The sequence below is a fragment of the Rattus norvegicus genome, chromosome 11 (genome assembly GCF_036323735.1).
Source record: "Rattus norvegicus strain BN/NHsdMcwi chromosome 11, GRCr8, whole genome shotgun sequence".
NCBI lineage: Eukaryota > Metazoa > Chordata > Mammalia > Rodentia > Muridae > Rattus > Rattus norvegicus.
In genome coordinates, this window is record NC_086029.1 from 43,866,812 (window position 1) to 44,327,947 (window position 461,136).

The 461,136-nt window shown below is 47.1% G+C and overlaps 7 protein-coding genes, 9 long non-coding RNA genes and 1 pseudogene across 47 annotated transcripts; 10 read left to right on the top strand and 7 right to left on the bottom strand.

The window, feature by feature from the left end:
* Nucleotides 1-58,797: 58,797 nt before the first annotated feature.
* On the bottom strand, nucleotides 58,798-71,674 carry LOC120095612 (uncharacterized). The gene is made up of 3 exons (XR_005491205.2): nucleotides 66,545-71,674; nucleotides 64,131-64,199; nucleotides 58,798-61,885 (listed from the first exon to the last, which is right to left on the bottom strand). It is a non-coding gene; the product is annotated as an uncharacterized LOC120095612 (long non-coding RNA).
* A 2,181-nt stretch (nucleotides 71,675-73,855) lies between these two features.
* LOC134481054 (uncharacterized) lies at nucleotides 73,856-78,824 on the top strand. The gene is made up of 2 exons (XR_010056258.1): nucleotides 73,856-73,989; nucleotides 78,541-78,824. It is a non-coding gene; the product is annotated as an uncharacterized LOC134481054 (long non-coding RNA).
* A 15,949-nt stretch (nucleotides 78,825-94,773) lies between these two features.
* Nucleotides 94,774-98,150, top strand: Olig2 (oligodendrocyte transcription factor 2). Its single transcript, NM_001100557.1, has 2 exons — nucleotides 94,774-95,020; nucleotides 95,748-98,150. Exon 2 carries the CDS (start codon nucleotides 95,803-95,805, stop codon nucleotides 96,772-96,774), a length of 972 nt encoding a protein of 323 aa, NP_001094027.1. The 5' UTR covers nucleotides 94,774-95,020; nucleotides 95,748-95,802; the 3' UTR covers nucleotides 96,775-98,150.
* A 35,488-nt stretch (nucleotides 98,151-133,638) lies between these two features.
* On the top strand, nucleotides 133,639-135,781 carry Olig1 (oligodendrocyte transcription factor 1). The gene has a single exon (NM_021770.4). The coding sequence runs from the start codon at nucleotides 133,732-133,734 to the stop codon at nucleotides 134,515-134,517; it is 786 nt and encodes a 261-aa protein (NP_068538.2). The 5' UTR covers nucleotides 133,639-133,731; the 3' UTR covers nucleotides 134,518-135,781.
* A 46,828-nt stretch (nucleotides 135,782-182,609) lies between these two features.
* LOC120095614 (uncharacterized) lies at nucleotides 182,610-187,374 on the bottom strand. The gene is made up of 3 exons (XR_005491214.2): nucleotides 187,263-187,374; nucleotides 183,854-184,094; nucleotides 182,610-183,566 (listed from the first exon to the last, which is right to left on the bottom strand). It is a non-coding gene; the product is annotated as an uncharacterized LOC120095614 (long non-coding RNA).
* Nucleotides 187,375-201,184: 13,810 nt separating this feature from the next.
* On the bottom strand, nucleotides 201,185-205,590 carry LOC134481055 (uncharacterized). The gene is made up of 2 exons (XR_010056259.1): nucleotides 202,542-205,590; nucleotides 201,185-202,229 (listed from the first exon to the last, which is right to left on the bottom strand). It is a non-coding gene; the product is annotated as an uncharacterized LOC134481055 (long non-coding RNA).
* A 23,738-nt stretch (nucleotides 205,591-229,328) lies between these two features.
* On the bottom strand, nucleotides 229,329-233,692 carry LOC120095615 (uncharacterized). Its single transcript, XR_005491217.2, has 2 exons — nucleotides 233,130-233,692; nucleotides 229,329-232,430 (listed from the first exon to the last, which is right to left on the bottom strand). It is a non-coding gene; the product is annotated as an uncharacterized LOC120095615 (long non-coding RNA).
* On the top strand, nucleotides 232,763-265,130 carry Ifnar2 (interferon alpha and beta receptor subunit 2). Of its 5 annotated transcripts, XR_005491215.2 has the most exons (10): nucleotides 232,764-233,220; nucleotides 244,639-244,729; nucleotides 245,820-245,861; nucleotides 246,772-246,895; nucleotides 249,020-249,189; nucleotides 252,225-252,391; nucleotides 253,969-254,125; nucleotides 254,993-255,266; nucleotides 259,251-259,378; nucleotides 263,241-263,323. XR_005491215.2 is itself a non-coding variant. In NM_001426990.1 (9 exon segments), coding segments are annotated over 8 exon segments (1,551 nt in total). In that variant the 5' UTR covers nucleotides 232,959-233,220; nucleotides 244,639-244,674; the 3' UTR covers nucleotides 263,949-265,130.
* Nucleotides 265,131-265,659: 529 nt separating this feature from the next.
* On the top strand, nucleotides 265,660-287,251 carry Il10rb (interleukin 10 receptor subunit beta). Of its 8 annotated transcripts, none has more exons than XM_006248062.5 (7): nucleotides 265,671-265,917; nucleotides 266,922-267,045; nucleotides 271,517-271,674; nucleotides 274,189-274,355; nucleotides 277,761-277,908; nucleotides 282,001-282,161; nucleotides 286,295-287,248. In XM_006248062.5, the coding sequence occupies exons 1-7, from the start codon at nucleotides 265,863-265,865 to the stop codon at nucleotides 286,538-286,540; spliced, it is 1,059 nt and encodes a 352-aa protein (XP_006248124.1). In that variant the 5' UTR covers nucleotides 265,671-265,862; the 3' UTR covers nucleotides 286,541-287,248. The 8 variants fall into 8 exon arrangements, with proteins under 8 accessions (XP_063126664.1, XP_006248124.1, NP_001100581.1 ...); NM_001107111.1 differs by having other exon boundaries at nucleotides 265,825-265,917; nucleotides 282,004-282,161; nucleotides 286,295-287,251; XM_063270590.1 differs by lacking the exon at nucleotides 265,671-265,917 and adding an exon at nucleotides 265,947-266,150.
* Nucleotides 287,252-290,949: 3,698 nt separating this feature from the next.
* On the top strand, nucleotides 290,950-297,004 carry LOC120095617 (uncharacterized). 2 transcript variants are annotated; one of them, XR_005491223.2, is made up of 3 exons: nucleotides 290,969-295,390; nucleotides 296,160-296,338; nucleotides 296,573-297,004. It is a non-coding gene; the product is annotated as an uncharacterized LOC120095617 (long non-coding RNA). The 2 variants fall into 2 exon arrangements; XR_010056261.1 differs by having other exon boundaries at nucleotides 290,950-296,338.
* Nucleotides 297,005-301,441: 4,437 nt separating this feature from the next.
* LOC120095616 (uncharacterized) lies at nucleotides 301,442-342,058 on the bottom strand. Of its 4 annotated transcripts, none has more exons than XR_010056260.1 (4): nucleotides 341,966-342,058; nucleotides 303,608-303,766; nucleotides 303,432-303,533; nucleotides 301,442-301,606 (listed from the first exon to the last, which is right to left on the bottom strand). It is a non-coding gene; the product is annotated as an uncharacterized LOC120095616 (long non-coding RNA). The 4 variants fall into 4 exon arrangements; XR_005491222.2 differs by lacking the exon at nucleotides 341,966-342,058 and adding an exon at nucleotides 322,260-323,597 and having other exon boundaries at nucleotides 303,683-303,766; XR_005491219.2 differs by lacking the exon at nucleotides 341,966-342,058 and adding an exon at nucleotides 322,260-323,412 and having other exon boundaries at nucleotides 303,665-303,766.
* LOC102554317 (uncharacterized) lies at nucleotides 302,801-314,128 on the top strand. Its single transcript, NR_133666.1, has 4 exons — nucleotides 302,801-302,968; nucleotides 306,608-306,817; nucleotides 311,891-312,102; nucleotides 312,185-314,128. It is a non-coding gene; the product is annotated as an uncharacterized LOC102554317 (long non-coding RNA).
* A 2,899-nt stretch (nucleotides 342,059-344,957) lies between the features above and the next one.
* Ifnar1 (interferon alpha and beta receptor subunit 1) lies at nucleotides 344,958-371,395 on the top strand. Of its 7 annotated transcripts, NM_001271316.1 has the most exons (12): nucleotides 344,958-345,305; nucleotides 350,968-351,091; nucleotides 353,293-353,482; nucleotides 354,749-354,927; nucleotides 357,656-357,810; nucleotides 357,898-358,036; nucleotides 358,622-358,736; nucleotides 361,389-361,588; nucleotides 361,838-361,971; nucleotides 363,837-363,999; nucleotides 364,592-364,734; nucleotides 366,416-368,618. In NM_001271316.1, the coding sequence occupies exons 5-12, from the start codon at nucleotides 357,742-357,744 to the stop codon at nucleotides 366,770-366,772; spliced, it is 1,320 nt and encodes a 439-aa protein (NP_001258245.1). In that variant the 5' UTR covers nucleotides 344,958-345,305; nucleotides 350,968-351,091; nucleotides 353,293-353,482; nucleotides 354,749-354,927; nucleotides 357,656-357,741; the 3' UTR covers nucleotides 366,773-368,618. The 7 variants fall into 7 exon arrangements, with proteins under 7 accessions (NP_001258245.1, NP_001099363.2, XP_063126497.1 ...); NM_001105893.1 differs by lacking the exon at nucleotides 353,293-353,482; XM_063270427.1 differs by lacking the exon at nucleotides 353,293-353,482 and having other exon boundaries at nucleotides 345,233-345,455; nucleotides 366,416-371,395.
* Nucleotides 371,396-372,013: 618 nt separating this feature from the next.
* Nucleotides 372,014-378,224, top strand: LOC134481056 (small ribosomal subunit protein eS7-like; annotated as a pseudogene).
* A 19,863-nt stretch (nucleotides 378,225-398,087) lies between these two features.
* LOC134481058 (uncharacterized) lies at nucleotides 398,088-414,077 on the bottom strand. Its single transcript, XR_010056263.1, has 2 exons — nucleotides 413,947-414,077; nucleotides 398,088-411,789 (listed from the first exon to the last, which is right to left on the bottom strand). It is a non-coding gene; the product is annotated as an uncharacterized LOC134481058 (long non-coding RNA).
* Nucleotides 398,892-417,164, top strand: Ifngr2 (interferon gamma receptor 2). Its single transcript, NM_001108313.1, has 7 exons — nucleotides 398,892-399,072; nucleotides 406,358-406,490; nucleotides 409,424-409,617; nucleotides 411,404-411,546; nucleotides 412,981-413,140; nucleotides 413,967-414,124; nucleotides 415,524-417,164. Exons 1-7 carry the CDS (start codon nucleotides 399,003-399,005, stop codon nucleotides 415,656-415,658), a joined length of 993 nt encoding a protein of 330 aa, NP_001101783.1. The 5' UTR covers nucleotides 398,892-399,002; the 3' UTR covers nucleotides 415,659-417,164.
* A 6,829-nt stretch (nucleotides 417,165-423,993) lies between these two features.
* Nucleotides 423,994-456,839, bottom strand: Tmem50b (transmembrane protein 50B). 11 transcript variants are annotated; one of them, XM_063270610.1, is made up of 9 exons: nucleotides 456,680-456,839; nucleotides 451,622-451,755; nucleotides 448,515-448,612; nucleotides 437,659-437,798; nucleotides 434,668-434,780; nucleotides 431,931-431,998; nucleotides 430,185-430,277; nucleotides 428,117-428,174; nucleotides 423,994-425,670 (listed from the first exon to the last, which is right to left on the bottom strand). In XM_063270610.1, the coding sequence occupies exons 4-9, from the start codon at nucleotides 437,755-437,757 to the stop codon at nucleotides 425,625-425,627; spliced, it is 477 nt and encodes a 158-aa protein (XP_063126680.1). In that variant the 5' UTR covers nucleotides 437,758-437,798; nucleotides 448,515-448,612; nucleotides 451,622-451,755; nucleotides 456,680-456,839; the 3' UTR covers nucleotides 423,994-425,624.
* Nucleotides 456,840-461,136: the final 4,297 nt, after the last annotated feature.

Sequence of the window (461,136 nt, forward strand, 5' to 3'; positions counted from 1 at the left end):
GACTATTGTGACTATGTTTTCTAAGAATTTAGATGATTAAAAATAACAATTACAATAGCTGTTTCTCTCATATACAGAATCTAAATTTAACTGTGTGTATGTGTGGTGTGGTGTGGTATTATCTTCCCATGATATGATATGTGATATGTGATATATGATTGATATATGATTGATATATGATTGATATATGATTGATATATGATTGATATATGATTGATATATGATATGTGATATGTGATATGTGATATGTGATATACGATATACGATATACGATATACGATATACGATATACGATATATGATATATGATATATGATATATGATATATGATATATGATATATGATATATGATATATGATATATGATATATATGATATGGTATGATATGGTATGATATGGTATGATATAGAATGTTGATGGTCAGCCAGAGGGAAAGCAAGGGAGGGGGCAAGGCTGTTCAGAGGCGAAAAGAAGAATGAAGTGCTGGGGGCTGGAGAGGTGGCTCCACAGTTAAGAACACTTGCTGCCCTTCCAGAGGACCTGGGTTAAGTTCCCAGCACCCCATACAGTGGCTTTCCACCAGTTCCATGGGATCAGATGTTCTATTCTGGCCTCCCCATGCACCAAACACACATGTGTTGTACATGCCTACATGTAGCCAAACACCCAAACCCACAAAATCTTTTAAAATGATGTTTTTAAAGAACAAAGTACAGTGATGCATATCATAACCAGTGTGAAATATTATAACAGAACCCATTCTTTTATATGCTAGTTAAAAATGTTAATTGAAAAAAGAAAAGAAACAGTCCTACTAATGCCAGCATGTGACTTCAGACATCACTGTATTATTTTGTGTGTGTGTGTGTGTGTGTGTGTGTGTGTGAGAGAGAGAGAGAGAGAGAGAGAGAGAGAGAGAGAGAGAGTATGAATGTGTATACGTGTGTGCTGGGCTCTCATGTGTGCAATTGCCTGCATGTGGAGACTCAAGGTTGACTTCAGGCATCTTTTAAAATTGCTTTCCACCTCATTATATTCTTTTGATTGCAGGCAAAAAATACCATAACTTGATTAGAAAGGATTTCAAATAGGGGTGTGTGTGTGTGTGTGTGTGGTGTGTATGTGGTGTGTGTGTGTGTATGTGTATGTGTGTAGCTGAGTGGTAGAATGCTTGCCTACTTGCCAGAGGCCCAGTGTTGCATAAATAGATTAAAATATCTACTAAAAAGGACATCAAATTGTAATTTTTAAAAAACAATCCACATTGAGCGTAGCAGAGGGGGAACCTGAAAGCTCACGCAGCGGTTAAAGCCCAGTTCCAGGGAGACTCAGTAAGTCCTTATTTTTTATTTATTTATTTTTTAATGGAAACAATAATGAAGTTTTATTTTATTTGGAAATTGGGGTATAGAGAGGGAGGAGGTTATAACTTTTCAATGGAAAGAACATTTTTAAAACGTGGAATGGCCAGGCTCTCCCATGTCTTTTGCCACAGCAGTTGCTATGTGTGTGTAGTTCCACAGTCCAGAGCTTCCACAGTCCAGAGTTCCGTGGTCAGAGCTCAGGTAACAGCGGAACACATTTGCCATATCTGAGGTGTGTTCTGGACATCTTCCTACCCAGGAGCTGAGCTGCCTGCTCTTCCACGAAGCTCCTGTGCTCAGTGGAATCTTGCCTGAGTCAGGAACTTGGTTCCGGGTGTCTTCCTGAGACAACCCAGAGAAAGATGAGGACGGTCCGAATCTCTGACGTCAGAGTAATATGCGTCAAGTTTTCCGGGTAAAGCCGGTGGATTGCTGTCATCGTAGAAGATAAGTTCTTTTCTGTGTTTGGCTAATCTTCTGCCATATTCAAAGTTGTATATGGAGAAGCCCCGTCGTGCAGCTCCATAGGCTAAGGTCCACACTGCGCATGCTCACGCATGCTATTTAACCACTTTCACCAGGAGCGACATGGGCTTCCTGTCTACCCAGACTGGCTCAGCTACCAATATGTCAGTGTTATGTTTAACATCCCCACTGGGTTGGCCGATTACTTCTGGCTGGCACAAACTCCATGGGGAGTTACTATGGCACAGGAAGTAGCCTAGGTATACACATCCGTCCACAACCACTGACTGGTGCTCAGCAGAGTAAGTTAACTACTTCTGAGTCAATCAAAAATCGTGTCTATTGAGGACCCTTTAGTCAAAAATGGCAGTTTCTGCACCTTAGCCACACTACCTTCAGTCTTTTAGTTGGCCTGTAGACTAAACAGTATTACATTTCCCAGTTCAGAGCTTACAGCTAAAGGTCTTATAGGTGAACAAGAGGGGACCATTTTGTTAAAAGATGTGCATTGTGGTTTCTCATATAGCAGAACTGGTTTTCTTATCTCATAGCCAACAATCACACTTAAAAATTACCTTTCATTCATTCTTTCTTTCTTTCTTTCTTTCTTTCTTTCTTCCTTCCTTCCTTCCTTCCTTCCTTCCTTCCTTTCTTCGTGTGTGTGTGTGTGTGTGTGTGTGTGTGTGTGTGTGTGCAGAAGCCTGTTGGGGCAAGAAGAAGATGGGGTGTCAGATACCCTGGAACTGTAACAGAGCTTGCAGCTGCCATGTGGGTGCTGGGAACTGAACCAGGGTCCTCTGCAGAGCAATAAGCACTCCTAACCAGTGTCATCTCTCCAAACCCAACTGTGCTTTCTCACAGTGCCCAAATAAAAAAAAATGTAAAAGCACGGCGTTCTACTGCTTTCTTCCTAACTATGGATATGTAAAGATTTAATTACCGATGCTTTTGGCTTTTCATAATATTGCCATTGATCATTTAAGAATCTCACATCATGAACCCCAAGCATATTCACTTCCCAAATCTCCCCTCCTCACCCTTGTGACCTTCCCCTGCAAAATAAAAAAGAAGAAGGAGGAGGAGGAGGAGGAGGAGGAGGAGGAGGAGGAGGAGGAGGAGGAGGAGAAAAGGAAGAGGAGGAGAAGAGGAGGAGGAGAAGGAAGAGGATGAAGAAGAAGAGGAGGAGGAGGAGGAAGAGAAGGAGGAGGAGGAGGAGGAGGAGGAGGAGGAAGAAGAAGAAGAAGAAGAAGAAGAAGAAGAAGAAGAAGAAGAAGAAGAAGAAGAAGAAGAAGAAGAAGAAGAAGAAGAAGAAACCAAGACTCATTTAAGTCCCTGGGGCATGGTCAAACTCTTGGTGTCCATCTGCTTAAAAAAAACTGAGACCTTCCCCACCTGCACCCCGCCCCGAACCCATCAACTGTAGAGAGCTACATGTCAGCATCCTTAACACAATTTTAAAGAGTTCTCTTCAGTGGCTTTCTGTCTAGGCTGTTACTTTTGGGAGAGTGGGGTGGAGGTAGGGGTTGTCACAGAAGACTTCTACATCCCTCTTTCTCAACTGCAAGTCTGCAGGCATCGATAACACTGCAAAGAAGCTTCCTTGCCCTTTACAGTCTGTGAGAGCATGCATCATAGACTTCCACATGGTCTTCAATATCAGCACACGCCAAAGACTTCTGCATGGTCTCTGGTGGCAGTACTAATCAGAGACATCAACATGGCCCACTGTCACTGCATGGAGGGGGACACCATCATAGCCCTCAGTGACAGCACTGGCCCAGACCTCAACATGGCCTCAGGTAGGGCAGGCTGCTCATATCAAGACCCCAGGCTGCAGCAGGGATCACTGGCATCCACATGGGCTTTCATTGTAACATGTGCCACAGACATCAACATAGACCCCAGCTCCAATAGGACCAGGAACCCAGAAATGGCTCTCGGTGTGGCAACACTGGCCCAGACATCACCATGACCTCAGACAGCAGCCCAGACCAAGGACATCTGTCTGGCCTTTGGTGGTAACTTGGGCCAGGGGCATCAACAGGGTTCCAAGCTATTGTAGGAGCATGGCTACCAAAGTGGCCTCCAGGGGCAGTATGGACCATGGAGGTTTTTTGATCCAGGAAATGAACTGTTCTTCATCTTGGACAGGCTGTCATCGGCCAGAGCTGCTGTGATCATGTGACTGGGTACTGTGTTTGGTGCTGAGTTGAAGCTCAAGTTCCAGGCCGCTGCACACCTCCCTGTTGGTGCCACCCAGCAACCATGTGTTTCCCCATCTGCCTCTCTTTCCCGTCTCTCACGGTGGCACTGGAAACTGTAAAGCCAACCCGCTTGCTTCTTCTATGGTCACCTGGCATTGGGTTCCCAGAAAGTGCCTTTCTCCAGAGTCTGCTCTGGAAGCTTCAGTTTCATCTACAAATCCTACCTTCTTCAAAAAGGCTTCAACTTCATTCTTGATTCCTTCAGAACTAAGACACTGGAACCATCTCTCTCTGATTTGCTCCCTCAGCAAACAGAGTCACTGCAAACAGTCATTGTTCCGGTTCAAAGTCTCTGGTTTCTGACAGAACGTCAACACTGGACCATTGCCGAGACTCAGATATCCGACTGTTGGCTGAGTTGTGGTGATCCTGTAGCTCTGGTTCTGCAGGACCAGCTCCTTCACATGTCCCTGCAGCTAGCAGATAGGACAGATGGTGAGGCAGACCAACCCCAAGCCTGGATCTGGGCCTGGAGAGTAGCTGAGTTGATCAGGTGAGCTTGGTCCAGCTTCTGCTGCTCCCCAAATCTTACTGGTTTCTAGGAAAAGTTTCATGAAATTGCACAAAACATAAACCCGAAGTTGGTAAATTTCTTGTCCAAACAGACAAAAAAACTTTACTAATTTATTTCGCATTTGGCAGACAGTAAAAGTATACATTTTGGCAAATTCCTTTTAGTCTGCAAACTTGTTACAAAGAAAACGATTAGCTATTTTTTATTTCTGTGATCAGACACCATGACCAAGGCAACTTCTAAGGAAGAGTTTATTTTGAGCTTACAATTTCAGAGCATTAGAGTCTGGGGTGGCAGAGTGGAGGCAGCAGGTGGCTGAAGCAGTAGTTGAGAAGTCACATCTTAAACCACAGATCGGTAACAGAGAGCATGTTGAGGGTAGCCGGAGGCTTTTAAAACCTCAAAGCCCACCCCTAGCAATACACTTCTTCCAAGGCCACCCTCCTTAAGCTCCCCAAACAGTGAGCAACTAGGAACCAAGTATTAAAACACCAGTACTACAGGGGACATCTCACGCAAACACCACAGTCTACAAACCTGTTACCAAAGAAAATGAAGACATCTCTACTTGTCCCGCCCTTCAAGGACTGTGATTGGCTTTGACCTCATGCTGACATCAAGGTATACCCCTGCAGCTGTTCTGTTTTATGCGCTCAGTACAGACGTTAATACATCAGGTGTGCTATTCTGCCCTTCATTGCTGTGTTAGTCAGGGTTCTCTGGAGTCACAGAATTTCTGCAATGTCTCTATATAATAAGGGAATGTACTGTAATGGCTTACAGTCTGAAGTCCAACTAACCCAACAAAGGTCAATGTGAATGGGAAGTCCAAGAATCCAGTAGTTGCTCAGTCCCACGAGGCTGGGTGTTTCAGCTGGACTTCTGAAGAAGTAGGTTCAACAGATGTGCTGGCCAGTTAGTGCAAGCAGCAAAGAAGAGTGAGTCTTCTTTCTTTCAATGTCCTTACGTAGGCCTCCAGCAGCAGGGGTGGCCCAGATTAAAGGTGTGTACCCACACTTGATCTGGAACTTGTGTTGTCCCAGGCTGACCTTGAACTCAGAGATCGGCTTGCCTCAGTCGCCTAGGATTAAAGGTGTGTACCACCTTGCCTGGGCCTAAGCTTTTCATGGCCACTATACCTCAAGATCTTCTTGTCAAGATCAGGGTTAGAAGCCTGTGTCTTGCAGCTTCAAGATCTGGATCACAGATGTGCCCTCTATTTCTGGATTGTAGTTCATTCCAGGTGCAGTCAAGTTGACAACCAGGAACAGCCGTCCCAATCGCTTGTAGACTTACACTAGATGGTCTGCCTAACTGTGGGTTCCCATGGGTGTTCTGAGTAGGTGTACGGCAGGCCGGGCTAAGCTGGAAGACTGTTAGGTGCGTTCTGCATATTTTGACTTAGGATTTTTTCTTCTTTTGTTTTGTGTGCACATGAGCAAGTATGTGCAGGTACGCGTGCTTGTATGCATATGTGTATTTTACTATATTGCTCTCCACCTTGTGTTTTGAGGTGGAGCTCACCAATTAGCTATACTGGGTGGTTGGAAAGCCCCTAGTGTCCTCCTTCCCTGGGCCAGAATTATGTGCTAGGGATCTGAACTCAGATCTTCATGCTTGTACAGTGCGAAGTCATCTCAACCTGACTTAGTATATCCTCACAGTGTAATGGGTTGTAGAGATGTCACCCCACTGTCCACTGAGGAGCACCTATAATACCATCTAATGTGCTCAGAGTGTAAAGTCATGACTAATGCCAGACATGGTGGCTCCACCCTGTAATCCCAGTACTCGGTATCCAGGCAGGATTGTTTTGAGTTTAAGGGTAGCCTTGCTTCGTGGTGAGTACCAGGCTATACCCAGAGCTATCTAGAAAAGCCCTGTCTCAAAATGCCAAAATAATGACCATTTTGGGCCAATATGGCTGCTGCTTTGACAGTTCCACAGGCTCTGGAAAATAGTACTCTGACTTCCATAGAGGAACCAGAATTGTCTTGGGGCTGTTTCGTATACTGTGTTCAAAAAAGCAGTTTCATTTTTAGTGTCTGTCCCAGAGAACACTGCCTGCATTTGACTGTTCATGTACCCGTGGCAGAAAGTGTGCAACAACCCTGGACTCTGCCTTCTCACCATCTATATATATACAACAAAACCACGGCTCAGATTCTTACGGGACCAGCCGCCATGGTCTACAAGTGCCTGGAGAATCCTGTGATGAAGTAATTTCTTGGCATTTCTCTCCTCCGATGCTTAGACTGCTGGAGCCTTTCAACAAAATACTACTTCTCTGAGGTTGGGCGTCTGATTCTAATCCAGCAGCAGCAACTACTGTAATCATGGCGGGCACTTACTGAGGGCTGACTGTGTGCCAGCAACTGTGGGGAGAGCATTTTACGTGGATTATTTCATTTAATCTTTTGGATAGTCTTAGGAGGTTCACACAATTGGTATGTGTCTCAGATGGGGCTATTAGGACTTAAGGCATTAAATAGCTTTGGCCCAAAATTTATGTGACCAAGCAGTAGATGTGAGGTTTGAACTCTGGAAGTCCAGCTCAGCCCTTGCCTTTAATTGCTAAGCATTCTGATTTCCTCAATCACAGCACTTTGTAAAGCCAAGATAACTGGGCAACTCTTCCCTGAAAGGAGATGGGGGTGGGGTACTGCCAAACAGTGATAAAAGGGAGACAGTAGGGAATGCTGAACTCCATCAAGAATCATGCCTTGAGTTTCTCTCCTGTATCAGTGCAGACAAATGATAGAGAGTGTTTTAATCATGTACTTAAAACATAAAAGCAAAGGGAAAACTACAACATATTCATGATCAGAACAGAACTGAAGGGTGGTCCGACAGTCCCAGCATGCTGGGCTTGGAGACAGGGGAGCTGGGAAGCTTGTCTTATAGTACGAGGATGCTCTGAGCAGGCCTGGAAACCATTTGGGGCTCTTTACAGATAGGGTAGAAGATGCTTCTGTCCACCCCTGGCTAGGCTTAAGATTCGATACCTAGTCAGGACGATTAGAACCCGGCATCCTCAGTAATCCTGTGAGGACAAAAGCTCTGGAACGACTCTCTTTGGCGCTGAACTAGACATCTTCAGAAAGAAGGCAGGGGTAAGAAACCCTGCAAAGAAAAAAAAAAAAGAAAGAAAGAAAGAAACCCTGCAAAGGGAGTAACCAGAAGAGCCAAGCAACGAGGCAAAAACAAACCAACGAATTCTCGCCAAGCTCCAGTGTAATTTAAAAAGTAAACAATCGGGAGACCATGGACATAATGGTGCACTGTGAAAAGAGTTTTTAAAATTCTTGTGCAGGCCTGGTGTGGTGGCTCAAAGGGTGAGGCACCTGCACCCAGGCCTGAAGACCTGAGTTCGATGCCCAGAACTCACATGATTGAAGGAAGGAACCAACTCTTGAAAGTTATCCTTTGAACTCCCCTCCCCCAGAACACACACACCATGGCACTTATATGTGCACACATGCACACAATAATAATAAATGGAGAGAGAGAGAGAGAGAGAGAGAGAGAGAGAGAGAGAGGAGGGAGAAGAGGAAGAGGAGGGAGAGGAGGAGGAGGGGGAGGGGGAGGAGGAGAGACAGGGAAGATGGAAGATCTGGGAGGTGTTGGCCAGGAGGAAAGCCTGACCAGAATATATTGTATGAAAAAAGTTCCAATAAAAAAATCAAAAATTAAGCATAACACTGGGGGGGGGAGTTGTGCTAAATAAATATGTTTTGATTAAAGGAAGAACATTATGGATTGTTTAAAAAGACTCATCAAGAAGTTACGGGCATGACACATATAGAAATAAGAAAGAGCAGGTGGGTGTTACAAAGATGAGGCCTTGGCCTACAAGGACACAGGAGCCAGTGCCTGGAATTTACAAAGCCCAGTGGATGCAACGGCTGAAGAGTGAATCGGGGAACTGGAGGATCACCTCCGAGGAAATCATCCAGAAGTGTTCAAATGGCTGATGGCACAGGAAGGTGTTAGCAGCGTTAGCCCAAGCTCTTACTCGTAAATGATCCTGGAGGTAGGTTGGTCTGAACACAAGTGAAACAGCACTGTTGAACATGCTAGGGTACAGCAGGTCACCCTGTGTAGAAGCTGCCTCAGTCGAGGGGCGCCAGATATACAGGATTATGCCCTGGAGAGATTTATGGAGAAAGATACTTTTATTACAAGGAAGTGGTTTTTTGGATGCTGTTGAGTCCCAGGGACCAAGGGTGAGCCTGCAAGCTGGGTTTCCAGGCCCTGCAGGAGACCCAGGAGGCAGACTGTGCAGATCTAGTCTGGCAGGCAGTTGATGAGATGCCCAAAGGGCCAATGTTTAGTTCACATCCCACATTTGAATAGAAAAAAAAAATCCAGTGTTGGGAGAGGGAGAATTTTCTCTTGCTTCTGGGAAGGTTAGCATTTTTGCCATGCCCAGCCCTTCAGTGGGGTGGACAAGTCCCACTTCCAATTCAGAGGGCAATCTGCCTTATTTGCTTCACCAATTAAAACACTGATCTAGCCCTCAGGGCACTAATTATGGAAGTATTCAGAAGGATGTTGGACTGAATCTCTGGTCACCCTGTGGTCTTTTCCAACAGATGCATAGAATCAACCATCACCTCTGGCCTTGGTAGTGTAACCAGCGTGTGGCGTCTTGGCCGAGTTCTGGACAGCGTTGTAAGGCTCGTGCATCGAAGCTACAGAGACCCAGATGATGTCCTGATGGGGGTGTGATCTTAGACGCATTACTCAATTCCTCCACCTTAAGAGGGAATAATATGGCTCCTATCTCAGGGGGTCCTGGGTATGGAAGGGGCATTTTCAAAGATAATACATACAACCTACTCTGGGACAGCCCTCTGATGGCTACTGCATTGTGGACAGGTGACCCACACAGTCCTACGTGGTGTCTTTGACTGTCTTAGCTGTGTTGGAGCAGCAGGTGTTCTCCGTGTCTGTGGGTAGAGGCCAAAGTCACCGATAAACATCCCACACTGCTTGAGGACTTCCTGATTCCGTCTCCAAACAAAGATTTAAACGGCTCAAGAGCTTATCTATGCTGAGGAACTATGAGAAGAAACACCTGCAGGAGAGCATGCTTATAGACTATTAGAGGAATGCTGTCATTGCCATCATTATCGTCTTCCTCCTCATCCCTCCTCACCATCTTCACCACCATCACCACCATCATCGCCATCACCACCATCATTACCATCACCACCACCACCATCATCATCATCATCACTACCACCACCACCATCATCATCATCATCATCGATGTGATCAGTTGGATAGGTTTCTGCTCATCTTCTCCCCAATTCTCTGCTGTAGAGAAGAAGTGGGACTGTCCTGGCCTGGAGGGAGGCATCCCATGTGACCTCACATGAAGATTCTGCCAGCTGCAGCTTGGACATGCCAAGTTCTGGAATGCAGTTTCTGGGCACAGCATTTACAGCGCTCTGGCTGTGTGCACACCCAGCCTCCTGTCTGTCCTGGCTGTTCTGGTAAAAACTGCAAGCCCAGGGCAGCACACTCCCTGTCAAGGGGGGTGAGGGGGAGCTCTCTCCAGCCTGGCTTGTCCTGGCTCCCTCTACATTGCTGCTCAGCGTTAGGGATGACCATTCTGCAGACATTAATCCATTCAGAATCCCAGAGCCATTGCTTTTGAAGACTGGTGTCTATGCTGGGTCTGTAGTCAGGCGAAGAGGAGGAAGAGACAGGAAGAGAAATGGGACCGCTGCCTTTCCCCTCTCTCTGTGGTCTCTCCCTGGACCGAAGCCTATACCTCTGCCTCTTCGAGGGACTAGAGAAAGGCTCGCTTTACACTCCCAAAGAAGCACAAAGAAAACCAATGTGTCTCCCCGACGTACACACGAGAGCTCCGCCAATTTCTTCAAGCCCCTGGTGTTCAGCGGGTCAGCCCAGTTCCCAACATAGTCCTCAACTGGATTTAGAAGGCGGGGACCCAGACAGCACTCAAAACCCTCACGCAGAGCCTTGCTGCTTCTCATTTGTTTAGCTACAGCCGAGGAAAGTCTCAGAACTTTCCCGGACGACAGGGCTCCGCTTTGAAGCAGTTCCCAACAATAATTCTGTAATGGACACAAAGCTTGCTTACGCAGAGTATTTCCCCCTGCAGAACCGCAGCCTGGTTTGCAAGGATGGCGCGGGACTCCCTCTGGGGAATGAGCTTCCCTGGCCAGAGATCGGCTGATTTTTTTTCCCCCTTTCCTGACGCAGACCCATAAACACATAGATACCGAAGAGTTAATTTGCGTTTTTTAAACCCCCTTTCCAATGCCCGCTCTCATTCCTATAAAATCTCCATGCCCAGACATCAAATCAGTAAGCCCTGTTGCCTGTCAGTGAATACAATGTCAGGCCATTAGTATGTTAATAAGTCCGGAGGGCGACAGGTGGCCTACTAGACAGCTCAATTAAGCTGCTCATTAAACACACGCTAACGAACAGCCAAGGCAGGGCCTGAACAGCACCATTCTGTAATGACATGATGTCAGAGAGAACAAATGAGAAAAAATAACAAAAACATTACAGCCGGGACAGACGCCACTAACAAGGACCCCTCGCACTACATCAGCCCCCAAATTAATGAGTCACAGGGATCAAAAAACTCGACCCAACATTCTCAGGAGGCTGAATGAAGCAAGATTTTTTTTTTTTTTTTTTTGGTCACTATTAAAAAAAAAAAAATCTCCAAACCTAAAATGATTGCAAAAATATCCCAATTTAACTGCTGTCAGTTATTAAAGCAAAGTTTATCTGACACGACTAATAGTAAGGTCTGATAAATTCCTATTATGAATTTGAATGGAAATCATTATTTAATGAGATCATCATTGACATTTGATTGGCTTTTTCCCCCCTTGCACAGGTTTGAGCCTTTGGCTTCTGGGAGTGGAGTGAGCAGGATGTGAACGAGCCTGGGGCCAGCTTCTCAGGTGAGGGTCCTACTTGTTATGGATGCAAACCAAAGGACTTCCAGCGGCTGGTAGAAGTTTCTCTCATTTTCTAGTAAGTAGCTTCCTGAACCAAACCTCTGCGGGACCACTGCTTTGACCTTGGAGAAACACATTGCTAAACTAACAGGTTGGCTGGCTGTCAGGAGGCCCCGACCACAGCTCTGCTCTTGTGTTAAGCCTGAATCTGACTCCACTGGGAGGCGAGGACTTCCTTCCAGGTTCAAGGGCTGTGTGGGAAGGAAGCTAGGAGAAGGCAGGGGACCACCCACTCCGGGTTTGTGTCTGGGGAATCTTACAGAGTCGCTTGGACGCATGGCTCTGCCCGTGTACTGCTTCTCTTTTGAAGATGTAGGATCTAAAACTCTAAATGGAGCCGAAGGGCTGCTGCTCTGTGGCTCGAAGTGCATTGATTTACTTCCTTGCTGTTTATTGCACAGACATGATGGATCTGTCTTATCTACTTAAGAAAACAAAAACATAAGGAAAAAAACCTTTTGGGGGCCTTAGCAATTGAACTCAGGGTCTTGTGCACTCTTAGACAAATGCCCGTGTGCTCCATTCTCAGCCTAAGTTTTATCTAGATTTTTTAGACAAGGTCTTACTGAGTTCCCCAGACTGGCCTTGAACTCACCCTGTGCCCAGAATTGAGCTTGGAACACTCTTTTCTCACCTTCCCGTGAGGCTGGGATACGGCCCCAGCTTGGTCTAGCCTTTCCATCAAAAGCATTTTGTTCAAAAGAAGTGTAAGATACTCCTGAAAGTTCTCATCCGCTTGGAAAGCTGAAACTGGTAGCAAAAAAAAAAAAAAAACACTGTGAAGAACCAAGGATAAAAAAGTTCAGAGTATTGTTTAGAAATACAGTAAGAATTTAAAATAGAGGTTAGGAGTGTAGGTCATGATCGAGAGCTTGCCTTATATGTGCAAGGCCATGGGTCTGAGGTCCAGCACCACGAATGAATGAATGAATGAATGAATGAATGAATGATAAAAATATGCCTGTAGTACCAACACTGCTGAGGTAAAAGCAGGAGGCTCAGGATTGGGATGACAATCTTTGGCTAAATAGAGCTCAGGCCTAGCGTGGGCTACACGAGACCCTGTTTGAAACAACAAAGTCAATTTCTTGAACATCAGCTGACTGGAGTAGATGAAGAGGTGACAGGGCGGGGCACCTGCTGGACAAGGCACCTGCTGGGAGGGGCACCCACTGGGCGGGGCATCTGCTGACCCTGGGAATATGAGTAGGATGCGTGGGTGGGAGGAGTCCCAGGGATACCTATTTCTATCATGTACCCCAACAAACAAAAATAAGTTAGGGTACACCCTAAGGGTGTGTCTAAGTTACAAAGAAGCAAATCCTACTAGATCAATATATTCTCAACATTTTAAAATACGGAGAAGACTGAGACAACTGTAAACAGCGAGGTTAGAAAATTAAAGTTCCAACATCGTCTTCTGCTTCCCAAATGACCATATTGGGTAGCCTTGGCCCTGGTTGGGAGTGAGAAGGAAAAGGGTGTCCAAGAACACATATAGGTAGTCAAGGAACACATACGTGCAGGGATGGGTGTGGAAGGGGTGAGGTGTCAGTGGTCACCCTCCTGATGGAGGCAAGACAGGGTGCTAAAGCTGAAGGAAGTTGGGAGGGGTGTGGCAAAGCTGGAGGAGACACCACCCATAAGGGCAGAGGTGGCAGGGGGTTGTGTGGGCTTGCACAGCAGACTGGCCCTGGCCCATCACCCTGGTCAGGTTTTCGGATAGTACACCACGACCAAAGCAACCTGGGGAAGAATGGGTTTATTTGACTCACACTTCCACTTCAAAGAAAGTCAGGACAAGAATTCAAGTAGGGTAGGATCCTGGAGGCAGGAGCTGATGCAGAGGCCATAGGAAGGTGCTGCTTACTGGCCTGCTCAGACTGATTTCTTACAGTACCCAGAACCACCAGCCCAGGGATGACCCCATTCACCATTGAAGGGCCTTCCCATGTCAATTACTAATTAAAAAGTCCAGTCGGATCTTAAAGGAGTCATTTTCTCCATCGAGGGTCCCTCCTTTCAGACAACTCCAGCTTGTGTTGAGTTGACGTAAGGGCAGCCAGAGCAGCAGTCTGATGGCTCAAGGCCATTTGGTCCCTCTTCAGCAACTGTGGGGACACAAAACGAAAGCGAAAGCGTTTTACCACAGTCTTCAGGGAGCATTCAGTGGAGTCACCTCTTCACACTTATTCAGGGACTTCCCTAGTCTAAATTTTAGTCATGACAGGGGGAATGAGCTTGGTCCCAGCCCTCGTGGTCATAAAAGGGTCCCCACGTTGAGTGTTGAGGTGGCTCTGTTATTTGCTAATCTTTCCAGAATGATCCTGAGGGCTGGAGCTTTTACCCAGGAGTCTTGGCTGTAAGAGACTCATAGACACTGACCACTCAAGGTCCCCCCCCCCCCAGGGACACGTGCAGGCCACTGCACCTAAAATCCAGAGTCACAGAGCCACGTGCGTGTGCATGGAGCTTGCCACCAACCTTTGACCTCCTATTATTCAATAGGAGGGGACAGTTACAGGTCATTTGATGTTTGAGAATACTCTAACAGAAAAGACAGAAACGACAGAACCAGAGAAAGAGAAGGGGTAACTTGGAGGCCACAGAAACTATGATATTGTAAAGGGAGAATAAAATGTTTTTCTATCCGTTCAGACCCTTAATAATTTATTTAGTGATCACGCTACTTAAAAATCACCTTGTTGCTATTTTCAATTTTGCAGTGTGTTGTTATTTGAAATGGAAACTTCTAGTTTCTTTAGAAAGTCAGTTATGTCAAACGATGTTTTGCTGGGGCAAACACAGGGAAGAATGTTCTCCTGAAGCAGACACAGGTGAAAGGACGTTTGGATTCAGCAAGCACATGGAAGGGCATTCGATGAAGGAGTGTGACTACGACCCCACAGACAGCGGGAGGCGAGCACTGAGCATTGGTTGGTTTGCTCTGCCTCACTATTCTTTGCTAACAACACACATGTCTTGGTTTGCCTTACATAGCGTTGTTGAGCTCAACCTGTGATAACTCCAACATTGAGAGGAACTCGCCCAAGAGCTGCACTTGAGGTTTGCCACTTCTGAGGTCTCACCTTAGGCCAGTTGGTGAGCCCGGCAGTTTCCTCAGAATGGAACGACAGCTGCCTGGTGTCTGCTTGCTGAAAGGACTGGACTGTAGCTGCTGGTTCGTGCCCGGTGTCTGCCTGCCTAGAGGGCTGGTCTGCAGCTGCTGCATCATATTTCGTGTTTGCTATGGGACCGAACTGCTACCCAAGAAGTTCAATCTCACCCTCAAAGGACGGTTGCTGAACAGGTCCATATGCCCCACATCCTAATAACTTTTCTCTTCCACTACCTTTGCTGGGTGGTGGGCTAGAAGAGAGGTTGACCCCTTATTAAAAGTAGGTTGCAAAAATCCTTATGCCTACAGTTGTTAACTACACTCACCATGCTGTGCCGCAGATAACTGGGACCCATGCCTCTTGTCTGGGGGAGCTTGAGCCCTTTGACCACCATCTTCCTGTCCTTCATGCTCCCTGAGCCTTCCACCCACTGAGCCTCTGACGACTATGACTACTCTCTGCTCCTACATACTCACTCTACATCCCGGGTATAAGCATGGTTATGGCGCTTCTGTGTCTGGCTTGCTTTACTCAGTCTAATGTCGTCTGTGCTCATCTACACTGTTAGAAATGATAGAAGTTCCTGTTTGGTAAATAGCATGTCACTGCGTCCTGTGTACACACACACACACACACACACACACACACACACACACACACACACGTTCATTATACACATATATTCTTCCACATCTTAGCTATTATATGATGGTACAGTAGACAGATGAGTATGTCTCTTTGACGAACTAACTTCAACCCCTTTGGATAAATACTCAGAAAGGGGATTGCTGTATCGTATGATAATTCTATATGTAGGCTTTGAAGGAATCTCCAAACGCTTTTTTCAAAAGTGGATACCTTCCCACAAACATCATACAATTGTTTCTTTTCTGTGCACTGTCACTGACACATTAGCTTTTGTATTAAAAAAAAGTAACATTTATTTATGTATGTGTTTGTGTGTGTGTGTGTGTGTGTGTGTGTGTGTGTGTGTGAGTCTTATGTGCACCTGTGTTACAGATGAGTCCAGAAGAGGGTGACAGATGCCTTGGAGATGGGCTTACGGGAAGCTGTGAGCTGCCTGGTGTGGGCGCTAGCATCCAAACTGGGATCCCATGACTGAGCAGCAGGTGCTGTGACTGAGTAGCAGGTGCTGTGACTGAGCAGCAGGTGCTGTGACTGAGTAGCAGGTGCTGTGACTGAGTAGCAGGTGCTGTGACTAAGTAGCAGGTGCTATGACTGAGTAGCAGGTTCGCTTGACTGCTGGGTCCTCTCTCTGACCCCCTTTTATATGTCTTGATAACAGCCAGTCTAGTACTTATGAACTAATAAATCATTGAGATTTTAATTAATTTCTCTGATGATTTGAGAGTCAGATATTTTTCACATATCCTCTGGCCACTGGTTTTCCACTCCTTGGAGAAATGTCTTTTTGAGTATCTGGCCATTCTAATAAGATTATTTGTTTTCTTGATATTGAATAGTTTGCATTCTTTAATTTTCTACACTTGTTTACTTATTTTGTGTGTATGAAGTCTTGTACTTGTCTGGTGTACATGTGGAGATCAAAATAGAACGTGCAAGTCAGTTTTGTGTGTGTGTGTGTGTGTGTGTGTGTGTGCGTGCGCGCGCACGTGTGTTTTCCTTCCACCATCTAGGCCTTAGGTGTTGGAAACTCAGACAAATACCCTTACCCATTAATCCACACAGCTATTTTACCAATTTTCCTTAGGTTTTGCTAACATTTTCTCCCAAGTCCATGGGCTAAGTTTTAGCTACAGTGCTTCTTTTGCTGTTCTTTTAAATTTTTTTTTGTAAACCCATTTGTTTATTTTTGCTTTCCTTGATTAGATAAGGTAAATCTGAAAAAACAAATTTCAAAGGGCTGCTAGTCATGGTGGTGCACACTTTTAATCCCAGTACGTGGGTGGCAGAGGCAGAGAAATCTCTGTGGGTGCAAGGTCAGCCTGGTCTACAGAACGAGTTCCAAGCTAGCTAGGACCTGTTTCAAAAATAAATAATAAATCAATTTAGAGAATAAGCAAAAGTGACTCAGAACAAGAGAAATAAAAACATCAGGTAAAATGTTTAGACTGTGGAGGAAAACACTGAAAGGGTAAACTCATGAACTATGAGGGTCACACCACACCGCAGTGTCTAACATCTGGATTTGGAGGGTCTCACACCACATTGAAATGCCCAACATCTAGATTTGGAAGGTCTACAGACAATGAAAGACAGGGTCCCAAAGCAGTACTCTGGGAACTTTTTCAGGCATCAAATCCATGACTTTCCCAGTTGTACCCACTATCATGGGTTCAAATTGATTTTCCAAGGTAAGTCACTGTACAAACAGAACCTTAAATACTCCCAGAGAGGACAAAGAAAATACACCATCTATAAAGAATCAACTGTGGAATGACAGGGCCAGGAGCTGCTCTAGAAACTGTGGTTTGTAACTTTGATATTTCAAGTAAAGGGGGTAAATGTTACAATGTGACCCTGGAAGAGTGAGAATTGATCTGAAATTCCCCCCAGGGATCAGCCAGCCACTGCTTAATGAAAGCCTGTTCCTAAGGTCGATCACCAGAGCACTAAGATCTGCCTTGTTTCTTGGCCTCCCCTCAACATGGGTCAACATGATTCATAAGTGGGTATATAAAAATTATTCAGATTTATCAAACAAGGTTAGCTTCAGGCCAACACTTCCTGCTGGAATTTATTAAATGAAACTCAAAGTGTTTATGCCCCAACTTTGCATCTCTATCTCATGGACGATCGACCATCACAGTGATGCACACCAAGTCTAAGTCAGAGCATCCTGTAGGTTTGGGAAGTGGGTGAAGGGATTAGCAGAGTCTCACTGGGGTCCAGTCTCCTCCAGTCCCCACACAAATTACCTTGGAAGTCAGTGACTGTCATTGTCACATCATTCTTTTGTCCTTGCTTCCCCTAAATTGGAACCCCGGGTTATGCTTGACCTCCGCCTGTGGGACAGAGACCAGATTCTGAGAGATAAGTCTTCATTGTTCTCTCTGTAGGGCACCCTGGGACTTCCCTAAGGATGCATTGAGCACCTCTTCCTGGGGGTTGGGTCTTCAATAAAATATTCAATTCTATATTGTGTGGGCCAAGATTCCAAAATCTTTGGGTTACAGTATCGGCCCCTGGGAACATAGGGAAACCTCACTTGGAACCGTGGAGGCTCAGCTTCTGTCACAGCAACAACTTGAACATGCCTATCAAGAGTGGTTCTCAATCTGTGGGTCAAGACCTTCTGGGGTCAAATGACCCGTTTCACATGGGTCACATACCAGATATCCTGCTCATCAGATATTTACATTATGATTCATAACAGGAGCAAAGTTACAGTGATGAAGTAGCAATAAAAAAATAATGTTATGGTTGGGGGTCACCACAATATGAGGAACTGTATTAAGGGGTCTCAGTATTAGGAAAGTCGGGGAGCACTGCTACAGAGAAACAAACATTTGGTTCCTATTTTACTTGATAAAATAGGAATTACTTTCCATCTTTTTTAAAGCATGACAATCATTTTGTTTAAAAAGAAACCTTGGGCTGGAGAGATGGCTCAGAGGTTAAGAGCACTGACTGTTCCTCCAAAAGTCCTGAGTTCAATTCCCAGCAACCACATGGTGGCTCACAACCATCTGTAATGGGATCCTGTGCCCTCCTCTGGTGTGTCTGAAGACAGCTACAGTGTACTCACAGACATAAAATAAATAAATAAATCTTTAAAAAGAGACCTTATCTCTTAGGGTTATATCCCACATAGTCACAACATGACACTGTATAATATTTGGGATTTGCTTCAAAACAGCATGTTACTTGGAGAGAAGGACATGACAGGAACCAGATGATGACAGGAACCAGGTGACAGGAACCAGAGGGCAAGGAATGAGGATTTTGTGACCCAGAGTGGAAATAATTTCTTCTATTTTTAGTTTAATTTTTATAATAAAATTTCCCAACAATATGTGTATGTCTTCATGAATTTGGTTAGAAGAGGGTGTTTGGTGTGAGTGACTTACTGTTTTCTCTCTCAACCTCCTTTAAAGAGAATTAGAGAAATGAAATGACCCGTCCCATGAGAATGGCTCATTAAGGGGCAATGCTGGGCTTAGACATCAGGTATAAAGCCTCTAAGTGTAACAGTCTCTGAGACTCTTGCTGGAGACAGAAGCAGCTTTGGTAGAAAGCATCATTTACCAGACACAGCACTATGTCTGGCTCTTGTCATTCCATCTCACTTCATTGGGAACAAGTGTATGATACCCACTTCAGGGACAGAACCCATTGCAAACTCCAGAGCTGGGAGGTGTCAGGGCAGAGGTATAGTGCAAGACTTGAAAAGCCAGGGCTCTGACCATACATTTTATCCACTCAAAACATCTGAGGTGTTAGGATAAAGAGTGTGGGAGTTGTTAATACTTTCCCCACCATGTTTTCCAAGTCTTCTTGGAACACAGACCACAAGACCACATACTGTGTGTATTAGTTATTTTTATGCTGCTGTGATAAAGGAAACTTACAAGAGAAAGAGCAAGATAGAAGGCAGAAGGCATAGAGGCAAAAGAAGGAAGCTGAGAAAGCAAACTGCAAGTAGGGTGGGGCCTTAAAACCCTCAAAGCTCACCTCCAAACAGAATACTTTTCCCAGCAAAGCTGTACCTTCCAAACCTCCCTAAAGAGCACCACCCATTGGGGACTGTGTTAGTTAGGGTTTTACTGCTGTGAACAGACACCATGACCAAGACAACTCTTATAAAGGACAACATTTAATTAGGGCTGGCTTACAGGTTCAGAGGTTCAGTCCATTATCATCAAGGTAGGATCATGACAGCATCCAGGCAGACATGGTGCAAGAGGAGCTGAGAGTTCTACATCTTGTTCCGAAGGCTAACAGGAGAAGACTGTCTTCCAGGCAGCTAGGAAGAGGGTCTCAAAGCCCACACCCAAAGAGGCACACTTCCTCCAACAAGGCCACATCTCCTAATAATGCCATTCCCTGGGTCAAGCATATTCAAACCACCACAGGGACCAAGTGTCCAAATGCCCAAGACTCAGGGAGACATTTCTCATCAAACCACCACACTGTTTCATCCCTTCAGTTATTAAATACATGGTTACCAGGTGCCCTCTCTGAGCCAGACTCCACCTGGGAGCTGGAATACAATGAACTAACACAAGGGCAATTCACCTTTTCCAACAGTCAGAGGCAGAAGTGGCCTGGGGAACACAGATCCAAGCACCTGGATCAGCAGGTTGGTTGCTGGGTTGGGGATGGTGCCACCTCGTTGTCTCAGAGGTTGCTGATGAACTGAACAAAGAAGCAACTCTGGTGTTAAGATGCCCAGCTTTAACTCCCAACTCTGCCACTCCTCAGATGTATGACCTTGCATGACCTACCTTCTCCAGGCCTTCCTTTTCCAGTTCAGAAAAAAGGAATCATGGCAGTAGATCCTCAACCTTGGAGCAATGTCTAGGGTCAAATTATTTTTAAAATAATTTATTATCTAAAACTTCAATTGAACTGGGCTTCTGGTATTGATTTTGGACTCCTAATTTCTAATGCTTCCACAATGAAGCCAAACTCTGAGGAGGACTTGAGTCAGGAGTGTGCCTAGATTGGTGTGGTAGTTCGAATGCGGTTGGTCCAGGGAGTGGCACTATTAAGGAGGTATGGCAGATGTTGGAGGAAGTGTGTCTTGGGGGTAGGATTTGAGAGACTTCCTCCTAGCTGTCTGGAAGCCAGTCTTCTGTTAGCTTTTGGAACAAGATGTAGAACTCTCAGCTTGTCCAGCATCATGCCTGCCTGGACACTGCCATGCTGTGTCCATGATGATAATGGGCTGAACTTCTGAAAGTGTAAGCCAGCCCCAATTAAATGTTGTCCTTTATAAGAGTGGCCTTGGTCATGGTGACTCTTTACAGCAGCAGAAACCCTAGCTAAGACAGAAGTTGGTACCAGGAGTGGGGTATTCCTATGATAGTCCTGATCATGCTTTGGAAGAATGTAGATTTGGGGACTTAGGATTTGGAAGCAGTAGAATGCTTTAAGTGAGACTTAATGGGCCATCCTAGTAGCAAGATGAAAGACTTTATTGCTAAGGGTGATTTGAACTATGAAGTCTGGCACTAGAGGTTTCAGAGGAGAAGAATTTTAGTATGTGGCTGAAAGACTGTTCTTGTTATATTTTGGTCAAGAATGTTGCTGCTTTTTGCCATTGTCCAAAGAATCTACATGAGCCTAAGGAGAAGAGATTTAGAGTAATTGCTTTGACAAAGGAAGTCAAAGCAACCTGGTATAAATTCTGTTGTATGGTTACTAAATTTACTCTTGTGAAGAGCCTTTAAATGAAAAGGAACAAACTTTGAAAGGAAACGTACAAAGGAAAAGTAGAATGGACCTGAATTCTGTATTAAAGGACATAACAGATTCACAGAGTAGTGACATTAGGGCAAGATTCCACCCAGCTAAGCTTAGTTTATGAATTTGCCATTGAATGAGGAATAGTCATATCTAGCATTGTTACTTATCTGATTATTGCTTTCATTTAGACTTACAATCTAGAATGAGCTGCAATCTAGAAATGGAGGACATAGGCTTTTGATCTGGAACTTGAGATATAGTGGTCATGAAAAGCTTAGGCCCAGGCATGGTAGTACAAGACTTTACTTCCAGGATATAGAAATAATCAGATCTCTGAGTTCAAGGTCAGCCTGGTACAAAGCAAGTTCCAGGACAACCAAGCTTAGGCAGTGAAGGAGTTGGAAAACAGAAAGCAGGTGATAATGTAATAGAACAAGGGAACCATGTTCCAGCTCCAGAAAGCAGCAGAACTTGGTGGCTTCGGCTATGTGACTCTGTATTTAGAGTCAAGAATAGAAGAGACGGGCTGGAGAGATGGCTCAATAGTTAAGAGCACTAACTGCTTTTCCAGAGATCTTGAGTTCAAATCCAGCAACCACATGGTGGTTCACAACCATCTGTAATGAGATCAGATGCTCTCTTCTAGTGTGTCTGAAGACAGCTACAGTGTACTTATATGTAATAAATAAATTTAAAAAAAAAAAGAATAGAAGAGACTACTGGGGCAATTGGTCAGCTGGAGCTAAGAAATTAGCAGTGATTAGAAGAGACCAACATCACTGAGGTGAAATCTAGGAAGTATTTTCTGAGAACACAAAGAAGCCATATTCCAGCGATAGCCAAGGTTGTATGTTGTGCTGTAGCTGAACTTGGCAATGTGTTCAAGAGTCACACAGGTAGTACTGGTTTTGTAGACATAAAAGAGTCATGAAGAGCAACTGAGGCCCAGCACTGTAAGAGGCCATGGAAGGCCACTGGTGAAGGTGCAGCCTCAGTTGCAGTAGATGGCCCAGGACTGAAGAGGTCATGCAAATATGTTGAGGCTTGGCATCATGAAGAGAGTCTACGAGAGGCTATTTGTGAAGCCTAATTGCAGTGAAAGACTCCCGTGTATTTGAGATGCCAGTACCATGGGATGATCACCATGAACAGCAGCAGCAAAGTAGTGGAGTCAACCAGAGTCTAGAGTGCTACAGAGGGCAGAACTGGTGAAGAGACTCAAGCCCTTTGAGGAACCCAGAGGGTCATGTATGGATCTCAGATATTGGAACAAGAAGCTGTAAAGTTGAAGTTGCCATGAATACCCCAAGATGTTAGAGATGTCACAGCTGTGGGATATATGCTGAGGAAAGCTGCTAACAGGGAGTTGAACAAGCCAAAGAGAAAGAATTTTGTTGTAGTCATCAAAGCAGAAAGGATTTGGAGACGTTAAGAGGGCTTTGACCTCAGACATGGAGATGCAAAGTTTGGAATTTGCCCAACTGGTTTTCTGTCTTGCTTTGGTCCAGTATTTCCTCACCATGACGTTTTTGGAATGGTAGTGTATATCCTTTATGATGTTGGAGGTATGTGATCTGCTTTTTGATTTCTTAGAGATTACAGTTAAGAGATTGCATGAATCTCAGAAGAGACTTTAAACTTTGGACTTTTAACAATGTTGAGATTGGTAAAGGCTATGGGACTTTTGAAGTTGGACTAAATGTATTTTGCTTTATGCTATGTTTGGGTGTGGTCTCCATAGTCTCATTTGTTTAAACAAGCCTATGGGGGACAGGGAGTGGAATGTGGTGGCTTGAATATGCCAGGGAGTAGCATTATTAGAAGGTGTGGCCTTGTTGGAGAAGATGTGACCTTGTTGGAGGAAGTGTGTCACTGTGGGGGTGGGCTTCCTCCTAACTGCCTGGAAGCCAGTTTTCTCCTGTTTGCCTTGGAACAAGATAAAGAACTCTCAGCTCCTCCAGTGCCATGCTTCCTGCCATGATGATAATGGACTGAACTTCTGAAAGTGTAAGCCAGTCCCAAAAAAGTTATCCTTTATAAGAGTGGACTTGGTTATGATGTCTCTTCATAGCAATGAAGAGACAAACCCTAAGACAGTTGCTCTCTCACATTGCTCTAAATTTCTGAGGTGTATTTGTGGGATTCACCAGCCTGCAGGTCCAGATGGACATGACTGTGTTGGCATGATTTCCACCCCACTCTCGCTCTAGGTATAAAGTAGCCACAACCATGGTGCTCCATGGGGAGCTCCTGGCTGGATACATTATGAGTGAATCTCTCAAGAATTTACAGAAATAAAACATGAAGAGACATACAAATATTTACCAGGCCTAGCCCTTCCTTTTAGGGTATTAATCTTTAAAACTGTCATGGGAGACCATTTCCTTTCAGAAAGGTTTACAAATGGCTCAGTGTGTTCTGGGTATAGTAGCTGGTATCTGTGATCCCAGCAGTTGGGAGGATGGAGAAAGAAGGCAAACTCAGAGATCAAGAACAGGTTAGCCTACATCATAGAGTGTTCCAGAATAACCAGGGCCACCTGTCGGGGTGGGTTTTGAAAGACCTTGTCTCTGAATGAATGAATGAACAAAATTTCAGTATGTCTGGAATTTAATTGCAAAAGAAAACCTGGAAGGGACCCTGTTTAATCAAATAAAATATGGCATCAGGAAGTTAGTGCATGCACTCTAAGACAGAGGGGGCCTGGGGCAAGGTGTATATTCTGTTTCTGGATCACAACTTGTCACTGGGTTGAAGACCAATGTTTGCATCTATCTGCCTGAGTTTGCCCCTGAGGATCTGTCATAGCTTGAAAGGAAGGGAGAAAGTCTGTGGAACTGGAGGCCCTGAAACCCCCCAGTAAGAAGCTTGCTGAGAATAAAAATTCAGGGGCTGCCTGGACCACTTAATCTCTATACTTAATCTTAGTGAAGTTCCCATAGATGAAGACTCCAGCTGAAGGGTAGTGCCAATGTGGCAACAGTGTCATGCAGATTGCTATTCTGAAAATGAGGTAGAAGACAAGACCAGGGTTAGGCAAGAGGCAACTGTGAGTTAGAAACCTCCAGATCTCAGCAAGCTTTAAAATCACATGGGGTATGCAAAATACAGACTCCTGGATCTTTTCTAAGACCAATCAAGTCCAAACTAGCAGGCTGTGGGTCCTAACTGTCCAGGACTATTCATTATAACAAACTGGAAATGTTCTGAGTAATGGTTCACTGTGCTAGTTTTCTGGGGTAACATGTTGGGTGTTGCTTTTGCTCTTCCTCAATCTCTTGCCTCTAAAACTCTCCTTTCAAAGCAAATGTCAACTCTCTGAGCCGATACTGAATGGCTAGAGGGGCTGAACCAGAGAGCTAATTCCCATCAGTCCAGGTGTTGATGGAGTTACTCAACCATTAAATATGAGATGTGGGAGGAAGAGCAGAGAGACCCGGACAGAAAGAGTTCCTCGGCCAGATCTTTGTACACATAACCCAGTTCTGCGTTACCTGCCTTCATCTCTTGGAAGCTACCACCCTATTGAAAGGGACTATGGTCTCTGGAGCCTAGTCAGCAACAGGGAGTTAGTCATCCTTAGCCTTAGTCATCCTAAGATCATGGAGCCATCTCAGAGTTCACCAGTATGATGGTTTGAATGCATATGGTCAGGGCTGGAGAGATAGCTCAGTGGTTCAGAGCACTGGCTGCCCTTCTAGAGGACCTAGGTTCAATTCCAAGCACCCACATGGCAGCTCACAACTGACTGTAACTCCTGCTCCAGAGGACCCAAGACCCTCACACAGGCCCCCATGCTCACAGGGAGTGGCATTATTAAGAGGTATGGCCTTTTGGGGTAGGTGTGGCATTGTGGGAGAACATGTCATTCAGGGTGGGCTTTGAGACCTCAGATGTTCAAGTCAGATTCAGTGTCCCACTCTCTCTTTGTGCTGTCTGCCCATCTGAATATAGAAGTCTCAGCTCCTCTCCTGCACCATGTCTGTCGGCTGGCATGCCACCATGCTTCCTGCCATGATGACAATGGACTAAACCTCTGAACTGTCAGCCAGCTCCAATGAAATGCTGTCCTTTATTAAAGTTACTGTGGTCATGGTGTCTCTTCACAGCAACAAAAACCCTGACACAGTCAATGTTTGCGGTTGTAATATTTCCTAGCTGTCATCTTTAGGGACTCCAAAAACCCCAACTTCCTTCAGATTTCCTAATGAGTGACAGGAATATTCAGACAGATTCACCTCTGCTCCAATTGTTGAGCCCTGCACATCCAGGATGTGAGGAGTGTGAGGCTCCCTTATGGCATTGTCCGCTCGCAGCAGGCTTCACCTGAGGAGTCTAAGCCCACACAGGGCACTCTTGCAAGCTGGAAAGAGCCTCAGGTTCCCTCAGTCCTTGTGTGGATTTGCTGGCCCCATTTCTGGTACCCTGGCCTTCTCAGGAGTGTGAAAATCCACCAAGGTCCTTTGTAAACCCAAGTGAGGATTTTGAGGCTGCATTAAAATGCCTCCTTCTTCTCTGAAAAAGGATTAGGTGCAACCAAGTGCTTGAGCCTTCAGCGCCTTTGAAAAGAAACCCGGTCTTAAGTGCTAAAGCTCAGATTCCGCGAGGTCGGGCAAAGGCCTCCTCAGGAAAGCGGCCTGGCTGACGCAGCTGCTAAGACCCAGCGCCACCTTTTCATGGCAACTCCATTCGTGCCGGCTGGGGGTGGGGGCAGACCAGATGTTTTAAGGGGATTATCGCTGAAACAAAAGCCACTTTTCCTGTGTGCCACCCACTTCTTAAAGGCAATTTTTCCACACAATGCCACCAGAATCGGTGGGAATGGAAATCCGAATTTCCATCTTCTGATGGCCTGCAGAACCCTAACCTCTGGGAGCCTTATCTCCGTGTCCTCACTGAAAAGTATGACCTTCATCAAGGCTGCAGTGTCCCCTTCTCTTCAGAATGCAACCATATTTAGAAATAGGATCTTTAAAGAAGCCATTAAGATAAAATGGGCACACACAGGAAGGCCCAAAGCAGTCCCATCTTTGTAAGTTGGGGAGGGGAGATCAAGTTGCAGTCATGTTTGGGAGGCCCAGGGATAAGATGACATCTACAGGCCAAGGACAGAGGCCTCCGGAGATATCAACCACCCAAATGGGAAGGTCAATCTCAGCCTATCTGCTCTGGAATTATGAGAGAAATAAATTCTGTTGCTTAAGCCCTAGTTTACTAATACAGCCTGTATATTAACAATGTGCAAAGCAAGGCGTAGCCAGATTAGGTAACTGACCCTGGCACACAGGTTGGGAGTTGCTCATCTTGGACTAGAGTCTGATTTTCTCTGTTGCCAAAGTCCTGTGTTTAATCCTTTTGTTAACTCCCGAACCTGGAGCCAGGAGGGGCTCCCAACGGTCTGGATTCCTCACTTTTCTGTTGATTCATTCGAACAGATGCCGAACAAGAAGCAGCTTCAGGAGAGGAAGACTTATCTGGATACAGTGAGGGAGCTGTCCATCACGGGCGGGTGACAGAGAGAGGCACAGCTAGCTCACTGCATCCAGTCAGGATGCAGAGAGGTGAATGCCAGGGCGCAACTTGCTTTCTCCTTTTTATTGAGTCTGTGGCCTTGGCTCGTGCCACTCACATTCAGGTTGGCTCTTCCCTCCCTCACTTAAACCTGGAAATACCTTGTAGACACACACAGAGGTGTATTTCCATTGATAATTAAGGTTAATCACCACATGCTCTCCTGACAAGAGTTTCTGCCTAAGCTTCACAATGTCTTCAGAGATGGAGCAGGAGTTAGACCAGTGCTAGTCTTCAGGGCCCAACCAGACCACTTCAATGACTAGCCACCAAGGATGGGGACTTCCATAGCATGAGGCTTGACTAGGGACTTACTCTAGTTTTATTCTGATACTGTGATAAAACACTCTGATCAGAGCAACTTAGGGAAGGAAATGGATAGCTGGCTTATGATGATGCCACGGTCCATCATTGAGGGAAAGTTAAGGCAGAAATTTGAAGAAACCATGGAGGAATGTTATGAATGTTGTTTGTTGGCTTCTTCTCTCCCTCACTCAGACTCATGTTAAGTAGCTTCCTCTTACAGCCTAGGACCACCTTCCCAGGGAATGATACTGCCCACTGTGGGCTGAGCCCTCCAACATGAATTACCAATCAAGACAATCCCTTACAAACATGCCCACAGGCCAAGCCAAGAAAGACAATTTCTCAACTGAGGCGCGCCTCTCCGTTTATTCTGTACTGATACTTAATGCTAACTAGGGCAGTGGTCAACCCAGGCTTTCAAGCAAACTGACAAAGAAATACTTGCAAATTTAAGCACCCTTCTAGACTAGCTAAGAGCTCCATAGGGGTGGACTTTTGAAATCTTCAGTTTTCTGTAGATTCTCAAGGTGACAACAATGCAAAATCAAATTATTTCTTCTGAATTCAAATATTCCCCCCTGGAAAGAGGAGGGACACTCATGAGACTCAAGAAGTATAGGAAAGTTGCAAGGCTAAGAAAGTTCCTGAAACTTACAAGATTCACAAAAATTCCTGCCCAGAGTTATCCCTGGCAGGTACCTACAGCTTGTGCAGGGAACTTGAGGGATCTATTTCTGTGAATTGTCATCCACATTGTGCAGGCTTTTTAGTGATGGAGTTACCTTTAAATCAACCATTCTCCTTTAAGTAACACCTCATCCATGCTCCCATGAGTAGCTCCAATAAACCCACTGACTCATCAAGATAGACTTGGGTGAAACAGTTTCTTTGGTCTGTTACTGGTATCCTATCTAGGCTGAGTAGGTGTTTATCTCCATCATCCCAGGAAGAGTTACTCAGTAGGTACATTTGTTACAATCTTTACAATTGTCCTTCAAGTTTAGAAATAACCTTGTAGGCCACAGCTCTTAGTAAGCAACATTCCTCCATGGCCTCTGCAACAGCTCCTGCCTCCAGGTTCCTGCCCTGTTTGGGTTCCTGTCCTGAGTTCCTTCAGTGATGTGGAAGTGTAAGCCAAATAAGGTCTTTCCTCTGTAACTTGCTTTGGTCATGGTGTTCCTTCACAGTAATAGAAACCATCATGAGACAGGGCTCCTCATGACAGCCGATTCTTCTATAGCGTTCTTGTGTCACCACAAAGAAGAATGTAATGGTCACACCCCGGGTGAAGCAAACAAACAAGGAGAAATTTATGCATGACGGATTGTAATTTGAATGGAAAGTGCAAACTCTGAACTCTCAATAGTTTTGGAACATCAACAGAATGGGTTAGTAATGTTACAACTTTGAACAGACGGTGGGGTTCAGGATGCAAAATTTGAAGGGGGTATCAATGTGTGTTAGAGTTCTGAGCTCTCTGGATGGTGGTGGTGGTATGCTAACTGAGAGAAGGCCTCTAAAGAATGAGTCTGTAGAGAACAGGACATGGACAAAGAGCAGGTCACCCTCCTCCACTTTGAATCTCCATTCTTGACAGAGTCCTGTGAGTGGTTCTTCAGGAGCTTTAGAATCTAGGAGGAGAGTTGTCCCTTTGGCAGACTTGCCAAGTGCTGCAAAAAAGACACAGCATAGTTCACTTGGATCTTGTATATCTTGGTATCTTGGTATAAAGGGAGCTGGGTTCCAGAAGAAAAGATCCTTTAAAATGTGCCCTTCCTTGAGTGGGCCAAGGAAACATCTGGGCACACCACCTACTATGCATATTCTAGTAACTTTGATGTCAAATTTCCCATCAGCCAACCTTGTACCATCCCCAATAAAGCAAGGGGGCATTTTGTTCATTTCTCCCTGTCCTTTTCTTGAATGTTTATGAGACCAGGTCAATGTCTCATAGGCATCCCTGTTCAAAGCAGCAATCTTGAAATACCACCAAGTGCTGTTGCCTCAGTCAAAATCTATTAGCTTTAAGAGTGAAGCCAAATGTTACCTGCTATGGGCTGAATTGTGTCTCTTTTAAAAAGAGATAGTATATTAAATCACAATCCCCACTACTTTAGAAAATGGGATCTTCCTTGTAAATAGGATCATTTCAGATATAATTAGTTCAAATGAGGTCATTCTAGTAGAGGCAAGCCCATGTGACCAGTGCCCATGTGACTAGCTCCTGTGTGCATGATGGCCATGTGAAGAAACACAAGGAGGAAGCCATGTGAGATGGAGATGAAGGTTAGAGTGATGCAGCCACAAGCCAACAAGCTATAGGACTTGGAAAAGTCAAGAAGGCTCCTCTCATAGGAGCATCTGGAAGAACCTGGCCGTGCCAATGCCTTCACTTCAGACCGTGAACGTTCGAACTTTAAAGTAATTCAGTTTTGTTGTGTTGAGTGACCTGCAGTTGCTCTCAGGCATCTCCAGTGCCAACTCATTATCTATGGCCCGAAATGACTTCTATCCAGCCAAGCGTGTTTACGGACATGGAGAAGAATTCCCGGGTTGTAATTACCTTTTCGTTCTGCTGTTACTTCCGAACTCTACCATATGTGACGCAGCCCTTATCATTCAGGAAAATTACACTAATTGTGAATTTGAAACTCAGCAGGTAGAGGAACCTTCCATCAAATCTGGCAACCGGAGCTGGTAACGGTGAGTCAGTCAGGAGGTCAGAGGAGAGAACTAACTCCTGCAAGGTGTTCATGGACCTCTCTACACACATGCATGGCACAGATGCCTGCAAGATACATACATACACACACACACACACACACACACACACACACACACACACACACACTTACATGTAACATCCGAGAATCCTGACAACCTTCATGAATATTTACTTTCTATCATTGAGCTAGACGGGCCTTATATGCTGCTATCAGTGTTAGCATCATCAATACAGGAAGCACTGCAGCAGTGGATGGCGAGATCTTACCCTCATGGCACCTCAAGGCACACTTGCCAGTGACTAGAAACATCTTCTGTTTTCACAGGATGTGCTCTCAGCATCCAGGAGGCCAGGAACCTTATGAACACCCCACGGTGCCAGGCCGCTGCCCACGGGAAAGAACGATCAACTGCACATGCCGTGTCACTAAGGTCCTGAAGGTACCCAGGGAAGTTGGATCTCATCCTCTTCCTTTTTCTCAGAACTGCCTCCATGAGAGCCAGCGGTAGAACATTTTCTCAAGTCAGGATTGATGGGGGAGGGCCCAGCCCATAGTAGGCAGTGCCATCGCTGGGCTGGTGGTCCCAGGTCATATGAGCAAGCAAGGAGTAGCAAGCCAGTAAGCAGCACCCCACCATGGCCTCTGCATCATCTCCTGCCTCCAGGATCCTGCCTCATTTGAGTTCCTGTCTTGACTTCCCTCAGTGATGAACAGCAATGTGGAAGTGTAAGTCAAATAAAGCCTTTTGTCACCAACTTGCTTTTTGGCCATGGTGTTTTGTCAATGAACTAGAAACCCTGACTAAGACAGGATGATATTAACACGAACAGAAAGCCTGGGGATCTGTGCCTACACTGCTGTGAAATCTGAGGTTAGAAAGAGCACTGGGCCTGGGCAGTGGTGACTCATGCCCCAAATCCCACACTCCTTGGGTTAAAGGCATGCAGGAAGCAGGTGGATCTCTTTGAGTTTGAGGCCAGTCTGGTCGACAAAGTAAGTTCCACGCCAGCCAGGACTACATAAAGAAACACTGATTTGAAAAACCATAAGGAGGGCGAGCGGGGAGTGTGAGCGAGTCGGAAGCAGGGAAGAAGCTAAACTAGGTCGGGCTCAGAATTGCTACCTCTGCTGTTAGAGCCGCCCCAAAACCTGCAAGTTTCTAGATTAAGAAACTGTCAATTCCCTTGAGCACTTCTTCCAATCCTGGGCATTAGCTGTCATGACTAGAGGACACCAGAGGGCGCTCAAGAAAGGAAGAAGTGGCCCTTTGACCACCAAAGTGTTCTTTTCTGTCTTTATATAGTCTCAGGGGTCAGGGGGACAGATAGCTCAGCCATCACAAGCCAACACTGATTCCTCCTAATTCCCTGCTTAGAGAGGTTCAGTAGAACTTCCTGACACAGGTTAAAGAAGTCTTTTCTGGCTGGCTGAAGGGGACCTATAGCTGTGCACCTTCACATCGTGAGCCCTTCCTCATTGAGAGGGAGATTTTGATCTGAAAGCAAGTCTTGTAGATTAATGTTGAGATGGTCTCTAAAGACAAGGTTCGTGTTAGGTCCTTTTGTAGCATGGTTAAAATTACAGGGCTTAGAAGCTGGCCCCAAAGGTAGAGCCTATGGTGGTAATTGCCAGCGGGTAACAATCCAGTTAGATGGAACTGCGTTCACCTGTAGATTTAGGTGGACCAGACAGGCAGTGAGTTAATTTCCTTAGGCGTGTGCCAGCATGTCAACAAAGCACTGAAAACCAGCTGGGCTAAACAAGTCCACTGTCTATTAGCTCTGGGAGCTGGAAATCCAGGACCAAGGTACGCTGCATGAAAGTCTCCTTTCATTGAAATATTCTCTCCAGTGCGGAGAAAGAGGATCTTGAGATTCAGGGATCCCTGAGGTGGAGGTGGGTAAACATGCCCTCTGCCTGAGGGGGTTGAAGCTTGCAAGATTTTGGAAAGTGCCTCCCAGCTTTGCAGACACAGTGAACAACTGCTGGTGAGAAAGGGGTGGGATGAGGGTGGGGGCAGACCAGCCAGTCAGGAGACTCTCCAACTGTTAGGCTGCCACCAAGACACACAGAGCGAGTCAGGACTGCAGCTTTCCTGGGTCATCTCCTGGGCTGTCTTGAGCTTTTCTGTGATGGGGCTGCTTTTCTGAGTCAAGCTTGCTCGTTTCAATAACCATGTTCCTGTGGGCGACCCAATGAAAGCTCACTGGTTGACCACACTGGACTGCGCTACAAGCACTTCTGTGATCTATCACGGGTTCCTTTTCTGGGGTGAGTGGGAGTGTATCCCATCTCCACACGAAAAGTTTCTAATGCAATACATCAGCTCCAGAGCTTCAGGGGACAGTCAACCCCAGTTTCTGGTGTCGCTGGTAGTCCTTAGCATGTCTTGTCTTGTAGGCCCATTATCCAAGCCTCTGTTTGTATCTTCAGGTAGTGCTCTCCTTGTGTATACGTCCATCTCTCTCTGTCTATCTCCCTGCCTTTGTCTCTCTCCCTCTTCCTGTCTCCTTTTCTTTCAGAAGGGATTAAACCCATGGGCTCACCCATCTTTGAGCATCTTAGTTAGTGCTCTAACGTGGGTCTACATCCCCAGCATCTCAAGTTCCCCTCTTGGGAACAGAGGCACAGGGCCTTCAGCAGCAGAGAACACCTTCTAGGAGGTAGGGGTAGTCGTTTCAGTCAGGGAAAATGGGATTTGTCTTGGGGAGTGGGAGATTAACATTGATTATTGATTATTCTTTTCCAGGAACCGTTAGCACTGCTTCTCGGCGCTTTGGATGCACTCTGGTGCCAGTTACAATAAATGGAAACCACATTTGACTTAAAAAGTGAAGCTCACAACGATATCATATTGCACAACGAAACTGCGGCAGGGCAGGGGGCGGCTACTGTTTCAAGATGACTTGAGAATTCAATACAACGTGGGGTTGCATGATTACATGCTTTGAAAGGCACCTCACAGATGGGTTTCATAATTGAGAAATGTATTTGTTCTTTGTTGCTGTGTAAAAATAACATGACTCAAATTTTGGAGTTGGATGCCTTCCTGGAATGATGTCCCTCCACCTTACAACACTTGGGAGCACACACAGCAACAGCGAGGGGTGGAGGGCGGGGTTATAAGTGCAAGCCTTTGGAAAGAGCACACACTGCAGGGAAACGCCAAAGGAGTTTGCAAACAGATGCTGAAGAAGACAAGCCATACCTCAAGCCAGCACCCTGAGGCTTGTGTGGTGTCTAGAAAAGTAACAAGGAGAAGAAAGAGTGGAAATATTCTTGGAACCAAGCACCTCACGAAGCAGGGAAGTCGCAGCGATTATAGCGTAAGGTAGTTCCCTGCTCTGAGAAGGGCACTGGGGAGTAGGCTCCCAGGAACTTCCCTGCTTTGAATTTCTAGAACATTCTAAGATCTAGCTCCAAGTAAAAACAAAGAAGGTACTCTTTAAAAGAAAGAAGAGACTTCGCCCAAGTATCAAAGACTAGGACTTTCTGCTGTTCCCAGAGCAGGATCTCCTCACAGCCCTTGCTCTGAATCTGCCCCTTCAGGGTCACTTTCAACACAGAACATTGTTCAGCTTTCCCAAGTTCCTAGGATTCTGGAACTAATGGAATCTTTCGGGTGCCTTCCTCTTCCAAAGATATTCGAGGCTCTGAGGTTCAATTCTGGGATGGGAAAGACATCCGTTCTGGTTTTCCTGCACCTCGAGTAAAAACATGCAAACAACCATATTCCCAATAGACAGTAAGGCATGGGGCTTGGTTACCCCTTGACCAATGACTTGTGGTGTCTTAGAGAGAGCTCCTCCCACTCCCCAGACACTGAGGCAGGGGGCGGAGCTGTGTGTCTAGCGAGCTGCAGCCAGGTGCAGACTCAGACTGTAGCACCTCCTGCAGAGTTCCTGATTCCCCAGCGCCTGAAGGAGACAGAGAAGATGCTTTCTCACAAACTCTGCCTGCAGCAACTGCTGCTGGGAACTCAGAAGCAGAAGCAGGGCTTCTGGGCTCCAGGGATAAGGAGCAAGAAGATGGGGAGCTGTGGTTTAACGGTGCCCAAATACTTCCCACCGAAGGTCTCACAAGTATTAAGCCAACTTGAAGACTAACTGCTTCAGGTTTAACTATCCCAAGATCAAGGCTAGTGTCCGGGGAAGGCTAGTGTCCTGTGGAAGAGTACTATGCCTGAATGGCCTATAAGTAGATACCTGTGTCCCCGGAGACTGGGAAGATGGCTCAGCTTCCAGATAGTTTAGCTGAGAGATCTCCAGGAGGTGCCCGACGTTGAGACAGACATATCGGGTGAACGGGAGCTGGTGGATCTCTGGGGTCAGGATCTCATGGGTGGTGGGAGGTGAGACTGGCACCAGCCATGTTGGCACACGCGCCCCCTACAGGCTGAGCCGTGAGAACATGGGATCTGCCCTTCTCTCTCCCAGAAGCATAATTCTGAATAATTTTTGAGTGACAAATGCATTTAGAGACACAAAACCACACAGGCGGAGCTCTCGGCTAAAGTGGAGAGAGTTATGGGAGGAGGGTGAAGGCAAGGGATGATGGAGAGATTGGTGTCTTGGCCCTCTCCTAGAAGCGTTCAACAGAGTGACCCTTTCCTTCATTTCTGAATCTATAAACACATTCTGGAATGCTCTAAGGGGGGGGGCTCTCAAACTCACAGAGGCCCATGGTATAATGACTGCCTACTAAACAGCAGAAACTGTCTAGGAAAAGCTAGGTCATTGTTTTGTTGGAAAGTTTGCTGATGCAGTAAAATGAGTGCATCTGGAGCTTCTGACAGCACTCAGGGTATTGGTATGCAGTCCTAACTGAGTCCTAGAAGCTTGCCCAGGTGGTGCTGTGGGTCTCCAAAGAAATTCAATGTGTGTGTGTGTGCATGTGTGTGCACACACACTCACAAATGTACACATACACACACTGTATGTACATGTTCAGAAAGGATGACAATGGCTCCTTTGGGTAACTGAGGCATCACATGCTTAGCAACATGCTTACGAGAATGATTTCAAGAGCTTTGCTGCTCAAGTTCAAGTCCCAGCCCCGTCGCGTACTACTAGGCTGCACGTGGGCAGGGGACTTAACCTATACCTGTTTCTTCGCATGTGAAAATGGTCGTGACAGTGACCGTACTTGCGGTTATTAAAAACTAGGTTTATCTATACACCTGAAGCACCTAGAGGAGACTTTGCCATTCGACAAGGACCACAGAATCACTTGACATGGCCTGGGGGGACTCAGTAGTTAAGAACATATACTGCCCTTGCAGAAGACCCAAATTTAATTCCCAGCACATATGTTTGTAACTCCAGCTCCAGGGGATCTGACACCTTCTTCTGGCCTCAGGGGCCTCCTGTATACACACACATGTGTGCACACACACACTCACATGCCTGTGCACACACAGGCATCCACATGCACACACATACACACAGGCTCACATGCACATACACTCACACACATTCTTAAAATTCAAACAAATAAGTCTGGTGTACTGTCACAAGAGGTCTTTCTATCTGTATATTGAAACTTGGACGCTATTTTATGTTGATTTTCAGAGGATTGGTGTGAGGGGTAACTTTAGTTGCCAACCTGACATACTCAGGAAAGGAAACTGCATTTGAGGAACGGCCTCCACCGGATTAGCCTACAGCCATGTCTGTGGTGCGTTTTCTTACCTTCTAACTGATGTGGGACGGCCCAGTTCACTGTGGGTCGTACCATCCCTACCCAGGTGAGCCTGGAGTGTGTGAGGAAAATAGCTAACCATGAGGCTGGGTGCAGATATCATGGGGAAAGATACCATGGGTATCCTTCCATGGTCTCCACTTGAGTTCCCGCCTTGGGTTCCCTCGGTCATATAAACTAACTAAATGTTTCCTTCCTGGATTGCTTTCCATGGCGGTGCCTATCATATCAACAGGAAGCAAACCAGCATCAATGGACTGAACAAGCATAAAAGCTAGATGCTTCAAGGCCTGGACCCTTTAACTTCTGGTCTCAAGACTTAAAGAAGTAGGTGTTAAGTGGTTCCTTCAAGGTTAGATGTGAAGCTCTTGAGTAATGGGAGCCCAGGTTGTCTGGAAAGAGGGCTGCATGGCTCTTGAAGTAGCAGATACCTGGTCCCTGATCTCCGTCTTTCCTCACCACCAGTGCCTTTCCCGCAGCTCTGACATCGTTGTCTGCCATTTGCTGTCTGTGAACAACGCTGCTGTAAACATTTATACGGCAGTCTGGTTTAGACATATGTTTTCGTTCCTCTTGGATATAAACCAAGGGGTGGAATCACTGGGGCATATGGCTTCTCTATTTTTAAGCTTTTTGGGGATGTGCCAACTTGTTTTCCTAATCAGCTGCATCATTAAGCACTGCCACCAGCAGGGCAGGAGGGTTCCGATGTCTCCAAACCCTCCCCGGCACTGTAATGACCAGCTCTACTCTCACCCACCCTGGTCGGTGTGAGCTGCTACCTCACTACCTCAACTAGCTTTAAGTTGCCTTTCCCAGGTGGCTAACAACAGGCTAACTTGTCATGTACCTACTAGAGAGGACCTTAGAACATGTCTTTTGTACGTAGAGACACAGTATGGTAAAGTCCTTCATCCGTTTTTAATTGGGTGGCCATTTTGCTATCGAGTTGTAAGACTTCTTCATATATAGGCCAGACAGTCGTTGTCCTTTCCAGACGTAGGACTTTTTCCATTCCTGGGGGCTGCATTTTCAGTTTCTTCTGGCCATTATTCACAACACGAAGACATCCCCTTCTGCTGACACACAGTTGCCTTCCTGTCGTTGGTTTTACTTCTATAGTTCTGGCTAAGAGACCATTGCCCAAGCCAAGGCCACAAAGAGCGCTGTATCTTAAAGTTTCAGTGTAGCCCTGCTCTTCAGATTTCTGGAACATTCTGAATTGATTTTGTTCGAGTGAGCCTGTGTGCATGTTCACGAGTGTGTATGCGTGTAGCGTTGTGTCCGTTCATATTCTTTTGATGTGGGTTTCCACTGTTGGGACTGGGTTCCTACTCCCTGCTATCAGGAGACCTCACAAGGTGATGCTGATGTGCTCTCTGCTGCCTCTACTGGATGCTGACAACCACGTCCTTACAAAGACTCGAGGCCATGAGGACGCTTGCCAGGTGTACTGCCTTCCATTCAACAGGGAGCAAGGAGGGCAGAGAAAGCAACCTCCTCTCATTTAAGGACACTTGCTCCCCTCCTATGTGCTCCTGCCAAGAGCTCAGTCTCTAGGGCATGCTTAGTCTGAGGACACGAGAGCATTATTCCGAGTGGATATGTGGGTGCCTGAAAGTTGGGGTCTCTACAGAAGACAAAGCAAAACAGAACTGGATTTGGGGGTACCTGATTTCTGGGCTCAAGGGCAGTCCCAGGATTCAATATGCTTCCAAGTTATTTTTCTCTCATATCATATTTTTATTTACTCATTGACAGAAGGCTTGGCACGTACAAGATGATTCTGAAGCAAATATTTAGGGTGGGCTGGGTAAGCAAATATATAAGGTGAGCCATTTTACAAATGCACTGTGGCTCTTCGGTTCTCATTCTTGTGAAGACTTTTAATACCCACCGTGGGTTTTCTGAGACTGTGGTACCACTCACCACCCTAGACCCTTAAGCCAGCCTAACTGGGGTTCTAGATCCATTAGTCCAACTCTTCCCATACCCTCGGTTATCCAGCCGGCTTCTTACTTCAGTGCGTCACCTCTGGAGCTGTACGCGTATCACAGCATTCTTCCTCACTTTCGATTCTGGGAACGGTTTGTCAGCCCATGGAGAGCTGGCTGGGATGTCGTTACCATCCCCATGTTTTCCAGCAAAACATTTGGATTCAGTTCAGAGAAGGAGCTGGAACTCCAGACACCGAAGCAAAGGAAACCCTCAAAGGGCTTCCTCCACATTCAGGAACAGATTTGCTGCTTGAAATATGTTGTTCTCTTACCCCACTCTTTTTTTTTCTTTTTCTCTTTCCACTTTTAAACAAAGATGTGAGCATTGTTTCCCAGGACAATTGCACTGTCCGGACTCAGGGACTCACAAAAGTGTCAATGCAACCCATGTTGGCTTTTTTCTCTCTCTCTTTAAACTAATTGTAATAAGTGGTTGCTGTGAAAACGCAGGCTTCCTCAGGCCGCCCTTCCACTGACCCATACCCTGACCTGCCCAGACCACCTTCTGTCCAAGAGGGGGAAAGTTTTGTTCATAGATCAGATAAAACCCGGGTTTACCCCTAGCGACCAGCAGGATTAATCAGGCGCCAGTAAAACAGCAGACAGCAACACTAAAACCCACTCATAGTAAGACGGACTCACACCAGGCTGCACTCGACCCTGGTGCTCACCTCCTCTGTCTTTTGCCCTGAGATGCTGAACCTGCTTCCCCAGTACTGCGTCACTTCTTAAAGAGAACTACTTGCTTGCAAGCTAAGAAGCAAGCTACCTCAATAGGCTACTCAGCCAAGCTGGCTAGAGAGCACAAGGCTAGAGAGAGAATTTGCTGTGGGGGGCCCTTGGAGGATTAGACCACGGTCCCATCTAAGACTTCCTGGCTAACATGTAACCCAGAGCAAAAACTATGTAGCACCGTGTGGTTTAGAGTGAGCCCAAAGGCACTGACTTCCGTGTGGGGCCTTTTAAACATAAATCTTTCCAAAGTGCAAAAAGTAACATTAAACATGGCCCACGTGTAGATACAAAGGCAGAGAACGGCAGGGAACTTTCCGAACTCTGGAAAGTTTTTGCTCAAGAAAAGAGCCCTTTGGGGAGGAAGCTTTGTCAGGGAAGGAGATGTCAAATTTAACTTTGAGGCAAGCTTTTTATTTCTACTACTGACAGAGAATCATTTCCTTAGCAATCAATGTCAGCTTCCGCTGTTTGTTTGTTTTTATGATAGTCTGGTCCCAGGGCAAAGCAGAAGGTAAACAGAATCATGGTTTAGACTGAGATAATTTTTGTATCAAATCTACTATCATCAAAGTGTCTTCTTTCCGATTTGATTTGAAAACGTGTTTTCAGAATAAGCTTAGATCACTTCTGGTCATTAAATACAGCGATTGCTGGTATTGTAGGAAAACCATGGAGAGGTGACAAAGATAACAGTGACCCTTACGACAGGGTGACAGAAGGGGGAAAATGAAGGATGCCACCCATCAGCAGTCCAGTCCGGAGTATTTGACTCAGCAATATTTGAGATGGAAGAGACCTGGCAAAATGTGTCTATACGGGAAGGGGGAAAGAACACATGAATTTAAATCAGATGACAAAGGAATTCTTATTAGGCAGTAAAATAAAATCCATTTTTCCCCTGACCTGCGCTTTATAGTAAGTATTTCAAAGCCAGACCGGCTTTATTTCCCCGTGCCTTCTGGAAGCCTCCCCCAGGACAGAGGGCCCATGCTATTAATCTTGACTCAGTGAATGAATGTATTAGACGGATTTCAGTCAGGACCTTCCAGCCTTAAAGAGCTCCGAAGAGCCCAGATAAAGCGACCGTGTTTGCTCTGGCGATACCACAGGGGTGATACCATTTAATTCCCCTTTCATCTCTACGGGAGGCTTCAAAAGCCAACAGGTTTCCTTTCTGCCTCCCAGAGAGAGAGCTTCTGCTGCTTAGGACCGCTGAGAGACTGGAGGTGGGTGACCCTCTCCATTTGTTACCGTGGAAGCCGTGGAGAGGCGGAAGTAAGCGCGAGAGAACAGGCTTAGGGCACATTCCTCCCCGCTACCCGAAACTCACCGCCCTCCCAAATGGCCAGTTTGTTTTTTGATTTTCCACGGTCCGGCCCTGTGTTTAGCACAGAAAGACACTTTGGAAGCCACAACACTTGTCGTCCTCTCCAATACACACAAGGACAATGCAGGGGGCATGTCTGCTTTGTCCTGTCAGGCAAATTATGATCTAAGTTTTCTGTCAGTACCACTCTGTGTATTTCTGTGTATTATTTAATGCAATAGTGACCTGTTTGTGGAGATTGTAAAATACAATTAAATTTCTAGCTTAAGAGGGGGAGAGAGGAGGGGAGGGAAGGGGAGGAGAGAGAGAGAGAGAGAGAGAGAGAGAGAGAGAGAGAGAGAGAGAGAGAGGAGAGACTTTCTAAAATAAATACAACCGCCACTGTGGATTAAAGGGGTAAAGTAAGGATGGAGAGATGGTTCAGGGGTTAGAGCACGTGTGGATCTTGTATGGGACCCAGCACCTACAGGGGGTGTCCATAGTTCCAGGGGACCGAATGCCCTCTTTTGATCTCTGTAGATACTAGGCACTCACATGGTACAAACATATACATACATGCAGGCAAAAGAAAACCCCTCATAACACAATAAAATATCTTTTAAAGTGAAATGCTAAAGAAAATTAGAACAGGTTTTAGGCTAGAGGAGAGATTTTTATGACTCCACGTGTCACTTACAGGGGATCCCAGAAGGAAAAAAAGACGCCAGGGACTTGTGTAGCGAATGGACAAGCCAGGGTGGGTTAGACCAACTCATAAGGGAATTAACAACCAGGCAGTGGCTGGCCATCACAAAACAGCCAAGGAGACCACCTAGTTCGTTACATTTTTATAGTACGTAAGAGGACAGGGCACCCATTAGCCTCTTTATCTGAAGATATTAATGTGGACAGAAAGGGCATGCAAATCAGGAAACATTTGATTCAGTCGATTTGTGTTCCCAAGACCCGGTCTTGGGATAGGCTGAGGGAAACAGAACTTGGAACCTAAGGGGGGAAAAGTCATAAGGACTTACAAGTTCTTACAAGTCAGAGACTGGAGTGAGTTTTCACAGCTTTAACCTGGTTAGTAGAATCATTAGCACGTGTGGAAGAAAAGTTAGTGGGGAGTGGGTGGGGTTAGAATGATCTTACCTCTTCAGTCACAGAGAGAAACTTCAGGAGGCTGAAGGCAGAACCCCTGTGTGGCAAGAAGACACCCACCAGGGTCGATCTTCAGTGTCAAAAAGTAAAACAAACAAGAAAGGCAAGGTTTCCAAAAAAAAGTTTTAAAATCAGAAAAACGGCTGGCAGGATTGCACTTTTTAATCAGTTAAACATGAGTTTGATCCCCAGAACCCATGGTGGAGGGAAGAACTGGCTTCTGAAAGTTGCCCTCTTACACACACACACACACACACACACACACACACACACACACACTAAACACACCACACACACATATACACACACCACACACACACACTACACACACCACACACATATATACACACAACACACACATACACACAACACACACACATACACAACACACACACTCATACACACCACACACACATACACAACACACACACAACACACACACAACACACACACATACACAACACACACACAACACACACATACACACAACACACAATACACACAATACACACACATACACAACACACACACAACACACACATACACACAACACACAATACACACAATACACACACATACACAACACACACACAACACACATCACACACACATACACACAACACACACACAACACACATCACACAAACACACCCCACACACACAAACACACCCACACACACACACCACACACACACACACACAAATAAACGAGACTAAGCTTTAGAATGCGATAAAACAACTAAATCTTTCAAGTAGTCTTCATATTATGGGTTAAAAATGAAAACCAAGTCATTTCAACCAAGATGGGAGAAATCAACCCTACTGATCACTGACAGGATGTGGCATCTTCAAATACTTTTTCCTCCAATGAAGAAAACTGTCCAACTTTTAGACCTCACATACGCCGGGGGACTCCAAAATACACCGAATATGCAACAATACGAGGATTTAGCTTTTGTCTGACTCTGTTAATCTCTGAAAGGCTTGTTTTTGATGTGAATTAATTGGATAGTCTAACATGTGCCTGTCTGCCCATCAAAGTATCTGTGAATTAAATGACAACTGGTGTAGGCACTTGGCTGTGCAGCCGCAGTGTGGCCCGGCCCCCTCCCCGTGTTACATAGTCACAGAGGAGCTGCCAGAAGGGCTCTGCCTTGTGAATTCCCACAATGAGCAAGGGACAGAGCCTCTCTGGCCAGAAGCAGAAAAGATCCTCCCAAGCCTTAAGATGCACTGGAAAGCTAGTATCTGACCAAGAGGTCTCTGAGGCAGCAGCCTTTTGTGTTTATACATTGGGAATATCTCCATCGTGGTGCAAGTCTTAAATTTCAATCAAAATGGTCTGGGAAAAAAGGTTTCTCTGGAAAGCGATGGAGAAAGTAAGCCTAAATCTGATATCTTCCTGTGCGGACTTCCCATTCATCCCTCAAATAAACGCTATTAAACAGTTAAACACATGATATCTTTCTTCAGCGGATGACTGAAGACTGTTCTGTCCGTTAGCAATGTCAATTAACCAGTGCGAGTCTCAAGTGGCGCTGGGTGTACAAGGGATAAAGGATCGTGGCTCTTGAGGAGTCCCAGTTTGGGTGCCAATGTAACAAGAAGCTCAGAGCATTGTGGCCTTGCCCGCTGTCCAGTGATGGAGCCCTAGTCGAGACCTTTCTCAGTCTGGATCCTATACCAAAGCCCAGATGAATGAACTACAATGGAACAGGAAGGGGAGACACCACAGACGCTTCCCTGGTTTTATTTTATTTTAAAAACTGGACATAAAATATGGGGTTAAAAAAAACTCTACAGATAGTTCAAGGACCTTTAGACTTGGATACCTTGAAGGAAGCCTTTGGCCTGCCTGTTTAGAGGACATTTCTATTGAGTGTGTGTACGTAGACATGAGTGTGCGCAAATGCTAGTGCAAGTGCATGCAAGCCTGTGTCTCTGACTATACCCTTAGAGACAGAGTGTTTCTCCTGCCAAAATACACACACAGCCTGGGATTAAAGGGGCTGAAACCTACCAGCAAGTTCTTAGCGCCCTCCCACAATCATTAGACCAAATCCACATCATTCTAGATTCATTTTCTCCTTTATTCATCCGTCCAACTAATTCCTCCCGCATTCACCGGGCTTATATCTTAATCTTTTCTGTTACATAGAGAATACGTAATGAAAAGCTGCATTTTCTGGGTACATGCACACATTTGGAACGGATGAACCATATGTGAAGCGACATACAATGCCGAATGCCGGCTGAATGGTGTCCAGCACTAAAAACACTGCGAACCCAGGAACAAAAAGCAGACGAACAAGAGCTAGCGCCGGCCTGGCCTCTGCGAGGACACCGGGGGATTCGCCGGGGGAAAACATGGGTATAATTTCACTGTTTTCACTCACGCAAGCTGTGGGAAAGGAGTCACCATCTGATGTTTGATTGTGTGGGGTATGTTTTCGGCAGTGGCCTTGTATTCTGCATCGACAAAAAAAAAAGTAAAAGAAAAAAAAGAAAGAAAGCGAAAAAGAGGGGAGAGGGGGAGGTGGGGTGAGGAAATAAAAAGGAATCCAGCTACATTTGCTGTTTTCAATTTGCTGCTTTGGGGACAGACACAGCTGACAGTTCTGACCAGTGGCCACCTGAAAATTAGGGCCAGGACCTGGCTACTGTCCCCTCTGTGGTGTCCCCCACCCCCCAGCTGCCTGGGCCTCCTTTTATGTCGATGGTACTACAGAGAACTTTTATCCACTCTCCCCTGTCGCCTGGTTAACTTACAGCTGAGCTGTGGGGCTGATGTTTGCCTGATTTAATAAAGCCTTTTATCTGAGGTAGTGGCTGAGGAAGGAAGGTGGGGGACCTGGCAGCGCAGAGGGGAAGGGGCCCAGCTCTCACCAGCAGGCATTTCCTGGCACAGATGAGGACAATAGGAGAGGGTGGCCAGAGGACTCCCAGGCAACACGTGTGGGACTGGCACTCAGCTGCCAGGTGGCTCCAGAGGGCAAGTCCCCAGATATAGGGGTTGGCCATGTGGTTTGTGGATGGGGACAGGTCAGTAGTGGATAGCAGCCAAAGATTCCAGAAAGAGCTAGGTTTGCCCTCCCCCAGGGAGTGCTAGAGTTAACAAATATGGAGGCTACCGGGCTAAATCTGTTTCATAAGAGCAACAAGCATTAAAACGATGCACTTGGACTCCAAATTTGCCTGTATTTTATCAACTACGTTTCCAGGGTGGGAAAGCCCCCTCCTCGCCAACTGGGGAGGGATAGACAGCCTCCCCAGTCTTGTCTCAGGCCATTCAGAAGATGGTAGGGAATGGAAGGAAGACACTTTCCAGAAAGGGACTGCTGGGCCTTGCCAGTAAATGCACGCTGCTTCCCACACCCGGCTATGCTACAGTAGAGAGCCTTCTGGTTTTCAATCCATGCAAGGAGACGTTGCTGGTGAGCCCAGACAGAATCCAGGGCTATCCTTACCAATGGGCTGTGCATGATTTTATTTAGATCGTGCTTTAAAACCAGACTGAACTCCCTGGACAGCAACATAGCTTTTTCTAGCAGTAAATATGAATAATGGGAGGTTAGAGTGCCAAGATTGTCCTATCTGTGAATACTGGGACCTCTCCGCTGCTGTATTCCAGCTCTATCAAGTCCCTTACCAGCCTTGGCTACTATGGCTTTGGGTTTGAATGGCGTGTGTGTGTGTGTGTGTGTGTGTGTGTGTGTGTGTGTGTGTATGTGTGTGTGTGTGTGTGTGTGTGTACAGTCAGCTTAACTTTATTTTTTTTAGATAGAGTCTCAGAGAACCTGGAGCTCACCAATTCAGCCTCCCCACGCTAAGATGACCGTCTCATACTACCATGCCCAGCTTTAGACTCTCAGGACCTTGACTTGGGCTTTTATGCTCACACAGCAAATGTTTTACTGACTGAGCCATCTCCCCAGTCTTCTAAGGGCTACTTTGATCACCTGTGTTTGCTTTCACATTGCAGAAGTCCTACTGGCTACAGGGATCTATCCATAGACAGGCATTTGTGTATATGGCCAGGAGTTCCCCAGGTGTGGGCCTCCACAAGGTGTCTCCTTTAGAGCAATGGGAGATGGAAAGTGTCTCTGCAAAGAGCAGGCATTCAGGGAGCTCAGATCTCATGATCAGATAGTTCAGAAAGCCACTGCCTTCTCCCCTTCTTGGTGTGGTCACTCGAGCTTAAGATCAGTGGTTTCTGCAGCAAACTGGCCCAGGAGATTAGGGGAAGGTTTAAAAGAATTCTTTTCCTATACTGTGCCCTTTCCTGGAAGGCTCATGTAGCTGCTTATGCCGGCCAGGAAGAGGAGTGTGGGTTCCCCCACGAGGGGAAATTGCTCTGTTTTCAAGCACAGTGCAGGGCCGTAATGACCATTTATAATGGCCACATTAGCATGGTGCAGCAATAGACCTACAATAAATTAAGGCTGCATTGCAATTAGCACCAATGATCACAGCTGCCCCACAAATGGCATATGCACTAATTAAATAATTTGTCACTTGACTGTTAAACAAACAACTCAGCCTCTTTACGTTATACTCTGCCATTTCCAGCACTGCCATGGGCCATTAACCCAGAGGAGGGAACAGCTCACAGTGCCCACCATCCTGGATCCTAGAGCCACACCTACACAGCAGGATGAGGGGTGACGGGGAAGATTCAACAGGACCACAACTGTCTTCAGACTGTGAGCATCCTCTCGGAATGTGAGTTCCAGCAGAATGAAGCAAATTCTGCCTCTCAGGCTTTTGGAAAACAGCCGGTCCCAGGTTACCCTCACCACACACCATTAGATAGGGCCCTGCCTGTCCCAGGTTACCCTCTCCACCAACCACTAGATAGGTCCCTGACATAGAGAGTCTTATCTATCTTCAGCCACAAGTTCCTCTCCATTTACAATATTATATATTTAATATACAAATTATATTTACAATCTAATAGACAATATATAGTGACATATAATATATATTTTATTTTTGAAAAATACTGTCAATAAAAAATAAGCTTCAAGGGTTGGGGATTTGGCTCAGTGGTAGAGCGCTTGCCTAGCAAGTGCAAGGCCCTGGGTTCGGTCCCCAGCTCTGAAAAAAAGAAAAAAAAAAGTTTCAAAGCCCCTCCCCTGAAACCCACAGGGCTGAGCCTCCATCAATGGACTGGTCCACTCAAGGGGCCCAAACACATTTGCTCTCGCCACCCCTAAAGACGATCCTCTGAACACTGTTGCGCTTGGACCAAGCCTTGAACAGAGGGGACACTTAAAGTCCACATGGTAAGAGCTAGGGACTGGCTTCATTGTTAGGGTAATCAGGTAAGGGGACCTAAGAACTCTGTCCTTTAAGGAATTTGGGTACAGGTGAGTGCAGGCCTTGGTGGAATTAAAAAGCCTCCTGGCAGCCTGTCCACTACTGTGGGGCAGACCACCTCCCACAGACAGAAGAACCAGCAAGTTCAGAACCCCGATAAATGTCCTAATTGAGAAGGCGGGAGTTCAAACTAGCTTGCAACCAGGTCCCTATCCTGGAGCATGTGACCCCGACACCCCACTAAGAGAACCAGGAAAACAGGTTACAGACCATGGAATCCCGAGTTCTCCGTGCTAATGAGGTATGCAGATAGGCCCCGAGTGTTCGGCCAATGAGCTTCCCTTCACGGAAAGGGTGTTTAATCTCTGGGTCACCCTGAGTAGTCATAAGCATTCTCATCCACCAAGAAGAAAGCAGTTTGGACAAGCAAGGACCTTCTCCTTCACCAAGGAAGCACGGGCTAAGATAGCCGGCCCCCATCTGAGACTGCTTTCTGCCTTCCCTGAGCATCGAAGGCCCAGCACCTCATTGTCGAGGAAGAAATGCAGAAGGGCACCTTGGATTGATGTCTATATGCAGGTGAGGGCGGGCACAAGATAAGGCAAGGCCTGTGATTGGGTGGTGAAAAAGTTAGGCGGGCACAGAGTTTTGGAGAGAGGAGAGAGGGAGGAGAGAGGAGAAGAACCAGGATGGAGGCAGAGAAGGACCGCCCAGATCTGTGTGGCCTTAAAGGGCCACAGATAGTTATGAATATTTCATAAGGGATGGATTTTTATAGGACAATTAGTCTTATCTAGGTGGGCAGTTTATATCAATATTAACTGGTTCAGAGTTTACTGTGTGGATATTTTTTTGTGTGGTGAGACTTGACTGAGATAAATCTGGTTGATAAATTACAAGCTACTAGAGTTTTGATTTTACCAGGATACTGGGAGTTGTGACTACAACCACAGGGGGTGGACAGAGTTCACAGCAGAGAGTCACAAGAGCTGCTGCTGGGGTAAGAAGCTGGGGGCAATGGGGGGTTGGCCGTGGAGGTGAGATGGCCACAGGGCCCAGAGAGTACCGGGCAACGGTGTGGGACGGAAATTGGAAACTCAGTGAGTCGGGTTGAAACGCTTGATGAAACTACCCCGCAGATGCCATGTGGCCCGCCGGGTGCCGGCAATAGTGTGGGTTGGTGCTTTAATTTATCTTTAATATTTACCACAACAGGACACACTACTGTTTGTCTCCACCTGCTCCGGTCTTGTATAAGGCCAATACATTAGGGGTTTGCCTGTTCATTCTTGGCTGTATTTGCAGTGCCCCGGGCAGGGTACGGCACATAACGTTTATTTGTTTAAGCCTTAGATAAACGAAGAAAAAGAGGTTCTATAGAGCATAGAGTGCCTGGGAGCCTAGCGTTATCTACCAAGGAAGACTCTAGACATGGACTTAAAAAAGTCAAAGTCTTTATTAGCAGGCTGGTGACTACATTAGGTGTTCATGAACCCAGTGTAGCCCTGAGTCTTTCTCAGCATGAGTTTTTAAGCACAAAAAAGTCCATATCCTGGGTTGACATACATCAGTTAACAACAACAGCTGGCCAGAAAGTGAAATCACCAAAGTCAAAAGGCAAGGTTAGTACATTGAGAGATTTTCCCAGAACTATGGACTTCAAGGGATCAGGCCTTTGTTTTAGTTTGGAGGGTGGTGCTGTCTACGTGCTGAGTTTACACCTGGAATGACATGTCCATCGTGGAGTTAGTTGTGCTAAGGTCTGGGGGCCTACTAAGGTCTGGACCCTGTTACCCCTTGGAGCAATGGGGAAGCTTTGGGGAGATCAGAGCTGTACCATCATAATCTAGGCAGCTGCCTCTTGATCCTTCTCTTTTTTAAAAAAAGGGGGAGGGGATATGAGGGTACGTGTGTGTGTGTGTGTGTGTGTGTGTGTGTGTGTGTGTGTTCTCACACGTGTATGTATACTTTGTGCACACACATTCCCATGTATGCATGGGGATCCAAGGCTAACATGGGATCAATCACTTTCCACCTTATTAAAAGTTATGAACGCTGAGCCTGGGGCTTGACATTTCTTTTTTTTTCTTTTTCTTTTTTTTTTTTTTTTTTTTTTGGTTCTTTTTTTTTCCGGAGCTGGGGACCAAACCCAGGGCCTTGCACTTCCTAGGTAAGCGCTCTACCACTGAGCTAAATCCCCAGCCCCAGGGGCTTGACATTTCAATCTGAACCTTGGTCCTCACTTCTGGGGCAAGCACTTTACCCACTGAGCTCTCTCCTGTCTGCCCTCTCTGCTTTCTTCCCAGCTCCTGAAAGTTTTAGCTCCTGAAATCTATCAGCCCCATGGGCCAACAAAAGAGATATCTGAACCTAGGGATGGAGGGAGTGGGTCATGGCCTCATGGCAATCAACACAGAACAGCTACGGACAGCAGAGTCGGAGGAAACAGAACGGCCTCTGGAAGGCTTTGGAAGGAAGACTGTCCACAGTGAAGGCGGCCTTTCTGTCAGGTCTAGAAGTTGTAATTTTCCTAGGTCGGACCATGTGGCTGTCGATAAGTGCAGGGACAGGACAGAACAGACACACTGTTCTCCCATGTTTGATCAGAACACTGGCAGTATGGGCAGAATCTGCATATGCTCTAAATTCCTACATTATCTATATCTGTATCTTTTTATGTTTGTGTTTTTAAAAGCAGTGTCTCATGTAGCTCAGGCTGGCCCAAACTCTCTAGGTAGAGGCTGGACTCAAACTTGTGATCTTTCTGCCTCCATCTCTCAAGGGCTGGGTTTCCTGGAGTCAACTGCCACACCCAGGCGTGTACTATTTCTGCTGTTCTGCTTTTAAGATTATTTTCAAAGGTAAAATTACAATGTGTCTGAAACAAAAATTATAGTTCTTTGGGTTGACTATATGATTTTTCACCTATTATGTATTATATATATATATATATTATATGTATGTATGTGTGCACATATACACATATACATAATATGTACTTCAAATCTCTGGCATACACACTCGTGAGAGAAGGCAGGAGAGCAGCCAGCAGGCAGGAAAGGTGGTAGAACAAGGGTTATAATTAATAACTCTGCAGATAAAATGTGTAATATTGTCTCTTATTTACAGGGCTTTGTGTTTAATTTTACTTCTTTAAGTAACTCACTGGTGTAAATTGACCAGTATCAGAATCTGCCTGTCCTAAAGTCTGTGTGAATTCAATCGTCCCAAATATAGTCAGTGTGGCACTACCAGATAGCTGGTCTGACACTGGCTGCATTGAAGTCATGGAGGACAGACCCCTACACACACACACACACACACACACACACACACACACACACACACACACACACACCATCATGATCAGCACCTTGGAAAACCAGAATCAGAAGAAACAGAAACAGTAGGGCTGAATCAAATGAATGAGATCTGAATCAGATCTTGAGACCTGAAAAGAGATGACATTCTCAACTCCCTGGAAGGTCATGTATCTTCTGTCACTAGGGTTTCAGCATGGGATCGTGGTTATGACAAACTTTCCCCCTAAATGTTTCTGTATCTACAAGTTTACACCACAGTGTGTGAGAGGCTTGACTGAGCAAATGGATCACCGATTAGTGAGTTCCCTCCTTACCGGTGGTCATGGGATTCCCTCTCCTTTTTTCCTATGAGAAGGGAGAATCTCAAAGATCACACACACACACACACACACACACACACACACCCCACTCAGGGGGATGGGATGGGGAAATGCTTTGTGCATGTGTTTACAGATTCTACACCTGAGGATTTAACAAACTGCAGGCCAAAAACATTAAGAAAAGAAATTGTGTCCCCACTGAACAGGGATGTCTTTCTCCCTTGTCAATAATTCCCCAACAACACAAAGTGACATCTATGTCGTATTGTTAACTGGAGTTGAAGGAGACACACCTGCCTTAGACATCTAGAACCGATAAAGTAACTGTAGAGCTAGAATGTAACTGTTGCGGCCCAAGCTTACCTTGGGCGAGCTTAGCCCCTAAATGGATACTTAGTGCCCACCTCATGGCACACCTGAACATCCTTGTGAATGTTAGATAAATCCCTGTCAGCAGAGCCCTGGCTTCTGTTGATGCAAAGGCTAAGACAGATGTTATTGTGCTGTCGCCCCAGGCTGTAGCCGAGCTTCCCTGCTTTGCTAGGACACCCTACCTGCTGTTTCCTCCAATGCGTTTGAAATGAATTTTATGAAACTGTCACCCCACTGGGACATGGTGTTTAGGGAAACCAAAACCTGTCTCCTGGGGCCACCACATACTTCACATCTGGCTTCAGAATAAACTATCTCTTATTCCCTGTGAGGTAAAAGCTTTCTTTTATTTATTTCTTATTGCCCTTGGGTTTTTTTTTTTTTTTTTGAAGGATGTGGTGAAGGGGAAGGTATTTCTGCAGTCATGTGTGTGACTCATGCATGTCACATGATGTCTATGGAGTCAGAGGACAACTTCCGGTGTTAGTCCTCATCTTCCACCTCATTTGAGAGAGGTCTTCCTTGCTCACTGCCATGTGTGCTGGCCTGAGAGCCTCCAATAATTCTTTCCCAATGCCGTGTCTCCCCAGTTGGCATCCAGCCCTAACTTGGGCTCTGGAGATCTAAACTCAAGTCATCAGGCTTGAGGGAGTCATGGAGCCCTAGCTGAGAGCTACGTTCTTTGAGGGTCGACAGCATCTACACTGTGTTAGATAGTATATTAACCAGAGGCTATTTGACAGAGAAGTTTTCAAGTTCTATGCAGACACTGGAGCATTTTATAAGAGATAAAACTGGTAGACTGTTGTGCTGGGTGTTCTACCAACGCACAACAGACACCAAGGCCTGGCTCTATGGATCTCTTAGGAAAATTCCTAATTTCTCATAGTTACCGTCTCATGAGTCAGCTCTTCCATGAACCGGCTGTTCACTGCATCCTGAGGAAGGCTCTGGAAGGCTCTCTGTTAAGACAAAGTATGTTGAGGAAGAGGCTCACAGTGGTAGGACCTTCCGCTACCTCCAGGGCTGTCTCCTCATCAGAGGCTCTGAGCTGCCTTCCACACAGCTGCTACACTGGATTTTGGTTTGTTTTTTTTTTTTTTTTTTTTGGTTCTTTTTTTCGGAGCTGGGAACCGAACCCAGGGCCTTGCGCTTCCTAGGCAAGCGCTCTACCACTGAGCTAAATCCCCAACCCCGGATTTTGTTAAATGAACCAAACAGCAGAGTCACAACACACACACACACACTCACACACACGTACATACACACATGTGAGCACACATACACACTTTTGTACACATGTACACAGTCACAGACACATTCACACGTATATGTGCGCACCAACATACACACACACTTAAAATCACACACATACATATAAACACACACTTAAAAGTCACACAATACATACACAGTCACGCACGTCCACACACTGTACACATTTACACAGTTGCACGCACACACCGACACACACACAACTTTCCCCTTATGACACAATGAGAGGAAGGATACTAGGGTTGTATTTTTCACTTGGGTTCCCTGTGAATAAGCAGTCTCTCTTTTCTCATCCTGGTCACGGAGCAATCCTGAATTGCTCCTGGGCAGAAGGGAGAGATTTACGGGCTGAATCCTGGTCCAAGTCAGAGAGAAAAGTATTTCTTTAGAAAGACATCTTCAGATGATTATTTTGAGAGACTTTCTGGTAATCCCCAGTAAATCTACATGTTAATAGGAGTCATTTACTCAAAGCAGGGGTCCGGAAAAATAGCTTTACATAATAACGGGGGCTTGATTTGATTACTCCAATTTGGTCCTTGCTATTGAATTCATGGCCAAGCCAAGCTTTTAGAAGTTTTACAGAATGATAAACAAAACAGGAATAGCAGAAGACTAATAGTGTTCAACCTGTCTGTCTTTATTTCTTCTCATGCACAGGGAAACAGGACAGACACGGGAAAGCCAGTGATAAACTACTTAGCAATTAGGGATAACGGATTGGTTTCTTCCCACACCAGAGCTCTAAGCCTGCGTAATATTTGCTAAGACTTGTGGACAGCTCATTCCTTTGCAAGGCAAGCCACTTCCTTATGGTGTGTTTGCTTTTGTTCCCCTAGACCCCAAAATGCTGGTTGACATCTTCAGTTGCTCTTGGTCATTTAAAATCAAAGAAATCCTTTAAAATTTCTATTAGCACATGTTAATTATACATAAGGAGCTTCATTAGGCATTGTCTTGTATGTGTAATGTATATAATGTAACTTGATCATAGCCACCACACATCCTGGTCCTGTCCAACCCCCCTCCCCGCCCCCATGGCCCCTCTTCTTCCCAACTATGGAAGGACTTTTTAAACTCTAGTCAATTTTTCTGGACAAGATGGTTCAGATCTCTAATCCCATCACTCAGGAGTCTGAGGCAGGAGGATCATCAGGAGTTAGAGGTCAACTTAGAGAGCAAACGAATTAACAAACTGACCAAAATATAAATGGAGTCAGTTGGTGCTGGTTATTTTAAACTTACAAAAACCATACAGAGTTTCTTAGCCTATTCTCTGTTACACACACACACACACACACACACACACACACACACACCAGCACACACCAGCCCACAGCTATGGACTAGGGATGACTCAGCCGCTAAGAACATTTGCTGCTCTTTAAAAAGACGCAGGATCAGTCTCCAGCACCCACAGAGCTGCTCACAATGAACTCCCTGTAATTCTAGTCTCAACGCATCTGATACACTTTTCCTCAGACACTGCATGTTCTTGGCCCATGTACATACATTCAGACAAAATGCTCCTTCACATAAACTAAACTAAATAAATCTTACATAAAATATATACTATTTTAAATGCATTTTTAAATAAGCAAAGCTTTCACCACAAAGGGAATGATATTGTTTTTCCTGGAGCCATATGATGTTCATGTTCCAACGTGGTAACAGTCTTACAAATTTTTTATGGTAACAAAACAAGATAGAGCCAGCTTTGGATACACTGTGTTGGCAGGTTATGGCAAAGCATGAAGGGCCTACTACAGTCTTGTTTGGTAACATTTGGGGTTGGTGGAAGCTTGAGGATTGCTTGTACATTCTGAAAGATTTACCCAGTAGTCCCAGGGATGTTCACACACAGAGGTGACCAATAGCCATTTAGATTCTGGGCCTGAAACATTCTAACTCTCTGTAATCATTAAGTTCTCTTCAGTCAGCCTGTAAAGTTTAAGGCTGGCACCACTTTTATTTATTTATTTTTCTGAAAACGTCCTTTAACAACATCTTATATGCTATTATAGTTTGAATAAGAGATGTCCCCTCACAGGCTTCCATATTTTGGGAAGTTGTGAAACCTTTAGGAGGTAGGACTTACATGGAGGAGGAAATGAATCACTAGGGGGCGGGTCTTCAGGGCCGTAGTCCTAACACACTTCCTGCCTCGCCTCTAGCTTCCAGGTTGGCAGTGGGTAACAAGCTGCTACCACATGTTCCTACCACTACAGGCAAGTCCTCTGCCATGTTTTCTCTCCCTCGAAGGACTCTTCACCCCTTCAACCATGAGGCAAAAGAAGTTTTCTCCACTAAGCTGTTTCTTCCAGGTACTTGGTAACAAACTCAAGAAAACAAAGACACACACAGTGAAGCACTTATCGAAATTAAGAAATTCCCTTTGCACATTGCACAGGACTAGTCACTAAATTTCAGAGCTTGTGTTTCTCTGGTTTCTCTGCTGATGCCCATTGTCTGTTCAAGAACCACACGCAGGATTCCACAGTACATCTAGAGGTCTTGTCTAGGACCACAGTAAGATCCTAAGGTACATCCGGTTGTTTCGTCTCTCCTCCCCGCTACACCCAGTGACTGGACCTGTGACTCACAGCCTCACTGCCAAGTCTGGCTAGTTCCTCTACAGAATACCCTTGCTTGGGTTTGAGCATGTGCTCTTATGACTAGATTAGGTCATGTATCCTTGGGAAGGATGCCACACAATGACAGATGTGTCCTTCTGAAGGCCTCTCACGTCATCCGGACCCTTGTCTATGGTAACCTCTGCCACTGTAAACCTGCTATTTTTCCCATTGCTAGGACCTAGGGCTTGCTGATTAGGTCCTGGCCAGCAAGGACCAGGGATCCTGTCTCTGCATCCCCAGGGCTGGGATTATATATGAGGACACATGGCTTTCTATGTGGGTACTGCGAGCAGAACCTGGGTTTGCATGGCAGGCAGTTTTACTGCCTATCCGTGTCGCTGGCTCCTAGCTTGTTTTTTCGGTTGGAAATAAATATCGTCAGCAGAAGGTAGGCCTGCAAGGTGGTGCTGAGTCAGCTTGTTGGTTGACCACTTCTAACCTCTAACTCGCCTTCCTGGCCCTCATGGATCTGTGCTCTGTGGTACAGTCAGGGCCTCCCAACCGACCCTTCCAGGAAGTTTAAGGCAAATACATTTATCTGTCAATAAAGACATTCAAAAGCATCCCACAAGTTTCCACACTGTAGAATCAAGAAGCTGATGATCAAAAGTATTTGGGGAAAAAAATTACACTTACAGATAAATATGTTTAAGATCTAGCGAAAAGGGGGCCAGGAAAAGTTGAATCTGTGACTATAAAACTGAAGAAGTTATAGGACTTGTACAAACTTTAAAAAAGTAATTTCCCTTAAAAATATTAGTCTTAAGACAACTTTGGTGTAATTGTGAGCAATTCAGAAATACATGGCGAGATGTTATTTAAAGCCTGTGCCACGAACGTCTGTGCCTGCTGACTGAAGCCAATGCTGTCAGGTCCCCTCTGCAGATGGTGCTGCTGGAAGCACACTGTCAAAAGCTTCTAGAAGCTTCCCCATGGCACACATGTCTGTGCCCCCACTTTGAGGGCACAGATAAATATCTCCCCAGCAGCTGGTGGGCTGGCCCTAAACAGCTAGTGTGGGACAAACAGAATATGTGATTGATGGAGAGCCTGGGAGAACAGGCCCTGAGTCTGGGAGCCAAATGGTTCCTTGCACAGAGCCAAAAGGATAAGGGTGCACCATCCATTTGGGGACAAGAAATGCATCCCATTAACACACGATGCTTTCTGTTTCTCTGCACAACTCTGGTATTGTCTGTGGCATAATGCTGCCCAGTGTCCCCCGCTGCTAGGTACAAGGCCCACCCCTATCTTCTGTGAACAGTTCAATATTAATATTGATGGTAGTAACTGTCACATAGACTGAACAGATGCCTCATCTGTCTTCCAGAGGGCTACTACTGCTGTGATGAAGCACTGTGGCCAATAGCAACGTGGGGAGGGAAGGGTTTATTTCACACACCGTTCCATGCAACAGTTCAGCATCAACAGCAGGAGGCCAGGAACTCAGCCTGCGCTGGGATCTGCAGGCAGGAGCTGATGCAGAGGCAGTGGACTAGTGCTCCTCATGGCTTGCTCGGCCTGTTTTCTTATAGACCCCAGGACCACGAGACCAGGGATGGCACTCACAGTGGGCCAGACTCTCCCGCATCGATCGCTACTTGAGGGCTTGCCTAGAGCCCGATCTTACGGAGGTGCTGTCTTGTTTGTTTGCTTTTTATTTATCAAATGAATACTTTACTAGAATTATAACACATTGAATTTCTCATCACCATGATGCTATCAGATCTCCAGACCACTCAACACCTTCCCATTTTTACAGCTGAAGCGATCCTTGGACTCCATCATGCTTGCTCTCAAGCCCCATCACTCAGGTCACATCCAGATCTATGTTGTCACAGTTAATGAGCTTTGGATTTGGTACTTAATAATCTAGAAGCAGTCCGTTCACGTAGGTACCTCTGAAAGAAGTCCTTTAGGTAAGTACCATGCCAAACATGGCCTGCTACACCTTGGGAAAAGGAAAGGAAACCCTCAACCAAACTCTAGCCTACTGCATTTTAGTGAGTTCAAGTAGAATACACGATGTATCTTTATGGCACATTTGTGACTTCATAATGTATGATTCAAAATACAGGTTTTAGGCGTGTGGTCTGGAGTTGGGAAAATGAAGCTGGGTATCACAGAAACAGGCAGAAATGAGGACACAGTCTTAGTGCTTATTTCTTCCGACTACAAACTGAACTATGCGTCTTTGTTAGCTGTACTATAAATTGAGACCCCAGAAGGTTCTTCTCTTGGGGGCTTGTTAGATAAACACCCCTCAACCATGAAGCACTGGTTATGCTATTCATTTACCCATCTTTGTTTTTGTTCCATAAAATCCAATACCCCAACTATGCATGGCACCCTTAGGTGAGGGGCCGTTTTTTTTTGTTTGTTTGTTTGTTTTTTGGTTTTTGGTTTTTTTTCGGAGCTGGGGACCGAACCCAGAGGGGCCGTTTTCTTAATTGAGGCTCCCTTCTCTCAGATGAGTTGAGCTTGTATCAACTTGACAGGAAACTATCCAGGGCACCATCCTATGTAACAGAAAGAGTGGACAGTGTTTGACTATAAAAGAAATACTGTTGACTAGGGGACCTAGGGAGATGGCTCAGTGGTCACCATCCAAACATGAAGGCCTGCATTTGATCTTTAGAATCCACGAAAACAAGCAAGGTAAGGCAACACACACTTGCCATCCCAGCACTGGGGGAGGGAGAAGCAGACTCAGACAGATCCCTGGAACTCCTTAGCCAAGCCCAGTCTAGCTGGCAAGCTCCAGGGTGAGAGAGAAAGAGAGAGAGAGAGAGAGAGAGAGAGAGAGAGAGAGAGAGAGAGAGAGAGACACCCCGAGACCTTGTCTCAAAAGTGGATTGTGACTTAAGGAATGGGGAGTGACTGACGAAGTTGACCTCTGACCTACAAATGAGCACACACCTGTGTACACACACACATGCATGTACACGCAAATGTGCCGGGTAGCCTCTAAGAAATGTGTCTTGTAGAAAGCGCCTATCCTGGATGAAGCAAAATCCACAGAACGATGTAACTCCACCTCCGTGTTCAGTGCCAAAAGGAGGTTGGGGATCCAGTTTCATCTGCTTCCCCATTTAGGGCCCTTTCACGTCAAGGCTTATAGGTGTGGGCTTCTCCTTTACATTCTAATAGGAATCTCTCTACTATAATTCTGATTTGGTCAAAAGGAAGCAATCCAAGTGGCTTGACAAAGTACACAGACTAAGAAAACATAAACAGGGAGTGGAATGCACGAGGCGACCCTGGCGTGGCATCTTAGAACCCTGGACTGAACAAGTTGTGCTATTATACAAAAGCCACAGCCTGACATAGACTGTTTTAAATGGAAACAAAATTTGCTTGCATTTCTGCTGCTGTTATGCCAGCTACTGTTGTCTCTTCACGTAGACTTCATGTAGAAGTCACCTTGCTACACTGTTATTGACAGCACACTGTTGTCATTTAAGGTGGATGGTTCTGTGGACATGCTGTTGTATCCCTTCCCAGGAATCTAATTGCTCACAATGTTTAGCATTTACTGCTAACTTATATCACTATTTCCCAGTTTGTTTATCCATTTCCCACTAAGCCAGTAAGTCATCTTTGACTTCCCACTCTATCATAAATAACCCCACTATAAATACATCAACACATACACCATTTCTTCTTTTAAATTACTTCCTTGAAATAAATTCCGAGGAATGAGATTGTGGGGGTCAAAGAGTACGAACATTTAAATGACCTCTGACCTGCATTGACTGCCAAATGCCCTCAAAAGGCATTGTGCCAGGTTTCAGAGAATGATATATCTACTTGCCCTGTAGCCTCGTCAGGACCGTGGATTTCAGTAGAGACCCACTAACATGCGGGATTATTTTAACACTACATAATACGTTGATTTCTTAATAATGCCTACATAGAGGGTGGAAAACAGAAGAGGAAGCAGGCTGAATTAAATATGTGAGCAGGCAAGGCCTCACTCCTGAAGACAATGGGATTGGTGTTGAGACATCTAGGAGACGTCGGCATGCCAGAAGCTGACGACTCGTTTTAGGGACATTCACACACTTGTGGAGCTATAGACTTTGTGGAAAGACAAAGACCAAGGGAGGCAAATTCGTACTTACAAAAGCAGTGCTTAAATTATCAGTGCTGACCCACGGAGATTTTACATCTGCGACCTCTTAGAGAAACATCCAATTATTTCAGTCGTTTTTCCTCTGTGCCTCAAACTCTCAAGAACAGCGAGAGAAAAGAGGAGAGAGTAAAAGTAACACCAAAGGGGGGCACGACCTGGCATGGCTGCTTCCTGGAGACACTGCACAGGCAGATGGGTGCTGTGCCTGCCAATGGACTTTGTAGATGGCGTGATAAAGTGAGAACAATTCTATCTATGACTCGTTACAACCAGACCAGCTGCGGTATCATTTTTACTCAACACCATGCCTTGGATTTCCGTCATCTAATCTGTAAAGTCAGTAAGGTGGATGACCATGGAGTCATGTACAGCAATTTGGTTGGGTGCAGTGGTGCTGGTGTGCACTTGTGTGTGTGTGCAGGCGCTTGCCCAAATGCATGTGCATGGAGAACAGAGGTTAAGGTTGGCTCCCTTCTTCCAGTACTCTCTCTCTTATTTTAGTCAGGGTCTCTCACTGAATCAGGAGCTGATGCTTTGGTTGTACTGCCTGGCAACTGTCTCCTATCACCCCTCATACCCTCTGGGGTTGGAGATGTACACTACCATGCTGGGATTTCCATGGTTGTTGGGGATGAGCTAAGGTTCTCATGCCTTCATGGCAAACATTTTGTTGAAGGTCATCCTCTCAGCCCTGTTTGTGGCACGTAGATAAAGCATGCAGTTCATGCTGCAGAAGGTCTAAGGGAAATGCACTGGTGCCGCACAAGCACCACACCATCCTGAATCCATGCCTTTTTGGTTACTTTATTAGGTTCTTTTCCTTCTCCATCCTTATCCCTTCCAAATCCCCAACACTGGGTAGAGAGGAAACCATAAGACTGCTTCCTGCTGATCAGAGGTATCGAGTTCCTTGGGGCAAGTCCAATCTTCACTGTCAGGGTGTCTCCAACCAGTAAGCAGCAGCAACAACAAAAGCAGCAGCAGCAGGGGAGCAGCCACTGCAACCTCTCAGGTCTCTGGCATTTTTATACACTCTCAAGAATCTCTGGAATTCATTAACTATTTTCATCGGGCTGAATCGCGCCCCGGCCAGAGCACGGGACAAATCATAGTCAGCTGCTATGGGCAATCTGAAGTAGCCCCATATCCCACACCTGGGAACCTTAACACAAAAACATACTCACATAACTTGGTTTTAAACAAACCAAAACTCTCTCTACACTATATAGGAGGAAATCCACTCTGTTAGGATGGGTGCCCACTCTGTCCTCAGTCCCCCACCTCAGGAGGGCTTATCCTTGGTATTGTAGCTCTCATATGAAAATTACCAGTTGATGGTGGAAAGGTATAACCAGAAAGTGCAAACGTTAGCTCCCTACCTCCTATCAATGCTCATTAGAGAATTCGTGGGACAGAGGAAGAAGTCTGAAGCTTGGGCTCATCAGACAAGTAAAGGAGTGGATTTACCATCAGATCTGAGAGACTATGGCCAACAGTCACCCTAACAGGACTCAATGCCACTCACTGCACACACTTACTGAACAACACTCTGCATGCCTATTTGGCTTGCTATCAGATTCTGCTTCTTCTCTCACAGGCCTGTGGCCTGCCATCACAGCAGGTAGATCCTGACAGGAAGAGGGGGACTGGCTCGAGCTAAGAAACCTCGGGTGGTGGTGGTAAGATGCTCAGGAGGCAGCTTCAGTGAGACAGCTCAATTTAATGGGGGAACAAAGGCTATTTAACCCTTTGGGGCATAAATAGGGGCTTTTGGAGTGAGTGTACATCATTGGCTGGGACCAGGGTGCTAGGGATGCCTCATTCGCATAAGGAGGAATTCCAGGTGCTGCTAGACATGACCTTATAAGGAGACAGGCAGCTTAAACAGGCTACCAGGCTATGTGACTGCCTCTGGTGGCAGTACAGGGCTATGTGTGCCTGACATACCTCGACCCCACTCTTGCCTTGGGACTGCTTCCCCATCTCACGGCTCCCTGGCCCCACAGGGGATTGTGGGTAAGGGTGTTAAGGGTGGATAGTTGCAAGGCACTATGGGAAAGGCCTTTGTAGGCATGACCAAAAAAACCCATTTCAGTGGAACAGGCTCTGTGACTGACCCAAAGGACAGTTGTGGGGGAGGGTACCTTTCTCTCTCCCTCCCCCTGCCTCTCTCTCTTCCCCTCCTTTTGTCTGTCTCTCTCTCTCTCTAATAAGCTGGTTAATTTTGGTGTCAGGCCTGGTGTCCCATTCTTGGGCTCATGTGGTGTGGGGGAGGGGCATATTTAGAGAACAGTGGGGAGCTAGTGACCGACTGATGCTATCACATTGACGTGGACATCCTGAAGGCATCCTGAATAGTGAGTGCAGAGTAAGGTTAAAGATGTCCTACTGTGGGCTGGCCATGGTGTCACATGCTTTGAATCTCAAACCTCAGGAGGCAGAAACAGGCAGATCTCTCAGAGTTCAAGGCTAGCCTGATCTACACAATGAGTTCCAAACCAGCTAGAGTTACATGATGAGATCCTATCTCAAACAACGAGGAAGTGTCCCAGTGAGGCCTAGGGGATTGCTCCCCGAAGACAGTTGGGAGGCTATTAGACGGATTCTATTAGAGCTAGATCTGCAGGTACTGATGGGGACAAGTGAACCACATGGCTAATTGATATCAATCTTAAAATTCTACGTATAAAGGACTTGTTTGTACTCCCCTTCCCGAGGCTGGGAAAGGCCCTGCATGCTTGTTCACACGCTCAGATGGTTCTGAGAAAATTGTCTTGTTAAACGTTCTAACGGTAGTCCAGATGACCAGCTGGTGGCTCGGACTTCAACTTCTTCTCTTTCCCACATCTGGCGCCTGTGAGTGAAGACTGACAAAGTGCATTTGGCCCAAAGACAGCTGAACACGGCGGTTAGTACCCTGGGACTTCCAGTGTGCGGGAAGCAATGTCTTTATATCACAGTTTCTGCTAGTCACTGAGGCACAGAGACTGCTCGCAGAGCTTCTGTTCAGAGTCTCCGGCAAGGGACGAACTGCAGGGCTGGAGGGCTTCTCAGGTGGGAAGCACACACAGGTAAGGCAAAGAAAATAACACCGTGGTACAGCTAGTTAGAACACGCACACTTGTTCACTCATTGTAGGTGTTTGTGCTGAGCATGTACCTGTGCACATGCATGTGGAGGCCAGAGGCTGGCCAGGTGTCTTCCTCAACTTTTTGTCCCCAATCCCACCCCCAGAAAACATCTCTCATGGAACTTGGAACTTGCCACTCACCTCGGCTGGCAGGACAGTAAGTGCCAGGGACTGCCTGTCTGCCTGCTCAGGGCTGACATTACACACTCGCTGGTATTCAGACTTTTGGTTCTGGGGTTTTGTTTTTGTTTTTAAATAAGGGCTGGGGACTTGGACTCAGGTTTTCATGCATATGCGGCAAGCACTTTACCAGTGCAGCAATCATACACAGCCCCACACACGGTATTTCTGAATTACACTGAACACGTGCATTTGTCATAATCCCTTTCCTTCCTTCAAATAAGCATTTAATTCACATCTGTTCTTCCATTCATACTTCCAGTCTTCTGACCTGCAGACATTAGACTTGCTCCGCTTATGGCTAGCGTTTACTCATCCCCAAATGCTCACCGTGAGAACATGTCACTGGCTTTGGGGGAGCCTGGCTCTGACCTCCTGGCAAGAGAAGTGGCAGCAGCTGCCTCATCCTGGGAGGTGCAGGGAGCCAAGATACCAGGGGGTACCTGGAGACCGGGGCTTGCCCAGTGGCCTTCCTTCCTGGCCAGACGGCAGCCTTTGGCCACCAGCTGCCAGCGCGCAGACCCTCTCTGTGGAATCTGTGCGGCCATTCATCTCCGGCCTCCTGGAAAGGCAAAGACGGTTGTGTTATACTAGGTGAAGCTAAAGCTTATCTCTCGCATCTGCCAAGATCCACGGGTTTCTCTACCCCCCGCCCCCGCCTCATCAGCCCTCCCCAGCTTCCCTCCCTTTCTTCTACCCCATCTTGTGGGTTTTCAATAGCTGTGCTTTTTTTTTTCCTTTGCTCCCTTCTTTCTGGTCAAGACAAGGTTGTCTCTCTGGGTGGAAAAAGGCCGCGTGTTCATGGTCTGCAGCTGCATCTCAATCTCAAAGGCACTTTGTGGGCTGCTTATGAACTTGTCTTTGCTCATGTGGGGAAACAGGGAGATTCTTTGGCTCCCCCAGCCGAGCTGAAATCGATGTTATTTCTCTGCCAGTGGTACCCAAGGAAAGGTTTTGTTCCAGTTCCTCCCTTTTCAGGCTGAGTCCTATTTATGTTGGGAGCTGGGGCACTGCCACGAAGGACCATTGTCGTTCCCACCAACATCCGAGGCTGGCCAAATCCAGCAGCTGTGGGTTCATGCCTGCCCTCCCCAAGGCTTATTTCCTTGACAACATGTTCTTGTTTGGGGCGACTTGTCTTGGTCTTTCTCTTGTGAGCTCCCTCCTTTACTCTCCCCTCTTCCCAAAGTCACCCTTATAGTCTGTGGAGCTTAAACGTAGGTAAGTATAAACTAACTCTGTCTCTCTGCGTGTCTCTGTCTCTGTCTGTGTGTGTGTGTAGGCCACAAACAGGAGACTGGATCTGGGAAGGGGATAAAGACTGGGAGGTAGAGAGAGGGCGGGAAATTTCACCATAAATAATAGGATCAGATTCGTTATTATTTAGATGATTGCCAATTGCCTCCGACCCAACTTTGTGAGCCTCACCCCCATCCCTACCCTCCCCCTGTGTCAGATGGGACACCTAGGTGGCCCACAGGGACCTCTGACCTCTATATCCTCTTCCTTTCTCCCTCCTTTGCTACTTTTCTACTCGATAAAAGGAGAGAGTGAGAGATAATTAACAAAAAACATGGCCCCGGGACAATGAAGCAACTGGCCTTGGCCGGCAAGCAACGGATCCCAGTTTTCTAGGTAGAGTTTCTCCCATCAATCTTTCCTTTAACCTCCCTGTTCGTGGAAGCAATAGAAACACCGCCCCCTCCCCTGAGCAAATGCTTTCTTTTGACTAGAAACAAAAAGGGGGCCCGGCAAAGACGGAGGTGAAATCTGGGTGGTATGGGCGCCACACAATGGGGCCGCTGTTCCTGGCCTGCTTGTGGTTTACAACAGGGGAGGGGCAAGCGCGAATGGTCCGATGGTGGAGACAATCCCCCTGATTCAGGCTACAAATGCATCTTCTATTCCACACAGGAGCTGAGCAGAAAGGACGGGAGTGACAAAGAGCATGGGCGGGGAGAAGGAAAACAAAATGTTTTCAGTTAAAAAAAAAATCTCTCATATCCTACACATCCTCAGAAGAGCTTCTATGGAGAAGGCCTTCGGAGAGTCCCAGCCCACAACTCAAGGGCTTTGTCTAGACCCTGATTTATCGATGAAGCTTAAGCGGCTCGCTAAGAAAGGCCCGGGGGCGTCTTTGTCTTGAAGATAAAGTACAATAGGCCACAAGGGCCAAGATCTCTTGGGATGCTCTCAGGTCCTGCCTCTCTCTTGCCCTCTCCTCCCTGCAAATGCCAGCAGACGCTGAATAAAACGTCAGTGGTGTGGCTGGGAGTGCTGGGGACAAGCTGGGCCACTTGAGGTCTCCTTAAGAGGGTATTATGGTCAGGGAAAATATTTGCGCTCTGAGGATGGTACACTCCATTTGATAATGGCTCTCATCTGCCGCGGATAATCACCTCCCTCCCGGCTGTCAGGGGTGCAGCCATTGCCAATTCACAGCGCCCTCGGAGAAAGTACCCTTGTCTGTGGTGACCAAGATGGGGACATTGTGTTTACCTACTTGAGCAGAGGAGAAGGTGACCGTGAGGGCAGCCTGCATTGTAGATTACAATTAAAACAGAAACAGACGGTTCCTGCTCTGCCCTGGGACCCCCACCAATAAGACTGGGTCCCGCGGAGAATTCGCCCATCCTATAGCCTACCAAGAGGTCTTGGGGTCTAGGATAGGGCCACTTGGGAGTCAAGAAGGACTGGCTGGTTGGCCACACACACTGGGGTCCTCGGGAGGTTCCCCACTTGTCTGTGGAGAGAGGCAAGGGAGCGGTCCGGATGTCTCCTCGCCGAGTTGTTTAGAGATGGCTTACCCAGAGTTCTTTGCAGCTGGCCCCACCTCTCTCTGAGGTTCCTTGCCAATCACCAGCGTGAAAGTCTACCTGAAACAGAGAGAAAGGAAGTGAAGAATTAAGGACGGGAGAGGAGAAAGAAGAAGGGATGGAGAAGAAGACAGGATAAGAAGAAGGACGCCTGTTCACAGAGAAGAATGAGGAAGAAAATGCTGATTTTAAAAAGCCCAGTCTCTCCTCTCCTGTTTACTTAAAGGCTGCAGTAATGAGCTACTCAGGAGGCTGAGACAGGAGGATTGAGTTGGAGGCCAATCAGGGCGATAGAGCAAGATCCTGTCTCAAAGAAACAAGAAAAAAAAAAAAGGATGAGAGGAAAAAACAGGAGAGAAGGAGGGGGGAGGGGGAGGGGGGGAGGGGGAGGGGGAGGGGGAGGGGGGAGAACACAAGCATGAGTGCACAGAGGTGAGCCTTACAGACTGGATGCTGAACACTGGCAGTAACCTGGAGGTGACATTAACCATTACTTTATGTTGCTATAACTGGGCACACTCAATTATCTACCTAAGTTAGTTTCCCAGTAATAGATTTTTGTTTGATTTTTAGGTTTTGTTCTATCATTATCTTTTTTTTTTTTTTTTTTTGAGCCGAGGACCGAACCCAGGGCCTTGAGCTTGCTAGACAAGCGCTCTACCACTGAGCTAAATCCCCAACTCCCTATCATTATATTTTTAAAGACATCCTCTGAAAGCAACAGGCATTCTAACACGTCTATCAGGCATGTACTGTGTCACACACATCCTCAGTGGTCCATCCAGGCTCCCACATGGAGCTGAGCACTTTTGACCGTGTCAGGGCCAAGTGCACTTGAATGTGTGTGAAGGTGCTCGGTAAACCCCACCTAGCAAGGCAGCAAGCCAGCTGCCCTCCCCTAGCCCCTGTGGGAGGCAGCTTAGTGAGCCAGCCATGATGGTATGCAGGGAGGCTTGATGCCTGCTTTGGAGCTCCGCTGCACTCTTTAGCTATTGTCCTTTCTTGACTCTACCCAGACTGTGAAAGCCAAGCCTATCAAGGTAAAAGGCAGAGACTCGTACACACAAACACACCCCGCTTGGTGATCCTGGGCCAGTTAACTTAACTCATTAGTTTCATCATCAAGAAGATTAAATGGACTAATTTACACCAGATGCTCAGGGCAGGCCACAGTGTGGGAATACAGTTAAATAACCATTGTTATTGAAGGATAAGTCATCAGGCTGGAGAGACAACCCAGCATGGAGAGCCCTTGTCATTCTTGAAGAGGACCCAGGTTCAGTTCTCAGCACCCAAATGACAGCTCACAACCATCTGCAAGTTTTAAGGATCAGCACCCTCTTCTGCCCTCCCTAGGCACCAGACATGTATGGGGTACACACATATATGTGCAGGTAAAATGCCTACACAAGTAACATAAAATAAAGCCATTATCAGGATTAGAAGAGGCTCCCTGGGTTTGATAGGCATGAACACTAGCTTGCATTTTTCACACAAGGAAGAAGAATCATTATTTTCTGTGGCTTCTGCTCATTCCTTGCCTTGATTCTGTATCACAGGTGGTTCTGTGGTGAGCTGCACAGAGCTGAGCGGTTCCCTCTGTCATGGAGCCAGTTAAGGGGGATTTGAGATTAGACCCAAAATAAATAACCCCCGTCCTGAGTGTCAACCTCTGGAGGCTTTGCTAACCTGGGCAGCTAAGTGTGTGCATGTGGCTAGGGGGTTGGTGGAAGAGCGTGTGTGTGTGTGTGTGTGTGTGTGTGTGTGTGTGTGTGTGATTGTGCGTGTGTGCGTGTGTGCGTGTGTATGTGCAGAGGCTGGAGGTTGACGTGAGGCACCTCCTCTGTGAATCTCTGCTCTTTTTTAAGGCAGAGTCTCTCATGGAACCCAGAATTTACTTACTGGTTAGACTGTCTGATGAGCTTGCAGGCTCCTCCCACCTCCTCCCGGCAACAGGACAGCAAGTACACACCACCACAGGAAGCTTTTTGTGTGAGCGTTGGGGTTCTGAACTCTAGTTCTCATGGCAGCACAGCAAGCGTCTCCATGGCAGCACCATCTGCCCAGCACAAGGCTGGGAGTGCGCAAGGTCCACATCGGCACCACCCTCCCACAGTAGACCCTCTCGCCAAGAAGATCTACCCTGCCTCAGACACATCTCTCCATGCTTCCTGTATGCACTGCTGCCCACTGAGGGGCCCCTGCTGCCACATGTCCACTCACCCTTCAGTCAAGCTGACTTCTGGAGAAGTAGAGGCTGTGCCTAAAGTCACCAACCTGGTAAAGTGCCCTGTTCCTGACTTCAATCTCAACTGAGACACACACAGGGAGAACACAGGGTAAAGAAAGGGTGGTGGGAAACGGGCAGGTGCTTTGGCCCAGGAAGTCATTAGCAGGCCTGTTACCACTGAGCACGAAAAGGACAGTCTTCAGATGAGGGGTGAGCAGAGCTGATCATCTCTTGCCAGGATTACATTTTTTTTATTGGCTGAGACTGTCCCATTCCCTTGCTGGACTTTGCTCAAGGTGAAATGAGTCTGTCTTTTCTTTGATAGTTCTGAAAGAGAACAGAAGGCCTTCTTTTCAAATATGGAAACAGGATGGAGCCAAGAGACCATACAGAAGCAACTACAGGTCATAGAACAAGGGACTCAAAGACATGGACTTGAATCCCAGATCCTCCACTTTGGGACAATTGATCTAAGCCTCAGTTTCTTCATTTGTAGCTTCCCAGAGAGACTGGGTACCACACAGACCTGCCATGCGCTGTAGCATGCTGGGCATTTGCTGATCTCAGCTAATGACGGACAAGCGGCGGGGCTTATCGTCAGCCTTCCTTCCACAGTCGTCCCTCCCACTCCTGTGCTTCTAAAGGAGACAGAAATCATAAATGAGTGTGCCATTGGAAGGTGACTCCTCTAGAAAGTTCGGTCCCATTCCTTCCATGTGGCAAAACAACTTCTCTGACTGCCCATAATTACAATCAGAATTTTCTTGATTAGGAAGAGCGCAGGGAATAGTTTAACCTGCATAGAATGGGTTAAAATGACAGGATCAGATAAAGTATTGTTCAAAGGAAAGAAAAACACAGACTCCTGGTCAGTGAGAGACACTGTCTCATATAAGGAAGGAATTGATGAAGACATGTGAAGTTGACCCCTGATCTCAGCATGCACACGCTCTCACACACCCCATACACAAATGAACATATATATATGTCCACACACACACACACACACACACACACACACACACACACACACATATACAAGCCCAAACAAAATACCAAGTAACTAATTTTAGCATTTATGAAGAATGAGACATAAAAACGTACACAAAGACCAGTATGGTCAGACAGGTCAACTCCATGGCTCTCCTAATCCTCTTAACTATAAAATTTCAAAAAGGAAACAAATTTATGCAATCTTAAAAGTACTAGTTAAATGCTAAGGGATAGAAACTTTAAATGTCATGCTAGTTGGCCCGAAACCAACCAAACTGGCAATTTTAAAAGTGATTGAAGCACAGTACCTGAGTAGAGAAGACTCTTCAGAACAAAAAAGAGAATAAAAATTTCGAGTCGAGAAAGAATAGATGGAACCCATTCTCAAATGGCCTAGAACACACGAGCACATGACGCGAATGATCACCTTTCAAACGCCTGAGTGCAAGGCGTGCTTGAGAGTTCACCCTATTCCTCTGGCAAACTTTCTGAAAGCCTAAGGGTTTCGTTTTATATAAAGTTCAAAGTAGAAAACAGATAACTGGAAGTAATAAAACTCAGGGAACCAGTAAAGGAAATCAAACCATTTAAAACAAAATGGATGGCTTAAGGAGGATTAGTTACTGACAGGCACTTAAATTGGGTTAGCCAATGATTTAGTCAACAAGAAGAAGCTGATAAAAGAGCACAGGCTTTGCAGGTGAGGGAGCCCTGTATGCAGGCTGCCTGGCTTCACCACTCCCTCCAGTCCTTTTCATGCCCCAAACACCACTGGAGATAGGGTATCTTCACCATAGGCTGAGGCAGGGGGATTGTAGTTCAAAGCCCATCTTCACCTGGGAACGGCTCAAGAAGTAGTAACATTAAAAAATAGAGCTGCGTATTTTAGTGAAAATCAGGAGGACATGTTTGTACCTCTGTGTCTGAGAGGCCATGTTAAAATTGCTCTCAGATTTTATATATGCATGCAGGTATGAGATCTAGTCTAAAATAAAAAAAAAAATATTAACTTAAAATGTTGTCATAAATTTGATACAAAAATTATACACACCATAAAGGCTTTGCCCTAAGTGTGTCAGGCCTCAGAACACATTACCCCAAAATATGATCTCTTGGAAACTAAGAAAACAGTCGAAACAAAGGCCACTCTCTCCTCTTCTTCTCTTGCTTCTTCTTTTTTTCTTTCTCTATTTTCTCTTTCCCTTCCTTCTTTTCTGTACCCTGGGGCTTTTTCACCCACACCCGAGTTCACGAATAACAACTCGGGGCCTTTTTTATTTATGAATAGATGCCTAGGCCATAAGCTTTAGCTTATTTCCCAATAGCTTGTAGCTTACAAAACCCATTTAAAATACTCCGTGCTTTCCACAAGGATACTTACCTCTCCTCAACTTGACACGTCTAACTTCCTCAGAGTCCAGGGTGAATGTCCCACCTCTATCTCCCAGAGTTCCAGTCCCTCTATTGGAACTCCCACCTTCTACTTCCTGCCTGTTGCTAATAGGCCGTCAGTTTTTGATTGACAGGTGATGCTACCACACAGTGTATAGGAGATTATCCCTACCCCTTTCCTTTTTTTTCCTTTAATGAGATATGGCCTCTAAGGCTTACACAGACCTTTCTATGGAACCCAGGCTTTGAACTACAATCCTCCTGCCTCTGCCTCTGCCTCATGAGTACAGGGATCACAGGCATATATCACCACACTTAATGCCTCCCAGCTTTTCTGCCTGAGAATTGACTATAAACGGGCAGCCTGGCCTACCCCCTCCCTGGAAATAGATCATGACGCCCTCACATGGCAGTGTCCCATCCTGTACCTTGAACAAAGCAACACTACACTGAGAGGGAGGAAGTTACTGGGCAGACCTTCAACATCAGTTCATCCCAGTAGGTCCTACCCCATTTATCCAATCACACGTCTATCAGACTCATGCACATGCATCACTGAACCTAAGCATAAAAATGTAAGAATTCTCTTGTGTCTTTGGATCTGAAGTCTCCCATGTCTTAAAATTTAGTTAATTAAAAAAAAAAAAGATTTATTTATTTAACTTATTTGTGTGAGTATACTGTGGCTGTCCTCAGACACACCAGAAGAGGGCATTGGATCCTATAACAGATGTTTGTGAGCCACCATGTGGTGGCTGAGAATTGAACTCAAGAACTCTGGAAGAGCAATCCATTTCTCCAGCCCCCAGTTATGTAAAATTATTACACTTTTTTCTTACAAATTTACCTTTTGTCATGGAGTTCAGTCAAGGCTCTTACCATAGGAGATGAAGTGTCCCCTACTCAAGGACAGCAATGACTCCCTTCAACGTCCACTATTCCATTATCCACCCAATAACTAATGTAACCGTTTTATGTGACATTAATTAAATGCTTTCATTCCCTACTTGAAACTCTTTTATTGTGCCTCATTGTCTTTAAAATAAAGCAAATTCCTAACCTTGCTGTCACACAATGCAGTACTGTACAATTGGTGACTTTAAAATACCTACATTTATTTTCTGATGACCCTGGACACAAGTTCAAAATCAAGGTGACATTGTGTAGTCAACCAGGGACCACCAGTCAACGTAGGTACCTCGAATGGGAGTTTGGAAATTAAAAGACAGGGACAAGAGGAGAATGGAGCCAAGGCAAAGTTCTGACCCAGGCTCAACTTTATGGCAAAACAGCAGGCTTATAAAGGCAAAAAACACAGACCCAACCCCTAGACGTGACTGATGATGTAAATCAACTCATGCCGTCAGCCAGTGACATAGTTTTTCATTTCTCAGCACAGGTCTCTCTTAAAGGTGCTGTGATAGCAAAAATTGCCCCTGCTATGCAGGTCAGAGTGATCTCCACAACATTGGACTCCATTCTTTCTGGGAGAGATGGACCTTTTCCAAGTGTCTGTCCTTGATTTGTCAATGGGCATTACCTCATGAGACATTCTCTCTATGCCCAGCTCTCTGCCCCAAATCCCCATTTTCTATAGGAACTGAAGCAATACTGAATTAGATCCCACTCTAAGGACCACGTGGTAACTTCGCTACCTATATGAAGAGCCTTCCTACAAATGAGGCCACATTTTACGGTATTGGGGTTTGGATTTTAGCATCTCTTCTTAAGGGACACAATTCAGGCTGTAACAATGACCCACAGTTCCAGCACCATGACCCCTCCTCGAGGACATAGGTCCTCGTCAATCACCAGGCTCCCCTGGGCTCCATTCTTGCCATCCCCCTTTTTTTTTCATGTTTCCAATGTGTCTCCCATGTGACTAATATCAGCTGACCCTTAAGGGCTGCATGGTTGATCTTTCTAGGATGGCTTCCTTGACCATCAGTCAGTCTTGGCTTACCTCACCCTACAGCATCAGTCTACCTAGGAATAGTCTACTGTTTGTTTGGTTTTTTTTTTTTTAAAGATTTATTTATTTATTATATTCACTGTAGCTGTCTTCAGATACACCAGAAGAGGGCATCAGATCTCATTACAAATGGTTGTGAGCCACCATGTGGTTGCTGGGATTTGAACTCAGGACCTCTGGAAGAGCAGTCACTGCTCTTAACCACTGAGCCATCTCTCCAGTCCTACTGTTTTCTTTTGTAGCCATATGCATGATTGATGCTTTCTTCTTCACTCAAATGCTGTTTTGTTGACCATAATGATCTAAATACTTAGCACATAGGTCAACAAGTTTATTGGAATGAATGACGTGGATGAATGAATACATGAGCTTCATTCACCTAAATAGTATTATTTCTCTCCTCTGTCCATAATTTCCCATTTTTGTATCCAACTTTCATATCCTTGCTATGTATGTATTTTGATTATAAACCTCTTTAGTTCCTTGATGTTGGGAGCAGGCATAAAACAGATACAAATTATTAAGCTAATAAAATATTTCCTTCTTCGGTACTAGAACTTGAATGCAGGGCCTTGCATGTACTATGAAAGCCATCTACCATGCTACAGCTACAACCCAAAAAGGACAATTGCTTTAATCAAATGTTATAAAGAGTTTCTTAGGAGTTTAGAAAGCTGGATGAGGTGCAGAGGCCTTTAATCCCAGCACTTGAGGGGCAGAGGTAGGTGGATCTCTAAGTTGAGGCTAGCCTGGTCTACAGAGTGAGTTCCAGGACAGTCAGGGCAGAGAAATCCTATCTCAAAAACCATAATAATAATAATAATAATAATAATGACGATAATAATAATTTAATGAACAGTCTAGGAATTCACACTATACACACATATACATATACATATATATATATAAGTATACGTATACATATATACATAGTGTGTGTGAAGATGTGTGGTACCTGAGTACTGAACCAGGATCATTGAGCTACATCTTGAACCACCCCCAAGATGCCCCGTCTGGGCTTGAACTTGTGATCCTCCTTCCTCAACTTCAAAGTCAGTGGACCTGAAAAGAATAGGGAAATGATTGACAGCTACAAGATACATGTTAACTGATAAGGAGAGTTAGGAATTCTCAATGGCATTGTTCAATATGAAGTCCACTTAGTCTTTCTATAGAATTTTATAGAATTCATTAAAAACAAAGGATCTGTTTATTTGAAGCCCAGAGAGACTATACATTGCTATAATTCGGATATGTGTCCCCCAAAGGCCTGTGTATTTAAGGTCTTGTCCCTAGCTGGATGCTTTAAGAAGGCAGTGTCTAAGAGTGTCACAGTACCCAGTGGGCACTCAGTCCTTCTTTCTTTCCTTCCGTTTTCTCATCCTGACTCATGACCAAGTGAGTAGTTTGAGCTCACCATATACTTCTGTCAAGATATTCTTCCTATGTGTGGAGGTTTGAATAAGAATGGCCACCATTTGTGTAAAGAAGAGATGGCCTCCTCCCTCCTCACTTCCTGCTACCTACAGCACTTGAGAGAGCAGGTCCTGCACCTCCCCTGGGTAGAACAATGGAGCTGACCCTGCTGACATGGGTGTGGGTGGCTCTTTCCTCTGCCAGCTTCGGCACTGGTGAGCTAGGGAAGCCAGTGCTGCAGAGCTCGCCCTGTGGTGGGTGTGGGAGAGCAGGCAGCCTGACTAGCTCAGGCCCAGGTCCGGAGCTTTGAGTTGGCCGACCCCAACATCTACCCCATCACTGAACTGCTGGAGTCCATGAAGGGGCCAGTTGTACAGATCCAAAGCTGCAGGATCTCCATGATACAGGCCAACAGCAGGATATCCAAAGAAGTCCTGGTGAGGATCCAGTATTGTAGCAGAAGCCAGAGGCCTTGTACCAGACCAATGAGTCACACTGCATTGAAAATTTGCAAGCAAAGATGTGTGGACTGGGGAATGCACCGTGACTCACTACAGCTTCCACAATGAGATTTCTTCACTTTTGAGGGGGAGACGGCAAGAGCAACAGCAATTAGGACGGGTAGAGGGAGATGAGCAGGATTCAGGTGCTCGTAAAATTCACAAAGAATCAATGAAAAGTTAAACAATAATAATTATTATTACTGTTATATTTGAATGCTCTTATCTTTGAAAGCTTAGTCACCTGGGAATGGCACTATTTGAAAGGATCAGGAGGTGTGGCCTTAATTGGAGGAATAGTCCACTGGGGGTGGACTTTGAGGTTTCAAAAGCTCAAGCCAGGCCCAGTGGCGCTCTCTTCCTGCTGCTTTCGGATCTGGATGCAGAAGTCTAGCTCCTCCATTATCATGCCCTCCACTAGCATGCCTGCCTGCCTTCTGCCATGCTCCTTTCCATGGCTTTGGCCTGACTCTGAAACTGCAGGCAAGCCCCAATTAGATGCTTCCCTTTATATGAGTTGCCATGGTGACAGCATCTCTTCACAGCAATAGAACACTGACTTAGATACTAGGACAGACTCAAGAGCAGTGAGCTGACTGGTCACAGCTGACACCCCCAAACTGTGAGCCTGAGCTACTGATGGAGGTTGCTTATCTTTGGTGTTTGTTGAAGTCATACTGATCTAAGACAGCCATCAACCTTACACTGTTCTCCCCACCCCCACCCCCACCCCCACCGCCTTTTCCTCTCCACTCTTCCTTTTTGCCTTTCAACAAATATCAGTTAGACACATTCTAAGACTTGGTTATCACATTAGACACCAAAGATTAAAAAGTGAAAAGGCCTGCGTCTTACCCTCAGAGTGTTCAGGCTTCATTTTTCTGATTTCTCACATCCATCCATAGTCCCTGTTTTATGCATGTATCTTACTTCCAAGTTCAGCATTATTTCCTCTCAGGAAATGACTCCACTGTGCAGATGAGTTGCCCCTGGGGATGAATCCATACTTCTGTGCTTCCCTGTGCCCTTTATAAAGTTGAATGTTTCATGTTGTTGTATGACAGCCATTCTATTCCCTATAATAAGAAGGGAAGGAGAAGAGGGAGGGAGGGAGGGAGGGAGGGAGGGAGGGAGGGAGGGAGGGAGGGAGGGAGGGAGGGAGGGGGAATTCCAAGTAGAAGCAGAGATAAAGTCTCCTGTTCTCTTCAGGCTTGCTCTGAAGCAATGAGACTTGACGGAATTGCAAGAACCCTTCCCCATCAAAACCAACAAGTGATACTCTGTAACCTTCAGGAGGATTGGTTAACCATCTGTGCTTCTCAACAGAGGAAATAGCACTCCCCAGAGGTATGTATGACCTTTCCAGGGTGCAAGAGGTACCATCTTGACCAAACAACAAACAGACACTGTAGCATGTCTTAGTTACTTCATGCTACTTTGTGGGTTCTTCCTTTTCCCACACTTTTTCACTCCCCCCCCCCCAGTTTCACTCCCGGAAGGATGGAGGGGAGAGAGAAAGAGATCCCTGAATCTAATTTCTTTTGTTTCTTCTTTGAGCACACTACTAACAAACCATGCCCAACCCCTGTGAATGACCAACACCCATAGGAGACCTAGCATTTACATACCCTCAGAAAAGTCCCCAGAATTTCAAATGTCACACAATCACAAGAAATTATTTGCAGTCATTCACTCACTCACTCTCTGGAGCAATTCGATCTTTGTAGGGAAAGAGGAAGAGACACAGAGAGAACGAAGGTTCAACATCCAAATGAACTTTGCAGACCACGAGTATCCATTGATCCATTCGGTTTCTCTAATCAGCTTGAAAGGACACACATAGCTCCCACTACCACCACGCAGCCGGTCATTCTGTCACAACAAACTACCTCAGAATAGCCACCATGAACACGCGGCCTCCAGTTTCATGGCAGACTGTATTCTCCCAAGCATTCGGATCTCCTCTGCCCGGGAAGGGTGGTGATGACAAGGGAACTGGGCAGTTCTTTCTACCTATTGTAGCTCACCAGCTCCATCTCCAGCTAAGGTGGCTATCCCCTCCCCCTAGGGCAGGGATTATTTGTCATTAAAATGCTGGGGCTGGCTCTGCCCTCTTTTTGCAGCCTGGATGCTGCCTACAGTGGGAGAAAGTTTTTTGAAGAAAGATTAGCAGGATTAAGAAAGGTTCACATATGTTCAGCCTCCAACCACCCAGGAAGCATGAGAATATGGAAACCAGGAGGGCTGGGGTGAGAGAAAAGCTGTGTGGTTCTCCCTGGTCAGTACAGAGCTTAAAACAGACACCAATCTAGGCCTGTTTTAAACTGGGGAATTCCTGGGCAGCTTGCTAGAATATTTACTTCGAGCTGTATTTTCTTCTTCACTCCTTGTATTAGTTATGACAAGGGAACATCTCAGGCAGCTGATTTAGAAGGAGAAGCAATTTTACCCTCACACTTGTGTAGGTTCAAAGTTCAAATGGTGTAGCAGTTTTGGCAAGAACTGGGCCTTGACGGCAACACCTCACAGTAGAGATGATGAAGGGTGGGAAAAAGAGATTATGAGCTGGAGTCAGAGCAAGAGAGGAAGGGGAGTCCTGGAGTCCATGGGGCCTCCAGCAAGACACTCTACTGCCCAATACTCCCGGTTCACTCTGTAGACCAAGCCTTCCATTTTAAAGCACCTTTGGGATGACACACAAACTGATCAATGGAACGACTCCCAATCCAGAGCATTGCTCACGTGATGGTGTCTTCTCTTGCTGAGGACCTTGCCAGCATATGGGAGGGGAAGTGTGGAAGACTGGACTCAGCAGTCTATCCTGGAGGCAGGTTCTAAGAATGACCTCCCTATCCAGCTGCTGACCCATGGCTTCCCACAGTTGCTTTCCCTGATGGCTTTCTCAAAATCACAAAACAGACCTAGGGTTGTGACTCCAAGGATGAGTGGGAAAATCTCTCCCCAAGTTGGAATATTCCATTGACTTAAGCATCTAACCGACCCGAACAGATGTGTCAGCTGTTTCCTTGGTCTGCCAAGCAACACTGCCAGGTGACAACCGTAGTCATCCATGAGTGGAGGGGACACACCTAGAAACTCAAGCAATTCTTAACCCTCTAGAGGAAGAGCTTGGTTTTCTTGTTTTACAGTTACAAGTGGTAAAATGAGCCACAGCCAGGAGAAGTCATAGCCCAGGTCAGCACCGATGGCTGTGCTTAGCAGAGCTATTTATCTCCTGAGCCCCCCAGTTAAATGCCAGGCCCTGACACCATGGTTTGGAGTTTGGGAGTATGGGATAGCCCCTTGTGGTGCCAGCTGTCCCCTGGAGAACAGCCTCTACTCAACATAGATACCCTGGAACTTGGGCCTCCGCCTGACACAGACGCACCAGAACTTATAAAGGTAGGAACAAGAAGGGAGGAAGCGGTTCTCCACTCACGTTTCTGTGCACAGTCCTCTACAGTTGGGGCACCACAGTAAGGGAATGTAAAGGACCCATTAGTACGTACATTCTCTGGATCGCAATCCTGGTCTATTGGTACAGCCGTGATCCAGCACAAGACCATGCTGAGCCTCAGCTTGTGAGTCCCTGAACAAAGATTCAGCTGATTCCCAGAGGTTCCCTCCATGGGGAAAACAGTAATTAGTACCCAGCATCCTCTTGTCTTACCTTGGCACCAGCTCCTCACAGAGGCTGGAGGTGAGCATCCCTCCCCTAACCTCAGTTCACTCCAGTGTAGTGGGTACAACTGACCCCATTGCAGCTGTTACTTTTCTGTCAACTTGACACAAGCTAGGATCCTCTGGAAAGAGGGAGCATCAACTAAACAAGTGTCCGTGGGCAAGTCTGTGGGAGAATTAAATTGATGTAGGAGGGACCAGCCAACTATGGGTGGTGAACGTTCCTGGAGAGGTGGCCCTGAATTGTATAAAAAAGCAGGCTGGGCAAACCATGTGGAGCAAACCAACACCCCTTCATGCCTCTGCTTCAGTTCCTGCCTCCAGGTTCCTGTCCTGCTTGAGTTCATGATTTCCCTCAGTGATGACCTGTGATGTAGAAGCTAAATAAACCCTCTCCTTCCCAAGTTGGTCATTGTGTTTGTCAGAGCAACAGAAAGCTACCTATGACACCTCCCCAGGGTGGATGTACAGTCTGGGGCTGGCTGCAGGTGTCTGACCAGTCTGAGCCAGTATATATTCTGAGGAGTCAGTTGTTTGGAGGTAAAACTCTCTAGTTTTAATGGTCAGGTGAGTGGGGCAGAAGCCTGGGGCAGAAACCTTGCAAAACACCACCAAGAAATCAGAGGGAGAAGCTCAGGGAGACACTCCAGCAAACAGACAGTGTGCACTAGAGTCTAGCCATACAGGAGAGAAAGCCCAGTTACCATCGCTTCTGCTGCCAAACTGCTCTTGCTTGAGCGGTTTCCAGAGGGCCAAGCATTACAGAAAGGATTAATCCAGGGTTTCTGCATGACAAGGTTGAGCTCTATCACATTATCTTTTATATTCTTTAAAATCTTTGGGCTCCCTGTTGATAGGGACCAGGATGCCTCCTTCACCTGCAGGGTGGTCCGTCAACTCCATCAGTCCAGACACTGGACTTTATGCACCACATGGTATTTCTCCTTTGCACGAGGACACCAGGTACAATTGAGTGCCAAGGTCTTACTCCAAAAGACACAGTGTGAGCCCCCACCCTGAGCCCAGGAAATGTAGGTTGATGTCATTATGCAGGTGAAGGCAGGTACAGGATAGAACGAGGCCTGTCATTGGACGAGAAGGAAGGATGGGCGGGAGAAAAGTTTGAGAGAGGCTGAGGAGGAGGCAACTGAGAGAACATGGTGGTGGGTGTTAAGATTCCTCTCTGCACATATTACAGGTTGTTATGACTATTCTTAAGGGATAGATGTGTACAGGATTTTGTGTTGTCTAGATGGGCAGATTATATCGTATCTAGGTGGGCAGTCTATATCCTTATCAATTGGTTGTAAGTTTATTGTGTGGATGTTGTTCAAAAGAACATAAATAAATTTTTACAGGTTTTTTTTTTTACCAGAAATTTACCAAATAATCTTGTAAAACATAACACCGAGAAGTGTGGCTCTATGACTATATTCAAATATCCCCTCGCTTTCCGGGAGCATGAAATAAAGGAAATGCTATAATAAACTTCCCAGTTGAGCTTCCATCACTTCCCATCAAAATTGGAATGCAACAGTGATAAGGTCATGGTCCACTCCCTCTCCCCAAATCTGGTATAACCACACTAGGAGCCAACCCTGCTGGGCCCGAGCCACGGCTGTCCGTGGGACCATCCCGGTCCTTCGGAGGAACTGCCCGGTATGTATGGAAGGCATATGCTTGCGGCGCTCCGTAGAAAGGCATCATTACCATGCTCAGGTTGCCCGCGTCCCTCTCTGGATAATGAGTAAGCTATTTAGAATCTCGAACTGTTTATGTGACATTTCAATAAGTAATGCAGAGATTCAACAACATTTCCATATTCCTCTTTTAAAGCCCGATAGGCCCCTGCCTTAATCCCAGCTCTTTGGCATTTATTACTGTTTGTCACACTAACAAGTAAGATTACGGGAATCCTAATGAAGGCTTCCAGCGGAAAAAGTCCGTGATTAAAATGCCATAATAACAGTTGTGTGCATTTACGTGCCTGATTACCATAATCTATTTAGCACAAGTAAACACACAAACAGAAGGAGAAAGCCCACTGACACTTCGGCTGGGGGGGTGGGGGATGCGAGGGAGACAATGTAAATATGTAAATGTCTTTGTGCATTCTTTTCATCTCTCTCCTTCCTCATCCCCGCTTTCTATTTCCCCCCTTCTTTTCTGTTTGCTAATGAGGAAACATGCCATCCCATGTGGTCCCTGCTCTATCAGGCTGAGGTACATTTTGGGGCCATCTGCTGGGGCCAGCATCCTACACAATGCCACCAAGAAAGTGCTCGATATATCTGCAGCCGCCTTTGACATCGTGGAATAGAAGAAATGAGATCTCAGATGACGGTCTTTGATGCGTTAGCTCTGAACACGGAATTCAGCTGCTACTCCATTAATACAAGACCCAGACAAGCACGGCCATCCTGTGCCCTGTTCCCCCCATCCCTCCCCCTGCAAACACCACATTGTCAACAAATTAAAAGCAATCCGTCCAGGTTTCCAAATTAGCCTCCCTCCATATCTCTGCCGGCTCCGTTATTTTTAATTCTTCATAAAATGCCAGGCTGGAGGCAGAATGCCTTCCCTCCCGGGTGGGGGATTGCAGAAAACTTTCCTGAAAAATTGAAATGGAATGTTTCGGTATAAAACCAGGGGTGGGTGGGGGACAGCCCTGCTTGGGCAATAACTCCAAGAAATTTGCTAGAATCCCCAAGTGCATTTCAGTAAGGAAATGACTGAGGCACATTGATGCTTTTTTTCGAAACACGAACAGGCAGGTAGCTGGCTTCACCTGAATAAAGACAAAAGAAGACCTGAGAAAATGCACTCTGGAGGAGAAAAACAAAATTAGTTGGATTAATAGAGAAACACCAAACTTTTGGGGCCAATACAGCTGAGGTCTGAGGCTAATCATATTAACAATTGCTTATAAATATATCTTTGCTTTTATTGTCCAATAACCATTTTAATTAGATTTTGTTTTGTGTGTGCCTGCACAAGTTTACCTGTCTTTACAGATGGGCAGACATGTGCACTACACTCACGTGGGGCCAGAGGTCAGCCTGGGGTGCCACTCAATTGCCATCACCTGCTTTCTGTGACAGGGTCTCTTAGTGGGACCCGGGACTCACAAATCAGTCTGGGCTGTCTAGCTGTCGAACACACTGCCTCCTCCTCTCTGAACTGGGATTAGAAGTGCGTGTGGCCCCTTCTAGATCTTTTACAAGGATTCTGGGGACCAAACCCAGGCCTGTACTTACTCAATAGGTGCTCTACCGACTGCGCTCTCCCTCCCGCCTGCCCAACAACTTTGAGGCACATAAATACTAGTTCATGAGCAACGTGAACAAGCTACCTTATTTGTTTTCTTTTAAGCTTTTGCTATTTTGCCAAAGCTTTCTATCCATGACTGTATTTGATCCTCTCAGTAAATCTATGAGGAAGATGCTGTGACCAACAAGGAAACCGTGACAGAGGCCAAGTGACATGCACAATGACTAAAGTTTAAAAAGAGGAGAAGTCAGAGTTCTAATCCAGACAAACTGCAGAGTTTAAGGATCATGAGTCTGTTCTATGTTACAGTTGTGTAGCTTGGTCTTCTGGTGGGACTCCTAACCAGGGGCTATACGTCTCTGTTTTCTGCCTCTGGGGCCCTCTTCTCTTCCTGGGTTGCCTCCTCCAGCCTTAATACGAAAGGAGGTGCCTAGTCTTACTGTAACTTGATAACCAGGGCTCCTTGATATCCATGGGAGACTTTCCCTTCTCTGAAGAGATTGGGAAGAGGAGTAGATGGGAAGACTGGGGAGAGGTAGGAGGGAGGGACAAGGCCTGGAGGAGAGGAGGAAGGGAAAACTGGGTTGGAATAAGTAAGCCAATCAATCAATCAACTAATCAATCAATCAATATTTTTAAAAACGAATCATATGTCTTGGTGGGAAACTACTTCCGATGAGAAAGAACACAGCCTGGTGTCTGACTTAAAGCACTCTCGGCAGTGTGAGCTAATGCTCACTGTAACACAGGACAATAACAATTGTATCCTTGTTCTTAGAAAAGGTCACTGTTTCCATTCCTGCACATGCTAGCATAGGTTACCAGGCATTTCTAAATAAAAACAAAAGTTAAAAATAAAAATAGGCTGCAGGGTGCAAACGATGATAACCATTCGTGTATCCACCCTGCGCCACACTTTACCTGCACGTATGATGGGGGCTGCCAGCCAGCATTGCCAACTGCCATCTGCACCAAATCACCACAGGGGTGGGTTAAAGAGATAGCCATGCCCCTAATTCGACCAATTTGGCATTTGGGGAGCTGTCTGTTGGCTCCTGTCTTGGGAATTTTTTAAACAATGGGTTGAGAGTGAGCTGAAGGGAGGCAGACAGCATTTCAGAACCAAGCTAATAAATGCGAACAGCTGTGGAGCAGACCATCCGCACAGTAGCGATGGACCCTTCTCACTGATGAGCATAAACGTCCACCCCAGCGGGGCTCTGTCCTCAGCCAGCAGCTCCGTGGTGACTCCTTCTGCTCACACAGTGATTTCCACTCACACTAGTGTGCGGTTGTAGTGCATAGTGCGCAATTAAGCACTCTGGCTGGAGGCTCTGGACAGCACCAATGGACACAGGACCATCCTCCTCATGCACCTCTAACTCAACTTACCCAGCGCCCTGCACCCTGTTTTCCTTCTCAGATGGAAATGCAGGTGGCTCCTTGTCCATGAAGCCCCTCAAGCTCAAACAACCAACAGAGCACTAAGCTACTCTATACCTGCCCTTGACCATGCAGAGCCACCAAGCCTTGTTGACTGGATCTCCCCACAATGGCTTCTCCCTAAACCCTCATCTCTCCATGCCCGCCACTGCCCAAAGGCTCTGTCAGCCTGTGAGGGGTTGGTAAGCAAGTACCACAGGCTGAGTGGTTTAAATGACAGATGCTTGTTTCCTCATAATACATACAGTCAAGGTGTCAGGGGCAGGGGCCATCTTCCCCTGGCACGTTCTCCTTGGTTTGTAGATGTAGCTGGTTTGTAGGTTCACCTCCTTCACGTATCAGCCACCCTTACATGCATATGTCCGGATATCCAAACTGTTCTTAACATTTATTCCTTGATAATTTAATACATGAGTACTGTATTTACTACATTTTTACCCCATATTCTTCCCTCCAGCTCACCTCATGCCCCCCAACTCCCTCTCAGCTTCATGACCTCTTGTTATTTTAGTTGTTATTATTACCCATGTTTGTGAATGTGAGTGCACGAGTGTGTGTGCGGGTGTGGACATGTGTGTGTACATGAGTGTGTATGTGAGGGTGTATATATTTGTTTGCACACGAGTGTATATGTGAGTGTATGTACATGTGTGTGCATGAGTGTGTATGCATGTGTGCTCATGACTGTGTATGTGAGGGTGTGTGTGTGTGTGTATGTGTGTGTGTATGAGTGTGTAAACTGCTGAGCCCCTTCAGTGCTGTTTATTGTACATGCATTAAGGCTGACCTCAGCTGCCTTTTGTGAAAGTGAGATTCTATTGCTAAGCATAGGACAGCATATCCTTAAGTATTAGATAACCTAACTCGGGGCTTATCCTTGGAAGGGATTCTCTGATCAGGGATCCACTGATTCTCTCTCTCTAAGTAGCCACTAATTGCCTATAGATCTTCATCTAGGGATGAAGCCTTGGGAGGTTTCTCCATCCACTGGAATGTCAACCCATGTGGTTGTTATGCAGGTCTTGCTCTGGGTAGCCATATTAAGATTTGATAGGGGCAGCTTTCCCTGTCATAGCTAGAAGACATTCTTGTCCCAGATGCCCTAGTCCTCAGGTCTCCCAATCTTTCTGCTCCCACTTCCGCAAGACTCTCTGAGCTTGAGGTTGTATAATAGATGCGCCAGCTGGGAACAGGCACCCCACAATAAATTGTTCTCTGCCCTTCAAATGGTTGTGGCATTTTGTAATGGCCTCTGCGGCAAAGAGAAGCTTCTTTGATGAGGGGGAAGAGCCACGCTGAGCTGTGATAGAAGCACAGGTGGATGCAGCTGAGAATTAGCCGGGTGTGGAAAAGCAGCAGTGGTAATGTATCCTCTAGGGTTTGTGATCTCTCCACCGTGCATAGTCCAGCTAGATGGCCGTTGGTTGTCCCCAAATACAAGAGCCTTTATTGCCACCTTGGTACAATGCCAAGCTGGTCACTGCTGTGGTCTGCAGACCTGACAGAGGGGTGGGACTACTGACTGCTCTTCTCCCTGGCACCTTTAGAAACTCTAGAAGTTTTAGTCCCCGGGGACGAGGTGTCCAGCTCAGTTCCCACGCAGTCCTCCAACACTGTGTCCAGAGGGTGTGGTGCCCTCAGCAGGAGAGTGTCACCTTCAAGTGCCCATCATCCTTGGTGCTCTTCACAGCCCCCCCCCATCTCCCTTGGTATTGGCCTCTTCCTCCACCCTCAGCTAAAGCTCCTTCCCCCATCCCCCGCAATGCGCCCTCATAGTGCCCGTGTCCTCTCTCTCCCTCTCTAGAGAAGCCTGTGGAAATCAGTGTGGGGGATTCTCAGAAATCTAAAAGTAGGTCTACCATAGGTCCCAGCCACTCCACGACTCGGGAGGTGCCCAAAGATGGTGACCCCTGCTCCACAGGTACATCTCTGTCACAGCCCTTGCTGCTCTGTTCACAATAGATAGGAAATGGGGAAACGTAAGTGTCCCTCGGATGCTGGGCAGGTGGGTAATGAAAACCTTCTGCACACATGAAGGAGTTTTATTAGGGCTGGAAACAAAATCGGAACCGTGAAATTTGCAGGTAAATAGAGGGAAGTAGGGAATATAACACTCAGTGAGGTAACCCACACCCCAAAAGACAAAATCCTACATGTTCTCTCTTACGTGAGGTTGGAGATATGTGTACATTATCTGAAGTAGTTGCAGATGCCAAGAAAGTAAAGGGACTGTGGCGGTGGGAAAGGACACCAACTTCCTCATAGAAAAGCAACGGTCAGGTTAGAGGAGGAGTTTTAACCTAAGGAAACATCGCGTCCACCCGTAATCATAAAGCTGATGTCGCTTCGGCGTACAAATGGTAGGGAGCTCAGTTGAGCCCTGCTCATCTCCCATATCAACAACAGCCAAGCCCTGAATGTTGCACAACTTCTGTACAGTCCTGTGTTTTCCAAGCTACATAGCACCCATGCGTTACTCCTGATTGAAAAAACCTAATGCATGAATTCCTTAAAAAAAAAAAATGACCATGACCTTCTTTCAGCTCAACGCAGTCCCCTTGGGCGCCGTTCCGCAGCCAGCCTCTCTTCTGCTGCCTGTGTTACTGCATGGAACACTTGAGGTAGCCGACTTTAAAAAGATCTAAGCTCATAGCTCGGGGGGCTCAAGTCTAAAACCAGGCAGCCTCTCCACTTCGGCTTCTAGAAAGGATAGCAAGGATGGGAACACACGCCAGAGAAAAGGGACACCTCGGTGCCCTCCCCCAGAGGGTTTGGGCTCAGCTCCCACCCGTGTGCCCTGATCCTATGTTGGAAATAAAGAGGACCACCAGAATCTTTTCCAGAAATTTCTTCTTCGAGTTTCATCTGTCCTAATGCACAGACTATCTTGTAGATGGCCACAGCAACTGAGAGACACCATTGCTTAAAGTGACTCGAGCATCGGTGGCAACTGAAAGACTCTAATTCTTATTAGTGAAGTCTTAGTACGGCAGACACGGCTGTTCTTCCCATCCCCCTTCAGCATAACCCTAGGATGGTGATAACTCGGCCTCGGTAGTAGGGAGGACTCGGGTTCAGTTGATGTAACGGTGACACTTGCTGCAGAGCTGTCACCCTTCAGGCATTCCAAAGAGCTCTACTCAGCTCGCAGAACCCCTGCCTTGGGTTTCCATCAGGTTTAACTGCGTCAGAAGACTCACAAAACTGGTTTACATGAAGTACAAGATACCCACTCTACCATCCAGACCCCTATGCTAAATAACCAGAGGATCTTGCATCTCACTCAGAAGGGAAATAATAGAGTCTTCAGAGGTGGAGGGAGGGAGGGCGCTGGGCAGGAGAAGGGATGTGGAGGGAAACAAGGAACAGGGCTTTTGGGGGATCAGGTGTAGGGAGAGGGCCAGGAGAATGAACGGAGATCAGTGATGGGGGAAGGGGGCATCTCTAGAATGTACCAGAAACGTGGGATGGGGGAGGCTCCAGGGAGTCTCTGAGGGTGACTCTAGCTGAGACTCCTAGCAGGGGGGGGGGGGACATGGAACTTGAATTGGCTACCTCCTATTGCCAGACAGAACCCCCAGTGCAAGGATAAGGACACCAACCCACCCACAAAACCCTAGACCCAAAATTGGTCCTGCCTACGAGAAGTGCGGGGACAAAGATGGAGCCGAGATTGACGGAATAGACAACCAATGACTGCCCCGACCCATCTCATGGGCAAGAATCCATCCCTGACACGATCAGTGATGCTCTGTTATGCTTGCAGACAGGAGCCTTGCATAACTGTCCTGAGAGGCTCTACCCAGCAGCTGATGGAAACAGATGAAGAAACCCACAGACAAACATTAGATGGTGCCCAGGAGTCTGGTAGAAGAGTTGGGGGAAGGATTGAGGAACCAGAAGGGGACAGGTTCCCATCTGCAGAAAGACCAACAGAGTCAACTAACCTGGACCCCTTGGGGAAGTACCAGAGACTGAACCACCATCCAAAGAGCAGACATGGGCTGGACCTAGGCTTCCCACACATATGTAGCAGATGTGCAGCTTGGTCTTGGTGCAAGCCCTGCAATAACTGGGGCAGGGGCTTAGCCTGAGAACAGAGGACTCCTGAGTGACATTGTTGGGATCCTGTTCCCTTTCCTTCTCTTGCTCTTTTATATGTGGTTCCTAGCCTTATAACCCATGATGTTCTTCCGGCCCTGACTATCATGTCAGTATTTCAGCCAGCAGGTGAGAATGGAATGAAGGCTTGCTCCCTCTGCTGTCTGCCGGCCCTACTTCCATACATACCCTACTGTTCAGATGGCAGGTGGTTGGGAGACACGGTCCCTAAGCTGTTCATGTAATTAAGAGTCCTGTCCCATGCAGAAAGCACTACAGCTGTAGTACTATTGACAGGAATTCCCCACTGCATTTGGCTTGGGGGCCAGGGACTTGCCCAGATTCCCTATTGGCTCTACTATATTGGCCTCCTTCACACAGATTACTCTATTATCCTTAAACTCAAATTCGCTTACATTCTCAGGACACTGGAATAATGGAGCCAGATTCTTAGCCAAAATACACAGGGATGACTCCTAGCCCAGTTCCCAAGAGTCCTCATTGCCTCTGAAACTTTATCTATCCAGGCCTTCATAGTCCTCATTTCTCTCTGCATTCTGGTCTTCCAAGCTCCCACTAGAATACTTCACCAATCTCTCCTTACAGCATTCTAGGGCTTTGCTAGTCCAAAGTCAGAATTCTTCCACGCCCCTCCCACAAACGAGTTCCAAAGTTCTAAATACCACATAGTCAAGTTTATTCAGCAACAACCCTACTCCTGGTACCAACTTTTCTAAGTTTCTTTTCCTGTTGCTGTGATTAAAATATTCTAACAAAAGTAACTTAAGAAGAAAGGCCTTGGAGCTGGAGCAATGGCTCAGTGATTAAGAACAAACACTGCCAGAGGTCCCAAGTTCAATTCCCAGCAACCACATGGTGGCTAACAACCATCTGTAATGGGATCTGATGCCCTCTTCTGGTGTGTCTCAAGACAGCTACAGTGTGCTCACATACCTAAAATAAGTAAATCTTTTCTAAGAGAAGAAAGCCCTTGTTTTGGCTACAGTTCTAGGGTCATGGTGGGGAAACCAAGGTGGTGGAGTATGAAGCAGATGAACGTCTCTCAGGAAGCAAAGAAGAATGCACAAATCCTTATGCTCTGCTCCCTTTCTCCATCCAGGGAATGGCACTACCCTGGGTGCCAGGCTCCCACCTCCGTCAAGATAATCCCCCACACACACCCCAGACCTTCCAGAGGCCCATGTCCCATGAGATTCTAGATCTTGTCAAGCTGTTAGTTGTAACACTAACCATTACAATACCTTAATTATCTTAAATGGATATCGAGGAGCAAAAATCATGGTAATTTTAAGGTTTTTATTTGTTCATTTGTTTTGTTTCGTGGGGAGGGCACAGGCACATGCCTACAGAACTTACATGTGGGTCAGAGGACGACTCCAGGGAGCTGGTTCTCTCCTGCCACCTTGTGGCATCGAGGATGGGACTCAGGACATCAGACATGCACTTGAGTGTCTACCCAGGGAGCTACCTCCCTGGCCTTATACTGGGAGTCTTGATAGCAGCATCTTTAATACAGTATTTGCAAGTAAAGATGTGTGTCTTTTTTTTCCTGTAGGAGTTATGGGGTGGTGTGTAACACAAAAGTTTAAATATCTGCTGGATTGTTTGCCTAAGACAAATACTCCTCGGCTAATAAAATGCCGCAACACACTTGTGTTACCCTGTCCAGCTACTTGGGAGAGCTATTAGTAAATCTTCGAAGGGATTGGAAATTGTACCAGCTGTTGGATTCCGTTGTGCCAGGTGTGGAGGCCTATTATGATTCATAGCTCAGCGCTCTGAAGAAGTAAATTAACATTTTGTTCTTCTACTCTGTGAACTCACCGAAATCACCATTCGAATGGGAGATCACACTTTTTCTTGGAGTCAAAAAATAAAAATTGGGCATTGAAATTAGCCATCAGCCAGGCAACCTGCTTCGTACACTAGGACATAAGCTGGGTCTGTACCAGTTAAGCGACAGTTTGTCAACAGCTATCAAAGTTACAAACACACAGACTGGGGTACATTAGTTACAAATGCATAGACTGGGTTACAATCGTTACAAATGCATAGACTGGGTTACAATTGTTACAAACCCACAGACTGGGGTACAATAATTACAAACACACAGACTGGAGTACAGTAGTTACAAACACACACACTGGGGTACAATAGTTACAAATGCACAGACTGAGGTACAATAGTTACAAACACACAGACTGGGGTACAATAGTTACAAACACACAGACTGTGGTACAATAGTTACAAACGCACAGACTGGGGTACAATGATAACTAGTTTATGAGGTAATGTGTTACTGCACTGTTTGTAATAGTAAAAAGTTGAAAGCCATCTAAATATGTATATCTTTTGACATACAGATAAAATAAATGATGGTATAGACACATGACATAAAGGATTTTCTTTTTAAGAAGGAGGCATTAAACATACTGCTGAGAAGAAATAACTATTAACGGGTGGCGGACTGGGCGAGGGTGGGGAGGGGTTGGGGATTTGTACCACATACATGCAGTGCCCATGAAATCCAGAAGAGGACGCCAGATCTCCTGGACTGGACCCTTGTTCGTTTTGTGGCTGCTGGGAATCAAACCCAGGTCCTCTGGAAAGGCAGCCAGTTCTCTTAATCACTGAGCATCTCTCCAGCTCCAAGAAGCAAATTTTTCATTGTTTTATGTTTTATGTTTTACGTTTTATGTTTTATGTTGCTGTTGTTGAGACAAGGTCTTTATTATGTGGCACTGGTTCTATTTTAAATGTCAATAAATTTGGGGGGGGGTGGAGAGTCAGAGCGCTGGCTACTTTTCTAGAAGCCTAGATTTGGTTCCTAGCACCCACATTTAAGGTCACAACCATCTAAGTACAGTCCCAGGAGATCTGAAGCCCTCTTCTACTCTCTGTAGGCACATGTGCATGTGACCTGGGACATCAGGCAAAATACCTATACAAATAAAACATTTTAATTAAAAACATGTATGTGGTATACACATGCGTGTACGTGTGTACTGTGTATGTGTGTGTGCATTTGCATGTGCGTGTGTTTGTGTGTTTGTGTGTGTGTGTTCGTGTGTGTATATATGTGTTTGAATGTGTGTGTGCACATGTGTGTGTGTGTGCGTGCATGCATGCATGTGTGTGTGTGTGCTGAAGTTCCAGGTATGCACTGCTACATCTGGGTTTATCTTTCATCTCAATGCTGGGGATCTGAAGTCTTCATGCTGTGCGGCAAGCATTTTACTGAATGAACCTCCTCCCCTGAGCAAAATTTGAATTTTGAATTATGAATAGTCACCTCTTCGAAAGCAAGCAAATCTAAAAGAACAATAACTAATTAACTTTATCTGGGTACACACACACACACACACACACACACACACACACACACACACCCCACAGAAGAGAAGTGAAAGGCTTGGGTTCTTTTATTACAGTAGGAAAGATGGACACAGCTGAACTTCGGACAACATCTTGGAAAAGTGTAGCTGTGCCTCTGTCATCTGGGGCTCAAGTGGTCTGGATTCTCGGGGACACAGAAACAGAAGAAATATGGTCATAGTTTTGGGGGAAGAAGCTGTCCTCGTTTTCCCTGAGTGGATTTCCCAATTCCTTGCTCACCCTGATGAGGACATTTGAAGAACATATATAATATTTCCCAATGTGCTGGGGTTGGGGATTGAGTGTGGGGGTGCTGTGTCACCGGGTCTTTCTGTGTGCTCATGGGCACATACAGAACTGGGTAAGATCAAAAGATCAGCCTGTTTACATACAGGACAGAGCAGAGACGGTGCCACTCCAAAGCTGAGAAACAAGAAAGATTTGAAAAATGCTACAAATGCAGAAAAAGCATTTCTGGAATCTTCAGGACACTAATTTAGGTGTCTATGCTGGCAGGGGGAGAGGTCCATTGTCTTTACACAATTTCTTCCTTCCCAAACCTGCTAACAGTGCAACCTGCAGGTGCTGCCTACAAACAAAGCCTCTGCCTAAGGGCGTGGTTGTTCTTGTTGGAAATGGAAGAAGGAAGGGGATAAAACAGAATGTTTAAAATTCCCAATCTTCCAACAATCAAGGCGTCAACACAAGTTGTGCCTTGGTCATTGACCCTGGGAAACATCTCCTGTTCTTAGGCAGGTACTCACTCCTCCCATTAACCAACCCAGGTCATTTAAACCTCATGGGATCAGCTTTCCAATCCCACTGAACATCACTTTAACAGATCTTCATGTGGTGGGTTCTAGAACTCTTCGGATGATTGGCTAGGGGTGAGAATCTTGACAGCCCCAGAATAGCCTGTGCCTAGATCTGGAAGACTGAAGGACCTGAGGAAAAAGTATGAAAAATCAGAATAGGGTTCTTCAAACTCCACTGTACTGAAGGGTCACCTGGGGTCCCCCTTAATGTAGAGCGTTTCTTTGGTCCTGAGTGGGGCTGTGACAGCAAACACTCTTGTCCAAGGATCTCACACACCCTGAGAGGTGTGGGCTGCCTCAGAAGGCTCTCCTAAAACTCTCAGCTATCCCAAAGGGGCACGTTGCTAAAGTGAGGTAAAGTCAAATTCAAACTCAGGTACATGTGTTGGAGAGCAATGACCAACAGTGGAGAGGGGATGTTAGTAGGAAAAATAACGACAAAGCCCAGCTTCGGTTCTCCCTGTTCCCTTCTGTGTAATTCTGGACTTCTGAGTACTGCTCAGTGACTCATGGTTACTGCCAGCCCTCAGAAGTGAAGCTGCTGCTGACAGAGTACCTGGAGCAGCAACGTTTGTTTGTGGCCAGAATTCCACATGGCTCTAGGTTTGCACCATGGATTCCCATCCAGCCCAGTGTTCAGAACTTTACCTCAGTCATTCACTGGTCCTGTCCTGTACCACCACAGCTGCATCTTAGTCCTGTCCATTGTCATTGCCTCTACCCCCCACCCTAAAGTCCCCCCCCCCATGGTTCAGCATGGCCTGAAGCCCAGGGGCAGCAGCCTGAGCCTGTCTCTGCTTTCAAAGGAGACAGCAGGCTGTTCACTTCACCTTGGGAGAGCCTGGTAGCTGCGCTCAGGGGTCTGTCCTGGGGTAATGGGGTGACAAGGCCTATTTGACTTATGTTAAGGGAAGCTGCTCTAACTCCCCGCTTCAGTCCCCCAAGACCTGGGGGGCAACCTTAAACCCCATTAAATCTCTTGGGAACCAGGTTAATGAGATGGGGAAACCTAGTTAACGCTATTGTCTTTGTGGCATGTGCATAAAACTCAGTGTGGCAGTCACTCCACTAGCCCTCATTTGGAGTTACCGATTTGCCTCTCTCCCAGGAATTCGGGATTCAGTGTGCTCCAGCCCGAAGAAGGAGCACAGAGAGGGAAGAAGGGGCAAGAGTGAGTGAGTGAGTGCTGGGTGACAGGAAGCTCAGGGAAAACCAGGATGGGAGAGGGCTGGGCCCTGGAGGAAGGTGATGAGGGCACAAAGGGATAGGAGAAGACTTTGTACAAAGATGAGACTAGAGCCTTGAACATTCTACTCTTGAGAATAGGTTTGTAGGAAAGGCAAGAAGCAAGGAAGATCAAGACCCCCTTGGGCTGAAGTGCTCAAAGATGTGTTGCAGCCAGCAGCTGGGTACAACAGTTGCCATGGTTAGTCGGGGTGGGTTTCTTCCCCACTCAGAAACCAGTTGCTTCTTATCCAGTCTGTTCTGGCTAAATCCACTATACAGCTAAAAGGGTGCAAGGGATTGTCGGGGCGGCGGGAGTTGGGGGATGCTTCCCTGTAGGCGCTTGGAGACCTGTATTCTCCCACCTAAACCTCCACACCCGCCCTGGAATGATTCTGATGCGGCAGGAGATTTGCTCTGGCACAGTGGACTAGTCCAGACTCTGGTCAAGGAAGCAGAGGCCAAGTGACTCCTGGACACCCAGCTGAGGCAGGAAAGAGAATGAAAATTCAGAGCAAAGCTGTGGAAGACTTGGAGCCCAGCCCCCGCCTTGACCTCTACTCACTGGAATCTGTAAAATGGGAACAATGACCCTTCCATCCCATCATCAACACCAGAGAGGCCGTTGGGGAAACTGGGCAACCAGTTTGCGCGCTGAGCCCAACAGACGTTCATTTCCGTCCTTGCCCAGTCCCATCCAGATGTCATCTCACCAAGAACTTGGATCAGTACCGGGACGCATTTCACTGACCAGGATCGTTAAGGACAGGTGGCTGGGACCTGGGAAAATAGCTCACATTTCTCCAAGACTCGGTTTTCTCTTTTGTAAAATGGGAACGATGCTCCACTATAGGGCCAGCTAGAGAGTAACTTGAGGGGAGAGCCAATCAAAACCCGCTAAGCGCGGGGCGCAGCTCAGAAAACCTTGAGGCACTCACCGGCTCTGCCAGTCTAAAGGCTCTCACAAACCCCACAATCCGGAGTCCAGAAATTACCGTTCACTGAACACATCAGTTAAATATACAACATATCTTTGCCTATAGATGCAGTTTTGCTGTTGCTAGTCCTTGCACAATTGCGTGAGTGAGCCTTTGGAAACATTCACCACGCGCACGCATGCCACCTGCCAGGCAGGCAGGCAGACTGTACAAAACCCTGGCGAGGCCGGGCTGGGGCCCCACGCTGAGTTTTGCCAAGCTCTGCCGAGTTTTGACTCCTGGAGTGTCTTACCGCACACGTTTGAGCCCCAAAGCTGCCATTCTACAGTCCTTCTGGCTTCCGGACCTCCAGCCCTCACCCTCACTCTCCAGTGCCAGGAGCCTTGCCTGCCACCGCCACCCCGGGAGGATTCTGCGCAAGGACACTGCTCTCCTTGGCAGCCGGGCAGAATCGCAGCCTGAATGCTAGTAGGAAGGAAGGAAGGGAAGGGGGAGAGCCAGAACCAAATAGGGAACCCGGGAATCGGTGGGAGGTCTGCGCCCTGGAGCCCCGCGAGAGTCCGCCCCAGCCGGTTTGGCACTGGCTCCTCCTGGGCCGCCAGGCTGCGGAGCAAAGGCCGGCCCTTACACGCACCCGGCCTTTTGTGCGAAGGCAACACAAAGGAGAGGGAAAAACACGTCTTCCGTTTTGAAGGAGGACGCCAGGCAAGCCAGGAACTCCCGGAGCCCGGCTGGCTGATTAGCCTAGGCAAGTGAACTCTTGATTCCCAGGGAAGGCACATTGGTTCAGCTGTGTGTGCTGGTGGGAAACGCAGCTCTAGGGCCCACCCAGAACACACAGGCAGGAGCCAGATCCTGACAAGGATCTCTCGGACCAAAAAGGACAAGCGGGGGCTAACCCCGTCTAGTTTCCGATTGAGGAGAGTGAGCAAAGGAGACACACAGAAAAGTGTCCAGCCTCGACTTGCCTCAGAGCCGGAGGAGACCGAGGGACACAGATGGCCCTCAGGCGGCAAGCAGCCTTGCGAAAGGAAGGCAGCTGAGGGGAGAAGGAGACAGTTGGGAACTGCGGGTCAAAGCTTCTGACTTAGGGAGTGAGTACCACCAGATGCCCAGAACTGCCAGGACAACCTAGTTAGCTAGCTAGGCTGCGACACTGGTCACAGGGCTAGGGGAAGTGAAGAGGCTAGGGGGTACACGCAGAGCCAGCAAGCGCTGCGCTCTTGTCTTCGGGCTCTTTTTCAGGATCGCCTGGAGAAAGGGTCCCCCAACTTTCGTCCCCGACTCAAACCGCAGCTACTGGACCAAATGTAGAGAAGGTCAGGCAGTTCTCCCACAGGCTTGTGGACACAGGACAGACAAACCAGTAAAACACAACAAAAGAAGGAACCTGGGCTCTTGGATGCTCACGGCAGTCACACTAGCCTGGGCGGCTGCCACCTAATCTCCTGCACATTGTACCGCCGGAGGTTTGGAGGTTTGTCGTAGGCAGGAGCAGAGCTCCACACCCCAGCTGGTGGCCCCACAGAGCTCACCCCCACGCACGCCCTCACCGCGGTTCGCCGCTGAAGGCCCAAGAGCGGTTCTCACATGCCCAAGCTCCTAATCCCCACCACAACCCCCGTGTGACAGATTCTGCTAATTGAACGGTTATGGGTCATCCTCGTAACCGTTGGGCGACATTATCACCACGCTTCAATTCTTCATGTTTTAAATACATATTTAACGGATGGCTGCAGAGCCAGCTGGGAAACACGCGGATTGGAAAACAATGCCCCAGAAGGCACGAGACTGGGGCAAACGCGCCGGCCCACTGGACTCTCTAGGGTGGACCCCAGAGGGAGACTTAGCACAAAATGAAGGGCAATCACGTGAGTTTTCATGCCTCTTCTGACTTTGCTACAACAAGACCAATTATTATTTGTCTGCTTGCTTGTTAAAACTACATATGCAGATTCAAATACCAAGCGTTAGGAAGTAACCCGAGAAAAGACCGTTAAAACTCCGTGAGAAAGAATTGGCTCCTATGTTTGTGGACGGGGGAGAGGTAGCATTCGAAATCTGTAAAAAAAATAAATTCCCAAACAAACCAACCAACCACATTTGAGCTGGAAATGTCTGGATGTGAGAAACAGTGGGGTTTGGGGAAGACGACCTGCTGCCCCTATGCTTAGGGACAGCCAGCTCCTTGCACCTATGGTAGGCAAGGGCCACCTGTACAGGCCTTGCGGTATTTTCTCTTGGAGGCTTGCCGAAATCGGTTTCTAGGTTTTCACTTCCATAAAACGGGTGAGGGTGTAGTTATCTCTAGACTACCCCAGGCAATTCTCCCGATCAGTCTTTCGGCTTTTTGTTTTGTGAGATACAGGCTGTTTTGTGAGATAAAAGGCGTCCCAAGGCAGCTAGGAGTGTGGTTCAAGTATCAACTCCCGCACACAGTCTAGGGCCTCGGATAATTCTTTGCGAGCAATGTCGCCTCTACTCCAATAAGTGAACGCCAAGATGCTGTTGGAAGTTCTGTGGCTGGGTTTTCCTGAAAATAAATGGGGTAGGGGTCTTTAACCATCTACGCGTTGGCGCTTTGACTGTAATGAAAATAGCTTCCCTGAGCTTCTACACAACCCTCAACTTTATAATGAGTTCAGATTTCTTCCCAATGTGATAAGAACCTTTCTTTGGCTTCCTTGGCCTCCCGGTGCACTCCAAGGCCATGCCCCCACCTGGGGGCGCTACCGCCTGTCCTCGGAGCTGCAGCAACTGCCACTAAGTAGAAAGGAGCTAAGGGAGTGGGGGGTTGGAGGGTGGTTCCAGGAGGCTAGTCTTTTCTAATGCAAACCCAAATGGCCACAGATTGCTGAGAATCACTCGAGAGAGACGGGTGGCGGGAAAACAGGCGGGGGCGGGAGGGCTAGCAAAGACTCCAGGTGTGGCAGGCAGCCTCCGTGCTCACCCTAAGACTTCGAACTGGTTGGCCGTCGGTCGAGTTTGCGGAGTCCCCATTCCGCTCCTGGCCCTGGCATGACGCTACAGTGACAATATTTTTATAGAAAGTGCAGGCGTCCCCTCTCCCCCAGGGTCCCCAGCCTTCTCTACCAGCCCCGCTAGCCCACCCGCTTCTTCCAGTTTGCCCTTTCCTTCCCCCCCCCCCCAGCCCAGGTCCCTCCTCCCATCCCTCCTAGCGAATCTCTCTACAGCGGGCGCCCATTGGCTGTGCGCTGAGAGGAGGCGTGTGCCAGGCCGGGCGGGTTTCATTGAGCGGAATTAGCCGGGTGACATCAGCTTCGCAGCCCCTCGGGCCGGCCCAGCTCATTGGCGCCGCTGCCCCTCCAGGAAAAGCACATTGTTCCCGCCCCCGCCCGGACCACCGCCACCGCCGTCGCCGCTGCCTCCACCCAGCTATAAAAACCAGCGGAACCCCGAAAGGTGTGGATGCTTAACAGAGACCCGAGCCAACACCAGCGCCCAGAGCCAGGTTCTCTTTCGCAGCGAGCACCTCAAATCGAATTCACAGTAAGTGTCCCCGCCCCTTAACTGCCCAAGCCTAGACCCCGAAGACTGACTTTTCCAACTCGGCTAGGACTTAGGATGCACCCTTGGGTGCTGGCCTGTTGGCCCGGATCCCGCTCCTGCGGCCTGGAAGCGGACACTCACCGCAGCACCCCGGGATCCAATAACTTGTCTTGCGGGTCCGCGGGCTAGCCGCGTGGGCGTAGAAGTAGCGTTTGGAATGTGAACTCAGTGCGGGCTCTAGGTGCGTGTGTGAGCGCGTGCCCATGTTTGCTGTGCAGCGTCGGTGGAGATAAGGCGGATGCGTTTGAGCACGAGATCCTTCTCTATTTAGATCTCTGGTCCAAAGAAAAATCCTCATTTATTCCAGGCCGGACTGAAGAGATAAAACCTCTATAATGTTTCACATTGAGGGCCACCCCGGAGTCCCTGAAATGAAGTAACCCGTGGGTGAGCACGGGGAGGAGAGATTTATTAGGATCACTTGCAAGTCCCAGGCTGCTAGAAGGCCAGAATGCCGCGAGGTATACGCCAACCACCTTTGCGGTATCCTGAGCTGCTGTGCACGCAGGCGGGGGCAACAACAATTGTCTCACTTTCTCTCTCTCTCTCTCTCTCTCTCTCTCTCTCTCTCTGTGTGTGTGTGTGTGTGTGTGTGTGTGTGTGTGTGTGTGTGTGTGTGTGTGTGTGTGTGTGTGTGTGTGTATCTGTCTGGTTCTCTCCTCTCAAGTTCGGAAGGTTGAAAAAGGAAAGATCCTTCGAAAGCCTAGATCGTCTCCGGGGCCATGGACTCGGACGCCAGCCTGGTGTCTAGTCGCCCGTCGTCGCCAGAACCCGATGATCTTTTTCTGCCGGCCCGGAGCAAGGGGGGAAGCAGCAGCGGCTTCACAGGAGGAACCGTGTCCTCATCCACGCCGAGCGACTGCCCGCCAGAGCTGAGCTCCGAGCTGCGAGGAGCCATGGGCACGGCGGGCGCGCATCCCGGGGACAAACTGGGCGGCGGTGGCTTCAAGTCATCTTCCTCCAGCACCTCCTCGTCCACGTCGTCGGCGGCCACGTCTTCCACCAAGAAAGATAAGAAGCAGATGACTGAGCCCGAGCTGCAGCAGCTGCGCCTGAAGATCAACAGCCGCGAGCGCAAGCGCATGCACGACCTCAACATCGCCATGGACGGCCTGAGGGAGGTCATGCCGTACGCGCACGGCCCGTCGGTGCGCAAGCTCTCCAAGATCGCCACGCTGCTGCTGGCGCGAAACTACATCCTGATGCTCACCAACTCGCTGGAGGAGATGAAGAGACTGGTGAGCGAGATTTACGGGGGTCACCACGCCGGCTTCCACCCGTCGGCCTGTGGCGGGCTGGCACACTCGACGCCTCTACCCACCGCCACGGCGCACCCTGCAGCCGCCGCGCACGCCGCGCACCACCCGGCGGTGCATCACCCCATCCTCCCTCCAGCAGCCGCGGCCGCAGCCGCCGCAGCCGCTGCCGCAGCGGTGTCCAGCGCTTCTCTGCCGGGCTCCGGGCTGTCCTCGGTCGGATCCATCCGGCCTCCTCACGGCCTGCTCAAGTCTCCATCGGCAGCCGCGGCCGCCCCTCTCGGAGGCGGGGGTGGAGGCAGCGGTGGCAGCGGTGGCTTCCAGCACTGGGGTGGCATGCCGTGCCCCTGCAGCATGTGCCAGGTGCCGCCGCCACACCACCACGTGTCGGCTATGGGCGCCGGCACCTTGCCGCGCCTCACCTCCGACGCCAAGTGAGCGGGCCAGCAGGGGTGCGTTCTGGAGAGCCGAGGGCTGCAGAGCAACGCGGACAGGCCAGCGCTGGGCTCCGGGACTCTGTTGCCAGAAGGGGAGCTGAACCACTGGCTGAGCCTAGGGGGATTACAGGGAGTCGCGTATTATTTGGGAACCGAAGTAGTGAGAGCACTTGGAGCGAGGGAGAGGGGCGCATTCGCTCCAGAACCTGGTTAACTCTTTGGCTGAACGAACACTCCGTGGGTCCGGGAGGCGCCATTGTACAAAATGGCCACAACACGCGGGTACATCCATCCCTGGAACTTCCTGCCTGCTACCCCAGGAAGTCTAAAAACTGACTTTCCGGTGTACAAAGATCGACTCCCCGTCTGGGCTTAGAAGAGACGCAGAGCACTGGGGGACTTGATTCTTTTTCCCCATTTTGGGCGGGGTAGGAGACTCCCAGGGACCGCACTGCAGAGACCGCTGGGCCTTACCCTGCAGGTACATCCCTGGCCCAGGGCCAGGCCCTAAGTTAATTGTTGCTGGCGTGGGTGTCAGAAACACTTAGGGTCCTGTGGTCTCAGAAGTGTGGCCTTCCCTCCTGTCTCTCCTGTCGATTTGTGGTTTCCTAACGAGTCTGTGAATGTTCCTTTTCAGACCACATGAGCAAGCTTTACAGACGCTTAAAATAGCAGCATTTGTGAAATGGAATAATCCCGAACTACTGATACGGGACTGGATGCTTTTTAGATCATATTTTTTAAATAGAACCCTCCCACACACGCACAAGCGCACGCACACGCATACACGCACATTCTAGGCACACGTAATTTGCTTTTTTACCCGACTGGGGACGCTGTTTTTAGCACCTGAGGGCTTGACAGAAGAACATCAAAAAGTTGCTGTGAATATAGTTTGAGTTATTTGGGAGGGGGTGTTCTGTTGGGTTTTAAATAATTTCTTGTGTGTGTAAATATAATATTAATGAAGTGCGCGATGCTAAGCTCTTTGTTCATGTGACACCCCCCCCCCCCGCGCCTCTGTCGTCTAAGCCCGCTGTTTTCTTTCTGTGTCGTGGCCCATACATACATACATACATACATACATACATACATACATACATACATACTCACACACACACACACCCCTTTTACCACCGTTAACACGAGGGGCAAACCCCTTCATGGGCGCTCCCCGGCGCGACCTGCATCAGCGTGGGCTGTACTGCGCCGCTTCCTAACTTTCCACCTCTCCCGCGCTGCCCCGCAGAGTGTATCTATCACTTGTTTTATTTTTGTAAAGAAAAAAGAAGTGCTAAATAATATTTATTACTTGTTTGGTTGCATAAAACGAAACAAACGATGGAGTGTTGAGATTTTAAATAAAATTTAAAGTAAGTCAGGTGTTTTCAGTCTGTGTGAGGGAGTTGGGGGAGGGACAAGGAGGCGCTAGGGACAGTGATTCCTCTGGGGAGGGATTTGTAGCTGGTTTCGCTGGCTTAGCGGTGGAGAAAGATGAGGGATTTTTACTATTCCCTCCTCCCCCAACACATGTTTTCTTTAAAAGGGCACGCTCTCCGGGTGTGTATCACAGCTTTCTTGTGCTTTTGACTTTTTCCTACCTAATCAGAAACTCCTTTTCCCTTCTACTGAAAATTGAGCTAGTTCAAAAATGAATTTTCCTTCCAGGAGTGAGGAACTTTGGACCTTCAGGGCCAGGGACCGAGCTGATATTCTGGGAAGTCTAAGGATGCCCTCTTCAGCCAAGGCTTTCTTTTCTCTATGCTCAGGAGCGTTCGTTGGGCCCCCACAGTGCCCTTGGATTCAGTTGAGAGCAGGATTCTTGGGTCCCGGTGTCCCGCGAAGCCTGGGCATTTTGTACAAAGCTCTGCTGGGGCATTTGATGAGGACTCACCAACCTCTTCCATCCCTTCTCCATGCTTGCCCGCCTGCTGAGAACGCTGGGAACCTTACTAGCCTTAGGGGCGGCTCTGGCTCTCCGTGCAGTCCCGCAACCCTGTGGATTTTTTCACAGCCACCGAATGTCTTAGAATCCCAAAGTGCAGTGCAAATGTAGGGTTTTACTCTCAAGAGAGATTCTAAGAAGAAAAATTTAAAGCTTCAGTTTCCCGGATAAAACTTGAGGCAGATCCGGTTCCAGCCGCCACTCGGTAACACTGGTGGGGGTGAGGGGGGAGCATAATCTCTGAAATGTCAGCCTGATCCTTTAACAGATGATATCTTTGGTGACTAATGGCAGGCAGGCAGTATCTAGACTTGAAGATGGAGAGTTCCTTTTGTTGTTTTTGTTTTTGTTTTGCTTCTTCCCTGGAGCCCGGCTCGTTCAGGAGTCCATCACTAGGGTCTGAGTGAAGGTGGACCTTCTGTGGACCCATCAGCTGGCTCTGGGACAGGCACTTCTCCCAGAGAATGGGTAATGTCTGTCTGCTGGCCAGAACTTCAGGCTCCGATGCCCCAGAGATGGAGTGCCATAGGCACTAGCTTATCACAAAGGCCTTTTTTTTTCTTTTTCCCTGAGACTAGGAGGCATATGTAATTCCCCAGGGAATGGAGAAAGGAAAGAGAGGCACCCAAGAAAAGGCAGGACTCACAGGGTCTAATCCTGTTTATTCCAAAATCCCAGTGAAAACAGAAGTTGTCTGGTGTTTGAAACTGAGTCCAATTCCAGATTCGGACACAAAATTAGGAACGCTAGGAGATAGGAAATCCCCAGCTAAGAGCCCAGAGGGATGGCACCATTTCTGAAGCTTGTTTACCCAGCGATGCTCTGCAAGCCTCTGCCCAGGCCTTATGCATAGATGGCAGTCATGGCAAGGAAAGAAATCAGGTCTGCATTGCCATCTCAGTCCCAAAGTATCTTGGAGCGGCCATGCTCAGAACCTCTTCACCCCACAAACAAGGGGGTTAAGTCCAGCCAGGCTCTGTACCCTCCCCTGAGACTTGCAAAGCCCAGGGTTCCCAGCTTTCCTGGTCTTGGGGGAAAATGCTCACCACGAGGCAAAACAGACCTCCAAGCACAGCTGGTAGCGCTTCCCCCAGTGGGGCTGTAGGCTGAGGGTCAGGTAGATGTCTCAGGTCAGTGGCTGGTCTACCCTGAGAGGACAGATCACATTGACTTTTGTGGGCCCTTAACTGCTGTTGGGAACTCTTCAAGGTCTTGTCAATGAGAGAATTTGCCACGCAGTTTGTCACAAGATTTTATTTTTTTCCCTCCAGTTCTGAGGTGCTCCTTAGCCTCTACTCAGCCATGCCCCTCTTCATGGCCTTAGTGACTCTTCAGTTCTCAGACAAGCACCTCCTCCTCCCCAGGACTCATCAGACACAAGACCTGAGAGACACTGGCTAAGGCTTAAGCCCAGAGCTCCAGTGGAGATGGAGTGGAGCACCCAGTAGAGGAGCAGAACTGCCTCCCCTACAGCTGTCCCCAGGTTCTCCACTCTCTCCATGGAAAGTCATAGAAAAGGGTCCGATTCCCTGGGCTCAGTGATGAAGGGTTTGCCTGAGCCACCTCTGATGGCACAGTTTCATATCTAAGTGACAGTGAACAGAGGGTAAAGCAAACTGGCAGACCATGTGAGTTTGCCGGTGGAGGAGCACACTTAGGGTGCCCGGAGGAGTCACTCCCCGTGAGGACTTTAGTATACCAGGAACACCGTGATATCTGGTGCTCCTTCAGGCACGACCCTCCCCCATTCCCTTCATGGGGTAAGCGGTCCTTGTAGTTTGGTTTGGGTACCTGGGGTTGAAGGTCCTTGTAGTTTGGTTTGGGTACCTGGGGTTGAAGGTCCTTGTAGTTTGGTTTGGGTACCTGGGGTTGAATCGAGTGAATGATAGGCACTTGGCTCTGTCCTATTCTGCTGTCCTATCCATTTACTTACTTATCAACTTATTTTGAGACAGGCTCATATTAAGTTGCCCAAACTAGCCTTGAAGTCATCTGTAACCCAGGCGGGCAGGCCTTGGACATTCAATCTGTTTGAGCACCTTCCGTCCCCAGATGATAATCTCATGTACTCCATGGTAGAGAAATATCTGTTTCTTCTTAGGGCAGAATCAGTTTAGAATTCTGTCTGAATGCCATTAAATAAGCACTCAGTGCTGGCCTCAAACTCATCTTAGGCCCCAGCGCCCTCCTTTTACCCCTGCAGACTTTTGCCTTGGTGGTCGCCCCTCCTCCCATTCAGTACCAGAAGGGACCAGAGGAGGTATTTACCAAGAGTCCTCCATCAAGGGTCACAAGACGTCTCGTGGGTAAGCAATGGTCTCTCAGTATCTCTGTAGACCTCTGATGGGAACCAGAATCAGGCCTGGCTGTTCACAGAATAAACAGTTCTCCCTACTAAATCCACCCACACGGCTCGGGAGGCTCAATAACTTCAGGGTGAGCATGACCAGGGGTTAGAAGCCCAGACTCCCAAACCAGGTAACTACTTCATTCTCTGTCAGAGTGTAGAGGCATGTGGAACAGAAGTAAGGGAGAAAGCATGGTTCTGGAGATACTCACTAGATAGAGATCATGACCCCAGCACCACACACACACACACACACACACACACACACACACACACACACTCACTCACTTCAGCTCTCCCAGGATCTGAGCTATTCACATTGTTGCATTGTCTGGCTGTAGGTTAATGAAAGCATATGGGTGCAGTTAGGACCCTGAGCCAAGCTGGCAGTTCAGGCTATGGATAAAGACTGGGCTTCAAGCTCTGGATAAAGACTGGGCGAGGAGGTAGGCACATGTCTTGAAGGCTACTGAGCATAGCACCTTGTGTGTCCACTCATGGGTTGTTTTTTTTTTTTTTGTTGTTGTTGTTGTTGTCCCCCCCCCCCCCCCGGGCTGGGGACCGAACCCAGGACCTTGTGCTTCCTAGGTAAGCGCTCTACCACTGAGCCAAATCCCCAACCCCTCATGGGTTTTTTCATGGTAACTCTGAGGAGGTGCTGTTGTCCCATGTCCAGGCCAAGGATCTATGTGAAGGCAACTGACTGACACAGGAAAACTGACCAGAAACCCGGGCAGCAGGCTTGTCCTATGAGCCTGTCTGACCGAACCGTACCAGCCCTCGCCCCCACCAACCCCAGACTGGCTTAGCTTCAACAGGGAAACTCTCGAATCTGATGCCCCCCCCCCCACATACACACCCTTAACCAGCCTTAGGGAAGCTCCTGGGTGCTCCCCTTAGGTGCTTGGACCCATCTGTCCCTGACGCCTCCATCTGGGTAGCAGGCTGTGCCGACAGACTTTAGCAATTAGCGGGCTCCGATGGGCGCGCTGCAAGGGTGGAGGAAGGGCCGGAGCAGGTGAGCCACGGAGACCGGCTCATTAGGGACTGTCGTTACTGCCAGGACAGCTGCGGGTCGGTATCAGCCGGAATCCCAAGCCTCAACCCCTATAGGGTTGCGCTTTCCGCGCCTGGGGAACAATTCAGAAAGGGAAATTCACATTTGCGGGAGAGAGATCAGATAGACCCCAACCCGGTGCCTGTGCAGTGGGAACCTTTTGCTAGCAGTGTGCATTCACCTCTGCGGGGCTTCAGACCTGGTGTTACCACACCCTGAGCCGCCAGCTCAGATGCGCCAGGGGGTCAAACTGGCCCTTGAAATTCCAGTCTGTGAGTTCTGAAGGTGGATAGCCTAGCAGAACACTTCACTACCTTGGAAGCCACATTCTGATCTGGCTTCTCCAGCCACTGCTGTGTACCGTACCGGTAGGCTCACAGAGCGATTGCTTAGAAAAATCTCTGGAAGGTGCTCAAGGGTCCGCTCCTCCCCTCCGCCTCCCAGATCTCACAGGTGGGTGCAGAGGGCTGCTCTTTCTTGCAGGATCAGCCCAGGCTGCTGGACGCTCTGCACAGGTTTTTGAATCCAGCAGTTGGCTTGTGCGGTGCAAAACCATCCATTAATGAGGCTGGTAACTGACAGTGCCTGGGTCCATTGGTTGAAGGAAGGGTTGAAGGTCCCCTTCCGAGAAGCAGGACCACAGAACCAATCAAAAGCGCCTACTTTTGTGTGGGACCAAATAGGCTGCAGAAGGGTACATAGGCATCGGAGTCCTTGGACCCGAGTGGGAATGGCTTGTGAGCACAGAGAGAGGCTTATACACCTAAGCTCCCATCATAGGTCCTCCCACACCAGCGCTTGCACTGGCACTAGCTAAAGGCACTGACTACGAGCTGTTAGCTGGATGTTCTCCGGCTGAACGGCGACATTTGTAACCTTCTCCCAGACTGATTTTCGTGCTAGAGATCTCTACCGGCTCTGTGAGAGGGGCTTTCTTCTCTGTGTTCCTCCACTCTTTACTTGGTAGCCTGGACCGCACAGAAATTCCACCCTCAGACCGAAATTAGGCCACAAGTTATTTCTCCCTCTTTCATCTGGGAGCAAAAGCCTGCCTTGGAGATTTTAGGGGCTTCCAGGAAGCTGTGTGATGCCAGACCAGAATCTGTCCCAGCCGCTGTCGAATGGGGACAAGATGGGTATTCTCTAACATGCCCTGGGCAGAACGGGCTCTGCCCAGGCTATCAGAAGCCCCTGTGTCCCCTAGTGCAGAAGCCTTGGGAACTCTCAGCTGGCAGGAAGACAGTTAGGCCCTCTGTCTTTGCCCCTCGGATGACCAGTGCAGCATCGTTCTGAAGTACAGCCAGAGGAGCCTCAGAGAGAGGAGACACCTGGGAACTGGGCTGGGGGCTCCCATCACCCCCAGCTCTCGCCTGTGCAAACTATTCAGGCCAAGTCAATGCTAAGGAAGACACTGGGGTCCAGTATGGCTTAGCCAACACAGGAAGGAAATTACTTCAGCCAGCCCAGAGGGGCACTGGCAGGCAGCGTTCGCGCAGGGACAGGGAACCCAGGGCATCCAGAAGGCTGTCCATCTTCTCCAGCCCAACTCCAGCATCTGTGGATCAGCCGCCCCCCCCGCCCCCCCCGCCCCCCCCCGCCCCCCCCGCCCCCCACCCCGGTCTTTCTCTCCTGACAGCTCTACTGGCTGGATCAGGGCTCCATCCATATTCACCCACCCAGAAACCCATTCCTTGCAGCCACCCACTCCTTTGCCTGTTTTAATTAAATAAAAATAGCACCATCAGCTCCTTCTATCTTACCCCTTTCCTACTTGGATTAGGATAAAAGTGTCTTGGAGGTGAGTCTTACACTGGTCCTGATGCAAGTAAGAGATAGTCTGAAAGGATCAGTTAGGACCAAATCATTCCCCATGGTGAACAAAGGCCACTTTAAGCACAAGAAGACTTCAGACCTTGAGATGTAAGACCAGTCTTCATGTGGGATGGGTGTATGGGTGGACAGTTTGTCCTAATTCTTTGGAAGGCAAATCTTTGAACTAAAGAAAAAACTGTTCAGTTGGATGAGTCTAAATGTTAAAAGATTTCTTTATTTTATGTGTGAATGTTTTGTCTGCCTGCGTGTATGAGTACCACGTGCTTACCCGGTGTCTGTAGAGGTCAAAAGAGCGTGTTGGGTGCCTTGGAACAGGACTTACAGATGGCTGTGAACCACCATTTGAGGTTTGCTTAGGACTGAACACTGAATCTGGGTCCTCTGTAAGACCTACAAATAAACAAATACTCTTAACCACTGATCCACCTCTACAGCTTCCGAGTGTGTGTGTGTGTGTGTGTGTGTGTGTGTGTGTGTGTGTGTGTAACGAAGCCTGGAAGATGTGTCGGTGTAGGGGGGTACTAACTGTGCAAATCCAGTGATCCTGGAGAACCTAGTAAAAAGCCTGATACAGTGGCAGCCATGTAGAATCCCAGCACTCTCCCTCGGGGTGGGAGGTGGAGAGAGGAGACTCTGGACCCAGCTAGCCTGGAAAAGCTTACAGAGCAGCAGAAACAAGAGAGACTCTGGCTCAGTCAGGTGAGAGACCTGACTGCTGAAAGCTGCCCGAGACCCATGTGCCCTGTGTGCCCTATGTGCCCTGTGTGCCCTGTGTGCCCTCACTTGCTCAGTCCGTCCTCTCTGTCTCTCTCTCACACTCAAGCAATCATATTTTAAAAGATCTTATGGTAAATTAGAGTCTCCTACCAACTATCTATGCCAATCTCACAAATAGCAATATTGGCAATTTTGACAATTCAATTCAGACAGCCAGAGTTTTCATTATGTATTCTTAAAAGACACACACACACACACACACACACACAGAGAGAGAGAGAGAGAGAGAGAGAGAGAGAGAGAGAGAGAGAGGCTCAGTGGCTATATTATTCCAAATGCAAAACGTTTTTTGTTGAGTCTGCTGGGCTGCCAAATACAGAATACACAGCTAGGAGAACAATGTTGAGTGTTCTGGTGTGTGTGTGTGTGTGTGTGTGTGTGTGTGTGTGTGTGTGTGTGTAGCTATGCATGTGTCCTGTGCTGATGTGCTCATGCATTACAGGCCCCAGCAGTGGCTATGACAACCAGGTCTGCCCTGCCTAGGTCAGAAGCCAGAGCTCAAAGTCTGTTTCCAACTCTGACCTATTCAAAAACAAAAACAAAAACAAACAAACAAACAAACAAACAAACAAAAAAAGCCCTGCTTGTCTTTGGAGAGGTGATGGCTGTCCTTGGAGGAAGGGCATGCCCACCCTATCCAATCCAAAGGCAAATGTGGCAGGAACTAAAGACCAGAGGTTTTTTCTGTTAGACTGAAAGAAACATTTACATACAGTAGAGAGAGAGTTGGGAGGAAGGAAACTGGGATGGCCCAGTGTGCTGATGTGTGAGGGTTACTCATTTATTTAAGTCTCATGACTTAGACGTAGTGTGGTGAATGTTGCCCTGCTCTCTCTCCCTTTCACTCTGAAGAGTCTCCTTTATTCTTCTGCCCACTGAAGTAAACTGGGAAATTGACCCAAGTCGATACCAAAACAACATATGAGAGCACCAGGCTGTGAGGCTGAGTGGGGTGGGGTAAGGATAGAACACCCCGGGCATGGGGCTCTTGGGGTAGAACCTGAGGCCATGGGTCTAGGAGAGATGAACACCAGGCCATGGGGCTGGGGGATAAATATCTCAATCAATAAAGTGATTGCCTTGTGGAAGTTCAGTCCCCAGAACTTTCATGAAAAAAGGTAAGTGTGGTCCTTGGGGGAAAAGTCCAGATGTGGCAGCATTCACTTGAATCTCAGCACTGGGAAACAGATGCAGATGGATCCCTGTGGCTCTGTGGCCAACCTGTTTATCCCTATTTGGTGAGTTCAGGCCGGTGAGAGACCTGGTCTCAACACAAAGCAAAAGGCACCTGCTGTAGTCTGGTCTCCATATTCACGTGCACATACACGCAAAACCACACACCTATGTGCATACACATATGCACATACACATACCTGGGCACACACATAGCTACACACACACACACACACACACACACACACACACACACACACACCAGGACTTCTGGCAGCTACAAAAGGCAGCTACAAAGACATGTTTCCAAGGAAATGTTCATCCTGCTTCCCTGCATCTGAAAAGCAGCAGCAAACACAGTAGTTCAGCCCCAGCTCATCCATCTGGAGGCAAAGGCTGCAGCAGATACAATTGAGCTAATAGCCCAAGGCACCCTTGTCCTAAGATGAATCTGGGCTCTGATGTCATCTTTAGTAATGAGTCACCCAGAGCCATGCCAAGCTGCCCACGAAGCCATGATCTCTGCCCCAGTTCACATCCCCAGGGCTGGGCAGTGCGGAGAAGAGCAGGACACAGAATGTCAGTTTCCATCAATGCCAAGGCAGAGGCACACAGACACCAGAAAGGACCATCAACTCCTCTACTCCAGAGGAGACACTCAGGTCTGTTACTGACCAGTGGCCTTCCAGACTGGTTAAGTCTCTCTGTATTCATGGGACCCTTGGGAGTTCACATGAACCCCAACATCCCTACCTACCTGGGATGCGGTGTGTCCAAGTATCTCCAGAGAGAGCTCAAAATATCTTTTACTGGGGAGAGGGTTTAAGCCATTATCACAGTGCAATCAATAGATCGTGGTTGATAAAAGGAAGATTGATAAAGAACCTCAAACCAGTGAATTTTACTTGAAAGGGAAACGAAGCAAAAAGAGAGCTTAAGACCAGCAAGGGGCTGGAGAGATGGCTCAGTGGTTAAGAGAACTAACTGCTCTTCCAGAGGTCCTGAGTTCAAATCCCAGCAACCACATGGTGGCTCACAACCATCTGTAATGGAATCTGATGCCCTCTTCTGGTGTGTCTGAAGATAGCTACAGTGTACTCATAAAATAAACAAAAGAAAATAAACAAATCTTAAAAAAAAAAAAAGCGCAAGGCTGGTACTATATACGACCAAAGTAGACATGGGGAAGGAAGGTCGTTTGAATTGTGTATTAGGCAGGACACAGGGAGACAGCCAGCTGCAAACCGGCAGCTTATATGGAAGCAGGAATACCTTCTCTCTGCCACCCTCAATGCATGGTCCCCATTCTGTGGTTGGGGTGGCTACTCCAAACCTTCCAGCATGCCCAGATTCTAGGAAGCAAGAGCAAGGAAGGCTGGGCTCCCTCCCCCTTAGGAGTTCAGAAGCAATGTCAGTCCATCCGGATTCCAGAACAACACTGAGTCAAGTGGTCCCCTCGAACTGCAAAGGTGTTTGGAAACTAGAGGTGTGACTTCATGTTAATCAGGCTTGACTCTGTAAGGGCACATGTGGCTTGTGGTTACTGACTGAATGGTATATCTCTGTGCTGTGAGACAACAGGCCACTTGGTGGCCAGACCACAGTAAGTACACCCTCAGTCTTTCAGTCAGGGTGTTGGGTAGGCTGGGCTATGATGCTAGCCTATTGTCTTAGATGTCCACGCTGAGTTGGCCAAGAATTCTACTCTTTGATTATCCTGAAGTCCGATGAACTGGACGGCCACTCAGGATCGTTCTTGTCAACAGAATCAGTGTCCATGAGGCTTTATGGCACAGGACAGATTTTGAGGATCTCTGGGTCTGGCCTAGTAGTGTCAGATGCAGCAGAGGATACGGAATGACTGGTGACTGTTTCAGCTCTTTCCATATAGTACCCACTCTGTGAAGGGACAGTCAGTGATGGCAAGGACAAAAAAAATGCATGTATTTGCTATGAATCCTGTCAGACATTCTATTCTTATTTAAAGTTACCGTTAGTAACAGTCTTTTGTCCCCAGACTCCAAGATATGAGACTTGAGGAAGACATAGAATGTGTCAGACTTTTGTGGCTGTGAAAAAAATATCTACCACCAACGACTTAAAAGGAGAAATTCATTATCTTGTCTCAGGAATCCAGGGATCTCAATCCATTGTCCTGGGCCCCTCTGTTTCTGGATCTATGTCGGGTCAGAACACAGGGACAGGAGGATCATGTAACAGAAGCCCAGTGAATAGATCATTGTGGAGAGGGAGCAGAGGGAGGGATACTAAGTGTGGAAGGCAGGGTAATGCCCCAAGGAGCTGCTTCTCCAGATAAGTCCCATAGCCCAAGGTTTCCAGCACCTCCCACAACAGCACCTCCAGCTGAACACCTAGACTTCCACACATGGGCCTGGGGGACATTTCAAATGTAAGCCATAACTTGGTGATTTTGCTCAGACAGCTCTGGGACAGGTCGTATTGCTTTTGTTGTTGTTTCTTTACCTTTATATGAAAGAGACAGAGTCAGAGAGACACAGAGACAAGGACTTAGAGACACAGACAGGGAGACAAAGAGACAGAGACTCAGACAGGGAGACAAGAGAGAGGGCACAACTGTGGCTGATGGGTAGAGGTCAGAGGACACCTTACAGCTGAGTCTCTACTCTCTCATGTGGGTCCTGGAATCAAACTCAGGTCCTCAGGCTTGGAACAGATGTCTTTACCCCATTGATCTATTTTGATCAGGGTTATTTTGAAATAAAGAAAGGCCTGAAAATGCAAGGAACTTAATTCATTTGATTTCCTACATGGGATGTATTTACAGTAAAGAGATAGTCAATGTTTATCTACTGAACTCAGTGAAACCTTAGTGAGAAAACTTCACACTGCCACTAGGATTCTTCCAGTTGTACTGACGCAAGGTCTGTCTTTATTTCTAGTCACCGAGGAGAGAGTAAAATCACAGTGACCGCAAGGCAGCAAGTGGCAGCTTATAAAACGACACCGTGTTAACATGTCTGAGCACACGTGCTCTCTTCAATTTTCTCTTATTTAAAAATATTGCCAAGTGGGGTGGAACATATTTCGAAATCCCAGCAATTGGGCAGAGGTGGAGTTCGAGGTCAACCTGGTCTACTTCATGAGTTCAAGGTCATTAATTTATTTTTTTTTCACTTAGGAACATGTTTAGATTCACAGAAACGTCGCAATGAAAGTCAGACAAATGTGTAGATGCTTAAGACATTAACATAGTTATTGTGGGTTTTTTTTTTCTTTTTCTGGAGACAGTATCTCAGGTATCCTGGACTGACCTTAAACTTCTTGTGAAGCCAAGGATACCCCTGAACCCCAGATCCACCTGCCTCTACCTGCCAAGTGTTGGGACAAGTACAAGTACAAGCCAGCAATTGTCATTTATGTGGGACAGGAGATCAAATCCAGGGCTTCTGCATCCTAGGTGAGCGCTCTAACAAATAAGCTACATTCTCAACCCAGGTTATTATGGTTTAACTAAACCACAGGGGCTCATTACCTGGCTGGTGTCCTTTCTGTGCCGGAGAAGAGTGGCGTATTTAATTCAGGATGTCACATCGTGTTTAGCTTATGTCTCTCATTAATGGTCTCCACCAAAGATTTGCTCCCCTCACAAGCTCACAGCAGTTTGTAAGCCGCCGCTGTAGAAGGTGCCACACACAGGCTGGCACTGGGAGAAGGAGAAGCAGAGAGAGCTAATCACCTGAGCATTAAGGTCAGGTAGAGGGATTTCAGCGGATTAGAGAGAAGTCAGGTGAGCACCATACACTGGGAGGAAAGGTGCTGTCGTCCCCTAAGGGACACTAATCACAGGGCAACTGATGACGATTCCTCTGGAAAAGGATAGAGCAAGGAAAAAGAAGCCACACAAAGAGGTGGGAAGGGTCTACCGTACAAAGTAGCCAGAGAAAAGGGACTCCCCTTCCCTTGAAAGCTTCTGAGCAGGAGTCTGGCCATGGAGGGCTCATGATGCTGGAAGATTAAGGTCTTAGAAGGGAAGGAGCGAGGAGAAAAAAGATAGAGTCTTGGCAGGGTTGCCTCTGCGTGTAAGGGAGAGACAGTCCATCAGACCTGCCAATGAACCTGGTTGCTGCTAACCAAGCAATGTGCATATCTAGCTTCTGCCTGACTGGCTGGGGGGTGGGGAGGGACAAGGAATCTTCATCCACTGACCAGCTGATTTGCCTCAAAACCCAAATTCTTTTGGAAATCAATGGTCAGGTGCCACATTCGAACACTCAGCTTGCCTCTCTCTCCAGAATTGTGAGCACTGGCATTCTCTCTTAACACCATAAGCAGCATTTACTATGTGAGGTGTGGTGTGTGTGTGTGTGTGTGTGTGTGTGTGTGTGTGAGTGCATGCACGTGCGCATGTGTGCTATTTTTACACCACGGGGATGAAGTCAGGAGTGTAATAAACAAGGAAATCCGATACAGAGGAATCAGGCTTTCTCCATCTGACATATGGCACTGGTCCCCCACTCTGGTCCCCAACATCCCAAACTCTACCTCTGCCTTTCCCCATTGTACTAATGTAACCTTTGTCATTTTGTTTTCTGGCACAAGATTGCTTAATAAATAGTGGGGGTGGGGGAGAAACATGACTGACCAGGACAGTGGCTGTTACGCAGTCTTCCCCAATCAAAACAGAAAGCTACGGAAAACCTTTGTGATTTGAGGCACTTAGCATCATGTCGTGAAACAAATATAACCTTAACCTCCAGGCTAATAAAATCACAAGAAATACATGCCCAGGAGATTTGCATGAAGGTGACCGTGATGAATAAACTATGTCCTGCCCCACTGGAAAGAGAGCATGATGCTCACTGGGCTGAGGTGACAGTGAGCAGGGGGCATCGATTATCATGCTGAGATGACTCGGTGACCTGGTGGGACACCGGCTCAGAGAAGTCCAACCAGAGTCAGTACCCACAGCGTCCGGGCAGGAGCATACAAGGCTCTCCCAATGAGGTTCATGCCCTTCTCTCTAGGAGGACCAGCTAAAGAGATGGCAGGGCTGATGAGGACACTGAATAATGGCTGTCGTACACGGGGGAGGTCCCAGGTCCTGGGTGATTCCAGAGATGATAAGAGACTAGGCAGATACAGTGCTCAAAAGTAGGCGCAGGCTAGAGGAAGGCTGAGAATTTAAATGGGTCCTAGAAGATGGATCAGGTGGGAACAAAGATTTGAGGAAAGCTAAATATCAGACTGCCCTTGGGTTCACTCTGCTTAGAGAGCCTTCTGACTAACGTAAGAGCAGAGTCTCAGCTCCTGGCTCACAAACCTGACTGTGCATCAAGACAGCTAGGAGGACACTGATAAGTAGCAGGGGAAGAAAGATGACTGACCAGGACAGCGGCCATTACAGTCTTCCCCAGATCAAAACAGAAAGCCACCAAAACCATTGTGATTTGAGCCATTTAGCATCGTGTCGTAGAACAAATATCACCTCAACCTCCAGGTTAATAAAATCACAGTACATGCCCAGGAGATTTGCACAAAGGTGACCGCAAGGAATAAACTCTGTCCTGGCCCACTAGAAAGGAGTATGTCAGTCTGAACGCCTGTCTCTGACTCCATGACGGAGGATCAATGAGCTAATCTGATGTTATCGCCTCAGAGATAAAGAGAAAAAGGTTCAGAGGAAGGTCACGGTAGTTACTTGTCTCACTGTTATAGCAGAACACCTGACAGAGCAGTTGGGTTGCTCATAACGGAGGGTGCACTCCATCATGGCGGGAAGTCACGGTGCGGGGACCCTCACTGCTCGCTCACGGCTCGCTCATGGCTTGGCACAGTGCACCTGTGGTCAGGAAGCAGCCAGAGAAGAAGAATGCTGGTGCTCACCTTGTCCCTTTATCGAGTCCGTGCTCCACCCCACTTCCCCCCACTGAATGGTGCGACTCTCACTGAGGGTGAGCCTTTCCACCTCAACCTAATCTAGAAGCTCCTCAGGCTTGGCCAGAGGTTTGTCCGTAAGGCCACTGTAATCCCTTCAAGTTGATGTTTAAGATGAATTGTGAAATAATTGACTCACCAGGTGGATTTCCAACCTTTCTCCAGTCTGTCACCAACCCTATGCTCCAAAACACAGGTGTTTCTCCAGGGTTGGCCATAGTCACTCAACCAAAAGATAAGGAAGTCACTGCTCCTTTTGCCCCCGAAGAAACCATTCATTCTTAGCGAGCGAGGGTAGTAATAAGCGAATTGCTGGCTTATAGTCTCACCGTTTCTTACATTGCCTTTGGCCTCAGGCCCAGTGTTAGCATTCCTTCTAGACTGTCCCACAGTTACCTGGCAACAGGTAACAGGCCACAGGTGTGCTTGACTCACTATAAACGAGGCTGTTTGCCCTACTCACTCTCTTACATCTACCCTCTTACTTTCTGACCCTCTCTGACTCTTCTCTTCCCATTCCCTTCCTCCCTCTCTCTCCACACGTTCCTGCCTCCCCCCTCCCCTCTGCCTTTCTTTCTCTATCTCTGCTCCATCCTCAACTCCCCTCCCCATGCCCTAAATAAACTCTATTCTATACCATTGTGTGGCTGGTCCCTCATGGGGAAGGGGTGCCTCAGCGTGGGTGCACAGAGGTACCCCCTCCAGCTCACCATATCGCGCCTCTACCAGACATATCCTGACTCTTTTCTATAAAACACAACACTCAGGGCCTGCCCAGTGCCAGTCACCCTATCCCTGGGTAGATGTTTTCTCCCCCCTAACTTGAGGTTGTCTCTCAAGTCTAATTTTGCTTTCTCTTTCTTTAAAGTTTACTTTTCCTCCGTTTAATAACCAACCCATAAACATGCGTTATATACTTATGGATACCATGTAGTGCTTTGAGTCATATATGCATTGCATAATGTCGAACCTGACTTTAACACTTTCTGTTTAAACCTTTCTCACTCCTGTTTATTGTAGCTTGAGTCCACCTTTCGACCTTTCTCCGTCTCTCCCTCCACCCCGCTATCTCCAGCCTTTGGCAGCTGCTGTTCTACTCTTAACTTGTATGGAACTAACTTCTTAGTATCCCACACATGGATGAGCTCGTGTGTCCCACACATGGATGAGCTCGTGTGGCTTTCGTTCTTCCGTGCCTGGCTTATCTCATGCACCACAGTGATCTCTAGCTCCATCCATGTTGTCACAACTGACAGAGTATCTGTTTTTTTTCCTTTTATTTCTTCCTTCCTTCCTTTCTCTCTCTCTCTTTCTTTCTTTCTTTCTTTCTCTCTTTCAAGTCAGTTGATGGACACTTAGGTTTTCCTTTTTCTTAGCTATTGTGAATGGTGCTGCAGATACAGGAGGCTGTGCGTGTCTTCTCTATCTGTGAAAGAATATTGTATGAGTCGGGGTTTACTGCTGTGAACAGACACCATGACCAAGGCAAGTCTTAGAAGGACAACATTTAATTGGGGCTGGTTTACAGGTTAGAGGTTCAATTCATAATCACCAAGGTGGGAGCAGGACAGGCAGACATGGTGCAGGAGGAGCTGAGAGTTCTACATCTTCATCTGAAGGCCGCTAGGAAAGGACTGGCTTCTAGGCAGCTAGCTCGAAGGTCTTAAAGGCCACACCCACAGTGATACACCTATTCCAATAAGGCCACACCTACTCCAACAAGGCCACGCCTCCTAATAGTGCCCCTCCCTTGGCCAAACATGTACAAACCACCACAAATAAGTATGAAGATTCATGAAACGATGGACATAATCAATCAAAATAGACAAACAGAATCATATTCTCAAACTCTCTGGTGCCTCTCCCTGCCGCTTTCACAATTTATTAATAGTTTTCTGTCTCCTTAACTTCAGCATTCAAAGATTTCATTAACTTCTGATTAAAAAAAAAAACACATGTGAGGGAGAGCCTGGAGTTGGAGAGACTGGTGTTGTAGCTCTTCAATCGAATACTTGCCTGCGGTGCAGGAAACCCCGCGTTCCATCCCCAGTGCCCATCAACCAAGCATGGCTGTAATTCCAGGCTGATAATTCCAACACTCAAGATGTAGAGCCTGTCTCCATGAGGCTCTGCTCCACGAGAGAAAGAAGAAAGGAAGAGAGAAGGAAGGAAAGATACTTTGGGGAAAATTTACACAGATTATTTTTATACTTTTTTTCTTTAAATAGCACAACGTGACCATTGCTCACACTGCATCAGCACGGTATTAGATGTTGTCAGTATCTAGAGGTGATTAAAGGGTATGAGATCATGTGCACAGATTATATACACTGCTTGCGATATTTGATACAAGGGAATTGAACACCTTGATCTCTTACTCAAGGGAGTCCTTGATTCAGTCACCCACAGTCAACAACCCTGTTCTACTACAGGTTTGTTTCTAGATGCCTTGGGATGACTAAGCAGGCCACTGTCCATTTCTGTCCTTTCTGTAATGTTCCTCCCATGAGTCTTTGCAGTTCTTACCAGTCCAGTATTCTGGTATGCCTTCCCTACTTATCACTCAGGCAGGCATTGACCTCTAACCTATATTCATTCTCTCTCTCTCTCTCTCTCTCTCTCTCTCTCTCTCTCTCTCTCTGAAACACACACGTACACATGCACATTCACCTCACTCACACACAAATATCTGGTGCGAATGAACAAGTTAAATCTGGAATCCCCATTTTTAACTCATTTCAGCTCACATAAGCTCCATTCGTGCCCTGGTCCTCTGTCTCCTCTTCCTTTGTGTCCTGGTTGAGAATAAAATGACTCCTGACAGGTTGGCCACCTGCTCTGTCAGCAGCTATGCATCTCCTTGATGGATCAGCCACAAGCTTGGGCCAGTGTTCTGCTGTTAGGATCTTGAAATTCTTGTTTTCCAACAAGGGATCCCTGATGTGTCTCAGCAGCATGGCTAGTGTCATGTCTTTTGTCCTGATCATAAGAGTATAAGGTAGAGGAAAGAAAATCACTTCATATTTTTTGTTCTGAGAGGAATCCCAGCGTATCATACAGCTCTGCAATCACACCTCTCTTAGGGAGAATTAAGGCTACTAATATGACTTATTACTGATACAGTAGTAACCACTGAAACCAGCCTTCTCAGAGCTCTCTTCTGTGGTGGCTTGTTCCCACCAGGGTGCCATTGGTACTCTCCCCCAGGACAACTGGGAAAGGTGGGGACTCTTAGGAAACCCTAAGCTGCCGGTATGTAGTGGGTGCCAGGCTGAGAGCTGGTAGTTGGGGTGCTGGAATCCACATTAAGATTTGCCTGAACTCAATGTACTAAAATGCTTTCACAATTTAATTTTTTAGTTAAAAATTTTTTTGTGAGTCCCACTGACATTAAAGGAGGGATGCCAAGATTTAGCACAAGAAAAGCATCCCCTGCTTAAAGCGTTTTGCCTCCAGAAAATGCTGGAAACCACCACCATGGCTGGAGTATGCCTTTTTTATGCAAATACTGCATAAAATACAGCTCCCACCCCAAAGTATATAATCTACTCATTAAAAGTATAAGAAAGTTATAACAACACCGTCTAATGTGTTTACTGAGAGCGGACTCTCACTCCTAGCTCACCACCATTCAAATGGACAAAATCCTTTTCTGGAGACAGCATTCTTTATTTTTGTTTTTTCTTTTTAAAGTTGAATGCACAAGCTAAATCAATTCTAATATATTTCAAATATATTCATTATTGTCTATTAAAAACACACTAGCATTTCGTGGTTCTGTGAGAGCGTGACAGAGCCTGGTTTGTCACAGCCCAGGGCACAAGCAATCATTGTGTTGCTTCATTAGCTATTCCCTGAGCTAGTGTGAGGGACATATGTCTATTCTCTGTAACAAATGCAAGAGCGGCAGGCGCCTCCGCTCTATGCAGATAACACAGCACAAGTGTGAACGCTCCCAAGGACCTGCGTCCCCAGCCACAGGCACAATCAGCCCACGGTCACCAATTGGTTCCAGTTTATTAACAGCCTATAAACTTCTCATCTGATCCAGGACTGGTTAGGACTGTCACCTGCAACTGTCAGCCCCCATTAGGCTCCTCCAGTCCTTAGAATTAGGATGGATCTGGCTTTGCTGGCTTGGGCATACTGTATTCTCCAACACAAGAATCATATATTCCGACCGCTGTAAGTGTCAAGAATAGCAAAACAGAAATGTGTGCTTAGTTCTAAACCAGTAACTACACTACACAGTCAGGGATACAACAGTGAGTAGATCCAGACCTGGATAATTTTATTTATTCAATACACACACACACACACAGAAAGAGAGAGAGAGAGAGAGAGAGAGAGAGAGAGAGAGACAGAGACAGAGAGAGACAGAGAGAGACAGAGAGAGACAGAGAGAGACAGAGAGAGACAGAGAGAGACAGAGACACAGAAACTGAGACAGAGAGAGACAGAGACAGAGACAGAATGGAACTTAGCCCCTCACATATTCTAAGCATAAGATTTATTCCTGAACTATACACTAGTCCCCAGTGGGAGAGCGGCCCGTATATTTAAGGCTTTTGTTTTGTTTTCTGGGAACAGAACCAGAGCATATGCACATCAAGCAACAGGATGTACCTCTGAGTTGTACCCTCAACTCCATGACTTGGACGATTTTAAGAGCTACTCAAATCCACATACTTTTGAATTTTAGATATATTCCAATTAATGGCAATGGGTGGGCATTGAGGACTGGGGACAAATCTTGGCCTACACATCACCTTCTCTTTGGAAAATTCAAAATATGTAAGTGGGGAGGAATACTAGATGTCTTGCTTTCTGAGTCTTCCAGAACCAACGTCAGCGTGGGGCCCCCACTCTCCTCCCAGGGTCACACAGAACTCCTTTCAGCTGTAAAGCACATTGACCAGGAGCTCTTCCCAGGTTCCTCTAGAAGCAAGTGCATACTCTGTGGACTATGGCTGCCATCGGCCGAGTGCCCTGACAGCAGGTGGGGATTGTCTCAGTTTGGAGGCCAGAAGTAAACCTGAGGTTGAGGCAGTCTGCTCCTTCTGAGGATAGAGAGGCGGAGTCCTCTTCCTTGGTGTGCACAGTCTACCCTCTCTCTCCACATGTTCTGTGTCGGGATATCTCAGGTCAGGTTAGACCAACCATAATGACCTCACTGTAGCTTGATTGCCACCATGAAGACCCTATCCCCACAAAAGGTTTCACCTGAGGCACTGGGACTGGGACCCTAACAAATCTTTTGGAGGTGACATAATTCAAGCCTAGCACTACTTAAGAGACCTGATAGGAAAGCATGACTACTCTCGGTCCCCCTGCAGGCTGGTGCACTGTTAGAGTGCAGGGACACTGCGCTCACACTGTAAAGAAAGACTCTGCAGAGAACTGGTTTTGTAGGGGCCTTGGCCAAACGCAAAATCTGCTCTTTAAAGTGATTTGGAATTAACCAGTTTCAAGCTGGAGGGCTTTCTTTTCCTGCTGTGACTTACAGGCTACTCTGGTGGAATAGGAAAACCTAAGAATACCTAAACTCTGTTCCATCAAAAAGAACCACAATTTAAAAGACCCCAAGAAGAAAAGTTGAGGCCATTTGTACACAGGACCTGGGGGCAAACTAGGTCCTGTGGTCATCCAGCCAGCTAGGATCCATGCAGCATGCAGCCCCTCCTATGGTTGCAAAAAAGCAGCTAGAAGTGGTACCATTAAGAGAAAAACCCTCAGCCTAATGACACAGACACTAGGGCACTTTACGCTGTCCCAATCTCTAGAGGATCTCCACCAGACCTCTAGAGGATAGCTTTGATTGTCAGTCCACATAAGCACAGCACACCAAGAGGGACAGCTCTGGGCTAGAGCTCAATCTGAGGTCTGGTGTTGTAGCTCTAAGTTCAAGGTTCAGAGAAACAGCTCAGACCTTCTTGGACTTAGGCAGAGCTGAATTTGAATGCCAACACTCCCACCTGCCAACTTCCAACCTGGCACCCACTGCACACTTCTGGGACCTGTCTTAGTGGTCATGTGCATGAGCACCAACCATGCATTGCTTGGGAACGAGCCAGTGCAGAGACCTTTGAGAATGTCCTGTTTAGTGGGTCTTACTTTGCTAGCTAGCTTTATTATCGAGTACTTGCTGTTCTTGGGTAGAAATGCATTGGTTTTCTGATAGGCCCAGGACGGATTCTTGCTTTTATACACATAAAATGAAAAGAAGCCGAGCCCAGCATGGCGGCAATCAGCTATAAGCCTAGCCCTTGGGACTTCAAAGACAATTTTGGCAACATAGTAAGAGTCTGTTGCAAGAAAGTAAGAGGCGAAGGAAACAAACTTTTCCACCTGCTTCCTCTCTGCCAGGGTCTGCTGTCTCCCAGCTGGCCTCAAATCTCCACCCCAGGAGCTGCACCCTTAGCCTACTGCTGTAATTTCCTCTTATCCAAAATTATTCCAGACACTAAATAGGAACTGGGAAGCATCTAAGAGTGTTTCTGTTCTCTGGAAAACCAATGCTGGTCAATGTAAACATCTTTCTCCAAATAGAAAGATAAATTAAATGATTAGCCTAGCTGGTGACACACACCTGTTATCTCAGCACTTGAGAGGCTGAGGTAGACCAGCCTGGGCTACATAGTGAGGACCAGGCTAGAACACTACTGAAACACTACCTTTAAAAAGTCTTATGACATCTGTGAGGCAAGGATGCAGGTTTCCTATTTGTCTGTTGCTATGATGTCAGGGTGGCGTGACAGGTGGCTCTCTCCGGAGTGAGGAAATGACAAACTACAAGACCTATGGCATCAAAGATTCCCAAACAGCAGAGCACAGTCAAACCCCTTTCCAGGTGTTCCCACCTGCATGATCTGTGTCCTGAAGCCTAAGCTGACTGCTGTTTTCAGGCTTGCAAAAATGTCTGAAACAGTGGTTCAGAGCCTAAGACCACCACCAGGAAACACAGATATTTACATTGTGATTTATCACAGTAGTGAAATTACAATTTTGAAGTAGCCATGAAGTAATTTTATGGTTCAGATCACCATAACATGAGGAGCTGGATTAAAGGGTCACAGCACTAGGAAGGTTGAGAACCGCTGATCTAAAAGATCTAAGAAGTCTTTTCCCCTGACTGTTAAGGGAGGTCTCTTGATGCCCGCTTTCAACCTCATCAATATAAAAGCAAAACGACTCTTTAAGTCTCTAAGATGTAAGAAAGGAAAGGGCCCCAGATGAGGTGAGGTGGGGCTAACCTGGACCCCTGCCTTCTCCTGCTTCCCAGATAGCTTTTCAAACACTATTTTCTTGGATGTCTCAAATAGTCACAGAGTTTAAATGCAAGCATTGGCAGAATAAAAAAGTCAAGAACTCTTCTTAGCCACTTAGCACCATATGAAGGAGCAACTGCAGAATTTATAAGTCAGAAATGGCAGAAAGAGACCCAGGCAAACCCCATCTATACCTGGAGAAGTGGGAGCCTATGGAAGTTACAGAAAAACAAAACAAAACAGCAAAACAAAACAAAAAACCAGAGACCAACCATATCTTTACTTTTGGTTTGGTTCAGTTTTTAGAAAACAAATCTATTCTCTGGTTCTTTCTCTAGAAACAGGTGCGGACCCTGGGCTACCATGCCATCAGAGTTCAGGAGTTTTACCTTGTGTCCTCAAGGTTGATTTGTGGGTGAGACTGGTTAGAGACAAATCACTTCTCCAAGCCTCAACTCTCTCGTCAGAGAAGGGAAGTCTCAGAACAGCAGCGACACCAGCCTCACACAGCTGTGAACAAAGTGGGATGGGACACTCCCTAGTTAGGCCAGGACATCATGGCTTCTATCTCCTGTGTTCTCCTGATTAAAGAGTGCCCCCCAGGTTCCACACTGGAATGCTCTGAACATGGAGGCAGAAGGCACGGGTGCAGTCTTTGGAGACTAGCTACTCAGCAGCTCACTCCTCCTTCTTGCCCCTTTTAAATAGACCTCCACCTCAGAGATGCACTGCCTCAGAGTAACATGGGAAAGACTGGATCTTCTGTGCCCTGGGACATTTCTTCTCGGCCAATGGGAGCATGGCCAATGAGCTGGTGTCCTCCAATCAGAGAGGAAAAGGTGTCCCCAATGCAAAAGTACAGGAAAGCCGTGGTATGCAAGGCCAAGAGCAGCCTTCGGAGGAGGTATGAGAGGAGAAACAGGACACTGTCTGGCCTCAAGGGACTCGAAGAGGGGACTTGGATTTGTCCAGTGGAATAGAATGGAGGTTCTGACCATCTGTGTGTAGCAGTCTAGAGCCTCCCCTGAGCTTGCCAGCCAGTGATAAAGATGGCTGAACATAAGCACAGTTGACCTCTGGCTCTGCAATGTCCCGGTAGAAGAAGGCAGCCATCAACAGGAGCTGCCCTCACATGAGAGCCCAGGCAGGGAAAGTGGGTCAGTTCCTGCAGGTGCTGGGGACATCTCATTCCCCAATAGCCACAGGTACAGCTATGAAAGGATAGATGGCAAAGAACCCTCCTCGTGGTAGAACGGATGCAATTAAGGTTCACTGAACAACAGGACTTTATGGAGTCCCAGAAAGGGTTCTCGGCCCTAGGGACAGACACACTTATAATGACAGGCAGGGAGGGAAACTTGTGAGGAAAGAACGGAAGAGAGTGACTGTGGATCTGAGTCAGGGTAGGCACCAGGGTGAGATGACTGCAAAAGAAAGCTACAGCATTGGGACTGTGTGACCAGCAGGTGTTGAATGGTGACAAGAGCAACTGTATGAGTCAGGGATGAGGCTGCCTGCTGCAGAAAGACCCATGCAGGCTTGAGCTGATGACCTTGGGGCTAGGGCTGGAGCTGGGCTCTGGTGGTAGGATGAGAGGTCGAAGATAAGTAGTTACCATCATATTGTTCTCAAGACATCTCTCTGTCTCTCTGCCTCTGTCTCTGCCTCTGTCTCTGTCTCTGTCTCTCTGTCTCTGTCGATCTCTGTCTCTTTGTCTCTCTGTCTCTTTGTCTCTCTGTCTCTTTGTCTCTCTGTCTCTTTGTCTCTCTGTCTCTGTCTGTCTCTGTCTGTCTCTGTCTCTGTCTCTCTGTCTCTCTGTCTCTGTCTGTCTCTGTCTGTCTCTCTGTCTCTCTGTCTCTTTGTCTCTCTGTCTCTGTCTCTCTGTCTCTCTGTCTCTCTCTGTCTCTTTGTCTCTCTCCCTGTCTCCCCCCCACCTCTCTCTCTCTTTGTGGTCCCTTGAATGGTGTCCCCAAACTTCTAAAAGCCCTAAAGCTTTAGAGTCCATTGTGCAGAGTCTTCTGGGCCTTTGAATTGAGTTATAAACGCATTGGGGAGCTGCCAAAGCTTTTGGGTATAAAGGACCCCGTGTTTGAATTAAGAATTGTGGCTGGGGTTGTCTGCTGGAGGAAGCTGGCATGTTGGTCATCTGTCCAGGAGAAAGTAAAACCTAAGAAGCTCAGCTATACCTCATCATCATGGAACTTAAAGCGAAGAGTTGAAACACGGGCTGTGTCTATCCCATGGCCTTCCCCTCTCTGGCACCTCTGTCTTTCGTGGCACACACATAAGAAAAAAGATGAGATCTTGATGGACACACTCCTTGCTCCTGAAGGTAGAGACAAGATGGTCAACACTCAAGTGGAGTCTCTACAGAGTCAGCTCAGGGCATGGGCCAGAGAAGCTGGAACCATCAAATTTTGACTCGGGCCACCATGAGGATAATCACTTCCTAGCACACAGCCTCCCCTATTTAACACAGAGTATCTCATAGATGGGCAGCCATCAGCGGTGGCCTGAACCTGGGATAATTGTAACATCTACAGCATCCTGATACAGGGACGGAAAGAGCAGGACAGAGAGCAAGGAGAGAGACCACCCAAGGGCAGCTCACTCATCCTGTTCACACAGCAACCCTCACTCTTCTTACAGTGAGTTAGGAGAGCCTCCAGCCTGAGATCGCTGGAGACACACATGGCTGCATCTCCAAGATCACGCTGCCTACCAACAGGTGAGAGACAACAGAGAAGAGCGTGTTGCCTAACAACGGGTAAATGAAAGGCCAAGGAAGAATGAACACTCAGGGACACTGGCACAGGCATGAGAAGAGCACTGCGTGCAGTGGGCATATCTAGGGTGTTATCTAGCCCAGGCTACCTCATTTTCTCTATTATTAGCATGATAATATAAAGACTGGTCCATTCACCTAAAAGACTCTTACAGGGAAAGCTCTGAATTCAACTAGAAGGTAGATCACAATTCTCCTGGGTATGCTCAACAGACAGTTAAGTTTTCTGTGGTGGGTGAGTTCTGTTAAGTAGAGGATATCATTCATATTCTGTCTGTGTCAGTATACTAGCTGGTTTTGTGTGTCAACTTGACACAAGCTTGAGTTATCACAGATAAAGGAGCCTCCCTTGAGGAAATACCTCCATGAGATCCAGCTGTAAGGCATTTTCTCAATTAGTGATCATGGGTGGGAGGCCAGCCCATTGTGGGTGGTGCCATCCCTAGGCTGGTAGTCCTGGGTTCTATAAGAAAGCAAGCTGAGCAATCCAATAAGTAGCACCCTCCATGGCCTCTGCATCAGCTCCTGCCTCCAGGTTCCTGCCCGGTGGTGTAAGTTCCTGTCCTGACTTCCTTTGGTGATGAACAGCAATGTGGAAGTGTAAGCTGAATAAACCCTTTCCTCCCCAACTTGCTTCTTGGTCATGATGTTTTGTGCAGGAATACAAACCCTGACTAAGACAATCAGAATACCCAAGACCAGGACTATTAGAAAGCATAGAAGTTTGGGGGTTCATGGAGACTGAGAAGGCCAGGTGCACACAATGTTAACATCTGGCAGGAGCCTTCTTGCTGCATCGAACAAGGAAGAGGACCATCACCACCACCACCAAGAGCAGGCAGAGTAGCTCAGGTCTTTGTTCCTGAGTCATGAATCCCAACATGGGAAATAGCCCCAGGACCCCATTCAATCCCAGTTGCTTTCCAAAAGGTCTCTTCTCCAAATATCCTAAGCAGAGGCTCTTGGGGGAGCGTTCCAATGCATGAGCTTTGGGGGACAAGGTCAGGTGGACCAGTTTTGGAGCAGCCTGGGTTATGCTGAGTGACTATGTGACACTGGAGATTGGAGATCGCTAACAGTGCTTGTGAGGCACAGTGCAGACCTTTCGCAGTCCAGGAAGACACCCTGAGACCACATGACTACAGGAGGCTCTGAGCAACAGGAAGAAGAGTGGATATGATAAACTACACCCTGGAGGGCCTCCCAGGGCCTCTCCCTGCCCTACTGGGTAACCTCAGCTCAAAGCTATCAGGGCCTGGAGCAGAGGAGTCCACAGAGATTTCAGCAATAATGTCCCAGCTTGCTAGGACCAGCCCAGGACCAAAGTAGGGGAGGGTAGGAGCATGGATGGGCGTGTCCTATCTTCCCCAGAGGTGACGTTTCCATCCAGGCTAACCCAAATGTCCAATACTCTCAGTGCGCCAGTGCTCTGCAGAATGACAGGCACTGCAGCCCTTCCATTTGGCTGAGGGACACAAGCACCGCTTTCTTGGCAAGGATCTCATCCTACAAGCAAGTGTCGATAGAAACAATTGTTTTTTAAAATGTGTCCTGAGCACTCAGTATAATTTTAATGGATCCACCGTTAAAATTGAGAAGAATAGACTGAGTTCATCACAGCGTTATTCCCATCTTAAGTGTTACTAACAACAATATAATACTTCCTGTCTCCCGCTCTGGAGTCAAGCAGCTGCCATGCGCCTGGAGGTCATAATAGGGATGAAGGAGCGTGAAATTGTCCCGACCTCAGACTCTGAGCAGTGTGGGAAGCAGTAGCAGTTGTCACAGCTGCCCTCTGCCCCCAACCCCCACAGCCAGGGGGACTAACAGAAAGCTATGCCCACTCTTGAGAAAGTCTAGAATATTCTGGCATAACAGTGTCATCAGGCTAGCCCAGTTTCCAACTGATCAGGGAAGCTCTGTCAATGGAACTCATGATTCTACAAACACAGAAGGAGGGAGTGGGTTTTGTTTTTCAGATACGAGAATTGCAAGCTTCCAGTCCTGACCACATATGCACACATGCGGGCATCAAGAAAGGCAGAGTGTTAGCAGCATCAAGAATGATTCCTGTCTTACCCCAAGCTCTGCACCAGGGCAGTACTGGGCTGGGCCTCTAAGGCTCTCTGGGTCTTAGCTTCCATAGAGGTTGTGGAAGGTTCTAGTGAGATAAGAGATGAGAAAATAGTTTGTAAAACAATAAATGGGCCATTCATCTGCAGGAACAGCCCAGCCCCATCACAGCTGGTGAGATGTGAGCACAGCCCAGGCAGAGCATGCACTGCCCACTGCAAACCCCGGGCCTTAAAGCCACATCTTACAAGGAGCTTGACTTGTGCAAGGCACTGTTAGGTGACTTAGGCTTACCATATTTCTGAAGCATGCTTTGCCTGATTGGCAGTCCAGAGGAAGACTATGTCCCTATGTGTCAATCTTTCTATGAACTGCCGTTGAGAACAAAAGATGGCAGTAATCTAGGTCCTTCAGGCTGGGGTCATGGAGTTATTCCTTCTGGCAACCTCCTTGTCTTCCTTCCATCCTGTTTCCTACTATAATGGCCTGATCTCTCTACTCCTGACTTCTGACCTGATCACAGACCTAGAGACCCCAGCTACTTTAACTGGTATGCTGAAACCTCAGTGTCCTCAAAACTGGTCCCCAGATCATCATCATCATCATCATCATCATCATCATCATCATCATCACCACCACCACCACCACCACCACCACCATCATCACCATTAGCAGCAGCAGCATCCCTGCACGGATGTTGGCCTCTACCCAGCCAACCCTTTCAAAGGTACTTAAGTATATTCAAGGTAATTATGAACTTTGCTGTATACAGCGATCAACTTGGGCACCGAGAGGCTAAGTAGCCCATCCATATTCACACACCTTTAAATGGCCAAGCTGCACACGCTAAGCAGAGATGAGTTTGAGCATAGAAACTCTGACCACAGAGTCTGCCCAGCCAGTTGCTGCCCAGTGTAGGAGCCAGCTCAGAGTTTGAATGAGTCAGCTCTGGCTACTAAATCAAAGTGCCACTGGGTGTCTTCCAGAAGGGTCCAACCTTTGGACAGTGGGTTATGGCTCCACGTACCAAGTTCACACGCAAGAACCGTGCAAAAAAAAACAGATAGCATCTCGGCATCTGAGTAAGCTTACAGTTTTATGCTGTACAATTTTCCTACCCATTCTAGAGGCAGCAGGCTAGGCATTCCTGGTAGAACTCCACCATCTCACTGTTTGGGGAGGGAATCAAAGTCTAAGATCAAGCTGGTGGCAGGATTGGCTTCTTCCCCTCTAAGGCAGGGGAATCAGTTCCCTGCCTCTACCCTAACTTCTGATGGTTTGATGGCGATCTTCTCTGTCTCTTAGCTTTTTGTCTGAGTCTTTGCTTTTGACTTCATCTCTAAGGGTGTGTGTGTGTGTGTGTGTGTGTGTGTGTGTGAGAGAGAGAGAGAGAGAGAAAGAGTCTATGTGTGTGAGTGTGTGTGAGAGTATGTAAGTATGTGTGTGAGTGCGAATGTGTGTAAGAGTATGTGAGTGTGCATGTGTGTGTGAGAGTGTGCCTGTGTGAGTGTGTAAGAGTGTGTGAATGTGTGAGAGTGTGCATGTGTTGATGTATATGAGAGAGTGTGCCTGTGTGTGAAAATGTGTGTGTGAGAGTGTGAATGTGTATGTGAGTGTCTGAGTGTGTGTGTGTAAGAGTGAGAGTGTGTGAGTGTGCATGTGTGAAAGTGTGAGTGTGAAGGGCTGGAGAGATGGCTCAGTGGTTAAGAGCAATGACTGCTCTTCCAGAGGTCCTGAGTTCAATTCCTAGCGCTCACATGGTGGCTCACAACCATCTGTAATGCAATCTGGCGCCCTCTTCTGGTGTGTCTGAAGACAGTGACAGTGTACTCATATATAATAAATAAATCTTAAAAAAACTAAAACAAATAAACAAAGATTTATTTTTAAAAGGGCTGGAGAGATGGCTCAGCAGTTAAGACACTGACTGCTCTTCCAGAGGTCCTGAGTTCAAATCCCAGCAACCACATGGTGGCTCACAACCATCTGTAATGAGATCTGATGCCCTCTTCTGGTGTGTCTGAAGACAACTACAATATGTTAATATGTAATAAATAAATCTCTAAAAAAAGAGTGAAAGTGTGTGTGTATGTGAGTGTGAGGGTGTGAGTGTGAGAGTGTGTGAATGTGTGTGTGTGTTTTCCCCTTTTCATAAGCATACCAGTCACATAGATTATACCTACTCTAGTGACCTCATCCCAGCTAATCCCATTTGCAGTGAGCCTGTGGGGGCCACTAATGACACATTCTGAGGTTCTGGGGGTAGGATTTCAACACACATTTCAAGGGCACAGTGAAGCCATCACAATTGTTCACAGAATGATAGCAACAGGAAGTGCTACCATGCTTTTTCTCTGTGCCTGGACATCAATCCACTCCATTTTCACCAAGATCCTATAGACACGTTCAAGTCAATCATCCCTAGTGCAGGAACATGCTAAGTCTCTTATTCCTAACTGCACAGCTAGTAAGCTAGGGGCCCAGCGTCAAAGCCAGGTGTCCATCTCAGAGTCCTCATAGCAGCCCTCTGCCCGTGTTTGGGCCCACATCGAGCTGATAGCCACACACCCTTCTTTGCACACTGTTGCCAGTTTGGTTTAGTGAGACCAGAACAGTGTTCCAAAAACACTCAAGGGTGGGACATCTGGGGTGTGAGGCATGTATGCTAGGGGACAGAGCACCCCAAATGCTTGCCACTGAGCAAATTCGTTCTTAAAGCAAGTTAACCTGGGATACTGCAGTTGTCGGAAGTAAAGTAATAACTGAAAAGTCTTAAGGACTGAACAGTTTCTGCATGCCAGGCTTTAGACAGGACATGCTATTTACATTTTTCCCAGTCCTTACCATACCTCGGAGACATAAATACTATTAGCCCTATTTTCAAGGAGAAAGATTTCCGTATAGCCAGCTTTTATCTCCTGATCAGGGCTGAGGGCGCCACTCTGTAAGACACAAATGGGCTGAGCCTTTGAGCAGAAACTTCTCAGGATATCTGCAAATTTATCCAACGTCTCCAGCTTCTGGGTTAATATTTCCAGGTCAGAGCGCCATGTGGCGAGGCAGGCAGAGGCTTTGGTCACCTCAACTGCACTCTGGGAAGCCTTTCACAGTCCTGCTCCTCCCGTTGGTGGTCTAATCTGGAGCCAGGTTCAGGCTCTGGCTCTGACTGGCATGTGGTGGCGGGGAAAGAACCAGGAGCCAACAGCAAACAACAGGTGAGCATGTGAACAGTCCCCTTCTGTACCCCAGGCAGGGTGTCTTGCCCAAGCAACTATGGGGGCCCACACTGACTTCCAGAGCCCTCTGCCTCTGCAGGTGTCTTAGCAACTTGGTCTCAGCGCTTCAGTGACCCATATTTGATTACCTTTCGGGTTTCTATAATTCTTCATTCAGTCCGGTCTGAAAACCTAGAATGAAGGTTTGGCAGCCCGAAGCCCCGCCCCTCTCCATTCTCTCCCCGAACACATCAGCCCGTTTGTTCCCTTGATCCCCCCTCTTCCTGTCGCATTCTGCCTGTTCAATGGGGGAAAGAGTGGAACCGGATGGCTGGACCCAGTGCAGGGAAGTGACTTCACACCACCTTTGTTTCTCCTCATTCCTTTGAGCACACTTGGCCCCGCGTCTCTATGAAAGGGCTTGTTTGAACCATTTGGAACATCCAGCGAGTGAGAGATGCTGCAGCCAGAACCGGCTCACATCTTTTCAGGCTGCCTGAGCCTCTGAGTGAGGCTGCCAAATTTTTGCAACAAAACTAACCATGACATTGGACATTGTGTTATAAATTAGCCGCAGCCTTCCAAGCAAATTGTATCTTTTCGTTGTCTCGCTGGAAGCCTTGGGAACATTTGGCTTCAGTTACTAATTTTTCAGAGAAGCTCAGAAAATATTTTTGCTCTGCCCTAAACCAGATTAGATGTGTGTGTGTGTGTGTATGTGTGTGTGTGTGTGTGTGTATGTGTGTGTGTGTGTGCGCACGCGCGCGCTAACATATAAAGAGTTCACACGCCATGATTCCTACCTCATCTACCAAATGTACCTGATGCCCTGCATTCCACTGACCTGCTTTTGAAGTGGCAGAAAATATCTCCCACCGTCATTAAGAGAAAAACACTGTTTCACCTTTCACGAATCATTCCGAATAGTTCTTGGCTGTAGAGTGAGATGAACAGTGGTGTTTTTATACAGCCTACACGAACAAGGGCACTTTCACTGTTTTCACAGGAGCAAAGAACATCTACTTCTGCTAGGTCACTCTGAATTTCAAAAAAAAAAAAAATGGGGGAGGGCATGGGCCCATCTGCTTGAATTATGTCACCAATAGCTGAACCAAGCTTTTGTTAGTCTAGGGAACGCCCCCAAACACACAGATGCCCCTTAATTTATTTTTCTAGTTTCCCAAAATATGTCATATGATTATTTTTGGATTCAGAAATCATTTGAAGTAGTAAAATTTATTAAAATCAAGTGCCAATGGCTTTATGCAAAATAAAGTAATGGCTGGGGAGCCGCCTCTGAGGACACCATGTGCTGTGCAGCAGGAGGGCCTGCATGTGACATCTCCAGCACCCAGGTAAGCCCAGGTGTAGCAGCACACATCTGTAACCCCAGTTCTGTGGCAAGGAAGACAAGCAGGTGGGGAGACAGGTGGATCCCCAGAGCTCACTAGCCAACCAATGAGAACCAGGTTCAGTGAGAGACAATCTCAAAACCAAGGTAGAGAAAGACAGAGGAATGGCATTAACCTTTGGTTTCTATATGTGGCACATGCATGTACACATGCCCACCCTCGAAATAAGATAAACTCTTTAGTCTTCATAAAATATACCTATCTCTGGTAACCTCCAGTGTTATCACCACCAAAGAGATAGCGTGTTCCTGCCTGTGCCCTGCACAGTGGAGGTAGCTATATAGATTTTTAAAACATTATGGTCAGGCACCAGACATTACATTTGATTAACTGCACTGACTTTTGAAAATGGACTCCACACATGGTCTTCAACATTGTTTCAGATGGAACCTTTATTTAAATAGTTATTTCTAAGAGGGATTTAAACTCTGGTGAGGTGGTTCAGAGTGTTTTTCTCCAGCCAGGAAGACACAGCAAAGAATATCTTTTTTTCTTTAATATTACTCTCCTCTCCCTCAAAAGAGAAATCCAGCATGAAGCTGTTCTCCCTGGCACTTTCCTGCCTCTTCTATTCCAGGAAAGTTAAATCTGGGGGCAACAGGGGACCAGGCATCGGATGTGGCTGCCACTTTTCATACTGATGGTGTAAACTGCAACACTTGTAGAATAATTTAAACATTTCAAAGGTTTCCTTCTTCATGCTCTGGAATACAAGTTCCATCATCTGCCAGTCTTAACTCCAGCCAGTTTATGTATCACATTTTAGCACAAACCTCTGAACGCTTAGCTGGCTGCTTGTGAGAGGAACGTGTCTTAAGAGAAGCTATATTAGGCTTCAGTGTCACAGCCTGTTCTCGTGCTTAGAAATCTGCACATCACCCAGCACCTGCCATTTCAGAGGCTCCACCCTTTCAGCCCAACACCAAGGTAGGCAGAGTAGCCTACGTTTCTATGTGAGGAAAAGGGAGCCTGAGATTCACATTCCATGGCTGGAATCCATCATGAATGTGAGCACATGTACACACACACACACACACACACACACACACACACACACACAGACAGAGACAGAGAGAGACAGAGACAGAGACAGATACACACAGACACACAGATATATAGATATATATATATATATATATATATATATATACACACACACACAGAGAGAGAGACAGAGAGACAGAAAGGGACAGAGATAACACACACACACACACACACACACAGAGAGAGAGAGAGAGAGAGAGAGAGAGAGAGAGAGAGAGAGAGAGAACGAGAACCCATTTGGGTGAAGACAAGAGCGTTGTTAAGGCTGGTGCAACTTGTTCCCCAAGCATGTCCTGAATGTGGGAGGCCACAGCAGCTGCCTCCCCTTGAGACAGACTGCATGGGTCCCTGCCAGTGGCCACAATGCCTCACTGGCCTTTGCCAGCTGTCACGCTTTGCATGCTGTTGGAGCTCTGGGCCCGGCACAAGGGGCCATCCAAGTCACCAGCTCCAAAGAATGCCAAATCCTGTGCCCATGTTGGGACCGTACGGCCACCCGGAACTCTCTTCTGGGGCCCTCCACTGGGATACCTAAATGCAGGCTGACTACCGTTATTCTTCATGGTGGTGGTGGTGGGGACTTGTTTCTTCTCCAAGAAGGGGACGATGAAGTAAAGCCAAGGGTAAAAACTCCCTTTGGGAATACCCACAGCAAAAGTGTCTCCTGGAGGCAAGATTCTTGGTGCCCCTGCCTGTGGTTGGGAAACTTAGAGAGGACACTCTGAACCATTATGACTCAGTTCTGGGTTCTGTCTCCCTATTTCACTGCCTCAGACCCTGCCTAGGGACTGGGCAGAGAAGAAAGCCAGAGGGAGGGGTCACCAAAGCTTGCTTGATCTGGTACTTTGGACTAAGGGGTCCAGAGGAAACATGCTGGACAGGGGCTGCCAAGGTGGTGCGGGCTTTCTGGAGATAGCGTCCCTATTCTTCCTGAGCATAGCTTGAACACATAACCTTGTCAGTGCTGGGTAGACTTTAGCTGGGCATTTGGTCCTTTTACCCACCCAATGTGAAACCCTTTCCCTTACCACTCTCTCCTGGGCCTCTGAGAAGGGTTTCTGAGAAGCCATTTACTGATAGAAAAGTTTTGTCTTTCCTGTCTGAAGGCATTCAGTAGTCTAGCACTTCCTGAAAATCTCAGTTTTGACATGTTTAATGGGGATCAAAAATGCTCAGCTACTCAAACGCAGGTATCTGTGAAAACATTTCAAACAGACAGCTCTGCCTAAGGGTGACATGATTCGTGAAGTGTTGAAATCTCTGTTTCTTCATTGTCACTTTGCTTCCTGTCTGGTATGATTTTGCTTTTTGGTTTTTTTTTAAACTCAGCTTCTTCCAGCCACCTCCTGTCCCCAAGTGGGGTCCCAGTGAGAGCGTCCTCCTCTCTGTAAACCTGCCCACACTCTTGAATGAGCACTTCCGGGCATTTGCACATTTCCAATGTATTATTGTGAACTAGCGGTGACCTCAAACCCCCTTCACATCTCTTGGACACACAGGAGATGCAAAAGCACAGTACTGAGCTTCAGACAAATGTAGACGAGTGGGTGACTCCCTGCTCTGGAAACCATCCTGCCTGGACAAGAGAATATCCACACCTAAAACAATCAGGGCCGCAGCAATGGAGCCAGTGGTTGGTCAAAAATACTGAAAGAGGGCAGCTGGGACGTATCCCAGGCAGAGGAAAGCTCTGTTGAACCTGCACCAACACAGGATGTTACAAGTTCACTTGGAGCTTGGAAGCAGAGCCTCAAGTGGGCCCATGGGATGAATGTTGGCGAAAGAACATGGCTGTCTTGAAGTCAGCAAGCACACCAAGTGTGCTCACAGCAAACATCAGTTCTTATGGTGGACACTCCTGTCTTGCCCAAGGTATCAAGGGAGAAGAGGTGCGTCTTCTGTTTCATGATAGATCTGAACTTCCAGCCATGGGAGGAGTGTGCATACATCTGCTGTTCTGCAGGTAACAACTATCCCTTTGTGCACCTGAGGCAACGAGTGTGCAACTGCAGACACAGTTCTGAGCTTCGTTTATTAATGAATGTCCGCTGACATGACCACCTGCTGCTACCCTATCGGACAGTCCAAGTTTAGATACCAAACTGGTCTCCAGAGGTCTGGAGACATTTTGTGACTCTAACTAGCTGCAGGTGCGCGTACCGCTTATGTGCAGGGACGCTAGCTTTCACTAGGAATCCTGTTGTACTTGAAGAGAAATATTTGGTGCCGCCCTCGATGGCTAGGAATGTAGGGTGTTATTTTCTTTCTGATCAGAGTGGGGTTTGCTTAAGGAGGAGTCAAGTCACTGATAAAAAGAGCTCGAATCCCTTTGGGGAAGGAAGAGACAACTGTAACCCCAAAGACTCCTTCATCCCTGTAGACCTTTGGATCAGAGAGCTGAGGTGAGAGTAATAGAGAGTAGCCACCCTACTGCCCCTGTCAGGCAACCACACATTTTGTTCTCCGAGACTGCTGGGAAGTTTTGTACTTAAATGTAAAACCAGAGTAGACCATATTCTTAGGAACATTGTCCTGATAGCTGTGAGGGTGAAGCTTCCCTCTGTGAGCTCGGGAAACATAAGACATCACTGGGAAGTACAATGTGCTATTTGGCTTTATCAGCAGGAAGAACTGAGGCTAGAACTGAGTGGTTCTGTTGGTAGAGTGCTTGCCTGGTGTGCACAAAACTCTGGCTTCGGATCCACACCAGTGCGTAAACTGGGCACGGTCAATGCTTGTATTCCCAGCATCTGGGAGGTGGAGACAGGGGGATCTTAAGTTTAAAGATCTTTCAATAAATATGGAGTGGGGCCCAACCTTGGGCACAGGAGGAAAAGAATTGAGATGCATGCTATGTCTGACAGGGCTGAAGCCTGAAATCATGCTAAGTCGCCAAAATGAGCCAGCCACTAAAAGACAAACACTGTGTGCTGCTGCTTATATGAGATTCCCTGAGAAAACAAAGGCATGCAGACACCCCAGGATGAAGGTTACCAAGGCAGAGAAGTGGCGTCTTGGTTGTCAAACGGACATATCTGGGAAGAGGGAACCTCAAACGAGAAATTGACTTCACCAGATCAGCCCAGTGGGTACCTCTTTGATGCGTTTTTTTTATTAATAATTGATGTGGGAGGTCCCGGCCCACTGTGAGTTGGCACCATTCCAGACAGGTGGGCCTGTGATGTCTAAGGTAACCATCACAGATTCTGGGAAGGAAGTCAGTAAGAGCTCCCCTTGGTGGGTGGGCTCGCTCTCAATTCTTGCCTCTGTGCCTGCTTAAGTTCCTGAGCTGACTTCCCTCAGTGAGGAGCTGTGATTGGCAACTGTCAGACAAGAGGACCGAACCCTTCCTCCCCTAGTTACTAAGACAGGCAGAGAGGTTTTTCTTTTTTAATGGTTATCAAGAGATAGGGTTGTTTTGTTGTTTTAATGATTTAAGTTTTGCAAAAGCTAACAAGTCCCGATCATCCGTTGCAAAATTCTGTGAACAGTCAGGTGTTTTAACGACTGAACTGCGCACTCAGGAATGCTACTTTTCATGTTAGACATATTTGACTTTTTTTTTTTTTTTGTAACAATCAGCCTCTCACTCTGTAACCCAGATTGCCCTGCTCTCCTTCCAGCTACAGCAGTTCCCAGTGGTAGTTACTGGCTGGATCACATTTTACATGGACAAATGTAAATATTAAAAGGGATGGGAATAGAGCTTGAGAGATAAAGAGAGGCAAAAGCCATTTTAGCATGACCCGCTGAACTAGAACTCGAAGGAACCGTGTTGCGCCCTATAAAGCTCCCTCCCTTCCTCTCCCGGGGCGGGTACTGCGGCACCCGCGCAGGCGCCCCGCGATAACCATCTCTGGCAACTCTGGCTGTACCTCTGCACAGGCGGCCAATGAACACTCGCCTGTGACCAAGCTCGCACCTCTATTGGCTGCACCCCACCAACCGTGGTCCTCGCAGGTTCCCAAGCCGGGTTTAAAGGTGTCAGGCGCGCACTGCCCGTCTCTGTCGTTCGCCCGCGCGCAGGTCCGCGGGGAGGGCGATCTGCCGACCGGCCCACCCTCGGGCGTCAGTGAAGGGCGCCCTCGGTCGCCCCCACAGCCCCCGCCCCAGATGTACTATGCGGTTTCCCAGGCGCGTGTGAACGCGGCTCCCGCGACCATGTTGCGGCCACAGCGGCCCGGAGATGTGCAGCTCGGGGCTTCGTTGTACGAGCTGGTGGGTTACAGGCAGCCACCCATCTCGTCATCCTCCTCCACCTCCTCCTCCTCTACCGCGTCCCTTCTCCCTAAACCTGCGCGTGAGAAGCCTGAAGCTCCGCTCGCTGAGCCTCGGGGACCAGCGCCGGAGTCCGGGGGCGCCCGGGCCGACGCCAAAGAGGAGCAGCAGCAGCAGCAGCTGAGGCGCAAGATCAACAGCCGCGAGCGGAAGCGCATGCAGGACCTGAACTTGGCCATGGACGCGCTGCGCGAAGTTATCCTACCCTACTCCGCGGCGCACTGCCAGGGCGCGCCGGGCCGTAAGCTCTCCAAGATCGCTACGCTGCTGCTCGCCCGCAACTACATCCTGCTGCTGGGCAGCTCTCTGCAGGAGCTGCGCCGCGCGCTCGGCGACGGTGCGGGACCCGCCGCCCCGCGCCTGCTCCTTGCGGGCCTGCCCCTGCTGGCCGCCGCGCCGGGCTCTGTGCTGCTGGCACCGGGCGCCGTGGGACCCCCCGAAACGCTGCGCCCCACCAAGTACCTGTCTCTAGCGCTCGACGAGCCACCGTGCGGCCAGTTCGCTCTCCCCGCTGGTGGCGCGGGTAGCCCCGGCCTCTGCTCCTGTGCGGTGTGCAAGTTCCCGCATCTGGTCCCCGCCGGCCTGGGCTTGGCAGCGGTGCAGGCTCAGTTCTCCAAGTGAGGGCTGGCTGGTCCCGGGGCGGGGCGCGACCTCAGCCAATCTTCCCGCGCCCTCGCGTCCTGGATCTAGGGAGAGCTGGCCCCAGAAAGGAGGACATTTCCAGACTTCTCACCCAGACGACAGACTGTAGGGCGCCTTCTTCCCCGCCCCCACTCCCTGGCAATTAAAGTGACCCAAGCGGGTGTTCCAAGGAGCGACGCAGTTGCCTGGGATTCTAGATGAATCCCACCAGTTTAGAGCCAGAAGTCATTGCCTCCCCACCATAAGCTCACCCAGTAGCGGAGGTGACACCTCCACCCGGTGGTCTGGTTTTGTACCCGCGAGCATCGCGGAGACCGGGAGGATGGTAGCCGGCGATGCGGTACAATGGGGTTGGGGTTGCCCTGGGTGCAGCGAAAGGCTGTCCCCGAGCTTGGTGCCCTGGCATCCGCCAGTTCCCTGGCCTAAGAGCTGCTCCCCAACAGTGTCCACTCAGAGGGGCCTCTTTCCTTGTCTGGGGCCTGAGCGCATAGGCTCCCTTGCTCTCACCAGCCAAGCCCATGCGGATCTAGGAGGTCTAGAAAGCCCAGGCCACGAGTACAAACATCAAGGGTGTTGCCGATGGGCCGCTCCGAAAAGCCCAGAGTCCGGTGTCCCGCGAGTGCGCGTGGTGACAGCGCCTCGGTCGTTGGGTTTCGGAGTGGAGAAGTTCCTCTGGCTGGCCTCACAGTTCTGTCTTTCAGGCTCGCACACCCAGGTGTTTTGTTGCAATTTACACTCCTTAGTCTCTGCTTCCCCTAATGGTAGCTTAACCAACATTTGAGCTTGCTTGAAAACAAAATTCCAACCACGTTCCACGCCATCGGTGTTCTGGACTTACTAAAATAGATAGCAAGGCATGTCGTAGCGTAGGCTTGTGAAGCTCGGTAATTAACGTTCTCACTAAAGTAAGCGGGCGAGGATCCCAAACCGCCGGTGGGTGGACAAACCCAGCTCCCCTGGCTGCAGGCAGGAAGACGCTGGTTGTTAACCACAGCAAGGCAGCTGAAGAACTCCTTGGACCAGTGCATGCGTCGATGCCGCGTCTGCGTCTTGGCTTGTGATTAGCGTTAGCAAATTACCCAAGATTATTGCATAATCTCCACCAGCTTGCTTTGATTTTTTTTTTTATGTTGGAAGTTTTGGGTTGTTGACAGTAGCCGAATTTAACTGGCGTTTTATTTGACCTCTAACTCTGTCCCCCTGAACTGTACAGAAACCACAAAATAAAACGTCAACAGTCGAAGTTTTACGTTTTTCGTCTGTTTGTTAAAAAAGAATGCTCTTGTACTCTGTTAGAGTCACGAGGCAAGGGCGAAGTCACAATGACTGGGCTTCCACATTTTAAAACTTGAATTCCTGAACTGAAAGATAATCCAGTGGAGAGGCGACTGTGATTCAAATTCAGGCATCAGCTGCACGTGGAGGGGCAGGGGCAGGGGGTGAGCTAGTTAGAGGGGCGAGGAAAAATTCAAAAGTCCAGGGTTTGGCCAAACTCAGGAGATAGACGCTCCTTCCCAGGGACATTCCCAGGTGAATTAAGCCATGCACTTTACACTTTGGTTCGACATTTTCCTTTGAAATACATTTTTCCGTCTTGTAGTAAACAGACTCATAAACATGTGTGCGGCCCCTCCCATTTGCAGGAGGCTGGTTGTTTTTTTAAGTAGAGTTGGTCGCCAGTAAAACACTCAACAGAGGAAAGCACTGGGGTCCCCCGAATTAATTTTAGGAATTAGGAGATTGGGGTGCCCAATTGGAGTACTGACTTATTCACAGGCAAGCTCTGTTTAAATGCCCCTCCCCTGCCCCTCTGCCTCTTCCCGGCTTCTTTCCCTTCCCCTGCCTCCCCTCCCTTAGCTGAGGGAAGTTCAAGAAGACTGAGATGAAATGTTATGTGCATGGCCATGCCTGGATCAGAGCAGAGGAACCTTCGCTTTGAGTTCACAAAGAGAAGGGCTGGAGCAATGGAATTGCTGTCCTCCTGCGCTGGAAATTCTTGTTCTGAGGGAACCCAGACCCACAAAAGAGAGTAGCTCTGAATGCCAGCCAGGCAAGGAGTCCAAGGGCTCATTCTCTAGACTCTGCCACTGGGGATTGATTTATTTAAATTTTAGGGGTTTTGTTGTTGTTGCTGCTGCTGCTGCTGCTGCTTTTGTTTTGATGTTGATTTTTTTTTCTTACCTCACAACCTGATGAGGGGCCGGAAGAGAAAACAATCAGATGTTAAACCTGAAGAAAAGCTCAGGACCACGATGCTAGATTAGGAACTTCTTTTCCAGTTCTACTTCTGGCACTGAGGAGCCACTGTTATCCCAGAGTCACCTGTAAGAGCCAACTTCCAGAGTAGAAACAGTCTATGACTACAAGTACCTGCCTTATCTCCTTTCTCCTGTTGTAACTAGGACAAGCCCCCCCCACCCCATGCCTTATTGGAAAACTCAGTGCTGTGTGATTTCAAACAGAAAATTATACCCTTGAACTGCCAAAGACCATGAGTGAATTCAACCAGGGTGCAGTGTTGGTTTGGGGTGACACCTTTGTGGTTTCTATTTGTGTGGCAAAACACCGTGACCTAAAGCAACTTGGGGAGGAAAGGGTGTTCATCTTACAACTGTCAGGTCACTGCAGAAAGTCAGAGCAAGAACCCCAGGTAGGACCTGAAGCAGAGGCCACAGAGGAAGGCTGCTTACTAACTTGCTCCCTAGGACTTTCTTGGCCTCATTCCTTATACTATTCAGGACTACCTGCCCAAGGTGGCCCCACCCACAATGCACCGAGATTGCCCCCCCCCCCAGCAATCTTTAATCAAGAAAATGTGTATGGTCTTGCTCACAGGACAGTCTTGTGGGAGCATTTCTCAATTGGGATTTGTTCCCCTTTCTCAAATGATGCTAACTTCTATCAAATTGGCAAGATAATAATAATAACAACAACAACAATAGCAATGAACAACACCAACCATCGAGGGATCCTATCAAAGTCTTTACATTATCTACTTGCGCAGAACATCTCATCAACCATGTGATGATAGAGGTTACTAGGGCAACACCTTGTTAGTTCACGTTCTAAGCTGGCTCAGCAGGCATTCAGGACCCCACTGGATATATCAGAGGTCGTCGTATACAGAAGAGTATATACAGAATACATATATAAACGAGTTGTATACACACAAGTGCAAAGGTGGATCTCCTGGCAGCCCTGTGGCAGTACACCCTTTACACTTACATGGACACTTTATAGAGCAGAGTCACCTTTGAACTCTCCATCGCTCCATCTTGTTAGCAAGAGAATGTGTTGAATTCTCACCTCCTTTGATGTCAGATGGAGTGGTCTCAGGCAACAGTTTAAGCTAAGCTTTGAAGGGGCAAGAAAGCGGGGAGGTCTTTGACAGGGTCTTTGAGACAGAAAAACAACATGAGGCTTGGTGCTTAGAGAAAGGCCTCTGTACCCAGTCACGCCTTCAGTGTGCAATCCCAGCAGCCCTAGAGAACAGAATTGGAGCGGGGAAAGCACACAGGCCGAGAAAAGTTGGCTTATCTGTCGAAGGTCAGTGGGCAGTCAGAAACAGAGCAGGTGAAAAGCAGAAAAGCATCATGGGATTCCGCTGGCGCAACAATGTCTACTGACCCGCCATCTCCCCTAAGGAAAAGCAATTGCGCCCGGTATGGTCGTGCTTCTTTATGAAATATTTAATTTAATAGGTCCACCAATAAGGAGGCTTCACCTTGAACATGCACAAGGCTGTGCTTCCCTCCAGTTTAGAATCTCAGCCACAGGTCTTGCGTGTTGCCCATGGATGTACAATTTAATTTGCCTGTGCTTCGGGTGGGGCTACATATTCAGAGCAAAGGTTGATACCAGCGTCTTCCTCAGCCGCTCTCCATCTTGCATGTTGATGTGGAGTCTCTCGGTTGAACTCAGGGCGCACAAGTCCAGCTAGGCGAGCCAGCTTTCCCAGGGGATCCCCTCTTCTTGCCTCCCGAGTGCTGGAGTCACAGGTAGGTCTTCATGCCCTACTACCTGACTTTTATGGGGTGCTTGATCTACAGACCAGGGTTCTCACAGCAAGTACTTCCTCTCCTCTGTTGTTTTCCCAGCCCCAAGTTTAACCAGGTATTTTGTTATTGTTGTTGTTTTAGAATTATTTATTTTTAAAGTTTGTTTAATCTTTATTTTTTTATTTATGTGTATGAGTGTTTGCCTGTATACATGCCTGTAGGGCACATGTACACAGTGCCCTGAAGAACAAGAAAAGGGCATCAGATCCCCTGGGACTGGAGTTACACCCAGTTATGAGCCACCCTGTGGTTGCTGGGAATTGAATCTGGTTCTTTGAAGCTGGAGTGACAAGTGATTACCAATCACCCAAGGTGGGTGCTAGGAATTGAACTTGGGTACTCTGTGAGTGACACACACATTCTTAACCTCTGAGTTGTCTCTCTGGCCTCTTGTGGGTTGGCTTTTTTTCCCCTTTCAATCTTTACTAGTTGCCCACATGCACAGCTGAGGCTGGAAACCACTACTTAGAACTTCCGTTTTCTCCTCAAGAGCCTAGAACATTCTGTGGTTGGTTATGGAAGCCATTTGGAAGAAGGGCTTTCCGTCAGCCACACTAGGTTATTTTATGGACAGAACAGGTAATAGTTGGAAAGAGTTATGAAGTGGAAGCTCTGACCCTCCATGGCAGACAGGAATAGTATACACCCTTCAACAAGCACGTTCTTGCTTGTTCGTTGACTTTGTCTCCTCCTCAATCAGAAGTCACTAAAGTTACCCGCATTCATCAAAGACACTCATAAAGCTTCAGCTTGGAAAAAATGTAGCTTTCCTTCGACAGGAATTGATTTTCAATAAGCAGAATTTAGTAGTAGGAAGACCATGTGATATTATTTTCTTCAAAAGGATTCCAGGGATGGGAGTGTAGCTCAGTGGTAGAGTTCTGGCCTAGCACGGGTAAGACCCTGAGTTCAATCCCCAGCACAGACAGAAGGGAGAAAGGCAGTGTTTGTTTTTACAAGATACAAGGTTTGAAAATAGAAGACCAAAGCATGGCTTAAGGTACAGACATTCGTATCATTGCACAGATGGAGATGCTGGTGACTTTTTGTCAGGCTGACATACACCCAAAGGCTTCTGGGAAGAGGGAATCCCACATGAGGGACTGTCACTGTGTCTTCCATTGTCTTCATCAGTTGGCTTGTGGGTGTTCTGATTGTTTATTGACACAGGAGGGCCCATCCCACTGGTGGGCAGGGGAGCCTATGATGTGTAAGAAAGGGAGCCGATCCAGCCAGGGCAGCAAGAGAGTCAGCACTGTTTCTCCGTGGTTCCTGCCTCACTTAAGGCCTCCAGGTTCCTGCCTTGAGCTCCTGCCCTGGTTTTCTCTAGGAACTAAATGGACCGTTTCCCTCCTCTTTGCTTTTGGTCAGTGTTTTAGTGTAGCCACAGAGATGCCGACTAGGACAGACATGTGGAAGATTAGTTTTTAAAGCAGGTCCATCTGTCCACCATCTTTAAGCTAACCCAAGGAGAAAATTGAAATGCGGGACTGAAAACCAAGGTATTCTTTCTGTTCCCATGCAATTAGCCCTTTCCGTCTGGAAACTTCTTCGCTTTCCACTGCTGTGTCACGACAGCTCAGGATAACCGGCTCAAGGATTTCAAGGCCAAAGACATTGGAAATGTTTGGGGTTGGTGCTTGGGTTAAATAGAAGTGGGGTGCCCTTCTCCTTTACGGTTAGTGTTCCCCACTGACTCAGAAGATGAAGTGGGAATACGAGCCCCAGTCCAGGTCAAAGGATACAAAGGCCAATCCACTCCCTGAACCCTATAGACCTGGGTTCCCCAAACCTCCTGTTCTCCTCTCTCCTACTGACTAAAGTCACAGGTGATCAAGAGATGCTAACTAGGACAGACATGTTTCTGGCAAGGCAAAATTTTCTTCCTTGGTTTTTCCCGGTGGGTGAAGGGAAAAGGGACCCAGGTTATCGGCTCCCACCCCAGGATAAACATATTGTTCTTGATTCTCTGGAAACAATCTGCTCAAGACCCTAAGAACAACTTCTCAGCACAAACGATTGATTTGCCCCAGAGGGACAAAGGGCAGGGAATAAGAGACAAAAACAGGAGACAGAGGATGAGGGAGAAGGGGAAGGGAACAGGGGAGAGGGTTAGGGGTATTTGTCCCAGAGGGATAAAGGACTGCCTCTGGACAGAGAAGAAACAGATGGCCATTTTGGGGGTAGGGGGAGAAACCCAATGTTTGGATAAGGTGTTTAATGTTTAATTTTAATTGTTAGGTGAGAAAAGGGAGCTTTTGATTGCTTCACTCCAATATTTTGATAGCTGGGCCTTGGTGGTCAGCCTCAGGAGGAGGGAGTGGGCAAATAAAGGAACCAACCTTAGAGGCTAGCTTCAGGAGTATAACCTAACTGGTTTTAGCAAGATAGATACCTGGGGAGAAGGGCAAGGCCTGTCAGAGATATGTTTGCCAGGTCCTGGCTGGTTAGAGTCCCTTCATCTCTGACCTCTGACCTTTTCCAGCCTCTCCATGCAGCCATTGGTCTGGCCTCCGGAGTGGTATCCATGACCCCGCCTCAGGGCCAATCCCTTGCCAGCCAACCTGGCTGCAGTTGAATCACCTGGACTTTCTGTGACAGCCTTGTTCCCGGTCCCCAGGGAGACCCAGATTAGTGACAGGGAGTGGCAAGCCCTAGGAGAGGCTCTGATGGTACATGTTTGTCATCGAGGTTTCAGAAAGCAACTTTAGAAAGCAAAGCAGCAGTCAGCTGGCAGCCAGGACAGCAGGGAAGGAAGGGAGCGGCCATTGGGCTCAGCCCAAGGACTCTTCTTTAATGGCTCCCTTTCTGGGTTTTCATTGTGCTAACCCAGATAGGGACCATCTTCTCAGCACAGTGGGCTTCTCTTGCCACGTGTTTCTCTCAGACAAGAGGAATTCTCCAAGAGGCTCCTCCATAGCGGGAAGCCCTGGCTGCAGCCAGCCTTCCAGGAACAGAGGCCAGATATGCCTGAGCTACACCCGGATCTGGACCTGGCACACAAGTCACAGGTGAGCAGGGGCCCAGGGAAAAGTTGAGCCCTAGGGCCCAAGAAAGACTACTGGGTCCCCAAAGCTGCTAGGCAATGTGGATAACTTTAAATTCTATAATACAGAGATTTCGAAGTGGCAAAATTGAAAAGACTCATCTTTGAGTTCAGGAAGAGAGAGAGAGAGAGAGAGAGAGAGAGAGAGAGAGAGAGAGAGAGAGAGAGGAAAACAGGAAGAGGGAAGGAGAAGGGAGAGGGGGGAAGGAGGGAGGGAGGGAGAAGAAGCAAGGAAGAAACCAGCTCACCTGGAGACGAGCAGACAAGGAGGAAGAGGATGGTGAATGGCTGATTGGCACCTGCTGCTAACAAAAGCAGCAGCACCCATGAGCCAACTGAGTTTACTGAGCACCAAGCATCTTCTCAGGGTTTACATGCTTCCCCTCAATTGGTGTTTGTGCTATCCTCACTGCAAGGTAAACAGAGAGAGAAAGGGAGCTGAGGCTCATCAAGGGGTTTCTAGAAGCCTGGTCAGGGAGCCCCCAAGGGTTGTTGTCTCTGCTCTCACAGTAGTGTGGAGAGATGTCATTTTACTTCCTTTTTCTCAGGTCTTAGGACAAGGTGGTGGCAATCCCCCATATTACCCCAGCCTGGCTGTGATGACTCCCACTGCTCAAAGTTCTGATCAGTGTAACCACTGAGGTTCCCATGTGGCCCAGCAGGCCACCTGAGGTCTGTGCTCACTCCTCTCTCCAGAGGTCGCATGGTGTCATTTCACTTTTTAGCATTTATGAGGGGTAGAAAGCCGCTCTGCTTCGTAAGTTTCACTTTCCACTGGTCCCAGCCCGAGCAGGGCTGGGGGAGAGAATGGTTGACTTCTGAGATACTAGGAATGAAATGGATAGAAGGGGAACATGCATCCTCTGCTCCTTGGAAAGCGTACACATTCCTGACCCTACAAAGACCTGAGGCAGTGGTTCTCAACCTGTGGGACACTACCCCTCTTGGGGGGGTTGAACGACCCTTTCACGGGGATCACCTAAGATCATGGAAAAACACAAATATTTACACTACCATTCATAACAGTAGCAAACTTACAGTTATGAAGTAGCAACGAAATCATTTTATGGTTGGGGGGTGACCACTATGGTAGTACCATGGTGGTGTTGCAGCTTTAGGATGGTTCAGAGTCACTGCTCTAAGTAAAGAGCCAAACACGAAATTGAACTCTCAGGAGGGGATCATTAGATGCGTCCAACCCAAGTTCTTAAAAATCACATCAAGCAGATGAAGACCGGTGAAGGCTGTTTGGTTGGGTGATATTTTTCTCTACCCTGATTAACAATCAAAAGGACCTTGCACTGTCTTGTCTGCTGGCTCCTGGTGGAGTTAGTTGTGGCACCCCTCTGCAGTCCCGGGAGCTCCCTATTAGGCAGAGGGAACAGTGAGCAACCCTCTGTCTGCACCGGAGGGAGAAACATACATCAGGCGTTTCAGCACCGTATTCATAGACCAGGGATTTCCCAGTGTTGGCGACGGTTTGTGTGAGGGACTGTGACGGCCCGGAGAGGTGCCTTTTGAATTTTGTCTTCATGATAACTATATTGTCAACCAGATACACGTCGGTGGTTGATCATGAACTATTCCCCTGGATGGTTTGAGGGAAGTTGTGCCCAGTGTGAGGACCCGATGGTACTCAAGAAAGAGAGGTGGGGGAGCTTCATGGGTTCCCACATGCCTTCACATTCTCTGCCCCATGAACCTGTGATTGTTTCTGAGCTCCACTAGAGACCACGTCCATCTCCCACGCTCCTTCTTGCTGTCTCCCTCTGCCACCTTGCTGTGCCGAGCTTGCCTTGATAACTGAGCATTGGCTGTCTTACTCCCTCTGCTCAGGAGGAATGAGCTCAGACAGGCTACTGAACTCTGGAGACTTAGCTGCTGTCCCAGGTAGGAATCCTGACAGGACCCAGCTCAGCCCTTGTTGGGGCAGCTTGTCACGACACACAGATTTTTTTTTTCCCATTAGACAGAACGGAATCAACTGCATGGCTCTGTGTGCTGTGATGATCAGTCGCTAAGGGACAGCGTTGTACTCTGCGTTTGCATCTGTTCTTGCCCATGAGTAGGCCCACGTCAGCACTCAAGGGTGCCGAGCAAAGATCCGTTCGTACCAATTAAGTGTATAAAGTCCAGTTGGGTTGCTTGAGGTTCTCTTTAAAAACTCCATGTGAGGCTCTGCCCTGTTCTCCTGGATTCCTGCTGACTGTATCTGAAGCCAAGCGCTTCTCTGAGGTAGCTGGAGACAGACTGTAGAAACCCCTCCTCCCCACGGTGACAGCCCCTTCTCCTCCTCTACCCCTCCTCCTCCTCTGGGTGGGCCCACAAAACAATAGGTTCTTCAGAAGCCATCTGTTTGGCTACAAGCTGATCCTATGTCATTCTCTACCAGCAGAGCTCAGGACAGCACCAAACAGTCTCTACCGGTTTGTGGCAAGTGACACAAACACCAGGCGGGTGGCTGAAATCATTGCCTGAGTCATCTGCACATGGAGGATGAATGGGAGTCAGTCAGCTCAGGAGATTTCGGGCTCAGGGAGCTGGGGCTCGTCCCTGCCAGTGAGTCCAGGCAACCCCACTCAAGAGCCATGCCTTTGGCCAGCTCTCAGTGAGGGTCCCACACTTGGTGCCAGCACATGAAATCTCCAAGCAGGGATATATGTGGTCATAGAAGTCCATGAGTGGAACTCTACATGGTTTCCTCCACAGAACAAAGGAGGGAAGGAAAATGAGGTGGAGAGAGGAATGTGTTAAGCTTCAGACTTGGGAGTAGACCTGGCCTCCACATTCTCCCAGCATTCCTGCCCCCAACCCTGAACTTTCCAACCCAGGGGCTGGGCTGCCCTTTCTCCAGAGGCTCTTCTGTATATAATCCAGACATTTTGGAAGTATCATTAAACTCCTCTCCTCTCCTTCCTTTCCCTTTCTCTTCCTCTCTCTGTGCATGCTTTCTCTCTCTTTCTCTTTCCATCCCCTCTGTCTCCCTCCCTCCTAGATAGATAGGTAGGTAGATAGACAGACAGACAGACAGATAGATAGATCTGTCTTAGGTTGGATCATCTCACAGACAGAGAAATAACTTATCAGGATGGAAGGGTGAAGGAAGCAAGAAGGAGGAAGAACTTCAACGTGGAAATATTAAGTTACTGGGGGTTGGGAGATGGCTCAGTGGGTAAGAATGCTTGCTATTCGCGCACAAGGATCTGAATTTGGATCCCCAGCATCCTCCAAAAACAAGGCCTGGCCATGTGTTGTAACTGGTGGGTGGGGACAGGCAGACACCGAGAGTTCACCACCTACCAAGCCTAGCCAACTGTAAGGCTCAGGCTAAGTGACACCTTATCTCAAGGAAATACAGTGAGCAATGATGGAGGAAGACGCCCGGTCCTCTGGCTTTTAGATATGTGCCCACATATCACACACACACACACACACACACACACACACACACACACACCACAATACACACACCACACCACACGCACACATACACCACACAACACACAATACACACACCTCACCACACACATACACACACACAACACACACAATACACACAACACACAATATACACAACACAACACACACATACACTACATGCAGACCACAGATTTTATTTTGACTTTATTATACTATTATGATTTTATTACATGTTTTATATGTGTGAGTACACTGTCGCTGTCTTCAGACACACCAGAAGAAGGCATCAGATCTCATTACAGATGGTTGTGAGCCACCATGTGGTTGCTGGGATTTGAACTCAGGACCTCTGGGAGAGCAGTCAGTGCTCTTAACCACTGAGCCATCTCTCCAGCCCTTTATTACACATTTTATAATTTATTTAAAACAGCCAACCCCAGTAGAGGAGGAAGAAAAGGTAGGAATACGGGAAGCAAAGAAATATGTCACAAAACTTTTAATAGAAAAATTACCAGAAGGAGAAAGGTAGCCAGTCTCTGTTTTGCTCAGCACCCTCCCCTGCAGGGAGAGTTCAGTGGCTGGAACTCAAGATGAGTTTCAGCTGAAGTTGCCTCCACAGATCCAACCCAAGCCTTGTGCTCGCTAGAAGTGTTCTCCCTCCTACTTGCTAAATCCCCGATGCCTCTTTTGCTTGGGTTTGCATTGTTGTTTTGTTTTGGTTCAGACTCATGAATTAAGTGAGCATTTCACCCTGACAAACAGAATGGAGCCAGAAAAGCATTGTGCTAAGTTAAATGTCCCCAGAGTCACACAGTTGGATGAGACCTGCTTGTGTTCTTTGGGTCTTAGCCAGAAACCAGGGCATGGGTTAGGGCGTGTAGCATTTCTTTGGATACAAAACTGAAGAGATCTCCCCCAAAGCCATTAGTCATAATAAATATTTTTTGGTGTTTAAGATAAAAATGGACACAAAAATATGTATGGGAAAAATATCAGAACTTTTCATATAGACAGTTGCTGATTTTTTCCAAGACTCCTACGTGGACTTAACTGAAGGCAAGCCCCCCAAGTCTGCCTTCCCAATTTACCAAGGCCATTGCCAAGTCACCCATGAGGCCACTTCTTTCCCACTGGCCCTCTCCAACATTAGCCATGTAGAGCTGGATTTCTGAAGGCTAAAAGTAGCTCAGAAATAAAAATTAGCCCCTGGTCAAGTTCAGATACCAGCAGATATTGTCCTTTCAGTCTGATGGCCAGTGTGGCGACCCCACCCTTGCCAACAAGTATAGCTTCGTGCATAGCAGTTTCCTTTGTAAGGAGGCCCAGGAAGGGCATTTAGCCAGCAGATTAGAGCTTCCAGAACACTGTTACTGTGGATGTGCTGGGAGCAAGCCCTTTGGCTGATCAGCGTAGTACATAGTGCAGGCTACATTGTAGCAATCCTCTGTAAGGGAGCTGGTCCCCTCACGTTCAGCTCTTTCTTTTAGAGATCGACCTGGAGGGCCTTCTTGAGGAATGTGGAGCCCAGTTATTTTCTGTGCATACTCCTCTTTAATCTAGAGGCAACAGAGGCTCCCATTGCCATCAAACATCTCCATGAACTGCTGTTTAGCCCCAGGTATCTGTTATTTATTGTAGGGTGTTAAGCTCTTCCCTCTTTCTTCCATTCCTAGACAGTGTGGGTTCACCTGGGTCTGACTGCCTGTGATGGGAGGCAATGTGAGTCTGGGAGGTTTTACATTTGAAATTTAGATGCAGTGAGCCCTGAAAGCCGGCCCTGCCTCACCTACTTTGGGTGAAATAAGAGTTTTGTTTTCTTCCAGCAGCGCCCCTACTACCATTTACTCTGCCCCAATCCTTGATCTCAGGGAGATGTGTCAACCAGATGGGGAGCAAAGGGTGCGTATTTAGTGGGGCTGTCTTCCGAAAGTTTCTGGGATGTGCTAATTGCTCTGCTCGGATTTTTAAACTACTCTGTGAACATAGCTTTTGATGGGCGTTTAAAAAGGCATGCCTGGGCTGGAGAGGTGGCTCCATATTCAACAGTGGGTAATGTCCTTCTGGAGGACCTGAGTTCAAATCTCAGCACCTTCTTCAGGAGTTCAGGCTCACAACCACCCACATTCCCAGCTCCAGGGGATCTAACACCTCTGCTCTCTGATGGCGCCTGCCCGAATGTGCACACGCCCACACAGAGATACAAACTCCTAAAAGTAATAAAAACAAATAAATAACAAAAGACATGCTTGGTGTGAGAATCTACCAATTCAGAAGCTGAGATGCCTCCTCCTGGGAATGTTTTGTGTCCTTTCCAAGGAAAGATATTTATTAAGCTTGGTTTTAAAAGTTTCATTCTTTTGTTTCATTGTGATTTTTACATTCACTCAATGTGTATGTGCGTGAATGTGAGTGTGAATGTGTGTGTGTGTGTGTGTGTGTGTGTGTCTTTAGGGTATTTAGAGTATGCATGTGGAGGTGAAAGCACAGCTTGCTGAAGTGGGTTCTCTCCTGCCACTGTGGGGGTCCCTGTGGAACCCACTCAGTTGTCCTGCTTTGCAGCACGCACCTCGACCCACTAAGCCCTTCTGCTGGTTCATCCCAGGTCCACATTTAAATGCATATAATCTTCAGAGAACTGATAAGGATATATAAATTGTACCCAGACATTGTAGGTCAAGTACCCTGTAGGACTCTCAGTGATTGGGAAATGTCACTCAGTCATAAACTGGGACCTGGCCCCATTCTCCTCAGCCTCCCAGATAGGCAGCCTGAGACAGCTGCCCTGGGAGGGCTGGCTGTTGGGTTTTGGATCTGTTGCTGAAGGAAACAGGGAGGTTCCAAAGACGCTTTTTAATTTATTTTTATCTTTTGAGATGGGGGTCTCATGTACTGCAGGGATTGTGAACTGGTCCTCCAGTCTCTACTCCCAGCATGCACTACCAGGCTGTGTTGACACAGAGTTGCAGGTTGAATGCATGTTAAAAAGCGCTATACAAACTAAGTTACAGCCCTGGCCGCTGATAGTAGTTTTTTGTTTTGTTTTAAAGACATGCCTTCATTATTGTTTGAACATTTAAAATGATTAATTTTATTCATTGTAAAATAAATTAGACCATTTCAAAACAAATATGAGAAAGGAAAAATTACAGAAATGGTGTATAATTTTGGTGTTGTGAAAGGCCCTTGCTAACATGTATCATTTCCAGCCTCTTCCTTGTCTTTATATAGATATAGTTAAGTACGATCAGCCCTCCGTATTCAGAGGTCCTCTACTCATAGACTCAAACAAACCCAGATACAGGATGCCTCGGATTGCGTCTGTGTTAAATCCACACACCTTTTCTAGCCATTCACAAACAACACAGCACACAACTTGGCCAGTGCTCCAATTGGTAACAAACATTTCAGCATTTTGGAAGCCAGTGTGGTGTACACAAAGTTGTCGTACCAGCCAGCCCAGGAGTGATTTAAGGATACTTTTCCTCTTTGTGCTAACTCCTGGCCACGTGAAAATCAACTGTCACCCCGACAACTAAAGTCCAAGCTTCTGTCAGGGACTCTGACTGGTAGGGGTGGTCATCAGCTGTGGCCACAGCAGACTCAGGTGGTCACGTGTGGAGGGGAATACTTGCCATGGGTGGTGGCAATTTTCCAAGCCACCGTCCAGGTGGGGCGGCAGCTGGTATCCAGTGGTGATGGCAGACTTTCGGCGGTGTCCAAAGTAGACTTTTCCAGAGCAGGATTTGAGACCAGTTCTTCCGTCTCCTTGTTGATTTGATGAGCTAATCAATCCCCCTCCATTAACTTCCTTTCTGCCAGCTGTACTACAGCGAAGGACCACACCAAACGTTCACCTCTGACAATCAGGTTGGTTGCTGAGTTACATCCAAGGATGGGACCATCCCCCTGCAGTCCCTGCAGGTGAAAGAGTAGGTCACTTTACTAACAGGGACTGTCAAAATTGAAAGCCTGGACTTGCTTATGTGTGGCTCCAAGTCCGTGGTAGCTCTGTTCCCGGAGGTCAGAGTTAGGACAACCCGCTGTCCGCGATTTTAATGGAGTGCTGATCAGCCTTAAAACTGAGAGAATGTTGTTATGTGTTCTAATAGAGAAGAGTCTTAAGGACCTCCACTGAGACAAGAAAAGATACTAACTGACAAACACTAAGGGTTTCTATTTGTTTGAGAGAGCTAGAGTAGACAGATCGAGAGACAGCCAGCAGAACAGTGCCTGCTGGGAGCAGGGGGAGAGGAAACGAGCTGTTCCTGACCACAGCCCTGTGAGCTGAGAATACTGAGGTGGATGGTGGTGTCCGGGATTCTTCCATCTGCATCTCCTCCATGCCACCGAGCTGTCCATTCAGACAACGGTGACAATGGTTCTGCGAAGTTTATAACAAACCAATCTGAGGAAGAATTGAAGCAGCAAGAGTCAGGTCTGCCTTCCAAATGAACCTGCAGTGCTATTCCTTTGAGGGGGTGATTGTGAAAGTTGGGACTTATTTTTCAGTCCATTGGCCGTTAGTGCCCTGACCAGAGACAGCCCTGACCAGAGGCAGCCCTGACCAGTCACTGAACACATTTGTAACATGACCCATTTTAAAAGGGAATTTAACTTTTTTTTTTATTCTGGGAGGGGTTTTGTAGTATTAAAAAACTTCCCCTTTTTACTCTCTTTAAAACTACACCAAAGCCATTGACTACAGTATTATTTCATATGTAAACTGTACACTCACAAAGTATGGTTTTTTAAAAATAAAAAGATCTACATAATTCAAATTTAAGAGTAATCACCACACAGGGGTTACTAAAACATCTTTTAGCATGTAGGAAAAAGGCACACCAAGAAATTTCTTCCCTTTTGACATCTATATCTATATATTGTCTTTACTAATAGGTTGGCAGCTGAATTTCTCTAAATTGACAATAATATTAATCAACCGTGTTAAAGAGTTTTAAAGAAAAACAAGATTGTATTTTGCAAACTCCTCGCTGCCTTACATCTAATAATAGCACCTGAAAAACCTCAGCAACAGATGGAATTAGCAAAGCAAAGAAAAAAATTAAAAGATGCTAAGTTTCACGTTATGGATATTTTGTCAAAATAATAATAATTTAAACAAATCAGACACATCTAGTTCCTACTCCCAAAGAAGTTCTCTTTGGGGTGGAATCCAGGCTTAAATATAGTTTTTAAAACAACAGAGGCTCTATCCTGAGAGTGACTGTGAAAGTGTGGATCGACGAATTCATGAAGGTTTAATTTCAAAGACATACGTCTAAGGCACTCACTCTACCACAGTGGTTCTCAACCTTCTTCCAACTGCTTCGACCCTTTAATACAGTTTCTCCTGTTCTGGTAACCCCCACCCCTCACCCCACAACCACAAAATGAGTTTTGTTGCTACTTTGTAACTGTAATTTTGCTAGTGTTATGAATTGTAATGTAAAAATCTGTGTTTTCAGAGGATCTTCAACAACCCCTATGGAGGGGTTTGCAACTCACAGGTTGAGAAACACTGCTCTGTTCCCCCTGCCTCTAGGACAGGGGTAGCCTGCAAGGTGTAGGCAGCTTGCCCGGGAGTGCTGTTGGTTTTAAATAAATTCACTGGCTACATATGGTCATATGATCGTTGGGAAACTACCTGAAAATTCAGATATGGAGGTTCTCTGGCAAAACGAGAAGATAAGCCGCAGAAGCTAGGTTCTGCACGGCAGGGGCAATTTCTGCTGCTCCGAAAAATCCCCTGAGGGCACAGTCTGCACTTCTCCACTCTCTTTTCTCCCTACCCCTTACCCATGTCAATAGCATTCGAGATCACTGGGCTCCTCATTCATACAACATGTGAACAAGCAGGCCTGGGCGGGAACACCCGCTCTTCAGCCATATTTGTCTTATGTATAGAGAGACGTACTGATGACCAATTAGAAAGACAGGAACTGCTCAGTGGTAGAGCGCTTGCCTAGGAAGCGCAAGGCCCTGGGTTCGGTCCCCAGCTCCAAAAAAAAGAACCAAAAAAAAAAAAAAAAAAAAAAAAAAGAAAGACAGGAACAGATATGTGAGCAGAGGTAATAAAAACAATCAATAATAAAAAAGCATTCTGCTGTTCTCCTTCGACTTCCGGTCGCAGAACGACTTCAACTCCATCCAATGGGTGAAAGTCAAAACTCCTTTCTAGTTTTGGAGCATAGCGGGGATTTGTCCTGGAGTACCCTGGCGGGGCCGGGAGCATCTGAGCCCCAGCACGGGTGATATTTGATGGTACCTTTCCCTTTCACATTAAAGCATTTCTGATTATTTTAGCTGTTTAGGTAAAAAGAGGAGAAAATGAGGCAGGGCGGGGCAACAAGGACATGAGTCCTGATTTTCTACTTTCTCAGTTGCTTCTCTCATAGCTTGGGTCCGGTTGCCTTCCTGGTTCACCCAGAGACAAAGTCTGAAAGCCCCAACCTGTGTCTGTGGATTTTAAACCAACATGGCCCCCAATCTTCTCTCTGGGCTTCCAAAGATCAGCACCACTCACAGCTAACCTGTGGAATATTCAGGAAACACTCATTACCTCTCTCTGATCCAATCTCCTATCACTTAGGCTGCCAGATGGGGAAGTCCCACGAGCCCACCCCAGGCTCCCAGTGGGTCCGACAGCAACAGCTTCTTTAGACAAAGCATGCGTATTTATATCACAAAAGCAGACTGGATTGTGCAATGTCATTTCAACAACATAAACAGGCTCAGGATAGCACAACGTTGTCTTTTCAAAATAAGCCTGTGGCCCAGGAGTCTCATCCCCACGAGGAATTCTTTCTTTTTTTTAATTCCCAGATGTGCAGGACAAGGACACTAAGGCTTCGAGAGTGCAAGCTGGTCTATTCCCCCATCTTTCTCTGACAGTTTGAGTCTCCTCAAATGTAAGCATACTACCCAGCGTGAGGGCTGCTCTCTGGTGAACTGAAAAGCACTTATCAGTTTGATAAGCCAAACCTCTGAGAACAGAGTGCCCCAAATAGCCCCACCCACTCCCTTGGCCTGTCACTCGAGGCTCCCTGTTCTGCTGTTCTTCAGGTGTCTGCCAGCCGGAAGTTCCACCTTCTTGGCCACTAGTGTTTCTCTTCCTCCCACCAGCCAGTCTGCCTAACCCACCGCTTACCTCATGCGTCCACTGTCATAAACACGCCCTTCAAGATTTCACTCAACTGCCAATTCCTGCCTCAGGCCTCACTGGGCATTGGGGGCAGAAGGACCTTTCTCTCCTTTTTACGGAGAAGAGCCCACAGATAGCAAAACGGTTGACTAGACAGGAACTACTAGTCAATTCTTCAAGGCCATGGTGAGCATTTGGTAACTTCTGAGAATCAAGTTTTTACCACTGTCCTGCCATAAGTGCAGTGACCTTTGGGTTGACTGGTGGCTTTTTTCTTTAAATAATTTTGGAAAACAATTTTCAGGCATGGCACAAACAGGGTGACCTCAGTCAGAGCCATATCTGTCCCTGAAGATATTATCCCTGAGACAATAATAAAACATATTACTTAATTATCTCTTTATAACAGGAAAAATGAATACACACTAGAAAAAGAACTTATATCAGTAATAAAAAGGCTTGAAACATTTGATACATATTAGTTTGTTTATGCCTGTGCATTTGAGTGTGGACGTGTGCAGCAACTGCACCGTAGAATTAGCATAAAGGTCAGAGGACAAGTTTCAGGAACTGAATTTTGACTCCCCCCTTTACAGTCAGGGTTCCTCTTGCTCCGGCCTCTCTTGAAATATCACAGATACTCTAAACACAAGATAAGGTTACTTAGTTGGGATCATGTCATAGACCAGAATATGTGTAATTCTTGGGGAAATTTGTAAGAACATTAAATGTTTTGGAAAAATGAATAAGGTGTAGATGAAGTAGCCATGACCCCGTAGTGGGGTTCCCGCCATGCCTGCAACTCGCTAATGGTCACATCTGTGTGACTTTGCGACGGTTCTACTCACTGATTTCTTCCAGTGCATAGCTTCCAAATTTTCTGCAGTGAGAATGTATTCATATACATTTAAAAAGACAGCTAGAAACCCTAATGCTGGGAATCAATTTGCCCTTCAAACCTCCCTTGTAAAGACCCAGCCTGGGCTGAAGCTCCCAGAATGTTAGCAGTGAGCCCCACCAGTAGGCACTGCCACAGATTGGAGTGGTGCAAGCCTGGGTACAGCCCCTTCCTGTCATGTGACTTCTAGGACGATGACCTGTCTGGCAACAGCTTTCCAATTAGACACTATCAGCGCTTTGTAAGAATCTAACATGTTCGGGTTGGGGATTTAGCTCAGTGGTAGAGCGCTTGCCTAGGAAGCACAAGGCCCTGGGTTCACTCCCCAGCTCTGAAAAAAAGAACCAAAAAAAAAAAAAAAAAGAATCTAACATGTTCTGCGGTCCCACTCATTCCCCTTTGAAAAGGTATAAATATTTAATGACATAGAAAAATATGTATTTCTGTGACAAAAGAACCTAATTGAGTGACTGCATCTACCTACATGTATTTTTTAATGCTGTATTTCTTAGTTGTGACAAATATCTTGTAATTACATAAGATGTTTTAAAAAAAAAGCCAACAATATTCATGCTGGCAAGATGGCTCAGTAGGGAAAGTGCTTGCCACCAAGCCTGGTCATCTGTGCTTCATCCTTGGGATCCACATAATGGGAGGAGGACTCTCCCACATGCACACATAGAACACACACACACACAAATACCTGCACATACACAGGTGTACACACCCGCACATGCACACATACCACACGTACATGCACTGGCACACACATATACACCACACATATACACCACACATGCACACATGCATACACATGTGCACATACACATACATAGGTATGCAACACGCACATGCACACATGCACACACACTGTGGCAAACTGCAGCCCCTGCCAAAACAAGTGACTGAATGGACGCAAGCAAATGTTTTAAACGTAAAGAAAAAAGGCAACATTGAGTGACAGGCACATGCAAGCTCTCCATACCGTCTGCATAGCTTTTTTATAAATCTGAAATTATTCCAAATAGGATAAAATTACATCCTTTAAATATTGCTTTAAAGTAGAACAAATACTAATCTTTAAAGTCATGTTTCTCAGTACCACTTATACCTGAGACTAATATAATAAATATTTTATAATATGTATATAATAAAATTCTTTGTACATTATGTTTTTATATTAATTTTCTATTAATGTGACTTGGCGTGTTCCTGTTGGTTAAACAGGGAAAGTGCATCTAGAAAATACATCGAAAGGGTTGGAGCTTTGTTAGAAATTCATGATGTTTTGGGTTTCATTTTTTTTCTATAGTTTTTCCGGGCTCTTAAGATTTTTCTATGGTATTGTAAGTCGGTGTTTACCTTAGCACATCCTGTATAAAGATAAGGTTAAATAAGATTGTTTCTAAAATCCTATAAGGAAGTTTAAACAGGCCACACAGATTTTCCGGGAGCCCCAATAACAGGCAGGAGGCTGTGACTGCACAAAGCCTGGCTGAGCTCGAGAGGCAGCTATGACTGCGTTCAGCTACTGTAGAAATTCTAGGTTCTATATGTGGTTAATGTGAATTAGATAGAAACAACTAATTATGCTCCAGGAGCCGAGAGTCAAATTGATAATGATAGCAGTCCTAATTTACCGTGATGGAAAGCTCAGTAAGCAAGGACCATCTAATGAGAGGGTAACAGAAAGGGAAGCCCGTGTCTTTGTGAAGCTAAACATTAAAATTAGCCGTATCTATTACCGTAGGTGCAGAGTGTGGAGCTGGGAGGCGTTCGCTCAGCTGCTGCTCTCCTTGGAGAGCTCTTGCTAGGCCTGGGCAGCACTTACTGCAGAGAACCGGTGGAGGAGCCACCGTCGGAAACATTTTTTGAGACAGAAATCAAAAAGGAAAGAGTAATTTCATATCTTAAAGCAACCAAAAAAAAAAAAAAGTAGCTCTCAGAGTTAAATCCCCCAGAGAAATAACAGTACAGACCAGCACAGACGAGGGCATCGTCATGGCAAGAGCAGTTGGCCCAGCTTCCACAGCGATTGTGGAACAAACAAGACAGACTCCCTGAGTCCTCAGACTTTGCCTAGAAACAAAATATTTAGTGCGTCGTTGTTTCTGTGGAAGGGTTTTCAGTGGAAAAGTAGTCCTGCTTGTCAATCAGCTAAGTTCCAGGGGCTAATAGATTCCGGTGTTTGGGGTTGGGGAGGGGGTGTCAACACAGAATTTAATTTAACATCTCACAATACATCCACATGCCCAGAAAATGTGGACAGCTTCATAGGGCGCAGTGAGGCAAAGAAGCAAGGCCCAAACGGGGCAGTAATGTATAGGAGAGAATAGTTGTAATCAGCCCTTGTGAATTGGACAGAGGGCTTGGAGATGAAGCAATTACCAGCCATCGGGGATTAATAGTGAAGTGTGAATGCCAAGCTGTATATGTTAGGGGCAGAATATGTTGCCTATAGAAAACAACAAAGGACGTTTCTTACTATTAAGTGAGATTAAACGTAATGGCCTGATTTAATCACAAAGACAGAATTAAATTCAGATGGCGACTTCAAAGTGGACACATGAGCACAGGCCACAGCTTGCATTTACATATAGCTGGTATGGCTTGGCCTGCCACACAATAGGGTAAAGTTTCTTTGGCCACTTAAACAATTTTCTATTCTTCACTTTTCTTTCTCCTCCTTGAACACTCACTGTATTTATTCCCCGGTTGCGTTTAGCTGGTGAGAAGGAGCTGGGAGTTATTTTTATTCACGGATGCTATAATTTTTAATTCTTTCCAAGTATGAAAAAAGTCTGAAGAGGTCAATGAGATCAGAGTAGTTTATAATCAGATTGGTACCCAAAGAATCAAAGAGTGAAGTGTGAGGGGAGAGACAGAGACAGGGAGAGAGACAGAGAGAGAAAGAGAGAGAGGCAGAGGAAGAAGGGAGGAGGGAGAATAAAGAGGGGAAGGCGGAGGGAGGGAGGGAAGGGAGGGGGAAGGGCAGTGAGAGAGCACAGTAGTCAAATTGTATCCCACACAAGCATGAGAACCTGAGTTCGGATCCCAGCACTCGTGGAAAAGCCAACTGTGCACACAGCTATAACCCCAACACCGGGTGGGCGATGGTGGTGATGGGGACAGTGGGGTAAGTTTGCTGACCAGCCAGGAATCTGAAATCATTTGAAGCAATGGCAAATAATGTTCTAGAGCTTCAGGTTAGTCAGAGAAAGACACTGTGGCAGATTCAGAGATCACATGGGAAACATCCTCTCAAGTAGAGAATTGGATCTAAGTCTAGGTGTATGTGGAGTCTGGGACGGAGGGAGGGAGGGAGGGTGTTTTAGAAACCACTGGCTGCTTATCTCTGGATAGCAGTGGGCAGTGGGGATTTATCGAGGTGTGTGTGTGTGTGTGTGTGTGTGTGTGTGTGTGTGTGTGTGTGTGTGCATATAAGCTTTGATTTTTCAAAACCTACTTTAATAAGAATTCTTACACACTTCAACCTCCCTTCTAGCCCGCTGACCACAGGTAGGGGAGAGTAAAGGTTAATAGGAAACAGAGGATATAGGCCTGTTTAGAAATAGTTCTTTGGGGGGCTGGGGATTTAGCTCAGTGGTAGAGCGCTTACCTAGGAAGCGCAAGGCCCTGGGTTCGGTCCCCAGCTCCGAAAAGAAAAAAAAAAAAGAAAAAAAAAAAGAAGCAAAAAGAAAAAAAAAAAAAGAAATAGTTCTTTGGGGGTGATGCCAAACAGGAATCAGTAGCAGCAGTTCAGTCCTATCAGCAAACACCTCACCTCGAGGCTCCATAGAACCAGCCGGAGTCCACGGAAGCATTGAGGAGCAGCTGGAATACCACCGGAAGTTCTTCAGCACTTTTCTCTCTATGAAGTCACCACAAGCGAAGACCAGTGAAGACCAGCAAGGTGTTGCAAGTCGAACTAATGCAAAAGCACCATACACTGTCTGCTGGGTTATACTTGTACTCTTTCCATACACCATGTGCCCTGTCACACGTCTACCTCAGCAAAACATCCTCTCATAAGGCAGCTTCCAGGAAAACATCACACAACACAACTGGGCCTCCAAAGAAACCAGAAATTTCCACTCCATGTATGTGTGTGTATATGTGTATATACACATGTGTATACATGCATGTACATGTGTGTATATATATGTGTGTGTGCATACATGGGTGTGCACATGGGTCTATGTGCATGTGTAAATGTGTATGTGTGTGTTCCTGTGTACCAGTGTGTGTGCATGGGTGCATATATGCAAGGCAGGTCAACCTCAGACAACATTCCATAAGAATCCTCCACTTCAGTCTTTTGAGACAAGGTCTCTCATAGAGACCTTGCCAATTGGATTCTTGCCAATTAGGCCTGGTTGCCTGGACAACAAGCCTCAGGGATACTCCTGCCTCCTCTTTCAGGGCTGGGACACAAACACACATCACCACACCCAGCTCTGTATATGGATGGATGCTGAAGACTCTACTCTGGCCCTCAACGCTGTATGCCAAGCACATTACTGAGAGAACATCTCCCAAGCCCTGTGTTCACTCCCCTCCAAGATACCTAACTGATTTCTTATAACTAAGAAGAATCTATTTTCTAATCAGAAAAGAAAATTAGTTTTTTGTTTTTTGTTTTTTGTTTTTTAGCAATAGAAGATGAGTTCTTCTGAGGTCAGGATAAGACCCACCACCACCCTCAATCCTTCTATTTGTGGGCACTATAATGTGTAATTACTTCAACCCTCAATCCTTTTATTTTATAATGTATAATTACTTCAATTGTGAAGGGAGGGGAAGCCTCAAAAAGTCAGCACTTACAGGACATAATCAGAATGATACCAAAAGAATGAAGAGAGGAGATGGGATTGGGGAGGGGACAGAGAGAAGGAACGGAGAAGAAAAGAGAGGGAAGACACAGGGCAGGGGGAGAAGATGACCTCAGAGAGAAAGAAGCAAAGAAAAAGATAGATGAGTAGAGGGGAGTAAAGAAAAAGAACAAACTTTGTATGGAAATGTTGCACCAGAGAAAAGGGAAAATAAAAGATCACAGAGCTGGAAAATGACTCAGTGGGCAGTGTTCGTCTTGCGAACGTGACGATTCGAGTGTACTCTCCAGAATCCACAGAGACATTCCAAGTTTGGGAAGGCCAGATTGGTAAGCCCTGCCCTGAGAAGGCAGAGGTGAGTGGGTCCCTGGAACTCATTGGCTGCCCAACCTGGGGAAGGGGAAGGAGGAGAAAGGGGGGGGGGAGAGACAGAGAGAGACAGTTTGGATTTCCAGATAAAAAACCAACATAGAAGTTAATCATGCCAAGATTTCTTTCTAAAGCAGGGGCCATGGAGAAACCCTGCTCATTGGCTTGTTCTTCGTCATGACGATAGGGTAAGCTGATATCTCATTTGAGCTTCCTTTTTTCTATTATGACTCAAGTTGGTTAAAAAAACTAACATTCCAGCCCCTAAGACGGGGCCAGCCAAGTTAAAGTTAGGCAAAGCTAGATCCCGAAGATGGAGTTGTGAGCGATGGAAATGGTCCACCATCATCGCGCCCGAGTCACCGAGGGCCTGCTGTGAATGTCGAGCTGCAGTAACGAATTCAAGGGACGCGCTTCTGTCCTCATGGGCTCATATCTTACCAATATCTGAGGGCTGCGGGCGGGACAGATAGTAAGCAAAAAACCAATGAGGAGCATGAAAATCAGGAAGTGTTGGCATGGTCTGGGGTGCTGCTGTGGGGAGACTGTGTCACACAGAAGGTGAAGAACAGTCAGTAGGTGTCAACCAAAAGAAGTGCAGGCGCATGCCCTGTGGTGTGGGGAAGCCCCGCCTGGTCTAAGACGATGCCAGTGAGGGAGCTGGCACCGTGCACTGCAGGATCAGCTAAGGACGCGCCTCTCTGATCCATGAACTGTGGGACCACAGTGGCGAAGCCAGACTCCAGCTGGTGCCTCTGAAGACTCTGGTCTTGGGAACTGTGACACAAAGAGTGTGTTATTTAGCTCAATGTCATTTTAGTATGGATTGCACAACCTGGGGAGCCACTCCAACATTGTCTCAGCGATCTGTAGGTTTGAGGCAGAGGTTGGAGCTCACCTTGCAGATGCCCAGTGCTGAGGAAAGCGGTACGCAAGGCTCCCCAGCTGTGGTTCACAGGAGGTCTGAAATCTTTGCACCTTGGACTCACTCCAGACCAACCAATCACCCTTTGGGACATTGTGAGAGGAGAACCAGGAATGGGGAAGGGGAGGCAGCAATCAGGTAGTGAATTAAAATCAAAATCTCTGCTAAAGTGCAGCCAAGTTTGCGGAGGGCGCAGGGCGGGCCCAAAGCCCCCTGGGAGTTCTCTGCTCCTCCAAGCCAGAAAGGCAGCAATGACCACCCCACCAAGGGCTTTCCCTTAGCCAGAGAAGGGAGAAGCAGGCAGAGAGGATGATATCCAAATACCATGTGCAAAAAAAAGGGGGGGGGGCTACAAAATGCAGACGGGACCTGAAAATTCCTAAGCCCACCAATGTTTCAGGTTTAGCGATTTTCCCCAAAAAAAGTTATTTGAAACAAACCCAGCCCCAAGGCAGACAGACCCCTCTCCCATCCCCCACTTCATCTATGTTCCGGGTGAATACCCATGGTCACTCAGGATGGGTGAGGGGAGAGATTTCTCTCCTCCTCCTCCTCCCCCTCCTCCTCCTCCTCCTCCTCCTCCCCCTCCTCCTCCTCCTCCTTTCTCTCTCTCTCTCTCTCTCTCTCTCTCTCTCTCCCTCTCCTCTCTCCCCCCCTCTCCTCCCCTCCCCTGGTCCTCAATCTTTCCACCAGCAGGTAGTTTTTGGTGTATCTGTAGATCCCACTTCCTGACATCTGGTCAAGCAGTGCCCCCTCTGCCTGACTCCTCTGCCCTCTGTCCCTCCCTTCCCCACCCCTCTCTTGTTCTGGGCGGTAGGGTCAGAAGTGCTCCACAATTCAACGTGGGAAGTCTCCCCAGGAAGTGCAGGCTCATAAATCTCACCCAACAAGAGGCGCCCTTCAACCTCTGGCTTGTTAGGAAAACTCCTCACTGCTAATTGCTGGTGGGCAGTGCTGGGGAGGCCAGGGTGCAGGTGGGCAAAAGCTGGGGTGGGAGCAGAGCATTTGGAGCCCCTCTTGTGCGGTGTCTCAACTGCATGCTTGGGTGGCTCGGTCTTTCTTAATTGCTCAGCTACATGACAGCCCTTGGATGCTCACCCTGTCCTTGTGAGCAAAATCCACACCCAAGGACACATTTGGGAGGGGATGGTAGTGATTCTCATTGCTTTGGTAGCATGTGTCAAGCCCCATCTGGATGGTCTAACCCTGGAGTTCAGGCCATATGTTCATGAGAGGCAATGTTTGGGTAAATACCAGAATGTAAACAGTACTGTGTTAAGTATCTTGCCATTTGAGTGTGACTTTGCTATCTAGCAAAATCAGACAGCTAAAAGCTACGGACCAGGGTTCTTAGCCTGGATCTTACTGTGTGACCCTGAACCAGTCACTTGGCATCTCTGACCTTCACTGCCCACCATGGAGTAGGGTTTTTAGACAGACAGGGTAGGTGTGGCTCTAAGTCTTTACATGTTCATAGCATGCTCTGCTCGTAGCCGTCAAGCCCCACCCTGTGCAGCAGCAAAGCAGATGTCAGAAGAAGGGCCTCGCTGGTCTTTGTCCTGCCAGATTTGCCCAAGGAACCAATTGATAGTAAGGCTTGGCTGGAAAACCTAAGGAATTCAGCCCAGATCTAGAAAAAGAACCTGTCCAGTTCTACCATGCCTGCCTGCTGAAGTTGCTCTACACCCAGGGGTTTGAAGACTGATGAGGACAGTTGTAACCATGTATCTGCCACACAGGTTCCTTTAGTGGCTTCTGGCTGGGTAACAATGTATCCACACAGGTTCCTATACATCATTAACTTGATCTCACGGCCTTATGCTCCAGCCTCCGAGGTGGGTCCTCTCTTACAGATGGGTGAACTGAATGGCCGGAAGGTTTAGTCTTTTGCCTATGATCACATGACTGTCAAAAAGCAGAGAAGCTGGGTGAGAGGTGTCCCACACTGGTAAATTGCTAGCCTAGCATGTGTCCCCCCAACACTGCTAAAAATACAGGGAGCCATCCCCATCAATAAAGTGTCCCCCTTGTAAACAAGAGGACCAGAGTTCAAATCCCAGAACCCAGGTGGGAAGGGAGAACTGAGTCTCCAGAGCTATACTCTGGCCTCTGTGCATGCCGGACACACACACACACACATGCGCGCGCGCGCGCACACACACACACACACACACCTGCACAATATGCACACACAGCAAATAAATAGTTTTGTTTGTCTTTAAAGCTGAACATGGTAGTAAGAACTTGCAGTTCCAGGGTCACGGAGGTAGAGACAGGCAGATCTCTGGGGTTCACTGGGCAGCCTGACCTTATCTGTGAGTCTCCAATGAAACACTGTCTCAAAAGACAACAGGAGTGACACCTGAAGAATGACAAGTGGAACTCTCCCTGTACACATCCAGCACATACACATTCATACACACAGATGCAAACACACTACACATTCTCACACACACTCCAAAATCAATCACAAGAGACTTGAACCCCCTCGTGTGTGCTCCAAGCAGTGCTCAGAAAGGCAGAGTGTGGGCTTCCACATGTAGGGGAGACTGGGGACGGTTGAGACATCAGGGGGAGCAGCAAGCCCAGAGCAAAGGGCAGGAAGGGACAACAGGCAGGACAAGGGGCCCAGGCAGCTGGCATTGTGGCCCTAGAAGAGCTGATGTGCCTCTCTGGGGCGTTCTGTCTCCCTTGAGCTTGACTCAGATTTTCCACCATGTACCAGACGAACCCTCGTTGGACAGCTTTGGAACCTCTCAGGGGCTGCGCTTCACCTAGTGACTCTAGGTTGTATAGGGTGTCAACCTGACAAAGTTCACCCCTCAGAACACAAGGAAAATCTACCTAATAGGCCTGAATCATTTGCAACAACGGAGACCCGGGTCTCACTGTCCCCACCCAATCCCTGCCAAGGTGCACAGATGGTTTTCTGTCAACAACAAAGAGCTCTTGAAAGAGATGTGATATTCAGATGGCACATTGATGGGGTTTTGATGGATGCCCTTTGCCTGAAATGCTTGCACACTGGGGGCACGCAGAGGAGGAAATGATTCTTTGAGATGACTGTGGGGAGAATTGTTCCAGAGGCTCCAGGGCATGTCACCTCAGCCATGGTTTCTGCTTTGAGCGTATTTTGTGTTTGTCTCAATCACTTTGAGGAAAAAAGGCTTTCTGTGGGCTCATGTGCTTAAAAAGGTTCTTGGCCAAGTATGACTGCACAGGTCATCACTATGTTTGGGTGAGCCTCTAGCTCTGTCTTCCACACCACACTCTGCTTTCCCCGCCCCCATTTGTCTGTCTGTCTATCTGACCTCTGGATAGATTATACCCCTTGTCTCGTCAAGGTTAGCTGCTATTCCCACGCCTGAAGCACATGAGCACATGCACTCAAGAGGGGGCAACAAAATCTGCCTGCATGGCTGGGCAATTGAGGTGGGTTGATTGGAGCCCATTGCTCCTGATGGGTAACTTAAGACTCCTCCAATCCATGAACACTTAGACACCCCCTTGCCTGCATAATGAGTCAGGGGAGGGCTGGCTTGAGTCCTTGTCTCCCGGCTGGAGTGTGGGTCCATGTAGTTACAATATTTTTCTGAGGATATTTTTCTCATAGGATAACGCACGCGCAGACACACACACACACACACACACACACACACACACACACACACACACACACAGTGTATAAGGGCTGCTCTCTGGGAAGAAAGACATCAAGATTGCATGGCCTCAATACCAAACTGGTGCAGATCCAAATTTTCCCCAATGAACAGGCAGTTTTGAATTCCCTTTGGCTACTGCTGAAAACCTCCTCTCTTCCTGGGGACTGCAGGAGGCTCAGATGGGGTGGCTGGGGCAGAGACTGGGCACTAAACTTCATCCTGGCTTCATATAAAGGAAGAAACCCCAAAATGCAGGGGGGGCGACTAAATTTAATTGGCTAGCAAGCAGGATTCCTGGGGCCTCCTTTCCCAGCTTCCAGAGAAGGATTTAAGAAGGGACTCTTCCCCGCCCCCAGCACCAAAAAGAAAGGGTGTGGGGGGTGGTAATCCAGGTTTGGTCTGGCCCAGACAAATGACATGCAGAACATACAGTCGCTTTGCACACGGCTTCCATGTGCTCCCATGGAAGTGGAAGGGGAGAGAAGGAGGCGGGTAAGGGGGTGTAGAAAGGGGGCACCAAAAACAACTTGCTGTTTGCATATGGTCGGACGAAGTCTGTTTTGTCCCTGTCACTGTGCAGAATGTCAGTAGTGGGCACCGTGTCGTGACAAGTTTCTTTCTTTCCTTCTTTCTTTCTTTCTTTCTTTCTTTTTTTTTTTAAGTTAAGCTAAGCTCACCCCGAGCCTCGGCCCCCCGAGGTCCTGCAGCTTTAATTGTGTTCAGTATGATCTGACGAACAATATGTCTTGATAAATGTGAATGGAGATCCAGCGCGCGGCTCCCCTTGGCACTGCCGCAAAGCCAGGCCTCGCTTTAGTGAACCCGTTCAGGAATGTGGGTTAATTCGGCCGACCCTTTTTACCCCCACAGCTCTGTTTTTGTGAGGTTGGCAGAAACTGACACGTTTTCTTTTGCTTAATTAAGTTGTTCAGTAGAAGGCTGGTCAAACAGTTGCATCTACGTGGGGAGTCTGGGGATGCGCAGAAAGCCGTGGGCGTTTCCAACATAAAAAGGGGGATTCTGTTATTGTTTGGGTGTAGACGGTCATTTTTTCAAAGTTACTGCTGCCTGAGTGACCACAACCTTGTGCAGAGCCCTGAAAGGACGTTAAAGCTGCTTAAACACAACCACCTTGGGTTCCAAAGTGTATTTCTAAAGAGAGAGAGAGAGAGAGAGAGAGAGAGAGAGAGAGAGAGAGAGAGAGAGGTGTGCAGGGCACTAGAGAAAGAACCAGGGCGAAAGGAAGCAGTGGCGTTTGTGTGAAACTTTATTCCATTCCAGACTTTTATTTTATTTTATTTGCAGCAAAACACGGGCTCATCTAAATAAAGATCCTAGGAGCTGGGGCTGGGTAAGGCACAAACTCTCCCCTTTTAGTCAAACAAGCCTGGTAGCCAAGGGGCTTGCCTTGGCACTGAGCAGAAAAGTGGCTCTAGCCACCTTGTACCAGGCACCAGGGCTAGTGAAATCCATCCCCGAGCTCAGCCAGTGACATTCCTGTCTTCGTTCCTTGTTGATGTTATGACAACCACAGACAATATGGGTCATGGGTATTCAGGGTTACTGGGGATCCAATTCCAGGCAGGCTCCCACCTACTCCTCTTGCCGTTTGGAAGCCTCTAATGCATCTAATTCAAATTAACTTTATCATCCGCATGCAGCAGGTCTCAAACCCATGTTCTGCAGGTATTAGCTGGTGGCTAGAGTTTTCCTTATAGCACATGCTATGTGATGTCATTAAGAAAAGGCATGTGCCTAAGAAATGGGTTCTATTGCAAAGTGACCGAGATCTACTGTATGACCTTGGGTGAGTTCTTTTCAATGCCTTTGTGCCTCAGTTTACCCATAGCAGCAGCTGTCTGATGGTGTTTATAGAGCTTATTCCCTGCCTCCCTCGGTGCGTCTAAAAGTCCCACAGATTTCACAAGCATTGATCACAAGCATTATATTGATCAGCAATGCAATTTTCAAGTTATGAGCCCCTTGTTCTCACCAAGAACTGCACATCTGAGTTGGGGCTCTCAGCTGAGGCCATTCTGCCTGCTATGGAGCAGTATGCACTGACTTTTCCTCCTGGAGCCAGAGAAGACCACATAATAAGATGTTTTCTGATAGTTTCCCTATGATACATCACTTCTTTTTAACATACACAGAGGAGTGAGCTGATCATTTGATGGATTTAAACTGTACAGATGGTAAAAGGGTCTTTACACCAAAAATCATTTATTTTGAGCTGTAGCCCAGCCCCTAGAGTGTTGACTATAAGTAATACCAGACATTTACCAGATACTGCCAGACATTGCCAGAGCTCTTCCTATGCCCAGAATGTTTAGGTTGTACATGTTCAGGTTCCCACCCTCCAAAGCATTCACACACACATGCATGCACATACATTCACACACATACATATATGCACACACATATACACACACATTCATACAATACGTGTATGCACACACATACACACATTCACACATTTTCACACACATGCATGTACACACATATACACATTCACATACATGCACACACACACATGCACACACATGCACACACATATACATTCACACATATTCATACACATGCATGCACACACATGTACACACATACACATTCACACATTTTCACACACACATGCACACACATATACACATTCACACATGCACACACATATACACATTCACATGCATGCACACACATACACATTCACACATTTTCACACATGCACACACATATACACATTCACACATGCACACACACATGCATACACATACATGCAGACACATATACACGGTCACATATATTCACACACATGTGTGCACACACATGCACACACATATACACATTCACACATACTCACACATGCACACATGCACGCATGCACACATAATGCTAACACATGCATGCAAACGCACATTCATACGCAGGTGCATGTGCACACTCATGTTCCAAGGTCCTCCCAGTCTGTCTTGGAAGGCTGGATTTAGAAATTCTGGTGTTGTGTGTATGAGCTCTAGACAAGCTCGGGTGCCAGTCCTTACCATTCACTTTGACACTGCGCCCCTCTTTTGCTATCTGCCCTTGCATGACCCAGGCTAGCTGGCCCACAGGCTATTCTGTCTACAGTTCACAATAGGATCTAGCCTGAGGCTATGGACAAGCTACTGTGTAGTGCTTATTTGGTCTGCAGGGATTCGAATCCTGGCCCCAATGCTTGTGTGGCAGCACTTTCTCCACTGAGCCATCTCCCGGGATTCCAGAAATTCTGTTCTGCATAACCATTCCCAAAATGACTTGCTCTAGAGAACCAAATCTAATTTCTACCACCAACACTTTAGCCGCGCAAAAAGTTACAAGTGCTCTCTCCAGATCTGGTGGCTAACATTAAGGGTCTGTAGGATGCTGATCTCTGATACTCTCCCCTCAGCAAGGACCAAAGGAAGAAGGCACTGGAATCCAGGTTTGTTCCAGTCTATGGCTGTAGGACCGTGATGATGATGTTGCCTGACTTATCTTCAAAAAGGCAACACTGAACCTACACACCCTCACATAGAACTCAGAAGGAACAGCTGTCTGACCAGTGCCAGTGTCTCTTAGAGGACCGTGAGAGGCCAGTGAAGGCCTGAGCAGATGGGAGTCGAGATGGCCGACCGGCAAGTGTCTGCTAGAGTCCTGCCACCTGGCACTCTTCCCACAGTCTGGAGGTGGTGTGTGCGGCTGGTGATCTGATTCCCACTCGAGGCAGCAGGCCTTCTCCTCATCTCTGATTCTCTGACAGCCCAGGCAGATCTCTTGCTTTGGCTTTTTAAAATCCAGGACACATTTTCCCTCAAAGTCACCAACTTCCAGCTGCCAGGGAGCTGGCCGTTCCCTCTGCTGCCCCACCGCTACCATTATGTCTCCACATCCAGAGAAACAGAAGGCCTTCCTTCGTGTGGGCAAGCCCACAAGAGTTCAGAGTCTGCATTTGGGTCTTGGGACAGAGGGAAGGATTCACAAGAGCTGGCCAGGAGCCATGCCACTATCCCGGCACTTGGGGCACCACACGGAGCTGTGCGGCTCCTAGGGACAAAGAGGGGTGTTTTCACCAGTCCAACGTTCTGCTGACAAATGCATAATAAACTGACAGAAAGCAGCATTTCAAACCCCCCAGTTACAGGGGAGGCCAAGACTGAGTGGGGATGGTCACTTTCTGCAGGTGTCAGGCCAGTGTCCCCACATTTGCATGCATTTGCATAGACTGTCAAGCAGTTGGCTGCCGGAGAGTCTGAGGAGGTCTGGACACAGCCCAAACCTGTCAGTGGCTTTCTCCTTGCCAGTCAAGGTTGGCTTTAGCTGCAATTAAAACAGGAAATGAATACTTCTGACATTGCAATAGACCCAGCCACAGCTGGGCCGAGTTAAATGGAAAAGTGTGCTCTGTTTAGAAAGAGAAGGTGTGCGCTCAAACAAAAGAAGAAGAAAAAAGAAGTGACTGGTAGTGGTAAATGCTGAGAACGACACCAAACACAGTTTTTCCAAGAAAAACCAACATGTCGAAATTCCCCCAAGTTTCTCTGTTACAGTCAGGGGTGTGTGGGCTGCTCACCGCCTGATGGATACTGAGTCGCCAAGCAAGAAAACCGTTCTAGACACTGCACCTCCTTTATACCAAGCACTGGGAAGAAGCCACTCCTGCAAGTGAATTTCCACACCACGCACACTGCGCTGCTTGGAGTTGAGGGGGTGAGAAAATTGAGGAGACTGTTGTTCCCCCACTGCACGGGCACAAGGATTACAGATCATATTAGCATATGGATTGTGGTGGGAAAGAAACAAAAAAAAAAAATCAGGGCTTCCACTACTGTAAGTGTGAATGGCCTCTCAGGATGGAGGGCGGAGAGGAAAGAAAGCCGGTTGAGAGGCAGCAGTTCCTTTTAAGAATATGTGGGATTTCTAGTTTCTGAGGTGCTGTGTTATAGCAGCTTTAAGCAAGACCTAACAATTTGTTAAATACTTCATCTCCAAACAGCGGTGGGCACTACAGTTTCATGGGCAGCAGATAATAGATTCTGTTTATTTGCCAACAATACCAACACTGTTCAGTCCCGGACTGCAAGTGGCTGAGCCATCTGGCTCACATCTCCACAGTAAAACATTGTCCGTGACACAAAAAATGACTACATCCCCAGGACAAACTAGTGTGACCTCTAAATAAAGCCTTCCTCTGAAGCTATGATATCACACTGCACAGGGGACACCGGCACAATTGAATCTGGTCACCAAAAGCCCAAGCGAAATAGGACTATGTAAATGGGATTTCATAGGAGACGTTTTGTCCTCCGTGGCGAACCATCGAGATCCGTCCACAGCACTGAAACATCTTTTTCATTCACCCTGAGGACAACAGTGCGGTTCTTTCTGGGGGGTTGGCAGTCCTCTTTCTCCGGCCCCAGGCCGAGGAAGCACACATCCGTGTCCCAGAGGCGGCACCTGCAGTCAGTCTCTGCTTCCAACAACATGTCACTGAAGGCCCCACCTGCACCAGCCTTTTAGCCGATATTTCCCGAACAAACAAGCCTTTCTCTAGCCTGCCAGGGAGAGAGCCCAAGTTTGCCAGATTCTTCACAGATAGCTGAACAAGTCACCAGCAGCCTTGAGCCACCTGAATGCCCACACTTCATGAGGCAAACAAGTGTGTGTGTGTGTGTGCGCGCGCACACACACACACACACACACACACACACACACTAGCAAGAAGGGCTGTCTCAATGGAAGAAGTGTCATTCTCCAGAAAAATCTAATTTCTACCACCAACACTTTTGTGTTGATGTGATGGGGAGTTTTCATTATAGAAATGGGAAATGTGGAACAGACCCAAAAGCTGGCTCCGCTTATACACCTAGCTCTGACTCCTGTTTGCACTGTTTTGAGTTTTAGGGGCAAATACATGCAGACTTAAAACAACTTATACAAGGGCTGTCTCATCAAAGAGCATCTCTAAATACTTTCTCTGTGCAAAACGGGCCATTTTACAGCCAGAGCCATCTAAGGTGACAACAGGAACAAAAGCATCATGTTTGGGCTGGACAGAGGAGGGTTGAATTCTCCTCCTCTTCCTCCTCCTCCTCCTCTTCCTCCTCTTCTTCCTTCCTCTTCCTCCTCCTCTTCCTCCTCCTTCTCCTTCCTCCTCTTCCTTCTCCTTCCTCCTCCTCTTCCTCCTCCTCTTCCTCCTCTTCCTCTTCCTCCTCCTCCTCTTCCTCCTCTTCTTCCTTCCTCTTCCTCCTCCTCTTCTTCCTCCTCCTCTTCTTCCTCCTCCTCCTTCTCCTTCTTCCTCCTCCTTCCTCCTCCTCCTTCCTCCTCCTCGTCCTTGTCCTCTTCTTTTTATTTACTTATTCATTCCATGTGTGCATATGCAAGCACACATGTACACGTGCACGAGCTCCATACATGAGACCATGTTGAGGTCAGAAGTCAACTTGCAGGACGTGATTGGTTCTTTTCTCCCACCACATGTAACTCAGGCTGTCAGTCTTGGTAGCCAAGGCTTTTCCCAATGCGCTGTCCAAGGTGTCCACTGTGCTGGTCCGAGGGTTGAATGATTATGTGAGATTTTGCCACCTGCATCGTCTTGGGAGAATCATGTCGTAACTATTAGCATTAAAAAGGGATAACACTTATTTATTTCACACATCTAGAAAATGGGTCTCAACAAATGCCTGACCAAATAGTAAGAGTTTAAGAAATGGTCACTAACAAGAATTATGATTTTCAACGTTTTAGTAAAAAAAAAAAAAAAAAAAAAAAAAACCTAACGGGAACTCGTCATGCATTTAAACGCACATTGACCTTTCAGAATATTAGATGCGTTCACGCTGTTAAAACTTAGTATAAAGCCAAATTGTTTGGCATTAGATCAGAAATTTGACTTGTGTCCAGCTTTATTTCTGTTGGAGGAATTTATATTAGCATGAAGCAGAGGCTGGCTACATTTTCTACCAAGTTGTTCTTACGACTGCTGGGTTGGTTTTTCTTTTATTAATGAGATGTTGTACACACTGTTGCTACCTTAGGTATACATCCATCTGTACAGTTTGAACTCTTAAAAGGGGGCATTGGCTTGAGTGCCAACAGGCCTCAGGGTCCTGACTAGTAAGCATTTCTGTTCTGTACCCGTGACAGGCTGTTCTCTAGAAATACTGCTTTGGGTTTTAGGATTTTGTTATTTCTAGGGGCCAAAATAGTAGATAAACTCAATCAAACAAAACAAAACCTTTGACCAATGCAAAAACGAAATGTCATAAAGACAGGAAAAAGTTGAGGACTTGTATATGACCTGCCAAAGAAGCAATGTCTCACAGGATGACCTGGCAAGGAGCAAAATGTGAAGAGTCCCTGTGGAGTCTCCTCGCCAATCACCATGGCAGCAAGGACACAGACCATGCATGCTTCCTTGGTAACAGTCCCAAATAGAAAAGCACGTGGTACCCACTCTCCCAGCATCCACGTCTTCCAGTCCTCTCCGGTTGTGGTTGGGTCCCTTGGAGGACAGCAAAACATCTTTTCTTCAAGTATCCCCTATGTACACACCCCAGTCCATGAGGGCGTCCTCGAAGACTCCCACATTTACCACAAGTCCTTCTGGTCATCGCTTCTGATTCTCAAAGACAAGATGCCATTTTTAAAAAGGAGACAAATAGAAATCACTACCTCCTTGGGCTGTTCCACAAAACCTCTGTGACAGCCATTTCCAGTGCCCTCCCCACAATCAACTTAAGCTAACTAACACCTCACTGAGTTCTGGGGATATCCATTTAATATGGCCGGACAAGCAGCCAACTGCTGTTTTCAAAAGACAATCTGACAGATTCTATTCCCTTTCAAAGTAGCTCTCCCTGGCTGGAATAATTCTCTTTCATTTCTCTCGCTCTGACCTCTTTCAATGATTTGTTGACATCTGGAGAGTTATGGGTGAGCTCAGAAGGGCCAGCTGGACTTTCTATCCCTGGAGATACACAGGAGAGATTCCCTTGCAGCATCAGAAATAACTCTAATTTTTGCAAAAGGGGGCAGCCTGATCTACATAGTAATAAGTCACTCCCATCTTAACTAAAAGTTCAAAGAAAGGAGACCGCAGCCTTGCAACTCATTTACTGGCAGCTCTGGAAAGTTCCCTTCTCCCTCCAAACCAGAGTTCCCTCACTGGACTCACTACACAGAGAGAGAGAGAGAGAGAGAGAGAGAGAGAGAGAGAGAGAGAGAGCGCAAAAACCCCTCATTTTCAAACATGTTTGATTCAGTCCTCCACTGAGGGAGAGAGAGAAACCCAAGCAAACAGCAGGAGGCCCCACCGTTTCATCTGCCACCAGAGGAGGAGTTTGGGGTAAACGTTGCTACTACGAGGCCATCTATTAATAATTCGCATACGTGCTCTAAGGATGTACCTTGGTGGCTGAGTGCTTTCCTAGAATGCAGTGTTCAAGCCCAAGTACTGCATACATAGGGTGGGATCCTGGACTCCTGCGATCCTAACACAATCGAAGCAGAGGCAGGAGGCTCAGAGGAGTCAAGATCATCCTTAGCTACAGAGTGAAGCAAGCCTGGCCGCGTGAGATCTCGCCTCGATAATAATAAGTATTATTATTATTATTATTATTATTATTTAATAAATTATTACTTGTGTTTATACAGCCGGCTCTTCGCTGCAGGAACCTCTAAGGGCCTTTCTTTTATGAGCACAGGCCCTGGGTGCAGCACCATTTACATGTTTTCTAAAACCCAGGCTAAATGGACGCCATGTTCTTAAGGGGCTGCATGTGAGCGATAATATTCAATTACAACTAGAGAGTCCATCACAAGTTACATTCAGTTCAGCATCTCAAAATTCTGTTTTCTTTTTCCTTTCTCAAGGACAACCCACCAACACACACACACACACACACACACACACACACACACACACACACACACACACACTTAGGAACTTTAGCGAACAATTTAGTAATCTGTCAACCAAAGCACTTGGTCGATTTAGTATAGGTCCCTGCCCAGGAGCATTAGACATCGAGGGTATTTACATAGACTTTTTGCTTCATTTTGCTTTCTTTGGTTTTTGTGGGTTGTGTGTTTCCTTTGGCTTTAGTTTTGTTTTGAGGAGAGTGAAAAGGAACATAAAGTTGGAAGGGTAGAGGGATTCAGGATCTGGGAGGGGTTGAGGGGGAGGAAAAAAACATAATCAAAATATATTTGTCATTTTTTTAAAAGAGGAAAAGGAAAGAAACAAAATCAACAAAACAAAAACGAAGACCCAAGATATACCACAGGGGAGGTGAACGGCCCTCAGGCGGCAGGAGGGACCCCTTAGACGGGAAACCTGCCCCAGGGATGGGCTTCCTTTCAGAGACTGCACAGGTGGAGTGAGGCTCTGCTCTGAGGCCTCCAGCGCCCCCCAGCAAAAAGCCGCTGTGTGCGGGCAACAACCACTGGTTCTTTCGATCAACAGCGCCCCTTACTGGCTAGTGCATTACAAACTCACAGAGTTCTTGGACTCCCATCACAGCTAACAGAGGAGTTCCTGTCTTCACTGAACTTCAAACATGCAGATCTTAGGATCCCAGCTCGAGGGTCCTAGCCACACCTCTGCCTTATCGATCTCAGCTGAGCCAGGTTTCCCTTTGGGAGACTTGTCCTCAAAGGAGGAGCCGTGTCTCCTGGGAGACCAACAAACCACAGATAACACTGTGATCATAGCAGATCCAGAGTCAGGGAGATCCAGTATCCCAGAAGGAAAATCCGCTCCTCTGTGAGCCAGAGGGACTTGAATTCTAAGTATTGCACGGGGCAGTAACTAAAAAACAGACGCATTAGCCTTTTCCAAGTCCTTTTCTGGAGTTTCCCATGAAACCCCTTTATTCGTGTGCACAGGAGCGCAGTCCTGGCTGGCTACAGGTCGAGTTTGAGTTATTTTAGGTGAGGGGGTGTCGCAGAGGGAGACAGACTTGGAGGTAGAGGGAGTTTATTTCGGTAGAGGCACTTTATTTTGCTTTCTTGCCTGGGAGGATGTGTCTCCCTTGGGTAATTTAAAGTTTGTTAAGAACCTTGGAATTCCTTGGAGGGAGGAACACCATTGCAAATAAAATAAAAAGGTCACGGCAGAGAGATGGAGACAAAGGTGACCCCACGCAGTGCCTCTAGGCTCTGGGCATTTGACAATAGGCTAAGGTCTTTAGGCTAAGGAAGCTGCCTCTCTTAACCTAGTTCTTGTTCCAACTTTTGTTCTGTGCCTGGGTGTCTGATATTTCTTGTCCCCAGCACTGTGCTAGAATTTTTCCATGTGTTGGTTGATACATTTTATCTTTACACAACCACCAGAAGACTAATTTTGAATCCAAACCACATGTGTCTAATTAAAAGAATCGTATCACGCTCACCCCAGCCTTCCCCTCCCCGTTGGAAAATGAGTTAGACAAATTGACTGAGCCAAGCTTCCTAGACTTGGTGCTGTGGTCAATATATTGACTGCTAGTCTCAAGTCAGTGCTGCCTGTTCCATCAGGGTGGTTTCCTTTGCCTTGCTCAGAAAGTCTCTGTGACGCTCTACCCCTCTTCTTCCTGACACTGTCTTTCCTCTCAAACACACGGACAGCCTGGACTGTCATCTTGGTGTCCTTGGCAGGAAGGAACCCTCACTCTATATTTAAAGGCTCCTGATATAGTCTAGGTAAACACCCAGAACAGTGTAGGCTGTGCACACCATATCTTTGGTCTATGACATCACCGGCATGTTCAGAGCCTGCAGGCGGGAGAAGGCCAGCTTCTCCAGGCCCACACTCTTAGATCATAATGTCTAGATTTTTAGCGAGCCCTTTCTGTTCAAATACATTCAAGACAGAAGAGAACTGATGTCTGTTATTACAAGTCCCTCTAACCCTTGGCACTAGGGCAAAGCACACCTTCTTTTTAATGCCACTGTGAGTACCCTGGATCCTCCTATGCTCTGGGGGATACAGTTTCATATGATCCATTCTCTTACTATGAGTTTGGGACACCGATTCTGAAGTGGCACATCAATGCATATGTTTTTAGAAGATGTTAATCTGTCAGTCATTTCAAGAACAAGAAAGTTGCAAGGCTAACACAATGAACTTTAAAAAAGAGAAAGGTAAGTGGCCCACATGTTATTCCACCCATGCTGGAGCTTTCTGTCAAGGCCATATGAGTTAAGGCCATCAGGGAAGAGGGAACCTTAACTGAGAAAATGTCTCCATCAGATCGGCCCATGGGCAAGCCTGTGCACCATTTTCTTGATTAATGATTGACGTAAGAGGGTCCAGACCACTTTGGGCATTGCCACCTCTGGGCAGGTGGTTCTGAGCTATAGAGAAAAGCAAGCTGGGCAAGCCATAGGTGCAAGCCAGTAAGCAGCACCCCCCCCATAGTCTCTGCCTCGATCCCTTCTCAATGGACTGTAAGCCACAAGAAGAAATAAATCCTTTCTTCTTCAAGATACTTTTGGTCATGGTTTTTGTAACAGCAGTAGAATGCAAATTAAAACACTATCACTTTCAAATACTGGAGTATGTAGCTTCTAAGGAACCCTCTGTCACAACCAAGACACATCTGTCAAAAAATGAAGAAATTAGCATTGGTGCCCATGACCATTTAACCTCCAAATGCCACCCAGCTGCTTAGGTGAAGCCTTTAACAGCAGATGTGCCAATCCAGGGTGGCTCCTTCCCTCTTGTCATCTCATACCTTCAGACTCTTCTGGTTGGTCCATAACGGTTTTAATTTCCATGACCTAGACACTTGGTAATCAGGAGGCAATTATCCCGTAGGCCTCCCACAGGCTGGGCTTTCCACACAATTCTTCATCACCGGATCTAAGTGTGCATCTGTGGCAGAGGTAAAGTCACAGACATGATGCTTCTTTGGGAGTCAAGGGAGCATGACTTTAATATTCCCCAGTGGTGACTACATAACCAAGACGAAGAAGGTGATGTTTTCATGTTTCCACTTGATTTGCATGTATCAGGGGTTCAGATCCCAGATAGTCATGCAAATGCCAACCTGGTGTGGTGACCACCTGTAGTCCCAGCATGCAGGAGGCAGAGACAAAGAGGCAAGCGTTTTACAGTCATGTTTACAGGAGGCAAACTGGCTCACTAGGCCATCCAGAATTGGCAAGCCCATGTTCAGCAAGAGGCATTGCCTCAATATATAAAGTACAGAGTAATTGAAGAAGACACACGACATCCATGTCAGACCTTTATATTCAAGTGCACACACATGCACATGTGTACACACACGATCACATACATGCAAACACATTTGTACATACACTTGCAGAAAAAAGAAAAGGACAAGGGGCGAAAAAGCAAGATGGACAGTGCCTAAGTAATGAATCACCTCTGGCTTCCACATACACACATATGCACAAACACACGTACACATGTATCTATATACACAAAACAAGCACATGCACGTACATACACATAAATACACAAATACAAAAGTGTAGCTACCATCTGACCTAACAAATTTACTTCTGAGTATATGTCCCCAGGGAATTAAAAGCAGAAATTTAGGGCTGAGGAGCTCATTCAATGGTTAAAGTGAAAGAGTGAGAACCAGAGTTCGTATCCCCAGAACCCATGGAAATGTCTGCTGGCTGTGGTAATTGACCTGCTGTTTCATCCCTGGGAGGCAAGGACAGAGGCCCAGAGCAAGCTGACCAGAAGACTAATTTCTAATTTCATCAGTGAGCCTTGGGTTTGACTGACAAACCTGCCTCAATGAATGAAGTGTCCTTGACAACAGCTTCTACATGCACTAGGTACATATCCCATAACCACCCAGATACACGAATGTAGAAACACATGTATACATATACACATGCACACATGCACACATACACACATGCACACATACACGCATGCATAAATGCACACATGCACACATGCACACATGCATAAATGCACACATGCACACATACACACATGTACACATGCACACATAAAAGTGGAAAAGAGAGCCATCAAAGAGGCTTTTGTGTTTATAGCAGTATCCTCCGTAAAGAACAGATGCTTAGGACAACCTAAGTGTCCACCAACAGAGGAATTCATCCACACAATAGGGTGCGTGCAGGAACGGGGCATTATCTAGCCTGGGGGAAGGAAGCCTGATGTGGGGAGGGCTTGGAGACACTGTGCTAAGTGGATGAAGTCAGGCACAAAGAGGCAAGCGTTTTACAGTCATGTTTACAGGAGTGTCAAAGGTAGTCACCAAGATAGAGATTAAGGTACAGTGACAGCTGTCAGAATCTTTGGGCATTGGGAGGGGGCAGGGCTACTGTTCTGTGGGTACTGAGTTTCAACTTCCCCAAAGGACAAGCATTCTGCAGATGAAGGAGGTGGCAGTCACATGACAATACGCTTGCTCTTAATACCACCAAAGTATGCACTTAGACGTGACTAATACGGGAAGGTTCATATTGTGAGTTTTTTTTTTTTTTGTCATAATTTGAAAACTACCAAGATTAGCTCTTCTATGAAAGGCAAGTGAATGAGGATGTACGCAGCCTCTGTGCTTGCTAAATGCTTCACAAATACCAATATTACGGCTTTACAGAGCTATGCCTTGCACCCCCTCCAAGGAAAGCCTCTGGATATTCTGTGATGAGGGACGGAGGGCAATAGCTCACAAGAGTGTTTGTGTGGCAGTGACCAAAGGACAAACAGAGCTCACGGCTGACGCATTGCAAAGGGACATTCCCACACCTTAAATTCAGTCCATTTGAATCATACCTCTGACAAGGGCCCTGGGTCCAGAAAGCCTGCTGTAGAAGACTCATGCCAACCTATGAGAAGAGTCCATTGGCTTCCTCATCCAACTCGGCAAGGGGTGTGGCTGCATTGTCTTGATGTCATTCGGCAGGAAGCAAGAATGCTGTCACGGAAAATGGACTGTGGGGTAGGGATTAGCCTGGGCTTAGGAGCTATGCTCAGGGGACCTCTCCCACGGCACCCACTCTGAGGACATCCACAAAACATGCCTCTACCGAGACACACATGTCTGGTTGATTCTTACCACAGCTTTACAAGGTGGTGGACATCAGCACGGCTTTTTGCAGACAGAAGGAAACCTGAGGCAGGCAAGCGGCCTTCACCGAGTGTGAAACAGTGGCTGACCAGGAGTCAACTCTAGAGTGGAGTTCCCAGAGGCCGTTGTTTGCACAGCCTGTCTCTGCCTGAGTCTCACTGAAAGCTGTAAGAGTTTGTCTGGGGCCAGCAAGATGGTTCAGCATGTAAAAGTGCCCAGCGCACAAGCCCAGTGATGTGAGTATGACCCCGGGAACCCATGTTAAGAGCCAGGTGGGGTAGTAGGCATCCGAAAACTTTAGCACTCCTACAGTGAGGTGGGAACTGGAGATGGGGAAATCACTGTGAAGCTATTTAACCAGCCAGCCTGGAGTACATAGCATGGCGCCTGGGTGATGATGATGATGATGATGATGATGATGATGATGATGATGATGATGATATAATAAAAATTAAAATAAAGAACCAATTCCTAAAAGTTGTTCTCTCACCTCCATACTTTTGCCATGGAACACAAGTGCCCTCCCACAGTGATGATGGTGGTGGTGGTGGTGGTGGTGAGAATTCTCATTCCTATTATCATAACAGCTACTACCATGGCAAGCTAGACACTGTTTTTGTTCTCTGCATTTCCGCTTAATGCTGGCTTTTTGTCTGTTTGTTTTTACATAGGGTCTTCTATAGCCCAGGCTAGACTCAAACTTACTATAAATCAAAGAATGACCTTGAACTTTTAACATCAAAAATGTGATTCCGTGGAAAATTCATGAAATACCCCTGACCTACTAACGACTGTAGTGTACCCTCAGCACGCTATGGCCTCGGCTGTCCCTGTCATGATCACGTGGCTAACAGTGAGCTTCAGATCCTGCCACCACCCACCATGGAGAAAGAGTTGTTCATGTTTGGTTGGCTAAGGAAAGGATCAAAGCTAAAAACTTGCGGTTTGCTTTCTATGAAGTGGGAATTGCTTCACACATGGGGAAAGTGCACGATATCATGAAGGGTCTGGTCTGCTGCATCTTGGTCTGGAGCTCTAGATAACCGGAAGACGCCTTTATTGGTAGCCTTAGCTCGTTGTATTGCTCTGGAATTACTGAGCAGGACATTCTACACCACTCGTGACCCTAGAGGAGGTCTTGGGGTTCATCAGCTTCCTGTTTGTGCACATGGGTATGCACATAAACAACCTTCTCCTTTTCCACTGGGGGACACAAACTAGAAATTTCTTTTGAGTTTGGATAACAGACTCCCAGAAAGGAGACAGAAGCAAAAATATTAAGAACTGTCTGTGCAGCAGTGGGTGCTGGGTCAGATGGGTGGAGGCAGGCTGCTCTCTGCTTCTCTGAGTGAGACTGAGGCACAGGGGGTGCCCACGCCTGCCTCTCCTCAGCTGACCTCAGACAGGCCTGCCATAGCTGAGTATACATGGGGAGCCATCAACACTGAACACATTTCACCGGCGTACAGAATGCTCCTAGCAGCGGTATTTATACAATTCCGAAGTGAAGAATTATGCCTGTTAGACCTTTAGGTGTGTCTTACGTGGTTGACACCAAAGAAAGAAGCCGTTTCTAACTATAGGCCGTGAAGTCTGTGTCTGCGGTACATCATTGATTCACGACGTGATTCTGTAGCCCTACATGCAACTCCGGAGTTCCCACTCAGAGTCACCGACTGCAGAACACAAAAGACTCCACCAAATGTCATTTCACCTCTGGCTGCACCTCATTACCGTGTGGTAGCTCCTTTTGTGCAAACAGCCGCTGGTTTCTAGCATAACAAGGAGACCCGTGGTGTCTGTATCGAACATATTCCTCGGAGAATGAGAAATCTCCGACCAGGGAAGGGGAGAGCCTTGTTAGGCGCTGGAAAGAGGCTGGAATGCGCATGCGCGTCGCCTTCCAGTACTGCCTAATTGCCCATAAATGTCATTAAGTTGAGAAATGTTTTCCACCAAATTAGCTTCAACTCATGATGTCTAATTATCTGGGGAAGCTGGAAGATAACGTATCAGCCTGCGTTTGAGAAAACATGTTTAACGGGTGCAGCCACGATGGGGAGGCAGGTCTGTTATCTGTGGAAGCCAAGCCTGAGCCCAGCATGTAAGCAGTGTCTCCTTTTCCGGTGCCAAGAATCTTACAACTCCCTCCCAGACTTTTTTTTTTAAGCCAGAAAGCGTGAGGGCCTCCCTGGAATTCATTGTAAGCCTACAGCATAAGGGTAGCGTGTTGGGGTGGGGCGTCAGTAATTAACGGGGTCATTTTGGTAGAAAGTTAACAGGCAACTCAGTTGAAAGGGTGATTCAACTTTTAGTCTTTCTCAACACTCATCAAGTAAGCTCTCCCCTGTAATGAAGAGTAAAGAATGCTCACACACAGCCGGGATTCCCAGCAACCCCTTACCTAAGTAGCTGCCGCGCCCAGATTCTTTGACTAAAAGGTGAGGAGACCCAGAGGGCCAGACATTCCCATAGATGCATAGCCAGCCTGTGCTGAGGGGAAATCTGGACCCAGCTCGGAACCCTGGAACCCTGGGTCTGCGACTTGTTCATAGTGAGCACCCAGGCCCCTCAGACTAAGAAATCTCATCTTGGTCTTCATCTCTAACTGAAAACTTGAATTCTGAGCAAGAGCCTGACTCGATGTTCAGAACTGCTGGCGTTTTCACACCAAGACCCACCATGAATACTGTCCACAGCCACCATTGTTACTGAGAAGCAGTCAAGCTTGCTGGCAGAACTAGCTTGCTACTCAATGTGTCTTCAAAGAGCTACTATGACTGTTATCATATACGTTTTTAACATAGTTGTGTTTGACCATACTTGGTTTCTTTAGACTTTTTGTATTTAAAAGTATAATTCCATGGATAAAGAAAAAGTGCATATTCGTAGTGGAACTGTGTTCAGTCACGAGGAGTAAAATTATGGTATTTATAGGAAAATGGATGAACCTGGAAGTCGTTGTGCTAAGCAAAGTAAATTGGGCTCAGGAAGGTACAGAGCACACCTTCTCTCCTATGCTGGGGTTGGGGGGGATGAAATATGAGAGGAAAGAGAATTAAGTGGGGAAGTGATAGAGGCATAAAAGCAGGGAGATCGCATTTGGGAGGAGAAAAAGATCAGCGAGGGAAAGAACAGGGAGATGGGGGAGCTGTGGGAAAAGAAAGGAATGAAAATTAAGATTAATGGCATATTTGTACAAAAACATCCTAACAGAGCCCATTGCTAACTTTACATTTTAATTTAAGGACTAGAAAGATAGCTCAGCGGGTAAAGGTGTTCATGCGCATGCACACGCGCGCGCGCGCACACACACACACACACACACACTCACACACACATACATGTGTGCACACATGCACACATATACACACACATGCATACATATATACACATGCACACACATACACATATATACAAGTACACACACATGCGTACACATACACAGAAATTTATTTTGAAAATTTACTTTTAAAATATGATTCTGAAGGATGCTCTAAAGCCTTGGCCAGACGACACCGGCCCCTAAGACTGGGAATCCACCTTAGCAATTGTGTTCTTGGGAACCACAGTCACCTAAGCACTTTTTAGCTCTGAGCTAGGTTGGACCTCTGCTCTGAGACCTGAGCATGTGCCCCAACTTCCTATTATAAGGGGACAGCTGGGCATCTTCTCTATGCTCAGGTAGTCCCCAGACACCCAGCACAGCTGTCCTCCACCAATGCACTGTCCCCCAGGTCAGTCTAACTGTGAGCTATGTGGAAGCATTCAGCAGTAGAGGTACAGCTCTGCTCCCCAGAGTTAGCAGTGTGTGTACCCACGAAAGAAAGCAACACTAGAGAGGGTGCTTGGTGACACCCAACATGCACCCACAAAGCCCTGGCTGCTTGGCACCTCTCACTCACAGTGTGATGGCAAAGGTGACTAGTATTTGGATTCGATATGAGAAACCTTCCTATCATCCTCCAGACAGGCTTGGGAGGCACTTAAGGATCCATGGCCCAAGAGGGTTTGGAGAGCACAGGATGAGCAGTCAGAGCCATTCTGTTGCCCTTCGAAGGATGCTGTAAGCCAGGGAGCCTGGCCAGCCCTGAGGTGGACTGGCAGCTTATCCCAGAGGTAGGAGCAGACATTGCTGGATCCATCTAATTTAATGGCCTCAAGACAGGAAGGGCCTTCCATAGTAAGTGTTGGCCACTGTCACTGAGAGGACCTGGGGGACCACTAAAATGTGAGGTGTGTGAAAGCCACAGAACATGGGTTCTTTTACTGTATCAGGCATGTGCAGAGAAAATGTCCCTCTATCTGGCTTCCCCTGCAGCTTCCCCAAGCTGCATGGTGACCAACAGACAGCTACATTTTCCACCAGGGCCAGACCAATTACATGGACACCCCTGCCCAACCTACAAGAGAACGTGTTCCCGGGCTGGGGATTTAGCTCAGTGGTAGAGCGCTTACCTAGGAAGCGCAAGACCCTGGGTTCGGTCCCCAGCTCTGGAAAAAAAAAGAACCAAAAAAAAAAAAAAAAAAAGAGAGAGAGAGAGAACATGTTCCAAAGACCAAGACGTAAGATTGAGTCTTCAAAGCCAGGAAGACATTTGAGGTCCCACTCAAATCCATCCCCAAGGCCATGTGCTTTACGTACAGAATGTCTTCTTTGGTGACAAAGGCAGGGGAGGCTGTGGGGGCAGTGGGTCCCTGAAGCTGTGAGCTCTGAGAAGAGGAGAGACCACCTCATGCTCAGGGCACCAGGACACAAAGCCCACCCTTCTCTGGGCCGGAAGCTGAAGTTACACACTTAGGAGCATGTGCGTTCAATCTCCAACCAGACCGGGGGAATGCCGTCCCACAGCCTGGGCTTGCAGTGGAGGAGAGGGAACTCTGTCCATCAGAGTGGGAAAGAACACAAATGTCTGTGTGACTCTGATTCACGGTTTTGTTCTATTCCTTTTTGGGGACAAGGAATTGTCACTATTCCCTGACGTAAGGCAGTGAAGATTTGGGCACTAATTTTGATTGATGCTTTCCAGATAAGAGGATGCTGACAGGTGGATCAGCCCACAGATGCTGGTGCTGTCTAATTTAGGAATAAAGCAAATATAATACATGAGTGGGTATTAACACAAAGAATGAGGTCCTTGTCTATCAGGCTAAACTAGTGATACTATAAAGCCATCATGTAAAACGACTCGTTGGGTACAAGTGACAGTCCCAGGGCATCCCATTTTGCTAGGGCCCCATCACTCTCCACCCTGTGACTTCCCCTGGAGGAAACTGGCCATTGGAGCTTACAGAGTATACATACATTCAAGGATAGATGAGTGGGAATCCCATCTACTTACAATCTTTCCTCCCCTGGAGAAACAGTGAAGAGAAACCATCATGAAATCTCTATGACGATGACCTGGCCATCTGATTGGTTAGGGTAGAGAGGACAGAGATAGGTGTGTCAGCCTGCCATGTTTGAGTGATGAACCAAAACTTCACGGTCTTAACACAACTACTGAACTCACACACTTGTCTACATGCCTTGGGTTGGCTGGGGCTGCCTGACATGCCTCGTCCTCATAGACCTCCAGCATGCTTGTCAGACACACCCTTCACTCTGCATTGACAGAGACACAAGAGGGCAAGCCCAGCCTGGCAAGTCCTACTAAGATCTTGGATCACTTCCAGTCTACTCATGTCCCACTGCCTCAAATCGCAGGGCTACCCAAGGCTCCATATCTACTCCTAAAGTCACGTGGGGGGAGGGACTATAGGGCGGAAGCATAAGAGGTTTTCATGAGGCCTTTGGGAGCAGGGCCCCTAGGAAGTGCAGTAGCTACTTTTCTCCTTGTAGTGACAAAATACTCAACAAGGGACTGCTTAAGGAACGAAGGGTTTGTTTTGGTTCACCATGTGAGAGTGTATCCCTTCATGGTGAGAAGCCATGGCAACAGGAGTGGAAGCAACTGGTCCCATTGCATCCATAGTCAGGAAGCAAAGAGGGATGAAGCCACCACAATTTCTCTACTTTAATCAGTCCAGGATCACAGCTCATGGAAGGGTGCCACCCACGCCTTGGGGGGAATCTCTCCACCTTAATTAACCTCAATTAATACCATCTAGAAAGTCCCTCTCAGACATGCCCAGAAATATGCATCTAAGATGATGCTAGATTCAAGTTGACAGTCACATAAAATACCACTGGAGACAGAGTCAGGCATCGTGGGCATGGAATCTTCATCAGAAGATGGGCTGTCCAAGAGGACAAGCTTGCTTTTTCTCACCATGTGGTGCTCTATCCTACCTTAGGACTCTGTAGAGAGTTCAGCAAAAAGATTCTTCAGATGAGCCAGGCACTGTGCTCGGTCACGATTCCACATGGCTCTGTCCTCTCACAGAGCCTGGTTAAACCCACAAGCTGAATGTCTCAGCAGTCCAATTTGTCATTTGAAGGCCCAGAAGATTCCTGGAGAGCTGCTGACTTCTATGTTGAAAGCCCAAAGAAATTGGTTCTAATATTGGTGAAGGAATGCTGAAGCAACAGAGCAGATGAACTTGCCAGCAAGAGTGAAGGCGAGCAGGCAAAAGGCAGAGTTCCTTCCACCTTCTTTCCTCTGAAAGCAGAAGGCACCACCCAGATTTAGTGTGGGGTGAGACAAACTAACTTTTTAGAGAAAGTATGTAGAAAAGGGCTTTAGTTAGCACAAAGATCTGGAGGGCCAAGGGCTTGGTGCCAGCATTAGATCTGCTCTAACAGGAGTCTCAGTCAAGATTGTTTTCGAGAGAAGTGAGATTGCAGTATTGCACAGCTCCCTGTCTTAGTTAGGATTTTACTACTGTGAACAGACACCATGACCAAGGCAACTCTTATAAAGACAACATTTTATCGGGGCTGGCTTACAGGTTCAGAGGTTCGGACCATTGTCATCAAGGCAGGAACATGGCAGCATCCAGACAGGCATGGTGCAGGAGAAGCTGAGTACTACATTTTCATCTGAAGGCTTCTAAGCAGAATACTGGCCACCAGGCAGCTAAGATGTCTCATTAGACTTATCTGGGTCCTGCTCTTCTGTTCCATAAGATGCGTTCTTACAAGGCCATCTTTTCCTCTTGCGAAGGGGAGATATTAGATGCCACCAGCCCTGGGATAAAGACATTCAGCTCTCAGTTGGCTTGGGACATATCAGCTGCCTTTGTGAAAGATGAGATAGATTTCCACAGAGCTTCCAAAAGGACATAGAGCCATTGTGGAATGGAGTCTTGCCCAAAATCAGAATAGGAGAAAAGAATAGACAGTTGAGAAGGAAAGAGAGAAGGGGAGGAAGAAGGCAATAAAATCTGTGCCCCTGTAATGTCACAGATCAACAGTAATAGACACTGCTGGACTGCCCTTAAAGGACAAGGATACAAGGAGGTCTGAGGATACAGTGTTCAAGAAAGAACATGGACAGCTTCTGTATGGGATTTAAAGAACCTTCCCTTTCCCAGGCCACAGAGCTACAATGTAACATAAAGCTAATGGGCTAACTAGAGCTGATGTGGAAAGTTAGCAAACTTCTCCCTCTACAAGGGAGATCCCTTTACACAACAAAGTTAGGAAAAGGACAAAGCATTCAATTCAATATTCCTCGGGTGACGGAGAGACGGGGGAAGCTGTGTGGTGCTCCCTGGTGGCTTCCTGATTTTCCCCATTATTTCTGGGCTCTTTCGCCTGCCACATACCGTGTGTAATATTATCCAAACACCATCACACATGGACAAAGGGAGAGCCACATCCTAGTCTTGGTTCCACGCCTCATTTTAGAGCATTGGACCATATATTTTTGTGCCTCAAGAGAAGGCTGAGCGGTGCAGGGGGCAGGAAAAGATCGCAAAGAACCAGCCTCAATCGCACCTCTAACTCACATATTCATCATAATCAGGGGCTGTGCACAGCACAAACCATCACCCCGAAAGGGCATATGTTGCCTGTATTGTTCTCACATCAATAAGACGAGGAGTGTACAGCCAGCTCAATTCCTAGGAAAAACCTATGTGGTACAGCTTGCTCCGTTGCATGTCAAACTCATCCAGTGAGCTATTTAGAACCAAGGAATCAAAACCGTTAGGTTCTTATCTCTGCTTCCCACTGTGCCAACACTTCACTTTTTAAGCCTCTTTCTCCCCCTCCTCTCTCTTTCTCCCCCTCCTCCCCCTCTCTTCTCTTCTCTCTCTCTCTCTCTCTCTCTCTCTCTCTCTCTCTCTCTCTCTCAAAAGCACACATAAAGCTAAACAAGTTTCCATTCCACATAAATTCAGATGATGAATTTACACAAAGCCCCCCAGGAGATTTGCAATGGAAATGTCCCCTGGCTCTTAGCTCAGGAGCCCAAGGCGCAGCATTATTACAGTATCTGATTTGGAATTCAAATTCTCCCCCAAGACAGCAGACCTTTTTTACATTTCTGACACTCATCGCCTTCTGGCTGGACACATCCCACAGACCACATATCCTTGGAGCTATTCTAACTCCTCACTGAAAGACATCGAGGTGACTGGTCAAAGGGAACCACCCAAAGACACAGAACCGACACTCACACAGCTCCCACCCCAGGCTCCCACTCCCACATCCGCTAACCTCTGTGGCTACTATACCAGTCTTCTTCCAAACCGGAAGGGCCATCTCTGTGGCTGCACCAAGTACCTGTTGGCCAGCCTCTCTTCCCCACCCCCTCCAGCACAAACCCTCACTGCTGGCCGTGACACATGCTTCCTGGCTCATCTGGGTGGCCCAGGCTCATTAGGAAGGGATTTGGTGCCTGTTAGTTAATTGAGGCCCATTCCTGCCACCTGCCACTCTCTGGCCTCATCTGCACACTAACTGTTCCTAATTGTCATCATACGGTAGATCCCCGCAACAACTTGAGAACAGGTCCTCAGAAGTCCGCTCAGGCCCCATGACATTGTGGGAATCAGGGTTGTGAGAGCGTGGGGTGTAGTGACAGTTTATCAGAGGCCAGAGGTTTGGAGAAGAAAAGCACCTAGGGCTAACCTCAGTCATGCTTTATGAATCAGGGACACAAAGCCTTCCTCAGATCCAGACAAACTCTGAGCCCAGACTACACAGCCTGTGGATGTGGTTTGCTATCTGTGTAAGATTTGCAGCCCCTGAGTGTGTTTAACCATAAAAGGCTGGGACATCAATGCAGTATCCTTGTTGTTAGGCTAGAGAAGGAAGGAAGCAGAGGGGGAAACTTCTGGGAAGTCAAACACACAGTAAATAAAAAGACTGGGGGAGGGGGCGTGAGAAGGACCATTGGACTGAAGAGTTAGGAAGAATTTTGATGTTAATACACAATGCCTATCTGGTAAGAAACAGATGTCAGCTCTGAGTTACAGAGTGTCAGGACCTACAGAAAGGGAGAGAGTGGGCTCTGGGGGGAAGAAGAAAGACTGTGGTAGAAGAAACTGAGGGATTTAGAGGCTCAGGAACCATGTCTGGACGAACCCCAAAAAACCGGGTTGTAGCAAGTGGAGTGAGGGTAAGTGGTCTGGCTTTGGGTGCCAGCTGACTGTATTTTTTGACTATAAACACACTTCCCTGGGACTCTGAGAACAACACTTTGGGAACACTCCACAACCAGGGAACTGTGTGGTCTCTCCACCCAGAACTGGAAAGTGGGGTTTCTGATACACCACTCCCTCCACACCGAATGAGGAAAAAAACACTAAACAGGAAAAGCCCAAGTGATTCGGGAAGAGGGACGATAAGTAAGAAAAGAAAGGAGGAAGAAAGAAAGCCAAAGAGAAGGAGGGAGGAACGAAGGAACGAAGAAATGAAGAAGAAAGGGGAGGAGGTATGGAAGGGGGACAAGGACAATTGTGGAAACCCCAACATGGGACAAATCAGAAGTTTCTGCTGTTATTGACCAGACCCATATCACCAGCTCTAAAAAGCTCCTGTCCCACCAGCTCCCCACAAACAGATCTGAGGGGAGGGCGATTGTACACAGGAGAACAAAGGACCCTTCTGCCCTGACACACACACACACACACACACACACACACACACACACACACACACACACAGTCTTAGGCTTTGTTGCACAGTATAACACATGACATCACCAGTTTTCTTTGAGGTTTCTTTAAGGAAGTCTTCCTGTCTTCAGGGAGCTCCTGTGCACACTCCCTGGCCAAGCGTTAGCATGTCCTGTGTGTCTCGGAGCCCAGTTCTGCCCGAAAACAAACACCAAAGCCTCTCTTCTCACACCTTGCCCAAAGGCTCCTGACTATCTGAATCCCCCTCCTCCCTGGAAGTCACTCACTACCTTTCCTGCTCTCTCCCTCCAGCCTGGGAACCCAAGGGGCCTGGTCTAGGCTGATTCCAAGAGCTGGCAGATTTCAAAGCAAAAAAAAAAAGGAGAGAGTGGCAGTTTGACACCGCACTGTCACAGTTAAAATGGGCCCGGCGCATGACCCGGGCTCGGACACTGATGCCTCGTGCCCAATCACAGCTGAGCTTGCATCTGCCACGGTTCACGGCCGCTGCTGCATGCTGGGGGGACCAGATGCCTCTGTTGAAGCTGCTCTCTTCCAGGTCTGCCGGACACGCGGCCACAAGACACAGCCCGGCCACCCGTCACTGGGCATCATCTGCCTCTGCAGCCTGTCCTTTCTACACAATCCTCCCTCCATCCCTCTGCGTCCCCACACCTCCCCACACACAGAGGAGATAGTTCTCGTCTTAAAGTTTGACCTGAAGGAGCCAAGTAGAATAAAAGGCTAACAAGTGGGACTTTGATTCCTGCCACCCGGAAAACAACACAGAGTGCTCAAAGACGGGGCCAGGAGGCCAGCAGAACCCTGCTCTGTGTCCCCACAAGACTCCTGTTCAAATGTCACTGTGGCTGTTAAGAATATTGACATTAGAGAACAAGTTTAAACACCACGCACTTAACCTCCTTAGAGGAGTTGACCTGTTTTGTTGGAAGTTTGGAGGCAGGGGGAAGGTGGAGTGGCACAGACAGCAGCTCAGTGTCATCAGCGTGGCCTCAAAATGGACTTGGGTTTTGTATTTTAAGTAAATCTTCCTGGAAACAGCATCTTTTCTCACTCTAGCCCCTAGACAGCTGCCTTGTCAGGAGACCTCACAGAGAACTGGTTCTGCCCATCATTTTAAACCCCTCCCACTGCTCTTTGGCTCCGCCCACCACTCTGCCTGCCATTCTGTGACTTCCAAGTAGCACACATTTGACCAGAAAATGGGATGAGGTGAAATGTTCTCTGGGTGTCCAGGTGACAGTTATCCTTCACATGCCACTGGCTGTTCTTGCTGGTGACTCCTGTGACACCACAACTCCTTGTCACTGTCTCGATCCTGATTCATAAAGCATGACTTCTCATTTCCCCAATCCCTCCCTTCACATGGACAGTTACTGAACAAATCTCTGTCCAAACTGGAGCCTCAGAATGAGGCTCTGCCTAGATCCTTATTTCAGCCCCATTCCTGTTCAAGCAGAACAGGATCCACCAGCTGAGCCTGAAGCTGCAGATAGACCTATAGACGATATGTTCCCTAAGCATGAGATATGAAATAAGGTTCAGCTGGTGAATTAGATACCATGAAAAGGCAATGATAACTCACAGCGAACTATAGCGGTTATAATGATAAGAGTTATTTCAAACTTAGGAATTGCTGATTAATGGAATTTCCCATCTATGTTCTTTGACCATAGTTGGAATGCGGCTGCTGAGGAGGGAGCAAGAGGAACTCAGAGAAGCACCGGAGGTGAAAGGGGGGAGAGGGACCTGTAAAGAGGGACGTTCATTCTCTTCACCACTGAGCACACACCACAAGCCACACATGGCACTAGGTAACAGAGACACAAAAATGAAGATGACTCCCCCTGTGTCCCTGGGTGTGATGACATTTTTATTGAGAAATTTGCAGTAGAAGCCTCATGGTGATTTAACAAATGAGGTTTCAAAGTGGAACGCATTTATAATCTGGCAGTTCCCTAAATATAAATATCAAATATACTTGGTTATAGTTAGTCCTTCACGGTTCCCTGGGGCCAGAGTGTTTGCCACAAGATTCAAGGGGAGTTCTACTAACAACGCTCTAAATCTAGAAGTAATATTCATCACTCCTCGGTACATAAAAAGCACCCACTAAGTGCTCTGGGTGACTTAATATAAAGCATTGAGTTAGTAGATTTGAGTCTATACAAACCTATATAATATGAAATGGTATATGTGATGGTTCAATGCAGTATGGCAGATGATACATTGCTCTCCATGCTTATGGAATGTTTCCTGAGGAAGACCATGTTAATAGTAATAACCTTTATCACCCAGAAGGCCTATCCAGTGCTTTCCCTTTTGGATATGACTTAAAATCTGAGCCAAAGCTCCGTGTACATGCTGACATAAGGTGACTCCAAAACGGGACATGCATAGACTGGTTAACCCCACATCAACACCAGAAGCCTTGGGATTTTTCTGACACTGCCTGTCCCCGGGCTGCACGGTAACATTGCTGTGTTTGTTTTTAATAATTCTTGTTCTTTCTGGGCTGCCTCTGCTCAGACATCCCCCATGTGTGTCTCCAAACACAGGACAATCAACAACACAAGAATTCAATCAGTCTGGGTGTCCCTCTCCAAAGCAGGGAAGTTTAGAATACCCTGCCCGTGGTTCAGCACCAAGGACACCTCCTAAGCTATAGGTCGATCAGCGTGAGGCTCAACCTGGTGAGGTTGACTCAGCATGTAAAGGTGCTTGCTACCAAGCCTGATAGGCTGAGTTCAAATCCCAGGCACCCACATAGCAGAAGAAGAGAACTGACTCCTGCAAGTTGTCCTCTGACCTCCCATACATTTGCACAAATAGATAGGTAATAAAATATGAAGCAGACCACCAAGAAACATAATTTCAGTAACTTTTAATGTTTAATAGTTTTAAGTTCTATAATCTCAAAGATAAGCCAACAAAAGACTGTCCAGAATGTTTTCAGTTATAATACAAATGAAAGGCACTGATGACCCGATTGTGGGACCTCTAGGGAGAGCTAACTACGGACACTCATTTGACAGATGATCAAGCCAAGCATGGAGACCTGCCTGCAGCTCATGGGGCAGGCACTCTGTGCTAGTGACCACGCTCTTCCAAGTTGTCCTCACACTAAGAAGCCAGATTTATACCTAGACCCACTCCACTGCTAAGACATTTTCCCCAGTTGATAAATGTCTTATTCAGGTGGCTTTTGAAAGAGCATCTCTTTGGAGGATTTAGTATAAATTAACAGCTTTCAGGACATTCTCCCGTTCTTCTTCACAAGATCCATATCTTCTATTCTTGTCAAGTTCCTACCCAAAGATACACAGCGATCAGAAGCAGAGAGACTCCCATTTGTTCTGGTTCCTGAACCCTTGGTACTTGTCCATCACCTGCTACGAACCTTTGGCTCTGCAGAGCTCAGCCCCGAAAGGGCAAGCTATGTACAGAAAAGTGGGATGTTCATTTTCTAGATCTGTTGTTTATTCATGTTACAACTTGAGTACAAAATGTTCCCCACCTGGCTCCTTGCTGGTGGTACTGTTTTGGAAGATTCTAGAGTTTTTAGAAAGTGACATGTATCTATGGAGAAAGGGCTAATAGACGGTAGCCTGGTTCCAGTCCTGGCTCCGCTCTCTGCTTCCTGGATTTCCAGTGTAATGTAATCAGCTGCCCTCTGCCATGGCTGCTGCAGCTAGACTCTCTCACCAGTTCTTCCTCACCGTGGTAGATTGCATCCCCTCAGAGCACGAGTATAACGCCCACCTTACGGTGTTTCTGTAATAGATCTCGTGATGGCAAGGAGAGAAATAACCGTATAAAATGTGGCTAGAGGGGGTTGGGGATTTGGCTCAGTGGTAGAGCGCTTGCCTAGCAAGCGGAAGGCCCTGGGTTCGGTCCCCAGCTCCGAAAAAAAAAAATGTGGCTAGAGAGGCAAATCCGCAGTTAAAAGCACATACTGCTCTTACGGAGGACCTGGGGACCAGAGGAGGGCTCCCGGAACCCATGTCAGATCACAGCTCCAGGGAATCCAGCACCTTCTTCTGGCTTCTGTGGGCAACTGCATCATGTGCACATTCCCCACACATGGACACACATGCATACATATAATTAAAAATAAAGCAAATCTTGAAAAAATGATCAGTGAGTCTATTCATTGTTATAAGTTACCAGAGTCATGTGTGTCTTCAGGTTTCCTCTGAGTTGACACAAAAGCTGAGAGTGTCATTGGGAGAAATAACCAAAGGCTGGCAGAGATGGATGGGACCCCTACCAGAAGAAAGCACCAGGAAGCAGGAGCCAAGCTACAAGGGGCAGAAGATGTCCAGCATGAATTTTCCCAAAATGGACATGAACACTTCCAGAATATTGTCACCCTCTATCAAGAGGCATGAAGTAGAAACAGACAGTCTGAATTTGGGCAGGACTCTGAATGCCTCTCTGAGCAAAACACAGATGTGTGGTAGAAGTCAGGCCCAAATGCCCTGAAGTCAGGTAGTAAGATGTTAGTAACACAGCCTTTGCCTGACTCAGTGTCAGAGCCCAGGCCACATGGAGTCGTCCAGCCAGCTGACAGCCCAGCTACAACTGCAAACCTGTGAGGGGGCGGGCACTCTGGAAACTAGATTGTTTTTGCCCTGCACATGCCCTTCTAGAGCCTGGAATGTTGGGGCTGCTGTGGCTTGGACAAGGCTGATCCCCTTCTAAGCCTATTCTGAGCTTTAATTTCTTGGTACATCATGCTGGGAGGTGAGGTCTGGTGGGAGATGGAGTATACATTACGTAGTCATGAACCGGACCCCTCAGAGCTCTCAGGGACTAAACCACCAACCAAGAGTCTACATGGTGGATCCATGGCTCCCGTTGTATATGTAGCAGAGGATGGCCTTATCTGGCATCAATGGGAGGGAGGCCCTTGGTCCTATGGAGGCTTGATACCCCATAGTAGGGGGATGCTAGAGGGGTAAGGAGGGAGTGGGTACATGGGTGGGAGAGCATCCTCTTAGAGACCAAGGGGAGGGGGAGGAGAGGGGGGTTGCAGAGGGGAGACTAGGAATGGGGACAACATAAAATAACCAGTACATTTAAAAAGAAGAAGAGGAGGGGGGAAGAGGAGGGGGGAGGAAGAAGAGGAGGAGGAGGGAAGAGGAGGAGGGGGGAAGAGGAGGAGGGGGAGAGAGGAAGAGGAGGAGGGGGGAAGAGGAGGAGGGGGGAAGAGGAGGAGGAGGGGGGAAGAGGAGGAGGGGGAAAGAGGAAGAGGAGGAGGGGGGAAGAGGAGGAGGGGGGAAGAGGAGGAGGGGGGAAGAGGAGGAGGGGGAAAGAGGAAGAGGAGGAGGAGGGGGAAGAGGAGGAGGGGGGAAGAGGAGGAGGGGGGAAAAGGAGGAGGGGGGAAGAGGAGGAGGGGGGAAGAGGAGGAGGGGGGAAGAGGAGGAGGGGGGAAGAGGAGGAGGGGGGACGAGGAGGAGGGGGGAAGAGGAGGAGGGGGGAAGAGGAAAAGGAGGAGGGGGAAGAGGAAGAGGAGGAGGGGGGAGAGGAAGAGGAGGAGGAGGGGGGAAGAGGAAGAGGAGGAGGGGGGAAGAGGAAGAGGAAGGGGAGGAGGAGGAGGAACCAGAATAAGAGTCAGCTCCTCTCCTTTGTTTTGCATGAAGCTATTTTTGCCTTTCCACCCCACACCATGTATAGAGCACATCACTCCTCAGGTACATAAAAAGCACCCACTAAGTGCTCTGGGTGACTTAATAAAAAGCATTTGAGTTAGTAGATTTGAGTCTATACATGAGCTCTGGCCGACTGATCCAGAACTTCTCAGCCAAAAGCAACACCTCTTCTGGATCAGTTATCCAATTTCAGGTTCTCTGCTATAGCAACAAAAACAAAGAAAGTATCTTTTCCATTTATTTCCATTTGAATAAAATATACTCAAAACGACTGCAGCAATCCATGGTCTAACCCACGAAAACTTCCCTGTCTGAGTTCAAGACTAAGATAAGACACTATTCCCATCATTCTTTGCGGCTCACCAGACACTTGTAGTCCTCACTGCTTGTCCAGAAAGAGTTGGAAGGAACTGCTGTGAATTTTACAGAAGTCACTGTGTTGTGACAAAGTTCACGGCTCCCTGCACCACCTGCCTCGGATTCCCACCAGAAGCCATCATTCCTGATTAAAGCAAACACTGTCAATTCGGCCATGGCCCTGGGCCATTCTGGTCCCCTCTGAAAACGTTGCCAAACAGCTCCCTGATTGGGTCACGTTAGGTCACAGTATCCACGGGTGGACAAAATGTAGTAAAAATTTTATGGGCCACTTGAGACCTATTGGATAGGCAAGGAACAAGCTAGGTCCAAAAGAGCGCAGTTGGATCTAAGTCTTTTCAGAAAGTACTCACATATGGACACTTCCCTAAGACTTCTTTGGCCCCTCAGCAGCCTGTGTCTCCACCCCCATCACTCTTCCTGTCAGCCCGGCCAGTGTGCTATTCTCTTTCAGCTCCTGTGAACAAAGAAAATTTCAGAGCCCAGTCTCTCTCTTTTGTTGCAATTCTAGAGAGCTCTTCAGGGAACAGGGTGGAATTGGGGGTGGGGAGCCTATAGCCTGTCCAGAGGGCATTATCTTTACCAAATGCCTATAGGCCTCCAGCAGAGCTGGCTTAACTTTGAGGAGTGGTATGTACATTTGTGTGTGTGTGTGTGTGTGTGTGTGTGTGTGTGTGTGTGTGTGTGTGCACACTCACAGGCACACACACAGATCCCACCAGGGAGGGCCCCAAGCATCCTGCACATTTAGATCTGTTCTTGCTGGTGCTGGGGAGTCCCCTAAGGTCTCCAGGAAGAAAGTAAATGGTCCTCAGCTCTGAAGAGCTTCAGGATCAACGCCAACATCCAAGACTCACAAGAGTCCCAAGGACCCATTGCAATCCTTGAGGGTTCCACTCCCACATTTCAGTTGAGAAACCACAAATGTAGGCTCCTGATTAGTCTTGTTATATGCTAGACTCTGAAGGTCTTTCCATAGCCTCAGTTTCTACATCTACAAAATGGGAAGAAAAGTTTGTTATGTCTGCATCTATTCACCAGGCAATGTTGTCAAGCAATAGCAAAAGGAGCAGGACTTTATGGCTTATCCCTCAAAATCGCTTGACGGGTTTATGAAGAGAGAACCCTGAGCTTCAAGGTCATGAAGGAAAGCATTCAATTCCTCAAGACTGGTCAAAAGAAAGGCAGTTCCTCTCAACACTGACAGACCGACCAGCTGAATAACTTCCTTTCCTTTTCTTTTAGCCATGGAGGTTCTCATTTAGCCCAGGCTGGACCAAGCCCACTATGTAGCTAAGAATGACTTGGAATTTCTGATCCTCCTGCCTCAATTTGCTAAGTGCTGTGGATTATAAGCATGGACAGCCAGAAACCTTCTGTTTCTAAAGTAACGTTCTGATTTTGGATGTGGAATATATGGTATCCATAGTCACATATAATTATACATAACACATAACTATTCACATATATAATTATTTACATGTGTACATATAGTATGCTATTATAGAGCTATGTGTAATTGTCAAAGATAGCCATGGGGATGTCTTCCCCCACACCTAATCTTCTATAATGGGACTCATTCTTCTTCAATTGAGAGTCTACCTTGAATCTACCTTGAGTTTAGGCAGATGTTGAATTCACCTGCAACCAACAGTCTAAGATGGGAGTGAGTTGCAGGACTGTAAAATTCTGGGACCATTTGTACAGTCCCAGAAATTCCATACCCTGAAAGGTCTGGGAGGCAGCTGTGCTGTAAGGAAGCTGTCATGACTAGTCTTACGTCAACTTGACACACACTACAGTCAGCTTGGAAGAGGGAGCCTCAGTGGAGAAAATGTCCCACCAGAATGGCCTGTGGCCATTTTTGGTTGATGGTTGAGGTGGGAGATGAAGCTCACTGCGGGCAGTGCTTTTCTCAGGGCAGGACAGTACTCAGGTAGTCCTGAGTGTTATCGGAAAGCAGGCTGAGCAAGCCATGGGAAACAGGGCAGTAACTGATGCCCTCCATGTCTCTGCTTCAGTTCCTGCCTCCCTGTCCCTGCCCTGAGTTCCAGTCCTAGCTTCCCCCGGGGGACAGACCTACCCGCTGTAATCGGAAATAAATCATTTCCTCCCCAAGTTGCTTATGATCATTGTGTCTTACCACAGCAGTAGAAACCCTAACTAAGGCAGATGCCCAAACAATCCCACGTAAAAAGATCTGGAAAGACACAGGGACACACACAAAGCTGGCAGCGACCAGCTTCTGTAGACCCGGGTCTCCAGTTTCCGGTTCTGAACACCATCTGACTGCAGTTATGTGAGAGACCCCTAAGACTTAACCCTCAGCTCAGAGTTTCCTGAATCAAAGTTTCACAGAGGAGATAAAGCAGCGGTTGCTTAGGCCCACCATCTCACTCTGGTGTGTAGTGGGTAGATAAGAAAGCAGTCGAGCAGCGGGAACCAGAGCTGCTCAATAAGGTTCCGGGCATGGTGCTGAGCTGGCTTGCTCTTCTCAAAACAGCCATTAGCAGTTTGGTGGGTGACATGTGCACCCACAAAGGTTTTACACGCCGGAACCCTAAGAACAGCCTGGCCTGTCAGTCCCCTGGCTTCTCTAACAGCAGTCTCAGTGGTGACTTTGACCTCTTTCTTTGCCTCTGTTTCCCCCCACCCCCATCTCCTGCCTCTAGGAGTCCCCTCGACAAACCACTGACACCCAAGCCCTTGTCTCAGGCTCTGCAGACAAGAGGACCCAACTGAGACTCTAGGATGAGCTAGATCAAGGAGCTGTGTTTGCCCTGCACAAAAGAGGAAAGACTCTCCCAGCTCTGGGGCCAATGAAGGGAGAGCCACCGGAAGCCGGAAACCGGAAACCGGCAGAACCAACCCCGACCCCTCTCTCCTCTGCCCTCTGCCCCTACCTACCTGTCAGCAGGGTTAAAGAGCAGGATTTACCTAGGCCTGTGACAACTGGCTTGGGGCTCCGTGGTAAGGGCAGGATCATCTCGAGGGAGGGCAGGGAGGTGGGGAGGCTTGGCTGGTCTGGGGGCAGGGAGGTGGGAAAGCTGGAGCAGCACAAGTATGGGAACAGATGGGGCTTCTTGTGCACCAGGGCTAATTAAGACAGCAGCTCAGGGCCTGGGCCCCAGATACTGTCCACAGCCTCCAGGGGCTGAGCACACAGAGCTGCACACTGGCTCCCCAGGCCGGCAATCTAAGCTAAAGGTCTCAGTCCTGAGAGAAGGCTGGAGGGAGAGATGTCATCCCAGGACCACCATCTCTCCATCCTAGGCCCAGAAACCACCATCAAATAGCAGCAGTTTCTAATCCTCTCTGAGTGGTCATACTGCAAGGTCCAAGGCCCTAAGGGGGAGCCAAGGGAAAGGGGGCAGGGAATGAAGGAAAGGCTCCGTATAAGCAGAAGGCTGCCACCACCAACTGAGGTAATGGGGCTGATCCTAGATGATATGTGTGAAACTCTCAGACTGACCATGTGTGTGTGTGTGTGTGTGTGTGTGTGTGTGTGTGTGTGTGTGTGTGTGTGTGCGCGTGCGCGCACATGTATATGTATGTGTGAAAGAGAGTGTATTTGAGAGCATTGTGAGAGTGTGTGTGAGTATATATACTTGATCTGTGCACATGTGTGTGTATGAGAAAGTATGTGTGTGAGTATGCTTGCATGTAAGTGTTCAGGTGTGTGCGAGTGTGTATGGATTATGTGGGCATATGAGTGTGAGAGTATGCATGTGTGAGTGTATGTGTGTGTGAGTATAACTATGTGTATTTGTGTGTGCAAATATATGTGTCTTTAAAGCACAATGTGTATGGGTGTCTGTATATGTTTGTGTTGTGTGTGTGTCTGTCTTTAAGAACAATGATGATTTGGTAATGGTATTTTTTTTAATTTTTTTTTATTTTTTTAATGTGTCAGTGTGTTTGCCTATGTGCGTTTAGGTGCAGATGTCCTTGGGGGCTGGGTGTCCTGTAACTGGAGTTACAGGCAAGTATAAGCATCTGATATGAGTCCTGGAAAGAGACCCTCTACAGGGCAGTCCCCACTCTCACCCTCTACAAGGCAGTCCTCACTCTCACCCTCTACAAGGGCAGTGCACACTCTCACCCTCTACAAGGGCAGTCCCCACTCTCACCCTCTACAAGAGCAGTCCCCACTCTTACCCGCACACACATCTTTTCTAGCCCCTATTGCTGCTATATTTTATGCACCTTTCTCTCATTTTCTAAGTTGTATGGTTGAAAAAATATAAACCATTTGCTTCAAAATACTCCTCAGGCCTGCCCATACAAACACATCATGGCACTTGCCCACACACATGCAAACACATGTGCATACATGCATGCCATGTGCACATCCAATGCACGGAGAGAAAGAACATCTCTGATGTTTGCATTTGTAGAATCCTGAACTTTGACCGATTCTAAAGCTCCCTGTTCTGTGTCATCCACATACAGGTTGGAAATCCAGATGTAAAAATGATTTAGAGCCCTTGGGTTTTAACTCGTGTTTCCACATTCAAAGACATCCAAGTTCCTAAGTATTTACTATCTAAATGATATTCCAGGAAGCTATATTCTTCTGAACGTAACTTGAGTCAGAGTATTTGGACATTTTACTGGGTTCCCTACTGCCAATCAGAGAGCAGATTGTCCCATCAAAGAGATCATCGGTAGGTGACCAGAGGGAGCACATCGCATTGTAACCATTGTCCCCAACCTGGGATTTGAGCAAGCAAAACCATAAATGCTGAGGCTGTATTTCCAGGTGACCTTGTAAACTCAGTGCGATGAACTGAGAGCAATTTTGAAGGGGATCAGCTGGACTCAGGAGAAAACAGCCCTTGCATGTGTTTTATCACTGAGACAGATGTGTAAGGGAAGAGAGGGCTCAACTCCAGCAATGGACCTAAGACCTAAACCTCTCCATTACTCCCTTCTATTAATTGTCAGATATAGATAGATAGATAGATAGATAGATAGATAGATAGATAGATAGATATAGATAGATAGATATAGAAACAGATACAGATAGATATAGATATATATAGATAAAGATATATACGCATATATCTATAGATGATAGATAGATAGATAGATAGATAGATAGATAGATAGATAGATAGATGGGTAGATAGATGGGTAGATAGATAGATAGATCTCACCATCATTCCACCTTTTAAAAAGGACATTGACTGGGCAGGGTGACAAAAGCCTTTAATGCCAGCCCTCGGGAGGCAGAAGCAGGCAGTACCTATGAATTAAAAAACTCCTTGGTCTACCTAGCAAGGTCTAGGCAAGCCAGGGCCATATAGTACAACCCATGTGTTAAAAATGTGTAATATACAGCTGCCTGCAAAAATGTGGCTATTTGAGATACCTGGAACAATTCAGACATTCCTAGAAAAATAAACCACATGATGCCACAAAGCAGAGAACAGTACAGTGGTCTTGTGGGGCCAGAGGTTCACAGAGCAAGAACTTGTAGTTCCAAGATGAACCCATCCCAGAGCCCTCATCACAACACTGTGATGTCAAGAATAACAAAATAAATACCCACAATTGCTGAGGACACATCTTTACTGTCCTCATCCTCACACACACAAAGTAACTATGTATCCTGAGTTAACTCCGAAAATCACTTCCTACAACCCGTGCGTGCAATGCTGCTGCTCCACCCTGAGTTTGCATCAGCTGCTGTTGCCCATGGGACGGGTCTCAGGGCTCTCCACAGATGCAGCTTGGCCACCTGGAAGATTAAAGCCAAGGGGAGTTAGAGAGATGCCTCCGAGGTTAAGGGTATTGGCTGCTCTTCCAGACGACATGGTTTGATTCCCAGCCCCTGCATGGTCGGTCACGAACACCCACAACTCCAGTTCCAAGGAATCTAACACCTTCTGGACTCTGTGGACACTGCACACCCTTAGTACAGACACACGTGCAGGCAAAACCCCATATATGCAAAATAAAAATGTTTAGGAAATTAAAGCCAGGACTCACAGTGGGAGGTTCTGACGGGCTGCTTTCGAATAAAGGAAAAGCAACCAGCTCACTTGTAAATGCGCAGACAGGTTCTGACATTGTAACCAGGTTCTGACATTGTAACCATAGCTGAAATCTTGCCCAGGTCAGCCAGGGTCAGCCAGCACTGTGGAGGCATCACTGGCTCCACCCTCTCTCAACCGGAACTGCTCTCTGAGATGATCCTACATTTTTTTTCTTTTTTTCGGAGCTGGCCTACATTTTAAATAGACAGAAATATGACTACTTCTCATGTTCCACTGACCCCTCCATTGGGGCCACTGCTGTGTCCTCACAGTGGCCTTGCTAGGTCTCAAGCCTCCCCATGAAGTTCTTTTAAGCCAGCAGCAAACCAGTCCTCTCAAAGCCTAAGTCAGACCATGCCTGCTGCCCTCTGTCCCCAGCTGTCCAGAAGCTCTTCCCCCTGCGCTCACCAGGAAAGGCCAAGTTTTAACTGTGCTCCATGGCCCTGTAGGATTGGCCCTCACCATACCCTACATCCTACACCCTCTAGTGGACTGCCTCGGACCTAGTGTTTCCTCTTTAGCTGCTTCTACTCCAGGTACTTCCTCATGCCCTTCAAATAGGCATGAACTTTACATTAACACCCTCCACACACACACACCCCACTCCCTGCCATCCTCTTCTTGTGATACAGGACTTGTATACTAGGCAAGTGCACTAAACTAAGCTATATTCTCTCTCTCTCTCTCTCTCTCTCTCTCTCTCTCTCTCTCTCACACACACACACACACACACACACACACACACACACACCCATTTTGAGAAAGGGTCTCACAAAGTTGCACAGACTGGCCTTAAATTCACACCATAGCATATGGCCTCTTGAGTAACTGGATGGCTGGGCTTCTAGACCTGGTTATACACTCAGGTTCTCAGGTTCTCACTACTCCCCTCACCACCCAAACCTCCTCATCCCCGTCTATGAACTTCAGATGTTACCTTCTCAACGAGCTCAGCTCGAGCTCGGCTTAAAACTAACCTCCTCCACCAGCGCTCCCTTAACCCTGTACCGTTCTACCCTGTGATATTTCCCAGCTTGCTACCTATAAATATCAGTAACCTATTTTGTTTTGTTTCAATATAGGATCGTTCATGCGTATTGCATTCAGACATGCCTCTCTCACCTCCAATCCATGGTGGGTAACAAACAGTGAGGCAGAAATGTTTCTATCCCCCAGAGGGTTGGCACCAGACTGTGGCAGCCACGGTGTGAATAAATTAATAAGTAGGTGCATGAATGAAAGGTTGGAAAATGCACAAGCTAAATTTCAGCCTTTCAAGAATCTCTCCCGTCCCACATCTTTATGAGAAAGAAGTTGATGTGAGCTCTGACACAGTGCATGGAAGTCATAAGTCAACAATGAAAGTAGACTTTAGTCAAGGATGTTCCCTGTCGTTAGCACAGAGAGAAAGACTTTTTTCCTGCCTCAGTTTCCCGAAGATCTGAGTTCTTAGGAATTTAGAGGCATGTGACTTGGATGGGGTTGTTGGGGTTTGGGGGGATGTTTTTTGTTTTGTGTGTGTTTGTGTGTGCTTGTATGTGTGTGTGTGTGTGCTTGTATGTGTGTGTGTGTGAGAGAGAGAGAGAGAGAGAGAGAGAGAGAACGAGAGAGAGCTTCTTGATACCAACTGGTGTCCTGCAACACTTGCCACCAAACTGAGCCCAGACCACGTGAAAGGCTCGGTCTCCCACCAGACAGTTCTCACTGCAGATACCAAACGCCTGCCCCTCTTACTGGCTGACTGTATATTCAAGGTTCCCATGAGCAATAGCAAGTGTCAAACATCATGATGTCACATGTGCAAAAGGCAGAACTTTGGTGCCCTTTTACCACAAACTCCAGGTATGTCACCTTCAGGCACATCAATATGACCACAGACCAGAAACTCCCTAAGTCCTGGGGCCCACAGTTTCCTTCCAGTGATGTGATGAATTGAATCATTGGCCATGTGACTGAGCTCTCAAGCATCCTCAGGACTTCATAGGGCAAGCTGCCACAAAACCCTGATCCTTTGATCCCAGAGCTGGTCTATTGGGTGAGCAACTCCTATCCTAGGTCATTTCATCCTTAAAATAAAATGTGGGCCATCTAAGCAGTTCAAGAATAACAAAGATCGGATTGTTGGGGAGCCCCAAGGTTTTATTATCCAAAGAACCAGCAATAAAGCTCACTAAATTCTTTCCTATGCCATGGTAACCTCACCCAAACACCTTCAAGGCCCAACCTAGCTGCCAGGGAGACTCCTCAGTTCATCTGAGGTCTTGTGAGGCCTTCCCTAACCCATGTTGGCGTTGTTGACTGGCATGGTTTTATTCAGGTCTTGTGCAGATAACCACAGCTGTTGGGAGAGCATGGAGAGCATGATTGCCGTGCCCCCGTCATTGCCAGAAATGTATAGCAGCACTCCTCCTGAGTCTCTGGCTCCTGTAATCTTTCCAGTGTGGTCCTGAGCCTCAGGTATAGAGGTTGTGTTCTAGATGTCCCCTTTGGGGATAGACACTTGACAGTCAGGTAGTCTGTGGGTTTGAACAGTCGTGGCCCTCTACATTAGTCTGTTTAATTCATGGATACAGGATAAGAGCTAGGCTTATCTATGTGTAAGGAAAAGGGTAAAGGAGGCAGTTGGGTGTTGTATCAATTTAGTAAAATGATAATTGTGCGTTCTCCTTCAGGATATGTGATCTCTCCAGCCATGGGTCTTGAGGTAGTACCAGAAATTGCAATACCAGTAATGAGTTACCTCATATTGGCAGGTCTCACACTGTTACACACTGACATTCTGTTGGTTACATAGAAGATACTGGTGCCACTATTGTAGCATTTGCTCCCTGGCATTGTTGTAATCAGCAGGATTTACAGCTGGGCAGGACCGTTGGTAACCTTCCTTCCCCAGAAGTTTTCAGAACACCTTATAACACTATGAAAGCCAGTCATCAGAGAGGAGACACCCAAGTCAGTACAGCTTGATCTGAGTCCTGTGACCGAGGTGCGTGGTGACTTTAGCAGTAGAGTCTTACCTGCAAGTTCAACCAAGAGCAGCAGCGATAGCCTACAGTGCTTTCAGAATCTCTGAGGTGACTTCTGGTCTAATACCCGGAAAGGAGGCTCCTGGGCTTTGTGTGTGGTCTTCTGTGGCTTCTGGGTAGGGAAGGAACATTATCCCCTTGTGTGAGGTAAGATAAAAATATTAAAGAGGTCCCTATAAAACAAACACACTGGCATCAGCCACCTACATCTTTTGTTTACAATGTACAGACTGTGCATTTACATTAATATATACAGTTATTTTTGGCATTGCCAAGGAAACAGTCTGGAGTCACCACTATCGTCCTCCCCCCAACCCCTGTAGCCTCCCCTTCCAGTGTAGAATGTGGGGAATCTGTAAATCGGATGTTGTCAGGGAAAGAAACACTGTGGAGGATATTGTTCTGCTATAGCAAATGGCCTGAGGCTCAACAGAGTATAAACAACATACGTTTATTCTCCATAGTTGTGGAGGCTGAGCAGTCTGTGATCAAGGCGTCCACCCACTAGGGCTTGGTCTCTCTGCTTCCAAGATCAACATACCAATGCTGTTTCCTAAGGAGGAAGGAATAACATGTCCTCAAATGACAAAAGGCAGAGGTTGAAGGGGACAAAGTCCCTGCTTCAAGTGTTCAGCTTGGGTGCCCAACCCTCTCCAAGAAGCTCTCCACTTGTGTTATTTATGTAGCCAGAGTTTCCAGTACTGTTACACTGAGATGACATTTCAATGAAAACCTCAGAAGGGACACAAAAACTCAAGTTAGAGCAGGATAGAAACATGGTTTCTCTTTGACAAAATGGCTGTAATTGAGTAGCTCAGTGGTGTTGATGAAGAATGGGCATCTTGGCAGGTGTACTGGCTTCCACTTTACCCTCTACCCCAGGGCAGAGAGGCAGGCAGATCTCCATGTTTGAGACCCTCAAGTTCCAAGCCAGTCAAGGCTACATAACAAGACCTTGTCTCAAACACTATATATGTTATATATTATTTTATTATATATGTGTGTGTCGTGTTCAGGTTCAAAGCTAAGTGTTGCTAAAATATATTGTTCAACTTAGGATAATTTGTTGAGCCATATCTGTCTGAGAGATCCATTTCAGAGCTTCACCAAATGTCCTAAGGTCTGTTTCCCATTGACTGACCCACGTCTACATCCCTGAAGAACCCTGAACTGAATCCAAAGCAGGGCACCACCACTCCCAACACTGAGCTGTCTCCAGTCAGCTTTGTGTCCCTCCTTTGACCACATGCTTGGGTGTTACTCATGTGTTCTCCATGTGTGCTGGGCCCTCAGATCTAGACTTCTATGTCAACCATGCTAGCCTTCCTGTGCCTCTGGTATTTGTCTGTCTCAAAGTCACTGTGATAACCATAAAGAGAAGGAATACAACAGGTTTACGGGCCACATGGGAGATTAAGAATGGCCCAGCTGTTGACCAGTCTGAGCTTCAACTTCTCTCTACAGTGGGTACCACTCACTGGGGATGCTGTGTTTGTGACCGGGGCTCTCTTTCACAGCTGGTATCACTCCATGGCTTCTGCACACATATGTATGGTTCCTGACAGGCTGTCCTCCCTTCTTCTAGCTGAGCTGAAGCTAGGTAGAAGGGCATTTGCTCATTGTCAGTATTTGACACCAGATGAAGAGTTTTGTCATAGTCTCAGAGCTGAGGGAGTACGGTGGGCAGTGAGGCTCTCGAAGGCTCACTATGGAGTCACAGGGCTTCCCTTCATTTTAGTGATGGGGCTGAGGGGGACAGGCCTCTTAAGGGAAGAAGATGGAGATACAGTGGAGGATGCAGTTGAAGGAAGAGTATGAGCCAAGGCTGTTATATGCTTAGAAGTGGCCAGGAAGCCTCTGGGTTAGTCTTCAGAGACCAGATGAGGCTGAGATGACCCCGACTGACTGCAACGTGCTTTGTTCCTGATCCCCTGGCAGATTCTAAGCCATCTCAGGCAGCTTATGGGTTACCAGCAATGGCTATCTTGTGCTTTCCCTATGGCTGTGCTGATCCATGGTATCACTCAGGTGTCTAAAGGAACCCCAATGACTATGATCATTTTCCTTTCCTTTCAAAGAATATAAAGTATAGGGATCGGGTTTGCAATTCTGAGTTGTAGAGAAGAGAGGCCCTCAGAGCCTTGAGGTTTCCCCACCCCACCTCCAGTGTTACTGGGAAGCAGGACGAATAGCAGGCCTTCAAGAATGCTCCAGAACATCGTCCATCCAGAAAGCACTGAGTTCTACTGGCCTCTGGGAGGAGCTTTGGAAGGCAGAGCAGGGCCAAATGGCCTGTATGTTTTCTCTTCTCTCCAGAGGAGAGAAAAGACAGTCATTACCTTCTGCACACATTAACATATGGAAAGGGCTGGGCCCCAGATAGAAGGCTGGCATCAGCTTCCTCACCCAGGAGCTAGAACCACTAAGGCAGAAACTCTACAATTTCCTCTCGAGCTTTGCCAGAGGCAAGGCGCACAAGTTAAAATAATTACCTGTGGATGACTGTGTATGTTTCTCTCATCTAATTAGGTAATCTGCCCAGGTGTTTAGCACCAAGCACTTGGTGCTTTAATTGGAAAAAAGTTAAGGACAGAAACTAATTAGCAGCCATAATCCAAACCAGAAGCGTAATGATATTAACCACAAGTCACCATGGCTATCAGGAGCCTACCTGTCTTCACTCACCTTTAAGGCAGAGGAAAGTGTTTGTAAGCTGGTAAATGCTGACTGACACTCAACCACCAATACCAGGCAACTTCAATTCACAGTGTCAAAGAAGTGTAAAATATTGTGAGTGCAAGGCAGTGCAGAACCATAACTGAACAACCCAACATGCAGGCCTCCTTCTCCCTTGTGGGTGTGCATGCGTGCTTGTGTGTGCACACTTGTGCTTGGGTGTGTCTTGTGGGCATGTGTGGTTGGTTGTTCATGCACATATGCATGAATGTGGAGGTTAGAGGATGACCCTGATTGTCCCCAGGAGCCTGCCTCCTTGCTTTGTAAAGTAAGGTCTCTCCCTGGCTTGGACATTAGCAAGTAAGCCAGCCCAGGTGGGCACAGATCCCCAAGGCCCCTCCCGCCTCTGCCTCCGCAGCTTCTGCTTCTTAGAGTGTGTTCCTGTTCCGGGGACTGAGCTCCAGTTCCCTGAGTTTGCAAAGCAAATACTTTACCAACTAAGCCACTCCCTGTTTCAACTTATTTATTTATTTACTTATTTACTTATTCATTTATCCGTTTATTGTGAGTGCGTGTTTGTGGACACCTGCATGCCACAGCTCCAATGTAGAGGTCAGAAAACAACTGCGGGAGTCCATGTCTCCTTTTTAAAGGCAGCGTCTCCCTTGCTCTGGGCTTCAGACCCCAGGCTAGCTGGCCTTCAAGCCCAGTTCTCTTTCTGCCTCATCCCTCGGGGTCAGACAGCTGGGGTTACAGGTGTGCTTCTGGGTTTTTATTTCAGATCCAGGGATTGAACTCAGAGTGAGAGGTTTACACAGCTGCCACAGTTATCTGAAGAGCCCCCTCCCCCTATCCATCCCCCATCCCCCATTCTGAAGAGAGGATGTTGCTTTGTAGCTCAGGCAGTCTGGTCTTGGACTCATTGTGTATCTCAGACTGACTTCAAACTCTTGATTCCCCCTGCCTCAGCCTCCTGGAGAGCTGAGGCTAGGGATGTGTGCCCCAACACTGGCTCCAAGCTAGGTGGAAATCAAGACACAGTTAAATACCATATACCATCTCAAGTCGGTTCTGTTCACTGTTCTTGGGCAGGATCCACGGGAACCTGAAACTTGCAAAGAAGTAAACTGGTTTTTATAACCTGAAAAATCTTCTACTGTTTTCCCTCAGGACAGTCTAGCTTTCCTATCAAAGTAGACTCTCCCGCACCTCTCTCTCTCTCTCTCTCTCTCTCTCTCTCTCTCTCTCTCTCTCTCACACACACACACACACACACACACACACACACACACACACACAAATCCTAATTCCAAGATGGCTGCTGAATGGTTGGCTAACAAATCCAAGGGCCTAGTGTTTTTATCGGAGACTTTCTAGAACCTTCCCTTTCTGTGGCATTTGTTTCAGAAAACTGGCAGCGTGAAAACACAGACAAAAACAGAGCACACAGTACAGAAACCGAGCACGCAGTACTGACCGGGTCCGTTTTGTTATTCAATGCTGTAAAACAGCACTAGATGACTTTGGCTCTCTGGCAATCCGATATTTTAAACAACTAATTAGCGGGATGTGAAAGTAGATTCTGGGAAGCCAGAATTAGGTTCCAGAGAAAGACAAAAAGACACTCTCCATTGAGGTCCAGGAAGTGCAAACTGACATCTTCCCAGGGCTAGCTCCAGCTTGTCGGTGTGGCCTCAAAGTTAGGGCCAACTCACTTAAACCTGAGCTCCACAAGTAAACGATCTTGACCTGTTGTTTTGAGCTCCAATTCACCTCTGATTTTCTATTCCTTATCCCCTGTCAACTCCCTCAAAAATAAACAAATGTTTAAGCAAAACTTTTCAAAGGGGAAAAAATGGAACCGTTTGCATAAACCAAAAGAAGAAAATAAATAACTGGAGAAAAATATTTATGTTCCCTCCCCTAGAATGTAGAGGGACTCTGCCTCGTGAGGACATACCTGTGTCCCCAGGACTGGGCCCTGAGAGGCTGTGACTTGGAAACCAGAGCGAGTAAATAAACCCTGTGTATATGCAATGCCTCGAGATGGTCTGGTCTGGCTTGTTTACGTATTTTCCCCATGCTCTCTTTGTTTGACACTAGGCTTTTTCTAGCTAGCTATCAAACATTGCTCGTGTTTAAGGGTTAAAATAATGGGGTCATTATGGGCCTATTCTGGAGAAACAGGCCAAAGAGACCCACAGCGGACTCACGGCAGCTGTCGGGAGCCACCGCCAGCCCCTGGGGAATTCGCTTATTTCTCTATCACACAATCCCACCTTGATACCAGGGACGAAAACACACCCACTGCATTTGGGCCCTGTGCTAAGAATAATTGTCACCAATATTGATTGGCCCTTGGGGACTCGGCTGAATTTAAAAACTGCAGACTGTGAAATCCCAGCTGGGGTAGCCTCCCTGAGATTGGGGCTTATTTGTGACATGTTCCTATGTTTAAACTTATCTGTGAAAACTGCGAAATTAATAACCTCCCGTTGAGTACAATATGGTTACCCGCCCTGCCGCAGTACACAGCTATTTTTGTTCTTATTGTTTTTCAGGCTGGGCTCGAGTCTCCACCCTGGAAACTCTGAAAATGAAGCCCGAACGTATTCGTATTCGTTACCTGGCGTCTTGGGTTCCCATGGTTTTCAGAGATGGCGCTAAAGCGATGGGGGGGAGGGGGTGTTGGTTTCTCGCCTCCTTTTGTGGACATTGGTTTTTCAAGCTGGTCTGGGACCTCAGCGGTCTCATGGGCAGCCTCAGCCTTGGATGTGGACCGATTTCAGCTGTCAGCTCCGTTCTGCCTTCTGAGGTTTCAAGCTTAACAGCTTTCATTCGGACACAAATCAGCGAGGGAAGTGTGCTGACTTGGGCTGCAAAGTCCACGCATCTCAGAGATAAAAATTCCGAACGTGCGTGAGATCAGTCACAGCTGAAAGAGAGATGCTGATCCCCACTCGGACTCAAGTCTCTAGGAAGGGCGTTTTTAAGTCACACACACACACAAATGTGCATTTCTGCTGATGAAGCTTCCTGGGAGTCCCGGGTTGATTCCCTGGCATGATTAAAAACTGCTTAAGACAATTTCAATTCTGTCTCTCTGGCGCCCCGAAATTCTTTGTGAGGGGCATTGGTGTCGCGGTCAGGTCCTTTCGAAAGCTGTTCCCTTCCTCTCCGCTCTGGTTCCTCCTCCTTCGTGATAATTTTAAAAACTAAGCCATCCCCCCCCCCAAAAAAAGTAGTATGTTTTTAAAGATGTATAAGGAGAAAAAAAGCAGTAAGATAGTGCCAGCTACGTGGGGGTTTTTTTGTTTTGTTTTGTTTGGTTTTGTTTGGTTTGGTTTTTTTCTTTTTTTTCCGGAGCTGGGGACCTAACCCAGGGCCTTGCGCTTGCTAGGCAAGTGCTCTACCACTGAGCTAAATCCCCAACCCCCCCCCCCCAGCTATGTGTATTACTGCCTCTCACTTTTATATGCTCTGGCTAATCTCCGTGCCAAAAATCTGCAAGCGGAGTACACAGCTAGGTTTGCTAACAAGAATTAAAATCAGGATTGTTGGGTTTTTTTTTGTTTTTTGTTTTTTTTTCTTTTTAATTCAGCTGCTAAAAAATAAACGGCAGGCTTCTCTCCCTCTCCTGTAAATTATACACACAATTCCCCTTGTATCTTAAAGTGGAAACTCAATAAACAAACAAAACATAATGTCCCCACTAACATTCACCTACGTATTTAATGCTTCAAGAATTCACTTTCCGGCCCAGTTCTTTCAAGTTCTTTTTAACGCCTCCTGGGGGCAGAGGGGAATTCAAATACAGCTGCTTTGGTTTCTTGCTAGCCTGTACTTCGAAAGGAGGAATTACTAATATGATTTGTCAACAGTATCATTGTTGAGAATTTACTTTATTGTTGTCTGAGGTTTCTAAGGCAGCCCATCTGTAATAGAAATATAAATCATAACTAGCGAACGAGTTTATATGTAGGGTTAAGGAATGCAAGCAAATTACACTGTAATTTGCTTCATTACCTGAAATTTCAAAATAGTCCCTAAAGTTTTGACCCCACTAATTGAGTAAATATTGGAGCAGAACAGAGCAGAAAAGCAGCCCAAAGACTCTGAGCCACCATTTAATTGACAGAGCAACTTACCGTGTCTTCGGAAGGCTGCCTTGCGTTTTACAGAAGGCAAGTCCTAAGAAACAAAGATAAAGTGTGTGGCTGATTGCCTGGGAATAAAGTTGTCTGTGGCTGGGATGTGTTAGGATTGATGTATTTGGGAATGTTTGGTCTTCAGACGTGAGAACAGCGCAGTGACTCTGGTTAACAGCAGTGTGTCCTACCCTGAGGTTTGCTGAGAAGTGTGTCTTAGGAACACCACGCCCCTGCCAAATAAAGGTTCACATAGAAGAAAAACTGGTGGCTGGTGAGATGATATGTTTGTTTATTGGGTAGATTCACAGTGTGCATGTGAACCAGAATATTTCCACATTTCATAACCTGAAGTGTATGGCATTTTTGCCAATTGTTCTTCAATAAAGAGAGTTTTTTTTAAAAAAAATTAATGAAAAATAAACAGTTTCAAAACTTAAATTGGTGTGTGTGTGTGTGTGCGTGTGTGTGTGTGCGTGTGTGTGTGTGTGTGCGCGTGTGTGTGTGCGTGTGTGTGCGTGCGTGTGTGTGTGTGTGTGCATGTGTGTGTGTGTGCGTGTGTGTGTGTGTGATTGTTTGTTTAGGGGTATGGTAGGGTTTTTGTTGTTGTTGTTGTTGTTGACTTGTTGTTTGTTTAGTTTTATGTTTTCGGCAAGATCTCACTCAGTAGCTCGGGCTACCCTGGGGCTCTCTGCATAGCCTAGGTTAGCATGGAAGTCAGGTGACCCTCCTACATGGCCTCTCCAGGGTTGGGATTACAGGAGTGAGCCACACCCCAGGCCTGAGAAGAACTGGCTCAAGCTGTGAACACAGTGCTGACTTGTAATTTTTTTTTTCTGCAGAAGTTATTTTCTTACCCTAAAACATGGGCCATCCTTTTGCTGCAAGAACTACAGCTGTGACAGCAGGCTGGGCGTCTCTGCTGCCACCAGAGCCACACAGGGAGGTCCCCAGACATCAAAGAGGACACTGGATCCCTTAAAGCCAACTGCGACAACCTCCCATTGGGGTATCTTGTTTGTGGTCACCTCTTGCTTAGGGTATCACTGGTGATTGTAATACGTCATTGCAGGCGTTTGAGAGCAGAAGGGAAGATGGCGGACTTACCTACACGATGACTTTAGCGGACATCCTGTACGTTAAAGCCATCATTTCTCCAGTCAGAAAACACAAAGACTTTGTGTTCTAGAACATTCTGCTAAGCCTGGGAGCTACAACTAGAAAAGACACACTAGGCACACCGTTTCCCAGGGTGCGACACATGGGATCCTCACAGCACTTTGCACACCTGGAGGTCTTCTCAGCTGTGTTTGTAAACTATAAAGGGCTTTCTAGGGTTATTTAGGAGATGGTTGTCAAGTATAGAAGGTGGGCGCACAGGAGCAGAATGTAGACATCTCCCGTGGAGAAAGGTACGGAGGTCACAGGCAGCCACTGGCTCTGAGTACTACCTCCCGCAGCCACCAAGAAGGGGAAGAAATAGTTTCTCCCTCTGAAATTATTCAGAGTGGCCTAGTGCAGGAGTCCTGGTCACATAGGAGTTCACTAGATAAAACACAGCACACTTCTCTAAGTTTAATTCCAGAGAAACAGTGACTCTCTTAGTATAAATACATGCTGCATTGGGCATACTCACACAACGTATTTCAGAAAGCGTCAATTCTGACAAATCTCCCTTAGCGCTGAAGGAAAACAATATGAGACCAACAGCAAACCACCTCTGTGGGATAAACACGGGGCTGAGAGACTGTGGTGCTGCCAGCATCTTCAGAAAGGCTCTCAGGACAGCACAGGTGCAAGGCTCATCCTTTGGTGACCTGGGCTTCTCCAAGACAGCCTCCACACCCCACTCACTGCATTCTGACCCCCTCCACCGAGAGAGAGTCGTTCCTAATCCGGTGCACACCACCTCCTGAAATGAATAAAATCCACTTACTCTGGAAACTCCAGTTTGCTTTCTGCAGATGTGAGAAAACACCATGACCAAAAGCAGCTCGGAGAGAAGAGAATATAATTTAGCTTACACACCACCACCACAGCCTATCACTGAGGGAAGCTAGGGCCAGAACTCCAGGCAGGAACCTGGAGCAGGAGCTGATGCAGAGGCCGTGAAGGGTGCTGCTTACTGGTTTGCTTCCCCTGGCTTTCTTAGCCTGCTTTCCTATCGAATCCAAGACTGCCAGCCATGGCCACAGCACCCACAGTGAGCTGGGCCCTCCCACATCAGTCACTAATTAAGAAAAACACCCGACCGACATGTCCACAGGGCATGTGTGGAGGCATCGTCTCTTCCCAGACGACTCTAACTTGTGTCAGGTTGACCAAACCTAACAAGTACATGAGAGTAAAATCCCCATAAACGATGAGGAGTCCAGATTCTGCTCGTGTCCATGCAGTCCTACAGTGGGCTTCACTACGTGAAGAGCAGAGGTCCAAGATGGCTGTCTTCGGGCCGTAGGGCCATTTCTGTCACCAGGCCTGATACCCGTGGGCTCCTTCTAAAGCCCATATGCTACCTTATGTGTGAGTATCTACACAGAATTTTTAACTCTCTTGACTTTACCTACATTTTAAGGACAACAGCACAATGTTCCATGCCATCTGTAGTGATTATTTTTCTTCATTTAAATGTGCAGAGATATGAGGGTTATCCATTAAATCACACATATATTAAAATTCTACTTCTAGCACATTGTGGCTTGAATGTGACTTGTAATTGAGACTAATAGGCTTCGAATACAGGCGGGGAGTTCAACAACTTAATCATTTTGAAATATCACCAGTGTATCACATGATCCACTCTGTTTCCAAGTTGTTTGGTTGGTATATGGTGTGTGTGCGTGTGCGTGTGCGTGTGTGTGTGTGTGTGTGTGTGTGTGTGACAGAGAGAGAGAGAGAGAGAGAGAGAGAGAGAGAGAGAGAGAGAAAACGAGCACATTTAGGAACAGAATAAACGGGTTGGGGATTTAGCTCAGTGGTAGAGCGCTTGCCAAGCAAACGCAAGGCCCTGGGTTCGGTCCCCAGCTCCGAAAAAAAGAAAAAGGAAAAAAAAAAAAAGGAACAGAATAAACCCTCGTTGCAGGGAGAATTTATGTGTGCAGAAAACTTATGCCTCTTTGTTGAGAACCTGTCGTGTGACTTTGTGCAGCCGTGTTTTGTTTTGTGCTTTGCTTTTTAACCTCTGGGTCTCTCGGTCTCACCCTGACAGCCCCAGCACCTGTTGCAGACACTAACACTGCCCACATCCTCACAGCAGATTTTTCTGGCTTCCGCCTTTTCCCTTGAGAAACAGCGCCACCTTCTGGCTATGGTGGTCATAGCATCTGCCTGTGGAGAACCCGACTAATACACTAGTAGCTTCTGTCTACACAAGATAAGGTTTGGGAAGAGGGAACCTCAACTGAGGAATTGTTTACATCATATAGGCCCATAGGCAAGTCTATGGGGACATTTTAAAAATCTTAATCGATAATTGATCTGGGAATGTCAAGTGAGTGATAACTAACCAGCCCTGGGTAGGTGGTCCTGGGTTGTATGAGAAAGACAACTGAACAAGTCATGGGGAACAAACTGCCATGGCTTACGCTTCAGTTCATGACTCCAGCTTCATCCTTACTTTGAACTCCTGCCTTTGGAACCCCCTTATTATGGGGTGTATCTTATAAGCCAAGTAAACATTTCCTCACCAAGATACTTGTGGTAGTGTTGTTAATATTATGGCAACAGGACCAGTCCAAAATTGTTTTATTGAAATATTACAACGTTCCTTGGGAATGAATTTCCACACTTTTCAGTAATAGGGACCTGGCACACTGGCCCAGACTCAGCAGAGCTCAGCCAAGCTTGTGCAGGCCACCCATGGATGCTTCCCTCCGCAGACAGACGGTAGCATCGGGAAAAGGTGAGGGCTGCTCTCAGCACAGTGTTGCCATCAGCATTTGGGAGGCAGCGCTGGGTGGAGTGCTCCGGGGACCATCTGAAGTAAGAGCCACACATGGAAAGCAGCCTTTTCTTTGCCAGCCCCATGAGTCACTGGCCAATGCTGTGTGGTGCTAGGTGGCACTGAGTCTGAGGAATGACTCCTCCTGCTCAGAGAACATGTATAACTCCTCCTTTTATTTTTTTTCTTTTTTTCGGAGCTGAGGACCGAACCCAGGGCCTTGCGCTTGCTAGGCAAGCACTCTACCACTGAGCTAAATCACCAACCCCATAACTCCCCCTTCTATGTTGCTCCAAACTCAGGCTTGCTTGGTAGGAAAGGGAGCTCACAAAATCCATGGAGGAATGCCCAATATAAAAATGGCATCGTTTCCTGCCCACCAGTGAGGAAAGAAGGTGGCATCTCTTGTCCATGCTGGAGGGCTTAGGAAGTCTGTTTCACATTTATGATCACACATACTTGGGTAATCTGGGAAAGAAATGGGGGCTTCTGTTCTTTGTTTCCTCTATTCCATTCTACATAATTCTGGCACATAAATGTGAAATAACACGTGTGCACACACACGCACACACACATGCATGCACACACTTATAAAGAGAACGTGGTGCTGGGCCCGGCATAACAACCTGCCAAGCATTAAGTGCTCACCGGTGCGCTAACCACATGCCTGTAATGAGGAGACCAACTACTCTCTGAGTACTGTTTCACAGAATAAAATTCCACATCTAGAACTGTAACCCTGGCCAGAAGGTCCATGGCTAGAGAGGCCACAGGGAGGAACCCATTCATTGATATTTTACTAAATGTTCATATTGTCAAGTTGCCTTCTGAGTATCTGTGATTGCATCCACACACACTAATGCTCTCAACCTTGGTCAGGGAAGCTTGTTTTTGCAGCAGTCAATGGAGAGATGCATAACTGGTCAAATGCTGAGAATGATAAACTGGGTATTTAGCCTTAAATGAGATACTTAGATCCACCACCCCCTCACACACCAAGGTTCAGGAAACATCTCAAAAGAGAAGATAGAAAGACTGCAAGAGTTTGAGGTTGGGGAGAACTGTAAAATGCTGTCATCTAGACATAACTGCAGTGTGTAGTTTAAAAAAAACAATAAAAAAAACATACTAAATCTGGCTATTCACTGGAACAGTGGTCTCGCCCACCCCCCACGGCTGTCTTGCTCTAGTCCCCAGGCTAGCTTGCTAAGCTAGCCAAACCAGTTTAGCCTGAAATACCTGGAGCAGGCAGGCCATCCTCTGTGGCTGGGCTGCAGAAGCCTGCTACCTCACTCAGCTCCTCTCAGCCCCCAAACCACTAGAGACTTTTATACCAGCCAGATTTATAATGGTAAATCTCCAACCACAGAATGCCCGTGCAAGAAACATGCAACTCAATAATATAATTACAAGCTGCACACTCAGATTGGACAAACACCACGTCTCCACTCTACTGTCCATTCATGAAATCCATGGCTATTTGCAGCTCCGCCAGGCCAATGGTTCCACTCCGTCTTCTCCCTCGGTTGTCTGTCTTCTCTTCTCTTCTTCCTCTCTCCCCTCTTAAGCTTTTGGCTCTGCCTTTTCCTTCCACTGCCCAATCACAGGCTCTAGCCTTATCTGACCAATAAAGATTTCACCTGTCCTCACCTGAGTATGTGACCTACTCCTCGTTGGGACACCCCTCTTGAGGGAGCAGAAAATACAAACAGCAATGCACAACGCATGACATTGCTGTCAAACTCATGGACGTGTACAGCTACAGTTGTCTGAAAGATCAAGCCAGCCAAACTTCCAGCACAGAGGGAGTCATGGATACAGTTTCTGTCGCATCGATGAAACACTGTGACCGACCCAGGGCACTTGAAGAGGAAAGGTTTACACTGTGACCTTTTATCTGGCTGAACCATCCTGAACCACAGTCTACTGAGAGAAGCCAAGGTAGAGACTCACACAGGGCAGGCAGGAAACTGGAGGCAGGAGCTGATGCAGAACCCATGGAGGGGTGCTGCTTACTGGCTTGCTCCTCGTAGCTTGCTCAGCCTGCCTTCTTATATGTCCTAAGACGACCAGTCTGAGTGGCACTGCCCCCCAGATCTCTCACATCTATCACCAACCAAGAGGAAGCACCACAGGTTTGCCTCCAGGTCACTCTGGTGGGGACATTGAGGTCTCTTCCTATAAAATTATTCTCAAGTTGATATAAAATTAGCCAGCATACACACGCACACACACATACACACACCGTATGTTTACATAAAGCCTATGTTTAATATAATACATATATATACATACACTTTATGTAAACAAATATTTATATACAGATATGTAATGTAATATGGTCTCCACTCCCATTTCTTCTGTTTCCCCCAACTATTCCCACTTCTGATTTTAGTTTGTTTGTTTTTTAACCCGCCAGGTCCGGTTATCTCTGTACGAATGTGCATGGGTGTAGGGCATGGAGAGCTACCGATGTCCACCCACCATGGTCTCTGCATCAGCTCCTGCCTTGTTTGAGATCCTGTCCTGATTTTCCTTAGGGATGGGCTGTAATGTAGAACTGAAAGCTAAAATAAACCCTCCCTCCCCAGGTTACTGTTCTTCATGGTTTTATTACAGCAATAGAAGCAATAGAAGAATTCATTCTTCACACATAACACAGGGACTTCATAAGTTTGGAGTATAGACACATCAGAGACGATAGCTAGGTTACTCTGGGACAAACCCCTCTCAAAGAGACTGCTCACAATGAGGAAGCACTGGAGAGCTTTGTAGAGACAGGAAAAGACCAGATTGAACAAGATACCAGGATGACTTGACTCTTTGGGGAAGGAGAAGTTAAGATATTACATGTGAACCACAAGGCAGATGGCAAAGGACAAAAATAATAACACATTGCATAAGGCTGGGAACATAGCTCAGTGGGTTAAGTGTTTGCCTGGCAAGTGTGAAGCCTTGCAACTAATCCCCAGCTCCTCATAAACCAGGAGTGGCGGCAATCCCAGCACTCAGTAGGCAGAGGCAGGAGGATCAAAAGTTCAAGGCCATTTTGGCTACACAGAAACCTGCAGGCCATCCCAGGCTACATGGGACCCTGACTTGAAATGACGAAGCTGGTGTCAATTACAACAAATACGGTGACGGTATATCACATGAAGTGATAAGTGTCTCGATTGCAAGCATTTTTATACTCAGAGGAAAACGTTGTTTGCTCAAGGCTGGACAATGGCTGAACGGCAACTAACCCAGATCTCAGGGAGAAACTCTCGGCCGTTGCTAGCCAGTTCTGTACGTCAGAACTGGTGTGTCAGCTCTGTGGTATCGCAGAGACAGAGACGGAATGAGAAGAGGGAAGAAAGGAGAGACACCCTGGCCACCCCACAGCAACCATCACAGGTGCAGAGCAGAAAGCAGAACCATCTACAGGAGCACACGTCCTTTCTCAAGCCCAGTAATGATGGTGTTCAGTTCACAGGACCTGTGGTGAAGCCACCGTGTGTCTCTACATCACTGGCTGTTTCTCTTCCTCTTTCCTCTCTTCCTCTCTTCCTTCCCTACCTTCAACTAGCCGTGCCTCCCTCTTGCAGTATCTAACCTGTAGGAGGCTAGGACAGCACAACAACAAATGTCGTCATTGTTGTGCATGAAGTAAGAGTCAGGAAGTTGCGACTGCACACTGAGTGATTCTGGTGTCAAGAGCAAAGCCTGCCACGCACTGCTCTCTGAAACTGTCTGCTCCCATTCTTGGTGGGGTGTTCTCAGAAGCGGCTCCCGCAGTTGAGACCATAGACTCACTCAACTACACATTTCCTTGAAAGCAGATGAGGTGTTTAACTGGATCCAAAGGATTTAAAAGCTCCTGCATCCTTTAAGACCTGTTAAGACCTTGCACAGCCAGGGTCATCACTCTCTTCAGATGTAGCACATAGTAGGTGTGCAAGGAAAAGTGTAGTTGAGAAGGGACTGTGAACTCCAGTCCACTGTCATGTCCCTGCATGTAGCATGATGGCCTTTTCAAATTCATGTGTTAATGAGACGTTCAGATCAACAGCCTAGACAGAGTCCTGGAGGCTGATGATGGACAGACTGACTCCTGTACAGACAGCCCCGGAGGCGGAGGTTAGACAGACTCATTGCTTCAGTCAGATTCCTCTTGTGCGACCAGGAAAGGGGTATTCTTTGCTTTCTCTACAAAATTGTGCCACATCTAACGCAGACCGAGAGACAGAAGCAGGCCTTCTGTGAAGGTCGTTGGGGACAGTTGAATGACTTGCACATCTAGAATCCATCTGTGAAAGGTTCCCTTTCATCACTATTTACTAAAAAAAGAAGGGCTGGAGGGGCTCGTCAACCCAAGAGGCTACGTTTTCAGTTTTCGCCAGAAGGCTTTGGAAAATAAATGGCTTGGTTGCACGAGGTTGAAGTTGGGGGGAGGTTTAGCCTTCCGAGTGGAGCACGCTAGAGTTCGGCTCCTAGTTTTGTCTGTGGCCTTGATGGGCCCTGACCTTCAGGGGCCCAGGGAAGGATACGTGTTGGTGATGATAAGACACAGTCAGACAGCGTTTTCTGTTTGGAAAACCCAGCACTTACAGACTATCCCTTGGAGCAGCAGACAAGGTTAAAGTCTGTAGTTTTACAAGAAGGTATTCGGAGAGCGTTTTGTTTGCAGGAGGCTGTGGGTACGCTCTCGTGGAGGTCAGGGGTCAATGTCAGGTGACTTCCCTCAATGTCAGGTGACTTCCCCCCATCCACTCCTCTTCATACCTGGACACAGGGCCTCTTGGTGGATCTAGAACTCAGTCCTTTGTTTAGACTGCCCAGTCAGTGAGCTCCAGGGACCTGCCTGTCCTGCCTCCCAGCTCTGGGGTCACAGATGTGTGCTGCCAGCCAAGTTTTCCCAGGGTACTGGGGCTCTGAACTCAGATCCTCACACTCCCATGGCAAGCGCTCCACACTGCCCGTCTCCCCAGCCCAGATGTATTTCTTTTCAAGTAGGTTCTGTCTGTGATTTGTTCAATGGGTCAATGCAGAACCCAGAGGAAGAGGAGCAATCGTACTTTAATACCTGACTGAAGGTGAGTGGCCCAAGGATTTGAAGTTGAGGCCAACTTGGACTACGTAGAAGCTCCAGGCTACAAAGACTCAAAAAAAAGATAAGGAAACATAAAAATAATTCCATGAAAATTTATATAGTTTATGCATGTCTCATAAATAATTCTGTGACGTACATCTATGCCCCATTCCCCACAGTTCTTGGATGAATTTCATTAGTTTTGAGTCAGTACCATAAATGACCAGCAGAGAGCACTGTTCTCTAATAGAAAAGGTGCTACGCCCCCCCCCCCCCCCCCCAGATGACCACCACCGGACGATTTTCCTAGGGCTGCCTTACTTTAGCAAAGAGCCCCAGGCTGGATGGCTCGCACAACAAAAACACTTTTGTTCACAATCCGGGACTGAAACTAGAACTAATGAATGTGCAGGTTCATTTCATTGGCTAGTGGCTGGAGTCTTCCTATGACTTCACATGGTCCTTCTTCTGTGTCCCTACCTGGCTTCATGGTTACAAGTCTTGGACCAATTCCCAGCACCTACAGAGGGGCTAAATATTCTGTAGCTCTGGTTCTAGGGGACCCAACGCCCTCTTTCAGCCTCAGGGGACACCACGCACGGTCATGGTACACATATACAGGCGAAACATACATGCATGTACCATCAAAATAAGCAGTTTTATTTAAAAGTCATATTAGAGCAAATATGACTCATTTAACCCCTTCAAAGATTATACATCCAGATAAGTCGTATTCTGAGAACACAGCAGGTGGTGATATCACAGATGAATGGGGTTCAGGGCATGGCTCAATGCATAGAAGCTCTTCTGTTCTGTGCTGCTAACCTTTTAAAAGGCATGGACAGACAGCCCCTGTGTCACAGTGGTTTGATTGGAGGCAGTCTGGCACTGCAAGAAAACAACCCTGAGAGACTGTACCGCAGATCTTGTTTTTGACTCTTCCTAAGCTATCGGTGTGTTGTCTAATTCTCTGTCCATGCTCCTGGATGGTGTCAGCAACCACAGCTCCCAGCGAGCCTGGTGGTCAAGAGGTGAGCCACTGACTGCAAGGTTAGGGTGTTCAATGGGTCGATAGGTTAGTCACGGTCAACACGTTTCCTTCCTGCTTCCTGTATTTACAACATACGATGAACTTCGAAAAAAAACATCTGCGTGACAAAGCATTTTTACAGACTGGTTCTTTTTTGTATGATGTGTATGGTGTGTGTGTGTGTGTGTGTGTGTGTGTGTGTGTGTGTGTGTATGTGTGTGTGTGTGGTGTGTCTATGTGTGTGGTATGTCTCTGTGTCTGTGTGTGTGTGGTGTGTCTGTGTCTCTGTGTATATATGTGTGTGTGTGTGTGTGGTGTGTGTGTCTGTGTGGTATGTCTGTGTGTCTGTGTGTGTGTGGTGTGTCTGTGTCTGTGTGTGGTGTATCTGTGTATGTGGTGTGTCTCTGTGTGTGTGTGGTGTGTGTGGTGTGTGTGTGTGTGGTGTGTGTGGTATGTGTGTGTGTGTGTGGTGTGTCTGTGTGTGTGGTGTGTCTGTGTGTGTGTCTGGTGTGTCTATGTGTGTGGTGTGTCTGTGTGTGTGTGTGTGTGTGTGTGTCTGTGTGGTGTGTGTGTGTCTGGTGTGTCTGTGTGTATATGTGTGTATGTGGTGTGTATGTGTGTGTGTGTGGTGTGTCTGTGTGTCTATGTGTCTGTGTGTCTATGAGTGTGTGGGGTGTGTGTGTGTCTATGTGTGTCTGGTGTGTCTGTGTGTCTATGTGTGTGTGTGTGTGTGGTGTGTGTTTGTGTGTGCTTCTGGTGTGTCTGTGTGTCTATGTGTGTGTGGTGTGTGTGTGTGTCTATGTGGTGTTTGTGTGGTGTGTCTGTGTGTGTGCTGTGTCTGTGTGTGTGTGTGTGTGTGGTGTGTGGTATGTCTGTGTATCTATGTGTGTGTGTGTCTATGTGTGTCTTGTGTGTCTGTGTATCTATGTGTGTGTGGTATGTGTGTGTCTATATGTGTGTCTGTGTGTGTGTGTGTCTGTGTGTGTGTGTCTGGTGTGTGTGTGTGTCTGGTGTGTGTGTGTGTCTGGTGTGTCTGTGTGTCTCTGTGTGTGGTGTGTGTGTGTGTCTGGTGTGTCTGTGTGTCTGTGTGTGTGTGTCTGGTGTGTCTGTGTGTCTATGTGTGTATGATGTGTGTGTGTCTGATGTGTCTGTGTGTCTGTGTGTGTGGTGTGTCTGTGTGTCTATGCCTGTGTGTGTGGTGTGTGTGTCTGTGTGGTGTGTGTGGGTGTGGGGGGGTGTGGTGTGTGTGTCTGTGTGGGGTGTGTGTGGGGTGTGTGTGTGTGTGTGTGGTGTGTGTGTGTGGTGTGTGTGTGTTGTGTCTGTGTCTATGTGTGTATGTGGTATGTCTGTATATGTGTGTGGTGTGCTCTGTGTGTGTTTGATGTGTGTGTATGTGTGTGGTGTGTCTCTGTGTGTGTGGTGTGTGTGTATGTGTGTGTGTTTGTCTCTGTGTGTGTGTGTGTGTGTGTGTGTGTGTGTGTGTGTGTGTGTGTGTACTGGTATGTGTAGCAGCCAGAAGTCAACCTTGCCTATCGGCTTTTTGGGTTTTCTGGCAGTTGATTTCTTGGTTTGTTGATAGAACCTCTCCCTGGCCTGAGGTTCTCTAGTTAACAACAAGCCCAGGAGGACTGCTCATCTGTACCCTCACAGCTTCAGGGTGACGCCTTCATGGTCAGCACTTTGTAGGCTAAGGCTCACCCAGACACATTTTATTGCCTACATGGTTTTGCATCTTGCAATGATTCAATGGTGTACCGGCTTTTCCCCACCAGTATACTGACTTCCATCCCCTGTATTCAGATGGATAGGAAGTGAGACTTGGGGTCCCTTTGTGAGACCTTGTGAGATGACCTACCTAAAGCTACAGGAGGAAGTCTGTAAGGCAGGACAGAAACAGGTAGCTGTAACCCTCTGCAGAGGCCCAGAGGCTATTGAGACACCAAATGGAGGCGTTGAAAGTGTTAAGACAAAAATAGTAAGAGTTAAAACAGGCTTCACGAACCTTACAGAATATCTTCCCGGTATCCTCTCTCCTCTCTTTTTCTCTCTCTCTCCCCCCTCTCCTTCCTTCCCTCTCTCCCTCCCTCCTTCCCTCCCTCCCTTTCTCCCACCCCCCCCCCCACACACACACAAATTAGGGCAATCCTTGAAGGTGGCTGGCCTGCGTCTGCACAAGAGATAACTGCTGGGGGACAGTGAAGCTGATTCCAGGAGGGGGAGGAGGAGCCAGGAAAGAGATGGGAAGCACGGAATTTGTTCCCAGAGACTAAAGGCAGGGATGTTGTGGCATGACTGTCATAAAGAATGCAAAGCAGGAAGCTTGTGCAAGAGCAGCAGCCCTGAGGGTCTTGGTGGGAATCTGTGTTGTTCTGAGTTCCGTGGGAGCCTGGGGAAGTTTGAGCACGTGCACTAGGAAGCCGCTCTGCTTGGCATGTGGAAAGTGGGTAAAAACAGGGTTTTAAAGCCTCTGCAGGCTTGGCATGGCCCGTAGGAAGCCAAGCACATAACAGCACAAACAAACACAGGCCCACAGTCCACTTGGAATGAAGCCTTCCCATTACTGTGGCTAATATGAAGGTTGGCTAGTTGCCATGGTAAGAGCTTGGTCCTCAGGATGGAGCTGTTACAGATGGTAGGAAGGTGTGCCCTCTGACAAGTCCTAAGGTCACTGAGGCCCTGGAAGGAGATGGTGGGATCCCAGTCTCCTCTCCCTCTTGCTCTGGACTGGCCTTTGCTCCACCACATTCATTTGCCATGACGTGCTAGCCAGAGCTCCAAGGCCATGGAGGCTCCAGAGCCCTGAGTCTAAATAAACCTGTTCTCATCAAGACTGCTGCCTGTTGGGGTTGGGGATTTGGCTCAGTGGTAGAGCGCTTGCCTAGCAAGTGCAAGGCCCTGGGTTCGATCCCCAGCTCCGAAAAAAAGAATAGGAAAAAAAAAAAAAAAAGACTGCTGCCTGTCACCGGCATTTCACCATAGTGATGGAACACGAATACCTCATGCCTTCTCTAAAGAAAAGGACACAATGGCGCAGTGATAAAATAAATTAAAAAAATAAATTAGGAGGCTGAATAAATTAGAGGTCTCCACAGTTAGGGGCACTGGCTGCTCTTGAGGGGACCTAGGTCCAGTTCCCAGCACCAACGCGCTAGCTCACAACTACCTACAGCTGTAGTTCCAGGAAACCCAACACTGTCCTGGCCTCTGAGAGTACCTATGTGTATGTGCACATACACACAGACACTCAGTAATAAAGTAAAATCTTTAAGAAATAAGCCAAACTAGGTACAGAGTTTTGCAAAGAGCTAGGGGTCCTGGAGATGATGCTCCGCTAGCCTCAGAGTGAGCTGCACAGCATTGGTGATAGAAATTACCTATCTATCTACACACACACACACACACACACACACACACACACACATACACTCATACACACACTCATACACACACTCATACACACTCATACACACTCATACACACACTCATACACACTCATACACACTCACACACGCGCACACACACTAATACACACACTTATACACACATGCACACACACACTCATACACACACACTATCCACACTCATTCACACATACTAATACATCACACACACATACACACATATTAACATACACCACACACACTCACACACATACACACACACACTCACACACACACACACACACACACACATCACCACCACCACCACCACAAACCAAGACACACACAGCTGTCAGGAGCCCCAGGAGACAGAGCTGTTGACTAAAGTCTAAGGCGTATCCCTCTTAGAGAATGGAGCCATGGCTGATATTTTATGCCACACAAAAATGATGATGATGATGATAATAATAATAACAATAACAATAATAATAATAATAATTCGAGCATGTATCAGTTGAAACAAAGTCAGGCTATGAAGTAAAGAAGGCGAAACAGAATATATGTTTTAGATTTAAGCATAGAGGGGTTGTCTCAGCGTCTTAACGATGTTTTGTGGCTTTTGAAACTACACTGCCCCAACATGTACAACCAAAAAGTTCAAAAGCTAAGCAAAACTTAAAAACTTTAAAATTAAGTAATATGTACGATAATGAATATAGCTGCCTTACTAAATTTCCTTTTTTTTTTCTTTTTTTCTTTTTTTCTTTTTTTCGGAGCTGGGAACCGAACCCAGGGCCTTGCGCTTGCTAGGCAAGTGCTCTACCACTGAGCAAAATCCCCAACCCCAAATTTCCTTTTGTAAATGAAATTGCCAGGTCGGTTACAAAGCCATTGCTCAGGTACAAGGCTGAGGCGGGAAGGCCAGCAAGGTCAAAGGTCACAGACCCACAGCCCCTCAGCTTCAGGCCGGCTTGTTTCTCTGCCTTTGCACTTTCCCCATTAAAGCCTGGAAAGGTTGTGCTGCTGTTTTGTTGCAGGCAATAGTCACACTTTCCTGGCTGTTGGCTGCATTGATGCTCTCCAGACTCAGGCAGCAAAGAAATTCAAACCAGAAGGGAGGGGCTTCTTTTCCTTCCAGGGCCCCTCAATTTTCCCTTTCTATTCTGTCTTACACACCACACACACACATACACACACATACACACACACACACATACACACACACACACCACGCATACATGCACGCACACTACACAAATACCCCATAGACACATTCTCCCTATGACAAACATGCATACTACATAGCACAAAACAGACACACACACACTCAGCTCTTACCTACCACATACACAGCGCACAGACTCAAAGCAAGCCCTCAAGGGTCTCACATGATTTCATTCCCCCTGCCCCCTACATCTGAGGCTCACTAAATTGGTTTCATGGTCTGGAGCAGAGGTTTGGAAAACACAGACTTCGAGGGAGACAGAGGAAACCCACACACAGGCCTCTGTGAAGGGGATCTTCGGTCTGTGCTCTGTCCTTGGCTGATAAGCAGAGAGAATGCTCCTGGGTGGAGCCCTGGCTATGGCAGAAGGCTTCCTCACACTGCCAGCTGCCAAGAGTTGAGTCGGGCAACCTGCCAGTGAGCCTGCAGGAGGGGCCCTCGAAAGTATGCACTTTCTTTCCGGGAAGGCCCCTCACAATTTCTGTCACCGCTTCATTTCACAATACATTGTGTTTCCAGATCATTCTCCAAACTTCAGCTGAGTCATGAACCCTATTTAGTCAGCTCTCTGCATCTACTGACTTCAAATCCCTCGAGTTAACCAATCCTAGACAGGAGATAGTCGAGAAAAATATGGGGCGTGTTCTAAACGTGAACGGATGCTCCTTGCCGTGGCTCCCTGCAGAGCACAGTAGAGCAAGGACTGACGTAGCTTCTACATGGTATTGGGCACTGGAAGTGATCTAGAGGCGGCTTAAATATGAGAAGAGGGGCGTGCATTCTGCAGGAGTAATCTGTCACTTTGTATCAAGAGCTTAGACATCGGTGGGTCAGTTCGCCACAGATCCTGGGAGATGATTGTAGTGAATTTCAGACAGCTTTAGGAGGAGGAAGGAAATGAGGCGGGATCTAGAGGAGAGGGGCAGAGCTGAGTATAACAGAGCTCTCACAGGAAGGCTACGTGCCGATATGGCAGAGGTAGGGATGGATCGGATTGTAACTTTTCTTCAGCCGGGAAGCCAGCAACTAAAAGGATGACGCTGGAAACACAGGGCAGAGAATAGGTCACGTTCATGGCTCGGGCACTGAATGGAGCAATCCCAGAAATCACCGAGTGAGAGAGAGAAAGGAAAGTAAACAGCCCAAGGTCAACAGCAGACCCTACTGGGCCAAGGAATTTATTAGCATTGCTTTTCTGGGCTCACATCCAGCCAGGCAACCCTTCCGTACTATGGCAAGCAGCTCCATTCTTTTTCATAGAGCTGAGGCCTCGGTCATGGCTAATTTTCTCTGAGAGATTTAGTTCATGCCCCGGTGAGGATAGGAAGTCAGGAGTTTACAGGCTGGAGAGCCAGGGAAGACGCTGGCTGCAGCTGGAGTCTGAAGGTGACTGGGGGCAGAATTCCCACACCTGTAACAGAACACAACCTGTCTTCCTCAAGGAGTGCTGTCCTACATGTCAATCAGCTAAACATGACCGTCACAGCAACACATAGATTGGTGTTTGTCCGAGTATGTCCTAGCCAAGCAGACAGGCGAGGTTAGCCATCACACATTCTACCTATCTTGTTCTGTTCCTACAGCTGTGAGAAAATTCACAGAAAAGGCAACTTGGGGAGGAGAGGGTTTATTTGACTCACAAATCCAAGCTCAGTCCATCACTTTAGTCAAGGTAGGTAAACGTCACATCTGAAGACAAGAGCAGAGAGAAGAGAGGCTCTACCTATCTATCATCTATCTACCTATCTATCTATCTATCTATCTATCTATCTATCTATCTACCTATCTACCTACCTACCTATTTCTCTATCTATGTATTATGTATCTATGTGTCTATGTATCGATGTATCATCTATCTATTTACCTACCTACTTATCTATGTATCTATGTATCTATCTACCTATCTATTATCTATCTATCTATCTATCTATCTATCTATCTATGTATCTGTGTATTTATCTATGTATCTAACTATGTATCTATTATCTATGTATTATGTCTCTATGTGTCTATGTATCTATGTATGTATATATTATGCATCTCTCTAATCTATCTGTCCATCCATCCATCCATCCATCCATCCATCCATTCATCCATCCATCTATCTATCTTGCCTGCTAGCTTTCTTCACTGTTACAGAGTTCTGGGCCCAGACTAGGGAATGGTGCTACCCACAGTGGGCTGGATCCTCCTACATCAATTAACAAGCTAGGCAATGCCCCCATGCTCCCAAGACATGCCTAAGACCAACCTGAACTAGAAAATCCCTCATTGGGGTTGGGGATTTAGCTCAGTGGTAGAGCACTTGCCTAGCAAGCGCAAGGCCCTGGGTTCAGTCCCCAGTTCAAAAAAAAGAAAAAAAGAAAAAAAAAAAGAAAAAAGAAAATCCCTCATTAACATTCTCTTCCCAGGTGATTCAACTAGCCGTTCACCATCTTAGGGAACAGTACCAATTAAACCTTAAGTCTAACTTAAATTTTATCTGCTATTAACAGATACCTAACCCAGGATGCTGAGGATTAAGTTTGTTTCCTTACATAGCCTTTGCTGAATGGCCAACCTAGCACTAAGTTCTGATCATTAACATCCTACCCATTTCTAGCCCATCTGCACTGCTCTGGCTCTGGTTCAGAGATGGTCAGAGGTTCTGACTGGGAACAGTCACTCCCAGGGGACATTATAGAAAGGGGGGGTACTGGTCACATGAAGATGGTTTGAGTGCCACCAGCATTTGATGAGCAGAGGCCAAGGATGCTGGACCACTCCATCATCTAACTACTGTTGTCCATGATGTATCTTTGAAGATGAAACCCATGTTTGTACTTAAGCTTAGACCCTATTTCTATCTGACACTTATGTAATTTTTGGTACTCCACTACACTGTCATAGTCCAATGTATATAATGTATACATGTATCCAGATTCTTAAGTCTCTTTCTCAATCCTGAATGTAATTCTCCCTAAGGAGACCTCTGTTCTGAAGTTTACATCCCACCACTGGGCCTCCTTCCACCCCTAACTCCAACTGATAGCAGACCCCCCTCTAATCACCTATCTCGTTGCTTTGGTCGTGACGTCCCACCCACTCCATCCCACCCCTGTGTTGTTGCCACAGCCGATCCACCCCAACCATTCATCTCAAACCCCTTTCCACAAAGCCAGCCTTCTTATTGACTCCCATCCCCAGTGGGAATATTTCTAACCCCAGGGGTGTTTCTCCCTTCCATATCCCCAATGAGCGGTCCTTCTTACTCTCTGATCAATCAATTAATCAAGATTCTGAGCTCAAAACTATCGTTTGCAGACAAAAACGCAGTCCTCACTTTTCCTGACTATGCTGCTCAAGAGATAAAAAGGATCTATGTGAACAGCGACAAAACTGTCCTGGAGATTGTCCGACATGCTGCCCGCCCAGAGAAAGCACTGGGACACCAATTCTAGGTTCTTTCCTTGCTAGCACTACAACTCCCATGAGTCCCCAGAGCTAGTGCTGTACAGCCGTGCAGTTCTGTAGGGTGTCTTAGTTAGGGTTTTACTGCTGTGAACAGACACCATGACCAAGGCAAGTCTTACAAAGGACAACATTTAATTGGGGCTGGCTTACAGGTTCAGAGGTTCAGTCCATTATCAAGGTGGGAGCATGGCAGCGTCCAGGCAGAGGTGGGGCTGGAGGAGCTGAATGTCTACCTCTTGTTCTGAAGGCAAACAGAAGACTGGCTTCCATGTGGTTAGGAGAAGGATCTTACTGCCCACCCCACTCCACATAGTGGTACACCTATCCCAACAAGGCCACACCTACTCCAAAAAGGCCAGACCTACTCCATAAAGGCCATACCTACAAATAGTGCCCCACTCGCTGGGCCAAGTATGTTCAAACCACCACATAGGGATTCCCCAAAGCCTGCTTCTACAGGTTCTGCAACCACAAACCCAACCAAGCTTCTATTTAAATATTCAGCGAGGAGACTGGGGAGAGGATACAACGGATAAAGCATTCGCCATACAAGTGCAGAGACCAGAATTCACCCTCCCAGGCCCTGAGGGATGGGCCTTGATGGTCAGAGTTCAGCCCTACTTCCAGTCAAGCTCTCTGCTTCTTGGCCCCCCGCAGGCTGCCACCAACACGGCCGGGTCATCCTGGGTGTGAGGAACTGGAATCTCCCTGAGCATCATAACATCTCTCTTTAGAATTTAGAATACTCTTCTAAGGCCCTGTCAGTCCAGTAGCCTTCTCTGGGGCTCTGTGACACATACTTCAATCCCAGCACGAGGGAGGCAGAGACAGGAGGGTTCCTGCAGCTGGCTGCCCAGCCCTTCATGCCTAGTTGGTGACTTCTAGGCCAATAAGAGAGACCCTGTCACAAAGTCTGTATCCAAAGGATGGCAGAAGGTGATGCCCAGGGTTGTCCTCTGACCTCTATTCACACATTCACATACATGTATACATGTGTGCACTCATATGCACACGAACAGACACAGATAAGTAGGTAATTATAAAAGAATTTGGAGTAGTATGTAGAACGGTGGGGGTATAGCAGAATAGAGGAAAAGAGGAGAGAGCACCTCCTAGGGGAAACTGAGCCACAGCTCTCCTGCAGAAGACACTGTTTAGATAAAACCTCTAATCATGAGGGCAACACCATAGGCTCATAGATTGACCTGCTCTGCTACAAGAGTCCTGGTCCCATGAAAATATGGCTGGCAGGTGAGGGCACAGAGCCCCAGAGAGTGGTACTGACTGAAAAAAGGAAATGAGTCATTTGAAGACTCTGAGGTAGTGAAAGGTCATGTGCACGGTAGCAGAGATCTTAGGTTGAGGTTGGGACGCTGGTGGCAGTTTCCTCTTGCTCAGTCAGGCAAGGCAGAGAGCTTTGCTCACCACAACCTCAACACCCTGTGAGCAGAAGATCTCCCATAACGTCTGCTCCACTTCTTGCATCTGCCAGGTTGAGGCTGCAGGTGGTCAAGTGGGGCTTGGGATTCTAAGTCTAGAGACTGAGGAACTGGCCGTCACCCACCTCACACGTGCAGGTTTGAGGGAAGTTCACAGCCCACCAGGGTCTCAAGCATCTGGAATGCCGGCCAGGACCTGCCAAGAGAATGCTACGGTCCCGAAATATAACTTTGACTCAGGTGTGTTCACAGCTAGCCTCAGGACTAGACCCAGTTCTCCAGACAAGTTGTTTGTGTCTCTCTCCACTTCCCTGGATGAATAGGAAGTGCTGTGAATGAGGTTTTATGGACAGGAAGCCCAGACCCACACTGCTGCAGTTCAGAGAATTTTACTGACTTCCCTTCCGTGAAACCTCTGTCACACACATGCATCCCATATCTAGAATGTTCTTTCTCCATAAATCTCTTTCATGGCTCTTATTACAGGCCTCCTTCTCTGCAAGAGACCACCGCCACACACTTCCTGAGAAAAGCAGAAGCTGTCACTAGGGACTCTCTGGCCTTCTTCCTCCAAATATACATACCGTCCACCTTCATTTCCTCTATTGCAAACCCTGCTTCTCCAGAGAGACAACCCTTCTCTGTGTTCCTGGACTCTACTTTGCCTGCCCCAGTCACTTCAGTCTTGCCTGTCTCTCTAGGATCATTCTTGATAGACTATGATCATTCCCAACAACATGTCATCTTCAAAACACATCTTCTAGAGTTGTTGTGGTGTGATAGAGTTTTCCTTGGGAGATGCAACACATATACTACCCACCCCAGATAGAGAGCCCATGGCAGATATAAGGATATAAATACCACCAAAGTCCACTTTGGTAAGCCAATAAGTTTTATTGAGATTATTTACAGGAACATGGGCAAGGGGTTACTTATAGGAGCAGAAGTGACTCAAACACAACACCAAAGCCCACCTCAGTATGAATGAAGAGAACTCACAAACGCTGGGAACCTGGAGCACACCGCACAGCCTATAGGCACGTTGGAGGGTATCCTTCCTAGGTGGTTCAGCTGAGCCTCTTTCAAGCAGCTTGACTGGTTACTGCTATTTCCAAGCTGCCACACTGGACTTGGAGTTTCTTTGCAGTTTGGCTTTCCTGAGAGCAATTCTCAACAGTCTCAACAGTTTACTGTAGAGGAGCCTAGTGAATCTTGTCAGTTTCAGGGACTTCCTGAAACTGTGTTGAATTATTTGCTTTCTGTCTTAAGGGACTTCCTGAAGGATACAAAGTTTCATTCTAGGAGAAAACTGTCACATAACAGTGGCTAAAAGCTAACACAGATAACAAGTGCTGGCAAGGATGGAGGACAGCAGGAACTTTCATTCTTTGCTGGTGGGAATACAAAATAACACAGCCACTTTAGGAAATAACTTGGTAGTTTCCTTTACAACTGACTATATCATACCATGTGATCTTTCAAATATGCTCCCAAGTATTCACCCAAGTGTGTTAAAGAAAGCAAGCACTTGGATAAGAGCACGCATTGCTCTTGCAGAGGACCTGGATTAAGTTCCTAGAACCCACATGGTGGCTCATAACCCTGCCTAACTGCAGTTCTATGGGATCTGATGCTCTCTTCTGATTTCTGTTGTTATTCCACACAGGTGGTGCACGTACATGCATGCAGGCAGGCAAAAATACTCACACTTATAAAATAAAGCAAATAAATCTTAAAACATTTTAAGCAGATGTTTTAAACCTTAAAGTCCATTTTTTTTCTTACAAAGATCATAGTTTTTGGTGCATCTAACAAGACTTCACCCAACCCAAAGTCATTGGGATTTTCAATGATGTTACCTAGTACAACTCCTCAAGGTTTGTGTTTTATGTTGAGTGCTAGGGTCTACTTTTGAGTTAGTTTTTGAGAAAAGTGTAAAACTCTGTATCTAGCTTCACCCTTTTGCATATTGAGTTTGTATCAAACAGCTTTCTGCTACTGTAACAAATACCCAAGGTAATCAGTATAACAAGAGAAAAGGTTTATTTAGGCTTACACGGCTTTTAAAGTTTGGACCCATGATTAACTATCTCCATTGTCTTGAGTGTCCATATTAAAACAATGAATCAAAGCAGGGAGCACAAGGAAGTGAGAGAGGAAAAAGGAAGAGGTCAGACTCCCACAATCCCCTTCAAGAGCACACTAATGGCCAGGGTCTCTCAGCAGGCTCTGCTTCTTAAAGGCCCCATGGCTTTCCAAGAGAACCACCATGAGAGCCAAATCTTTAACCCATGCACCCTGGGATACATCATTCAAACTGTAGTAGTGCCGTTGGTTGTAAAGACTGTCTTCCTTCTAGAGAGCTGTCACTGTGTCAAAGACCTCGTGACTGCACTTGTGTGGTGCGTTTACTAGGCTTCCGGATGTAATTGATCTGTTTGACTTAAAAGTGAGACTGAATGCTCAAATGCAATTAATCATATTAACATTTTGAGTTTTGAGGGGTTTTGCTTTTAATGATCAGGACAATAATTCTTCCACAAGGGCATAAATGGAAATTTCAACAATTGTGTGTGTGTGTGTGTGTGCATGTGTGTGTGTGTTGTGTGTGTGTATATGTTGTGTGTGTGTTGTATGTGTGTTGTGTTTGTATGTATGTTGTGTGTGTGCATGTGTTGTGGTGTGTGTGTGCGTGTGTTGTGATGTGTGTGTGTGTGTGTGTGTGTGTGTGTGTGTGCGTGTGCCCCATTATACTTATTTCTGTGCTCTCATTCCTCCCTGGTCACCCCTCCCCTCTTGCTGTTCCCTTCTTCCTCCCAAGTACTGCGCCCCTGGATTCTGCTCTCATGACTTGAATGGCTGATTCGCTCTCTGGTTCTACCTCCCCTCTTGGACCTCGTCCTGTACTTTCAGGTTTTCTGTCTACTTTCATTGCCTATATGTACATTTGCATGTATATTTAAGTCTACATTCCACATATGTTTGGTTTATGTTGCTGAGCATAAGAATCTCCTGTCCTGGGGCTAGAGAGATGGCTCAGCGTTTAAGAGCACTGACTGCTCTTCCAGAGGTCCTGAGTTCAAATCCCAGCAACCACATGGTGGCTCACAACCATCTGTAATGGGATCCGATGCCCTCTTCTGGTGTGTCTGAAGACAGCTACAGTGTACTCATATATAAGAATCTCCTGTCCCCCACACGTTCTTCAGTATGTCTATTTTTAATGTGCATGTTTATATAGAAGGGGGCACACAGGACACAGTTCTGTATCATCGTTACCCCACTTGCCCGAGCTATTTCTACAACTTCTTTGAAACTGTGGCTGCAAAGATTTCAATACAGAACGTCTTCTATAGAGAACCAGTATCCCAGGTAAGAGCCTTTCAAATCTATGGGACTGGTAGGAATTCTGCCAGGGTGACCTAAGAGGCGGAGGCCTCTTCACCATCATCAGCCCAGGAAGAGGGGCTCAGCAACTGTGAGTCCTGGTGGATGTCGATGCTCTCTTAAACTGAGCAGGGTGGCTCTGAATCACCATTCCAGCATTTGGTGGGTGTGATAGGAGATCGCAAGTTCCAGGCCAGATGGATACACAAAGAGATCTCTTGCCTTTGTGGGGGACGCGTTTTTATGGGGAAAAAAAATCCCTTCACAAAAACTGTGAACTACCCTCCCCTTCTCTTCCGTCAGAGATCTGAAAGTGGGATTCCAGGCTCACAATAGACTTTGCCGCACCTCCTCTTACAGACTTCCGTTAGCGTTTCCACCTTGGCAAGGCTCATATTCAGACCATGCATACGCTGCTGAAAGCTCCCTCGCATTCCATTTTGGAAGACAAAGGATGTCAGTACGGAAGTAGGTAGGGAAGGATTGTTTCTCTTCACTCTAAAATAGTTTGGTCTGGAGGTAGGGTGCTGAAGATTAAGCCAAGAAGAAGCAGGCAGTGAGTTGTGGCGCTCATAGTTTTGCTTGTGTCCTGAGTAGAAAGTTATAATCAGAGAAGCTTAAAAAACAAGTACATACTGGACCAGAGAGGGGGAGTGGAGGGGGAAGACCCGGGCGGGGTGGCGGGGAGAACGCAATTGACTGGACCAAGGGTCTAGCCCATGATTGGCAAGTGTTCTGACACTCAGTTACATCCAGCTCCCTCCTCCTTTGTATTTTGAGTCAGGGTGCCCCTATATTGCTCAGGCTGGCCTTGATTTTGCTCTGTATCCCAGATAGGCATTGAATTCGAGATCATCCTGCCTTGGCCTTCCTGGAAGACGGGAGTACACACCGGCATCACCATGCTTGGCATCCAACCCATTCGTATCCAGTTATTTCTAGGGCTCAGGCACTACCTAGTCCCCCGAAGAGGTCGCGATAAACTAAAGGGCTCCCCAATCTCTGGCTCCCTGAACTGTACTTGAAGTGGGTGGGGAGGTAATGGGCGTGAAAATGTCCTTTTGTCGCCTGCTCCCGGGCTCGCTCCGCCCCTGGTCCCGCCTCCAGCCTCCTTCTCAGTCCGCGGCGGGCCGCGGGGCTGGGAACCCTTGGCCTCCTGGCGCCTGCGTGGTCAAGCCCAGAACAGGGGAAACCTAGTGGCGAGTGGAGACCCCTCGGGTAGGGGAGCGCTGGCCACCACCCCGCCGTCTCTCCCGCCTTCGGCCTGGGGCGGCTCCCGCTTACTCACCAGCCGTGCACAGCTGCGCCTGGTGCCCAGAGCAGCTCGGCGGTCGCCCCAGGACATCCCAGAGGGGGATCCTAGAGGCCCGGCCGTTCAGGTACTGTACTACGGGGACCACAGGAACGTGAGTGGGTGTCGTGGACAGTAGGGCAGAACCGCCACCCCGCTGCCAGTTCCCAGAATCCCCTTTTCATTTCTCCTCTTCGGGACTCCGCCTCTTCCTGCCTTTCTTCCCTGGAGGTTCTGGGGACTCTGGCTAATGTGACCCCGCGCCCCACGGGCTGCGTCTGTGGCCCCTGCATGGGCTGCTTCTTTTCATCGCTCCCTGCGGTGAACTTTGTGTTTATGTGGGCTCCTCCTCTGCCTTCACCCCACCGTCGCGGTACCAAGGGTACATGGAACATCTCAGCACTAGCCACCACCAGATCCTAGAGGGTCCACGTTCCTTAAGATAGCCTTGCCAAGTTGGTTATCATCTCCAGTTTCTGGGTCCTGTTCTGCATCCCGACACCTCTCTCTCTCTCTCTCTCTCTCTCTCTCTCTCTCTCTCTCTCCCTCTTCTCTCTCTCTCTCCCTCTCTCTCTCTCTCTCCCCCTACCCGCCCCCCCCACCCCCGCGCCCTGAAACATCCCAGGATCATTTGTTCACGCCCCTACGAGGTCACTGAAGGGTAGCAGGCGCTGGAGTGTCCTACATCTCGATTGATGCACCCCTGAGAGAGTGGGAAGTCAGTCACTAGGAGTCGTGACCCACAGAAGGTGGGCAGGGATGGGACACTGGAAAGGCACTGGGTTTATTGGTAACTTGCATTTCTATTCCAAGCAAGTCAATAGTTGCATGAGATGAACTGTTGGCCTCATCGACCCATGTATTTAGTTAGCATGGCTTTATTGGAAAACTTTGACAACCTATGGACTTTTGTGTTTTAATGTTTGTTTGATGTCCCTGTTTTGTTAGACAAGAGAGCTTAGAAAATAGCTAAGTGTCGTCTAAGAAAAGTGCTGAGGTTGGGACCAGAGACCGAGTCTGCCCCACTGTCCCCTGTCCCTCGCCTGTCAGTCCTTCTGTGCAGCCTTAGGACAGTAATGAGGTAACAGAGCTCACACCACATATGGCTTCACTGAAATAATTGAATTCATCAACACACTAACGAGTTGGGCATCTCTAACGAGGTTCATCAGTTTGGCTCAGGAAGTGGCTGCTGTTCAAAGGTGGTTTTTTTCAAATTTAAGTCATTAAAAGAAAAACCCGGACGTGACTCTTCATTCTAAAGTCCCCCCCACACCCCATATTTATTTAAACATTAAAAGGGAGCTGAAGATGTAAGTTAGCAATAGAGCTCTTTCCTCGTATTCTTGAAAGTCCTGACTTGGATTTCCTGGGGGATTCTCGGGGCCGAACGTTTTAATTAATTAGTTAATGTCAAAAGATCTCTCTGAGGTTTGGTTTGAGTTAATCAACAACGTGGCCAAAATAAATCTAGGAAGACCATAGCCTAAGAGGTATTGTTTTAGAAGTGAAACTATTTTTTGTTGTTGTTGGTGGTGGTGGTGGTGGAACCATACTAGATTGCACTCAGCTGCCGTAGCTGCCAAGGTACGTCCCCAGACCAGACTTAAAATGTACAGACCTATATCTACAGCGTGACCAGGAATCTCACTTAAAACTCAAGAGACTAAGGCAAAAGGATTGTGTGTTAGAGGCAGGTGTGTGCTGCTTGGTGAGATCTTATCTCAAACAAAGAAAAGAAAAAAAAAAAACAAAACAAGACCACTCTCAAATTCCTGAGTGAATATTCTATTACTCCTGCCTGTCCGCACAAAGCCTCCATGGACTCATTTTCCTGTTACATCTCTAGACATTCACACTGTTGAAGAAGTCAGCGACACAAATACAGCCTCTGATTACTGGTCCTCATATTTTATCTAACCTATCACCCGTATCAAAATGCATTGACTTTAAGAAGTCCTTTAAAATGTGTCACCAAGTGAGACGAGCCATTCCTGCTGCCATGCCTGGTTCCAGAAATGTCAAAAGTGTGTTGGGACAGAGCCTGTGTGTGTGTGTGTGTGTGTGTGTGTGTGTGTGTGTGTGTGTGTGTGTGTTCATGACTGCAGCCTGAGGCACTGATCGTGTATGGCCTGTTTTTATGCCCTTATCCCCCACACAGAAGAATGTGAACGAGATAGACCACCATTGGCTTACTCGCCAGTTGATGAGCTGTCAGAGAAGTTAGGAGGACTTGGTCACTGGGGTTGGACTTTGAGGTTTCAAAAGCCCACTTAGGTCCAGAGTCTCTATTCTCTTGCCTGTGGATCAGGATGTAGTTCTCAGATTCTGCCCCAGACCACGCATGTCCACCATGCTTCCCGCCACGATGGTAATGGACTAAACCTCTGAAAGTGTAATCAAGACCCCAATTAAATGTTTCCTTTGACATAAGACTTGTCTTGGACAGGGTGTCTCTGCACAACAATAGTGACTGAGACACGGTGTTAACAGCTGGGTATTCTGAGTAATATGGAGATGAATTACTTTATGTGAGAGGATGTATGCTCTGTGCAAATACCCTGCGACTTCTATAAAGGACTTGAGGACCCTTGATTCTGAGGGTAAGGCTCCTGGCACCAACTCTCGAGGGCTATTCAAAGACCACTGTCCTGTTCCTTGAGATATCTTTAAATATAGTTGGGGCTGGAGAGATGGCTCCATGAGTAGGAGCCTTGGTTCTGAAAACGAGAGGACCTGAGTTCAAATCCCCAGCTCCTGGAACAGCCAGGAAGTTATAGAGGAAAGACTGATGAGTCTATGTCTGGCCTTAGCTTACTTGTGCATTAGGACACACACCCAAACATACACCCAACCCACACATGTGCACACAAAGAATGAAACTAGAATTTCATTCTTTGGGGATTCTCAAAGAATTAAGCCTCTAATCTCTGGACTGAGGTACCCAAGAAAAAGGGATTTATGTGAGTTCAAGGCCAGTCTGGTTATCTCTGGATAACCCCAGGTTATCCCATGCCATCTGGGGCTACATAGTAAGAGTCTATCTCCAAAGAAACAAACTACCAAAAAAGAATTAAGCTAGTTTGCAATTTCTAATTCCAAATGGCAAGCATCTCCTGCTGAGGGGAGGTCGGCTGACATAGGACCAGTGGGAGGTAGAGAACGCGGGGTGCATAGACCAAGACATAAGGACTTGCGGTGGGGATGGGGTGCAGGAAGGGGTAGAAATCATTGGAAAGTTTTTTGTTTTTGTTTTTCTGGAGCCAATAGGAAGATGCACACACTAGTTAGCCTAGAAGCCTGTCTACAGACTGGATAGCTTTAAACCTTGCCTTCGTTCGTTCATTTTTAATTCTAAGATTCTTAAAAGGCACCTTTTAAAATTTAACTGTGCTCCGAGCATTAGAAACTGTTCTACAGGTCCACAGAAGCCTTGAACATTTTTTTAAAAAATAGTCATCGGGAAAGAAGCAAATGGCCAAGTGTACCCTTTTCTTTTTCTCAGAGGAGCAGTGTGCCTTTGTGTGAACAGAGGCCCTTGAGAGGGGACAGTGCTCCAAGTATCTGCCACCGCCGCTGAGGAGCAATCCAAGACAAAGGGTTGACTCCACTTGCGTCTCCCCCATGGGCAGCGAGCAGCATGCCAGATACCAAAGTCTCTGTGGAGAAAGCAAGCCCAGGGGTTGGCACAAGCTGTGCTCATGTTCTTGTGTGTCACATCCCCAGACTGTAGAATGAGCTCCTCCTCACTCTCCTCACAAAGCAGCAGCCATGGAAACTGTCCAAATACAGCTTTGTGGAGTGGGAGGCAGGGAAGTACACTAGGAGTCTTTAAAATAAGAAAGTCAGGCTGTCCCTCTCTTGGTAGAGTGCTTGACTAGCGTGTGAGAGGCCTCCTAGGTTTGGTCCTGTATACATACAGGAGAGAAGATGACAGGATAAATAAATATATTTAATTTTTAAAATTTTAGATATATTTTATTTATGTGCGAGTGTTTTGCCTGTGTGTGTGTGTTGCGCTGTGTGCATGGTTAGTGTTCAGTAATGGCCACAGGAGACCATCAGAGCCCCTAGAACTGGAGCTACAGATGGTTGTGAGCCACCATGTGGGTGCTGGGAATAGAACCTGGGTCCTCTAGCAAGAGCAGTAAGGCCTCTCCACCGCTGAGCCATCTCTCCATCCCCAAATGAAAATATTCTAACGGCAGAAAGCCTTGTTTTTAAGCCCAAAGCAGTGGAAAGACACAGATTAAATTAGTTAGAAGGGTCCCCCGGGGAAGGCAGACAAACTATAACCAAGTGTTTAGTATCATCGGACTCTGTTGTGCAGCAAAAGCCCCAGGTACAACAGAAAATGCACAAATGCACACCAAAACATGACGAAAGAAACATCCCTGAGATGAAAACGGTGGGTGGGTGGGGACAGGCTGGGTGGCCTAAAAAATTAATTATAATTAATAATATTAATAATAATGATATTAAGTCATTAATGATGGCATGAATGCTCAGCCCCGAGAGATTGTAAATGATTTCAGTTCATGGAAAAGAATGAGTAGAAGAAAAAGATTCTGGGGAGAAGAAAAGGTTAAGGAGGAAAAACAAATCAACAAATCCAAAAACAACAACAAAAATCCGAGCCGACCCCAGACTTGGCCAGAGTCAGTGATTCTGAGCTTTGTCTGCCCAGCATGCCATTCAAGTTGGAAGTCGTTGGTCAGATTTCTCATCTATGACAGGCCAGGGGTGAGGGCTGTGGCCGAGGGGATGACTAGAAAATAAGATCCCAGAGGCAGCTAATTATCCTGAACAAGTTGAGAGGACAAGGTTGGGCAGCTTTATCTTGGTGCAGAATAGATTCCGGCTCGGGAACTTAGGGGCTTAGAAGCCAGATGAGGACTTTATGGGGCCCAGGGTCAGGGCCCTGTAACCAAGCACAGGGGAAGGAGGGTGCAGGATCACGTCTGTGGCTGGAAACTGACACAAACCAAGGTGGTCCTCAGTCAAAACGTTCAGGGCAGAAAGCAAAAACTCACGCTGGGGAGATGGCTCAGTGGGTAAACAGCTCACTATACAAGCAGGAGGTCATGTGTTCGATCCCTTAGAACCCCATAAAAGAGGCTGGGCAGGGGTAACACACGCCTGCAATCCCAGCTCTGGAATGGAAGATATTCCCGGTGCATCCAATCTGTGGGTTCCAGGTTCAGTAAGAGACCCTGCCTCAAAAACTAAGGGGTGGGTGCACTTAGGCACTGAAGCCCAAGGAGCCTGCCACCCCTGTGAAGTGTGTCTTTCTCTTTAAGTGAAATTCCTTGTCGCTTTGCTAAAAATAAATAAGGTGAAGGGTGATGAATGAAGACACCTAACACCGACCTCTGACCTCCACATGCCCGGTCATCTGAATAAACAAACTCGAAAGCTTGAACAACAACAAAACCGCAACCACACACACCCACACCCACACCCACACCCACCCACACACACACACAGAGACGCACACACACCACACATGCACACACACACACTCACACACACTCACACATACATACTCACTTACACACATACACACACACACCATACACACTCACACATACATACTCACTTACACACATACACATACACACACACACCACACACTCACACATACATACTCACTTACACACATACACACACACACTCACACACCACACATGCACACACACACACAGAGACGCACACACACCACACATGCACTCACACACACTCACACATACATACTCACTTACACACATACACACACACATCACACACACTCACACATACATACTCACTTACACACATACACATACACACACACACCACACACACTCACACATACATACTCATTTACACACATACACACACTCACACCATACATACACACACACATTCACTCACACACACACATACACACACACCACACACACAGACGCACACACACTACACATGCACACCCACTTACACACACACACCACACATACACACACACTCACACATACATACTCACTTACACACACACACTCACTCACATACACTCACACACACGCACCACACATGCACGCACACACTCACACATACATACTCACTTACACACACACACACTCACCACACATGCACACACACACACTCACACATACACTCACACACACACGCACACCACACACACAGAGGCACACACACTACACATGCACACACACCACACACACTCACACATACACACTCACTTACACACACACCACACATACACACACACACACACACACACACCACACATACACACAAAACAAATGAAAGAGCAAAAGAGGTGAAAACCTGTCATTCCAGTATTTCTCAAACCTTAGAAGGCATTGTTAGACTCCTGAAAATGGTTTGTTCCGGAAGATTAAGTTACTGCTGGAAATAATATCTGGATCTGGGTAGCAACTTAACATCTGCTGGAAAAATCTTCCAGGTTTGAAGAAGAATGCTTGGTCTCTTTGTGACTGTTTCAGTAGCCATTTGATATTTTCCTTGTCAAAAGATCTTGCCAAGAAGATCTTGGGGGTTGGGCTGTGCTGATCCCCGCTGGTATGTGAGGCTCTTGACCTTTAGGGCTGACCTGCTAAGGCTCCTACCCCATTCGCTCCCTCATTCCCTTTTCTAAGGACCTGCCCATCCTGTAGCATACTGTCTGTGTCTAAGTATCTGTAAATCTCTGTTTCAATCTGCTAGTGCCTTGGGGCTCGAGGGCCTTACATACTTGTGAACCAGACCCCAACTCCAGCAAGTTTCCCATTATAAAAGAACCAGTGGTTCCAGTCCAATGCAGGGCTGACGCGCCCAATCATGACCTCCCAGCACTTGCACCAGAAGGGCTTTAGAGGCACAATGAGGTTCTGCTGACGTGACCTAGTTGGTACCCATGGAGCCAGAGCACTCTTGAGTCCTGGTTAGCCAATCTTGCTGGGGGAAGAGAAAGTAGCTCAAATATAAGCTGGTGTCTTGAGCCCAGGATGTGCCACCATCCCATCAGAAGGTGCTAGCAAACCAGAGGCAAAGACGACTTGGGAATTTTGAGACAGGAGAATGTGAAAGTAGGTCCTTCAATAGACAAGGCCCTGGGACTCAGAGGGCCTGACTCCAGAGACAGTAAGAGCTCTGTTTTAAGAAGGCAGAGCTGTTTGGGGTCAGGGAGACTTTTAAGGGTCTCTGTTAAGAATTCAGGCAGGACTCCAAAACTGGAAACTAGACTCGACAAACAAGAGTTTACTCCGAGGGGTTGGGGATTTAGCTCAGTGGTAGAGTGCTTGCCTAGCGAGCGCAAGGCCCTGGGTTCGGTCCCCAGCTCCGGGGAAAAAAAGAAAAAAGAAAAAAAAAAAAAAAAGAGTTTACTCCGAGGATGTCTTATATGCAATGGACCCTCATTTTGCCTAGAACAAAGCAAGGGGAGGAAATATTCTTGGCCCAGAGGAGAATAATAGGGTGGTGTGTGTGTGTGTGTGTGTGTGTGTGTGTGTGTGTGTGTGTGTCCATGTTCCCACTACTGAAGCAAGTGAGTCTTGCTGCAAATACATCGTGAGTGCAAAGTTCTCTCACTATCAGAAGAAAGCGGAGGCCCCAGGGTTCAGGTCAGGCGTTGGAACGTGAGTGAGTTATCTCAGGTGTCATCATGGCAGGTGTGCCTGTGTCCAGGCAGGTTTCTAGCCATGCAGCCTGTCTTCCATGGAGCTGTGGTGGGAGCTGACGACACACATCACAAGGCTATCCCAGAAGAGGCTTCCTCGGGAAAGCAGGGTTATGAGATAGATAAGTTATGGAGAAGGTGATTGGCTATCTCTGCAGAAGGAATGTGAGTTTTAACCTGGAATCTCCTAAATCACTCCAGAAGATTCCGTGAATGAGACCTGCCACCTTGCAGTCAAGGGGAATTTTAAAGTGAATTTGTTTGTAGCTTAAGCTGAGTCAGCCATTTCCTGGTCCTCTTTCTTTATTATTTCCTTCTCGTATGGTTTTATTTGTGGGTGGGGTGGGAGCAAAGAATCTCTCTTTGACCTCTAAAACTTCAGTAAGAGAGAAGTAAGGCCTGCTGAAGCTCCTTTAAACTTACAAATCCCCATCTCACCTTGGAATGGGGAATACGGTCTAAAACTCAAACCCCAGAAGCTGAGAAACCCTTGGTAACCTGGGGGCTTGGTTCCAGAGTCTCTTGGGATATCAAACCCCTTATCCATGTCGTCGTCACATCTGCAGGTAGCCCAGCCTCCCTGGGCAAGGTGGTGTACAGCTATCATCACAGCGCTCAGGTAAGCAAGAGGATCATTCCAAATTCAAGGCCAGCCCAATCTACATGGCGAGATCTTGTCTCAGAAGACGAAAAATTAAAAACGTAAAGATCGGGGCTGGCATTGCGTCTGAAGTGGTAGAATGCCTGTCTGTCATATGTGGGTTTGGGTTGCACCCCCAGCACCTCATCAAACCAGTTTTGATGGCAGACTTCTTATGAAGTAGAGGGAGAGGACCAAAAATTCAAGGTCATTCTCTGTTACAGAGCAGGTTCAAGGCCAGAATATAGGAGATGCTGTTCTGAAGAAAACAAGAATTGTTGCCTAGTTTATTGTCTGGTTGTAGGGGCTGGAGAGATGGCTCAGCGATTAAGAGCACTGACTGCTCTTCCTAAAGGTTCTGAGTTCAATTCCCAGCAACCACATGGTGGCTCACATCCACCTGTGCTGGGATCCGATGCCCTCTTCTAGTGTGTCTGAAGACAGCCACAGTATTGTCTGGTTGTTATTTAAATCATGTCCCAATTGCATGCAATACCTAGTGTAACACAATTACATTGTAGTGTAACAGTTACATTGTATCATTTAGGAACTAATGAAAATGAAAACAATCACCTAAACCAATGTGATACAGGTACAGTTCTTTAGTTTGTATATGAAGTCCTGTACAAAGCTGGTCTAATCCTCTAAACGCAGAATCCCCAGATAAGGAGAAACAACTGGACCTTCCATATGGGAGAGTAAAACACACACACACACACACCAAATGCAAGTAATCAATCCAAAGGCAGGCAGAGAAGGCACAAGAAAAAAAAATGATGTATATCAGGAAGGGCCAGTTTCCCTCATACTTAAAAAAAAAAAAGTCCCTGCCAAAACAAGGAGAGAGAACGATAGGGAGAGAATGAGTAGTTGACAGAAAAAGAATCCTACAGTTGCATATCTGGCATCCAAGGCCCTTGGTGACATGATGTGGGGTCTAACTGTCTTGAATAGCCCTGCCTCTCTAGGTCTGCTGTGGTGCAGATAGATGCCCTTCTCCTTGAACCAGCCCCAACTTGCCACCTGCAGCTTCCTTGGTGGACACCCTGCGTTTTGACATCTCTGGTAACCCAGGGTCTCCATTGCAGTGTGGGTTTTACCTGCCCAGCTTTACACAGCCTATTCTTTCGGGAGCTTCCTGAAACATTGGTGTAAGAATCCCTTAATCTACTCGCTCTTGTGTCTCACACTCCTGCAAAGCCAGCACCACACAGAACACCAAGACTCTGCTGTCCATTTGAGACGTAGCCTGGCCTCCCTGGACAGCGACTGCTGCTCTGGGCAGAGGTTTTCCTTAGGGGGAGAGGGGTACCATTGTCTTCTACCTCGTCGGTTGCTCTCTTTTCCTATGAAATGTATTGTTCACCTGGAATTCCCAATGGGTGGCATCTTACCTGCAAGATGGCTTTTCTTGTGATCCTAGTGCAAAGTCCCTGGTTTCTTTTTAGTATTCTAACATCTGTAATGTCCTTCACCATACAAATTAATCCTTACTTCCCTCTCAGCCTGCTCAGATTCTCAGGACACAGGCAGATCCTTTTGCCCGAGGATAGCACAAATGACCTTTAGCCAACTTCCTAATCGAGTTGTTCCTCTCTGAAGCTATAGAGGACAGTCTACTGCCTCTATGTCTGGGAACGCTGTTTTGGTCTTTAACGCTTTAGGCGCCTTATAGGCACGTAAAAGCTTCTATAACTAACGGCTCCAAAATCTTCCACATTCCTCCTGAAAACCATTCCTAAGGCTTAGGAACCACACGGTCAAGTTTGTAACAGCAAAAGCTACACTTGTTGCAAGCTTTCTATTTTAGTTACTTTTCCCCCTGTTGTAACCAAATACCCAACCGGAAGCAACTCAAAGGAGAGAGTCATCTGGTTCACAGTATAAGCAGTTCTAATTCATCGTGGCGGGAAGGCATGGCCTTGTCAGAGGTGGCTACAGTAATGTCGCAAGTGTTTGCATGTCCACAGTCATGCTGTGCAGCTATGTGAAAAAGCAAGAAGATTTTCTTTGGTTGGAAGGCTTCTCAAATTTATTAGGCAGCGAAAGAGTTCAGTAGAGCAGGACTATATAGTCTACCTCTTGTCTAAAATAATCGAGAAATACGTTTGGCCAGAACGGTGGTGTCTGTATGTAGTCCTAGCATTTGGGGAGCTGAGGCAGGAGGCTTTCTCAGGTTCAAGCCAGCCTGGGTTATGTAGCCTATGTCACATAACTATAATGGAGAGACGGCTGAGCAGCTGAGGGCTGCTACTCTCACTGAGGGTTCACTTCTCCACACCATGCAGGGTAGCCCGTAATTATCCATAAGACTTTTTTTTTTCTTTTTTTCAGAGCTGGGGACCGAACCCAGGGCCTTGCGCTTCCTAGGCAAGCGCTCTACCACTGAGCTAAATCCCCAACTCCAACTTTTTTTTTAAGTATTATTTATTTTATGCATATGAGGTACACTGCTGCCATTTTCAGACATCAGAAGAGTGCATCCGATTCCATTACAGATGGTTGTGAGCCACCATGTGGTTGCTGGGAATTGAACTCAGGACCTCTGGAAGAGCAGTCAGTGCTCTTAACCACTGAGCCACCTCTGCATCCCCCGTAATTATAATTCCTCCGACCGCTTAGGCACCCACAGGCAGCAGTGCACACATGCACATTCCCACACAGAGACACATAGTTGCCTTTTTTTAGATTTAATTATTTAATAATTAAGTTAACCAAATGCCTATTGCCTGTTCAACATTTAAGCTAAAAAAAAAAAAAAAAAAAAAAAAAAAAAAAAAAAAAAAAAAAGAAAGAAAGTCTTCTTAACTAGGGATTGATACCACAGCCGAGAGAAGGTGAGCTGAGAAAGTCCTGAGGAATAAGGAAGGACTGGAACCAGGAATTTGGCTACTTTTTAAAACTTTTTTAAAAGACAGAGTGGCTCCTCCTTCTAACTCGATATGTAGCTGAGGATGACCTTGAACGTCTGATCCTTCCCCGCCTCTCTGCTTAGAGGACAGATGTGCACTCTCACACTAAGCTCCTGCAAGTTTAACCGCAATTGTAACCAATCCAGGGCTACAACGGGGCAACATCTGCAGCTAATTCCTACTCATCTCTCACTAGTATATATATGTACGTCATATATAGTGTGATTTAATTGGGTACTTCTGAGTTTTGATCGCCTCAATATTGATCTCTTTCAGGTGTGAGAGCAGAACAGGACTTACAGACTGAGCAGGATGCCTTCAAAGGGCACCGGCTCTGCCGTTGGTCTCCTTAGCTTGTATCTTGTGGGTAAGTGCTGCTTTTTCAGCACAGTTGTTAGAGGAGAAAGCCTGTGTCCCTGTCATCACAGAGAGCCCTGGTGTGGAGCAGCAAATCGATGTCCATATCTGGAGGACCCAGATCAGCGAGGCCAGCATCAGGCATCCATGGGCGTCTGTCTGCCCCTCAATTTTAGCTCAATCAGAATGCTACAAACTAAGCTCATACTCCGGAGACTACCTCATTTATAATTCAAAGGGCGGCTGCTCCACATACCCTGAATCTCACCCACAGTGGGGCTTAGAAGGTGACTGTCCCTTATCTCTCCCCATGGAGACTAAATTGAAAATCGATCCCTAAACTTCAATTTATGTATTTCCCTTTTTTTTAGCCCTCATCTTTTCTACAGTTGGATTTCTTTCATGTCCTTTCTTCTCCTCCCTCTTAACTGCTTTAATTCCACAATGTCATCTCTCCCATACATTGTCTTTAGGGGATTCAGGAGTATGACAAATGTCTCAGTGTAGGTATACATGGATAATGTGCCCCACCCACTCCCTGTAAGTCATTGCAAGATCGGGAAATAAATGACCCCTCTTGCCCGTACCTACTCCAAGGGGACAGCACTCACTAATTCCAATCTCAAATACCCTCTTTTTTTTTTTTTTTTTTTTTTTTTGGTTCTTTTTTTCAGAGCTGGGGACTGAACCCAGGCCCTTGCGTTTCCTAGGCAAGCGCTCTACCACCGAGCTAAATCCCCAACCCCTCACCTGCTGTTCTTGTTAGATATCTTTACTTCAAATGTATTAATTATCAGCATGCTTATTTATACTCTAGGAAATGTGTTATACAACTGCTTCTCAGACACTCCCTCAACCCATCCGACCCTTGCTCTTTGTGTCAAGTCCCAGAGGTCTCACTTTACGTCTGCCCCAAATGCCACCTTCAGATCACACATGTGTCGGCCAAGAGCACCCATGTTCTCCGCAGTATCTGTGTTAGCACGAGAAAATCTCAACATTAAGTAGCACGTGTATGTCAAAGAGCCTTACACTTAGAGTAATGTTGATAGTCCGGGCCCAGAACAAACCTTGTTGTAATCTGTTTTGCTTCCTCCTAGTGTGTGTGAGCCTACAGTCTAACTCATCGTTTGCTTTTGAAGGTAAGAACTGTTCTGAGCTTGACTAAATTTGATGTAAGAGTCAAAGTGTCTGGCTAACAGAGAGGAAAGGGGGAAGTGTGATTTCTGACCCCAGATACGCTGGCCAGTTTATTGGAGTCCTTTCTAGGCTGAAGAGCAGAGGGTTTTTCATTATTTGTGTCACAAACTATCATAGAGGGGAAAAGAAAAAACCCAGAAAACCACTAGTGATCACTAGGAGGAACCAAAGCTTTTAGTCTCATTAATAAAAGAATGAAGAGACAAATTTCTCTTTCATGTCTAATCTTCTACATACTGGTTTCAGGTAAAGGAAAATAAATTTCTCTAACTGAAATTCTTTCTCCTTTGTATGACCAGGGGAATAAAAGTGCAGTGTGGATTTGAGACTGGGGAGGGATGGAGGGGGAGGGGGGAAGGAGTGAGGGAAGAGACTCGGGAGGGAGGGAGAGAGAAAAAGGGAAAGATAGAGGAGAGAGAAGAGGAAGGACACTGGGAAGAATGGGGGGAGGGAGGGGGGAGGGAGGGGGAGAGGGGTGGGTGGCAGAGCAGTTTGCAGAGAAGAGAGAAGGAACAGGAGAGTAGAAGAGCACCCCTGGTCCAAAGCCAGCTTGATTATTTTGGTTCCCTGAACTCTAACAGTCGATGACAATTGGAGAAGCCCTTTGTCCAGTGGTTACAGGGTGCGGGCTTCCTGTTTGTTAGCTTTCCTGCCCTGACAATAAGTTGTCACTAATTAACTGAACTATTTCATTTCCCATGTCCAGAAGATTTCCTTCCTGCACGGTCTAGATGCCAGAATGCTTTCACAAGGGCTTGCCCAAGAGACTGAGCTCATCTGAGCTCCTAAGGGGAGAGTAATCCTGAGTTCCAAACCTCATCGTTTCTTCTTTTTACCTCCTGTTCTTTTTAGAGTATCCAGATGAACCTTGCACTATAAACCTGATATTACGACATTTCCGACTGATTTTATCCTGGGAATTACAAAGCCAGTCCAGCCCACCAACCAACTACACACTCTGGTACACAATCATGAGGTCAGTCAGCACGAGCTTCTCTTCTTTCTTTCTTACTGAAGAGGCCACCTCTCTTCCTAGTACATGATTTCTCCTCTCAATAAACATATTTCCCATCCCAGAGTTTTTAAAGTTAATTTATACATTTTGGAGGGATGTCTATGTGTAAGGGATCATGTGTGAGTGTGCAGAGGCCAGAGGTTGACACTTGGTAACACTCTCTGCCTTATTTTTTTGACACACTCTCGATCACTGGGCTTGAGACTTTTGCTAAGTTAGCTGGCCCACGAGCCCTATAGTCTGGCCCTCCAAGGCTGGGGTCACAGTGCAAGCTTCCCTGCCTTCTTTCTGTGTGGGGTTCAAACTCAGGTCCACTTTACTAAGTCAGCCATCTTTCCAGCTTCGTTCTTTGTTTTTTGTTTTCCAGTTCATAAAAGGCCAAAGTCAGAACACCTATCCTTTCTTAGTTCTTAATTTAAATTCTCCTGTAACCCAAAGCTATTGGGGTGGGGTTGGGAGGGACAAGGCTTGTGTTTAAAAGCCAAAGCCTGGCAGTCGGCAGTTTGCACAGTGACTCCCACTCCTCGGTCACTCTAGCATTCAAAAGACCTCCTTTTCATCAGGCTCCAGGTCTCTTGACCATATTGATAGTTAGACATGTTATATACTCCAGAAAGCCCTGCTTGATGAGCTCAGGCCACTGACAAGCCTAATATTTAGCCCAGAGTTTTGTCTCCACCTCAGCATTGCTATAGGTGTAAGTGTGGAATTAGTGGACCATCTTGGTCTTTCACTGCCCGCAAACAACAGCGGCTCTCCCAAGTCCTTGCTTTGCTCAGTAGCTGTTTGGAAAGACTGTGTCTATAAGCCCTGAACCCCAAAACATCCCTTTCTATTATATGTCGGACCTCTGATCGTTAGGCTGGCCAAGAGAGGGCAAGGGTGTCCTGTATCTTTTCCTTTCTCCTGCTAAGTCTTACTTTTCCTCTGCCTGTTGATCACATATCATTAACTTACCCATTCTGATCTCATCTATGTTGCTGTGATAAAATACTCTGGCCAAAAGGAACTTGGGAAAGAAAGGGGTTTCTTTGGATTATGGTTCACAGTCCATTGTTGAGGGAACTCAAGGCAGGAATTTCAGACATCACCTCAGTCTGGAGCAGGGAGGATAAATGTCTGGCTCCCTGATTGCTCCCACCAAGCAAATCACCCGGCTAGCGTTCCGTATCCACATAGTCTGATGTCCAATCTATGGACTGCTGCCAGCTGTCCGCAGGGTGAGACTTCCAACCCCAGTCAACAAACAAGATAGTCACCTGCAGCCATGCCCACAGGTGAGCTCCATCTAGATAACTCTTCAACCCTAGGTTCTCTTCCCAAGCTCCTGTTCACAGTTGGAACTAGCCAACACACTCGCTTACCTCCCCAAGTTTGGTGAATCAGATGTCCCTGATGTCCCTAAATGAACACAGTTCTGACTTAAGATGCAAGACTATCTGGCCTTTAGCCAGAGACACATCTCAGAGAAAGCTCTGCTAATTATCCTAGAGTGGGAGGGAGGTCTGGGGCCTAAGCCCAGAAAGCCCAAACCCAGGGTTCGTTTGTTCATTCATTCATGCATTCATTCATTCATCATTCATGCATTCATTCATTCATGCATTCATCCATGCATGTATTCATGCATTCATTCATTCATTATACATGCATTCATTCATTCATGCATTCATTCATTCATTCATGCATTCATTCATTCATCATACATGCATTCATTCATTCATCATACATGCATTCATTCATGCATTCATTCATCCATGCATGTATTCATTCATTCGTTCGTTCATTCATGCATGCATTCATTCATTCGTTTGTTCATTCCATCCATTAAACAATAAAAGTATAACGTCACAATTGGGGATGAACCCTTAAGGGAAAAACATCCAGAAGAGATTAGAAGTAGGGGGTGGGGTGTGTGCGAAGTATAACGTGTTCAGTTTTAGAATGAAGTGATTGTGGGCCATCTGGGCTAAGGCCTGCAAACCATTTCTTTTAGCGATCATAAAAGGAGTGAGGGGTGAGGCACAAGAAATGGATCACATGACACACATGCTCATCTTTCCTTCTCCAATCTTTTCCCCTCCAAAGCAAAGCTGAAGACCTGAAGAAGGTCGAGAACTGTATAGATATCACGGAGCCATTATGTGATGTGACTGACGAGTGGTTGGAGGGCCGGGAAACCTATGTCCCCATCATCGTAGTGCACAGAGGGGACTCAACGGTGTGCCGCTGCTCAGACTACATCTGGCCCACAAATGGTGAGTGGATCTCTGTGTCTCTCAATCTCATCAGTGGTTTGCTGCAGAAGAGGAGGGTGTTTGGCTGGAGAGCCGGTCTGATTCCTTGTCCTACCTTGTGTAGCCACTTGGTTGCCCAGAGCCTCAGCTTTCTGACCTAGAAAATGGGTCCATAACCTGGACTTCTCAGATCTTTGTTTGATGCATGTATAAGGCAGGTTTTCAGTGGTAATGGTCGTTCTGCTGTCTGCTTTTTTTTTTTTTTTTTTTTTTTTGGTTCTTTTTTTTCGGAGCTGGGGACCGAACCCAGGGCCTTGCACTTCCTAGGTAAGCTCTCTACCACTGAGCTAAATCCCCAACCCCTCTGCTGTCTGCTTTACAGCCTGGCAGAAGCAGAAGGAGACTTTGCATGGTTCTATCTATGCTGTCGCTTCTCTTCAGGCCAGTATCTTCCTGCCCACCCTCTGAGACTGTAAGCCAAGAAAGCTATATATGTGAACACCAAGGGCACTCAGCTCACAGGGCAAGTGCAACCCAGGAGTGGGGCAACCCTTCTGTCTCCCCCTGTGTCTAGAGGTTATTCCCTAAGCACTTGTGCTCATGGTTCCAGCAACACCGCATTCTCAGTGTCTAAATTTATAACTGGTTTTCACTGGTTTTTGGTTTCAGCACACTGTTACAGAACAGCCGGTGTGCACACTCATAGGTACTTCGGAAAGGGATGACAGTGGGTCAAGCGTGACCAGGCCATGAATCAGTCTTATGAGGTCATCCAGGGGTGTGTAGGCTTTGGATCAACGTTCGCATCTGTACACTGCACTCACAGGAAAAGAAGTCGAAGCCCAGTTCACAGATAATGATAAAGAATATATATTAAAGTAATGAGTAGTCTTCATGATCCAAGTCCTAAATATGAAAAGGATACGAAAACCCAAGATCACCAGATGTGGTGGTGCATACCTGACACAGGAGGAGTACTGCAATGTGAGCTCAGCCTAAGGTTGACCACAGAAAACAGGAAACCCTCCAAGACTACATAGCAAGACGCTGTGCCAAACAAACAAACAAACCCCCAGGATTAGGAAAAACAGTGCAGGCATCATGCTTTGACATAGTTCTTCTGAACAGACCAAACAATGTGTTGTGCTGTGTTTCTCTTTGTATTGTTTCCTTTTAAAGTAACATAAGCCAGCAAGATGGCTCAGTGGGTAAAGGCACTTGCCACCAAGCCTGATGACCTGAGTTCAGTCCCCCGAACCCATGGGGTTGAGAGAGAGCTGATCCCTGACTTTCACACACGTGCAGTGACACAGTGGCCCACACGCATACTCACACACAAAACAAAATAAATTAAAAATGTAAAAAAAAATTTTAAACGTAATATACAAGATTTTTAAATGTCTATCTACCTTAAATAGTAGATGTATTTCCATCAAATAGAGAGAAGGTAAAACATAAAACCTTTAGCATGTGACTCAGAATTCCTCTTTAATAATTTCTTGGGGCTGGAGAGATGGCTCAGGGGTTAAGAGCACTGACTGCTCTTCCAGAGGTCCTGAGTTCAATTCCCAGCAACCACATGGTGGCTTGCAACCATCTGTAGGGGATCTGATGCTCTCTTCAGGCAGGCGGATGTATATGCAACAGAGCACTCATACATTAAATAAACAAACTTAAAAAAAATTCTTATAAAGATATGACCAAGAGGACTGGAGAGACAGCACTGCAGTTAAGAAGACGCGGTGTTTCCCAGAGGCTCTGAGTTTGGTTCCCAGCATCTAAGTGGGGCAGCTCATAACCACCTGTAACTCCAGCTTCAGGGAATCTTCTGCCCTTTTCTGGCCACTGCAGGCAACTGCACTTACTTCTTCCTATTCCCCACAAACATGCACACATACACATAATTTTAAATTTTTTTTAAAACACTTTTTTAAGGAGAAGAAATGGCTAAAGACAAATGCAGAGACTGAGGTCCAGAAGCACCAAATGGCACATAGATTCTGTCGGAGTCACAATAACACAGGGTTTATATTCAGCATGGGAGGATATGATGTAGGGAGTCAGTAAAACTCCATGAAGGCCAGAGGAGAAACACTTTAGACTTTTGGGCCACATCCAGTCTGTGTCCTGTGTTGTTCTTTCTGTTTCCCTCTGAGATTCCTTAGAAAACAAGCAAACTCATCCAACAGAAGAAAATAAAAGTGAGATTGTAGGTTGAGCCAAAATCTAACCCATGATACATGGTTTTTAACCCTCAGGGTAGATAAACGTGTATTGGCATGTTTGTGTCATATAGTTAAGTGAGTCAGCTATAGTGGCACGTGCTTGTAATCGATTGTGAGTTCAAGGCCAGCCTACAGGGAAACCTGTCTTATTTTGTTTTTTAAAGTAGTTAAGTGAAGTTATAAAAAACATTGTGGGCTAGAAGGACTTAATTTCAGTGTGTGCATGTTTGTGAACATACATGTGCATATATAACTATTTACATACCCTGTTAATACAGATAAATATGTACATATTTATATACATTAGCATAGAAAAGTTGATTAACCTCAAAGAAAATCCCCTGCCTGCATTTTCCACAGTTGTTGTTGTTATTATTATTATTATTATTATTTATTCATGTCGAATTATGAAAATAAGTCATTTTAAGTTTCGTATCTATAATACAGCGTGAGAATTGGGAAAGCTGTTGACATCCATCTCAAGTCGGTGCCATTGGAATGCTAACAAATCAAATTGTTCTCCGTTTTTCAACAGTAAATCCAAACAGCGCTATACAGCTAGAATTAGAAGCCCATTCAGACAGAATTAGCCTTCCTTTAAAAGAAATGTCACTGTGTCTGACAACAGGACACAATGAACATACTGTAAGAAGTAAAGATTGTTACTCATTTCTCTTTCTTTTTTTTTTTTTTTTTTTTTTTTTTGGTTCTTTTTTTCGGAGCTGGGGACCGAACCCAGGGCCTTGCGCTTCCTAGGCAAGCGCTCTACCACTGAGCTAAATCCCCAACCCCTCATTTCTCTTTCTTATGAAGAGTGTCTATCTTCCACAGTTCTTCTAGAGCCACCAGAATTTAAGCTTATTGGCTTTAAGGACCACATAAACGTGATGATGGAGTTTCCACCTGCCACTTACAAGCTATTCGGGGAAAGCTTATGGAAAAGACTGGAGTCTACATCCTTCGTCATCGAGGAACAGACAGAGGACAGCATTAGGGTGGTAAGTGGTCCCTCGTGTTCAGAGGGAAACAATATGTAGCTGGCAGTGGATACATTTCACTTCCTTTTCAAGAACTGTGTAAAGCCAGGGAAGGGCTATGTTAGAAGACTAGCTCAATGGTAGAGTGCTTGCTACTGTATTCAGCACCAGACATTGGAGAGAGAGAGAGAGAGAGAGAGAGAGAGAGAGAGAGAGAGAGAGAGAGAAGAGAAGAGAGAGATACAGAAAAGAGAGAAAGGAGACAGAGAGAGGAGAGGTGCAGAGACAGAGAGAAGAGAGATGCAGAGACAGAGAAGAGAGAGAGAGAAAAGAGACTGAGAGAGGGAAGAAAAGGGGAAAGGAGCTGTATCATTTACTGTTGTATTTCATCCGTGCTTCTTTATGTTCAAACCATGAATCACAGCATTTTAGACTGACTGTGTGTTTATTAGGACAACACCACCATAGGATGAAAACTGTAGACAGAGACATCTTCTTTTTTTTTTTTTTAAGCAAATTGATCTTTAAGTCAAATTAAATCATGAAATAAAAGAGGCCGTTGGTGTAACCCAGGCAGCAGGTGGGAATGTCCTGGACCAGTTGTTGGTGCTATAACCTGCCAGAGCCACATGTATTTCATATGTGGACTCTACCATGTAGTAGAGAAGCCTTATGGCCACAGCCCCTTACAGTTGCTTTTAACTGAGACAATGAGGAGTCCAGATGAACTTCAGTTAGGATATGTTAAATGTGAGATGCCAGTGTGGCATTCGGAAGGAGACAATGGCAGGCACCACAGCTCCCGGGTCTGGAGTTAAAAGACAGTCTTTTAATAAGAGTGCCTTTGGTGAGTCATGGGCAAAGCCTGGTTGGATGGGCAGCAGCCACCGCTCTAGAAGGTGAGCCTGAAGGAGGGGGCTTCTGAGATAGGAGGGATGACAAGCATGTCTACATGCAGACGAAATGTGCTGGAGAAAGTGACAGTTAGGGACTATCGGGTGCTTGCCCTAGAGACTTAGTGGGATTTTGAGAGCATCGAGAAAGATGCCCTGGTTGTTTTGACTGTGGCCTCTGGAATCAAGGCTGAGAGATGACATCCACGGATGGCCCTCCCACTGACGGAGTCCCGAGGCATCAAAGGCTGATGTGAGGAGAACAGGGAGCATGCATGTATGTGCTCCGATGTATTTCTCTCTGTGAGCCACCAGGGTTTATTCATGGGGCTCCACTCTGATGACCCAAGCTCGTCTCAATCATCTTATCAGCTACGGAAAGATGATAATATTGTGGCAATGATGTCACAGAAACCTTCATTCCCCTTTTGGACTTTTTCTTCTCATCCATAAAATAGATCCGATAGGGCAGATGCCATGGTTTAAAAATACATGCACATATATATGTGTGAATGTGAGGTTTGGCGATAAATTGCTTGCTTCTAGTGACATAAACCTTGCTAAGCCTGTGACACTTTAAAACCTATTTAAGATTTGAAAGTAGAACCTTTAGGGCTAACCTCTCACCAAAGTCTTAACTGATCTGTGTGTGTGTGTGTGTGTGTGTGTGTGTGTGTGTGTGTGTGTGTGTGTTTCTTTTTACAGCACAAGCCCCAAATGAATAATGTCACTGGGAACTTCACATATGTCCTTAGAGACTTACTTCCAAAGACAAACTACTGTGTGTCTGTTTATTTTGATGATACACCTGTAATAAAATCTCCCTTAAAATGCACCGTCCTTCAGCCTGACCAGGAATCAGGTATGGTTAGGCTTTTAAAATTTGCACTGTTGTTTTGATGGAAAACTTGCTGAAAGAAAAAAAAAAAAAAAACTCAAGTTCTGGTACACTAAATGTACTTCTTCCAATAAATGCACATCACTGAGCTGTTCCCATGGGTCCGTCTCTGATGTCTTGTCCTGCCAAAAGAAAAATCAAATACCTGCCTTAGATCAGACCCCTGTAGCACTTTTACTTAAAGGGATCTGGGTGAAATCAGCACTGTGTGCCCTTTGGCCATAGCTTGCGCCAAGGACTAGAAAATTAGAAGTTGCTTGAAGTTCTGGCATTAAAAGCCAGGGAGGGCACAGTGTGGAAACTGTGGCCATGAGTGTGAGTCCTAAGAGCATTGGTTCTGCCTTATTCGTAGAGAGGAGATGGCCACTGGCGATGTCAAAAAGCCTTGTTACAGAGACACCCCAAAACAGCCAACACTGTGACCCCAACCTTTCTTTATCTGAGAAACCCTGCAGCCAGGACAAGGGAACCTGGGGTGTGGTGTCACATGCCCGTGCTCTACCCCTCGGAAGGAGAGGCAGGATCATCATAAGTTTGAGGCTGTGTTGTGAGTTTTGAGCCAGCCTAGGTTACACAGCAAGACCCTGCCTTGGGAAAGAAAAGAAGGAAATGGAGGCCACTTGAGTCAAGGTACCCTCCCCGTTTTCTCAATCACTAGCTCTCCAGCAGCCTCTCTAAAAGAGAAAGGCTTTGAAGCTCCTCTTCTAAGATGAATTTCTAAACTCCTCAGCCCCAAAGACAGGCTTCTAAACACCATCATTCATCAGAGTAAAATTGTTTGGATTGGCAAGGAAATCAAGAGATGATTCAAATTATAAATGTCCTCCACAGATGGGCTCGTAATTTGAGCTCTTGACCTCCAGCTAATGGCACCAATATGGGTCTTTCTGGAAACAGTGGAGTAAAGTAGGTCACTGGAAACAGGGCTAGCCTTTGACTTGGGAACAGGGCTAGCCTTTGAGGGTCAGACCTACCCCTGGTTCCTGCTGTACGGCATGCTCTCTGCCTTTTCATCCATCACTCGCACAGCTTCCAGAACCCACTCAAGCCATCTAACTGAACTCCACCACCCCTCCTCTCCTGCCAGGATGGACTCTCTGAAATGGTGAGCCAAAGTAAATCCTATCGCCTTACATTTCTTCTGTTAGACAGTCTGCCACAATGTTGCCAAGGTCACTGTTAAAAATGACTTAGCTATTGTGGGATTCAGCACGCTACACTGCATAGGGCCTGGCACTAAAGCAGTGTGTCCTCACTGACTTGTGTTTCTCAAAGTCAAAAGATACACAGAGGGATAGTAAAAGCCAGCCTTAGATTAACTTGCGTTTCAGTCTCTGTAGGGTATAGCTCTTACAAAACTGTTAACACAAGCCCCAAACAAATCAATACTGGCATGGCAAACACCAGAACTCTTGACTCCAAGTGCAAATACTTCAGGTCATTTCTAACCCATTACTCAAAATCAGATCAGACTGGGCCCAGACCTGGTTCCAAAAGACATCCCCAAATTCGGATGCTAGCCACAAGTTTATGGTCTTCAGACCATATGGACTCCTGTCCAACTTGGCTATAAAATCAAAAGCTCCCCCAGATTTCTCTCAGGTCCAATCATTTGATGAAGTGCTTCACAGAGCTCAGGAGAGCATAGACTTACGGAACTATCTGGATGAAGGCGAAGAGGTAGATGGGACAAGGGACGGAAGGGTCCAAGCTTCGTCCATAGAGTCAGCCTGAGTCATCCTCCCAAGAACCTCAGTAAATTCGCTGGACAGGAAGAGCATCAAGTCCCCATGTCCACAGATACCTGGGACTAGCCAAGTCATTAGCTACAGCATAAGACTTAATCTCCTAAGGTCAGGAGAGTGAGACTAGAAGGAACTACACCTCCCCGATTGTAGCAGTTACTTTCTCTACAGATCAGTCCTCAGCTTAAGGCTGTCCCGCTGCTCCCCAGGGCCCAATTCATTAGAAAAGAATCAGATACAGTTGCTACCTCAGTCCCTTTTCTGCTACTATAGTGGAATGCTCAAGTGCATAACTATATAAAAAAGAGATATTTATTTCTCCTAGTATTGGAGGCTGGGCCATTGTAAGAGACACTGCACGCAATCTGTTTTATGCCAGTGCCACATGTGCAGTATCTCTCCCATTCCCATAATGACAGCATTACTCTATGCATGAGGGCAGCGCCTCCTGCCTAAGCATCCCACCTCTCAGAACCTTCTCGGAGGATGCTAACTGCAAGAGACATATTCCAACCCTAGCAGACCCCAAATGGTGCTTGTTATAAACAGCAAACAGACTGCTGTCACTCAGCTTCATGAAGTTTGAAGCCCTGTGCCTAGATTAAACTCCCACAAGCAATAATGAGTACAGGTTGACCAGATGGTTCAGTGGCTAAGGGTGCTGATCCTCAGAGTTTACATAGTGCAAGAAGAAGATGGACTCCACAAGGCTGCCTTGTGACCTCCACACTGTGGCACAGCGTACACAAATAAATGTAATTAGAAATAAATTCAAGTTAGTAGGACCACAGAGGAAGGTTTGCTGTGACCCAGGGCCGCTGACCAAGCAGTTAGCCATTCTATGGAGGTTGACCTTCCCTCCTATACCCAGGCCCCACCCGTTAAGACATGGTCTTTGCCATAGCATGCTGTGAGCTCTTTTCACGGGTTGTCTAGTGTTAATGTGCCCTTTTGCACGCTGTTGGCCTCCCTTCTTCTGTCACTAACCGAGACATTTGAGGGGCAGGGAACTCCAGCTTCCCGAATAGTTGGGTTTTTCTCCTGTCGGGCACTCAGAAATCAAACAGATGAAGACAGCTCACTGTTACTTTTTCTACTACTCTTCAGCTCTCACCACCCAGCTACTGTCTGAACTCCCCTTAACCAGTAAAACCAAAGGTCATGTTACATGCAGCTTGGTGGATAGCAACCGGTACTGACTCTTTCTTTTTTTTTTTCTTTTTTTCCGGAGCTGGGGACCGAACCCAGGGCCTTGCGCTTGCTAGGCAAGTGCTCTACTGCTGAGCTAAATCCCCAACCCCGACCGGTACTGACTCTTAAGGCAACAGTCACAGACAGACAGCAAGGCACCTTCCCCTAGATAATCTATAAATCCATACATTGGCTCTTAATAAACCTCATGAACCCTGTGGGGAATCTGTGTGGGCGCCCTCAGCTAAGCAGCCCAATCCCAAGGGCTCCAGGTGGGAGCAACTTTGCCTTGGCCAAAGTTGCTTAAGAAACAACTCACACTTAGCAGTTAGTATAGGCCAGAGCATCCATGGCTCACAAGACACCTACAGCAAGACCAGGAGGAGGGGCACTTCCTGAATGAGGGCCCAAGGGAGGTGTGGTAGACAGAATAACAGACTCGTAAAGATACCTGTGTCTTGACCCTAGATATGTCAACGTGCTACCTCCTGTAGCCAGAGAGGCTTGGTGGCTCCTAATAAATTCAGAATGGAGATAGATTATCCGGGGCTACTCATGTGAGTCTCCTGGGAGCACAGAGAACCTTAAGAGGAAAGGAGACAGAGGACAGTGACCTTGGAAGCAATGGTCAGATACTGGGAGACAGTTGCTAAGCAGCTGGCTCTGAGCAAGATGGAAGGCAGTCTCCAAAGAAAAGGCATAGAAAGGGATCTCTGACATCACCCTGGTCTTCCTCCCAGGAAAGCTCGTTTTGGACACCTAAACCTCGGAACTGTGAGCCAGTCTGAGTTGAGCTGCGGTTTGCAACCTTGCTTCTGTAGACAAGACCATCCTAGGAGCAAGAGAGGGCATTCCATATGTTGGGGTCAGCCAGGGCTCACTGAGGGCCTGCCTGGGGCAGCATTGACCTGGAGTGTCCTTCAGGAGTGCAGTGAGCAAAGGAAGATTGGTTCTCATTAAGATCAGAGTGGCTGGAAGACTCTAGATGACGTTGGTGGCCCTAAAAGCCAGTAGCAGATCTGACTTAGGATCTAAAAGAAACGTGGGTATGCCACAAAGTGGGGGATCTGGGTGACTCCAGGCACTGCAATCATCCAAGGGGCTCTCACCCAGAGGGACTGGCAGGGAAGAATATTCTCTTACAGAGAGGAACAGCCATAAAACACTGTCCTTGCTGCCCAGGGCTCCAAAGAAAGACAAGACGCATCCAAGGCCAAGGTTTGAAGATACAAATCTGGTCTGCCCTTCCCAATATGAGATCTAACCCCTCTTTCAGGAAGACGATCTACAATGATAACATACATGAATAATCAGCCACAGCCTGAGAGAGATGGTTATTTAAATTACCCCTTTAAGTTACACAAATGCTTCAACTCATAAGACTCAGACTGACGGCAGAATGGCCACTTGAGAAGCATGACTCTAGCGAGCTGCTATCAGAATGATGTGCTTCGTAGCGTGTCTGTGGAGTTGATTGCACTGCTCCGTGTAGACTCTGGAAAGTTGGGGTAGACCCATGAGTCATGTGTGAGTCAGAATTCCCGTGTCATGCCAGTGCCTCACCCCGGGTTCCTTAGGTTTGCCTTTCCCTTCTTAGGAAGTGTGTAAAGATTTAGTGTCTGAAAGCTGTGCCCCCAAGCCTAGGCCTGATCCCAGACCTTGCCCAGACGGGAGGAACCTCCAGCATTCGTCCGTCCTTCATGGGCACGAGACTGGGCTCCAAAACCAGTGCCAGCCACCAATCCTTGGGTCCTTACTGCGCTAATTATGTATTCCTTCCCCTTTCAAAAGATGTCAAGTACCCACAGGCATTTGTGGCTAGTGTGGTTTTTCTGCTTCTGTCTAGATTCAATTGTTAAAATTTATATAGCAGCCAAAGAAAAAAATTTAAAGAACTGCAGACAGCCAGCAACTGCTCTATGGCAACTATAGAACATGAAGTATTTTTTTTTAAACTTGGAAAATCTAAATCTAGTTTGCTTAAAAATATGCATTTAGATTAGCTCCCATTCTTTGGTATTTAGCGAATTTTTTTTCTAAACTTTGGACTCCTCTGCCATTGACTTCTGTCACCAGACCACTGTGAGTGCACCCCACCCGTGACCGTGTGTTGCATTTCTTTTGAATAAAGTCCTTTATCTTTTCGTTAACAGGATTATCAGAGTCTGCCAAAGTGGGAATATTTATTGGGTGCTTGATAGTGATGGCTTTTGTGAGCACCGTCATAATGCTGAAACAGATTGGTTACATATGCTTAAAAGACAAATTCCCCAATGCCTTGGTATGTAGTTCTTCTGTCTTTATTTTTTTTATTTTAATTTAAAATATTTTTTGTTACAGACATAATATGTTTTCAGGGAAAAAAAATCTCTTCTTTCAACAGCATCAATCAATTTGGTCATCTTAGATTCTTTGTTGTCCCTACAAGTCCCAAATGTATTTGACATTTTATATTGTCTGCCTATTCTCTCTCTCTCCACGCTCTTGTGCAAGTGAACTCTCCCTCTCCTCCCTCCTCCCTCTCTGTCCCTCTATGGTAGGTATTTGTTCATGTGATCATTATGTGGAAGTCAAATGCTGACTTTAGGTGTCTTTCCCAGCGACTCTCCAGCTCATTTTAATTTTATTTTTTTTTAACTCAGTCTTTGACAGTTTCATACAATATCTTTAATCATGTTCTTTCCTGGATCCAAACTCCTCCCATACCTCCTGCTAGCCACCCAACTTCCTCCTTCTTAAAAGAAAACAAAACTTAGCTACAAGCATTTCTTTATGACTGGGGAGGGAGCACCTTTCAGGGCATCCGGTGGGGTCAGGGCAACTTTAAGGAGGAGTCGGCTCTCTCTGTGCTATGGGTCTGGGGTGGAGCTCAGATGGACAACCTTGCATCAACCGCTTTTACCCTAGGCAGCCTTGCCAGTCCTTCCCACTCTATTTGCTTGTGTTTTGGTTGTTTGTTTGTTTGTTTGTTTTTAACATGAGTAAAACATGTTTTATTTGATCTTTTTCTATTCAACTGCATATATGCTTTCTCAAAAATAAGCTAATGATTGCTTCTCTTAGTGTAATGATGTCATTTCCTCCTTCCCCTCCCTCCCTCCCACAGACTCCCCTCACTTCCTTCAAACCCTTTTTCATTAATTACTATTACATACATACATATTCCTAAATGCATAAGTACAACCTGCTCAGTGTTTACAGTGTTACTTTTATTCATGTCGTTGGGCCTGACCATTTGGTATTGGACAACCAACTGGTGTGGGCTTCCCTGGGAAGACTGATTTATTTTCCCACTGTGACTTCAGGTATTCCATGGTTGCCTTCTTTGTGTAAGGGTTGAAGCCTCCCTGCCTTCCCAGACCCCAGTCCACATTTGCCTGTCCATTGTTGTCAGTGCTCCTGACGTGTTTAGCCACTAACGTTGGTGGGACTTTATGGATGTAACCTGTGACATTCCTAGAAGACACAATCTCACAGCAAATTCCCTGAACCTCTGGCTCTTGGAATCTTTCTACTCTCTCTTCTACAATGTTCTCTGAGCCTTAAGGGTGGGTTTACCCCCCTTTATCTTTTTAGACTAGGTCTCTGACTGAACCTGGAGGCCATCAGTTCAGCTAGGCTGACTGACCAAAGAGCTTCATGGCTCCACAAGCCTCTATCCCGCCCTGCAGATTTAGGCTACTGGACCCATGGGAATTATACTTGTGCAGTAGGCAGCTTACTGACAGAGCCTTTGTAGCCCTCCACCTATCACGTGTAACCTTCATGCAGTTACATTATTACCCAGACACTGTTTCTTCCCAGCTGCATGGTATTTGGATCAATTCTCTTTTCTCTTTCTCTCATTCCAACTCTAGTACAATGGAAGTCATTGTGCAGGTCATCTATTGGTTTTAGATTACTTCAATGGACCATATCCCCACTGTAGGCTTGTCTTATGTCACACCGAGCTGACTGTGCTTTGTTCCCTGCCCCATACATGATAGTGGATCACAGTCGTTCTCATCTGTGACTCTCATTAATTCCGAAGAAACCATTTCCTTGCCTTTCTTCTGTGCGGAAGCTTAGAGCTCAGAGCCCTTACAGAGTCTGACTATTGATCCTACAACTTTCTACCCTTCCTGTGTCTTGACTCAGCTGCCTTTCCCTTTGTCATTTTTCTCTATCCTACTGCCCCAACTCCCATGTTGCATTTGTAACAATGTTTCAAATAGAAATACCTTGCTTTCTCGTGTTGCTCACCTGCCTCACTCTTCTCTCAGCAGCCGTGTAAGCAACTGTCCCCCCACAGCCAGTAGAGTTTTAGACACTTTGTTCTAGTGTAATTTGAAGTCTGCCTACTAATTCTCTGTTAAAAAATGTTGCTCTCCATTTAAGAAAATCCTCCAGAAGTTGGAAAATATGATACTCTAAGCCTAGGGTACTTGTAGATACATTTGTTGATCAGTTTGAGGAATTGAGCTCAGCATCTTAAACATGCTAATAATGTGTTTAAATGGTTACTGGTTTGCATTTAACAAATACCTGTTGACTTGCTATCGAATGGTGATGTATTCCAAGGGCTGGCATGTGGAACAAGGCTCCCAAGTGGCTCTGTTTGAAGAGCTAGGTGGACAGTAATAATTTATAAACAATATTATTAAGCTCATTTTACTCTGGATCTAAATTTTAGTCTCAATAATCTGTTCTACAGAGTAAGTGCTGGGACAGCCAAGGCTACACAATGAGATCACCTCAGATTTTTTTTTAAAAAATGGGTTAGCAAGGTAATTGCATACTTAGATTGTTGTGTTTAATTAAAAAATCATGGTAATGCCATTTTCAGCCTTGGGAATAAACTACACAAACCACCTGTGGAATGCTCACTGAATTTTGCCCAACCCCGAACAACTTAAGACCAGACCAAGAAAGAAAACACAGTCAGCTATCCCAGAATCCTCTCTTGCCACCTTCCAAAGCATCAATGCTCACCATGATTGGTCCGGATTACTAGTAGCATAGGTTATTTTCCTGATTTTTATATTTATAGGAATGGAGTATCATTTTCAATAGCCCTAGAATTCGTACAATTACAGAAGCAGCAAATTATTTTCCTAATTTAAGGAATAAATGTAATAAACTTACTGAAAAGGGTAACTAAATCCCATCCACAGAGGAACCCAGAAACTGCGACTGTGCAAACTGCCCGGGAACTGGTGAGGAACCTTGATGGCAGGTGATAGTGTTATCTGTACTAAGGAATCATGGGATCCTGCTCTACCTCATACCACACACAGTTCAATACATAGTAAACTGGGTGTGGAGGTGTGGTGTCCAGTGGCATGGAGTGTGCTTAGCATGCAAGAGACCAAGTTTAGTCCCCAGCACACACAGACATATAACACTCACACACACACACACACACACACACACACACACTCACACACACACAGGACAGAGCAAGAAAATAAAACAAGCGTGCTCCATAAAGCACTTCTGAGGGCAAAGGGATTTAGGAACTAGCTTGCATCCACAGACTTCATCCAACCATAGACAGAGTATCTAAATGGACTTTCTTGGCAGTATTCCCTAAGACATGAAGTGTCTCATTAACACTGTATCTATATTGCATTGAGTACTGTAAGGTGTTTCATTTACACAGCATCTATATTGCATTGAGTACTGTAAGGTGTTTCATTTACACAACATCTATATCGCATTGAGTACTGTAAGGTGTTTCATTTACACAGCATCTATATTGTATTGAGTACTGTCAGCAATCTGGAGGTGATAGAAAGCATGCAGGAGGGTGTACAGAGGTGACATGCAAGTGCTGTGACATTTTATACACAGGACCTAGCATCCTTGGGTTTGGAGGGTCATATAATGAAATGCAGCAGTGCCTAGCAAGTGCCAGAAAACCATCAGCTTTTGTTATTACAGACAGATGTTACTCTACATGTATGTTATTAAACATGGGTGTTACTACACATGGGTGTTATCATACATGGGTGTTATCACACATAGACATGGATATCTCTTGTACCCACATTACTTCACAGTGAATACTAAGAGTTTTGTTGTTGTTGTTGAAGAGCTAATACAAATGAAAGACTTTTTCTCTCCCTCCCTTTTGTCTCCCCCCACTCTCCCTTTCTCTCTAGAACTTCCATCACTTTTTAACCTGGATATTCCCTGAGTGGCCACCTTCAGAAGCCATCGACTGGCTGGAAGTCATTCCCAAAAACACAAAGAAGAGATTGTGGAATTACGACTATGGGGATGGCAGTGACAGTGACGAAGAGGTCCCCAAAACAAGTGTCACTGGCTATACCATGCATGGATTGATGGGCAAGCCTCTGCCACAAACCTCTGACGATTCACCCAACCCTGAGGAACCCCCTCATGAAGAAGATTCAGGTGCTGAGGAATCTGATGAAGCTAGGGCAGGGGCTGGAGCTGAGCCACAACTCCCCACAGAGGTCAAGGCAGGGCCTACAGAAGACCCCAGTGGCCCCTATGAGAGAAGAAAGAGTGTGCTCAAGGACGACTCCTTCCCTGGGGAGGACAACAGCTCCATGGATGCGCCTGGGGACAGAGTTATCTTCAATGTGAACTTAAACTCTGTGTTTCTAAGAGCTCTCCACGATGAAGATGCCTCAGAAACCATATCTCTCACAGAAGACACGGTCCTCCTAGATGAGGGTCCCCACAGGACAGAGTCAGACCTTCAGATAGCTGGCCGTGACAGGACACAGCTGCCAGACCCTAGCTTCTCTTCCCAGGGTCTATGGACTGAAGATGAGTCATCTGAAAAAACAGACACCTCAGATTCCGATACTGATGCAGGGGACGGCTACATCATGAGATGACTCCAAAGCAGTTCTTTGGCTGGAGCTGGGCACCTACAGGGTTCTGTTCACAGCCTGACTCCATACCTTGTTGTCTCCAGGTGTCTGTGAGGGAGAGACTAGAGAATGTCCCAGCCCTCTTGGTTCTTGCTGGATGCCCTTCTCTATGCAGATTACCAATTCGGGCATCAGGATTGTTTACACGGGTCATAAGGTCATGAGTGTGACCTGCCCACCCCCTTTCCCCTAATGCACAAAGGTGGTTTGTATTATGCTTCCAAAGGAACAGTGTTCTGTGGTTTTCAGAGGCAGCCAAGGTCTCCCATCCCTGTGTTGTTTCTAGGAAATGATTGAATTGGGGAAGAGAAAAGGAAAGAAAAACTGGTCACGAAGTATTCAGCAAGATTCCAGGATTGAACCTGAAGTGGGGCAGAAGGGGAGGAGGTAGGGCATCCTGAGCTGGCAAGGTTTGAGCCCCCGATGTCTGGGCACTTCCCAGATGTCAAGATCTGTCTCCTCCACTCAGAAATTCATACACAGCCACCCATAAAACCCTTACAGTTTAAGTGAGGAGAGGGAGGAGCCTCGTGAAGGATCCTAGAATCTGACAAGTGCCTCAGAGAGAGGAATCTCATGGCCATATTTTAAGGTTTTTCCCGATTCACCTCTTCGACCTTCAGTTTCTTAATTTATGGATAAAGGGATTGAGCAGGTAATCTCCATCATCGAGACTCAAGGGGAGGTGGCGAGCCCAGGTTGATGAAGGGTGTAGGACCCTCCCATCTTTCTCTTCTTACCCCAAACCCCAAGTGTCTCTCACATGTTTCTACTCAGAGGAGCTGATCCTGGCTCCAAAGCTTCCTATAGATTATTACCCACGTAAAGCGTTCAAAAAAAAAAAAAAAAAAAAAAAAAACCTTGTGGAACTGAGGGGCTGGAGAGATGGCTCAGAGGTTAAGGAAGGAGGCCCTCAAAGCTGCCCTCTGTGCGACCTCAGTCTCACTCATCCAGAGGTCTCCCTGACACAGCGACCATTTCTCTGCCCTCTGAATACCACTATCCTTCCCAGCGCTTTTCTTTTAAGCATAGCGGCTGGGAGTTGGCTTTTTAATGCTTACACTTAGTTGGGTTTTTTTTTCTTTTAAATTTTATACGATGTTTGAAATTGTCAGAGAGTAATACAAAAGTACTTTTCATACAAACCTCTAGTCTTTTTGAGTCATTTCTCTCCTAGAATGGTTTCTACAGCGTATTTGTGGTTCTGCTACTGCCATTTCAAGAAAGCTAGTTTCTCTAAATCTGCCGTGGCCTGCCGGGAGGGTCCCCTCCGACTCACGTGGCTTGTTCTGACTTAGATATGTCTCAACATGTAGTCAACCGACCTACTGTGGGGTTCCCCACCTCACCACCTGGTCCCTTTTAGGAAGAGGAAATTAAACCTTTCTCAGCAGTCTTATGCAAGAAGCAAGCTACCAAGAAATGAACAAACTGGCCTTTTGCCATGTCCTTCGGGTGGGGAGGGGCACTAAAACTTGGGAGACAAGACTTTGGAGAAGTGATGCTTCCCTGGGGAAAAACAGGGAACACTGAGTGATCCAAAGAAAAGCAACTGCCCAACAGCAGGAAAGCTGAGGCAGGAGGATCGCTTCAATTCCGGGCTAGTCTCAGCTATGTAGAAAGACAGTGAGTGTTTCAACACCCACCCACCAAGGAAGAGAAACAGAGGGAAACACTGGAGGGGAGAGAAACCCTAGTGGGGCGAGGGGACAATACTGTAACCCAGGATGGCTTCTTAGTGCGCTTAGCTTGAGGCCGCCCTCCGGGCCCCGGTCCCTGGTGAGGCTGCCGGCGGAGGGAGCCGAAGGGGAGTGGCCTGGTCGCCCGGCGGAGGTTCCGGGAAGGGCGCGGGCAGCCGCGGGGCTGCCGCACGGGGCCATGGCTTGGGCGCCGAGCGTGGCGGGCTGGCTGGGAGGATTCCTCCTGGTGCCAGGTGAGGTCGGCGGGCAGGGGCCCGGGGCAGGCAGGCTCGCAGGCTTGGGAACTCGGAGGCGGGGCGTCCCCAAGTCTCGACCCATGGGCTCCCGGAAAGGGACCGAACGCGGCACCCAGCACCAGGAAGGGAACCCCTCGCCACGATGCACACTCACGGCGTTATGCTGCCACTGGCTAGATCCTGGGTGGACTACCCCCCTAGCATGCAGCCGGTTCCAGGCTGTCTAGACGGTAAACTAAGCGGGGTGCCGGTAGAGTTGTTGACAGCGCCCTCCCCCTTCCCCCGCCAGGCGAAGTTCTAACTGAAAACAATTTCTGAGCACCCCGCGGTAACTGTCCGGACCTTAGGGACACACACCAGAGTCCTCCCTAGCCTCGGCTCCTTTCCTGTCCCCTGTCCTCTGTAGCGTTAGCTCCCCTTCACCCACACCTTCCTTTTCACAGGTCCACACCCTAAAATCTGAATTCTGCCCCTCAGTTCCCCCAGAGAGTTTCTGGGGACTCTTCAACGCAGTGTGTGCCCAGACTGGCTTTCCATTGGCTGTGCTCTAGGCATTCCCCGACTGGTTCTCCTCTTCCTGAGTCCAAGCTTCCTAGGTGTTGAATAATTACTACCACACTTGGTCTGTCTCTGTTGGCAATAGTTGGGTCATAAGTGGTTTAGAATATCCTACGTCAAAACGTAATAAGTAATTTCTGCCCTTAGCCCAAAAGCTGCCTTCTATGCGACCTCAGGCTCACTCATCCAAAGGTCTCCCTGACAACCCTTCTTGAGGCTCCTTTAAGGATCCAGTCTGCTGCTGACACAAGATTCCCAGGTCCTCTAACCCAACTCCAACCAGGGTTCCAGGGGCTTCAGACAGAAATTCTTCTCATTATTGCTTCAAATAAAACCTTTTTTTTGGGGGGGGGGGCGGGGGGTTGGTTTAGTTTCTGTTTTGTTGTTTTGTTTTGTTTTTGAAAAAACATTGCTATCTGTCCCCTCCTCCTTATCTTTTTCAGCTCTAGGAATGATTCCACCTCCTGAGAATGTCAGAATGAATTCAGTTAATTTCAAGAACATTCTACAGTGGGAGGTGCCTGCTTTCCCCAAAGAGAACCTGACTTTCACAGCTCAATATGAAAGGTGGGTCTAGTGGCTGTTTGCAAGCTGGTACCAGAGAATGGTGAGCCTGGCCTGGATCTCGGGGCGCGGGGGGGTTGGGGGTGGGGGGAAGAGTCTGCTAATTCCACCTGCACGGCTGTAACAATCCAGGGAACCCATCCTGTTAGCCCTCTGTTCTGTCTCTGAAGGGAGTTATTGTAGTCACCAGTCTCGGCCCTCCTTCTAACTCCAAGTCTTGATATGCCTACTGTGTTACCCAGGGTAGTAGCATAGAAGTCCCTATGTAGCCCAGACTGGCTGCAAACAGGAGTATTTGAAGAGGAAAGCAGGTGCAACTGTCATTCCCAGTTATAGAGCTTGTGGTTTGTTTGTTTTTTTGTTTTGTTTTGTTTTGTTTTTTGGTTTTTGGTTTTTTTTTTTTTTTTTTTTTTTTGGTTCTTTTTTTCGGAGCTGGGGACCGAACCCAGGGCCTTGCGCTTCCTACGTAAGCGCTCTACCACTGAGCTAAATCCCCAGCCCCTAGAGCTTGTGTTTTAAAAGTCAACAGTGTGCAAATGGGGGGTGGGGTGCACAACAGGAAGGCACTTGCTTCCTACCATCTACCCTCCACTGCGGGCCTCCTAGAACATTCTGGAATCTGCCACCAACCACTGCAGGGCCTCTGCTTGTCCTGCCTGTCTCCAAGTCCCCATATTGGTGAAGGGTACAGACTAGCCTTCCCTTGGCAGCCTGTTCATATTGCCCAGAGACTGGATGTCAGGTATCACACCAGTAGCAGCAGGAGACCCAAGGCCCATGAGCCAGCACACCTGACCTCTGGGTGACTCAGATATGTGGGCAGACAGACAGGCCATAGAGAACATGCCCTTCCAGATCTAGGTAGCCCCGCCCTATTTGCCAAAGCTGTCGTGTTTTACACAGATGCTGACGGGCTACAGAGTTCAAGAAGGAGTGGAAAGAGTGAAGTCCCCTGGCCCACATGTTAGGCTTTCCATTTTCTTTTCTTAGCTTGAAATAATTTCTTACAAACTGAACACTTTACGATTTTAAGTATATATTATATACTATATATCCTATTATATACTGTGTTATATAATATACTAATAATATATATGTGCACTTGAGCACCTACATTGAGATTTACCAATATTTATCATTTACTATTGTCTTTCCTCCCTGAACTCTCTGACTTAGAAACTGTATCACTTTCTTTTCTGTTGCTGTGACAAAGTATCTGATGAAAGGGACTGAGGAAGGAGAGGGATTTTGTTGGTTTGTGTTTGGTTGGTTGTTTTTTTGGTGGAAGGGGAGGCTACAGCCCAGCACAGTGGTGGGAGCACCAGGCAGCTGGTCACACAGTTGGGTATCCAGTCAGTAAGCAAACAGAAAGCTAGCATTCAGCTTGGTTCCTCCTCTTCATTCAATCTGAGACCCCAACTCATCAGAAACTGTTGCTCGAATCCAGGCATCCAAGATATGTCAATGTCCCTACTCCGCTAAACCTTCCTGGAAACTCTCATCGACCTATTCAGGCAGTTTCCTTGCTGATCTTAAATCCCATCACGCTGACAATGAAAATCCAACATCGTGCACACATACATTCCAGTGTGCCTTTCGTTAAAACAGCGTGCCCTTTTAAACCCCTGTATGCTGCCATCCAAGGACCAGCAATTGATAAAAGGCCATTCTGCAGGATCCCTCGTGTGGTGATTTTATCATTTCATCCCCTTGTTTTCTCCACTCAGGTCTGGAAATACATAGCAATTTCACTGTGGGAATTAACTTCCTTCTTATATCAGTCAGCATTGTTGTTGCCTGTTGTTGCTGTAATGAAATGCCTGAGGCTAGTCAAAGGTACCTAGCTCTAGATGGCAGAATCACAAAACAGTACAGGGAGGGTATCATAGCTCAGTGATAGGAAACTCCAGCAGGAGTTTAGGAGGGGGACAAACCACATGCTCTCTGCTCTATGTCTGTCTGGCTTTCCTGCCATTGTCATAGGAGTGAGTGATTCCAGGTGTATGTCCTTGAGATGGAAAGACATGGTGGCTTCATGAAGACAGAACACTGGAGGTGGTTAACTAAGGGTTACTACCCTGTCTCCAGGGTTCCTCTCCATGGAACCACAGATGGGTACATAAATACACAGCCATGTCCTTAGGAAAGACACTGGGCCTGAACAATTAGGTTGTTATATGACTTATATGACTCCATAAAGTTTGCTTTGAATTCAACCCGGGCAGGTGAATGCCACTTATCCAGAACAATAAACTCTCTGCTACATGAGAATTTTACCTTTGTCCCCTGTCGCTAGGGCAACAGAGGGAGGTTGTCATTCAGGGGTCAGGCTGTCTAGAATAAAGCACTTCAGAGGCTATTCATACAGAGACATCCAAAATGTAAGTATGAGCGATATTCATATCCCATACTGACCAGAAAAAACACTCATCGATGAAAAGAGGGAAAGAGGAGTTACCACAAGATGACCTCTGACATGCAGGGTGTGCCGACCACCTGGTGTGAAGTGAATACATTGGTCGTATAAGACACACACACACACACACACATACACACACATACACACACATACACACACACACACACACACACACACACACACACACACACACACACACACACCCTGTAATGAAGTAATCCACTCTGTTAGGTGGCCAGCCTGAAGAGCTATTTGGTCGACAGAATATAAGACGAGTTTTTCCTCCCGACCACTTTATTCCCAGCAGTGACAACTCAGAGACTAATTATTGATCACTAAATGCCTAGGCCAGGAGCTCCAGCTTGTTCTCCAACTAGCTGTTAACTTACTATCCCTTTTATTATAAGTTCAGCTGTGTGGCTGCTTTCTTCTCTTCAGCCTTTCCGGGGCAAATCTTTCTCAGCCCTTACTATTTCCCAGAATTCTCTCTCCCTGCAGATGCCACACCTCCCATTTCCTGCCTCTGCTCCTTGGCTGTAAGCTTTTTTATTGACAGGCAATGCTTATAAGAAATCCTCTTATATTAAGAGGGAAAGGCAGGTTGTAGAAGACCGTGATCTCAGTAGTCCTTACCTGTTTTTTGCAAAACTCTGGACATCCATAACAAGGGAGTGAGCCGTGATGTGGTCCCTAGAGCCCTGAAGTCAACAGAACTGAGCACTCGATGCTTTTGCAGAGGTCTCAAGTTTGGTTTCCAGGATTTGTTTGTTGTGTTGGGATAGCTCCAGGCACCTCTAACTCCAGCCCCAGGAGATTCAATGTCCTTTTCTAGCCTCCAATGGCACATGCACATACACATACATATACACCTGCACATACACATGCACATGGACATGCACATACACATGCACATACACATGCACATGGACATGCACATACACATGCACATGCACATACATGCACACGTACATGCACATGCACATACACATAAATAAAAATAAAATAAACCTTCTTTAAAGGGGCGAAGGTGACCCAGACACTCACACACATGGATTTATTGCTTGCTTTTAACCTCAGACATAATATAACCATTTGCTTCAGTCTCCCGAAGCCTTCCCTTCCCTTCCATGATGCACTGCAACCTGGACCTGTGAACTAGAATAAACTTCCTGCCTCAGATTGGCCTCACCAGAATATTTTATCATAGCAAAAGGGGGGAAAAATCCAAGACAGACAACAAGGGTGACCCCAATTGGCTTTCACACCTAGACAGGAAGGTGTGGTGGGAACCAGTCAGACAGCTCCTTACTTACAGGAAGGGAGCTCTTGTTTTCTTAGGCTGGGGGCAGCTAATTACACCTCCTCCGGCTGCTGTGGGCGAGTTAGGAATTCCATTTGCCAAGACTCCTGCCATGCTTGCTGCTGTCATCATTCTGAGGGCAGATGAACTGTTTGAGAATTCTTCCAGAATCCTTGCCATGCGAGTCACTCTTGGGACATGATTCGAAACCACCTTATTATTTCCTAGTTAATCCGTGTACGTCAACCATAGCCTAGTAATAGCCCAATGCTTTCAGAAATGCACAATCCAGGAAAGAAGCTTTCTCTGTCAGATGTGTTGAATACTCAGCCCAAGGTTTGGAGCCCCGTGAAGGCTTATTAGGATATTAAAGTCTCTGCTGCTTCTAAGATACCGGTTTTTGTTTAACTCAATTCCTCCACAACTTACTTGGCTATTATATTTTAGATGCCTTCTGACTGATTCCCCAGGGATCGTTAAGATCTCAGGAAACACATAGTTTGGGAAATATTGATTTCCTTGTGCATAGTATTTATCCAAATTAGTGATTACTGGGCACAGTGTGCACACCTGAAACCCCAACATTGGGGATTTTAAATTAGCAGGAGGATTAGCAGAGACCAGCCTGGGCAACAGAGGGAGATTCTGTGAGAACAGGAAATAAAAATGAAGGTGAGAAGTCTTTCTTTGGCCTTGGCCTTTGCAGAGAATGAGGCAGAGGACTCACTGCCTGCCTTTGTCTTTCTGATGTGTAGTTACTGGTACTTCCAAGACCGCTGCAAGAACACGGCCTCCACCCACTGCGACTTCTCGGTTCTTTCTAAATATGGAGACCACACCGTGAGGGTCAGGACTGAGCTTGCAGATGAACATTCGGAGTGGGTAAACGTCACCTTCTGTCCCGTGGAAGACAGTAAGCCATTTATTTCCCTCTTCGTTACATCTAGTAATCTTACCTCACTTCTAGCCCTGTCAGTAAGGCGGCTTCGTAGGCCCTCAGATGAATGCTCTACGCCATGACGCTCAGGATATAGCAGAGAAGCTGTGGGTGTAAACTCGAGGGTTCGTGGACGAAGCGGGGGAAATACACTGAATAAAATGGATGAGTATAAATTTGGTGGCTTCACTACTCACAGAGATGATGAGTCAGGGCCCGGCTGTTAATGAGGAAATGGAAAGGCTCAGACAGCTCTGAAAGGAGTCAGTAAGAGACTATGAGGTAAACCAAGAGACCAAGGCCTGGAAAATGACTCAGTGGTTAAGAGAACTGACCGCTCTTACAGAGAACTTGGGTTCAATTCTCAACACCCACAAGTCTGCTCACAACAGTGCGTAGTAATTCCAGCCCCGTGGAATTCTGGCCTCTTTGGGCACCTGGCACACAGAGCACTCATACAGGCAAAGCACCATACACATAAACTTTTAGTTTACACAAAAAATAAAATGCAAAGTAAGTTTTAAAATGTGACAGAAGAGGAGAGAGGTAGATGTGGAGAAAGAAAAGCCCAGTGCAGAGAGAACACCATCAAGGGTGGAAGAAAGGAGTCCAGCGATGGTAGGATCTGCTAAGGTTGCCTGGTAACTTTTGTAAAGAAGATGCTGTCATTAGATGTGGAGGTCTAGGGGGACCCAGAGGCCCCGAGACCAACTATTTAAAGTATCAGGAATTGAAAACTAGTTAAGCCACCATACAACAACTGGGAGAGTTAGAGGCCACAAAAATGTCAGGGACAAAGCTCACGTAAGGCCCTCCCCAGGGCATTAGAGGGAAGATTCGTGTCTGGGGACCAGGGCTTATACAGGTCCTCACAGGTGGGCTCTGTAGCTTCCACAGGCGGGTGCTCACTCAGACAGAACGAGGCCGAAGTCTCTCATTCCCTTTCCAGTCCTGTCTTAGGAAAGCACAAAACTCATATTTCTGTACCTGGAAATGGCCAGTTGTTTTTCCTTTTCTAAATGATCCTTTCTTTCTAAACACAAGGGAAGGAAATGACCGTTGAAAAAGACGGTTCCTTGGCAGTCAGGCTCCAAAACTAGGCCGGTCTTCAGTAGTTATGAGGGGTTCCTGTAAACCCATCATAAGCAGAGGATATCATAAATCAAGCGTGCCATTGACACGCCTAGCCCGCCACACCCTCCTGATCACGTGACTGGCAGGGAGGTGACATCACGGCCATCTCCCTGAACTGAGAGAAAAGTCAAGTCGAATGCAGCCTAAGGGTATACTACAATCCAAAGGTCCAAGTACGGTCTTGGTTTCACGCCTGTCTCTTTCACAGGACCCTCGCAGGCTGAGAACCACTTGATATATAGGCTTCCACCCCAGGCTTCTTGCTGGGCCCGGCTGGTTCTAAGTCTTACATTATGTCCCATGGGGACCAGTTCTCTGGAGACTCAGAGCAAGAAGCATGACTCAAGGTCACACGTGTAAAAGTGAGAGAGCAGAGACGCTGACACAGGCCCCTGTGACTTACCAAGAGCCCCTCATGAGTAACAGTGATCAGAGAGGAGAACAGGCCAAGCTTTCTCAGAGTCTTTTGTTACTCCCTCCGTGGTTATTTTTGCACACCTAACTGTGTGCTAGGCAGGTTCTTAGCACTGAAGCTACAGCAACAAACAAGAACATAGCCTTGCCCTCGAGGAGTGAACCAGACTCATGGGAAGACTGACAGTAACCCAATGGCAGGTATTTTATGGTATGGAGTGACCATGGTTCTCAAAGTGGGAAGGAATGCACTCTCGTTCAGAGAGCCACAGTGTGCAGGCTCCCCAGAGTGACGTTTGACCGGGTGGAGATCTAGATGGGGCGAAGGACCTAGCTACATAAATAAAAGTTGTAAAATATGTATAGTTACAGATGATAGACATTTAGGAGTAATCTCTACAGACACAGAAATACTCGTTGCTTTTAGGCTGGAAAACAAAAGAGAATCCAAGCCAGTAAAAGGCAGAAAACAAAGAGAAAGAGAAGAATCTAATAAAATAAAATACAAATTAAAAGCAGATTTGTGTGCGTGTCAAGCAAGGCGTCATACCTTTTTATCATGACCGTGACAACAGTATTGTTGAGACTTAGGAAGATCCCAAGTTTGAGGCTAACCTGAACTGCGTACAGGAGTGATCCCCTTCCTTAAAAAGCCATTTTTACAAGCAATACAAAATAATGTAGTTGAAATAATCCCAAATATATTAGATATCACTGTGAACGTAAATGGATTTAATTTGACTAATACAGACAAATGATTTTGGATCTTTTGAAACAGGCAAAAAAATCCATCCATCATCCTCAGGCAATGTTGTAAATGGTGTGTGGAGGGCCAGTGTTATCCTTCGGTAGACTATTGCACACATATATGAAGAATGGGTTTGCACTGAAGTGTGAAGAATGCGATTTTTGACTGTCATCTTGATGTGTTCTTACACTTAGCCATTATCGGACCTCCTGAGATGCAGACAGAATCCCTTGCTGATTCGATACACATGCGTTTCTCAGCCCCACAAATAGAGAATGAGCCTGAGACATGGACCATGAAGAACATTTATAACTCATGGGCTTACAGGGTACAATACTGGAAAAACGGGACTAAGGAGAAGGTAAGGCTGCTTCTCGTGTATTTCAGATGTGGGCACCATGTTCTTCGCTCAGTTTGGTGGGCCATGACAAGAGGGGGTGGGGAGGGCTTCCAGGGGCTGCCGGGAAGGGCTCAGTGGGTAACGTGTTTGCTGCGGTAACATGAGGGACAGAATTTGGATTCCCCAACACACAAGTTAAAAGCCAGGGATGCACAACCCTGAGCTGAGAGGTGGGGACAGGAGAATCCTGGGAATTCACTGATCTGCTGGTTTAGTCTGTTGGGGAGATCCAAATTCAGGGAGAGATTCTGTTTCAAAAACAAGGTGGGCAGCGACAGGGGAAGACACTGATGCCAACCTCTGGCTTGCACACATACACATATTGGTGTGTGTACATATCCATGTGTGCACACATACACATATTGGTGTGTGTACATATCCATGTGTGCACACATACACATATTGGTGTGTGTACATATCCATGTGTGCACACATACACATATTAATGTGTGTACATATCCATGTGTGCACACATACACATATTGGTGTGTGTACATATCCATGTGTGCACACATACACATATTAATGTATATACATATCCATGTGTGCACACATACACATATTGGTGTGTGCACACATCTATACATGCACAGAGATGACCAGGCAGAGTCTTGCAAAGTCACAGCACTTCTTGTCCAGAGAATCTAAAGCCTGTTCCTCTACAAGCCCAAAGCTCTGGAAAAGACACGGAGCAGACTCTAAGGACAAAGTCCACACAACAAACTTCCCTCCCCTTGAGAGGAAGTTGCAGGAGAAACAGGGCATTGTCAGCACTTGGCTGGGGGAAGTTGGAGTCAGCCACCATGTGACCAACTGAATGACCAGTTTCCCATCCCAGAGTTGCCACAAAACACAAGCCAGTCACTTCATGGCTATGGCCCCTCCCAACTCCCAAGATATTTAAGGACAGTGGTTTTGGTTTTTTGTTTTGTTTTTTGTTTGTTTGTTTTTACCCTTTTTTATCCAGATTTTCCCTGTTGCTCTCTTCTTTAGGGAGCAGTTATTTTAAAGGAAATTTACTACCTTTATCTCTTCATGCTGAGAGGCATGTCAGTCCTTGAGATCAAGCCACCTGGCCGCTACAAACCTGAGTCATTCGACAGCTCACGGGACAATTGTTTTGAAGTCAAAGCTTAATACCAGAAAGTCTGGCTGGAATATTGTCTCTGTCGCCACATTGCTCTGGTCACATCAATGACCACAGAATAGGCACAAGACCCCACTTCACTCATAAAACAGGAAGAACAACCCAGTTCGCTGAACTGCTGTGGGATTTGCTGACAAAAGCCAAACTTTTCCCGTTCTCTGGAATAATGCAAGGCTCTCTTCTCTTTATGTAGATAGATTTATTTTTGGCCAAACAGTGCTTCTGAGCTGAATACCTAAACTAGTATATATGTTGATAAATTATTTACATTTAATGTTTATCAATTCCTTCCCACAAGTCCAAGAGGAAGATTACTTGTGCTTATTGTCTTGGGATGATATAATTACACATACACACACACACACACACACACACACACATACACACACACGCGCGCGCGCGCGCGCGCGCACGAGAGAGAGAGAGAGAGAGAGAGAGAGAGAGAGAGAGAGAGAAATATATCAAGTTAATTTTTTCACCCCCCCCAAAAAAGTTCCACTGAATGGATCTGTGTTGTAGTCTATTCCTGCTGCTGTAATAGGATGGATAATTTATGAATGATAGTTCTAGAAGCAGAGGGGGTCCAAGGTCAAGGCACGGTAGCAGGTCCAGTATCACATGAAGGCTAGCCCACTCTGCTCCTAGGGGAATGGCTGATGCTGCACCCTTTGATGGCCAAGGTGAAGGACAAAGGGAACCACAGTGCCTTGGTGCCTCTTTTGGAAGATCATTGATGGCATTCATGAGGGCTCTTGCCAACCACCTCCTGAAGACCCCAACTTAAACATTTCTTAAAGATTGGATTTTTCCCACTAATGTATGTGGGTGGGTGGGTGTATGTGTGTGTGCACACACGCATGGGCACAATTGTAGAGGTCAGAAGACAGTTGGTAGGAGTTTGTTCTTCTTACAACGCCCTCATCTCCCCTTTACTATTACCAAATTTCATCATAAGACACATGTATTTAGACAAGGGCATGTAGGACATCAGCCTTGACCAGAGGTGGTTTTTGCTCACAGTCAAGACTCCAGGAAGAATATACCCGAGAGGCAATACAAAATATCCAAACTCAGAATCACTCCTCAGCGCAGTATCTCTGCCCTGGAACCCAAGGACAAGACCCATTCACTACACCCCAGGGATTATCCGCATCTTCTAATTAAGGATCAGTCACCATGGCTGAGTGCCTCTCTCACCAGGTGTGACATGCAAAACCCCTGTTATATTTAGCTCCTTATCTAGAATACACCCACAGCCCTGGCATTTGGTTACATGTCAGTAACCTTCATGTGGCTGTGCGAATGCTAGAAAGTCCAGTAGCTACCTCCTTCATGCCCCACAGCACTGTATGGCACTGCCTTCTAAAGTGCAGCGTCCCTCAAAGGCTGCCAGATCAGTTACCTAAACCAAGAGCGTGCAGGGCTTTGGGGAATTCCATTGTCTTGGTGGGAAAAAGAGCATGAAATCAGATTAGTCCAGAAATGAAGGGACAGGAGGGAGAGAGCCCCAGGAGACTGGAAAAGGATCCTCACCTCACCTCTCCATACTGTGCTTCAAAATCACATCACACGGTTTTAGAGGCATTGACTGATAGACGTAAAATCTAGAACCCAGAGCACCACAATTGGGGAATATTTAACCCTCAGCCATCTGGATGAGCCACTTCTTGCCTGCCATGTCTTCAATCTATCTGCATTCAACTTGGCAAAGCCCCGCCTTTGAACTTGCTCCTACTGAGAGCCTTGGCCACGAGTGCCTTCTGTGGCATCGGTGGTGATCTGACCAGTGTGGATCCTGGCCAGTGCCCTCTGCAGCATCCCAAAGGTGCCACATGACCCCGTCTGATGGCAAGGATATGAATGTCTACTAGGAAATTCTGCTCCAAGGTTCCTTAGAGAATCTGTTCAGGCAGCACACCTATCCCCATGGCACCCTGGGTCCCGGGAGGAAAAGAACCCGGTTGCCTTAACTGGGTACAGTAATTTTTGTTAAGGGAAGTGTGATATACACGTGCTACAGGACTGAGGCCATGAGATGGCTTGGCTGCCTCACCATTGGTCTTATCCCATTCCTTGGGACATAGCATGTGTCAGAAGCCGGAAGGAGCTCCAGCCAGTGAGTGGCTCTTCCTGATAAGTCTAAAGCATGGTTTATAGTACATGGGAAAGGAAAATAAAGAGAGAGATGTCCGTCACTGCTATGTCTGTCTCCCTTATAGTTTCAAGTCACATCTCAGTATGACTCTGAGGTTCTCAGAGACCTGGAGCCATGGACAACTTACTGCATTCAAGTTCAAGGGTTTCTTCTCGACCAGAACAGAACGGGAGAGTGGAGCAAACCCGTCTGTGAACGGACAACCAGTGATGGTGAGTAGGGATGGGGACAGCCCGTAACTGCCTCCTCGGAGCTCCGTGGACTCACCTATGGGTCCTGAACACCACAGCAGTCAGCTCAAACGTCACCACAGGTCAGAAGTCAGCCTCCCCCAGTCTGCATGGTCTCCAGACCCTGAGTGAGGGTCTGCTTCATGCTCCAAACAAGGTGCCCCATGCTGAGGATGCTGGCTCTCTCTCACCAGTCTGGTGGGCTACGGGCTACCTCCATGAATCTATCTTTACTATGCTCTGTTTCCTTCTCACCTCTCTGAAGTAGGTTAGCTGGTCCTCATACAGATGCCCAGCAGAGACTGAGCCCTCCGACATCTTGTTTTTCCTTCCCTGCATCTCTAGTTTTGGAGACATAGAATGACTGGGAAGGGGAGCTTGGAAAACATGAGTGACCTCAGCTAGTACCATTATGTATTGAGATGCCTTGTAAAACATGGAACCAAGGCACATTGGTGTCTACAGTTCGCCACACTGTATGTTAACAGTAGTTCAGGGCATGGTTCAGTGATAAAGGTCTTATCTAGCATGTGTAGCCCTGTATTCTACCCCACCACACACACACACACACACACACACACACACACACACACACACACAGAGCTAGTCTTTGCTACTTTGTGGGTGCTTCTCTTTCCCATCTTTACTCCCCAGTTTCACCCCCTAACACTAGAAGGGAGAGAGAGAAGGCTAGATGGAGGATCTCAGGCTCTTATTTCTTCCCTTGTGTTTCTCCTGTGACCACTACTACTAACAAACCACACCCAACCCTCCTGAGTGACCACCAACTGCCTATTGAGGGCACTGGCATTTATGTACCCTCTGAAAAGTTCCCAGAGTTCCAAATGACACACAATTGCAGAAATTAACTGCGCCTGGCAAAAGCACCCCTCTGCTAGAGCACGAGGCAAATCACAATCAGCTGCTGCAGACGGTTCGAAGCAGCCCCACATCCCCACACCTGGGACTAAAACGAAAGTACATTCTTGTCATAGTTATGTGTCTTTTTTAAAAACCAAAAGTTCCAAAATTGTCACTACACACACACACACACACACACACACACACACACACACACACACAACAACAACAACAACAACAACAACTGGAAAGAAGACAGGGAGAGGAGAAAAGAGAAGAGAGGAGAGGAGAGGTGAAGAGAGGAGAGGAGAGGGGAGGGGAGGAGAGGAGAGGGGAGGGGAGGGGAGGGGAGGGGAGGGAAGGAGAGGAGAGGAGAGGATATGATTAAAACAAAACAGAAAGAGGAAGGTGGAGAAGAGAAAAGACATGTCTTAGCCTGAGTGCTGCCTCTGCACAGATACACTGTTAATTCCCAACAGTGAGGATATATGGCCCAACACCTATAGTAGCCAATTTTTCAACAGGAATCTCAGTAATCTGAGAATATACAAAGCCAGACACTAGCAGAACCACTGGTGTTGCAAAATCTGATGTGAGGGACACAATTCGATCTAAAGGAAAACTACTTCAGGCCTGGTGTGATGTCTCAGGCCTGGTGTGATGCCTCAGGCCTGGTGCAGTGCCTCAGGCCTGGTGTGATGTCTCAGGCCTGGTGTGATGACTCAGGCCTGGTGTGATGACTCAGGCCTGGTGTGATGCCTAAGGCCTGGTGTGATGTCTCAGGCCTGGTGTGATGTCTCAGGCCTGGTGCAGTGCCTCAGGCCTGGTGTGATGCCTCAGGCTTGATGTGATGCCTCAGGCCTGGTGTGGTAGCTCAGGCCTGGTGTGATGCCTCAGGCCTGGTGTGATGCCTCAGGCCTGGTGTGGTGGCTCAGGCCTGGTGTGGTGGCTCAGGCCTGTAATTCCAATACTTATTAAGCTGAGGCAGAAGAATCACCACGAGACCAGGTTGTATTGTATAGTGAGTTGCTGGCCAACCTAGGCCACAGAGCAAGACTCTGTCCCCTGACAAGATCCAAACATTTTTCTTTTAAAAAGAGAAATAGGAAACCTGTTTGGCAAACTCCGATGTTTCAGGGTTTTTAAAATTCTCATTTAAATACTATATACATAGAAGGTTTTCAGTGTGAATGCCCTATGGACCCAGAAAAGGAAGGCCCCCAGTTTCTTTCAACTGCCCAAAGTCACTTAGCTAGTCAAGGACAAGAACATAGAACATAGAACTGAGTACAGGCTACTATAACCCCAGGTCGCATCTTTAACAACCTGTCAACAGACTTAATTCCAAAGGTAGCCTGATGTGCCCTAATCCTTAAAATAAAACATATGGTCTGCCAATAGTAGAGTCAATGGATCTGTAGCCAGGGGAAGAACTTCAGGCTTGGTAAATCGCTATGCAGTTCACACTCTTTAGAAAGCAGTTTCTTGCCCTCACCCCCTGTACTCATCCTGAGAAGTAACAAAAAATATCACCATTAACCAGTATTGTCCTTACCCACAATACCAGGAAAACAGCTGATTTTGTCCCACCACCCAGACCTGAGAGATCCCAGCAACATTGGCTCGCCCTGCCACACTAGAGAGTGGATAAGAGCCTGAAGCTTTCCATTCAGCCATTCACCCAAACATCCACATCCATCAGTCTATCCATCCATCCATCCATCATCCACCCATCCATGATCCATCAGTCCATCCATCCATACATCCATCTATCCACCCATCCACCCATCCATTCATCCACCCATCCATCCACCCTTCTACCCATCCACCCATCCACCCATCCACCCACCCAACCATCCACTCATCAGGCTATCCACCCATCAATCTGTACATCCATCCATCTACCCATCTATCCATCCATCCATCCACCCATCCATCATCCACCCATTAGCCTATCCACTCAACCATCCATCCATCCATCCGTCCATCCATCCGTCTATCCATTTGTCTCTCTATCAACCCAACTGTTTATCCATGAATACTGTGGCACTGTGAGACATTTACTCAAACAGCAACAGGGCCTATAGTCAATGGAAAGCCAGGGTTCTCTGGTGTACTGTGTCTAAATGATACCTGGTATTCTCAGCACGAACAGTTCTTTTCAGATGTCTTACCAGGCAGGGTTTCTTCTCTCAGCCCCACTAGGTACCATCTGTCCTTGCTCAAGAAGCTGGTGCTGGCCGTGGCTTGGGCGGAGGGAGTGGCCAGGTCAGCTAGAGAAGGAACTTGCCTGAGTGAGGGAAGCAGGGACCAGGGCTGACCTGGGTGGCCTCCTGAATGCTCCCGCATAAATCAAGCAGGATTGGTTAAAGCAGAAACTCGAGATTTTACCCAGTGCCTACTTACCACAGATGGAAGGAGGTGAACTCCACTTGTGCAGAGGAATGTCTGAGAGGGAGGAAGCCAGAGCAAGCCGAGGTGGTGAAGTCAAAAAAACCACCAAACTGAGTTCAGTGCCGTTACCATTCACCACCTGGCTCTGCCAACGGTATTTATCAAAACCTGCCGATCACCTATAGAGACATCCTTCCTGTTGGCTTTGCAAACGTAGTTATCAGTCATTGAGGAAGACACTGCGGGGTCTCAGTGCCGTGAGCATGACTTAGGTGGGAAGGCCTTTCTAGAAAAGCTCACTGCAGGTAATCAGAGGTGTGTGGTCAGGGGTCAGCAGCAGCACGTGCACTTCTGTAGGCTCTGGTCAGAAACTCCAGGAAGAATGGGTGGCCCCCAGGGACAGGGACAGTGGTGCTCACTTGGGCCACCCAGCCTGAGGATTTGTGTGTGTTCCTTGGGGTAAAGATGCTTTTGCTTCTCGATACCAATACCTCCCTCGGCCCTATCTGTGTCGTCAGTGCACAATGTCCAGAGCAGGCAGACTTCTGGCCACTCTACAAACAGGTAAAGCAGACCAGGATCTTGCTTCTCATTCCCTTCTGTGCCATCATTCATGGCAGAAACCACACTGTAAAGAGGATTCAGGAAAGAGGTGAAACTCTTCAAAAACACCGAGACCCTCCAGCCAACAGCCATGCCTCTGGGCCAGTGTGGTCGAACAGGCCTGGTTTGAGGTATTGTGTGAGATCACAGTGGGTGTGTGATCCCTGAAGCTCAACCTGTATACACCAAGAGCCTAACCTGCCCCATTGTCCCCAGCAGAAACAACCCCTCCCTGGATCGTGGCCATCATCCTTATAGCCTCCGTCTTGATAGTCTTCCTCTTCCTACTGGGCTGCTTCAGCATGGTGTGGTTCATTTACAAGAAGACCAAGTACACCTTCCATTCTGGGACGTCTCTTCCACAGCACCTCAAGGAGGTAGGCAAGGTGGAAGGAGGAGAGACTTCTATAAGGTCAAGGCTGTCCAGCGCCAATGCTCTACAAGAGCATGGTATGTGTCCATGTGCTGGCCCATTCCCAAATGCCAAGGAAGCAAAGGTTTGTTCCAGAATCCTCCACCCTAGACTTGGGTAGCGCCTTCTTCACTGCCCAGAGCATGGAGTCCTTAGGTTCATAGTAATGGTTCTGGCGGGAAGAGAGGGAGCAGAACGGTGTGGAGATGAGAGAGAACACCCCACAGGGAGCACTCACTGGCGAAGGGAGAATGGAGGGAGGGAGAGGTGCAGCGTGCTTTCAGTTTGTGAATATCACAGTGATTGACATTCTGGGGTGTATATTATGGATGAAATTTTGAGGGAAGAGGGAATGTGGATGACTGAAGACTAATGATTTTTATTTACACACTATGAGCTTGTCCATATGCACAGGCAAAGCCCAGCCTGTGGAGGGCTTGCTCACACGATAGGATCCCCTCATACCGTGCTCTCCTCCCTCTAAAGCAATGCTGACCTTTCCCTCCTACATCTGGTCATGACGATGTGTCTCCTGATGTAGGCACAGGATGACCAGAGGCAGAATGGATACAGTGGGGTGGGGAAAACAGTACCATTCCTGTACATGACTGACCAGCATCCTCTGACCTCATGTAATGACAGGGCAGGCCTGGTAGGGAGCCCCACAGTAATGCCACTCTAATAACAGGAGCTCTCTAAAGAAAAACTGTTTTATTCAAGGTTGGGCAAGGAAACTTGCAAGTTCAGGGTATATGTCATAGTGACTGGGGGTGGGGGATGGGGGAGTAGTGGTTTTAAGTATACTCAGGGAATTAAGGGGAAACAGATATTTAAGGGTAAACCAAGAGAAAGGATACCAGCTATTTTGATGCAATAATCTTTGGCTGATTATAACCTTGATGCTGGTTCATTATTGAAAAGAGTAATCACAACCGTTTTGGTAGATGTCTTTGCTGAGGTACCCTTGTGTCAGGCTGTGGTTCAGTCTTACCGTCACAGGGCAGATTGTGCATGAAGACCTCCCTTCGTGGCCTCATGGCTCTGCTGTTTGGTTTTGACATACGTGACTCAGTTTGGCACTGGTGCTCTCCATGGCAACCACCTTGAGGCTCTGTGTTCACCTACTCTCCCTCGGTCAGAGACTTGACCAGGTCCACATAAGCCTCACTGAGCTGCTGCAGGTGGTCCAGCCTGAACTCACAGCTCTACTCTCTGCTTTGGGAATATCCTCATGTGATTGACTGTGAAGTTCACCCAGCGTTTTCCCATCCTACATTTTTAAGTCCTGCAGGGTCACACGTGCATCAGACTTAGTTAGCAAGCGGTCATTGAACCATCTGCCAGCCTGAAGGTATGGCTGCTCCACATACATGCTGCAGGACCCGTTCTGCTCTGTCTTCCTCCTGTGTCAGCACCCTTTGCCTCTCCCACACTGTGCCCTATTCCCACACGTGGGATTAGATTAATCTCTGAGAACCCTGGAAGATCTGCCAAGCAGAGCACTTCCTTCTCAGTGTGGGATGGACAATCCAGCCTTCGCCTTCTCTGGAGTACCTTATCCATGAGAGACCTCCTCAAACTTGTCTGATGTACTCCAGTTCTTCCTAGAGAAGGTTCCCCAACTTAGTGTGGTTTTAATGACGCCGTTATGCGCTCGCTACTGGTTGCCTTCATGCACCGTGACAACCTCAGTTCACACACCAACAACCAAAGTGAACTCCTGTGGAGAAGGACACTGGTCTTATGCTATGAATGTTGCTTCCAGAGAGGAGCCCCGCTATGAGCCATTGCAGCTGCCAGAGTTTCTAGAAGCTGGGGACACTTTGAAGGGACCGTAGGAAGCACCTGCCATAGATAGGAAGCGGGACACAGAACCGTAGAGTTTCAGAGCACAGAGAATTTCTGGACAGCAGTGCAAGCTGTACAGCACCAGGGAGCAGAGAATCTCTGGGGTTGAGCTGACGCAAAGCTGGTTGGAGCAAGAACAAACAGATGCAGGCCCTAGGCTCCGGGTGGAAGCTGTTTCTTCACCCAAACACCAGAAAGGAAAGCCTTCCTCTGAGATTTCTGCTGCTTGGCTTCCCCATCAAAGAAACTGGCCAGACAGGAAAGAATTGCCGGTAAAGGCCAAGCAGGTGCAGGCAAGGGACCTATCCAGACTGAGCCCTCACCTCGGAGACTAGGGGGCCTCACAGTAGCTGTGGGGGCAGCGGGGTGTGGAGAAGTGCTGTCAAGTGAGGAGAAAGGAGGCCACAGAGCAAACTTAACATTTCCCACACCGCCGCACCCCAGTCCAATCACGACGATGATGCAGGGTACTTTTTTTTTTTTTTTTTGGTTCTTTTTTTTTTTTTTCCGGAGCTGGGGACCGAACCCAGGGCCTTGCGCTTCCTAGGCAAGGGCTCTACCACTGAGCTAAATCCCCAGCCCCGACGCAGGGTACTTAACAGCTTGGCACATCCCCGTTCAGGGAGACTGAACTGAGGAAGCTGGATGGAGCTCTCCAACCTGGCAGTACGCCTGTTTCAGTATTGGATTTTATGAGACCTAAAATAACATCATTTCAACATTTGACCAATATGTTTTTGAGTTATTAATATTTCACATTTTTTCATACAAAATTTTCAACATCTCTTGTCTATTTCACACTCACAAGACACCTCCATTCAAACCAGCTACTAGCCACATGTGGCTTGTGGCTACTGTACCAGACATACTGGGTTAAAGGTCAAAACAGAGTGCCGCAGAGAATGCTGGTGAACTTGGCCCAAGAGACATGAGAGATACCACGAGTCTGCCCGTGACACATTTATCCGTGGCCTGTGCATCCCCCACACACCCCTTTACCCCCTCACACCCTTACACACCCACTTCCTAGAGAAAATGGCAGCCGGGAGTGTGCCTCACCCCAGGGATCAGACTAAGAGGCCATCTTGTTTTTCAGGAAGAAGTATTAGAGACTGACAGGTGAGCGTTCTGCAGAGAGGCTTGTCCCACTCCTTTTAGTTGTGGTAAAAATGCAGTCAGCATGGCATCCACACCTTAGTCACATTTCAGAACGTGGCTAAGGGGCACCAAGCATCCCCAGAGCATGTTCTGTTTGCACAGCAGAGACCTTGCCAGACGTGCCCTGGTGCTCTGCCCTGGCAGCCATGTCGCTACATCTGCCTTTGTAAAGCTCATCGTTCTAGATCCCTCGCAGTAGTACAATCACTCACACTTGTTACCTGCCCGTCTTTTTTTTTTTTTTTTAAGATTGGGTCTCACATAGCCCAGGCTAGCTTCAAATTCACAATATAGCCAGGGACGACTTTGAACTTCTGACCCTCCTACCTCTACCTCCCCAGTGCTGGGATTATGGTTGTGCACCAACATGCCCAGTTCTCTGCTGTGCTGGGGTGGTGCGTGCTATGCGCTCACTGCACTAACGGGGTGATATCCCCAGGCTCTTTTTCCTGTTTGGTGGTGATTAGCATGTTTCACTTAGCATGATGTCTTCAACGCTCTTCCATGCTGTAGAATGTGTAGTGTGTGTGTGTGTGTGTGTGTGTGTGTGTGTGTGTGTGTGTGTGTATGTGTGTGTGGTCCGTGTACATGTGATGTGTGAGTGACAGTGTGCCCAATGTCACTGTGTGTATGTGGGAGGGGCTAGAGGACAATGTTCAGGAGTTAGTTCTCTAGCATGGGGTCAGGGGTCACTCAGGTGATTAGGTGTATGTGGAAAGCACCATTACGTGCTGGCTTGCTTTTTTTAAAGAATGATATTTATGTGTCCATCCCTGGATGGCACCTGCTGTTTGTTCTGCTGTCTGGCCACTGTTGGCTCTAATAGAGGAGACCTGTAAGCCTCTTCCACAACCTGCTGTCATTTCCCTTGAGGTACCTGTGAGCATAGTCTTGCCAGGACTTGCTAGGTCATGTGATAGCTTTTCTCAAGGAGCCGCCATAATGATACTGTTGCATTTTGCAGTTACAGTTTTCCATCCCTAAGGTTTTGCATAAAATTCTTGTCAGCCCCAGTCCAGGAATAGGAAGGAGAATGTGGGGGCGGGAGAGGGAGGTTGGCACTTAAGCAACTGTCTTTTCATTTTCCTACAGTTTCTGAGTCACCCCCATCACAGCACTTTTCTGCTGTTCTCCTTCCCTCCCCCTGACGAAACCGAAGTGTTCGACAAACTGAGCATCATCACGGAAGAGTCTAAAAGCAGCAAGCAGAACCCTGAAGACAACTGTGCCTCGGAACCCCCGTCTGAGGCAGGGCCTCAGGAGCTGGAGTCCAAGGATGAAATCCCCTCACCTCCACAGGATGACCCTCCACTGCTCACATCTACCTCAGAAGTGTGACCAGAGGATCACTTGAGAAAACTCCAAATCTAGAACTTTCTGATGCTGGAATGGTACACAAAACCAAAGAACCAGATTTTAACGACTCAAATAACACATTCTCCATTTGGGAATTTGCTGCTTTATAAAGACTAATAATAATTTAAGGGCTGAGGGCACAGCTCAGTGTATAGAGCCCTTGCTTATATACATGAAGTCCTGGCTTCAATCCCCAACACCGTATAAACAGGGATGGGGGCTGCCTATAAGTCCGACACTTAGGAGGTAGAGACAGGAAGATTAAGGATATCTTGAACTATACAGGAAGTTGAAGGCCAAGCTGTACTAGAGACCCTGTGTAAGAGAGAGATATGTTAATAATAATTTTTTATGACCACTGAATGTAATTTTAGCCCTTTGTGCTCACTAAAACAAGGACCACATTTAAATAGTGACAAACAAAAATATTTCAAATGGGGGGGGGGGGAGTGGAAACACTATAAAATTGTACGAATGCCAGTAGACCACCCTCATCTCAAAAGCAACTGGCCCCATGCTGGACAGACATGGATGTTTTGAATTCCCAAGGAGCAAAGAGATTTCCTCCCTTACCTTTGTGTTTTGTATAATATTAGTGTTCTGTAAATATTCTTTATTTGTATTTTTGTGTCAGCCAGCTTCCCACTGTTGTAACAAAATTCCTGACATAAACAATTTGAAAGGAAGAAAGGAGTTTTTGGGTTTTTTCAATATTTTATTTTTCTAATGTAGTATCATAGCTTCAGAGGTTTCGCCCCCGTGTTTGGCTCTGTGCTTGACACATTACATCACGCTGGGATGTACGCCAGAAACTGTTCACCTCTTGGCAGCCAGGAAAAGAAAAGGTGGGAAGGGTCATGGCCTCTCGAGGGGCACTGACTTATGACCCAGCTTACCCTGCCAGGCTCTACTTAAAGGCTGCACTCCTCCGAAGAGTACCACAGCTGCAGCTTACCACCACTGTCCACGTAGCACGTAGGACATTGAAGCTCTAAGCCGCACAGAACTAACAAATACCACATTAGTGTAATTGTTAAACTATGCACACATGAGTCTCCCTCCACTTTGTCCCTGTTAGACACGCTGAAGCCATGCTCCTAACCTTTCGTGGCAGCCCTATCTGGGACACGTTCAAGAACAGAGCAGCCCTGGGCTTTGTCCGGCTCAGACATTTACTAGCTGTGGCCTCTCAGTTTGACCTGCCTGAAGGCTTGAAAAGACATTTTCATCTTCAGAAAGGGCCAGTGGAGAGCTGGGATCAGTATTCCATGTCTGGAACACCAGCAGTCAGAGCCAGGAAAACGTGGCAAGTTCAAGACCAGCCTGAGCTACACAGCAAGACTTTGTCTCATGTAAATACATAAAATGAAAGCCCCAGAAATGTCCAGTGGGTGTAGTAGCATATGTCTGTAATCTCAGTATTCAGAAGGAAAAACTAAAAGGAGCTGAGGTTCAAGGCCAGCCTGGGCTTGTCAAGAAGAAAAAAAGGAAGAAAGGAGGGAGGGAAAAGGGCAGGAAGAAGGAAATAAGGAGCAAAGGAGGAAGGAAGGAAGGAAGGTGTTTGGTTCAAAGTAAATCCCCAGAATGGCAGTGCCGGTGACACTGTCCTAAACAGACACAGACCTAAACTGAAGGATCATTACTAAACAAACAGAAGCCTTAATTCAGCATTCCTCAGGGACCTTGCAAAATGGGCTTCTGTTTGCCAGGAAAACCACTACTCTTAATCCTCCCCAAAAGTCAAGTACCTCCAGCAAGGACATCTAGACTCTGCCGACTATCATATAAAATCTACCGGCTTTTCCACCACTTTGCTCCCCCTTCCAGAGAGAAAGCCTTGGTAATTTGATCCCCATTAAACCTTTCTTTCTACCCACGGAGGTCCAATTAAGTGGTTTCACTGCAGCCTCATTTACGGTTGGTCTGAAACCCAGCAGGGACACCACCCTCACCCCAAAAAACCCTAACCCTCCTAACTGAACCAAACTGCTGATTTAACCCTCCTGGGAACGGATCATTTGCCTACACTGCCTTCTGAAGCCCGACATGTTTTATTCCAAATTTCGGCTGTTTTTTCTCCTCTGCCTGTTGGTAAATATGTATGTACCAATCATCATTTCTCCTCTGCCTGTTGGTAAATATGTATGTACCAAGCATCATGTCTGCTTGGGTATGTGTCCTCTTGGAGCTGCCCATTCTGTCCCTTTAGTTCGCTGATGCCTGCTCAGTGCAAGTCACAAGTTCTCTGTGCCCTACACACAGAAAAGGACACCTCTCCACTGTGATTCAGACCTCTCTATGACAAGTATTAATTCCTTTGGGGGTACCTTGGATTGGGATGCTATCCTTGGCACTTACCTCTTTAGTGTCACCCTCCCTGTGTCTCTTGGGATTCTCCTTCTAGCAGGATTACTATTTATGGCTCCATTTCCTAAGTCTTCCCACCTCCTCCTTGCTCTGGGCCCTTCCATTTCAATATTCTCTGTCTCTCCCTCAGTGGAGCTTGTTCTACCTCTCAACCCCTGTCTCATGCCTTCACTAATCGCTTTCCCTCTATAACCATGAGCCCCAAATTAAATGCTTTCTTTTATGAGGGTTGCTTTGGCCATGGCATCTCCTCACAGCAATAGATCGTCAACTAAGACAGACAGGAAGTCATGGCAGCAGGTGGCAAACAGGAGCAGGAAGCTGAGTGCACACATCTCCTCCCCAAGCAAGAAGAAAGTCAACGGGAAGTACTACAAGGTGTTTTAATCTCAGAGGCTGATCCCTTGCTACTTCTAACAAGACAATGCCACCTAAAACTCCCAAAAGTGTGCCAGCAATCGGGGGTCAAGTTTTCAAATGCCCAACACTGTGAGGGGCATTTCTCATTCAAACTACCACAGTAGGTTATAGCATTGTTGGGGTGCAAACTACCACAGTAGGTTACAGCAGTATTGGGGTTCAAACTACCACAGTAGGTTATAGCAGTGTTGGGATTCAAACTACCACAGTAGGTTATAGCAGTGTTGGGGTTCAAACCACCACAGTAGATTTGTTAGGGCTTGGGAAAAGTAGATTTGTTGGAGTTCCGGAAATCACCACATAAACTATACAAACACCGATCTCAGTTAAGCAAGAATAGTTTATTGAATGCACACCCCAAGACTGATGGATCAGGACCACAAAAAGGGACTTGAGATCCTAGCTGTGGTACCAGTCTGTTCTTAGGGCAGGCTTCCAGAAGGCAAGAGAGGAGGCAGTACTACATTTTGGCTACCTAAATGAAGTACTATCACCTGACCTTTAAGCCGGTTGGTCTTGGGTAAGGTCAGAGCGGTGGTGGACAGGTAGTGAACAGGGGAGTTTCAGAACACTGAGATAACAGAGCAGGAGTAACACAACCAGAGTGTTATGACCTTTTAGGAGAATTTTTCAGGGTCAGCTCAGTGTAGCCTCTCAGGAGATGGCTATATCAGGCAAGCACTTCTTGGCATCAACAAGAGTGACTGGGTTTGGTGGCTGCATATGGGATGGACCCCTAGGTGGGGCAGTCTCTGGATGACCTTCCCTTCGGTCTCTGCTCCACTCTTTGCCCCTGTATTTCTTCCCATGAGTATTGTGATCCCCCTTCTAAAAAGGACTGAAGCACCCACATTTTGGTCTTCCTTCTTCTTGAGCTTTATATGGTCTGTGAATTGTATCTTGGGTATTCTGAACTTTCAGGTTAATATTCACTTTTTAGTGAGTGCATACCTTGTGTGTTCTTTTGTGATTGGGTTAGCTCACTCAGGATGATATTTTCCAGTTCCAACCATTTGCCTACGAATTTCATAAACTCGTTGTTTTTGATAGCTGAGTAATATTCCATTGTGTAGATGTACCACATTTTCTGTATCCATTCCTCTGATGAAGGACATCTGAGTTCTTTCCAGCTTCTGGCTACTATAAATGAGGCTGCTCACCAAACCCAGACAATATTGCAAATGCCAAGAAGTGCATGCTGACAGGAGCCTGATATAGCTGTCTCCTGAGAGGCTCTTCCAGAACCTGACAAATACAGAGGTGGATGCTCGAAGACAATCCATGGACTGAGCATGGGACCCCAATGGAGGAGTTAGAGAAAGGACTGAAGGAGTTGAAGGGGTTTGCAACCTCATAAGAACAACAACAATACCAACGAAACAGACCCCCAGAGCTCCCAGGGACTAAACAACCATCCCAAGATGGACCTATGTCTCCAGCTACATATGTAGCAGAGGATGGCCTTGTTGAGCATCAATGGGAGGAGAGGCCCTTGGTCCTGCCAAGGCTCGATGCCCCAGTGTAGGGAATGTCAGGGCAGGGAGGTGGAAGGGAGCAGTGAGTGGGTGGGAGAGCACCCTCATAGAAGCAAAGGGAGACGGTGGTTGTCTGGAGGGGAAAGGTAATAACATTGAAATGTAAATTTAAAAATATCCAAAAGAAAAAAATAAGGCTCCTATGAACATAGTGGAGCATGTGTCCTTGTTACATGTTGGACCATCTTTTGAGTATATGCCCAGGAGTGGTATAGCTGGGTCCCAGGTAGTACTATGTCCAATTTTCTGAGGAACTCTAGACTGATTTCCAGAGTGGTTGTATCATCTTTCAATCCCACCAACACTGGAGGAGTGTTCCTCTTTCTCCGCATCCTCACCAGCATCTGCTGTCACCTGAGCTTTTGATCTTAGCCATTCTGACTGGTTTAAGGTGGAATCTCAGGGTTGACCCCCATTTTCAAGAGTTCCCCCCCCCCCGTTGAATTAATTCCTCAGGCTAGCCCCCAGGTATGGGGCTGAAGAACTCTTCAAGCTTCTGCTTGTATGACCAGCAGCCTTGGGTGTGGCTAGAGCAAGGACTGTGAGCCATTCCTTGTGGTCCCTGGAGCGTGACCCAGAGAGGTTGTTGAGGGTCGGGGACTCTAACAGACCTGGTCTTCCTTCTCTGGCTATGTTGCCTACTTGCTCCTGTGTGGTCAAGACACCTTCAACAGCAGTAAAAGCTGTCTGGCCTGTAAGCTATTCAGGACAAAAGGCTAACAGTGATGCCTGTTAGCATATCAAAGCGCTTGCTAGCCTCCAGTCTCCCTCGGGACCTGTGGCTCAGCCCTTATCACTCTGCCCCACCCCTAACTTGAGAATGGGGTGGGAGGGGTTGGAGTCTGGAAAGAAAGTGGTAAAAGTGATGTAATTCTATTTCACTTTTAAAACGTATTTTAAGGGGCTGGAGAGGAGGCTCAGTGGTTGAGCCCTTGCTGCTCTTACAAAGCACCTACGTGTTGGCTTACGACCATCTATAACTGCAGGTCCAGGGGATCTGTGGGTCTCTTCTGACCTCAGAGGGCACTAGGCACTCGCGTAGTACACAGATACACATGTAAGCAAAATATTCACATACATAAAACAAAACAGCTCAGCCCTGCAGGCTCCCGGGATAACAGAGAGCCTCCATGAGTGTCATCCGAGAGTCTGCCTGGACAGGCAGCTAACCTCAGCAGGAAACACTTCCCTAAGCGATGAAAGCAGAGAAGCCTCCCAGCAGTCAGCAGTCAGCAGCCACCTTAAGTGCCCCAAAGATGCTTCCTGTGAGGAAGACAACACTCAGAAGCTCTTCTGCCGCCCCTCCCCCAATGCAGAAGATTTGCCCGTGCTGACTCATGGCAGGATCCAAACTGTGACTTGAAACCAGATTCTGATCTGGCGCTGCCCTCAAACTGGGATTTCCAGACAAGCCCTGGGGAATTCTGTAGCCACCCAGGTCCTCAAGGGCACTGTAGCCCTGGAGGGACACACTGGCACGTCCACATATGACATCATACTGGACTTTTACCCACACGTTTATTTCGAGGTTATCCTATGTCCCTCCCACTCTCTAACCTCTTTGAGAGGTACTCCAATGCTGGTCTTCCAGAGAAGGTCCCCAATGGTCCTAAACCCCCCTGATAACGCCCATAAGAAAGCCCGTGATGGCCTTCTGCAGAAGAGCACGTGCAGGACATGATGGGATGCCTTCTAAAAGGTGTGGCCCAAATTTAGGATAGGTCTCCCAACCTCGGCTGATCCAGACTAAGGATGGATCATCGGGTGTCCCGGCTGCTTGGGTTTTAGTTGATTTCAGATGGAGTCAAGTTGAAGATGAAGATTAGCCATCTCACCTCCTTATCAACAAACTGAGGAGAGAGAATGATAACGCTCCTTTAGACACACTGTTGGAAGCGCCAGGTGGATGGACGGCAGCAAAGCAGGAAGTGTCAGGCCTCAGATGCTACCTGGTGGCCGTCTTAACCTTATTCAGGATCCGTGGAAGCTAGGGCTCTGCTCATACTCTCCAAAGAGTTTAGCTGTTAGTCAGAAGGACATAAGGCTCACCTCTGTTCTGCTCATCCGCTCGTCTCCCGCCCCTGATGGGCACACGCTGAAAACACAATCACCATCCAGCTTCATGCGGTCTGTCTCACTGTAACGAAAATGCTCAAGGCTGGGAACTTCACAAGGGAGTGGGTTTATTTAATGTGACATTCTGGTAGTTCACAGTCGTGACTCCTTCAACTTCGCACTGAGAAGGCTAGCAGGTGGGCTCAAAATGTCTGGTGGACAGGCAGAAGAGAGATTTGGAGAAAGTCCTGGCCTGATATAAGACAACTAGTGCAATCTAATCTACCAAAGCTCGATCCATTTCCACAAAACATTAATCAATTTATTAGCAGAGTAGAGCCCTGACCTAGTTAGGGTTTACTACTGCGAAGAGACACCATGACCAAGGCAACTCTTAGAAAGAACAACATTTAATTGGGGTTAGTTTACAGGTTCAGAGGTTCAGTCCATTATCATCAAGGTGGGAACATGGCAGCATCCAGGCAGGATGAGCTGAGAGTTCTACATCTTCATCTGAAGGCCGCTAACAGAATACTGGTTTCCAGGCAGCCAGGATGAGGGTATTAAAGCCCACATCCACAGTGACACACCTACTCCAACAAGGCCACTCCCACTCAACCGGGCCACACCCACTCCAACAGGACCACACCTTCTAATAGTGCCACTCCATGGGCCAAGCATGTTCACACCATCACAAGCCCCAATGACCTAATTCACTTCCACTAGATTCCCATTTCTCTAAGGTCCCCCACTGTGTTGCCATACTGGGGACCAAACTTCCAGCACAGCCAAGTCATAGCATTCTCCTGAGAAATCAGCTTTTGCACCAACTCTTCATCAAAGAATCTGTCCATCACTCCACTTCGATAAGGATAAGAGAATGGATACTGTTGCAGTCATTGGGCTTCCAAGATTCCAGTAATGCAAGCAACAGAAATGCAGACTTCCATTTCCCACAATAGGACCGACCAGGTGACTCCCTGGCTGGCACGACAAAACACCAAAATGATGACATAATGTTTAAAGACAATCACTCCTGTATTTGTGTGCACACAGGTTTGCTTGTGCAGGTGTGAGAGAACGCATGTGCAGGTGTGTGTATATGTGCGTGAAAGCCAAATGTTACCCTAGGGTGTCATTCTTTAGGCTCCATTCTCTCTGTGCGTGTGTATGTGTGTGTGTGTGTGTGTGTGTGTGTGTGTGTGTCTGTGGTGTGGTGTGTGAGCATGTGTGTCTGAGTGTGTGTATGTGTGCACACGCACTCGCGTGCGAGAGACAGGGACAGAGACAGAGAGACAGAGACAGAGTCTCATTAGCCTGGCAGATAGGCAGGGTTAGCTGTGCATAGAGCCCCAGGATCCTCCTATCACCACCTCCTGAGTAAACAGGATTGAAAGCTTGAACCACCACACCCAGCGCATGTTTGTGAGGGTTTGGAGGCTCTGGAGGCTCGGGTCCCTATGCTATCAGGCACTTTACCAACCGAGCTGGAACCCCAGCCTACCACAACGAACCTCAGGAACCAGCAAAACCCAGAGGTTGTCAATGACATCCACCTCAAAGGCAATTCCAGGTTTAGCCTCTCATAAAAAGCTCTAGACCATAACCACAAAGATTAAGGCCCCCCTGGGAGCTGGGAGTGAATGACTCCTAGCAAAATAAACTCCCCCACTCTCAGTGATTTAAAGTGGCAGAATTAATTTCCAGAGTTTGAGACTCCCGCACCACTGGGATGAAATCAAAGTGTCCAAGGAGCCTCTGGTGGCTCTGAGGAGAATCTACTCCCTGCCTCTTCCAAACGTTTTTATTCCTGGTCTTGTGGCCACGCCAGTCCTCCTTCAGCCTCCATATCTACCCCTCTCCTCCCTCCCTCTGTATCACCCCACTGCTTTTCTTCTATGAAGTCTCCCTTCTTAACTCCAGACAATTCCCTATCCCAGTATTCTCAGTCACATTTGTGAAGAGCACCCACCCAACAGTCACAAGTGCCACGTAAAGGACCTGATGGTCTTTGAGATCTTTACATACATACTACAAGGAAACCATTTTGGGTTGCTCTGGGGTTTGGCTTGGTTTCTGAGCGATGGAGCCAAACCCTATCTTTCCTGAGAACTAACCTCACAGTGGTCCCTGTGGTTCCAAGTTCCGAATCACCCTTATCTAGGTAGTCATCCAAAACCTCAGGGTAACTCTTGTGGGTCACAGAGCCCCAAAGGAGCCTATCACTAACGAGAGCCATCAGGACCAGTGGCCAGCTGCTAAAGCAGAGCGGCAAAGTACTGAAGGCAGGCGTAAATTCTCCAAGAACATCTGGTTCATTCCCATGGAGGAAGCTCTGGCAGAGTGAGGGGAGCCCAGGAGATGAGTCGCTCACAGACCCCTATTTCCCAGGGAATGTGGACGTGTGTCCCTTCCCAGGCAGTAGCTGTAACTTGTCCAGCGGCAGTGGGAATCGGTGATTTTTTTTTAATTGTGTCATGTGCGTGTGTACATGTGTGTGCACACCTGGTATGTGGGAGCACCGGCGTGCCATGGTGTGAGTGTGAAAATCAGAGGTAATCTTGGGTGTCTGTCCTCGCCTACCACCTTGGTTAAGATGGTGGGTTGGGTTTTGTTTTTTTTTTTAAGATTTTTTAAAAGAAATTTATTATTATAATCATAATTGTAATAATTAATTATCGTCTTGCTTAATGCGTGTATTTGTGATTGTGGTCAGCCATGCTTCTGTAACTGACAAAATGCCCCTGCCAGAGCACTAGGCTAAGGTTAGTCAGCTGCTGCAGACAACCTGAAGCAGCCCCAGGTCCCACACCTGGGACAAAAACATTCCCACAGCATCGCTTTGTTTTTAAAGAAACCGAAATTCTCACTACAGAGCAACAGGCTGACAACCCAGGGAAGACACTGTCTCTGTTCAAGTTCAAAGGCAGTTCAGGGCAGGAGGACCTCAGTGTGTGTTTGTTTGTTTGTTTGTTTGTTTGTTTGTTTGTTTGTTTGTTGTTTTCTTCTCATACCACCTCCAATGGGATCAGTCCACCACATTCCAGAGAGCAAACTACTCTACTCCAGATCTCCTGATGTTAATCTTACCTAAAAACTTTCATGGTATCAGAGACTAGCATTTCATAAACTGTATGTTTGTGGTAATATAGTTATCCTAAAGATGTATCTTAAGAATGTTATTTAACTAAATACTTTCTAGTAGGATGTTTCGAATGTTCTAGGCAAGAGTACACTGTCTGTGTACAGAGCATCTTATGACTTTTCCTGAGCACGGAGGAGAAGAAGAGAAAGATGAAAACTAGACGCTTCTAATACAAGACAGCCAAAGGAGAGAGGAGCTCTGTCGTGAAGCTGACCTGAATCGGAGAGGAGGAGACAAAGAGTCCAGCAAGGGCAATGTGTGAGTGTCTAAATGGCCAGTAAGATACAAGTCTAGAAATCTCCAATTCCAATTTGTTCGCGGTGCAAACATGGAGAAACCCCGTGAGAGTGAGCCTGCTGCACACAAAGAACAGACGTTCTTGGAGGGAAACAGCCTGACAGATGCCAGGAAGGGTGGAATCCCTTCCGAGTGTATCCAAACCCAGTCCACCTGGCCTTGTTTACACTGCCCTGTATTTTTTTTTTTTTTCAGGAGAATTGCTGAACAGATGTCAGGAAAAGGAAAACAATGAAGACTCAGACCAGCAAAGGCTTTGATTTCAAAAGACCTTTACTGAAGATCTTAAGGGCTGTTTTAGGAGGAAGGAAACTGACCTCAGACGGGAGAGGTGCTATTTTTAGGACGCAGGAAAACTTGGGAAGTACATTGGTCAATCAAAACAAATATTGATTTATTATATCAAACAGTCAAACAAGCCCTCTATAGTACAGAATTGGAGTGGGAACCTCTTGATCCCCACGAATCAGGAATATGAAAATGAAACTGTTTACAAACCACAAAGAAAGTAGATTTTACGCTATCTTGACATTTAATCTTATCTATGGGGCAATACCTATGTTGTTAGTCGTTTCATAATGCACACCATATTTAGAAATGAGCTTTGCAAATAAAGAGTAAAATCCAGGCATGGTGACTCATGCTTTACCCCACCCAGGAAACATTCAGACAGATTAGAGGAGCTAAGGCCAACCTGAGCTACAGAGTGAGCTTGAGGCCAACCTGGGCTACATAATGACACCTGTCTAAAAAAATAGTTTCTTTTTTTAAAACTTTGAACAATTGAAGTTTTTTAAAGTAACTAAAATGAAAGAAAAATTTTTTTCTTATTATATCATTTCATTTTTTTCTCTCATGTTTGAGATTACAAAATAATTACAATCGTTTCCTCCTTCCCTTTCATCTCTCTAGACCTTCTATATTCCTTACCTTGTACCCTTACACTCTTTCAAATCCATGGTCTCTCTTTTTTAAAAATGTTGTTATATGTACATATATATATGCATATATATATATATATATCTCCCTAAATATGTCCTCCTCAGTCTGTATGATTTGTATTTGTACATTTTCGGGACTGACCACCTGGTCCTGGATAGCCGATTGCTGTGCTCTCTCCTGGGGAGGACTCCCACTGTCAGCATCCTTTAGTTGCTTGAAGTTCATTGTCTGGGATTGAGGCCTCATGGGCTTTTAGAAGGGGAAAATTTGAAATCCAAGAATCTCGGCCTTCTTGTTACTTGGAGGAAAAGAGAAATTACACTGATCTCTCTGAAACACATGTAAATTAAAATCTCTAGAGCAATCTCATTACCAGAGAGGTGTTTTTCCATGGGAGGTGGTTTTGTCCCCCAGGGAACATGAGGCAATACCTGGAGACATATTTGACTATCTCAGCTGAATAAGTTATTACTGGAACCTAGTGAGTAAAGCTGGCCAAGCTTCAAGGACCCAAAACTAGGCAAGCAGCCCACACACTCACAAGTTACCAGATTATGCAAGGCAGTCCCGACACACACACACACACACACACACACACACACACACACACACACACATCACCAGGTCTGAGAGGGCCACGGTGGACAGGTTAAAACCCTGTCCAAGAGGGGAAAGAGAACTAAAAACAATTATTCAGCGACAAGACCACTCCAACAAGAGAGGAAAAGGCTTTTTTTCTTAAAAAGGCAGGGCAAAGAAAACCACAGAGTAAATAATCCCCAAAGCAAAAAGACTCCATGAGCCAACAAGTATGAGAATGATCAGACCACGTTTGCTTGTTTAATCAAATCAAAGAGTGACTTCTGGAGCTGAAAGGATAATTCATCCAGTGGCTCTCACAGCAGACCGTGGCTGCGTACAACTGCTCATAACTCCAGCTCTCAGGGATCTGAGGCCCTCTTCTGACCTCCTTGACACCAGGCGAGGTTCACACTCAGGCATACATTCAGACGATGTGAGGAACCTGCGGGGCAGGGGATGGGGGAGTGCGGGGGCTCACAGCAAGAGATCCATAAGAGTAAGTAGATAAGGGGGTCAATGGGAACCAGGAGGACAGAGAGGACTCGGAGCGTTGCTGGCTCACGGTGTGGCAACTCCTTTGCTTGAGTTTTGTTGACTCACACTACCTGACTCTCCTCCAGGAGCTCAAAGAGGCTCTCTAAGGTCTGGGGGATTGAGATAACAGTTGTCTTCCCCATAGATGTGCTCGAAACCTTGTCTCCTTTCTCTTTTCTTTTAAGGTAGTCTCGCCATGTAGCACAGGTTGGCTCGAAGTCATGCTCTTCCTGTCTCAGACTCCCAAGAGCTAGAATGAAAGGGCATCACCTCACCCTGACTGGACATGTTTTTAAAAAAAAAATGATACTGGTGAAAAGCACTATATATATTAAGAGCCTGTTGTTTGCCAGGACTTGAGGTAAATACACTCCGTATATTATGTCATTTATCCTTCTACAGGAGTCTCTCACATAGAATAACAGCCAATCGAGCCCATGAAGCCACACAGAGATTGTGACAGATGGTGTGGATGATGTGGTGCTGGCTGTACTCAACCTCTGGCTGTGCTGAGAGGATGTGGGCAGCCAGGTGTCAAAGCTGCTAACTTCACAGCCAGGGAGTGAAGGAAGGAAGAACCCACTGGGCAAAAGAATTTCTGAGCAGTCAAGATGTCAGGGTCAACCTCAGCAGGGTGTCTTCTGGGACATGAAGATGTCCTAGCTGAATGTGTCCTATTTACAGAAGGCCTGAGAGCCATTCTCTCTCTCTCCTCCCCACCCTCCACCTCCTTTGCTGACTCTAGCTGGCAACCCCAGTTTGTTGACAAACTCAATGTTCTTCCTCACAGGACCCCCTGCTATGGTCTTGCAGACATGGGGTTGGGGTGTGTGGAAATGCCCTGCCTTACCATGACCATTTGGGTCTCTGGGGTGGACATCTAGCAGCCCTGTTCTGTTTTGGTTTGGTTCTCTTATTGGTGGTGGTGATGGTGGTGGTGATGGTGCATGGTATGTTGTATATATGTGTTGTGTTGTGTTGTGTTGGGATGTGTGATGTATGCAGTAGAATGTGTATGTGCAGGGGTGTATGCTGGAGTGTGCATATGGGAGATATATGTGTCTGTCTGTCTGTCTGTCTGTCTGTCTGTGTGTGTGTGTGTGTGTGTGTGTGTGTGTGTGTGAAACATGCCTGCACTAGAGAATGTGGGTATGTGTCCCTATGTATACCTGTGTGAAGGCCACTACTGGAGGCTGGAGGTCACTCTGCCTTACTGATTTGAGATTGGGTCCCTCATCTAAACGGCAGCTTATCCTTTTGGCTAGATTGGCTGCCAGTGAGTTCCTGGGACCTGCCTGTCTCTCCCTCCCAACACTGGAGTCTCAAACATGCACAGTCATGGCTGGCTTCTTAGGTGGGTGCTGGGGATCCTAACTCAGCTCCCGATGCCCGCAGCACCCTTACCCACCGAGTCATCTCCCCACCTCTTGGAGATTTCTATTATATTGCTGTGGGTGCTTTGTCGTGTGAAACAACACGTTGCTCATGTTGCTGAGGCTGTCTGTCCTTGAGTACCTGATGCTCCAGGTTCTGCCTCCCCAAGCCTGAGTCACCACGGCCAGCTTCCCTTTCAACACCAGTAATTTCTAAAGTTCCCTAAGTGATGCCAACAGGAGACCAAGGTGGAGAACCACGACTGTACCGAACAGATCTGGTGGGTCATGGGGACTTTTGGTATGCCCTGTGTTCTGTGACCTTGGAAGGAGCTACAGAAGTCCGGGTTGATCTGACCACAGCCATCACCAGCCAGTTCTAGCATGACTACATCAGAGTAACCCTAGTCAGTGCCCCTGCCCCCCCCGCACTGTTCCCCAACAAACCACAAATAAAACCATGGGAGAATGGGCAGAGTTTTACAGACAGTGGTGCTGGTACTGTCAATCCCAGGAATGTGCCTGTCACCTTTGATATTGGCTCAAGTTAAATCAGGCATAAACTCAGTTGGATGCAGTCAGTTTTAGCCACTTTTACATAATGCTCCCCCATGTCAACTCAAAATCGAGAATCCGCTGGTCCTGCTGTCACCCAGGACCATACTCTTGTCAGCAAATCCCTCAATAAATTGCACCACAAACAACCTTAGCTAGCCAGCTCTTTCTTTCATTCCAGGGCTCCTCTGGCAGGACCTAATAGGCTTGGGTTTTCTGGGAAACGGTTACTTCTGTTTTTAATTCTCAGCTAGCTGGATTCACTCAGATTTGTTCAGGAAATCAGAAGCTAAACTCTGTTTCTTTTCAGAGGCCTCTGATCACCTCTGGGCAGTGTCTTTCTGACACACCAGTTTTCCTGGGAAGCAGCTCTCCATGTTGCTATTCCTCCCTGTGTGGTAGCACCTGCACGACTCACTCTATACAGTTAGTACTCAGAATAGTGACTGAGTTAATGTATCTTTTTAAAATTTCAACTGAAGTCTTCTTGGCACAAGTGAAGATGCCGACTAGAGTCACTGATACATGCAGATAAAATTTAAAAACTATATAGTTAACCAAAACGCATAGGCAAGAGAGAAACAAAACTAGTGAAAACTATTCCAGACAAAACCAATGTAGCTATGCAGGTTATCTTGATGTGAAGGCATCAGCTTTGGGGTAGCTGCACAGTACATGTGCTGAAATCCAGTTCTGGTGTAGTGAGAGGTAGTTACCTTTGACGAAGTCACAAGAATGGAGTCCTATGGTTGGGACCAGTCTCTCTGTAACAGGGGATGTTATCTCTTCTAACCATCCAAGGACAAACAGAAGGCACCATCTGTGAGAACAGGTCCTCTCATCTGACATCCAATCTGCTTGCATCTCAATCTCGGACACCCCCATCCTTGCAGAACTGAGATCAATACTACTACTACTACTACTACTACTACTACTACTACTACTACTTCTTCTTCTTCTTCTTCTTCTTCTTCTTCCTCCTCCTCCTCCTCCTCCTCCTCCTCTTCCTCCTCCTCCTCCTCCTCCCCTTCCTCATCCCCCTCCTCCTCCTCCTCCCCCTCCTCCTCTCTTTTTCCTCTTTCTCCTTCTTCTTGAGACAGGTTTCTCTGTGTAGCCCTGACTGTCCTGGAACTTGCTCTGTAGATCAGATTGACCTCAAACTCTGCACCACCACCTAAAGCCAAGTTAAAGCTGATTTTCAGTTCCAGCTGTGTGTAGCAAGTCACCCAGAAGCTCACATCATCTGTGTAAAATACAACATGTAAAAATAGCTTAATACTTCTTAGACTGCTAAAATGTAGTCTTTGTTTTAGTTAGCAGAATAGTTTTTTTTTTTTTTTTTTGGTTCTTTTTTTTCGGAGCTGGGGACCGAACCCAGGGCCTTGCGCTTCCTAGGTAAGCGCTCTACCACTGAGCTAAATCCCCAGCCCCCAAGCAGAATAGTTTTTAAATGACACCCTTAGTGGCAACTTTTGCTTTGCCCTTAAAAGCCATCTTGGAGCTCAATGAACAAATAATAAAATACCTCACCAAGTAAACTTTAAACCCTTAGCATGTGGGCATCTAGATAACTCCTGTGTCATTCGAGACTCAGTGTTTGATCATATGTTTGCAGTCTCTGACCATCCTCAGCAGCAGATGTAGGGAGGAAGGGGAGTGTAGCTCAATTGGCAGAGTGCTCTCTCCATTGTGCCTTAGCAGCCCATACAGGACATGGTTTGGTGTCCATGCCTGTCACCCCAGCCCTTGGAGGTGAGGAAGGAGGATCAGAGGTTCAGGGCTATCCACAACTGCACAGGTCTAAGCTTCTTGAGACCAAACTTAAGGAGTTACTTATAAACTTAACGAGTTAAGCTTCTTCCAAACTTAAGGAGTTATTGTGTAACTGAGTGTAATTTCTTGCAAAGACACTGTGCAGAGGTTGAGGCGGTCACCAGGAGCTAGTGTTTGAGACTCAAAGGCCCAGTGGAAACATTTGTTGCCACTCCATCCTCCTCAAAGGCGAGGAAGAAGGAAAGCTAAGAACTTTCACAGAATATCTTGTTTTTAAAAATCGACGCCTACTCCCTTTTTTCTTCTAGATCCAAGAACTCATAGCTAGAAAACCTCATTTAAAATGACAAATGGCTTTTGCTAAACCAAACCAAGGGACCCCTCATCTTTGCATGGTTCCTTCCTTAAACCAGATTCAGCCTAGAAGCTGATCCCAACGTCACAGCCTCACAGCCTTGTACATGACAGAAATCACCTCCTCCAGGAAGCTGTTCAAAGAATCAAGATGCAAAACCATGAAAACAGGAAACTGTAAACTCTAAAGCTACAAGAGTTACCATCCTCACACCTGCCAGGGCATCCTGTGACAAACAAATTCTCACTGCTTGAAAGAAAAAAAAAATCACCCTTTTACTGGGGTGATTCAAAAGCCATATGATGTGGGCGGCTGTCTAGTACATTCTTAATCCATCCCATTGCAGAGCTTTCTCACCCCCACAAGAAGCCCCTAGCCACCAGCAACCATTTCATACGCCCGACCCAACCCGTCTCAACTCCAGCAATCCCAAGCTGCTCTCTGAACCAAGGATTTTGCGTCTTGTGGAGAGTTCACGTAAGTTGAGGGAAGGAGAATATACCCCTTCAGATATTGTGGGTTTTGTTTTTGTTTTTAACTCTCTGTACCTTAACATGTCTCAAATGATTCACTGTGCAGTTTTCCAGTTATCGGACAACCCTCCCCTTGTTCATAGACTGATTAGTAGTTCTTTATTGGTGGATGTGAGGAGTGACCTTACTGTGGTTTTGCTGAGCTGTCGGGGAACCCTGGGTTCTCAGTCCATGCTAGGCAAATGCTGTGCCACTGAACTACAACCCCCAGCATAGGTCTGCGTACAGAGACATGCTTTGCATTTCTCTTGAGCATGTATACGGGGTTCAGTGTGTGGCCCATGTGATAATTACACACTTAGTTGCTAGAAATTTCAGTAGCTGATGTGACCTTCAGACGCCACCTCCTCGAAGCATCCCACACCACGGTTATTTATTAGAGTGGTCAGATCACATGTCAGGCTTACCCTGGTCTCCTCTGAAACAGTAAAGCTGTGAGTGTTTGCTGAGACTTCTTCCAGTTTCGAGGTCACCATCCTTCCTGAGTCTGCGAGTGACCTTGATGCTCACTGTAAAGTAGAGGGACATTTCTTGTTAATGTTTGAGAAACCGAGAATCCTCTCCCCACTGCAAGCTAGGTTACCATTTCTTGGGTGAGCCATCTCTTCTGAGAGACCTTTGACTGTCGGGAGTTTCTTACTTGGTCATGTATCTTCACCTGCCTGCTTTACGTCGGAGTTGCAGAGCCACGGTGGGGCGCGAGGTTCATATACCACTCAGTGTTCAGGCACTGTCCCGATGCCTGAGACAATTAACAGGAAAAAGAAAAATGGTTTATTTTGGCTTGCAGTGCTGGAGACTTCAGTTCTTCCAGGCCAAGATCAATTGGTCACAATGATTTGGGGCTTATTGTAAGCAGCCCATCATGGTGGAGATGTGCGGTGGGCCAAGCTGCTCCCCTCATGTCTGGGGGTGGCAGTGGAGGGGAGTGAAAACGAAGAGACCCAGTCCATTTTGAGAGCAACTCACTGTGACACAATCACTAAGCCCCAGCACTCCCCACAGTGCCGAGATAAAAGTGAGCCTTTGACTGGCGGGATGTTGAGAAATATACCGTATCCAAACTCAGCAGATCTGTGCCCAACTTCCTTAGGGAGATAGGAGCAGAGAGAGAGCTAGGAGGGAACAGCCAAGTACTGAGCTCAGGGAATGAAAGAGCTAGATTCTACTACAGCAAGTGTGGTGACCCACGCCTGTAACCCCAGCGTTTGGAAGTGTATCCGGGTATCTAGATGTGACATCTGAAAGAGAGGAGAAGAGTGAAGAGGACAGGAGACAGAGAGACAGAGAGAGACAGAAGAGAGACAGAGACAAAAAGAGAGGGGGTGTGTGTCTGATTTTTCTTTAAAAGGCAAAGAAAAAATATCCAAAGAGTTACGCCTTCTAACACATCACTCGTTGGTACATCTGAAGCCTCAGAGTACCAATGTCCGATAAAGTTCTCTGTAGCCTTTTCAACCCAACTTTCCCCCTCCCACCAGTATCTCTACATTTAAAATTATTCTCTGAGTTTTGTTTAGTACAGTCTAAACATGAGGAGTCAAACTAGGAAATGTGGTGTGCAGGGGGCCCTCCCTCTCCTGGCTCTTCTGGCTTTCAGGGGTTCAGCACCATAGCCCAGGTATCACCAGTCTCTGGCTTGCACAGTGGTGGCTTTTCCACGGACCACTGTTACTCTTTGTCTCTGCTTTGACTTCTGAATCATCATGGTTATTCTGCCCATCTGTTTCTATCTGACTAGTCTCTTTGAAGAAGAAGCCAGAAGCAGAAACAGCAAGTGTTTCCTCTTGGCTCCCAGGTCTCAAAATACCTTCTCCTCAAAGCAAAAGACTCAAAACCTTTGTTGTTCTGGCTGTACTTCAAGTTTTAGAAAACTTGAGCATGCCGTGTGCCTGTTCATATCATACTGAACTCCATTAATATATATACTATTAGTATCTGCTAACAAAATGATACACACATGATTATTAGTTCCTTATAGGCTATAGTCTTTTATTTTTTTACTTATTCACTTTACATCCTGCTCACTGCCCCCTCCCGATAACACCCTCCCACAATCCTTCCCCCATCCCCCTCCTCTTCTCCTGTAAGCAGGTGAGCACCCTCCCCCCTGGTATCCTCCCACCCTGGCTCTTCCTGTGAGGCTAGGTTCTTCCTCTGCCACTGAGGCCAGACAAAGTAATGGGCTCTGGTCTTTATAGAATATTCTAGAGTCTCTGAAGCAATGGTCATATGTTCACGTTCCACCTCTAGGATGAACCTTTGAGTAATGCTTACAAATATTGTTGAGAGGAAATGTTTTACACTAGATATGGAGGCACGCATCTGTAATCTGAGCGCTGAAGAAGCTGAGACATGCGGGTTTGTGGGGAGTCCAAGGCCAGCCTGGGCTACAAAGTGAGACTCTGTACAAACAAACAAAAACATAACAAGGAAGGGAAGGGAGAACAAGAGGAAACAAAGGAATGTGTTTTCACCAATTCTTTACTATCTTTAGTTTGGGGGGCTGTGGTAGACAAGATGTCCTTAGATGGTCCCCTCTTACTTGAGGCCACCTAAGGTCATGTGAGACAAGGTTAACAGGGAGCCAGAGAGAATGTGTGGTGGATGCTGAACCCCGCTTGTGGTGACACTGACCACAGCTCTTCCAAAGCGCTCTCGGACCCAAACCTGTGTTCTCAGAACAGTTGCCTGCAGGGTGTGAAGAACATCTCCGAGCCCTCCCAGGCCCCTCAGGTTCTATGTCTGCTTCCTAAGACTCTAAGTGTGATGGGCGCATCCAGGTGTGAAAGGCATCAAGGGGTTCTCTGCATTAGATTTAAGCTATTTAAAAATAGAAAGGCTGACTGGAAAAAACGAGCAGAAGCTCCTGTGGCCTCCATAGCATGCACCACATGCTAGGTAAGGGCTGGGCTGAGTGAGTTTAGTCTCCAGCATAAAGGCTGGAACTCTGTTGACTCTTCTAGTAGATTACTCAAGAAAAGAAAACAACATTCTTCTGACCAAGAAGAACCCTTGAGCTGGGGAAGGCTGTCCTTGGAGCGTGCTTGGCACACCTGTTCCTGTGTACCCGAAGGTGTGGCCATGACAACTGTCAATCTTTATTATTCTAAGCATTTTACATTTTCATTTGTCTTTCACACCACTCAAGTGAGCTGGATTGCCACAACTTCCGCCACCGCTGTCTTTTTAGAGAAGGAAATAAAGGCCCAGAAAGGTTAAGGAGTGGGGTTGGGGATTTAGCTCAGCAGTAGAGCACTTGCCTAGCAAGTGCAAGGCCCTGGGTTAGGTCCCCATGCTCTGAAAAAAAGAAAAGGAAAAAAAAAGAAAGGTTAAGAAGTTTACCTAGGACCACACAGGCAGGAAGCGATAGAGCCAAGGCTCCAGAATACACAATGAGGAAACTCAAAGATGCCATCTATGACCCCTGCTTTCTGACAGTCACAATATTGAAGTCATCCTTCCCTTTAACTTGCTCCCAACCTGTGAAATAAGACAGACCTGCTAGGACCCAACACATGTGCTTAGGTTAAATATGATTATGTGTTGCACCTTACTAGATAACTCTCTATTCCCTCTACAGATGCTACCCTGGAAAAGTAAGATACCATGTTGAAGAGGCCCACAGGGCAAGGACTTGAAGACACCTCCAGCTAACAGCCAGCAAAGAGCTGAAGGCCTCAGTCCAACAGCTCTCAAGGAACTGACTTCTATCAACAATCATGAGAGTTTAGAGATGGACACTTCCCTAGAGTCAGCTTTACCTGTGCCAGTATCTTGATCATATCCTTGGGTAAGACTCTTAACTGATGAACCAGTTAACTAGTTTGGGGGTAATTGTTACACAACAACAGCTATCTAATTCATCCCCACTGGTGTGGAATCCCAGCAGGTCACTGACTTGCTGGCCAGCACTATCCCTGAGTCCCTCGGTTTTCATTAGTTATATGAGAGATGGACCTGTTCCATGTAATAGCTCAACACCCTTTGCCAAACAACCACTTACGTTTGGGTAAAGCTCTGGAGACTGTCTCTCTTTCTCTTCTTTACCTCAAATTTCTTTCTTTTTATTCTTTCTTTTTTCTTACATATAACAGAGAGTGAAAGGAAGAGTGCTTGCCCTGTGGGTCTTTATGTTCACGAAGGGAGGAAGCAGGCCAGCATGTAAATACATCATATGTCAGAATGTAGTAGGAATTGATGCAAGAGAGAGTGACAAGGTAGCCAGAAGGAAGTCAAGGGGAACGACTGAAGGGAAAACAGGAGTGACTATAGACAAAGAGGATGCAAAGACCATTGTACCCTGCCTAGACTGGGGATCCAAATGGACTTTGTGGTAAAGGAAACCAGTTGTGACCTCAAACACCGTGTCAGTCCTTTTAATCTATATGTGACATGACAAAGGCATGAGGCATTACCTATAAAGATGGTCTAATGGAAAATAACCAGTGCCAGCGAGGAAAGATGTCTCAGTGGGCAAGCGGCTCAATTAATAAGTGTAAGGAAAAATTAAATAAATAAAAAGAGTTTATGTAACACTGCACATCTCCCAGATTCTGCAAAAAGCCACCAAAACATGTCTGTAAGGTGTGACCCTCTGCAGTAGTCTGCGCTCCCCGTTGTGTGCTCTTGCACTGATAAAGCTTCCTTCCTCTCTCTGTCTCCTCCCTGAATTCTTTCTTCAATAGAAACCGTGCCATTCCCTAAGTTAAGATGCCAGGAAACACAGGTGTCTCCAACTCTGACCAAAACCAACCTGGGAAGAAGAGGGTTTGTTTGGTGTACAAGTCCCAACCACTGTTGATCATTGAGAAAGGTCAGGGCAAGAAATCAAGTAGAAGCAGAGGCAGAAACCATGGGGAAATGCTGTTGACAGGCCTGGTCTCCAGGCCTGTTCAGCTACCTCTTTTATACCCTCCAGGCATGGCACCTCCCACAGTAGACTGGGTCCTCCAACATCAACCAACCATCAAGTAAGCCACAGGAATGTACTTATAAGCCAATCTGATGGAGGCATTGCCTCAATTCCTCAGTTAAGTTCCCTCCTCTCAAGTGACTCTAGCTTCTTTTAAGTTGATGAAACCTTCCAGCACATGCATTCATGCACGGATATGTAAAAACATTCATGTCACAAAAGATGGAAAAGGAAAAAAATTTCACATTCTTGAGGCAGAAAGCATCAATGACAAACTTGGTAATGTTTTTTTTTTTTTTTTTTTTTCTTTTTCTTTTTTTCGGAGCTGGGGACCGAACCCAGGGCCTTGCACTTGCTAGGCAAGCGCTCTACCACTGAGCTAAATCCCCAACCCCAAACTTGGTAATGTTGACTCAAATCCCACAGCTCTCATCTTAAAGGGAATAAGAGATAGTTCATTCTGGAGTCAGTTTTGAGTGGCCATGGCCCAGATTTTCGTTACCTCAAATTTCATGTTCCAATATGGAAGCAGTCTCATGAAGTTTTCTAGATTACAAAACAGTCATAAATCAAGGCCAGTTTAAAATACACTGGTGGATACACCAGAGAGGCAGTCACTTGGGGGATCTGTTTCTGAGGTCGTCAGATGCTACATAATAGATTCCAAAGTCGATTAGCCCGGTGGATGTTAGCTCCAGCTTAGAGCTGAGCAAGGAATGGCTATTGGAAAGCAGCTGCCTAAATCTAGCCCAAAATAAGGGGATTAGCCTTTGGACCTGTAACATTCCAGTCTCTCTAATAGAGTAGTCATCATCCCTCCACCAGTCTTGACAGGACTTCTGTCCAAGAGCTGTCACTTACGGTAAGAACAAGTTTGAGCAGAGGCCAGAGTTGGTGAAAGAAAACCATTTGCAAATCCAAAGAACTACACTTCAAGTGGAGCAGCCGTGGGAACACCTGGGGAAAGGCCCAGTATGCCTACAGCAGAGGCACTCAATGGAGGAGAGGAGGCAGAAAGTGTTCCAGGTCTGCGGTCAACAAGAAGTGGAGTGAACCCCAGGCAAATGTGAACTGAGAGTCTGGGCCTTACCTATGACCTGAGACCCCTGAGGACCACTCAGGACAGCACCTTACAAGTAACAGGTTCACAATGATGGTCCATGAAGGACAGCTGAAAGAAGGACTCCACCTTGTACATATGGGCAGCTCTCCGCTCCAGCATCAGGGTAAACATGGCATAACTGATCTGACTTCAGATGTAATGTAATGTAAAACTGACTTCAGATGGCTGCTGTAAGGCTCAGCTCCACGTTGTATGCTGATAAGAGCCATTGTTTCATGATCAGAATATCTCTTTTGCATCTTTGATGTCATGTTTTAAACTAAGGCTAGGCAAAGAGGCATTCACCTGTAACCCCCAGCATTTGATATGTAGAGGCAGAAATGTCAGGCATTCAAAGTCAGTCTTAGCTACTTAATGAGTCTGAGGCCAACCGAGGCCATGTGAGATCCTGCCTCAACGAAAGAAGGGAAAAACATCTGGAAATAAGAAGGGATCTGTTGCGATGTGCTCTGTACAAGGACGATACAAAGTCCCACGTGACACAAAGGCCAAAGATGTAACTATCTAGCCCCATGTCAGCAGTCATAGCAAATGGACATGTGTGGCCTTAAGAACTCATCATCTAAAGTGTGGCTATGATCTGAATTTTCTCCACAGAGAGGAATTTTAAGACACATTGGTAGAAGTTAAAGCTGAGAGTTATGGAGAAAGATAAAGGAAAGTGTATGGGTAGATCTATGTGTGGCTGTTGACTGGAGTGAGGAAAAAAGGAAGAGGAGGAGGAGGGGGTGGAGAAAAGGAGAGTGAGTAAGAGAGATTGAAAGAGAGAGGGGGAGGGAGAGAAGGAGAGGGAGAGAGAGAGAGGGAGAGAGGGAGGGAGGAAGGGAGGGAGGAAGGGAGAGTGAGCAAGAGAGATTGAAAGAGAGAGGGGGAGGGAGAGAGAGGAAGAGAGAGAGAGAGACCTAAGTACCTTAACAATAGCTTGTGGTTGAACTTAGAGGATATAATTTACAGTTCATAGAGAGGCTGAGAGGCAAAGTCAAACTTAGGCATTCAGCTGGCCTAGTACACTGGTATAGCCTCATCGGAAATACTTCCATTGTCTAAAAGAAACTGTGCAACGGTTGATGGCATGGGTGTTGCTCCGTTTCAGGGATGAGGGAGAACTACCCATAAGGTCAAACGGAAAGGCCATGGGCATTCGCGGTGCAGCAGCTCCTTAGCTGTCCAAACATTCTTGTTCACATCACATCTCAGAAAGTCTCTATGCAGCCACCTCTCCTGTGGCTTTGATCTTGACAGAAATGCTGAACTTCCTTGGCTCTACTAGCATGGGCTGAGTAAGTAGCTCTTTTTTCTGCCCAGGTTTCCTTAATCCCCCCTCACACACCCTTTTTTCCTCCTCTGTTTTTTTCCTCAAATCAAATAAACTGACTCATCCTCCAGCTGGCTGTCTTGAGGAAGCGCCTTAATGTTTCAAGAGACTTCTGGTCTTATTGAAAAACATCCAGCTCACATCATCGGGGCATTAAAAACCCAGGGATAATGGGAGAGCAACAGATAAGAAAGGTTATGTGAGTTCTAAAACATCAACTTAAAAGGTCAGGTCCTGGAGAAGAGAAGCCTGGAGAAAAGGCAGTAGATTAATGACCCTGAACCCCCAGAAAGCCTCGGGGTAGGGAAGCCTGGAGACCGGATAAAGGGGGGCCACCTGTGAGAAGGCAGCAGATTAATAACCTGGAATCCCCAGAAAGCCTCGGGGTAGGGAAGAGCCTCATAACTCAAGCAGGGTCCAAGGAGCAAAGCTGGAGTTGGGGAAACTGCGTGGCAGTCTACAAACCAGATCATCAGCCTCACCCCACCCTGGGGCTACACACACTATCCTTCAGACAGAGTTCAACTTTGGTTTAAAAAGAAAGAAATCCGGGTTTGGGGATTTAGCTCAGTGGTAGAGCCCTTGCCTAGGAAGTGCAAGGCCCTGGGTTCGATCCCCAGCTCCGAAAGAAAAGAAAAAGGAAAAAAAAAAAAAGAAAGAAAGAAATGAAGAGAGCACAGTCTAGATGCATAGTGGTCCACGAGTCTGTCTCCAGGTTTCCAAACAACATCTCCAAGATGTCAGTATCCTTAGCACTGGACTCTCCATGGGGCAGCCAGGAGACAGCCCAGCGAATGGAGACCAGAGTTCCAATCCTGGAGCATCTAAACAAGGGCAGGAGGAATGAGTTCCCCCAGCACCAGCATGCAGCACACAGAAATTCGGTTCATTTGACTACCATCATAGATGCTGGCACAAACTGTACTCCAGAAGCAATGAGTAGTCTTCCAGACGCTCCTTGTGAGGGAGGAGTGAATGTATCCCATCACCCATGAAACAGAAAAGGTGTTTGGGGTTTTTTTTTGTTTTGTTTTGTTTTGTTGTGTTTTGACTTTTGTAACCATTCAGTTACTCAGAATGTGAATGAAACGTCTGTGGTTATTTTGAAAACATGGAAGCTACTCACCGTTGGTAGGTATTCACCATGTAAATACTGACAATTGAGCTGTCCCCTCAGTAAGCTGACCCCAGGGACCCATACCATGAATGGGCGAGTTTGTTGGAGGCAGCTGCAAGACTTCCTCTTATTTTCAACCTGAAGAACCCCTGACTGGTCCTGTGCACTGGGCAGGGAGCGTGAGACTCTAAAGACCTGCCAAATGGGCCTGTGTCTGTCTGTGTGCTCCCAAATGGGCCTGTGTCTGTCTGTGTGCTCCCAATGGGCCCATGTCTGTGTCTATGTGGTCCCTAAGTGGCCTTGAAATAAAGTTTGCTCTTCGGTGTCGAGGTGGGGGAATCCAAGGGAGTGAGGTCACCGAGATATCTGAATTGATCGGTCGCTTATCTTCCCCAGCACTAAAGGGAGTGCAACATCCCACACACAGCTCCGTTCCAGCTCCACTGACAGAGGAACTAAGTTGGAGAGTGACAGGGAGGTGACAGGGTCCCCTGCAACCCATAAAACCTCACAGCGGCACTACAAGGTGTGCAGGCCATCTAGGCTCATCCATGTGGTCTCCTGCCTGGGATCGCTCAGCATCCGGCCAAATTTCTCCCAAGGACAAGGTAGGCTGAAGACATTGCCAACCCCAAATGCTGTCCACTACCACGTGAGGCAGTTACAAAGGAACCCCTATCATCCTCACAGGCCTCACACTTGGGATCACTGCCCAGAGTCCAAAGTTGAACCACCACAGAGTTGAAACCCACGCTGTATACTTTATCCACTGCCATCTAAGCCACTCTGGCTCAGTGCCATCTTAAAGCCAGACCCACTGATACAATGTGTCCTGCTCTGGGGGCTGGTACCCAGAGTGGAGACTCCACAGGCGTTCTGCTATGTTGTATAGATGACCAGAGTACCGCAATGCTGGCTGCTCAGAGCTCCAGTGTGGCAGGAAGAAGACCTGAGGCTCTGCCAGTATGGCTTCCTAACCTTCAGCAGACGTGACCGAGGGGAAGCTGATACTAACATGGCTGACATGCCCATGTGTCTCTGTGGCCAGGCCTACAAGACAGAAGTCACTGCCTCCCACCATCACACACCTGACTGGACCACAACACCCACCACACTCGAGGTCTAACAGCCTGCAAAGTGGGCCATCTTCCTTCCTCTTTGGAGAACTCACTGAATAGCCATCCTTGCTGCTCACCTTTACCTAGTCCAACAGTCAGCTAGGTACCAGCTCAGCACCCTGGGTGAGCCTGCTGTGCAGCCATGCAGTCCCCAGAGCCCAGGCACATCCAAGGCCAGACCAACAGTAAATCAGATAACAGCCCCACCCACCACGCAGCCTGCTGTACAGCCAGTATCTGTGGGTACCCACAGCACCTGTGTGAACCATCTGCCAAACACACAGTGGCCCAAAGCCCAGCAAAGCCGTGCCATATCACCACAATTATAAACATAGTCAGCCCAGGCCAGAGGCACAACAGAGTCCACTCAGAGCCAAAGCTAAGGCCCACCACGTTCTGTGTGGGCCAGAGAACAATCTGACAGCCGCGCTTTCTGTTTTGACACGGAGCCAAGGTGAAAGAGTAAAGAACCAGAGTGTTCACATGCCCTTAATCACTTAACAGAGTAATGGCACACGCCCTTAATCCCAGCATTTGGGGGCAGAGAAGACTGGATCTCTAGGTTCAAGGTCAGACTGGTCTACACAGAGAATTGCAGGCAAGCCAGGGCTACATAGTGAGACCCTGTCACAAGAAAAGAAATTAAATTTAATTAAAAATAAGTAAGTAAACAGAGTGAAAGAAAGAAAAGCATCATTAAATCTGGTGTTCAAAACATGCAGCAGAAACCAACAGGGGAAGACAGCCAGCTGGGGTTCCCAGGAGAGTCCGGGGCAGAGCAGACTCCCACCGGAAAGGGCTCCCAGGCAGAAGCACAGATAACTGTGGGACACAGGTGGCGGTGCACGCCTCTAATCCCAGCGCTCAGCAGGCCGACACAGGAGGACCTCTGAGTTGAGGCCAGCCTGGTCTACAGAGTGAATTCTAGGACAGCCAGGGATGCACAGGGAAACCCTGTCTCAAAAAAGCCAAACAGCAGGACAGCAGTGTCATCATAAAGGCTTACAAGATGTCCGTCAGAAACCACCCAGAGAAGCTCCACTAACAGCCAGCTACAGTGCCTGGTAGACAGTGTCTCAGGCAGGACAGGGTGTCTCCGGGTGAGGCTTCTGAGTAAAAGAACAACTAGCGTTGAGGCCTGCTCGGGCCATTTTGTCTTCAGACTCCATATCACTCATGAGGTGAAGTTAGGTTCATAGTTACTGCTTTAACTGACACTGAAGAATGTTACTAATACGCCAAAATGGTATGGTTGATTCACTTGTACCTGGTTATTTCGGTGTTCTGGAATTCCCCTATTCCCCACTTGTCCACCGCCCCTCTTACCTCACTCAGAACCAATCAATTTTTGTCCAGTTAGCCAAAAATGCTGTAGCACTTCACTGCTTGCCTTTGAACTTATGAACCTGGTTTTCCTATAAAACCCTGCCCTGAGGACAAACTGGTGCCACAGTTTGGTTTTCCTTCCTGTGGACCTGGACATCCAGTACACGTTCAATAAACTATTCTTGCTTAACTGAGATTGACATACATCTGGTTTGTGTGGCAATTCCCAGACCCCAACAGTAGCAACCCACAGAGACAGCATTTCCACTATTGGGCACCCACCACACTCAGCAAACACTGAGTGTCTGGGGAGGTCACGGCAGTCAGCTGGAGTTCTCAACTGAGCTTTCTCTCCATGGCTGAACATCTGGCTTCTGCTTTTCACTGCAGGCACCTTGTATTAGCAATCGCAACCTCTACTGGAAATCATTTGCCTTCTAATGACTCGAAGGACACCTAGAGACAAACTCGAATTGGTCTGAAATGGGAAGCAGCTTCTCAGCCAACTTCTCAGTGAGCTCAGTGAGCACACGCCAATTTACCAACAAAACATGAATTACACACTGCTAGTGTGCCCTGCCCTAGGAGCCATATACCTGTAGAGTGTGTGTGTGTGTGTGTGTGTGTGTATGTGTGTGTGTGCTGCATTCTGTGCACCCATGCACCCAGTGTGTGTGTGTGTGTGTGTGTGTGTGTGTGTGTGTGTGTGTGTGTGTGTTTGGTCTGTGGTATGGTGTGTGTGTATCTGTGTGTATGGGGTGTGTGTGTGTGTGTGTGTGTGTGTGTGCTGCATTCTGTGCACCCAGGCACCCAGTATGTGTGTGTGAAAGAGAGAGAGAGAGGTGGTACATGTCTGTGGTGTGTGTGTGTATGTGTGTGTGTGTGTGTGTGTGTGTGTGTGTGAGAGAGAGAGAGAGAGAGAGAGAGAGAGGTGGTACATGTGTGTGGTGTGTGTGTATGTGTGTGTGTGTGTGTGTGTGTGTGAGAGAGAGAGAGAGAGAGAGAGAGAGGTGGTACATGTGTGTGTGTGTGTGTGTGTGTGTGTGTGTGTGTGTGTGTGTGGTGTATTTGGTCTGTGGTGTGGTATGTGTGTATCTTGTGTGTTGCATTCACATGCCTATGTGGGTATATGTATCCACAGGAGGAGGTCAGAACAGGCTGCTTTTATGACACACGCTAGAGTCATCAGGAAGAAAGGAGCCTCTGTTGAGAAAATTCCTTCATAAGATCCAGCTGTAACACATTTTCTTAATTAATAATTGATGGGAAGGCCCAGCCTATTGTGGGTTTGTGCTCCTGGACTCTATAACAAAGCAGGCTGAGCAAGCCAGTAAACAGCACCCCTCCGTGGTCTCTGCACCAGCTCCTGCCTCCAGGTTCCCGCCCTGTGTGAGTTCCTGTACTGACCTCTTTCAGTAATGAGTGGCAATGTGGAAGTGTGAGCTGAATCAGCTCCTTCCTCCTGTTTGCCTTTCGGTTGTGGTGTTTCCTTGCAGGAATAGACCCTCTGACCAAGATAATGAGTGTCCTTCCCTTTCACCTTACTGTCTCAAGTCAAGGTCTTTCCTTGACTGTTGAAGCTGGCTGTGGAGCTGTAAGAGTGGAGCTGGCTGGGTCATGAGCCCTTGGGATGGCCTAGATCTGCTCCCCAGTGCTGATACCACAGGCATACACAGCTATGCTGGCCCTTCTGTATGGGTTCTGATTCAAACTCGGGTCCTCATGCTGGGAGAGCCACTGACCACTCAGGGTCACTGGAGAGCTAGCATAATCTGTTCAGGACAACTCCTTCAGTGACTTGGATATCTCAGTAGGGCCCCGCTTCTTAAAGGTCCCACACCAAACCACATCCAAGCCATAGCACAGAGCTCTAGTGTCCTACAGGAATCCAAGCTCTTGACAAAAGTACACTGCATTTGCCATATGCTTCTATACGGCAGGAGGTTTTCTTTTTTCTAAGAAGAATGAGATGGTTGTTTCTGCTTGCAATGAGTTAATATTTTATCGCTAGGTAAAGAAGTTGCTCTTGTGACAAACATTGGTTAGGTCACCCAATTAGGAAGAAAATCCTAAATATCCTACCATCACTAGTGAGAAATATATTTATTTTATGTATAGAAGTGTTTTGCCTTCGTGTGTACATGTGTACCACGTGTGTGCCTGGTGCCCTTAGAGGTCAGAAGAGGGCACTGGATTCCCTGGAACTGAAATTACAGCAGGTGTCGATAGCTACCATGTTGGTTCTGGGACCTGAACTCCAGCCCCAGCTGATGAAAAGGTCTGATACTCTACAAGATATAATAACACGCAAAAAACTGTATGTGTCATATCAGAACATAAGAAGGGAACAGTGACCTTAAGAATTACAGTTGCATGGGCTAGGGTGATAGTTCAGTGTGTACAGGGCTTTCTGTACAAGCATGAAGGTCTCAGCTTGGTCTCTAGAGTTCATTTTAAGAAAAAAAAAGCGGCTAGAGAGATGGCTCAGAGGTTAAGAGCACTGACTGCTCTTCCAGAGGTCCTGAGTTCAATTCCCAGCAACCACATGGTGGCTCCCAACCATCTGTAATGAGGTCTGATGTCCTCTTCTGGTGTGTCTGAAGACAGCGGCAGTGTACTCACATACATAAAATAAAGACTTTAAAAAAATTAAAAACAAAAAAAAAGCCAGGAGAGGTAGCACATGTCGGACTTCTCATCTCTGGGGAAGTGGAAAAAGGCAGATTTCTCTGTCTTGTTGGATGGTCACAAGTCCTAGGCCAATGAGAGACTCTGTCTCAGAAAATTAGGTAGACATTGCCTCTTGAGGAATAGCACTTGAGGTTGTTTTCTGGCCTCCAAACACACATGGGCACCCATATGAGTGCATACATGCATGTGTACACACATACATTATGATTACTTAAGCTGGTAATCAAAAGATCAAATTCCTTAAATGTTTCTCAAACTAAGTACCATCAGGAATGTATTAGAAATGCTGTTTGTTTCCATCTCAGAACATCCTGGATCTGTGTTCTAACGGGTGTAAATCATTTTGGGGCACACTGGATTTGGAGAAGCATTGCCTTGATGAATGCAGAAGTCACTGAGCACACACAGCACAAACGTGCGTTCTGACTCTTTAGAGCTACTGTGGCTCTATTTTTTGCAGTATAAAAGTGCCCTGGGGTTGGGGATTTAGCTCAGTGGTAGAGCGCTTGCCTAGCAAGGGCAAGGCCCTGGGTTCGGTCCCCAGCTCCGAAAAAAAGAAAAAAAAAAAAGTGCCCTGATGTGGGAGAGATAAGTAGATATGAAACTCTTGGCAGAAGCTGTGTAAGGGCAGCTGGAATGTGGGTGCCTGCCACCTGCCCTTACGGTTTTGTGGTTTGACAGCCTTAGAGACAGTCCTGCCACAGCCTAAGCCTAAAGTTCTGAGCAGGATAAAGTACTTTAGTCAAAGTGCAGAAGAAGAAGTATGTGCCTCCTCACGAAATTCTATTCTTGACCTTTTAAAAGGACAGAGTGGGGAGCTTTTTGTGAGGTGGTGGGGACAAAGGTGTCACTTTAGGACCCTACTTCGATTAATTTAATCTGTTCCTCCCCCTTTCAGAAGAGCTCCTGAGGTCAGGGTGTGAGGTCCAAGTTGAACCTCTTCCAGGACTTCTTGAATGAGACTCACGGAGGATGCAATAGCAAGAGGAGTTTAATTCCGACATGTCAGGGTCCTCGCACTTCAAGGGAAGATGACCCTGAGCAGGATCTAACAGGGAGTTATGTACCTTGCAAACAATTGGGGCAGAATTCAAATAATTGGGGCAGAATTTGCTCAATGGTAACTAGGCAGGGTACTATGTGCATTTGGTGGAGTGAAACAACTTTCAGATCAACTCAGTGTACTGTTCAGGACTTTCCCAAGTCGGGGGTCAATTGGAAGCCACATGTAGCTTAGTGTGACAGTTTGGCTTGTAGCTGTTCCAGGAACTAAACCAGCTTTTTTTTTCTTCCTGGATAGGAGGGGTCCTTGCACTCAGAGGTTTGTGGTGGGAATTTTCCAGCTGGCCCCAGATTGGCCCCAACTCTGGTTCTTTCAAGGGTTGGACACAGAGTTTTCCCCAGGAGAAAGGAGGTGACACAGGGAGCAAGCTCCTGAACTTGGTAACTCAGGATCCTGTGGAAAACATTGAGGAAATGCTGCAGAGCATGTGACCCAGGCACTCTGGCCCAGAGTGCTTCTCCCTCTCATTCTTTAGTCACTGGCCTTCCCCTAACTAAAGTTATAAACTACAGCCAAATGCACATGGATGTAATGGTATCAAAGGAGTCATGGAGAGCTCTCCAGTCACACTGGTATATTCAAGGACAAATAACAGTGTCTGGACTAGAATGTCAGATTGCCAAATGAAGACTCGGTCCTTGCTTTGGCAAAAAAAGTTTACTTTGGTTTCTTCCTGAAGCAGCCAAGAAGTTCTGCAAATGTTATTAAAGCAGTGTGTGCTTGAGAGCAGCTAGAGGGTGAACCATTTCCAGCAGAGGTCGTCATTGTCTGTTCCTTGATGTAAAAAAAACATCTACAGAGATTGTGGGAGCCTGATTTGATGATGGCATTTCTACCTGGTGCTATTTGCTCTTTTACTTGGAAGCCTCACCCAAGGGGACTCTCTCTAGAACTCTGGCTTTTAAGAGCTTTGCCAAGATGATTTCTGGCAGATGTTTTCAATGCCTGGGTAGATGATGTCTTGCTATGTCTGTTTGTCTGTCTGTCTGTATGTATGTATGTATGTATGTATCACCTATCAATCTGTCAATCATCTTTCTATCTTCCTCACCTCCCTCTCTCTATCCATTCGTTTACTTTGGCTTTTCTAACAAACTCATTCATCTAAAACCAAAGGTGCAACCATTGTCTATCAGTCTCAGGAGCGTACAGACCATGAGGGAATAATGCTGCTGACTGAACTGTACTCATCCCACATCTGTATACTGAACCCTAATCCTCAACATGACCAGACTTGTTGACAGAGCTAGTAAAAGGTTATTGGGCTTAAATAGGGTGGCCAAGGTACCCTTGGAAGCAGAGACACCGAAAGAGGATTCTCTCCACCGTGTGAGGAAGTTCAGCAGGAGGGCAGCCACCTGAGATCCAGGAAGAAAAGCCTAACAGGGAACTGAGTAATCTATCTCCTTGATCTTGGGCTAAAAGTTATGAAAAGTCCTGCCAGTCACAACGTCAACCTGAGGGTGCAGAAGCCACACCCACTTGGCCTAGCATCTCAAAATCTCTCAAGGAGATCTTGCAAGATGCTTTCCAGTTAGGAAACTTTGATTTGAGAGTTAGGTTGCTTGATTTACATCTCCAGGGTAATTTAATCCTTTGGGTTAACTCTATGAAGACATCTCATTTAGAAAAATTTAAGGTGGCCACTCGCGTCCAGGTAGAGTAGCTCAGAAAAGATCATCACTGGTCCCTGTACAGGTTCAAGCCTAGACTTCCTCCTGTACTTGGGCAGAAGGATGCTTCTCTCTGTCTGTTCTGTGGTGTGGGGACAGCAGTTCCTCTCCCTGAGACTGAATATGACACAAGCAGCTTAGCAGGCCAGCATCTCTGGCAAGCTGTGCTTCGGGGAGCACAGGGGACCTGTATGTTGGAACCCCCCCGAGGACTGCAAACCAGTGGCCACCCACATGCACTGGGAACAAATATTAGGAATTTTATTTGCTAAATGCCTTTTGAAGAACGCTGTAAAATGTCTACTTAAGGGATCCATTTCAACTCTCATTCTTGCATGAGCTATGGCGTGCCAAAGATAATGGACTAGTGTGCATACTTAAATTATAAAAATGCATACGTTGGAAATACATTTTCAAATTCATTGTCAAAGGTCCTTCCCTGTTGGATCTATGTGACTAAACTATATTTAAAAAGTCATTTCTCTCAGCTCTGAGGTGGTGGGAAGAGGAGAGCAAGATAAGGAGACCTAAAAACTAAAGGATTATTTTTTAAAAAATTCTGTCAAAAGAATGGCAGTGCCCAGAAGCTACTACTCTTTGTTTCTGTCCTCTGTCCTCTGCCCCCTGCCTTCTGCCCTAAGACATCGTGTTTGTACTCTTAGACCAAAAAGAAGTCTATGTAACATTTATTCTTCTTAAAAGTTGAACTAATCCCATCTGGGCAGTGGTGGTTCATGCCCTTAATCTCAGCATTTGGGAAGCAGAGGCAGGTGGATCTGTGGTTTCAAAGCCACCCTGGCCTACAGAGAGTTCCAGGACAGCCAGAGCAACACAGACAGGCTTATGTAACCTAACTGCACGCTGAAACAAACCTCAAATAAAAACTAAAAAGAACAAGGATGTGAGACGCCCGTGGTCATTCTGAGAAGTGGGATTTCTAGTAGTAGGAACAGCAGCAGTATAGACTTCTGCTTTCGGCCATGACAGAATAAATCAGACCTGGTTCATGCTCTTGCTTCGGCTGCTAACATGCTTTAGAATGACAAGAGGGGAAGAGGTAAGTCGATTTCAGGTACCAGACAAGTGGGACAGTGATTCCAGAGAGAAGGGAGTAACCTATCAGAGCTCCACAACCTCCCACACTGAGTCCAGAGAGTGTCTACCCCTGGCCTGGGGAAGAAGAAAAAGCCAAGGTTGGGTGGGGGTTGAGGGAAAGTTGATGGAGCTGGAAGGCCAGGTGTGGCTTAGTGGGTAGAGCACTTGCTATGCAAATGTGAAGACCGGAACCCAAATCCCCAGTACCTATAAATGCTGGGCAGGTACTGTGGCCTCCTGGTATCCCAGCACTTGGGAGGGAGAGTGGTTAGCTCGCTAGTTGGAGAGCTCCAGGTTAAATAAGGGAACCCGCCTCCACAAATAGAGACTAATGGAAGAAGGGACCTGTTATCTGTGGGGCGGCGGACTGTGAAAGCTACCCTGATTCCTAGTTGAGATAGGTCGAATCCCCATGGACCCAGAGGGACTGCAGGAGCATTCCCGGTCTCCTAGGAGATCAGGCTCCTCCTACGTAGCTACAGCCCCCACAGCCCCCTGTAGAGAGGTTTGAGACAGACCAGTCACGTAGGGCAATGCTCCAAGCCCCTCCTCCACAGGTGAGGACGTGACCACAGGTCAAGTAGGCTCAAGACAGGTCAGTCATAGAAGCAGGACTACACCCCCAAATATGTAGACGAGGTCTTCCCAAGCTCTCAGGCCAAACCAATAGGAAGTACCTGCTGACAGACCTTGACCCATCCCAAAACTGTATTTAAGAATCCTGTTCAGGGGCTGGAGAGATGGCTCAGGGGTTAAGAGCACTGAATGCTCTTCCAAGGTCCTGAATTCAATTCCCAGCAACCACATGGTGGCTCACAACCATCTGTAATGGGATCTGATGTCCTCTTCTGGTGTGTCTGAAGTCAGCTACAGTGTACTCACATACATAAAATAAATAAACTAATTAAAAAAAAAAAAAAGGCCCATCAAGCAGCCCAGCTCTTGCCTCTGACCTTATTTAAAAAAGAAGAAGAAGAAGAAGAAGAAGAAGAAGAAGAAGAAGAAGAAGAAGAAGAAGAAGAAGAAGAAGAAGAAGAAGAAGAATCCTGTTCAGAAGGATAAAGGTGTGTGCAGGAATTATTCCATCATCCGAGAGATTCTGTCGTAAGAGCTATAACGCTGCCGCTTGGGGAAGAGATCTGCTCTCCTGAAATGGCCGCCAGAAGCTCCCTTGCATCCCTTAGCCGACTAGTCAGTCCCCCTGCTGGCTCAGCCCGCCCATCCTTTGGCAGTGGCTGAAAAGGAGGGGGAGCAGCACTAGCAGCATAGCAGCAGAAGTGACAAAAGCTGGTCCCCCTCCCTTCCCGAGTTCTCTCCCCTTCTCCTGAATCCACGCACCTAGCCAGACCAGAGATCTCCATGGAAAGCCTCCAGCACAAAGGCCAACAGTTATCCACTTTAGATCTACACACACATACACTAGAACCATAACATGCACTTATGCTCACACACTGAAACACGGGTACTCACATGGGTGAATATGACACATGCACAAAATAAGTAACATAATTATTAAATATATTTCATGTTCTCAAGAAACGGGGGAAAGATATTAAGGCTGGGCATGGTGGTGAACACCTTTAATCACAGCACTCGGGAGGCAGAGGCAGGTGGATCTCATGAATTTGAGGCTAGCCTGGTCTATAGATCAAGTCCCAGGACAACCAGGGTTACACAGAGAAACCATGTCCTTGTGTGTAGGGGGTGGGGGGCGGGGGACAACAAAAAGACATTAAAATGTGACAGAGAAACCAAGAAGACTAAATTGAAATTTTAAACATGGAACGTACAATACTTACAACATGTAAGGTGAAAAACTTGATCGGAACAGGATCTCTTATGAGGCGCGGCAGAAGAAAACTGCAGTGGTCTTGAGGGCGCAGCTGTAGAGCTCCCAAGACAGAAGGAAGGTTGAGGCACAGTGAGGAGAACCCATTGGCTTCCAGATGGCGGAGTGCCCGAGGGTTGGAACCCAGTAAGGAGTGGGTGCCAAAACCACAGTAAAAGGAATGGCCGCTGGTTTCCTACGCTTGTGGAAATTGTAAACCCACAGATCCAAGCTCAAACAAAGAGCCATGGGCACCAAATTAATATGAAATAACTTCCTATACTACTTCAGATAGAAAGGGTCTGCTGGGTGCCAGCCAGAGGTGTCCACACAATAGTCAGGACAGCCAGCCAAACTGAAGCAGCCTCAGAGTCTGCGTTCACTTTCTGTGACAATACAGGCCGGAGGCAAAGGGAAGCAGCCTCTTGGCGTCCCTTTCTCTCCCACAGATTAGCTCAACAGAAGTCAGAGTGCCGAGGGGGAGAAAACTACCGGAAAGGAACCCCGACTTCCATGAGTTGTTCTCTGCTGGCTGCACGTGCTGTGGGGGTGCACTGAATGTAAATTTAAAAAAGAACATTTTGAGACAACATTGTAAAGAATTTAGTGGATTTAAACACTAGAGATTGGCTAGTTATCTTGCCCAGAACAAAGCAAGCAAATGGCAGGGACAGAAAGACAGACTTAAGGGGCTAAGGAATAAATGGGACATTGGAGAATAAAAATAGAAAGTCTGCAGACGGGTTGAGGATTTAGCTCAGTGGTAGAGCGCTTGCCTAGCAAGCGCAAGGCCCTGGGTTCAGTCCCCAGCTCTGAAAAAAAAAAAAAAAAAAAAAAAAGAAAAGAGAAAAAAAAAAAAAGTCTGCAGACATTGACTCGGTGGTAACTCTCGCGGAGAGTCTCCCAGAACCCACAGCAGACACAAACGTCTGTAACTCCAGCTTCAGGGGCTCTAACACAATCTCCTGACTTCCTCGGGTACCAGGTGCCTCTGAGGAGCACGGACATACATGCAGACAAAACACTTATACACATACATCTTTTTAAAAAAGAAAACAGAGAGTTTTGAACAATTGTAGCTCATCCGCTGACGAAGGATAGAAAGAAGGACCTCTGGAAGGACTGGGGAAAATGCTTCCCTTTCAGCTGGGAAGTTAGAGAAGGCTGATTGGTCCGTGAGAACCAATGGCGAGGAAGTGGTGGGAGAAGGGGAACCACCCTTTAGAGGAAGAGTCTTCCCACTAGAAGATGGAAGGACGGATACCCTGGAACCCTGCGGTTTGCTGAGACCTAACCTGTGAATTGCTCTTTTAAGAGAGTAGAAACTGGGTCGGGGAACACCTGTTGGAAATGAGAAAAGTGGGGCTGGAGAGATGGCTCAGCGGTTAAGAGCGCTGACTGCTCTTCCACAGGTCCTGATTTAACTCCCAGCAACCACATGGTGGCTCACAACCATCTGTAATGAGATCCGATGCCTTCTTCTGGTGTGTCTGACGACAGAGACAGCGTACCCACATACATAAAATAAATAAATCTTAAAAATGAAAAGAAGATGAGAGAGGTGCTGGGCAGAGATTAGATGTGAGTGCAGGCCCTAAACTGCAGCCCACCTGAGGCTGAGGACTGACATTTTTTTCCACAGGCCCCCGATATCCTCCAGGTGTATGGGAGAACCACGTCTCACCTGGGCCGTTCTAAGCAGAAAAACGATAGTCACCGTCTCTTCTTTGCACACAACTACTTAACAAACCTCAGCCACCACCAACCCACCAACCCTCCCAGAATCCCAAACGTCAGGCAACTGCAGAAAGTCAGAAACCATCTGCAGCTCTCACAACCAGGCTCCTGCTAGAGCACGAGGCAAGTCGTAGTTACTTGCTGTGGGCTGTCTGAAGCAGCCCCATATCCTGCACCCGGCATTAAAACAAAAAACATTCTTATAATTTTTCCTTGTTTTTCAATGAAACCAAAAATTCCAAAATTGTCACTGCACATATACCCTTTGTCAAAGTAACTGAATGTTTCTGCTTCCCTGCCACTACCCTTAGCTGTCATTCACAGGGAACCGCCTGCTGGGCTGTGGAGAGCACCATGGGAAAATGGGGAGGCTTCACATAGATCAGCTCTAGTGACTCTCATTTTGCTTCTAGACAGGGCACACACAGGATATATATATATATATATATATATATGTATGTATGTATGTATGATAAAGGATTCACTTGGGTGCAATGAAATCTGATTTGCATCGTTAGGTAAGAGATATATTAATATCTGACTAATGGCCTAGAGCCTGCACGTCCACTCAGTCTCAGGTGTCAGCAGGTTTCAAGCCATCCTCTGTCACACTCAGTGATGTGTGACACACCCACGGGAAGGAAAGTACTCGGTACAATTGTGTGGCCAGCTCTCTGGGGTTCCTCTTTAGAGTTTGTGACAGTGTCTATCCACTACTTGGACAGCCTGCTTTTTAGAAGTTTGTTATGTGTAGCTAATCTAACGCTCACACAATAGACAGCATTTCTGCAAGTGAACTGAAAATTAAAGATGGTGTGTTAACAGCAGAACTGACACTTCTGCTGTTTATAAGAACACAGGAAATGTAAGGACAATAGGAATCTGCTCAGACCTGCGAGTCATTAAAAAAAAAAAAGTCACCATAGAGACAACTTTTTTTTTTCACTGTGCTCCTGGGTCACAACGACATATTAGTTAAACAAGTTGGGAAGCCGTTGTATCAGAATGGCATCTTCCTTAAGAAGAAGCGTCTTCCTAGAACAAATGAAACTCAAGGATGATCAAAATGTGAATGCTTCACTCCTTCTTTAAATGGGGAACAAGAATACCCTTGGCAGGGAATAGAGAGGCAAAGATTAAAACAGACACAGAAGGAACACCCATTCAGAGCCTGCCCCACATGTGGCCCATGCATATACAGCCATCCAATTAGACAAGATGGATGAAGCAAAGAAGTGCAGGCCGACAGGAACTGGATGTAGATCTCTCCTGAGAGACACAGCCAGAATACAGCAAATACAGAGGCGAATGCCAGCAGCAAACCACTGAACTGAGAATAGGACCCCCGTTGAAGGAATCAGAGAAAGAACTGGAAGAGCTCGAAGGGGCTCGAGACCCCATATGTACAACAATGCCAACCAACCAGAGCTTCCAGGGACTAAGCCACTACCTAAAGACTATACATGGACTGACCCTGGACTCTGACCTCATAAGTAGCAATGAATATCCTAGTAAGAGCACCAGTGGAAGGGGAAGCCCTGGGTCCTGCTAAGACTGAACCCCCAGTGAACTAGACTGTTGGGGGGAGGGCAGCAATGGGGGGAGGGTTGGGAGGGGAACACCTATAAGGAAGGGGAGCGGGGAGGAGATGTTTGCCTGGAAACCAGGAAAGGGAATAACAATCGAAATGTAAATAAGAAATACTCAAGTTAATAAAAAAAAAAAAAAAAGAAGAAGCATCTTTCAACTTTTTTTCGGACATTGAGTCACTATTCATTCACGTGGTTCTTTACAAAATTTCACAAGTGTTGACAATTGATAGAAATTGCTTCGTAAATTCTTAAAAGGATGAAAAAACCTGGTCTTCCTTGCTGCACTATGTTGGTGAATTAAAGTATATTCCTTAGCTAGCAGTTATTAGACTAATTATTAGATGGTATTAAGAAAAACTGCTGAAGGGCTGGAGAGATGGCTTGTAGAACTAGAGTTTTAAAAAGGTTACTCATTGTCAGAGTCCGGATGTGCAGGGCCGGACGTGCCTGAGGGAGAGCCAGAGATAGGACTTGCCAAACCAGCTATCAGCCCCAAGGACATTTACCATCTGTAGCCACCCCCTCCCCTTTCTTCACCCCCCTGAGTGAGATGAGCCACCCTACCTGCCTGCCGAGCTGCTAGATAACACATACTCCTTGCTGATGTAATTTCGCACCGAAAGTAACTGTGCACCATTTGAATTGACCAATCATGTGTACCCGCGCAAATGCCCCTAACCTCCCCTATATAAACTCCCGAGTTTGGAAGCTCGGGGTCGATTCCTCTGTCTCCTGTGTGAGATACGTGTCGACCCGGGATCCTGCTAAGACCCGGGATCTCATTAATAAAAGCTACCTCTTGCTGTTACATCAAGAATGGTTACTCGTATCCTCTAGTATTATAGATGTAGGACAGTACTGTATCATACCTCTGTGGATGTAAAATAGCTTGTACCTGCTTTATGATACGTAGTAGTGACCGTGCTTTATCAGAGCTGTTTTTAATGATGTTGCTCAGAATGTTTTCTTTCCAGATGATGATTGAGAAGCTAATTTAAAAAAAAATGGTGCCAGGTACCACAAGAGTAACAGAACTGTGCTGTTTTCTCGGGTTTTGTTTTTTTACTTTTTTTTTTTTTAATGGAGTGTGCTGGATGTCTCTACAGTTTTGTTCAGATGACTGCAGAACCTGGAAAAGCTGTTGCTGCTGTTGATGCATAACACACTGCTATTATTGGTCTTTTTATATAAATATAAATATATATATACAGATATATAATTTGAATTTTTTGAAACTTTACCTGTGCTGTCAACTTTCGAAAAAAGTATCCCCGTTTACTGTGTTGAGTTGGCACTGTACAGAAATTAACAGCCATATTGGTCTAGAAATGTTGAACTTAAGTTTTTTCCATTTGTACAGGGGTAACACACTGTATTAAATATGTAAGGTCTTATATACGTGGGTTTGATTACAAAAACTAATAAAGTATTCTCTAAATAAAAAAAAAAAAAAAAGAATGGCTACTCGTGATTCCTGGGGGCACCCCACCCGGCGATCAGAGCGAGAGACGCGGCTCCCTGTTTAGGGGTACGCTCTTTCAGGCTCAGCTGTTAAGAGCACCGACTGCTCTCCCAGAGGTCCTGAGTTCAAATCCCAGCAACCACATGGTGGCTTACAACCATCTGTAATGGGATCTGATGCCCTCTTCTGCTGTGTCTGAAGACAGCTACAGTGTACTCATATACAAAATAAATAAGTAAATCTTAAAAAAAAAAAAAAAACTGCTGAAGACTAAAAAGGGTCACACTTCGCAATGATCACTGTGAAGCAATCGCCTCCTGTTTTATGCCTGTGTGCTGTGAAGGACAGCTGTTTCCAGTGTGTCCTTTTCAAATGTGAAATGCAGGAGTCACAGAGCCATACACTCAATAATAACTCACTAATAAAATAAGGCTGGGGGTTGGGGATTTAGCTCAGTGGTAGAGCGCTTGCCTAGGAAGCACAAGGCCCTGGGTTCGGTCCCCAGCTCCGAAAAAATGAACCAAAAAAATAAATAAATAAATAAGGCTGTAGTACCCAGATTTTGGGTTCTAAATCATTCTAACAAAGAAGAAACCAGGAGCTCTGGAGAGGTGACTGATTTCCAGGCTGGGCAGGGACAGCATAAACTCACAAGAAAGAGCCCATGACAATCAGAAGGTATGCAAGGCTTGGGCACATGCAGTCATGAGAGCTCTGCCTAGCCATGAAGAAACTGGAATCAGCCGACATGTTCATAAATTCTTCAGATTAAATGTTTCAGACACATTAAGCTCAATTTTCACAAAATAAAAATGCAACCCTTTTCAATTAGTCTTTTTTTTAATAGAAAAACTTTTACACAATACATTTTTGTTATGTTCCCCCCAACAGTTCATCCCAGATCATCCCTACCTCCCTAACTCTGTCCCTTTTCTCTCCTTAACAAACAAAACACCCAAAGACAGAAATCGAAATATACAAGAATAAAAAAAAAAAACCCACAAAAACAGTAAGATTTTTTTAAATGCCAAAGCAAAAGGAGATAAAAAGTTACAAAAACACCACTGTGTTCTGGGTGTGAGGCCTACTCTGAAGTGTTCCAGTGAGATTTCGTGGGGGAAAAGTTTCTTTTCCTTTACCAACAGGTATCAATCGCAGGTAGCTTCTTGGTTAGGGGTTATTGTCTGTTAGGTCTCAAACCCAGGACAAATGGCTGAGACGCCTATGACTAGATCAAAGCAGACTCTAGCCACCAGGTTCTCCCAGCATCCCTCAGACCCTACATGTTACTGGGTCCTCATGACTGGCATACCTGTCCCCTACCCTAAACTTCTCCAGCCCAGGGCCCGGGCTGATCTGCCCTTCCCCCGTCCCCTGCCCCCCTCCCCGCTTCTCCTCCCTATAAAACCCAGCCACTTTGGCTACACTGGCCCTTTTTGGGCCTCTTGCCCTCTTGGCTGCCGCTCCTGGGTCCCATGTCCCTCTCGCCTCCTGACTCTCCTCACATGGCTGCTTCGGTTTGCCCCATGTCCACTCTGGACTCTTCCAGATGTCTCTGCCTACCCTGTCCCTTGTATCTATAATAAGAACTTGAGCCCTTCAGGAGCAGTCCTGTCCTACATTTCTTCTTTCTTTCCTTCCTTCCTTCCTTCTTTCTTTCTTTCTTTCTTTCTTTCTTTCTTTCTTTCTTTCTTTTTTTATTGTTCACTTCCTGCTCTCAGTGTCAGGATCCCATTGGCCGACAGTGTGCAGGTCCTGTGTGTGCTGCCAGTCTCAGAGTTGATGTGTCTATCAGTCCTGCTCTGTCTGGAAGACACTGCTTCCTTGTAGTCCTCTGTCACCTCTGACTCGTGCATCTTTCTGCCTCCATTTTGGCATAGACTCTTGAGCCTTGAGGGGAGGGGTTTGGTGAAGACATCCTGGTTAGGACTTTAGCTCTGTACCTTGTCTAGCTGTAGATCCCTGTGTCTGTTGTTCTAACTCGGAGGTTCTCAACCTTCCTGATCCTGTGACCCTTTAATACAGCTTTTCATGATGTGATGCCCCCCCCAACCATAAGATTTTTTTTTTTTTGGTTCTTTTTTTCGGAGCTGGGGACTGAACCCAGGGCCTTGCGCTTCCTAGGCAAGCGCTCTACCACTGAGCTAAATCCCCAAACCCATAAGATTTTTTTATTGCTACTTCGTAACTGCAGTTTTGCTACGCTTATAAATTGTAACATAAATGTCTCTTTTCAGATGGTCTTAGGCAATTTTTGAAAAAGTATCAACAGCCAAAAGTTGAGAACCACTGTTCCAACGAGTTTGTAAGAACTCTTGGACAGTGAGAAGTAGAAATTTTAACAACCTTAAGTATGTGTCACTGGGAAGTTTCTTCAAAATGACTTAGTAGCCACTAACAAAAATGTTCTTCCTTTTGGATCCACAGATCTTCTAGAATTATTACAGTAGCTAGGACAACTGTTAAAACAAGACAAAGACACTCAAACCCAAGATCGTTGGATGACAAAAATGAATCAAACCCCAAGATGGTTTGACTCACGAAATGAATCTAAAGTGCTTAAGAACAAGTCCTAACAGCCAGAGTTACTAAAATCATTATTTGCTTAAAATGCAGATTTTTATGGTAGTCAAAGGCTAACCCAAGCCCATGATAAGGAAATAGATACAACCTCTTTACAATTAAAAAAGAGAGAGAGATGTTCTTTGGCGGCTCAGGTTGGCTCTCCACTCCCAATATAATGGGAGCCTTCTGCTAACTACCTGCTGAGATTACAAGTGTGTGCTACCATGCCCAATTCAATTATTTCATTTTTGCCCCCACAGGGTATTGAACCTAGGACTTCATGAATGCTTGTACAGCAGCTGACGAAGTCCTCATCTGTCTTCTTTAAATTTTATTTTACATATTTCCATAGTGTAGTCTTAAGGTATGTAGGTAACTAGCCTTCTCAAAGGCAGGGTTGAACTCTTTACGGATAGGTGGCAGGGAACCATAATCTGAGACTACCCCAACCCCTAGGAGGCCAGTGCCCTGAGAATGTCGCCTCTCCGCACACTGGAAACCACCTGCCTCACTGATACATTGCTGCTCCCAGCAACCGAGGGTTCCCGACCCCATGAGTCCCCACACTAGGTTCCAAGCTCAGAGACCCCTGGGGGAAACAGGCGGCAGTGAGAGAGGGAGAAAGGGAGAGAGGAGAGAGGGAGGGAGGGAGGAAGGGAGAGAGAGTGAGAGAAAAGAAAGAAAAGAAAAAGAAAAAAGGAAAGAAAGGAAAAGAAAAAAGGAAGGAAAGGAAGGAAAGAAAGAAAAGAGAGAGAGAGAGAGAGAGAAAGGAAGGAAGGAAGGAAGGAAGGAAGGAAGGAAGGAAGGAAGGAAGGAAGGAAGGAAGGAAGAAAGAAAAGAAAAAAAAAAGAAAAGCGCTCAGTGCTGGAACTACGCATGCGCTCTAGCAGCAGCATTCACTTCCGCTGCTGGGATAGTTAAAGGTAGGCTTCCGGAAGTGGGGGTGGGTTATGACTTGTCACAAACCGGAAGTTAAGAGAACAGGACTGTGGCAGCTTCCTACAAGGCATTTGCAAAGGAGCGGAGCTTTTCTTGAGGGGCGGGGCGTGAGCGGAGGGCGGGGCTGGAGGAGCGAGGCAGAGAGATGGGGCGTTCCCGAAGGGGAGGTGCTGGGCAGAATTGTATTCTAGGAGAGCTGCGATTGGCCAAGGCTTTTTAGGCGGGTCACTTGAAGTGGGGAAAACTTGAGAGGTAGGCTGTCATGGGTACTGCATCCCTAGTGCTGCTGGCAGGGGCGTCTTGGGTGCCGCCCGTAGCCTCAGGTGAGCCGAGGAGCCTGGGCGAGGGAGAGCTGGACCCGGGTGACCTGAGCGTCCGCGCGCTCACCCCGACGCCCACTCGACGGTCCTGCTCCAGCCTGGGGACGCTGACCCAGGCCCGAGCATCGGTATGGCTGGTGGGTGGGAGACCAGACTGAAGCAGAAATGCGCTTCCCAGCCTAGCCCCGGGTTGACTGAGGAGTGAATTGAGAGCTGCCCCGAAGTCGCAACAGGCTAACAAACAATAGTAAGTAAGCCAGGAAACCACTGCGCTAGTTACATCAGGAGAATGCCAACTGTCTAAGAGTGAAAGACAAGAGAGATCTCTTTATAGTGATGTTAAAAACAAACAAACAAACAAACAAAAAAACCCAGAAAAGACAACCCCGCAGCCCAGCCAGGACTCCTGGAGGTAAGTTCCGATTCCTCTTAGATATCCGTACACCTGGGAGGTAAGTGATGCCCCAAGTCTCATCCTGAAGATTACGCACAGTACTGGAATTCGTGCAGTGGCCTGACACAGTCCACAGGTGATTACTTAGGAACCTTTGTTCTTGGAAAGCTTTATGCTCAACTCACGTTTGGCTCAGTGTGAAAAAGGTTTTATTCCTATTTTCATGTAAAATTAGCATTTGAGCAGGATGTACATTGAGAAATTAATTTTCAGGAGCTAGAGAGATGGCTCTCTGGTTAAGAGTGCTATTGCTCTTACAGGGGGCTGGTGTTGGTGTGGAAGCTACCTCTAGAGCAGCGGTTCTCAGCCTTCCTAATGCCGCAGCCCTTTAATACAGTTCCTCATGCTGTGGTGACACCCAACCATAAAATGATTTCGCTGCGGCTTCATAACTGTAATTTTGCTACTGTTATGAATCATAACTGGCAACTCGTGTGAAAGGGATGGAGACCCACACAGGCTGAGAGCCGTTGCTCTTCAGCCTCTTAAATTCCAGCTCCAGGGAAATCTGATCATGTGACCTGTGCACATACACATGCTTACACACACACATAATTCTTTTTTTTTTTCTTTTTCTTTTTTTCGGAGCTGGGGACCGAACCCAGGGCCTTGCGTTTGCTAGGCAAGCGCTCTACCACTGAGCTAAGTCCCCAACCCACACACACATAATTAAAAATAAACATCGCTCAAAATGTGGTGGCACCCGCCTCCAATCCAATACCCAGGTAACTGAGGAAGGAAGCTCAGGAGCACCATACCCCGTGCTGGGTAACTCGAGCTCGCCTCAAAACAAACAGACTTGGAGCTACATTGAAGTTGCTGACGTGGAGGGGAAGGTGGTTCATCCGTTGGGCTCTTGATTATACCAGTCATCGAGTGTATGAACTAAGTTAACTTTCAGCCGGTGAACAATTAATGCCAGTCATTAGAAGTGTGAACTAACTGAACTTTTAGCTCTCTGTTCAGCCACTGTCTCCATTTTGCAGGAGTGGAAGCCGGAGCGCTGAAAGATGAGGTAGCTTACTGACACCGTACAGCAAGTTTCTGGCTTAGCAGAGTGTGCTGCCTCGACAGTCAATCCAGAGACTGGAGCTTGGTTGCTTAGCAACATTTGGACTGTCGTTTTTTTTTTTGTTTTGTGCCCTAGTGTTTGTGTGTGAATGTTTTCCTGTGCAGCTGTGTACACGCTGTGTGCCTTGCACATGGAGATGGGGGTCAGAGGTCAGGCGTCTTCCTTCATTGTTCTTCACCTTATTGATTGTGAGGCTGAGGCCCAAACTGAACCTGGAGCTCAGCTAAACTGCTGTCCGGTGAAGCCCAAGTATCCTCCTGTCTCCATCTCTTCAGCCTTGGGTTGATAGGAAGATACTCCTCACGCTTATGCAGCAAGCACTTTTTTCCCCCCCGGAACTGGGGACCGAACCCAGGGCCTTGTGCTTGCTAGGCAAGCGCTCTACCGCTGAGCTAAATCCCCAACCCCTACCACCCAAATTCTTGATAACTCTGTGGGTTTCTTTCCTCTCCTTCTAATTCCCTTAACAAGGCTGGGAAGATCATTTTAGGTTTTGTTTCTTTGTCTTTTGGTTTTGTTTTTAACAGATACAGACTGTCCTTTCCCAAGGGTGCTGCTATAGGATCTGGCCTCATCTCCATTGTCTCTTAGTATCTTCCTAATTTTATTTATATATTTTTTCTCATTCTCTTCTAGGGCTTGTCTCCAGTTTTTACCTGTCCTTTTTTATCTCTATCATCTTAGTATCTGCCTCATTCTTATTTGTAAATTTTTCTAATTTTTCTTCATATGTTTGTCTCCACTTTTCATTTTTCTCCCTTTCTTGAATCTGTCATCGTAGTATCTTCCTCATTTTGATTTAGAAAATTTTCTAGTTTTCTTTTAAGGTTTGTCTCCATTTTTCATTTTTATCATTTTCTTGTCTCTCTAAAGCCATTTTCTTTGAGAAGGCATGAGAATCTTGCATATCAGGATTGAAATAAGGATTACCAATGTGACTAATCATAGTTGGTAATGTGTCAGTTTCAATTATGTCTTTAACTCTCTCCCCTTTGTGTCTTTTCTTAAACCCTGGTGTTATACAGAATCCGAAACCTGTGTCACTGTGCCTCTCACCTTTACAAGATTATTTCCTTACCTTTATTTAATTCTCTCTCTAAGGACTTTATTTTACCAATTTAAACTATTTTTCTATGATTATTTGTTCCCAGTTTCTTTTCTCTTGTACTGATTTTAAATTTAATATTTTACCAGTTCAGAAGTTTTAGGCTGCAGCTCTGGGGAAATTTGCAGGCTCCTCAAGCCAGGATGTGTCTATGGTGGCTAACTCCATCCCTATAGCTTGGTCTACCAGGCTGTTGGCTACTGGCTCCACCCAGTTTGGGTCTGTCCCTGTGGGCAGTTGTAGGCCTTTCCCACATGAACCCAAATTGAGCTGTCTAGCTCTCTAGTACACTTTCTGACCTTCCTCTGGAACCGTGCTATGCTAGGGAGAAACCACAGCTACTGTGCCTACAGGCTCTAGTATAAGAGACACTGAGAGGCAGCTCACAGACCTCCTCTTGGACTCTCTTAGTGTTTTAGCTTCTCGCCCAACAAGGAAACTACTCTGGGAAGTGCTTCTTTCCCGTCTTTCACCTGGGATTTTTTTTTCTTCAGTCTCTAAGCTTGGATTCCCCACTTTGGGCGCCATTTTAACTTTGGGCTTTTCCATGTGCCCCCAAGATCCTGAAATAATGACTCTGAGACTGAATTATTTAAGCATAAATTCCTAGGCTAAAAGCTCTGGCTTGTTTCTGCTAGCTTGTAACTCAGATATCCCATTTATTTTATTCTAAGTCCTGCCATGTGGCTAGTTTCCTCTCCTTGGGTTCATGCAACTGTATCCATCAACACTCAGGGCAAATCTCTTCCCATACCTGACTCTATCCCAGAACCCTCTCTCCCTGCTGGAACTCCAACCTCCTCTTTCCTGCCTCACCTAATAAGTCAATAGCTTTTTTATTAACAGGCGATGCTCCCATACCATACACAAGAGATTCTCTCTACAGTTATATGAATTTTTGTAACCACAGAAGGAAAGAGTCCCAGCACATTCTGTAAATATGGGGAATGGAAGAGGGGCTTACATAGACTCGTTAGAGGAGTAAGGGGACCCAGCCACCAAATGAAATGACACCTTACTTCATTCTTGGAAGACTGTCTACTCTCTACCTACTTGCCCTGGAAGCCTTAGGTCAGATTCAAAAGATCTCTGAGACAGCCTTTGTCCCAAGCCTCCCAGGGCCTGAGGCACCGGTGGGCCTGAGCTTTCACTCCTTTCAGAGGAAGAAGCTGCTAAACACGGTTGGTCCTTGCTTGAAGTGTCCCATGGTGATATCGCTTCTTTGGAAGTGTCTAACTCACACAATTAAGGCTACAAGAGACAAGGCATTCTATATTAATAAAGGCTCAGTACACCTAGATAACAGCGATTACAAACCTCATTTTTAAAGTTGAAGACTGTGCTATTTGGATTATATGTTACTGTGCCTATTTTACCCATTAAAAGTTATAATAACCATACACATCTTTAGGTAGCAATATACATACATATATATATATATATATATATATATATATATATATATATAAACTTTTTTTTAGCTAAAGCAGGGTCCTATCTTCAGTTCCAGGCCTCCACTAGGGCCTTAGACTACAGCTCCCACATACCAGACTGCTGTCGCTGCTGCCATGTCTCAGCCCTGTCATCTATATTCGTATTTCACAAAATGTACATCGCATAAATGACCATTTGTTGCTTGTTGGCCTTGTAGGTGGAGAAAACCTGAACCCTCCTGAGGATGTAGACATCCGCATCACAGATGACAGGTTTACCCTGAGGTGGAGCAGCAACAGGCTGCTCCTGTTTAGTGGGCAGTGGGACTTTTTCAGCAGAATATCAAACAGAAGTGACTAATCGGCTTGCTGGAATGACAGGAGTAATTTTATAACTCCATCGTCATAATTTCTTTCTAAATGTAGGAAGCATTTGGGTGTCTCTGGTACAGGAAACCTTATGTCTACTTCGCATGATGTTTGTGACTTCGTCCCAGTAAGAGACTGAGCTGACTGGCACGGCTCCACCAGCTCTTACCACCAAGCCTGACAGATGGCAGAGATTCCCAGAAACCACGTGGGAAGAAAGAACCAACTCCAGCAAGTTTTCCCTGACCTTGGCCATGCACCTTGTCATATCAGGGCAGATATGGACTCAAAATAATTGCAATAAGACATAAAGAGGACAGCCATTCCCAGACATCTCTGCCTGGATGGCCCAGACTCAATAGATGTACAGTGGCATCTAAACCCAAGCCTATAGCTTGTGGAAAGAACCCAGAAGGTCCATCCTAGGCCCCAAGCCTTTCTTACTAAGTTGTCCTACTAGTTCCACTGTGTAAGTATTTTCATTTCAGATACCATTCGTCCACGTCAGTATTGTCAACCCTACATTTCCACAGACTCAAGGTTTTTGTCAGGGCCTCTTTCTCAGTACTGACCTTCTACTTCCCGTTTGCCAAGAGGATGACAGGCAGAGAGCCTCAGAGGGCAGGCTCACAGGAGAGGCAGCCCTCTATTTATTTATTTCTGTTTCCTTGAAGTGCTAATGTAGCCATTTGTTTTTTGTTTTGTTTTGTTTTGTTTTTCCAGAGCTGAGGACCGAACCCAGGGCCTTGTGCTTGCTAGGCAAGCGCTCTACCACTGAGCTAAATCCCCAACCCCTAATGTAGCCATTTGTAATATTGAAACAAAAACTCTTATTAAAAATTAATTAGCATAGGTCGATAGTGGCACACACCTTTAATCCCACCCAGGAAACAGGGGCACGTGGATCTGGCAGACTAATCTGAATTTGATACAAGCCTGGTTTACAGAGTGACTTCCAGGACAGCCCAGGTAATATATAAGTTAATTTTTTTATAGTATCATAAGTACTTTTTATTTTGTCTGTAATGCCTAATGTAGTTATCAGCCAAATGGCTGGTATCCAGAGCATCTTTGCAGATAAAATGTCAGTGAAAACAGCCTGAAGCATTCATCAAAGTCAGCCTGACTAGTAATTAAGGTCAGAGTGGGAGCTGGGCCTGTTCATAGTGTCAGCATAGCATAGTGTCTGCACAGCATAGTGTCGTTCCAGAACAGACACCATGACCAAGGCAACTCTTATAAGGACAACATTTAATTGGGGCTGGCTTACAGGTTCAGAGCTCCATTTGGTCCATTATCTTTAAGGTGGGGACATGGCAGCATCCAGGCAAGCATGGTGCAGGAATTGATGAGCTCTACATCTTCATCTGAAGGCTGCTAGGAGAAGACTGACTTCCAGGGATCTAGGATGAAGACCTTAAGCTCATGCCCACAGTGACACACCTACTCCAACAGGGCCACACCTCCAAATATTGCCACTCCCTGGGACAAACATTCAAACCACTACACTAGTGCTAGCCAACTTCTGTGACAGAAATGCTCCCACTGTGGCCACTTTGAAGCTAGCAGCTTGAAGTCTTTGAATGTGGACCTGGTGCATGCTTGCACAGTGTACTGTAGCATATGACTGCTGAAAGGAGTGTTAACAACAGGTAAGTAAGATGGGTCTGGAGAGCTGGCTGCGTAGGTAAGAGCACTGGGGGCGTTTGCAGGGGGCTCAGGTTCAAGGACCCACACTGGATCAGGGCTCCCAGGAACTCCTGTACCAGGGGATCCGATGCCTTCTTCCAACCTCCACGGAGACCAGGCAAGCATGTGCTGAACAGACATACGCGCAGGCAAAGCAGTCATACAATAAAAATAGATATAAAATTTTAAAAGAGCAAATGAGCTATAGTTGGAACAATATGAATCTTGCATATTCGTTACACTTGCACTTCGTTTTAAAACTCGGGTGCCTGTTTAGCCTACACATATGTGTGTGCACCACACGCATGACTCGTGCCTACAGAAGACAAAAGAGGACATCAGCTTCCTGCAGCTAGAGTTGTAGGCAGTTGTGAAGGGCCATGTGGATGCTGGGAACTGAACCCAGGTCCTCTGGGTACTTTTTTTTTTTTTTTTTTTTTTTTGGAGCTGGGGACCGAACCCAGGGCCTTGTGCTTGCTTGGCAAGCGCTCTACCACTGAGCTAAATCCCCAACCCCCTCTGGGTACTCTTAACCACTGAGCCTTCTCTTCAGTCCTATTACCCATAACTTTAATATAATTTTTATTAATTGTTTTGTTTATTTGTTTGAGAGTTTTGTTTTATTTTTAGTTTTTGCTTTGTTTTGTTTGAGACAAGGTTTCTCTGTATACTCCTAGCTGTCCTGGAACTCACTCTGTTGACCAAGCTGACCTTGAACTCACGGAGGTCCTCTTCCCTCTGCCTCCTATGTTCTAAGATTCAAAGTGTATGCCTGACTATTTATGAATTTTTATACTCGATCTTTTGGTGGTGTTTTGCTTAAAAACCATTCTGTGGTTTGGGGAGAGGCCTCATTGGATGAAGCACTTCCTACACACTCGGGAGGTGTAGAAGGAAGCTTCACGGGTCAAATAAAGTTGATTGCCCTGTAGCTGAGGTGGGATGTAGGAGGCAGGAATCTGGGACAGAGCCAGGCAGGGGAGGACTCATGGGAACGTGGAATGGATGAACAGATAACGAGCCTCGTGGCAGAATTTAGAATAATGGGATGATTAATATGCAAGCCTCAGGTATTATTCCAGAAGCTTGGGGACAGGAGGAAAACCCCACTTTTATAAAGAAGACCAGAGCTGAGATCCCCAGAACCCAGATAAAACCCTAAAAAGGTGGCCATCACCCTTAAGCCCAGCATTTGAAAGGCAGAGGTGGGTATTGGGGCAAGCTGGCTAGCTAGACCAGTCAGATCAGCAAGCTGCAAGTCGGGTAAGACTGCGCCTCAGCAAAGTGGAGAGCAACAAGGAAGACACCTGTCTTCTATGTCAGACCTTCCTACGCACTCATGTGCGCCTGCAAACACAGTCACACATGCACACACTCGTGCACACAGTGAAGAACAGCTGTCACTTCCCTGGGAATTCCTCGCACACTCTGGAGCCCTGTGGCTTCCCTTTGCTGGGGGTCTGTGTCTCCTCCACTGTACCAGGAGTTCCCTAAGTGGGGAAACTGCCCCCAGGTCCACAGTGCTTACTACCGTGTCTGATGTGCTACAGACCCTCAGTGCATATGCACTGAATTGATGATTGAATTTTTTTAAAGTGGCTATTTAAAAAATATTCCTGGAAGCCATTCAGATAAATGGAAGCCAATACTTAACTGTGCAAATGTCAGAACTACACACTATGTCTTTCCTTGAGTTCTACACAGGAATTTTCTTTCCCTGTGTACAAACCTCAGACGGAAATAGCATATCCTTTTGGTCTGAAGAGAAATGTACTAATTCTCAAAAATACAGTAACTTTTCTTTGAGACAGTCTGACACTGTAGCCCAGGCTGGCCTGGAACTCACTGTGTAGCTTAGGCTACCTTCAAACTCATGGCAGTCCTCCTGTCTGAGCTCCTGAAAGATGAGATTATGAGTGTGGTTTATGCATACCTTAAGTCAATTTTTACTTGAGACAGTAATTCCTCAATTTGATACATATTCTTAAAAATATGCACATACACAATAATAAACTTATTTTAAGATAGTTTTGTAGGGAGTGGGTCTGATGCTAAGGTCCTGTTCCCTAATTGGTTCTTGATGGATCAATAAAAATGCCAGGGGTCAATTCCTGAGCAGAAGGAAAGAGGAGGGACTTCCAGGTCCCCATAGGAGGCTAAGATATGCAGAAAGAGAAAGGAAGTTCTTGCAATGCTTCAGAGGGAGAAAAGGTCACCAGCCTTCTCACCTCTCTTTCTGTGAGATCTCAGGAGGAGCCACCATAGGTGGGAGATTAGAAACACAAGATAGAGGGCAATTTTGGGTTGCTGAAGAAGGAAAAGTTAACTGAGCAACTAAAGTTGAGGGCAGATTTTGGGTTCTGAGCTAAGAGTATTGGGAGGGCACCCTAGCTGCTTGAGATTAGAATTGCCCACCATTGAGCCAATAAGGCAGGTTGTAAAATGAGCTAATGTATGTGTGTATCTTTCATCTGCAGATCCGAGGGAATCTGGGCGGGGCTAGTAGCTCTGTCCACCCAGAACCTAAAGTGGGGTAGCACAAACTACGTACAACATGTTTTAATATACTGTGATAGCTATTCTTAGTTGTCAACTTGACTACATCTGGACTGAACTAAAACGGAAGGTTCTGGGTATGCCTGTGAGGGATTTCCCTTGATTAATTATTTGAAGTGGGAAGACCTGTAAATCCCAATCTTTTGAAGTGGGAAGATCTAGCTTACATCTGGTCCACACCTTCTAGTTGCAGCCTACATGAGGACATGGAAGGAGGAAGCTTGCCCATTGCCTGCATGCTTTTGCTGACGAGTCCACTCCTTCATTGGTGTCAGAGTGATTTCTTCAGGATCTGATGTATACTGAAGACCAGCTGAGGCACTCTTGGACTAGCTGCTGGCAGACAAGCATTGTTGGCCTAGCTGGAACACAGCCTCCAAACCACTCTAATGAATCACACACATATGCATACATACATACACACATACATACATATATACATACATACATACATACACACAGACACATATACATATCTATATATATTTATACAGATATCAATTCTATCAGTTCTAATCATCTGAGAACCCTGACTGATACAGATGTCTATTTCCACATTATGTCTGTGTAAATTTTTGAAATGCCACTCCACCTCAGGTTCTTGTCATTACCCCAACTAGGGATTCATTGTGTGTCTATTCAATTGCCTAGATGATCCATGACCTAGTGGTGTTGACTAATTTATCAAGTTATATTTTGGGAAGACACTTCAAATACTGAGGTTAGAAAAACCCTACACAGTGTCAGTTTGTGCCTCAGGCTCACAACTGTGATAGGGAAAGAAACCTCGTCGTCGAGATTGGGGGAATTTTTGAGCTCTGACGGTTGCGTGTAGTATGAAGCGTCTGCAGCTTTGTGTCTCACATGGTAGACTTATGTGGCACCGCCTCTAGTCCCAGTTTGGTTTTTTCATTTTTTAAAACATAGTTATTATGTATGTGCTGCGTGTACATGGAGATCAGAGGACAGGTTGTAAGGATCGGTTCTGTCTTTCCACCATGTGCGTCCCAGAGGTCATTTGCCCTTGGTGAGGTGCTTTCCTCTGAGCCATCTTGCCCTCCCCATCCTCACCCTGCCCCCCAAAATAGATTCCAGACCTAGTTAGCTTGAATCATCAAATTGACACAACCAAGGATCATCTGAAAGAAAGCCTGGCTTGGGGAATTGAGTAGATGGGCTTGGCCTTTGGGCACATCTGTGGGAGACTGTCCTTATTGTTCATTGGTGTAGGAGAGCAAAGTCCTCTGTAGATGATGCCATTTCATAGATAGGTGCCCTGGCTGTATAAGAAAGCTAGCTTAAAATGACCCGAGAGCAAGCCAGCAAGCTGCATTCTTCCAGGATTACTGCTGCGAGTTCCTGCACTGATTTCCCTTTAAGACTGTGAACTGGAGTGTGAGCCAAATACACCCTCCTCCCCTAAGTTCCTTTTGTTCAGGGTATTTTATTGCAGCACCGGAATGGAACTGGAATGACCCCTGAGGCTTATTGTGGCTAAATTAGAACCCTACAAACATGATTTCCAAGCAGTTATCTAAGCGAGGGTTTCTCTGCACTGGTGACATTTGGGCCAGCAGTATTTTGGAGGATAGCGAACATCATTTGGCTTTTGTATGGATTGCCTGGTGCTGTTTGTATTCTGATGTTTATTCTGCTTCCTCAAGAGGTCAAGTGATTTCATGCGAACCTTCTCCCCATTCTAACTGGTCAAATAAAGGCTGGAGCCTGTGATTGGGCAACGGAAGGAAAAGGTGGGGCTGGAGGTTTTAGAGAGTAGAGAAAGGGTAGGGATGAGAGAGGAGAAGGACAGAGGAAGGAGGAGGAAGATGGAGCAAAAGCACAGGCCCTGGAGCAGCTGCAAGCAGCAAGGGATCTCATGCCTGGGGAGTAGATTAGTATGGGGTAGATCTGCCCAAACTAGGTATACAGCTTATTAATAACTGAGTTGTGTGGATTTTGCACGGGCTTATTGGGGTTGGAAGTTTACCGCAACAGGCTTTATCAGGTGTCTGTGGTTCTCTCTAGTCATAGTAAAAACCAAGTGTCTGCAGACACTGCCACGTGCACAGGTAGCAATGTTGTGAGGTAATTCCACCAGAGAACACATGGGCACTCTTAAAACCAAATTAAAAGTCTATCACTGGCCACCAGCTATATGGGAAACTTGCCCACGTCATGTAGCCCTGAGCCTCCCTATCTATGCTTTTTTTGCACAACAAAACCTCACCCTGGTTGGCACACCTTCATTTAGCCAGAACAGTCAGTGAGAAGGGGTAACTACAGGAACCAAAAAGCAATGTTAGTACGTTTAGGGACGTCGTAGTTTTCTGTTGCTGTGAAGAGACACCATGACCATGGCAACTCTTATAAAGCAAAGCACTTACTTGGGCCTGCTGACAGTTTCAGACGTTTAGTCCATTATGGTGAGGAGCACAGCAGCATGCATAAGTACTATGAGAGTTCTACATCCAAATCCAATCAACAGGGAGGGAGGGGCACAGACAGGGTGAAGCCCCAAAGCCCACCCCCCAATGACACACTTCCTCCAACAAGGCCACACCTCCTAATCCTTTCAGATAGTGCTACCCCTGGTGATTGGGTATTCAAATATGTGAATCTACGGGGCCATTCTCACTCAAACCACCACGGGCTTCCCCAGATCCTGGAACTACAGATAAGCCTTTGATGGATTAAGTCTTGGTTCCAGTTTTGGCAGGTGTTAGGCACCACTAGCTGGGTTCTAAGGTCAGAATGGTGGATCTAGTATCCATTGTACTAAGGTCTCAGGGTCTGTTGTAGCAACTCTAGGGAGAATTAGTTTTTAGAAGACAAAGAACCTTGGGTATCATAATGATATTTGTAAGGCTGACAACCCTCTAGCCAGTCTGACAAAAGGAGAAGAAAAGAGTTAAAATCAGAGATAAAAGAGTGCCATCACACAGAGTCCAACAAATTACAGAACCTTACTAGAGAATACTCTATAAACGTCTAAAGTTCTGGAAGACAGAGAAATAGAATTTCTAAATGCGTACCATCTACCAAAATTACAGCCAGAAGCTCTAAATAATGTAGACAGATGCACCACAAATCATGAGACAGAATGTCAAATGTCTCCCTGAAACCTCTAGCAGACCCACACCTTTAATCCAAGGCAGCAGATCTCTCTGAGTTTGACGCCAGCGTTGTCTACCCAGCAAGATCCAGGATGGCCAGGGCAGTGTACTGAAACCCTATCTCCAACATTTAAAAAAAAAGTCTCACGACTTTGATCCCAGGCAGGGGGATCTCTGTGATTATAAAGCCAGCCTGATCTGCAGATCAAGTTCCAGGTTAGCCTGGGCTACACAAATAAACCCTGCCTCAAAAAATAAATAAATAAATAAATAAATAAATAAATAAATAAATAAATAAATAAAATTTTAAAAAAAGGAGGAAGAGGAAAGAAGGAAGAGAGGAAGAGACCTTAATTTAATTTAAAACCTGAAACTTGTAGACAAAAACATAGAGAATACTGACCAAGACACTGGGGAGGCGAGAACTTTCTGAACAGATAGGACTGCATGAAATTGTAGAGCTTCTGAACATCAAGCAAAACTATCTGTGCAGCACACAGGCTACAGGGTGGGAGAAAAGCCTGTCCAACTATACCTCAGACAAGGCTCTGATTCTAGAATTTATAAAGAACTTCCCGAGATGAAGGAAATGAATCTACCAGAAACAAACGGACCAATAAACTGAACAGTTTTCAAACACTGAAATACACACCCAATAACTATCTGTGAAGTATTCAATGTCCTGAGCCATCAGCAAAATGCACAGTAACACTGCTTTGACATTCTATCTCGCCCTAGTCAGAATAGCTGCCAAGAAATCTGATGAGTGTTGGTAAAGACGCAGAAAAAAGGAACTCTTACTCACTGCTGCCTGGGTGCAGATTAATAGTCATTGTGGAATTCATTTTGGAGGTTCCTCAAAAAACAACTCCCATATAACCCAGCTATTTCACACATATGCACTCACCAGAGAACTCCACACCCTAACACAGAAGTATCTGCACCCCTCCCACGCTTACAGCCGTTTTACTCACTGTAAGAAGGAAATGGATTCAAACTAGTTGTCTATCCACAGAAAATCCAGTACATATAAAAATGGAATATTATTCAGCTCTAAAGAATAAAATTACAAACCTTGCCCAAAAAATGAATGAGCTTAGAATGAATAATATTAAGCCTCTGGGACGGGGGGTGGGGGGGGAGGTACGGGGGTGCGGATGTTCTTCATATATGGGTCCTGCCTAGGCCTACATGTGTATAATCAAGCATGTGCACGAGCAGAAAACGTGTTGTAGAACAAAAATGAACTAAGGAGTTCACACATATAGAATATCTTAAGTCCAGTGAATACACTCAAGGTATAACACATTTCCAGTGTAAAGTCCTTAAACGGGTACTGGCCACATATGATTCCATGAGAGGCTCTTTATCTTACTGTGAGACCCAAATTTTAAATTGTTTGCAATGAACGTTCTTATAGAATGTAATTCTAAATACGACTAAATGCAGTATATTTCAGTCTTTCAATAGGAATTTTAGCTATTCAGATTGTAGATGTTAAGTTTGTAAGAGGTATGTTCAAAGTATCATAATTTTCAAAGCCCCAAGACTCCCTGGGAATGCTGATTGGTTCCTGAATTTCAAAGAGTACCATGCCAGAAATTTGAAAACACTGAAATCTCTTTTCATCTGGGGACTGTATTTTTTTTCCACTGTTATAAATCTATATTGTATCATTGTTGATAGACATGCTCTTTTAAAAAAGGTGAATTAAGCAACAAATAAGTTTCTTTAGAAGGCAGTAATGATAGAATTAAGGGGCTAGAAAGAGGGCTCAGTGGTTTAAGAGAGCGTGCAGAGGACTGGAGTTCAAACAGCTCCTAAGAACCATAACTCTAGTACCAGGGTATCTGCGCTCTTCCGGCCTCCATGGGTACCAGGTACGCATGTATGTATGGTGCACATACATGCATGCATGCAAAACACTCAAGCATACAAGACCAAACTAAAAACACATTCTTTAGAAAAGATTCAAATGTTGCATAATTCAAAACCCAAAGTGCGAATCTACAACACCAAACCATCGCTTGAAAACAAGGAATCAAGTATAAAAATCCTGTGGAGTTGAGATAAAAGTGTCGCCGGCGCCTTCCCGGTCCCGGGGTCCTTTGATTCATGGGCTCCAGAGACGCTGACATCAGGAGTTAAGCAACCCCTGGCGCAACGCCTCGGAAGCCTCGGGACAAAAACAGGAAACTGAGCCGGGGGAGGGGCTGCGCAGGCGCACTAACTGCAACCCGCTTTCCTCTCAGGAGTCTAATAACTGTCGGGTGCGGTCTTTCCGGAAGTGTGGGTAGAGCGTGGCAGGGGCCTTCAGGGTCCGAGCTCAGAGCACCAGGACTGGACCGCGCCCGGTACTTTCCGAGCCGCTCGCTCGCGGAGAGGGCGGGGCGTTGGTAGAGGAGGAGTACCGGGCGGAGGGGGCGGGGCAGAGGGGCGGGGCGTCAGGAAGAGGGCCTAGCTACCCTGGAGTCATCTTCAGCTCCGCTGTACTGCTGAAGAGGAAGATGTGAGCAACGGGTCCGGCCTCCCAAGACGATGCTCGCTGTCGTAGGCGCTGCGGCCCTGGTGCTGGTGGCAGGGGCGCCTTGGATGCTGCCCGTAGCCTCAGGTGAGCCGAGGGCCCTGAGCGAGGGCCGGGCTGCGGGGAGGGAGAGCTGGAAGCGGGTGAACGGAGTCCACGCGGGGTCACCCCGACGCCCGCCTGCGCGCTCCAGCCTGAGGACGCTGACCCGGGCCCGAGCCTTGGGGCGACTGGAAGGTGGGAGACCAGACATCAGCAATGCGCTTCCCAACCTACTGCCTTTAGTCTCAGGCTGACGGAGGAGAGAGTTGAAGGTGCCCCTAACGGGCCCCAAATCGCAGCTAACAAAACAATAACAAGTGAGCCAGGAAACCACGGGGCTAGTTTGTGGCATCAGGAGACTGGCGACTAAGGGTGATAGACAAGAGAGATCTTTTCATAGTGATGTGAGGAACCTTAAAAAGACGACCTAGCCTCACTCGTGTTGTTAAGTTCCGATTACTCTTAGAAATCGGTAGGTACATCAGGGAGGTAAGTGATGCCCCAAGTCTCACCCTGAAGATGGCCCATTTCTGGCCAGACATGCACATGATGTACGTGCAGGCAAAGTGGTCACACACATAAAAATAAATCTGAAAAAAGAATATTATGAACAGTATACTGTAACTGCTACAAATGCTCTTGGGTCTTTTGTTAATCTTATAAGCACAATTGCTGCCCTTTCTGCACAGAATTTGTAAATAACAACAGTTGGGACGGGGATCAAGCTAAGAGGATAAGGATAATAAGGTAGGTTCAGTTTGGGGATGAAATCAAAGGCTCTGTTCAGGGTTCGTGGAAATGTGGCTCAGTAGTAGTGTGGACTTAGCATAGACAGCACTAAGAATCTGAAAAGAATGGGAAGACTTGATGGACGATAGCTCCTATTGGCTGAAAAGAAAACATTCAGAAAACATCTCAGATGTCTCCTCAGTGTCTAACCAGAAACAGTCTATAAGCCTCTGGAGTAGAAGCTGCCAGGTCATCTGACATGATTGTCTGATGCAGAAGTTTTCAAAATAGGAAGTAACAACGGAGTCAGACATAAAGTTAAAAGACATTTTTTACAGTTATAGCCTAGGACCTGGAGAGACGGCTCAACAGGTAAGAGCACCTGCTGCTCTTGTATAGGGACATGGGTTGGCCCCCAGCACACACCTGGTAACTTGCAGCCTTCCCTAACTCCTGCTCTGTTCCAGGATTTGAGTAGACTCTTCTGACTTCCTTGTCTACAAGGCACATGTGGTGCACACACAAATAAATGCACAGGCAAAAACACTTCTACATACACAATACCTCTTAAAAAAAAGAGAAGTAGCCTATTAGGACTGGAGATGACACAGAATGGTAGAGTTCTTGCCTACAGCATGAAAGGCCCTAGGATCAATCACAGTGTAACAACAACCAAGATAAAAAGTAAAAATTTCAGCCTGTCAAGTGAAGAGCCAGCCATTTTATGAGGGAAAAAACTACAAGACATACGTGACTGTGCTTTTAAAGATCGTGTGGTCTGATTTGAGGTCTGTGCCTCGTAGCCAAGTTGGCCTTAAGTGATCTTCCTGCCTCAGCTTCCCGAGTGCTTGGATCACAGGAATTGAGCACCATACCCAGTAAAAAACAGGTTTTAGGGCTGTAGAGATGGCTCAGGGATTGAGTGTTCGCTGTTCTTGAAGAGGACCTGAGCCTGAGGACCCAGTTTGGATGCCTCACAACCACCTCCAGCCCTAGGAAATCCCAACATGATATTCTGGTACAAGAGGGCACCTAGAGATAGTGTACATATTACCCACACATAGACACATAAGCATAACTTTAAAACGTGTTTTTAGAACTTGCCTCTTTTTAGTATTCTAAGAATATGACTAGAGTGGGCAGTGTCTTGCTGAGGAGTGTAGAGAAGTCAACACTTGCACTGCCTTTGAAACGATTTTGGAGTTCTCTGGAGACTGCCAAAGGCATGCATCTTCAAGGGAAGACTTGATGAGCAGGCATGGCTGTATCAGTATAGGATAAAAAGGACTTTAAATCATCAACACAAAGGAATGACTCTGCTTTGAAGGGAAATTAACAACTTTATTCTGAAACATGAACAGCCAAAAATACACATGACCAAGAATACATGTTCAGGGGGGTTACATGAATTTTTGTAACCACAGAACAGAACATTCCATAAATACAGGGAGCAGTGAAGGACGTTTACATGGACGTATGTGTTAAAAGAGTGAGGGTACCTTTTCTTGGAAGACTGTGTGAATCAAGTCTACTCTCTACCTACTTGCCCTGGAAGCCTTAGGTCAGATTCAAAAGATCTCTGAGACAGCCTTTGTCCCAAGCCTCCCAGGGCCTGAGGCACAGGTGGGCCTGAGCTTTCACTCCTTTCAGAGGAAGAAGCTGCTAAACACGGTTGGTCCTTGCTTGAAGTGTCCCATGGTGATATCGCTTCTTTGGAAGTGTCTAACTCACACAGTTAAGGCTACAAGAGACAAGGCATTCTATATTAATAAAGGCTCGGTACAGCTAGATAACAGCAATTACAAATGTCCACGTGCCTCATGTTTAAATTGTATACCATCTGAATTACTGTGATGAAGTCTCTCTGTCCTTCCTGGGATGGGTAATTTTTGTCCAAGATATCCAAGTAACCAGTGAAATCGTAGGGATTATGTTCCAACACCCTCTTATGGATCTAGTAATATCCCCGTCACCCCAACACCAGTGTGATCACAGTGTGTCATATTTATTTTTATCATCTTATTGGGCCTATTTTATTAAATGTTATCATAACTATGTACATATGTATGTAGGAGCGAATCAGTTAGAGCTGGACTCTTAACTGCAGTCTAAGGCATCCACTGGAGGTCTTGGGCTACAACTTTGACATCAGAGGAGACTGCTGTATCCTTTGCTATATTTGAATAAATTCTGTTGTGGGGCTGAAGATGGCTTAGTGATTGAGTAATTGCACTTGCAAAGAACCTGTGTTAAATTCCCAGCACCCATTTGGTGACTCACAATCACCCATAAGTACAGTTGTAGGAGATCTGACAACACCCTCTAACCTCCCTGGAGTACATACATGTAGGCAAAACATTCTCACACAAAACAGAACACATAAATCTAACTTAAATTTTTAAAAATAAAATTGTTATTTGTTGTGGTTTGTCCTGGAGTTATCTGTATTTTGATGCTAATTCCACTGCACCAAGGACTGCTGTCTAGTCAGTACTCAGGACTCAGGTGACTTCACCAGAACCTTCTCCCCATTGAATTTGTAATACAGGTGAGGGCAGGTACAGGATAGAAGGAGGCCTGTCATTGGACGAGAAGGAAGGATGGGCAGGAGAAAAGTTTGAAGGAAGAGAAGAAGACTGGAATGGAAAGAGGAGAGACAGGAAGACAGAGAGGGTAGCCACGGAGAAGAGAAAATGGAAGCTGATGTTAAGATCCCACTTTGTGTATTTACAGGTTGATATTAATGTTCTTTTTTTTTTATCTTTATTAACTTGAGTATTTCTTATTTACATTTCGATTGTTATTCCCCTTCCTGGTTTCCGGACCAACATCCCCCAACCCCTCCTCCTCCCCTTCTCTATGGGTGTTTCCCTCCCCATCCTCCCCCATTACCGCCCTCCCCCCAACAATCATGTTCACTGGAGGTTCAGTCTTGGCAGGACCCAGGGCTTCCCCTTCCACTGGTGCTCTTACTAGGATATTCATTGCTACCTATGAGGTCAGAGTCCAGGGTCAGTCCATGTATAGTCTTTAGGTAGTGGCTTAGTCCTGGAAGCTCTGGTTGCTTGGCATTGTTGTTCATATGGGGTCTCGAGCCCCTTCAAGCTCTTCCAGTCCTTTCTCTGATTCCTTCAATGGGGGTCCTATTCTCAGTTCAGTGGTTTGCTGCTGGCATTCGCCTCTGTATTTGCTGTATTCTGGCTGTGTCTCTCAGGAGAGATCTACATCCGGCTCCTGTCGGTCTGCACTTCTTTGCTTCATCCATCCTATCAAGTTAGGTGGGTGTAAATGTATGGGCCACATGTGGGGCAGGCTCTGAATGGGTGTTCCTTCTGCCTCTGTTCTAAACTTTGCCTCCCTATTCCCTGCCAAGGGTATTCTTGTTCTGCTTTTAAAGAAGGAGTGAAGCATTCGCATTTTGGTCATCCTTCTTGAGTTTCATGTGTTCTGTAGATCTAGGGTAATTCAAGCATTTGGGCTAATAGCCACTTATCAATGAGTGCATACCATGTGTGTTTTTCTGTGATTGGGTTATCTCTCTCAGGATGGTATTTTCCAGTTCTATCCATTTGCCTATGAATTTCATAAAGTCATTGTTTTTGATAGCTGAGTAATAGTTATTAATGTTCTTAAAGGATGAATGTGTACTGGACTTTGTATGTTTAGGTGGGCAATTATATCTTACCAATTGGGTCAAAGATTATTATGTTGTGTGTTCCTTTATGTGTAGATTTAAGTGTAATGGAGTGTGGGGCAGCTGGTCTGGGTCACCATGGAGTTGGGATGTGTGTTTCTGTCATGGAAACCAGCCTTGGTAACTAGATAGGTAGAGAGATTGCTGATGGCTCAGAGAGAGGCCTTCGGCAGTCTGATAGGAGATGGAGCACTGCGGTGACAGACCTAGTGGGGATAAAAGATACCTTTACATTTTTTTATATTTTTACAACAAGTTATTTCCCGAGATTTAAATGTAGTTACATTATGTCCCCTGTTCTTTCTTCCTTCCATACCCTCCCATGTACCACCACTAACCCACTCTCTTATCAAACTCTTGCTCTGTGTGTGTGTGTGTGTGTGTGTGTGTGTGTGTGTGTACACATTTTTCTTTATTCCTAAATACACAGTCAGCCTTCTCAATCTGTATGTTACTTGTGTGTATTCCAGGCTGTTCATTTGATACTGGATCACTGAGTGCTGTGTTCCTCCCTGGAGAAGACTATTTCTCCTGCTCTCAGTTGCCTGTACCACCCCTACCCACCTGCCAAGGGTTGAAGCCTCCAGAGCTTCTTCCCTTCAACATTCACGTGTTGGCTGCTGCTGTGCTTGCGTAGGTCATGGTTCTGCAGTCACGTTGATGAAACTTCATGGGTAGAGCCAGTGCCATTTCCAGGAGATACAATCTCACAGCAAAATCCTTGTTCCTCTGGCTCTTAGACTCCTCCAACCTCTTCCCCGACAGTGATCCCTGAGCCTTGGGTACAGGAGTTGTACTGTAGGGGTATCAGTTGGGACTGAGCTCATACTTTCTGTTCTGGTCTCCATCTGTTATTGCAAAGAGAAGTTTCTTTGATTCTGAGTGAGAACTATACTTACCTGTGGGCATAAGGAGAAATATTTATAATATAGTTAGTGGTTGTGCTGGTTTTAGTAAAGTGAAGGTTGTAGGTTTTCTTCCAAGACTCTTGCCTTCACCAGCCCTAGGCATTTGGCAGGGTTTCTGGTACCAGGCATGATTTCTGTCCTGTTGAACCAATCGTAAGTCCAGTTGGAGAACTGTTGGTTACCATCAAGGTCTGTGTGGTACTACTGCACCATTGGCATGGCTGTACCATGCTGGCCATTGTTGTGGTTTGTAGACGTCAGACCAGGAAAACAATGAAATGAGAGCATTCAGTCATATAATTGATGTGTTTAATGACAACTTATAAAATATTTTACGGCATATAAATAATCCTTTTGTTCCTTGTTGGGTTCATAGGTGAAGACAATCTAAGGCCTCCTGAGGATGTAGCCATCTACATTATAGACGACAACTATACCCTAAAGTGGAACCACCACAGAGAATCAATGGGCAACGTGACTTTTTCAGCAGAATATCAAAAGTAGGTGACTGATTGGCTTGCCGGAGTGGTAGGGGTCACTTTTGTGATTTCACCGCTATAATTTCCTTTTAATGTGGGAAGCATTTGGTTTCCATGACAGGAAGTGTTATGTCTACTTCATATAATATTTGTTACTTTATCTCACTGGAGACTGAGCTGAGGTGAAGGGCTAGTATGTGACTGAGCAGGTAAAAGTGCTTGTCCCGAGCCTGACAGACTGAGCAGATTTCCAGAACCCACATGGAAAGAAAGAACCAACTCCTGCAAGTTGTCCTCTGACCTCCACTCGTGCTGTGGTGTATTTAGGTGTGAGAAACACACACACACATACACACACACACACACACAAATAAGCATGTCTTGAGGAGGTTGAGGATACCTTCCCTTCATGGATGTCACATACTCTCTAAATGCATAACTGCACCTCAAGTGTCTAGGCTGTGTGGAGAGTGTCCAAGGGCAGTGCTGGGCTTGCAACAGGTCTCCAAGCTACTGCAGTTAGTCCTGTCATTTCCATCACAGACAGTGGCTTCTTTTCTTTTCTAAATTTCATTTTTATCTTATGGACTGGAAAGATGGCTCAGCAGTTAAGAGCTGGCTCTTCTTCTGGAGGTCCTGAGTTCAATTCCCAGTAACCACATGGTAGCTCCCATCTGTAAAGGGACCCAATTCTCTCTTCTGGTGTGCAGACATACATGCAGATAAGGCACACATGGACATAAATAAATAAACCTAAAAAAAGAAAAATGTCTAGGATTATTTTATGTATGTGTTTGGCCAGTATGTATGAATGTGTACCATCTGCATACCTGATGCCTGTGGAGGTCAGAGAAGAGCATTGGATCCCTGGGACTATAGTTAGGGAAGGTTGTGAGCCATGTATGTGCTGAAGCAGTAAATGCTGCTAACCACTGAACCCTCTCTCCATCCCCAGTGTTGTCATTTCAGATACTGGTAGTCTACAACAGTTTTGTTGTTCTACATTTTCACAGACTCAAGGTTTTTGTCAGAGCCTCTTTCTCAGTACTGACCTTCTACTTCCTGTTTGCCAAGAGGATGACAGGCAGAGAACCTCAGAAGGCAGGCACACAGGAGGGGCAGCCCTCCATCTCCTGCTTGATGTTGGGACCATCTGCATCCCTCTGTCCCCTGTGTGGGATGGCATCAGCAGGAAAGGAAGGAGCTGTGAGCACTTCCCAAGTCAGGACCCCAGAGCTTTACCCACCAGGTTGTCCACTGGTTACTAAATGGAGATAGTGATCTTACAGCTTCCTGAGTGTGTCTGCACACAGACCTGCTTTACCTCCAGCGAGTTTTCTGTACATACAGTTTTGATACCACTTGGATTTTGCCGTAAGTTGGAATTTTCCATCCTCCAGCTGGCTTAGGTAGAGTGAGGATATTGAGGAAACCCTTAAAGTTACCCTAGAGCAAACAGCCAGATCTCAACCACCAGTAACATCAGCTCCAGCTGCTTCCCAGTCTTCTGAGCCCACATGTACCCATGGTAACCAGTGTACATGCACCCATTCAGACACATTCACCTGTGATTTTAAAAGAAATCTCTGAAGAATTAGAGTCCAGGAAACAGACAGTAGTTGTTGGGTTTGGAAAGGGCAGAGGAAAAGTCCACGACAAAGCACTGAGGTCTGTCTTAAGGTAGATGGTCTATTTCTAGGGGTTCAAAAGGGATTATCAGATCAGCTCCTGATTGTTAAATAAGGAATTTAAAGTCCAGAAATACAGGTTCATTTCCCAGAAGTCACACAGTTATCATGGATCAAGCCACCTGAATCTGTTTCTGTTATATAAATCATTTATTTTTGTTTTCTTGAAATGCTAATGTTACCTCTCATGAGATTGAAGCAAATACTATTAAAAATTAACTAAATAAATGGCTGGGGCAGAGGGAGGTGCACACCTTTAATCCCAGCACTCAGGAGGCAGAGGCAGATGGCTCTCTTGAGTTCAAGACCAGCCTGGTGAACAGAGTGAGTTTCAGGACAGCCTGGGCTACATAGGGAAACCTGTCTCAAAAAAAAAAAAAAAAAAAAAAAAAGTAAATGTCCAAATTATTCCAAGTAATAACTTGGCTCATATGTATCAAAAAAGAATCAGAGGGTATATAGGGAAATGTTAACATGACATTATCTCAAACAAAGTAAATTCTTTTTAGTATAATTTCTATTTATTTTCCCCAGATGTTTTTCTTCTGCCATTACAAAGCTACCTCCTTATGTGGGCTTTAGTGAAGGTCATGGGGCAGCACCTGCTAAAGTGTGCTAACGTGTGACCTTCCAGGCCTCACGAGATAAGACTCCTGGCTCCCTTCAGTGAGTGGCACAGTACTGTGGCATGACGTAGACCTTGGGAAGCACATAACCTCTGAAGGTATTTGCTTTAGAATTGTCTCTAATGGCAGCATCCTCTACCTCTTAATGGCCTTGTCCCTGAACATTGACTGGACACAGTCGTGCATTCAATTGGCTGCACATTGTTGCCAGCTTTTTAGATGCATTGTTAATTTGGGGAGCTTTCTGACTTTTCACTCAGGCTTGCACACTCAACACACAGTGACACTCACCACAGGAAATAAATTCTTAAGCTAACTATAATAGTGAATAGAAAATACATTTAAAAAGTCTATGTATGATCTACACAATGGAATATTACTCAGCTATCAAAAACAACGAGTCTATGAAATTCGTAGGCAAATGGTTGGAACTGGAAAATATCATCCTGAGTGAGCTAACCCAATCACAGAAAGACATACATGGTATGCACTCATTGATAAGTGGCTATTAGCCCAAATGCTTGAATTACCCTAGATCCCTAGAACAAACGAAACTCAAGACGGATGATCAAAATGTGAATGCTTCACTCCTTCTTTAAATGAGGAAAAAGAATACCCTTGGCTGGGAAGGGAGAGGCAAAGATTAAAACAGAGACTGAAGGAACACCCACTCAGAGCCTGCCCCACAGGTGGCCCATACATATACAGCCACCCAATTGGACAAGATGGATGAAGCAAAGAAGTGCAGACCGACAGGAGCCGGATGTAGATCGCTCCTGAGAGACACAGCCAGAATACAGCAAATACAGAGGCGAATGCCAGCAGCAAACCACTGAGCTGAGAATAGGTCCCCCGTTGAAGGAATCAGAGAAAGAACTGGAAGAGCTTGAAGGGGCTCGAGACCCCAAAAGTACAACAATGTCAAGCAACCAGAGCTTCCAGGGACTAAGCCACTACCTAAAGACTATATATGGACTGACCCTGGACTCTGACCCCATAGGTAGCAATGAATATCCTAGTAAGAGCACCAGTGGAAGGGGAAGCCCTGGGTCCTGCTAAGACTGAACCCCCAGTGAACTAGACTGGTGGGGGGAGGGCGGCAATGGGGGGAGGGTTGGGAGGGGAACACCCATAAGGAAGGGGAGGGGGGAGGGGGATTTTGCCCGGAAACCGGGAAAGGGAATAACACTTGAAATGTATATAAGAAATACTCAAGTTAATAAAAAAAAAAAAAAAAAAAAAAGATTTCTACTCATAACAAAATCATAACTAATTGTTGGCTCCTATGAGGTCTTTTGAAGAAAAAAAAAAAAAAAAAGTCTATGTATGCATTAGCTCATTCAGACTTTTTTTATTATTTAAAGAGGAGAAGGAAGGATCTGGTTAAAAGTGCCCAAATGTCAACATATTACAAGGACCAAATGTGAATTCTCTTTACTGGGCATAAATGTTTACAGCAAGACACAGTTTCGTGTAAGAGCAGAAGAAGGGAATAGCACTTCTTCATGGAATGAGGCTGATTCATTTATTCCATTCTACAAAGGTAAGAAGTTGCCAGTGGCTGGCAACATTGTTACTCTGCAGTAAACAAGCCGTTTGGGAATTTAGCCTAGTGCAAGGCCCTGGGTTCGGTCCTCAGCTGGGGGGAGGGGTACTTTTGCAGCTGGAGAGATGGCTCAGTGGTTAAGAGCACTAACTGTTCTTCTAGAGGTCCTGAATTCAAGTCCCAGCAACCACATGGTGGTCACAACCATCTGTAATGGGATCTGACGCCCTCTTCTGGTGTGTCTGAAGACAGCAACAGTGTACTCATATACATGAAATAAATAAATCTTTTTTAAAAAAAGAAAAAAAATACTTAAAAAAAAAAAAGTAGGGCTGGAGAGATGGCTCAGCGGTTAAGAGCACTGGCTGTTCTTCTAGAGGTCCTGAGTTCAAATCCCAGCAACCACATGGTGGCTCACAACCATCTGTAATGGGATCCGATGCCCTCTTCTGGTGTCTCTGAAGACAGCTACAGGCTACAGTGTACTTCTATATAATAAATAAATAAATCTTAAAAAAAAAAAAACTTTTGCTTGGCTGTGGTGGTGTAAACCTGAGCCACCGGGAAACAGGTGGATCTCTGAGTTCCAGGACAGCAAAAGCTACATAGAGAAACCCTGTCTTGTAAACAAACAAAAAAATGTGCTATTTTAACATTGTGCCCAACAGTTTTTTTCATTTTACTCATTTTAATGGTCAATATGCTAAATGTCAAAAGATAGAACCCATGTAATCAGAAGCTCTTTGACAGCCTCATAATCTCTTTTAAACTTTCTTTTTATTTATATGTGAGATGGCTGTGAGAGTGTGTGCTACACGTATGCAGGGCTGGTAGAGGCCAGCAGCAGCTGTAAGCTGTGCTGGCAGTGGAGTTCTATGCAGTGACATAGGAGCTAGGAATTGAATGTGGCTCCCTGGAGGAACAGCAGATGTCTTAGCTGATGAGCTGCTGTCTCTCTAGCCCTCGTCATTTCTGTAAAGGGATGGAGATACGGAAAAGGTCATGAAACGAGTGACCTGCATCCACTTTCTGTCACCCCCATCCGCTTCTTCCTGCTGTCACATCCCTCCCCTCATATGTTACAGAAGTCAGCAGCCATGCCTCCTAACAGGTCCTCGCGCAGGCTTCTGGCTTGGTGCCTCTGAGTGAGCACACCTTGAACACCTGTCCTTTCCCTTGAAGCACTTCCTTTCCTGCCTCACCAGGGGCACTGCTCTCTCCTCAGTCTCCTTGTTGCTCCCAGTTTTTTCTTTCTTTCATTTTCTTTGTTCTCTTCTCCAGGAGATTAGGATGGGCAGAGAAGGGGTGGCCATGAAACTGTTTCCAACCCCCCCCAAATTACAACTCCTGTCCCTGTCCTCCCTCTGAGCATAAGACTGGCATCATGTCTCCATTCAGTGCCTACCCACATGTTGAAAGCCGTCCCACAGTTTTTTTTTTAAAGATTTATTTATTCATTTATTATATATAAGTACACTGTAGCTGTCTTCAGATATACCAGAAGAGGGAATCGAATCTCCTTAAAGATGGTTGTGAGCCACCATGTGGTTGCTGGGAATTGAACTCAGGACCTCTGGAAGAGCAGTCGGGTGCTCTTAACCGCTGAGCCATCTCTCCAGCCCGAGCCGTCCCACAGTTAAAATGATCAAACGAGACCCTCAGTCTCTCCCTCATGCCCTTCCTGCAGTCCTCCCCTTTGGGAATGACATTTGCTCAAGCTCAGACCCTGATTCATCCTTTCCTGCACTGTATACTGTAGTGACCTGGATTAGCATGGGCTCGTATCTTTGAACACCTGGTAGAAGTGTTGGGAAGGACTAGGAGGTAGGCCTTGTTAGAAGTGTGTCACTGAGAGTCAGCGTTGATGTTTCCAAAGCCTGCCATTCTCAGTCCTTGCTCTTGGTCTCTGTCTGTCTGTCCCTCTCAGTTTTTCACTCTGCCTCCTGCTTATGGGTCAGATGTAAACTGTCATATACTGCTCTAACGCCATGTCTGTCTGCCTGCCTCCCTGCTCCCTCTATGATGGTCACGGACGGGTTCTGCCACCATGAGCCCCAGCTTTCTATGATAAGTTGCCCTGGACATGGAGATTTGACGCAGCAATTGAAAAGTAACTCAGACAAGACCTTAACACATTCTGCCCATCCATCACATGAAGAGAGCAGAGATGGCACCTTTTACCTTTTTACCAGGCACTTCTCTTTTCCGAGTTCCTGCTTCCTCCTCTCTTGGCCAGGCTGACCATTCTAAACCTGGGTGACATTTTGGCTCTTTGCCAACCTCAGCTCCTCTCTCACACCCTGTACCCTTCGCTGTCCTACCTTAAGAGACTTCACATGCTACCTACCCACAGGGCCTGGCCTGGGTGCCTTTCTGCCGTGTGTGTGTGTGTGTGTGTGTGTGTGTGTGTGTGTGTGTGTGTGTGTGCACAAGCGCACGCGAGTGGGTATGTGCGCGCACGCGCTCGGGCGGGCGGGCGTTGGTGCATACGTCTGTGTCTTCATCTGCAGGAGGTCTCAGGACAGCTTTCTTGGTGACTTACCAGAGACAGCATTTGCCGCCATCCCCACGCACATCTCTGGAGGTTGCTCTTTCCGTGTCTTCCCAAAGTGTAGAATACATGTGCGACTTTTCTCTGTCTTCCTGCCCCAGGGAGACATTATTTATTAGTAACATTTTGGATTGGTACTGCTGAAGTTATGTAATTGCTCTTCGATGCCAACAGCTCACGTCAGCCCCCCAAGAGTACATTTAAAAGCTGAAGATAAAGCCATACTAGTCTACATCTCTCCTCCCGGAGAAGACGGAACCATGTGGGCACAGGAGAAACGCTGCTTCAATTACACGATACGGATCTGGGGGAGGTCTTTTCCTGTCAGAGTAAGTTTCTGCTTTTACCTGTTTGGTGTGAGAAAAAAGGAGGTGAATGAATTCTAAAACTTGGCTGTATTTTCAAATTTTTTATAGGAAATTAAACCTATGTATTTTCCAAAAAAGATATCAAAGCTCTTGCCAGAGACTACCTACTGTTTAGAAGTCAGAGCAGTGCACACATCGCTTCAGAGACACAGCAACTATAGCTCAGCGCGGTGTATAAACACCACAGGTAAGGAAGACCTGAGCATCCACAGCATCTCAACTGGGCGTTTTCTCCTCTTGATTCCTGAACCATTTTATGTGATGCGGTTTTACAGTGGTAATCATCACTGAAGCAAACCACTGAGCTGGGTGGGGTGTGGTCGGACACTTGTCTAGCACACAGAAGTCCTGGCTAAATTCCTAGTACTACACACGGGAGTGGGGAGAGAGGAAGGAGGACGGACAAGGAGATGGTGACAGCACTTACAGAAACCAAAAATCATTTTCTTGGCAATTCTTGTCTCAATACTATGAAAATTCTACTTGAAAGTTAATTTTTTATAGTATCATAAATGCTTTTTATCTAACTGTGGTATGTAGTGCAGTCTTTAGCATAATGGCTGGCATCCCCCCATGCACATGAATTCTCAACAAGGAAAACAGCCCGAAGCACTCATCATTGCCAGCCTGGCCAGTAATGAAGGCCACAGTGGGAGCTGGGCCTGTTGGTGGTGTTAGTTATAAATTTAGTATGTCTTGGCTTTTAAAGACAAATTAGATAAATGTGGTTCTCTATCACTACCTTAAAATGTATGCATTCTTTGGCTTCTAGTGGCAAATAAAATACCTGTGCCAGAAAATCTAGAAGTGGATGTCCAAGGTGACAGCTATGTTCTGAAATGGGACCACGCATTTGCAAACATGACCTTCAAAGCACAGTGGATCCCGTAAGTCCCCTGCTTAAATGTCCCTTTGCCCAGTCTGCTTTGTCTTCACGCTGCTTCTGGGTGCAGATTCTTGCACAGAGTGACTGGCTGAGAAGTGGGTATGGTGCACTGGGAAGCAGGGACTTCATTGCAGGGTCCCTGCTCTAGGGAGTCAGATGGTGACTGACAGAGCAGAGAACAGCTGACAGCCACCTCTGGCCTCTGCGCATCCCACCACACACACTGGTATATACATCACATGTAGCTGGATGTGCATGTGTGCATACACGCACACATGCACGTACACTGGCTCAGGTGCAAAAAAAAAAAAAGAAAAATAATGTGTAACTGCGGAGGACAGTTTCAGACAAATGTGCCTTTCCCCTGCATGGTCCTGAGGTTGTGGACAGAGCCATGTCTTGAAGCTGTAAAACTGAGGCAGCATCTCAGAGGCCATTAGATGAGGCTGTGACTAGCTGGCCTGTCTCTGCCACAGTCAGTCATTTCTTACGATAGCTCAGGCCTTACCTTAGGCTATTTCCCATCGAATAACTTCTTTACCCCATTCATCCTAATCTAAGTTATGCCACTGGCCCGTTAGTTACCTCTCCTTTAGTCCTGGTACCTGTTTCTTCTCAGAGCCTGGCTGGTGAATCTCCCAGAGTTCCTCTCTGCCTGGAAGACACGCCTATCCTCTCCTACTTTGCAGTGGACTACTGACCTCTTTATTAAACAATTAGAAGGTGATGGAGGAGATATTTACAAAACAATGAGACAAATGATGCTTCATAAAAATAATAAAACCAAAGTCTCCAATCTCTGTTCTCAAATCTCTAGTAGAGAAGTCAGCATTTGGATAATACAAACCTTTACACAATGCACAAGAGATTCTCTGGACATATGACCTTCACTCCTGTGTTAAGGGTTCATCTCAGAGGTCATGTCTACTACAGAAATGTTAAATTCCATTAATTAAGAATGGCAGATTGGACCCTTAGCTACAGCTTCAAACAGCCCCCTCTTTGCCAGATGTACCCTGAAGGCAGCTGCTGTCTCTTCAGGTCTTGCTCCCATTGCTATGAAGGGGACCCTAGGAAGTATGCCCCGGAGGAGGGAGGAACGTGTCCTAGAGTACTGCCTGCCATGGAAGGAGGATGTCCTTCTAGAAGAACAGGATATTTGGACAGAGAGAAGCAATTTAAGAAAACAAAACTCAAAGAGAACCATTGAGAATCTCATACTGGGAGGCAAGGTGGCATGGCACCTGTTTGGGGAAGCCATAGATGGACAGGTTCTGTGTGGGCCCTGAGCTCAGGTCTCTGGCCAGGTCCTTTTCCTCACTAACCTCAGGGAGGGGCTCATCCTCGGTGGGATGTTCTCTGTAATGGATGACACAGATCTGTGTTATGGGCTCTTACAGAGCCGTGTCAGCACAGCAACTGTCTTCCCATATGGGAAAAGCCCCATTTGTGGTGCTAGCCAATGTTGTGACAGAAATGCTCCCACTGTGGCCACTTTGAAGCTAGCAGCTTGAAGTCTTGAATGTGGACCTGGTGCATGCTTGCACAGTGTGCAGTTAGGTAGTGTACTGTAGCATTTGACAGCTGAAAGGAGCATCAACAACAGGTAAGATAGAACTAGGGTTTCTTAGCTATGGCTACTGTTGTGTGACCAAAGCCAAGCTGTCGAGGAGAGGGTTTATTTCACGTACACATCCATACATCCATATTGTAGCTCATCACTGAGGAAAGCCAGGACAAGAACTCAGATCAAGCAGGGCAGGAGCCTGGAGGCAGGAGCCGATGCAGAGGCTGTGGAGGAAGCTGCTGCCTAGCTTGCTCCTGAGGCCTTGCTCGGCCTGCTTTGTTACAGATCCCAGGACTGCCAGCCTAGGCACCTCCACACCAGCAATGACTGGGCACTCCCCAATAGGTCGCTAATTAACAAAGGCCTGAAGGCTTAGAGCCTAGACGATCTGGAGGCATTTTCTCAAATGAGGGTCCCTACTCTCAGATGACTGTAGCTTTTATCAAATTGACATAAAACTAGCTAGCACATAGGACATGGTAAGTTTTGAATATTTTTAGTTTTTTTTCTGAATTTGTATATCAGCCTTTTAATAATAACCTGATTTAAAAAAATGTTCTGCTTTGAAGAGATGACTTAGCTGCCAAAGCACTTACCAGAGTTAAGATTCCTTGAACCCAGGTAAAACCTGCAGGTGTGGCAACACCCATGATCCCTGTACTTGAGAGTCACAGGCAGTTCTGGGGCAAGCTGGCTAGCTAGACCAGTCAGATCAGCAAGCTGCAAGTCGGGTAAGACTGCGCCTCAGCAAAGTGGAGAGCAACAAGGAAGACACCTGTCTTCTATGTCAGGCCTTCCTACGCACTCATGTGCGCCTGCAAACACAGTCACACATGCACACACTCGTGCACACAGTGAAGAACAGCTGTCACTTCCCTGGGAATTCCTCGAACACTCTGGAGCCCTGCGGCTTCCCTTTGCTGGGGGTCTGTGTCTCCTCCACTGTACCAGGAGTTTCCTAAGTGGGGAAACTGCCCCCAGGTCCACAGTGCTTACTACCGTGTCTGATGTGCTACAGACCCTCAGTGCATATGCACTGAATTGATGAATGATTGAATTGAATTGTTTGTTTGTTTGTTTTCAAAGTGTCTATTCAAAAAGTAGTCCTGGAAACCATTCAGACAAATGGAAACCAATACCTACCTGTGCAAATGTGCAGACTACACACTGTGTATCTCCTCGAGAGACTTTCCACACAGGAACTTTCTTTCTCCGTGTACAAGCCTCAGATGGAAATAACACGTCCTTTTGGTCTGAAGAGAAACTTATTGATTCTCAAAAATACAGTAAGCCAACTTTTCTTTGAGATAATCTGACACTTGTAGCCCAGGCTGGCCTGGAACTCACTGTGTAGCCCAGGCTAATTTCAAACTCATGGCAGTCCTCCTGCCTGAGCTACTGAGAGCTGAAGTTGTGGGTGTGGTCTGTGCCTGGTTTATACCAAGCATTTACTTGAGACTGTAATTTCTTTATGTAGTGGAAGTCCCAAACGATTGTTTGAAGGTATCTTAGTCTGTGTTTGCATTCTTCCCCAGCTCTCCTTCCTCCTCCGGTCATTGCTGTCACCCCCACGGGGGACTCCTTGCTTGTTTATGTCAGCTGTAAGGACAGCAAATGTAATGGACTCATTTACGAAGTCATCTTTTGGGAAAACACTTCCAATACTGAGGTAAAAAGCTACACAGTGACTTTGTGACTTAGCCTCATAATGGTGATAAGGGGAAAAAATTCTTGTGGGAGTGGGAGAGCAAGGGAAAACAGTCACAGCTTTAAGGTTTGGGGAGTCCTTTTAAACATGATGGTTGCCTCTCTGCAACAGACTGAATGGCAGCCTTTTCGGTGGTCTGCACAACAGTACGGGTCACCTGCACCTGGGCCTGACTGTGCTTGTTTGAGTGAGTGTACAGGAGCGTGTGTGAGTGGGTGGGGGTTGGATGGGTATGTGTGAGGATGTTAGTGTATGTGTGTGAGGGTGTGAGTATTGTGAGAGTGTGTGTGTGTGTGAATATGTGTGTGGATGTGAGTGTATGTGTGAGTGTATGAGGATATTAGTGTATATGTGTGAGGATGTGAGTGTGTGTGAATGTGCGTGTTAACAATTGCTTATTTATTGTCTGTGCATCACAGGGCACACGTGGAGGCCAGACGACAAGCTGTAGAAAGGAGTTCTCTCCTTTTCCCTTATCCCTCCCAGGGACGGAATTTAGGTCCCCAGGCTTTGCAGCAAGCATCCTTACCCACGAGGCTGCCCTGCTTTTGAGACGTTCTTTTTTTTTTTTTTTTTTTTGGTTCTTTTTTTTTTTCGGAGCTGGGGACCGAGCCCAGGGCCTTGCGCTTGCTAGGCAAGCGCTCTACCACTGAGCTAAATCCCCAGCCCCTTGAGACGTTCTTGAATCTGTTGCTACTGAGTTAGAACCATTCTTACATGGTTCCCAAATGCACTTGAGTCAGTGAGACTTAGCATCAGCACTTACCTGTCCTGACATCAGACACCAAGTCTGTTCCATGTGGGAAGACTGTAAGTGACCTTTGGTGGCTCTAAAACAGTGGTCACCCTAGCAACTCAGATCTGCAAGATGTTTGCCAGACCTGAAATGCGCTACACCTAGAATACATAGCACTGTGCTTTGCTAGATGAGAGACTCAGTGCACGTTTGTGCCTGTGCTGTCCCCTGCTGGCTAGATAGCTGTATAAGCGCAGTAGCAACTGGCCTACTGCCTATTTCATTGTATCCAGACTTGTGCTACGGTTTTTACATGAATTGCCCTGTCTTTCTTTAAAGACACTCTGGGAGGCAGTATTTGTAATTAATGTGCTCAGCGAGTGCAGAATAGGATTGCTTAGTTCTGCGAGAATGCCTGAATGAACATGGCTGTGAGCAGAAGCCCTGAGTGTGTCTGATGCTGCGGTTTGACCCATGTGTACGTCACCTGTGTGCAGGAGGCTACAGCATGTATGTGTGTATGCTGCAGAGTCTCTGGCACAAAGAGGGTAATGTCAGCTCTTAGAACTACCCCAGCCAGTCTGTGGCCTCGTGTGAAAAATGGTGTTTTAGCTGCTGAGTGTTGGAGTGGCTTTGTTACACAGCACCATTGTAGCCGTGGCTGACCACTACAGACAGGAATCATGATTCCCTCCCCTCACTGATGGAGAAACATGGACCACACAGTGACTCACACAAGGCAGCATGGCTCTCTGGGAGCTGCAGTGGCAGCGTGGGGCGGGAGGGAGCCCTTACTCGTTCTTCACTGTTTTCACTGTCATAATACGATGGCAGGAAAAACACACGAGCGCCTTAGTGCTTATGGAGTAAGAATTCCTGGGGGATACATTCATGCTTTTTTAACAGCAGATTTTTAACTCTCTGATTTGGTTAAAATGGATTACTTAAAACTAACTTATATTGCTTAGACAACCAAGTAGGTGTTTGGAAGAGGCCAGTTGTGAGTATCAGTAGAATCCAGAAAATATACATTCTCTATCTGATTTTATGAAGCGACTAAATTGTTTCACTGTTTTTATTGTTTTTAAAGAAAAGACAACACCCACAAAGCATGATTAAAGAACACCCAGAGTTCAACGTTGTGAACCTGCGGCCGCTGACTGTGTACTGTGTCCAGGCTAGAGTGCTCTCCACTGGCGTGTGGAATAAGACCAGTAAATTCAGTGATAAGCTGTGTAAGAAAACACATCCAGGTGAGACTCTTCCAGATGTTTTTAATGCAGCTGGAGACTAAAATACTGCATTGGGAATTATGAAGAATTTCTTCTTTGCTTCAAATAGTAGAAAGTGTGCTTTCTGAATACAGGGAATCAGAAGTGAACGCAGCCAAGGCCTGCATGACCAGGGAGTGCATCTGCTCCCTGTGGTTCATGTTCACTGCTGCTTAGCTCGCCATCCAGTGTTACATAACTCACTCTTGACCTAGTGCTCCTGGGCCAGCAGTCAGACCCTCCTCCGTAAGGCCTTTCATGAACGTGTGGAAGGGAAGCTGACTGTTAGGAGCTTTGCCTGTGCTTTTAGTCTTGTTTTAGTTCCTGGAGGCATCAGGAAGTGGCTTAGATGCTGACTGTTGTGCCGGCCACACTATGCAGGTGCTGGGGACACCGCCTGCTGGAGCCTCTCTGTTCTTACAGTTCTTGATGTCCAGGGCTGGTTCTCAGGACATCTTCAGCTGTCACTGGCCACCACAGTGCACCAAGTGCCCAAAAATGGTTCTCAGGGCACTGCATTTCCTCTCGTATGGCTGGTCTCACTGGGAGTGTGCTTGCATTGTTTGTGTTTTAGGAAACTCTTCTGTGACCTGGATTATAACTGGATTTGGTGCTCTACTCTTCTCTGCCATGGCCTTTTATGCTGGGAGGAGCCTCCAAAAATACCTGTATTACGTGTTCTCCCCACCACTCAAGCCTCCCTGCAGTATCGACGAGGTACGTCTCTCTTCTTCTCACCCACTAGGAAATGGGGGACAAATGTTTGGGTTCTGCAGATGATACTTGCTTTCTTGACATCCAGAAAGTAATCAGACTGATGTTGTTGTTTCTAGAGAATTTCGGTGACATTAGAAGCCTGGTATGGTAGTGCATGCTTGTAAAACTCAGGAAGCTAAGGCAGGAGATTTGCAGTGAGTTTGAGGCCAGTATGAGCTGAGTAGTCAGATTCCATCACCAAAAAACAAAAGAGGTGTAGGCCAGCAGGGCTACAGAGAGGCCCTGTATCAGACCAGGCACGGCGGGGAATTCGGGGTCAGAAGGGTGCTCAGGAGACCCTGCCTCAGAAACGCCTGTGAGAATGTTAAACAGTGACTTGATGTAGAATAGCTGTTGGGTTCAGAAATGGCCTACAGTAGCTGTAGACCAGCCAGGTGTGTAATGATGTATGTAGCAGCAGAAGGGAAGGTGGACAACAGGTGACACAGCATCGCTCTGGCACTTAGGACATCCCCAGGACATGACCAGGGAAGCCATGTCCAAACAGTCCATGTGCCTGGTCTGGGACAGGCATCGCCTCTATGAGCGCCACAGCTTCCGGCTTCCTGTTCCCACATAGGCACTTGGTAGCAGGGAGAGTCCCTAGGGACCTTGGTGCCTTCTTGCTCTTCTCCTGTGTCCTTGTCATAAGGCTGGAAGGCCAGCTTGCCCAGGACAGTCAGTCTTGGGGGACACATGAGATGAAGGTGTTTGAATCTAAGACAAGGGGCCACCTCATTCCCATAGTCTGCCCTCAGCTACACGCACATAGCTGTTTGCTAGTGAAAGGTATATTCCAATCTAAATATTGTCTTGTCCACACCTGTTGTGGCATTTGTCTTGCCATGTCCCATCTGTGTGGCTTTTCATATCACATCAGAAACCCTGTTAGCCATCTGTCTTCACCTGGTGTCCTAGATGAAGTCACAGAAGCTGAGACAGCCAGAACTGTGAGTTCCTTTCATGGTGCGTGTGTGTTTTGCTCAGGACTCCTATGATGTTAGCAGCCGAAATGCTGGCACTGAGTGGGGAAGGTCTAACCCTAGAACCTGGGAGCCAGGGCAGGGCAGGCTGCTCTCCAGCAGCAGTGGTGTCCAGAGGTCAGGCTTAGACAGAGAGCTTCGGTGAATGGTGGGTGACCTTGCTGCTGTGTGACTGGGCAAGCTCTAAAAGAAGCGGGGCCCAGAGCTGTAAGCACCAAAAGCCCTGAGCTGGAAAACCCCAGAGCCCAGAGCTCAGCACAGGCTCACCAACTGCTGGAGTTTTTAATTCCCCTTTGTGCCCTGGTAGCTGGAGCTCTGACACGGGTATAACCAGCCCCTTACCGCCTCGGCCGCAGGGTGACCCTCAGCTCTCACTTGTGCTTCTGAACGCAAGAGAACTGCGCTGTCACTTCAAATGTCTGTGATCCAGCACCTCCACCCCAGCCTTGACAGCACAGGGTCTGTGTGAGCATTCTTTACAGACTCACCCAAAAAAGGCCTGCAGCCTGGTGGCCTCGCTGTGCCTCCTGAGCCTCACAGGGCATTGCCGGTGTCGCTCCTGTGCTGTAGCGCACACCGAAAGGTTGGACATAAAGCAAAGACGCTAGCAAATCGGGTTTTATTCTAAACACCTCTCTTTCTCCCCTTTTTACCACTAGTTTTTCTCAGAGCTGCCTTCCAAAAGCCTTCTGCTTCTGACTGCTGAAGAGCACACCGAGAGGTGCTTCGTCATTGAGAACACAGGTGTGGTTGCTGGAGAGGAGAATCGCGCACCTGAGGAGGAGCTCAGGAAGTACAGTTCCCAGAGCAGCCAGGACTCAGGGAACTACTCCAACGAAGAGGAGGAGAGTGTGGGGCCTGAGAGTGGCCAGGATATGCTTTCCACAGCTCCCAGTGGGTCTCCATGGAGCCTGCCCTGCCCTGCTGGCACCTTGGAAGATGGTGCCTGCTTCCCGGGAAAAGAAAAGCACCTTCAGAGCCCAGTCCTGAGGACACAGCCAGCTCTCCACGGCTGACACAGGCTCGCCGTAGTCTGGAGTACATGTGGATGAGACAGGCTTAACTGAAGGTGACTGCCCGTCTCTCTCTGCTGGCAGCCTAAACCCCAGGGCGCCATTTGGAGCCACAGATGAGGCTCACTGCTGCAAGGCTGCCTGGTGGTTCTGTCTTCCTGTTCTTACCCTAGCAGACAGCAGTTTAGAACATCCGCTTTTTAATCCTGCTGTAACCTCTCAGTGTTGCAAAGGTGCTGTTGTCTACAGTAGTGCTTCCCAGCCATAACTCCGCACAGCAGTGGCTTCCGACCAGACGTCACTGAACCGCGGGGAAAGGGGACTTGGACTAGAGGAGCCAACATTGCTCTAAGGTCTCAGCATGGCCTGGGTATGCACGTTGCACTCTAGTACTTGGGGAAGTAGAAAATGGCAGGGACAAAATGCAGACGTGAAGTCATTCAGGAAGAGAGAAGCTAGTGAGTCTGATGAGAGAAGACCATGTACACTCAGTGTTTGTATGAATGTCTCTGTATCTTTCCTGTGATTCTTTATAAAGCCAGACAGACCCTCTCTCCTCCAGCCAGCACTCTTCAGGTCCCCTTCTCAGCTCCATGTACTTAACAAAAACCAGTGTTGGATACTAGGGGAAGGGATAGTGCTGCCTGGCGGTGCCTCTAAGTAACCTTAAATTGACGCTCTGTGAGTCTGTTTTGTGGGCAGGATACCTAGCAATCCTGGGGGCTGCAGGGCAGACTCTCAGTCTCAGGCCAGAAAGGAAGAGATAGGACTGATGGATCCTAGCCATGGCTCACTCCCCTGAGCCATTTTAAGGATTCTCCCCAGGACTGCCCATCCTGTGCTCACCACAGGAAAAGTACCTTTTGCCAGGATGGCCTGCAAAGAAACAAGACCTGTCAGGATGGGGGCGGGGGGTGAAGGGAAGGCCCGGGCGTTAACACTAAGTTGTCACTTGGCGTTGTATCCTCCCTCACAAGTGCGAGCGAGCGCAGGTCTTCAGGCTAAGGCAGTGGCAGGTGAGGAGGCGACTTCACCTGAGCCTGGCCTTCTAGGCAAGCAAAGGCAGTTCCATTGCATGCTTCATGACAGCCTCGTGAAGCCTCCCACAGGGCACTGCCTGCCTGTGTGACAAGGTTTTCCTGAACAGACACATGTTCTTAAGGAATGCCATGCACGTGGCCTGAAGAACTGGCCCAGTGGGTAAGAGCACTGAATGCTCTTCTACAGGATCTGAGTTCAGTCCCCTGCACCCACTGGATACTTCACAGCTGACTGGAGCTTTAGCCACAGAGGATACAGCACTGACTTCTGGTTGCTTCAGACACCAGGGTGCACATATGTGTAAGCAAGATACTTGTACACAGAGAAGCAAAACCTTTTTTAAAAAAAAGAAACACTGTGCACTTGAGGGCACCAACCGCCTAATCCTTGTTCACTGATAGTTCTTGGGGAAGCTGAGCCGTCTAAGAACCGTGTAAAAGACAAGAGTGAGGTGCTTTCACATACACATGAAATAGTAACGGGCCCATGAACACACCTACCTGGGAGCTGGCTGCACTCCATTAGACTTGCCACAAGGCACCGTTACAGAAAAGCCTACAATTAGAAATGCTGTTTAGACAAGGATCACTTAAAGCTTGGGCAGAAATCTGAAACCTGTGGGAATTGTCATTTAAAACTAGGTCAGGAGCTGGAGAGATGGCTCAGCAGTTAATAGCACTGAATGCTCTTCCAGAGGTCCTGAGTTCAAATCCCAGCAACCACGTGATGGCTCACAACCATCTGTAATGAGATCTGATCCCCTTTTCTGGTGTGTCTGAAGACAGCGACAGTGTACTTACTTAATAAATCTTTAGAAAAAAAAATAAAACTAGGTCAGGCACAATTGTGCCTGCCTTGTTCCTTCCCAGCTGCCTAGGAATGTGGGACCAACCTGAGCAACACAGCAAGAGCCCATCGTATAAGTATGTGTATGTGTATAGGTACTATATAAAATACAGACCCTACAGGCTATGATGCTTTAGACAGTCTCTTGGGACCTGGGGCGACGTGCTAAAGAAGCCTCCCCCACCCCCCTGAAGCCTTGTGTCCCTGTGTGCATTGGTCCTCTGGTGTTTGTTTCCCTCTATTGCAGAAGCTCTTTGAGCTGGGGCTAAGTTCCTCCCTGTGCCCCCAGCCCGTATGACACAGTGCAACGCTTGCCCAGACGGTGCCCAGCACCTGGCAGATGAATGAGATCTGAAGTTGAAGCAGATGAGCGGTCTGGCTGGCTGTGGAATGAAATGACTGTTTCTATTTGTGCCTCACGTCTGTTGTTTTCCCCACCCCTGTGTATCGCATTTGTATCTGGACCCTTTTGTACTTTTGTCTGGGGCCTCACTGTCATAAAGCGACAATCTTAACACGGAAACCAAGGCTCTGGATCTCAGGTGCTGCTTCCTTAAACTGAAATCCGTGTGCAATGCAGGGGCGCTGCCTACACCCTGTACCTGAGAGAGGACCGTTGCACTCTGGCTTTCTGGATCCATACTGCTGCCCCTTGCAAGTGTTGCCATGTCTCATTCCAGTGCATCCAAAGTTTTTTTTGTTTTGTTTTGTTTTTTGTTTGTTTGTTTGTTTTTTAGATGCTCCTGCCTCAGCTCCTAGTGAGCAGATTCTGGCTGTGGCCTGACTCTTCCAAGGTGAAGAAACAACACTGTCCAAGGTCAGGCACCAATAACAGACCAAAGAGAAGGTGGCATCTAAATCAGCGTTCTCAACCTGTCGTGAGCCCTTTGGGAGTCAAGTGACGCTTTCACAGGGATCAAATAAGAGATCCTGAATGCCAGATGTTTACATTATGAGTCATAACAAACAAAATTATAGTTAAGTAGCAGTGAAAATAATTTAGGCTGGGGGTCAGCACAACATGAGGAACTGTATTAAACGGTCACAGCATTTGAAAGGTTGAGAACCACTGCTGTAAGTCTAGCGTGCTGAGCCAGTGAATTCATTCAGGTGTTCACAGGAGCTCAGAGGTGGACTTCATAGCCCTGTGACCATTGTGTACGCAGTTCTACTGGGAAGTCTCATCTTCCTCAGCCTGCATTCACTTCTTTTGCAGCCCCAGTGAGGGTTCTGGGGATCCTGTAACTTCTTGAGCTCTGGGTTTTCTTGGCTTCCTACATTCCAGGAGGGAATATTTCAGTCCATTACTTTTGAGACATGCTAGGCGGTGGTGGCACACACATTTAAGTCCAGCACTTGGTCCATGCATTGACAGCATTCGCCACTAGAGGGAGACAAGTCACCCTGTTTGAACTAAGCAACTTGGCTGCTATATAAAATGGGGGGGGGGTGTTATTGTTGGCTGTGTTTTTGTTGTTGTTGTTGTGGTTGTTGTTTTAGTGAGATAAGGTCTCACTGTGTAGCCTCAGCTGCCCATGAATTGACTATACCATACCAGTGGTCTAGATAGAGGTCTGGGTGCTGGGGGTTAAAGGCATGAGACACCAGGCCTTGCTTAAGGAAAAGATTCTTAAGTGGGTGTCATGATGGAAGGTAGAATGCACCGTTGTCCGAAGTAAGGAATAGTGGAGACCATTCAGTTGAATCACATTTGGATTTCACAGAAGTTCAGCCTGGACACTGGTGAGCTGTCCTCATTCAGTAGGGTTCCCCTCCACAGATGGTTGTGATTTTTCTATAAAAGTACCATACCCTCTTCAGAAACAGAACTCTGCCACAGAAACACAGGCATAAAATCCAGAGTCAAGCCTGCCGCTTCAAACAAGTCACCTTCTAATGTAAACTTGCCCTACATAATGTATGAAACATCTCACCCGGGGTGACGAGGCACAGTCTTTGTCCTGGGTTTGGTTCTGATGTCAGTGTGGCTGCTCTAGCTGCCTTCACCATGGTTTGCATGCTCCCGCCCCTGAGGTTGGGTGTCGTAGCGCATAGCAATAATATAAAATACTGGGTTTCATTGTGTAAGGTTTTCTTTGCTGTTGCTTGCTTGTTTAGACCAGGGTTCCTTTAGCGGAGAATGACCTTGAACTTGTGGTCCTGCCACCTATAACCTCGTGTTGGGATCACAAGCATGCGCCATCACACCCAGTTTAAGAGATGCTGCGAGTCAAGGTAAGCACTTGGTACATGCTAGGCAAGCACTCGCCCATTAGGCTGCATCCCCAGGCCCTTGCGATATCTTCATGCATGTATATAACATAGCTTGATAATACCCGCTTAAGGTTTTTTAACTTACTATTTTTGTGTGTATCTGAATGTGCCTGCATGAGGTTAGGTGCACCATGTTGCAAGCAGGAGCCTTAGGAGGCCGTGAGCCCCTCTGAGCTAGAAATGCAGACAGTTTTTGAGGCCCCATGTTTGTGCTGGAAATTGAACCCGGATCCTCTGGAAGAGCAGCAATGCTCTGAACCTCTGAGCCACCTCTCCAGTTAGGATGGGTGTTTTTACAAAGCTTCCTGGTTGATTCTGAAGTGAAGTTGGGGTTAGGAAACACAGAACACACCCTGGAGCTGGGAAACATCAGACCCTTTCCTGTCACCAAGTGTTTGATGGCATTCCTTAGACTTGAAAAACCTGGGGCCCCTTTAAAGAATAAAGCTTCTTTGGTGTCTCCCATTGTTGGCAAATAATGTATAATGTATTGTAAGGGTCCGAAAATCGCGGAAGGAAGACCCTAGACTCAGATAGCATGCAAAGGCAAAGAGCGTTTATTCTGCAGGGACAGCCAGCATGCGAGGGTCACCATCCTTTCCAAATGGTAACAATCACAGAGACATTCGAGTCCCTTTTCATAACAGGACCTTGCTTAATTACTTCTGAAATAACAGCAGACTTCTAAGACTGAGGGCACATTCCAAGGGGTTACAGAAACCATCAACGGGAGGTCGTAAAGAAGACAGACATCACAGGACCCAGGTGCAAAAACAAGAGAGAAGACTTCAAGAACGGCTTAGTTACAGTCTTAAACTTTTTCCATGACCCTCCAAGCCAGTAACAAATGGCAAAAGTTAAGCCAGAGAATTACTCCTAGTGTATATGCACGTAGGCATTCTCTGTTATCAACTTTTATTCAATTTATGACTATGTAAACTCACAGTGAGCTTTGTGAACACACGCTCTGAGAGTTGTACAAGTACTGAGAAAGAAGGGCAGAGCTAAGTCCTTCTCTCCTTCACATCTAGCACCACACCTGTCTTAAAATAAGTTTTTGATCAATAACCAAAAAAAAAAAAAAAACAAACTAGGGCTAGGTGGTGGTGCTCTCAGCCCTTGGGAGGCAGAGGCAGGCAGATCTCTATGAGTTCAAGGCCATCCTGGTCTACAGAGAGAGTTCCAGGACAGACAGGGCTACACAGAGAAACCCTGTCTCACCCCACTCCCCATTCCCCAAATCAAGCCATGGCAAATGCCTGGCCGTACAGTAGTCAACATATTTCAGCTGCATGTAAGTAGAGACGACTCTATCGAATCAACATCACTGTGTCCCATTGACTGGCAGTGTTAAAAACAGTGCTGCTCAGCCTGTGAGGGCACCGTCGCAAGTAGTCTCCCACCTCCAAACGGTGCCGTCAACGTGAAGCCAACTCACAGTGTCCAGAAGAGCATCCCTCAAGTAAGGTAAGACTGAGACACACCTCTCCTTGATGTGTGCCCGGTGCAGCCTGAGAAGGAACTTTCTCCCGTCTACGTGCAGTGGGAAGGGGAACAGCTGGTCTGAGAAGATCATGGAGGAGGGGCTGAAAGGAGCGTGGGTGTAGGTTCAGGTGCACAGGAGAGGCAAAGAGCTACGTCGGATGTTCTGCCTTGCACAGTAGGGCGGTAACTGTGGTTGGAAAGATCAGTGAGAATTTCAGACAGCAGGTATTTGACACACTGTCAAATACCAACACAAGGCAATAATAAATGTCCCTAGCCATGGTTTGGGCAGTAGGCCTGCCTGGGTCCTTGTGCTTTGTACATACTACTGGAATGTCACATGGTAGCCATGAATCCTACTGTTTGTTATTAGGCGAGCCACTAGCACTCAAACACTGAGCAGTATCCCCAGGTACACAGGAGAGTGGGTCAAAGCTAGGGCCTTCTGCATGCAGGCTAGCACTGCTGACCCGAGCTTCTCCATCTTGAACTATTCTCCCTAGGTCTTACCACAAATTGCCACTGTCTTCCTTATTTGGGTTAATATTGAATGTTAGCAAGTCATCTGAGTCATGCACAAGTAAGTAAGGTCCCTGCAGATCGAAAGAAGCCAGCTGTCCTGTCCTTCATGCCGAGGACTAGTGACTTGTCTGGAAAAGGTTGGGATAGATCCCACTGGCATCGAGCAGGTAGGCACATGGGGTGAGGGAGGCCCACCTTGAGGAAATGAAACGTCACCTGAATTGAATAAGAACGGTCCCCAGCCCTCCAGGGGATCCAGGAAGGAAGATTTGCAGGGGATCCAGAGTGTGCATTCTGGAAGGTTCATCTTTCCTCTGACCTCAGGTATATGGGCACTGCCATCAGAGTGAGATTGCCCTAAGACACTGTAGTGCCAGGAGGTGGGCAGTACTTTAGAGAGCCCAGAGAGCAAGGGGCAAACAGAATAAGAGTCCAATGGAATGCCCTGACCTCTATCATCAGGGTCTGAGAGCGGCCCCACACTTCTTTTTCACAGTTGTGAAAGAAAGAAAAAAGGAAGGGAGGAAATGAGCACATGATCTAGAGACCCCGTCACCCTGGACCCTACAGGAAAGTCAAGATATCTGCAGCCCTGTCTTTAATGTATCAATGGGAGCCCCCAGCAGGTTGGTCAGAGGGTGGCGCAAAGATTGGAGTGGGGATTAGGTTAGGTCCAGGAACAAAAACAAAAACAAAACAAAACAAAACAAAAAAAAACAAAAAAAAAAAACCTGTGGTTTAGAAATTGGAAGAATTCATCATAATGAATTCTGTATATATTTACCTGAGTCAAGAAGAGTGTGCTTCTTCTTATTAAATCACAATAGAATGAAAAACAGTGAGTTTGGGTAGTGGTGTTTCTGTTGTTGTTTTGTTTTGTTTGTTTTTTGAAAATCAAAGGGGACAAAATGAAGTCTTTGCCTTGCCCATCTCTAAAAGTCCAACTGGTCGTACCCCAGTCTTCCCACCGCAGCTATGGGCGGTGCCCTCTTCCTGCATCCTGTACTCTTTTCGGTTTGATTTGTTTTGCTGTACTGAGGATTGAGCCCCGAGGTCCACACATACTAAGCAAGCTCACTATCAGGGAGTCACAGCCCGGCCATTCATATCTCTATGCTGGTGATCATCGGGGATAAATACGCTACCCAAAGCCATCTGTCACCTCAGAAACCCAAGATGAGGAAAGACTAAGCCTCCATTCATCCACCTCCCAGGCCTGCTCATGGGCCGAGGGCCTTACACCAAATACCTGCAAGCATCTTCTCATTAATGCGGGCAAGCAGAACTGGCCTGGACCAGTTACAATATTGGCATATTGCTAGATCTGTTATGAACATATGTATAGCGGTCTGACTCTTTGCTGGCCTGCTGGCCTGTGGACCCACTTCCTCAAACGCAGGGGGGGATTTTTTATGTTGAAATGTTTGCTTTTGACTAAGCATACAGTGTCTGGTTACACTTCCTCCTCAATGCAGGGAAGTCTATCCCCCTCCCCACCCCCATGTATAGAATTTAAAGAGCAAACATGGAAAATGACCCAAAGCATAATAGACTGCCTTTAGCCACTCTGGAGTGTATAAACGGATAGCTCAAAGGTCTTGGCAAGCATTTTTTTTTTTTGAGGCAGCAGATGGGGTGTACAGTATTGCAATTAGGCCCAGACATCTTGAAGGAATAAGGATCCTAAGATCTAACCCAGTTCAACTCAGACACTGCTGCCTATGACTGGTGTAAGCCTGTTGAAAAGCTTCAGCTCTCTATGCCCAAAACCCGAGAAGTGCTCACAGATACCACAGGCTAACACATGACAATCCCTGAGCCAGGAGTAAGCTGTCCTTTTGGAGTTGTTAGCCAACAAAGTCCCACAATAGTGATTGGCAGTGATAAAACACGCAGTTCAAAGCTGCAGTATTATCTAGAAGATTCCACAAGCACAGACTTCAGATTTCTTTTCTTAAAAAAAAAAGTTTCAAAACAAAAGTCTTTCATTACAAAATAAAGAACACTAGGCAGACACAATAGTACCTGTGACACCATAATCACGGTCTAAGGTAGGAGGATTCCATGGTCCAAATACAACAAAAGAGAAAAGCGGATGCTGATCTGAAGCCTCGCCAAACTGTCTTGTTGCTCAGTTGTTTCTCGACACAGAGGGCTGGTCCCTTTCCTTTACTTAGAAGCATGTGCTAACCCTGACTTCCCCTTTCTTTCATGCTCCACATTCTGTCAGGAAATCCTGCCTGGCCGTCTCAGAAATGTCTCGGTTCTAACCACCATCACCACATCCATGGCCACTACAGTGATTCAAGCCACCCCTAGAAAAGTAGGACTCATCTTAAAAACCCCAGCAGAGAAACATCTACACTATGTGATGGTATCTGGGTGGCTCCACGGACACATCCTGTGACCAGCATCACACGCTGCTTAACTAAAGCTGAAACGACTTCATTCAAGCTATTGTTATCGAAAGAAAAAAATGCAATGACTTAAAAATATTTTCGTGGGAGCTGGAGAAATGGCTCAGTGGTTAAAAGCACTTAATGCTCTTTAGAGGACCTGAGTTGGGTTCCCAGTACCAACGTCAGGCAGCTCCTAACTTCCTGTAACTCTAGATCCAGGGAATCTGGTGACTTCTTTTGGCCTCTTCTACACACACACACACACACACACTTACTTTAGAAAAAGGTATATGAAAACCCACTATCATGGAAGCTCCTTAAAATATACATATAAATGCATATAAAAAGAGTTAAATTGGGTTATCTTAGAACAACAGTGCCCAGGCTGGAAGATACCGCAGGCTAACAGATGACAAGCCCTGAGCCAGGAGTAAGCTGCCCGCTGAGAGCTGTTAGCCAGTGAGATCCCACAGACCTCCAAACACTACAGAAAAATGTCAGTGCTGTTAGTTACTGTCCAGAACTCGAGAAAACCCTGTTGCTGAAAACACCACCTGCTTGGCTTGTAGAACACGAAGAAACCCAGCTGGTGTAGGACTGAAATTCCCCATCCCTACTGTCTTACTTAGGGTTTGTGTGGCCAAGCAGCACGTTCAGGAGGAAAGGGTTTATCTGACATACACTGCCACATCATAGTCCATCACTGGAGGAAGTCAGGACAGGAAGTCACACAGGGCAGGAGAAGGGAGTCAAAAGCTGATGCAGAGACTATGAGGGATGCTGCTTACTGGCTTGCTCCTCGTGGCTTGCTCAGACTGCTTTCTTATAGAACCTAGAACCACCAGCCCAGAAATGGCACCACCCACCATGGCTCTTCCCCACTGATCACTAGTTGAGAAAATGCCTTACAGCTGGATCTCATGGAAGCATTTCCTCAACTTAGGCTCCTTTCTCTGTGAAAACTCTAGCTTGTGTCAAGTTGACGCACACCCTGCCAGCACGCCTATCTAGCTTTCAAAGTGCTGGAAGCTACTATGCAAACCGCAAGAGGAGAAAAACAGTCAGGAGCCTTACATGATCATGTGACACCTACAAGCTACAATAGTAATAACCTACCCAGAAACATATGCCCACCGGTGCAACAAACACCATGGGAGTTACCAGCTACCTTCTGATTGAACTTAAGGCCCATTCCATAAGATGAACCCTATACCCAGGATGATTTTATGGCAAAGCACTTGTGGCCAGACAGATCATAGCCCAGAGAAGAAAACCTGCTCCTATTATGCTGCTAAATGGACATGGAATTAAAGTAACTCCTAGTGAGTTAGCATTACCCCCATACATCAGTGCATCCCTCCGGCCTCAGCAGAGAAGCTTCTGTTTGCAGAAGATGACGATTGAGCGGGCCCATGCCTAGGTGTGCCCCTGGACAACCACACCACATGACAGACTTAGTATAAAGAAAGTTTATTGGGAAGGGGAGGGGTATGGAGGACCTTGGAAAGTGGTAGAGACAGAGAAAGGGGGAACAGGAAGGAACAGAAAGAGAGGGCAAGAGGAAGAGGCTGGCCAGGAACAAGTCAGGACAGAGAAATTGTAAATAAAGGGGGACAAGAGAGAGAACAGGAGTGGGGAGAGTAGCTGGGGTTCGAGCCAGGTACATGGCGCCGGGTGATGACGTAAGCTGTTGCTAGGTTCCTGGGAGGAGCCTGGTGGTATGGTCTGAAACCCAATAGCAATTGACACTGAGACCCAGAACTGACCAAAGTGAAGAGACAGACTGACTGTAGAATGCTCGGCTTCAAATGGGACATCTGTATCGTAGTCCTCTCCTCCAAAGACTCGGGACCATTGCATAAAAGGGGCATGGAAAGGAGAAGCCGGGGATGCTAGGATGGCCACAAGGAAGCGGCGTCCTCTGGGTACAGCAGGGAGTGTGTTTATGAACTCTCAGCAGTTAGGTCAGCATGCATAAGAACTGTAGAAGTTCAAGCCAGACACAGTCCCGGCATGGAGAGGGGCTGTGGACCCAGGTTTGATTCCCAGCACCAACATAGTGGCTTACAACCATTTCTAACTCCAGTTCTAAAGGCTCCAGTGCCCTCTTCTGGTCTGTGTGGGCACTACACTTCTGGTTCATATATACACACATGGGCAAAACTCTCATATGCATTTTAATTTTTTTAAAAATACAGAATACGAGGCGGCAGACCCTGAGTCCCGGGTTGGGATGCAGCGGATTATCTGCCCTGCGCCTGCCAGTAGATGGCCCCAGTCTGGCAGCCCATGCTTCCTCCCCTCAACTCAAGCACCAAGATTGTGAAGTCCAATGGTGAGAAGCCGGACGAGTCCGAGCCTGGCATCTCTCAGGCGCTGCTCGAGCTGGAGATACATTCAGATCTCAAGGAGCAGCTATGAGACTCAGCATCACCACAGCCAAGGAAATCAAAGCCGGTGGTGGTCGGATAGCTATCTTAATTTTTGTACCAGTTCCTCAGCTTAAATCTTTCCAGAAAATTCAAGTCCAGCTAGTTCATGAATTGGAGAAAAAGTCCAGTGGGAAGCACGCAGTCTTCATTGCTCAGAGGAGGATTCTGCCCAAGCCGACCCGGAAAAGCCATACGGAAAATAAGCAAAAAACGCCCCAGAAGCCACACCCTGACAGCAGTGCACGACGCCATCCTTGAGGACTTGGTCTTCCCACGTGAAATTGTGGGATCCGTGTGAAACTGGACGGGAGGCGGCTCGTAAAAGTTCATTTAGACAAAGCACAGCAGAACGGCGTGGAGCACAAAGTTGAATTTGGAATTCCCAGAGTTTCAATTGTAAGGAAAATTACTGAATAAAGTGCCATTCATAGTAAAAAGAAAAAAAGAAAAAGAAAAGGCTCAAAATTAATATTTATTTACCAGAAGGGAACACAATCAAGGATTGCAAGTTTTAAATAAAAGGAATCAAATATTATGAGCACCACAGTGTGGAAATGTAACAGAACTGGACTGTCTGCCTGCCTCCCTCCACCATGTCTCCCTTCCATTCCTTGATGCATATGTCATCGTTTATATAGAGGTGAGTTCTCACTGTCTGTGCATAAAATGTAACACACCCATCACACAGCCTAATTGATATAGAGGTTTCAAGCAATGAGCCAAGGGCCTGCAGTCTTCCGGCTTTCCTGGGAGTTTTTCGTGTGCAGTAGAATCTGAAAATAGTGCTGGTCAAGCCCTGGCATCTCATGCCCGCCCCAGCCCTGACTCACAGCAGCGTGCCATACAGATCTGGGCAGGACGCAATGTCAGAGTTCAAGCCAATGAGCAGCTCTGGGGAGCCTAGACTTGCATTTGATCACCAGGGTGTGTAGGTGAAGGCCTGAGAGACCTGGTGATCTCCCTGGGCCATCCCCTTTCTCATCCCCATATCTTAAAGAGCCTTCTACTCTGAGCTAGCCTTAGGGCACAAACAGGACTGTAGAAGAGGGTCCAGGGGTTAAATACCACAACCTCAGGGTGCACTTGTGGCTCATGTGACCTTCCAAGCAAGCAGAAGGTCCAGGAGCATGTTTGGTGCCCAGGAGCACTCATCCCTTGGCCTCCACTACTGCATTTTGTCGTTTGTAAATGTGCTTCTTTGACATGTGCCACACGAGGAGAATCACGCACTGTCTGGCCTTTTGTGCCTGGATCCTTTGCTTAGCAGCCCCTTTTTCAGGTCCGTCCATGGGGCAGCGACTACCGTACCTTTTCGGGTCCTCTCTTTTGTCTGGAAGTTTTATTACACACACTGGGGCCAGGGATTCAGTCCTTTTTGGCAATCACTTTTCTCCTGGTGTCGGCACTGTCTCTCAACTTCTTTTCAATTCCTCCCGGTTCCTCTTTGTCCTGAGCGGCCCTGGGCAGTGTGGCATAGCCACTTGCTCACAAGGCTTGTTCCACTTTCACAAGGAAGGTCTCTCCAAAGGCTCTTTGCTGAGGACTTCATCCCCACCTAGTGGCGCTTGTTTGGAAGGTTCTGGAAAACTTGGAAGTGGGACCTAGCTAGAGGAAGTAGATCACCCGGGGTATGTCCTTGGGGAATTTCTTGACCCTAATTCTTCCTTATCTATCCCTCTGCTTCCTGGCCACCGTGCTGTGAAGTGCACTACTGTGCCAAGCACAGTGGACTGTTACATAAATTCCTGAGTCAGGGTCTCATGGAGCCCTAGCTGTCCTTGAACTCCTGTTCCTGCTTCTAATTTCCACATGGCTGGGATTGCAGGCCTGACCCAGGGTCCAGATCCCTTAAATTCTGTATTTGGCCACAGTGATAAGAAAATGAACACAGGCCAAGCTACACGCCCCTCAGACCACGGCTACCTGGACACAGTGTGCTCCGGCCACAGCAGTTGTGCCTCAGCTGCCACATTCTTGGTTTCCTTGTGGCCTTCCCGAGGCTCATAGCCATGAGGTGCCACAGAGCCTCCCCCACCCCACCCCCATCGCTACTCAAGATTTTATTTTTTACATTTACAATTTGTTTATGTGAGTGTATGTGCGTGTGGACTTGGCACATCACGGTGCATCCGTGAAGGTCAGAGGACAACTTCCAGGAGCCAATTTTCTCTTGTCGCCAGGTGGGTCCCAGAGATCAAGTTCAGGCCAATAGGCAGGAAGTACCCTTGCCAACTGAACCATCTTGCTGAACGAAGATGACTCTAAAAACAAAATTGCCAAACACTTTCCACAATATACCACATTTATTTACCCAGCCATAAGTGGATAAACACTTAGGCCTATTCACTTGCAACTAATACATATAGTTGTTAGCTGCCCACTTTTGATTCATGGACAGCCACTGCCCCAAATACACCCCATAAAATGCTGGCGGCCATGACTCTTACAGTCTACCCAAGACTGACTCTTCCCCCAGGACCACAACTCCCTCACCTCACTGTCAATTCCATTAGATTTAGAATCCCCTAGGACATGCTTCCGGTCATGTCTGTGAACGTACCCTCAGAGAGCTTTATTGGAGAAGGGAGACGTACCTTCTCGTTGTAGACATCACCACCCCCATAGGCTGGCATCACAGAAAGAGGGAAAGAGGCAAGGAGGAAAGCCAGCTGGGTCCCAGCACCCTCTGTCTCTGCCCCCAGCTACAGAAACATGGCCAGCCTCTTCACATTCCTTCAGCCATGTTTTCCTTGCTACAATGACCATTGTCCCCTCAGACTGTGACCAAATCAACTCTCCCTTCTGTGGGTCACTTTTGTGTCCTGGCAGCCCAGACACCTGGCCCCAGCAGGAGCCAGAGCCTCTGCTGCTCCCTTCTGTATTGGCCTCGGCCAAGCTTTCCCCATCCCACCTCATCAGATGTGCTGCAGTCACTGGAACTTTAAGGCAGAACGCTGAGTGGCTGCCAGTCTTCCTCGGTACCCTGGCAACTTTACAAATTGGCCAGACTGTTGGCGGCCCCCACCCAGATGCTACACACCAACTGCACCACCACCCCTGTCAATGGGATCCTTGGGTGGCTGCCCACATTTAAGTGGTTGGAAGGGTCTCTCATTGACATCAAGATAAAGGGTAAGGAACATCCAGTTTCTACTCCACAAGGATGAACTGGCACCCACCGCTTTAGAATGACCGCAACACCCCTGACCTTATACCCAGTGCCCTTCTGTAGCACATGGAAATCCAGCACCTCCCTGGCTATGCAGACTGGGAAGGGAGAGAGCCTGGGACTGGCCACCAAGCCAGGGGAGGCCATAGCCTCGATCTCTGCTCACATCCACATACCCACTGATCCTGACTGACACGTGTCTTCCCCAGTTTCAGCAATAAAATTCTATCACTTGGGGAAACTCCTTGATCTCTGGCAAAGCAGAGCCGACGGTCACCATGGCACACCAACTACAGCTTTGGTTGGAGAGAGAGGTAAAAGGCCAAGTGTGGCAGATTACATGTATAATCCTGGCAGTCTTGGAGGCAAGAGGATCATGAGTTCAAAGCCAACCTGGATGTTAGGGTTTAAATCTCGGCCCGTGCCTGGACAGAACACACCCAGACAACATGGTTCCATGTGGAGAGGTTTAACGAGAGAAGAATAGAGGAGAGGAGAGGAAAGGTGGCCAGCCATGGGCACATGGTGGGAGGTGGGGGAAAGGGGCAAGAACAGAGAAGAACAAAAAGAAGAGGGGTAAGAGAGAGAGAGGAGGGGGCAAGCAGCCCCTTATATAATCAGGCACAGCTGGCTGTTGCTAGGCAACTGTGGGGGTGGAGCTTAGACAGAATACCAACACTGGACTGTATAAAACATTACAGTCCCGGGAAAGAAAACTGACAAATAGTGATATTGTACAAAATGCCACATGCTCCCAGGTTGTGACAAAGTCCACGGAAAAGCAACGTTTATTATATGTCACTGTGCTGGGAGTAATGGGCCAGACAAGCATTCAGAGACTGGTGGTAACTTGCCCATCCACGGTTTCAAAGCTTGTAAGTAATGAATCCCTGGCAGGAGGGATGCAGAGACCAGAGAAGAGCAAGGCCTGGCATCTTTTTTCGCCATCTAAAGAGGGAACAGGGGTTGACCCAGGGTTCACATAACCCAAGCTGGCCTCCTTACATAGACAAAGATGGCCCTGAACTTCTGATTTTCCTGTCCCCACCTCCCAGGCACTGGATTATAGGCATGTACCACCATGCCTGGTTGATGTGGCCCTGGGGACAGAACCTAAAATGCACCTCATGCTCAGCAAGCCCTCTACCGCCTGAGCTACACCCCCTCCACCACCGGAGCTACACCCCCTCCACCACTGGAGCTACACCCCTCTACCACCGGAGCTACACCCCCTCCACCACATGAGCTACACCCCCTCCACCACATGAGCTACACCCCCTCCACCACCTGAGCTACACCCCCTCTACCACTGGAGCTACACCCCCTCTACCACTGGAGCTACACTCTCTCTACCATCGGAGCTACACCCCCTCCACCACCGGAGCTACACCCCCTCCACAACTGGAGCTACACCCCTCTACCACTGGAGCTACACCCCCTCCACCACATGAGCTACACCCCCTCCACCACCTGAGCTACACCCCCTCTACCACCGGAGCTACACCCCCTCCACCACCTGAGCTACACCCCCTCCACCACAGGAGCTACACCCCCTCTACCACTGGAGCTACACCCCCTCCACCACATGAGCTACACCCCCTCCACCACCTGAGCTACACCCCCTCTACCACCTGAGCTACACCCCCTCCACCACCTGAGCTACACCCCCTCCACCACCTGAGCTACACCCCCTCCACCACCGGAGCTACACCCCCTCTACCACCAGAGCTACACCCCCTCTACCACCTGAGCTACACCCCCTCCACCACATGAGCTACACCCACTCCACCACCTGAACTACACCCCCTCCACCACATGAGCTACACCCCCTCTACCACATGAGCTACACCCCCTCCACCACCAGAGCTACACCCCCTCCACCACCTGAGCTACACCCCCTCCACCACCTGAGCTACACCCCCTCAACCACTGGAGCTACACCCCCTACCTTGATTTAATTATTGTTCCATGATGGGTCACCTCACCACTGCAAATTGAGAAATGCCTAAGAGATTTGCAAAGTTCAGCTCCAGACGGGTCCGAGAGAGATTTTTCTAGAAATGATTAGACCGTGACTGTTCTGATCATAGCCATGGATTCGTGATAACATTAGAATAAGTGGGAGGAATCAGGAGGTGGAGCTTAGTGAGTTCCTCCGGGGCTGTAACTCTCTGTGTCTCTCTCTGCCTCTCTCTCTCTCTCTCTCTCTCTCTCTCTCTCTCTCTCTCCTCTCTCTCTCTCTCTCTCTCTCTCTCTCTCTCTCTCTCTCTCCCTCTCTCTCTCTCTCTTTCCTTCCCGTCTGTTATGGGCTGAGTGACCTCTGCCACATGCTTTTCCCCCATCATGGTCTGCCTCACTGTGTGCCCAGAATGAACAGAGCTGAAGATTAGGGGCTGAAATCTCGGAAACCACAGGTCAAGATAAATAAACACACCTGGAAGTTTGCTTCTTTGTGTTTTTTGTTTGTTTGTTTGGTGTGTGTGTGTGTGTGTGTGTGTGTGTGTGTGTGTGTGTGTGTGCGCGCGCGCACAGTGAATGGCAGTTTTATCATTAGCTAATATAGATGTTGAAGTATCTCAACGCTTGGGGGTCTGGAGGTTCTAGACAGATTAAGGAAATGGGGGTAGGAAAACAATGGTGGGAAGAAGAGTCATCATTTCTGGAGATGGGCAGAGATGAGAAGAATTTGGTAGTCACCATTTCTCACCCTTTCTGGTTCTCAGCCAAGGTGACACCATTTAGTGTACAAGTTAGAATGAAATTCCCGGCTGTCTGGTTGCACTGGCAGCCGACTGAGATGCAGCATTCAGAGAACCCCACGCCTGCCCTGGGCAAAGCGGGATTCCTCTAGTGTCCCAGGTCCTCGAAAGGAAGCCCAAAGAAGCACGCTGGTTCTCATTTCCCTGCATAGACTCCTAATGATGGCTCGCCCCGTCTCTCCTGCTTGCCACTGGTGTTCTGCTCCTTCTTCAGTGAATTTAGTTCATAATTTTTAGTGATTTATTTACTTTATGTGAGTACACTGTCGCTGTCTTCAGACACACCAGAAGAGGGCACCAGAGCCCATTACAGAAGGTTGTGAGCCACCACGCGGTTGCTGGGAATTGAACTCAGGACCTCTGGAAGAGCAGCCAGTGAATGCTCTTAACCACTGAGCCATCTCTCCAGCCCTATTTCATATTTTTATTTCATGTGTCTGGGTGTTTTGCCTGCGTGTGTCTGTGCACCATGTGCACACCTGGTGTCCCCGGAATCCAGAAGAGGGCATCAGATCCTCCGGAACTACAGTTACAGATGCTTGTGAGCCGCCATTTCCCCAGTGCTGAGGATTGAACCCAGGTCCCTGGAAGAGCAGCTAAGTATTGGTTTGGGGGTTTGCTACACCCCCTTCTTGTCTTTATTTATCTATTAGGGGTGTCTACCAGACTTTGACCATACAGTTCTCAAATAAAAGAACACAAGCCTTTATTTTTATAAGCCTTAAAGCACTAAAGCTAGGCAGATGTCAACTCTATGCTGTTCTGTCTACTTCCCTGTCTGTGACAGACCGGCCCTCACAGTCCACCCATGCTGACTTCTGCCTTCCCCTTGCTCTCTCTCCTGTGGTTCCTGTCTGAGACCCCCAAGCCCGGAATCTTCACTTTGTCCGTCTCTCTTCTGCCCAGTTCGGGTTGTAGTCATCGATAGTAAATGATCAGGTATAACTTGGAAGACAAAGTTCACACAACAAAAGCTGGTGTATGTGAGGATCTCCTCTTCCCTGAGGATCTCCTCATGTGTCGGGGGAGGGCACCAGATCTCAGGGGCAGTATTCAGTATTTGAATACACAGCAGTGCCAGACCAACCCCCTACACTTAACCACAGAGCCATCTCTCCAGTCTGCTCTTTGCAGACTGTCAAAGAGCTATCTCTCTAAACCGAGGATGGCGCCTGTGTTCTCAATCTCTTCTTCCAGAAAGATGTAGGAAAGATCCAAGATGCTGTGAATGAACAGAGAGATGTTTGGCACCAAAGGCTTAGAGAATGTGACCTCTCGGGCTGCAAGTATCCATGGTGGTCAGAAGGTAGAGTCCAGGTTGAGCCACCTATCCCAGGTGCAGGTTGTCAAACAATGGCCATCCCTTGATGGAAAGGCTGATAATCTAGTCTGCAGCCATCACCTCAAATAGAACCTCACACCCATAAGCCGGTCCTCCCCGTCTGTGTCCTCTCCCTGCCCCCAGCCTCCGGGAAGCACCAATCTGAATCCTGTCTGTGAATTGCCCTGGGCATTTTGTATAAATGGGTATGAAAGTTCCACTTGGCACAGTCTGGAGTCACCAGGGAAGTCTGTCTTACTGCGGGACTGCAGACCTGGTTAGCCCATGGGCCTGTCTTGGAGGGATTGTCTTGATTACATCAGCCACAGGAGAAAGGACTAGAGAGCTGACTCAGTGAATAAGAGCACTGGCTTCCCTCAGGCAGGCACATTGGTGCACATCTACGCACACAGATAAAACACTCATATACATAGAATAAAGTAAATAAATCTAAACTTCTATCTAAATAACTGATAAGGGAAGACCCAGCCTAAAGTTTGGTGGCACCGTTCCTAGGTGTGGGTCCTGACCCGTGTAAAAGAGAATGAGATCTGGCTACAGGCACCGCTGCTTCCATTGGCTTCCTACTCCTGACTGTGTGTTCAGACAGCTGCTTCAACCTCCTATCTGGACAACGCCATAATGATGGACGGTAACCAAGAATTATGAACCCAATAAACTCCCTCCCTTACAGCTGTTTCTTCCTGGTGTACTTTGTCACAGCCATAGAGAGGCCACTAAGGTGATGGGGTCACACGTCTGTGGTAGCATCTTTGACTATGCACAGCTTTCAGTTCATTGGTTGAGCATCGACACTTTATCCTTTTTACGGCTGAGTACTATTCTATTGCATAGGTGGACCACATTTTAGTTATCTACAGTTACTTTTCGGGACTCTGAGCCTAGAACCCAGAGCCCTGTGCATATGAGAGTAAGTGGACACTGAGCCTACCCCCTCCCTATCCCCCTCACCCTCATAGCTTTTTTTCTTTCTTTTTTTTTTTTTTTTGAGGTTTGATCTGAGCCCCAACTTGCTCTGAGAAGCTTCAGGCATAAGGTTTTTCTGGCTGTTGTTTTTAACCTTACAAATACTTCATTGATATGAACTCTTGGCTTTGTTTCTGTTGCTGTGATAAAATACTTCAGGCAGGGAGCAGGAGGAGAAGCAGGGAGGGGGAGGAAAGGCAGGCTCCTCCCACTTTCTTGGCAGAGCCTCAGACTGGAGTAACCTTTAAAAAGCAATTACACCTTTTTTTTTTTTTTAAAAAAATCTGGTAAAGAAAAATCAATGGTGGAAGAAAGGGGAAGAAAGTGGAAGAAAGTGGAAGAGAGGGGAGGGTTGGAACGAATTCAGAGTACACCCCCAGTGACCAAAAGGCCTCTCCAAACCTGTCTCCCAAAGGATACCACCTCCCAATAGCGCCACCCTCAGAGCCAAGGCCTAAACATATGGGGCTTTGGGGGGACTTCTAAGTTAACACCTCAACCACAGCATGACACATGGAGAGAGGCTCAAAATCTGTATCCCTCCTTCAATGGCAACTTCCTCCTGCCCGTAAGGATTCTCTCTCTCCTCTCTCTCTCTCTCTCTCTCTCTCTCTCTCTCTCTCTCTCTCTCTCTCTCTCTCTCTCTCTCTCTCTCTCTCCTTCCCTCCCTCCCTCCCCTCTACCATTTCCTTGGCTCAGCACCACACTTTATTACCACATCTCTCTGCTGCTTCCGCACACCCACTCAGTGGTTGATTATCCTTAATTTGGCTCTCCTAGCAGGTGCTTTAGTAACACTTTCTTTAATGTCACTGATGTGTGCAGGAGCCGCCTACACATTAGTCCAACCTCCTCCACCCTCCCCTTTGTTTGCCTTCTGTGTGTCTCTCTGCCTCTTTCCTCCTCCGACTCATCCTGGCATCTTTGTGTTCCTATCTTTGTTTCCTACTTGTCTGGGAGATATTGGAGGTCAGGTTTACGAGGACCCCTGCCTTATGGCCCATCAGTCAGCACTGGCTGTGGAGAACTGTGGGTGCATTTGTTCCAAAACAAGACCGACTGTGTGCACCCGGACTCTTTCCTTTCAGGAAGGGATCAAGAACTTCTCTCTGCTCTCCTATGTGACCCTGGAGCCTTTGGCACAGGAGGAAGAAAAAGGCTTCAGCCTTAGACCTGATGTGAGTCTGACGTGGTTCAGGATGTCATCAGAAAGCTTCGAGGAAGGCTTACTGAGCTTCCTTGATGTTCATAGAAGCCACTGTTGCTTTCACGTCTAACTAAGTAACCTTTGATACTGTGTGGTTATAGCGTGCTAACCACATGTCGCTTTGTCTACAGGACTTTCACCACTGACACAAGTGTCTTCTCACATCAACCACACAGCAGCACCTATGATCCAGGTGGGTGTTCTCCCCAAGGGGATTGTACACATTATACGCTGACGTGCTCTGGGTTGAGCCGAGTGTGGGCTAGCCCACAGATGCGATGCCTCTCTCTACTAGGTATCCATCAGTTCTAACTAAGTCAACCTCACCAGAACCTCTCGTGGCAGAGCCGGTGGTCGACACTGTGTTCTAGAGAGTACACTGGGCCACCCCAAGCTATGACCCCTGCCTTCCTCTGCATTTGGTTTTCCCCTGGCTTAATGGATCTGCTTCTGGGGGGGCAGGCCCTCCCCAGAGTAGTGCCTGGGGCACAGTCCAGTCACCTTCATCGATTGTCCAGGAAGCAAGCTACTTCCGGGGGATTGTTCTAGAATCTAGTCCTCTAGATTATAAGGAAGCTCACCTCGCCTCTCCAAAAAGGATTCCAGATCTGCCCAGTTTTCAGAGTAGTGCATCTCCACATGACTCTAAGGTTCCTCCCATCTTAAAGCCCTTCTGGATCTGAGATGTTCTCTGGAACTCCTCTCTTTGACCTGAGTACATAACCTGTTCCTCAGCCTCCAGTTTAGGAGGCGTTTTTGTCTTCCTCCTGCTTTAGGAGTTGTCTGTTCAATTCCCTCCCTCTGCCTCCTGGCCAGGGCTCTATGGCTGCCCTTGGCAGGAGTCCAGGCTGTTCTTTACATGCTGGATTGTGAAGCTGACCCTAATTACGCCCTGACAAGTACCTCTTCTAGTGCTGTGTGTCATCTCTTCTAGGGATCCCTCCCTTCTAAGAAACAGGACTCTTCTGGGTCCTGTCACTCACACACCACATACATCTCTAGTGTCACTACCTGTCCAAAGGTATCTAGCCAGTGGCCTTAACTGGCAGGGAAGCCACCTACTCTAGGATCTTGTCCATAAACTAGGTAAGCATCATCCATTGAATTCCAACCCAACCCAGCCCATATGGTATACATACATCTGTGTGGGCACATGTGTGTATATATATGCAAAGCTAATAAATTCCATGACTACCTCAAAAAAATCCGAAGTGGATGGCATTCCTGGAATTCAACACCTAAGTTGACCTCTGACCTTCCCATGCACATATAATCACTCACAGAAACATGCACCTACACAAGCACATAAACATGAAGTGGGACCGTAATGGCTCACCATCAACTCTAGTAAGAATTTACTACCCTCACAATTATCAAGTTTCACTCCCTGTTTTAGCTTATAGGGTCCCCCCAACCCCTGCAGCCCCTAACCCCGAGTATCCAGATGAAGTCTCTTCCAGCACCCCTGTTCTGTTAATTGTATATGATCACGCAGACCTCACCCCAGAGACCCTGGCCACCCCTTAGGGGCATAAATAAGCCCTTCCCCACCCCAATAAACCGAACCAGTTCTCCAAAGCTGTTTCCCAGTGCGTGTGTTCTTTACTTGAGCACTCACTGCCAACCAAGGCCCTGCACTGCACCCTGTGGAGGTAGGAGAAGAAGAAAAGCCAGCCTCAGCTACTCAAGCTTCCCTCCCTCCAGAACAGCCCTGTGTACGATGGGCTGGCTACTCTGAAGGAGAAAAGCAGACGTGGAATGGCAGACATACACGCAACATAAATAAATAAATGACATTCTTCCTTGTCTATGGAAGGTAATTTCCAAGCCCAGATTATATCTAAAACCTTGAAAGGCACCAAGTTATGTAATAAACCGTCATGACCTATACGTAAATATTTATATTTATAGAGAGAAAATGCATATTTAGCATACTTATATAGTATTAGGCACAGTGAGGGATTAAGAACAATAACTATGGTAAGAAAAAAAAACAACAGTCATCTTTTGCCCTCAAAATATCCTTGAATTGTGCCCACTCCTCTGGTGATGTAACATGACGCAGTGTCTGAAAGGGAAGATGAGGTACGGTGAATGACGCAGTGTAATGATGTCACTGTCCGAGTTAGGGTTTACTGCTGTGAACAGACACCATGACCAAGCCAACTCTGACAAGGATGACATTTAATTGGGGCTGGCTCACAAGTGCAGAGGTTCAGTCCATTATCATCAAGGCAGGAGCATGGCAGCGTCCAGGCAGACTGGCTGTAGGAGTGGAAAGTTCCACCTCAGCTAGCAGAAGACTGACTTCCAGGCAGCCAGTGCAAGGGTATTAAGGCCCACACCCACAGTGACACACGTACTCCAACACGGCTACACCTTCTAACAGTGCCACTCCCTGGGCAAGCATATACGAACCATCACTGCTCCTATGTCAGGGTTCCCTGTCATACTGATATAGGACCCATATTGCAACAGCCAATTTGATAACCCACATAGCTACTAAGTGACCAACAAGAAAGTAGAGGACATAGCATGGACCTATAGGGTAAGCAGTGATGGATCTCACAGTGTTTATCCCACTGCTCAGAATATCGTGCAAATGGAAACATGCGAATTGTTATTTCCAACCGAAAACATCGAAATCAAATCTTGAGTAAAGGGTGTGGCTCCTGTCCATGCACACAGAACAAATGGCCCTATTCATTGGTCTAAAATGCTTTCAAAATTAACTCTAAATAAGTGATTGATGGAGTACAGCATTGTGTTGTTGTTGTTATTGTTGGGAAGCAGTATTCAGCTGATTTTCAGAGGTATTAACCAAGCTAATCCAGGAGGGTCTTGGGTTGCTCTCTTTAACTTTAACTGGAAGCCCCAATGCTGGCAGGATCTTATACAAGAGGCCTTATCTCTAGAGAGGCCAAAGGATTCAATAAAGTAAAGTTCTAATTCGGGCTGGAGAGGTGGCTCAGCGGTTAAGAGCACTGACTGCTCTTCCAGAGGTCCTGAGTTCAAATCCCAGGAACCACATGGTGGCTCACAACCATCTGTAATGGGATCCGATGCCCTCTTCTGAAGTCAGCGACAGTGTACCCACATACATGAAATAAATAAATAAATCTTTAAAAAAAAAAGAAGAAGAAGAAGAAAGCTGTAATTCCAATAAGACTTCTCCCTACCTACGGAGACCTAAGGACTGGCCAGCTCTGCCCAGGTGCTGGTCTCCCCCTGCCTTCTGGAAGCCGGGAAGCTGCAACCTTGTTCACAGATGTATAAGGCTTCATCAAGAACAGGAGCAAGGGGGGCTGGGGATTTAGCTCAGTGGTAGAGCGCTTACCTAGGAAGTGCAAGGCTCTGGGTTCGGTCCCCAGCTCCGGAAAAAAAAAAAAAGAACCACAAAAAAAAAAAAAAAAAAAAAAAAACACACAGGAGCAAATCCTTCTGACCCTCGCTTGCTCTGGCTCTCCAGGCCAGAAGAGGTCTAACCCTTCCTTAGTGGTTAGATTTTCTGTTGTTTTTATTTTAATTTTTTTTTTTCTTTCAGTTCTGGAGATGGAGTCCAGGGCCCAGTAGGTAAATTCTCTACCACTGAACTGCACTCCTGAGACTTCCCTTTCTAGTTAAGTCGGGACGTTAGTAAGTTAACAAGGACAAACTCAGTGCCAGGCCCAGGAAGCATCTCCTTGCCAGGTCACGGCCTTCAGAATTGAGATAAGGAAGATGGCAGAGTGGCCAACCAGGGCTGCTATTTGGGTACAAAATACCCACATGGGAATGAAACACAGATGCAAGGAAGAAGTGCTGATGACGGCCCCCCTCTGTGCCAGTCTGTGTCATCCCAGCAGGGGAGGATTAAGGGTCCCCCAGATGTCTGTGATCTAACCGCCAAGGTGGAAACATTAGCTAGCTTCTGGTGCTATGGCAAAACACCTGAACTAAATCAACTTGAAGGAGAGAAATCTCCTGTTGGATCACAGTTTCCAAGACTGCAATCTGTGGTTGTTTAGTCTCGTTTCTTTAGACCTGTGGTGACACAGAATGTCTGATCAAAGTTCCTGGCTGAGACAAAAGAGAGAGGAATGGTGGCATTCACTGGAGCCTACGACTGTCTTCCTCCCATTGGGCCCTCTGTCTTAAAAGAAGGTTTCACCACCTGCTGTCAGTACCACAGGTAGGGACCAACCTTTGGCTCATGGGCCTTGGTGTTGGGGGCACAAGTTTCCCTGTATGTGGAGGGGAGGGGATCGAAGAATGGGATGGTGAGAGAGAGAGAGATCACAAGCTAGATTGACAGAGAGAGAGAGAGAGAGAGAGAGAGAGAGATCGCCAGACAGCTGAAGAATGTGTGCTGCTGACTTTTTTCTCTTAAAACACAAAGTTTGTGGTGGCATGTTAGAACAGCGATATGGAACCCTTGGCGACCTCAGGGCAAAAGGCCAGTCAGGCCTCACAGAAGGCACTGCTGAGGGACATGACTCACCATCTCTGAACCGGGGGCTCCCAGGGTGGATCCCTGCCATGCTGGGGGCATCCCAGATGGGAGGAACGAAGCCCCCCGTAAGGTCTCAAAAGTCCCAAAAGTCTTAAGGAAAGTGCTTTCCTAGGTAAGCCTCGGGGCACATTAAAACAGAAAGTCCTTTTTCTTGTGGCCTGGATTATGTCCTCCTCAGTGCAGCAACCCACTTTGCTCAAGAAGCACCAACTGGCAGCTCCCAAGGGGTTGTAGCAGGAAGTGCATCTTTGTGGCAGCTACACGAGCGGCCACCGCCTGTTCCTAGACAACCTGCAATGAGACAGAGGCTGGACTGAAAACAAAAAGTGTCCTTTCTCAGCAACTCTGTTCTGTGGGGTTTTTCACAGATCAAAGCTCAAGTCTTGTTCAAAACATACTGGAGGGCACACACCACAGATACACACACATGTGTAAGCATACGCACACACCTCCACATGCACTCACAAATGAGTGCACACAGATGCACACAGAGAGAGACACTCTTCTCCCACAAGTGAGAAAAGCACAGTAAACAAGATTCATAAGAGCTTCAGGTAAATCCTTTCCAAACACAGAGTGACAAACACATTGGTAATCAAATAGAAATATACATTTGAGGGGAAAGATTCTCGTGTGTGTGTGTGTGTGTGTGTGTGTGTGTGTGTGTGTGTGTGTGTGTGTTGAGACAGGGCTTTTGTAGCTGACCTGAACCTCACTCTCTAATCCAGACTGGCCTTGAACTCAGAAATCCACCTGATTAAAAGTGCATGCCACTGGGGTTAGGGATTTAGCTCAGTGGTAGAGCAGTTGCCTAGCAAGCACATGGCCCTGGGTTCGGTCCCCAGCTCCGAAAAAAAAAAAAAAAGAAAAGAAAAAAGAAAAAGAAAAAAAAAGTGCACGCCGCTGCCAACTGGCACTTTTATTATTTAACACTTTTTGGGGGAGAGTGCAAGTGTAATTTCCCACTACCACAAAAGTATCGGTCAAGTTCCCCTCATTTGGGGAAATCACAGAGGTCAATATATCTTGAACACAGTGGAGAAGGCTTGCCCTGGAAAACCACCCTCATGGCCATGGTCTCTCCCGGGCCAGGTTAGTATCAAATGTATATATAGTCTTAAAACAAAGGGAGTCTCAATGGTCCCTCTGAGGGATATGACATGATAAGGGAAATATGGGAGGGGTATTTGAATGGATGATTGCAAAGAAAGAGAGCTGGGATGGGCCTTTTTTATCCAGTAGAGTAGAGGACATAAAATTAGAAAGAATTGTTAGAAAGGGCTGAAGAGATCGCTCAGTAGCACTGGCTGCCCCTGCTGAGCACCATGGATCTAATCTGACCTCAGTGGGCACCAGGCGCACACATAGTTCGCAGACATACATGCAGGCCAAACACTCGTACACATAAATAAAATGATTTTTTAAAATGTTGAAGAATCAGATATTGAGGAAGTGTGCCAGGTAGGGACCGGGGGTGAATTTTGATGTGTTTTGGGGCTGTTTAAAGTCCCTCCTGTGGAGGATGAAGCTGGCACTAACTGAAACAGATACATGCTATATGCAAGGGGGGCTCAGGGTATAGATTTTCTTGAGGGACAAGGTATTCGTAAGACTGAAAATGTCCCCACAGACAGTAAAGTTCTGCGCAGTCCAAAAGCAACACCATGGAGTCAGTGCCTTCCGTCACAGGTTTGTGTGGCTCAGTGGCGTGATCACACGTCACAAGACTGAGCAGAGGGGGCTGCTTGTCAGTGGCGGGTGTGGACATAACTCCAGGTCTGCTGATAGCACCACAGTGAGTCACACATGTCCCTTTGGTGCTGCAGCTCTTCTCTGTGACTTACAGCCATCACTGGAGCCCTGAGCCCTGCATCAGGAGCAGCTCTGATGTGCCTAACTGCCCAAGCTCTTCCTGGAAACTTACAGGATCCCAGAGAGTAAGAGAGTAAGTGTTCTCTCTCTCTCTCTCTCTCTCTCTCTCTCTCTCTCTCTCTCTCTCTCTCTCTCATACACACACACACACACACACACACACACACACACACAATGATCTTAATCTTTCTAGAAAAAAGATTAATCGAAGGTTCTCAGAATTAAGAAAACAGGAGATTTTATGACACACATCCTGCCCTGAGTCCAAGCAAACAAAACCCCAGGCCTTCCCTTTCCAGTTCCCACTAGAAACTTCCAGAAGACTGTGTTGTTTCCTGGGGATTGACGTTACTTATCACACACAAGGGGAGTCTAACCTAAGGGGCAAGAGTCCCCCTTGTCAAGAGAAGCTGGAAGATGCTCTCTTCTCTGCTGGACACGTTTTACGCCTTGTTTGAAGAAGGCACAGTGTGTAGCATGTTCTGTAATGTGTTCACTCGGAAGGGTCTCCAACAGTGGAGGGTGCGGGAGGAGACACGGGAGGTCTCTGAAATGCAACCCCTTGACAATTAACAATGTGGCATTTAGAGGTCTGAAGAAAGAGGGAGCTGTGATCAGGGATGGGCACAGTAAGAAAACAGCCTGCAGACCTCAGAGACTTTGCTCTTCCCTGAAGATTTCACTCTAATTTAAACCGCCTCACCATGAACTCATGTTTTGAATGTTGTTTCCCAGCTAATGGTGCTAATTCAAAAGGCTGTGGAACCGTCTAGGAGATGGGGCCTAGCTAGTAGAAGTAGGTCACCAGGGGCAGGCCTTTGAAGGTTACACTTGCCCCTGGTTCCTGTTCTCTGGTGCTCTGCAATGTGAACAGACTCCACATACACTCCTGCTGGTTCGCTGTCCCTGCTGGGATAGAGTGAAACTCTCCGAGACTATAAGCTAAAATAAATACTCCCTTAAGGAAGTGAGAACTGCAAAGGTCACTACCGTTCGTGGGAAGGCTTTTGAGCCTCAGCCAGAAAGAGAGGGTGCCCAGCAACACCCCAAAACTTCACTCAGCGATCATCAGGTTCCTACTTAGGGTTTAACTCAAACAGGAGGCTCAGCTTATGCCCGCAGAGGGCACTCAACTGCAAACACCCTAGTCAGTGGGTGAGAAGTCAGTGAGTGCCACCCCTATGGAGAACAGTCACTTGAGAAGTGACCCCAAGCAAAGAAAGAAGGAAGGTAGTGAGGGAGGGAGGGACCCAGTTCTCTGGAGGCAGAAGTCCAGAGGAGAGACTGAGCTTAGAATTTAGACTATAGGCATGGGAACAAGGGACCAGGAGAAGAGGGGTGAGGTGTTAAATCCACAGCAGCAAAAGAAACAGAGGCGTGGGCACAGGTGGCTTCTGACAAACACAGCTGCTGGGACTCAAGGGTAGTAACAACAAGGAGAGAGCTACTGAGACGGTTACAGGGTTGGTTACAGGAGAACGAATGGCAGCAGCTAAAGTTAGTTAGATACAAAACTGCTTTGAAATCAAGCAAGACTGAGGGAGTGCCGCCATCAGCTATGGATCATGTGACCTGAGGCAAGCTGAGCTAGAATTCGACCGAAGGAGCAGAAGCATCGTGCACTGTGCATGCGTGCACATGCGTGTACATAAGATATCTGATCTGATACAATTATAGGAGTTGACCACAGTCTCTGTGGCATTATCTTTCCAAGGTCTGAGGATGAAGAGCTCAGGCAGGAATTTGGGAGAAGGTGAACCAGAAGTAAGGAATCGAGGACCAGCTAGCACCTAAGACTAGCTAGAAGCTGGACCTCACAGGTCTCCCCATTACCAGGCCTCCAATTTGAATATTTGTGCAGATGCCCTGAAGGGAAAGTCGGTGCCCTTTGACACAGAGCAAAACTAAACACACCCGGTCCAAGAGACAAGGCAGCTGTGTGGACTATCCGGTAGGGGTTCATTCCTGCCACCCAGGATGTCAGCCAAGTAAGCCATACTCCATGAGCTGTGTGACAAGGTTTCACTTACAATCCAACCTCCCAAGTGTAAAGCTTAAAGCTGCGAGTTCCCTTCAACACGATGAATCCCGGGTACAAACACCTGTTCCCACCCATTCTGAAATCTAGGAAGTGTGGTCACAGCTCAGCAAAGACGACACCATACAAATCCACTCCTGGCTAGAGTTCCCAGCTCTGATGGCTTCCAAATCTGTGCAATGGGGTCAGAACCTTTAGGACCTTGAGCACTGAGGGACCCAACACACCCGGACTCACCACTAGCTTCTCTCTGTCAGTTTCATCCACCTGCTTTGAGGGGAGGACCGCCATCCTTCCACACTCGGGCTATTAGCAAGAGGGAAAAATTTCAGATCAACAGTCTGGAAGGCAATAACTTCTGGAAAGGGGTGGCGTGAACTCAGGTTTTGTAAAGCCGAAGTTAATATAATACAGATAGCTCTTTTTATATAAAATAATACACAATATAGAGTATAACTATGAAATATGTTATAACATACAATATGATAATATTATTCACTAGGCACAATAATAAGCATTGGCTTAGGATGAGAAAACAAACAACAGGTTATCACGGTAAGGCTGCCAAATACGCGTGTCACAAAAATCTAGAAAAATAAAGAAAGTTTGGAAAATAAGGAAGCAAAATCTAGAAAAGCAAGGAAACGTTCCGACAGACCACAAACCACACTTCATAACTCCCTCCACCTGCTTCCTTACGATGCTGTCCTTGCCGCTGTGACAACCTTGTATAGAATCATTTAGAAACAGGAAGGCGCTTCGGTCCCTTCAGCAGCATAATCTATCAAAGTTTGCTCTCTAAATTATGAGGTGGAAAAATTGCTTTTGACTTCACAGTTAGCTGAGCTGTGTGTGCATGATGTAACGTGCCCCGTGTTGCTCTTGTTTGTGTGAATGCATGTGCATGTGTGTACATCTATATATGCAAATAAACTCGGTCTCTCCTCTAGCGTGACTAGTTGAAATCTGTTATATGTGTGTGCATGTGCATGCGTATGCATGGTGTGTGTGTGTGTGTGTGTGTGTGTGTGTGTGTGTGTTTCATTTTACAGTATGTGTGTCTGTCTGTGAGCATGTGCAATGTAAGTGCAGCTACCCAGAGCCCAGAAGAGGATGCTGGATCCTGGGTGCTGGAGTTACAGGAGGGTGTAGCCACCTGTTTAGGTGCCGAGAACAGCATAGGTTCTGTGTAAGGACAGCTTGTGCTCTCGCCTACCAGTGAGCCAACTTACCAGTCCCTAAAACTTAGTTTTTATTAATAATCATTGGCTTGGAAAGTTTGTATGTTTTAACTTCACGACTGCTGCTGACCTACGTCTACATATGCTCTAAAACATGGCATTTCTCAAGACTCTCATGAGCTACCCGACACTTCCCTACACGAGAAGTGTGTCAGAAAGAAACTGAAGAGGAGAGACACAGAGGCCTTATCAAAGCAGCACAAGAGCGTACGGCCAGGGGCTGGAGACCAGCTCAGCGGTTAAGAGGGCTCGATGCTCTTGCAGTGAACCCAGGTTCCCAGCACCCGTATAGCAGCTCACAACCATATGTAACTTCATTTCCAGGGGTTATGATAACTTCCACAGGGCCTTGCATGCCTTGCACATGCACGGGCCAACACACACACACAGACACATAAAATAAATATTTTTGAAAGCATGTGACTGTGCAAGCAGTGCTGGGAACAGCTTTTGCTCTCATGGGTCTTGGAAGATGCAGATAAAGCGTCCTAAGGTTTAATCTTTTACTGTGTCCACAATAAACCCACTCCAACGGGGAAGAGAGAAAACACAGAAATGGAGGCTCATGGCACAATCAGTACACCTGCTATACACCTTCACAGGAAATGCCAGGAGTGCTGAGTTCCTGTCGTCTTTGCCTGCCACATCTCAGCAGAAGAGGCAGCCAGCTATCAGCGACATCAGGGCTCCTCTAGGCAGGAAGGGCAAGGGAGTAGATGCCAGCAGCGCCTGCCTGGCCTTGCCCTGACAAAGTTGCCTTGAGGCAAGGAGAGAACCACTTGCATTTGGGGTGCTGTATGCTTGAGGCATGGGGTGAAGATCCAAGGAATGCCCTTTAGCACTGTGCTGAAGGAGGGAGATTCTAGAGAGGGGTGTGGTAGGGAGTGGGGTGGGGGTAGGGAGTGGAGTGGGGTAGTAGAACTTCTAAAGACTTAACATCTGGGGTCAAGACCGCAGGCTGAAAAGCCCAGTGGTCCTGAGCCCTCCATGGCTTTAGCTGAATCCTTTTCCTTAACCTACCGAACGAAAAATAAAACATGCTGGGGGCAGGGCACGGGACACTGAGGGGCACACTTATTCCTAATCTACAGCCTGTGGGGGTTAGGTTTTCTCTCCTTTGCTGTTTTCAACACATCCTGTTGAAAAGGACCCCCACAAACCCTCCTCTTCTCGCTTGGTGTGTAAGTACATTTTTGTGTCTTGAAATTCTCAAAGCAAAGTTTGAATTCTTGCTAGATATTTCATCACAGACTTTTATAACAGGCCAACTTCAGGAGCCACATAGGCACAAGGGAGGGTGTCAGGGCCCACAACTGACTCCTGGGAGGTACAGGCATAAAGATCTTAAGCTCAAGGCCAGCTTCAATTACAGTTTAAAGTCAACTCCAGCGTCCTGAGACGGAGACCTCAGCGGTTAGGAGTAACAGCTGCGGGTTCCGATGACCCCTTTCTTTGACTCTGGGTCTCCCTCTAACCATTCCTCTCGTTGCCCCTTTTTTGTGGCGGAGGTGTAAACGTCTCTGCCAACAGGCTTGCCACTGGGGAAGGCTCAGGCTGGGAGCCTGCCCGTGTCCGGCTCTGGGGTCACTTCCTCGTAGCTTCACAGTCACAGAGGGCCAAACCCACAGATGATTAAGCAACCAGTGAAGTTCCTCCAGCTTTTCTTCCTCGTTCTCTGTGACACCACTGCCTAGAGGGTCCTCCCTTAAGTTACCCTCTGCTTAAAACGGTTCAAAGCTTAGCTCGATCTTTCGGGCTATTGAAGAGAACAGAATTCAAAATAAATGCACAGGTTCTTAAACCGTGCGTGACGGGAGTCGGAGGTGGGGATGGGTGTCCGCTGGTCTCTCTACGGTGGTCCTAAAAGTCCCTGGCCACGCCTTGGAGGTCGGCTCGGCGGGGTGCGGCCGGGGTCACCGCCGCAGGGTGCTGGGCTGCGGGGGCCGCGGTTCCTGGGAACGCCCGGGAAAGTCCCGTGGGTCGAACGGGGGCGTGGCTGGGCCCGGCGGGGGCGTGGCCTGGCTCGGTAGGGGCGGGCGCCGGGCGGCTCTGCGGCCAGGCTGGGAAGAGGCGGGCGCTCGGCTCGCCATGGCCGCTGCGGTTTCAGTCTGAGCGGCGTCCACCCCGCGGTCCCGGGCCGCCCGGGCCATGCGGCCTCCGCCACTGTGGCTGCCGTTGCTGTTGCTCTGTGGGCTCGGCGCCGCGGTGTCTTCTCCAGGTAGGTGCGACCCAGAAGGCCCCTCCCCCCATTCCCCGGGCTTCGGCGGGTGTCGCATCGGTGCGTGGGTGCCGCTGGGAGCCTACACCCGGCGCAGGGTGGGGGTCTTCGGCGGTTCCCGATCTGCGGGTTGATCGCGATCGGGCAGGGGACGGACCGGGAGGAATCTCCAAGAAGGAGCTCCAGTGAGTGTGGCGTGGACCACGGGGAATTCCAGGCCTGGAGCTGGAGAGCCCAGGTCGTTGTTGGCCGCTTGGTGCCAGGGAGATCTGCTGAAGGGCAGGACCAATATTGGTCTGTCTGGGCGGCGTATAAAATCCTGGTACTCAGTCCCTCACGATCTTATAGATGGGGAACAGAAATGCCCGTGTCCCCTCAGTGTATGAAGACAGGGGGTCAGCTGAGCCACACTTTTAATCCCAGCTCTACCCTACTCCACTCACACAAGCCCTTTACCTGGATTCAGTTTCCCCCCTCTTGTCCCCATCTGACTGTGTTTATGAGCCAGTCATCAAAACCAACAAAAGAAAGACATCACTGACCAAAAACATTGTTCCTCCATGATTATGTTTTGCTGGATTCTTTCCCATGCAGAGATCATATCAAAGCTTAGGTATCTGGAGTCTACAGTGAGTGCGGGAGTTGTGAAAACACAGAACTCAGAATGAGGAGGAAGGGTCCTGAAGTTTCCGACTGGGCCAGCTTGGGCTACTCGAAGACGGTCTTGGCCTGTGTTGTTGTTTTTTGTTTTGTTTTAAGTTTGGCCATTAGTTAAATATGCTCAGGAATTGGGAAGTTCCCTCCCATTGGAAATGGTGTTGAGGGGTTGATCCTGTGTCAACATCCCAGCAAAGACCCTTAAGTTTCCTGTCTCCTTATGGGCAGAGGTGCACAGAAGGATGTATCGCTTACATAGTTAACTTATTCTCCAGCAGTCAGGCAAAGGCTTCACTCTGATGTTCCCCATTTTGCCTTAAGCAATCCGTGTCTGACACACCCACCCACACAGTTAAGTGTAGGAGAGCCTGCAGTTGTCTGAGATATCTGTGAGCTGTGAGTTCAGAAGTCAATAGACGTATTTAGAAACTTTACAACTGACGTTTTCCTAATGATTAACTTTTATTGTATTCCAAAGTTGTGGCCTGTGGCTCATTAACAACAAATTGGAGCCTTAGATATTTTTACAACAGTGGCCTTTTGTAAATCTCTTAGGCTCTCATACCCCTCTTTTAACAAATAATAAAGCAAAGTTTTCACACTTTTATGATAAGAAAAACCTTACTAGGGTATGTTTAAAGAACCGCTTTTTAGTCACAATGCAAAGTGAAAATATCAACAGTCCCCTTAGGCCAACAGGTAATGAGAAGATTTCCCTCCATAGGTTATGAATGGACCTCAGGAATCATAAGATTGCTTTTTAACAACGTAAGGATGTTTGCCTGCATGTATGTCTGTACCACTTGAGTTCCTGGTGCCTACGGAGGCCTAAAGAGGCCATTGGATCTCCCAGAACTGGAGCTATAAATAGTTGCGAGCTGCTTTGCGAATGCTAGGACTCTGTAGACCATCTCTCCAGCCCCTGGAAACAAGGCTTTGAAAGGAACGTTTATAATTTTGTACCCTTCCAGGGAGTCAAGGATAGCATAACCATACTGTACCCTAGCGATCTGTAGTTGTGCTTCTCCCTTTGTTGGGTGGCAGCCATATGCTATAGATCAGAAAAACAAGACAAAAACAACATAATTGACAGTATGAATGAGACTCTTTAGTTATTCAGACCTGCATGGAAGGGTCAAGTCAAGACTTCTGCTTGTAGTTGTGACTGCTCCTTGTACTGTGGAGTTGGAGTATGCATACGTACGTGTCTGTCTGTGTGTCTGTCTGTGTGTGTCTTTGTGTTTATGTGTGTGTATGTGTCTCTGTGCGTCTGTGTGTCTCTCTCCGTCTCTGTGTGTATGTCTGTGTGTCTCTCTGTGTGTGTCTGTCTCTGTCTCTCTGTTGCTGTCTGTATTCTTGTGTGTGTGTGTGTGTGTGTGTGTGCGTGCATATACTTGAAGGAATGTCCAAACCAATGAGTGTTAGGAAATTTAATGTTTGGGTGTTGTTTCTTCAGGTGAAACTGTCTTGTCGTTGGATATATGATAATCCTAGCTTCTGTTTATTGAGACAAGTTGCTGAGGGCTGTATGTATATTTTTTCCCTCTTAATCTTATTTTATTCCCAGGAGGAGACAAATGATCCAGGTTAAAACCAAACCAAACCACTTTCTATTGGGGAATTTACTAAAAAGAGTAACTTCATGGCTAGGACTGAGGGGTGAGGACTGTTTATTTCCCTGTCACATTTAAGTTGCTGGAGGTGAGGTCATTGGCGTCAGGCATGGTTCATGTGAAGCTGACCAAGAGGCAGGGAGAGGCTAGAACCAGGGAATGGGTATAACCTTCAAAGACCCGTCTCTGCTGATCTGTTCCTTCCACGAAGGCCCTGCACTCACAGGTTCCACTGCCCTCAAAATAGCTCCACAGACTGGAGACCCAGTGAGCCTGTGGAGGACATCTCCATCCCCTAACTAGACCCACTTAGGGCAGCAGCATTTGCTGTCAGTGCTGCCGACAGAAGCTTCCTGGGAACAGGATGGGGAGAGTGGAGGAGAGCCCTCGCTGCTCCTGCAGAGGTCTGGGGTTTGGTTCCAAGCATCAACGTTAGGCGGTTCAGAGCCACCAATCAGGGGGTCAGACGCCACCTGCCCTCCATGGCACCATCGAGCACATGGTAGCCACATAGCCCCATGCAGGCAGACCCACACACACATAAATAAAAATAATGAATAAATCTTTTTAAAAAGTGAAAGGCAAAGCCAGATAGCATAGTCTATCTTGTGTTTCTGTTTTTAAAGATGTGATTAATTAGGGGTTTAAGATAGCTTTTGGGGGATGGTTGGAAAGAGAGATGCTTACTACCAACATTCTTGACTTAACTCTGAAATCTAGGATCTACATGGTAGCAAGAGAGAACACACACACACACACACACACACACACACACACACACACGCACACACACACACACAAACACACAAAGTAAAGATGGCTTCTTAGTTCCCAGTTCCCTATGGCTGCCTCTCAAGTAATGAGAGCTGGTTCCAGAGAGTTTGCAGGAGCTGCAGGCTGGCACAATATTCAGTGGCTCAGACCTGTCACAGATCAGCACACCTTCTTCCTCAAGATGCCTGTGTCCTGTGACTGTTAGGTTCCATGAGAAGTGACTGTTCCCAGTCAGATGATCTTAAAACTGGCAGTCTATTTTGGCGTATCTGGGTTACATCCAGTGTAATCACAAGGGAGACCGTTTCAGTAGAATCTAGCCAAGGTAGGTTCTTCCACCTGCTGCTCCTAGGATCATGACCTTTGTCCCTGAAACACATGCTGCTCTCTGGCCTGGAGCACTGTAAGATAAAGTTTGTTTTCAGCCACTAAGTTTTGGATCAATGGCTGCAGAAACAATAGCAAACTAACGTGGCCCCCATGTGTGGACACCAGCGCTTTAAAGACACTGCACCTCCTATGAGGCAAAAGCTCCCAGATGCTAGGGGACTGAGCAAAGCTTTGTCATTCTCCATGCGTGTGCCTGTGGCCTCTGAGTCACAAACCACTAATGATAAGAGCTAACTGGGTGTAGTCTGCATGAACGTGCTCCCTGCACCTCAGCCCCATACACTGCCCTCCTGCCTCACCCCAGGATGTCCTGGGATCCAGACACTTGAGACTTGATAGATTCCTAAGGACAGGATAGGTGTGTGGCCACACACTCCACTTACCAAAGGCAGCTTTTCTACACGCATGCCTTCCCTGCGAGGATGGACAGAGATCTACTGCAATCGTTAGCCAAATTCTGCCAGGTAGTCTGGTCCCAGCGACTCAAAAGGTACAGAAGTCTTTAGAACCATCCAGAGAAGGTCAGCACACCTGCCATGGTCTGTGACATGAGATAAAACCACGGGCCAAACACAAAGAAAGCGAGGAGGAGGGCGCCTGGGCCTTGCATGGGTTCTGCTGTTTTTTCCATGGTTGACAGCTGTCTGTCAGTGCAGTGCTCATTCTCCACATCTTCCAGAGAGAAAGCACTCCTGAATCCCACAGCATCTCAGCTTTTCTCTTCTTAAAGATTTATTTTATGTATATAAGTACACTGTCGCTGTCTTCAGACACACCAGAAGAGGGCATCAGATCCCATTACAGGTGTTTGTGAGCCACCATGTGGTTGCTGGGAATTGAACTCAGGACCTCTGCAAGAGCAGTCAGTGCTCTTAACCGCTGAGCCATCTCTTCAGCCCCACTTTTCTCATTTTCAACAGGCGTTCCCCACCCACCCAGTTCTTCAACGTATCTGTGTGGCACTGAGGAGTGACTGAAATATGAGCAGAGCCCAGAGTGGTGGGACACACCTACCCAGCACCCGAACTCACTCCTTCCTTCCGCAGAAAGACTGTATTGAGAACGCACTGTGACTAATCCCTCTCTCGAGACCCAAATGCCTTATCTGGAGGCAAACACAAGACACTAACGAGGAGCCCAGAGTATCTATGTGTAAAGTCCGCCCTCTGAAGGACTCCAGTGTGAATCACACTCAGGAGTAAAATCAGAGGAAGAGGGTGGAGGTGCAAGCAGGTTTATACCAGGTTTACCCCAGGGCTGGGTCTCAACAGACCCAGGCAGGGAGGCTCCCTGGAGAGGGAGCAGCAGAGCAAGGTCCCAAGTACAGTGTGTGCTGTTTCCCAGGGGGCAGCGAGGGGTTAGAGTGAAGAGGGTGAGGTTCCAGGACAGGCAATCCAGAATGTGGAGAGGGCTGCCTGGGAGAGTGCTTTATGGTATGCCGGACCGTCTAGCACTTCCCTGTGGAGTCCACAGTTCTGAGACTCATTTTCTTCAGGGAGTAAGATTAGATAAGGTTCCCAAGAAACTCCCGGTGGAGGAGGCAGAGACAAAGCCGTGCTGTGTGAGGCTTCCCTTAGAGCCAGTCCGAAAACTCTGTCTTGCCAGGTTAGCTTTTTGTTGTGTGTTGGGCATCCAACCCAGGGCTTTGAAGTGTGTCCCACTGAGCTCCAGCCCCAGGCCTGACGTGTATATAAAGCAAAGACAGGGATGGCTCCAAGGAAGGTTGAGGGGAAGGAGATCTGAGGGAGAATACAGCATGTGGAGGCATCCGGAGCAGGGAAATTGTAGCTCAACATGACCAGCAGACCAGGCCCTGGAGACGAGAGTAAGGAAGGCAAAAGAGGCCAGAGAAAGCACATGGCCCAAATGTCAGGATCACCTAGGAATGAGAAGCAGGGGGAGAAGCCGGTGAGCTGGAGTTTAGGATACTCAGGTGAGAAGAGCTGAGGGGAGCCGCAGGTCCTGAGTGGGCCTGGAGGCAGCAGACACTTGGTATGTTAATGTTACTAGGCACCAGGATTAGTCATTTGTCCTGAGTTCCTTTTGTATCTGAGAACTGAATAGCTCTTCCACTCGTGGTTAGAGTAAGTTTCTTTCTAACTTGGTCCCTAGTGTTCCTCTCGATTGTGAGAATAGGGACCCGGCAGAGGAAGAAGGTATTCCTTCCAGTTCCTCCAGAGGCACGAGCGATGGTGAGGGGAGGGGTGTTAGGCAGAATATTGTCCTTTAGAAGATGTTCAGGCACTGATCTCCGGACCTTTGGGATACATGACCTGACAAAAGGGGCTTTGCAGGTCTGACTGAGGTGAAGACCCTGACTGGGGATGATCCTGGATTCTGAGCTACACAGACTCACAGTCATTGCTGGGGTCCTTGAGAGATAGAGTAAGGAGCCATGAAATTGAACCAGAGAGAGGGCAACGCAAGGCAGAGAAAGGGGCCACAAGCCAAAGAATGCGTAGCTTCCGGAGCACAAAACAGGAGGAGCCCTGGGTTTTTCTCTGGGTGACTCCAGAAGGAACAGGGCCCCTGCCGCCATCTCCACCCTAGGCCTGTTTCACACACCTGATCTCGGAGTGACAATAAATGATAATGAGGTGAAGTAGATGAGATGCTACGACTCAGTTGGGAAATGCTACAGCTGGGACAGAAACCCAATGCAGGCAGGAAAAGCCGTTTCAGATTTGTCCATGGGCGCCTGGCTTCCCCCAGGCCCTCAGTGAGCTGACCGGGCCTGCCCTCTGCCTTGCTGCTTCAGACATCTGGCTTGGACCGCCTGCTCCCCTGAGGCCTGTGTCAATGGTTAGCAGTGTTGAGCAGCCAGAGGTCACAGAGGTGGAGGCGCTGGGCAGTCTGGATAGACAGGTGTCTGCAGCTGGTGGCGGTACACCATGCTGCGGGGGCTGGAGGCTCCTCCGCACCCTTCTTCTGGCTTTGAAGGACTCCCTGAAAACATGTGGTTTGGGTTTCCTGCATTGAACTCTGGAGCCTGTTTTTCTTCCCACCTTCTGAATATTTCTCATTAATCTTTCGATCAAAGAAAGAGTAACAACGATTTCCCTTCTGAGAGAAGGTTCCAGTGTTTTCAGTCTCTAAAGGATCCGCCTGACAGGATGGTTGGAGCTGGTCTCTTTGGGAAGTCTGCTGCCTCCAGGGAACACGGTCTTTTGTGACTTGTGGCTCTCAGGGCGGGGAGGCAATTTAAAAGTGTACACATTTCCACTGTGGCTTCGAAGCTGGGATTCAGAGAGTTATTTAGATCTCAGCGATGAGATGCTGAGAGTTTTCGAGAAGCAGATGGTGTGTGCTCTTGCCCTCATGTCAAGCGCCTTTGGGAGTTGCCTATCTGATCTGGGGCATCTGCATCAACACATACATGCAGCGTCACCTTGGGACCCCACCTGGGCCTAGGAGATGCCCATTCTTTGGGGTGCTCTACTATTTTTTTTTTGGTTCTTTTTTTCGGAGCTGGGGACCGAACCCAGGGCCTTGGGGGTGCTCTACTATTGACTGCAGAAAGATGGAGTCCTGGGCAGCCCGCAGTCAAGTGTCTCACGTGGTATATGTAGGAACCCAGTGTAGTCACCCAGTGTAGAAAGGCTGTGGTTACCACCACCTAGAGGGTAACCTAAAATATGTCTTCCACAGTGCCCTCCTTACAATCAGGCCCAGAGGGTGCGACAGGGAGAACAGGCACGCCCATCCCAGAACCAAACTGCAACCAGAGCTGTGTTAAATAAATGGTTTTCATAATGGGCACCGAAAGGGTTTTTTGTTTGTTTGTTTTTGTAATTCTGGATTTCCCTCTTCTCTCCCACCCATTCCTCCTCTCCTTCCCTGTTCCTCCCAAGACTCCTTGTCCCAGCTTGCTGCCCCTAGGAAGCTGAAGCTTCACCTGTACAATGACGAGCAGATGCTAAGCTGGGAGCCTTCGCCCTCCAGCAACGACACGAGACCAGTGGTCTACCAGGTGGAGTACAGCTAGTAAGTGGATGCTCTGTGGGTCTGGGACCTTTGTGGGAGGTTGGATGGAAGCCTGGAGTCAGATCCTGACTAGGGCTCTCAGCACGACTGTGGTGAAACCTCCTGCACATTTGAAAGGTTCAAAGACAGAGATTTCAGTCACCTCCTCCTGCTCATCAGCGGTGGATTTAAGTCTGGCTGTCAGAGAACACTGGCTGCTGGGACCTCCTTTAGGGGTGAAAGTTAATCCCTTTGTTCTGAACAGAGCAAGGGTCCACTTCCGCCCTGGGAAGGCAAGAGGTGACTTTCGGGTTTAAAACCTCAGCGTCCAAAGTGAGCCCACTTAGGGATGTATTCGGGCGCACTACAATGAGTTCTCAGTTTCTCACCTGGTTTTCTGTTCTGAATAATGGAGTGTTCACACTCTTTGTTCTGCCTCTCACCTCCGTTCTGTGTTTCTCATCTGTGGCCACCACTCGATTTACAAAGAAGTATTCGCTAAGAAACTGGGCTCAGTGAAACGGTTTTGTTTTTGGTTTTTTGGGTCCTGTAAGTTAGTTGAAGATTACGGTGAAATCACTAGGCTCATGGTAGTAAACAAATTACCAGTTTGTTTTGAGAGAAGCATTCCCATTCTGCTCAGATAGCCCTGGAACTAGCGAGCCTCCCACCTCAGTCTCCAAGGGGTAGCTGAGATCCCAGGCCTGTGTCACTGTCCTCTGTGCTTTCTTTAAAAGGCTTCCTTTCACCACAGAGCTTTGTAGTATAGTCTGACTTGTTTGACTCTAGGGATTTTTGTTTGTTTGTGGGGCAGGTGGGTGTGTACACAAGCGTGTGCAAACCTCTCTCACACACATACACACACACAAATTCACGTACGCACACAGGCATGTGGAAGCCAGAGAGCATGGCAAAGTGCCTTCCTTAGTCCCACTGCCCCCCTTTTTTGAGACAGTCTCTCAGTGAACCCGGAACTCCAATTCAGCTAGATAGGCAGAGTCGGGATCTTCCTGTTTCTCCTCCATGCTTGCCTGTGCCCGTGACACTGGGGTTTTACAGGTTCGCTTGGATGCTGAGGGTCTGAACCAGGCAGGCAGTTTAACAACAGCCACTTCCCCAGCCCCCTTCCTTTCTTTCTTTTTGGTAAACATTTTGTATCTTTTTATCAGAGGTTGAGGTTGGTTTTAGTAAAAGAAGCATTGGTAAAAACTAGAGCAGGCTGGTCCTCCACCCCCACCCATTCTGCCGTGGCTCTGGTGAGGGCAAGAGGGCTTTGTTTTTGTTTGGCTTAAAATCAGTTTCCTTGTTTGAGGTTTTTGGTTTTTTGTTTTTTTTGTTTTTAACTTATTTTGAGACTAAGACTTAAGAACTATGTTTGTCTGTGGTCAAGCAGAACTGGCATTGTACATGAAGCTTTTTAAGGTCTTGGTAGCAAAGCCAAATCCACAGGAGCGTCTAGGCTGTGTCAAGTTAGCAGTTAGGGCTGGAGAGATGGCTCACTGACTGCTCTTCCAGAGGACCCGAGTTCAATTCCCAGCAACCACTTGGTGGCTCACAACCATCTGTAATGGGATCTGATGCCCTCTTCTGGTGTGTCTGAAGACAGCACATAAAATAAAGAAGTAAATCTTTAAAAAAAAAAAAAAAGGTTAGCAGTTAAAATACACCATCGACCACACGCTCTCCCACAAAGCCTTAGGTAATTTCTGAAGCAGAAGTCCAGCATGACCCTGTGCACACTGTAGAGAGAATCTCTTGTCTCGTGCACTGTGTAGAAGCGTCACCGGTCAAGGAAAAGCAGACTGCCTTTTAGCAAAAGGTGGCAAGAAATATGTGGGAGTTCCGATAGAAAAGGGTGGAACTCTGGTAATTCATCAGAGGCGCTGGAGGTGGGAGAGGTAACCAGTTGTGTGGCACTCATAGAATAGAATAAACGGGATATATAAGGCACGAGCTAGAAGGGAGTGAGCCAGAGCTTTCAGCCTAGGCATTTATTCATACGAAAGTCTCTGAGTCTTTATTCCGGGACAGAGAGGCCAGGTGGAAAAGCTTGTGGCCACAGCATGGAAGCCTGGATGACTGCTATTAGTAAAGCTTAGACCGACTGACTGGGCAGAGCTCGACGGACTGTATGACTGAGCTGTGTTCATTTCATCCTTCATTTAAATGCAGCCAAAATCACTGTATTATTGTCCTCTATATGCAAAGGGATCCATCCCTTCCCTCAGAACCCCTATCCCCCCATAAGTCTGTCTTCTGAGAAACGTTCTTAAAAATTGTTCCGAGATGGGTGGTGGTGGCTCACACGTTTAGTCCCAGCACACAAATGCACATAAAAATAAAAGACAGAATCTTAAAGCTTTAGAGGAAGCTGGTATAGTGTATATCTTGAATGGACCTACCATAACAGCAGCCACAAGAGACCAGTCGTTCACATTCATAGGGTATGGTTCCAGTCGTTCACATTCATAGGGTATGGTTCCGTTCAGGATGAGGGAGCTGAGACAGACAGCACCTCAGTCACTGGCTCTGACCGGGGCTTCAAGTTGAAGAGAAATAGAGAATCACTGTCGATGGGTACCAGATGGGGGCTGGGGGGGAGGGGTAAGTGACAACACATTTTAAAAATTGGCCATGGGGTTGGGGATTTAGCTCAGTGGTAGAGCGCTTACCTAGGAAGCGCAAGGCCCTGGGTTCGGTCCCCAGCTCCGAAAAAAAGAACCAAAAAAAAAAAAAATTGGCCATACTGGTCTTCTCTCTTTGTGCACATCCCGAGAGCATTGAACACCTGAGTGGGCGTGGCATATGAATTAATCTGGTCAAGAGTGTCTGGACTTGACCTTGGCCGAAAGGATGAGCGGGTGCCAATCCTTTGGAGAAGTCGGTGTCTCTAGAGAACCGTGTTAGGCATGAAGAGAGGATTCTGTGAATTGAGATCTTGCTTGCTTTCCCAGCGTCGATGGCTCTTGGCATAGGCTGCGGGAGCCGAACTGTACGGACATCGCAGAGACGAAATGTGACTTCACAGGAGGCGGCCGCTTGAAGGTTTTCCCATACTCATACACAGTCTTCCTGCGCGTGCGAGCCAGGCTCGGAAAGCACACTTCCCACTGGGTGAAGCTGGATCCATTTCAACACTATGAGAATGGTAAGAACTTGGGGAGAAAGCTGTACAGGGGCTGGAGAAGCGACTCGGCTAGTAAGAGCTCCTCTGGCTCTTGTTCCCAGCACCCAAACTGGGGAGCTCACAACTGCCTGAAACTCCAGCTCCAGCCATCCAGCTCCCTTTCCTGGCCTCCTCCTGCACCCACACCCACACACAGATAAATAAAGAAGACACAACTTTAAAAACAAGTGTCACAGGCCCAGGTTTTCTCTGTGTGCCTCTTTGGTGGTCAGAATTGAACCCACGGCTTTGGTCCTGGTCCTCATCCTAATATGCCAGAGACAAGTGGTAAGGTTGTCCGAGACCACTGACCCTCAGGCTGATGCTAAAGGAATAGGCTCTGGGACTCTAAATTTGATGCCACGCCTATTATTGTAAACAGTGTTTTATGGGAAGACAGTTACAGCCATTTTTTGTTGTTGTTGTTGTTGTTGTTTTTGTTTGTTTGTTTTCTTGATGTGGTGCTAGGAAGCAAGGACCTGTTACCTCCCAGGCAGATGCTGTACTGCTGAGCCCCCAAACAGACGCACGCACATGCACACACACAAACACACACACACACACACACACACACACACACACACATACACACGAGCATGCACACACACATACACACGCATGCGTGAATTCAAAGTATCAGACAACAGAAGTGACCACTGTCTAGATAGTTCATGCTCTAGTAAGCAGGTACAGTATTTTTGGCTAGGGTTTTTTTTTTTTTTTTTTTTTTAAAGACATGTAATCCTGGGTAGCACGGCAGATTTTACTGTTATCACTACCACAGCAAAAATGTGACAGAAAATTGAAAATAAAGATAAATAAGTTAATAAACAAATAACCCCACCCCCTCCCAATAATCCAGAACCATTAAAGTGCCAGCTTATTTAAAAGTGAGCTGGGGGTTCAGGGTGGCGCACACCTTTAATCACGGCACTTGGGAGGTAGAGTCAGGCAGATGTCTGTGAGTTCAAAGCCAGCCTGGTCTACAGAGCGAGTTCCAAGCTAGACAGAGCCACACACTGAGAGATCCTGTCTCAAAAGATCAACAGTGAAAGAAAAACCCAACAATACGGTAAATGTTACACTACGCCTATACTTAGTCCTGTTTACCTACATGTAACATGTATAGTTTACACATGAACACGGGAGACTGGGATCCTCGTATGAGGGCAACATGCAGTGTCTTTTCTCTCTGAGTTCAGTCCCTCGCTTCACATGATACTCTCCAGATCCAAGCCCACCTGTCTGCAAATTTCAAACCTTGCACTTCCTTTCCACCCTGAATGAAAACTTCCCTCCACCTTAAGTTTCTGTTCTGTTTCTCTGGGATTCTGATGCCTGTGGTGATTCTAGAAGCTTTGCTTACAGTCAGATGACTCCCAGCTGAGAAACAGCACCTCAGCTAGAACATCTTCAATGCCTTGTGCAGGGCCAAACCCTTGAGGTGGGCTGCGTGCCCCTCCCTGATGGGGACCAGGAAACAACTCCATGTAGCTCTAATAGATTCTGGCTCAGAGGGCCTTTCAGCAGGGCCAATCCTGCACCTGCCAACACTCCGTGGGTTCTACAAGGGCCTTTCCTTCTGCTTGGATGCTGGCTCCCCGGTAAACCTCATATTCAGAATGGGAATCTGAGTGGAGCTGGTTGCCTGTGTAAGTTAAATGTGTGTGTACACACAGTGCAGATGTGTATTGGGTTTAATAGGCATTCACAGTGTACATGGGCGTCTGTGTGTCACTCATGTGAAGTCTTTGTGATTCTATTTCAGTTACTGTTGGACCTCCAAAAAACATCTCGGTGACCCCAGGGAAAGGCTCCCTCGTCATACACTTCTCCCCTCCCTTTGACGTGGTCCAGGAGGCATCTTTTCAGTATTTTGTCCACTACTGGGAAAAGACAGAAACCCAAAAGGCAAGGACTCTTTCTTTTTCGTTTATGTTTTTTTTTTCTCTCTTTAAGAGTTTCTTTTTTTTTTAAGATTTATTTTATGTATGTGAGTACACTGTAGCTGTTTTCAGACACACCTGAAGAGGGCATCAGATGTCATTACAGATGGTTGTGAGCCACCATGTGGTTGCTGGGAATTGAACTCAGGACCTCCGGAAGAGTCAGTGCTCTTAACCGCTGAGCCATCTCTCCAGCCCCCTAGAGTTTCTTAGAAGAAAGAAGAAAGATTGCCACGTGAGATGGAAGACTCGGGTCACCGGTGTCTCCTAGAGCTTGAGCCCTGAGCCCTCCTCTGCCAGGAGGGTCTGAGCCCTCTTTGGTGTCATCCATTTCTGCTTCATGGACTTTGCTGCTTCCTTGCGTAAGATGGATTTGCTGTACCTGGACCTTGGGAAGGCCTAGGGACCTGTTTCTTTTCAAACAATTTAGTTAGTTAGGCCTGGCAGATGGCAATAGATTTGTGATGTCATTTAAGTTACTGTCACCACGGGAGCAATGCCAGGACAAGGCCCAGGTGGCCTTGCTCTCTTCTTTGATGTCAACCCCTCACCTCTACCCCCACCCCGGGCCACTTCTGGTGTGGACTGAGTGACAGTGGTCTGCAGTGTCATGTAAAGGGACACTGCACGAACAAGGCAGGTGCTTTAATCAGTCTCAGCCTCCAGACAGGTGTGGCCAACAGAAGGGCTGACACAGCCTGAGGCAGTCGAGTCCATCTACCCCCTGAGGACATGAATGCCTGTCCTTTCAACCACAAAGGGATTAGCACATTCACTTCAGAGACTCTTTGGGAATAAAGATGCACTGCAGGATGCTTTTCTCCCTTGTCTAACCATACAGATGGTTCTTTTATTGTCTGCATGTGAGGGTGTGTGTGCACACAGGCTTGCATGCAGCTCCACACACCCATGCGTGTGGAGGCCAGAGGGCGACTTCAGATGGCCTCCTCTGTTGATCTCCACCTTAGTTTTTTGAGACAGGCTCTCTCCCTGAACCTAGAGCTCACCATTCTTCCAGACTGACTGGCTACTAAGCTCCAAGAACTGCCTGTCTCTGCCCCCCAATGGTGGAGATGAGAAATGGAACGTCAACATGCCGCAGTTTGCATAGGTGCAGAGGGAGTGAACCCAGCTTCTTGTGATCACACAGCAAATGCTGTGCCCACCAAACCATCTCCCCAGCCCAAGGCGTTAATTTTACAGAAGAAATTTCCACACTACTAGAAATTAAGATTTGTGACCTTCTGGTTGCCTCAGGCTTAATGGGTCCTCGTAGCCCCACGGTCCTATTACCATTTGGTTGTGTTCACTGTGTACTTGGGGAGTCATTAGAAAAGCTGGAAGCTGCGTGGCTCTGTCTGTCTGTCTAACCTGTGTGGCTCTCATGCTGTCTACACAGGTTAAAGGCCCTTACAAGAGCAACTCCATTGTGCTGGATGATTTGAAGCCATTCAGAGTATATTGTTTACAAACCAAGGCCCAACTGATTTTGAAAAACAGAAATATCGGACCGCACGGGCTCCTGAGCAATGTATCTTGTCACGAAACAACAGCGGATGGTAAGACATGCCTTCATTTATCCATTACCTGCTCGCAAAGGCTTCTCTTGAAATAGTGACAATAGCTCGCTGTGGTGTGGCCAGTGGCGGGAGCAGCCCTGGAAGTTCTGACCTGACAGGAGAATTAGGTCTGCAGCAGCAAGGGCTGTGTTGGGCAGACTCCACAACACTTGGGACCAGGAGTATGTCAGATTTGTGGTCGTCTTGTTTCAGATTTTAAAATATTTGCGTATACATGATGAGGTGTCTTAGGGCTGAAGCCTAAATCTGAACAGAAAATTCCCTTATGTTTCATAGACACCTTATATGCATAGCCTGAAGGAGGTTTTGTATAATGTTTTTAGTACAGTGGTATGGGATTTTTACTGTATTTTTTGCTTACTTTGTGTGTGTGTGTGCGTGCATGTATATGTGTGTACGTGTGAGTGCACTTGAGTGGCAGTCAGAGGACACTGATATTATGACAGGGCAGGCAGAGGATGTGCACACTGCCCTCTGCTGTCACACCTGGGTCTGCAAGATGAAACACCAGCCTGTCAGGCTTATAGGCAGGCCCCTTTACTCACTGCTCCAAGCGCACTTGGGCTTGCACTGTGGCCCCTTGGATGAATTTGGAAGTGGAATTTCCCGTTTGTGGTATTACAGCAGGGCAGGTTTTGACCTTGGAATAGAAGTTTTCAGGTCAAAATTACTAGCTTAAGTCGAGGGCAGAGGGCAGAGAGCAGGGGCGGGGCGTGGGTTTTCCTGGGACAAGAACACGGCCCAGCGTGGGCACGAGGCGTGGGCATGGACGGCTGCTCACTCACTTTTCTGTTACCATCTTTAGCCTCCACCAGCCTGCAGCAAGTCATCCTGATCCTTTTTGGCATCTTCATGTTGCTGCTGGCACTGACGGGAGCCTGCTTCATCCTGTTCCTCAGATACCAAAGCCGGGTGAAATACTGGTTTCAAGCTCCACCAGACATCCCAGAACAAATAAAAGAGGTCAGTACGCAGACGCAGGAGTGACCCGCTGTGACACTCACATGGTAGGAGAGAACTGACACCCCGTGTTGTCCTCTGCCCACACACATACATCCACACAGAATAGCTAAGTAGTAAAATGAACGCTGTGTTAGGTCAGCGTCTGTATAAACACGTGGCATCCGGGAGATGACTTAAAGGTTTCCCGGGTTGACATGGAGAGTAACGGTTCCGGATGGTGCTTAAGGGCTCCTCCTGCCTCTTGGGTACGGCCCTCAGAGGAACTGAGCCTGGGTTACCACCCAGTCCTGGATGATGTTTCTCTGGGGCAGAAATCTAAGGTTTTGGTCTACTTTCTTGGGAAAGTGTAAAGAACTACCAAAGGCTGCTGATGTTACATGAGAGTAGAGAGCGGTTTCAGCTTCTGTGTGTGGGGTTTCACACCACAGACATGTGACTTCTGTTCCTCTTTCTGTTGGCCATTTGCACTTCTAAGAGCTGCGGGCAGAGCCTTGGAATCCTGAGTTTATAGCCAAGGGCAAAGGGGAAAGAAAGTTGGGGGCTGTGAGACCCCCCTCTTCACTGTGAGGACCCCAGCCTCACCCAGACATGTCCGGGGTTGTGTGTAGGTAGGAGTGGGGGCTAGAACTTAGGGATGTTCCCTGCTTTATCCTGACATAGCTGAATGAAAACTGAAGACTACTTCTTTTATTTTATTGGGCAGGGTGTGCGTGGGCGCCTGTGCGTGCGTGTGTGTGTGTGTGTGTGTGTGTGTGTGCGTGTGTGCGCACGGGCAGGTCAGAAGACAACTCTTGTGAGTCAGTTCTCTCCATTTATCATACATGTCTTGGGAACCAAGCTCAGGTGGTCAGGCTTGGCAGCAAGCACCCTAACCTAAATGTTGTTACATTTCTTAAATATTTTAAGGTTTATAACCCACTAAGTAGGCGCTGAGGATGGGGAGGGGGAGGGGGATTCCTACTTTCTCTGTGTTCTGCCCTTCACAGCTCTCATCAGATGAACAGAGGATGGAACACAGGTCCTTGTACTTTCTGGACAAGCATCCTTGCTCTAGGTACACCTAGGCCTGGGCCATTACAGAGCCAAGGCGTGAGAGGCAGGCACATGCTGGAAGTCAGGGCTACAGAGCCAAGGCGTGAGAGGCAGGCACATGCTGGAAGTCAGGGCTACAGAGCCAAGGCGTGAGAGGCAGGCACATGCTGGAAGTCAGGGCTGAGCATGTGTTGGCAGCAGATTGTGCCCCCCAGGATCACAACAGTCACAGTAATGATTGGTGGCGGGGGTGGTATCATTTCATTGATGGACAAAGTAAGGTTGTGCTAATTATGACTACACTGAGTTCAACTAGAAACCTTGTATGTGACTGTGTGTAACTGGCTGGCCGTCTACCCTTTTCTAGTATTTAAAGGACCCAGATCAGCTCATCCTGGAGGCCTTGGACAAGGACGGTTCGCCGAAGGATGAGGCCTGGGACTCCGTATCAATCATTTCGTCTCCAGAAAAGGAGCAGGATGATGTGCTCCAAATACCCTGAGCCAGGCCACGGTCTCTGCTTACACGGAGGACAGTGATCAGGGCAGCTTCTAGAGACTGCCACTGCCCCAGGGACATCTCCTGCGGCTTGGGGGGCGGGGGAGGGGGGATGGTATATTGTTTAGTCTTTATGAGTTTTCTGGATCCTGCAAGTATCTAAAAGGACTCCACAGAAAGGAATCTCAGGAAAAGAAAGGTTCCTCTCAAACACTAAAAGACAGTCAGTCCCATCACTGGCAGCCCACGCGGCTACAGGCCTGAGGTTCTTTCTTCAGTGTTAGCTGCTCTGGCCGTCAGAAGACTGGTTCCTCGGCTTCACTCTGGAAAATGAGTTGTCCCAGGCATCCCAGCCTGGCACAAAGAGGGGCCCTCGGTGTCCCCTTCATGCCCAGTGTGATGACTTAAATGTGACTACCCTAGGCTCAGGGTTTGCCTAGCATGTACAAGGCCCACCCCAACACCTCACGCACATGGAGGTGGTTAATCTTGTAAATAATGTCCTGATAATTTAAGTCTTTTTTTTTTAACCTAGAAATAAAAGATTGTATATTAAACTTTTTTCTAAAAAGTCTATCTGCTGAGTGGAGGTGCTGCACACCTTTACTCCTGGCTCTTGGGAGGCAGGGGCAGGAGGGTCTCTGTGAGTTTGAGGCCAGCCTGGTCTAGAGTGAGTTCCAGGACAGCCAGGGCTGTGAAGAGAGATTCTATCTCTCTAAATAATAGATAGATAGGTAGACAGACAGACAGACGATAGGTAGGTAGATGATAGATTGATGGATGGATAGAATAGATAGACGGATGGATAGATGGATGGCTGGATAGATGATAGATGGATAGACAGATGATAAATGGATGGATAGATGGATAGATGACAGACAGATGGATAGATAGATAGATAGTAGGTAGGTAGATAGATGATAGGTAGATGGTGGATGGATAGATAGACGATAGGTAGATGATAGATTGATAGATGGATGGATACATGGATGGATGGATAAATGGATAGATAAACATGGATAGACAGATAGATGGATAGATAGATAGGTGGATGGATAGTAGATGGATAGATAGATTGATAGATAGATAGACAGACAGACAAACTTTTTGTTTTTTTGGTTCTTTTTTTCAGAGCTGGGGACCGAACCCAGGGCCTTGCGCTTCCTAGGCAAGCGCTCTACTACTGAGCTAAATCCCCAACCCCCAGACAGACAAACTTTAGAATATTTGTATCTAAGCTCCTACTTTCTTAAGTTACACTTAGTAAAGCAGATGAGTCCGCAGGAGACTTCAGCAAGAAAGAAGTTCCTACCGTCTCATCCCTTAGTTCTTCAAAGCCAAAGGACACCACAGTTCACAAATGAGTCACACTGTTTGGCCCAGCGGGCCACCAACCGTGTTACCTAGGAGCACACCTGAGCTGACTGCCACTCTTGCTTGACTTCCCAAGGGCCCCTTTAAAACCCTTTGGCACGATTTAACATTCAGTAAGGGATGTACAGCTCCCTCCTTTCCCACATATGCACAGGGCCCATGTGGTCTGCTGTGAGGAGCCCTGCCCACAGCCTGACCTGACAGTGGGGGGAGCCTCGCCCTTGTTGGCATAGCCACTTCATCCTGTTAGGCCCTGTGCCGCTTGTGGGAAGTGGGGAGCCTCTCTAACTAGACATTGTGTATCCGGCCATCTTGGTGGTGGGATTAAGGGCATTAAGGGTTATAAGGACAGGGCTGGGCTAAGAACTCAGTAGTCAGTGCTTGCCTAACATGCCCAGGGCCTTGAGTTCCATTCCAGGCACTGCAGAAAAGGATAAGGGAGACACCCCCACTGCAGTCCATCCATTTGGAGGAGGGGGTTAGTTCTGAGTGTAGTCAAGTTGACACCCAAGAGTAGCCATCACAAACTGGGGGGGTGAGATTGGTCTCTTGTCCTGGGGCAGGAGGTGGCTGTGGCTGAGCCCCAAAGGGCAGCCAGATTGGCTGAAGGTGGCAAGAGTGCCAGTGGAGAGCATGGAGCCCAAGCTCTGAGCAAATACTTTCTAGAAGTGGGGAGTGGGGCAAGCTATCTAAGCTTCTTCTCTGAATGAGGGGCTGACCCGGACACATTCACCTACTGAGAAGTCAAAGAGCCACAAATTGGCATGTTTTTGTAGTTAGCTTTTGAGACAATCTTGCCGTGTAGCTCTGGCTGGCATGGGACCATCTATGTGGAACACACTGGCTGTGTGGATCAAGCTGGCTTCAGCCTCACAGGGCATGTGCCACCACACCCAGAAGAAACAGAAAAGCAGTTTTACAACCCTCTTCACCATCCTAACGAACTACACAGGTCCTTATTGACGACGATGGTAAGTCAATTAAAAGTTTGAAGTCCCTTTTATTTATGGCCTGAGTGGGCCTGCGTATCTAAAAGCTCTCTCGGTGTCCAAGCGCAGGAGGATACAAAATTTTTAAAGGCAAAAAGCACAAAGACCGTACATCTAAGATGACAGTCGGGGAAGCTGTGAAATGGTCATTCCTGGCAGAACATGGTAATTATTTTGGACATAAGTTGGTGATTATTTTTGAATTATATCTTTCCTAGTTATTTTAGCTTCGTTGTTTTGGTTAATGCATATGGACCATGGTGAAGGCCATGGAAACCTCAAATGTGTCCAAGGCAGATGCGAAGACAGTGTGGGGAGGGATGGTGAGGGCTGAGAACTGTGTAAGGAAACACGAGATAAATGGAGTCAGAACAGGATGGTGGACGGTGGTCCTTCACCATTCCAACTCAGTACATGCAGAATATGGAACAGACCTGCCTATTGAAAGGACCAGAATATTTTGAATAAGAAAGATACTTGTATATATTTTTCTCCCAAAGAAAGGCCCCGTCTGCCTTGTAAAATAAACAGCTAGTCAATAGGATTGATTCTTGCGCTAACTTGAAACGTTAATTTCTAACCAGAAGTCCATCACCCATGAACTAAACTGCTGGGCACTGTCTTACCATAGAGCAGCTGTAACGGCAGTGTCTACCCACTGGCTAAAGTCATTCCTCCCACTTGTGGGTCCACAGCCATTTTTATATCTTTAAATAACTGGAGGAACAAACCAAAGGTATGGGCCGAGGATATGGCTCAGCAGTTAGGGTCCTATTGCTCTTCCAGAGGACCTGGGTTTTGGTTCCCAGCACCCACACAGGGTGGCTCACAACTACCTATAACTCCAGTTCTGAGGGATCTGACGCCCTCCTCCAACCTCTGTAGGTACCTGCACGCACGGCGAGCATACAGACAGTCACAAACACTACACAAATAAAAACTAAAAGTGTAAAGATCACACCTCAAACCACATGAGAGTGGTTTGGAATTCCAGTGTCCGTGAAGTTTTTTTTTTTGTTTTTTTTTTGGGGGGGTTTTTTTGTTTTTTTTTTTTTTTTCGGAGCTGAGGACCAAACCCAGGGCCTTGCGCGCAAGCGCTCTACCACTGAGCTAAATCCCCAACCCCTGTCCATGAAGTTTTATGGACAGCTGGTGAGGCACCCTCATTCTTGCGCAGTCTGTGGTCACCTTTACACCGCCAGGCAGACTTGAGTAGTTACTGAGAATATATGGTTCACAGGGCCTTATGTTTACAACACCTGGGCCTTCTGTGACAAGGTTGTTGGCCTAGTTTATGATGTGGTTACTATACAATCACAAAGAGATCCACTCTTACCATCAAGGTTTATGATGTAGGGGTCAGGGGTCATAAATTATAAGAGGGGACACTAAATTCTTGTGTGCATACTATAAAGCATGTTATGAGTCAGGAAAGGCTGTGTGCACACAGAATGCAGGATTGGTCATCCCAAGCCGATAGAATTAGCTGGACCAAGCACTAACCTATACGGAACCTCTCTCTTTAAGTCACCTTACTTCCAAGCGTAACAGATTTTCTTCCTGAATAAGCAGACACATTTCCTGTGCCTGCCATGTCAGAGTGTTCTACAGCACAGTGTCAACCGCTTCACACGCACAAAATCTTCTCTGCAAGACTTTAGTCACTCAAAATGTTAATCTGTAAATTCAGTGTTCCTGGCCAGAGGTAAAGCCTCTCAAGGAACATGGGAACATCATGGGGGAGCTGCATAAGTCCATTTTACAGCCTTTGCCCAACTGGGGGTTGGGGGGAGGGCAGTAAACCGACATCAAAGGGCTTTCAAGTTTCTGGTGCTCCAAAAGTCAAAGCTCCACAATCTCTACCCCAGCATAGCATCCCTATGGCAGCATAACACCCCATAGTCTGGAGCAACTGCCTGTCTGCACACTTACTCTGGAGATGTGAAGCCCCCGTACGCCACCAGAGCAACTCAAGAGGCGGGCGCTTCTATCTGAAAGCCCCAGGGAGAACATTTCAACCTCCATGACACTGCTACAAAAGGAGTGGGGTGGGCAGGCTCAGAACAGAATCCTGGGCACACCCCAGTGTGGAGGTGTGGGAGGCTGAGGAAGGAAGAAGGGACTCCAGTTCACACACACACACACACACACACACACACACACACACACACACACGGACATCCATACACCATACACACAAGTAAAATAAACTTTAATGACTGCAAAGTATATTTAAGCACAAAAATGTCACAATGAAACACACTTTTGTAAACTAACCAAAAACATAATTTTAAAAGATTTTTTGTTATTTTATGTTTTATGCGTATGACTGTTTTTTTTTAAGACTTATTTATTTATTCTATATAAGTGCACTGTAGCCATCTTCAGACACATCAGAAGTACAAATGGTTGTGAGCCACCATGTGGTTGCTGGGAATTGAACTCAGGACCTCTGGAAGAGCAGTCAGAGCTCTTAACCACTGAGCCATCTCTCCAGCCTCTATGCGTATGACTGTTATGCCTGAATGTATGACTGCTCGCCGTGCACATGCAGTACCCCTGGAGGTCAGAAAGGGGATCAGAGTCCCTAGCACAAGAGTTATAGAAGATTGTGAGCCATCATGTGGGTACTGGAACATGAACCCAGGACTTCCGGAAGAGCAGCCATCTTTCCACCACCACGACCCACCCCCCGCCCAAACACAATTTTAAAATATTTTTTAAAATATTCATGGAGAAAAGTATGGAAACCACTATCTAACTTCCCCTCATTACAGCATGCCATGTGAACTGTAAGTCCAAGTGGGTGCACGTGTATGTGTATGTGTATGTGTGCATGCATGTATATAGGTCCACCTCAGGTGTCATTCCTCAGAAACCACTCGCCTTGGTTTTCAGGAGAGGGTCCCTCACTGACCCACAACTCACCAATTAGGCTGGGCTGGCCGGCCAGAGAGCTCTAGGAATCTATCATAATCTACCCATCCATAGCCCCAGCCCAAATCTCACAGCAAAAAGATTTAAAAAAAAAAAATTGGGTGCTGAGAGATTGAAGTCAGGTCTTGGTATTTTCAAGGCCAGCACATTACCAACTGAGCCAGCCCCTAATCCACAATGCACTTTTTACAGAGCTCTAATAAAAAAAAAAAAAAAAACACAGTCCGGGGTTCCCAGGCTTCTTTGACACTGCTTTTCCTGGGTCCCTGAAAGGCCTTGAATGTTCCGGAAGCAGTTTAAAAGTGTGAGCTGAGTGAAAAGCAGGACTTTAAGGTCATGAAGAAAGTCTGAGTCACCAACGAGCTATCTGACCTCTCTGGACCCAATAGGGAACTTCAGAGGAGAGAATATAGGACACACTGTTCCCAGAACTCTTTATGTGGAGCAGAACAATGACTCAGGCCACTCAGAAGCTGGGTGCCTAAACTGGCAGTCATAAAAGGGGGAACAGTGGCCTGTCATAGGAATGCTGGGGGAGAATCAGGCAGTCGGGGCTCTCAGCCACTACCCTCGTCATTCCGACCCCCTCACTGGCCAGCCCTGCTACTGGCTGAAGTATATTTGTGACCCCAGAATCAATATTTGGGGTGATTTCCTGATCCTTTAAGGATACATGTAGAGAGTTCTAAGTCATCTGAAGAGGCTGGTACAAAAACAAGGGTCTAGTCTGTGTGGTAACGTGTCTTTCTCAGTTCTGTTCTTGCTGGTGTTCATGTGGTCTCCGAGGGCAGAGTTCAAGTTCTGTCTAGTGTTCAGCTGCAAGAAGGTTGTAACATCAGGTTCAATGTAGTACATCCACAGTGTCTATTGAATGAGGTGAGATACAAGGCAGTCCTGATCAAGGGGACCCGCATTGTATCCAGTGGCTCTCGGGGACCTAGTCTTGTCTTTGCTCTAGGGACAAAGGTTTAGTGTTCTCCAACCATGGGAGAAAATCTAAAGAGCGAGTGTATCTGGAGTGTCAAGTCCAAGGTTTCCTTCTTAAGGGGAAAAAGGAAGTGGAGGGCATCTGGGGATGGTATGATGACATGTTGTAGACGGTTATGATGACATTTGGGCACAGTTATGGTGATATCTGGGGATGTTTATGGTGACATTTTGGGGATGATTATGATGACATCTGGGCACGGTTATGGTGACGTGTTAGGTAGGGATGGTTATGGTGACATGTTGGGGATAGTTATAGTGCCCTCTTCTGGTGTGTCTGAAGACAGCTACAGTGTGCTCATATATAATAAATAAAGTAAATCTTAAAAAAACAAAATAATAATAACAAAAAACCTACAGCCTGGCACACTAACCCACCCCTTTAATCCCAGCACTTTGTAGGCAAAGGCAGGGAGTTCTCTGTGAGATCCAGGACAGCCTGGTCTACATAGTGAACTCTAGGACAGCCAAGGTTACATGGAGAAATCCTCTTGAAGAAAGAAATAAGTAAGAAAATAAATAAGTAAAAGTACTCCTTCGTACTCTCCGGATACATACCATCTGTTAATACCTAGAAAGCAAGTATGAAGTTAGTGAAGTTCAGGGAATGAGAACGGGAAATGTGAACTCTTTAAACATTAAACAGTCCGTGCAAATAATTTAGTTCATTTTTAATAAAACCAAAGCATCGTAGAAAGCTATTTCTAAGAAAATGATAATAGGCTGTAAGAAGAGAGGTGAATAACCCTGCCTGGCTCCTCAGCAATTCTCAGAAAGCAGCAGCCTGTCAGCTGCAGCGACTGTCAACCCCTCTGCTTCCCTTTCACCAGAACAGTTCATGGAGCGGTGCGAATGATTCTTAGGCCAGGGCTGAAGCTCAGTGACCCAGGTTGTACTGAGCAGGCTCAACTGCAGCACACACGCCCTAAGATTCCCATTTCAATGAGCTTCTACTTTAGTGACTGTCCTGGCTGGTTTTGTGTGTCAACTGATACAAGGTATAGTCATCAGAGAGAAAGGAGCTTCAGTTGAGGAAATGCCTCTATGAGAGCCAGCTATAAGGCATTTTCTCAATTAGTGATCTATAAGGAGGGCCCCAGCCCATTGCGGGTGGGGTCAGCCCTGGGCGGTGGTCCTGGGATGAGCAAGCCAGTAAGCAGTACCCGTCCATGGCTTCTGCATCAGCTCCTGCCTCCATGTTCCTGCCCTGTTTCAGTTTCTTTCCTGACTTCCTTTGGTGATAAACAGCAATGTGGAAGTGTAAGCTGAATAAACCTTTCCCTTCCCGACTTGCTTTTTTTTTTTTTTTTTTCCGGAGCTGGGGACCGAACCCAGGACCTTGCGCTTCCTAGGCAAGCGCTCTACCACTGAGCTAAATCCCCAACCCCCCGACTTGCTTTTTGCTCGTGGTGTTTTGTCAAAGCAATAAAAACACTAAGACAAACTGGTACCAGTATAGTAGGGTACTGTTGTGACAGCCCTGACCATGTTTTGGGGTGGACTGTGGAAGGACTTTGGAACTTTGGGCTAGAAGAGCCATTGGGAGTTTATAGCTTGGTGGGCTGTTCAGTAGGAGCTTGGGAAGTGTGAGTGTTGAGAGTAGAGCAGAGGATGGAGGCCTGGCTTGTGACACTTCAGAGGGGAGATGAAGGACTATCAGGATCGCTTGCTATTTGGGGTTAAGATTCTGTGGTTGTGGTTAGCTGGGGCTGAGGAATCAGCTGTGATTAATAAGATACTAGAACTATGAAAGTGAAACCTTTGCGTTATGTACGGGGACAATCGATGCTGGTCAGCTGGAGCTAAGAAATTAGCGATGATTAAGAGAGACCAAGCGTCACTGAAGTGAAGTCTTCTGGGAAGTGTTTTCTGAGAGCACAAAGAGGCCGTGTTCCAGAGAGAGCCAAGGCTGTACCTCATGCTGCAGCTGGACTTGGTAATGTGTAGGAGTCACCCAGGTGGTACTGGTTTTGAAAGATGAAGGGGTCATGAAGAGCAGCCTAGAGAACGCTCTGACAATGGCCCACATACAAAAGACTCAGATTCCATGTCTTGAGCTTGAGAGCTTTATTAAGAGAACTGTGTGAATTTAGATGATTACCAAGAATTCTGACTCATAATATCTATGAGGATACTAATGTCATCTCTCTTGTTTAATGAAACAACAAACAGGAAATCAACAGATTTGCTCACAATTAAAACAAAATTCATGAATAGAGAGGAAGCCACCAGCATTTCCAGTCGGTCCTCAGGGCTACCCGTCATAAACCTCTGCATGCGCATGCTGTGGTCCAGTGCGTCCTCTCCTTGTTTATGAGCGCATCTTGGACAGTGAGAATGGACAGAGCCAGGCTGTGTTTTGCGTCCCCCACACCTAACTGCAGCGTGTGTGAGAGGTCCACGTCCCCCACACACCTAACTTCAGCAGTGTGAGAGGGACACTCACTGCATGTTCTATGAATGGAAACGTGTCGTTAGCTCTGTAGTTTGCTGGAAGCAAGACAAAGCTGGCCTTTTGAGGGACTGACGGGAAAACAGTGAAGCAAGATGCATCAGAATGGGCACAGCGATCAGCAGCTGCTTCACACGCTGTGCTTGGAGGGGCCTCTCTGAGAACTGCTAAGTAAGGTGAGGCCAGAGTCAGAAGGTGCACCACTGCCATCCTCACTACTGTTTACAGCACAAGGTCTTAGAAAGGTCCTCTGGGGTTAAAAGTGCAACACAAAATCCTGACCCCAGGGAAAGGCCCACAGAAATATACACGGTGCGAGCGCAGCGTCAAACACAGGGAAGGAGCGTCTGGTGTGGAGTGTCACCCAGAGCCTGAGAGCCTGAGAGCCTGAGACAGCAGAGGGAGTCCAGAATGAAGTGAGTCGAGCGTCTGACCTTCTGTAGGTCACAGCGCCCTTCGGGATGGTCTTAGCTAGTTATTCCACTTGGCCATGTCTACACAGCACCTGCAGCAGGGTCCCTTGCCGTGTGTAATGCCAGATTGTGGCAAGCCGTCCTTGACACCCGGGCATCGAAGTAGCTTGGTAAGATGGGGACACATGGCTCAGCTGCCTACCATCTTTCCACAAAATGGAGTTTATCTCTGTGTTATCCCTTCTCAAGCAAAAGTCAAGTTAGAGGAATTCTTTGTAAAGGGGGCTTTCAAACTAGTCCTTTGGGCATTTAAAAAATCTTCATATAAAAAGTCCAGCTCTTTAAAACATATGCACAAACATTTTTCCTTTAAAAAAAAACAACAACTCATTTCTAAGCCAAAGTAAGTTACACCTGGCAGAAATGCCTTCATTAACAGCTCAGGGCCTCCAGAGACACAGAGCTGTGTATTTTGCACGTTTTCAAACCTCAGAGACACCAAGTCAGAGTATTTACCTCTAACACCAAGACAATATAACCCTGGCTCAGGACTCACCAATCTTAGTCTTGGGAATAAAAACCTGACATTCAGTATCATGTACATGTAGTGATGATATATTCTATCATATTAACTTGTCTAGTTGATGAAAAACCAAGATAGACATTTTCAAAAGCAATTCAAAACTCAGGGCACAAAACTATGAAGACAGAAACCTCTGAGCACATGATGTGCTTCATTTGGCAATATGTAGACTATACCAGAGAAAAAGGAAGCTAGGCGTGGAACAAGAGGAAGGTGAGGTGTGTGTGAGGTGATCTCAGGCCCAGAGCTCTTCAGTTCTTCCGAATTTGTAGATCAGAGTGCTGGAAAGAGATGGATAAAGCCGTGAGAGGCTCAAACGAGCCGCACAGAGTTCACTTCCTGCATGGCTCAAACGTCTAAAACGCAGAGCCAGCTCAGAGGAGTGTGCTCCTCTGTAAAACAGACACATGATGCCTGTGAAGAACTCCCACCCCCACAACGCCCACAGCCACTGCACAGGGAAGTGTGCCACAGGGAGGCTGCCTTGTGTGGCTGGTGATACAGGCCACTTTACATCTCTGAGAGCATCTCTGGACTAGCCTAGTGCAGGGCAGAAGTAATTCTCTATTCGTCAGCAATTGCTGTAGGTGGGATTCTGGAACATGCCAGACCTCTGGCTAAGTGCTGGAACATGGCTGAATCTAAAGGAACAGAGAGGCTCCTTGGGGAACAGAGTCTAGTGAGGGACATGACTGACACCGTCAAATCCAGCCACAGGGACGTGCTGTGAAGGAGTGGCCAGAGGTGTCCGTCAAAACAGATCAGAAGGAACTGATGCCATCATCCCAGCACCTGGGAGGTAGAGGCAGGAGCATTAGGAATCAGGGTCATCCTCAGCTATGGACCAGCCTAGGATACATGAAACTTGGGCCCAAAAACCACAACTCCAACAAAGTGCACAGAAAGCTGCAAATGGGAAAAATAACCCTAAACTGAGAAGTAAATAGAAATAGTCAGTAAGTTAACACAGCCCAGGCCTTAGATATCAAAAAGGTTATAAACAGTCAGGGGTGCTAAGGAGAGACACAGAAAACACCAAAGACCTGAGCTGAGCTTCTAGGGCCCAAAATCCAGTGTGTGGGGTAAGCGGTCCGCCTGGGCACTGAGGAAGCTCAGCTCAGGGAGCCTCAGGACAGCATGCTAGGAACCATACACACGGGATGGAGGGAAGAACACAGAACAGCGAAACACGAGGGCAGGGAGCCACAGAGCTGTGACTACCGTGACAAGCATCTCTAAGAGCTGGGCACCAGAGAAAGAGGAGAGGAAGCAGAAGGCAGGAGGGGAGAAGGAGGGCTAGGGAGAAGGGGAAGGAAAGGGAAAATGGAGCAGAAGGAGAGGAGAGGCAGAGGAGGGGGAGAGGAAGGAGGGAAGGAGAAGCAGCAGTGATCACTGCCACCACCTAGGATTACTACAAATGTACCTGAAACCTAAGGAAGACAAAATGGACAGAAAATAGTCAATGAAATATTAACTTAAAAACCTCGGGGTTGGGGATTTAGCTCAGTGGTAGAGCGCTTGGCTAAGAAGCACAAGGCCCTGGGTTCGGTCCCCAGCTCCGAAAAAAAAGAACCAAAAAAAAAAAAAAAAAAAAAAAACAAAAACCTCAAATTACGGAATCTATAAATCCTTATTCTTTAGTGCAATAAACCCCTAGCACAAAACACATGAAGAAAACTGCACCACACATTGCCACATGGCTATGATGGTGGCCAATAGCAAAGGTGCTCAGGTGAGCTTCCCTGATTTGGCAGAAAGATAATCCTGTAAGTGCACAGCTAAACCTCTCACACATCCACAGATGTCCGCTTCCACAAGGACAGCACCCAGGTTTCCCATGAGAGGCTCTAAGAAGTTTCTTCTAAGAATTACTTTTAATACAATGTTACTTTTACCTTACTTTAAGTTGTCTAGAAAACTCAAGTCCCAGCAGTTTCTGTATACAGTGTTTTCCCTTTCACTTTTGGAGGCAGGTCTCACTGTGTGGCCCTGGCTGTCCTGGAACTAGCTATGCGGAGTCGGCTGGCCTCAAACTCACAGATTCACCTGTTCCCTTTTCTTCTTATAAGTGTGCATGGTTTTGTTAAGAAAGCACAGGCTAGGGGTTGGGGATTTAGCTCAGTGGTAGAGCGCTTGCCTAGCAAGCGCAAGGCCCTGGGTTCGGTCCCCAGCTCCGAAAAAAAAAAAAAAATTAAGAAAGCACAGGCTATGGCAGCAACAATCTAGACTTATCTCTCGCTCTGCATTCACTTGCTATGTCTTTCAGGAGCTCCGAGCTTGTCTCCCCTACACACAGAAGAGCACGTGGTACTTATTTAAGTAGTAACGGAATGAAAGGGGAAGAGAGAGACTGCCCAGATAAATGAGGTCTTGGCAAATAGCCGGGCCCTGGCTAAAAGGTTCCTATTAATGTACTGTGACCATGACACTCAGGATGCTGTCGACATCTCTGTAAATGTTTTAGGTGTAATGAGAAATGAGGTGCCTTGGAGCTAGAAAGATGGCTCGGCAGTCGGGCACTTGCTGTTCTTGTAGATAACCCAACACCACATGGTGGCTCAACCACCTGCGATTCCAGTTCCTGAGGCTCTGGTACACGCCAGGCCTCCTCGGGCACCAACCATACCAGCATGTACACAGCACACGTGTATACAAGCAGTCACTCACACATACACATAAAATTAATCTTTTTAAAAATATAAAAGTAAAGGAAATTAGACAACTTACCTAAAAAATATAAGTGCATTTTGAAAGAACACAGCTAGTCCAGGGTAAACATCAATATCTGCACACAAAGAGAGAAACGGATCAGAGGAGAGGGTGGCAGACAGAGGAGGGGGGGGGGAGTGCTGTTCAGAGCTCTGTGTCAGAACACAGGACATTTACTGTCAACTCTAAGATGTCTACAATGAAACAAACAATTTCATTCCCTAAAACAGAAGATTGCTTTTACTCTAAATAAATGCCAGTGGGCTCTGTCTAACTCAGGCCACAAAGGCGCTGGCTATGTGGAATCCGCAGAGGCAGATCACTTCAGCCCCACAGAGAATGGAAACTGAGGTCGGCCTGGGAAACAGTGGCCCACAGTCTCGAAATCAAACAAACAGTGCCAAGAAAGCAGAACACCGTTCCCTGGTAAGGCTAGCATAGAAATCAAAAGGGGGTTGGCTACATTGTTGATTATTTAAGTCTGCTGACTCCTGACATCCTGCAAACCCTGAGTGACACGAAGGAGCCATCATGCTCTCCCTGACTGAAGCAATCAGCTAAATATCCATAGGAAGACAGGGACTTTGTTAAACTATAACCACTGGTGTGAACTGCTGTGAACCCACTGGCTAGCATAGAGAAACTGGTCGACATTCAGTCTTTTGAGAGCATAAAAAACAAACAGCAGGTTGGCTGGAGAGCTCCAACTCTGAGCTTAATTCTGTTACTGACTAAATGCATATCCTTAAGCAGGTTACTAAATCTCAGGGCCTCAACTTTCTCATCTGTAGAATGGGCACTATATCAGTGTCCACCCCACAGGAGTGGGAATTAAGGGGGTGACTCTGTATAATCCCTGCAACTGTACTTGGATTATTAATTGATACCAGACACATACACCTTATCTAAAATCTGGGGATCAGAGTTCAGTTTTTAGATTTAGGGATGCTTGCCATACACAAATCTTGGGAGTGGACCAACTGTGGACATGAAGTTCAGTTATGCTGCATGTGTACCTTTACACACAGTTTCAAAGTGGTTTTATACAAGTTTTTAGTACACCTGTTTGACTACATCCATCGCACAAAGTCAGGAGGTCAGGGGTTGACTTTGAGACTTGTGTCAGATCAGAACTGAGAATATTTCCTATTTTGGAGAAATTTGGATTTCAAATCAGATTAAGATGTTCATGTATACATAAACGGTAGCTGCTATCATAAGAATTAATAGTTCAAGAAGCTCTCTGATAAAATCTGAAATATGTCAGGAATGGCCCTGAAATGAAAGAAAGCTCACTTTCTAAGTAGCGAGGCACACAGACCAGGCAGCGCTGCTGAGTGACATGAGACACTGCTGAGAGGCCTCTCACTATGCACTTGCTTCTAAGACCAAGACACAGGAAGTGAGCAGTTGGTACAAAGGTCCCCAGTGCTGTACAGGAGAGCCCCGGCTCTCTGTAGTAACGTCAGTGTCTGTCTGTTTCTCAAGTGAGATGAGCAGACCTATCACCTAGTGCCGGCTTTCTGAGTTCTTAGTCTGGAACAAACTAAAACCAACTGGTGTTTACAGCACCGTAGCTGGCTCTGGCCTAGCAGCCCACAGCCAAATACACTTAGTTCAAATGCACTCCTGCAATAGAACTCTTTGAACCCTTAGAATAATGCGATAAAGAGACACAAGCCATATGTCCATTTAGATCAGGTTTCCCTGTACACTAGTAAAGTCCCACTGTTCAGTATTCTGGGTCTGAGGACTGAACCATGCACAGGGAATGAGCACAACAGACCTGTATCCGGTTCCCTTTCTCACTGTGGTCCCAGGGACAGACCTCTAGTGTAAGAGTTCAGCTGCCCAAGGGAAGGCGTTCAGGAACTCTAGGGGGCGCTGGAGGCCTGGATTGGCTAGGGCTGTGATTTTCTATGAGCCAGCCCTCTCACAAAGACAGGTTCTATGAATTAGTGTGTCTTTACCCAGAGAAGAATTTAACCTAATCCAATAATCACATCAGTAGTAACTCCAAACGGACCAGTCAGAAGAGACCAAACATAAAACCCGCCTGTAACATAGCGGAGAAATGCGCACTTACTTTGAGTAACATATGCACCAAAAAGGATCCACATGGAGGCGATAAGCGATCCGAACATCAGCATGAAACCAATGAAGAGCCAGACCCGAGCTCCTGTGAACAGCGGCTCTGGTTACAAACACGCAGGCCTCAGAGCTCCGTCACGTCCTACAGTCATGCCACACTGTAAGCGGCCGACTTACTGCGAAGCCTGCACACCCCTGCTACGACACTAAACTGCATAAGGATTTAAAATACATACATGCACTTAAGATGCACACACACACACACACACACACACACACACACACACACACACACACACACACACCAAAACAAAAAAGCTAAAATGGCTTAGACAACTTGGCAAGGAGAAGAGTTAGCTCTTTGCTGCCAGAGAGATCAATTCCTGAGCAAGTTAGGAAAATGACCTTGGCAATTACCTCACTAAATCAGCTTCTTAAACCACACCTGAGGGGTTGGGGATTTAGCTCAGCGGTAGAGCGCTTGCCTAGCAAACGCAAGGCCCTGGGTTCGGTCCCCAGCTCCGAAAAAAGAAAAGAAAAAAAAAAAAAAAAAAACACACACCTGAAAGGACGGAATGACTGACGTATCAGATGGCCATCACCAGCCCCTCAGACTCAGTGTCAAGGTTCTAGAGAACATCCAAGACTCTACACAGCAGCTACTCTACAGACAGACAGATCGCTCTGCAGCTACAAGGAAGCCAACGTGCACCACACTCCTGACAGGTTCCGGGGCACAGTGTGTCTTCAGCCTGCGGTCGTGACCTTCTAGCACTTCAGTGGCAGTTACGAAGATGCTCAGGCAGATTCCACAGAGTCTTACAAAGTGGGAGTAAGGGATAATCTTGACTGTCAGTTTGATGAGACTGAAACTCTCCCTGGAATGTCTGTAAGGAAGTTTCTAGACTCGGGTAACTGAGATGGGAGCTTCGCCCTGAGTGAAGATGCCACCACTCCACAGGCTTGGAGCCTGTCTCAAATAAAAATGGAGAAATCGGGCTGGCAGAAGCTGTTGCTAAGTGCTTGCTGCACAAGCCTGAGGTCAAGGTCAGATCTCCCGCACTGGGTGGGTGGAGACAGGCGGGTCTGGAGCCTACTGCCAGGCCAATCAATGAACTCCTGAACAACGAGAGACCCTGTCTAAGGGTGTAGGGCTGGAGATCAGCTGTTAAGAGCACTGGCTGTGGGCTGGAGAGATGGCTCAGCGGTTAAGAGCACTGACTGCTCTTCCAGAGGACCTGAGTTCAAATCCCAGCAACCACAACCACATGGTGGCTCACAACCATCTGTAATGGGATCTGATGCCCTCTTCTGGTGTATCTGAAGACAGCTACAGTGTACTTATATATAATAAATAAATCTTTAAAAAAAAAAGGGGGGGGGGAGTTGAGGATTTAGCTCAGTGGTAGAGCGCAAGGCCCTGGGTTTGGTCCCCAGCTCCGAAAAAAAGAACCAAAAAAAAAAAAAAAAAAAAAAAGCACTGGCTGCTCTTGCAGAGGACCCAGGTTCAGTTCCCATACCCCTATGGCAACTCAAGGCTGCTGTCCATACCTCAGTTCGGGGGATCCAACATCTTCTCCTGGCCTCCCTGGGACCAGGCATGGCACACAGTGCACTAGCACACAGCCAGCAGAGCACTCATACACATAAAATAAACCCAGAGACTCCGAGGAGGCTCAGCCCCTCAGTCTGGAGACTTGTCCCTGTTCCGCGAGTGTTCCTGCATCGCCGTCATGCTTACCAGTTCTTCCTAAGCAGCCGCTCTCATAGCTGTCACCTCGCACCTGGGCATTGGATACAGCATTTATCCTACAGACACAAAATCAGCCCATGAGCCTTCACGTCAGCAAAATATACACAGCTGTTTGCACAGCACTGGAGAGAGGAACAGACTATTTCCTAAGTAGAGCTAATATGTTGATATGTTGATAGCTAAGGAGTTAACAGAAGTTGTAGTGCACAGAAATATTATTCCTTTTGTTTTCCACTAGGCACACCCAGAAAGCACACCAGAGACTGAGACAGGTGCTCATCTTCTTCCCATCCCTCCTTTGTTCTTTCTTTTGAGACAGGGCCTTACTATCCAGCCTTTATATAGGCCAAGCTGGCTTCTAATTCACAGAGACCTACCCTGTTCTGCCTCCCAAATGCTGGGACTAAAGGCGTGAGCCACCACACCTAGCTTCTCGTTTCTTTACCTATTTTATACATGTATATACAGAGGAGTCCGTGTTATTTATCCCATTTTAAAGTTTTCACTGTAATAATTAAACAGGGGAGCTGGAGATGGCTCAATGGTTAAGAGCACTGGCTGATCTAAAGATCCCAGAAACCACATGGTATAGCCCACAACCATCTGTAACTCCAGTTCCAGAGGATCCGATGCCCTCTGCTGGCTTCTACAGGTACTGCGTACATTTGGAATACATACATGTAGGCAAAACACCTGTACAAATTAGATAAAATAAAAATTATTAAAAATAATAAATAGGAGTAAAGCTTAGTGTCAAAGCACATTCGTAGTGTGCACAAGGCTGTGGGTTAAACTTAGAGAGAAATGGCCAAGGGAGGAAGGGGGAGGGAAGGGAGAAAGGTGCCGACAGAAGGGGGTGCTTATTCATAGTTTGAATGGAGAATAAGCAGTTTTATCTTTCACAATTTAAACTTTCTAGTTTACATAGCAAGTTCTAGTAGGGCAACATAGAGAGACCCTTTCTCAAAATAAATGAATCAATAAATAAACACATAAGTAAAACGCAATTATTAGGCCAGCTGTGGAGGGACACACCTTTAATCCCAGCCCTTGAGGGACAAAGACAGGCAGATCTCTGAGTTTGAGCAAAGCTTGGTCTACAGAGTGAGTTCAAGACAATCAGAGCTACACGGTGAGACATTGTCTCGAAAAATGAAAAGTTGTTTTCGTTTTTTAATTTCTGTGTGAGCGTGAGCATGTGTGTGTACATGTTTGTGTATGTATAGATGTGTATTTGTGTCTTAGACATGTACCACTGAGCATGCACATGTGTGTATATGAATGTACATACATGCATGTGCAGGTGCGTGTGTACATGTACCTTTCTGTTCTGTGGCAGTCAGAAAAGAACTCTGTGGTGTTGGCTCTCTCCTACTTTTATGTAAGCTCTGAGACTCAGACTCAGAGCTCCAGGCTTGTGCAGCAATCCCCTCACCTGCTGAGCCATCTTGCCATCCTGAGCTTCTTTCTTTTATGTCACTAAGAATGGCTGTAGAATTTAGTCACATCTTTCTAGCAGTTGTAAGAGAATCATGTGCCATTTCTCCTTGTATTTCAGATTATATTTTTCAGTTCCAAAAGTAGACTTCCGGGGTTGGGGATTTAGCTCAGTGGTAGAGCGCTTGCCTAGCAACCGCAAGGCCCTGGGTTCGGTCCCCAGCTCCGGAAGAAAAAAAAAAAGAAGAAGAAGAAAGTCCAAAAGTAGACTTCCCCTAATAAATAATATATATGTGTGTGTATATGTGTATACAAATGTATATAGTGTATATGTGTACACATATGTACATGTGTATATATGTGTATATAATATATATAAGTATATGTGTACACATATGTATATATGTATATGTATACATATATATTTATATTTTGTGGGGGAGAATGTTTTGCCCAAATATGTGTACCACATGTGTGCCTGGTGCCCGCGGAGGCCAGACGAGGACGTCAGATTCCCTGTAACCAGTGTTTCAGACAGTTATGAGCTGCTCCTTGAGTGCTTAGGAATTGAATTGGGGGGAGGTTCCCCTGTAAGAGCAGCCAATGCCCTGAAGCACAGAGCCATCTCTTCCACCCTGTGACACTTTTTCTTTCTTGGCAGCATTGACCAACAACAGCAAAAGTCAGCAGGATTCAGGGCCCATGGAGCATGCCTGCTCCCCAGGTGCTCAGCTTCCCCCTGAAACCTTGGTCTCTTTCCCTCGCGCTCTGACCATGCTGGACAGAGGTGAGACTGGCGCAGAGGAAGTCAGTCCGAGGCTTCGTTTCTCTTGATTACTTCCCTTTAAGGTATGTCAGGTATTCCAGTGCACAAAAACACTGGAAACCTTTTGTGAGTCTTTTAACTTTTTTTTTTTTTTTTACAAATTTTACACACATAAAATTTGTAAAAAAGACTTTTAATAAAAGGGAAAACAAATTCATCATGTTTAGGAGGGGTCCATCAATAAAGTTTAGAAGTTGTTTAAAAAAACATTAAGGGTTAAGGAGGACTGTTTTCAAAAAGGTGGTGAAGGGGTTGGAGAGATGGCTCAGAGGTTAAGAGCACTGACTGTTCTCCCAGAGGTCCTGAGTTCAATTCCCAGCAACCACATGGTGGCTCACAACCATCTGTAATGGGATCTGATGCCCTCTTCTGGTGTGTCTGAAGAGAGCAATAGTGTACTCACATACATAAAATAAATAAATCTACAAAAAGATGGTGAATTGAGAGTTACATGACACTTACATGAAGAAGGCCAGCGTGGAGAAGACACCACACGTGTGGAAGGCGTGGTTTAGTTGCTCAGGCTTAGGATACACCACGGCCGCATCGATCATTATCCACCAGCCTGTAAAGAACTGCAGAGCCCAGGAGGGCAGGAGGAAACTCAGTGCACGACCCTCAGTGGCCCACCCCCACCCCGCATAAACGAGACAAGGACCTCTGTGCTGTGCTTTGGATGGTGCGCTATAAAACTCACGTCCTTGGTTTCCCCTTTCTGTACAACTGATGGTGTGAGACACCCTGTCAGATCTGAGAAGGGCTCAATAAGCTGACTTACTTGTGGCTGGCTCAGTTCCTCCCTCTGCCATCAGGGCCGAGCAGTAGCCTCCTTAGTTACTGCCCTTAGTTACCACTGCTCCCTGGCTCCCTGCAGCCTTCTCGCTGGACAGCCCCACAGACTCCTGCCCCACGGACGGATGCTCAGATGCTCGCTCACAGGAGCCAGTTGTCAGGGTTCCCAAACTATAGAGGCCTGCGATTGTTACAGCTTACGTAAGTTAATTAAATATCCTGTCGCTGACTGGACACGAGGGTATAAGACACAAGCTTTTCCTGTCAACCAAGCTAACCATGCTCGAACAGACAGGTGCCAGCAACTGCCCAGAGAAATTAAGGACAGGATGTAAGAACCCTTTCCTAAACTCACAGAAATAGAGTTCTACAATCTTAGTGCTTAGAGAGCTCAAAATCCATTTTAAATATATATATATTCCAAAGTCCTTTACTAAGAAAAATAACAGATAAACCTGGAAATTACTTAATAAAAAAGCAAAGTCACAGAGCAATCCCCTGAGGGCCAGCCTGCCCAGGACACAGCTTGAGGGCCAGCCTGCCCAGGACACAGCTTGAGGGCTGGCCTGCCCAGGACACAGCTTGTTCGCTCATGAGGCCCGTGGCCTAATCCCTGGCACTGTGTGACCAGGCCAAGTAGCACAAGGGCATCCTTGGCTATACAGCGAGTTCAAAGCCAGCCGGGGATATATGAAATCCTGTGTGAAACAGAAAAAAGAAAAAGGGAAAAGGAGAGGCCAGATGGCTCAGTGCGTAAAAACAAGCTCCACCCCAAGGATACACATGGTGAAAGGAAAGAACCAGTCCCCAAAGTTATCCTCTGACCTACGTACATGTGCCAAAGTGTGCCTGCACATACAAAAATAAAAATAAATAAATACATGTGATAAAAACAAAAAAAAAAAAAAAAGGAAAGGGAGAGACGGCATGATGGCCCCTGTATACAGGTCTGCCTACAGCTCAAGGCCACACTGGGCTTTGGGCTGAGTTCTAGGTAAGTCAGGGCTAGAGTGAAACCTGTTTCAAAGAAAGAAAAAGGAATCCAGAGAGGAAAAAAGAGAGAAAGCCAGGCCAGGTGGTGTATGCTTGTAATTCCACCATTTAGACAGCAGAGGCAGCAGGAGGCTAAACAGGTAAATCTCTGTCAGCTTGAGGCCAGCCTGGTCTACAGAGTGAGTTCCAGGACACCCAGGGTGACACAGAGAAACCCTGTCTCGAAACAAAAACAAAAACAAAAACAAAAACAAAAACAAAAACAAAAACAAAAAGGAAAGAAAGAAAGAAAGGAAGGAAGGAAGGAAGGAAGGAAGGAAGAAAGAAAGAAAGAAAGAAAGAAAGAAAGAAAGAAAGAAAGAAAGAAAGAAAGAAAGATTGATTGATTGAAACCAGCCTAGGCTATATAACAAGACCCCTCTTCCAAAGTAAGGGCGTGAGGTTACACATTATAAAAACATGAAAGATGAAACTTGTTTGCAGACATGCGGTGGAGGTGTTGCAGGCGTCTTCTGCAGTGTGGACTCCAATACAATGGGATGGAAGAGACGTCGTGGATGAATGGAAGCCAAGACTCCAGAAAGGCAGCAATCCCAGGTCCAGTCTGCGTTCTCACTTTATACTCTAAAGCCACAAGGTGGGCAGGCAAGCAAGGGAGATTTTGCAGGAGCCAGCGGGTTGTTAGGGGCAACGACCTGTTTTTCCCAGCTGTTGCTCCAGGTCACTCTGTTCCAGAGAAGTCATGCGTGACAAGCGGGCAGTACATGCTAGCTTGTACTGAATAAATCAATAAATCACTATCTAGTAATTGGTCTTTTCTGCCTTTGAAGCAGGACAAAATGGTCACCGGGCATGAGACTGGTCAGGTCATGGTTTACAAACAGCAGCGGCCTAAAGCAAGTCGGCGGAGGCTCCATCTACAATCCAGTGTTCAGGAGGCTGAGGCAGGACTGGGAGCTAAGGTCCCTCAACTACAGGACACCTTGACCCAAAATAATAAATGAAACGAAAAAAATCTGTGAAGTTAGATGGCAGTTTGCAAGTGAGAAGTGTTAGTAAGATAAACAAGCCCATCCTGTGGTTCACACCTGCAATCCTGGTACTTAAGGCCAACCTAGGATACTGAGGAGAGTGAGCTTGGGGCAAGCCTGGGCTACATAAGACCCTGTCTACATAACCATATCTTCAATGAGTCACAGTGCCTGAGTGACATCAGACTCTGAGGCTGGAGGACCGTGCAGTACTCACAAACAGTGCCTCACTAAATTGAAAAGGTTGTGATGAGCGTTGCAAGTGAAGGAGAAATCCCAGATTTAAGTCATTCTCAGTCATGGAAACCCAGCACGTGGGGCTGGGCCCGTAGCTCAACTGGTGAAGAGCTTGCTTAAACCACATTACTCCCCAGTACTGCGCAAACCACACGGAGCTCAGATACCTGTAATCCCGACAGTTGAGAGGTAGAGACTGAAGGGCAAGTACAAGGCTAACCTGGACTACACAACACCCTACTCCCCAGAACAAACTGAACCACACTAGGCTACATACAGCACTGCCTGTCCTCAACAGCAGAGAAACAGTGCTGGAAGGCTGTTCACCATTTAAGGACACTGACGTTAATGCGAAGACCAATGCAAAGCCATGACGTCACCAGTACATCTGTGTCCTCACCAAGATTCCTGCAACCACGGAGGCTACCGTGTTCCTGCGCTCACTCCAGTCAATACACTCGCACTCCGGCCATCGGAAGTTATCCAGGAAGCCTGCCATCTGAACTCCGTACGCGTGGGTTTCTCATTCAACAGCGCTTCCTAGGAACCAGAAGACAAGAAGTAATCAACCTGAGCAAATGCTTTCTAAAAACCATGTGCTTCAATTATGTGTATGTGAGGGTGCCCACGGATGCTGGGAGAACGTGAATGATCTCTTGGAGCTAGAATTACAGTGGTCTGCCACCTGACATGTGTGCTGGGAACCAAACGGGTCCTTTGGAAGAGCAGTACAATCCTGTGACCCCGGCCCCAGGAAATGCTTTGAATTTCAACACTTGGGAGGTAGAAGCAGGAGTTCCCAGCCAGCCATCCTCATTGCAAGTTGTAGTCCAGCTAGAGCTCCATAGTGAGACCCTGTCTCAAAGTAAAATAAGCGAATAAAACATTTTATTTCTTCCTTAGTTTTAATCCTGAATTGACTTAAGTTTTTAAGCTACTATACTTAGGAAAAACTACATTTCAGGAGGTGCTTATTGACAAGACAGCCAGGGCCACACACTGAGACCCTGTCTGAAAACCAAAACAAATAATGACCCCTCCCCCACAAAGGAAAACAAACCTACTGTAATGAGTGTAGTTCTGGGCTTGAACACCAGGGGAGCTGTGGTTTTAGCGTCAGCTGGTGGTAGGGCAAGAGGTAGAGGGCAGACAAGAAGGGAGGAGGTCAATGGCTTTGATCATCCACACCACAAAACAAAACAAAAATAAAAAGGCCATCTGTAAGTTCTTTGGCAGGCCGTTCATTCAGAGGAGAACCTTGAATTGAGTCATCCAGTCAGGACTATAATTTCTCCCACCTCTGGAATTTGACAAAATAAAGATTGGTCAGCCAAATGGAGGACGACTTCTTTTTTTGTTTTTTTTGTTTTTTTTTTGTTTTTTTTTGTTTTTTTGTTTTTTTTGGTTCTTTTTTTTTTTTTTCGGAGCTGGGGACCGAACCCAGGGCCTTGCGCTTCTGAGGTAAGCGCTTTTTGTTTTTTTTTTTTTTAAGATCGATCTATCTATCTATCTATCTATCTATCTATCTATCTATCTATTATAAGTAAATTGTAGCAGACACACCAGAAGAAGGCATTGGATCTCATTACAAATGGTTGTGAGCCACCATGTAGTTGCTAGGAATTGAACTCAGGACCACTGGAAGAGCAGTCAGTGCTCTTAACCGCTGAGCCATTATCTCCACCCCTACCCTGAGACTTCTAAGATTAGGTCTCAGTCAGCACTGCAGCTTCCCTGGTTTCCCAGACACTAACACCTGTGTCCTGGGTGAGCATGGAAAATCTCCAAAGCCACCATGCTGTGAGGAAACCATAGATGTAGCTGAGTTCCTGCCAACAGCCTCTGAGCGTGTGAGTAAAGACGCCTGCAGATGCAGCCTGGCCCTGTGCTTTGCACCTTCCCAGGTAAGAGACCAGAGAGATGGGGCAGAAAAACATCTTCTTGGCTGGGCCCTTCCCAAAGCCTTTACCCACAGAACCTATTAAGTAAAGCAAAAGGCCTTGAAGCCTCAGGTTTGCAGTTAATCTACAGCACTAGCCAATGAAGGAGAGACAGCGGGGATGAAGAACCGATATGAATGTAGATAGTAGCCTATAGGGTATGTGTACTAGCCCACAGGGGTATGTGTACTAGGCCACAGGGGCACAAGCCTTTGATCTCAGAGCTCAGGAGACAGGCTCAGCTAGAGTGCTGAGTTCAGCCAGCAATCTCAAAGCAACAACCACAAAAAGAGAAAAATGAAAGAGAAGAGCATACTATGCTAAAATAAAAACAAAAGGACTGGGGCTGGGGATTTAGCTCAGTGGTAGAGCGCTTACCTAGGAAGCGCAAGGTCCTGGGTTCGGTCCCCAGCTCCGAAAAAAAAAAAAAAAAAAAGAACCAAAAAAACAAAAAAAAACAAAAAACAAAAGGACTGTGCCCCAACAGGAGATTCAGAACCATTATAACTTCTAAAAAAGACCAAAACAAACCAAAACAAACCAAAACAAAAGCTTTAACTTAAGGGGAGGAGACTATGGCCACCTCCTCCGTGTTGTGTTTAAACAAGACTTCAAGAACAGAAAGATCTCTGCACCAGCAGTTTAAGAATACAAGTCATAGTCAACCCCCAGTTTGATCCACACAGCCTGGGAGGGCAGGTCATGCCTGAGACAAGCCCAGACACCCAGAGGCCGCTGGCACCACTAAGATGAGCAAGTGAGCCATGGAGAATGGAACAGAAGGAGAAAGAAGTATGAACAAGGAGGAGGAGAAACTGGAGACTCTAGGGTAGTGAGAACAGCCTGGTGTGAGCAGCCAGTGATGTCACCTAAGGCCATGGTGGTCCTGGTCCTTGCTGCCAGTGAGAGCCATGTCTGAGTCTGTGGCCCTGCAGCAGCAGGGGTCTGTTACAGGCCAGACGGACATCCCTGGTGAGCGTGGACTGTCAAGGGGAGGAGCCATGTTGACGTCTGAGGGCTGGGTAGAGCTGTCCCTACCACCCCCTTGCCAGCTACAGCACTCCTGAGAGCCAGCCCTGCACCTGGCCTGGGCAGCACAGTAGACTGACCCTGGTGGAGAGGCAAGGGTGAGCCAGCTGGCTCCATGGGAGTGTGTGTGGAGACCTGGCCCCACCATTCGTCTACTGTGAGGTGGTGTAGGTGAAGAAGATGCCTCCCCTGCCCATCCTGCTCACTACCCTCAGAGGCAAGAGGGCTGGCCCTGCCCCTCACTGGGAGAGGGGACCCTACACCTCACCTAGGCCCTGTTGGTGTGGGCACAGGTGAGCTGGCCCTAACCTGTGCCCCTTGCCAGCTTCGGCACTAGGTAGAGAGCTTGCCGGGGAGCCTGGTTGCGGGACAGCTGAGGAGCTCACCAGCTCAGCTACCACACAGGCCCAGACCCAGGGCTTTGAGCTGCCCGCCCCCCCAACATTTACCCCATGTATGGTCTGCTGGAGCACGCAAAGGGTCAGTCGTACACCAAAGCTCCAAGATGGTCATATGGGAGATGTATGGAGATATAAAGGGAAGGAGTGGGTCCTATGAGGATCTAGCAATGGCAGTGCAACAGAAGCCAGAGCCTTGAACCAGTCCAATGACTCATTGCAAGTAAAGCAGTGTGGACCAAAGGGTAACACTGTGGGACACACCGTCACATGTTATGGCTTCCACAGTGAGGTTTGTTTTCCTTTGGGGTCGGAGAGTATAAACGGATGGGAGATGTGTAGGGTTGGGGTACATGGTGTAAAATTTACAAAGAATCAATAAAAACAAACAAACAAACAAACACTGAAACCAGGTAGAAGTGGTGCAAGCTTTTAATTCCAGCAGTCAGGAAACAGAGAAACGCAGATCTCTGAGTTCGAGGCTGGCCAGCCAACTCTAACCTTGAATTCCAGGACAGCTAGAGCTACCCAGAAACCCTGTCTCAAAAACAAACAAACCCCAAACACTGGAAATTGCTTATCCAAAGTAGCAAGAACCTGAAGGATACTCAACCTTATAAGCAAGGAAATTCAACGAACTGGACTCACTTTTACACAGCCCCACCCCAGCCCCTCAGCCTCCACTCCCAGTTTAGGAAACACAAAAAAAACCATGAGATTTATTAGTTTGAGATTCCAGGTCAGCTGGAAACTCAGGTGGGAAATCTTGGGAAAGAATGAGTCATGGGATAATCCCAGACACCCCAGTGTAAACAGCCTTTCAATACCTGGACTAACTCCTGAACGTCTGGTGCATGGAGACCCCAGCACCATCAGGGAAAGCAGCTGCTGCCTGAACGAATGGAGAAGAGACGTTAGCTGCTGCTCCCTTCATGGGAAACACTGGGGCTCAGTTCCACTAAGTCAGAGGGGAGCAGCAAACAGGCTGGGACTCCCAGGCACACCCTAACAAAGTACAAAACCTAGTCTCACAATACCAAGGTGACCAAGCAGCCAGTGTCTTGGCTACCCGGTACAACAGAGGGCACTAACAGCATTCGAGCAAGATATCCTGCAGGTGTGTTATCAGAGTGTCGGTGAAAGACTCGATATTAACCAGAGGACAGCCAGATAGCAGGAAGGTCGCTGCAAGGTGAAGCAAGACCTGAAGGCGACACAAGGTGAAGGCCATTTCCCACAAAAGCTCACGTCACGCACATTTCCCATAGTGCTGCTGGAAGTCGTCCGAGAAGCAGAAACTGTGGAGTCGTTTCCACACACTGGCTTGTGGCCCTCCTGTACTTAAACTGCATGGGCTAGGCATGGGGTAGACAGAGGGACATGGGAGTGGTGGCATGAAGATGTGACAAAGATAAAGGAAACTGTATCCAAACAAGGAAGACCTCACTGCTACCAAAGACAGAGACAGGGAATGGAGAAAGGCAGCTAAAAGCTCAGCCCCAGTACGGCTTAGTACAGGCCTCCCTGAAGATTCTGGGCTTCAGTGGCTGTAGAGGGGAGGCCGACTGAAGCCCTCTCGGGAGAAAGGCTGGGGCACACCAGGACGCTGGAAGGATGGGAAGCATTCAGGTGGGAACCAGCACTCTCAACCAGAAGCTCGGCTTCATTATTATCCACATTTACCACTGCTAACCCCAGCTCTAGTAGAGTACGTCTGACATTCTTTCTGTCCCCAGACACCACGCCCACACATGGCACACAAGAGTATGCCCGTAAGGACTCATATGTAAAAGAAAATAAATAAACCTTTACAATTTTTAAAATGTTATTTTACATGTGTGTGCGTGTGTGTGTGGCCGAGGGTATGTATGCATGATGCACATGCATGAAGGATCCCGCAGAGGTACAAAGGGAGCATCGGGTGCCCTGGAACTGGGGTTACATGTAGTTGTGAGCCACTATGTGGGTGCTGGGAACTGAACCCAGGTCTTCTGTAAGAGTAGTAAGGATTCTTAACCTCTAAGCTATCTTTCCTGGCCCCAAACAACCCTTAAAACAAGAACCAGGTGAACAGCCAGCACTGCCCACAGTTACAGCTTATAGGGCCTTCTTTGCTGTAAGCAAGGGGAAACCGTAAGAGTCTTCGAGTGTCAGGGCCAGGTCTGTGACTCAGACGTAATTCTGGTAGTGGCTGTATGTTACCATTCATAACACTAGCAAGATTACAGTTATGAGGTAACAGTGAGTGTCCTTTCATGGCTGGAGTCAGCACGACATGAGGAATATTAAGGGCTGAAGCATAGAGAGGTTGAGGACCGTTAGATAATTACAAAATGCCTCTTGTGGGGAGAAGCATGGGGTATGGGAGGGGCCGAGATCAGTGAACTTACCCACCATCACTAGGGCGCTTGGGCAGGATCAGTCAATACTTCTCAGTTTTTAATTACTTTCTAGGTTGTTTGTTTCCTTTTATGGGACTGGGCTTCCTGTAGCCAGGCTAGCCCCTCATTCACTGTGTAGCAGAGGCTGGCCTTAGATGGCTGAGCCCCCACTTCTACCTCCCAAGGGAGCGCTTGGTGTCACCACCACATGGGCCAATTATAGTTTATAATTTTAAAAAAATGGGCTGCCTTATCTGGTCTCAGTGGGAGAGGATGGCCCTGTCTCAAAGAGACTTGAAGTACCAGGGTTGGGGGACGGGGGACGGGGGTCACACGGTCCGAGGGGAAAGGGGAGGGACAGGAAGGATTGTGAGAGGGGGTGACCTGGATGGGGCAGTGAGAGGAATGTAAAGTGAATATGTTAAAAAAAAAACATGTGGGGCTGGGGAGGGCACAGTCAGTGAAGTATCTGTCACAGAAGTGTGAGTTCTTGCAGTCAGCCACCTGGCATCCACGGGGACAGCCAGGTGTGACAGTCTGAGTCTGTAACCCTAACACTGGGAGGGGAGACAGTGGATCTCAAGCTCCTAGTTCAGTGAGACCATCTCAAAACACAAGGGTGGAAAGTGATGGAGAAAGAGGAAGACAGCCACACCACACACACACACACACACACACACACACACACACACACACCACAAAACACACACACAACACCCCACCAACCACACACATACACACACCACATACACACACATACCACACACACACACCAAATACACACACATACCATACACACACACACACACACTAGCACCCACACTCTCACATATGTGTACACACACACACACACACACCACAAAACACACACACAACACCCCACCAACCACACACATACACACACCACATACACACACATACCACACACACACACCAAATACACACACATACCATACACACACACACACCCACACTAGCACCCACACTCTCACATATGTGTACACACACACACACACACACACACACTAGTAAGAAACCAGATTAATAAGAACAACAATGCAAGAACCACTCAAGATCTGTAGAACCAGAGTAAACCAACTCAGAAGGACCAAGAGCAGAACCCATCTTCTGCCTCTGGGCTATTGCCAGCACTGGCTATTCAGTGCAGGTTGCTTATAGACCTCCGGGTCTTTACGGCCTCGTCCTTTCAATACTCAAAACTCCTAATTATTTTGGTTTGACTTGGTATTTTTTTTTTTTTTTGGTTCTTTTTTCGGAGCTGGGGACCGAACCCAGGGCCTTGTGCTTCCTAGGCAAGCGCTCTACCACTGAGCTAAATCCCCAACCCCTTGACTTGGTATTTTTAATACAAGGTTTCACTGTGAATCCAGGATGATCTAGAACCCCACATGTATTCCAGACTGGCCTGGAACTCAAATCCTGCTCCCTTAGCTTTCCAACTGCTAGATTTTGGCCACGAGCTATGCCTGCCTTTCATGATAAGTCTTCACTATGTCGGGGTTGGGGATATAGCTCAGTGGTAGAGCGCTTGCCTAGGAAGCACAAGGCCCTGGGTTTGGTCCCCAGCTCCGGGGGGAAAAAAAAAAAAAAAAAAAAGTCTTCACTATGTCGATCAATCCTCCGAACACACTAACTTTAAAGAGCAGCTCGTCCATCGAGGTCACATAATAATAAGGAAGAAAACCAGGCTTCCCCCTGAAGTTCACATCTGATTCCAAAGCCTATGTTTGGGACTGACACTACACTGTGACCACATGACACATGGAGACCTTGGCAGCAGCAGGCCTCATTTCAGATACCACGGGAGAAGGTCATCTGCTTGCCATGGTGAAGACAACAAGAAAATGCAGAAAAACAGCTCGTTTAGAGGACACTGTCGTTAATCTGGTTTCTTACTAACCTCTGTGTGTGTGTGTGTGTGTGTGTGTGTGTGTGTGTGTGTGTGTGTGTGTGTGTGTTTTGCAGGGCCTCACAAATCTCACAAATGCTTGGCAAGTGCTCTGCCCTGAGAAGAAAGCAGTCCATGGAGGAAAGCGATGGCCTTGGTGAGCACTTGTAAGGCAAAGCATGCCAGCAGGGTCTGAGGAACTCAACTCTCTTGTGTTAGCCATAAACATGCCTTCCAGGTGCTCATTACATGGATGGCTTATAAGCCTTAAAACCCACAGCATGAGTTACTCAAAGAGCTGTATTTTGGAGAATACACTCTACATATTTTGTATCACAGGACAAACACCTTCTTGTCCTCTGGATGGTTAAGTCCATGTGCAGAAAAAAGAAAACCTCATAAGCATTTCTAGCCTGGAGAACAGGTTTAAATCTAAAATCAAAGAAAAGAGAATGGATTTTTGTTTGGTCGGTTTGTTTTTATGTTTGTTTGTTGGTTTTTGTTCTGGACAAGGGGAGGGTTGTTTTTATTTTGTTTTGTTTTCTTGAGACAGGTCTCACTGTGTAGCCCTGGCTGTCCTGAAACTCACATGATAGACCAGGCTGGCCTTGAACTCAGAGATCCACCGCGCCTGCCTCTGCCTCTGCCTCCGCCTCCATGTAAAGAGATTTCGATTTCGTTATTTTGTAATCCCCAGTACCATCCTCGTTAGCAATTAGTATTCAATGTAGACTGTTCAATGAGTCTTCTCTTCCACTGAGTCTCAGCGGAAGTGACTTAAACCTCAGATTCACACAGCGAGTGACCTGCTTGGTGCTCCAGTCTGTAAAACTACCTTAACATCAAACCTGGGGCTTCCCCAGGCCGAGCCTGTTCATAGGCTCTGAGAACCCCCACAGTGAAGGGGCCTTAGTTCACACCGTGCAGTTTACAAACCGGATCCGGGCACTTCCTCTCCTGTGTGACCCACCTCTGACTTCTGATCTCCCTGTGCCTCCACCAGGAGCTGAGTACTGGTGTGCACTCCTCTGCCCCATCACGACAGCCTCCTGGTAGATATAGCCACACCACTCCTGTTTCCAGCTGCATGTTCTGCACTGTGGGAAGACAGAGGCATAGGAACAGAGCCCTACAGAACGGCCCTCCCTCTCGCCCACTACACGGCTCCAGCCTCTCGGATCTACTAAGCACTGGCTTATCTTCCAGGCTGTGCAGCTGCTAACTCATCCCATCCCTCAGTTATTGGGTAGGAACTGGCCCATTCCTGCTGTCTGCGTCCCAACTGCCAGGACCTGAGCAGCTTTCATGGACAGTGCCATTTTCCGCTTGTCCCTGAAGGGGATGACAGCCCAGCTGCAGCAGGCTGTAAGCCTTCCTCGAGATCTGGTGGACTGACAGGAAACCAACAGTGACTCGTGCCTGTCTAAATTCACTGTGAGGAACTTAGGCTGGAAGAAGTCAATGGCGCCCACCCTTTAAAGACAGAAAGGAGGAAATGAGCTGGGAACCTATCTTTTAAACTCTCTAATTTAGAAAGTTTCTCTTCCTTGTGATCAGTGAATTTTGTCATCACATGCTGTGTGACCTCCAGGCCACCCTGAGGCTCTCAGTATGGACATCTGCAGTGATATGGCAGCCCTCAAGAGCAATGTGGTGGATGCTCAACGGACCCCTCCTCCACTTCACCCAGGTCGGCGTTACTAACAGGCCAAGTTAGCTTCTGAGAGCACTGCAGATCACAGCGTAAAATGATGCTTTAAAGGCATCTTGGGGGTTGGGGATTTAGCTCAGTGGTAGAGCGCTTGCCTATCAGGCGCAAGGCCCTGGGTTCGGTCCCCAGCTCCGAAAAATAGAAAAGAAAAAAAAAAGGCATCTTGGTCCTGCATTAAAGGACATCACACCTATGCCCTTGGATATGAGAACAGGAAACAGTAGAGAAAACTGCTAACATCGGGTTGGGGATTTAGCTCAGTGGTAGAGCGCTTGTCTAGGAAGCTCAAGGCCCTGGGTTCAGTCCCCAGCTCCGAAAAAAAGAACCCAAAAAAAAAAAAAAAAAGAAAACTGCTAACATTTGTGTACCCCAAAATTCAAACGTTAAAACCTCCACCCCCAGCCAAGCTCATAGGATTGAGGGACAGATAGAGGACTATGGGTTGGATATCACGGTCATGGGACCCTCCTAACTGGCACCTTATAAAAGATGCAGGTAGAGATCTGTCATCCTTCCCGTGTGTCACAGCAAAATGTGAGTGAGCCAGCCAGCTTGCTCGAGCTCTCTCTCTCTCTCTCTCTCTCTCTCTCTCTCTCTCTCTCCCTCTCTCTCTCTCTCTCTTTCTCTCTCTCTCTCGTTCTTTTCTCGCCTTGTTTGGTAAGGCAGGGTCACACAAGCTGGTGGTTTGTATAGTCCAGGCTTACGTCAAACTTGAACTTACCCTGCCTCCTGTGTCCCAGGGTGGCTATTACAGGCTTGTGCCATTATAGCCCACTCTGGCCCATTCTTTTCTCAATTATCTTAAATTCCAGATTAAGATTTAAAAGGTAAACATTCCCCCCAAGAAACTGGAAGCTACCTCTCTGAAGGCAGCAGTCTCCTTGGCACAGGTCAGACTGTGGGGCGAGCCGTGCGGTCATGACTGACCAGACCACAATCTGAACAGACTATCGATGAGGAGACTCTCCACTAATACTGTTGCCTCTCTGATACAGGCTGCTGCTACTGTAAGGAGGCCTCTGTTCTGCCTTCCTAGTAGACCACTTGGCTTGAATTCCTTTCTCATAGTCACCAACACTGTCTCCTGCTTGACTGAAGCAAGTGGTTCAGTCTGGTCCACAGACTCCTAGAGTCAGGTCTCCAGCTTAGGGTCCTAGTAATGTCACCAGCCATCAAATCTGCCAGCACTTTGGTCTTGGTTTCCCCAACCTCCAGCAGTATGAGAAATGGCTTTTTACCTTTATGAGCTATTTAACCTATGATATTTTGTTATAGGAACCCAAATAGATTGAGATAGAAATGGAGAAGAAGGGAGACTCCGACAGCAAACAGTTAAACGTGTGGCTGCTCCTTTGGAAATGGCCATGGGTGGACGCTGAAAGCTGACGGGTGCTAAAATGGGATGTGAGGACCATTATGGCCGACTAGAGAGAGAACTGAGAAGTGAGAACAGCTTCAACCGGGAACAGACTGTTGGCAAAAACAGACAGTAAGAGCCAACCACTGATATCTCAAGCAGACTGTGAGGGACAAGAAGGAAGGAAACAGAAAGGCGGCGTCTTCAAGGCAGGCACGTCTGTATACACTTTTCATCCCAGCACTCAGAAGCAGAGGCAGGGAGTTTAAAGCCAGCCTGCTGGTCTATACAGCAAGTTCCAGGCCAGCCACGACTGTTACACAGCATGATCTCATCTGGAGAGAAAGAACGAGGGGGGTGTGTGTGTGTTTGGAGAGAGAGAGACAGATAGACAGAGAGAGACAGAGACAGAGAGATGGGGAAGAGATCTTTTATAACCTAAGAAAGCCATTCTAACCCACTGAACCCAAACCCTTACCCTTAGCCGCTGAGACCACAGAGCTGCCCACGCTGCCCCCTAGCATGTCTCACCATTATAAAAAGGCCTTAGATTTCCATTTTCCATTCAATCAAGAACCTGAATGAGACATCTGTGTCCCTACTTGTTCCAAGAGGATGAGAAAGATGTCCTGCAAACCAGAGAGGAAACAGAATTATTTTAAAGTACCAAAGAACTTAAGTTTTTTTTTTTTCTTTTGGTTCTTTTTTTCGGAGCTGGGGATGGAATCCAGGGCCTTGCGCTTCCTAGGCAAGCGCTCTACCACTGAGCTAAATCCCCAACCCAGAACTTAAGTTTTATGTTTGTGTTTTAGTGTTTTATGGAAGGCAGAACTTCTGTTGTGCTGAAAGTCATAGTTGGGGAAGGACATTTTCTGGCTGCTGATTTGGTAGAGACTGTGTCTGCTGTGTTACCCAGGCTTCCTGGGAATCCCTGGGCTCAAGCTCTCCCGCTGCTGTAGTTACCAACAGCTGGGACAAAAGCACACGGAGCTGGGGAAATTGGAGAGGTGCCTGTCCTCTCATGAGCGAGTCCACTACAACACAGAAGATGAGCTGGATATGAACAGTTAACCAAAGGAGAAGCAGCACTTAAAACGGTAGAAAGAGAATGCTTGTTCAGGGCAGAACACAGGCCTGAGTAAACAACCTTCTGACAAAGGAGATTAGGGTGGACCAGTGAGCTTGGTGGAAGCCAGGTGTCACTCTTCAAGATAATGGGCCCAGTGGTGGCGCATTCCTTTAATCCAAGCACTTGGGATGCTGAGGCAGCTGGATCTCTGTGAGCTCGAGGCCAGCCTGGTCTACAGAGTGAGTTCCAGGACAGCCAGGGCTACCACCATATCACAGGCCTGGATACAGCAGCCCTAAACACATAAGTGGACATATTTACAGGTCAAGTGTCAATGTTAGCAGCATCCTAGAGTTAAACAAAATAGGGGTTGGGGATTTAGCTCAGTGGTAGAGCGCTTGCCTAGCAAGTGCAAGGTCCTGGGTTCGGTCCCCAGCTCCGAAAAAAAGAAAAGAAAAGAAAGAAACAAAATAATAACAGGGGCTGGAGTGACAGCTCAGTGGGTATGAGCTTGCATTGCTCTTGCAGAGGCCCTGAGTTCAAATCTCAACACCCACAGCAGGTGGCTCACAGCAGCCTCTGTAACTCCAACTCCAGGAGATCCAATGCCCTCTTCTAGACTCCATAGGTACTCCTCATGAGTGAACACGCACACATACACCTATCCATACATACCCATACGTGTACACATAACTAAAAATAACATACATCTTTAAAAGATTCTTAGTAATACCAACATCAAAATAGTTGGGCATGGTGGCTCGTGTCTAGTCCCAGCACTTGGAGGGTGAGGAAGGGTTACTTCAGGTTTGTGGTCAGCCTGACCTGTGCAGTGAGTCCAAGGAAAGCCGAGGCAACAGAATAACGCTCTCTAAATCTCAGATAAAAGTAATAACAACATAAAAGTGGCAAAATCAACAGTGTTTATTCTACTGTTCTTACAATGTTTTTGTATTTTTTAAAAGACAAATTTTATTTTTTTACAAAATGTATTTTATGTGTATGGGTGTTTTGTCTGCATGTCCGTATGTAAACTATGGGTGCAGAAGACAGCATTATCTGTTACAGGGGGCTGACAGCAGGGGCCTGGCATTTCCGCTGACCTGGGCTCACTGCAGCAACCATGTGGACAGGTTCATGTCCTACTCCCATCTTCTGGGACTAGGTGTGTGCCAGCAACAGTTTCCGCTTCAAGCCTCCATAAGCTACAGTTTTCTCGTATATGAACCAGGGTAATGGCAACACAAAGTGAGAATGAAGACTGGACCTGTGGCTTGGTGGGGAAAGTGCTTGCATGAGGACCTGAGTTTGGATTCCCAGAAACCACATAAAATCCAGGTACAGCTGGTCTGTGACTCTCAGTGCTAGGGAGAGCAGAATCAAATTACTTTTCTGTTGTGATGAGACCATGACCAAGGCAACTTGTTTAAAAAGGTATTTAATTTGGGGAATCACAGTTGTAGAGGGTTAGAGTCCACGATCATCTTGGTGACAAGGATGACATCGTGCAGGCAGGCAGGTGTGTCGATGGAGTGGTAGCTGAGAGCTCATGCTGATCCAAAAGCAGGAGGCAGAGAGAGCTACCTAGGAATGGTGTGGGCCTCTGAGCCTACCTCAAAGCCCACCATCCCCAGTGACACACCTCCTCCAACCAGGCTGCACCTCCTGATCCTTTCAGAACAGTCCCACCAACTGCAGATCAAAGCATTCAAATACATGAGCCTATGGGGGCCACTCTCGTTCAGAGAACCATGAAAGTGGTCCCCTGAGCTCACTGAACTGCCAGTCTAACAAGTTGGCAAGCTCCAATTCAATGAGAGACCATGTCTCAAAAAGATAAAGTGAACAACACATGCATGCATGCACGCACCCAGCTGCTTTGAGGCGTACAACTCCTGACGCAGCATCAGGACTCTCGAGTTGAGAAAAACTGTGACTGTTTCTGGGTAAAAACAGAAGATACAAGACTGAACATTAGCAGGGGTTGGGGATTTGGCTCAGTGGTAGAGCACTTGCCTAGCTCTGTGCAAGGCCCTGGGTTCGGTCCCTAGCTCCGAGAAAAAAAAAAAAAAAAAAAAAGACTGAACATTAGCAAGCACCTCACTGCACTCACTCCTGCGGCCTTACAATAAATGAATGAATCAATCAATCAATCAATCAATGAAAATGAGTATATCACTACGCATAGTGGTGCACACCTTTAATCAGAGCCCTTGGGAGGCAGATTCAGGTGGGCCAGCCAGGACTACACAATAAGAATGGTCTCAAAACAACAAGCCAGTGAATTAACAATCACTTGCACTGACAGGAAGGACAGAAGAGGAGACAGGCAGAACAAAAGGGGCAGAGGTGGGACAGCACCTGGGTAGTAACTAAAGAAAGGCAAATGCCAGGCCAAGCTGGTGGGGAAGCTGAGGCCAAGCAGCAAAGAGCAGGGCACACAAGAAACATGGCAGCATGTGGTTCCCCCCACTCTTCCTGCTGCCAGCAGCTGTGACTTCTGTGCTGGGCAAGTCTGTGGGTTGCTGGCTTTGTGTCTGATTTCTTATGCCCAACCAATGGTACCTACAGAATAGATGGTGTAGGCGTCCCAAGGAAAACAACGTAGTTAACTGTATGAGGAAGGAAAATCTCGGCCTCTGTGTGGCTCGGACACTGGCCGTCAGGCGTGCTTCCAAATGAGACACCTCTTCCCTGGGGAACCTGCTGGAAAAGAGGCAATGTAGAGAACCGCATGTCTGGGGGTTTTCACTAACCTAATGGCCTGGAGCAATGCAACAGCTAAAAGGTCGTGTCCACACCTCAGAGGCCAGTCATTTTTTTAGCCCCTAGTTATTCTAAGCACAGTCAAAGATTGCTCTGTGTGTCAAGAATCTTTGAATGTGAAAGACCTACAGAGAAGTTAAAGAAAAAAGTATCGGGGTTGGGGATTTAGCTCAGTGGTAGAGCGCTTGCCTAGCAAGCGCAAGGCCCTGGGTTCTGTCCCCAGCTCCGAAAAAAAGAAAAGAAAAAAAAAAAAAGTAGCTTGGTACAAGAAACCACGCAGGGGCAGCATTCCAAGCCCAGAAAACCAAGACGGCTCAGCCATGATGCCTGACACTCAAGCACCGGGCACCTGAGTTTGATCCCTGGAACCTGTGCACTAGAAGAAAACGGTCTCCGGCAAGTACATGTGAGCACACAAGATCTCTCTCTCTCTCTCTCTCTCTCTCTCTCTCTCTCTCTCTCACACACACACACACACACACACACACACACACACACACAAATACATAAATAAAATGTATACAAACATTTCAAAAATGAATTAACGGGGTTGGGGATTTAGCTCAGTGGTAGAGTACTTGCCTAGCAAGCGCAAGGCCCTGGGTTCGGTCCCCAGCTCCGAAAAAAAAAGAAAAAAAAAAATGAATTAACACTGAGAATGGAGAATAGTCTTTGGGAGTTAGAATCAAATTTTAAGTGCAAATCGGGGCCAGGGAGATGGTGGTGCATCTTGGCAGCCTGAAGACACCTGCTGTACCCGAGCTTGACAACCCGAGCTGATCCCCAGAACCTGGTGGCAAGAGAGTTCTCTCCCAAGTTGTCCTAGGACCTCCACACATGAATTGTGGCACGCACACTGCCCACATACATGTGCAAATAAATAAATGAAAATGAGGTGCAGGAGGTAGGGGCCCACACACCTTTAATCCCAACACTCTGGAGGCAGAGGCAGGCAAGTCACTGAGTTCAAGGGCAGCCTTATCTACAGACCTAGTTTCATGGCAGCCAGGGCTATACAGAGAAACCCTGTCTTGAAAAACAAATAAGAGGTACATCTAATCTCAGCCTTCCAGAGGTCAAGGCAGGAGAAACTGAGATTTGAGGACAGCCTAGGCTGCATAGTATCCATTAGAGAAACAAAACCAGAACAGTTAAGAAAATAAGATAGAGGCTGGGGAGACAGCTTGGGGTTAAAGGTAACAACTGTCATACAGAGGACCAGAGTTTGACTCCCAGCACCCACAGAGCCACTCACAACCATCTGTAACTGCGATTCCCAGAGATCTGAACCCCTCTTCTGATCCTCACAGGCACCGTGCACACATGTGACCTGTACAAGAGCAAGCAATTAAGGGACCATCTGAAATCCTCAGCACTGAATGACTGCAGCAGGAAAGCTGGAATTCCAAATTAGGTACAGCCTGAACTTTAGGACAAGTGTTAGGCTAACCTGAATTACAGAGCAAGATCTGGGCAAAAAACAAAACAAAACAAAAAACTAGCCAGGCATGGTACTCCTGCTTGTAAAGTCAGCACTGGGGAGAAACAGGCAAAAAGACGGCTTTGGGTTTGGGGCAAGCCTGGGCTACATAATGAGTACCTGGCAAGCCTGGGCTACAATGTAAGAAACTAGATCAAGCAAACAAAAGTTGTGTGTGTGTTGGGGGTGGGGTGCATGTCAGAAAACAAAGGAAATTAGAAAACAAGATGTAAAAGTTCATGTACAAATGACAAAAGAGATTACAGAGAAAATAACAACAAAATACTGCCAGGGTTCCTAGTGACAATACCTCTATACTGTTGTATTCAAGGGGTTCAAACACCCAACCTCGGGGATGAAAACAGCCACATGCCCCATTAAACTCACAGAGAGGTGGGAAGTGGAACTTCTCTGTGCTGGTGGGGAAATAGTCAAAGGCCTGAGGAGTGCTCAGCAGCAGGGAGGCAGGTCAGGGTGGGACTAGGCTGCAGAACCTCAGGAAAATCTATTAGCCAAAAATATCAGCCAGTGTGAGGAAGAGAACCAGAGCAGGGCCTCACAGGCTCCCAAATGGTGGCCCCTCAGCAAGCCCCAACAGCCTTTGGGCACCACTAGAGGGGATAAAACCTCAGCCTAATGAATGCTATGGAGAGAGGGCCAACACAGGAAGGCTAAGGAAGCCAGCTGTGCCCCGAAGCGAGGACGAGGACCGCAGGCCAGAGGAGGCAGCACAGTCTTAGCTGCTCTGGCAGCCTTCAACCTGTGCTGAGCGCCCTGGAACCTGGCCCAGATTCCTCACTCGATTGACAGGGCTGGCTTCATCTTGAGCGTATGCTGATGCCTTTCTCCCGCAAGCCCTGAGGCCCACTAGGCCCTGGCCTCACAGAGAGGTTTGACTTTGATGGGCCCTGGACAGTGCAGAGAAGCCTTGGGTGAAGAAGAGCAGAAATGCCTCTATCTGCTATCCTTCCAGCCCTTAGTACAGAGCCCTCCAGATGCCCTGACTAAGCCCGGCTTTGCTTCTTAGGGCTCTCTCCTACATGGTGGAAACCCCTGACTTTCTCACAAAGTGCCCTTACAGAGGCCAGGCAAGCCTAAGCCATTCTGTTCAGTTCACCTCTTCCTGCAAGCTACCGTGGCCGTACTGTTCTTTCTTTCCAGTCAAGTTTGAACTTGAGATATAAGAGCAAAGACAACCCCAAGACAGGACGGTCTCCAGTAGTAGAACTATATTCTCCAGTAGTAAGGCTATTTAGACTCGTGTGGGTTCTGGAAAACTTGACCTTTTCTAACAGTTCACTTAACAACAATTCCCTATTAATAAAGATGAAAGTATAGCTTATAACCTCCAAAGGCTTTGGGAACTTCAGAAAGTGATATGGTATCATTAGGAATTGTTTAGCTTAGTAGAGAAAATTCATTCCAAATACTGTGATTTTTTTTTCTTGCCCTATAAGTAAAGGATATGGTTTTTTTAATCGTGAGTCAAGTACCAAAAAAACAACCAAAATGTCTATCAGTAAGAGACAAAAACACATTACAGTACATCCAAATAACGACATAAAATCGTATATGTGAGTTTCTATGTGGAGTACTCTGTGTGAGTGTGTGAGTTTCAGGTGAGCTGTGAGGCTGATGTGGGTTCAGTCAGGAACTGAACTTGGGTCAGGGCAAGGGGCACTCACCTCTGAGCCAACTCTTAGCAACATTTTTTTTTATTAAAAAGAGATTAATCTACACATATCAATGTAGAAATGTGTCTCCACTCTCTGTTGCCAAATAACATTGTGTTATGACAGCCTCCTTAGGAGTAGAACTGGGAACATAAAGAGTGGAGAGCAGGGCTGGAGAGATGGCTCAGTGGTTAAGAGCCATCTGATTGTTTTTCCAGAGGTCTTGAGTTCAAATCCCAGCAACCACATGGTGGCTCACAACCATCTGTAATGGGATCTGATGCCCTCTTCTGGTGTGTCTGGAGGAAAAAAAGAGTGGAGAGCGAAGGAGAAAGAATTTTGAGGGATATCCCCCACCCCTGCCTTTTTTTAAAAAAAGTTTTGGTTTTTTAAGACAGGGTTTCTCTGTGTAGTCCTGGCTGTCCTGGAACTCCATCTGTAGTGCTGGTATTAAAGGTGTGCAGGAGGATTTCACTTCTTATTTGGTGTTTCTGTATGGTCTGAATGATATCCTTCTTCAATGTTTAAATTGTTTTACACATCGTTTTGGTTGCATTACATTAAAAGACAAGTAAGGACAAAGCAGGATTGATTCTTTACTTCTGGACCCCAGAAGTGAATTTAGAAAACAAGAACCAAAACCAAACAAAGCCGCGAAGCCTGCTGTCTAGCTGATACAGGAAAAAAGGGGAGGTCAAAGGGTGTGTCTCCTGAAGAGGAAAAACTACATCCTCACCCCGCTCCAACTAAACCTGCTTTTCTTGCAGCATGGCTATGCAAATTAACCTCTGGGTTTCATTTTTAGGATCAGGAAGTCCTTGACCACTATGCTTGCGTTTAGGTGTTAAATTGCTTGGCTCTCCTCTTTGGAAGCAGCACACAGGTAGAAAAGACAAGAGAAAGGATGAGAAGCTTGTGAATAAGCGCCCCTGAAATTATCTAGAAATGGGATTTGTGGTACAATAGGGTGAAGAGTTGGAGAGCGAAGGATGCACGGGCGGGGGAGGGGGGAGATTGAGAGTGAGCAAAGCGAGAGGTTTGAATTCCCACGCCCCTCCTCCCATCGCATCAGCAAGGTGGAGGCGAGCCCAGCCCTACGCCGCTACGGTTGGAAAGGTCAAGTATCTATCAACCTCTCAGGCTCAAGTACCTTCCAGCGGTGAACTCGAAAACCAACTTACTGGCTAAAAACCAAAATGGCCTAGCTTACAACGACCACGCTCCGCGCTCCTTCTCTGAAAGGGCCACTCGCCACTTAGGAGGAATTCCCGAAGACTTCCCTCCCTCTCCTCCTGCTCCTCCCTGTGCTTGCAGGATGGAGGGTGAAAGTCAAAGCAACACAGACAGTTCCCGGTAACGGCTCCGAGCAAACGGGAGGGTCGCTCGTCCCCAGACGTTCGTGGGGCCTCGGTGGCAGCTGCCGCAGCGCCCCGCAGGACCTTCGTCCCTTACCGGTGGCTTTGGGGACCTCCCCAGGCTCCAGACGAGATGCGCGGCGGAGCGGCCTGCCCCGGCGGAGCGCGGGTCACGGCTACGTCAGGGCCAAGGACCGACGAGAGGACGCGGGCGCAGGCCGGGCCCTGCGGGTCGCCCGCACGCTCCCGGGCACCGACACGGGCGGCGCCACAGCACCTTGGGCCGCGCGGGGCCGGCGCCCGGCGCTCGATCGGCGGATCGCGGAAGCCCAAGACCTGCCAACCGCACTCACCCGGCTACCTGCAACGTCCTCGCCGAGCCCAAGCTGGAGCAGGGACGTCCAGGGCGCGCGTCGGCCCGGGCAGCAGCAGCCGGCTCAACCTCAGCGGTGGAGCCCGAGGCCCGTGGCAGGCGCGATGCCAGGGCGCCGGTGAGGCGGGGTCGAGGCGCCCGTGCGCACCGTAGGGGCCAATGGGATTGCAGCAAGTGGCCTGCGTGGGCGGGGCATAACTCCTAGAGGCGGGACGGGGACCTCAGAGGCAGGACGGGGCCGGACCCTTGAGCAGCAGGACGACCAATCAGAGTGCGGCCAATGGGATAGAGGGCGTGGCTTTATTTTGAGGGCGGGGCTGGCGCTGTTCTCTCCAGGCATCTGGAGCTGAGGTCCGGACCTCTATGGCTGCGGTTTGTGGTAGTATAAACCCCAGCACCTCGGCATCGGTAAGAGCACCCGCATGGGAAACCCAAGTCTATTACGCAAGGTCCTCTTGCATATCAGCACTTGAGCATTGTTCACCAGCTGCCAAGAGTCGAGAACCCACTGCAAGACGTTCAGAAACCAAGACCTAAGAAGACGAAGTTACAGGTCCAGGGATCCCACTCCGTACTGGGTTCCCGCAAAACAAAGCTACACGGCTATTTCAGCCTGATGATTCTTTTTCCAGTTATCCAAACATTTTTGGCCTGTTTTGGTAGCAAATCTTTACTTATTTCCTTGAAAGGTACTGCCTCTGGACTTCTTTCAGCATAACTTCAAAAAATCACACTTCCTACAGAATATAAACGCAGTTGAAGAAAGATGCTAAGTCCAAGTTACTACTAAATTGAAGGCAAGACACACCTTCCCTAGATAGTACAAACTATCTACTCCTGTAGTTCTTGTATATAATCTAGGACTTAGGTGCTCAATAAATAACTACTCCTTAGGACTGGGGAGATGGCTCAGCGGTTAAGAGCCCCCGACTGCTCTTCCAGAGGTCCGGAGTTCAATTCCTAGCAACCACATGGTGGCTCACAATCATCTGTAAAGAGATCCAATGCCTTCTTCTGGTGTGTCTGAAGACAGCTACAGTGTACTTATATATAATAAATGAATAAATCTTTAAAAAAAATAACCACTTCTTAAATTCCTTTTGGGGGACTGTGCATGCACCCTAACAAGCAAGAGGGGCAGCAGCAGAAGGGAACATTTTTAGGCATCTGTCCCAGAGCTAGGGAATGTAGTTAAGTTGGAACAGTATTTAGCCTTAAATGCATACAGCTGTGGCTTGTAACCCCGGCATCTCATAAACAGGTGTACATGCCTGTAATCCCTGCATTCCAAAGTGTCCCAGCTTTGCTTTGGGTATGATCATGGTCCCAAGTGAATTCCTATTTCCAGTCAGTCTGGATCACACAGCAAATTCAAGACCAGGCTGAAGTGAGATCCTATATCAAAAATAACCAAGAATGTAGACTGTGGTGCAAAATGTACTGCCTGCTTTCACTTCTCCAGCAGTTAAAATCAAAATGGGACTGGAAAGATGGCTGGGGCTGCTTTTCCAAAGGACCCCCTGGCTTGCTTCCTAGTACCCTCGGGGGTCATGGCGATCACACCTCCAGGTCCAGGGGATCCACCTTCGTCTTCTGGCTTCCCTGGACACCAAGTATGCAAATGGTGCACATGCATACATGAAGACAAAACAGTCATACCATAAAATAAGTTTGGATATTGAAGGAAACCTCCGTACATACATTACTTGAATTGGAATTCCACCACCATGTTATGTAATAATATACTTTGGTGGCTTTGTTTTGTTTTTTGTTTTTGTTGTTGGTTTTTTGATTGTTTGTTTCCAAGACAGGGTTTTCCTGTGTAACAGAGCCATGGTTGTCTGGAACCTGCTTTGTAGACTAGCCTGACCTCAAACTCAGAGAGCTCCACTTGCTTCTGCCTCCTAGTGTTGGGACTAAGGGTGTGAGTCCCACACCCTGCTGCTCGTAGACTTTATTGGACTCTGGTTGCCTGAGCACCTGTCCAGGCTCCCCAGACTGGGGAAATTTTGTAACTTCAGGATCCTTTTCTGCCTTGGACCAGGACCAAAGATCCACTTCGCTCAAAACAGCAAATGATCTCCAGTCCAGAAAGAAGCCTGCCAAAAAGGGAGAGCAATTCAGGATGTGTGGGCTGTTCCGATTTGTCCTTAACTGTCAGTTAAGGACTGTACAACTAACAGTGCTATTCATAGCCCACCCTCTCAGAGTGCAAAGCAAACACCGCTCCACAGGAACTGAAAGATTGAAATGAGCTGTGTAAATGTGGATGTGTAAACACCCTCCAATACTGTGTTGCCTCTCCAGTGGGTTTACTGTGTTGAGTAACAGAATGGTTTCATGCCGCTGTTACATTCATGCCGCTGTTACATTCATGTCGCTGTTACATTGTATTCTCAGAAGGCTGTCTTGAAAGGAGTGCCAGACTCCTGACTATCATGTTAACTGTCTTCTGAAATAAGGTCTATGTCCTGTCAGTCATTTGATGAAAATACCAAAGCCAAGGACCAAACTAAGTACACTCTACTATTTTTAGTTTCCAGCTTTTAGCTGGTTTGAGCTCATTTTTGGAGGCTGTGTTGTTGATCAGTATAATATTTGTTACCCACTAGATTTACTTTAGAAGCACCTCTGGCAGGTGAGTCATGGTGACAATGTCGGAGGTTCCTCTTCAGAAGTCTGATGGCCACCTTTGTTGAAACCACCTATCCGCTTCACTTAAGCCTGAATGTGTCTCATAAAGCCATATGAAGGTTTATTGTACATGTGTAGACGTGGCTGGGGGAGATTGTCGTGACTGCTTTCATTGATGCGGGAAGACTTGACCTGAAAGAAGGGGGCACCATTCCCTGGTTCGGGGCCCTGGACAAGAGAATGTATGCTGAGCAGGGGTCATGTGTGCATTGTCTGCTCTTGGCTGTGGGTCTGATGTGATTGGCTGTCTTAAGTTGCTGCAGCCCTGACTTCTCTGATAGACTGTAACCTGTTATTATAAGCCAAAATGAACGCTCTCTGTAGGTTGCCTTTTGTCCCGGTATTTTACCACAGCAACAGACATAGCACTGGGACACCTCCAATGCCTGAGATATAATTGTTTCTGGCAGGAGAGGAAACATGTCTTTCCATGGTAGATTCTAACACAGTGGGCATAGTTGTTTAGTTTGTTTCTTCTCATGACAGGGAACAGAAAAGCATCACCTCAAATTGGCTTAAATAATAAAATTAATGGGACTTGTCAAGCTGGGGGTAAAATGGTCTGAAAGTAACGTCGCCTCAAAATTCTTTTTTTTTTTTTAAGATTTTATTTATTTTATTTTATGAGTACACCGTAGCTGTCTTCAGACACACCAGAAGAGGGCATCAGACCCCATTAGAGATGGTTGTGAGCCACCATGTGGTTGCTGGGAATTGAACTCAGGACCTCTGGAAGAGCAGTCAGTGCTCTTAACCACTAAGCCATCTCTCCAGCCCCGACCCTCAAAATTCTTATATTGAAATCCTAAGGCTGATCTCGAGGATGGTGTTCTCAGGAACAGGGTTAAAGCCCTTGTAAACAGAGCTCTCTGTACCCGGGAGCTGGCTTAGGGTAGAGAGGCTTGCTGACAGGGCTGGAGAATGCAGGTGATTACTGGAGTCTATGAGGTAAGAGGAGAGAACCAATTCCTTCAAATTGTCCTCTGGCTTCCACATGCACATACACAATCAAGTAATCCACATGCGAGTGTGTGTGCACACATGCACAATAAAATAAATGGATAGAGATAGATGATAGATAAATAGATGATTGATAGATATTAGATGATAGGTAGATGATAGATTATAGATAGCTGATTATTGATAGATGATAGATTGATAAATGATAGATATAATTTTTAAAATTAGTTTTACTCTCTCTACCACTCTATGAGGTGGTGAACCCCACACCAGAAACTGAGTGTGCAGGCAGGCTTGATCCTAGAATTTGGGGCTCAAAGTCTATGAAAAATGAATTTGTCCTGAAGCCCTCAGCTCATGACGTTTTGTTACAGTGGCTCAGCTCAGTCCCACTGTCTTTTTGTCTTTCATCTCCACAGAATTGCTTCCTCTGGAGCCTGGAGAAGAGTCCCCCCAACGGCCAATTGGACTTCCTATAAGCCAATTCCTGGGCACAGTGAAATGCTAAGAAATTATTGGGCTAGGCTCAGATACATCAATCACTGGGGCAAAGGTTATTCTTTTTAAAATATTTCTTTTAAGAGGTTAAAGAGATGCCTCAGTAGGTAGGAACACTGCAAGTATGAAGACCTGAGTTCAAAGCCCCAGACAAACATAAGAACTAAACACAGCTGAACATGTCTGTGACCTCAGCATTGCTGGGTGAAGACAGGAGGATATCGAGAGCTTCCTGGTCAGCCCAGCCAAGAGAGTGAGCTTCCAGATGCTCACTAGAATCTGTCT

Coding starts and splice junctions, on each gene's coding strand:
- Tmem50b (XM_063270610.1), bottom strand. CDS start 437,757: ATGGCAGGCTTCCTGGATAACTTCCGATGGCCGGAGTGCGAGTGTATT. Junction 431,999..434,667: donor TCCACGCTGGCCTTCTTCAT/GTAAGTGTCATG, acceptor TTGTGTCTGTAG/GATAAATGCTGTATCCAATG. Junction 428,175..430,184: donor TGGTGCATATGTTACTCAAA/GTAAGTGCGCAT, acceptor CTTTGTGTGCAG/ATATTGATGTTTACCCTGGA.
- Ifngr2 (NM_001108313.1), top strand. CDS start 399,003: ATGCGGCCTCCGCCACTGTGGCTGCCGTTGCTGTTGCTCTGTGGGCTC. Junction 409,618..411,403: donor ATTTCAACACTATGAGAATG/GTAAGAACTTGG, acceptor ATTCTATTTCAG/TTACTGTTGGACCTCCAAAA. Junction 411,547..412,980: donor AAAAGACAGAAACCCAAAAG/GCAAGGACTCTT, acceptor CTGTCTACACAG/GTTAAAGGCCCTTACAAGAG.
- Il10rb (XM_063270590.1), top strand. CDS start 266,063: ATGCACACTCACGGCGTTATGCTGCCACTGGCTAGATCCTGGGTGGAC. Junction 266,151..266,921: donor GGTTCCAGGCTGTCTAGACG/GTAAACTAAGCG, acceptor TATCTTTTTCAG/CTCTAGGAATGATTCCACCT. Junction 271,675..274,188: donor CTTCTGTCCCGTGGAAGACA/GTAAGCCATTTA, acceptor TCTTACACTTAG/CCATTATCGGACCTCCTGAG.
- Ifnar2 (XM_039088781.2), top strand. CDS start 259,301: ATGGCTTTTGTGAGCACCGTCATAATGCTGAAACAGATTGGTTACATA. Junction 259,379..263,240: donor ACAAATTCCCCAATGCCTTG/GTATGTAGTTCT, acceptor CTTTCTCTCTAG/AACTTCCATCACTTTTTAAC.
- Olig1 (NM_021770.4), top strand. CDS start 133,732: ATGTACTATGCGGTTTCCCAGGCGCGTGTGAACGCGGCTCCCGCGACC.
- Olig2 (NM_001100557.1), top strand. CDS start 95,803: ATGGACTCGGACGCCAGCCTGGTGTCTAGTCGCCCGTCGTCGCCAGAA.
- Ifnar1 (XM_063270427.1), top strand. CDS start 345,233: ATGCTCGCTGTCGTAGGCGCTGCGGCCCTGGTGCTGGTGGCAGGGGCG. Junction 357,811..357,897: donor GGAGGTCTTTTCCTGTCAGA/GTAAGTTTCTGC, acceptor AATTTTTTATAG/GAAATTAAACCTATGTATTT. Junction 358,037..358,621: donor GCGGTGTATAAACACCACAG/GTAAGGAAGACC, acceptor TTTGGCTTCTAG/TGGCAAATAAAATACCTGTG.